At 39.1% G+C, this 576,716-nt stretch overlaps 1 protein-coding gene and 1 long non-coding RNA gene across 4 annotated transcripts; one reads left to right on the top strand and one right to left on the bottom strand.

The window, feature by feature from the left end:
* The first annotated feature begins 17,741 nt into the window (after nucleotides 1–17,741).
* On the top strand, nucleotides 17,742–29,021 carry LOC121527508. 2 transcript variants are annotated; one of them, XR_005993418.1, is made up of 3 exons: nucleotides 17,742–17,817; nucleotides 19,081–19,236; nucleotides 28,987–29,021. It is a non-coding gene; the product is annotated as an uncharacterized LOC121527508 (long non-coding RNA). The 2 variants fall into 2 exon arrangements; XR_005993419.1 differs by having other exon boundaries at nucleotides 28,925–29,008.
* Nucleotides 29,022–128,276: 99,255 nt separating this feature from the next.
* On the bottom strand, nucleotides 128,277–563,989 carry LOC121527507 (cadherin-18). Of its 2 annotated transcripts, none has more exons than XM_041814503.1 (16): nucleotides 563,922–563,989; nucleotides 561,488–561,884; nucleotides 431,136–431,216; nucleotides 389,203–389,304; nucleotides 368,287–368,345; nucleotides 292,208–292,760; nucleotides 254,113–254,407; nucleotides 236,121–236,240; nucleotides 212,001–212,168; nucleotides 210,998–211,185; nucleotides 210,017–210,270; nucleotides 195,295–195,431; nucleotides 188,043–188,164; nucleotides 179,695–179,812; nucleotides 145,722–145,973; nucleotides 128,277–128,964 (listed from the first exon to the last, which is right to left on the bottom strand). In XM_041814503.1, exons 6-16 carry the CDS (start codon nucleotides 292,436–292,438, stop codon nucleotides 128,459–128,461), a joined length of 2,391 nt encoding a protein of 796 aa, XP_041670437.1. In that variant the 5' UTR covers nucleotides 292,439–292,760; nucleotides 368,287–368,345; nucleotides 389,203–389,304; nucleotides 431,136–431,216; nucleotides 561,488–561,884; nucleotides 563,922–563,989; the 3' UTR covers nucleotides 128,277–128,458. The 2 variants fall into 2 exon arrangements, with proteins under 2 accessions (XP_041670437.1, XP_041670438.1); XM_041814504.1 differs by having other exon boundaries at nucleotides 561,493–561,884.
* Between the last annotated feature and the right edge of the window lie 12,727 nt (nucleotides 563,990–576,716).

Raw genomic sequence — 576,716 nt, 5'->3', positions numbered from 1 at the left:
CCCTCTTCAAATAAGTAAAAAAAATTCTCAACAGGATGCACAACATAAAATACCACAAATATCGGACCTGATATGGATATTGGGTCAGATCTGGCTCATCAAAAGCAGCCCTGAGACCCACTTTTGGCCTTGACCCACCAGCTGAGAAACACTGATCCATCATATAGTCAGCCTAAGCGGGAAAACTGCAGCAAAAGAGAGACATTTCTTTACCAGAGCTTTATTTCAGGCTCGTAGATACTACCAGCATTGACCCTCTGAGCAAGTTATGAATCTGATTTGTCTTGTTTTTCGTTTGTTAATTCTGCTCTCAAAGGTTTTGCCCTAAAAGTAATGAATACACACAAAAGGCTGGATAATAAAATCTGATTATAACATTGCAAATCCTCTGATAATTATGTGGGAGAAAGGAATCTAATAAAGTTCAACAACCTAATAAAAAGCCTCTATGGCTTTGCCATTTCCCGATGTTAAGTTAAATCATTGCAAACCACACAGGATGAAGATTTTCACTAGATTTCTCCAGAGTTTTGTATCTTTCTTTTATCCAGAGAAATCTCAGTGACTTGTGAGGATGAAGATTTCTCTCCGTGCAGAGGAAGACTTATCCTGTCTTCCATTTGAATAACCAACAGGCAGATCTTTGTGTGTGCTCACTGGAGTTTGGAGGACAGTCTGCCAGTGTAAAGCAGATTTCAGATCGTCTAACATTGACTCAGTCTTTGGTGAAACACTTCACACAGCCTACCCTCAGCGATGTCCAACCTGAAGCTAATAAGGATGGCAAACTTGTCTTGCTTGTTAGCAGGAGCCTTGGATGTAGTAGGATGATAGGGAGAGACAGTCACCGGCGGTACTGAGGCTGGAGATAACAGTGGAGGTACTTTTTTTCTGTGCTGTCAGTTTCTCCAGAATCAAACATACAAAACACAGTGGACATTTTTTTTACTGGGGACTGGTTTCAAATCTTCAAATGGAGGGTTTAGTGCTAAAACTTTTACTCTGAGCATTTTCTCCTGTTCAGCAGCTCACTGTGTGAGACGTTGGCATGCTATGATGAGAGGCAAAACCCAGAAAGTAACATTTTGAGACAATTTATGATTATTTTATCATCACTAGACGTGTACAACCAGCTTATTAAAATTGTTCTAAGGTTGCTTCAAGTACATTAACTTGACATTACATAAAGGGCAGGTTTAGACTCTTTGCCTTACTATTTTTGTAAGTCAGAGCAAGCATTGATCCACCATGAGCTCAGCACTTAGCAACCTCTAGTAAAGTTACATAGACAGGAAAAACACGTTACCCTATAACAGGAAGAAACATTGGCAGAAACTCATGTTAACCAGCCCTTCACCGAAGCAATGTTGGGGGTGAAGAGGAAGGTATAGAAAGAGAAAGATGAAATCTGAAAGATGGAAGAGGGCAGGGCAGAAAGAGAGAAGAGGCGGATGCAGAAGGAGTGGAAGAGAGATGTAGGAAGAGAAAAGGGAGATGCTTGTAGAGGTAAGAGGGAGATGCAGAGTGAGAAAGAGGGAGATGCAAGAAGAGCGAAGGAGATGTAGAGCAAGAGAAGAGGAAGATGCATGAAAAGGGAGATGCATGAAGAGGAAGAATCAAGAAGAGAGAAGAGAGAGATGCAAGAGAAGAGAAGAGGGTGATGTAGAGCAAGAAAAGAGGGAGATGCATGAAGAGAGAAGAGGGTGATGTAGAGCAAGAAAAGAGGGAGATGCATGAAGAGAGAAGGGGGAGATGCAAGAAGAGAGAAGAGGGAGATGCATGAAGAGAGAAGAGGCGGATGCAGAAAGAGTGGAAGAGAGATGTAGGAAGAGAAAAGGGAGATGATCGTACAGGTAAGAGGGAGATGCAGAGTGAGAGAAGAGGGAGATGCAAGAAGAGAGAAGAAGGAGATGTAGAGCAAGAGAAGAGGGAGATGCATGAAAAGAGAGATGCAAGAAGAGGGAGAATCAAGAAGAGAGAAGAGAGAGATGCAAGAGGAGAGAAGCGGGTGATGTAGAGCAAGAAAAGAGGGAGATGCATGAAGAAAGAAGAGGCGGATGCAGAGTGGAAGAGAGATGTAGGAAGAGAAAAGGGAGATGCTCATAGAGAGAAGAGGGAGATCAAGAAAGAGTTTCAAGGAGATGCAGAAAGAGAGAAAGGGAGCAGGAAGACAGAAGAGGAAAATGCAGGAAGATGGCGATGTAAAAAGGAAGAAAGTAGGTAGATACAGATAGAGTAGCATCAGCAGCTAAGAGGATAATCACATAGAGAGGACTATTATTGGTGATAATAGCAGTTAAATATGAGCTGCTCTTAGATTCCCTTAAAAATGTTATCATGAAAACAGACGTAAGACTGATGTTGGCAGTTGACGCAGTAGTAAACTGGCAGCTCCAAAGCAGCAGGCTGTCAATGTCCATAAAAGCATGTTTGGTGTATGTGAGGGAACAACCATGTAAACTCATCAGTCTTATACTGTATTCTGTTGAAACCAGCAGTTCACATTGAACAACCTCTAGGCAAGACTTCCTTTTCTGTTTCTTTGAACACAGACACTGCTAGTTCTTGGCCTGTAAGGAAGAATGATGATTGCCAAACCATCCATGGAGTCTCACTTCGACAGTGGAACACAATTTTACACGCTGGCTTTGTTTCGACTCAGTGAGCCCTCTCAAAAGGAAGCAATTTCACATGATTCACTCACAGTTAACAGGGATTAAGTCTGTCTAAATAACATGATGCAATTTAGTGCAATAATAAGAAGGACTTACTGTAATCCATACTGAGTTTAATACAATCAAAAAGACGTGGGACAGCAGGGTTTCCTTTAAAAAAGTTAGACTGAAAGGAGGACCTATTTTTGGTGCTCAGGTTCATTCTTCTAGTTCAGGGGTTCTCAACCTTGGGGTCGGGACCCCATTGGGGGTCGCGAGACACTGAGAGGGGGTCTCCAGATGCCTTAAAAACACTAAGAATATTTTTTTTAATGACACTGTTGCCACTTTACACTGATTTTGCCAAATTTTAACCTGTTTTCATCATGTTTTCCCACAAATTTTATCAATTTTAACACATCTTTGCAACTTAAAACCCATTTTTTTGTTGATTTTAAACCATTTCCACCACTTTTTTTCTGCCTGTTGTTGCCACGTCTAAACCAAATCTTGCAACTCTCTGCCTATTGTTGGCTCTGTTTATATATTATTGCCACTATTAACCCCTTTTACTGCTTTTTAAGCCATATTTCACAATATGATATGCCAATTTTGCCCATTTCTGACTTTTTCTGCCTCAGCCAACCCTTTTTTTTGCCAATTTATATCAATTTCCATCCCTTTCAACCAAATTTCCACCCATTTTTGCCACTTGAACCCATTTTTTCATTTTTTTTTTTTTTTTTGTTAATTTGCCACTTTTTTTCTCATTTTTGGTATTTCTAACCCATTTTTGCCACTTTTAATGTCCAATGTCACCACCTCTTTTACCATTTTTGCCATTATTAACCCATTTTAGCTATTTTTAATGTATTTAAAGTCTGTGTTCAACTAAAGGATTAACATTTGAAAAGAGGGCTACTTACTACACAAATGAATTAAAATCTGTTTCTTTAATAAGAGAGGTTATAATTCAGATTAAATATAAAATACCACAGCTGAACTTTACAATGGACCATGATTTTGCTGGCCCTCAGCCTTGTCTGCACATGACTATTCTTGATTGTGCATGGTTGTGTTCAACCATTCAGGTACATTGGGGCCCCCGGTCTCTGGCACCTTTATTTTGGGGGTCGCAGTCTGAAAAGGTTGAGAACCCTTGTTCTAGTTGACTCATCAGAATCTTTTCAGACTGTTTGCTATTCTTTCTTGTCTCTCTTTCACCTGGAAGATGTAATGCACAGTTAAAGCATGTATTCCTACAGATTCTGATTACTCAGCTAAAATAGGAACTGATTTAGCTCTATATTCAGTTAGCGTCTTAACCAAGGTCTTTTCCCAAACAAATCTGACAAAGTTAAAAAAAAAAAAAAAAGAAAAGTTGTGGGGTAAGGATGCCTCATTTAGCAAACAATTCACTTTACCCTGACTGTGCAGCTACTCAACTGATTCATATTCCTTTCTCCTGAGCCAGCAGTCAGCACATTCAACTTGGAGGGGCGTACAAAACAACACAATCCGACAGACAGCAGCATGTTGCCACAGCGGGGCTCCATCCAGGAAGGGAACTGTTGAAAGCACTGTTGCCCTCATTCTGTTATAAGCAGTGAGAGAATCATGCTGCCGGCATTTTAATGCAGATTTGAATCCAAAGAGCAGGGATTTTCTCCCTTGTCATTGCAGAGCCAACTTTTCATGGGGTTCATTTGCATTTATTTTTTTTTAATGGTGTCATGAGTTTAGATTACCTTTGCATGGAAACATATGTGGTGATGAACCTGCAGAGCAATGCAAATTATACAACGCCTTGTTAAATGTCACAGTTGACTCTCTGTTGACCTCAGCACACCAATCGTGGTGCAACCAGGGGCCCCGTAGCTGTCATACATGTGGCGTTGGACAAACGACACCATTTAAGCAGTGATGGTAGAGATAGAAGAGTTCAGAGGCATTTAAAGGGTACTCTATCAGCGAGTTAGCGATCTGAGGTGATCATAATGTTCTTCTCTTTTCCTACTATCCGGGCCGAGATGACAATATGATCATGTTAATTAATTCCTCGTATGTGCTGCTATAATGTGGTGTCATCTGTTCAGTGATATTGCCGCTCTGACAGCGAGACTATCTGGCCGAGGACAAATTTTCCTCCGACACACCGCAAGGAACTAATGATGTCCCCTTTTTTCTAACCAGCTGTCATATCCTATTCTCTTTCTCACCACATGACTGATTTTTATCCCTTTTCACAGGTTCAATTGAGTATTTAAAGGTCAAATTGTATTTTTCTGAAGAATAGAAAAAGGGGGAAATCACTGGTAAATGTCAAAGTCAAGCTATCAGATTTTCTAATCAGCCAATATGGATCTTGATAGAGTAACATATTTCTCAGGTCTAATGAAATATTTTGGGTCAGATCCTGCCTCGGCTCTTCCAAGCCTATTGATTCGTCTGACAGTTTCATCAACACGCTGTATCAAAGTTGTATTTATTGTAGATATCAGCCACATCCATATTTCATTAAAGAGATGAAATGAAAACAGCGAAGCACTTTGTTGAATCATATTCATTCACCTGTAGCAGGTTAAGGAGGAAGCTGCAGGAGGAATTGCATCATTCATAAGAGAGGGTCTGTTTTGGAGCGGCTTACACGCCAATCTCTGTTTGGAGCAGAATACATCAAGCTACGATACTGAAACAGGCAATTATTGAAGAAACAAACTACTTTACAACAAGTTGATTGCAAAATGCATGCTCAATTTAACAGTTACAAAGTTATATGAAGCATGTCCTGTAGCAGAAGGGATTCAAGGAGTCTTAGGTTGAAGTTTGTTTTGTTCTCCCTTAACCGCTAAATTTACAGTCTTATGAATGTGTATAGAAAGCTGAAGTTTTAAAATATTGTCATATATAAATGTGGAGGCAGCAGCATGTAAGACAGGCTTTGAGTCCTAGACAAATTTACCCAAGTGCATCGTATCGCCTTGCTCCATATCACTCCAAACTGTATCATGTCTTCTTATCTTCATATTATCAAATCACATACTGAATCACTGCATATTGTATTGCATCATATCTTATTGTGTATAATAGTATTACATCACTGCATATTTACATATTAAATAACTTCTGCATAATATTGTATCATATGACTTCAAATCATATCATACCATATTACATCCTTATTGTATCAGACAATCAGGCCCACCCCAGTTTTGATTTATTGATGATACCAATGTATGTGTGTTGGATCAGTAGCAATGGTGCTAAAATCATGGCTAACATTTAGCTCACTTTGGTAGCTGAATCTATTATTGAGTTCTGATGTTCAAATTATTCATTTTTGCCACCTTGTAGACCCTTTTCATCACTGTTTCTGCCTATTTTCCCACATATATTTACACTTTAAACCCATTTTTGCCCTTTTAAGCCAATTTTTGCTACTTTAGTCACCCATTTTTTGTCCCTGTTTGCCACTTTTAGGTGCTTTTCCCCATTTTTACAGCCCACTTTTGTCCCTGTTAACCAATTATTTTCCCACTTTGGACCAAGTTTTTGCCAGTTTTGCCAAATGATACCACTTTTAACATATTTTGCCTCCATTTCACTGTTTTTGAAAGTTTTTGCCACTAAGCTTAGACATTTTTTTCCTTTCTTAACCCATGTTTGCCTTAACCTTTTTTTTTCGCCACCTTTTGCCCCTTTTTCTGCCCATTTCTGCAACATATTTGTGTAACTTTTTGCCTTATTTCACTGTTTTTTGCCACTTTTTTGTCCAATTTTGCCAGTGTGCTGCATTTAACCAATTGTTGCTGCTTTTTGACAATTTTTGCCACTTTCTGCCCATTTCTTGCTACATTTTGTCAATTTTTGGCCACTTTTGGCCCATTTTTGTCATTTTTCACCTTTTTTTGCCCATTTCTGACACTTTTTGATTATTTTTTGACTTCTTTTTGCCACTTACCCATTTTTTTGCCATTCTTAAAGATCTAATCTTTATTAAGATCTTTTATATAAAAATAGGCCAGCCCTTTAGCCTTGATGTTATACATTAATTTGAAATGTGATATTGCATAGCACAGAGGGAAACCTACCATAAAATGTTTCTTTGTCCAGAGTTAAGGACTGCACCGCTGCTGTGATTATAGCAGAACATGAGGCAGCTCCAGGCCTGCTATGACATGCATATGTCTTATACTGCATTTCTTTGTCAAACACTCTCATTATACATTCCTTCCAGCACAAAGAACATCAAAAAATCCTCCCATAAAACTTTTTACTACTCCAACTAACTGCATTTTAAATCAAATCGTAGATTAAAATGCCACACACGGTTCCCGCTCTTGAAGTTGGAAAAGTCTGCTAGGTATAATTTCATTTTCATTTAAAGAAGTAAAAAAAGGAAAAAAAAAAAAAAAAAAAAGCAGGAGTCTCATAAATGCAGATGGCAGCTAGACGGTAGAAAAGCGCTGCTGTTAGCCTGTAGAAAACCCCGAGAACAAAAGCTTGAGCATCCATCAGACTGCCGTTGAATAGAGCTCCCTCTGGGGAGCCAGGGCAAACAGGCCCTCTCTTCTCTCTGTCTCTGCCGCAGCACTCGCTACATAATAAGGATAAGCCCTCCTAGCTATCCGACTGTGCACACAGAGTAAACAATTACATCTCTTTTTCATGCTAGGGAGAGAGCTGGAAAGCTTCAGTTGGTATTCGGCTCCCACCTGGTACTGCTGTGTGGAGGGAGAGAGAGAAAGGAAGAGATCATTGGAACGTCACCCTGACCTTGCTGGCAGAGATCTGTGGAGCTCTTTCATGTCTCGTGACAGCCAGAGTCACTACATCCACTGCACACAGTCGTAGGCTAATAGTGGATTTGAATCTTGTGCTTGACCAAATGACACTTGGAGCTAGGAATACCAATTAAGCCAGCAGTGAGAAGTGCATTGGGAGTTGGAGCAGGAACTGTTTGAGGAGCGTTTGCATAGCAGCTGTTTGGACTTCTGTTTGTTTATTCAATGAATAAGTCATGAAAGTGGAATTATCTGGCTGGTTACATTGCAAAAACAATGTGGAGGAAGAGGAGGGTGGGGGTTGAGGGGGTGTAGAAAACCCAGAGACCTCATGGCTCATAAACTAATGAGGTAGAGGCCAGGGAATCATGTGCATTTAGTTTGACATGCTGAGGAAAAAAATAGTCAATGATAGACACAAACTTTATCCAAATAGAGCCACCTAAGAATAAATATCTGACCTTTTTACAAAAAATGTTACAGACCAAGAATTGTGCATGGGTCCCTGTTTTCTGAATGGGTATCCAGAGCAGCGGCCGCTAGCGGCATGGTTGTCCACCCTTAGCTTCGACCCAAAATCTCCAGAGTAAACACTCATCCATTAATTCAATAATTGTGAGCAGGGTTAATTCCTTAAATGAGTTTTGAGGATGGATCTTTTACTTCCAATGGATTTGGTCTCCATCAACATAATTTAACACTTGAATTCACTTACACTAGCTCAAGTAAAGGAACCTAATTTTCTCTTCATTTTGCAAAGACACCAGACTGATGGCCTTGTTTTTATCCCTCATTTTAGCTGCTTCAGCTTTGCCTAAAACTGACATAGCTTTAGTAGCTACATCAATAACATGACTACACAAGCCAGTGTACAATATATTGCCAAAAGTATTCGCTCACCTGCCTTGACTTGTATATGAACTTAAGTGACATCCCATTCTTAATCTATAGGGTTTAATATGACATCTGTCCACTCCTTGCAGCTATAACAGCTTCAACTCTTCTGGGAAGGCTTTCCACAAGGTTTAGGAGTGTGTTTATGGGAATTTTTGACCATTCTTCCAGAAGCGCATTTGTGAGGTCACACACTGATGTTGGATGAGAAGGCCTGGCTCTCAGTCTCTGCTTTAATTCATCCCAAAGGTGTTCTATGGGGTTGAGGTCAGGACTCTGTGCAGGCCAGTCAAGTTCATCCGCACCAAACTCTCTCATCCATGTCTTTATGGACGTTGCTTTGTGCACTGGTGCACAGTCATGTCGGAACAGGAAGGGGCCATCCCCAAACTGTTCCCACAAAGTTGGGAGCATGGAATTGTCCAAAAGCTCTTGGTATGCTGAAGCATTCAGAGTTCCTTTCACTGGAACTAAGGGGCCAAGCCCAGCTCCTGAAAAACAAGCCCACACCAGAATCCCCCCTCCACCAACCTTCACTCTTCGCACAATGCAGTCAGACAAGTACCGTTCTCCTGGCAACCGCCAAACCCAGACTCGTCCATCGGATTGCCAGATGGAGAAGCGCAATTTGTCACTCCAGAGAGTGCGTCTTCACTGCTCCAGAGTCCATTGGCAGCATGCTTTACACCCCTGCATCCAATGAATTGCATTGCACTTGGTGATGTATGGCTTGGATGCAGCTGCCCAGCCATGGAAAACCATTCCATGAAGCTCTCCACACACTGTTCTTGAGCTAATCTGAAGGCCACATGAAGTTTGGAGGTCTGTAGTGATTGACTCTGCAGAAAGTTGGTGCACTATGTGCCTCAGCATCTGCTGACCCTGCTCCATCATTTTATGTGGCCTACCACTTCATGGCTGAGTTACTGTCCTTCCCAATCGCTTCCACTTTGTTATAAAACCACTGACAGTTGACTGTGGAATATTTAGGAGCGAGGAAATTTCACCACTGGACTTGTTGCTCAGGTGGCATCCTATCACAGTACCACGCTGGAATTCACTGAGCTCCTGAGAGCGACCCATTCTTTCACAAATGTTTGTAGAAACAGTCTGCATGCCTAGGTGCTTGATTTTATACACCTGTAGCCATGGAAGTGATTGGAACATCTGATTTCAATCATTCGGATGGGTGAGTGAATACTTTTGGCAATATAGTGTAGAAAAGACTGTGGGCATTTTTATGTAAGTTTTAGTAATGGCTATTTTAAGGTGGGACTTCCAGAGCCTTAGCAGAAAACCTTAAGTGGACACTTCTGTGTTGGTATCATTTTTCAACACCAGTCCTTGTCACATGACCCGAACCCCAAGTCCATGTAGGTCCTGTTCAGGATCTTACACCTTACTCATGTGACCTTTTCATTCTTCTCAGTGAGGATTTTTGTGGGTTTGTAGGAACACTCATAAAAACCTTTACTGAGAAGCATAAGCTGTCATATAACAAAATGATGTGAAAATATAAAACGTTGAAATAAGAGCTTTACCTATGATTCCCACCGCTTTATTCTCCACTCTGCAGGGTGCTACGAAGTTCAGAGAGACCATCTCTTGGGCAAAAGGTTGCAGGTTCAATCTCTGCGGGAGCTGTGAAGGCCCGTCATCAGTCAGCCATCAGCTGAGTGCTCAAGCAAGACGCTGAACCCCCACCTGCTGCCTGTAATTGTAATTTGCTCTGGATAAAAGCATCAACGGAGTGCTTTAAAGAAAATCCACTCTTGAATGTTCTCACACTGTTAGGAGGCTTAGGGAAAGTTCAGTCAGAAAGAAGGCTTGTATGCTTTATACGTTACGAGAAATCAGAACTTTGAGTTTGCATCATCCAAACTACTGAGCGAAGTCATATCTAGTCTTTCTTCCACACCCACAGGTGGCTGTGATCGTAACTTTACCACCATTTGTGTGAAAGTTCTACTCTTGGAGCCTTCTGTCTGTACTTTGGGTTCTGTTAAATGTAAATGTAAATGTTAAAGGGATATTTCAGGATTTTTGAAGCTGGGTCATATGAGGTGCTTGGCTGTAGTAGTGGCATTAGCCTCCAGTGATTTCCGTCTAATTTGATCCTGTTGTTATAATGAGGTCAGAGAGAGTCGGCACATAGCAGCTGTAGATGGGAACGTTTTGTCCTCAGAAATTAACGAGTTTTATGAAAAAATGGGCCAAGAAATTATGCTGGCTTGCCTGTGCGCTGTGTTGAAAACGTACACAGCACTTTATTTCTCCCAAAAAAACCCTGTGTGTGAGGCACTAATTTACGATGCAGCTTTCGCCATTTTGTATCCTTCCACTTCCGCACACTGTTTACGGTTCACACATCCACTGGATAAATACAAGTATGCGTCATCTACTGAATCTGCAGAGAACGGATTAAAAAACTCAAATGGATGTGTGAATCGTAAACAGTGTGCAGAGGCGGAACGATACAAAATGGCGAAAGCTGCATTGTAAATTAGTGCCCGACACAGAGGGGTTTTTGGGAGAAATTAAGTGCTGTATACGTTTTCGACACAGCGCACAGGTGAGCCAACATATTTTCTTGTCCCATTTTTTTTGTAAAACTTGTTAATTTCCAAGGACAAAACATTCCCATCTATAGCTGCTATAGCTCTCTCATAGCAGTAACCACAGGATCAAATTAGATGCAAATCACTAATGATCTAATGCCACTACTATAGCCAAGCACCTCATACGACCCAACTTCAAAAATCCTGAAATATCCCTTTAAGTAGTGAAGCTAAAAGTTCAAGTCAGACCAACAAAACACAAAGAAAGAGTGTGAAATATGGCAGAATGTTTTAAGGAGCTATTTTGTCAACTGGGGTAGAGGTCAGATAAGAATAATAATAATAATGATTATAATAATAATAATAATAATAATAATAATATCTTGAATTTATATAGTGCCTTTCAAGAAACCCAAGGACGCTTTACAGGAACATGTAGACATGGACAAACTATGTGAGGGGTAGGATGAGTGTAAGGGGTGGTTTAGTGAAGACTGTAGGCTGTGGTGAACAGGTGGTGCTTGAGACGTTTGAAATGAGTGAAATGAGTGTCAGTTAGATGGCAGAAAAGGTGAAATGGCAGTCCAAACTAGGCCATGGCCTAATGGATGCGTGGGAGTAATGGGCAGTGATGGCTGTAATGTTTGAAATGTTCTGGTCTACTTTCATGGTTTAAGGGCATCAGTGAATCTTTGGATTACGACTCTGCAGTCCAACTGAGTCATACATGGATTTTTTTTTTCACTTAGCATTTTGCCTCCACATGGGAATATTTTGATCAATTCAACTTTAATGAGTTCAGTGTATTCACACATTTTGCACTGTTTGCTGTAAATAATAGTTAGTTTGCCACATTTGTTGCATGAATTTGTGAACAGTGCATTGTAATTCTTCCTTTTTGTTCAGCTACGATGGTATGGAGCTAAATCCATGCCAAAAGTTTTGTTAATTTGAAAAAATAAATAAATAAAAATAAATAAATAAATTTGAAACTGAAAGTTTATGGTTTGTTCCTGAATTTCTGTGTAAGATAGCGACCATTATTCCCCAAATTGACATTTACATGCAGTTAAGATAGAAAGGTACAGTTATTGTTTTAGTTCAACTGCAACTGGACTTCTAAAATGCATTAAAACACATTTGACTGACTGAAATTCAACTAAAATAAATGTCTGGAATTTGGAAAAATTCTCTGGATCTGGATCGCTCATTTCTGAAGGTCCCTCTCACCGACTCTGAGATGTCGTGTTTCTCAGAGCACACTAAAACTTTAGAAATAAAATCAGATTAAACTTCAGCTTAGAGTTAACGTAAGGGCTGGGACACCAAAAGTTAAAAACCTGACCTACCAACCTGAATAAAACATTTAATAAAGGATGAGTAAAAAGTCTGCATGTAGAAAAAAAAAAAAAAAACTTCATCAAAACATTCTAATGCAGCAAGCTTACATTGCTCTGTTAACTGTTTAAGCATCGAAGATAATTTAGCTACGTAGCTAATGTAGATACCTGGCTAATATAGCTAAACCTGAGCTTACAAAACAGCTATGAAAGCTATGTATCTAAGATGTCTTTGTAGCTAAATTAGCTTTGCTAAACCTCATGTTGCTAAAACTAACTTAGCTATACATAATGGAGCTATGTAGCTATGTAACTAGGAAGGTATGAAGCTAAAGCTAAGCTCAGAGAGCAGCTATGAAGCGACGTGTTTATGTTTTATACATAGCTATGTTAGCTTTAGCTATGTTTGTTAAAGCTCACATTGCTAAAGCTACGTAGCTAAATTGGCTTATGTTATAATGTTAATTACATAGCTAGCATCCATCCATCAGTTTTCTATATCGCTTATTCCGTTGGGGGTCGTGGGGGATGCCGAAGCTTTTCCAGCTGTCATTGGCTGAGAGGCGCAGTACACCCTAGACTAGTCGCCAGTCAATCGAAGGGCTGACACATAAAGACAGACAACCAGGCATTCCCACACCGAGTCACCAATTACCTGATGAGCATGTTTTTGGTGGTGGGAGGAAGCCGGAGAACCCACACATACACGGGAAGAACATGCAAACTCCACACAGAAAGGCCCTGATGTGAACCAGGGACCTTCTTGCTGTGAGGCAACAGCACTAACTCCTGCACCACCATGCAGCCCTACATAGCTAGCATAGCTAGCATAGCTATGTTAAATCTAGGTAACGCTCACAAAGCTTAGGTGAGCCACCATTCGTGTAACTACTTTAACGGGTTGATTCCTTATTCAAATCCCTGATTAGACCTGTGGTCTTTCCTTTTGTTTCAAATGTTTCTCAGCCTCCAGTGTGGTTGTTTTATGAATGTTTCTGTCAGACTTTGTTTGAGAATAAAGTCTGAAATGAACAGTCTGTGAGAGTGGCCATCAGAGATGAATATCCCGCAACCAGCCTGGTTTGGTCATGTGTATGGGTCAGTTAATGACATGAAATACGGCTCTGTTATCACCTAATCTGACACGCTGACCATCATAACAGACAAAAGACCATGTAGTCTAACCTTGACTTTAAATGGGGCAGAAAATGGGTGATAATTCTGCTCAAATCATGATGCTATTACCGGGCACAATCCACTCTTTGTGGATCTGGCCCTATGAGTATGAAAGAGGTCTTTGTTATGGCAACAGCAGAGGTGCATGTATTCAAGTTTTGGCCTGCTATCAAGGGCAGTTAAGGAAATATATCATCTGAAAATCAAATGTAGATGGTACATAGCTATTGCTGTTTCCTTTTTAAACTGTTCAGGGTGAGTGTCATCTTAAAGTATGAGCAGATGTCTTTGTCATCTTTGTTTCCTCATAAGATAAAATACAAGTGTCTTTTGTGCTTTTGACCCCAAGATTTTATTGCAAGGTAAGTGGCAAATTGTCCTATGAGTGTCTCCTTTTTGCTCTTGCTGTCTGATGGCTTTGGCACTCAGCTGAAGAGATAAAAGAGAAAAGCACATGTGCATTCTCACTAAAGGTTGACTTATGAGGCACAGACTGTATTGTCTCCCGGCTTTGGCAGAACTCCCATGGGTTTCCCATTATCTCCCTGGGATGACGATTTCCAACCAGGAGGCTGAAAAGATGACAAGAAACCACATTGCAAAGGACAGACCGGCTGAAATGTGATACCTTCAAAAAATTTTCCTTGATTTCACATTGAATGCAGTGAACAGTGACCTTGTCAGACACCAGTTATTTGAAATATTTTTCCTTGGCTTTTCAACACTGTGGGGATGTGATGTTCTGTGGGATTATTTTCCTGGCATGTTTCTGAAAGACAGAGAGCTTTATCTAGTACTCTTGTTTGCCGTGTACATGGAAAGAAATGACTGATTTTTGCCTTTGAAAGTCATCTTGCACACTCACTCCAGCAAGGTTGATGTAGCTCTGTCAAAATAACAAGGCCTCAGGCCCCAGGCTGCATGTTTCCCCTGTTAAAAAAAGGCTGAATCAGTGTTGGAGCTGTTTTTACTCAGACCCTAATGTCAGAGTGTTGTTACTGCTCACAGAGCATGCGTTCAGACAGGGCATAGCTCTCTTTGGCACCAATAGCAATAACCTGCCATGAGGAAAATGATCTTACAGGTATTATCTGAGATCAAGCCACATGTCCAGGGTTCATCCCAGTGGAATGAGTCTGCTAACCCTAAGCTCTACTTCGTCTCTGTCATTACTCATTCGGATGCTGACTGCTATGAATGCAAACAGGTAGTGGAGTTGATACTGTGTCAGATGGGGTGGCATTAAGTCAGCTGAATTAATCAGGATAATTAGTGAATAATTGAAGCGATGCAGGAGTGTGAAGTGACCTTTATGTTGAAATATTTTATTTTCTGACTGGTACTCTGGACTCTCTTGAGACCAACAGAGATGTAAGACTAACTTCCTACAGGTCCACAGCAGTCAGTACTTTGAGTATTGTCCTCTACTTATGGAAAATGTGAACGTGCAAATTCAGACTGATGCCATATGGAATAGACATGTAAGCTTATCTCAATTTTGAAATGCTTTAACCCATTACCTACTGAGCCAGTGCCGGCGCTGTGTTATATTTGTCTGGGGTATTATTACCGTAACTCTGTCAAAGTTTGTCGGATCAGAAAAATTCCAGTGGCGTTGGAAAGCTGAGAATTGTGGGCATGCGCACATATATGGTTCATTATGGTATTCGCAACCATATGACGTGAGCATTCATAGCAGAACACCAGAAGTATCGCAAGACTGCTACACAGATTCTCAACACTGTAACTCCTTGAAAGTTTGCTCAATCTAAATAATTCCAATGCTGACAGAGAGCTGAGAATCTGTGCTTTCTGGCAATATATCATGTGTGATATATATATTACGGTAATGTCGAACAGCACTGCGAAAATGGTAGCTTTGGCAGAAGACAAGTGAGAAAGGAGAGTGAAGGAAGAGAGTAAAAGGAGAGCGAGCGAGAGTGGTGTTTTGTTTTCAAAAAGTAGCGTTAGATAGTGGCATTTGTGCGTGTCTGTCATGTGCAATAACAATATGTTACTTCAGAATGTTGAGAATGCATTTTTCCACCTTTATTTGCACTAATTTTCACCTATGTATATAGTTATCTTTTGCACTGTGTTTTGCACACCCAGAGTCCTAGACTCAAAAAATGACTGGTGATTGTTCTAAACATGTATAGGTTCACATTTCAAATGTCAAATCAAAACCTCATGAGCAATAACAAAATTACTTCTCATAAAAACCATGAAAACAAATCCGTTTTTGTGTTTTTCTTCTTTTAAACTGCTGACAACTCCATATAATGTGCAATAATCATTAACCAGATGTTCAAAAGTCAAGTTCAAGTGGCAAAAGGGACCAAAGCTGTAGGGCATTTCCTGACTATTTTACAGCCATAATAACAAAATATGTCCAAAAAATATGGCCATTTTTAGACTCAGTAGGTAAAGGGTTAATAGTCATATTTTGATGAAAGCAGGGCTGGATGAATAGTGAACCACACATTTCACTTTACATATCAAGAAGAACAAGTGTTCATTCCCCGAGAGGTACAGAGGGTTGAAAACCATTGTTTTCTTAAAACGACCCACGTACGCAATCTGCCATTGGTGAGACTGTAAGGTATAACACACTTCTGGAAAGAATTTCAAAGTGAAGGCTCGATCCGTTGCATCAGTGATAAGACTACTTGTTTATTCTGTTTATTCAGACAATGTTTTTTTTATTTCCTGAAGTGGATTCTGGGGCAGTTATTTAGTCTCCTGCAAAGTTGTTTCAACTTAACTCAGGCCCTCCTGGAGCCTTTTAGGGCTTTTTAATAGTTTTTTAATCACATTTTGGCAGTTATCATGCTAAGATGATGATATTTGACAAATATGTTCATTTTTAATGAATGCTGGAATATCATTATCCATACTGTGTTGACAGAATTTTCTACTGTGCAGACAAAAACTCACACTCTCCCTCCCGGAGCCCTTTTAGGCCTCATTGACTACCATTAAAACCACTTATTTTCATTCTACTGCCACTGCAATACAGAAATAAGAAATCCTTTTATTCCTCTGAAATTCCATCATTCAGGAGTAAAAATAATTGCACACAAAAAACTGTCGGCAAATTTTGCCATTTTCAATGTTTGCAGAGAGGCATTGTGGGAGATAATGACCGTGTTTGTACTTGTAGGATATATCAGTGACTGTAGGCCAGTGGAATAAATAATTTCAACTTAAACTACTTTGGATGTTTGCTATGGATGTCAGAGTCTGGTGTGTATGTGCATTGAGAAATTAGTGTGTGTGGGTGTGAAATCTGTGCTGGAAAAAATTTATTGATGAAAACCAGGAAAAATTGAATTTTATATCTCATAGCCATGGTATAAAGAGCGAGAATTTGATTATGTTAGGAAAGCATCCTGGACTTGTGCCTTTAAAGTTGTAGTTTTTAGGGGTTTTCCATCTTATTCACTCATTTCTTATATGATTGATGTGATTGAAAATGGCCTCTTTGTATTCCTACATTATTGAGCATTCAAGGTATGTGCACATGCACCTGCACGTGCATGTGTGTGTGCACGTGCAGGTGCATGTGTGTGTAACAAGAGGTATGTGGTCTGTATAATCAACAGTTCTTACAACATTTTCTTTGATTTATCTCTTTGAAGTGAAAAGATAAAAGGTGATTAAAAATCCCCTTTCATCGACATGACCTTTGCAACCATGTCTGCATCACAGATAAAAGTTTTGGAACCAAGAAGCAGCCAATCCCTGCAGCGCAGAGTGTAAACAATACAACCATGTGCATCCACCTGTCTATGCAGGTGCACCTGCTTAAAAATGGCATTACAAAAATAAACTGGCATTTATAGGGTTAGTATCATGAATTCACATTTTTTGCAATGATGAGGACTGGAGTTAAGGACAAAAAAATTTTTTTTTTTTTCATGTTTGAATTTTTTTGGTAAATATATCAAAGGTCTTCAAAGGGGTAAGTGCAGTTTTTTTTTTGTTTTGTTTTTTTGTAATTGCCCAACTGCTGCTAATCATTGACATATACCAGACTGATAATCCCTGCACAATAAAAAAACATAGAAAACAGTTCATTTTTTGTGTTAAAAAAAAAAAAGTTGGAAAGGGCTACACAGGAAAATTCATTTTTCTAGAGTTAAAAAATATTTTACTCAAAAATAGTAAATTTTACTCTTTTTTGGGGTGTTATTCTAACCAGGCACTGCCATAGTTGGAGTTAAAAAGTGAGGAAATTCTGCTGGAGTCAAATTTTAGCCACGCCCACTTGAAATTCAGCTGCCATCCCTTGTGGGTACTCATGGCTGAAGCTCGTTAGACGTCCCAGCTGCAGCCAATCACTGGCAATCAAGAGCTCCTCACCTGGTAATGAACTATCAGACACCTGTGTACTACAGCTTCTGATCAGGTAAACTGGCTCTTCTTCAACCTTTGATAATGGAGGGATTTTTCAGGGTGTTTTTTGCCTTTGCTAACTCCATTCAGTCCTCTTTGTCCTTGTCTTGTCTCTCTGCCAGTTCTTCAGCCAGTACATTCACCATTGTTTGCACTATTGTTGTTATATAAAAAAAAACAAATACTCTTTTAACCTTACTACCTCATCTTGTGCTCTGCTCCTGTGTCCTTGTCATTTGTTAATCACAATTGTTAAATTAAAATTAGAACATTAAGTCTAATACCTAAATATAGACTAAAACATCATCTGTTTCATGAATTATCGACTTAGGGTAAAATGTAGCTCTAAAGAGAAACATCCATCTATGTAGAGTAAGACACAGGTATGCATAAAGCATTACCCCTTCCTATATGGACAAGAAATAGTTCTATAATGAGTGGGAAACATTTATATAAGGACAGAAAAACAGATACAATATGGAAAAACTCTGAGGGATTAAACACAACGCTGCTGAGTAAGAAAACCTCTGTAAGATATAAACTGTGTTCTGTATTGCTCTGTATTGAGTACAATTGCTGTAGGGATGTTTTTATTTTGGTCATCATGGAGTAAATAATCATCATTTAGAGTTAAATAAAAAATACTTTCAGGGTAAAAACAACCCTGTAAGTATTGAAGTATTGTTCTGTAAGCAGAATGAATTTTACTCCAAATAGACTGGGACCAAATGTTCTATTTTCAGAGTAAAATTGTATTCAATTAGAGTAAAAGTTACTCTGATAAATGGGGGGGGGGGGGGGGGTGAAAAGCCGGAAGAGGAGAGGGACAAGAGAAACAACAGAACAACAAATGAATGACAGTTTCATGCTAGTTGTGGCCGAAAACGTATCTCCAATTTTGTAGGAAATTTATGTAACTTAAATAATGTTAGAAGTATATAATAATAATAATGACAATAATAAATGTTGCTTGTGCAAAAACATAGGCTGTAATGTTGATATGGTGAGAAATATGTATTGCTTGGCAGTAGCTTTGTGTATGGATCATGGCGCAGGTAGGGTATGTGAAAATTTGAGTCTTTGGTTAGGTCATCAATTCAGTTTAAAGAGATTTATAAACATTAGCATAAGGGAAAAAAAAAATCTCTTGCATTGTTCTTTCCTTCTTGGAGGGCACTATCCGGCTAATCCAGGGCCAGGTCCCTGATGTAACAGGGTAAGAACCACAGCCCAGACATCCCTCAGCAAAAACCTTCACTCTCTCTTCCTCTTGCAGAGGCGTTCCCAAACCAGATGAGATGTGTAATCCCTGCAGCCAGCTCTGGGTCTGGGTCACCTCCTGGTTGAACGTGTCCTGAAAACCCTCTGGAGGGTGGTGCCCTGTAGGCATCCTAATCACCACCTCAGCTGGCCTTGGAAAGACAAGGACAAGGTTAGTGAAAGAAAAGAAGTCATGTGCTCCTGTTGTAGCTGATTTTCAGACATCGATGTGACACTGTGATGTGGAATCATGCAGCTGTCCTTCATCACATCCTGCCCTGACAATCATGATAATTTGCTGGAGTTAAGAGAGTCTACCTGTCTTTTCTCTAAAAGTTAGAGCATACCTGCAGACTGATTATTGTCTCATCAGTACAACCCTGACGCCTCTGAGCCTTCAGAACAAAGTTCAAACCTTCAAACCTCCTTCATCAAGAGTGTTTAGGAGCTCTTCGTAGGTTAACATGCATAACAAAAAGTAGGCTACCTCCAAGGGGATTACCGTCCAAAATGTAGAAAATGGGTCCACAACAGCAGCCTCTCCAGACTGAGGCAGAGAGATTACCAAAGTTATACCACGGAATCAGGTAATTTTACTCCTCTTTAACTTTATCTTCTACTTGGTGATGAAAAAAATCTGAGGAAGTGAGCAGAAGCTATAAAAATAAATCATTTTCCTATGTATGAAATTGTCAAAATTACTAACACAAGATACTAATGCCCTACGAAAAGGCAAAGTACTCAGTGATGAAATCCCTAAACACAGTTAAGCTCTTAATATTGGCCCCCACAAATCAACCGTGCAGGCCAATGGGCATCAGGAAGCGAGGACTCGGCCAGGGATGCCAAGTGGGAACCACCCTTTGCCAGTGTTTTGTTCAGTTTGTCCCACAGCACTTTTGGAGGGCTAAACATTGCTCTCCAGGATCCCACAGCCCCCCCCCCCTACTCTGGATGGTTGTGCAATGGCATATGAGTACAACTGGTCTGCATATGTTATTGGTGGTAGTTTTTCTTTGATTGGTTGATCAAATAGTACGGTTGACTGGCGACCAATCCGGGGTGTACGCCGCCTCTCATCCAATGATAGCTGGGATAGGATCCAGCACCCCATGACCCAAGATAAGCAGTGTAGAAAATGGATGGATGGTTTATGGGAAAATATGCAAAATATCAACAGCACTAGTTTAAACATTGTCATAGATTTGAGACTCTGGACGGTCAAACGTTGCACACATGAAACCTTGGTTTAAGTGACATATATCCCAATATATAGAATATACATTATACCTGAGGCCGTGGACCTTACAGACCCCGTAAAGTGCAAATGACTACATATTTGGGTTTGTTGTATGACAGGTCACTGTGCTATAAATCCCCTGGTCAAATTTCAATCAAATATAACATCTCTAAGCTCAAAAAATTAAGCTTCAAAATCATGAGAAGTTAGGCTGTAAAATCTGCTGCAGGATGGTGTGGGCGTGTATGTTGAATGAGATGAGGCCACGCCCACTCAGGAGAAATAGGATACATAAAAATGTTAGTATCTGAATGGAGGAAAGCACTCACGCTATTAGCCGGCCTCTTGACCATTTGTTGACCTCAACAAAAGAGACAAATCTTTATATTGTAGTGTTAGAGGGGCGAGGTCATTCCCTACTGTGGGCTCATCACATCATGAGTCTACATATTTGCCCCGCCCACATGAAACCAAGCCAGGAAAGAGGTGAAAAACTTTCTAACAGTCCAAATCCAGAATTCAGTCACATGTAGATCTCAGTGTTTTCAGATGTTTACAGCAACCATATTCTAACAAATCTAGTGTGTTAAGACCAAAACTTTGGATTTCACTTTACAGGGTCTTTAATCACCTTCAGTAATCCTCTGGATTAAAACAAGGACTATCAAATGATATGTGTTTTTTCAATCACAATTAATCCCTCAATCAGGGGAATGAAACATGACTAATCCCACATGTGCAAGTTTAAAATTCATTTCCAGGGGTTTTGAACCATTCAGTGTCTTGATTTGGGGATCAACTGAGTTTGAATAAACACCTTCTTTACTCTTGACTTTTAGATTTATTATTCAAATGAGTGCTGCACTTCTGTGGTCTGAAACCATGGCTTAGAGCAGTGGTTTCAACCTTTTCAGACCGCAACCCCCAAAATAAAGGTGTCAGAGACCAGGGACCCCCACTGTACCTGAAGGTGGTTGAACACAGCCATGCACAATCAAGAACAGTCATGTGAAGACAAGGCTGCCCACTAGGGGGGGGAAATGGAAGAGCTTTCTGGGGCCCAGCCAAACGGGGGGCCAGCAAAATCATGGTCCATTGTAGAGTTAAGCTGTGATATTTTATATTTAATATGGATTATAACCTCTCTTATCAAAGAAACAAATTTTAATTCATTTGTGTAGTAAATAGCCCTCTTTTAAAATGTAAATCCTTTAGTTGAAAACAGAATTTAAATAAATTTAAAATAGCTAAAATGGGTCAATAATGGCAAAAAATGGTGGGAAAGGTGGTGAAATTGGATTTTAAAAGTAGTAGAAATGGGTAAGAAATGCAAAAAATAACACACAAGTGGCAAATTGACCAAAAAAAAAAAAAAAAAAAAAAAAAAAAAAAAAAAAATGGGTTCAAGTGGTAAAAATGGGTGGAAATTTGGTGGAAAGGGATGAAAATTGATATAAACTGGCAAAAAAAGGTTAGCTGAGGCAGAAAAAAGTCAGAAACTGGCAAAAAATGGCATATCAAATTGTGAAATGTGGCTTAAAAAGCAGTAAAAAGGCTAAGTAGTGGCAATAATATATAAACAGAGCCAACAATAGGCAGAGAGTTGCAAGATTCGGTTTAGACGTGGCAAAAACAGGAAGAAAGAAAGTGGTGGAAAGGGTTTAAAAATCAACAAAAAAATGGGTTTTAAGTTGGCAAGATGTGTAAAAATTGATAAAATTTGTGGGAAAACATGATGAAAACAGGTTAAAATTTGGCAAAACTGGTGTAACGTGGCAACAGTGTCATTTAAAAAAAATATTCTTAGTGTTTTTAAGGCATCTGGAGACCCAATCTCAGTGTCTCGCGACCCCAAATGGGGTCCCGACCCCAAGGTTGAGAACCCCTGACTTAGAGTAGTGGTTCTTTTCAACTGGTCAATCCTCAGAACCCCTCGCTACCTTTATGATGACAAATTGTGACCCAATCAAAAAATAGACAAATAAATAACTAAGCCAATCAAATTTACAAATTAAAAAAATGATGCAGTTTTGACCTGAGTCAGCAAAACACATCTCCTGAAGAGATATATTTCATGTCATACTTCTGTGACACTTTGCTTAACTGCCAGCATAAAACATGACTTTAAACTACATGCAATAAAATAAATTAACAACTTCTGGTAGATTGAGAATAAAAGTTTTAGCATAACCATTATTATCTAAATCAGTGTGGCCTGAAACCATGACTTAGAAGTAGGAGACACTTTCAAAGTGCTCATTCTGTCAAACACAGTGTGTAATGCTAATCACATTAAGTGATATGCAGGAGTGCATGTACAAAATGACTCACTGAAGTCCAATGATCCCCAGTTAATGTGACAGCATTACAGAGTGTAAAGAGTCCATGGGCAACGTTAATGCTACAGTGAAGTGAAGATTGATCTTGCACTACAACCATTCTTACTTCCCTAAATTAAACCCCAGCCTCATTAAAGCTCCACTTATGGTCCATGTGTGTATCCTCAATCTAATCTCATGGCACAGTGATCTTTCCTTATGCACAGTATGCCTTCAAGTGGGAAGTTTTTGCTGCTCTTGTTTTAACTCATGACTAGTAACAGTAACAGCTTAACACACTCACCTGCCACTTCATTAGGTACTCCTGTTCAATTGCTTTTAACACAAATAGCTTATCAGCCAATCACGCGGCGGCAGTTCAATGCATTTAGGCATGTAGACGTGGCCAAGACGACTTGCCGAAGTTCAAAGTGAGCATCAGGATGAGGAAGAAAGGAGATTTAAGGGACTTTGAACATGGCATGGTTGTTGGTGCCAGACAGGCTGGTCTGAGTATTTCAGAAAATGCTTTTCTACTGGGATTTTTACACATAACCATCTCTAGGGTTTATAGAGAACGGTCTGAAAAAGGGAAAATATCCAGTTAGCAGCAGTTGTGTGGGAAGAATACCTTGTTGATATCAGGGGTCAGAGGAGAAGACTGGTTTGAGATGATAGAAAGAATACCATCTCTGAACTCACAACATGTCAAATCTTGAAGCAGATGGGCTACAGCAGCAGAAGACCAAACCAGGTGCTACTCCTGTCAGCTAAGAACAGGAAACTGAGAATACAATTGACGCAGGCTCACTAAAATTGGACAGTTAAAGATTGTTAAAAGTTTCCTGGTCTGATGAGTCTCGATTTCAGCTGTGACATTCAGATGGTAGGGTCAAAATTTGGAGTAAACAACATAAAAGCATGAATCCAAAGTGCCTTGTATCACTAGTTCAGGATGATGGTGGTGTAATGGTGTGGGGGATATTTCCTTGGCACACTTTGGGCCCCTTTGAACTAATTGAGCATCGTTTAAATGCCACAGCTTACCTGAGTATTGCTGCTGACCATGTCTATCCCTTTATGACCACAGTGTACCCAACTTCTAATGGCTAATCCAGTAGGATAATGCAGCAGGTCACATAGCTCAAATCATCTCAAACTGGTTTCTTGAACATGCCAGTGAGTTCATTGTACTCCAATGGCCTCCACAGTCACCAGATCCCAATCAGATAAAGCACCTTTGGGATGTGGAGAAACTGGTGATTCTCATCCTGGATGTGCAGCTGATAAATCTGCAGCAACTGAGTGATGCTATCATGTCAATATGGACCAACACCTTGTTGAAACTATGCCACGAAGAATTAAGGCAGTTCTGAAGGTAAAAGGCAGTCCAACCCAGGGCCAGTAATGTGTACCTAATAAATTGGCCGTGGAGTGTAGCTCAGCAGGAGAGAAATGAAACTTTTAAACCCGGCTCTAAAGCCTTCTCTTTTTTGAACCATTGAGACAGACTGTAAGCCAGTGGTTTTCAAACTTTTGCTTGCCCAAGGCACACCTGAGGTCAAGCCAAATCTCAAGGCACACCAATTTCATACTGATGCTAAATAGACTCTTTAAAAGATGTTACAGTCAAGGCTGCCCATAAGGAGGGATAAAGGGAAGAGCTTTCTGAGTCCCAGCCAGCTGGGGGATCATGAAAGTCAGCATAATCATAGTCCATTGTTAAGTTAAGCTGTGATGACCAATAAATTTAACCCCAACAAAAAACACTCTTATCAAAGCAATAAAATGTACATTTCATTTATTTGTGCTTTGGTATGATAAAGCTGAATACCTAAACCCTTTAAACATTTGGCTAAAATGGGTGAAAAAGTGCCGAAAAGCAGGGGTGTCAAACTTTATATACGATTTTATGTCAGCAAGAAGTGCAATTATAGTCTTTATAAGTACTGTAGCATATTTAACTCCAAGTCCTGTCAATTGTTAAAAAATTCTCTCATAATGATAAAGCGCATTCTTTATAATTGAACATTTAATCCTAATCTGGACACAGCCTGTCCAATGACATGAGGGGGTCAGCATTTTTAGGCTTGGTGCATCAAATTTATACATGGAGAGGGCCCCATTCATGACGCATGCACAGAAGTCAGGGGGATTCAGAGAGAACGGACACGCAGAAGAACGACTGTTGGGGTTCAGACATGTGCTTGAAAGTCAAGTTTTCACTCAGCAGGTGAGGGTTTGTTGCAGTTTGAGCAGTAATAGCACAGCAGTCTGGAATAAATCTCTGAAGGATCCTCCACTCTCTCATTCATCTCCTCTCTGGACTCTGAACTGATCCCAGGCCAGGTGAAATAAGGATCAGATCAGATTTTGTGGGTCTGACAAACGTTACAAATCTGAAAGAAAATTGCCATAAGAAACAAGGACAGCATATTTATGCCTAACCTGTTTAGATTACTTGCAAGAAGCTGTCTAAAGTAGCTAATACACCCTTGTGTGTGTGTGTGTGTGTTTATATGCATTTCTCTGGGTACTCAGCTGAGACTTTTGGCATTGTTCTACCCCTGTTGAGGGTCAAGTCCTGTCCATACTTGATGTTTACTGCAAAGGAAAAGAGAGGCAGCTCTCAAAAGCAATATTCTTGCAATTTGGACTAACACTGTCTTGCTTTTAGATTACATCGATGTGAAATCTAGTGAATGATTTAGTTTGCGAGGCATCCTGTAGACCTGACTTGTCTGGCTAATCAGTCCATCTCAATGTGATATAATTTATCTCAAAACACCAGCAGGGATTCAAGTGTGGCAGGTATTAGAAGAGTCGTACGTATTAGTGCGCCTGCCTCCAGGTCAGAGTGTGGATTTAATTGTAGTCAAAGATAAGTTCCACTGGAGACATTTCTAAGGGGCTCTGTTTACATAATTGGTTTACATAATTTTGTTTGCATTATTATATAATGAAGGCATTAGAGAGGAAAGAGAGTGAGTTTAGGTGCTGTTCCACAGTAATGAGGCTGCATGTTGAGCAGGGGAACAAATGAAATACAGTTATTACAAAACAAGTGTGGAAATTTTAAGTTATTCTTTAAATGCAGGCATTAAATACCCAAAGGCATGGCTACGGTTTAACAGAGTCTCAGCCAGGATGAAAAATGAAACAGAAAAATGCCATCTGCGCCTAAAGAGGGGCAAGTTTTCAGCCCAGAGAAAGGAATAATCAACAGCTATGGGATATAAATTTTTGTTCCAGCAAATGGCTTGGCAACATGAGCATGTGATCTGCAGTACTTAAATAAAGCCACAGTATATTTATGGACTTTAAACACTGGCTCTTCTGCCTTTTATTTTGATTCAAGCACCATATGGACTGCTGTGTAGTTTTAATTTATTTATAAATCACCATTTCAGCTTCAACTGCCTCTTCATTTTTTAAGCTATACCTAAAGGGTAAAGACAGAGATATAATGCATGTGTAGGTGTCTGAGATGGAGAGGGTTTACAGTCATTAGAGTAAAAGCAACTGAACTTTATATTTCATATATACCAGGGGTGTCAAACTCAGTCACAGCAGGGGCCAGATTCTGGATTCAGGTCTAACATGAGGGCCTAACAGGGTCACCATTTTAACCAGAAACCGTCCACCTCATTTGACCAGTAATTAAATATGACAAAAACAAACAAACTTAGCACTGATGACAAATGATTTTGACATTTTAAAAGATAAAAAGATAAGTTTAAAGTCACAAAATCTGACAAAAGTACATTTATTAGTGGAAAAAGGTCAAAACTTGAATTTGGAATTAAAAGTAATGTTTTTTTAAGGCAAATATATTACAAAGAAAAACAACATCATGAGTTTAAAAGGTCAAAATATGAAATAAAATGTGTAATCATTAAATTATTCAAAATTTTAAATTGTGAGTCTAAAAGGTCAAACTATGGGATTATGAAAACAAAGTTTGGAGTTGAAAATGTGAGATAAATTACAGAATAATTGGTTAAAATGGTCAAAATATGACTTAAAATTTTGAATTATGAATCTTGAAGCTCAAATTATAGGAAAAGTCAAAATTATGGGTTGAAATGCTCAAAGCATGAAATAAAAAGTCAAAATCCTAAGTTTACGTCCTAATTGTGAGATGCAAAATTGAAAATAAGAAATTTTAAAAAATAATAATTTCCTTTCCCACATTCTTGACTTCTTATTACTCCTTACATTTTCAGATTTTTTGACTTAACAAGGTTATCTTAAATCATCAAGGATACATTTACATTTTTATATTTGAGGAAATCTGCAGACCTCATACTGATGGGCCAGTTCTAACAGAAATATGACATCATCCTGTGGGGCCGGATTTAACTGTTCCACTGGCCGGATTTGGTCCCCGGGCCTTGAGTTTGACACCCCTGCTCTAACAGCTGATGACTTGAAAATTATAATGCCTGTCATTTGCTTTGACTATAAAGGAAAATCAGAGAAAGATAACTTTTGCATAATAGTTTGGAATGTGGTGTAAAGTTACAAGGGCATAGCTAGGGGTTTTGGGCCCTCAGAAAGAATATTACACCACCCCCCCTTAACTGGCTAGCCCAGCAACAAATGTTGCATCATTGTTTACAGATATACATGCATTTTAATGCATTTTTGGAGCATAATTTCACCATTTGTGAGCAATATTTTTACATTGGTTAAATTGAATTTACTTGCATTATTTCGCAACACTGGACAATAACATTTGGACATTTTTTAGGGAGGAACAGAGGCCCCCCCAGTGTTTATTTTACTCTATTTGATCTATTTTGTCGCTTTTGATTTAATAATGACACTAATTACTGAGAAAAAAAATAGATAAAAACACACTTTTCGTTGCAGACTCCTTAAGGGCCCCTTCCTACTGTGGGCCCAGGTAATCAGTACGCCCCTGTAAAGTTATAATGATTACTTTAATCTTTCAGTTTGCTCACAGAATTGGATGCGGATGTAGCCCCTTCCTCAGCACCTCTTGGATTATTCCCAGTTGGTCTCCCTTGAGTTTCTTTTGGAATGAGATGGTAAAACACATCTTGAGGAACATTGAAAATGAATTTTAAGAGGAAATTGGAGGTTGTCAAGATGTAGTAACCATCTGCTGTTTATCAATGACAGACCTCTCCAGCCTTGATAGTTTACCAAAGAGAGACCATTTTGGAAAATGACAAGTTAAACTGGCCACTTTGGAGAGATATAGAGATAAATTGGTGAAATTTGCAGTACATCAGCTTTAAAATATTAAAAAATATCCTTAATACTTTGAGCATTTTGAAAGAAACAAACAACAGACACTTTGAGTGAATGCAAATCTACTGAGTGACGTTTTCACAAGAGTATGTACATTATGAGAAGATGCTGCTGTTTTTTAACACGTCTTCAGCCCTTAAAATGAGGGATGACAAAAGTGAACGGACATTAAATTCATGTTTTATTCCTTCCACTTTGATTCCCTTTTATTTTCAATCAGTGCAGCTATTTTTCCATTCAGGGAGGAAGATCTCACAACACAGTATTGGATGCCAGATAAATCAACCAATGCACAACTTGTGCTTTGGCTGAGGTGTATAAGCCAGTGGGAAATACACCCTCAAAACAAAGCAATTTCAGCAAGATCATATACCTGCTGCCAATTCCCCTGCTCTGAATCTATTCAAGATGAATTGTTTTTGTTTGCTCAGTTTGACATGTTTTATAAGCGGATATAGTTTCTCCGAAAGCAAGAGAGGATGAATTTCCTTGGTTGCCTCACCACCACCAACTCCTGTTCCAGCCTTTCATCAAATGCCCATGCTTGTCAAACCCTTTGAGATGTTTTCCTGTTGAATTGGCTGTTCGGCTCAAATGTTTTGACCAACATTTTAGCTGGCCGGTAATTTCCCGTGATCACATCGTTGACTGTGTACTGTTTAACTGGAGGTAAAAGAAACTAGCTGAAAACCCTCAGGCTCCCAGGATTACACCTCAGATTTCTGTCTCGCTGTTGATACTGAATTTAAATAACCCGACATGCCAGATGGATTTGTTTCACACGTCCATCTGGAAAACCTTCAATACTAAGTGTTTGGAAAAGGAAAGATGATTTGAAAAGAACACAGAGTGTGATTGGGTAAATCAGAGCAACAAAACACATGATGTAGCAGCAACCTAGGAATAACACGAACCATGGTGACTATAGACATATCAGTACACGACCTTTGTCGTTTTTGAAAAGAAACAACTCACTACTGTTCTTTCTTCTTCTTTTAATGAAGAAATGTAATCAATTTCAGATAAAACTTATGACTCCGCCAAGCCAGAAGAGTCCTGATTGGTCCTGTCACTTTCTTACCAGGCTCAAACGGTTCAGACGGGAGCTTTGCAAGATGGATTCGCCAGTGAGAAACAGGGAAACAGGCATATCCAGCTGCTTTGCAAGGTTAGAATTTAAACACATTGTACAAGACTTAAAATGTGCTTTCCAGCCTTTCTGGCTGCATCAGATAGGGTGCATGTTGCTGCGGGACAGCTGCAGTGCATGCCTGCTTTAGCTTGCACCTTGCAGGTGCATGTGTGCTGCATGTTGGCTGTGTCTCGCTGCTGTCACAGTCTTTTCTTTCTTCATAACTTTTACATACATGATTCTCTTTCAAGTGACTTATTTCACTGTATAACTTAGCCAGGAAAAGACTGATTGGTTTATGCTTTTCAAAATAAAAGCCTGGCTTAGTATTTATGGGGAGAAACTCACCTTGTTGTACAGAATGCAAATGTAAACATACATTGTTAACCCTTCCCGTGACATATTCTACCAGTGTGGTGACAGAAAACTCTGGTAATTGTTGAAAGTTGGAGAACCACTTTATTAGACTTATTTGGGCTCGGGGCCTTTACCAGGGTTATCAAGAAACACATGTCCAACAGTCTGCCGATGTGGACATGCATACAACTTAAGGCTGGAAAAGAAAGTGGTAGAAATAAAAAACAGCTGGAGGAGCATTTTGAAACTAATTAGGTTAATTAACAACAGGCCAGTAAAATGGCTGGGTATAAAAGGAGCTTTTTAGAGAAGCAGAGTCTCTCAGAATTGAAGATGGGCAGAGGCTGATGGCCTAATGCAGGGGTGTCAAACTCAATCACAGGAGGGGCTGGATTCTGGATTCAGGTCTAACATGAGGGCCTAAAAGGGTGACCTTTTAAACCAGAAACTGTCAACCTCATTTGACCAGTAATTAATTATGAAAAAAACAAAAACTTACCACTGATGACAAATGATTTTGGCATTTAAAAAGTTAATAAGATAATTTTAAAGTGTCATGATCTGAGAAAAGTAAATTCATTAGTTCAAAATTTCAAAACATGAAATTGCAATAGAAAAATAATGTTTTTCAGTGGCGCATATATATTAGAGAGAAAGTCAAAATCATGAGTTGAAAAGGTCAAAATATGAAATAAAATGTGTAATCCTGAAATTTTTCAGAATTTTAAATTCTAAATCTAAAAGGTCCAACTATGGGATTATGAAGACAAAGTTTGGAGATTAAAATATGAGATGAAATACAAAGTAATTGGTTAAAAGGTCAAAATATGAATCTTAAAGCTCAAAATTTTATAGGAGAAGTCAAAAATATGGGTTGAAATGCCCAAATTACGAAATAAAAAGAAAAATCCTAAGTTTGAATCCTAATTGTGTGATGCAAAATTGAAAATCTGAAATAAAAGAAAATAATAATAATACCTTTCCCCACATTCCTGACTTCTTATTACTCCTTACATTTTCAGATTTAATGACTTACAAGGATATCTTAAATCATCAAGGATACATTTACATGTTTATACTTGAGGAAATCTGACCTCATACTGATGGGCCAGTTCTAACAGAAATATGGGCTAATCCTGCAGGCCAGATTTAAGTGTTCCACTTGCCAGATTTGGCTCCTAGGCCTTGAGTTTGACACCCCTGCCCTTATCCTTTCTTGCCTTAATGCTGATGCACCATGTTTAACCTCCTCCACACCAGCCTCCTCCTTTATAGCCTAAAGCTTGTTGCATCAGATTCATGCTACTATGGATTAATTGCTTTTGAACTTATTTTATTGTATGTAATACGTATTGTTATAAATGTATCTATCCACATGGGGGTTTCTAGCCACGCACTCCCTGAAAAGTCAAAGCGTGCTGCTTGACTAACCCAGGGAGCATCTTTTGAGCAGAGCCTTCTCCAACAAGTAAAACTATTTCTCTATTTCACAAAAATGGTAAGGTATGACGAGAGTGTTCCTGACTGAAGTACATTTTTTTGATCTTGGTATTTAAGTCTGTAATAAATTATCTAATAGAGCAGGGCTTCTCAACCTTTTAAGCCCACGACCCCCAAAATAAAGATGCCACAGACTGGAGACCCCCACTGTACCTGAAGGTGGATCAACACGGCCATGGACTTTCAAGATAGTCATCTGCAGACAAGGTCACCCATAAGGGGGGTAAATGGGAGAGCTTTCTGATGCCCAGCCAAACTTGGGGGCCCATGGAGGTCAGCAAAATCATGATCCATTATAAAGTTAAGTGGTGATAACCATAATTGATATCTAACCTTATAAAATAACCACTCTTGTCAAATAAATAAATATATTTTTTTATCATTTGTGTAGAAAAAAGCCTTCTTAAAAATGTGAAGAATTGAAATGGTTTAAAAATGACTAAAATGGCTTAAAATGGCAAAAAAAAAAAGGTAGAAAAGTGGTGAAATTTGATTTTAAAAGAAGCAGAAGTGGGTTAGAAGTGGCAACAATTACATAAATATGGCAAAAAAATAAGTGGCAAAAATGGGTCAGAGTGGAAAAAAATTAGCATAAACAGTGGTAAAAAAAGGAGTTCAAAGGCTTTACATTGGCAAAAAATGTGTGGAAATTTGGTGAAAAAATTGAATTGAAAAATTGATGGAAACTGGCAAAAAAGGGTTAACTACGTAAGAGAAAATAGGCAGATATTTGCAGAAACTGGTTGAACTCACAAAATTTGGCATATCAGATAGTGAAATATGGCTAAAATGAGAAAAAGTGGGTGTAAAAAAGTGGTTAAAAGGGGTTAATAGTGTCAACAGAGGCAACATTAATCTTAAGTGGCAAGAATTTTTTTAAAAGTGACAAAAACAGGCAGAAAAACGTGGTAGAAAGGGTTTAAAATTGACAAAAATATATGTTGAATGGCAATAATGTGTGAAAATTGATGGGAAAATTGATGACAGTGGGTTAAAATTGGTGTAAAGTGGCAACAGTGTAATTTAAAATATATTCTGAATTTTTTTTTTTTTTTTTTTTTTAGGGGATCTGGCAACCCCCTCTCAGTGTCTCGCGACCCCCAATGGGGTCCCGACCCCAAGGTTGAGAACCCCTGTAATAGAGTACAAGTATGTTGATTATTTTTGTCTTCCTGAAACCTAGTTTATCAGAATTAGTTTGATCTTCCTGGATTTAGACCCGTTTAGAAAGGCAGACAACACTAGGCCACAGGACCATTTAGTTTTTTGAAAAGATTCCCCTGGAACAAAAAGATCCTTTTTCTTTTGGTCTTAAAACACCCAGTAAAGGAGAGGTACTACCATTATATCTGTGTTTTAGGAAATGTGCATCTAGAGACCTTTGGGTAGGTAGTGTTCGTTTTAAACTACTCATAATGGCTCAAAAATGTGCACTGAACAGGGATTTGAACATGTGATTATTCAAACATATTTGCAACACTTTCACATTTAATGCCATACTTTCTCAAAGTTTATGAATCCTTTTACCAAGCATAACTTAATGATCTGCAGGATTCTTCCATCATTGGCTAAACAACCAAAAACAAGATGGCAAGCCTTCCCTCCATCCATGTGTGGGCTCATTAGAATATATCATCTCTTACATTAATGCACTACCATCTCTGCTGTATTAAAATGCTGCCCTGTTCTCATCTTCATAATTACTCTGCTGTGGATAATATATGTGTCCTTTGCCCTTTTGCTTTAGAGGGAGATGATATCATGCTTGATGCTCTGACTTTATTGGATCATGAATTTTGAGCTCTAATTGTGCATGCAATTTTTTAATTAGCAACTTATTACAGGAAGTGGCACTGCAGATGTGGATGACACTCCAAGCCCAGCCATAGAGTTGATGTGTTTAGCATAGGCAATGACACATCGTCACCTTCTGCTATGATACCTGATTTGGTGGGCTGGCAATGATAGCGCACCTTTTGCACAGCCACTTTGGCAGGTCTGTTAATGTTCTGGATGTTAGGGGTCGGGTTTTTGTTGAGCAGATGAGAGGCCATTGCACTGCCGTGGCTGCTTTAACAGCTGAGGGAGAGTCAATGAATGTGGCGTCCCCTTTTTTACAGTACATCTGCAGTCATTTCTCACATACTACTGGCTTCATCACTGTTTATCTCGAAAACCTAATTTCACAAGCAGCTCAGTCTTGAAAAACATTTAATAATGAGCCTACACTCAGAAGGAGCAAATGTGTGGGAAGTATTTGGATATGATGAGCCTCTACAAGTAGATGATTTTGTGAAAAATCCAGGAAATACGCACAAGGTTACATTCAGGCAACAAAAAGACTTTAGATGAATTAAAATTTTTCTGCTAATTAAATGTGCAGACATGGATAGTGTTTCCTCGCAGTCTTTCACATCCCTTAAAACCACCATTCATTAAAGGCGCTCACTGCGACAGAGAGCTTCAATCCAACCGAGACCAATCAACGTGCGAATGAGCTTTTCAAAAACTTCCTCATGCACATTTCAACAAAAGCCAAAGTTAAATTTAAAAGTTTTAATGACTTGGATGCTACAGAGGAGTCAAGGTTTTGACTGAGCCCCATGTGGTGAGTCATGGAACGGCAGTTTCTGTCTTAAGCACATTAAAAAAAATCATTTTTAGTTGTGTGAATGCTTCCACTTTTCATTAATTACCATTTAATTTGGTGTGCCATGGTGAAAAATGCATATTAAATGTTCTCTCGAGCCTCCTCTGAGACTGGTATTTTGTGTAACAAGAGCACCCTTGCAGTGTTGAGTAGTACAGCTCACTGTTGTCAGGCTGTATCATACAGTCCTTGTGGTAAGTTCATTCGTATCAAGCTATGCTATTTATTTAAAAAGTTATTTTTTCCTGGTAAAGAACCATTTAGCAGTCATATTTATGTGGGAATCTACAAAATCAATGTCAAACATTTCTGCGATGATGACGATTATTCAATAGTTTAGGCCCCAACAAAAATCCACCCTCCTAATGATCTTGATCATGTAGCTTCTAAACCAACAGCGTCTGACTGCAGAGCTGGCTGTGGAAGACCTAATATCCTTTTTATTTTCACAAACATACATGATTTTATTCATTCAACCAGGCTCAAACACAAAGACCTGTAAAGGACACCACACGAATGTGAAGGCTGAATACAAGTTCAAGGTTTATTCACACGTATTCATTGACAAAAGGTGACTGTATTAAACTATCCATCCTGTCATCCTGGATGGTACTTTGTCATGCTTTACCCTCTGAAGGACACCATGGATGGCACTTTGTCATGTTTGTCTACTTGAAAGCACCCTGGAGGGCACTTTATCATGCATAACCCTCTGAAAGACACCCTGGATGGCACTTTATCATGCTTTATCATCCGGAAGACACCCCAGAAGGCACTTTATCACGTTTGTCTACTAGAAAGCAGCCTGGATGATACTTTATCATCCTTTGTCCTCTGGAAGACACCACTGGGTGGCAATTAATCTTGCTTTCTCCTTTAGAAGTCATCCTGGATGGTACTTTATCATGCTTTATCGTCTGAAAGACACCTCAGATGGGAATTTATCATGTCTGTCTACTGAAACGCACCCTGGATAGCACTTTTTCATGCTTTATCCTTTGGACGACACCCTGGATGGCACTTTATCATGCTCTCTTCTTTGGAAGACACTGTGGATGGCAATTTATCATGTTTTATCATATGAAAGACATCCCAGATGGCACTTTATCATGTTTGTCTACTGAGACACACCCTGGATAGCACTTTATCATGCTTTATACTTTGGACGAAAACCCTGGATGGTATTTTATCATGCTTTATCCTCTAGAGGGCACTTTATCATGCTTTATCCACTGGCATGGCATGCTGGAAGGCACTTGTCTACGTTTCATCCACTGGAGGGCAACCTATAGGGTACCTTATCATGGGCACTTTGATATGTTTAGTCCACTTAAGGAGCATCAAAGAGGGTGTTCCATAATGTTTTGTCCACTGGTAAGCAACCTGCAGGGCATTTTACAATGTCGTGTACACTGGAAGACAGCCTAAGGGGTATTCTATCTCTTATTGCCCTCTATTAGGGCACCGTGGAGCGCACTTTATTAGGTTTTATCCAGTGTAGAACACACTAGAGATACTCCTTAAACCTTTATTTATCATAGGGGCTTCTAAGGGGACACATTTGTTTTTTTTGTCTCAAACATTAGGACACTAGGGGGGTCACCCCCTTGCTCGCCTCTGAGTTCACCAGTGCCACAAGTGGAAGTTTATGCCCAGCTCATCAAACAACAAAAGAGAGATTACACAACTGCTATGGAGAAAAAGCTGCCCAAGTTTTCCAATTTTAAAGAAGGTTGTTATTGGCTGTTTGTGCTGAGTTGTTCACCATGCTAGTCTGTGTTTGTCCCTCTAAAATGTGCAAAAGCAGTAGGCAAATGCCAGCTTGAAGTGGCTGGGGTGTGAACTAGCTGCTATTTTGAGAAACCATTACAATCTTGTCTTAGAGTCTGGTTTTGATAGATTTCCAAGCCCCTGTTGTCACACAAACAGTGCATCCCTCAGAATCCAGCAGCCCATAGTCGTAGTCTTTGTAGCATGGTGGGCAAATGGAGCACAGATACTTGACTCTCAGCAGCTCAGCCTTTATAATCTGCTCGGCTGTGCCCCTGCTGCTCACTTTCAATTGTAGTCTTGTTTCTAGTTATGCCAAAATCATTTTGAGGTGAGAAAATGTTGTGCATGTTGAAGCTTATCTTGTATTCCTGTTAACCGGAGGTGTTCCACTAGTGGTGATGTTAACACCAGGGATGGTGTTGAGCAGACAGCGTCAGATCAAAGAAACACCCCACGACAGCTCGGAAATGTCAGTGGAAGAGCTGCAGTGGCGTTTGTCAGCTGAAAACCTGTGGAGAAGACGCCTGTCACACTGGATTTTCAGAGACTTACTGTCACTGGAATCAAGGGATGCTCTGTCCTGTTTGAAGAATGGAATAAAAATGTTTCATTTTCTTCAACCTGAAAGGAAATTATATGGCACTTTCCTGGCAGTAAGTTCAAAGACGACATAGGTAGAGATAAGACTTTTTTCCGTCTTCTTTTGTAAATTCACTCAAACATTTTAATTCTTAATTCAATTATCCCACAGTCCAGCCAACACAACTCAGACTAAACACAACAAGTGGGATGAGGAGAGAACTAATTAGATTTTCCCTGCTTGTGTACATGAAGGGACACTAAAAAGGTGATAGCTCCTCTCTGAGCCTTGATTTTCAATTATCACATTAAAGGGGTTTAAAATAGAACAATCCCACTCTTTCATGCATGGATTAAACCTTTCATACCATGAATCTTAAAGAAGAAAGGCAAATGCAGCCCATTGTCACTGCTGCAATGATTTTTCTAACAGTATTGGTATGATTGATGGGCAATCTGCAAGTACACAACAACAGCAATTCAAACAAACTTTTCTCTTTAATTTGTCTCAAGAAGATCATAAGACAAGTCTCATACTGAGGTCAGATTGCATGTTTTGGGCATGATTATGGCTTGATCCAGCAGTCATGGGGTTTGAGGACTTGTTGGCCTTTAAAAACTGTGGTTTTATCCATGGCTTTAACGTTGATATAGTCAGAAGAACAGGGATTGGAAAGGTCAGCTGCTTGATATGGGAAACGGCAGTGCACTTTCCCGGGCCTGATCCGGCTCCCTGCATACTGGGTACCCAGGACCCGGTGGGCTGGTCCAGACACCTGGGGAAACAACCTGCATCATGGAGAGGGCAGCTGGAAGGATACCTGAAGAGATGGGCCTGGCACCAGCCTGGACCATTGCCAATAGGAGGCTAAAGCAGTACAGGACCAGGTACTGCAGAACAGGCATATGCCCCCATACCTGACCAGACCCGTGAGTGGACAACATCTACAGCCATATCTGGAACACCTCACAACCTCCCTACAAAAAGCTGGGATTCTGATACAATTTGATGGGAAAGGTATTCTAAAATCATGTACACTTTTGCAGAAAGACTATAGAATCCATCACAGATGTGAGTATCATAAGTCATAAGATTGTCACGTCTTTATATTCACATCTAAATCTTCCAAATGATGTTTACCACATGCTTTTGCCATAATTGCACCATAGCTGAGCACTGCAGGGTAGCAGGGTCTTTCTGCTCATGCAGTAAATCAGGATATGGTTGTGCCTTTCATGTCTTTTTTCACTTCAAAAATCTCAAAGACATCCCAGTGGAGAGTCAAAAGTAATCTGCACCATGTGATCATAAATGTTTCACTTTTTAACTGTTCCTATTTTAGGTTTTTTTCATTGCATATAAATATATTTTTCTATCAGTGTCAAGACTTTCATTCTACCATAAGTCCATATTTTCTTTTAAAATGAAAAGCTGGGCTTTTATCCAAACAGCAAGTAAATTACTCTCAGTTGAAGTCAGTACGTATTACAAAGTTCAAGAATAGTAACCTTAACTGACTTACTTTCAAAGAGAAAGCAACTAAACACTAACTCCTGGAAAGTGTGGGCTAAATGCGGTCATGTTTATTTGGGATCACTGAACATCAGTGAGTCATTTTGTACATGCTCTCCAGTATATTTCTTGATGAGTAACAGTGCTGAATATGTTATTATACAGAATGAAGTGTCTCGAATTTCCAAGTTATGATTTCTGAACACAACAGTGTAACAGTGCAGCACTCATTTAAATAATCATTCTAAAAATGAAGATCATCCAGTGAAATTCTATGTATTTAATTAATTACCAGATAAAGAAACTGCTCTTTCACACTTTTAATATGGATTTAAAAAGTTTGTTTTTATATGCAAAGTAGTTAAATTTTAGAAAAGTGGTTGTATGACTGAGATTATTTAATCAATTTTAACATCGTCAAACATATTTCTTTGCACTTACAATTCAATATTTATTTATTAAGTGCCAATTGTCGTCCAAATTTATCAAAAGAAACCTGCGAAGAGGCCAGGTCCAGACCATAGTCTTTGGCAGCCATCTGTACATCCATCCATCCACCCACCCATCCATCCATCCATCCACTCAACTGTCCATCCATCCATCCATCCACTCAACTGTCCATCCATCCATCCATCCATCCATCCATCCATCCATCCATCCACCCACCCATCCATCCATCCATCCACTCAACTGTCCATCCATCCGTCAATCCATCTAGCTGTCCATACATACATACATCCATGTATCCATCCATCATCCATCCATCCATCCATCCATCCACTCAACTGTCCGTCCATCCATCCGTCCATCCATCCATCCAACTGTCCATCCATCTGTCAGTCCATCTAGCTGTCCATACATACATCCATCCATGCATCTAACTGTCCATCCATCCGTCCATCCATTATGGTCCATTGGTTGTCAAGGTAAGGAGAGAAGAAGACAAATAGAAGAAAAAGACCCTAAGCATTGCAACAACAATGAAAAAGATATATTCATGGATTTCCTAGCCATAGATCCATCTTTTTAATTCTTGGACATGGTTCTAATATCAGTAATGATGGTAAATATATGTAAAAATAAGTGGCAAAAAGTCATGTTTGATTTAAGAAAAAAACATTTTTATATTAGTATTAGCAAACCAGATGATAATGAGATGGAGAGGACTACTGACAATATAGCTGATGAGGTTGAGCAGCATTTAGGTTAAGACAGATTGAACTGGTTTGATTCCAAATCAAGACACTGGTAAGAATTGCTTTAAATTGTCAATATGGATTTGAAAATTTGTAAATGAATTTAATGTTTGCAAAAACTGCAGTCAGGACTTGCTGTAGGATTTCAGCTTTTAATTGTGTCTTAAAAATTAAAAGTTTGACAGCCCTAATCAGTCATATAAATATGCGAACTGCAGTCAACACAATAGAATACTGTGCTCTTCCATATCAGTATTAAAGTGCTTCAGAGTATTCTCAAGTGTTTTTAGATGTTATGGTTTCTCCCTGAGGATGCTGTTTAGTGAGGTCAAATAAAAAAATAGAATGTCTCCATCAGATCTGTTTAACCTGGTGATGTAAATCCATCCCAACAACTCTTGTTGTTTACATCTGCTTCATGTCCCCTTATTCTTTGGCCTTTTAAATCTGTCAAATGTGCAGCAGGGAATCTGACCCCCCTGATCTCCACTGACCAAATTCATCTTGACAACTTCCATATCAAAATGTCTGGATCTGGCCGGCCTGTGCCTTGATATCTTGAGCAGTATGCACACATGGCTCACATGGAAGCATAATGCTTGCTAATTCATGTGAAGGGCTGAACCAAAGCTAAGAAAACACGGCACATTAATTATTCACACGTGCTTAATTGGTTAATTAGGATGGCAGGGATCCGTATCTGCTTAGATAACCTTTCATATAGTACTCAAGTGTGCCGTAATGAAAGTATTTAGCAAACCGCTCCTTGTAAATCAACACCAGCGCTTTTCTCGTTTCCATCCAGGATTTTGAAATAGTCCAATCAACTCCATGTTTAAGTTGTTTGAATGAGACACCTGTTTCCCCTCAAATTAGCTTCTGTGGCTTCATCTGTCTGCCAGTTCAACATTGGCCTGCAGTTTCAACACAGCAGTGCTGATGGCATCCTAATGATACATTATACTGCAGCCCAGGCTGTAACCAGGCTGCACTCAAAGCAATTAGCAGTATGAAATTGCACATGATAAACGTTAGAGCATTTCTCTCATTTAGTCAAATTCCATATCCAATACAGCTATCACATGTAATATTAAACAGGTTATAGGCAAGTGCAGGGTAATATTCCCACCTACTGGCTGTCATAATGTGCAGCTGTGCAATTAAAGACCCTGTAAAGTGAAAATAGAATTGTATTTAGGTTTGTTGTATGTGTGATGAACCTGCAGGTGAAATTTCGGGCAAACAAAACATCTCTGAGCTTATAGAATTAAGTTTCAAAGTCATGAAAAATGAAGCAGTAAAATCTGCACCAGGATGATGTTGGCGTGTCTGTTGAATGAGATGAAGCCGCGCCCACTCAGGAGAAATATGATCCTTTCAGATTAAGAAGAAATACTACAATCTGAACTGAGGAAAGCACTCACGCCATTAGCCTGCCTCTTGCCCTTTTGTTGACCTCAGAAGAAGAGACAAAGCCATTTTTCTGCCCTAAATCTCTGTTTTGATGCTTGAAATGATCCATGTACTACTGTGGCTGATAGATTTGGCAAATTTACCTCACAATGAACAAACAACAGCATTAAACTGACTGTAAACCTTCAATAAAGGCAGTGACATCAGCTTACAACAGACGATGATGAGATGAACTGCTCTGTGATTTTATATTGTAGTGTCAGAGGGGCAAGGTTATTCCTCATGACATCATGAGCCCACACATTGGCCCCTCCCACATGAAACCAAGCCAGAAAAGAGGTGAAAAACTTTCTCAAGGTCTCAATCCAGAATTCAGTCTCATGTAGATCTCAGTGTTTTCACATGTTTACAACAAACATATTCCAACATGTCTAGTTTGTTAAGACCAAAACTTTGGATTTCATTTTACAGGGTCTTTAAAATTAACGATTAAGGCTTTTTCCTGTTAGGATCCTTCAGGTTGCTTTTACACAAAGCTCATGGTGTGTTTGCCATCTTGGTTTCATCCTTTATTGACATCTGAAAGCTGTAATTGTTGTCAGTGGTACATATAAGAAAAGAGTATCCAAGTAAATCTGAAGTGATGCATTTGTGGTGTGAATTCAAAGCAGACCAAACATAGATTTCATGTATTGCAGTGATGATAAATTTCAGGCCAACTGGTAGACTAGCAATGCCCTGGACTAAAGCCATTGCATTTGTGATGTTTTACATCTCTTCAGTGGAAAATTAAGTTTTGATACTTACATGCACAGCATGAAAACACTGCCACCAGAGGCAATTGAGTCAAGACAAAAACAAAAGATGATGAGGGAACGATGGAGAAGATTTCCTGCTTCTCCACCATCCAACCCCCTGGTGCAAATAAAGTCTGAATTACCCAAAGCCAAGACGAATGGGCTGCGCTTTGGTGACAGAATCTTGAGTTGATGACAGAGAAAAATGGAGGTCTACTAGGAAGCACAAAGCATGAATTAAATACAGCAACAGAACATTAGCCATGCTTCCTTATCTAGCAGTCCTTGTGAAATCTGTTGTTTTAATCGTAGTGAAAACGTAAGGTCTGCATAAGATGCATCCTATGACAGCCACAACAATTAGTTTTCATTTCTCATGCTTGAAATGAACCTTTTGAAAATACTTGAGATCATGTAAATACTCTACAAAATATATAACATTTTTTATTCATTTTTATTATTGATTTGGAAATTTGAGTGCAAAAAAATCCACCTAGTGGTAGCTTTTAATGCTTTTACAGATAATTAACCCTTAAGAGATCCTAGGGACATTTTGTGCCATTCAGTTTTTTTTAATTATTATTTTCAAGCCACTTTGGCTATGATGAATAAATTTAGCTCAAATTTGTCAGAGGATATTCATTTTTTTTATTTGAAATTGTCACCTCAGTTCCTCAAGTTAGCCTAAAATAGCTAAGCTACACGATTTACATTTGTGTGAGGAAGATCAGCCTGGTAAATCGCTGAATGTGAGTTAATCAGTGCAGTGCCAGGTGTGTGTGTGTGGCTGATTGCCACTGATTAGGGCCAGGTGTGACAAACTATATACTCTTGGGCTGCAGCACTCTGTGCTGACTCATTATCTCACCGTCAGAGGTATTGAGAGCATCTCCTTGTGTTACTTCTTGAAATTGAGTGTTTAAGGTCACATTGTCGCATTGTCAGTAATATTTCTTGATTATATTTTACTAGAATAACCAGTTGCCCCAGGAGTTTTGGTGCTGGAAACCATTAAAGACCCTACAAAGTGAAAATAAATCTGTATTTAGGTTGGTCGTATGATTGGTCACTATATGTATGAACCTCCAGGTCAAATTTCAGTCAATTAAAACATCTCTTAGTCTAAAATAAAGCTTCAAAATCATGAAAAATGAGGCAGAAAAATCTGCTCCAGGATGGTGTGGGAAAGTCTGTTGAATGAGATGAAGCGACGCCCACTCAGGAGAAATATGATCCTCTCCAATAAAAATAAATAAATAAATCTGAATTGAGGAAAGCACTCACACCATTAGCCAGCCTCTTGACCTTGTGTTGACCTCAGAAGAAGAGACAAAGTCATTTTTTTTCTGGCCTCTGTTGTGATGTTTTCAATGATCCATAGACCACTGTAGCTGATGGATTTTGCAAAATTACCTCACAATGAATGCAGAAACAGCATTAAACTAACTGTTAACTTCAATAAAGCCAGTGACATCAACTAACAACAGACTGCACTGAGATGAACTGCTCTGTGATTTTATTTTGTAGCGTTAGAGGGGCGGGGCCATTCCCCACTGTGGGCTCATGACATCATGAGCCCACATATTGGTGCCGCCCACATGAAACCAAGCCAGAATTCAGTCTCATGTAGATCTCAGTGTTTTCACATGTTTACAGCAACCATATTCTAACATGTCTAGTGTGTTAAGACAAAAACTTTCAGGGTCTTTAAAGGGAGAAGAAGTGGAAAAACAGAAAAATTTCTCTAGTGAAAGTAAATATTCAAATCAGAGTATATTGATTGTAAGCTGAGTGAGTTTAATGCCTGGAGATGTATTTACACAGTCTGTTACTCTTGCCAGCTGTCAAGGAACAATCTCCAGTGTTGTTATGCAACACAGTTTATTGCCATAGTAACAGGAGCATTCCAGCACTCCAGGAACAGGTATTTAGCTTTCAGATTAGAAAGTGGTTTGGAGGCACATTGTTGCAAATCATTAAATAGAATTACCCCACTTTAAGCATATGCAACAGCTTTTCCCCAGTACACAGTATGGACCAAGGACAAGATACAACAATGGACCGCTGCATTCAAGTTCCTGAATCCTTGTTGGACAGGACTTTCTTTTTGCATGGACTTTGCATGTTTCTCCTTTTGCATGCGTGGGTTCTCTCCAGATGCTCCAGCTTCCACCTACAGCCCAAAAACATGCTTGTTAGATTAATTGGTGACTCCTGCTGATGGCAGGTGTGAGTTTAGTGTGGCTTCTTGTCTGTTTCTCCAAGGCAGCTCTGTGATACACTGGCGATCAGTTCAGGGTGTACTCTGCCTCTTGTCCAGTGGTAACTAGGATTTGCCTCAGGCCTCCTGCAACCCAGACAGTTTGAGCATTCTAGATGCTTGGATGGATGTTAAAATATCGTCAGTTTGGGTGAAGTCTGAAGTCCTGGGCTGCAGTATTAACTTCCCTAGACTTAACCAGCGTTTGGTCTTGCCTAATTGAGATGGATTTTGTTTGAAAATCCACCCTAGAACAACTTTCTATAGTGCCTGTGCATTTTGCATTGCAAATTCCTGCGATCTTAGTTTCAGAGCGATTTTCTCCCGCATTTTGGGTTATGAAAGCAGACTTCTTCTTTCCTCAGTAGTATCCATAAGGTCATAGCTCCATTTGCATGATTTTTTTTTTTTAAGGGAGACAATATTACCAGGTGGCCATGAAAACAAAATAAAGAAATCTTTCCTGGCATTAAGAGCAGCTTTAGACCTGGGAAAAGGCCCTTGAAGATATGAGACGGATCAGTTTCTCCACTTTGTGTGTCTTACAGACACAGATCCGCCTGTATTAGTCTTGCCTAATGGAAATGGTTTCTGTCTAAAGCAGACACATCTTTCCCCTTTTTCATCTTTAGAACCATCTAAATGATACATCTGTGCCTTTACTGGGTGTGCAGACATACAATACCTATAAAAGTATTAACCCCTTTTGATGCTTCACCCTTTTATTGATTTTATAAATCAATTATGGTCAATACAATTTGGCTCTTTTGACAAGATTTCACTGTCTGCTTCGGGTCATCATTGGAAAATAAATCTTCAAAGTCGTAGTTATCTTTCAGATGTAAAAAAGATCGTCTCCTAGTCTTCTTCTAAACTTTGCCACACTTATTTGACCCTCTACCTCTACAAGCCCTAAAGGGCTGACTGCTGAGAAGCGTGCCCCCCAGCATGATGCTGCCACCACCATTCTTCACAGTAGGGATGGTGTGTTTGTGTTCCACCAAACACAACAGCCTGTCTGATTGCCCAGAAGCACCATTTCAGTCTCCCACTTGACCATGGAGTCTCCCACAAGCTTTTTGGCGAACTCTTGCCAAGATTTAATGAGTTTTCTTCAACAATTCAATTCAATTTTATTTATATAGCCCATTTCATACAAATGTAAACTCAGTGCTTTACAGAGGATAAAAACAGACACAAAACAGACAAACAGCAACAAAGATACACTGTTGATTCAAGAAAAACTGAATTTTTGCAACAATCTGTACATTTTGCATATACTTATGTTGGGATCTCCTAAAAGGAGCATATTCAAATCCATAGACAAGTTTACACACAAAGATAACCTAACAACCAAAGGCTTGCAAGAAAAGCAATGTTTCAAGGCCACTTTTGAAGGAACTAAGTGTTTCAGTAGATCTCAGGTCAGCAGGCAGTTTGTTTCAGAGGACAGCACCATAGTGACTGAATGCACCGTTGCCAGATTTAGTTTTAATTTTATGTACACTGAGGAGACACATGCCTGATGATCGGAGAGGTCTGGTGGGATGGTAGTCAGTGAGAAGGTCAGCAAGATATTGGGGTATAAATGCATGAACCAGCTTTTCGGAGTCCAATTGTGACATGAAGTGCCTCAATTTAGAAATGTTTTTGAGGTGGTAAAATGCGGTTTTTGTAATAGCTCTCATGTGGTTTTGGAAGTTTAGATCCAAATCAATGATGACACCTAGGTTTCTTATTATTAAGGTTTCTTATTTCTCATTAAAGTGGTGGGTAGATACTCCAGATACCCAAATATATGATCAGCAATACTAAAAATTTTAGGTTCCCATTATTTCTACCACTAAGAATCCACCCAGAAAATCTCCAGAGATATTTGGATTCACTCCTTCTGTTTCTGGCACAGCTCTAAGCTGCCCCGAAACCCCCTCTTAGGGGGCGCCATGGAGGTGAAATGGAGCACCCCCGTCCTATGCTGGTTTTCTCAAGTGAGATAGCAGCGCCATGCCCCAGTGCAGCCAAAAGATAAAAAGTACGACTTTAACTTTAAACTGTCTGTCGTCAACTTTGTGTTTGTTTAGTTCCTTACCAGTATTTAAAGTGTTTAGAAAGTGTTGAGTTGACAGAAGAAGACAAGAGTATAACTATGGTACTGTAATCTTGTCTTAAAAATGTAAAAGTGGGGCGCGCCTGTGGTCAAGTGGTTGAGGCGCGCACCACGTGCGCAGGCGACCCGGGTTCGAGCCCGGCCCGTGGCACCATCCCCTGCACGTCTCTCCCCGCTCTCCTCCCTGTTTCCGACTCTATCCGCTGTCCTCTCGCTAATAAAGGCACGAAAAAGCCCAAAAGTAAATCTTAAAAAAAAAAAATAAATGCCTGGTCTGCTCAGTGATTGAAACAAATAAACGCTCGGGCTATTATTTGGTATTTTACGGTAAGAAGGACTTCATATTTAAATACACCGCTGTGTTAAGAGAAAGAGCAGTGATTGGCTGTGGGAGCTGGGTGGCAATAATTAGGATCAGCACACCTGGGCAAATGACCCCCGTGTCCTGCATGAACTCTGGCTATGCTGTTCAAAATCTTAAACATATTATCAAACTCTGAACATGCAATATCACTCATTTTTCCTTACTTTTTCTTGCTCCCTGTCACTATATTTGGGGTGTACGAGGTCTGCTCAGGTAAAATCAGTAGTGTGATTTCACCTGAGTAGATCAATGCCAATATAATTGTAAATGATATTGTGAAAACTGTACCAGACTATACAGTAGGTATCCTATTCTCCTAGAGTTTTGTTCATTTCTGTAACATGAGGCATCTATAAGACATGATTTATGACAATGACAGCGTTAATATATTCCACCCAGCCCTGACTGTCTGATTGGTGTAGGCTGATATGAAGATGAAGTAGTTTTTATCACAAAAGTTTTAACTGAGAACCCAAATACAGGACTCAGCCTTAAATTAGGCCCCCACCTCTCATCCCCACTTCCAGCCTTGAATCAGAAAAAGACTAAGTTCCACGGGCCAGTGCTTTTGTGGATTCTAGAGACTTATAGTTAGCCTCTCTGCCTCTCGACTCGATCTCTGCCACAGCTTCATTACCCACTGACTACAAAGGATTTCTTCTCTCTGGTGACTCATAGTATGATCAGCAGCCCCTGGTAGTCGATACTTGTGTGGCCGTGTATGTGTATGTGTCACGGCGTTATTGTCCTCATTGCTCATTAAAGCTCTCCTCTGAGGGATGCAATGGCAATAAACACGGCGGCAGCAGGCGCAGCGCAGCCTTCCCCCTGCCGACCACCGCGACGGCAGGATCGATGGTCTCAACGGCCGGGGTGATGACCACGGGGTCACTCATCACATCAGACAGCTGATAACGTGGGAGGATGCAATTGTGGCTGCCTGAATGGGTTTTTAATTCAAGCTTTTTATTGGAAAGAGAACTGTGGTATTGCCCTGTGGAAAGTAGAGCTCAGCCTGCTTTAGATTGACCTTGGCGCGCAGGGTTTGGACTTCTTTGTCAAATCTTTTTCCACTTCCCACGGAGAAGCTCAGGATGGACAGTAATTACTAGCCTCCAGTGCTATGATTCACTTTCTCAGAATTTGCATTTACGCTGTCAGATCCTTAGGGATAGTGAGATGGTGTGAGAGTAAGTGAACTCATAAATACATGCAAAAAAAAAAAAAAAAAATCCTTGATAGAAACAGCTCTTCAGAATTACAAACAAACAAACCTACAGCCATGCTTGTGGCCCAACCAGACTTAGCTTGGATGCTCTGCTGCTTCCTTTCCCACTTCTCTTTTGCAGGTTTGAATGTTAGGTCACCAAAAGAGTACAGCTAAAGCTGATGGGAAAGTCTGATTTAATTTGGTTGAAGACCTAATTATCAACAAATTAAAATCATGTATTGATGGCAGTGGATTAAGAGTGAAAGGATTAACAAAGATTTTATAATCTATCCTGAGGGGAGCATGAATGACTGATTAGGAATGCTTTCATTAGATAAAATTTTATTCACTCAACAACACATCAGCGTGTTTGTGGAGCTCAAAGAAAACCAAGGCATCATCAAAGTCTTTGTTGCATCCTCTGGGGCCCAGGAAAAATCCACTGTACACAAAGACTGTGATTTTTTTCCCAAGGAAACAACAAACTTCAACCTCCTGGATAAGCTGAAGAAAAGGCAAAGGGATCATCAAGATTCCAAGATTGAAAGAAGGTCACCAAGACCGCTTACAATTCATTTCAACCAGTGATCTAGGTCAGGTCCTGCCCTTCTGCGTAGCCTTCAGACGCTTAAACAACCTCAGTTGTCAAAGGAGAATACTGAGAGGAAGATATACTCACCAGGGACGGAGTCCGGCTGCTGTCAAAGGAGCCAGATGTTAGTTGCTGTTTTAAACCACGTGTAGAGGAATAAGAGGATTTGGGCAGTTTCTGTTAGCCGGTATACAATAGCATGTCCAGCAGATACAAATATCATCAGCCAAAATATGCCACATGTGAAAAATGTGCCAAATACCAGTGAATAATTAGATTTTATATATTGCATGAAGTATAAGATGCAGTGCCTATAAATGTTTTACTCTTTTATTGATTTTATAAATTAGTTCTGGTCAATATATTTTTTTTACAAAAAATATTACAAAAACACCCTCTTAATGTCGAAGTGAAAACAGATTTCTACAATGTAATGTCAATTAAATAAAAATATGTAAGCCAAAAAAAGTAACTGCATGAATATTCACCCCCTTTAAAGTGACCAGTGCCAACTGGTGCTAGTAGTCTCACTTAGTGAGTGAAATGGGATCATCCGACTGCAGTGAATGTGTCTCAAGTGATTGTAGTAAACCTGTGTCTGGAAGGTCCAGTCACTGGTTAATCAGTATTCCTGGCTACCATTACACCATGAAGACAGATGAACACTCCAAGCAGCTAAGAGCAAACAGTTATTGAAACTCCCCATCCCCACTGTGAAGCATGGTGGTGGCAGCATCATGCTGTGGGGATGAAAAAAAATGATGGAAATCAGTGCTGAAAAGTGGATAAGGGTGTCAAAAATAGGTGAAAACAGGCAAAAAAGGGATAAAGCAGCAAGAGTTTTTAAGACGGGAAATCTGTGGCATAAATGGGCAGTAAAATGGTGAAAAGCAGTTAAAAAAGTTGCACAAATGAGTTATAAGTGGAAAAATTGGTTAAAGTGGCAAAATGGGTGGAAATTACTGCTGTAAAGAGGTTAAAGAGCGTCAGAGACAGGTGAAAGAGACAAAAAGGGATGAAGAAGCAAACATTTTTTTAAAGAGGGAAGACAGTGGCAAAAAATGGATGGTAAAATGGTGAAATAGGTTTGAAAGTGGCAATGGGCAGTTAAAAAGTTGCACAAATGGGTTAAATTGACAAAAATTGATGAAATTTACTGCTGTAAAGATGTTAAAGAGTGTTAGAAGAAGGTGAAAAGAGGCAAAAATGGGTTAATATGGGCACAAATTGATAAAAAGTGTTTAAAAAAGGGCTAAAAGTGACAGAAAAGTGACATAAAAAGGCCAGTAAAATTCTGAAAAGCAGTTGAAAAGTTGCTACAATGGGTTATAAATGGAAAAATGGGTTAAAGTGGCAAAGATGGATGAAAGTTACTGCTGTAAAGTGGTTAAAGAGTGTCAGACAAAGGTGAAAAGGGGCAAAAATGGGTCATAATAGGCCCAAATTGATATTAAGTGTTAAAAATTGGGCCAAAAGTGACAAAAACAGACACTAAAATTGTGAAAAGCAGTTAAAAACAGTGGCAAAATAGGTAAAAAGTGGCAAAAAAGGGTGGGAAATTAATGCTGAAATGTTAGTAAAGAGTGTCAAAATGGATAAAGCAGCAAGAACTTTTTAAAGATGGGAAATATGTGGCAACATGGGTGGTAAAATGGTGAAAAGCAGTTAAAAAATGACACAAATAAATTATAAGTAGAACTAGAAAAGCACTTGGAGAGTGCCGACCTCTGCCATTAGCCCTATCTCCCAAAGGTAAAGAATCAGTTAAAAAATTCCTGGATCCAGACGGTGATCTGGATCGGTCCAAAAATCTAATCAGTTCTTCCTTATGCCATTTCTGACATTTCCTGAAAATTTCATCAAAATCTGTCCAAAAAAAAAAAAGAAAAAAAAAAAAGTGGCTAAAAGTGACAAAAATGGGCAATTAAATGGTGAAAAGGTTAAAGTTGCAAGAAACGGTGAGAAGTTAGTGTTGAGACATTTTTAAAGAGTGTCAAAAAGGTGCAAAGGGGCAAAAATGGGTAATGAGTTGCACAAATGGGTTTAAACTGGCTAAAAAGTAACTAAAAATGAGCAGTAAAATGGTGGAAGTGGTTAAAAAGTGGCAAATATGAGTTATAAGAGGCAAAAACTGGTTAAAAGTGGTCAAAAAATTGGCAAGAATGAGGGCTGAAAAGTGGTTCAAGAGTGTCAAAATAGGTCCAAGGTGGCAAAAACAGGTTTAAAGAGGCAAACAAAGAATAAAGCAAGTGTGGGTTAAGAAAGAAAAACAGTATTCACATCGTATTCATGTGGAAACAAAACAAATGCTTGGAAGCAGTGATGAAAAGGGATTAAAAGTGGCACATATAAATAATTTGAACATCAGAACCCAAAATTAGCTTAATACACTTTTCTGCTCTGGCAAGGATGCTAGCACCAATGCTGCATTGATATCATCAATAAATCCTAAACTTGGAGGCCCATTCTTTGGGTTTTTCAGGAGCCCAGCCCTTTCTGTGGACAGGCCTCTGGTAATGAAAATGGCTTAACAAGCTTTTCATCTGCAGACTGTTGCCGTTGATTCCACCAACAGGAACAAAATGAAATACCTGCTGGATAAAGTGTAGCCGTTCCATCATTATGCTGCTTAATGTGAATAAACTCTTTTATTATAAATCCTCCAACAGGGCTACACAGCAGGACAGGTATGGCTGTTCCCTCTGCAGCCTCTAATTTTAAAAGGCATGAAAGCAGCAAACACATTTCATTATTCATAGTGGCCTATTTAGTTTGTCTTTTATCAAATTATAGTCACACAAAGAGCGCTTTAGAAATGCTCAGTCACCATTAGAAAGGGAACAAAACTGGAACATTACGAGACTGCCGAGTTTAGAAACACAGTCAGCTGTTCAGTGTGAGCTCAGGACGTCCTGTGGCCAGAGAGGTCATTGTAAACTTGAGGGCCGATGTGTTATATCACCTGGAAGGCCATCTTAAGATGAAAATGCACAAAAACGTCAGGGTAATCATTTAAGTCACTGATCATCAACTGGCGGCCTGGGGGCCAAATCAGGCCCCCCGAAGCTTTCTGTCTGACCCCCAGCAGATCATTCAGGTAAATTCAGAAAAGTAGGAAAAGAAAATGTGGTTTAAACAGCATCTTTTGGCTTTAAATGTCTGCAGCTGTTAAATCCACCCCAAAAGCAATTGACATTCACATAGTTCTAGAATGACTTCACATTTGATCTGTTTTTACAGAAATTCACTTGTCAGCCATTATTAGTAAGTATCAAAAAAGTGTGTTAAAACTGGCAAAAATGGTCAGATAAAGTGGTGAAAAGAGGTTAGAGAGTGGCAAAAATGGGCAAGAAGCATCTAAATGGGTTGTGGAGTGGCACAAAGGGACAAAAACTTGCATGAAAAAAGTGGGTTAAAGAGTGACTTAATAGTAAAAAAATGTCAAAATGGGTTTAAAGTTGCACATAAGTTGCAGAAATGGCAGAATGAAGCAGTGAAGTAATGAAAAGTGTGAAGCATGAGTTCATATAGTTGCTAAATCACAATTATAGGGCCCATTCTCTGGGATTTTCAGGAGCCCAGTCAGTTCTGTGCAGGCCTGTCTCCTTGTGGTCTACAGCATTATAGATGGGGGTTGATCTCACAGGTAGAGCCTAAAAATGTCCTGTGTTTTGAAAGAAAATACAAATACTAATAAAATAATCTGTTAAATCAATATTTTTTTCTAATTAGTTTTTGTTTATTTGGAAGTCCGACCCCCAGAGGCTCTGTAAAACTAAATCTGGCCCTTGTGCAGATGTACTTGATGACCCTTAAATCAAACAGAAGAGAGGACTGCATGATTCTATGATACAGTATGAGCTGAGCCATTATGGCGAGGAATGTAAAGACACCTGCTGCCGGCTGATAAGTAGAAATGTATGCACATTTAAAATGCCAAATGCAAATGAGTGAATGATGGTTACAAACTATCCTCTGATATCTTAAGTCCTTTACATGCTGTTCCAAGGCATATGTACAGCATGTTGTACATGTGCCTAGTGAGAAAAAGAATAACCTTTACTCAGCGTGGAAAAGCTTCAATAATTCTCTCTGATTTAAAGTTGCAAAAGATTAAGATACTTTTCCTACAGTGTAAATTATTAAACTTTTATGAAACCCTTTTAGGTAAAGCAACTATCACCAATTTTTAAGAGTTATCCTGTGATGTATGGAGCAAAAATGTCTGCCTGTACATTAAAAGGCTCTTGTCTTAATTATCAGAGGTGATTAAGCGCTGTGAAAGGCTTCCCAAACGCAGTCATTATGACACATTCAAATTCAATCAACCAGCAGGCAAAGGCTATTACAGCCAGCATGGATTTTGACTACTGATTATATGCTTTGATGATTTCAAACCCCTTTGCCTCTACATCACTTCACACAACTGGAGAGAAGAAATCCACCTTTTGAAGCTGCAAATTCATTGTTCCTGCTTCCTATTCACCTCCAAGGGTAAATATCTCCCATCGACCTTGAACTTTTTGATCATGGACTGCGTGGGATTGTGGGCTTTTTTTTCTGCTTATGGAGGAATACAGTGTGCCTTTGTAGAGGTTTTCTTGGATGAGATGCATCTCATAGCAGTCAGGGCATATCCAGAGAGACTGGACAATTTCAGCACAACCATTGGCTTTGATATAGAATATAAGCAACTAAAAGGATAATGGATTCTGTGACTGTTCAAATCATAAAGACTTTATAACAAGGCACACCAAAACTGGCAAAGTTACCAGGTAACCAAAAAGTGCCTATTGAATTTTTACCAGGGTAACAAATGAATAACTAACCACTGAGTTGAAATTAAATAGTGAAAAAGTCCCCATTGAATGTATCGGGTGCTTGATTATAGCTCAGTACAGTGGTTCCCAACCTTTTTCCTGAGTAAGAGTGCATTATAGAAAAGTTTCAACACCATTTTGTGCTTCCTGATACCGATTCCGATACCAACGTGTTGAGTATCAGCCAATACTGAGTACCGATCCGATACCAAACTGTCTGGACTGACTGTGCAGATTAGCAAATTATTTTAGACCTACACTATATTGCCAAAAGTATTCACTCACTCATCCAAATAATTGTAATCAGGTGTTCCAATCACCTCCATAGCTACAGGTGTATAAAATCAAGCACCTAGGCATGCAGACTGTTTCTACAAACATTTGTAAAAGAATGGGTCGCTCTCAGGAGCTTGGTACTGTGGGAGAAGGATGCCAACCGTGCACAACATGTCCAGTGGTGAAATTTCCACATGAAGTTTGGAGGTCTGTAGCGATTGACTCTGCTGAAAGTTGGCGACCTCTGTGCACTATGCGCCTCTGCATCCGCTGACCCTGCTCCATCATTTTATGTGGCCTACCACTTCTTGGTAACCTTGCAAAGCAGTGATTGGAACACCTGATTTCAATTATTTGGATGGGTGAGTGAATACTTTTGGCAATATAGTGTAACTCGGCAGGCACACACTATCTATCTGTCAACCAGAAGGCTACCTTTAATGATAGATTTGCTGACAGGAAGTTGAGCTCAGTGGGTGGGCTGTTGTCTGCCGTTTGGTTGATCCAAAGTTCAGTTGAGACATTGATTTCAATATGGAGGCCACCATGGATTGGCTTCAAAAGCTGTTTGAGTCCGCCTATTGTAATCAAACAGCTGATGTCACAGAGGCGTTGTCCAATTCTTCTTACAGTCTGTGTTTGTCACCCAGTAACTATTACTGCTCTGCCAATTTTTGCAAACTTTGTCTTCAAGTGTTAACACAAAACCTGACCTCTTCTTTCAGTCTTTGGTGTGAAGTTAATCCTCGCTCTGCACCAGTTGAAGTCGCGGTCAGCCGCCATGCAGAGCAATAATCACAGAATAAGCCTTTTTTTATGCTCCACTTTCTCATGATTTGCAGTTTAGATAAATCTTCAGAGGTACTTTTTATCAAAAGGCTTCATCTGCAGTAAGACTGATTTCACCTCATATTCTCTTAAATGTATTTGATAAACCCAGCATGTGGCGAATTTTTCCTTCATTGAGATTAGAGTTCCACCATCTGAAACTGTGTCAATTACATTCTGATCTAATCGAGAAAGAAGTTAGAGGCTACCTCTCATTTGAGTTGATAACCTTCTTGAAAAGGATACACAGAGACAAAGCTCTTATCAGTCACATCTACTACACGCTTCCTCCGGAGCTCAGAGGCCGCCTTTTGTCTTTGATGTGCCAACCGAAGTAGGTTTGCAATAAAGGAATTTCATGCTAATTTAAAATAACTCGTGTCCTCATCTGCTGAATATGAAGGTTATTCAAGGCTGAATATAACAAGAGGGAGACGAAAAACAAAAGGGTGGGTGCTTTGTGCAACACAGCCCAGCTCCAGCTGTGATAGGGCAGCATATGCATAAAATGATCCCTGCCATTATTGCAATTTTGCCTCCCACAATAACATCTGAAAGACACTTTTCAGCGCAGTCACAGGAACCTTAAATAATCTTTCAAAAAATTCAAAGTGGGTGGATATTATTTACAAAAATGTGTGTCCTAATCTTATGTAATCTATGCTGCATTGCTACACAGCAGTTCTCTTTATCCCCAGATTTAGCGGGCCCATATCTTGTTGTCAGAATCACATGGAAACAGGGAACACGGTGCACTCAGCTAATCCCATTTTTGCATTTAATTACCCAGCACTTCAGAATGCTTGCTGCACCCTGGCTGCAGAACTGTTTGCAAAAAAATATAAAACCAAGGAAGTCTGCAGCACGCTCTCCCCAAGGGAGCAGGGCTTGGCTGAGCAATTGTTCACACTCCTCACATACGTGTCACATTAACATATCTGGCTGCCTGTGCAGACATTAAATGCAGGTGAAGCACATCCAGGGTATTATCACTTTGTTTATAACACAAAAGGCAGTGCGTGCGTGCTCTTCCCCACATTCCATTTCCCTCAGACAACATCAGGAGGCATGCTTTGCATACTCGTGTTTTTAATTGCCTGCTAGGATTCTCGATTGTGACCCATAATCTCTGTTCTCAGCTGCTTGTAAGCCATTTCTCTTTTGTCCTTTTCTACAGAGATGCGTTGTTTTGCTCTTGCTCGTCAAAGCGTACACGGAGCAACGCCTGCACAATGAGCACAGATGTTTATGTGGCAGAGTATCATGTTAATTTCAGCGCTGAGTCAATGGAACCGAATGCGTGATGAATGGCCTCACTGCTGTTGTGTGTTCTTTGTAAAGACTATATCTAACAGCTTGCTATCATGAGCACAAAAAACATCAATAATGACAGCATTATTCCAAAGCAGCATTGTATCCTGGGTAAATGAACATCTTTGGGAAGTTGTATTGTCACTATTTCTGTAATAGTAAAGGTGTGGCCTGAAATTTCTCTTCAATTTGTCAAACTGCATTTATATTATCAGAAATAATGATAATAGAGCTACAACAGCTTCCATCACAGTGATTATACTGTAGTTGTGCACACTATTTTGGAGTCTAAATCAGAATTAGTAAAGGAAGGAGATCCTAAATTGGTCATTAACCCTTAAAGGGGACATATTTTACCCTTTTAAGACAAGTTTATATTGTTCTCAAAGGTCCCCAAAACATGCCTGTGAAGTTTGTTGCTGAAAAAATACTTCAGTATTGGATTTTTTACACGTCCGAAAACCCCTCTGTTTCAGCCCTGCTCAGAACAAGCTGTTTCTATGTCTGTGGCTTTAAATGTTACTGAGCTCTCTGACTCCACCCTTGACCACGCCCCTTTCAGGAAATGGATGTGGCTTAATGGATAAGGATCATGTTTAGGAAAGGAGGGTGGAACTTTCCCCCAAGGGAGCAGGGCCAACCAAACCTGAGGGCGATGCTAACTCCCCACATGACATCATGAGGGGAGAATCTGAGAATGGCTTGCACATTTTCTGAAAGGGGGGGTTCTGGTACTTGAAGGCATTGTAGACAAGGCAGGGGCACATATTTTTTTTGGGGGGGGGGGCGAGATATTTTAGCTTAATATACCTGTGGCTGAAAGTTTTCTTCGAAAGTGGCAGTTTTTGTCAAGAATGAACAGATAAATACACATCTAACAAATATTATATTTGGTAATAATGGCTTACAGGTAGATATCTGTCTTTGGAGTCATTCTAATAGCTGTAGGGAGTTTATAAAAGAAAAATGAAAGAAGAATTGCAAAAAACATTCCCAAAGTACAGCAACATTTTTCCTCTTGAATTTCCTCTGCACATACTTTTGACTTGATCATGTTCTGGGGGTCGGATAGAAAGATATGGGGGGCCTGATGTGGCCCCCGGGCCGCCAGTTGATGATCACTGGTGTAAGATGTTCAGCACATGAAAGCTAGGAATAGCTAGGGAATTGAATTTATTGTCAATTTTTTTCTGGCTTTGAATCCAATATAATCTTAATTTACCACATCTCAAATTTGGGTTGAGCTGATTTTTAACCACATTTCAATGCTTACATAAGAACCTCTATGCAGCCTTTTAAGACTGTTGTGGATTTGTTTCCTGTTCTCTTTGCATTTCCATTTCTTTTCCCTTTCCCATGTATGATTTCACAGCCTTCACACCATCATGCAAATCTGTAAATATGCTGGCTGACAAAAGCATAATGACAGATTTTATATTTGGAAATTATCTCTGCAGACAGCAAAAAAGACCCCGGACAAGGACTGAATAACATATCAAAACTGCAAAAAGGGACAGGCTGCATTATGGGTAACAATTTCTATCATGCAGCAATCCAATTACATGGACAACAGAGTAAGGAGCAGCACTCAAGCAAAGGCAATTATTAATTCAGGACAACATTTGAGGGGAGAAAAAGGCTCCAATTCCCACTTGCATGTGTAAACACAAACTAATACAAGCTTGTGCCAATATATAAAAGACAAAATCCTTTTTCCCCCACCTTAAAAACAGACACACATCCACAATGTTAGTAGCATGATTACTGTATTTATAAATCACAGCAGCGGTTGTGAGAATAGACCAAGAACTGAAGCTGGGAACATCTAATTAGCGGTGACACCACTAAACACACAGACTGTGTGATAGCATGCTGATTACCACACCATCGACATGCTGCAGACAGGCTTTCCTCCACCCGCTGTGTCTCCTCACTTTGACACTAACCTGATAATGCGATGAGTCAGTCATTCATTCATGGCACCTGCTAACACATGTAAACATGAGGACACTGCGGCGCTCAGCTTCCTCCACACTCAGTCAGGTTTCACTCAGGTTAATCCATCCAGGATTTTTTTGTTGTTGTGAAGCTACGGGCTTGTAATAGGATCTGTGAAAGCATCTGGATGTGCAGTAACACTCTGAGCTGTTAACTTGTATGAAACAGGGCGTACGTCTGCAAATCGTCTTAATGGATAATGCTGGATAAAGACAGGGATAACATTTGCTCGTAAGGCATGACTTGAAAGTGAAATTAAATTGCAGTATTTGATATGATGTGGAAAGAGAAATCCCATCCTTTGATATTTCCTAAACTGCTAAACATCATTCTGATGTTAAATAAAATCTAGGACTTTTGGTGTTCAGGGATAAAGAGAACAAAGTGTATTCTGTAAGCCTGGACCCATTTATAACTGGTCAAATATAGCAGCTCAGTAAGACGCCCTTTGATTCGAAATATAACCATTACAGTGCCTATAGGAAGGATTCACCCCCTTGGATGTTTTACCCTTTTATTGATTTTATAAATCAATCATGGCCAATATGATTTGACTTTTTTGACAAAAAAACAAACAAAAAAAACTCTTTAAAGACCCTGTAAAGTGAAAATAGATCTGTATTTAGGTTTATTGTAAGACAGTTCACTGTGTTATGAACCCTAGCTGAAATTTCAGTCAAATAAGACATCTCTAAGTTTCGAAAATTAAGCTACAAAATCATAAAAATGAGGCAATAAAATCTGCTCAAGGATGGTGTGGGCCAGACCCAGGGTTGAAAAGGGGCACACCTTTTCAACCTAAATTGTATTTGCTGCAGGCTGAACAGTGGCATTGGGGCCACTTCTGCAGTGCTAAGAAACCAGTTTTCTCTCACTAAAAAGTGGCAGTTCATCCGAAAAACAAAACACAAAAAAACGAACAAAAAACAGTCGTGTAGTATGTGTCGATTTATTCAACTCAAAAGTCAAGCATTTATGTCAAGAAGAACAGCAGTGGGGCTGCAGCGTGCAGAGAGCAGCACCATACAGCTTCACTTCTAATAGAAACATAAGCACTGACGTCAAACTGAACACTGGAGGAAACATTCATGCTAGGAGATATAGCTACAGCAGCTAGGGAGCGCAAGGAGCAGAATAAAGCAGTGTTACCCTTCTGCCTACAAGTAACGTAAGTTAATTTGACTAGGAGTATCGATGGAGTATCTGTGAGGTGTGTGTGGGTGTGTGGGGGTGTGTTACTGTGAACCTCGGTGGTGTTGACATTGTTGTTGACGTTGTCACTCACATTTATTCCATGCGGATGAGTTACGCTGCTTGACGCTGCTCCTTGTGCTCCCTAGCTGCCGTAGCTAACCCTCCTAGCATGAATATTTACTCCAGTGTGGCGGTATGGTGCTGCTTCCTGCTCGCTCCTCCTTGTCCTCGGTACTTTTGTATTTTTTGGGAATAATTCTGGATATCCATGTTCAGTTTACTGCACACTAACGACGGTAAATGCCATGAGTGTATAACTCAGTATGACTCTATTTGTAATTGGCTAGCACGTTGCCTTTGTTCGTTTGTTGGATTGGTTGAATTGTAGGATCGACAAATTGAGATAGGAATAATAGAAGATGGCTACTCTGATGAAAAAAACAAAACCCAAATATGGACAGCTTCAAGTCTCAGGGCGGGCACGGCCCACCCATGCCGCTGGGTCTGGTGTGGGCATGTCTGTTGAATGAGATGAAGCCACGCCCACTCAGGAGAAATCCGATCCTCTCAGATTAAAAAAATATGACAATCTGAATTGAGGATAGCACTCATACAATTAGCCTAGTCTTGACCTTTCGTTGACCTTAAAAGAACAGACAAAGTCCTTTTTGAGGCCCAAATCTCTGTTTTGATGCTTTAAATGATCCATAGACCACTGTGGCTGATAGATTTAGCAAATTTAACTCACAATGAACATAAAACAGCATTTAACTGACTATTAACTTTCAATGAAGACAGTGGCATCAGCTAACAACAGACTGTACCGAGATGAACTGCTCTGTGATTTTATATTGTAGTGTTAGAGGGGCGGGGTCATTCCCAACTGAGGGCCCATATATATTGGCCCCACCCAAATTAAACCAAGCCAAGAAGAGGTGAAAACATTTGTAACGGTCTAAATCCAAAATTCAGCCATATGTAGGTACCGGTGTTTTCACATGTTTACAGCAACCATATTCCAACATATCTAGACTGTTGAGACACAAACTTTGGATTTCACTTTCCAGGGTCTTTAAACAGTCACAATTTGAGAGTGTGTCTGACCATTCAGCTGTTTAATGACTCATTAATAGAAAAAGAAAGCAAAAATAAGACATGCAATTTTGGGCCGTCTACATTTCAGACCCTAAATGGATATAATGTATTTCATACAGTACTAAAGAAAAGATCCATGCTTTAGCTGCATTGCATTTAAGACCTCTAAGACTATTGTCTTCTCTTACAATCCTCCTACTCCTCCTCATTCTCATTCCCCTTTCTCCTCCTCCTTCAGTGAGACAAAGAACACAGAATAAGAGATTATTTTAACTGAATACAATGCTTTTCATCTCAAAAGCCAAATCAAAGATTTTTCAAAGTCGCTCCTGACTTTTCTTCACAACACGTTGGTGTTCAAAAAAGCAGAAGAAAAGGGAGAATTTTGCTAACATTATGCATAATCCTCAGTCTGTCTGAACACATGCACTGCCAGTCCTTTTCTTCAGAACAGGAAGGCTGCAGCTCAGGTTCCAACGCACACCTACAGTTTAACACTGCATGCATTTGATCCATCCTGAGTGTTTTAAGGATGCCGTGTTGCCATGGATCCTTGCATGGCAATAGGTGAGAGCCATCGATGTAAACATCTCTCACTGGCTGCCCTCTTTTAACACTCAGACACATGGGTGAGAGATTTTCTTTTTCATCATGCAGAAGCAAAACAGCATCTCAGGGCACCGAGGAACCGCCTCCTCCAAACAGTTGGTACGTTTACATGCAGTTAGAAAAGGTACAGTTATTGTGTTAGTTTGATTAAAAAGAACTTCTAAGAGGCATTAAAATATTCTTGTCTGAAATTGAACTAAAATGAATTTCTTGAATTTGGACAAACATACTATGATAATGTCACACAGTCTGGTAGCAGACCGTTCATTTCTGATAATGAATAAAATCTGATTAAACTTCAGTTTAAGGTTATGGTAAGGTTTGAGGTAACTGTCTGGATACCAAAAGTTAAAAGCATAAACCGATTACAGAACTTTTAATAAAGCTGAGTAAAAAGTCTGCTGACAGGACAAAAGCTCATTCTCCATGAAAACATTGTGATGCAGCAAGCATAGCTTAAATAGCTCTGTTATCAGCGTACACCACTTATATTATGGAGCTATGTAGCTAATGTAGAAGAGTAACTAATTTAGCTATGTTGACTAAAGCTCATGTTGCTAAGGCTAACTTAGCTATAAATAATGTAGCTCTGTAGCTATGTAACTACGTAGTGACATAGCTAAAGATGAGCTCACAAAGCAGCTTTGTAAGCTATGTATCTACATTATCTACATAGCTAAGTTTGCTAAAGCTTCCGTGCTAAAGCTAACTTAGCTACACTGGCTTATTTTTCTCTGTTTTAGTTATCAACTGTTTCTTTTTCTTTGATTATTTCATCAGTATAACTGCCAGACTTTGTTTATGAATAGGAAGAAGAAAAGAAGAAGGCCTACTTAAACTTAACATTTTAGCGTGTAGCATATATTTGTTGTTGAGCTTTTACATTTCCTTGAATATTTCTTGCTGTTTTTTTTTTTAACTAGATTTAAGGGGGACATGTTGTGCAAAAATAACTTTTTCAGGTTTTTTTTTTTTAACAAAAAAGTGTGTGCCCCTGGCCTGTTCACAATCCCCTCAAGTACCAGAAAGATCCCCCCTCCCCCTTTCTCCACCTGGAAAAGCCATACTCAGATTTCCCCCTCATGATGTCATGTGGGGAGTTAGCACCACCTTGGTCCTCCAAGCTTGGAAGACAGTTCCGCCCTCCTCTCATGACCCACCTCCTAGCTGCCAGCTGAGAGGAGGATCAGGAGAGCCACATCCATTTCCTGAGAGGGGCGGAGTCAGACAGCTCAATAACAATTAAAGCCACAGACACAGAAACAGCTCGTTCTGAGCGGGGCTGAAACAGAGGGGTTTTTAGACATACAAAAATCTGATACTGGAGTGCTTTTCCAGCAACAAACTTCACATGCTTGTTTGGGGACCTCTGAGACCAATATAAACTTGTCTTAAAAGGGTAAAATATGTCCCCTTTAAAAAAAAAAAAGGTGGCCCAGTGTTCAGGCCACATGTACGCAGGCAGCCCAGGTTCAAGTCTGCCCTGAGGCATCTTTCCTGCATGTTTCTTCCCCGCTTTATCATCCCCAATTCTGACTTTATGCATTGTCCTTCTCTCTAAATGAAGGCATACATTGCCTAAAATTATACTTTAAAAATAAATACATTAACAGAGGCACCATTAAGCTGAAGTGGTAAGAACTGGTTTAGAACTGGCCAAAACAGGCAGAAAAAAAGTGGGGAAAAGAGTTTAAAACTGACAAAAACTGGAGTTACATGGTGTGTTGGAGTTACAAGAATGTGTTAAAATAATGAAAAGGGGTAAAAAAAAAAAAAAAAAGACAAAATTTGTGTGAAGCTGCAACAGTTTAATCAAAAAAGTATTCTTAGTGTTTTTAGGGCATCTGAAGACCCCCTCTCAGTGTTTGTGACCCCAAGGGAGTCCCAACCCCAAGGTTGAGAACCACTGGGTTAGACAACACTTGAGTTGGGCCTGTGTCAATTCTAAATAAGTTTTTAAGGGGACGAAAAAAACAACAAAACAATTAAACTTATGAAACAAACAAAATTAACATGTCTTTGTTGACTCTGAGGTGAGTAAATGTTATGCTGAAACTAGTAGCCTGCTACCAAGACAGAAATACTGATTACCATGCCTCCCAGTCTAAGACTGATAACATAATTGATCCCTCGCACCTGTCCATCAACACCAAGCTGTGTACATCCATCTGTCAACGCTGCAGCCTCTCCATCTTCCATCCTGCATGCATTTTAAGATGTGCTCAGATTCTCAATTAGGCTTATGTAAAAGTCTAGACAGGGTCAGCGGAGCCCTGCAATGTCCTGACATTAACAATGTAATTATACCTTAGATGGATAATGGCTTATTTACAGAACCCAGGAATTGCTGGGGTCACGTTTCTTCCAGATAAAGCAATTTGCTTTGATAGACCCTCAGAAGCTACTTGCGCATGCAAATGGCAACATTCATTAATATGTGACTGCTCTCTGTGTGGCAGAGAGGCCATTACCAGCAGACACTGGGTACCATTACCAGACACAAGAAAGTGAGACGGATAGACTTTTCTCTTCACACTATCTGTGCTTGATTGTATTAATTTGGGTCCTTGCCTGGGGAAGTGCAGTGTTTTTCTAATGACCCCCTCCAAGTTGGTAATTGGCTGGGACATCCACTGCAGACGAGTTCTCTCCTGGACTCTGATGTCTGGACTGTGGAGCCAACTTGGACGGGCTAATAGAGAGCAGCACGTGATGGAGTGCTAACAGCGTGAGCACACACAGTCAGCGTTGTTGATATGAGCTGAGATTCCCCCTCACCCCCTCCCCGTTAGACTCAATGACTCATTAATCATGGAGTGTGCTGAAAGAGGCTTGACAGCCAGCTAGGAGGGTGTACATACAGAATCAACAGCATAATGACGTGGATTGTGCTGAAGAGCCTCGCCCCTGTGCCTCTGGTTGATGATGCAGCAGTAGAAGTCCAAACAAGTTCCAGTGTAGCTCATAATATCAGTGTCAGCCTGCTGTTGACATCAGTGTCACTGCTTATATGACTTTACTCATATAGTCTGAATCAGGCTACGTATATAACATACAGTCCAGAGTCACAGCACGCCTGACAGCTATATTGAGTGAAATGTTATCAGAGTGAGAGTGGAGGTTATCAGACTATTATATATCAGAACAATATCATAGACACTATATTAAATGTCATGACCAACATGACTGTCAACTATGACGAGATATGAAACAGTAAGACCCTGTCATGTCATAAATGCTTAAAAGGCTTATTTTATATTTAAATAAAAAGATTACAAAAACTTTATGGTAGTTTTATCCATTTATTTAAATCTTTTACAGGGCACACTTTGAAATACTTGGAAGTTCAAAATCTAACCCCAGTAATTTATTGAAATATAAACTATGAAAACAGATGTAAATCAATTCAAAAAAATATTTTCATACTCATAAATAAATTTTGATAATAGTGTACTTATTTCATAACATATTTTATTAACAAAAGAGAAAATATATATAATTTCAAAATACAAACTACATACATAAACACAAAAAGTAAAAGCACGTTTTTTTTTTTTAATTCCACCAAAATAACAACAATTTTAAAAAATGGTTTAATAAAAAAAAATCCCAAATATTTAACTTCTAAATAATTTTTTACAGTAAAAAGTTTAAGATTAAAAACAAAAACAAATACTCAAGTAAATGTAGAAATAAATGTTTGCATAAATAATTTAAAAAATATATATGAAATAAATAATTAAATAAATCACAAATACTGAACTGCTGAGTGAACTTTACATATCAATAATAATAAGTGTTTTAATAATTACAATGATAATAATAATAATAATATACAAACACACACAAATGTAAAGCATGAATAAAATGAATAAGAGAAACATTTTATCACATATAATTAACTTGAATTTTAACAGTAATAAGGCTCACAATCTTAAAAATACTGAATTATTTACTGAATTTTAAAAGCTATGACTTGCAGTAAAAACAAACATAAATAAATATTTTTTTAAAACCAACCAACAAACAAACAAACAAACAAACAAATAAATGATCAAATAAATGAATAAACACCACCAAAAAGCAGCAACGGTACAGGAGTGGGTACCATGGACAGCTCCATTGCCTTCCATGCAGCAGATTCAGGACCCTGGACAGCGCTCCAGTGCACGGGCCAAAGATGTTTGGACTGCAACAATGTTCACTTTCATTTTAAGGATTCCTACAGAGGTAAAATCTGATTGTTTCTCAAAATTGGCTCCAAAAACTGTGTGATATTTCCACCAAAGTATTTATCACCGTAGATATCCAGGGCCCTGTCCTGGACATACATAATGAAGAGTCGCCAGCTGGTGGCATTTTCATTTAGTAGTTTTGAGCGCCAATGCCCTTCACATTGAGATTGAGATTAACTTCATATTTGACACACAAACCTAACTCAGTGCTCTCTACAAAAAAGCCTGGGAATAATAGGGACATCTAAAAGTTTCAGTGATCACCTCTGATGGCATCCATTCCAAGACTTTTTTTTTTTTTTTTAAAGGGCATTGCTGGTTTTTCGTCTCTTCTATGGCATACTAAAAACTTGGTGGTGCAAGATTGCTGAGTCCCTGCTGGGAGACCCTCCTTATGTGCAATTTAAATTCTTACTTAATAAAAATAAATAAATTACATATATTCAGATGGCAAAACACAAATCTAAACATAGTTATTAATTTCCTGTTCCATTTTTATCATTTTTCCCCAATGTCCTCAACACCCTCTATGGGTTAAAAGATGTATAAGGCTTGTTGATGTCTCATTGTGGACTTTGCAATCAAAATACTAATTGCTTTATTTTGAAAGGGCTGGAGCTCAGCAGTTGAATGGTCCTCACTTATTAACAACCGTCCAGTCATGATAAATGTTGGTACAGAATTTTAAGCTATGACCAGAAAAAAGCCAGGTTGATCCTGACCAATATAGTGTCCCAAGAACACCAAAATAGTGTACCTCAAAATCTGGGGGACAGACGGTCACCAAAGCTGATGGGGGCAAAAATCAATCACAATCTGAAGTGACCTCTTAATTGGTGAAAGTGAGCATGGCAGGTGTATGCTAAAAATGCAACAACAACAAAAAAATCCTTATTTCTAACCATTCTTTTTCATGCATGTCTACCTTATAAAGGTATATTCAGTCCTAAGAGCTTCAGAGGCTGACACAGATTCAAGCAGAGTCGAATGAAGAATTCAGTTTTTATCTCCACTGAAATATAATACCAATGCATCAAATATTTTCACAGTAATTGCATGTAGTTCCACATTTAAAGTAGATTATAAAGCAAATTGCCAGTTTTCCTATTTGCCTCAAAGCCATTGAGGCAGAGGACATTGTAATTGCCAGCTCCAGCGCCTGGTGGTGACAATAATTTGCCATTAAGAGACAATTGTAATGACTGTCCAATATTGGTCTATTCTGTGCACATACATTTATTATATGTCTTTCTATTTAGGGAAATGGATCTGTTTGTTTCTGCCCCCTCCATTTCTCCCCTGAGAATTTTTAGTATTATTTTTTGTTTGTTTTGTTGTTGGGCAGTCGCTCTTTATCCTAACAAGAGTGTCACAATCCATACAGATTCAGTGTACCTAGAGGCAGATTTAGATATTTGGCTGTATAAATAAAAAAAAAATGATATAAGTGGGTTTGACATACCTGTCATAATACACCCTCATCATTAGAGGCTGATGGGTTTATAATAGAGCTGTGGTATTTTTGCTCTGCATTTTCCAGTTCTGTTGAAGTGTGATAATTATGGGACTATAAATAGTTTATTTTTTAATTTCTATACAGTAAAAATTGGGCTCAACGTGAATACACCAGAGTCTGTCAGTATGCAGCAGCAGAAACATTTGAGCTCTCTTTGTTATACTTTTTGTTTTTGATTCTTCTTCACGACACAAGACTGGCATTTAGTCCTAGTAAATCTGCCAAGGTTTGGGAGTTCTATGTTGTAGCTGCAGATGAACAGGATGTACAGTGTGATCTTTGTCCTTTAATTTATTTTCTGTGATGTCTAATCCAATCAAGAACACATTAATCAGAGACGAGATTGTCCTTGGCTGATTTTGTTAATGTTGCCTTTCCAGTCATGAGCAGGTCTTCAAAATGATAATTACATCAACCCTGTAAAAGTAAAAGGCTAGTTGGATTTAGGAGCGGACTGAGGACGTGTTATTTTGTTCAACATCATGCAATTTAGGTCTAACATGACAAGCCAGATAGACTGTTTCAGTGCATGGATGTATTTCACATTTATCAGTGAAACCTCCCATACAAAGTGTTTGACAAGAGCAGGACTCCTCAAGAAATTCTCAGGTGATTAGATAGATGTTCAGTCTATCACATTTTTTTTATACTCTTTATTTATTCATTTTAAAAGGAAAATCAAAGATTGACATTTTATCATAAGCACATGTTTGAAAACATTTTATACAAAAGAAATAAAGAAAAGTGAAGAAAGGAAGAGTGAAGAAAAGGAAAGAGGAAAAGGAAAATAAAAGGGAGTAAAACCAAAACATTATTCATACTTGATCTGATTTACCTATTAATACATATACACATACATAAATATTTGTCCAAATGTATCCAGATCTAAGAGGAAAAGAGAGAAAGAATAAATACATAAATAAATCAAGTATTATCTTATCATTCATGTGGCCTGGAGTGTAGTTTGTACAACCCTATTTGAACATACCTGGTAACCTTTATTACACTTACATATTCATACCAGCACATTTTTATATATTCACATGCGTGTACCTAAAACACAAACACATATGTATACATAAACATATAAACATACAGATACACACATGTATAACTACCTACCTACCTACACATATCTACATACATACATGCATTACATGTTTAAATTATATCATTTTTTATTACATTTTCCCATCTTGACTGAAAAACATCGCTTAGGTTCCTGATCTTGTGTGTTATCTTTTCCATATTATAAATTTCTCTAACGGATTCTTTCCATTTGGTTATTTGTGGCATTGTTGGTTTCAGCCAGTTTCTGGTTACCTGTTTCATTGCTGTTATTCTCAGTATTCTATACAAGTATTGATCTGATTTATGGGACACAACATTTGGGGGGATTCCCAGAAGTAGGTCTTGTGGGGCCAAAGAGAAATTACATTTGAGAATCTTATTTATCTCCTCTTCTACCAAGGATGAAAACTGCTCCAAGACTGGGCAGGTGTATAGTATATGGGTGTGGGTAGCATAGTTTTCTCCACATTTACGCCAGCAGCTTGATATTTTATTATGGTTGTATTTTGACTGAATAATAGGTGTTTTAAAGTATCTTATATGTAGTTTCCAGGAAAACTCCCTCCAGAATATGGAGCTTGCTTTTTTCCAGGTGTTGCTGCAGATATTTTCCCATTCTTCTTTTGAAATGGTCATCTGTAATTATTTTTCCCAGTTGGTGACAGCTTTAAGTTTCACCTCCTCCCTCTCACTTTCAATTATTTTATATAGCTTTCCTAAAACATTTTTAAGGCTGGGTTTATTATATGTATTGGCTACAAATGCAACCAAGGGGTGTATGTCATTTATAGCTTTGTTGTTACCGCTGTTTTAGTTAAATAACTTCTTACTTGAAGGTAATTAAAGAGCTGGGTATTCGTAGATTAAACTTCTTAGAGAGGTTCTCAAAAGTATCTACTCCCTTATCTGTGATAAACTGACTAAATCTGGTCAGCCCTTTTTCAGCCCATGATTTTAAAGTATTGTCTACACTAGTGATGGGAAGTTTGGCTATTTTCAGAGAGCTGACTGTTTTGGCTCGGCTCCTAAAGAAGAGCTGACTCTTTTGACTCCCTTTTGACTTTTGTAGCCCTATATTTTACCTTAATTTCGCAAAAAAATATTGGTTCGTGTGTTAAAAACTCTTTTGCATTCAGTTTTTTATGAAAAGCCTTAGAATTGCCTAATTTTGTGCATTTATTCTGTTACAAAACCATTCTTAGGTTTAGCATTTAAATTCCACTGGTTAGGGTTAGAATTAATGCCGAGCAGATGTAGACGCTTTTGCACATGTGCAGTACAAATTGGGTTTCTGGGACGGATCGAGTAGCGCCACCCCCCTCTCTGTTTTCACATAATGGTATAATCCTTATCCTCACATGTGATTGGCTGCATGGCTGCTATGCTGGCCAATCAAAACAACGTTCTGACCAAAGCTGGGGCTGAGCACTATGAGAGCTAAGCAGCAAAAGGACAAAAAAACTGGGAGTCGGCTTTCACTCTATGAGAGCCGGCTCTTCTAATTCACTACAAATCATCGGCTCTCAGAGCCGATGCTGTTGCTCATGACCCATCACTAGTCTACACTACTTGGTTTAAATTCTCTGTCATTTGCTGTTTCCCTTAGATACACCAAATCTTTTTGAATCTGTTTCATCTGTGTGACTTTTATCCAAGATTTTATTGTACTTCTAATGCAACTATTGTCAATTTTTCTGGTAGACCGATCTGTTATTTTGGTGAATACATTTTCGTTTAGTTTTTTTCCCATTTCTGATATTTCCATATTTAGTCTATCACATTTATTTCTGCCCAATCAGAGCTACAAGGCAAAATGAGGTAGTAGGCATGTGCAGCTCAGTAAGTAACATGAGCTTTACTGGCAGATGTTTTAGTGTTGTAGCCAAAAGGTGGAGCATGTTGGTGGATAAAACTCATGCTGAGTTCTATGGAGACAAATGCCAAGGCATCTTCTCTGACAAGAAAGGCTTGTGGTTCTTTGCTCTTCTTCAATAAAGAAATGCTGCCGAGAACTGATAAAACTGCTGCTATACTCCGGCTATATTGAAGCTTATTGCTATTATCAGCAGTAGTAATTGCCTGTTTGAAATACAACCAACTTTTAGTCCTAGCATTTGCTTTCTTGCCTAAACCAAGTCAAGGTAGTGTGTTCTATTCCCTCTGAAATATTACAGATTTTGAATGTCCAACAAAAACTACATTACATTTTAGTCTAGTTTTAGTCATCTTGATGAATACTGAACTGACTTTTTGTCAGTTTTAGTCATCACAGATCTATTTTTGTTCGACTTAGTCTGGTTTTTGTCATGGAAAAAAGGCTGTTGAACATTTTTAGTCATGATTTAGTCGACAAAATTAACACTGATGCAAGGTTAATTTAGGTCATAAAGAAATGCATTATATTTTTATATTCCATCTGTGCATGCCTATCCAAAGTTCCTTTATTCTTCTTTCAAAATAAATGTTTAAATCCAAACATAAAGTACACTACAAAATGAAGACAGTTTTTTTTTTTTTTTTTTTTTTTTTCAGAAAAGCTTTTGATCTAATCTTTCCAGGTTAGAAGCTCCAGTGACTCAACTTGTAGTAAAATCACCCAGATTATCACCCATTATATTGACTCCCGGAGTCATTGTTTGCTTTTCCTAACCCATTAAAACTGGCCAGCTGGATGTGATATAATTTAAAGAGGACCCACTGCTCTAAGACAACCTCATTGATTTGATTATGTTTACCGTGATAAAACATGGATCTTTAACCGGGCTTATCAATGAGGACGAAGAAAATTTGAGTCTTACAGACTTTGGGGAAGTCTATTCAACTCTAAATGAAGGCACACTGGCAGTGATATAATCAGGAACCTCTTTTAAAGTTGATTTTCTCAGTAGAACTGAAAGTAGACAGTTTTACATCTCTGAGACATTAATGCTGAAAGCAAAAAAAGCTTAATCAGGGACCACAGAAGCCAAAAAAGACATTGATACGGTTGAAATTCAAAGCCACAGCCGCAGAGCTATGAAGACAAGAGTATTAGCTCAGCCAATTGGCTGCTACCTCTTTGTAGGAGTTCTTTTTTACTTCCAAAGTAAAGCATTACTTAGTGATATAATCATGAACCTCTTTTTCAGTCAGTTCTATCTTTCTGTAGAAAATGTAACAGTTTTATTTAATGGTTTAACTCCTCCAGCGCTTGTCTGATAGTTAAGGCCAACATTGCAGAAAGTCAGAGTGTTGTGCAGCACAGCTGACTACCAACCAGAATGATCAGGTTATAAAGCCAGCCATGGAAAACTTTCTGTCTTTTGTTAAATCACACAGCAAATTAGAACACAAATACCTGAGAAGAGAAACACTGCAGAGTGGGGTGGTGTGGGGGTTTACCTTAGTCAGAGAACTGTTGCTTTGATTCTGAGAGATGGTGTTTTGGGATGTTGCTGCAAGGAGATGTGCAGAAATTAAAAGACGGAGAGTGGGAGCTGGAAGAAACAGGGGAGCTAGGAAGGTGGAGGAAGAAGAGGAGAGGATGGAAGGTAAAGGAAAGAAATAAGAGTACAAAAAACCCAAAAGAGTGACAAAAGACTGTCTAAGAAGGTCAAAGAGGACATCTGCAACCCACAGCAGCAGAGTTGGTTGTTAAGACTATGGTTGGTGTCTTTCTTACTAAGCTAATCAGCTATTGTCTCTTTTGGTGAGTCTTACTGACATGAACATGAACCTCTTTAATCTGAATTGATTGTCTTTGTCTTTCTGTAGAATAGTAAGAAGATGGGTTTACATCAGTTTGACATTAATTCTGAAAGAACAAAAGTTTAAATGTCTAAGTGAGCTGAACGCACATTAAAAGCTATGACTAAATATGATAGCAATACACACTGAGCAATAGCACTGTAGCAGTAGTAGTACGATATTATTAGAATGCTGAAATCCATGTGGACCTGGAAACTGTACAGAACATGGATATACTCTCAGAGAGATCATCTATTGGCTCCTGAAGAGGAAATATAAAGTCCAGTGATGGCTGGTGCCATACTGAGGATGTTTTCATGAGCCTTAAGCATCCTGAAAACAGCCGTAACATATCTACCTTGTTGTTCATTACAGCAACTTCTCTATTCATGTACACATATTAAACAAAAAAAGTTGCCTGAAAGTGGCAAAGATGGGCAGTAAAAATGGTGAAAAGTGGTTAAAAAGTGGCTGAAATATATTAAAATGCAAAATTGGTTGGTTGTAACTGAGAAAAATGACTTTAAAGAGACAAAGATGGCCAGTAAAAATGGTTAAAAGTGGCAACAATTACTTAAAAATGGCCAAAATTGGTCAAAAGTGAAAAAATAGGTTAAAAGATGCAAAAGATTATTAAAGCAGCAGGTTAAGAAAGGAATACAAGTGTCAGTGATTGATGTAAAAATGGTGACTAGCAGTTATCAAGTACCAAAAATAGGTTAACATTGGTAAAAGTTCAGAAAACAGACAAAATTGTTGTAATGTGGCATGAATTAGGCTGAACATGACTAAGATAAACAGTAAATATGTGTGGAAATAGTAAGAAAAAGTGGCAAAAATCGGTCAAAAGGGTTAGAAGAGACAAAAAACAAACAAACAAACAAACAAACAAACAAACAAAAAAACAGATAAGCCATTAATATGAGTTAAGAAAGAAAACAGTTGCAAAGATTGATGGTAAATGGTGAAAAGTGGTTTAAACAGTGGCTGAAATATTATTAAAAATGCAAAATTTGGTTAAAACTGGCAAAAATGACTTTGAAGGGACGAAGATGGACGGTAAAAATGGTTAAAAGTGGCAAAAATTGGTTAAGAATTGCCAAAATTGGTCAAAAGTGACAAATAGTTTGAAAGGAGCAAAAACTTAATAAAGCAGGAGGTAAAGAAAGGAATACAAGTGTCAATGATGCATGTAAAAATGGTGACTAGCAGTTAAAAAGTACCAAAATGAGTTTGAAATTGGTTCAGTGAAACATACAAAAATTGGTTTAATGTGACATGAAATAGTCTGAACATGACAAAGACGAATGGTAAAAATGGGTGGAAATAGTAAGAAAAAATGGCAAAAATTGTTCAAAAGTGACAAAATGGGTTAGAAGAGGCAAAAAAAATGCTGTAAATATGGGTAAAGACAGAAAACAGTGTTCAAAGTGGCAAAGTTTGGCTAAAATTGGTAAAAATGGATGCAGTGGCAAATAATACGCTTAAGGGAACAAAGATGGGCAGTAAAAATGGTGAAAAGTGGTAAAAATGGATTATAATTGGCAAAAATGGGTTGAAAGAGGCTATAAAGGGATAAAGCAGAAAAGATGGAATAAGATGGGGAAAAAGACGCTAAGATGGAGGGTAAAAATGGTGAAAAGCAGTAAAAAGGAGGCAAAATGTGTTTAAAGTGGATAATAATACACTAAAAAACGTAAAGGCTGTTTAAATGTGGCAAAAACAGGTATGAAGAACCAAATATGGACAAAAATAGATGTCTAAAGTATTGGAAAGGATTAAAAGTAGCAAAAATTGCCTAAAAGTGGCAAAATTCATGGAAATAAATGGGAGAAAACAGTGATGAAAAGGGGTTAAAAAGTGGCACAAATAAATAATTTAAACATTAGAACTCAACACTTTTTTCAGCTCCAAAATGAGGTAACCATTAGCCAGGATGCTAGCACCGATGCTACTGATCCAACACACAAGCATTGATATTATCAATAAACCACACCACTAGGTCGAGCTCCTTGCTGGGTTTTTCAGAGGCCAAACGATTCTGTGGGCAGCTTGGGTGGGTAGCGTAGCCATCAGTAGTAGCTAATAGTAGCTAGTAGTAGCTAATCAGGGTTAAGTGTGTTGCACAAAGGCACATCAACTTCAGACTGAGCTGGGGTTCGTACTCATGACCACTCCATGTGAGATAACTGACTACCTCCGTCAACCCTGATGGGTCCATTTCCAATTTGAGAAATGGTTTTCTAAGACAGTTTAATCAAAACAAATGTATTTTCTTATTTTAAGTCTCATATGTACATAAAACTCAAAATTAAAGAGGTAAAATAGGTTCCTCAGACTCTGAGGCTGGCTCAGGGAGAAAGTGTAACACTGCTACTGCCCTTTTCCACTCTTGTACTAAAGTATCCCCCATGCTGCATTGCATGGCAGGATATACTGTACTGTAAGTCAGCATTCTCAAAGGACTGTGCAGGTGGGAAGCCAGACAGCTTTAGCTTCGCAGGCAGGGTGATAGAGGAGAAGGGAGGGGGCATATGTGTGTGTGTGAGAGGGAGATGGAGGTAGTACTTAAGAGAACATGAGAGACACGCTGACATAGAAGGAGGTAGAACAGACAACGAGGCCGAGAATGGATCGGGATGGAAAAAGAAAGAGACCAAAAAATAAGAGCCTGCAAAGCCAGAGGGAATATAAAGAAGGTGAGGAAGGGGGGAAATAATAATGGGGAAAAATATTGTGTAATTTCAAGGGAGGTCAGTGAAGCAGTGGTTATATATAGCTGGTCTATGGGTGGTGAAAGGAGTACAAAAAAGGAGACAAGAGAGGGAAAAAGGGAGCAGAGAGAGAGAGAGTTCAGGGAGGCAGCTGAGACAGGAAAAAAAATAGGTGTTTTGGGGGAGATCACAGCGCCAGACCTTGTCACAGGCAGCCAGTGTGCAGATGTTACAATGTACAAAAGGTCCCAGTCGCCCATGATCTCGAACAGCTTGACTACGGCTGCCAGGGCTCTCAGTGGAGTGGTCAGGTGGGCGAGAGATAGATATAATAAGATGGGCTATTGTGTGTGGATGGGGCCGCGGCGAGCCAGGGCACTAAAGGTCTAATGAGGCATCGTGTTCCTACAATCACACATAAATACAATACAACGTGGCCACCTGATCGCTGCTGCTGCTCGTCGGGCAGAAATTGAACAGCCTGTCGGAAATAATGGAGTGTGAACACCTCTGCCCCCGGACATAAATAACGACAGTACAGAAATAATCTAAAAACACTGACAGATGTAAATACTACTTCCTTATGTGTGTCTCTGTGTGGGTTTGTCTCAGTGTGGGTTTTGTACTGTGGAGTGGAGTGGAGTCTCATCCCACAGTACTGCTGGCATTGCAGTGCTTGCAAACACAGCTACTGTAAAAGCAACAGGGTCTCAGAGCTGGCAGCAGCCATAACTTCAGTTTCATCACTGTGTATTGTTGCTCGGTTACCAAAGTTGATTTCCCTCGGTAGCATCCTTTAGGTTGTTTTTAAAAAGCTTCATGCGTCAATGTTAACTATTACTTTCAGACATTTGAATGCACAGAGGCCTGGAAGGAAGAAAACACTAGAACAGTGGCAGCTATCATTAAAGCGAGGCATGTCGCAAGCAGTTTTATTCCCATTCCATTCAAAACAACATGTTTACATCACCTGGCAACTGCTAAAGAATACCATGGCTTTTTGGATGTTTTGAATTGCAAAAAAATAAATTGTGTCTGATCTACAGAGCACATGCAAAGGGGAAATCCGCAATAACTGCAAACAAAATGCACATAAACTGCTCAAACTGCAAAATTGCTCTGCTCATAAATGAGCCTCATTACTTACAGCATCAAATCCACAAAGGCCAGTGTTGCACCACTTTACTGCAACAGTAAAAGTTTTACACCAAATGATGCCAGGTATTAAACTGGCACTGTTTCCCTCTCCCCGTCTTTAAATACATTATCATCAGGGGCGCTTTCACATTAGGCCCAGTTGTTTTGAACTGTGCTGCGGCGCAATTCCTCCCCCTTCCCCCCCCGGCTTTCTTTCACACTAGCAACATCGAACTGTACCCGGGCTCACTTGCATATTTACTCGGTCTGAAACAGCAAATGGCGGTATGCACGCAGCTGGTTTACAGCCCTGCCAAGGAGGAGAAAGTAGAAGAAGCTACCATGGCAATCACTGGGGTCACGACCTGAACGAAGTTTATTTTTGTTTTGACCCGGCAAAAAGTCCATCCTACAGCCATGGATGATTAAAATGACTTTTTAAGATGCCAGCAACTTCACTCTTCATATCTGCACATCTACTAAAGCTCAGAGGATTAAATGGCGCTCGCGCTGTGCAGATACAGTGGTTTTTGAGGTGACAGGAAACTTTTATTGCCTCTGCACATCCTCTCACTGACTCCAGCTTGTGTTCATCTGTAAGGTGAGTCACAACAGACCGTTTATTGGCTGGATTCTGATGATTTCCGCCCTTTATTGAGGAAAAATGTGAACAAACTGCCACACTGTGGAAAGAAGTTTAGTTTTTTACGATGATTTCATAAAGCTGATACGACGCTCTGTCCCATATCCAAGTGCGGTTGCATTCACATCTCATCCAAACCGTGCCAGAGTCCACTTGAATCGCACCCGAGACCACCTCCCCAAGTGGATCCGGGCCCGGTGCCCGGGCGCGGTTCGTTTGCATTCACAGTACCAAAACGAACCGGACTTTTGGCTCAAGTGCACTTGGATCCAGGACTGGGCTCCTAGTGTGAAAGCCACCTCACCTCACATCTACTATCAGAAAAAACATGAACGGAGCAGAAGATAAACATGAAGCTAATGAGCTCTACCTACAAGCTCCAAAATCAGATTTTTTTATCCTTGAGTCAGAGTGGACATTTGTGCAAACTTTGAAGAAACATCTTCTAAGCCAGCGTTTCTCAACCTTTTCAGCCATTGACCCCAAAAACAAACGTGCCAGAGACTGGGACACCCACTGTACCTGAAGGTGGTTAAACACAGCCCAGCACTTACTACAATAGTCATGTGCAGACAAGGCTATCCATAAAGGGAGAGCTTTCTGGGGCTCAGCCTAACAAGGGGTCAGCAAAATCATGGTCCATTGTAAAGTTAAGCTGTGATAACTATATTCTATATTAAAGCTAAATAATAACCACTCTTATCAAATCAACAAATGTAATTTTAACATGGGTTAAAAATGGTAAAAAGGTTAAAAATGGCAAACACTGGTGGAAAAGGTGGTAAAATAGGATTTTAAAGTAGCAGAAATGGGTTAAAGTGGCAAAAATGGGCATAACAAATAGTGAAATGTGGTTAAAATAGGCAAACGGGTGTAAAAAGCAGTGAAAGGAAATATATAGTGGCAATAGTGGGTCAGCAGAGATAACAGTAGGCAGACAGTGGTAAGAATTAGATTAAAGGTGGCAAAACAGGCAGAAAAATGGGTGGAAAGGGTTTAAGATGGACAAAAATGTGTTTTAAAAATGTGTTAAAATTGGCAAAAATTGGTGTGAAATTGCAAAAGTAGGTAAAAAGGGGCAACAATAGGTCCAAAATGTGCGAAATTGGGTGGGAAAAGTTGTTAAAACGTGGCAAAATTACTTCCAACTTAAGAACCCAATAATAGTTTAACATATAGCACCAATGCTACTGATCCAACATACATACACTGACGTCATCAATAAAATCACAGCTGACAAGGGCCCATTCTCTGGGTTCATCAGAGGCCCAGCTAAATGTGTTCAGACTTTTTGTTCACAGCCCTTTTTAATGACTTTGACTTCAGCATAGATTTTACCAAAATTTGACCATGTTTTTATTTTACATTTAACTAATTTTATGCATTCATTTAAAAAAAAAGGGGGGTAAAATATAGTTTGTTTTCTTTCAAGGCATCTGGCGACCCCCTCACTTATTAGAGATTATTAGAGAGCACTTTTAAAGCCTTTGTCTTAGAGTTGCTAGGTTTGAACTGTTTTATTTTTAATGATTAAAAATAATAATAATGGTTTAGTGCAGGGGTTTTCAAAGTGTGTAAGACTGAGCCTCCCCTAAGAGAAAATTATTCATTTGGTGGACCCCCATCCACATAAAGATTTTCAGATTGAAGAAAACCATATTTTCAAACATTTATGTCTAATTTTGAATATTTTTAACATTTTTATATCTCTGATATTTTGGTCTGCAAATGTTCTTAAACATACATCTTTACCAGGTAATCGGTTATTTGGTTTCAGTAAGGAATTTATTGCCAGTACTACCTGATTATTCTGCTCTGATAATCCTTAAAGCGGCGTTACTCAACCCTGCTCAACCAAAGAGCCAAACTGTTGAAAAATACCTTTGCAAGAGCCAAAAGATAAAATAAGATAAGTGGATAAAATGGCTTGAAGTAGCAATAAAAATCAGTTAAAGATGGCAAAAATGGTCAAAAAGCAGCAAAATAGGTGAAAATGGGCAAAAATGAGGATAAAAAGTGAAAAAAAGATGGGTGAGAAGTGACCAAAAAAAAAAAAAAAGAGTAACGGGGCAAAAACAAGGCAGAAAAATGAGTAAAAAATGGTTATATAGCAGTCAAGAATGGCAAAAATGGGCTAAAAGTAGGAAAAAAGTGGTATTTAATGAGAAAAGGATGCTTAAATGGGCGAAAAGTGGCAAAAAATGGGGAAAAAGGGCAAAAATTGGCAAAAAGAAGTGGCAAAAAAAAGTGGCAAAAATGGGCAAAAAGTAGGAAAAAAGTGGTATTTAATGACAAAAGGATGCTTAAATGGGTGAAAAGTGGAAAAAAATGGTGAAAAACAGCAAAAACTGAAAAAAAGAGGCAAAAAGAAGTGGCAAAAATGGCCATAAAGTAGGAAAGAAGTGGTATTTAATGACCAAAGGTAGCTTAAATGGATGAAAAATGTCAAAAAATGGTATAAAGGGGCAGCAAAGTTTCCCTTTTTTAAGGGGTTCCGGGGGAATAATGTTTAAAATTAAGACATCGAAGAGCCACTAATAATCACACGTTGAGTATCACTGCCTTAAAGAAACTAGAAGTCTATTCATTTTGCTCTATGCACAGCAGAAGTTAACAAAGCAAATCACTTTTGTTTATTTTCAGGTTTATAGTTCCGCGCCTCCCCTGAAGTTCTGTGGCGCCCCCCAGGGGAGGCCTGCCTCACACTTTGAAAACTGCTACTGACTATTTTTTATGAAGTTGAGCTAGAATTCATTATTCTTTTCAGCCATCAAAGACATTTTGATCAGAAAGTTTTAACCAAGGCCTTAAAACGTATCCATTCCTTTTTCCTGCTAATGATGCCATTGAGCAATGTTTTAATAAGTCGGTCAGCGTCATGTTTCTATTTCATGCTCCACAGGCAGACACTCATGTACATGCATAAGTGAGTGGGTGATTTGATACATGTTCTTGCCAAGTGCAGTGGGCAGAAATGTACATATATGGAGCGTTAAAGCTGCATGACGTGTAATTGTCTTATGGCTTACATGCGAGGTGGGTGGTAGTAACATGCCAGGAATCAGCAATGAGCCCGCAAACTGTCCTTACCTCCAGATTTTACAGGAAATTCTTCCACTCTTGCACTAAACTGCTGCAGGTGATCTATCATGCAGTGATGAGTCGCGCAAAAGGGGCATAAAATGATACATGTTCCTCCCATACTCCTCATCATAACAGCACCATTAAGATGCTGCATGTCACACAGTGTGACCATGGGCCTTCTTTCTGTTTAAGTGCTTGGCTAGCAGTCACTGCTGGTATTTTCAATCTTTCTGCAATGAGGGGCCCGTGGGTATTTGAACACATTAGTGCTTTAGAGGGTAGCTTTAAGCCTCTACCATGCCACTGTGTTTGAACTCAGCAGAAGGAGGTAAAGGTATTTCTTTCTGTAGTCATTATTGAATCCCTTTTCTTTATAGATATGGTAATATTTCTGAACCACGCTGAGCTGTGATGGCTTCAAAGAGATAAGATGGAGTGTACGGGTCAGCTATAATACACTCACAGGTAAAGGGTTTAATGCCAGAGCTTAGGATATAAAACACTCTTTTGCATTGGCTTCTTTTAAAGACTGGCTTTCATGTATTGTAGTGCTGTCATTCACAGGAGGCTGCTGGGGGATTTACTAGTCTACTAGTTAGTTTGTGCCAGTACCTGAGGAGGAGAATGCAGCATGGCTCATAACGTCTGCCCACAAGGTTTGTTTTATAGAACCTTGAAAGGAAATAATGGGGAAATAATGATGGGTGATTATGAGGTATGACAAGGTAATGCTTCCTCAACAAGTGCCATCAAATTTATCCATACCTTCGTAAAACAACCCACACACATACACAAATACACCAGGAAACAAACATCATGCATGGAGCTTATTCCAGTCTTTTCAATATGATGCATGCAGAATTGATACAAGACATGTCTGACTTTCTTGAATTATGACCAGCTGAAGGGAGGCCAAGACAGAACACGACCTCGGGCAACCACCTGGCAGTTATGCTCCCCAAGGTATGTCATTGCAGGGCAGTGAGTCAAGAAGAAGTGCTTGGGGTGCTTTTCTATGGTAGAAATCTTAATTTTGTAGTGGTGTAGGTGCAAGTATTGATATAAATTTTGCATTTCAGAGGGGTTTGAGTATCTTGAGGTAAAAGTGATGCATTAAATGATGAGCTTTGACCTAAAATATCCATCCATCCATCCCCATCCCCTTGCCCTATGACCCCCTAAATCAGGGGTGTCAAACTCAGTCACAGCAGGGGCCGGTTCTGAACTTGGGTGTAACCTGAGGGCCTAACAAGGTTGATATTTAACAAAGAAAAGGTCAACCTTATTTTCACCAGAAATGAATTATGGCGGTAAAAAACTTGGTGCTGATGATAAATGATTTTGCAATTAAAAGATGAACATGATAAGTTAAAAATTCAGAATCTGAGATAAAAAGTCAAACTTATACATTTAAAAGATAAAAACATGACATTTAAAGTCAAAATAATGTTTTTTAAAAGGCAAAATATGAGATAAACATCAAAATCATGGGTTTCAAATGTAGAAATATGAAATAAAATTAAAAAATCTTAAGTTTGTAAGGTAAAAAAAAAAGCTAAAATTTAAAGTTAGGAGTTGAAAAAGGTTAATAACCAAGATAAAAGTCAAAACCAGGGTTTTAAAAGGTCTAAAAACTGAAATAAATTAAAAATCACACATTTTTTAGGTAAAAAAAAAGAGATAAAAGTTAAAGTTAGGAGTTTTAAGGGTCAAAACATGATAAAAGATAAAATCTTGACTTTAAAAGGGCTAAATAGGATTTAAATTTAAAATTATTAATCTAAAAGGTAAAAATATGAGATAAAAGTCAAAAGTATGAGATGCAAAGGTTAAAATATGAAATAAAAGTCAAAACCATAACTTTAAGTCATAACTGTAAGATGCAAAATTGAAATATAGAGAAAACATTTATTTCTTCCCCATGTTCATGACTTTAATCAAATTGTTTTTACCGTTTACTTTTTCTAATCTTTATGACTCAACAAGGATATCATAAATCATTAAGGTTAAGTTTACATTTTTATACTAGAGGAAATCTGCAGACCTCATACTGGTGGGCCAGTTTTAATAAAAATATATGATCTGGTGGGCCGGATTTGGCCCCTGGGCCTTGAGTTTGACACCTGTGCCCTAAATCAAATGAATTAACCTTTCGGATTTGCATTTGTGCAAAGACAGTAGAAAATCACTCAAAGAAACCTTGACAGGTAACATTCACAGGCAATGGATAAATGAAGCCAAGCATCAGTTCATGCAGGACATGACAGTCATAGACCCAGCCATGATCAGCCGACGACCAGCCAATCACAGCTCTTTCCCTCAACACAGCAGTGCATTTAAATTTGAAATACTTCTCACTGATCCCTGCTTGCATTAATGCTGATGTACAACGCTGCTGCTGCTGCTGCTGCTGCTGCTGCTGGCAAAGCTTAACCTCCTCCACCCTAGCCTCCTCCTTTATAGCATAAAGCTTGCTGCACCTTCATATTCAGATTCATGCTATGAATTTATCGCTTTTGAACTAATTTTATTGTATTCAGTATGAATTCTAGCCATGCGCTCCTTTCAAAGTCTAAGCATGCTGCTTGACTAACCCAGGGTGCATCTTTTGAGAAAAGCCTTCTCTGCCAGGTAAAACTGTAGATCCATTGTGCAACAGAATGATTAAATGACGAGAGCGTTCATGACTGAACATTGAGACCTTACGATGTCGACCTTTGACCGACACGTTTTGGAATCAAATAACTTAATTCTTCAGCCAGAATGGACATTTCAGTCTGGGCCACTTTGTCAAGAAACACATGATTTGTGGTTATATTTTTCCCCTTTATTAGCACTTATTGATTTGCTCTCATTGCTGTGATTTATATTTGGTGGTGGTTTACATGGAAAGCATCAAGCAGGAACAGCACTCATTCCTGCTCTTCCTGTGCTTACAAGGAGAGCCTGACGCATGGTGAGAAGCAGCAACAAGCCCAGAGCAGAGATGGGTTAAGTGACAACAGATTGACATTGATTAAATCAGATATAGCACAAAGGAGGAGCTGGGGTGGAGGGGGGTTGCAAAAAGCAGCTTGCAGAGGGAGCAGCAAAGCATAGCCAGGCTAGAGCAGTTTACATATGGCTGCATGAGAGCAAGCTGATGTTGATTATGTGGCAGTGCTTGACTCCATCGCCTGCCCAAACTAATTCTATACACTAGATCTGTGCAAATTTTGAAGAAATTCCCTCAAAGTATTCTAGAGATATGAATAAGAATGGCCCTGATGGTTGTACATGTTTGAATGGACATGGTTGGACCCTCAACCCACCAACATTATGCTTCCAGCACCACTCTTATTGCTAGGCTTTGAAAAATGGTTCCATCAATGGACTAACTTTACCCCATTAACCCTTTAAGTGCCATATGTATCATAATAGTTCAATCATTGATTAAATTACACTAAATCAGTGTTACTCAACCAAAGAGCCAAATTGTTGAAAAATACCTTTGCAAGAGCCACAATCTAAGTGGTGAAAAGGTGCAAAAATGGGTTAAAGTGACAAAAAAAAGTTACAGGTGGCAAAAATGGTGAAAAGCAGCAAAAATATGTGAGAAAGGGGCCAAAATGGGGAAAAAAAGTGGAAGAAGGGTCAAAAATAGCAAAAATGGGTGAGAAGTGACAAAAAATGTGAAAAAGGGCAAAAATATTTAAGATTAAGACATCAAAGAGCCACAAATAGTCACTAAAGAGCCACATAGGGCTTCAGATCCACAGGATGAGTTTCGCTGCACTAAATTAAATAAGCATCTAAAATTCATACCATGAACGGGTTCAAAAGGGGTCTGAAGAATATTCCAGGCCTTGACTTTTTCAATTTTGAAATAGACTCTAAGTCAACATGTATCATGTTGAACAAAACTGTTACTTTCTTCTGGCCCCCCATGTAGACTGCAATACATTTTTCATCAGTTTGAGAAGGGAATAATAAGGTTTAGTACAGAAGAAATTCACAAGCAGCAGATGAGGCAGAGCTGCTCAGTTGGGAGCTAATAATCGTTTTAATTGAGTGCAACCTAAATGGACTTAGACAAAGAGCTAATGGGTCTCTATTCTTCTGTGGTAAAATAACACTGACGACAAGTATCTTTATTGTTAACAAGCTCTACAAAGTCAGGAAGCATGTTAGAAAACAGCAGAAATGCTAACAGAAGAAAATGATAAGGGAAAGCACATTAACACATCTTTGGTTGATTTGTCTGGACTCTAACCGTGTTTTTGACTATTACTAATTCACCATGTTTCAAATGTTGTAATCTTTCAAGAGGGGTAAACTTGGAGGCTACTTTCTTGATTTTCCCTTCTCTTTATCTTTCTCTATTTTCCTCCCAATAAAACAGCTCTACGAGTTAAACCTAAATACCATTGATTCAAACCACTTGAATATACCATGATGCACAAGTGACAGGAGTAACTACTGTAGAAGTCCATTCATATTTGTGTCTCTGTCTTGTGTAGCCACGTGGTTGAAAATATAAAGACAGCTCTCAACTTGAGGCCTCTAAGCATTCAGCGATGAAATAGTTTGTGGGTCCAATATGGAGATCAACATTTGTCAAAGCTTCTGTGTCTTGTAAAACAGTGCCTAATTAGTGATTGTTACTGTATTTTACACGTCTTTATCCCAACACTCAGCATGTCCCTTAGTTCCATGTCTTCTTAGTTCCAGTGAAAGGAATCCTGAATGCTTCAGCATACCAAGAGATTTTGGACAATTCCATGCTCCCAACTTTGTTGGAACCGTTTGGGGATGGCCCCTTCCTGAGAGCCAGGCCTTCTTGTCCAACATCAGTGTGTGACCTCACAATTGAGCTTCTCGAAGAATGTTCAAAAATTCCCATAAACACACTCCTAAACCTTGTGGAAAACCTTCCCAGAAAAGTTGAAGCTGTTATAGCTGCAAAGGGTGGACCAACGTCATATTAAACCCTATGGATTAAGAATGGGATGTCACTCAAGTTGATATGCGAGTCAAGGCAGGTGAGCAAATACTTTTGACAGTGTAGTGTATTCACAGTATAATGTCCTGGAAACAGTTTTTCTTGTTATGTTCATATGTTCTCCATATCTTAAATCTGAAATATTTTCTTGACTGATTAAGGCTTGATGTTCAAACATGGAAGGTGAAGACCACTGTGACTAGACATCCTTCAAATTTTCCTAAACCCAATATCTACCCAAAGCCTGCAAGGACACTTCTTGCATTGTTTTTGTTTTTATTTACAATCTGTGCAAGAGGAACACACCAATCTAGATTGATTTCTTTGCTATCACAAAAAGCATCTACTGCCTATTATCTTCTGTGCAACGGAGCAGAAGGAGAGCACAGCTTCTAATTTGGTTTAAATACAAATATAAGAGGACCCACTGTGGTATAACAGCTGAGAGCAATGCTGTTTACCCAGCCTTTCAGCCCTATACAAGCTCCTCTAAATGTATCCTATCTCTAAGAGATACAGTTTTTGTTCTTCCTGGGTTTTATTTGTGTCTCCGATGCATTCACCCAACCATACATACCAGCAGAGCTGTCACTGCCGAACACCAGCTGGGAAATGTGGATGTTTTTCATATAGCGCAGATGGCGAGGCATTAAATGCTACCGCTCTTACTTAATGAATGCTGGCAGTTAGAAATGAGTCAATTCTTCATATTTATCTCCAAGTGGAAGTCTGTCAATATTCCATAGACATTGATATGTCACTGACAAGAAAAGAATATAGAAAAAAAATACTTATGTAGTTCATCACAATATTGTGACCAGCCAAGATGACTCCTGTAAAACTGAGAACAACCCAGCTGGAGATTATACAGTCATGGCTGGTATGGATAGTGAGAATTAGCCCTCTTAATCATTAGTCCCACAAATACCAGAGTTTAGGTTTAAAGCTTATGAGCATGAGAAGGTTTGGAATTGATTGCCAACACGAATACTCTCCAAATGGTTCATAAAGATGTCAAAGCATGTATTTATTTTATATAACTGGGAATACTCCATTTATTTGATTCAATGTTTTTTTACCCTTCATTTAGACCGGATTAATGGTGATAGACAAGAGATGGAGGGATGTTTAGTGGGGGTGGCATGCACCAGGATCAGGAGCCAAAATCATGCTAATCAGACGGATACACCTGTTTCTGTGTTTCTCACTGGCGAATCCATCTTGCAAAGCTCCCGTCTGAACCGTTTGGGCCCGGTAAGAAAGTGAAAGGACCAATCAGTGTCGAGGGGCAGTACTTTCAGTCTCGGCGGAGTCGTGACATAAGCAAACAGCGACAAAAGGCCGGTGCAGTTATGGCGGAGGACATTAGCGTGGATGCTGCTATGAGCACCAGTTTTATCAGAGCTTGATGATATTTCTTTGTTAAAAGAAGAACAAAGAACAGCAGTAAGCTGTTTTCTTTAAAAAAAAGACAAAGTTGTGTACTGACATGTCTATAGTCGCCATGGTTTGCGTTGTGCAGTTTTCTATGGAGCTTACTCCTCGTTTAGGGGCAGCGGCTACATTATGTGTTTTGTTGCTCTGATTGGCCCATAAAGCTGTGACATCCAACCACACTCCAAGTTTTTTCAAAGGCTCTGCCCTTTCCCAAACGCTGTGTATTATTGGTTTACCAGATTGATGTGTGAAACAAATCCATCTGGCGTTTCAGGTTAGGTTTTGGCAGTTTTTTAGTGGAAAATATTGGCAAAACCAAACAATTCTTGAAGAGTTTGTTCTTAACCTGAGGGCCTTGTTCCAAATCAAATGTCTCCACTCACTCAAAAGAGAATGCCTTTTTAAATCTAAGCCTATCCTCAAGAACTTGAAGGAGGTTAGGTCCCTTTGTGCTTCATTTGTTGAAAAATTAACAAATTATGTCAGCAGAGCTACAAAAAGTCTTTCTCTATTGTTAAAGCCAATAATTCAGAAGATAATTATTCAGATATTGAATTAGCCTTGGGCATAGACTGTTTTTCTGGCATTTCCACCAAGCAGTCTGGTTCAGCTGTGTAAACATTTTATGCATGTTCTTTATCAAAAATTGGAAGTGGTCCAAAAATAACTGACCCTGAATTTGGACAAGGTTTTCAGAAGACAAAGGTCATCCTGAGAGACCCTTAGTATCCTCTGCAGAGTTTAGACGTTTGCCATAAGGGATGAGAGATTTGTTCCATCAGCTGCTGAAAATTTTAAAGTGTTTATTTCTTTTCATTTTAATGAGTATGGCTTACAACTAATAAAAACTCATAATAATAAAACTTGAATATTATGAACAAGTTCGATATTTAAACTAATGGCCACACTAATGCCAGGCTCTAACCTACTCATTAACGTGAAACACCTGCAAAGGTTTCCTGAGCCTTTAAATGGTCTCCAAGTCTAGATCAGTGGCCTACACAATCATGAGGATGAGTGCAGACCTGACAGATGTTCAGAAGATTATTATTGACACCCTGCACAAGCAAGGCAAGACAGAAAAGGTCATTGCGAAAGAAACTGGCTGGTCACAGAGCGCTGTACCCAAGCACATTAATGGAAAGTTGAGTGGAAGAAAAACATTTGGAAGAAAAAGATGCATAAGCAACAAGAGTGACTTGAGCTGTGAGAAGATATCAGTCAAAAATTACTGAAAAATTTGGGGGAGCTTTACAAGGAATGGACTGAGGCTGGAGTCATCGCAACAAAAGCTACTACGCATAGACGTATCTAGGAATTTGGCTATTACTGTCACATTGCTTGTGTCAAGCCACCAGAGGCGTCAGAAGTGTCTCACCTGGACCACTGGACTGTTGCTCAGTGGTCCAAAGTCCTGTTTCAGATGAAAGTAAATTCTGTATTTCCTTTGGAAATCAAGGTCCCAGAGTCTGGAGGGGGATCAGAGATGTACAGATTCCTAGCTGCTTGAAGTCAAGTGAAACGTTTCCACAGTCAGTGATGATTTAAGGCGTCATGTCATGTGTGGGTGTTGGTCCACTGTGTTTTCTGAAGTCAAAAGTCAATGCAGCCATTTACCAGAAAATTTTAGGGAAATTCATGCTTTCTTTTGCTTCATGGAGGTGCTGTTCATTTTCCAGCAGGACTTGGCACCTGCTCCTACTGCCCAAAGTACCAAAAGCTGGTTAAACAACCATGATATTCCTGTCCTTGACTGGCCTGCAAACTTGCCGAACCTGATAAGAGAATCTAGGCAGCATTGTCAAGAGGAAGATGAAAGACACCAGACAGGAAAACACGGACAAGCTGAAGGCACCTATCAGAGCAACCTGGGCTTCCATGACACTTCAGCAGTGCCACAGGCTGATAGCCATGCTGCCACACTGCACTGATGCAGTAATTTGTGCAAAAGGAGCCCCCAACTGAGTGCATATAAATCAACATACTTTTCAGAAGGCCAACATTTCTGCACTAAAACTCCTTTTTTATTGGTCTTATGCAATATTGAATTATTTTGAGATACTGAATTTGGGTTTTGTAAGCTGTAAATCATAATCATAACAATATAAAGAAAGAATTATCCATTATAAAAATCTATTCAAAATATGAGTTTCACTTTTTGAATTGAACCACTTAAATAAATGAACTTTTCCGTGATTTTCTAATGTATTGAGATACACCTGTATACTGTTTATTATGAACTTGTGTCAAATATCTCAGTGTCCACCTATTATAATAAAATCCATAGGAGTTATGAATTTCATTGAATGCTTTTGTGCATTCTGTTGATTTGTGTAAAACCTGGTTGTCTGCTGCAGAAAAAAAAAACCTTGAGGATAGTGAAAACTCAGCAATTCATTCCAAAATCAACACATTTCCTGAACCATTCTGACTGCAGGCACAGAGAATGTTTTGGCCTTATAATATATGGTGCCTAAAAAAATTCAAGATGTAGATTTGCATGCTTGGTCATACTTTTTTAATTTATTGTGAGTTATATCATCATAGTGATAGAGAAAAATGTTGCAAAATTTTATTTTGTCTTGAATGGCTATATTGCAGTTAAAGTACTCATAGTTATGACCCCAAATGTCTGTTTCTCCAGAGATTTGGGGTCTCTCCTGCTCACTACTTTCCACTGGAGTTTTTCCACTCTCTTTCGGCCCAGTGAATCTCCATCTGCAGTAATTGTTCCTCTGTGTCCCCTAGCACCCACAGTAAACAACATGTTATTGTCACTCAAGTCAGGATGGCTCACTTTTACTTTGCTTTGTTGTTGTTGTCTCTCTTGAAGCCTGCAGATCAAAACAGATGATCATAAGATGACAAAATACTGAAGCAGAAAAACATGTTGCTGAAAGTTGAATTGCAAAACAGTACCAAGCACTGAGGCTTGTAGTGTGCATTTGAGGCAATATTGTGTTTTTACCCATTTTTACCTCAAATTTACCAAATTACATGGAGAAACTGTACCCACCTGTCGCGCTGTATAGCCTAGCTTCCCTGTTGGTTCCCTAGGGCGCTATCCTGAAAGGGCCAATTGCCAGTAATTTTTTTTTTTTTTTTTTTTTTTTTGCAAATAAGTTATTTTTGAATGTACTTGCACCTCAGATGAGCTTTATTCAATTTGCTTTTATGGATACAACACAGTCTTTGCTATACAGATTTATTCCACTTTAAAAGGCGGATAAACTCATCCGCAAACTGGGTTTATTTGGGTTTATGAGCCACCATTTCCCTGGTGGTTGTGTGTTTTTTCTCTGCACTGAATGGTGCTGATTAGAGCTAAAACAGGTTCACTGTACTGTAAGTGCTGCAGAGATGTAGCCCAATCATATTTTCAGACATTGAGCTGCTATTTTTTTTCTTTTTATGCACATATTCATATCCATTCTTACTGGTCTTTCTTCAGTCTGTGAATAGAGCTGAATGCACTGCCTTGGTGCATGTTTTTGATGGCGCTTGATGTGAGATTAGTTTCTCAGACATGTCGAAGAATTGTAAAGGATTCTGAGTGGGATGCCTCCATTCTGCAGCAGAGGTACCATGCAGCAGAGGAAATAGCTTATCTTCCTAATGAAGTAATCAGATCAGGGAAGATGTGTATCACTCCAGCAATCACACAGTCTGAAATCCACTGAAAGACAGCCAGATGAATTACATGAAACAGCCAAGCATATCAACACCATTTGGATTTACTTCTCCTGGCAGATTTGTATCAGTCCAGGATGTAACAGCAGTTTTCCCTTTAGCTTCTTTTCAATTCATAATGTACTTGTAAAGAATGAAAAATCCAACCAACTGGGTTGTTTAGGGCAGCACGAGTGTCCACAGCTGCTGTTTTCTAAACTGACAGTGCCAAAAACCTCCTAGTAAGAGTCTTTCTGACTAGCGTTCATCCCTGCTATTTTACAAAAGTTGAAACTTTCCTCTGTAGTATCTGTAAATTCAATTTCAAACAGCTCTGCATATCCTCTTTTCTTTCGTTCAAGGAAAAATACCTTGAAAAAATACACATCGGCATTTGTTGTTATCTTGAAAAGATGAGTCAGACTGGCATTTCCGAAGCCATTGCTGCTCACAGAGCTGGTAACAGACATCCTGACTCTTCCAGATTTTTATCAAACAACAAGGGAGATGTGACATCTACGGGCATAACCCTGCTCCAGAAGTTGAACTGCTTTCAGCTGAGTGTAATGGTGTGACAAAAAACTGACACTAAAGGTGTTTTAAACCTTAGGGCATAAACACAAACAGTGTGCTTACAGGAAACAAGCAACAGAAAATCATTGTAACATAGTAAATGTAGCTTACGTAGCTCCATAAGCTGTGTAAGCAACATACATAGCATTGCAAATGTAGCTAATGAAGCAAAAGCTAAAGCTTATGAAGCTCCTGGCTATCTATACTAACAATGCCATGAGGTTAACATTAGCCACATAAGCTATTTAGCAATTCTTTCCACTTAGCTTACCTAGCTATATTAGCTTTAGTTACTGTCACTAAAAATCATGTTGCTAAAGTTCATGTTGCTATAGTTTACCTAGCTGTATCAGCTTTAGCTACTTTTGCTAAAGATCACACTGCTAAAGTTCAAGTTGCTAAAGCTTACCTAGCTCTATTAGCTTTAGCTCCTTTTGCTAAAGATCACTTTGCCAAAGTTCAAGTTGCCAAAGCTTACCTAGCTATATTAGCTTTAGCTCCTTTTGCTAAAGATCACACTGCTAAAGTTTATGCTGCTAAAGCTTATGTTGCTAAAGCTTACCTAGCTATATTAGCTTTAGCTACTGTTGCTAAAGAGCATGTTGCCAAAGCTTATGTTGCTAAAGCTATACTGGCTTATGTATAGTAGCTTTAACTATATAGCTAGTGTAACTATGCCCTTGTGTGCACTTTTTAAACGAGTCTGTACTTAATTTTATCCTGCGTTAGACCTCTGACTTTTTCTCCGTTTTATTTATGAAATGTTGCTGAGTCTGTGGTGTAGTTATCTCTGGCCAATATCACCACCTTGAAGCAAATGTCAGGTTTGTTACTTCATACATTCATTGGATATACGGTGGGTGGTCCTGATTGGTCGAAAAGATCATCACTGGTCTTTGTTGAACGATGGTCTCTTGGCAGGTGGCGTGAATGACCTTCTTGATCACATTCCTTTCTCTAGTGATTACCATTGACCCCTGACTTTGACCTTTTTGTAATCTGTGGCTAGCTTTGGTTCTGACAGTTGATTGTGTATTGTTTCCAGTGATCTACCAGATTCTTCTCTAGGCTTCTGGCTATTTTCCAGTGTTGTTTGTCTTACATCTGATTTCATATACCCCCTGTCTCTCGGGGTCCTTTGTCTCAGGGGTTGAAAACACCTAAATATCGTTTCTGTAAATGATCCAACAGCTGGCTGTTATGTTCCTGGTGGTCTAAATTGAGTCACCAAAGTCAGTCACCGTCCCCCAGGGGGACTTTGTGGCGTTTTCCTCTCTCTGTCCTCTTTCTCATGGACAGAATGTTCCTTACCACTAACTGATTGTTTTCATGTCGTAAGTGCTGGTTAAGAGTTAAAGCTGAGGTATTGATTTGTCTGAGTGGGTTCCCTGCACACTCTGGTCTTATTGTCTTTTACAGCCCTCACATACACACAGGTCAGCCAATACTGAAACCTGACGCTGTTGGCCAAACCTCTTAATTCAGGTTAAGTACTCCAGTATACAGTAAGTGTCTCATCTAGACACAACATTTTAGAAATATCTAAAATTACACATCCACCTGAAAATTAAGAGACATGGGTGTAAATGAGCAATCTCACATTGCCAACATCTGAGCAGGAGAGACATTTTCTATTCAACTAATTTGCACATGACAGTGTTCATTATTTTAAATATAATAGGCTGTAATTTGATATTTTTAAAGCACATGGTGCAAAGTGATTTGGGGCGTGTTCGTCTATATTTTGCCATCTAAAACCAGGATGAGCAACTTTGGTTACCAAGAGAGCCATATAAATATTATAGTTACTGCCAAAGGGCTTAACTGTACAGATTGTAAGATATTCTCATTTTAACCCTGTAATCTTCAATGATTAAATTAAATCAAATGAAGAACATGTTGCTTTTCATTAAATCAACATTTATGTTTTTAAAAGCATATAAAATGTTTGTTTAAAGAGGTACGCAGATTCAAATCCATTTCAAACTACTTTTACATTACATTTCATGATAGTAAACTTTTATTTGACTTTATTTTCTACAAGTAGTGATGCATACAAAGAAGTTTTGCAGAAACACTTGCAGCCAATTAAATCTCCTGAAAAACAAAAAGAATAAAATTGATAATGAAATTTTTTTAATAGAAATAATTTAAATTTGATAACAATAAAAGAAATTAAGTAATTAACTGATACATTTCAATCAAAACACTAAAAATAACTGTACCCAGATGAATGAATCATAATTTATAAACAAAATAAAAACATTAAAAAAATCCAAATCAAAAGAATTTGAAAATGGGTTTCAAACTGTTTAATCAAATAAAAAACTTAATAAAACAACTAACCATGTACTAGGGGGGAAAGATTTAAGAGAACTGTTCGTACCTGTACCCACAAGTTTTGCATTGTGTTCCATGAGGTCCTGCCTCCAAAACAGCACTCCTTTAGACTTCAGTGTGTATACTCTGTATACATGTGTTTGCCATGGGCCCGCCCACAAATTTGGCTGGGCCCTTGAAAAACCCAGTGAATGCCCCCACCCCCCCAGCTGTGATTTACTGATGATAACAATGCATGCCTTTTGGATTTGTAGCATGGTTGCTAGCATCCTGGCCAACGGTTACATCATTTTGAAGTGTGTGAAGCTTTGATAGGGTTCTGATGATCAAATTACTTATTTGTGCCAATTTTAACCCCTTTTCATCAGCATTTCCACCCATTTTTATACATTTGATCATTTTTTTACACTTGTTGCCCATGTTTGCTACTTGTTAACACCTTGTAACTACTTACAGTAAGCTACCCTTTTTAAAAAAAGCTACTTTTTGCCCATTTTTTCTTAGTGTAACCCATTGTTGACACTTTTTTTGACACATTTAATCTTCTCTTTAGCTATTTTCAACAGCTTTCCACCATTGAGCTTTTCATCCGATTCCCTAAAAGATTTTTGCAACATTTTACCCATTTTTGCTATCGTGTAACCACTTTCCACCATTTTTTTCATCAATTTTTTGCCATTTTTGCCCATTTGTGACACTTAAAACCATTTCTGTTGCTTTTTTTAACCGCTTTTCACCTTTTTTTTTCCATTTTGACCTCTTATCCCTTACCTTTGTCCATTTTTGTTATTGTGTAACCACTTTTCACCACTTTTTTTCTGCATATTTAAATCTGTTTGTGACACATTTAACCGTTTGTTGCCACGTTTCACTCCTTTTCACTATTACCCGCCCAACTGTGACCATTTTTTCCCCTTCTAAACCCATTTTTGCCGCTTTTTACCCATTTTAGCTATTGTAACAACTTATCTCCACTTTTCTCTGCCAATTTTACCTGTTATTGACACATTAAAACTTTTTTTTTGTCATTTTAACTGCTTTTTACCATATTCCTCCCATTTGGATCCTTAATTTCCTTTCTCCATCCATTTTGCCAATATTTATCCATTTTTGCTATTGTGTAACCAGTTTTCACTGATTTTTTTTCCCATCAGTTTTTGCTATTTCTAGCCCAATGTTGCCTCTGTGACCTATTGTTGCTTTTTTTTTTTTTTTTTACCAATTTTTGCCACTCTTTACCCATTTTTCGCAACTGTGTAACCACCTTTTTTCTAAAGTTTTGCCCCCATTGTTTAACTTTCCCCATTTTCCCTTTCTTTACTAATTTTTGCCACTTTTTAAAAATGTTTTTCTGCTACTGTGTAACCACTTTAGAGACCATTTTCTGTCTTTTTTTTTTACCACTTTTAACCATTTTTTGCCAGTATTACAGGTTTTTCTTGCCTCTCTTTGTATTTTTTAAATGATTTTAACTCAAAGTTATTTCACTTCCCTCTAGCTTGTCCTCTAGCATCCTGATGTTTGAGCACATCATGGCTTAGCTATGAAGTCTGACATTACTTTATAACTTACTTTACAACAGACCATGATTTTGCTTACCACCATTTATTTATTTAACCTTTATTTAACCAGATAAAACCTGTTGAGATTGAGATCTCCATGGGCGCCAGAAACATCTCCTCTTTGTCCCCCCTCATGGGCAGCCTTGGTTGGCCTTACACTACCCCACTTTGCAAGTACAGATAGAAAGAGAGCGTTATGTTGATGAGGATGCTTCAGTGGAATTAATCATGCACTGGTTAGGGTTTAAAGCTCATTAAAGATACATTTATGTGGTTCTGATCTTGGATTATTTTCTTCGTCTTGTACCGAAGGATCAGAACTTTTACTGTTTATATGCACATTTTGTTGTAAACTTTTACTGTGTTTAATTAGCCTGGATTCAATTAGCTTTAATGTCTCTCTGAGGAAAAGTCTCTCTTGGGTTTTTGAGTGAACAAAATGCAGGTAGAGCCAACTCGACATACTGCCACTGTTGGTGCATGTGAGATTTCTCTCAAAGGCTTAAAAGGTAAAGGGTCCCATCAACTAGATTCACAAAGTACAATTTAAGTTTTCTTGGAAAGAACATCAAAGACAATCTGGAAAATCTCAGCATTAAAAGGCTTCTTTTGTCCATTTTCAGTTCTTATTTTGGTTGCAAACAATGCCATCGCCGAGGGAATACGGCGGGAATGATAAAGTGATGTGCAGCGGGGTTCCGCTTATTTGTTCCTTCCTGCTCAAGCATCATATTAAATAACCTTCCCTTGGAGATTTGCCTCGTCAGCTGGGACATGACTGTGCAGCCGCCACATATTAGCTTTGGAGTAACTGGGACAGGATTCAACACCGCCGTATGATTTCAATATGTCATCCAAACATGTGGGTTGCAAACATTTCCCAGGAGCCTTAGAGTCAGAGTGTGGAAAACCAATTGTGTTCCTCATAGGGCACACATGATAATGAAAATGATCCTGCACTGCTCCCCTCTGGGAAATTTCCTGGCAATAAAAACTTGTAATTCTCTGTCCATGTCTTCTTTTTTTGCTTTTGGTTTTTTTTTTTTTTTTTAATATTTTCTTAAAGAATTCTGAAGACTTGAAGTTGTTTTAAGAGTATTGTTCATTTGAAGCTCCCATGACAGATGCTGAAAGAGAAAGAAGAAGAAAAAGCTTTGTGAAAGATTCCTCAAATCTGTTTTGTAAACAATTTCTCAAAGCTCTACTACAATCACCATTCCTGTTTCTACCTGTTTGATGTTCCCTCTTAATCTCTGTGTATGTTGAGCTTTTCGTCTCGTGAGGCTTTTGCTCATTTTGGAAGCGGTATGAATCTACTCAGAACAAAGAGAGAGAGAGAGTACATGCTGTTCAGTAAAACACATGCGATAACCACAGGAAACCTGGACAGCGGCAGCAAAACGTAGATCCCCGGAGGGTTTGTTGAGCCAGTCTTTTATCTCCAGATCAAGAATAATATGGGATAATCATGAGACCCCTGCATGATTATACATAATCATGAGTTTGAAAACCATGATGAACATGAGTCCTTTGCATTACCTGTGGCATGTTCCTCCCTGCAGGTTTTTACACAACACTCAGCATGTCCCTGTTACACTTCTCAACTCTCACTGTGGCGCAAACATTGTTTAAGGGAATCTCCAACAGTAACACATTGATAATTACTCATTTTAAATTAAACTGATGCATGCTAAGCATAAAGAACTTCCACACAGACAAAAAAAGAAGTTGTGCTTTTGTGCTATGCAAAGGAACTGCTGTCTGTTGAGTTTTTTCCACAAAGAACAGATATTTGTTTGTTAGAATTTGAAAATCAGGCTGGGAGATACACTATATTGCCAAAAGTATCCACTCACCCACCCAAATAATTGAAATCAGGTGTTCCAATCACTTCCATGGCCACAGGTGTATAAAATCAAGCACCTAGGCATGCAGACTGTTTCTACAAATATTTGTGAAAGTATGGGTCGCTCTCAGGAGCTCAGTGAATTCCAGCATGGTACTGTGATAGGATGCCACCTGTGCAACAAGTCCAGTGGTGAAATTTCCTCGCTCCTAAATATTCCACAGTCAACTGTCAGTGGTGTTATAACAAAGTGGAAATGATTAGGAACAACAGCAACTCAGCCACAAAGTGGAAGGCCACGTAAAATGATGGAGCAGGGTCAGCAGATGCTGAGGCACACAGTGCACAGAGGTCACCAGCTTTCTGCAGAGTCAATCACTACAGACCTCCAAACTTCATGTGGCCTTCAGATTAGCTCAAGAACAGTGTGGAGAGAGCTTCATGGAATGGGTTTCCATGGCCGAGCAGCTGCATCCAAGCCATATATCACCAAGTGCAATGCAAAGCGTCGGATGCAGTGGTGTAAAGCACGCCGCCACTGGACTCTAGGGTAGTGGAGACGTGTTCTCTGGAGTGACGAATCGCACTTCTCCATCTGGCAAGTTAATGGACAAGTCTGGGTTTGGCAGTTGCCAGAAGAACAGTACATGTCTGACTGCATTGTGCCAAGTGTAAAGTTTGGTGGAGGGGGGATTATGGTGTGGGCTTGTTTTTCAGGAGCTGGGCTTGGCCCCTTAGTTCCAGTGAAAGGAACTCTGAATGCTTCAGCATACCAGGAGATTTTGGACAACTCCATGCTTCCAACTTTGTGGGAACAGTTTGGGGATGGCCCTTTCTTGTTCCAACATGACTGTACACCAGTGGACAAAGCAAGGTCCATAAAGACATGGATGAGAGAGTTTGGTCTGGATGAACTTGACTGGCCTGCACAGAGTCCTGAACTCAACCCCATAGAACACCTTTGGGATGAATTAGAGCGGAGACTGAGAGCCAGGCCTTCTCATCCAACATCAGTGTGTGACCTGATAAATGCACATCAGGATGAATGGTGAAAAATTCCCATAAACACACTCCTAAACTTTGTGGAAAGCCTTCCCAGAAAAGTTGAAGGTGTTGTAACTGCAAAGGGTTTGCCTGACATCATATTAAACCCTATGGAATAAGAATGGGGTGTCACTTAAGTTCATATGCAAGTCAAGGCAGGTGATCAAATACTTTTGGCAATATAGTGTAGTAAGGGTAATAAGTTAGACCCTGAAGTAACTTCTGCAAAAATGAAAACATGAAAAACAGTATGGACTCACATGGCATGCTTTTATGCATTATATTAAGACCCTGTAAAGTGAAACCCAACATTTTTGTCTTAACACACTAGATATGTTGGAATATGGTTGCTTCAGTTAGACACACCCAGAAAGTTCAATACACATGTAATGTGGAATCAGTCGAGCATTGTGCACCGTAATGACTCATAATATGAATAATGATAGCCACAACAAGTACTCAAGGACTCAGATGCTTGTTCCCATCTCTACTTTATGGTCATCTTAAGATGCTCAGCCATGCAGAGTTTCTGTTATCTTATTTTGTGTGTCATAAAAAAAAAAAAAAAAAAAAAGAAATCACCAATGGCACAGCTAAATGGAGTTCAATGAAAGTTCAAGAAGGAAGACTGTTTCTATTCATTCATTCGTCACCACTCGTTCATACCTCTCTCTTCTTCATTCTTTCTCTCGTTCCACTTTGGTGATCAGCTGACCATGAGCGTTCACTCTCTGAAGTACTCAGCAAATTGGATTCTGCCACAACCTTGTTAGACCAATCATGATGCCATATTGCCATATTTTAAGTCTGTCATTCTTTCTATCAGTGTGGATGCTGTAACCCTCCTCCACCCCAGCCACCTCCATTCAGTTAATCAGCATCCTCATCAGTATCCTGCTCATCTCATCCTGCATACCAGCTTCTCAAAGTCTACTCCTCATCTGATCCTGCATCCCCCATCAACACCAGCACAAGTGTCAAGACTCCATGGGGTCGGGGTGTATCCTATTCCTGCCGTTTGGCTGACAACCCCTACAAGTACATGACGTCATCATGTAGGAGTCTGTGCCAAAGACTTTGCACATTTCTCTTTCATTAAATCTTAAAAAAAAAAAAAAAGTTGAACTCATATGAAGTCTCTCTTGATTGAAATATAGTTTCCAATTAAATAAATCGACTTCCAACCACTTAAATTGTCCAAAAGATCCCGCTGTTATTTCCACAATAACCCACACGCATTTCTTGCAGCCAGAAACGTTATCTAATTTAATGGAATTCTGTTGGATTTTTTTTCTGCAATTGTTACATGACGTAGGCACAGCTGAGCATCATTAATAGCATTAATAATTGTTGCATATTATTTTAGGCATTCCAGCTTAAGCACCCACATAACACGGCTTACTGAGACTTTAAATACGTAGAATAATTAACTGGATCTGTTCCACTTCTGTTCATCCCACTACAACAATTTAAAATTTCTGCTGTGACGTAACTTGACATTGTACGCTAACAGCCCACTCAAATTGATATGTATTTTCAGTGAATGAATTACAAGTAGGCCATGTGAGTAATACAGACTCTGGGTACATGTGTAGGGACGTTGAGGAAAAGAAGCTGGTATAATGGAGAGCTTTTAAGTCATTTTGAACAGGCATTTCCACAGATCCACTGAAAGTCAGATATACACTCTGTGTTAAAATGTCTGTTTTTTTCAGCAGAAATAAACATATTGTGTTAAGAAAACAACTTTGGTCATGCATAAATAGGGGTATGACTGATATGACTGCCAGCCAACACAGTTAATGTTTGAAGAGAGTACCTTGGATTTTTTTTTCTTGCTTATTCTTAAACTTTTCATAAATTGTTGGACTCTTTGTCCAAGTCTTTCATAAAGCAGAGATCCTTGTAAAATCATTGGTTATGCATGACTAAGCCTTTTAGGAGTGCTCCTTTTGTACCCATTCATGGTACTGTGAAAGGTTACAGGTGCTTTTATTTTTGAGTATTCAACATGTTTCCTATTAAAAACTTTGTAAAACTTTTCTGCAATGTCCCAACTTTTTGGGACATTGGTGTTTGAATTTTATACACTTTTTGTATGCAACAGCCCAGCATAGTCTACCTTTATCATGTCAATTATGTTGACCTTTCACTTGTCCCACTGATTATAACTTGACCCCTAAAATGTTACTTTTGACCCAGGGCAGGGATACAACTGAACAAATCATCTTGGTATTGTATTTAACAGCTCATTTTTTAACTTCAATAAAAATAAACTCACCAGTATTAATATTTATGTGGTAATTAAATACCAGGAGCAACCCGTGTTTTAAGAGGAACATTTGCTTGAAATATGAATTCACTTTGTTACAGTTTGATGTCAAATGCATCGTTTTCATTTTCAATTTAGAAAAGTATATGAGCATTTCTTCTACACCTGCATGAATGTACGTAAAGGTAGAAACACCGACTGCGCCAAAGGCACCACAAACTGCCAAGACCTCCCACACTGAGCGGCAAGTGGGCAGAAATAAATGCTGTCAGTCCAAATACAGCTGCTCACAGTGGATCTGTGTAGGAGTGGAATCTGAATTAAGCTTTATATCAGAAATACAATAATATGTTTCAGCTCATGATTATTTTCAAAACATCTTTAAGTGATCTCAATAACCTCACAGACATTTTCTGCCCTTTTCAGCCCATATTTCCTCTATTTATGCATTTATTTGCAATCTCTGGCCTGTTTGCAGCCATCCTTTCAAGAGCGGATACAATACTCTACAGAAAGAAATGAATAAAGCCGGCGGCTCAAACCAGCAAAGTGTTTGGTGCATTTCCAGTCTTAATGAAAGCCTGCAGGGCTCGGGTGCCTGCTGGTTAAACATTGGAGCTCTCTGAGTGATTGGCACCAGGTGAAGGCAGTAAACTGTTAAGTAGCAGCAGGGTAGAAAAGCAGCAACAGGAGCATTAGTTAGCATCATTTATCTTAGCGCTGTATCAAAGGATTTTACACCTACTTATACGAACAGTTTGTGATTATTTTGGAGCGATTGTAAAGTGCATGAGTCCCACAGATCTGCTGCAATTTGTGTGAAATCTTAAATTAAACTGAGAAATATGAGACAAGTTTTTTCTTTGTTGTTTCAGTGACAACTGGGACTTTATGTAAAATCACCATACAGTGTAAAAACTTATCTCTGTTTTCATGAGATGTATGATGACCAGAAATAACAAAGCAACAAATATCTTTTAATGGATAGTCTTCTTAAAAATTTGCATCATTTTTCTTAAAAACAGAATTAAAGTGGATTAAAAATAGCTAAAATGGCAAAAAATGGTGGAAAAGGTTGTCAAATGGGATTTTAAAAGTAGAAGAGTGTTAGGCTGCATAAAAATACATAAGAGAGGCAGCAATAAATGGCAAAACAGGCTTAAAAAGTGGTGAAAGGGGATTAAAGTGGCAGAAATGGGTGGACATTTTGGTGAAATAGGAAAAAAGTGGTTTAAACTGGCAAAATGGGTTAACTGAGGCAGAGAACTTTGCAGAAGTGGGTAAAACTTGGACTTTGCGGAGGCAACCGTCCTCCGCTGTGCGTCGGACAGTTCAGGCCTCCACTTTATCCATTAATCCCTGATAACTGGTCACCTCATCGGGCATTAACCCTTACTTATTCCTCCCTTAAAGCTCAAGTATGTAACATTCGATGAGAACCGTGTAGAATCAACTCTACTCCCCTTCCCTTCCTGTTCTTCTCCATGTTTGAGCTCTGGAGCTCCGCCCCTCTTCTCACACACCTCCTTGCTGATGTGCATGTCCGCTGAATCGGATACTGATGGTGGCAAAGCTCTCGTGGAGTAAGTTTGCTCCACTTTTCCACTGAAATCAATGGCCGAATTACAGGTTAGAAAGCACACATCTCAGCATGAACAAATTCTACATAGGACCAAAAACTGCTAGTAACTCCGCCATTGTAGCTGTGATTGGCTGCGAGTACTAGCCTCCTTATTGGCTGGAGCATTGTACCTTGCTGGTTTTCCTTAAGTGAGAGTGCAATGCAATGAGGCGTTGCAGAAGAGATGTTACCTTGCAAACTAGCGCTTTAGCAGCATCCACGCTAATCTCTTCCACCATAACTTCACCAGTCTCTTGCTTACGTCACAACTCCACTGCGCCAGAAAGTACTGTCCCTCGTCGCTGATTGGTCCTGTCACTTTCTGACCCGGCCCAAACGGTTCAGACATCAGCTGTCTTGTCACCTGGCCTTATCTAACCAATTGCACGATGCCTTCCTCTCATTGTCAGCCAATCATTGCTCTTCCTCTCTCTCTCTCCATGCTAACGTCTCACATACCCTTACACCACCTCATCACCACCAGTCTTGCAGAATCATGAGCCATCAAGTCCTAACCCATCAGCTCTTCGTCTGGTCTTCATGGGGGGATTTACAAATAGTGTTTTATTATTATCATTGCATATTGCTACACAAGGAGGAAATATCCATTTGTGTACATTACAGTGCATGCTACAGCATCTGTTATCCTCTATAATTGTCATCACATGGGAGACGCTGTAGTATCCTCCTTTCAAAATTTGTCAGTTTGAGAAGACTCAATGATTTTTCGTCTCCTCTGAAATCAAATCAAAGGGGTTTGTACATTCTGTCCCTCATTCAGCTGAATGTCAGAAATGCTCATCAGTGTTTCCCTAAAGACCTCATTATCCTCTTAATTTCCAATTATTTCAAAGACAAATGAGTACACCTGGCATCCAAGCAAACCTGTCAGTGATGAACACAGGAGACGGTGCCATCCTCGTTTCTCTCAGAGGAGATAAATGGGCCAACGATCAAACCTTTTCCCTTTTTATTTTTATTTATCTTCATAATCCAACTAAGCTGGAATTCAAGAAGGACTTCCTTCTTGTTGCACAACATTTCCTTTTATTTACACTCACTGTAATCACTGTGTTCAATGTCCTGCCATGCTATTGTGGTACTTCCAAACTGTTGGTGACACACAATGAGGTTCTCCCCCATGTTTCCCTGATTATCTGAAGCATCTCTGATTCTGCTGCTTTAATCTGATAAATGGTGTTCGGCTTTGACCCTTCCCTCATTTATCAGTTAACACACCACATTTCGAAGTTCTACCTTCATCCTTTTAAAAGACAAGTTAAACCAATTCAGTCCAGCGGCAGAGCACTCTTACATAAATGATCAGTGATGGATCAAACTTTGAGAAATTATGTGTTTGAACCTCTGAACACTTCTTTTAAACTCTAAATCAATTCACTGCAGGTTAAATCTGAGATTGATTGTTTCTGTGATCTCTGCCCAGAAGAGCTCTCCAAAAAAGCATCTGATACAAACTTCAACATCAGAGAACACCAAAGTCGGGCATTGACCAGTTTGTAGATCAATATGGAAGTGAGAGGAAAACTTTTGATGCCAGCAGTCTAATATTTTGGCTTGAAATGACTAGAATGGAAACTAATTAAACATAAATAAGTTATTTTATGATTACTGTGGTTAACTCTCAAAACTGCAGGTTTTGTTTGAATTTACCCAAAAATGTCATACTGTGGGGACTTCAGTCAGTAGCATAGTAGTATCTTGGTGTCTCAGTGTAAGACGTCTTTTGTTGTGATAGCTAGACTAGACACATTATAATCATTGGTTGTTCATCCATCTATCTGTCTGGTGGTTTGAGTTTTCCTTTAAAATATGCACATATGTCCACTCTGACTAAAAACCTGAATGATTCAGGGCAAAGGTCAAGGCCCATGGGCCTAACCTTAACAATATCTCAAGAACATTTTAAGGGGTTTCTTAAAACTTTGCACAAAAGTCCACTCTGACTCAAGGAAGAACTGATTAGAATTTGGAAGCTGAGGTCAGAGGCCAAGGTAAGTGGACCTCATGTTCCTCTCTTGTTCGTGACTGTGCTATCTCAGGAGTCCATTGAGGTATTTTCTAGAGTGCCTGTAGAGATGTTATCTTGCAAAGCATATGGACTGGCCAGATACATTATATTGCCAAAAGTATTGGCTCACCTGCCTTGACTCACATATGAACTTAAGTGACATCCCGTTCTTAATCCATAGGGTTTAATATGATGTCGGTCCACCCGTTGCAGTTACAACAGCTTCAGCTCTTCTGGGAAGGCTTTCCACAAGGTTTAGGAGTGTGTTTACTGGAATTTTTGACCATTCATCCGGACGCGCAATTTGTGAGGTCACACACTGATGTTGGACGAGAAGGCCTGGCTCTCAGTATCCGCTCTAATTCATCCCGAAGGTGTTCTATCAGGTTGACTCTGTGCAGGCCAGTCAAAGCGTCTCTCATCCATGTCTTTATGGACCTTGCTTTGTGCACTGCTGCACAGTCATGTTGGAATAGGAAGGGGCCATTCCCAAACTGTTCCCACAAAGTTGGGAGCATGGACTTGTCCAAAATCTCTTGGTATGCTGAAGCATTCAGAGTTCAATTCAGAGTGATTGGAACACCTGATTTCTATTATTTAGATGGGTGAGTGAATATTTTTGACAATATAGTGTAGCTGCTTTCAGGAGTTTACTATGCAGCTTTATTTTCATCTCCACCTACAACTGCTTCTCTGTCTTCCTCCCTCCTTTTTTCCTTCCCTCCCAGACAGATAATTCCTCTTCACTTTATTTTGGACTTTGATTGACAATCGTAGGTTTTCACAGGAATAATGCACGCCATGCTTAGCAGCACGACACCAGTGAGTACTTACATACAGGATCCCCTCAGGGAGCTTTGCTGTCTTTGCAAACTTTGCACGTTTTGAGTTGCTGCTGTAGTTTAGAGTTTCTCAGCCCTCAGGGCCCCCCTACTGGCCTGGGGCCCCAAGCAGTTTTCTGCAGCACCTCTGACTTCCTTTACTTGTAAATTTGTTCTGAATTGGACTGGTTTATCTAAAAAAAACTGAACTGATTTGAACATTTCCTGAGCACTGTTCGAGTTTAACCTCTTACCTTCGAAGGCAGAGTTTTCTCTCATAATTTAAATTCCAAAGAGACAGCCAGAGCCAAAACACTCTTAATGTTCTAACATGTTTCAGTAACCTTTATTTAACACGTAGTGTTGTGAAAACCAGTGTCAGGGAGACTCATTTTCCTTTTATGAAGCTCTGATGTGCTCAGTTGGGACGTGCAGAATTAAGTTTGGATGGGGCTGCATGCGGGGCAAAGGAGCGCAGAGCATAGTAGGCATTCAGGGTAACATTTTTGATCATTCCTGCAGGCATGAAAGAAATCCATCCTTTCACATTAATAATTCCTGCATGAACCACAGGCTTCAAAACCAGGTAGTGATGTCACAGATTGCCCACTGTGTGCATTAGTTTAGACTCTTCATCAAAATTTCACTTAATGTGGCTTTTAAGGGGTGGGTATCATGTGGAAACGTCCCATCACAGATGTTTAATTGAGTTAAATTCATGAACAGTCAAACTGTGGCACACTCCAACCCTGTTGACTGTGCTGTGGATGACATTAAGCCCACATGAGGCCAGAGTTACCCGGTTTAAAACATTTGAAATTGGTGCAGTAGAGCATGATTCCACCCCCTGAGCACTGGGAATAATGTTCTACTACATTAGTGGTTCCACATGTGCAGCACTTAGGGCTTATTCAACACTTAATCATTTAAATTGTTGTGACTTCCGGCTGTTGGAACAGTGGGGAGCACCTGGATGAATTGTTAATGCTCATAATGCATCGGTAGGAATCATTAGTTTTGCTCACAGGGATGTTGGGAATAAGGAAGGTAACACTAAACTCTTACTGGTGAATAGCTGTGAAAATTGCTTGCAGCTGCATTTCCCTCATGTTTTGCAACAGTATCACACTCTTACAAAAGATGAACAAGAACAATATTTGTGCTTTAACCACAGGTTCCAACTTTGGAACAGGTGGTTTGATTGTTTGTGAACATCTGGATGCCAAATTCACCTGAAACGGTGAGAAAACTTGTAAAGAATTTAACTTTTAAGACTTTAATGCTTGGAAACATTGAGAAGGAATTAAATTGGGATGCTTTTCTTCTGGGAATTCAAACAAAGTAGAACCAACAGCCTCAGTTTTCTGCAGTAATTGCATCCAAAAGCAAAGCCCAATGAACAAAGAACATTATACTCGAAAAGAAAATGCTTGAAGAGAAAAATGAGTAAACAGCATTCTCAACAGGAGAGGAGAAGTCTCTAAAATACCTCTTCAAGAGCTACTAAAGAGCACAAAACATCCTTAATAAGGCGCAATGAAAGGGCCTTTTTTAATAAGAACAAAGGCTTGAACTTTTCTTCTTCAAGTGGAGAGCTCTTAAAGAAGAAATCCACATCAGGGACTAATTAGTGCTTTAAAATCCAATGCTGGTCAATACATTTATGAATGCCTTTGCAATAATCCTCCTTCTTTTTAACCTCCTACGGCCCAGTGTCCTCATATGAAGACATTACAGTATAGTTTGGATTCCCATCAGAGCAGTGGTGTGCAAAACGTGTGTTAAAGTGCCCTCTTTGGAGGCAAAACGCTCTCTAAAGTGCCCTCTTGGGAGCCAAAACACGTGCTAAAGTGCCCTCGAGAGCCAAAACGTGTAATAAAGTGCCCTCTTTGGAGCCAAACCACACGCTAAAGTGCCCTCTTGGGAGCCAAAACACATGCTAAAGTGCCCTCTTGGGAGCCAAAACACATGCCAAAGTGCCCTCCTGGTTGGCAAAACACTCTAAACTGCCCTCTTGGCTGGTTAAAACATGATAAACTACCCCATTTGGGTGGCAAAAAGGGGTGTTTAAGTACCTCCTCATTGGCAAAACACACTAAACTGCCCTCTTGGGTGAAAAAAATGCATGCTTAAGTTCCCTCCTGGTTGGCAAAACACAACTACTCTCTTGGGTGAAGAAAACTCACTAAACTCCAGAAGACCGTTAGCACCGAGAAATACTATGAAACATTATTGTTGCAATGACTTTTATGTTGGGCCCTTTTTGATCTATATTGAGCCAGAACTATATCTCACAGAACCAGTTTGGGTTATCTGGTGCCAATATGGTGTTAAAATGCACTATAATACAGGAAATAGCATCTACTTAATTGAAAATGTTCTGGGGACAGACCCCCAGACCCCCTAGGGATTTATTTGTTTATTTATTTCTGTGTGTTCTTCACAGTCCGACGTTGAATCTACACAGTTCTTGTGGATGCTGATCCTAACTACAAACTAACTTGAGTAGTCTGTCTAGTTTGTCTGTATTAAAGCTATATAATGTGCCATTTGTATAACATATAAACATGTCTAAAGTGCCCTTGAAAACACGCCAAACTTAGTACCTTCTTCAGTGGCAAGAACGTGCTGTGTGTGCTTTTTGTTTTCTTTTCACCCCTGCCCTTGAAAAGTCTGTGCACGCCACTGCATTGGAGCTACCATTGAATGTTGCTCCAGTAGCTTTGGTACACCAAGGCTGGGAAAAAGACGAAGTCCTTGCATAGGGAGAGGGGGGAACTGTCACTGAAACTCCTTTTACTCTAAAAAATTGTTCCAGGAGCCCTGGTGCACCATTAAGCTTAATTTTACTTAATTTGTGCCTGATAGCCTCATTCATGGGCACTTTGCTATCTTGTGGTCACAAAAGCACATTAATACTAGGGCTGCAGGCAGCACTGAAGGGCCCTCGCAACCTGCTGCATGTTGGGGTGTGTCACAACCATGGGAGTGTGGGAATAATTTGTAGCAGACAGGTGATTCCTGCTGCACAGCAAAGTAGTGAGAGAGGGGAGGTGTGGTGCATCAGAGGAGAGTGCGTTAATTGTAGACACCTGTGAGCTGAGTGAGGGGAAGAAAGGAGACAATGGCCCAATCCCAATGTCCACACTCACCCACTGTCAAATCATAAAGTGCGTGAGGGATCTCTCACTGACTTTTTGAGCCCTTCATGCACATTTTCCGTGAGTGGGCATCTCTGCAGACTTGGCGTGAGGGAATTACCCATAGTTCATTGCATTGTGACGTATGACAGGGATTCTCAGCGGATACCCTCTGGTGAAAGTTACAAAAGCGAAGTAAAAAGAGTGAAATTTGTAAACAAAAAATATGGAAGGTGCATAAAGGGGTTGGTGTTGCAAAAATGAAGTATTTTTCCGGTAAGTATATAATATTAAAAACAGCCTTCATCCACTGAGAAAATAGGTCTGTAGGTGAGGCACGCTTGTTTTTATCTTTGTTTTAAGGTCTGCAAGATGCCGACTGTCAACAACAACAACAACAAAAAAAAAAGGCTGTCCCATTCCTGTTTCTACCACTTTGAGCTCTTGCAGCCTCACTCACTCAATCACTTTCCAGGTGCAGTCAGTTAAATCAATGAGGGCTCAGGGCTCAGGGTTTAGGGAGGAGATTGAGATTCAGCCAATGGCTTTCTGGAGGGACTGTGAAAGAGAACAGAAGGAGTGCAAATACCAAAAAAAAATAGTATAAAGAACTGATATGTCTGCCAAAAGCTGGAAAAAATAGCATGTAGGAAGTCCAGAGTGGGTGAACAATTAGCCTTTTTACTTTGGAGCCTTCTAAACATGTGAACCCTGAAATCCTGGAACGGTGTGAGATCCTCTGTCTGTGGTAGCACTGAAGTCTTCTGGTGGCCAGACTGCCCTCCAGTCTTGGATTGTTAACCTCCTGATCCTGACTCAGACTCTTCTAACCGTAAGTTTACCCAATTAACCTCTCTCCCACACCTATCTTTCACCTTTTATTTCCCATACACCCCTACATTCTTTGACAAACACACCACCATTTTGGATTTGGCTGAAGAGGCCTTGACCATTGAACTTTAGGTTTTGATTTTGATTTTGCATTTATGGACTTATGGCTTCCTTTGATTTTACTTGAACTTTTTTTTTGGTGGGGGGCTGCATTTGAATTATGGACTGTTTGTGTGTGAGGAACGTTTGATTTATGGACTGGTGAACTTTGGAGAACACTGAAATAGTTTTGTTTGTGCTGTGGGGCTTTTGCATTCTATTGAGCTGTTGGGATATTTGGGGCATTACCTGAGTGAACTGGTGTCTGTTATAAATTGATGAAACGCATGGAGGAATTTGCCTTAACTGAAAGGAGTTTGGTTATTGTGTTGTTAATCATGCCCTTAAAAGATTAATGCATTCTGTTACCCTGTATTTTGGTTAAAGGAAAGACAAAATGAACATAACTGATTTTTGGCCTTCATTACTTTTGTAGTGAATTGTTGTTGTTTTTTTAGACCTTAACCCTCAGGCATCCTAGGGACATTTTTGTCCATTTGGGGCCATTTTTTTCCTCTTTATCTGCTCACCATTTTGGCTGTGTTAGTGCATATGGTCTAATTTTTTGCAACAAAGTTTCTCTCAAGGAAAATGTTTGAATTCAAATTTCAATCGCTCTAATAGGTCAGAGGAACACTGTGAAACAAATTTACTACCCTTTCAAGCACAGGTGTCAAACTCAAGGCCTGGGGGCCAAATCCGGCCCGTGGTGCAGTTATACCCGGTCCACCAGATCACATGAAATTTTTATTAAAACTGGCCCACCAGTATGAGGTCTGCAGGTTTCCTCTACTATAAAAATGTAAACTTAACCTTGATGATTTATGATATCTTTGCTGAGTCATAAAAATTAGAAAAAGTAAATGGTAAAAACAATTTGATTAAAAAGTCAGGAACATGGGGAAGAAATTGGTGTATTCTCAATATTTTCAATTTTTCATCTCACAGTTATGACTAGTAAGTTTTGACTTTTTATTTCATATTTTAACCTTTACATCTCATAACTTTGACTTCTTATCTCATATTTTTACCTTTTAGATTAATAATTTTACATTTTAAATCGTATTTAGACCTTTCAAAGTCATGATTTTGACTTTTATCTCACGTTTTGGCCTTTTTCAACTCCTAACTTTAAACTTTCCCTAATTTTATTTACCTCAAAAATGCATGAATTTTAATTTTATCTCAGTTTTTTTTACCTTTTAAAATTCTGATTTTGACTTTTATCTCACAATGTGACCTTTGTTAACTCCTAACTCTTTTTTACCTTAAAACAAATGAGTTTTAATTTTATTTCATATTTTGACCTTTGAAACTCGTGATCTTGATGTTTATCTCATATTTTCACTTTTAAAAATTATGATTTTGAATTTTATCTCAGGTTTTTGACTTTTAAAATGGTTTCAATATTCAATCTCATATTTTGGCTTTTAAAAACATTTTGACTTTAAATGTCATGTTTTTACCTTTTTAAACTTACAAGTTTAACTTTTTATCTCAGATTTTGAGTTTTAAACTTATCATGTTCACCTTTTAATCGCAAAATCATTTATCATCAGTGCTAAGCTTTTTACCCCCATAAGTCAGTCCTGGATATGTGAAACATTAGCCAAAATACTGACTTTGATGCATTATTAGTTTTTGTGTAGCACCTGATTTAAAATTCACTACCCTTTCATGTCACTTGTGGAAAAAACCTTCCCATTGACTCCCATTCAAACCACATTTTTTGATCTTTAAGCAATCAAACCAGCATTTAAAGGGTTAAAATCCCCCAAATGATTGAATGTTTGGTAGTTTTGAGCACAGCTGAAGTTTAAGAGATTTATGAAAAAAAGAAAAGCAGAGAACAATATCAATCTGTTAAGTTTTCATAGCAGTTTTTTGGAAGTGGACATTTTTGTCCTTAGTGGCTTTAAAGGGTAGTAAATTAAAGTGATGCCTGAGGGCTTAATATATTTTCTCCACCCTGAGAATTTAAATGATAAATTTGCCAAAATATGAAATTTCCACTGGCAGACAATTTTCTGCAAAGTGTGGTGAGTTTTTGAGCATGTTTAAGCCCCCAAATTAGTGATTCTTCTGACATAAAAATGATGCATAAATATACAATAGGGTCCTCGCGGACCAAGGCCGATGCTTGGGCCCTAATTATCAGTTTACTTTAAAGATGGCAGTGATTGGCTGTGATTCCACCAAAATGTTTTACAGCCAGTCTCAATACAAAACTGGTCGAAGTACAAAAACTCTTCCAATCTTATGATGACACTTATTAATACCTGGTAGCATTTGTAGTTTGATATTGTGTGCAAATGTGACCTACTTTATCAGTGGTAACAAGATACAACACAGCAAGTACTCATATGAGGACACTGGGACTTGGTTATTGTTTGATCATTAAATGCAGCTTGGGAAGATTTGGAAATGAAACTACCAATTTTCAAGCAAAAGTGAATATAAATGCTTCTGCATGATCCTACCAAATAGATGTTTTTGCACCTAATTGGGTGAGTGGCCCATATTTTGTTAAGCAGTGGAATCTTTACTGTTACACAGTACAAATAAACCCACTGTCCTCCCATGAGGAAATCTTTTTTAAACTTCTTGTTAAAATAAAATGTCTACCTTTTTATACCTGTCAGGTCCAACTGATACTAAATCACAGGAGAAATCAGAAATGCCTACCAAATAAAAGCTTGGAAGGTTAGAGAAGTGGCTGAAGAGGCCTCTCATTCCCAGAGGCAGACAGCTGGGTAAAAGAAAAGATTCACTCTGCGCCAAAGACATGCCAGATGTTTTCAGGGTTATGACTTGCACGGCTTAGAGCAAGTCAAAACCCTGAAAACATCAACAAACAAAAGTTGTTTGAAAGTTTAGGAAACCTAACAAAATCACAGATCCGACATGTAACATTATCATTGACTAAGTGGAGAGTGAAAACACTCCAATACCACCATCTCAGTGACCTGGGTTCAATCCCAGCTGCAGCGCTTTGAGCTAAGCTATCCATTGAATCAGACAAGCAGTGTCAAATGGTGTGAGAATCCCTGTTGGAGCCTTAGGAAATCTCCCTGATTTAGCGGAAACATGAACCTTTAGAACATTTTGTACCACTGAAAAGTCAGGTTTAAAGACTTGATGTGTATTAGTGGCAGCAGATGGCAGTTTTCATCTATCCCTGAGTAAAGAGGCTTCAAAGTCGACAAAAATAAACCCTTAAAATAAATAAATGCATGAATATATGAGATGTAAAGTCTTTGTCATAAAGTGAATTTCTGTTCATGAGATGACGAGAGTTCTTTTAAATAAAACACTACATTCAGACTGAGTATTAATTAAATCATAGAGTCAGTGCATACGCAAATAGAATGTGAGAGCAGAGACATTAGTGGTTCAGATTTAACTGTGTTTGTTATCTATAATGCCTCTTAGAACAAAACAACAACAATAAAACATTCATGAGCGTGGATTTGTGACTCAGAGTTAAAAAGTTGCTGAAAATTACAGTGCATACATCTCTGAAAACACTGACGCTTTTATTGTCATTGGGTCTATATGGAGGGGATATGCAGGTACATCTAAAAAAAAAATAGAATATCCTAAAAAAGTTTAATATTTTTTGTCACTCATTTCAGAAAGTGAAACCCATATATTATATAGACTCATGTGTCAAGCCACCCCTGAACCAGAAACAACATCAGAAGCGTCTTATCTGGGCTGTGGAGGAAAAGAACTGGACTGTTGCTCAGTGGTCCAAAGTCCTCTTTTCAGATGAAAGTATATTTTCCATGTCATTTAGAAATCAAGGTCCCAGAGTCTGGAAGAAGAGTGGAGAGGCACAGGACCCACGTAGCTTGAAGTCCAGTGTGAAGTTTCCACAGTCAGTGATGAGTTGGGCTGCCATGGTATCTGCTGGTGTTGGTCCACTGTGTTTTCTGACATGCGCAGTCAGCACAGCCATCTACCAGGACATTTCAGAGCACTTCATGCTTCCTTCTGCTGACAAGCTTTATGGAGATGCTGATTTCATTTTCCAGCAGGACTTGGCACCTGCCCACACTGCCAAAGGTACCAAAAGCTGGTTCAATGACCATGGTGTTACTGTGCTTGATTGGCCAGCAAACTGTCCTGCCCTGAACCCCATAGAGAATCTATGGGGTACTGTCAAGAGGAAGATGAGAGACACCGGACCCAACAATGCAGATGACCTGAAGGTCACTATCAAAGCAACCTGGGCTTCCATTACACCTGAGCAGTGCCACAGGCTGATCGCCTCCATGCCACGCCACATTGATGCAGTAATTCATGCAAAAGGAGGTCCAGCCAAGTATTAAAGGCATAGAAATGAACATACTTTTCAGAAGCCTGACATTTCTGTTTAAAATATCCTTTTCTGATTGATCTTATGTAATATTATAATTTTCTGAGACACTGAATTTTGGGTTTTAATTATCTGTAAGCCATAATCATCAACATTTCAAGATATTCTGTGGGGTTTTTTTTTATATGTACCTGTATGCAAGTCATCTGTATAGAGAGTAAGAGATACAGTAATATCCAAAGGTTCAGCTTACTAAGGCATGTATATTAAAATTAGGATACAATAGTGATGAGTTTGTGGGCAACAAGTTTGTAAAAACTTGAGTTCATATTCCTTTACTTGGTCTTTTCTAATATTAAGTGGCTTCGTGCAGTTCTGGAAGCAAATGCAAATATGCAACGAACAAACAGAGTGAAATACACGTTAAGACTTTCAGCTGAATATTTGCAGTTCATTGCATGTGCATTAAGCTGCACATGAATCCCTCTCATATTCATGAAGAAGTTTCAATTTCATGATGTAGCTTTATATTAGTCACACGCTGGTGAAGAAAGTCTGCAGCAGCCTGTCATCACTCCTCCCCCCCTGCATAACTTTTCAAGGCTATGTAGGTCAGCCCTCTCACTGATCGTGCTGTTTTCAGCCACGATTTTTAAATTCCTCATTGTTTATTCTTTCATGTCATTGGGAATTATGTATCACCACGGAGGTGAAGTCTTAGGGAGACAAATGCTAATCAGCAAATTTGTGGCCTTATTTCCCCTTTTCCCTGAAAGCAGTGAAAGCATCTGGAAGCTCAAACAGTCAGAATTACATAAGTGTGCTTTCCAAATAGACTCTTTTTCAAGGTCTGAATTCATACAGTTTCCCCATTATGGCCTCTCAAGCATCATAGACATCAGTAGAAAAAGATGTGACACTGATAGCTCATTTTGCATCTTGAAGTGAAATCTCAAACTTTCACAAAGTCCTTTTAAACAGCAAACAAACCTCCGCAGCTCTGCAAACTTTTGGGGTAAAACAACTTTAATGATAGCGAGCTTGAATTTGAAAGGATTTTGTCTCTTTGATCTTTTATTTCCAATTCACCTTCACATACTCCAGAGTCATGAACATTTATAATATGCAAAGCCCTCCTCCTATTAAATCATACTCAATGTGAGAGCTTCAAACCTCTTTAGAAGCCTCTGACCTCAAACGGTGTGAAAAATAGCAGCGGTTTGCTCGGCTGGCCCTGAGGTCTAAGCTTACACAACCCTCTGAAAAATAAAAGATGAAAAATAGACCCCCGCTAACACACCTTATCTTTCAGCAAGTTGCAAACACAAATTCAAAACCATCCTTGACCTGATATGCAAAGTGCAATTAAAGGCGCTCTAGTATGCTCTGTAAGCAAAGTCCTCCATAGGATGCATGGCTGCTCTTCCCCAAGATGTGCAGGGGTTAACACTACAAAAACCATGGCAATTATTTTGTCTGGTGCCACATTTTTAATATACATACCTTTCTAAGGTTAAGGTTACAATAGTGTCCATATTTTAAGTGAACATATCAACTTAACAAACTGCACAAATGGCAAAGTAAATATTCTCTGTTGAGTTTTTGGTTTTATGATGCACCAAAGTTTTACATCCGTGAAAGGTCTGGACTGGAATGTGGCACCCAGACTCTTCTAATATATGGTCATGCTGTTGTGATGGATGTGGTTTAGCACTGTCTTCTGGAAATATGTAAAGCATTCTCTGAAAGAGATGTCTGAATGGGAGCATATGTTGCTCTTAAAGGGATACTTCAACATTTTAGCAAATTTGCCCATTGCCATAATCCCTATAGTCTTAGTAATAGGTTTGTTTCCTTTAGTTGTTGAAACAAGCTGTTTCTAGATCTGGGGGGACCGATATACCAGCTGCACAGCTAACGCTATGGAGACAGTATTTTTGGCTTTCCCTCATCAAACTCATCAAATACACAATCCAACAACTCCAAAATGCTCTCGTGGACAAGTTGTGACCTGTACATTCACCACGCTATGAAACAACAACATAATTTTTAGTATTGGTAGAGCCTTTCCAGACGTGCAAGTCGCCCACACCTTGGTAACTAAGGCAACCCCATACCATCAGATATCCTGTGTCAGGATAACAAGCTGGATGGTCCCTCACCTCTTTGGTCGGCACAACACGGTGTCCATGCTTTCCAAGAAGAACTTCTTTTTTTTTTTTCATCTGACCACAGTAAAGTTTTCCATTTTGCATCAGCGTTTCTGGATTGTGGTCACATACTGAATGGCTTTTTCTTTGCATACAGCTTTAACAGGCATTTGTGAATGGCATGGCCAATAGTGTTGACAGTCAGTGATTTCTGAAAGTGTTCCTGGGCCCATGCAGTGATTTCCACTACAGAATCGAACCTGTTTTTATGCGGTGCTACCCGAGGGCCCAAAGATCACTAGAATGTAACACTAACTTCATTCAGAATGAGCTAAAATTTTCATAAAATGATAAAATGACGCATGTTCAACTGATATGTTGTTTATGTTCTATTATTAATTAAATATGGGTCTATGAGACCTGCAAATCATTGCATTCTGTTATCATTTACATTCTACTCAGTGCCCCAACTTTTTGGGAACTTTTTTTGAACTCCTGTTCAGTCATTCTTCTGATCAGTATAACCAATGCCTTTATTTGGTCCCTCAGGATGCAGTTTGAGCTCTAATGTTATGCAGATACAGATTAGTGCTGCATGGTGGTTCAGTGCAGGAAGATCCTGGTTTTGCATCCCAGAAAGACAAAAACCTTTCTGTGTGGCTTTTGTATGATCTCCGTGTGCATATCCAGGTACTCAGGCTTACAGTCATGTAAGACATGCTCGTTAGGTTAATTGTTGACTCTAAACTGTGAGAATGACCTCTTGCTTGTCTTTATATGTCAGCCCTGTGATTGACTACAGACCAGTCCAGGGTGCACCCTGCCTCTCAGTGACAGCTTGGATCGGCTCCAGCCCCCCATGACCCCATAAGGAATGAGCAGTATAGATAATGGATGGATGGATGAACACATTTGAGAGTTAGAGTCCTAATCAGATAAGTTTGTGCCTTTAATGACCCATCTATCCACACATAGCCAGTTATAATTTAGCGACTGTATGTCATCATTCTAAACTCTAACAGCCTTTCTTACAGTCAGTGATGTCCGAGTCGATAAAGAAGCTCTGGGACAGAAAATCATTTGCTGCCTCTAAATGATTTACTCGCACAATTAGCCAATTTTGCTGCGTGTAATTACAGATCCTATTTGAATTAAATGCACTGAATTTGACCCTTTATGGATACTATAGACCATGCACTTCACTGAATGCAACATCTCCGTAGTCTCTCCCAGACTTATGACATGAAATAAAAATCATTTCATCATGCTATTGTGCACAGCAAACTCTTATCACATCTGTGGGCATGCAATTTGTGCAGAAGATAAATCATGTGGAGAAAAGGATTTTCTCCCCGTATCTGGGAAACAAATCGGGATGCAAAAACTTGTCAGGCTGGCGTTCATTTACAGCAGAGAAATAAAAGTAAAATGTAAATCAATTTAAAAGCCGTGTGAAGTTTCCAGAGGGATGCCAAATTGCGCTTTTGTACGGAAAATGAGAAGTGAGATCTGAATTAGACACTGAGAGAGTTTTACATGGATTAAACCGTCGCCACCTGAATAAAGATTTCCTCCTTACGCAGTCACAATCTATCAAAGCTCTCCACATATGTTTCCAAGATAAGGCGGCGGGTAATATCTCACAAGGCGTATGAGGATATGTGTAGGGGAAATGGCTCCTTAGGTTTTATCTTTAGTCAGAAGAAGCAGAGTGGATTATCTGAGGAAATACAGGCCCTATTGAGAGCCGGGATGGCTCACAGTGTTTTACTGCCTCAATCAGCCTGGAGACTATAAAGGCCAGAATCCAGACTTACTGAGGCATAGGCGGAGCAAGGAGGTGGCTTATGGGGCTTCAGCCCCGAATGGTTTCTTAAAAGCCCCAAATCTTTCAGGTTGGTTGTAAATATGTTGCTTATGGCCTTGCTGATCACAGCATGTAGATGTAACTTTTAAAGTAATTTAATTTTTTTTCTTTTACTTTTAAGAACGTATGTACGGCGGAGGATTAGGGATATTTAACAAAAAATATGTTGGTACCCATTTTCTAAAAATTTGAAAAAAAAAAAAAAAAAAATAGAAGTTTGACTTTTTTTTTTTTTTATAAAAAGCATACCAATTTTTAAACGGCCCTCATACTCTTTTGTATCTGTACACTCACTGCAGTGTAAAAATATTTTTAAATTGTTATAAAACTACAATTTTCAGCATTTTTGTGAATAAATTAATATTTCTAACCCCAATTGTTGCTTTTTATGTTCTTTGTTTGAAAATGCAGACAAAATGCAGAGCTTCAATCGTAAACCTTTTCACCAAAGTCCTATCTTACCTATGCAATGTTCCTTAAAATATGAACTTAAGACATTTTTAGGCAGCAAAAGTAAAAATTATTGGACTCCGGCATGGTGTATCATGATTTTAGAATGATAATGACACTTTTAGCTCAGTTAGGTTTTAAAAAAAAAAGATGTTATAAGTATTTTTCTAGGTTGAACAACATTATTTTGCCTCAATGATGTGTAGATTTATTGGCATTTAGAATTTAAATCTTTATTAAAAACTGCGCAAAAATAGTGCATAAAACTGTCCGATATGCAAAAAAAATTTAGGGAAGTGCCCACCAATCTGCCATCTTTAGTTCGGGCTTAGCCCCAGATTTTAAACATGTCTGGCTTGCCCCTGTACTAAGGGGTAATTTTGACCACCATTTCTGTTATCTCTGATGATGGCTACCCAGTACAAACAGAGATACGTTATGTCTTTTTCAAACTAATATAACACATAAATGTACAAGTAAACCCATTCATGTAGACATTTTTTAATATGATGGTCATCACATGCAGAAAACTGTACTCACGCCATATAAAAGTGCATGTATTTCAAATAGACCGTTATCTATCATTCAATTTTGATGCCCTTTAATGGTTAAATAATAATATCCAATTATCACAAACAACTATCTTTAGAAAATATATACAGCACATATCCCACAAAAGTTGGGACACTGTGCTTTGTCCTTAAAACCAGAGGGAAATGATTTGCAAATCTCTAAAAACCATATTTTATTTACAATAGGACATAAGAAACATATGAGACAGAGACTACTTTACCGTGGTTTGAAAAGCTGATAAAAAGCTGGTGGAGCATTTTGCATCTGGTAACATGGTCAGTAACATGACTGGGTATAAAAGGAGCATTTTAGTAAGGCAGAGTCTCTCAAAATCAAAGATGGGCAAAGGTTCACTAATATGCAAAAACAAAATTAACATTGACATTGATGTCAACAATAAATCATGACTGTGGGGTGCCCATTCAAGAGGTTTTTGTGTTGAAAAAAGCCCCTGAAAATGATTTTTGTTGTTAAATCTCATTAATTTTTACTTATGTTGCATTATTTTTCCAATAAAAGATGATAAAAAAATTAACCACAAAAGCCCAAAATGACACATAAGTAACATTTCCTATGCTTGGCATTAGAGATGGGTGTATTTTTCAGTCAGAAATGTGTTGTACATGGTCTACTGAGTCTGTGTAATGCCCTGCAGTAATTTAACTATGAGGAAAAACATTTTTGTGGGCTCTTATGTGTTAAAACATCTGTCAAGCTCATGTGAGAAAAACAGCATGTTCCTGTAGATCACAGTGGACTTGTTAATCACAGAAAAGTTTCTATTTTTTGTTTGTAAAGGTGTTATTCCTGAATAGGTGTAACAAATACGGTTTCTGAAAAGATGCTGCTTTATGACAGCCTGCCTAGCAAAGAATTTCAAAGCTCTCTGTAATCTTATAACAACGAGAAGAAAAAAGAGAATGTGATACATTATTAAGAATCATGCAGATGTGTTTTTATTTATGTTTAACCCTTCAAGCCCTTAGCATTTTTTCACCATTTGGTCTCTCCTGGATGTACTGACCTAACAGCTTATAAAAAAAAATCAAGCATGTGGTGCAAATTTAAGCCCTAATAATCCTTTTTTTTTCAGGACAACCTGGGCTTTACCAATATGTTCCCCCATCCAGCCAGTGAAAATCAGCCATTCAGTCAGGAACATTTGTGTCATACATTTAACCATTTCATTGCAAAATGGATATACAGTTTTACTTGATAGAGAAAGCTCTGCTCTAAAGATGCTGCATGGCTCTGTCAAGCAGCATGCTTTAACTTTCCAGGGGGCTCATATTGATAGATACATTTATGACAATCCATAGTAGCATGAATCCTGTTATGAGGGTGCAACAGCTTCATGCTAAAATGGAGGAGGTTCAGCTTTGCCAGCAGCAGCATCATGCATCAGCATTAGAGCAAACTAACCTGATGTGCCAGATGGATTTGTTTCACACATCCATCCAGGAAAACTTCAATAGGAAATAGTTGAGAAAAGGCAGAGGCTTTGAAAAAAACTCAGTGTGATTGGAGGAACGTTCTGTCTGTCACATCTCTATGGGCCAATCAGAGCAACAAAACCCATGACGTAGCCTCTATCGAGCTGCGCATGCGCATGGTAACATGGTAACTCTAGGCATATAAGTACACGACTTTTGTTGTTTTTGAAAAGAAAAAAACTCACTGCTGTTCTTTGTTCTACTTTTAACAAAGAAATGTCGTCACGTTCTGATAAAACTGGCACTTTAGCAGCATCCATGCTAAGCTCTTCCGCCATAATTGCACTGGCCTCTTGTTGCTGCTTGTTTATGTCACGACTCTGCCGTGCCTGAATGTACTGCCCCTCGTCACTGATTGGTCCTGTCACTTTCTATCTGGCCCAAAACAGTTCAGATGGGAGCTTTGCAAGATGGATTTGCCAGTGAAAAACAAGGAAACGGGCGTGTCCATCTGCTTTGCAAGGTTAAGAGCAATCAGGGATTAGTGAGAAGTGCATCATATTTGATCGGACTGCTGTATTTAGAGAAAGAGCTGTGATTGACTGAGAGATAATAATTAGGATCAGCTGGCCATCACCCAATCACAGCCGGGCATATGACTATCATCTCCTGCATGAACTAACACTAGGCTTCATTTGTGTGACAAAAAAATCTACAAAATATTGACGTATTTACAACGAAAGTCTTTGCATTTCTTGGTATTGGCTCTAGAGGAAGCTCCTGTCTGCAGTGACACAGAGGACCACATCACAGGTCTCTCTTTCACTCCATTATGAGCTATCTAGGCTGCTCCGGCATTATTTAAGTGTAAAGATGCACAGTTTTACACAGCATGGCACAACAAAGCAACATGGGATGCAACATGGCGGGTAGATTTAGCCTCTAGTGGGAGAAACAATTGAAAATTGATTAAAAATTGAGAAAAAGATGTACTATAGTTGATTTACTGGTATGGATTTGATCTTTAAACACCCATGAAGGTAGCCCATGTCCAGGCTCACAACAAAACCTTCCATAAGGAACTGGAGGGCATGGATCAGGGCATTTAAACAGCACAATGTCTAGGTGCAAGAGGAAAAAAGTATGAGGCTACAATTATTGTTCAAAAGTTATCTAACTTTTAATAACCTAATCACTTCTTGTATATGACAAAGTCAGTCTCAGAGGGTTAAATGCACAGTTTGAGTCATGGAAATTTAAGGTGTTGATAATGTGTGCTGCACATTTATTTTCAGTCCTAATATGACAAAAATCTGTGAACCAGTCTGAACTGTTGCACAACTAAATAATGCATGAGCTGATTAAAACAGTGAACTGCACCTTTACTGCTTCTTTTATTCAGGTAGTTGCTGAATAGGTTTACACCTGAAAGGCTCCCTCAGACATGTCCAAACCTTTTTCCATCAGTTTTTTGACTCAGGTCAAAAGAATGGAGTGATTGAAGGGCTGGTTTCCGCGCTCACAAACAATTGGACCATTTGGAGCACTCTCCTTGCCGAGGGAAGCATCTCTGCCTCCTCCAGAGCAAAGCCCCCCTATTTTTTTCCAAAACAAGCTCAAAATTTCAGCTTGTTTACAAACACTTCCCTCCAGGGTAGATACCAACATATTTGTTGCCTGTAGAAAGAAATCTTGACACTCCAGGTGCCTGGGAGTCATCAGAAAAGTTGCAGTTTTGTGGGCGATGTTTCCCTTGGCTCCCACACCAAAACAGCAAGTGATTCTGTGAAGAAAAATGAGGGATGAAAGCAGAGGAGGGAGACAGATTGTGAGTGTTTGACTAGTGCTGAATTCATCAACCAAAATGCATGCAGATACAAATACGAGATCAGCTACTGGATGTCATTTTTGGGAACTTCTATCCTCCACCTTGTATGACCTTTGCCGTGGGCCAGCCCCCGGGCTACTTGCAAAGATTGTGAGGATTTCTCTACTTGTCTCCTTGTTTCAAGCCAGATGTGAAAAAAACAGGGTCCTTCTGTGAGCAGAGGAAAATAATGAGCAAGAAAACCAGGACGAAGGATGTGATGGAGGATTGTTATGGGGAGAAAAGAGTCGTGATGTCAGGAGGTACAAAAAGAGTGTGTAAAATATTCATTATCATTCTTCCTTTGTCTTTCTTAAGACCATCTCCAGCTCTGTGATATAGAGAACGCTGAACTGGAGCATTACAGGACATGAAGGGAAAGCAGGCTGGAGATAAATAATAGTGTGCAAAGACAACAAAGTTCCCCACTGATAGTGATATTGAAGCTCAAATACTTTTGCTTGCTTTTATTTTGTTACTAAATGAGACAACTGCCCTTTAGCGGATGCTCCTGAGCATGCCAGACACAACTTCTCTCTAAAAAAAGCACAATTGAACAAAATAAAAGCAGATTGGTACTTTTTAGGGAGGAACTCCCAGTTGAGAAAATTACACCAATTTAAGATTCTTTTCTTTTAGAAATATCACATAATAAAAGAGACAATTCTTTGTTCTCTAATGGATGTTAAGTATGGTGGGCTTTCTTCAGTTTCGTGTCTTTATAAAAAGATGTCATTGTGATTCATCCAGACAATTTTTCTACTACGAACTTAACCATTACACTCACAAGAGTGATGCCAAGATTAAATGTGACTAGAGTTTATCTTTATGGGTACTTAAGACCAAGAGCCTGTAGAAATGTGGCCTGAACAGCGGTGAAGCTAGGAGTTGCCAACATTAGGGACTTACATCGAATTTCCAGCTTGTGCGCCGTGCACCGAAGCGCCGTGGGTTTGCTCCAACCGAAAGGCGAGCGACCTTGCCCACAAGAGGTGACTCTAGAGCGCTGCGCCTTGGCGCGCAAGCCCTAATAAGCAGGAAGAGATCACGGGAGAACTGCAAGTTCACACAGGAATAGTATGTCAACAGCAGATGATTTTACCTTTTAGGGTTAATTTATCATCCTTTCCAGTATAAGTCCATGATATTATTGCTTCCTCCATTGAGTGAGTACATTAGGAAGTTAAAAGGTTCATGTTTGCTTAAAGAATCTGCGGTTTTATGCAAAATTCTTTGGCTTTATATCCCCAAAAGTGAACTTTTCCTCATCAGTGGCGCCATTGTAGCTCTGTGACCTACTGACCTCTCGGTGATCCTCTGCTCTCGCTGCAGGATGAGACATAATGTTGATAAAATGATGATTTACGACCGGTAGTCTGTGCATTGTGTTTTATTTTGAAAGAACCGGATGTTCTACACTTGTGACTTCCATGGTTGGTGCTTTCTGAATGACAATGAATTTACGAGGTTGGGCAGCAGCTGGCGCTGAAATAGACCTTCAGTGTATTTGAAACGAAGCAGAGCGAAGTGCCGCTCCAGGCACTTGCCGCTGCCGGTCTAGAGCGCCGGCTATGGAAATGCTCTGATAGACTAGAGAGGGAGCGAAGTGCTTCGCAGTACAATTCGCTGTATATGGAAATTGGAGGTTAGCCCTAATTTCCTGGTGAGATTTTTCCTACTTTACGGATGCTATTTTCATTGATTTACACCATTTGTATTCATGGAATGAACATATTTTATTTGAGGAGATACTTTAAGGTCTCCCAAACAATTTCCATCATTTTAAAGTGTTGAGTAGCCCATATACCTTATCTAATGATAAACAGAGTTTACACCTGTAACCCTATTATGTATGTTTTCAAAATTCCCAAAGGCAAATAGCATAACAGAATTTAAAATGGGACTTCTCAGCTATACTCTGATCAATTCCTTTCTGACTCTGTTTTCTGCTCTCTCTTTCTCCTATAATCTTTTTTCATTCTCTCCCTTTCTATCTCTGCTCCACCCTTTTACTCCTTGATGGAAGTTTGCTCCACTGAAAGAGGAAAATATAAAAACAAGGAGTTTTAGATTTATGACCATTATGCTACTATTAAAAGCTCAAGTTTTATATGTATCTTAGTCACATCATTAACTGTTTCCCATGATTGGAGCCAATAAGGTCATAGAAAATAATCCTAACACAAAATCAAACTATCTTCTAGAGTCTAAAAGCCACATCATATTTTTCTGTATAAGATTCAAGTTAAATTAGAAATCAAATCCTGTCAGACTTTCAAAATAGCCAATATTTTAAAGAATACAAAGTGTTTCCAATCTGATTTTTACCTCTCCAGTCTACAGTCAGCTCACACTTCAGCAGAAACACAGTAAAGAGTCCACCCAGGCTTAATCACGAGGAGAAGTTTAGGGTGTACTCACACAAGGCCATCCGTACTGTGCCTGGGCCCGTTTCAGCCTAAAGTCCGGTACGTCTGGCCAGTGTGAGTGCAATTGTTCCATGCTTCCGCGCGGCACGCTTCGCAGCCCTGGCACGGATGGAGGTGGGCCTAGGCACGGCACGGATGCAAATGAAGGAGCACAAGCGCAGGAATGTGACATAGCATGAAGTAACATCAAGAGGACTCGCCTCAGAGAGCCCACCAGGCAGCAGCTGCATGCTAGAGACAGCAGGATCCCAGTCCAGTCCACATTTCTGACCAGTTTCGGGGAAAGTCAGGCTTTAATGACTGTAAGAGGATTTTTGGTTTGTAAAATAAAGTTTCTTCCCTTGTTTTAGTCACAAACAGCAGCTTACAGGATAACAAACACCTTTCATCCTCCGTGCATAAAGGAGAGTGCCAAATACGCGGACAAGTGTGTGCCAGGGTTAATCACACGGCTGATTTAGCCTCTCTTATAAAAAAATTATAATACCAAACTGTCATCCACCACAATAACTTACCTCTAATTCTATTTCATGTCACCAAGAAGTGAAAGTGGGATCTTGATTGCTGACGTTTGAACGGAGTATTGTCTATTAATCCTGAGGCGTTTCTAGGCTAGGATGCATTGAGCAGTGTGAGGGCAGGCCAAAGGAGGGACAGGGGAGGGGGTCAAAGGGGCTTCAGCACGGTTGGAATATGGCACGGTAGGGATGGCCTAGTGTGAGTACACCCTTAATCTCCCCTCTTTTAGATCATTCTTTATTCTATACGGTTCATGTCTGACTACAGTGTTTTAAACACAGCTTTAACCAAATGTTATAGTATATGCTCAGAGTTTATTTCAGAGTAACAATGGGGTTATCTTTGTTTTTTTTTTGTTTTTTTTTAAGAGAGAAATTTTTCTTCAAATAAATGAGTGAGACTGTATTTAATATCTCTGCTGTGCTCAGTTTGTGTGTAACAGACTGACCCAGGGTCAGCAGCATCACAGCTTTCAGGATCAGATCACTGTTTATCAAACATGTTCAGAACTCAGAAGAAAACTTGAAGAGTGGTGTTGCCTGAAACGTGGAGGATGCATGTTTATTTTTTTCAGTTATAGCTCTATAATTTAACTGGTTCATGTGATGGACGTGTGCATTTTCAGCTTTAATCAGAGTGGTGAGTCTGACTGAAACAGCATGGACACAAGCAGACGCGACGTGAACGAGCTGAAAGCTCAGGCTAAATTAACGTGATGTATGTTGGCTGTCTGCTAAATCAGCCTTAGAAGCTTTACCTGTATTTTGACCATCTGATGTCCTCTATGCTGAACGTTTCTTCATTCAACTTTGGTTTTGCTACTGCAGCCCCAGCATTTATCAAAGATTACATATTGACGACAAGAGCACTCACTTCAGCCCAAATTCACGCACAATCAATAACTTAAGGGAGGAGCGAGTCGCTCTGAGACCAAAAACGTTCGGGGCTTTAATGAAAAAAATCTGGGGCTTAAGCCCATGTAGCCAACCCCCTAACTCTGCAGATGGGCCTGAAAATATGAAAGCAAAAGTTAGTCAAAGTTGAGTCTCATTATGGGTGAAAATAATCATTCATTTTTGTTATTGTAGGGTTTTTTTGTAAACTCCAGGCTAATTGCTAGAGTGCTTGCCTATTTTTCAGTTGAACATGTTGCAGCAGAAACAAACACCTGACCTGCTGAAGATATCTTTTGATACATTTTTCACTTCTTTAGTCCTGGATGTTTTAGAGAAGCAGACTGCGGCTTTGTCTCTCTCAAAGCAGCAACAATTCAAACCCTCCTGATGCTAAAGCTTAGAGAAGTATCTGATGTTGATAGACATATTCTATTCCAGCCAAGTCTGTGACAATAAAGGTCTCCAATGCAAATCATCATTGGAGAGTTTGATTTTGAAAAGCAACTTCAGGTAATAGAGTCTTTAAGCAGCAACTTAACCCTTAGAGCTCACATGGCACAGATCTGTGCTGCAGGTTGTTTGGTAACTTTTGAACTGTAAGTTGTAGACACTAACTTGTTGTACTATGAAAGCTCTCCATTGTGCCTTTCTAATTATGGTCTCCATGCATTCATAGCTCTTACAAAACATTTTCTTGTGAGCCCCAAACTTGGCTGCCTTTCCGCGGTCTCTGAGAACAGCATTGTCGTATACAACGAGAAATGACAAGTTTATAAAATGTTAATAACTTTTGAACCGTAAGTCATAGACAATTGCTCTTTTTTTTCCTCTGAGAGCTGACCTTGTTGTCGTTCGATGTCTCCGTAGCCCTAAATGGCACTGTTATAGCAAGCCCTGAACTTTGGGGACTTTCGCTGTCACAAAAGATTAAATCCACCTCATTAGATCTGATAATAATAATAAAATAATTTTATCCATTTTAATCCATTTTTGATCATTTACTTTGGTTTACTGCAATTGGCCTCGCTATATTGTTTACCCCTAATGCACTGTGGGAGTGACATGGGGTCAAGAGAGGCAGGTGAGTCTCTGATTTCTAGTGCTAAACCAGTGGTACTCAACCTTATTCTGCCAAAGAGCCACATTGTCTTAAAAATACTTTAGGGAGAGCCATAATCCAAACTGGGGAGCTAAGGTAGATCATAAATCAGGTAATCTATAGTTGAAATTAAACAGTGAATTGGTGGATAATTGTGAGGTTAAATGGGATGCAATAGGCCACATAAAATGTCTGTATAGTGTCAGAAGAAACAACATGTCACTGATCAGGCATATATTTATCTTATTTATTGCTGACGTTGGGCGAAAACCTTGTATCTCATTTTGCAATACTTTAATTTGTTTTAATAAATCAGTGCAATTGGTAACCCTTTAATTTTAAAGCAAAAAAAAAGTCAAAAGATGTTCATTCATTCCCTGAAAAGTGGTGTTTTTGAAGTCTTTGGCCCAACACCAGAGTTGTGTGACTTGCAACAGGCCTAAAGATTTTTTAAGGTATTAGAATGTGCTGAGTTTGAGCTAGGAGATGCTTTTCAAAGAGCTGATGAATTATGATTGGCTATTTGGGTATTTATATCTCACATCGGGGCATTTACTGGAGTTTTGTGGCTTTATTAACAACAAAGAGATGCTTTCTTATTTTTTCCCACTCAATATTAATTCTTTAGCTAAAGGGGGAGGGGCCTCTAGTGCTTTTTGCCCTGCGCCTCCAAATGACGACGGCCCTGTCCAAACGGAGACAAAAACGGTATATTGTCATTTTGTTTTGAAAAAGTTTTCCATAAAGACAGGATCGTTTCAGGAAATATCTGCGTAAGCACGGAACCACTGAAATGCATGAAAACGTTGTAGTGCATATTCCAAGCCTGTAGGTGGCGCTGTATTGCTGCCACGGAAATGCACCAGAAGAGAGAGAAGAAGATCACTGAAAATTGACACAAATGTTCTTCTAGTTGCCCTTCTGGTTGTTCTCCATGTTTGATTTAAGAACATATGACGTGTGTTTCGTGGTGGTGGTAAAAGAGCATCAGATTTAGCTGTAAATGCCGTAACAAGCTAGTAGATTCTGCAGCACGAACACAACCCTGTAATCAGCCATTATTGTTTTGGTCGGACCCGTGCAGGCGTCTTAAGAGAGCTACGCTATGTGTGACATAATTGTTTTAAAAAGATGCGGATAGCCATCCACATGGAGATGACATGGTAGTCATTTACAGATTTGTTCACTCTGGGAACCGTTTTCAAACGCAGATACGACAAAAAACTTTTGAGTATACTCCTGAATTCGTCTCCATGTGGATGGGGCCTAAAACCAGCCCTGCCTCACACACTGTTCTGTCCTGCCTCATTTTGTAGCTTTTTTTAATATTTCTGCTGTTTTGACAGTATTTATTATCAGTAGTACATTAAAGAGCAGATAAAACTCCCACTTCTAGACGAGTTTCACTTTTACGCTATCTCCATATGTTATCTGTGTGTGTGTTTTTGTTTGGCTTATCGATGATAGCGTATATCAGCATAACCATCATAAAATATGAGTGAAGGAGAGCATCGGCAGGAAGTGACTGGCTAACATTGTTGAAACGAGGGCATAAGAAGCTTCAATTTGAACACACACACACGTCAATGATTGAGCTTACTGAAGAGACACTCCACCGGTGGACTTTGCTGCCCTCTTCTCTTACACACACTCCTCTGTCAAATCCACCCCATGGTAACGATATACGAATTAAGAAAAAAAAAGAAGCTTTCATTTAAATTTGTTCGTCAAAGCCTGGGCATTCAATAGGAACTGTACTTCAATGTATTCAACCATATACATGTTTCTAAAATCATAGCAGACATTGGTTTTCAGAAAGCTCCATCTGGTATGAACAAAGGACCATAAGGATGTAAATGGTTGGCTTGTAGTAACTGTTCCCCAGAATATCATCAAACTGTATTTTCCCACAGCTCTGCAGAGCTTTACAGCATCCTTCTGCCCATTGTTTTGGCATTAAGGCCTGCATCTTTCCTGTTCTGGTTCATTCAAATTGTTCCCATTTTAGGCTACTGTTTGTTTTAGGGAAAAGCTCTACAAACCTCTTTCCAGTACCAAACAGCAGACAGACAAACTAAGCAGCTAGCCTGTTGTACACACAGTGGAGCATTTAGCAGCTAAACAGCCAGATATTTCCCTCAGGATCTGGCGGAAACCCGAGCTAAAAGGAGAGTGAATATTGAACTTGCAAATGCCAGGTGGCTAGAGACACGACCCCACATGAATGCTAATGTTGCTCTGTATCTCCTGGATGTGTTAATGGGCCACTGATTGCTAACATGTTTGCCGTATAAGGTGATAATATATCATTGTTGTGGTCACAGCTTGTTTCAGCTGTCCTAACACTGCCAAAAACAGTTATTTCAACGTTACTGCATTAGAGCAAATAAGAGTCAATTAGCCGGTGCAGTGAGACCATATGTGTGCTGCATATAGTTGATACCAGATAAAGGTCTAAATATATTTTCTTTTAAAATAATGCACCCATTATTTTTACTCTCAATCAAACTGTCCAAAAAATGAGGATGCTGTGAACTCTTGTCACTCATCCAGTGTCAGCACTTTGGATTAAAACGCCTTTTCAGATGAGTAGGAAGTGAGCACTGTAGGACAGGCTCCCATGAAACATCTGGGAAGTGCATGACAGTACCTCCTTAGGTGGTAATATTGCAAAAAACATGAGACAAATACAGTTGATCCTGTGCAGAACTGATGGACTGGCCAACAAATGAAACTGTGGCTCTACAAATGCAGTAAGGTCTTGTTTTCTGGATGCAAAGCTTTAGAATTTGTCGTAAAATGTGCTGCCTAAGACAGGTTTAATGACTTTTTTTCATTGTAACAAGTTGGCTGCATCCTCCATAGTGGTGCAATCAATTTACCAGTTTAAAATGCTGATGCATGCACTGTCATTGCAGCAAATGCATCCACCCAACATGCTGTGCACATAACTGGACACTATTGATGTTTGCACCCTTTCATTGTGTACTGCAATTCGCCACATTGCACTGGGGCACATGAGGACACATGTCAGGGTGACAGACACTTTTAACAGTTTTTCTCCCTTTTTAGATCATCATCCTATACAAAAAAATAATTTAAAAAAACAGCCTAATACTGTCAGGTAAGCTAACCTTGTGGAATGCTGGTGTCACTGAAAAGACTTCTCAATTAAAGACAAGTGACCAGTGGAAGGGGGAAGTATGATTTCCTGGTAGTGGATCTGTACTTCACAAAAATTGGAAACTTAGTGCATCCCTAACCTGACATGCCAGATGGAAATGTTTCACACAGCCATCTGGAAAACCTTCAATACTAAGTGTTTGGGAAAGGGCAAAGGATTTGAAAAGACCTCGGAGTGTGATTGGATGATAGTTCTGTCTGTCACATCTTTACAGGCCAATCAGAGCAACAAAACACGTGATGTAGCCGCAACCGAGGTGAATGTGCAGCAACCGAGGTGAATGTGCAGCTACCGAGGAATAACGCAAACCATGGCGACTATAGACATATTAGTACAAGACTTTTGTCGTTTTTGAAAACAACTCAATGCTGTTCTTTGTTCTTCTTTTAACGAAGAAATGCTGTCAAGTTCTAAAAAGAAAAAAAAAAAAGGCACTTTAGCAGCATCCACGCTAAGCTATTCTGCCGTAATTGCACTGGCCTTTTGTTGCTGCTTGCTCACGTCACGACTCCGTTGCCCCTCATCGCTGATTGGTCCTGTCACTTTCTAACCAGGCCCAAACAGTTCAGACACGAGCTTTGCAAGATGGATTTGCCAGTGAGAAACAAGGAAACAGGCGTATCCATCTGCCTTGCAAGGATTGAAAGGTGCAGGATTTTGCAAAGTGTTGTGCTCGTTAACCTGAAAACTTGCAAATTTTTTGTTTACTTGTATTTCCTTACATATGGCGGCGATGCATGAAGAAAACAACCAAAAAGCCATTCAGTTCAAGTGACTTCCAGTATTAGAAGACGAGATAAGGCAGCACTAGTCCAACTTCCGGTGTGAAGGGGAGGTCTTCCGATGCATCCAGGTCCCTCAAATATTTTGACAAAAGTGTTATTTGTTTTATTAGCTTTCCCAGATGTATGCCAAATATATTCATGCAATGGATGTGAGTCTATCTTGTGAAAGAAGGTCAGCTGTTTCCTGCTGACTGGGTGTTATGTTTTAAACTTTTGGGATCCGTCAATTCTCAACCCACAGACATTAGGGACAACACAATTACACACCCCAACAAAAAAATTAGGCATAATTCAGTCAGGCATTTCTACAGGCATCCCAGATATTTGCAGTCAGCCATATACTAGGTTTTAACCTAGTCTTGTTACAGTAATTCTGGTTTTGATGATGAAAACCACATACAGTTGTATTACCTCATCCCTCTTTGGTTAACATCAAAGAAGGGTTATAATGCACATTTTTTTTCCCACACATGGCTTTCTTATTCAGAGATAATTGCAGCATGGAATACATGGCAGTAACATAATGTAAGCTCATTTCAACGGAGGTGTCATTTTTGTGCATATGTCTGGCTCAGCATCATCCTCTGTGTGGTGAATCATGAAACACCTTTGAAAAAGCCTCCTACTATGATAATCTTAGCTGCATACTGCACCATACATCCACTGGCGGAGGAAGAAGACACGAAGCATTCTTTCACATATCCACTCATATGGATTTCAGGACTTTATTGAGCAATAAAAAATATACACTGAGGAAAATATCATTTTCCTTTTTCCTCATATTGTTTTCTTCAGTCTTAAAATCTGATTTAATACTTTCAGATGAACGACCCATGATCCAAAGTGACAAAATGAAAAAAAAGACAAAAAATAAAAAATAAGAGTCTTTTAGTTCAACAGTAAACGTTGAAAACCTGGGACAGTTTCGAAGCGTCTCTGTTTGCTTATTTTGTTCACTGAAAATTTGAAAAACAGCTTTCAAACAGATTTGGTTTGAACAGGGGGGTGAAATCACAGACTAGGTCGTCACATCTGACTCTACCTCTCCGTAGAGTTCTGCAAGTTTCTGGAACTCCGGCCCCCAGTCGTCCAGGTAGTTATAATCCTGCTCTGATTGTGTACCGGGAGAGTCTAAGGGGCTGATGGTCCCCGTGGGTGAGCCCTGGCCCTCGTAGGCGTAGGTTTGGAGGGAGTCATAAGGCGGCACGCTGTTGTCCAAGTCGGCCTCCACCAGTCTCTGCTTGATGAACTCGTGCACGTCCACCTCGTCGAGCTCCACAGTCGGGCTCCTCCGGTTGCGAGACGGACCGCAGTGGTGCCTCGCTTCGGGGCGAACGTCCCGCCGGAACTTGAGTTCCTCTGCTGCAGCTGGGTTTCGAAGGGCGATGATGTCAAAGGCCTCGGTGTCTTCCTCACCTCCACCCTCGTCGTCGTAGGTGACGACGTTCTCCCGGATGTCCTCTTCGGAAATGATGAGGGGCTCTTTTTTGCTCCGCCTCAGAGTGATGAAGAGAACCACGATGGCTGCAAGACAGAAGGAGAAAATTGTTTGCATCAGCGTTAAAACTAAAATAACTGAACTCGATTCAACCCAGATTTATTGATAAAGCACCTTTAGTACATGATAATATGCAGCCCAAAGTGCCTCACAAATAATAGACACACATAAAAAAAAAGTCTTTGCTCATCCATAAATTTGCAAGCCCAATACCAAAAAAGTTGGGGGTCGTTGCAAAATCTAGATACAGACAGACTATCCAAAGCTCATAAATCCAGATTTTATTCACAATGAAACCAAAACAACATATTGGCAGCACATTTAAAAAGTAGGGGTGGGGCGACAAAAGGCTAGAAAAGTAAGGGGTAGTAATGAGAAACAGCTAGAGCTGTATTTTGCATTAATTAGGTAAATTGGCAACAGGTCAGAAACATGACTGGGTAAAAAAGGAGTATTTTAGAGGGACCTAGTCTCTCAGATGTAAAGATAAAAGAAATGCACAAATCTTAAAAAAAAAACCACGTCTGATAAACTAAGGAAAAAGCTAAGAAAAATGTTCCTCAATGTAAAATTGTTAAGACAGTACATGGAATCAGTGAAGACTTAGAAAATCTGGAGAAATCTCTGTGCACAAGAGATAACTGGATGCTCCAGTTCACGGGGGGCTTCAGGTGGCACTGCATTAAAAACAGGCATGATCCTGTACTAGAAATCACTGCATGGGATAGGAAACACTTCCAGAAATTATCTCCCATCAACACAGTTCACGGTGCCATCCACAAATGCAAGCTTAAGCTGAATCATGCAAAAGAAGACATACAGGTGCTGCCATCTTCTCTGGGCCATTAAAAGTTTATCTAAAAGTTATGGTTTTGACTTTTTATCTCATAATTTAACCTTTACATCTCATAACTTTGACTTTGTCTTGTTATACATTTAAAACTTGAGATTTTTTCTTTCATTTCAGATTTTGACTATTAAAACTAATGTATTTTAATTTTAATGTCATATTTTGACATTTTAAACTACGATTTCAGTGTTTATCTCATATTTTGATTTTTAAATATCATGATTTTGATTTTTTTCTCAGTTTTGCTGACCATTTCAACTCCCAACTGACTTTTTTCTCATTTTTTTACCTTAAAAATTCATGATTTTAATTTTTTCATATTTGACTTTTAAAACTAATGAATTTGACTTTTGTCTTATAATTTGACTGTTAAAAATCATGGTTTCAGTATTCCATCTCATATTTTGCCTTTTAAAAATATTATTTTGACTTTAAATGTCATGTTTTTTATATATATATATATATATATATATATACATACATACACAAGTATAGATGCACGTGTGCATCTATATACAGTATATGTGTATATATTGGTGTGCGTGTGTAAAGGTAGGCTATGTGTATATATGTACTAAATATGTTGCATTGTTACAGGAAAGAATATAGGTTACTGCTCAGGTTTTAAACCTTTTTTTTTGTAAAAAAGGCAATGTAAGGTAGAGGCAGGACTTGATAACCGTTGTGCTTCATTCTGCCCCCTCTTGAACAATGTAGGGTTGTGCACATGTATATATATATATGTATGTAGATATGTGTGTGTATATATATATATATATATACACATGTGTATATATACACATATACATATATGTATATGTGTGTATATATATATATATATGCTTTTTTTTTCTTTTTTAATTTATGTGTATGATGATGGACTGACAAGTAACATATTTTCTTTATTTTAATTTATTTTATTTTATTTTTGTTATTGTTTGTATGTTCGAGATAAATAAATCAAATCAAAAATCAAAGTAGTAGCATGCACAATGAGAATAAAAGAGGCCTAAGAATGCTTTCCTTGAGAATACCATAATTAAAATCATAAGATTGGGACACACTAGCACCAAGGCTGATGTAAATCTGTCTGTTTTCAAGATGAGAAGTGAACAAGTCTAGAAGAAGGTCAGAGACCAGCCCATTTCTCGAGTGGACTGATTAAAATCTCACAGTCAATTGTGTCTAATGCTGCGCTTAGGTCCAACAGAAGTGGGACTGCCACATTGTTTTCATCTAAAATAGCTGGAATATCATTTACCACTGCCAGCAGGGCAGTCTCTGTTCTGGGTTTTGTTCTGTAATGATGAGAATTGCCAAGGATAATAGCCCTCAAAAAAAGAAGGGAAATAACAAACCTAATGTGACAATAAAATAGCAAGTTAAATCCTTGAAAATGACTTCATATGATGAAATGACACATTAAATAGTTGAAAATAAAGTCAGACAGAGAGAAAATTGCCTTTCTTAACAATTAAATTGACAAACCCCTTAGCAGAACAACATCATATAATAGAACAGCTGAATGTGGTTACAATCCTCAGCCATGTTTTTTATGCTAATACCAATCCCTGTGTGTGCTTGTGTCATTTGTTAATTCATTGCTCATGACAGACAAACACGCTGTGGTTCGTAAACAGCCAACCAAATGAACACAAGCCAATTTTATGTGCATATTTATCCGATTTTCCATCAGGACACTGAAGCCGGCCAAGCGATGAGGAGTTGTAAATCAATAATACAACGGCATTAGCATTGTCTATGATGAGTCTTTGAATGCAAGCTGTTGAGATGATGACAATGTACATTATCATAATCTGCAGAGGAAATTCAACCCCACACTCAGCCAAAAAAGAATAAAAAGAATGGGAACATGTGTCAGCAAATGGGAGTACGTCTCATGGGATGATATTCTAGTTTTAGGTGAGGCCTGTGAAATAAAAAATGAGCCTTTTGTGCTGCATTAAAGAAAATATGGCAATATGTTAGAAAAATGTCTGCAGATAAGTACCTTATAATGTGAATTATCCTTTTTAATGAAGTCACGAAGCCAAGTTATATTTGATGGTATGCTACAGCTTGGAACATGTTCCCACAACTAATGAGAGTTCTACTTCTATGCGTTAATGATGACCCCTCTGCAGGATGTTAACACTCACATCTATTTCATAAAATGGCGTTAGTCAAGGAAGTACATTTTACAGCAGTGCTGTTTCTTAAGAGTTCATTATGCTACATTAGCAGAGACGAGCTGGATAGATCAGTGCTGCCGCAGAGGGCATCTTTGTTCAATTGCACTGGATGTTAGGAAGGGGAAAACAAAGATTACAGGGAGCAAGATGGGAAATTAGACTGATGAAACCCACACTTCTAGATCAAAAGTTTAGTCTTTTTGGTCTAACTTGAATGCTCTGTTCAGTGAACACACAACAATTTAAGATCAGTTTCACAGGATTACACTCTAGATCAAATGTGGAGCACTCAGTGGAGAGGCAAGAGGAAGTGGGTGACTGTGGATTATAACGAGAAAGAGGTTTCAGCTTTCATAACTTCCAAGATGCAGTGATGCAGTAGATTGGCAAATCTATTATGTTTACTCATGCAGTAAATTTTTGTGGTAACTGAGTATCACTGTAGATGGACTATGAAGCAATTTGAAATAGAAGATTTAAGCCTTAGAGTGGACATGGACTATAAATGTGGACACCAAGCTTGAGATGTTCAAACATGGAAGCCTTTTAATCCTTCAGTTCACACAGACAGGTGAGAATAATGCCATTCTTAATGTGTTAATACTGAGCAGCTAGACCAAAACTGAACATGCATAGCCAAACTGTCAACCCTAACAACCAGACTTTTAAAATCTGAAACGATTTTAAAACCTTGTGAGACCACACATATGAGATCAATTTCCAAAGATTTCTCATATTTTATCCTCTGAACGCACACACTTGACGACCTAGCCAGACTGTCAGATCACTGGAGACCACACACATGCCGACCTGCCTACGACCTTGCGTGATCACGCGACTTCAGCTAAAAGAACAAAACACAGATGTCTGTCGATACCGTCTTGCTGTCTCTCCACAACAGGCTGTCCTGGCATGTGTTACAGGTGAAGCAAAAATCATTAAATTTCTTTAACTTTTAGGCCAATTTCGAACTTTGGTAAAGTTACAAAGATATTCACAGATTTGGCCTTTCCACCATAATAACTCAGGAGGATCATCACATTTACAAAAACCCTCAATCACCGTACATATTATGGTATGATTTCAATCTACTTTTGCGAGATCTCGCAATACTTTGCGAGATCTTTTCTCCCATTTTTTTTTTCATGTCCCTTAAATTTTTTTTTCTTCCTTAAATTTTTTTTTCTCCATGTCCCTTAAGAAGCTCCATAACTTCCAACAGGGGGAACAGGATAAAATGTGGTTGGGAAAGACAGTTCAACTATATCTCTTATAAGGAGATGCATGGGAAAACATAGTATTGTCTGCAAAAAGTCAAACGTGTGCCAAAATATGCCACAGCATAATGCAACCCTGCAAATTTTATAAGTACCATGTGGTATTTAGGCTCTCACATGCCCTTAAAATTGCTACCTTCAAACTCAAGTCAAACATGGGAGCCTTTTAATCCTTCGCTTTACTTGGGCAGGTAAGAATAATCCAATTCTTACTGTGTTAATACTGAGCAACTAGCTCAAAACTGAACATGCATGGCTTAACTGACAACCACAAATTTATTCTAACCATGAAAAAGTGTCTTCCTTTCAAAACAAACCTTGTATGTGCTTGTAAACCAAATTGGTCAAACAGCATTAATTTCATTTTGGGTATGTCCAGGTAGGCAAATGAGTAAATTATAATTGAGGAAAAATAAATACCCTTAGGTGTTGCTCAGTTCGGCCATATTAGTACCCTCTTGCAACTTCTGACCACATAAAAACATGATGCAATATTGAAGTGCACCTGTGAAAGACTGGCTCATTTTTTAAAACTTTTCTGTTAGACTAATTGATAGGTAAGATTTACGATTTAGATTCCAGATTAAATATAGCAATCATGTATACTTCCCCCACACAAGCTCACACAAACAAATAAAAACACTACACAATGAGAAACAGAATGCAGATGAGTTGACTTTTCCAATCGACTACAAATGTGCTTAAATGAACCTCTAGACACAAGAAGACAGAGGTAATTTTGCACATATTTATGCATCTGCATAGTTTTCATTGTTCTGTTCAATTCCTTGCACTGTATTTTGAAGAAATGTCCCTGCAACCTGCATGTGATTAATCCATGAGAAAAACTCCCTCCACTCCACCTGGTGCTGTGGCATTCCCAAGTGGGGTGACGGAGGGTGAAAAATGCAATTTGTGTGGGACAGTGCTTATCGCCAGACTTGTTTAAAGCAACCAATTACACAATGCAAGGATGTGAGCGTGTGCAGGTGAGCCGGGTCAATCACTGTAAGCAGTGGTGAGAATTTCATTTTTCATTTTATTCCCCCATGCATATTTTCTAGCTGCTACATTTTTGGCCTTTCCTTGCTCCCACAATCTTTTCAAGACCTGAAAAAGTTTAGAGGTAAACAGCCAGGATATAATGAAAATCCAGGTGCTCACTTAATTCACCTTCATTATTCACCAGCATTTCATAAAGCAGACTTCACTTTCCAGGGTTCATGATCTACTTGTTTTTGTAGTATATTCCTATCCACCATACACACCATATTATAATGCATTCCCTACATAAATGCTCCCTCAATGGTGCATTCAGGTCATTTCATAAGCCAAGCCAAGGCCAGTTGAGCTCTAACTGTTGCTCAGAGTACTACTTGCTGCATCAGGGAGCATTAGCACACACTACAGCTATCTGTTTACTACACCAGAAGCCATTGCAGAAGTCTCATTTATGCTGCATTTACCCCGGTTATGGGAGGTTAGACAGGATTTCTGGATGACTGCATAATAATGTAATGTGTTTAATCTAAATAATGTACCGGCTCAGGTAACCAGGGATCACATAGCCATATGTAATAGCAAATATCTGAATAAAAGAAAGTTTTAGAACATTTGTAAAAACACTGCAAAGTCACAATTACTACAATTTAAAGATAAAAACACTGCAAAGTCACAATTACTACAATTTAAAGATAAAAACATGCATATGAGTAATGAGTTTCTGAGAGAGCTCAAAGTCAAACTATGGGTCTGTTGTTATCAGCTCCCTGTTCACACTGATGGGATTCAGATTACCTTATTTTGAAAATGGGTGGCGCTATCTCTTAGAATAGGGATGCATCCAGTTAGCTGGCTAAAGTGACAGAAACTATCTTTTTTTTTATAAAAATAGGTGTAAATTCCCAGTCAAATGTGTTTACAAAACTGCAACAAAGCCTCCAACCTCTAGTGGCTCCTTTAGTTTCAGTCAATGCCACTGCCCTCCTGCCAGACTTTCTACCGGCACTTTGCCAGACATAAACACGAGAAGCTAAGTGGTTAGCATGTCAGGAACAGTGGTTTATGACAGTAATTCAAACTTAAAATGGTAATACAGTTGTATTTGGGCTTTCAAGGGTTACTTCTTCTAAATTGAAGTTATGAATAACCATATTCAGTGGGATATTAATCTCCAAAGAGGAGACAGGGCTGGCGGAGCTAACTGCTAACTTTAGCCACATTCTATTCAATTCAGTCTTATCTATATAACCCATTTCACACAAATGTAAATGCTATGTGATATATAGAAGATAAATACGGACACAAAAGAAAAAAGGAACAAAGATACAAAGTGAGTCAAGAAAACATTTTTCCACTTAAGTCCAGTTAGTTGGTAACTGAATAGGGAAACAGATGCCTTGAAACATCCTTAACTGAGAAATATATTGCCAGCCTACTTGTGTAATTTAGACACAGTGTAGAAAACAAAAAAAAACACAATTAACAAGGCCGATATTCGGTATTTAGCCAAATATCTGTATTGTCATTCTTTTAAATGATCGACATTGAAATTAATTATTCAAAAACAGTTTCTTTGGCTTAGCAGCTGTTTATTTTGGCAGCTGTTTTTGATTTTAATCTTAGTCTTTACATAAAATGTCTTTTAGTTTTAGTCACGTTTTAGTCATTTCTACCCTTTTTAGTTTTAGTCTAGTTTTAGTTGACAAAAACTCAAAAACAATTTAGTCTAGTTTTAATCCATAAAAGTCCTCACATTTTAGTCCAAGCATTTATACTCTTGCCTAAATGTGGTACCAAACCATGGTAGTTTGTTCTATGCTCTCTTCCAAACCTGGGGTCCCTGCTTTCTACAGCTGAGAGGCAAAATAGATACAGATGCGTTGTAATTTGACAAATCTACCTACAGTAGAGAAATATCATGGATTTTAAATGTCCTACAAAAACTAAATTATATTTTAGTCTAGTTTAGTCATCTTGACGAAAACTAAACTTAGTTTTAGTCAGTTTTTGTTATCACGGATCTATTTTTGTTAGTCTTAGCCTAGTTTTGTCATGGAAAAAAAGGCTGTCAACGAACATTTTTAGTCATAGTTTTAGTTGACAAAATCAACACTGCTTAGCAGTGAGCTGTCTATTCCCCTCTGGCTCAGTTTTCACTCTCTACAGGCTCCACAAATTCCCGCCTACATCACTATCTAAATGCAAAGGTGTCATACCACCTGTAAGACTGGACGGTAAAGGTTGTTCAGAAAAAGACTTGTTAAAAAATCCAAAACAGCTTTACTTTTCTGAGTCGATAAAGCACATTTTTAGCTTTAAGTAAACACTACTTGATCACTTTACGTATTTTCTGTCATTGCAATCAATTATTTGGCAATCATCCCTCAATCTGTCAAGTTTTCCCAGAATGCCTTTGGGTATTACACACTTTTGCACCATGAGTGAAGTTACCAATTTAGTTAAGAGTGGGAAGCAATTCCAGTGATATGCCAAACACAATAGAAGAGAACTTCCAAGTTCAGTGTGCACCTTCCAGTTGTAGTCACACGAGTGACAACTTTGATTGCATCCATCCATTTTCTACACTGCTTATCCCATTGGGAGCCTATCCCAGCTGTCATTGGTACACCCTGGACTGGCTGCTAGTCAATCGCAGGGCTGACATATACAGAGTACACAATTTTTAATATTTTTGATGTTTTAAATATCTTGTTTTTACCCATGTAAGAAACTTGTAATGCAGTTTGTATGAATGGCGCTCTATAAATAAAGTTGCATTGGGGTATAGTTGACCTTAGAGACAGAATTTGTAAGCTTAAACACATCAAACCTAAACTGCCCATCTACTTTTTTGCTCATCGGGCCACTGAAGTATTCAGGACTTTGAAAAGATATTTCATGAACCTATTCAGATTTTCAGAATATGAAGCATTTGAAGGTACTCCACAAAACTGCATTAGGCCTACAACTAACAAAAATGTCTCGATATTGACAGAGTCTGCTGATGTAATCAACACTGAGCAGGATATGTTATCTTTAATAATATCCCTCCTTAAAACCAATTAGTAGTGTATTATTGTACCATTTCATTTCAAACTTAATTAGCACAATCAAAACAATGATCTCCTTATGAATATTTCATGTTATTTAAGTCATGTCCAAAGGGCATTATTAACTTAATCAGCTCAGAGGAACTCTGTATTCCTTATTGGGCCCTTACTATAGGCTTAATTAGAGTGGCTTATTAGAGGGTGCGGAGATAAAACACGGACATTAATCTGGCAGATGTTTAACAATCTGACACAAACAAATCATGTTCAAAGATGGGAGAGAGTTTAGAGGGTGAGCAAATGCTGTGTAAGTGGAAAACGATGTGCTGGCTTTGCCAATGCCATGGTTCACCTCCATCACATTGGAGAGGTGTTTGGACGTCATCCAGATGTGAATATTAATTCAAACAGCACGGTCGCATTCTTAATAACTTTTCAGTCCTTTCAGGGAGTCAAAGACTCAGCCATGGCTTAGGCAATCTGTGCAAGTTCAGCAAGTGGTAGCAAAAGCAAGCATGTCTTCCATCACAACAAGGGGTGAGAAAGCAAATGTGTGTCTATCCATTATTTCCATTCTACCTGGAATGTCTGCCAGACTGGCCTCACTGAGTTGGATTTCTGGATATGATTTCAGTGACAGCAGGATGAATTTAATGTCAACCATTATCAAAACCTGGTAAAAATCAACAGTGCTGTGATCTGAATTGATAAGGGTTTATGGTTATGGTTATAGATATGGAGCTGACATCACATGTGAACAGCAGGTTTAAACAGGCCTCAAGAGTATTGGGATTTTGTTGCTTAGCCCTACCAGAAAGAGAGGAAAGTAGAATATAGAGAGAGTGCCTCATTACATGCAATGAAAGTCATCACTGAGGATGCTGCAGCAATGACAGGACAGTAACTTTTAGCATATTTTTATTACTAAGCAAAAACACTATAAATAGTGCACTAAAAAGGCATGTTTTGTCCTGTCCACATTCTGATTGTTATATCCTATGTAATGCACTCTTTGCATTGCTTGATTTACTATACTCTTTTTGTATCCCATGCCACATGCACTATATGGACAAAAGTATTTGGACACACCTGGTTATTAGTGGACTCAGGTTTTTCTATGAGACCCTGTTGCCTCAGTTGTAAAAAAATTGCGATATAAAATGGGTCATTCTGATGAACTCAGTGACTTCAAGAGGGGTACTGTGATGGATGCCACCCTTGCAATAAGGCGGTGCATCTAAATTTCCTCCAGCTGGATTTTGCGGTTCGCTGTAAGTGATATGTTAGAAAGTGGAAGCATTTAGGAACAACAGCAACTCAGCCACAAGGCAGAAAACCACTTTAGATACAGATGGGGGTGAGTTTAGTGCAGAAGAACTTGACTGTCCTGCACAGAGCCCTGACCTTAACCTATCGAGCACCTTTGGGATAAACTGGAATGGAGATTGCGAGCCAGGCCTTCTTGTCACACAACAGTTTCTGACCTCATAAATTCTCTACAGAATGAATGGGCAGAAATTCCCACAAAAACACTTAAAATCCTGTGGAAAGCCTTCCAAGAAGAGTGAAGTAGGGGGTCCCTCTACCCTTAGGTATACCTTCTTTGCATTCTGTTTTGGAACTCTTCAACCAACTTGTGTTCTGTTGATGCGATTGGCATGAAACTGCACAAAGATGTGTGCTTTTGCTAATTTTTAATTTTTCAAGCCAAATTATTACATTGACCTGTTAGTATTGTGCATAGGAAAAAAAACTCACGTATATATTCCTTGGGGACAAAACTTGCCCATTTAAAACCATCATAATTGCTTATATTGATTGCAAATTTGCAATACCATGTATCACTGTTACCGCCATTATCTGTGATGCAATTTTGAGGGGGGACCTTAAACTTGGAATTTTCACTACTAACCACTAGATGGCACCATTACTCATTTTGAGCCAAGCATGCATCCGTAGGGCACTTAAAAGACACTTACAGTAGGATTTTTTTTATAGGTCTCTGAAATAAAGGCATAAGGAAATGAAATAAAAAATGTCTGTGAGTGTTGATATGGATATAAATTTGGGTTTTGCATGTTAGATATGAGAAACTGCATCTCTGAAGCACCACTCCAACGTGCTTTTTTGGGGATATGCTGCAGGTCTATGTTAAGTGCCAGCAATGCCAAACCACATCAATACCCATTGATCAGAAATGTCCATAAAGAAAGTCAAAAGTTTAGAGTATCAGGTATTTAAATGATGTCATGATTAGAACTGGAGGTGATTACAAAAAAATCAATCAATCAAAAAAAAAAATAAAATAAAATAAATAATGAATATAACCCTATAAAGTAGGGGTCAAAATTTTTCTAGGGGTCCATCTTTTGCATAATTTCCACCAATTTCTGAACAGTGCACAAAAAATTAAAATGCTTTAAACTTCATGTTGGTGGTAATTGATGACTTATGACTATCTTTGATGATTTCAAATCTACTTTGCATTTTTCATATGGAAAATATCTCATCCTGCTGAATTGAAAATTGAATAAACTGGCATTTAAGGGTTAAAAACACATAAAATCCTGAAAATGACCAAAAATTTGCTATGTCATGATCAGAACTGGAGGTGATGAGAAAAATCAAAACAAAACATAACAATCCCAACCAAAGTAAGGTTTATGCCACAGCTGCCCTAAATTAACAGCATGATGAATTATTATATCATAATTATCAAAATCCTTTTTTATGTTTCTGCAATGGTTAATACACCAATATGTAGAAGCTCTTTAACCCAAATGATATTTTTAATGCTGTAATATCATTATTATTGTTATCCATAAATTTTCAAATTTACTGATTCACAAAAGAACTGAAAAAATAGTAAAGCACATTATTATTTCTTGATTAATATGTCAAATTATAGTTATACCTGCATTCCTGAACAGAAAAATGAGTTTTAGTGGTTGAATGTTATGCTTGATTAATTTGTGACTTCTCAGAGAAGCCCAGTGAGCCGGCTCAAATTTGGGTATAAAAAGGTGAATTCAGTTTGAAATCCCTCATTCCTGTTCAAAATGGTAAAACGTGGAGAGCTCACTGAAAATGAAAGAGTCCGCATTAAAGCACTTCATGATGCTGGATGGTCTTTGAGACAAATATGACAGGTGGTCTAATAAATTTGTTAAGCACTGCATATACCACACATAATATATTGCCAGAAAGCACAGATTCTCAGCTCTCTGTCAGCGTTGGATTTTTTTAGATTGAGCAAACGTCCGAGGAGTTACAGCGTTGAGAATCCTAGTAGCGGTCTTCCAATACTTCTGGTGTTTTGTTATGGTGTTTTGCTATGAAAGCCCATGTCATAGGGTTGTGAGTACCATAATGAGCCATATATGCGCGCATGCCCACAATTCTCAGCTTTCCAACACTGTTGGAATTTTTCTGATTGGACAAGCTTTGACAGAGTTATGGTAATAATACTCCGGACATATAAAACACAGCGCCAGCGCCGGCTCAGCAGGTAAAGGGTTAAAATACAGTAGGTGCAGAGAATGTCCCCTAGGGATGTATGTGTGTGGTTGTTATTAAAATCAGACACTGCACAAAAAATAATAATGCACCAAACTCAGCGTTGGTTGTAATTGGCTTATGGCCATCTTTGATAATAAAATTAAAAAATCCACTTAGCATTTCTAAATGGAAAAAGACTCATTCTGCTGAATTGAAAATTGAACAAACTGGCATTTAAAGGGTTAATAACACATAAAATCATGGCAATGACCAAAAATTTGCTATGTCATGATCAGAGCTGAAAAAAGAAGAAAAAAAATGTTATTGTGAATAATAATATAAAGCGTGAAATTTAGCATTTGAAGTAGGTGCAGAGAATGTCCCCTAGGGATATATGTGTGTAGTTGTTTAAAGCGATGCCTAAGGGTTAAAGAACACATAACTGAATAGAATGTCATTACAGTTCCTGGTGGCATCCATTCCTGCATCTTGCATCACACACTCAAAAACAAACATAGACACACTTAAAGTTAAAATCAATGCTACCTAATCAATGCCAGACTCATAAGAACAAACAAAACCATTTCTGACTCAGGCCTTTATGCTGTGGGAGATATGCTCAATTTACCAGTACTTATTATTGATTCCCAGCACAAGTATATGACAGCTGTTATATTATTAGCTGCTCTGAGTCTGATAATGTTCATTGTTCTTATGAGTGCACTTCATTGTCCACTACAAAGGGCTCCCTAAGTAGGGAATACAGAGTAGCAGAGTAAGGTTCCAAACACAAGCAAGTGAAACATTTTTTTTTTTATTTTGGCTTCAACCCACTGACAAAATCTCAAATCCCTTGGTACAGCAGGTCAGCAAACCTCTGTCCTTCAGGCGGGCAATGTGTGAGACACTTAGCTTGTAACTGGAAAGTGTGAACCCAAAAAGCATCACAGGTTCATCATAAAAAGATAGGTGTGATCTGTCCCTGTCTTATTCCTGGTTCTCTTTTTCTCTTTCTCTTTTCTAAGTAGCCTTGTACTGTCTATTAGGGATTCAGCATGAGTCTCTCACTCAAGCGTCTGCGCCAAACTGTGGTGATGGCCTTTTGTTCGCCTCAGCCAGAGGGTTTGGCATGGAGAAAGAAGACAGCTAGTATGAATATGCATAACCTTCACGCGCTAATGTCCACAGACAAGGGAGGGGGGTGGAGGGGGTGAAGCCATGTTATTAGACAGTTTTGTCTAATCATGTCCTCCTGCAGGTTGGTCTGCAGAGGAAGAAATTGGTCCGTGACATCTTTCACATTCTGGATTTAGCTTACAGGAGGTCTAATCTAATCACTTCAATTAAACTTTCCACCTCTAACATTTTGCTCTGATTTATTTTTTTAATCTGACCTGCAAAGCTTAATGTCTACACTTTATATTATGGTTTGCTGTCACTGCAAATACCAGTTGCTACAGTAACAAAGCAAGCACACTCACTGAATGAGTGTTTATGTGGAGCAGGAGCAGCTAACGTGGAAGCATCCGGGTTTATTTTCACTGTGTTTCAGATGGAGTTTGGTATTCATGCTGCAGAACACATCCGTCACACATGAAATCAACGCGAGTGCTATCTGTGTTGGCTGTCACCACGTTCCTCCATGCTTGTCCTCTGCTCTTCTATTCGCAACATGCCATGTCAAACACATGCCAGGCAGGGGGTGTTTGGGGAAGGAAGGCTCGGTTGCATAGTAAAAGAGCACATCTGAATGGAAATTCAAATCATAAACAAATGTGATTTAGGTGTAATCTGATTTTCTGATTCAAGCCACCTTTCCAAACACAAACCTTCACTGCTCTCAGCGAGGGCGGCATATGAGAGGGACTCATTTAGATGGCAATGTAAATTGTGAATGTTGTTCTTTGCTGCTTTTTTGGTCTTTGATTGACTGGTTGAAATCAACACAGACTGTCCTGTCTTCCAGGCAATATTCATATACTTAAAGAGTTTCAATCAGTCTATCAAAATGCATTTATATAGCACCTTTCATACAAAATGTGATAGCACAAAATGCTTTACATACAAACAAATGCATCAAGTAAAAGAGAAAAAATGACCTCACTCTACCCCCATGAGGATTAAAAAATACTTACTCATGTAACAATAACTAAACCTGAGTTTTACCCTGGTTGAGCTTTGAAAAGTTCTCTGCCATCCAAAATTTCAAGTAGCCCTGTGTCATCAAGAGACACGGCGATGTCGAGTTGCGTGTCATCAGCATAGATATGGAAATCGATTTGGTTCCTACTGATGACATTTCCTCGCAGTAACATATAAAGGTTGAAAAGTGTAGGGACTTGGGCACAGTTGTGGTTCTCAACCTTTTCAGCCCAGGACCCTGAAAAAAAGGTGCCAGAGACCGGGGACCCCCACTGTACCTGAAGGTGGTCGAACACAGCCATGCACAATCAAGAATAGTCAGGTGAAGACACGACAAGCCTGCCCACAAGGGGAGCAAATCATGGTTAATTGTAAAGTTAAGCTGTGATATCCATATTCTATACACTCCTTATCAAAATTTTTAGACCAGTAGAAAAATTGCAAGAATTTACATTTTGCACTGTTGGATCTTAAGAAGGTTCTAAGTAGAGCTTCAAAATGCTGCAAAGCTGCAAGAAGAAGAAATGGGAGTGCGGCAAAAAAAACAAAAAAAAAGAGTAATCGAGCAATTTAACGAAAACAACAATTAAACTGAAATAGGCTGAAGATCCAACAGTGCAAAATTCAAATTTGTACAAATTGTTCAACTGGTCGTAAAATTATGATCAGGAGTTTATTTAACCTGAATAACAACCACTCTTATAAACAAAAACAGATACCTAATTTTGTGCTGTAGTAAACTGCCTTTTTAAAATTGTAAAGCCATTTTTCTTAAAAAAGGAATTAAGATGGGTAATGTGTTAAAATGTATTAGAAAATATATTGGAAAAAATGGTGGAAAAGGTGGTGAAATGGGAGTTTAAAAGTAGCAGAAAAGGGTTGGAAGAGGCAAAAAAAAAAGTGGCAAAACAGTCAATAAGAAATGGCAAAAATGGTTCAAAGGTGCAATAACAGGCATAAAAAGTGCCTGAAATGGGCTTGAAATGGCAAAAATGGGTGGAAAATTTGGTGAAATTGGATTAAAAAAATGTATAAACTGGCAAAATGGGTTAATGGGTGGAAAATGGGTGGAAATTTGGTGAAATGGAATGAAAAATTGATATTGATATGCAAAAAAAGGGTTAACTGAGAAAGAAAAAAAATTGGCAAATATTGGCAGAAATTGCTTAAACTACCAAACTGGGCATATGAAATGGTGAAATGTGGTTAAAATTTGGAAAAAAGTGGGTTTGAAAAGTGGTTTAAAGGGGTTAATAGTGGCAATAATGGGTCAAAAGAGGCAACATTAAGCTTAAGTGGCAAAAACAGGCAGAAAAAAGTGGTGGAAAGAGTTTCAAACTGACAAATATAGGTGTTAAATTGCAAAAATGTGTTAAAATTTATGGGGAAAAAAATGATGAAAAAGGGTAAAAAAACAAAGACTAAATTGGTGTAAAGTGGCAATGGTGTAAGTTAAAAATTATTTTCAGTTTTTTAGGACATCTGGAGACCCCCTCTCAGTGGGTCGTGACCCTCAAGCAGGTCCCGATCCCAAGGTTGAGAACCACTGTTTTAGAAAACTGGCCCCCTGTTATTAAATTCCTAGGAATCGTTTGTCTGCTTATTGATTCCTCTTGTGTTGCAAATGCATGATGACGTCACACACACACACACACACACACACACAGTGTATTTTTGATTTGGAGCTTTTTCAACATGGCGCTGTGGTAGAAGCACTAAAGTTTGGCTATATTTCACGTGAAAAGATGATACCAGGGAGCTTTAATTTCATCAAAAGGGGGGATCACTTCCAATATGCAGAGACATCTGTAATGCAATGGTCAGGTGGCTGAACACTTTTGTCAAAGAAGGCACAAGCAACGGCACTATGGACAACATTCCCCTTAGTCCAGGTGAATTTCAGCTGTGGGCTTCTACAGGTGAAGTTTACAGTCCACTTTTTATTTAAAAAAAAAAAGGCCCTGACTTCCTCTTGGCTGGTCTGGTACCCAGTGTAGCAACCTAATTCAACTAGCATGATGGAGAGGATGGATAAACTACTCTGCCTTTGATGCAGCTGTTTTATTGTGCCAGAGTGTATTTATGTGGCTGTTGTTGTACTCTATACATCTCTAAAAACGAGGGCATGCCCTCAAGGATTCTTGGAGATTTGAATAAAGGCTGAATGAATGAAAAATGAATTGTGCCAAGGTTTGATGCAGAGATATGAATTAAGCTCTACATTCAGGGTTACCAACTTTGTTTTACTGTAATAATATTTGATACTGTTTCCTTCCTGTGTTCTTAGTACCTGCTATACACAATCTAGCCCCCCATAGCCTCCCCAATTACAGCTACCTCGTCCTGCTGCTGGCTCTCAGGCTCATTCTTGCTCCCTAAACACTGCAGGTTTATTCTCTCAGATGAACACACCTCCTCTCTGAATCACACTGACCCTGCCAACTCTATTCTTTGCTCTCTTTGTCCTCCCCAACTCCTTTCTACTCATTTCTCTCATGACTTCCTCCCTGTGCTCACCTTCTTTCCCGTCCTTCACATTCTTTTCTCTTCCTTCCACCCCTGCCCTCTCTGACTCTCTCTCCCCTCATTCTGAATTCTACCTGTGTCTGCACATGTCTATTCATCCCTCTCTCCTTCTCTGCCCTTGTCAAACCCTTTCCACCCGTCCCTGACTTTTATGGTTCATCTCCTCTGTCCATGCCCTCAGGCTTTTCGGGCCCCCGGGCAGCTGCCCCCCTGCTGCAAGTCCCAACAGCGGCTGTCCCAACTTACCCAGCAGGATGACGATGCACAGCAGGATGGCGATCAGCGCCCCCGTGCTGAGACCAGCCGATGAGAGGAACGCCTCCCCCTGGCACATCCGAATCCTGCCGTGGCGCTGGCACGGGCACACCCGCAGGGTCAAGGTGCTGGTGCCGCTCAGCGATGGCTCCCCGCCATCCCACACCACAATAGGCAGCTCGTACAGCTCCTGGGTCAAGTGGTTGAAACGCCGCCGCCTGGCGATGATGCTGGCTGTGCTGTCTGTAAAATAAAAAACAAAGAAATAAAGGAAATGAGACCCTTTGGCTGGAAAGACTAATTGATAGTTTCCTCTCCCTTTTAGAGAAGCCTGCAATTATCTTCTAATAAAGAGACATTCAATTAAAGAAAGCAGAAACATACTTATGTTTTCCATGTGGATTTAATATTTTTGCTTTCAAATAATATGAAACAGGACCATTTCTATGGTGTTTCCCTGTGTGTGACGGCTAATTAGTTTCAAAGTTGTTTTTTTCTTTTTCTTTTTCTATGTGCTGCAAAAGCACAGTTCACCTTGGCCTGTGCAGAAACACTGTTAATGGAGAATGTCAGGCGGATAAACACAAATAAAAAAGGCTAAATTTGTAGAGAAGCAGAAGCAAACAAGAGAGAACTTGAGAGGAAGCTTTCACAGAAGAATTCAATAAAGAAGAGGTAGCTCATAAAAACACAGGTGCAGTGCTTGTATACACATGAAAAAAAGGTGAATTGAACAGAGGATATTTTGTTTCTCCCATCGACAACACCATTTCTTCTGCAGACTTCAGCTAGAATGCATGATTTGGATTGACCACAACAATCACAGTCATGGACATACAGTGCAGGTGTCTCTCCTTTTTTCCACTTGATGTACAACTTTTTTTTTTTTTTTACAGCCAGTTTTCTTGCTGAAATAGCCAATAGGGTCATGTCAGCTCCCAGCAGACCTGCTCACAGTCTTGTCTAGAGCACTGAAAAACCCAGAGAATGGGCCCTCCCCAGTAGTTATTTATTGATGATATCAAGGCATGTGTGCTAGATCAGTAGCATTGGTGCTAGCCTCCTGCATAACAGCTAGATCAGTGATACTCAACACGTGGCTCTAGAGCCACACGTGGCTCTTTTGTGATGATTTGTGGCTCTTTTATGTCTTTGAAATATTATTCCCACAGAAACCCTTTACCTACTGACCCGGCGCCGGCGCTGTGTTTTATATGTCCAGAGTATTATTACCATAACTCTATCAAAGTTTGTCTGATCAGAAAAATTCCAACAGCAAGGGAAAGCTGAGAATTGTGGGCATGCGTGCATAGTGTATGGTTCATTACAGTATTCACAACCATATGATCGCGAAACTGCTACACAGATTCTCAACACTGTAACTCCTTGAAAGTTTGCTCAATCTAAAAAATCCCAATGCTCACAGAGAGCTGAGAATCTGTGTTTTCTGGCAATATATGATGTGTGGTATATACATACATTGAGAATGCATTTTTCCCCCTTTATTTTCACTAAAGTCTTTTGCACACCCAGAGTCCTAGACTCAAAAAATGCCTGGTGATTGTTCTAAACATGTATAGATTCACATTTCAAATGTCAGATCAAAACTTCCTGAGCAATAACAAAATTTCTTCTCTTAAAAGCCATGAAAAACAAATCTATTTTTGTGTTTTTCTTCTTTAAAACTGCTGACAATTCCATATAATGTGCAATAATCATTAACCAGATGATGAAAAGTCAAGTTCAAGTACTCCTGGGAAAAGGGACCAAAGCTCTCAGACAGCCATAACAACAAAATATGTCCAAATCGCCATTTTTAGACTCAGTAGGTAAAGGGTTAAAAAAGGGAAACTTTGACCTCAGAAATGATCCATTGAAAGTCACATTAATCGGTTTCCCACACATACAGTTTGCTTTAATTGTCAACCTTTATATTTTGTCTGTATATATTCATTGCCCTTATTTGCAATTTTTTTTGCCTCTTTACATCCATTTTTTACTGCTTTAAGCCCACTTTTATCACTTCTTTTTGCCACAATTATCCAGGTTTTGCCCCTTTACCCCAGTTTTTGACTCTTTTATCCTGTTTTTTGCTATATTTGGCGCGCTTCACCCATTTAAGCTGCCATTTGCCACTTTATTCCATTTTTGGTCACTCTTTGCTGCTATTTGCCAATTCTCACACTTTTTGCTGCCTGTTGCCCATGTTAGTCACTTTTCACTCATTTTTTTTGTCATATTTTGCCAATTTTTTGTACCATTTTTGCCACCCTTATCTCGTTATTGTATCACTTCTCGCCCAATTTTTGCCACTTTTTCTCCACATTTTTGTCTCTTTTTACCCAGTTTTTGGCATTTTATGCCTACTTTTCCCCTTTTCACCCTTTTTGCCACTTTTTGCCAGTGTCAATTTTGGCAGCTTTTTCTAATTTTAGTTTTAGTCTTAGTCTTTAGTCGAAATGTGTTTAAGTTTTAGTCACATTTTAGTCATTTCTACCCTTTTCAGTTTTAGTCTAGTTTTAGTCCATAAAAAGTCCTCACGTTTTAGTCTTTACTTTTAGTCCAAGCATTTATTTTCTTGCCTAAATCTGGTAAAAGTCATGTTAGTGTGTTCTATTCACTTTCCCAAACCTGGGGTCCCTGCTTTCTACAGCTGAGAGGCAGAAGAGATAAAGCTACATTGTTTTTTGACAGATTTACCCACAGGGGAGAAATGTCTTGAATGTCCGACGAAAACTAAATTACACTTCAGTCTAGTTTTAGTCATCTTGATGAAAACTAAACTTACTTCTTGTCAGTTTTAGTCAACACAGATCTATTTTTGTTAGTCTTAGTCTAGTTTTTGTCATGGAAAAAAAGGCTGTTGAGGAATAGTTTTAGTCATAGTTTTAGTTGACGAAATCAACGCTGCTTTTTCACCATTTTTCCCCCTGTAACTTATTTTTATTGTCTCTTTAACCCATTTTTACCACTTTTCACCACTTAACATTGTGGCTCTTACAAAGGTTTTTTTTAACAATTCGGCTCTTTGGTTGAGCAGGGCTGAGTAACGCTAAGCTAGGTCATTTTTGAGCTGAAAGGTGTTCGAGTCTGATGTCCAAATTAATTATGTGTGCCCCTTTTAACCCATTTTCATCCATGTTTATGCTCAGCTTTGCCCCATTTGACCTGTTTCTGCATTTTTATACCCATTATGCTACTTTTAAATCCTTTTTTATTACTTTAACCTCCAGTTTTTCAACATTTAGCCATTTATTTAACACATTTTTGATTCTTTTAGCCCATCTCTCTGTTTGTGGCCAATTTAAATCAATTTTTGCCACTTTCTGCTCATTTTTGCCAGTATTTATCTGCTTTTCAGCATTTTTCACTAATTTTTACTGTTACTTGTCTTTCTTAACGACCCTGTAAAATGAAAATAGATCTGTATTCAGGTTCGGTGTATGATTGGTCACTGTGTTATGAGCCCCCAGGTCAAATTTCAGTCAAATACGACATCTCTAATTTTATAAAATTAAGCTTCAAAATCATGAAAAATGAGGCAGTAAAATCTGCTCCAGGATGGTGTGGGTGTGTCTGTTAAATGAGATGAAGCCACGCCCATTCAGGAGAATTATGACCCTCTCAAATTAAAAAAAATTCTACAATCTGAATCGAGGAAAGGTGCTCACACCATTAGCCTGCATTGTGACCTTTTGTTGACCTTAGAAGAAGAGACAAAGTCCGCTTTCTGGTGTGACTCTCTGTTATGATGCTTTAAATGATCCATGGACCACTGTGGCTGATAGATACGGCAAATTTACCTCACAATGAACAAAAAAACAGCATTTAACTGACTGTTAACTTCCAATGAAAGCAGTGACATCAGCTAACAACAGACTGTACTGAGATGAACTGCTCTGTGATTTTATATTGTAATGTTAGAGGGGCGGAGTCATTCCCCACTGTGGGCTCGTGACATCATGAGCCCACATACTGGCCTCGCCCACATGAAACCCAGCCAGGAAAGAGGTGAAACACTTTCTCAAGGTCTCAATCCAGAATTCAGTCTCATGTAGATCTGAGTGTTTGCACGTGTTTACACTAAACGTATTCCAACATATCTAGAGTGTTAAGACATAAACTTTGGATTTCACTTTGCAGGGTCTTTAGCCACCTTCCCTGGTATAAAATTTTGTTTATTCAAAAGAGCTGTGCTGATTCAGAAACAGTTTTATAACACAACAAATGTGAGAAAAAAGCCAGTAGATCATCAAAGAGGTGGCCTGGAGCTGAGTGTTTTGTAGCTGCAAAATCATCTTTTAGAGATAAAAATTTGAAGAAAATACATTTTTGAAAACCACAGCTCACCTTAATCCCTTTTGCCCTAAAAGAGAACCTATATTTTGTGTATTTTGTATCACAACTGTGTCATGTTTTGCTTAGAATAATCTTTACACATTTACTTCTGCCCTAAGTTGTCAGTGGCAAACAGCATTAGCCACCCTACACTTCCTCATTACTCCCTGCAAGTAACTGCAACGCTGACCTTTTGCCCCATCTCCCATTCTTAAGCACACATTCGTGACCCACTGAAAAAGCTCTGTGACCCACTTTGGGTTCCAGCACACTAGTATGGCTGCTTTATGCCAGGGCCTTTAATGCCTGTACCACACAAGTTCTGCAGATGCATCTGATCAAAAACAAAACTCTTCAAAGATGAAAGAATCTGTGAATTCTCCCTTACATCCTCATATTGATTTGTTCATCATGAAGACAGGATATCTCCAGTACATCATGCACAGCAGGCTACATGCCAATGCCCTCTATATTTCTGCTGCCAACTGCAGCAGCCTTCTTCAGTTCAGCCAAGTTTCCTTGGATATCTGTGCTTTGAGAAACTACAGAGAGTTTACATAAAACTTGATAAATCTATAGCATGAATATAAATGTTTACTATATATAAATGTATCTACATGCTTAAAGGAATCCCTGAGAGGCACTTCAAGAACACGGTCATGGACTAAAACAGGGTCAGCATCCCTGACAGAGCATCCATTAACCGTCTATTGGTCTTCATGGTCTGGTCGTCCACCGATTCGAAGCAAAACAGAGTCACAATGCTGCTCTGACTTTCACCCTTGACTGTTTAGTCCATACTGCTTTGGCAACAACAGCGAAAAAGGAGTGCCAGCAGAGTTCTGGGAACTTTCTTTAAGTTTAATCCTGAGCAAATATCAATGCCAATATGAAATGGAGAACAGCTGACTGCAGATTCAGTGCATCTGTACCTTAAATCCACAATTCTTAAATGGCTGCTTGTGTTGGATTAGGCCATGAGATTGATTTTTCAGAGCCAGAAATGATGACATTTTAATTGGAGAATACGAGATGTTTTCTTACTCTAAAACTGTCCTCGACATCGTAATCAAGACGAACTCAACTGTGATTAAGTCATGACCAAGTCAAAAGAGTGGGGAGCAAGGCCTGACCATGACATTGATGGAATGAGATAATAATAATAATAATAATAATAATAATAATAATAATAACCTTGTTCAAACTCAGCAGACCCATAAAAAGAAGTTGACTGAGCCTCAATCCTTTTCCTTAAAATACACCTGCAGAAGAGCTTGAATAAGTCAGTTCACATTATTTGCAAATATTAATTTGTATATTTCTGAATTGATTCATAATGTCGATATTTTGAACAGACTTCAGAAGCCAGTTTCAGCATAGCAGACTTGATATTTCCTCCAAGTACCATCTCTGACCTCCCCCAAACACACAGTTGCTGCAGGAGGAAGGTCGACCTTGCTTTTTTGCTGTGCTGTCAGCATTAGCAGTCATGGTGCTTGTATTGTTTACATGGCTGTGTCTGACATATTGACGTACTACCCTTTGTTTCAGACAGACGCTTAACTTGGACAGTAGAATTGGCCGTCCTGGCCTGCCTCATGCTGTATTTCAAATTTTTTCTGCTCTTTTGACAGTATTTATCATTGGTTCATTGTGTGATCACACCCAAGTAACATCACCTGCTCGATTTTGTGTTATCCTGACAGGTGAGCTGCGTTTGTGATTGTTGATGAGGTAGAGTGTTATGGCAGTCGTCCTTGAGTGATACAGGATGGTATCATTACCATGAGGCTCTAGAAAAATGCTGAAACAACAGCATGCAATGCTTAATTTCTAACACAAGACGTTGCACCTCCATTGGTTCATTCTCACAAGGGACAAGCCAGTGGTTGTGTTTTGCATGTGTAGATGTTGATTATATACAGTGCTTAACAAATTTATTAGACCACCACCCAAAGTAAAGTTTATGCCACAGCTGCCCTAAATTAACAGCATTGGTAATTACCAAAATCATTTTTTATGTTTCTGCAATGGTTAATACACCAATATGTAGAAGCTCTTTAACCCAAATGATATTTTTAATGCTAAAATATAATTATTATTGTTATCATGCATTTTCACATTTACTGATTTACAAAAAAACTGAAAAATAGTAAAGCCCATTATTATCTCTAGATTAATATGTCAAATTATAGTTATTTACTTGCATTCCTGAACAGAAAAATGAGTTTCAGTGGTTGAATGTTGCACTTGATTAATTTCTGACTTCTCAGAGAAGCCCAGTGCGCCGGCTCAAATTTGGGTATAAAAAGATGAATTAAGTTTGAAATTCCTCATTCCTGTTCAAAATGGTAAAACGTGGAGAGCTAACTGAAAATGAAAGAGTCCGCATTAAAGCACTTTATGATGCTGGATGGTCTCTGAGACAAATATGACAGGTGGTCTAATACATTTGTTAAGCACTGTACAAAGTCTAAAAAGAACAAAGGCTCAGCAAATATACTTCGGTGGCTGTAAATATAATGGGGTGGACCAACCAAGTATGGACTATGTCCACCAACATCTTTCAGTTTTTCTTTGCGTTTACATTGTTGTCATTTACTTGTTAAAATGCTAACACAGGCTCAAAGACATATTATCTTGAACACTAATGTACATTTTAAAGTCAAAAACAGCTCTTCCTTTACAGCTCCTTTGTGCACAGAAGACAGGAGAAGATCCTGATATAAGCTTATCAGTCTTTTCCATACATAGACAGTACTTGAGTTGGCCACCCAGGTATATTTGCTGACCATTTTTCTTCTCTTTTTTAGGTCCATCTATGATTACCATCCATGGTAGAGAGAAAGAGGTGCCCACCCATATGTCCCTCTCTTAAGTGAACCATACGAGGTGCGACGTCTCATGTTAAATTTTGCTTCTGCGCTATTGTTTCAACTTTTTTTCTGCTGCTTGCTACAAATATGATCCTGTACTCCTGCACACCATGATGACTGTTACAACATGCTACCTCATCTACAATAAGCTTTCATACACAATGCCCACTTGCAGTGATTACAGAGTGAAGTGAAGTGAGTTATGGCATTTGAGCTCCTGAATACAAAGTACTGCCAAGGAAAACTTTCAAAAGAGCAGAGGCACACAAAAAATGAACCTACGGAATGAGGCAGAGTGGGTTGACCCCTGTTGCCACCCCTACCGATCAAGTAGAGTATCATTATGAGGGGAAAACCATCCCCTCCTTTAAGCCTGCCCACATTGGCTGGGCCCCCGAGAAACCCAGAGAAAATTAGAGAAAGTGACGGAGAATTTAAATGTGTGTTGGATCAGTAGCATTAATGCTAGCATCCTGGCTAACAGCTACCTCATTATTGACCTGAAAAGTGTATTGAACTATTACTGGGTTCTGATTTTGGAATCATTTATTCATGCTACTTTTTAACATCTTTTCATCACTACTTCTGCCTATTTTTTGCTACAACTATGCACAAGTTCCAACTCATTTTTACAGTTTGTTTCTGTTTTTGCCACTCTTTTGCCTCTTTCTGCCTAGTTTTGCCACTTTCATTCATACCAATTTGGCAGTTTAATCCCAATTCTGCCATTTTCACCCATTTTTGTCACTTTCTTTTTGACGTTTTTACCCCAACTTTGCTGCCTTTTGCCCATTTTTGCCATTTTTAGCCATTTTTTTCCAAGTTCTGTCCATTTTTATCTCTTTTTACCTATTTTGCTGCCTTTTGCCCATTTTTGCCACTTTCAGTAATTTTTTTTACATGTTCCGTCCATTTTTACCTCTTTTATTTTTTACGATTTTTGCTGCTTTTTTCCTATTTTTGCCTCTTTTAACCCATTTTGCCATTATCTATCATAATACCATGTTTTTCCCATATTTCTAATGCTGCCTGTCCATTCTTTCTGGCCAATTTTTGCCATTTCTCTCCAATTTTGCCACAGTTTTGTCACTTTGGCCAATTTTAGCTAATTTTTTTCGCTACTTTTCCTACATTTTTATTATGTCTTAACCTTTTTTGCCACTTTTCACCCATGCCACTTCTTTTTGCCCTTTTCAAACTATTTTTGCCCCCAATTTTCTGGGCCCCTAAACAGTCTTCCCTTTATTCCCCCTTATGGTAGGCTTTGGTTTTATATAACAAATAGGGAAGGATGACTCCATTCATATGCCTTCCCATGCCAAAACTCTGTAATACATTCCTAAAGTTATTTTGCATTGTCCAGGTTCTGCCCTCAAAACCATACTGGTTCCATATGAGCAAAGCTGTTTTAGATTATGCATTAACCAACAACCAGGTGTTTTTTTGTCATCTTTTTCAGCTCTTTTTAGTGTCGTGACTCCTTCTGCTCCTCACTTAAAGTGAGAGCTGTTTTGGTGTTAGAGACAGAGCACACGCTGTGCTCTAAAGGAATGGAAGATCAATCCATTTACCACATGACAAACCCTAAGGACAAAAACAAATGCAACACAGCATGTGGCACAGTAATTGTTTAATCTTGATTATCCTGTTTTCATGACCGTGGGGAGCCAAATTAGTAACTGAAATTGACACTTGACTAATCGCCCATCACTAGAGCGCACATCAAAGGATCATTTCCACTTCTCTCATTGTGTGATTTACAACGAAAAAGTTAAGTACAACAGCAACTATGAAAAGCACCACCTACCACAATCTCAACCAGTCAGTGTATCACTACTATCATAGCTGCATTTATGAAATTAACAGTCATTATCTGCACAGCTTTAATAGTTCAAGTGAGACCTCCTGTTCTCTCAGACTCTTTGTAGGGGAGAACACATGCGGCCCCCTGGTGTTTCCTCAATTTTGCATTTTTAAGGAGTGGGTGTCTGTGATGAAGGTGAGGTGCAAACTTAAAGGTATTTTAATGATAGTTTAATGATTACCCTCTATTGGTGATAATAAAATCGTTGCTCCCCTTGGCCTGAGACTAAATAAGAGTTAATAAAAAGGAGGCTAATCCCCAGGACCAGTCTCTCCAAAAGAACAATCTAAGGACCACATGAGTCCTGGACTTTCCTTAATAAGCTTCACTCTTTCTCAACTGCCAAGACCAGATAATGATCCAAACAAGCTCACTGTTCCTAATTTTAAATCTGCCATCATATCTGCACACAAATCACCACCGGACAGTTGACAGGCAAAACTATTTCCACATTTGTCTGGGCTGTTAAGCACTTTGTTACAAAGGCGTGCATGCTAAGAAGCTTAGCCCCACTTGAAGGCCATCACACAGCCAATTTACATGCTTGGCTTGGCTGAGGGCTTACCATTAAGATTCTTACACGCAATGCTTCCTTGTACATGCAGGCTGTGTGAGAAAGAGGTTATCTCAGCAGGAGATCGCTGGTTTATCTCAGCTAGGAAGCTACTGCTTTCATGGACGGCAAAAAATCGAAGATTGATCTTTTTGTAGAAGAAGTGTTAAACATTAGTGTGTTGCAGCATCCTACATGTGTGAATCTGCAGATTTTATTTGTTATTTCTAACTTAAGGATTTTTTTTTTAATTTCTAATAAAATTTTCTTTAATATCATAGAAAAAAAATGGAAAAGAGAGGGGAATTTATTTGTCATGAACATTATAAAAGTTCTAAGCTTCTATACTCAAAAGGAGTGGGATTTCACGGCAGTTTTAGTACCCTAGCACTGACATGACCTCATGAATGATCACTCAAGTACTCACTAGTTCAATTTTACCATGAAAAAAAAAAAAACTGTCCTGGGGTTGGCACACTATGTTCTCCCTGATGTGATAATGTAACTGAGGCTTACAAACTGGGTACAGTCATGTGCATATGTTTTATAACAGGGGTGTCAAACTCTATCACAGCAGGAGCCGGATTCTGAATTTGGGTCTAACTTGAGGGCCTAACAGGGTCAATTTTAACCATTGAGTGTCACCCTGAATGATTTTGAGAATATAAGGTTAACAAGACAAGATAAAAAAACTCAAAATCTGAGATAAAAAGTAAAAATACTAAGTTTTAAAGGTAAAAACATGATATTTAAAGTCAAAATAATGTTTTAAAAGGCAAAATATGAGCTAGAATACTGAAACCATGATTTTTAACTGTCAAAAAATGAGATAAAAGTCCAAAACTTGAGTTTTAACGGTCAACATATGAGAAAAAGTCACAAGTTCATGAGTTTTAAAAGTCTAAATATAAAATAAAATTCAAAACCATGAGTTTTGAGGGTAAAAAATGAGATAAAAGTCAAAGGTAGGAGTTAGAATGGTCAGCAAAACCGAGATAAAATTCAAAATCATGATATTTAACAATCAAAATATGAGATAAAAGTGAAAGTTAGGAGTTGAAATGTTAGAAAATTGAGAAAAAAAAATCAAATCAAAATGTGAGATAAACATTGAAATCACAAGTTAAAAATATGAAAATATGAGATTAAATTTCAAATTCATGAGTTTTAAAAATCAAAATATGAAATTACACTAAATATTCTGAGTTGCAAAGGTAAAAAATGAGACATAAGTCAAAATTAGGAGTTTAAAAAGGTCAAAACACGAGATAAAATTCAAAATCAAGACTTTAAAAGGTCAAAATAGGATTAAAAATGTAAAATTATGAATCTAAACTTTAAAAATATGAGAGAAAAAGTCAAAGTTATGAGATTTAAAAGTTAGAAAATAAAAAATGGTCAAAACTAGAACATTTAGTCAGGTGAGATGCCAAACTGAAAATATAGAGAAAACACACATTTCTCCTACACTTCCGACTTTTTATCAAATTATTTTTACTGTTTACTTTTTCTAATTTCTATGATTCAACAAGGATATAATAAATCATCAAGGTTAAGTTTACATTTTAATACTGGAGGAAATCTGCAGACCTCATAGTGGTGGGCCAGATCTAATAAAAATATCACATGATCTGGTGGGCCAGTTCTAACTGCACCACGGGCCAGATTTGGCACCCGGGCCTTGAGTTTGACACCCCTGTTTTATAACCTGGCACGACAGATGGATTTGTTTCACACATTAATCTGGAAAACTACTCATAGACTGCGTTTGGGAAAAGGCAGAGCCTTGGAAAAAAAAATTAGAGGGTGATTGGATGAATGTTCCATCTGTCACATCTTTACGGGCCAATCAGAGCAACAAAACACGTGACATAGCCGCTACCGAAGGAGTAAACTCCATAGAGAACTGCATAACGTGAACCATGGCGACTGCAGACATGCCAGTACGCGACTTTTGTCGTTTTTGCAAAGAAACAACTCACTGCTGTTCTTTGTTCTTCTCTTAATGAAGAAATGTCATCAAGTTCTGATAAAACTGGCGCTTTAGCAGCATCCACGCTAATGTCTTCCACCATAATTGCACCAGCCTCTTGTTGCTGCCTACTTACGTCACGACTCCGCTGTGCCTGAAAATACTGCCTCTCGTTGCCGATTGGTCCTGTCACTTTCTAACCAGGCCCAAACAGTTTAGAGGGGAGCTTTGCAAGATGGATTCGCCAGTGAGAAACAAGGAAATGGGCGTATCCATCTGCTTTGCAAGGTTATCAAAAACCCACATTTATAAGAAATCTGTGATGTTGAAGATGTCTTAATTCGAGAAATGTGACCAGTGAACCTGAGCAGTATGTCGTGTAATATATGCAGTTGGCCTGCACAGAGGTAAGTTTATCTGAAGGATAACATTAAGAAAAACTAACAGAAATGACAAAAATGCAAAAATCTTGTGGAAAAATAGTTATTCCATACTGTCTCAGATTCCTTTGAGTCTGACCTGGCCCAGGGCTAAGTGTAGCAGTGGGTACAATGGCCCAACATGGTTCTAGGCCAGTGCTACTCAACCCTGCTCAACCAAGGAGCCAAATTGTTAAAAAAAAAAAAAAAAAAAAAAAAAACCTTTGCAAGAGCCACAATGTAAGTGGTACAAAAAAAAAATGTCAAAAAGGGTTAGAGTGGTAATAAAAAAAGCCAAAGGTAGCAAAAACAGCAAAAAAAAAAAAAAAAAAAAAAAAAAAAAATGGTGAAAAGTGGCAAAAAAAAAAGAGCAGAAAGTGGCATAAATTGGTGAGAAGTGAAAAATGAGTTATGGGTGGGTGGCAAAAATGGTCAAAAAACAGCAAAAAATGTATCAAAAAATTTTGAAAAGTGACTAAAATGGGCAAAAGGCGGCAAAAAGGTGGGCAAAATGGGAAAACTGGCATTTAATGGCAATTAAGGGGAAAAAGTTACAAATAGCAAATACAGGATAAAAGCAGCAAAAACAGGATAAATGTGAAAAATTAGCAAAAAGAGACTGAAATGGGCAAAGAGCAGCAACAAGTTACAAACATTGGAAAATGTTGGAAAAAATGGAACTTGATGGGAATAAAGGGGAAAAATTTGCAAATAGCAAAAAGAAGGATAGAAGTGGCAAAAACTGGCAAAAAGTGTAAGGAACAGACTGATTAATGTGACTTGCAAGGGATAATTTCTGAGGTCAAAGTTTCCTCTTTTTAAAGTTTTTTGGGGGAACCATACTTCAAATTAAGACTTAAAAGAGCTGCAAACCATCAGAAAAGAGCCACATGTGGCTCAAGAGCCACACGTTGAGTATCACTGCTCTAGGCCATTATAATCTAACCTCTATGACATGGCTCTTTGACAAGACTCTGGCCAGTTCTGAGATAGTTTCTTGATTGAACCAACTCCAAACTGACTCCAGTTCTTGCCAAGCCCTGGGATTTGCTTGGGGGAACCAACATCTGTTGGTTCCAGGAAAACCATAAACATTTCCTTGTGCAAGTTCTCATTCACCCAAGTCAAGGTTAGGCGACTGGACTTGAGCCTTCAGAACTGAAGGTTTGAGATGAGCAAACAAACAATGCTTGAAAAGTATCAGCTCCCATATATGTTTAGTCATCTCCGTTCATTCAAAGAACATTGCTTGGTATATCCGGTATCTGTCTGACTAACCAAGACCTCACATGACCAGCAACCAGAAATTCACAGATGACACATTGCTTGCTAATATATATTCACAGGATATTTTAAGTACAAACAGAAAATGCTGAATCGTGCACAAGACAACCTCTTCCTTTCCACCCAGTGGGAAAAAAAACACCTCCGCCACGCTGTACTATCGTGCTGCTGCTCTGAGACCTCGCCTCCCACTCCAATCTCAGCTCCATCTATGAATAATTATAATGATCGACAGTTGGAATGACAACACGTACTTCAAGCTTTATTAAGTCAGACTCGCAGTATCACCATATCAGCAAGCAGATGGGTGGAGGGGTGGGGGTTTGAGAGAGAGCGGAGGGTTGAGGGATGCAAATAACAAGCAAGAGAGAGGGGGAGTTGGAAGATGAGAGGAGAAGAAGGGGAGGCGGAAGGGGGAGGTGGAATGGAAGAGGTACTAGAGAGAGAGAGCAGAGAGGACGGAGACAAACAGCCTATATGTGTGCGTGCGTGCCGTGTCAGCCGTCACAGCCTGTACACTCTGAAGCACGGAGCACCACGGGTCCTTGTACGGACCACGACAAGGAAGTGCACATCAATTATGTCATGCTAATTTCGCATTAAACCGCCTCTTGTCGCAGGTGGGTGGAGGAGAGCTGTGTGCTTGTTGATTAACGCCGCAGTGAGACGGGCCATCTGCAGCCACAGAACAGGAGAGTGAGCATGAGTGAGCACAGGCAGAGTTCAAGTGTGTTGTGACAGCTTTGCTACATGACGCTACCGTAACTGAGAGGCTGGTGACCACCCAAGAAATTACAGAAAATATGCTTTTAAAAGCATGTCACACTTCATTAAAAACATTCAGATCATTTTGACGTGTTATTTTGCAGATCTCCAGCCATACGGTTTGTCTTTTTTTCTTGGTGTCTGATTTTTTATCACTTAAAGAAACACATTAATATGCATATGAGAGATGTCTTCACAACTCTGTGGAATCCCCTCTGCTCTGGGTTCGTTAGGCTGGAGTCAGAGCTGCTAACTGGCATAAGGCCTCGTTTTTTTCTCTCCTCCAAAATCATTAGCATGAGAGGTGAAGTATCACTTACATAACTGTTGGATCACTTATGCATTCAAGTCTCTCCAAATCAAGATATGAAGTTAAGGGATGTGTCACAGCTGCAGATGAAATAACTTTGTAGTCCTGCAGAAATGAGGATATTTTAGGGTCATAGCTGCAGGACTAGACTATGATCTCTTCGGTCAGTCTGAAAAGCAAAGTATGTAAGTTTAATCGCCATGGGGTCTGCAAACAAAAAAATAACTAAAGATGGCATAAGGGTTGCAGGCAATCATGGGAGTAATTCCAAACTACACCCCCCCACCCCCCTTATGGAAATGCACTGACATATGAGGACCTTGTTCCAATGAATGAAACAATCTTATGTCACAGTATGAGTCACTGCATGGAGCTGTCATCATGTACATAATATTTTATAAACTATACATACTAAGGCCAGCTAATGTTTACACATGATAGCTGACAGTACCAACACATTTGCAGTAGCCCTGGTGTACCAGTTTAATTGGTGTTGGATTAACTGGTGATAGTTTTTGACAGCGACTGTTTTCCATCAAATTGATACTAAACATGCAATTATGCTGCTTGCTTCTATGGCATAAGACCTTACTCATTCCTGCAGAGACATTTCCAAGGAAAGGCTTTGCAAAATCACAAAGTGCACTATATTGCCAAAAGTATTCACTCACCCATCCAAATAAGTGAAATTAGGTGTTTCCATGGCCACAGGTGTATAAAATCAAGCACCTAGGCATGCTGACTGTTTCTACAAACATTTGTGAAAGAATGGGCCGCTCTCAGGAGCTCAGTGAATGTGAAAACTACAAGGGAAAGCAAAAGTCGTCTTTCATAATCAACCAACAATAAACGTTGGTGAGAAGTGCATTTATGATTAGAATCACTACAAGAGGAAATACCCAATAGAACGTATCTGTTGGCAGCAGTTTCAGGACTGCAGATTCAGGACCATAGCTCTAGGACCCATGTTTTTTTGCAACAGCGCCATCCAATGAATTGGGGGAGCATTGCAATCAAATACATTGTAGCAGTTTATGCGCCACAGATTTAGGACCGTAGATCTCGGACCCATGTTTTAAGATTGAGTTGGCCCAAGTTTGATAGGCAGAGATCTGAAGTTCACTTTAACTATTTTTTTTTCTATGTTATTAGTGTTTTCCCTTAATTTTATGTAACTGTTGTATGCATTTTTAGTTGTGTAAGCCATATTTTGTCCACTAACATTATGACCGCTTGCTAAGAAAGAATATTTTTTGGGTACAGACACTTCTTTTATGATTCAATTTTACCTGTTTTAGTTGAACAAGTTTTTCCTTCTACTACTATTGGAACACCTCATTCTAAAGGACGTAAGCAGGGCTTGACATTTACACTGGCCAACTAGCCAAATGCAGGGGGATTTCAGCTGTGGCAGGTACTAGATTGACCTCAACTAGCCACATTGGCCAGTGGAATTTATCAGTGTCACAACCTCAGCGATCTCTGATGCATATTTGTCTGAGTGAGATTTAGATGAAACCAGCAGCATTTCTGATTATTTTGAATAACGTTAATTCAAAGTCAACGTTTTAATATTAGTATAAACGTAGTATCCATTAAAGAAGGAAATAGAGCATGTGTTTCATCTCATACCAGACATACCCAATTTGCAATGTCACACATAGTTTCCAATCAACACAATTGTGGCCAGTGGAAATGCTCAATGGCTAGTAACTTTTCATAAACAAGTAGCCAAATTGACTAGTGAGCAAAATATTTAATGTCAAGCCCTGGACGTAAGCATAAGTAATTTAATCATTAAGTACTACGCTCTGATTGAAGTCCATCGCTGTCATGAGTAGTAGCAATAGCAAAAGCTAGCAATCTGTATTTAGTAGAATGCCCATAAAATAAGCACGTGTGCAAGCAGGGTCCTAGATCTACAGTCCTGAATCTGCAGTCCTGAAAACTACTGCCTGTGAGCCTGCAGATACACCCTTCTTGAAATATGGGCAAAAATGTCATACAATGCAGCAACAAAACTTATGTTGCAGCTGAAGTTTTGTCTTGATGGACCATGAAAAGATAAATCCTGGTGAAACAACAGAAATCTGCCTTTAAAATGTTGGAAAACTTTTGGAAATACTTAAAGTAACAAAACTTAACTACTCAGCTCAAATCAAGTAAAAAGAAAATAAAAATAAAATCGCTAATTCTGGTGGCTATTAAATGATTAATGGTTAATATTCATAAGTTTTGTGCAATTCTATAAATCATTTTTTCAAAAGACACCTCTTAACTTTCTCCTATTCAAACAATTGGAAAAGCCCATCACTGAAAGCATAAATGAAAAAGAAAAATCACACAACATCCTCACATTTATGAACCTTGCAGCAGAAACTTCACTGTATAAATTTGCACAACAGCTGCTCATTATTTTCTCCCTTTTATTGTTTTCTTTTGCAGATCTTCTGTAACTTTTAATAAACTCTCCTATAGCTTTTATTTACCTGATCAAACACTTTTTAATGAATGTCGTAAAGGAAAATAAGGCACTGTAACTCTAATAGTGTGATAATGAAAAAGCCTACACAAAAAGGCAGCAGCAATGAAACATGTAAATAGCACAAGAAGAACTAAATCTGTGTAAGTTTGATACCATGTAATATGACAGATGGGTTTTATGCTATCTTTATATTTAGTTGTCCTGCAGCTAGAAAAGTCCAGTTTGATGCAAAGTATCAAACCATAAATGAGCTAACAATAGACACACGCGACACAACCACATCTCCACAGACTTCACACTTGCCTACACATGCACTTAGCCGGGTTCCTTGTGAACTTTGGTGGGTGTGTGGAGGTGCAGCTGATGGATTCAGCACGAACCATCTCTCCAGCTGCCACTTGGACTACCACATGCACTGTCGTGGCTCTATTCTGGGTATGTTTGGAAAAACAGACAGCGCCACGTATTTAATGACTGCTCATTATTGGGGGAGGCTTCACTTCATACAAGTTGCAAATGTCAAGGCAATGCATGAACTATGTAGGTGCTGCAGGTGTTTAAATTGCATGCATTTCAGTCTTTTCTATCACGAGCTGTTACACAGATGTGGGTTTTTCTATACCTCATAATCTACCTGGTACAACCACAATAAGCAAAGTCCATATCATGTCTTAAATAAAGGTTGTGTCTTAAAAATGTCAATTTCAGTACAGTGCACAGATCAGATATCAAACATTTTAAAATAATGTCTTGATTCAACTGTTTGCATTACCTTTTCTTATAAAATGTCAGGCCTGTTGCCACAGGCAAAAATCAACCACCTAGCCATGCCGCCTCAGTCTGCAAACATCTGTGATACCAAATGGGTTCTTCTGAAGAGCTCAGGCATGCCACCTTTGCAATAAGAGGGTTAGGGTTGAAAATGTATCCCTGCTGAATATTCTGAAGTCAACTACAAGTGATATTGCTAAAAAGTGGGAGCATTTAGGAAGAATATTAACTCAGCCAGAAGGTGGACGGCAATGCAAAATCACAGAGCCAGGGCAGCAACTGCTAAAGTGCGTAAAAGCCGTTAATGCTTTGCTGTACTATAGCTGAAGAGTTCTGAACTTAAACCGGCGTTAATGTAAGCACAGAAACTGTGTGATGGGAGCTTCATTGAATGGGTTTCCATGGCCGAGCAGCTACATGCAAGCCTCACGTCACCAAGTCCAATGCTAAGGGTCAGATGGAGTGGTGTAAAGCTCATCAACCCTTGACTGTAGAGCAGTAGAAACATGTTCTCCTGGATGCCAGGAGAATGTTATTTTCCTGACTGCTGAGTTCCATCTGTGAAGTTTGGTGGAGGGATAATTGTATGGGGCTGTTTTTCAGGGTTAGGGCTAGGCCCCTTATCTCCAGTGAAGGCCAAACTTAACGTGTTAGCATACCAAGAGTTTTGGACAATGCTATGCTTCCAACTTTGTGGAAAACAGTTTGGGGAAGGCCCTTTGCTGTGCCTTCATGACTGTACCCCAGTGCAGAAAGCAAGAACTATTAAGACATGCTTTGATGGGCTCATAGTGGAAGAACTTGACAAAGCCCTGACCTCAACCCCATTGAGCAAGATTGTGAGCCAGGCCTTCTCGTTCTGCATCAATGCCTGACCTAATAAATGCTCTACAGAATGAATGGGCACAAATTCCCACAAAAACACTCCAAAATCTTGTGGAAAGCCTTTCAAGAAGAGTTAAGGCTCTTATAGCAGCAAAAGGAAGGTGGCACCTCACTACTGGAAACGGTCAGGCAGTCTGATTCTAAATGTGATTCTAAATTCGCCAGCTGAGGTGCTACATCTAATTTTAAAAACAAAGTTTCATTGCTGTGGTTTCAGCCGTTTTCATCAGCTTCCTGCTGCTGATGCTGTTCTGAACTTTTGCCTTCCAGGACGATGCAATACGCAACCTCATCAACAATTAGCCTTCTCTTGCCCAGCTCACCTGCCATGATTACGGACTGAGAAGTAAAACATTTCAAAGGTGAGTTATGCCGTTTAAGCATCATTACTGCCATATACTTTACTACAATCTACTGCTGATAAATACTTTCAAAAGAGCAGTACCAGAAGAAAGTCAACGAACAGAATGAGGTGGAATGGCCAGCTTTACCTCCCCTGCATGTTAACATCCAGATATCTATGATAAATATAGTTATACATTTATCTGGTTGACATACCAGATTAACCTGACAAACCCTACAGCAGGGGTGTCAAACTCAAGGCCCGGGGGCCAAATCCGGTCCGTGGTGCAGTTATACCAAGATCATATCATATTTTTATTACAACTGGCCCACCAGTATGAGGTCTGCAGATTTCCCCAGTAGAAAAATGTGAACTAAACCTTGATGACTTACAATATCCCTGATGAGTCGTAAAAATATATATAGTAAAGAGTAGTAATAACTAGATTCATGGCAGGAAAGTGGAAAAAATTTGCTTTGTTTCATATTTTCAATGTTGTATCTCATAATTATTACTCAAAGTTATGGTTTTAACTTTTTGTCTTATATTTTAACCTTTTAGAATCACAATTTTAAATTTTGAGTCTAAGTTTGATCTTTTTAACTCATATTTTTTCATTTTATCTCACATTTTGACCATTAAAACTCATGATTTTGAATTTTGTCTCATATTTTGACCTTTTCATCTCAAAATTTTGACTTTTTCTCTTGTATTTTGACCTTTCAGATCAACAATTTTAAATTTTCAGCAGTATTTTGACTTTCAAAACTCAAGATTTTAAATTTTATCTCCATATTTTGACCTTTTAAACTTGTGATTTTTACTTTTTTCTTACATTTTGACATTTTCAACTCCTAACTTTGACTTTTAAATCTTATTTTGACCTAATGACCAAATGATTAAGAATTGTATCTTATTGTTTTGACCTTGAAAACACACAATTTTGAATTTTATCCCATATTTGACCTTTAAAACTCATGATTTTGACTTTTAGCTCATATTTTCACCATCAAAAATTATATAAACTTTCAATCTCATATATTTGCCCTTTAAATACATTATTTTGAGTTTGAATGTCATGTTTTTACCTTTTGAACCAATAAGTTTGACTTTTTCATTTTCATCTCAGACTTTGAGCCTTTGGACTTATCATGCTGACTTTTTTAATATCAAAATCATGTAAAATCATATATTTAGTTCTGGTGAAAATGAAGTTGATGTTTCATGGTTAAATATTGACTCTGTTAGGCCCTCAGGTTAGACCCAAAGTCAGAATCTGGACCCAGCTGTGATTGAGATTGACACCCCTGCCCTACCGTATTGCTGTGTTTTCTATCCTTACTTTCATCCCTGAGACCAGAGTACCTCTATTTGCTTTTGAGCTTTTATGAACCAAACATGAATCACCAACATATTGTCCCGGCATTCTGGGTGGAAAACTACACAGAAAATAAAATATGCCTCACATGTGCCAAGTTATAGACTGTAATTACTCTGCATTACAGCAATTATACTACAATTATTTGGTTCACAGGGACTTTCTGAAGCAAATCAAGTTGTAAACCAAAGTTCTTTGCCAAAGAAAACAGTGCATACAGTCTCCACATTATGCAGCAGAGAATTATTACAGGGCAGGCTCTAATAATGATTAATGTACCGGTATTTTTCTAAGGGCTAGCAGCATTATTTGTCAAAATAATAGACTTTTTATGCATATTAAGACACAAACATAACAATGTCCTATTTTAAAAGAAGCTCCTACATTCAGTAAGGATTAGTCTGACTCAGTATGGCTTAGTTTAACAAAACATGCCCAGAAGTGACAACAGATAGCAGCCAGGGATCAGGCAGTTTGAATGAAACACAATAAGTTCTGCCCACTGCAGTGGTTTTAGCTTATTCTCACTATCACAGCACAGAATCTCGGTTCTATTGTGTTTTACAAGTATAAGTCAATTATAGGTTAGCCTTGAAGCTTTTGCACAAACGGTCAAAGGGGAGTTTGGAGTGCTACTATTATGTTTTTCTATCACAAAAGAGGAAATTGCCTCTCTGTACACTCAGAAATCTTATGCAAAAAATGTTGGAATATTTACAATCCTATGCAAAAAGAATGTTGGTATATTTATAATGATAACCTTTATAAGTGGAGTACTTCTCAAAATCAAAGGTATTAAGTGCCTCACAGAATGAAATAAACAGACAAGGCCAGAGGTACAGCCAGCTGTAATCCTGTATTAACTGTGTGTATTTTCTTCATTTTCTATTAAAATAATTGTACAAGAGTAGCTACCATGTTTAATTCTTTTTAATTTCTATTTTTGATTTGCAGTCTGTGGCAGCATCCACTTGTAATGTCACAAATAAATTGGAAGACAAATGACTGGTTTCATGCAACAGTCAAAGGTTATAATAGCAGCACAGCTAATGGGGATCCAAATTAAATAAACAAATGAACAGAATTTGATTTCTATGGGCTGACACCACAACAGATTACAAGCTGTTTATGAGACCACTACAGATATTTGGACCTGATATTTACTTCCAGTAAAATTAATAATTAGTAAGATGTAGTCATTTAAACGTTAGCTTTAATACATGTGATAGAACATAAACCTTAATATCAGTAGTATTCATTGTACATCAGATAGCAGAAGCCAGCTAGTGCGTTTTTCAAGCCCAGAAGATTCATAAAACAGAAAACAGAAAATCCAGGATAATGGCTACCAGCTTCAAAAACTGGCACGGGCTTTATTCAGGTTTGTGAACTTAAAAAATGTCCAAGGAAATCTGTTGAAAAATTGTTGCAGGTGTAAAAAAAATTAAGGGTGGTAGCTTGTAACTTCCAGTGGAATACATATAGCTTTCATAAATAGAGCAGAGTTAAAAACGATCTAATGCATATTTCTTTAATTTTCACAAATGACTTACAATTACCTGACAATGTGACAAAAAGTACGATGGAACTATCTGAAAACATGCCATATAATACATAACTATGTGATGCATTGTACCAAGAATACATACCCATATGATAGGATAGTGTACAGGATTATATGGTACAGTATGGCACCATTTGGAACTGTGCGATGCAATACTACACAAGACAATACAACACAAAAAATATGATACAATACAATGTAAAACAATACCACATAATTTGATACAATATGACATGATTTAATATAAAACATCATGATATGATATGATACAATATGATACATTATGATGCAGTGTAATATGATAGAATAGGACACATTTTATTTTCCTCTTGAGGAAAAGTAACAACAGTTCACATGTAAACATGTAATCCACATGAATATGGAGTAGCATATACATAAAGAAGCACACACCAATGAAAACTCAAACAATATGCGTTGCATGTTTCCATAGTGCACAAGGCTTGCAGCGTATTGTATGGAATTGTATTGAAATATAATTTAATGTACTATATTGAAATGTATCCTGCAGTATAATTTGATATTGTATCATAGCAAAGCATAACATATCAGATTCGTGGCACAGTGTACTGTATCATATCTTCTTGATTGTATTGTATTGTATTGTATCTCCTTGTATTGTTTGGTCTTGTGTAGTAATGTATCATATCACACTGTATTTTGCCATATCGCATCATATCATATTGTATCATACATGTCATGTCGTATGACATCACACATATGATGTGATGTGATGTCATATTATATCATACATATCATGTGATGTAACGTCATATCATACACATATGATGTGATGTCATGTAATATATCATACATGTCATGTCATGTCATATCATATCAAACATATCATGTCATGTCATGTCACATGTAATGCCATGTCATGCCATATAATAAAATGTCATATCACACATATGTGATGTGATGTCATATCAAATCGTATCATACATATCATGTATGATGTCATGTCATTTCATCTGATATCATGCCATGTCATGTCATGCCACATCATATTATATCATATCATACATATCATGTGATGTGTCATGTGATGTGATGTGATGTGATGTCTTGCCACGTCATGTCATGTCCTGTCATTTCATCATGTCATGTCATGTTGGGTTGAATCAAGTCAAATCTAATTGTACTTGAGAGATGAGGTGATCCAGCTCTCATCTGAGGTAGTGAAAGAAGCTTAACAGAGGTGCAAATAGGAGAAACTGACCAGCAGGGGAATGCAGCTAGTGGTAAGTTTCTATCTCATTACCTACATTTACTTCACATTCCTCCAGAATGACCTTCCCTGTCTATAATAATAATACAGTACTTTGATCTAAAGATGTATCTAGTGGTTTGTCATGAGTCCAGTTGTCTGGCTACTTGTGGTTAGTTTTGGTGTTAAATAGGTAGCATCGGTGCACTGTTCTCCCTCTCTCTCAGCCTTGCCCCCTTAGTCACTGTGACCATGCATGATAGTATGAGAACCCAGCATGCACTGGAAGGGTTTCATAACAAATAAGAGAATTATTCCTGGCAGCACTACACAACAAGGCACCAAATTACCATGAATTGAATGAAAATATCAACACTGTTTTGGCAAAAATGAAACAAAGGTAATCAATTTTCACAAAAAAGTAACTATCATGTAACATCTCCTGAATAATATGAGAGTTGATCAAATAATCAAGTGTGAAAGAGTGACATATTTTTAGCTGTTTGTTTTGCTAGTTTGACAAACACAGCACGAGACAGGCTGCTCTGCCCTCTTTTGCACGCATCATGCTGTTTCAGCAGAGAATGGCTGTTTTGGAAACTGGAAGTGTAACACCCACTGCAAGTGAAGTGTGAATGACATAAAATCTAATTAAACGTCCCACATATCAATGGCTTGACAGCGCTGCTTTCAACGCAGCTGATTAACTGTAATATTATAAGGTCTTCTGTATGCACACTGGAAGAAGACGCCTGCAGAAATCAATTGATCTATTTAAGTATGTGGGTTATTTAGAGATCATAGCCCCCGTTTAATTGCCTTTTTAGAAGCAAATGTCATCACAATGTGACAGATCAGGAGATCAAAGAGGCATTCAATTTCCATTCATTCTAAAGTGAGCACAGTCAAGTTGAATGTTTTTAAAGAGCTTTTAACAGAGCAGGTTTGTCGCAAAGTGCTTTCCCTGTGCTGCAGAGTAGAAGCCTCCCCTTGTTCCTCTGCTTTAATGGCTTCCTAATACTCTGTGGGAGGTTTGACCTGCATTTATTGTAGCACATTCAGCTCTTCAGCACATCTGCATGAATGCATCTGCAGATGCAAACGAAGATCCCTATGCCAAACTAAGGATGAGGCCTTGATACGAGTCTGAGACTGCCTGTGTGTTTTCTGTTAAGCTACAAATCGACGCTGTGCTGCTTTGCTTTGTTAAACAGAGCTGGAGCTGCGAGAAAAGCACCACTTGTACTGAGATAATAGCTTTTAACAATCTGATATGGTTGCAAGTACAAAAAAAGGGCCTCCCGAAATGGCATAATTGGTTCTTTTAAAAGTCATGATTGTTAAATTACCTGAAATGAGAGAAGATGAGGAATCACTTACAGATATCATTGATATAAAAAAAGCAGTTGTTAAATATATCAGAGTGTCTTTAACTAAATCCTTCTTTTTGTAATGCAAAAACTTTGCACAGAAATCCAAGTTCATGAGTAGCTTTTGTGAGCCGAGGAGAAAAGGAGGTCATGAGAGAGTTAGCCGTCTGAGTGACTGAGAGGGATTTTCGTCAGCTGCACAACAACAGAGGGTGTATTAGGCTCTGGCATGGAGCGGCTACCAACTGTTGGTCTGCTACAACAGCAATGAAAGAAGTCGCTTGGAGTGTGAAGAGCTTACTTTAATTATCAGACACAGGAGTCAACAGTATGGTGCATTGTGTCTCGCTTTCTCTCCCCCACAGTAAATAGGTTCTAATACACGGCAGCGGTAGGACGCGATACAACTCTGACACTTCTTTTATGTGCGAGTGCAAATGAAGGCAGCAAGTGACTGGAGATGGCAGGAGCTGCATGAAGTCAAGAGTGCAGCGGCTTAAAGTTCAGATAAGTTTTCGTGTTTTCAAACTGCAGACAAGTGAAAAGAAGTGAGCGAAATAAAAGATTTAATATGTACCTACCTCAGTGGCTGTAGATTTCTATTATATATTATATAGGGATGAAAGTGAGCAATTTAGGCAGCAGAATAGAGCAGGAGTACTGATAAGGCAAACTCTATCTATAGTTGCTGCAGAGAAATGTAAAAGCTGTACACGGCCGTCACAACAGGGACTGTGATTTTCAGCATGTAGTGTCCCTGTTAGAACAATTGTAGCCTGAGTTTTACTGATTGATTACAGATCAGCAGGCACTCAGCTCTGGCAGACTCAGGATGTTTGAGCAAAAATAATCATAAGAGCACGTGTGTGTGTATAGTGGTGCACCTGCACAAAATATGTCATGCATTTAAAGGAAAATAGTTAAAAATCCTGGTAAGATCAAACTTTTAATGACTATTATGACATGCCAAAACTCCATAATAAAATAGATGAGTAATTATTAACCATTTAAAAATGTGTCACGTTTGTCTACTTAGAGGGCGACCTTAAAGGCACATGATCATTTTGTTTACTCAGAGGGCACCAAAGGGGGTACTTTCTTGATTTTCATCTGCTTAACCCTTTACCTACTGAGCCGACGCCAGTGCTGTGTTTTATATGTCCAGATTATTATTACTGTAACTCTGTCAAAGTTTGTCTGAGCAGAAAAATTCTAATGGCATTGGAAAGCTGAAAATTGTGGGTATGTAACTCAAAAGTTTGCTCAATCTAAAAAATGTAAATGCTGACAGAAAGCTGAAAATCTGTGCTTTCCGGCAATATATGATGTGTGGTATATATATTACGGTGATGTCGAACAGCACCACGAAAACAGCAGCTATGACAGAAGACGAGTGAGAAAGGAGAGTGAAGGAAGAGAATGAAGGAGAGCGAGCAAGAGTGGTGTTTTGTTTTCAAAAAATCATAGCGTCTAAAATCTATCCAAAAAAGCATTAGATAGTGGCATTTGTGTGTGTCTGTCATGTGCAGTAACAATATGTTATTTGAGAATTCATTTTTCCACCTTTATTTGCACTAATTGTCGCCTATGTATATAGTTATCTTTTGCACTGTGTTTTGCACACCCAGAGTCCTAGACTCAAAAATGACTGATGATTGTTCTAAACATGTATAGGTTCACATTTCAAATGCCAAATCAAATCCTCATGAGCAGTAACAAAATTTCTTGTCATAAAAGCCATGAAAAACAAAACAGTTTTTGTGTTTTTCTTCTTTTAAACTGCTGACAATTCCATATAATGTGCAATAATCATTAACCAGATGTTGAAAAGTCAAGTTCAAATACTCCTGGGAAAAGGGACCAAAGCTCATAGACTTAGGGCATTTCCTGACTATTTTACAGCCATAATAACAAAATATGACCAAATCGCCATTGTTAGACTCAGTAGGTAAAGGGTTAAAGGGCACTTTGTCAAGTTTTTGTCTAGGTAGAGGATATCAAAAGGTACACATTGCCATTTTTATCCACTCAGAGGGGAGTTTGTCAAATTTTGCCCCTAGGGGGCACCAAAAAGCACACATTGCCAAATTTGCTTCTCTAACCCGCATTTTCCACATAGGGCGACTGCACAGCGCACTGAAGCACCGCCTGTTTGCTCCAAACGAAGGAGAGCGACCTCGCCCACTGGAAGCGAGTCTGGAGCGATGTGCCACAGTCCGCAGCCCTGATCAGGGGGCAGAGATCACGGGAGAAGTGCAAGTTCACGCAGGAATAGTATGTCAGCAGCTTACTATTTTACCTTTTGGGGTTAATTTATCATCCTTTCCGGTAAAAGTCCATGATATTATTGCTTCCACCATTGCGTGTGTACATTAGAAAGTTAAAAGGTTAATTTGCTTGAAGGATCTGTGGCTTTATGTGAAATTCTGAAAATAGACCTGCAGCGTATCTCGAATGAAGCGAAGTGGTGCTCCTTTATGTCCACTTGGAAGGCACCAAGGAAGCACACACCATCAAATTTGTCTACTTGCAGAGCAACAAAAACAGCATTTTATCAAATCTTGTCTACATAGAGGGCACAAAACACAGAATGTTGTCAAATATTGTGCACTTGTGGTGAACCAAAAACTGTATTTTGTCAAATTTTGCATACTTATAGGTCCCCAAAAAGAGCAAATTGCCAAATTGTATCCACCTAGAGGGCACCAAAGACAGAAGTATGTCAAATTTTGTCTTCTCAGAGCACTAAAAAAGTACACACTAAGAAATGACTACTAAGAAGGCACAAAAGACACTACTTTGTCAACATAAAAGGCACAAAAAAGGCAATTTAAAGAGCACTTGATTATTGTTATCTACCACAGGGTCATTCAAGAGGGCCGTTTTGCTGCACTTTTGGATTTGTCGGGTTAAGTGGCCATACAGGGATGTTTAGAGATATTTCTGACCAGAAATTAGCCAAATACAAATGGCTGTATTTGTGTTTGTGCAGTGTTTGGAGTCAAGCAGATGACCGTCATCATGTAGCTGAGCTAAACAGTATGTTTGAGTTGTCGGAGTCAGAATCAGAGGAAGGAAGCAGAAGTCCTGCCATATGGATCAATAAAAGACTTAGTCATCTCCATTGGTAGCTGAATGGTGAGTAAACACTTTGAGATTCATATCATGGTTAGAAGTTAGAACGCATGTGCAGTGGTATTTAAAGCCAATGTTTCCATCCAGGGGTCCAGTTTGATTCAGTACGGCTTGGTACGCTATACCCCAAAACAGTTTGAATTTCCACAGACACTCCTGCCCTCATTTGGTGGGCGGGCTGTAAAGGCGATGAATGTGAAGTCCCATGAAGCACAAGTCTGCTGGTCCAGCCACAGAGTTATAGAAAGGATGAGTGACAGAAATCAGTAAGGAATAAGCATTAAACAGCTTTATTTCAGCTGAAAGTGCTTTTTTAAAAATAACATTTTAATCATGATAACCGCTGTCAGAACAGCTCCTCAGTTGATGAAATACGTATACAGAGTTGTTTTGCGTTGTAACTGTATGTTAATATGTGAATATATTTAGTCCAGAACAGTTTATAAGACAAAATATGAAAGTTTAGAGCTGTACTATGAGAATTCCATCCATCCATCCATCCTCTTCACTGCTTATCCTGTTTGGGGTTGCGGGGGGGCTGGAGCCTATCCCAGCTGTTATTGGGCAAGAGGCGGGGTACACCCTGGACTTGTCGCCAGTCAATTGCAGGGACAGACAACCAGGCATGCTCACATTCACACCTTTGGGCAATTAAGAGTCTCCATTTAACCTAATGAGCATGTTTTTGGTGGTGGGGAAGCCGGAGTACCCGAAGAGAACCCACGTGTGTACGAGGAGAACATGCGAACTCTGCACTGAAAGGCCCTGACCGGAAAGCAAACCAGCGACCTTCTTGCTGTGAGGCAGCAGCAAGAACCCCTGCGCCGCTGTGCAGCCCACTGTGGGAATTAACCACATGAAAAATAAGGTAAAAGTTTAGCTGGTATTAAAATCAAACTAGATTAAGTCAGAAATCCTTGGTGCGCTGATCTAATCTTAAAATCAGCTGCAGCCCGAAGTTTTACAAACATGTCCAACAACCACAGAGCGATGTTTTCACAGGTTACCTAAAGTAAGAAGTAGATGAATAACTAGTTACAACACATAGAATAAACTGTTCTAAGGCCTCGTATTCACAAAACTTCAGCATCAGTTTAGTGTCACATCCATCACAGATAGTCTAGGCTGACGTGAGCCTTCGGGCTCTGCTTTGTGTTCTTAAAATCAGGTCCAGATAAACATCAGGAAACTTGACTTGTGACAAGATACCAATATCCACAGACTAGGAACCAGTTTGGATCTCTGTTGAGTCCAAATATCCCTGATTTAAGCAGATATTAGAATATTTTTCTCCCATTTTTGCCGCTCCTCACAGAGCAGACTTCCGTGTTTTGCAGCCCGGAGCCGAGCAGCTGAGCAGCTGTGTTTCACGCTGATGCGACATCAGTACAACCCCCTATTGTTGTGTGTATATCTCCACCTTTTTGGGATGGATAGGTAAGATTGGTACCCCTAAGGAAGGGTGCTGAGAAGTTGGATGGTACGGGTCGGGTTTTTGGGACCCTTCCCAACTTTTGCTCTATGGAAATGCAAAAAAATGTGCAGTTCTGCACTGAACTGAGCCCGACTGCTTGGTGGAAATGACCTATAAGATTCTAAATGAAGTCTGTGCATTTCAGATCCCTGTCTTATCTGATATAGGGCCTAAATAACAAAGAAGACTATAATGTGTTTGGGTTTCCAGTGGTTTAAACATGAGCCAACATCCTTGTAAAAGCCGGCTTAAGGGTGCCCTTGATGAAGGCATTTAGTTGCTCTAGTAGCGTTACTTTGTGGTAGAGAAAAAAACATGTTGGAGGCTTTGCTTGGTGGCTGCTTCGCTTTCACATGGTCAACTAACCATTCGGTTTGTTGCTCTAAATCAGAACACGATTTTGAACAGCTTTCTTGTTAAAAGAGAGGAAGCTGAGCGAGGAAATACAAGGGTCCCTTACAGAGTTGGAGTTTGAATCCCATTCTCCACATTCTGTTTCTTTAAAATCTCTGCCGAATGATTAAAACATGAATAAATTTTTACTTCCATGTCATGACACATAATCGGCCCAGCTCGCGTGGGATTAGATCACAGATATAGTGCGAGAAAAACAGGATCCTGTGGGATGGCGTGCAGCACGAGTGAAAAAAAAAAGCAAACTGAAAGGCACCATTACTCAAACAGCATGAGCTAAAGAAACACTGCTATCAATCCTTTAAGAGGGAGAGCTTTCCTTCCTGAATGGTTGGGGAATATTTTGCTGCAGACGGCTCAGTTGTAATAAATCTAACTGCTTCTTTTAAGGAGAATCACTTTGCTACTGTAGGATGTATTTTAAAAAGGCAGGAATATGGATGGAAGATTTTGTATTTAAGAGTTTAATTTGCACTCTCAACAGTGTCCCTGCCTAACCCAACAGTCACATACTCACTTTGCTCCACGTAGGTGACCTGGTTTCCCAAGCAGACCTCTCCAAAGACACTAATCCATGGAGGGTTTTGAATTGCTCTTACTCTAGACCCTCATCTGACACCCAATGTGTCCTCAGAGACCCTATGAAGAGCTATCACCCCGACCAAGAAAAGCTGCCAGGATCTTTTTCAGTCAAATTCTAAACTGCCACTCTACAAAGCTGGCCCCACTGTGCATTTCCAACCCACAGTTTTTGCAGAAAGAAATGCTTTTAACTGCTCATAACTATTATATATGACTATTATATATGACTCACAACATCTGGTAGATGCCTCACTACACAGAAAGAAGAGGAATGAGCAACAGTAGAAAGGGAAACGGCATCATTTGGGCAGCTTGTTATTGGTTTACAAGTTATTTTTCACCATTAGCTTCTATTAGCTCCACACTGTGATTCTCTAACACAACATATGGTGAATCAGCAAGACATGATAGTGGAAGTACACCTTCCGTGCAATATACCACTACAATAGAGTGACAAGATAAGGATATATATAAAAAGTGTGCTTTTCACAACAAATATCATATCACAGTCAAAAGGAGAAGCCAGAATAACAGGCCTTAAATAGGAGAAATGTGACACTTTCCCTACAGATTGAACACCAGTTGGAGAAATGTGGAGGCGTTGGCACAAAAGTTTGAAACTGTAGTTGCTGTTGTGGATTCCACCTGTCATCATTTGCTATTATTTGCACTTGTTTACTAATTTGATTGTGCATTTGAAGTAGACATGACTCTTAAAGCTCAAGTATGTAGCATTTAATGCAATGAGAATCATGTAGAATCAACTCTACTCCCCTTTTCCTTCCTGTTCTTTGCTGTGCTTGGGCTCCGTAGCTCCACCCCTCTTCACATACCTCCTCACGAATGTGCACATCCGCTGAATCAAATACTGATGGTGGCAAAGCTCTCGTGGAGTGATTTTGCTCCGCTTTTCCACTGGAATCAATTGCCGAATCACAGACAAGAAAACACGTCATCTCAGAATGAACAAATTTTACATAGGACTGAACACAGCTGGTAACTCCACCATTGTATCGACTTCTCACTGAGCTGAGGCGCAAGCTCACCTACTACAGCGGCCAATAGGAACGCTCCCTCCGTCCTGAGCCATGATTGGCTGCGAGTACTAGCCTCCCCATAGGCTGGAGCATCTTCCTTTGCTGGTTTTCCTCAAGTGAGATTGCAGCACGAGGAGGCATTGCAGAAGTGTGTTATTCTTTTAGATGGCTTCAATAAGACCCTGACGGGTTGTTGTTTTTGTGGGCATACAACACTAAAAATAAATCACTTACTGCAGCTTTAATCAAAGAATAGGCACACAGTGAAAAGACCCCTGATCTCAACTATACCCCTATACTACTGATAAGTTAGATAGCATACCACACGACCTCTAGTTTCCACAACACTCTTACACTCAACAGACAAAGGTGCCATACTGTACATGCAAGCTCCAGGCTACAACTACACCTACCCTACCGGATGGCTCTCGTTGGGCCCTCCACTTCATCTATGTAGACTGATGGACAGCAAAGGCAAGGACTTCTCCAGAGTTGAAGGTGTTTTGTCTAGTAAGTCCCATGACACCTCCAGCACCTCTAGGTTTTGATAAAGTGATTTCATAAGCGTTCAAGATTTACCCATCTCCATGCTAGCTCTCACAGCCCACCATACCACGATAAGGACCTTCTTTACAGCCATGTTGTAACAACACTGCAAATTTCAACAGACCCCTGCTCCATGCATGCCACCTTAGGTACTGATTATGCTCATACTATCTAACATAGCCAATGGCCAATCATATTTTCACATGATTAAAAAAAAGGAATATAGAGATATCAAAGATAAAGCCCATTAACCCTTTGGGCGCCACAGTTTCTTCAAGAAAATATTCAATTTTGATATCAAGATTTCAAAACATTGTAGCTTGAAAGTGGATAGAGATAAAGGCATACTGTAAATGAGAAAAATCTTCAGTATGACCCAAACTTTGTGACGGGAGTAAATTCACTCATGTAATTTGCATATTCTCACATCACCAGGCAGCCTCCATGGTTTGTGTTATTCCTCGGTAGCTGTGCACGTGCACCTCGGTTCTTGACAGCAAGAACGTTTAGCCAATCACACTCCAAGTTTTTCAAAGCCTCTGCCCTTTCCCAAACGCTTAGTATTAAGGGTTTACCAGATGGATGTGTGAAACAAATCCATCTAGTGTGTCGGGTTTCCCCTGACTTACATTTTTCAATAACCTTTTTTCTCTGAATTGTCTGGGGTGTTCTTTCGTCTTCAGGGTGTAATGGTAGCCAGGAATACTCATCATCCAGTGACTGAACCTTCCAGAAACAACTGATTGTTACTACAATTACTTGAGACACATTCACTGCACAAAGGAAATTCTTAACAGTCACAAGTAAGCAGCAAACACATGAATGAGATACAACAATAAAGTGGTGGTATTTTCTATGTAGCAGGGGTTGATGTAATACCCAGAATTTGCATGGCAACAATAGAAAGGACTATATGTCATGGCAAACAAGACAGGAGGAGACTCATCCTACTACCAATATAAAACATACTGTTTTATGGCTTTAAAGTCTTGGAAATATCTGACGTAATGCAAGTGCTAAATTGTAAATATGGATTTGGTCATTTTTTACTTCATTTGGCCATTTTGGAGCTAAAAATGACATGCCATAGCTTTAAAACATCAGACAACAGGAGCCACAGTTATAAACTCAAAGTGTCTGCTCAGTACATCATAAGCAGCAGAGTTTTGGCTCAGAGTAGCAGGAGTCTAGACGACAGACGGACAGCCCTTTCTGGACAGCAGAGGAAAAAATGAACAGGATTACTGAATTTTTAATTTTGTGTTCAGCACGTTCTGCTGTCTCCAACAGTGAGAGGACTGGTTACATTTGGCAGAAAGGAGCTGCAGGAAGTTGAAATATTGATCCTTGTATGAATAAAATGAAATCTTGGCTGCTGTCTAGTCCGTCTGAAAACTCATGAATGCAGCATAAAGTAATCTGCACAAGTTTATTAACCCATGGGGATTTATTTTCTTACTGTGGCATCATTTCCTCAGGACTTCTGCATGCTGGATCAACATACTATATAAGGGTGAAGACAATTGCTGCAGAGTGAACTAGTTATATCGCATTTGCACTTTTCAAAAATGATAACTCTCCTTGAGGAGATATCTGCCTCTAAAAGGAGCTTCAGTCGATCTCTGCTTTTGTTTGATTCATCTGCCTCATAGGAGATGAGGTGGGCAGAAAAGGGGTGAGGGATGTCTCCAAGTGCCACTTACATGAAGGCAGCCAGACTTGCCTCTGCATCTCAATGTAGTTGAAGACAGCAAAAGGAAGACTTGTGGTGGGAAGCAACTGGACCAAGGGCTAAACAGACTTATCTTCTATTATCACATTGATTTTTTTGATCTCTCTGGTGCTCCTTTCCTCTCTGTTTTCCTGCCTCTCCTCTCTATCCGGCTCACAGATTCATCTGGAGTGCTGTGAACTCCTCCTCTCAGCGGGCAACTGTGAGATCTTCTGGCTGAGAGCTTTTAAAAGCCCTGTGATTGCAGACCAAACCTAGGGCTAGGTATTCACCTGAGACTGGAATGGTTGCCTTGGCAACACCCAATGTTGGCGCCGTGCTGGCACAAAATAATGCACACAGGAAGGATGGAAAAGAGAGAGCGACAGAGCAGGTAATCCATAAGACAACACAACAGGCAAATACCTCAAACCACTATGACTCTTATGTTTCATGAAGCCCGGACTCAGAAGAATTTAGACGCAGAGATGTCTATCCAGTTGACACGGCGCATATTTCTACCCACCCTCCGAGGTATTAGGAAATCACTGCGGCTTATTGGATCTTTGAAAGTGAGCAATGAGATTGCAGAGCAGTCCCTCAAGGCAGAGCGGAAAACTCATAAGAAATGCAAACAAACATATCGATCGCTGTAATTACCTTCATTGTCTTTAAGGGTGAAGTTGGGATTAACAGGGAGCTGGCTGGGCAGGGCGAAGGAGAAGCGTTGTCCGTTGGCAAAGTCATCCTTATCCACTGCTGTGACAGTCTGGATCACCTGTTGTTCAGAAGACATGGGGTAAATGAGTCTCCGAAGACAACACATGCTACATGTGATTAGCAAAAGCACCATTAGTAATCACTTGTCCCTTTAATTGACCCTTCGTTGGCTCTCTGATTGGTCCAGAGATCCACAAATACTTCTGGTAAGACTAACCGAGACCTTAATTTTGTTACTTCATTATAGTTAAAAATGTATGGTTAGGGCAGTGGTACTCAACATGTGGCTCTTCTGTTTTTATTTGTGGCTCTTTTATGTCTTAATTTTAAAAATAATTCCCCAGAAAACCATAAAAAAGGGAAACATTTTTGCCCTTTATTTCACCATTTTTTGCCACTTTTCACTTACCTTTTGCCATTAAATACCATTTTTTCCTACTATTTTTTTTTTGCCATTTTGACACTGTTTTTGCAACTTTTTACCCATTTTTTGCCACTTTTATCCAATTTTTGCCCCTTTTCACCAATTTTACTCCCAATTTTCAAACATTTAAGCTACCTTTTGTCATTAAATACCACTTTTTTCCTAGTTTTTGCCCATTTTAGCCACTTCTTTTTGCCACTTTTATCCCATTTTTGCCCATTTTCACATTTTTTTGGCCACTTTCACCTATTTAAGCTACCTTTTGCCATTAAAAACCACTTGTTTCCTCTTTTTTTGCACTTCTTTTTGCAACTTTTTACCCATTTTTTTTCCACTTTTAACCCATTCTTGCCCCTTCTCACCATGTTTCACCCCTTTTAGCTATCCTTTGCCACTTAATACTACTTGTTTCCTATTTTTGCCCATTTTTACCACTCTCAATTTTGGCTCTTTTCTTCTGCTTTTTTGTGTTGTTCCAATGAACATAAATGAAATAAACGTATATACCAAAAACATTTGTAATTGCAACAATTTCTGGGAAAATGGTGTATTTTCTGAAAACATTCCAGGGGTGCCAAAACTTTCATCCATGATTGTAGCGTACCTTAGATTGCTTTTCATACAATCCTACCTTAACCTACAATGGTAGAAAGACCAGGCAGCAAACATTGGCATCCACTAAAGGAATTAGTGAAATTGGCATTGCAGGGGCAAACATTGTGCCGGTACTAAAAAGTTACTGAGTTGCTGGCATGCAGTCATGATCCTACAATAGGAATCAGTGCAGTCACGCTGATTTTGTTGCTGATGCTCGCTCATGTCTTGTGCAGTTAGGATGCCATTTTCCCTCCAAATTTCCACAAACACTGCTTGTGCTGCGATCTGCCCATGAAATGGCTTGTGGAGCAAATTGCTCCCTTTGTATGCAAACTTTGCAGATCCACTGCCTGCGCTCTGGTCCTTCTCCAGCATGTCTCAGAAGCACCATACTGCTTTTGATGGAGATACGCTGCAGGTCTATTTTCAGTTCCGACTGCTACTGCACCAATCACCATGGAACAGATCCATCCAAACAGATGGAAAACCAAGCATATAAAAAGTGTAATAAAAATACAACAAAATGCATGGACACCTGATCATAAGTTCGTCCCGACTTGACTCGCACTCGCACAGTGTGAGCAATGTGGTTGTGCATGATTGTCGGATCGTACAGTGTGAGCACACAACTCGTGCGTGATGGTCGTGTGTCGAAAGCGATTCAGTCTCACAGTATGAGATAACACTCTGCCAAGACTGTCGTATGGTCGGCTTGAAATCGCACATTGTACACCCGGCTTAAATCAGTGCACACTGGAGTGCAGCACTGAGAAAATGGGGATGAGACATTACAAGATCCTGGGAGTTAATAAGGAGACAACGGGATAACGAGGAACTTAAGAGTAATATCTAAACAACAGATTATTTTGCCATTCTAAGGTTGATTTGCTGTTTGCACTAGTATTATTCCATGGTTTCTTTTCTTCCTTCGACCTTGCGTGAGAATATTAGGAAGTTAACCCACATTGTTTTTTCAGTCTACTCCATATCTGAATGGAGCCAGGCCTCGAAGGTGAATGTTAACCAGTGGGGTTAAAACTAACGTGATTCCATTTGCATGGGTTTATATTATAAAATGGCATCTATGGAGGGTCCATTTACTATCACTAGTGGCACTTCTGGTGCATACTGGAGACAGACCAAAGGAACTTTTTGTGGGATTGCAAAGAATGACCAAAAAGGGAGTGATTTGCTCGGGGGTTTGCTTTGGTTATGCATCGCTGCACAGATGAGGTATGATGAGGTAAATGATTAAGTGCATAAATCAGTGGATTTCAGTTGGAGAGATTTTGTCTAACCTCCTAACAGTAATGAAGGAGACAAAGGGTCGACTGTCGGCCTCACAGAGATGATTTGGTTCCTGGTGAATTTCTAATGTTGTGTTGATCATAATTGGAAAGGGCCCACAGTTATTTTGACCTACGTTAAACTGGTCTTGTAACATTTTTCTCTCCCTTACCTTCATGCTGCCTGAAAAAAGAGGCTGCTTGCAAACCGGGAGGATTTCAAAGCATTAGGCTTGTGCCGAAAGGGGAAAGCTGGCATCTAACAATGACAGAGGTGCTCTGAGGGCAACCTCGCTGCCACTTTTGTCGTCTTGTTACCCTTAATTGGTAAAAGACACTGTGAGAGCGGGGACAGAAAGTCGGATAGTAGAGAAAAACGACCTGAAAGCCCCTGTCACCACAGGTACTTCTTATCTTCAATGTGAGATTTGTGGATGTCTTTGTGTACCTGGTATGCTTGCACAAGCCTCTGTCTTTAACTGTGCTGAATTAGGGTCTACTCTCCGTGTGCTTGACTTCACTAATGTGGCTGTCGTGGTTGACGGGACAGCACTGGTGGGAGCGTTTGGGCTGAGGAGAGCACGTCTTCCTGTGTTAATGGTTCCAAAGTTCTAATTGTAATAATTTTGTTTTGCCATCAATGTGAAATACCAGCTAACTGCCACTTGATTACTCCTTAAAAATCAGGATAATGGCATGTTTTGAAAACCAGAGGAAGATATATAATTGGCTGTTAGTTTGAAAATGCCTGCCTGAGGAAACATCACCACTTGGATAATTTCTGAGTGGGTGTAACGTTTTTCTCCATAGTGTCATTTTTGGTTTTAACGACAGCTTGATGTGACTCTGCTCTTGTCTAAGAGGTTGTGAGCTTGATTTCTTCTGGCTACCAGTGGTACAAAAACACAGAACCGTACCTTTCAGGAAAAATGCGCTGGATCTATTTCATAACACACTCTTCAGATCCAAAAATTAGACCAAAGATATTACTGACATTGATGTCTAAAAGGCTTTAACATACAACCATTTACACCCCTGCAACAAATCAGTGCAGGCTGCTCCTCAAATTGACAGTTTACATCATCCCTGACTCAACTTCAGTTTTGTTTTTGTTGCATCAGTATACATGGGGCAATACAGTGGCAACATCCTGCCAAGCTGTAATTCTGACTAAAATAGGTCACAAATCACCGGGCTAAAATACCTAGTATTAATTAGAAATGGTTAAATGACTGAAAAAGTCTTTGAAAAAGTCTTTACAGTGCTTCAGTGCTATGCTAGTGTGGTCTAAAACCATGGCTTACAGTTTGGAGAAAGTTTTAAAGTGTTTATTCCATCAAAGACACTGTTGAACTCCATTAGACATTAAGAAATATGAAGAAGTGCATGTACAAAATGACTCACTGAAGTTCTGTGATTCTGAGTTACACTTTTTTAAAGATCCTGTTAAGTTGCTTTCTATAAGTCATCTAGTTACAGTTAACATATATTTTTTCAAGATAAGCATAGTTTTTAATGCTTTTATGTCACAATTTTTCAGGTTGTAAGTGAGGGTACTATTTCTACTATAGCAGGGGTTTTCAAAGTGTTGGAGAGTAAGCCTCCTCTAAGAAGAAATTTTTCATTCGGTGGACCCCACCCACATATAGATAAAGACTGAAAAAAAAAAAAAACAACCACAACTTCAAACATTTATGTCTAATCTTTAAACATTTTAAACATTAATATATTTTTGATATGTTGGTCTGCAAATGTCCTGAAACATCCACCTTTCCCTCTTATTTAGTTGGGACTATACATTTTCATTTGTACAGTTGATGCAGGATTGCATAAAAGCAGACCGTCCTCGCTTTTGATCAGTGCAGGTGCACTGATCAGTGACTGAAATTCATTTCACTTCCTGTTAAAATTCTCCTGGTTTTGGTCACTAGACTTTTTGCTCAGTCTTAAGATGACCCCCAAGGTTTACACAGCCTTATGCTGTCATTAGCTTGTACATCTCTGCAAATTAAACACTGTGACTTGAGCATTATTGGGACCAATGCAGGAAAATCCTAACTGGAAAAGCTGACTTTATAGCATAGTGCCTATAGTAATTATAAGTCCATCCATTTTGATCCACGCACAGCAGAAGTTAGCAAAGCAAATCACCTTTTTTCTGGTTTATGGTTCTGTGGCGCCCCTAGGGGAGGCCCACCTCACACTTTGAAAACCACTGTATAGTATATTGCCGATTTGCAGGACCTTACATTTGAATCTGATCATCTCTTCTGTTATTTTTATCACTTTTTTCCTTCTTAATACGGGACCCTCGTTATGCACAGGAGCTCAAATATTTTAATATATAATAGTCAGATTGTTTCCTGTTATTCATTTGTTTCTTAGCAGAGAATTTCCTGTTTTGCAAAATACTTGCTAATAAACTTTTTAAGTATTTTTACAGACATACAGTATTTCATTTATTTTACTAATTTTTAATTTTTAAAATGCATTTGCTTGTTTTTTTGTTCATTTATTTATTTAATTAATTATTACAAGTGACAATGCATATGAATGAACAGTGACATGTGAATGTGCTAGATTGTAGCCATAGGCTAATTTCCATCTGTAGTCCCTGGCAGGTTGATGGTGTAAACAACAGAGAGTAAATTAAAAATCTACATAAAATCAGACAACATAGACAGCACAATAAAATACAAAAACCCAAATATAACGATTACAGTAGGATGCTGCATGACCTTTGCTTAAGACAGACCAGGATTTAAGTGACCATTGCAGTTAAAGTGCATAAGGCAGATGGTAAAGTGCTGTAGTGCTAAAGTGCAAGTGTGCTGATATATTGCACATGATCATTAGTGTGCTTACCTGGACATCTGGAGTATCTACAAGCCCACAAAATGCTAAATAAGACAACCCAGGTCCTTGTTCATTGTGCTCCTTTGTCTCACAATAAATAATCTGGTGGTCAGTGTAGATTCTGTGCCCACTGTGATATCACATTGAGTCATTATAGTACTGTTTGCCCCTTACCTGGTCTCACCACCCATAGATCCCACCCACAGCCACATCTCAGGTTGAGAAGTACCTCATTGCCATCAAGACAAATTTTTGTGGAGGCTGTTTAGACCTGATTTTTTTTCAGGGTCAAGAGGTCATCTGGCTCTTGATCCCCACTGGATTTTGACCAAAGCTTGCCATATCATTCAGACCACAGGAAACCGTGTTACAAGGTGGAAAATAGTCTTTTTTGGACAAAACAAAGACTTGCTAGAAATTTAGAAAAAGAAGAAGCTACAGGGAACTATTAAAAATGAGCAATGAGTCTACCACTGAGAGCAGACAGACGTGACTTTAAGCAGTATCAATCAGACACCAGCTATGTTAGTGTAATTTAACTAAGCTGCACCTAAACAGACCAAACAGCATGTGAATAATCTTATAATATTATATATCTTATATATTAATTGAAAATGTGGCAGTTTGACTTCAAATGGACCAAAAGATATAACGGAAAAAGTTGATGGAGACATATCCTTCAATGTGTAGCCACATATTTTTTAACAGGCACACATCCGTGACCCACTTTTGGGCCCCACCAGCTGAGAACCACTGGTCTACAGTGTAAAATCAGCAAAAGATTCAGAGAATCTGGAGAAATCTCTGGAACAAGACGGTCAATATTGGATTCTCATGGTCTCTGGGCCCTCAGACAATAGTGCATTAAAAGGGGGCGTGATTCTCTACAGCACAGGTGTCAAACTTAAGGCCCGGGGGCCAAATCCGGCCCAGGGAACAATTATATCCGGCCCGCAAGATCATATCATATTTTAATTATAACTGTCCCACCAGTATGAGGTCTGCAGATTTCCTCCAGTATGAAAATGTAAACTCAGGCTGATTATTTAAAATATCCTTTTAAAGCCATAAAAATCTAAAAAAAAAAAAAAGTAAAGAGTAAGAAAAATTAGATCAAAAGTCAAGAATGTGGGGGAAAAATAATTTGTGTTTTATTTCATATTTTCAATTTTGCATCTCAAGATTATGACTCAAACTTCTGATTTTGACTATTCATTTCATTCTTTGACCTTTTCAAGTCATAAATTGGACTTTATATGTCACATTTTTATTTTTTAAATTCCCAATTTTACATTTTCTGGCATATTTTGATCTTTTTAACTCCTTACTTTGGCTTTTTAAACCCATAGTTTGACTTTTAAACACACAATTTCAATTTGTACTCATATATTGACATTTTAAATTCATAATTTTTACTTTTTAGATCATATTTTGACCTTTTACACTCCAATTTTTGAATTTAAATCATATTCTTAACTTTTTAAGTCATCATTCTGAATTCTGGCTCATATTTTGGCATTTTCAACTCCTAATTTTGGATTTTAAATCCCACATTTTGACTCACAATTTAAAATTTTAAGACATAATTGACTTTTAAAATCACGATTTCAAATTTCATCTCATATTTTGACCTTTCAAACTTCTGATTACAACTTTCCCCTCGTATATTTGCTCTTTAAAAACCTTATTTTCAATTTATAATATTGTGTTCTGATCATTTAAACTTATAAATTGGAATCTTTATCTCAGATTTGAGCCTTTAAACTTATCATTTTTACTTATTTGAATTTCCAAATGATTTATCATCAGTGCTGTTTTTGTCATATTTTATTACTGGTGAAATAAGTTTGACAGTTTAAGGTTGTGTTGACCCTGTTCGGCCCTCATGTTAGACCTAAATGCGGAATCCGGCCCCTGCTGTGATTGAGTTTGACACCCCTGCTCTACAGGGAATCACTGCGTGGACTCAGGAACCCTTCACCAATAGAAAACCTTTGGTGCAAAACGTATAATCCAGTAAAGACCCTACATCAGGCAAGAATGGGGCAACATCCCAAGACTCCATCAACTGGTCTCCTCACTTCCCCCGTCCCCATTTTTTTAGATGTGTTGCTGCAGGAAAATTCTAAGTGAGCTAACAGGTAATACATGTGACCAATATTTAGTGGTAGCTTCATTTTGAACACCCAAATGTAATCCTGTTGAGCGAATACCCTTCAGATAGAGCCCTTGAACCAAGGTTACACCAGAACCAAGGACATGGTAGCTCTTTTGAGTGATGAATTTTCTGTATTTGGGCCCAAGGCTGCCAACCAATCAGTTGTAAAGAGGGCTCAATTAAAATCATTCATAGAGCTTCTCCATTATCTTAATTTACAGATATATTTTTACTTTATGTAGACAGGAAATGCCTTTGGAAGGCTAACTTTCACTTTTGATAAACACTCAGAAACCAATCAGATTAAGCTTACTTATGCTGAAACAATTAAAATGCATACAGGTTGTAAAATAATAATGCACAGCTCATTCTATCATGTGCTCTCCTCTGAATGGTGATGTATAGCGCTCTTATTCAACACATCATTACTCCCCACACTTAATCCCCCTGAGCCAAGAACCCTGAGGCTGTAAAGCAACTGTAATCCTGATTTAATGCAAACTTTAATTCCAACTTTTCTCTCTTGAAACTATTTAAAAAATGTATTTAGTTGTGTCTTCTAATTCGTTACTCCACCATCCTTTCAGCCATTTCCGTGCTGCTGATTGCTCTATATCTCAAAAACGTTCTTAATTTGAATGAATCGAAGTCTACTGAGAGCAAATTGGAATGAGCTTCGATTCGGAGCTGTCATGCTTTCCTGCTAAGTTACTCGTTTTTGAATGAGGGGTGATTAAGCAGCTCTCGCCAATGCCTCACTACGCTCTCGCTGCTCAGCTCTCTGTAAGCAACACGAAAGTGCTGAGGGAAACAATAGTTCAAGACACATAACTAAAGCTAATGCACAGCTTTCCCCTCTCTTCATGTGTTTGCGGTGATGAAAGATTAGAATGAGAGAGGACAGAGAAAAAGATGGAGAGCAGAGATAGCTGCGCCACATTTTTCTAGGAGACTACTCGTCTCTCACCTGACCCGGCCTTGAGCTCTCGCACACGATGACTTCCTCATCTGTGGCTATTTCTGGAGGATTGTCGTTCATGTCCAGCACCTGGACGGTAACGGGGACGTGACTGAAAAGGCCTGGGTTGTCTGTAGGAGAGAGAAATCAAGGCATGAGATACAGAAATAAAAGTCAGAGTCAGCCTTAATAACAAAGTGGAGCATCAACACTGTAAACTGGGACACTGTGTGCTCTTCTTGTTAGTCTGCTCATGGGTTTGTCTTAGGCTGTGCCACAATAAAAACAGAGAGATGTGATGCTCACTAAGGCACTTTCTGTGTATTAAAGCACATCTGATCATCTCAGTGCTGCAGTTTCTCGTCCCAGTTGGTGTGCTTGGTGTGATGTCTTATTTGCCCCTCGACTGCATGAGTACCTCATGAAGCATGTAGAGCATATGCCTTATATCAGCTCACTGCAGTATCAGAGCACAAAATGGCTGCCAAAATACATGAAATTGGATTGAAATACACGATTAAACATTTAAATTATAATTTAGCCAGTCCAATTAAGATTTCATATTCATTGCAGCATATGCATTTTGAATCAATACAGCATTGTAGTGCCAAATGGAGCTAAAGAGGCCCTGTAAGTGAAACTAAACTCATGCAGTTCATGTCTGTAGCACTCATAAGGCCTTTAAGAAGCAACAACACACTGAATGAAGACAATCTAAACTATCAAAGGAGCTGTGCAAATGTGTTAAATGACAGATTTGTGTTTAGTGAAGGGAATTAGAGCTGGTTTACTCCCTTTAGATCAGAAAGTACTGATTTTCAAATGTTCACCATGGATTTCATCATTTTAAAGTTATCTTTATCAAGTTTTTCAGTCCAGGAATTCAACCCTGACCCTGAAGTACAACCCAGAGCACAACAAAAGAAAGACCAGTGTTTGCTTACTAGCCGCCAATAGCATAAAAGCAGGACAAATAACATGAAGTTTTAAGATTAGAAATGTAACAAGTACAGGGGTGTAAAACTCAAGGGGGCCAAATCCGGCCCATGGTACGGTTATACCCAGCCCACCAGATCATATAATATTTCTCTTATAACTGGCCCACTGGTTTGAGGTCTTTGAGGTCAAATATCGCTGTTAAGTCATAAAAATTAAAAAAATTAAAACGTTAAAATATTTCTATAAAAAGTCAGGAATGTGGGAAATTACACTTCTATTTTTATTTCATATTCTTAATTTTGCATCCCACAGCTATGACACAAAGTTATGGTTTTGATTCTGACCTTTTCAATTCACAATTTTGACTTTTTATATAATTTTTTACCTTTATGATCCTCAATTTAAATTATTAAATTATATAATGACCTTGAAGAGTCATGATTTTGTTATTTTTCATGTTTTAGCTGCTTTCTTTGACGTTTATATCATAATTTGACCTTATAGATCCTCAATTTTTAATTTTAAGTAATATTTTGACCTTGAAAACTCAAAACAATTTTTTTCTTATGCTTTGATGTTTCAAACTGATGATTTGAAATTGAATCTTATATTTTGACCTTTAAAACTCATGATTTTAAATTTTATCTCACATTTTGACTGTCAAAAATCATGATTTCAACTTTCTATTTTATATATTTGCCTTTTAAAAAACATTATTTTGATTTTAAATGCTATGTTTTGACCTTTTGAGCTAATAAGGTTGATTTTTTATATCAAATTTTGAGCCTTTACTTTGACGTTTTTTCAGTCTCAAAATCATTTAATATCAGTGCTAAGGTGTTGTTACCCCATAATTCATTGCTGGTTAATATGAGGTTGACAGTTTTTGGTTAAATATGGACCCTGTTGGAGTTCCAGGAGACTCCCTAAGACAAATCTGCACACCGAATTTCATATCTCTTCGTCAAAGTCTCTTTTGGGGTGTTCCATGGAAGCAAGAAAGGTGGATGGATGGATGGGTGGATGGATGGATGGATGGATGGATGGATGGATGGATGGATGGATGGATGGATGGGTGGATGGATGGATGGATGGATGGATGGATGGAGGGATGGATGGATGGATGGATGGATGGATGGATGGATGGATGGATGGATGGATGCTTGGATGGATGGATGGATGGATGGATGGATGGATGGATGGATGGATGGATGGATGGATGGAGGGATGGATGGATGGATGCTTGGATGGATGCTTTGATGGATGCTTTGATGGATGGGGGGATGTCTTCTTAGTTGGATGACTTTCTCTCCCAGCTTTCCTACTGTTTGCAGTCAAAAGTGATCACTATTTCCTGTTATTTTCCTCCAGTTTAAGTTCTGGTTGTACTGGGCAGCTCCCAGGTGCACATTTGTTTTTCATTGTGAGCAGAACAGCAGTGAAAAATAGCGTGCTAACTCAGCAAAAGCGTCCTTGAATATAAACTAGTCGTGCAGATGCAGCATTTTTCTATTAAATTAATGCTTTAGGTTGTATTTACTTTAGGTTACTCAGGCATGGTGTTTATTCACTGGTTAGGAAGGTCTGACATCACTGTTTTTGAAGACAGGTCTTTGTGATTTCATGTTTAAATGTGATCAAATCAATTCAACCCTACATTTATTCCCTACATTTCTCTGTAGTCTACTCCCACAGAGTATTAGGAGGAGGGGTAAAGTGTCTGCAGGATGCTTTGTGTGCCCGCCACTGTGTCCTTGCACATTCAGAGTGGTAAAAATTTATCATTCTCCCATTTTGACATTGTCTTGGCATGAAGGTGTATCCCTGCATACTAAGAGGAGGTGGAGAGATAAAAAAAACATTAGCATGCAGCACCTCTGATGGCTGGCCAGAGATTTGCCTAATTGTGATTACAAATTACTGGAGTTACCTGATAGCAATTCTGGAAGTTAGCAGGGCCTGCACTGATTTAATTAATTTTCAGTGTAGGAAAGGGCATTAAAACAATTGAGACTAATTTGATTTTGTAGCTCATAATGAGAAAAATACACTGTAACCCATTTGAATACATTCTTATCAATATGCAAATGATCTCCTTCATCCTTGTTTTCTCCAGATATCAACTCTTAATTTCAGAATGAACTCACCAGGTATTAATCTGTGTTTAAATACTGTTAAAGATTGTGATATTGGTTTTAATAAAGTTATTCAATAACATTTCTGTGCAAAAGACTACACAATCACATAAGGCTCGATATCGTTGTTGTTGGTCATGATCAGTTATTCCTATGGGTCAGTGTTAATTTTGGCAGCTATTTTCAATTTTAGTCTTAGTTTTAGTCTTTAAACAAAATTCATTTCAGTTTTAGTCACATTTTAGTCATTACTATCCTTTTTAGTTTTAGTCTAGTTTTAGTCAATGAAAACTCAAAACATTTCAGTCTAGTTTTAGTCCATAAAAAGTCCTCACATTTTAGTCTTTACTTTTAGTCCAAGCATTTATTTTCTTGCCTACATTTAGTACCAAATAGTGTGTTCTATGCACCCTGCCAATCCTGGGGTCCCTACTTTCTACAGCTGAGAGGCAGAATAGATACAGATGCGTTGCATTTTGACAGATTTATCCACAGTGGAAAAATATCACAGATTTTGAATGTCCAATGTACACTAAATTACATTTCAGTCCAGTTTTAGTCATCTTGACAAAAACTAAACTTAGTTTTTGTCCGTTTTAGTCAGAGATCTATTTTTGTTAGTCTTAGTCTAGTTTTTGTCATGGAAAAAGAGGCTGTTGACGAACCTTTTTAGTCATAGTCTTAGTCGACAAGATCAACACTGCTATGGGTTGATCAAAAAAAAAGATTTAAATGTACAAAAAAGAACAAATCAAAAAGGTTTTGCCTGTTGCTTACTTTGTAGGAAATATTAATATTATCTCTAGCTCAACAAATATTAGCTGATGTATTATATGATATTTTCCGATGTATTCATGTAACTCCAATCATGCCTACATGTATGGATGCTCACTGTTTATTGGGAATTTTAAAAAAATGTGTCGTTGCTTGTCTTGGCTCAGACACACTTGGAAAAAGTTTTTGTTAATCACAATTTTTTTTGCTATGTTAAATAGAGGTTAAAAAACCTAACATCAGTGGTACAGCAAATGTTAAACATGTCTAGGTTAAAACCTAGCACATGGCTTACTGCAACTATCTGCGTTGCCTGTTGTAATGCATGGCAGTGGAGAGGAGTAACTGCTCCCCTGAAAAAGGTATCCACAGTGCTATAGACATGCATTAACCTGACACACCAGATAGACTGTTTCATATAATCATTGCATGGATATATTTCACATCCATCTGGGAAAGCCCCCTTGGAAAGTGTTTAGGAAGGGCAGGACTTTTGCAAAAATTCTCCTAAGGTGATTGGAGGAATGTTCTGCCTGTCACATTCATGAGGGGCCAACCACAGTGACAAGAGAAAATGATGTTCTGTGCATGCGTTAGTCTTCAGATGACAGACTACTGCTGCCATACATCGTCAATGTTGGAGCTTCTCCGCGAATAAAACTAATGCCAAGGCCAGTTGGGAGACATGAAAAAAATGTCATCTCTACCAAGGCAAGCTTTCAATGTGTCTCTTTGCTCTTATTTTAAAAAGAAAAGTGGACTAACTTAGATTAAACTGCCACTTTCCTAGAGCTACATCTCGGCTAACAGCTTCCATGGCAGCAGCCACTGGACACACAGGCAAACCCCACCTGTAACAATCACAATCCCATGCTGAAGCTGACCAAGAGGAGAGCGAAAATATCTTTTCTGTCATGGGAAGCTTTTAGTGTTGCTCTCTGTCCTTGTTTTAATAAAGAACCGTTGTCCAGTTCAATTTCAAAATTAAAGCATAAAAAATGGCGATGGATATCAATGTTTATACTTTCAATCGATTTGACTGAATCATTGCTCAAATAATCGATATATCAATCAAGATTGATGAATCGTTACACCCCTAGCTGTCAGTGTTGTTTTTTATTTCATGCAGAAACGGGATCCAGTTCTTGTAAAACTGTCGCTATGCAAAAACTACATCCCAGGTGATCACTGCAATGGAAGCAGCCATTACAAACAGCTTCAAGTACAAATAAACCCCACCATTAGCTACAGCATCGTTCTCCTCAAATGATGCTGATTGGTCCAGTGTTTGGTTTGGCACAAACATTATGGATTGGAGCTTAAGATGGATTTGCAAGGAAATGGTGTTAGCTAAAACTAAAAAGAGATCTGACATTATTTTCAAGTTGTTTCACAGCCATCATGTCATAAAGGCTCTAGAAACATGTCGACACTTCTGCACACATGTGCAGGAAGCTGAGGATTTTGTTCATTTGCTGCTGAAGTAACACCTATTACTGCCTGCTGCATGTCTGCTCCATGTTCACTTTTTAATATTAATTGTTTTATTTGCCAGTGCTCTGTACCCCTTAAACACATACATTAGCGTGTCTCTTACTGAAAGATGGAGAGAAGAAAGACAGTGATGTCACTTGTTTCCTTAACGTTTTTCTTTCTGTCCCAACACAGCTATGAGCTCATGTCACAACACAATGGCTGATGTCAGTAAAATGTCCAGAATAAGAAAAATGGAACATACAGACAGACAGAAGAACTGCTACAAACATTTCAACTCAGTCCCAGTACACCTTGTACCCCTAACTCCCAGCCATGCCTTAATGTGTTGCAGGTTTATGTCTAGCGCTGGGATGTGGGATTCTTGTTGGAATGGAGTGGTGTGCTAGGGATACATGGCCCTTCAGATTTCCCTACACTCCAAACCAAGGGAGAAATCTTCCAGAACATTTCCAGTAATCAGTAGGATTTGACAATAACAACAATCCAGTATCCCAAGTTAATGTTGATGCAATGCATTATGGTCCTTTGGATTTCTAACAAGCATTAAAAGAAAGGGCTGGCTGGTATTGTTGTTGCAACTGTTTATATTATGTCAAAATTATGTCAATACTGATGGTGTATTAGGGTTGTCCTATCTGTTTCAAAGGGCAAGAGCAGTCAAACTAACATAGACAGATGTTTTAGACATTACTAGTAATGCATGTTACACCAGATATCTGGTACTGTGTTACTATGTTACAACTATGTTACAATCAGCATCACAGAAAACATTCTGCAAAATGAAATCTGCTGTTTTTGTGCATGAAAATAGGCAAAAATGTGTTAAAAGAAAGCATAATATCAGCATTTATGTGGTCAAGAGCAGTTGAAAGGATCATTCAACTGTGGACTCATATTTAAGACCAACACGTTACCATCCTGCAGCAGCGGCTGTGTGGTCAATGACAATCTGGAGCCTCTGCTGCTGAAATGTCTGTGATCAAGTTGTTGCAGTCAGCGTCTGTATAAAACCTGCTCTGTGCCTACAGGCTGCTGCAGATTTTATTCTGTGGGTAAAGTCAGAGTGTGCACTCCACATTCAAACTGTGCAGTCATTCCCTTTTTATGGAACCATCTTTTTTGTTGATATTGATTTCGACTCCAATTTTACACGCTATGAATTTGAACCTGGCCCGCTCTCTTACTATATGATCCCCTCCAGGCGTCTTGTTATCTAAAAACCCTCTGGGTTAGAACTATAGCACCGAGCAGTATTATCATTTTTTTTACATTTCCGCTCTTTAAATCATGCTTTTGTGGCACAAAGCTCACCGATGATTTGAATGTGCTTGTGATAACGATTTATAATGTCTCCGATTAGCTTGAGGCTAAACAAGATGAGTGTGGGGAGAAAGAGCAATCTCTTTTAAGTGCCTCTTTCAGGCAAATGCACAATAGTAATTCATGTGTTTACTACACTCCCTGAGGGTGTTGGAATGGGAGAAATCTACCTTGCTTATTAAAATATTTATATGTCAGAAGGTGAAAGGAATAATACCTGCAGTGTATGTGTACTTTTGCCAACAAATCAGTTTACTTACCAACTTTTCTGTGACAATAGGATTGGAAAATATGTATATAACGTTGAGAAAGAGCTGTGAAATCCTGTTAAAGACTGTTATTAAAGTTATAACTCCATATTTTTAGGGCAGAAGTAGAATGACGTAAATTCCCAGACGTCCTCAACTTTCCAGGATGACAATAACCAGAATGTGTTTGCAGGATTCGAAGAATGAACATTGTCAATATGGCAAGAAAAGAGAGGAGAAAACCTGCACCTGCTCATTTATAAGCACTTATAAAAGAGCAAACACAAAGGAGCAGGTGCATTACATTTACTTTAAAATTTAAGTTTAAAAAGCATCCTGGGTACCTACCAACCTCCGAGGCCATCACAGTGATGTTATGCCAAGACATGTCCTCTCTGTCCAGAGGCTGTGTCGTACGTATTAGTCCACTGCTTTCATCGATTCTGAAGTATCGAACTCCTTCCTCTTTGCTGTCCAAGAAATACCTGTTGGGAGAGGAAATAGTGAATTTATCAACTCCTAAAAAACACACAGATGAAGATTCAGAATAAATGACAGGACAGGAGACTTCAACAACATGGTCGGTAATCTGCAGTGGTCACATGACCAGTGTAGAGGCCTGGAGGGCAGTAGCAGCTACCACAGACCACTGACTTCCACTGACGTCATGTTGGCCCCCTATACAGCGTGCAAGACACTATTCAATTCACTAAAAACACTTTTCAGTATTTTTTACATGCCGGTATACCTGCCATTAGGGGAAACTTTCCCCTTACACTACTGCTTGCACAAATGACAAGTCTCCATAAATATGGACAGTTTAATGTATTTATAATGCTGCCATTTGGAGAAGTAAGGACAGGAAATGTTCATCAAATATGCACAGGTGAGTGCTAACTAGCTACTATTAGCTCGTTCATGTTACTAAATGATACTATGATGACCACTACCAGCTTGCAGTCAGTGTTTGGGCACTGTAATGTAAAAGATGTTCATATTCTGCTCAAGCTAACATATTTGATGGTTGGGATTGTTTTGGCACTACTGTATTGTTCCCTAAAGCAGTGGTTCTCAACTTGTGAGTCAGGACCCCCTTGGGGGTTGTGAGACACTGAGAGGGGGTCTCCAGATGCCCTAAAAAAAACAAGAATGTTTTTTTAAATTGCAAATTTGCCACTTAACACCAATTCTGCCACATTTTAACTTATTTTATTATCAATTTCTTCACTTCTCTTTTTTTTTAGATTTATTATTGGGCTTTTTAGTGCTTTTATAGCAAAAGGGCAACAGGCCTGATTTAAACCTGGGCTGCTTGCGTACATGGGTCATGCCTTAGACAGCTAGGCCATCCCCGAGTTAACCCATTTTTGCAAAAAAACAACAACAACAACAAATACATATATATATATATATATATATATATATCAGTGCTGTCAAACAGTTACAATTTTTAATCAGATTAATCACAGGTTGCTGTGGATTAATTTTGATTAATCATGATTAAATAACATGCATTTTGAATCTATATTAATCGCATTTCAGTTTGCAAGCTTTGCGACATGTTAGCTAAAGTGCTAGCAGAATCCCTGACGTAACACGTATGCTTCGTGTTAATGTGGTATTTTAAGCTGGAAGTGCTTTGGTGAAAAGAAAACTCCTTCCTGCAGAATGTGCATAATACTTTATGTCAGTCGACTGTTCCGTCTTGTTTTTTTTTTTTTTTTTTAATTTGTACTCAAATTTCCCATCGAGAGGGCCAATGTGCTGTTTAGCGTCTTACATATCGAGTTGGTTGGTCACTACCAGATCAACAGCCCATTTGCACATGCGCGGCAGCATGCTCGACTGTAACCCTACTTGGACAAACTGCCCAAAATGTGTTGCCAGAGATGTTTCAGGGATTTTGAGTCATTCTGCGCCGTAGATGGGTTAATTGCGTTCAAATTTTTAATCAGATTAATCATGATGATGGCTTAATCCACATTAACGCATTAATTTTGACAGCCCTATATATATATATATATATATATATATATATATATATATATATATATATATATATACAGTGCTTAACAAATTTATTAGACTACCACCCAAATTAAGGTTTATGCCACAGCTAGCCTAAATTAACAGCATTGGTAATTACCAAAATCCTTTTTGATGTTTCTGCAATGGTTAATACACCAATATGTAGAAGCTCTATAACCCAAATGATATTTTTAATGCTAAAATATAATTATTATTGTTATCCATGAATTTTCAAATTTACTGATTTACCCAAAAAAAAAAAACCTGAAAAAAATAGTAAAGCACATTAATATTTCTTGATTAATATGTAAAATTGTAGTTATTTACTTGCATTCCTGAAGAGAAAAATGAGTTTTAGTGGTTGAATGTTACGCTTGATTCATTTCTGACTTCTCAGAGAAGCCCAGCGAGCTGGCTCAAATTTGGGTATAAAAAGGTGAATTCAGTTTGAAATTCGTCATTTCTGTTTAAAATGGTAAAACAAGGAGAGCTGAAAATGAAAGAGTCCGCCTTTAAGCACTTCATGATGCTGGATGGTCTTTGAGACAAATATGACAGGTGGTCTAATAAATTTGTTAAGCACTGTATATATAGTAACAAATGCGCTATGTGCTAACTCATTTTGTGGGTTTCAGACTTCTACAGCTAATGTCATTATCAAAAAGGAAAGAGACAACTCTTTGGTGTAATATGATTTTTTTTTTTTGCATGCAAACCTGGACATGACTTTCTGCTCAACAATGGTGGCAACAGATGTACACTCTGCGCCCAATTTGTTATTTTGTGTTTGGTGTCTTACCTGGTCATCCTCTTTTTAATGCTTCACCCATCAGTCCCTCTAGTAGTTTTTACTGAGATGTGCTAACTGGCTTCTTTTTAGCTGAAGGCTGGTGTGTAAACTAGAATAGTAAAGCCATAAGCACTTCTAGCAGTCCTCTGCCAAAGTTAAACAGTGCTGAAAGCAGGTGACTGAAGCTCTCTGTGGAAATGGGGAAGACAACTTTCTCCTTTTGTTAAGCTATTTTACTACTAGATCAGCTTTGTAACTATTTTAAGTTGAAACTTGATACATTACTGCTTTAAGCTAATGCTAATGTTGAATGTAAAGCATGGTACTGGTTATTTGGCCTTAATGCTTTTCACTAATGATAGCCTAGATGCTATATAAATGGCTGTATTGAACATTGTAAGCTAAAAAGAGTAAAAGGAGACACATAAATAAAACAAAAAGGTAAAATCTAAGCTTCAGATAGAGATTTACTGTAGGTTAGTAGGTGAAGCTCCTGAAGTTTAAAGATAGTTACAGTTCCCAAAGCATTACCTGAAAAAACCAATGGTATCACCAGGGTAATTTTTCTAAAGATAGCTCAATTTAGAGTACCACTGCTCATTATGTGTAAAGTGACCTTTGTGTAAAACCTGTGGAGTGCCTCTTTTAATCAAATAAACACTCGGTTAAATGCCTGACAATACTGAGTAGGAAGTGGATGTACTTCACTGGCTGTTTTAGTTAAAGAAATGTCTTGTGGCTCTAAATGACACACTCATAATCTTAAATTGGTAATAAAAGAAAAAACAATCATGCTTTCCAGTGACAAAAGCTAAGAGGCAATAAGCCAAAAGGGATGCCTTTCTGGTCATCAGAATCTAGAGCACACAAATAGAATAATCCTCACCGCCTTTCATTGGACTTTAGGTCCTGACAGAATATTCCAAAAATACCTATTTCTGCGTCAAACTCCATTTGATCCAATATTTTAATAATGACAAAAGGCAATGTTATGCAGGCTATGTTTACACCACTGTAATGGCTTTCCAGCTATGTTGTTATCAACCTGGATGCACGGCAGCCTGTGGAATACAAAGCAGAAACAGCCCTCCCTCTCATGAGTTCAAGCACGAAATGAGCATTGACTGTATTCCCTAATTCATGTCTTAATGACCTATTTACACCTTTAATCCAGCATTCATTCTCCTGAGTCATACAGCCTAAGTCGTCAGTTTTCAATAGACGTGAGCGATAGAAATGGTAGAGGGATATTAATGCCAGAATTCCATTTATTTCTTATAATAAACGGTTGGAATGCTTACAAGTTTACCCAGCACCCTTGGTAGAAGTGTTGTCATGATTTATTAAATGCTCAGTCGTATGAGAGCATTAAAGCTTTTAAAGGAAGTGCTTAGGTGCTAAGCGTTCACTTTGTCAAGGAAAAATCCACTGAAAGACACTTCAGTTCGTTTAATTACTGCCACCAGTGATACAAGTTGAGCTTTTTGTAGTTTAAGGGTTTATTTTCTTATTTCAGGAGATGACTGACAAAAAGCACAAGACACTGGATCATTAAACGATGATTTTAAGGACCCCTGACATACATTTTCATTATCAAGAAAATTCAATCTAAACATGCTCTTAATGTACAACTGCATTTCCAAAAAAGTTGGGGTGCTTAGGTGTATGTGAATAAGAACAGTGATCTCATTATCCATGATATATCCAGAACAGAGCATGAACGACATATCAGATGTTGAGACTGAGACATTATACCATTTCATTGAACATACACTATATTGCCAAAAGTATTCACTCACCCATCCAAATAATTGAATTCAGGTGTTCCAGTCACTTCCATGGCCACAGGTGTATCAAATCAAGCACCTAGGCATGCAGACTGTTTCTATAAACATTTGTGAAAGAATGGGTCGCTCTCAGGAGCTCAGTGAATTCCAGCGTCGTACTGTGATAGGATGCCACCTGTGCAACAAGTCCAGTAGTGAAATTTCCTCACTCCTAAATATTCCACAGTCAACTGTCTGTGGTATTATAACAAAGTGGAAGCGTTTGGGAACGACAGCAACTCAGCCACTAAGTGGCAGGCCACGTAAAATGACAGAGCGGAGTCAGCAGATGCTGAGGCGCATATTGTGCCGAAGTCGCCAACTTTCTGCAGAGTCAATCGCTACAGACCTCCGAACTTCATGCGGCCTTCAGATTAGCTCAAGAACAGTGTGTAGAGAGCTTCATGGAATGGGTTTCCATGGCCGAGCCACTGCATCCAAGCCATACATCATCCAAAGCGTTGGATGCAGTGGTGTAAAGCATGCCACCACTGGACTCTAGAGCAGTGGAGACGCATTCTCTGGAGTAAAGAATTGCGCCTCTCCATCTGGCCATCTGATGAACGAGTCTGAGTTTGGTGGTTGCCAGGAGAATGGTACTTGTCTGACTGCATTGTGACAAGTGTAAAGTTGGTGGAGGGGGGATTATGATTATGGTGTTTCAGGAGTTGGGCTTGGCCCCTTAGTTCCAGTGAAAGGAACTCTAAATGTTTCAGCACACCAAGAGATTTTGGACAATTCCATGCCCCCAACTTTGAGGGAAGAGTTTGGGGATGGCCCCTTCCTGTTCCAACATGACTGTGCACCAGTGCACAAAGCAAGGTCCATAAAGGCATGAATGAGAGAGTTTGGTGTGGATGAACTTGACTGACCTGGGATAAATTAGAGCAGAGACTGAGGGTCAGGCCTTCTCGTCCTTCTGGAAGGATGGTCAAAAATTCCCATAAACATACTCCTAAACATTGTGGAAAGCCTTCCCAGGAGAGTTGAAGTTGTTCTAGCTGCAAAGGGTGGACTGACATCATATCAAACCCTATGGCTTAAGAATGGGATGTCACTTAAGTTCATATGGGAGTCAAGACAGGTGAGCGGATACTATTGGCAATATAGCATATAAGCTTATTTTCAATTAAACGTTAGACTTTTACCAACAGTAGGAATGGGTATTGTTTGAGTTTTTTCCAATATTGCTACTAAATCAATACTTTTCACATGGTGCTGGTGCCTAAATGGTGGCTGAAGAGATACTTCAGCAGAAGAAATGTGTATTGAAAGTCAGCGGAAAATAAAAGCTGCCTTGGTATCATACGTGATTTGCAGTACTATCTTTAGGCGATGCCAGTCAAACATGGGATATAAAAGGAAACCGATGCAACTTAAAACATAAATCATACAAATTCTATAACGTATTTCTTGCCTTTAATTGGGTGTCATGGTATCAAAATGCAGCATCGATATCTGTGTTTCAATTTGGTGTGGTAGGTATCAGATTTAAAGGAATTGGGATTTAATTAAATATTCTCACAAAGTATTAACAGTAACTGCATCCAAATGTGGGCATTGGTCAACATATCCAGTAGATAATGTTAAATTAAAGAGCCCTGGAGGAAATCAAAAATCATCAACACTAAGGTCACGTTCACATTTAAAGTTAAATGGAGCAATGGTTTATATCATTGCCACCTGCTGCTTCTGCCATCTGCCCGAGTGTTACATTATGACCCTGAAATACATAACAGTTAATTGAGGAATGGCCTCTTGCAGCATGGTACTTTTTTAAAATCTAAAAGATGGAGCAATGTGTATCCACATTAGGCACGGGTATGAAGATGACAACCTGCTAGGACTCAAAGCTGCTGCTGTTGCTTCAAATTCTAACATTAGCTACACTCTGCAAACCTAGCTCCTGTGCTAAGCAATGGTATTCTCAAACACAAAACACCCAATTCAATACATTTTTTGGTTAATTTACCCTAACCGGCTCCTATTTTGTTTCAGTCAGGAACACTCTTGTCATACATTTTACTTTTCTTTGTTGCAAAAGTGGATATACAGTTTTACCTGGGTTAGTCAAGCAGCATGCTTTAACTTTCCAGGGACTGCATGGCTAGAAACCCCCATTTGGATAGCTACATTTATGATAATATGTTTTGAAAACAAATAAATTCATTAAAAAGTAATTAATCCATTGTAGCCTGATTCTAAATGAGGGTACAGCAAGCTTTATGCTATGAAGGAGGAGGCTGGGGTGGAGGATATATATATATATATATATATATATATATATATATATATATATATATATATATATATATATATATACTGTTTATATTAGGCCTGTTAATAGTAGACACACCCAGGTCTGCTTCATGGCAAATTTAGATTTAAAAAGCTGCCTAATGGAAGTCTGGATGAAACAAAATGTGTGTGTACGTACTGCTGTGATGAACTGTCTTTAAACCGAAGTACAACGAGTCTGAAGTACCACCTCCGGAAATGCATCTTTGCTAATGTTTGCAAAGATGCTAACAACAACACGGAATCAAGCCATAACGCCAAGCTACACCGGCGCAGTCCAGCAGACCTGGATTTGTCCCCAAAACGACAACATCTAAACTGATTAATGCTATCGCTAATGGGTCGCCAGAGACTGCAGACCATCGACATCGTTGACAACAAGGGGCTTCAAGACATCATCCGGGTCACCTTGGATGAACCATACTAGAGAACACCTATGAGACCCACTGTCACAAGAATCCGTGAACTGTATGACAGCTAAAAAGGCATTATTATTGCTCAGTGAATTAAGACACTCTGATTTACAAAAAAATAATATGTTTAAAAACACTAGTTTGTTTAATATTTCTTCATTTAAACACCATACATGTACTAATTTATCTCAAACAAAAATGCAAGTAAATGGTAGTATTTTAAATGTTAATTTATAGATATAATAATAATAATAATAATGATAATAATAATAATAATAATAATAATGATAACAATAATAATAAAGAAAATACATTTTTTGTACATAGGATTATATCTATTCGAAAAGGTGCTTCATGTACTAAAATTTCCACACTAGTTCTACAGTAATTGCCCTTTCTTGGCATTACATAAAATAGAGGAAACTCAATCCTGTAACTGTGATACATCCAAAGATATTTTCCTTTTAAAGCCTTTGAGTGCATGGAGCATCACCAAAACTAAACGGGTACAGAACTACAGCCCAGATAGGAGGTAATCCTCATTACAGAGAACACAAAAAGGCTGGAGGGATGAATCAGGCAACTTTGCTGTTTTAAGGGGTCAGCACTTAAAAGTTGGTCTGCAGATGGATACAGAATTATTGCCACGCAATGTACCAACTTCTCAAGGGTTTATTCCCTGCAAAGTGGTCATTTAAGGACATCTCAGACTCAGCTTGTTAGACTTAGCTCTGCACTTTCAGACTTGGCTAGGCTCTCATTAGCCGAGGCTGCAATTAAAGCTCTATAAAGACACACACAAGTCTTATTTGGTGGTGGAACACATCTCAGAGAAGCCACCCACAGCCTTGTGCATCAAACAAGCTGGATGGCACATTTGAAAATGCAAGCATTGAGAGGTTTGTCTGAGTCTTAATCTGTACCTTTTGTCAGCCTAGGGTGTAATTTCCCAATCTTTAAGATGACAGCAATGAGTTGTCAAATGAATGCTGTGTTTTATCACGCCCAGTTCACTTGCTTTCTCTGTGTAAATGACCCCTTCATTGTTAGGGTTAACAATGTAGTGAAGAGATTTTTCCAGTAAACTATTCTTTGTTGCTTTTCCTCTGTTATTTGCATCATCTAAAGCTAAGGGTACTTAACTTCCTTTTCATATGAAAACATTTCTTTGTCTTTTTTCTCTTCCTTTTCTTGAAGGAAAACAAGGATTGTCTGGGCGACCAAGATTAAGAACATTGGTTAAACCTTTTTGTTCCCAAACTAAATCTGCCAGGCCAACCTTTGGCAGATGACATTACCTGATTGTTGTCACATTAACCAGTCATTTTGTACATGCACTCTTGCAATTTTTTCATGTAGAAAAGTGTCCTCCTTCCACAAAACAAAACAATAAACACTGGATTTTTGCAATCTAAGCTAAGATTTTAACTCTCTTGCACTGTTAATTTTGAACCCTTACATGAAAAAGTGCATAAAAACACAACAGAGCTTTATTTGAACATAATCTGAGGGAATAGACTTTTTTTTTCCCACTTGAATAAAAATAAAATAAATAGAATGAAATGCCATAAATAATAATTGTGGTCACATCTTACCCAGGCATATCTTAAAGTGCATAATAACTAAATTTGCACAGTTGTAGCTACAGTTGAAAAGGACATGTTTTATACTCGGTATCTCGGGGCTGCTTCTGTCAGCATTGCTAGCCACACTTCAAAACAGCGCAGTGCATTGTAGGTAGACTGTTGCTAGGCTATGCTGAGTGTTGCATTCATGGTCCTAAATACTGTGGGAATTTATGAAAACATGCGAAACAGGCTGCCCTCTGCATCTCTGGCAAGACCCAAGGCTGGGCCACTCAGGGGTTAGTTCTGGACCGCACATGGCCCCTGGGTCGCTAATTGAATAGGCCTGGACTATGCCGTACCACAGGCAGGAGGTGACCAACCCAGTGGATAACCTTACTCAGGGTGCATAAGTGTTTAACAGGAAGGGAACACCAGCACGGATCACAGCACAACAGACAACACCTTCACACATATGAATACATCTTTAAACATTCAATAACACATCTAACCGCTTTGCCCAAGGGAAAACTCTGACCCTAAGATTTGAAATGCCAGTGAACAGAGCTTAGATCAATTGACTCTCTACAGAGTCTGGTTAAGACTGTCAACTAACCCCCACACTGAAGACCATTTCACTCAGAATGGAATAAAATTCACACATTCTCTCCCAAATTTCCCACACTCTCCGCTGTCCTGTCATCTTCAATGATTATTTGTGAACAAATAATGAATATTTTTGGGATGGTTTGATATTTTCACACTGAAATGTTTAAAAATGTGATTGAATGTTTCTTTTGGTAATAACTGCTGGCATAATTTTTTTGTGTGTCATCAAATGAGTCGATATCACGGCTTTTTACATTTGTAGAAAAACAAAATTCATCTTCCAGTTAAAGAAAAGTCAGACTTGAATCCCTGCGGTGCCTCATTGTACAGAAGTTTTCCTAACGGCTCCTGATGATTATGGTAATGCATAAGAGCAACCAGAGGTAATGAGCCATCAAGACTTTGTTTGCCTATTTAGATGTCAATTTCAAACCAACATTTGATATGTCACTTCAATGACATGTTGATTTCACTGCACGCATGGGCAGACTCATGATGATCAAAGCGAGCCAAATACTGATCCCTGATGCATTCTGCATTCTGATGCAAACCAAGGGAGCAGTGCTGTGGTTGTTTAGCTTTTTTCTGGGTTCAAGTGGATGTCATTGAAATACCTCCCGCTGTTTTGTCTTGGTGTGCAGAACATTGGGATTGATGTGCGCTAGAGATGGACAAGAAGGAGGTATCCCTGAAGGAGGGCGAGGAAAGGCTTTCATATGTAGATTTTCTTCTTGTTTACTACAAACCTTTCATAAAGTTTTAAGACTCTAGCATGAATCAAAGACTCATTTTTACCCTGTGTCTTCCTCCTATTTGAAATTGTCCATAATACATTAAGTACTGCTGGGTTGACCTCTCAAAAATGTGGAGGATGGCAGCATGGTCATAAGTCACCGCTTAATGTTGTTAAGAATGCCCACAGGAGTCTGGGGCTGATGGCAAAGCTTTAAACTATGGCCCTCTATCGTTGCAGCAACAGAGCATTGCTTCTTATTGATATATCAGCAATGCGTCATCTCAAGGGGAGTTACATGTTTACAGGTCCTTCATCATTTACGCCAAGGCTACGGAGGGAATTCAAATTAAAACAAGCAGCGGCGAGTTGCTTGAGTGCGATGTTTTGAAACCAGGCACCTGTGCAGAGTGAAAACCTGGGATTAGTCCACAGCCTGAGGGTAATATCAATCTTCTTTCGACAGTACACAAGCATGTGTTTAGAGCGCATACAAATGTGCTAAGCAGTTGTATTGCCGCGGGTTCCTTCACAGGTTTCGCAGACAAAATAACCATCAATCTAATGATGCCAAAAATATGTGATTCATTATGCATATTGCTCTGGAATGTGAAACGCTAAGGGCATATGTGGTATCAGGGACAAACAAGCAGCTTTCAAGCATATTGCAGCATAGCTTTCATTCTATTTCACATCATGCTCTTTATTTGTATAATCAGAGACAGTTTAAATCTGCCTGAAAAACCCCACGCAATTAACAATATGCAAACTCATAGCTTTAAACATCCATCCAGAAAAGGTGAAATTATGTGCAGCAGAGAAATGGCTTGCAAATTGGAGTTTTTAGTAAGACAAACACATCTTGGAGGCAGAAATAATCTTATTAGTTGACTTAATTATCACTGAGCCAATCCAAACCACCACTGAGATTTTTCAGGTCAACTTGAATACCAAAACACAAACTCTCAAAAGACAGAAGCTGATGCCACACAAACAAATTTCCCATTAACCGAATCTTGCATTGTGGACGTATGCTTTACCAACTAAGCTCATCTCTGGGCAAATATGGTAAGCAGGCTTTTTTAAAGAGAAGCTAAAAAATCTCCTCGGCAAAGACTGGGTTGTTTCTAATTAAAACAAATTCCATGGCTTCAATTTTTGGCAGCCAATTATTTGACAAAGTGACAAGAGTTCGCTGGCTGCCAGTCAGATATGAAGAAGCAATAAGCCCCGAAATAAGCCTCATAATATTAGCAAACTCCTCACTCTTACCCTTTGCTGCTGCAGTGGGCTTGTCTGATGTGAAATGACAAATATTGCAGCTCTCCAATATAATCTAATGATGCACAACTCATGAGACAATGGACCCTCATTTTGATGGCACAAAGAGCACAGTCCAAAGAGCATGGCACTTGATGCTGTCAAGTGGTTCAGGCCATGAAGGTTTAAACTTCACTAGTTATATCAAGACAGTCTGGCAGCAGCCCCATTTCTGACGGCCACTCTCACAACCGTTCATGTAAGATACCATGTGTCTCAGAATGGAAATACACGCTAAAACTTAAGAAATAAAATTGGATCAAACCTCCGTTTAGGGTAAGGGTTAGGGTTGGGATACCAAAAGTTGATAGTCAAAATACTGACCTACAAAACCTGACAACAAAACATTAAATATAGCTGAGTAAAGTCTGCATACATGAAATAAAAGCTTGTCCTCCATGAAAACATTCCAGCCCATCCAGCTCATCTTACATAGCTCCATTAGTGGATGACTAAAAATATTCATCAACAGCCTTTTTTTCCATGACAAAAACAAAAACAAAAGGTCTGTGACGACTGAAACTGACAAAAACTAAGTTAAGTTTTCATCAACATGACTAAAACTAGAACAAAATGTAATTCATTTTTCATCAGACATTCAAAATCTGTGATATTTCTCCACAGTGGGTAAATCTGTCAAAAAAAACAATGCATCTGTAGTTATTCTGCCTCTCAGCTGTAGAAAGCAGGGACCCCAGGTTTGGCAGGATGTATAGAACACACCACCATGGTTTGGTACCAGATTTAGGAAAGAAAATAAATGCTTGGACTAAAAGAAGAGACTAAAATGTTTGGAGTTTTTATTGACTAATACTAGAGTAAGACTAAAAAGGGTAAAAGTGACTTAAATGTGACTAAAACTACAATGGATTTCATTAAAAGACTAAAACTAAGACAAAAATCAAAAATAGCTGTGTATATGTAGATAATGGAGATACGTAGATAAGGGAGCTAATGCTGCCTTGAAAGTCAGATGTCGAGGCGGGGAATGACACTGCACATGAGCTGATGTGTTCCATTTGCTAGAAGGTTGTAATCGGGGTACCTCAAACTTTCTGGGTCAGAATTCTAAGTTAGAGGGGACGTATTATGCAAAAATCACCTTTTTAGGCTTTTCTAACACAAATATGTGTCCCTGGCCTGTCCACAACCCCCTCAAGTAGCAGAAAAATCCATTCCCTTCCCCCCTCTCTTTCTCCACTTTTCAGAAAATGGGTGATGAAACATGCCATTCTCAGATTTGACATCTAGTGACCTCACCAGGGGCCTAAGCACACCCCAGGTTTGGTTGGCCCTCCCCCAGTTGGAGGAAAGTTCCGCCCTCCTCTACTAATCCTCTGAGCTATCAGCTGAGATGCTGATAGCTCAGAGGGTCACCCTGCAGACTATGGTCTGGGAGATTGATGGTTCAAATCCCAGTCTTAATTTTGGAGAAAATAAAAGTGTCCGTAATATCACGAGTGCTGCATCCATTTCCTGAGAGGGGTGTGTTCAGGGTGGAGTCAAATGGCCATTTACCATTTAAAGCCACAGACACAGAAATGGCTCGTTCTGAGAAGGGCTGAAACAGAGGGGTTTTTAGACATGCAAAAATCCAATACTGGAGTGTTTTTCAGCAATAAACTTCACAGGCATGTTTTGGGGACCTCTGAGAGCAATATAAACCTGTCTTAAAAGGGTGAAATATGTCACCTTTGAGCATGGATTTCTGATGACATATCTGACTGGCAAATCTGAATTCAGGAGTTCCCAGGTGCTAATGTAACACACCATAAAGCTCACAATGCAGCTACATAGCTATGTAGCTGAGGTAGCTTTAGCTACATTTGCTTAAACTCCCAGGGCTAAAGCTCTTGTTGCTAAAGCTAACTTAGCTACATTGATGTTGTAACACTAATTACATAGCTAGCATAGCTATGTTAGCTTTAGCTAAAGCTTACAAACTAAAGTGGGCCACTGCCCATGTAGCTACTTCTAAACTGGTTCTATATATAATTCAATCCCAGATTAGACCTTTGACCTTTTTCTGTTTCATCTATGAAATGTTTCTTAGTCTGTAATGTTTGCTGTGTGGTTATTTCATTAATGTAACTGCTAGACTTTTATGAATAGCATTTTATTTTAAAAATATCCAAATCTAGAAACATGTTGTACCTGCAAATTAAAGCACTTCCTTTCTGAGATCTACGGCGTCTCAGATGAACCGTCTGTAAGAGCGACCTTCAGAAATGTATAGTCTGCGGCCAGACCCCTCTCTGTTATACAGTTATATATTGTGCAAAGCCATGTGCAGAGCGCAGAGAGGTTGGATAAAGTGGCTTAGACCTTTTACATCTGCTAGCACACAGTCTGTTCTGTCCCTGCTCCCCCATTGGTGGCAAAAGGCTCATGTTCCTCAGTGGATTCTAGTACTAAAATAATTTTCTTGTCCACATATTCCCCACAGTAATCTATGTAGAAAGTTTGAAGAACGTCAAATGTCTTTATTAAATGCCTAAACATAATTTCATTAATTGTTAAGTGAAGTATCTATGGCAATGGCCTGTTTGCAACTGAGAAACTGAATGGCCTAACAAAGGCTAGTGTTACAGTTCAAACTGTATCCATCTTTACTAGTGACCTTCACATGAGATGTTGAAAACAGAAAAAAATTCTCACAAATGTCTTTTGTGTAGTTTGATGAGTATATTTTGACATAATAATAAAACACTAAATGAAGAGGGATTTTCATGGACATTTAAGAAAGCACTGAGGCTTTTGTATTCTTAAAGATCATTGCCTCTGAACAGAATAGAGCCTTTTCCAGTCTGCTCTTCACAAGTTTCACTGTGAGCATCCTCAAGGTGAACTACTTTATTTGACAGAGTCACTGACATTTGTATTAAGTAGGCTAATTCTTTTTTGTTACTTTATTTTACTTCTGTTGCTCCCAAATACAGCTTAAGCAAACTAAAATGCACAATTGCCTAATGTCAGAAGTGGTACTTCAGCTGTCCACTGTAATGAAATTATAATAGTCACAGGTCTGCAAAAGGCCTTTACATGGTGAACTCTGTTAGTACTGTAAATCAAAATACTCAGAGTACCAGCCCTGATTTCATTTCAGGAGCTAGGTGCACCAGCAGGTTGGTGTGCTGGTATTTACACCGTGGGCTTCAGCTTTGACTTTTAAATAGTTCCAAATGGAGTCTGCTCTTTAAAATTTACTCTCTTTCATTGTTCCTAACCAAACACAGAGAACACACACAGGTCAATGTATGAAAAGTGCAATCAGAAGATTTTTTTTTTCTCACTGAGGCATCGGCAACACATCAGAAGTGGTCAAACAGACGCTGTAAATATTTTCATATATAATGACATGTAACCGTATAATGACAACTGCATCATTTGGAAAGCAGGAAAAAAAATCCTACAGTGACCTCATAAGCCCCAAATGTTGAGCCTTAGATGATCTGCAATGACTTCTGCACATCATTCATGTCTCTTACCTGACAGGACTGTTCCTGCTGTCAGGATCTCGAGCCAACACGGCGCCAACTTCTGTTCCACTCGGCGCATTCTCGTATACATCCAGAATATAATGGTCAACAGAAAAGACCGGAGCTTCGTCCACATCCCCGACTGTGATTTTAAGGGTGGCAGTGTCTTTGAAAGAACCAAGGTAGGAAAAACGAGGGTCCACATGAGTGTTGACCCCCTCAATGTGGAGGGTGTAGGTCTTCTTCCTCTCATAGTTCAGAGGCTGTCGGCAAGAAGCAAGGAAAAGGGATGAAATCAGCAAGCCGGTAATATAAAGTTATATTACTTTATCTCCAAAAATAAGGAAGAGAAAAGAAAGCTATGTTAAGAGTTTGAAAGGAAAGAAAATAAATAGAAGTAATGACTTTTTAATAAGATGAGAATAAAAATGAAAGAAAGCGTCCCAATATTTACAGAACTAAACCAAATGTAATTAAATGTAGTTTACTGCAATGTCTGCTAGCAAGACATTTAATATAACTGCATTTTTCCACCTTTTGTAGAGAAAAGTGTTTAGGAGTTCCATTGATAAGAATGTCTATTACAATTTAATGCAACTACAGAAAAGTGGCATATAAGCATATTTGACTGAGATTGTGAATGTATATTTTACCTCATGAAATTGCTTTAGAGTAATTGTAACATTGTAAATGATCTAGTCTGCATCTTCTGCTCCTCTTTTATGGCTGGATTGCCGCCTATTAAAGTATATTACTACTTCCAGCAACTTTTACCAGCCTCTGCAGACGGAAATTTTACATTGTGCATGCACAAGTGTCCACACAGGGCTTTGAGATATTGTATATAACTTGCTCATCAAAATGCTGCTTTACAGCATTGCTTGTTAGAGACTCCATACAGTGCACCATTAAATCAGTGCCCTACCACAGAGCTGATATGCATGGCTTTTCCTGATGGATCACTTTCAGTATATGTGTGCATGTTTTTACCTTTTTAAGGCTGATGATTCCCTCTCTTGTGTCCCTGTCTGTGGATATGGAGAACATGTTGGCCCCCTCTGAGTTAATGATGCTGTACTTGATGTCTGCATTGACGCCCTGGTCCTCATCGTTGGCTTTGATCTTTCCCACCGGCTTCCCCACTTGAGCCGATTCAGGGACGTACAGCTGGTAGTTTTCTGTGGAGTAGAATTGAGTGTTTCTGTTCAGAAATGGCAAAAAAATAAAAAATCTGTTCCAAACAGTAGCTGATCTGCCTCTCATCATTGTCTGAGTGCTCTACTAAAAAAGAGCTTAGCTAAGCAGTGTGTGATTCTGTCACCATTTGTTCCTGAGGGAATGTCATTAAAAATACTCTGCAGTGCTTCAAATGACATTAAATGTTAAACTGAGGTTGATAGCACTGCACTGAGGCAGATTTTTATTGAGAAAAAAGCTTGATGGTTTAGAAATAGTTTGTCCCTGCAGTGCAAAATGTAGAAACTAGCTTGCAGGGATTGTCATTCTGTAAGTATATCATTAAAAATAGAGAACATTCAGACTTCCAAACAGAGCGTTTGGAATCTTACATCTTTAAGTATTGGGAAACTTAACTGCAATGTTTGACTTCTGAATCATACAATAATCAAATATTAAACATGATATAGCAGGGAATACTAAGTGGATCTGTAGAAATCCACAGTTTGCTGTCTTTACCATGTGATTTTGACATACTGAAAGAAGAACAATTATCTCTACAAGCATAGAAGTTAGGATGTTTCATCTTGATTAACTTCACAGTTGTTCATAATAATTAAGTTTCAACCAATGTAGCTGGGCATGATTAGTCAGACTCTGCTAAAGGGCAAAAACAGTAAAGTAAAACTGAAATTTGAGCTCTCCAATTGAGGCTAAGTTCTAGGCCACCAAGCACACACATATATCTATTTCTAGTCAATCAAAGCCTCTATATTCATATCAGAACAATATCTATAAGGTCCTGTTTCATACATACTTTGTGGAAACTTGGGTGGGTTGTCGTTGATGTCTGTCAGAGTGATGTTGATGGTGGTGGAGCCAGAGAGGCCTCCGACCTGGCCTGCCATGTCTTTGGCTTGGATAACGACGGTGTAATGTTCCCTGGCTTCCCGGTCCATGTTAGCTAAGGCGGTCCTGATGATTCCTGCATTGGTGAAAGAAAAATATGCTTTTTAGTTCAATTAAAACATGTTTTTGTCACTTGTATAACCTTTACATTTTCCACTGAGATATGATGCACACTGGCTGCTTCAAAAGGCATGGCTGTCCTCTTAGTCAGTGGTTCTCATTTTTGTCCACTTTTAACTCTTTCCACCACATTTTCTGCCTGTTTCGCCACGACTACTCTAATTCTTGCCACTTAAGCCCAATGTTGCCTCTGTTGATCATAATTGCAACTATTAGCCCCTTTTAACCAATTTCTACACACAATTTGTCCCATTTTAACCACATTTCATTGGCTGATGAGTCCATTTTTGCCAGTTTAACCAATTTCTGCCAATATCCTATCTTTTCTTTCTCAGTTAACCCTGTTTTGCCAGTTTGTATCAATTTTTCATCCTATGTCGCCTAATTTCTACCCATTATTGCCAATTTAAAGCCACTTCAGACACTTTTTAACTCATTTTTACCACTCTGCCCATTTTTGCAATTTTTATCTATTCTTTGCCACTTCAAACCCATTTCTGCTTCTTTTAAAACTCTATTTCACCACTTTTCCCAACATTTTTTGCCATTATTAACCTATTTGATCAACTTTTAATCAAATTTATTTATTTTTTTCTAACAAAAGGAATTTAAACTTTTAAGAAGGTTATTTACTACATAAATGGTTAAAAAGATATTTGTTTCTTTGATAAGAATGGTTCATTTTTCAGGTTAAATATACAATATGGATATCGCACTTTAACTTTACAATGGACCTTGATTTTGTTGACCTCCATGGGCCCCCAGTTTGGCTGGGTGCCAGAAAGCTTTCCCATTCGGTCTTTGAGAATATGTGTGCTGCAGTAACGTCACTTGGATTTTAAAGATGTTCTGAGACTATGAAGAAAACGATCACAACTATGATTTATATATATATATATATATATATATATATATATATATATATATATATATATATATATACACAAACTTGTTCTCCCATCTTTTGGGGACCAAAAACTGGAAAAAAAAAGGCTTAAAAATGTTCACATATTTACATAAAAGAGGCCTTGTTTTTCCTTTGTGTTGGCTCAATTTGTGCCATTATTCCAAGCAGTTCCTGTCTGCAGAGACACAGAAGGACACATCACAGGCTCTCTGTGTCTCCTTCTCTCCATTATGAGCTATTCAGGCAGTCTCCTCCATGATCTTCCCAACTGGACATGCACAGTTTGATAAAGCTTGAATGGCAGTTCGAATTAGAATTGGATTTAACCTTTAAATACTCCAGAATGTCACCCCAGTGCCAGGCTTCCTAGAAATACTTCCATTAGTGCTAAAAAGGCATGACATGGCACATTGGCTCACTTTAAGAGAGGATAAAAGTAAGTGGCTCACTTTTGTGGTTGAAAAGTTATTAACCTTTTATAACCTGCGTCACTTCTTGTTGTAGAAGACAATGCCAGTCTCAGAGGGTTAAATCATCTTTCTTTTCCATTCTAAGGTTTAAACATCAGATCAATTTGACCATATTTAGACATCTAAATGTACTGGCTGCTGCCATCTGATTGACTCAATATTTGTGTTTATGATCAGCTGAACAGGTGTACCTAATAAAGTGGCAGTTGAGAGAATTTGTCAGGGACACCTAGGCAAAGCCAAAGCAAACAAGAAATAGAAACAGCACAGTTACATGGACAGAAATCATTCCAAAATAATCGCTTAGCAGTGTTCAGCAATACAACACACGCATTTGCTGGTAAAATAGTTTATGGTGACTCTTTAGCTAATACTACTGTATGTTGAAGATGCAAACACAAATGTGGAGTCATTTTAGCAGAGATAGAGTGCATTCAATGAAGGATATACAGTAGCTTTTAACACTGAGGGTTCAGCTGCTAAGAGGTTTACAAACAAGTTGAAAATATACATAATGGTGTCATCTGCATAACAACTATCTTTTGCATTTGTAACACTGCAACATTTCTTGATGTATATGATGCCAAAAACAGAATCAGGTCTGGATCCCTGTGGAATTACTTTTATTTAAGAAACCGGAAGGTAATACATCAACCCAGACACTCTACCACTCAAGTAGTTATTCAATGAATAATGAGCATTTGCTGATAGAATAACAGCCCATTTCTTATAAGTAGAAACTACTTATTGAGAAAAATATCCACCTATGTCTATAAGAGAAGCACACAGGACCTCAAAACAACAACAAAAAACACAACAAAATCAGGACTGGGTTATAGAAGAAATCACAGTGTTGCATGTGAAGATAAAACTGCTACTGTCATCAAGATGATTTTTTATTGTCCCAATATTTTTACCTCCCAAGCCTCCTTTGGTTATAGGCCACTCATAAAGCACTGCATCACACATCCCTTCAAAGACTTACACCATAAAAATGAGCTTCTTTAGTTTTTTGTTTCTCTTGCTCCCTCATAGTCAAGGTTAGCCCTTCCTCACTTCTCATTATATTGAAAATGACTATGCAACCTTGAATCGGGGCAGAATGCAACTTTCTGAGGCACCCACTCAATCTCATTTATTACTACAATAACAGAGCAAACACAGCCGTGAACTTTCACAATGCTAACTCAGTGAAATATGAGTGCACCTCTGCCCACTGCAGAGAAACTGTGCACAGGTAAATTGCAACAGTAACAAAACCAAAAGGAGTATTTGCTTCCTGTGTTGCAGGGTGGAAGGTGATTTACCGAGTGTAATAGCTGCATGTCCTGCACACATTTTTCTCTGCTTGTGTGTCTTTGTGTCAGTGTGGACTCTTGAGATGTCTGTTGGCTCATATTACTTTTTTGTGTTTCTTTGCCTGAGGGTTAATTTCCCATCTTACCTCCTGAAACCACATCACCACCTGGAGCCTGATCTAATATGTTCTCCCAGTTACACCAGTGTTTATTGTAAATCTTGCTGTTCCCCTGAGCCAAGACCCCCTGGCCACAATTGAACTTATGTTCTGGTGAACTTGTGAACCCTGGGATAATTTACAACAATTCCTGGAAGGTAATGGGATGATGTTGATCACAATGGTGAATGAACTGTACTGCTGTTGCCTCATGTCGTGAGTGGAAATCTCGGCATGGAGTGACATTTGAACAGATGGTTCTGTGCAATGAATCAGAGCATCACTTACACCATTGAACCTTAGGAAAATGGGCCATTACATTAAGTTATCTGCTTTTGCCATTTTTGTTTTCCTATTGAAGGCAAAGTCACTTTATGTTAAAATGTAAAATTAGAAGAAAAAGATGTATAGACTTGGCTGATAAAATACAAGTTATCTTGACTCTATCTTCCGATTGAATCTTTCAATTATGCCACTGTTAGGGATGATAGTAAGTGGCTAGTCAAATCAGTCAACAACCAGTCAGTAGGTCAGTGAGGGCCCCATATGGTCATATGCCAGCTGCAAATATGGCTTCCAGGTGGGGTTGTCTGCGGGTTCCATGGTGGCCTCAACTGTAATTGCCTATATAGACTGTTACCTGGGATGAGGCCTACATACACTATATTGCCAAAAGTGTTCACTCACCCATCCAAATAATTGAAATCAGGTGTTCCAATCACTTCCATGGCCACAGGTGTATCAAATCAAGCACCTAGGCATGCAGACTGTTTCTACAAACATTTGTGAAAGAATGGGTCTCTCTCAGGAGCTCAGTGAATTCCAGCGTGGTACTGTGATAGGATGCCACCTGTGCAACAAGTCCAGTAGTGAAATTTCCTCACTCCTAAATATTCCACAGTCAAATGTCAGTGGTATTATAACAAAGTGGAGGTGATTAAGTACGACAGCAATTCAGCCACCAAGTGGTAGGCCACGTAAAATGACGGAGCGGGGTCAGCAGATGCTGAGGTGCATAGTGTGAAGAGGTCGCCAGCTTTCTGCAGAGTCAATCGCTACAGACCTCCAAACTTCATGTGGCCTTCAGATTAGCTCAAGAACAGTGCATAGAGAGCTTGATGGAAAGGGTTTCCATGGCCAAGCAGCTGCATCCAAGCCATACATCACCAAGTGCAATGCAATTCATTGGATGCAGTGGTGTAAAGCATGCCGCCACTTGACTCCAGAGCAGTGGAAACGTGTTCTCTGGAGTGACAAATAGTGCTTCTCCATCTGGCAATCTGATGGATGAGTCTGGGTTTGGTGGCTGCCAGGAGAACAGTACTTGTCTGTCTGCATTGTGCCAAGCGTAAAGTTTGGTGGAGGGGGGATTATGGTGTGGGCTTGTTTTTCAGGAGCTGGGCTTGGCCCCTTAGTTCCAGTGAAAGGAACTCTGAATGCTTCAGCATACCAAGAGATTTTGGACAATTCCATGCTCCCAACTTTGTGGGAACAGTTTGGGGATGGCCCCTTCCTGTTCCAATATGACTGTGCACCAGTGTACAAAGCAAGGTCCATAAAGACATGGATGAGAGAGTTTGGTGTGGATGAACTTGACTGGCCTGCACAGAGTCCTGACCTCAACCTGATAGAACACCTTTGGGATGAATTAGAGCGGAGACTGAGAGCCAGGCCTTCACGTCCTTCTGGAAGAATGGTCAAAAGTTCCCATAAACACACTCCTAAACCTTATGGAAATCCTTTCCAGAAGAGTTGTAGCTGTTATAACTGCAAAGGGTGGACCGACGTCATATTAAACCACATGGATTAAGAACAGAATGTCACTTAAGTTCATATACAAGTCAAGGCAGGTGAGTGAATACTTTTGTCAATATAGTGTATATGGGTCCCATATGGGTTGAAGTCTGCATGGGTAAGCATAGGTCAGGAAATTATGGAACCCCCTGAACATACCCACTTGGGAACCATGTGTCAAACCCCTATGGGGCCCACATGGACATGTTGGCTCACCAATGGCTACATAAGGTCTGAAGAATTTTAACATAATTTAAACACAAAAAACTCTATAAATTTGCAAAAAATATCTTAAGTTATCACATTTGAAAACATGTCAAGATAATTAAAAAGTAGATATATTTCCATATAAATGCCATTATTTCTAATAAAAATGCAAAATCCAGTTGTTTGATGCTGTTCATGTATGGCTCTACCTACTAAAAAAATGTGTCAAAGGTACAAACATGTGCCACTGCCTTACCTACTGTAATTGTATTTGTCAACACAGGGGAACCATCTATAAATAGGAGGATTACACAACACCTAATCCACTCACACATGGGTTTTCCTGTCAGCCCTGGTCATGGTGTCTAAAGTTCATTTAGAGCTCAGCTCCCATTTCAAATCTTGACAGCTCGAATTTCACTTTAAAAAGATCATTTTAAAGTGAATGAATACAGTTTTATGATCCCGTAATTTCACAGAAGAGACAGCTATAGCAGTGTTATACAATAGGTCATTTCCTCTTCCTTTTCTCCAAGACTCTATAGACAGAAACTAATCCACTCGCCTCAGGCAGAATAATCATTAAAAGTGGGTCAAGGAGCAAGGCAGCCAGCAGTATTAAGATCCAGGGGATCTAAGGTCACACATCATCTGTCACAATGGGCCGTAGCTGACAGCCTGAAGACTGAGAGTTAACCTGGACTCAAACGCAGTCAACAAAAAGAAAAATGTTTTTATAAATAGCATGAAAGAACAGGATGTAATTGTGATGTGAAGCTAACATTGCAATAAGAAATGAAAGCGTAGTGGCGGCTCACCTTTGAACTTAGCATTGAAATGATTCAGTCAGTGCATAAGTGGGCATTTTTTGCCTATTTTGATGTGGATTATAAAATTTCCTGAGATCCCTCATATCCTTGGATTCTGTACAACGTAATGTGCAGTTTCCACAGTCTGTGTCCACAGCAACCACATCAGATGTTTTACTCCAACCAATGGTGCCCACTTAGTCTGTCAGTCCAGTCCAGTTTAGCTCAGAGAAGCCTGTCCCCAAGATCACATGAAAATAGTATTGCATCGCTCGGCCGTGGTTTGTTGTTCATTTGCTCCCTGTTTTGATGCAATGCAATGCAGTTCTGGGGTTTTATTTTGAACTTAACAGAATACTCTGTGATTTCCTGTGTCTGACTTCCCACTTGGGTCACTCTGCTTTGTTCAGATTGATGTATGCTGGCAGCGGGCTCTGCAGAAAATTGAAAGGGGAGCAGAGCAAACTGGGAGTTAAAGCATAGAGAGGAGACAGACCACAAACCAGAGGTTAACTAAAAAGGGCATGGTTTGCACCAAAATGCCTGGTGCAGCTGGATTGCTGCGCATGATGGACCAAATGGAAAATGAGAGTTGGATGTGAGGCGATAGTGTCAACAAATCAAGAAGTAATGATCAGGGATGCCCCGATCTGGTCTCTTGCTATCAATCATCAATTACTGATCAACTATGAATGAGATCAGCTAATCACTTGTACAAAACTGATCATGAGGGGTTTACATTTTGAAAAAGGCTGTATTGTGCTATAGCGCATTGGTTCTCAACCTTTTCAGCCTGCGACCCCCAAAATAAAGGTGCCAGAGACCAGGGACCTCGACTGTACCTGAAGGTGGTTGAACACAGCCATGCACATTTAAGAATAGTCATGTGCAGACAAGGCCAACCATAAAGGAAGTTAAATGGGAGAGCTTTCTGGCACCCAGCCAAACTGGGGGCCCATGGAGGTCAACAAAACCATGGTCCATTGTAAAGTTAAGCTGTGATATCCATATTTCATATTTAACCTGAAAAGCCACTCTTCTAAAAGAAAAAAAAAAGATATATTTTTTAAATCATTTTTGTAGTAAAAAGCCTTTCTTGAAAATGTAAATCCATTTAATTAAAAAAAAGCATTAAAATGGTTTAAAAATGGATAAAATGGGTTCATAATGGCAAAAAAAAATAGTGGAAAAGGTGGTGACATTGGATATTAAAAGTAGCAGAAATGGGAAAAAAGTGGCAAAAGTTGGATAATAATGGCATAAAAGGTAAAAAAACGGGTTAAAGTGGCAAAAATGGGCAGGAATAGTGGTAAAAAGGAGTTAAAATGTGGCTGAAATGGTTTTAAATTGGCAAAAAATTGCTGGAAATTTGGTAAAATGGGATGAAAAATTAATATAAACTGACAAAAAAGGGTGAACTGAGAAAGAAAAAATAGGCATATATTGGCAAAAATTGGATAAACAAGCAAAAATAGGATATCAAATGTTGAAATGGGGTTACAATGGGAAAAACTGGGTGTAAAAAGTGTTTTAAAGGGATTCATAGTAGCAATATGGGTCAAAAAAGGCAACAATAAGCTTATTTGGCAAAAATTGGTTTAGAAGTGACAAAACAGGCAGAAACACAAGAAGCAAGAACCAGAAATAGGTCTTAAATGGTAAAATTAGTTAAAACTGGCAGGAAGAAAATTATGAAAAGGGGTAAGAAAAATGTGACAAAATCAGTGTAAAGTGGCAACAGTGTAATTTAAAAAACATTCTTAGTTTTTTTTAGGGCAACTGGAGACCCCCTCTCAGTGTCTCGGGACCCCCATGGGGGTCCCGACTCCAAGGTTGAGAACCACTGTGCTAGAGCATAAATTTAAAAAAAAACACCCAAATTATTATATATATTTTTGTCGCTTTAATAGGAGTGGTTTATTCAGGTTAAAAAATACATTATTATCCAAGATCAACTTTACAGTGGACCATGATTTTGCTGACATTAAAACCCCTTGTCATAAAACACCTTTTTTTATTAGCGATGTTAGCAGTGTGGGTGGGTACATTGAAGTACATGACTAGGAAGAGACAAAATGGATGACAGGTGGCAAGAATTGATTAAAATAGTTTTAAAAAAGCATAAATGGGTTAAAAGTGGCATACAGGGCTTAAAAGTTGCAGAAATGGGCAAAAGGTGGTAAAAAAGTGGTACCTAAAGAAGGCAACTAAAGAAGTGGCAAAAACGTGCAAAAAGTGGGATAGAATTAGCAAAAAGTAGAAACATTGAACAAATAATGGGCATGAGGTGGAAATAATGGGTGAAAAGTAGCAAAACTAGGTTAAAAACAGCAAAAGTGGGCAAAAATGTTTAAGGGTGGCAATAGCTGCAAAAAAAAAAAAACGTTGCAGATAATGGCAAAAAAACCAAAAAACATGGGCAAATAGGGCCAAAAGTGGTTAAAGAAATGAATAAATGTGGCTGAAACTGATGACAAAAGGAATAAAAAGTGGCAAAAATAGCAAAAGATGTCTAAAATCATTGTAAATGGGTAAAAAAAAAGGGGGGGGGGGCAAAAAGATGCGGCAATGATGGATGGAAAATTGGTTATAATGTAAAAAAATAAATAAAGAGTTTTAATATCTGAACTTAGTTATAGTTGAGACACTTTTCAGCCCTAACATGAATTAATTTTCAGTGAGGAAGCTAGCACCAATGCTACTGATCCAACACACATGCATTGACATCGACAACACATTACCACTGGGGAGGGTCCATTCTCTCCGTTTTTCAGGGGCCCTTCCATCTCAGTGGGCAGGATTGGCTACACATGGCTCCATTTGAGTGATAATGCACCATATTAAGCTGACATGGCCTGTATACAACTTTAACTTCATTTCTGCATTAAAATTCTGCCAAACTGTACTGTTCCTTTGAGGTACTATTGGTGCTTTCTGTTCACATTCTAAGTAGGAGAGCTTTATGGTAGCATGACAGTTGTCATTCACTGGAGCTACAAAGGATACTAGTGGTGGGCAGCTGCAGTTAAGCTCAGAAATTTTATGCATCATGTTGTGGTAATCATGCTCTCTTGCTATATTTTCCAGTCATTTTTAAACCAGATGACAAAAGTCTTAGCTTTCTGCTGCAAGAGACAAACAGAATGACACATTTAGCGGCCTATTATACAACTACAAGATCCTACAGCTAGCACCCTCCATTTGCAGAAGGTCTGTATCAAACAAGCTTACAAGGAGAACATGTTCAGCTGAAATTGAATCAAGGGGGGTTGATTCTGTAATCTCCAATAACACCGATGAAAAAATAAACCTCACACAGAGATATAATTCAGTGATGAGCTGTGAATGGAGTTCACGTCTGCAGCCACAGCATTATAAATGAACTCTAACGTATTGATTGTATTTTCTGGTGACCGATGCTTCAAGACTCTTCAATAAAAAGGACTGAATCAGTCGACCGGTTAAGAATGATTTTCTCAATGTAAGATGTCAGTATGTCCTTAAATTCTTCTTTAAGGGAACACAAATAGTTCTTGTTCAATGCTGACGGATGAAGCGAAACCAGATTTAGTCACTTTTTTGTAAGAGTTCTGTCAGATAAATTGCATCGGTTCACTCCGTTTTATGTACCTTCTCTGAAAGTCTAAGCGTATCATTTTGTGTGTGTTAGTTCTGCTTGCAAAAGAACAAGCGCTAAGTGGAGCAGAAAGCCAAAAAGACAGCAATGTGGTGCAGAGTTTTTTTTTGCAATGGATATCAAAGCAAATACTAAGATATTTTTAAACTGTGGCATTCTCATTTTGCTGCTTTTATACTTCAATTGACCCATTTAATTGTGCATATAGTTGGAAGTTCTAGATTTTAAAGTAATAATAATGTTTCCATGCTGTAACGGTGAAACTACATGATAAGCATACTAAAATAGGAGTTGATTAAAGACTATATAAACCCCACACACCTACTTTTAGTAGCTGAAAACATGTCTTCTGGTATTTAGTAATGTTTTCAGCCTTTTTAAAATCAAATCTGGACTTTTGTGTGTACGATTATGTGTTAAATGTACATTCTAAGAAGTTTAAGCAGTGCTTTACAACCCCAATTCCAAAAAAGTTGGTACATTGTTGAAAATGTAAATGAAAACCAGAATGCAATGATCTGCAAAGCTCAAAAACCCATACTATATTCACAATGGAACATAAACATATCAAATGTTGAAACGGAGACATTTTACCACACCATGAAAAACGTCAGCTCTTTTTAAACTTAAAGGTAGTTACACATCTCAAAAAGGTAGGGAAAGGGAAACAAATGGCAGGACAAATAAACGATACTAAAGGAAAACAGCTGGAGGAGCAATTTGCAACCAACTGGATTAATTTGCAACAGGTCAATAACATGTCTGAGTATAAATGGAGCATTTTGGTGAGGTAGAGTCTCTAAGAAGTAAAGTTGGGCAAATGCAAATTTCAGAAGAATGTTCCTCGAAGTAAAATTGCAATGACTTTGAATATCCCACCATCTACAGTACATAAAATCATCAAAAGATTCATAGAATTTGGATATTTCTCTGTATGAAAGGGACACGGCCTAAGGTCAGTATTGGGTTTGTGATCTTCAGACCCTCATGTGGCACTGCCTTTAAAACAGGCAGGATTCTGTGCTGAAAATCACTACATGGGTTCTGATATGATTAATAAATACCACTGTCTTCCCTGTGCAAAATTTCATTCAAAATTGACTGAAGCAAAATGAAAAACTGTTCTGCGAGATTAATCCGACTTTGAAATTTGAATATGGGGCGGCATTAGTGAGTTTGGCGTGGGCAGCTTACTCATCTGGAAAGGCGCCATCAATGCTGAATAGTAGATAGAGGTTTTAAAATGACATATGCTCACATCCAGACAATGTCTTTTTCAGGGAAGGCCCTGCATATTCCAGCAACACGATGCTAAACCACATACCACATCCATCACAACAGCATGGCTTCACAGGAGAAGAGTCCGGGTGCTGAACTGGCCTGCAGTCTAGACCTCTCACTGATAGAAAACACTTGGAGCATCATAAAATGAAAAAGTCCAGCAAAGGAGACCCATGAGTGTTGACCAGCTAGAATCCTACATCAGACAAGAATGGGACAACATTCCTCTCCAAAAAATCAGGCAACTGCTTCTTTCACTACTTTTTAAAGATGTGCTGCTGCCATCAAATTCAGAACCAGCTAATATATTACATTAAATGATAAAATGTCCCAGTTTAAGCATCTGGTATGTTTTTTATGTTCTATTGTGTTTGAAAAAAAACATCAATTTATGAGATTTGTAAATGATGCTTTCCACTATTTCTTACATTCACCACAACGCCCCAACTTTTTTGGGAATTTGAGTTGGGTTTTTTTTCTGTATTCTCAAGATATCAAAGATAAGTTATTGTTATGTTCCAACGTTTAATGCTGTAGTGAAAGACAAGTTTCCACCCAGTCAAGATTCAGTATTCATACTTTTTATGTTTCCAAAACAGTAACAAGAAGACCAATAAATTAATTTCCTCATCAAATAAAAGAGGCTTAAAACACAGCTTCAATCATCCCCATTTTTTTGTAACCTTAACATTGAAAATCTTACAGGTTCCAACAGAGAAACTCCAAGAAACCTACATGTGACAAACCATTTTCCAAGAAACCCAAAACAAGGGTTTTATATTTATCACAGTGTTCTTTTTAAATGCCAAGTCTCAGCATGGATCTGCTGCTTTTCTTGCTTCCAAAACTAATCAAAGGGCTTGCAGCCACTTTGCTGTAATGATGCGAGGTCTGCAAACTCAATTGGAAGTCCTTTGTTATTAACCAGAGTCTTAGCGTTACTTAACCTGGGGTCCTTGAGACACACAGATCTTGGCAAGTGGCCACACTTCCCATTAAAACAACACCAAGACAGACGATCTGACCTTTCAAGTCTCTTATTACCCCTTTACTCGTGGAGGCGCATCGCTCTGAGGGACATTTCACTGCTGCAGGTTTAGGAATGATAAGTACACAGTAAAACTTGGAGGTTTTATTTTCTGGCTTTGGTAATTCCTCTGTGTAGAAGTGAGGATGATCTGATGTCAGTCACTGGGAAACCTACACTAAACAGACGGGGGATTTTTTATTCACATAGGAATGGGGCAGCAGTGGCTCAGTCCTGTAAGGGGTGGGTGCTGGTTCAAGCCCCATCAGTACTTCAGAGATGCCTTTGAAAAAGACACCAAACCCCAAGGTGGTTGGAGGCAGACCTCATCCTGACATCTCTTCATTAGTGCTTCTCCATGAGATCATGTTTGTGCATGTGTATGTATTTTCAGCATATGCAATTAGTAGGTTCAGCAGAGTGTAAATGTTGAATTTCCCCTAAGATTAATTAAGGAGAGTTTCATCTATTTTTTCTTTTTTGAATGAAATGGAACAGCGAATGACAGTAGATGATGGTAGTCATATTTCTCCTGAACAGTTAGGTTTCAGATCTTGCAACTGTGATTTCTACCACCAATGTGTGGCACATCTCCTGTGTTATCTTGTGTTATACAGTAGAAGCAACATAATGGCACATAATGTGGATGGGGATGGGGTCAAACTGAAGCGAGAGGTGCAACAATCTAGGATTTGAAAGAAAATCTGTGCATATATCTGATTTTTTTCATGGTTCCAGATTCAAACCAGTGCACCCGAGGAGTCTTCTGAGAGGTTTCAAGGACAACTGGAGCAACACTGTGGCGTGTAAATTGAGACAGACACACCACAAATTATAGTACTAAGATAAGGGAAAAAGGCAAACACTCTTAACCTTCAAATGCTCTCCAAACCCAAACACAGGTGGTATTAATGCCTGTAGCTGCTTGCTTACCACTACAAAGCAACAAACAAAGACAAATCTGACCCAACAGAACAAATGAAGAAGCAAAGTTACATGCAGAAGCAACAGAGTAGAGGCATGAAACCCAGCAGCTTCCTCTCCCTCTCCTCAAAATCTCCACTCTGTTTTCAAAACATTTCTGGATGTGAAAGCAGAACGGGTCGAATATATTACCAATGCTAATACATTTTAAAGGCTATGTGAGGATACAGGGCAGTAGAGGAGTGTAGCTACAACTGTGTAATAAGAATAGTCCAGCCTCATCACAATGTCTCTTTCTGTTAAGTTTTAGCTGTGTCCGAAATCACTCCCTATTCACTATATAGTGAATACGCCATTTTCTAGTGGTGTACCAATCTGAGTGAGCATTGTTATTACCTCCGCCAAGGAGGTTATGTGATTGGGTGGGTTAGTTAGTTTGTTAATTTGTTAGCAACATAACTCAAAAAGTCGTGGACGGATTTCCATGAAATTTTCAGAAATGTCAGAAATGGCATGAGGAAGAACTGGTTAGATTTTGGGAGTGATCTGGATCACTGTCTGGATCCAGGAATTTTTTTAAAGGATTCTGTACTATTGGGAGACAGGGCTAATGGCAGAGGTCTGCACTGTTACCACTTTACACCAGGAGATGGCGGACATGAGTAACTTCAATCCCAGCAGTATGTTTCTGGTGTGTTTCTATTCAAAGTTTTCTATTCAGAGTTTGAAACACGCACACCTGGTCGAGGAGACGAGTCAGAGTGTAACAGAAAGACAGCGAATTATAGTGAGCATACTCACAATGCTGGGAGGAATAGAGGAATATTCACCCTTTGCCATGACTTTCAGTCGTCCAGTGAGACCATGGGTGCTTCCGCCATGACAGTCCACCCGTAGCGAAGTCAATGCTTTGCCTCATCGTTACTCCACCCCACCAGGGAGGGAGTAATTGGCGAATTAGATTTTGGGAGTGATCCGGATCACCGTCTGGATCCAGGAATGTTTTTAAAGGATTCTTCACTATTGGGAGATAGAGCTGATGGCGGAGGTCTGCACTCTCTGAGTGCTTTTCTAGTTTACTATATAGTGCACTCATTCTGTCCCACCATGCATTTTGAAAAGTAGTGAACAACCGACTCTCACAAGTCCAGCGATACCATCGTGCATCGTGGCTGCTGCTCTCAAACATGACGGACGACTGAGAAGAGCACAGGAACAAATTTAAAAACTTTATTTAATACTTTTTGGGTTGTTGGTTTTAACCAAATATGTAGGAAAATGTTAAGGATTGAAAATGGAGTAACTCTGAGGATTACAAAACATGAGACCATCATCTTTATGCAAAAATAAGTTACATTACACACAAAAACGTAGACTATTTTTCCACTAAAGACACAAGCTTTTTTATCTATTAATATTTTACTAATGGGGGGAAATAAATCACATTTAGTATCAGTTTTCAGTGAATTCTAATTTTGATCCTCAGCCGTTGTCATTGAAATCTACGAGCCTTTGCTGCAAAATGTTTTAATTGTGAGATGGCGATGATCTCATTTCCACGGCCGGAGTAGTGTCCGAAATCATTTTTGTGTTTTGCATTTGAGTCCACTATACAGTCCACTATATGCTGCTCACTATATCGTGGATAGGGAGAAGGGAATGAGTGAGGGGTTTCGGACACAGCCTTTGTCTTTTTTTCACAGCACATTCCAACCTCAAGTGTGGAACGTGTGCACCTAATTGGTGCATGCAGCAAGTAATCATTGTGAGGTTCCTTGCCCTCTGTGCACATTGTGACAACAACTGCACAACTGTGACCCACAGCTGCACGGTGCAGCCAAGTATACACATGATGGGTATGCAAAAAACAATATTCTGGTATGGTAGCATTTACAGAAGCTCATGGAATCTCTCACACATTCCAACTTCATACATGTTACATCAATGGTTCTCAAACTAGGGTCCGGCTACAGCTTGGAGGCCTGCAAAATAATTTAAAATCAAATATTTAATTAATTCCATGTCATTAAAAAGTAAATAAATAGATATAGGGACCACAGCGTCATGAAACAATAATACTGAACAAATGACTCCTATATAAGTACGCTTTGGGCCAATAAAAACTCAGATGTGACTGTGACATATCACGTAAATCTATCACTCATCATGCATCAGTCACTTTGCTCAGGACACATTTGGTGTGCAGGTCCGGCTAGCAGCAATGAATAAATATTATGGATTATGCATCCTGGACTTGCTTTTCCCCCCTATGCCAAACGGTGACCCTAAAAAAAGGTTTGAAGTGAACTCTGACCTTTTGTGAACACCCCTAGAGGTAACATCTTCTCTTCTCATGCAACAAACCTTCACCTGCATGAGAGTGCATTCCCTCTGAAACGAAATCTGTAACAATACAGGAGGAGCCATGGAGGGACTCTTTGGAAAGTACAAGGGCCTGAAAGGTATGTTGGCTCTTTGACACGAGGATCGCACCCCTGAACTCCTTTCCCTGACCACTTCTGATCTGTAATACCTCAGATAGTCTCCGCTAAATCTCTACGGAGCTCGTGAGTTAATTTAGAAAATAATTGAGAAAGAGCTGACTTCCTTGAACCTGGGCCCATTTGACACAGTGAGGTGGTTAGCCTTTCCCTCAACCTCCCCAGTCTATTAAAGTTGATACCATCGCACTATCCACCTCTTTGTCTGGCTGCAAACTTCTAAAGGAGGACAATCTCCTGGGTGAACAAAAAGGATTATAGGAGATTACTAAAGCGCTCTTCAATCTCCAGCTTCAGGAATCTTGGTTTTTGGCCCATCCAATACGATGTTATCCCAGTGTGTCTGCCTCTGAACATTTCCAAAGCAAAGGTAGATAACGCCTCTGTAAAAATCATACAAATCAAACGATTTCCTCTTTGTATTTCCAAGGATTTCTCCGTCATGAGTTGGTATGTATATCTGACTCGTGGGACCGCTCAAGACTGGAGTGATTGACAAATAGAAAGCTCTTTCCTTGATCTAAGCAGAGGTAAGACTTAATCCATGAACCGCTAAAACGTCTTGATCTGTGTCAGCTCCTTCAATAAACTCGAACAGTTCCAAATCCCAGATCAGCAGAGATATTAGCCTATTTAGGATGCAAAAGGGACTTTGGGGTTCTGCAGAGTGGTGTGGTTTGCAGGAATGCATGTGAGCGAGTACAGATGCCAGTCAGGGATGGAGGGAGGGGGGTGCATTCGTGTATGAGGCTCTGGAGGAACAACCTTGATGTCTCCGCGGGTAAGTGACAGATGTACAGTAGTGATGGGGAAGACGGGAGTTACGACCCGGTTATAAAAAGGATAAATGCAGCCACCATCTAAGATGTACTTTTGCTGAGATATAGGAAGCTGTTATAGAAACTGCTAGCTTGCAGTTTTGGAATTTGCAAACCATGTAATCAAGTAAAGCCATTGCAGCGAATGTTCTTAACACAGTTAGCATGTCACTTATTAAATATAACTACTCTGGCGGAGCTAATATTGTAAAATCACCATAACAAAATGTGACAGAGCTTTCCAAGAGTAAATCCATCAAAAAGTTCATCCAGGCTCAACTTTTAACTTTGATCCTGTGAGATTTCCTTGTATTCAGAGAGCAGAGAGAGGCTCAGTCAGTCTGTCTAATACTTGGCTGTCCTTGTGCATCTGCTCCTGTTGACCAAAATCCCCCGACGTGTCAAAACATTAGCAGCAGGCTGGGTGTTCAGGGTCCATCTTTAAGGACACCTTGTCAGGGTTTGTAGGTGTTAATGGATGCTTTAGAGTGTAGCAAAGCTCTGACACCATTCAGCCTCTTTTAAAAACTAATCATTGTTAGAAACTGATGGAAATGACTTGCAACATTCAAATAGGTACTCATTCAAATGGATGCAAATTTTGCAAGGATGGTCACTCTGCTAATCTGACACACCAGATAGACTGTTTCACAAATCCGTTTCATTGAAAACATACTATAGTGCTGTGAAAAAATATTTGCCCCCTTTCTGATTCCTTTTTTTTTTTTTTTTTTTTTTTTTTAAATATTTATCAAAGCTGAGTTCAGTTTCACTGGCCACACCCAGGCCTGATTATTGATTACAAATGAGAAACAAAGTGATTGAAATATATCAGTCTGGAAAAGGTTACAAAGCCATTTCCAAGGCTTTGGGACTCCAATGAACCACAGTCAGAGCCATTATCCACAAATGGAGAAAACTGGGAACAGAGGTGAACCTTCCCAGGAGTGATCGACCAATGAATATGACTCCAAGAGTGCAACAACGATTCATCAAGGAGGTCACAAAAGAACCCAGAACCACATTCAAAGACCTGCAGGCTTCACTGGTGTCAGTTAAAGTCAGAGTTCATGACTCAACCATAAGAAAGACACTGGGCAAAAATCGCACCCATGGGAGAGTTCACAAGAACACAAAGGCTTGTCTCACATTTGCCAAGAAGCATCTTGATGATCCCCAAGACTTTTGGAGACATATTCTGTGGACTGACGAGACAAAAGTTGAACTTTCTGGAAGGTTTGAGTCCCGTTACATCTGGAGTAGAAATAACAGCATTTGATAATAAGAACATCATGCCAACAGTCAAACATGGTGGCGGCAGTGTGATGGTCTAGGGCTGCTTTGCTGCTTCAGGACCTGGACCACTTGCTGTGATTGACTGAACAATGAATTCTGCTGTCTACCACAAAATCCTGAAGGCCAGGTCACAGTCACGTCTGAGTTTTTATTGGTGCAAAGTGGACTTATGTGGGAGTCATTGGTTTAGTATCATTGTTTCATGGGGCTGTGGTCCCTGTATGTATTTATTTACTTTTTAATGACATGGAATTACTTAAATATTTGATTTTAAATTATGTCATGGGCCTCCGGCCATCAGTTCATGCCCTCAAGCTCAAGCACTCTTGGGTTATGCAGCAGGACAACGACCCAAAACATACCAGCAAGTCCACAACTGCCTGGCTAAAAAAACAACAAAATTAAGGTCTTAGAGTGGCCAAGTCAAAGTCCAGACTTAAATCCACTTGAGATGCTGTGGTGTGACCTTAAACAGGCAGTTCATGCTGGAAAACCTTCCAATATGGCTGAGTTAAAACAATTCTGCAAAGAAGAGTTGTTCACAATTCCTCCACAGCGATGCGAAAGACTCATCACCAGTTATCACAAACACTTGATTTCAGTTATTGCTGCCAAGGGTGGCACAACCAGTTTTAAGGTTCAGGGGGCAATTACTTCTTCACACAGGGCCAGATAGGTTTGCATTTTTCCCCCTTAATAAATAAAATTATCATTTAAAAACTGCATTTTGTATTTACTTGGGTTGTCTTTGTGAGATATTAAAATTGGTTTGATGATTGGAAACATTTAAATGTGATAAATACGCAAAAACATCAGACATCAGAAAGGGGGCAAGTACTTTTTCTCTACACTGTATATGGACAAAAGTATTTGGTCACACCTTTTTCAATCAGACCTGTTGCCACAGGTGTATAAAATCAATCACCTAGCCATGCAGTCTCCGGTGATAAAAAATACGTCATTCTGAGGAGTTCAGTGATTAAAGTGTGGTACTGTGATGGATGCCACCTTGCAATAAGACAGTTGGTGACATTTCATTCCTGCTGGATATTCAACAGTCAACTGTAAGTGATATGATTAGAAAGTAGAAGCGTTTAGGAACAACAGCAGTCAGGTGGAAGACCAGGTAAGATCACAGAGAGGTGGTGCATAAAAGTTACCACCACTCTGCTGATTCCACAGGTTAAGACTTCCACATGCAAATATGCATCCCTATTAAGAGGTTTGAGCACTTCAGCTACTATTCAGTGGAATATTTTTGAGCATTTTAATCTTAGCTCTGTCTGTGTGCTTGTGAAACACATTGTGAGAAAGAATGAAGCCATGAAAAATATTATGGAGCTTGCTCAAAATGCAAGCGTCCACATTTATTCTCCTCTGCCCACAGTTGTCCCACTAGTTTGCCTTCATTATCCCATGCATCAGTTCAATTTTCCTGTTAACAATGTCTGTTATGTTCATTTATTTCTTTAGTGAAGTAATGCTCATCACAAACTCAGACTTCTCCTTTCACATATGCTGCATGCCACCAGCACAGATGCATCAATTACAATTTTACATCCATGATTGCCTCCCATTTTCCGAGACAGATGCCTTGATGCTCTTCTCTGAGTTAATTAATAGGTTAAGCAGTATGATCCCGGAGTCATTTTGCACTGAGCTGTAAACATGTCTGTGATCTGACGCTGAAATGCAGAATCTGCACTGGAATTTGATTCTGATCTGATTAAATATTTAAAAACAATTGAAGAGTGTTAGTAAAAGAGAGTATGCTCTAAGGCAAGACAGTCAGAAATGAATTGGCTGATTCTTTGCAAAGGATGATTAATTACAACAAAGCCACAGTGTGCAGGTAATGTTTTATTAATCCTTTTTTTGCAGCTTGGTTTCTACATGAGCTCAAGCAGACAATCCTAGCTTTAATGGTAAACATCTACAGGATCAGTGTGATGATGTTTAATCCAAATAGGTTTAATATTCTTACTGCAAAGACTCTAAATGAAGGTATGATAGTCATAATTTGCTAATTTATAATAAAATGACTTTCCAAGTTATTATGTTTAATGATAGGGCACTTTATTTTGGGGAAGTGATCATGGTAATGAACCTCTTTTTAATTTTAGTAAACACAGAATCAAGTAATTAAGATATACTGCAGAAATAAGCCAAGCTCATACTTTGTTACAAACAGTGCTATTTGAATAAGTGGTGAAGAAATAAGACTCTAGCTGTATAATCATTTTTATTTTTCTACTATTTATGTGTTTCTACAGCGTTTGATTTCAGCTTTGGTGCCATAAATGTCCCTTTGAATTTAATATATTTCAGTCAGACAAGTTATGTCTGTATTGGTTTAAACATTTTATTTCAGAAGCAGACTATAATTTGCGTTTGGCATCGAGGCTCCGACCGCATCACTTTTCATTTTACATGCAGGATTTGAGTAGTGATGAGATCGTATCTTAAACCTACAGAGCGATGCTGGGGTGGTGGTTGATTGAAAACAACTGAGAGCACAGAGCACAGGGAGGGACCAAATATCTTGCAGCTTAAGTAAACTGCCATATCACAATGCCCCAACCTCACCCATCATGTTTCTTGCAGCTCTACAATATATGCAGACATCCGGCTCATAGGCCTCCATAGAAAAGTGTTATTTACTGTGCTTTCCCTGCAATCTTATTGAAATCTTTACAGAGAATTGGTCAAATGATGTGCAATGATGTGTGTTTTATCCTGTTTCTTAAACCTCACACACAGTGCTGTGAAACATTAATTTGCCCTCCTCCTGGTTTGTCTTTTTTTTTTTTTTTAATATTTGTAACACTTGAATTAAAATTACAGGTTTTGAATAGTGATTTCATTTAACAGGCGAAAAACTCAGCCAAACCAACCTGGTCCTATGTGATAAAGTAATTCCCCCCTCCACAATTTATAGAAAGCTGAGTCTGAAAAACGTGACCAAGCCATTTCTAAGACTTTGGGACTCTGGTGAACCATGGTGAGTGCCATTATCCACAAATGGAGAAAACTTGGAGTTCAACCTTCCCACAAGTGGCCAGCTTTTAAAAAGCTTTTGGATGTCAGATAATGTAAGGACAAGGGCTGTCAAAAAACAAATTCATAATTAAATTTAATCTCAGATTATATGGTTGATTGTGAGAGTGTCAGTAAATACAACCTCCATTTCACAGGGACCTTAGGCTGCTCAGTGTAAAATGTCCTACACTCTCTCAAACTGCTTTACTATAATTTGGATATTGTAAGAAAGCTCACTGCAGTAAACTGCCCCACCTCATGTGCATATTTCCACTAATTACTCTATCTATTGTAACTCAAATACTTTAAGAAAGCTCACTGTGGTAAAATGTCCCACATTGTATTCATATTTGCACTAATTCATCCGTTTGTTGTTACTCAGGTACCATTATAACGCTCACTGTGGTAAAATGCCTCCCTTCATATGCACATTTGCACTAATTAGTCTATTTACTGTTACTAAAATACTGTAAGAAAGCTCACTGCAGTAAAATGCCTAACCACATATGCACATTTGCACTGTTTTATCTACTGTACTCACATGCTGCATGAATGTTCACTGCTGTAAAGGCCACGCAATGTGCATATTTGCACTAATAAATGAATTTACTGTAAACAAATGCTTTAAGAAAGCTCACTGTGGTAAAATGTCTCACCTTGTATTCACATTTGCACTAATTCTGTGACTTAAATACTGTCAGAAGGCTTACTTCAGTAAAATGCCTCACCATATATGCACATTTGCACTTATTTTTTAATCTCCTGTAACTCAGAAACTTTTGGAGAGTTCACTGCAGTAAAAAACACCTGACCTCATATGCACATTTGTACTAATTTATTTACATAAATTAGTAACTTGAATACTGTAAGAAAGACCGCTGCAGTAAAATGCCTCATCTCATACACATCTGCACTAATTAATGTAAACTATCTTAAACTGTCTTTTCTTCCTCATGTAAATCTGCCCACATCATTGTTTACTCTATACTCTGATCATGTCTAGTCAGCATGCTTGCACCCTTTGCACATCTTCCAACCACACTATCAATGCACATGGACTTGTACAGTGCTTAACAAATTTATTAGACCACCTGTCATATTTGTCTCAGAGACCATCCAGCATCATGAAGTGCTTTAATGCGGACTCTTTCATTTTCAGTGAGCTCTCCACATTTTACCATTTTCAACAGGAATGAGGGATTTCAAACAGAATTCACCCAAATTTGAGCCAGGTCACTGGGCTTCTCTGAGAAGTCAGAAATGAATCAAGCATAACATTCAACCACTAAAACTCATTTTTCTGTTCAGGAATGCAAGTAAATAACTATAATTTCACATATCAATCAAGAAATAATAATGTGCTTTACTATTTTTTCAGTTTTTTTGTAAATCAGTTCATTTGAAAATTCATGGATAACAATAATAATTATATTTGAGCATTAAAAATATCATTTGGGTTAACGAGCCTCTACATATTGGTGTATTAACCATTGCAGAAACATAAAAAAAATGATTTTGGTAATTACCAATGCTGTTAATTTAGGGCAGCTGTGGCATAAACCTTACTTCAGTTAGGGTCAGGGTGGTCTAATAAATGCGTTAAGCACTGTATATACTAAAGAGAACAATTTAAATCTTATTTTTTATCACTTTTTTCAGTTGTAGTTATTTTTTCTATTACATTTATAATGTATAAATGTAATAGTGATTCTGATTCTTAATCCCCTTTTAAATTCCACAATTTTGCATTGAAAACTCACTTGTTTCATACCTTATTGAGCTTTTCAATGGCTATGATACATTCTACTCAAAATTCATTACATAATGTAGCTTTATCTGCAAATATTGGAGAGTGGGGGGCTAAGACTCAAATTCAGGCCATCCTAATTTCTAGAAGCTGAACTCGGTTACAAAAACTCAGTGGAATATTCTGTGAGTCTCGGCTGAAACACAACTTTATGATTGCTTCTCCAAGGCAGCCAGTTATATAAGCGTCGTCCTGTGCCTGTGGTCAATTTTCCATTTAATACAATTTTCAAAGTGTCTGACAGGCCTGCACTTCCTGTAATACTGAGTCGATCAAACCACTTTAGCCAGGGAGAGGGAACAGGTAAAACTGTTACCTATGTTTCTTACTGAGGATTTAGGTCAAACTGAGACAGTCCTTTGGGGGTTTCCTTCCCTACCATATGTGCAGGCCAAACGCTGTCATTACCCTCTGTCCTTAAATGATCCTGCCTTCTACCTCATGGGTCTTGTAAAATGTGTCACTGCTGCATCTGGCCAGCAGATCCAAGGTCAGATGGGAGGAAGTGGATTAGTCAGCATGTTTATGTTCCTTAAATCCTGCATGTATATCCCTTTGTGTCGTCTCCACAGTCTCAACATGAAGGGAATTAGCTACCTGTGGATGTAACAAGCTAATTCAGTGTGCAACAAACAGCTTCATCTCCCCAGTGTGACGCTCAAATATGGCAGCATGCCAGCATGACTACTTTAAGACTTAGCATATTAAAGATCACATGCGAGTGTGATTCTCTCCATGTGCACGTTTCTACTGACCACTGGAGGTTTTTCTGTGCTAATTTTTAAGCGAGGTTTGCCAGTGGCAAAAAAACACAACAGCCAACTTGTGCAAATTAATACAAGTGGGAGGGATAGTGCCATGCAGAATGTGCTGCTGCTTAGGCCTTCGATCACGTCCCAACTCCTCTGCATGCCCAATGCTGAATTATAATGCAGACAAGATGCCGAGTCAGCTCAAGCAAAACGAGCCATCTGATGTGTCCAGGAACACACTGCAAACGGACAGTTCACTGTTGTATAATTATGTTTTACTAAGTGTATGATTTCCACTACAATAACATGATGTGTCTATAACAAAGAGTGTAGTATTGTGAGGAAACAGTCTGCTTTCCATTCAAAAAACTGGCTTTTGCCTCACCACACTGCTGTGAAATTGCTCCATCAATCCCCTACCGCCTTTTCCCCTGAGGTAAAGTCAAAATATTCAGCAATTCATTTGTGCTGCTCATTCAGCAAAGAATTCATGTCTTACATGGGCGGTGTAGTCTCAAAGGGGCCAATAGTTGTTCCAGACAGCAATGAATCAATTCATACAAGTGTATTGTTGTTCATGTTAACCAACAGTAGCAGCAGAATCAGCCGAGCAAGCATGTAAAACTTCAAACACGTGCACGCACTCTCTTTCGTGGGACAAAGAAAGATCAGAAATAAACATGCACACGCTCACAGGAAGACAATTTCACTTGGTATAAAAGTTATATATGTGCACTTTAAAAGGTTTATTAACATTTAATAGATTCCTGCAAAGTCCGTGCAGACAATAGATGGGCTGAAAAGACTGAGCACTGCCTGTCCGGGGCTTTTTACCTCCTTTCAAAAGGTAGGAAACAATGGCTTTCTGAAGACATCTCTGCAAACGTCTCCTCTGACCCTTCTGGAGTTAGTTATGGCCCACAAAAAGTGGATTGCGTGCTCAACAATACAGCAGTGGTATGAGTGGTCTATAACTCTACTGTGGCTGCTTTGGGCTTTTACGATGTTAGACGTGTGGCAGTAACCGAGCAGAATGCTCTCTGCAGGCAGCGTATGCTGCACAGACTTCACAGCATGACACACATCAACAAAAGAGATTGTAATAAAGCTATTACACCCATTTATGATTCTACTTTTAGCATGTTTTTCAAGCATTTTTCCCAAGATTGCAGTAATACCGCACCTGTTTTGGGGTCGACGGAGAAATATGGCTGTCCTTGTAGGATGCTGTAGACGATCTTGGCGCTGTTTCCATAGGTGGGGTCGTCAGCATCAGTCGCTGTGATTTGCAGCACAGATGTGCCTAAAAAAAAAAAGAAGGCAGTGAAATTATTTCCCAGATACTGTCATTCGTAAAGGTCTTTTAAAGGTTAATGCCAGTAAATTGTTGTGTGAAAGCTATTTGTTGAAAATCTCCTAGCAACCATGTGTGGGGTTTTCAGTCCCTGGGAGAATAATGGTGCACTAAATGTTAATATACGGCAGCATGGTTGGAGAGAAAGATGCTTAAAAGGCTGGTAACATCCTCAGAATTTAACAGATGAAATGCAGCACTCTTGTTTAGCATGCTTTAGCAAATCTTAACACTTTTTTTTTTTTTTTTTTACATAATGGGCTACATACTGTACATAACTGATCTCCTCAAGAACAAAAAAACAATTGCATGATTTGCAGATCCTTTTCAACCCATATATACTTGAAATCAGCACAGAGTCAAACTATATCTAATTACTCTGAAAATATCCTCAAATTATGAATTTAATGCCTGCAACACATTCAAAAAAAGTTGGGATAGGAGAATGTTTACCATGATATTTTCTTCTAACAACTCTGTAACCATCCGTGCACATTAAAGAAAGAAATAAAGACACTATTTGTTGAAGTATTGATGTGGAAGGCTTTCTGTTCTTACCAATACAACAGGAGGAACCAGGCATTTCAAGTATAAAAAAAGCAAAAAAAAAAATGAAGAAGGAAGTACTTCAAAAGCCTCTACTAAAATCAAGAGTAACCGGATGCATCCGAGGACCTCCATTTCACACCGGAAGTCGGGAAATTGCCACCATATCTTGTCTTCTAATACCAAAAATCACTTGAATTTAATGTCTTCTTTGTTGTGTTCTCCATGTGTCGCCACCATATTAATAGAGGCAAGTCAGCCACATAAGGAAATTCAAGTAGATAATAAAAAAACGTGAGTTTCAGGTTAACAAACACAGCGATAATGTTACATTAATTTTAATTAATTGATTTATGATCCAAATTCATGTATCACTGAGCATAGACATAATATGTGACTGGAGATTTGCTGGCTGGCTGGCCGGACGTCGGTGTCGCCACCGTGTTGCCAGAGGCAAGTCTGCTACATCATTCAATACAGTAGACAAGGATTGTGCACGTTTTCGGAATAAAAAGCTCAAACAACGAAATTAAATGTATTTTAATGAATCATTTATAATAAATGATCCATATTAAAATAATAACAGACAGTAAAACATAAAAGCAGAATTTGCTTTCTTGTATTTTCTCAGTTAAATTAAAAGATATACTCCATGATTTAAAATAAAATAATTTTATATATAATACAGTTTCATATATGTACAGATATTTTCTATCTTCAGTATATGTGTGTGTGTGTGTGTGTGTGTGTTAATTTGATCTTTTGAGCTTTTATTCAGAAAACTGGCACAATCCTTTTCTCCTGTATTGAATGACGTAGCAGACTTACCTCTGGCAACATGGCGGCGACATCGGCGTCCAGCCAGCCATTCTCCCATTGCATATTATGTCTGTGCTCAGTGATACATGAATTTCGATAATAAATCGATTTATTAAAATTAAGGTTATGTAATCACTGTGCCTGTTAGTCTTAAAAGTCACATATTTTTCGTCTACCTGTATTTCCTTATATGGAAGACTTGCCTCTTTTAATATGGCAGCAACACAGGGAAAAAACAACAAAGAAGACATTCAGTTCAAGTGACTTTCAGTATTAGAAGATGAGATATGACGGCGCTCGTCCGACTTCTGGTATGAAGTGGAGGTCCTTGGCTGCATCCAGGTCCCTCTCACTAAAATGGCCAAATCATTTAAAAAGACAGCGTGTTTGACTACACAGCTCTTAATCAAGGCTACGAGATGTCTGACAGACTTCTATTTCAATTTAACCCCTTAAAGCCTGTTGTCACATATTTGATACATACCTTTATGATACCTTTATCTTATCAATATGATAAATATTGATAATCTGATCATAAAATTACAAAAAAAAAAAAAAAAAAAAAACTTCTGAATACAATCTGAAAAATGATAAAAAAAAATGCCCTCAAGTGGATTATCAGTTACCTAAAACACCTAAAGTATCAAATGATAAACAAAAAATATAAATGTTAAATTTTATGGAAATTTGGATTTTTTTGGATTTCAGTAGAAAGTGAAATAAACATTTCATTTCCAAAAAAATAGAATTTTTTGGCTATAATTTGTGTTTTCAGGCTTTAAGGGGTTTTTAATTCTAGATAGCCCCTTGAGATGACAATTATTACTGGTCACTCTCAAAAGGGGTTTTAAAGAATTTTGTTCCTCATTTTTTTTTTATTCTTCATGCTTGCACTGGTAATACCTGCTTCCATCTAACCAACTTGACTTTGGAATGTTCCATTGTTGTTTAACTTCGTCTTTCTTGCCAGTGTCCCAACTTTTTTGGACCACACTGCAGGCATTAAATTCAGAAGTTGTGTATATTTACAAAACAACAACACAATTTATCACTTTACTATAAATCTTGTCATTATACTGGATTTAATTTAGTAAAGGATAAAAAGTTTTGGCAAATAACGTTCTGTTTTTATTCACATTAAACAACATGCCCCAACTTTTTGGGAATTTGGGGCTTGGTTATCCAGGCAGATATTTTAATTATATTCTACATTGTTAACCATAAATCTCTATATAAACACAAAATAAGTCCAAAGGAACTATAACCCAGAAAAATACTGGTATAAAATGACTAATCATGTCTTCAGTAGCACAGTTGCACTGAGGCTGGCTGCAGTGCTTAAATTATACCACATGAAAGTTGAATGGCTTTTTCAAGGCATTTTTCAGAATTAGGACCGACCATAAATGAGAAATAACAGTACATGCTCTCTGAGTGCTTTTTATTGCCAGAGATGACAACATAAAGACGAGTGCTTTAAACAGTTAGGATGTCTCTGTATTTACACTCTTATTTAAAAATGATGCGTTAAAGCCATTGTAGTCCAATTTAACACATGACGTGTTGCTCAACCAGCATTACAGGCTTCATTAACCCATTATAATTGCATGATGGGTGCATTTTAATTGCATTGTAAGCTAACATTATGCATCTGTGTATGTAGCAATCCTAGCTTGATTGTTTAATGGGACATATAAGCTATAGGAAACATCCTGAAGCCTGTAAATCTTCCTGCTCTGTTGTGTCCCTCGGGGAATTAAACTCAATTAAACAAATGAAATGAAACTCAGTACACTGTGTCCCACCAGGAATGACTGGTGCTCTTTTACTAGAAAACCTGAAGGAGCAGAGTGAAATGCCAACCATAATGAAGCATGTAGTCGACAGCTTGGTCACTCTGAGTCTGTGTAAATCCTGCAGAGGAAATAGCAGAGGGAATGATTTGGACTTCATGAAGTCATTTCTTAGAAGCCGAATAGGTCCTGTTTCATCCATTTTTGAAGACTTATAATTGAGTAAGGATGGACTTTTACAGTCATTTCAGTGCTTAAGTACTCCTATTACCTTTTGTAGGGGTGTATGGCAGGATTGTTAAGAAACAGAATGTATTGAAGATCTACCAAAGCATAGAGATTGTATTATCAGGCTCTACTGTACATTCTGTTGCAGTCCTATGCTTATACTCTCCCCCTCTGCCTATATGAAGCCTAGCGTAAGTTCGGTCAGGAAGACTATGAATTCTTAGTTATGTCTATTTAATTCCTCTCTCACGCCACTAAATTTCTGCTATCATTTTGCTGAAGCTGCCCTTGCAAGAGGACATCACCGCCTGTGGGCTTTAATTGTCTGTGGGATGTCACTGGAATCAGTTGCTTCATCACATGGCCTTATCTAACCAATCACATGATGCCTCTCCCTTATTGTTAGCCAATCATCGCTCTGCTCTCCTTATTAAATATGCCTCTCTCTCCCCTAGTTCTCTCATGCTGACGTCTCATGTGACCCTGCAGACTTGCAGGATCATGAGCCATCAAGTCCTAAACATCTGCAATTCCTTCAAGCTACCACCACCAGTATCCAGACTCCATGGGGGCATTTATTCAGAGTACATGCACCAAAGAAATTCTGTCAAGATCACTTGTTACATTAAACAAATCTTTTTTTTTTTTTTTTCTAATTTGTAACTCCTGATTGAACTGTTGTTCTATCCTCTCTATGTCTAATCAAGACATAAAGCCTCTTCATGAGTCTTTCCCACTTGATATCTTAACTTTTTAAAGCCAGTCTGGTTTACAAATGGAGGTGATGATGTCAGCGAGGTCCAAACATTTACTGTTATTGATTTTTCTATTTTCAACGGTATTTTCATTGACCCATGCATTTATTTCCATGCAAGTTGCAACAAGTAAGCTATGTATCTATGTTTTCTACCTTGCTTAGTCAGCTTTTGCTACATTTGCAAAAGTTCACATTGGTTGAGCTAACTTAACTATACAGAACAAAGCTAGGTAGCTAACGTAGTTTGCCCATCTAATGCTAAGCTCACATAGCAGCTATGTAGTTAAATTATCTATGAAGCTACTTTAGCTTCAAGCACACATTGTTAAAGCTAAATTAACTACATTGCCCTATGTCGTATTGTGAATAACAAAGCTAGCATCAGTTCGTTAGCTTTACTTAAAGCTAACGAAGCTAAAGCTAGGCACGGTTTGTGTATGCACTTCAAAAATGGGTTAATACATATTTAATGTCTCTGACCTTTTTCCTTGTCTTATTTCTGAAATGTTTCTTAGTCTGTTATGTTCACAATGTGTGGCTTGTACTGTGGCTCACTGAAGGCAATCAGCTTACAGAAGCCTTCTACTGTAGTTCCACAAACAGCATCTTCAATCAGTAGATTTGTTCTAAGCTGGCTGTTATTCTCACCATATTACCATGATGGTTGGTGCTAACTGGTGCTAACAGGGCTGGACAAGATGTGCATAAAACCGAGTTTCTTCTTGCTTGAAGCTAATGTGGTCGAACATCAAAATAGCATTCCAATGATACGCATACTATATGCAAATTATTGTTAACTCTTTCAATTTGACTTGCGGGGCAAATTTATACATCCGAGTACTGTTTCTTAGGGCACTTTCACATTAGGCCCAGTTGTTTCGAACCACGCTGCAGCACGATTCCTCTCCTTCCCCCTTCCCCCACAGGCTTGCTTTCACACTAGCAATATCGAACCGTGCCCAGGCGCACTTGCGTATTTACTCAGTCTGAAACAGCAGGTGGCAGTATGCACATAGCTGGTTTACAACCCTGCAAAGGAGGAGAAAGAAGAAGAAGATTGTTTTTGTTTTGACCCGGGAAAAAAGTCCATCCTGCATCCATGGATGATAAAAATCACTTTTAAGATGCCAGCAACTTCACTCTTTGTATCTGCACATCTACTACAGCTCAGAGGATTAAATAGGCTCAGGCTGCAAAGATACAGCGGTTTTTGAGGTGACAGGAGACTTTTTACTGCATTTGTATCTCCTCACACTGACTCCAACTTGTGTTCATCTGTAAGGTGAGTCACAGCAGACCATTTATTGACTGGAATCTGATGATTTCTGTCCTTTGTTTTGAGGAAAAATGTGAACAAACTGCCGCTCTGTTTAAAGAAATTTAGTTTTTTACGATGATGTCACAAAGCTGTTACGACGCTCTGTCCTGTATCCGAGCACGGTTGCATTCACATCTCATCCAAACTGTGCCAGAGTCCACTTGAATCGCGCCCGAGACCACCTCTCCAAGTGGGCCCGGGCCTGGTGCCCGGGCGCAATTCGTTTGCATTCACACTATCCAAACGAACTGGACTTTAGGCTCAAGTGCACTCAGATCCAGGACAGGGCCAGTAGTGCAAAAGCCACCTTAGTTTCTTATTTGGGCTCTTGGTGAACCAAGAAGGTTTGGTCACATGCATAACCCTAAATGAGCTGAACTACTGCAGCCTGTAGCAACACATGTTCAGTGTGCAGGTAACTTTACATGAGTATCGACGTCCATAATGAGTTCTGGAGCACTCATACCCATTCCTATTATTCCTACTCTACTACTATGTGCAGAGGGCTGCACGGCGGTGCAGGGGTTAGCACTGTTGCCTAACAGCAAGAAAGTCCCTGGTTTGCTTTCAGCCAGGGCCATTCTGTGCGGAGTTTGCATGTTCTCCTGTGCACGCATGGGTTCTCTCGGGGTACTCCTGCTTCCTCCCACCACCAAAAACATGCTTATTAGATTACTTGGTGACTCTGAATTGGCTGTAGGTGTGAGTGTGGGGGTGCCTGGTTGTCTGTCTCTATATGTCAGCCCTGCTATTGACTGGCAACCAGTCCAGGGTGTACCCCACCTCTCGCCCAGTGACAGCTGGGACCGTGACCCCTAACAGTATAAGTGGTATAGAAAATGGATGGATGGACTAAGTACAGAAATCAACTGTTGGAGCTTGAATTGATGTGTCTGAATGGCTCAAATAAAGAGAAAAATGATCACAAAGAATAACGACTGGGTTTGTTCTATATAACTTTAACACTATACACTCCTATACTGGCAGGTATGCACTCATGCACTCCTTCAAGACTGTATAATGTGCTTGTCATTGCTCATAATGCTCTTCATCTTAAGAGCTCAAGTACATTATAGTTTGAACTATTAAGATGAGGAGTGCTACAATAAAAGGTCTGATTAAAGAGTGAACACTTGAGTTTTTATATGCGTGTTTTCAAGTGAGGCCCTGCTGGGAATTTGGTCTTTTTGAGCCCTGATTTCTTTCCTTCACATAAGAGTCTTTATGGAAAATATAGACACTTTACAATACAGACATTAACAGACAAAAGCTTGCACAAAGGGGCCACCAACAAGATTTTTGTTATAGTTTTCCTTACAAGATGAGGATTAAAACACCTGCTGGTGATCAGTCTTTGAATCCACCACCAATAAATGATCAACAATCTACTGATCAATCAGGCTCAGGTCAGAGGGAGCGTTCCTATTGGCCGCTGTAGGTTTTGAAAAACCTCTCAAATATCGCTAAAAAGGTTTTACGCCCTCATGAGGTGGTTGCTTAGGTGCTTCGAAATAGAAATGCATCATAAAAGTGCAACAGAAACACATCTGCCACATGTCCAAGACTTTTCTTATCATCATACGTATACAAGGCCTTTGCCAGCCATACGGACTTTGCCTCTGAACTGTCATCCGTTGCCAACACGCTGAGCGTCCATGTTCCTTGCAGCTGAATCTTGCAAGATGAGATTTTATGAGAATTAAGAGGCTCATGCCCAAAATACCTTTAATGGAAACACATCCAAAGCGCAACTGCACTTAGTCAAAATTTTAGAAATATCGCTTTTATGGAAACACAGCTAATGTTATTCAAGATGCAGCACCAATGCCATGCCATTTAAGCCTCTCTTCACTGGCTTCCTGTGCATTTTAGGATTGATTTTAATTTTGTTATTAACGTTTAAGTCTCTAAACAGCCTGGCTCTTTCCTAACTGTCTGACCTTTTAAAACCCCATATTTTATCTTGGACTCCCAGATCCTCTAACCAGTGTCTTCTGACTGTCCCGAGGTCAAGGTTGAATCTCAAGGGTGACCGAGCTTTTTCAGTAGCTGCGCCAAAGCAAGGGAATGCTCTTCCTCTTCATGTTTGACTGCCCCCCTTGCTGCCTGTCTTTAAATCAAACTTAAAAATGCACTTGTACTCCCTGGCTCTCGGCTCTGCTTGAGAATTTGGCTTTTTTATCCTTTCTGTATTAACTGATCCATTTATGTCCTCCAGTTTTTACTTTGGTCCTGCGTTTGTGTTGTATTGTTTGTGTTTTATTGTTAGTTTTATTGTTTTTTGAAATTTTTACTGTACAGCACTTTTGTCAGCATTTTGTTGGTTTTAAATGTGCTTTATAAATAAATTTGGATTGGATATTGATCCACACACATGCACTGACATCATCAATAAATCACAACTGGGGAGTTCAGGGATTCACTGTGTCTTTTCAGTTTGGTTTCTCATAAATGTGCAACTTTATACTGTTGCATATTTATGACTTAATACACTTCAAATTTCTAAAACCAAAATTTCTGACCTGCAAATGCACACAGTAATTTTGTGTGTTAATAAAATGCCTTTATTTCCTCACAGCTGACAAAGGCCATGTGGAAAACCATAAATACTTTTCAAACACTATTTTAAAATGTTTTTTTTTTTCCATTTAAAATAAAAGCTTAATTACACACAAAATAAAGGACAGTTGTAGTTTTTTTAACACTGTTTGACAACAGTTTCCAAGTTTTGAATTGGGAATTTATGGCAATGACTTTATAAAAACTTAGTTTAGTTTATCGTACATTTAGGACTTTATAAACTTAGAATTAATGTACTTCTTACATAAAAATTATGACTTTTTAAACTAAAATATATCCAGTTTCTTTCCCAAAATATTTGACTTTTTCAACAAAATTATCTCCTAATTTTCATTTTTTTTTTTTTTTTTATAACTGGACCTAATATGACATACTTTGCATGCTGAAAATCAACCACATTATAAATAATTATGCAGAAGTGTAAATATGCCTCAGCTGGTGCTAGAATACCAACTGAGAGCACTGATTTAACATCCAAGGGTCTGTGAGTCATTGTGTTCAATTTTCTAAAAATTATTGGCATTAGCCATCGACCAACTAGTCCTTTTCACAGATGGTACCTCTAAACTGATGCAAAGTGACCATTTTCAAAGCTTAAAGGAGACATTATGCCCTTTTATGACAAGCTTAAATTGGTCTCAGAGGTCCCCAAAACATGCCTGTGAAGCTTGTTGCCGAAAAAAAAACACTCCAGAATTGGATTTTTTTTATGTCTAAAACCCCCTCTATTTCAGCCCTTCTCAGAACGAGCTGTTTCTGTGTATGTGGCTTTAAATGGTAATTAGCTGTCTGACTCCGCCCCTGACCACACCCCTCTCAGGAAATGGATGCAGTACTCCTGGTACTACAGACACTTTTATCCAAAGTTTAGAGCTTGACAGGGATTTGAACTATCAATCTCCCAGACCATAGTCAGCAGGATAACCCGTTGAGCTATCCAGCATCTCAGCTGGTAGTTGAGAGGATCAGTGGAGGAGGCAGAGCTTTCCTCCAAGTGGGGGAGGGCCAACCAAACCTGGGGGCGGGTGCTTACGCTCCTGGTGAGGTCACCAGGAGCTAAAGCTGAGAACAGCTTGTTTCAGCACACATTTTCTAAAAGGTAGAGAAAGAGAGGGGGAGAGGGAATGGATTTTTCTGGTATTTGAGGGGATTGTGGACAGGCCAGGGGCACATATTTGTGTTAGAAAAGCCTAAAAAAGTGATTTTTGCATAATATGTCTCCTTTAAACCACTGCAAGTCCTCTAAAGTCACAATGCTGCATTGAACAAATTCTAAGGTTGCTGTAAGGTTGGAGAAGGATATTTGAGATTTCAGTTGCACTCTACAGTGTGCATTATACCTCCATTATTTTCAAAATGGCAGAGTTCATGGTGACCACAATTACAGAGAACACTACAGTCAAATCTATCAGTACAGCCTGCATCCACCTTAATAACTGTGCTAGGACTGAGGTCAAGTCAGGGGCAGTTTTACACATATCTGCCTCATATTGAGAGAAGGTTTTTATTTCTTCATCCACTCCACTACAGTTCATGACCAGTGTCCTGATATATTACAGTTCAATACAACAGTGACTTAATATGACCTCGGTGCTAAAACATATAATTCAATGAACACCTTTATGACACTGTCTGGACAATATAGGCATAATAAAAGTGGGCTTTATAGTAGAGCTGCTGTACTGGATTGGATTGCACAGAACAAGACAGATGTACCTTATAAGGTGACCACTCAATGTACATGACTTGGTCATATTCATGGGAATATTCAGGATACAACAGTCTAAGAGTGTATTATTAGCACACGACTGAAGATAACAGGTTATACATTCAGAATCTGTATGTGAAGATATGACGATTTCAGCAGATTTACAGCTGATGTATTGGTCATACACATAAGTAGAATAAACAAATACACCATTATGTTTCACCATATAAGGCTAGGTATTAACTTAGTGGAGTTTTAAGCAGAACCGACAGATTTACCCCGGCTGAGGTTTGTTTATTGTTGCATATTCTTCATTAAACTTTAAAGAGTGCTCTGAGGACTGCAGTACTACAGCTAGTTTAATTTTTTAATGTGTTTTTGTCTTATTTCAAGCACTTTCGTCTCAGTGAACCACCCTGCTGTTCGACCTGTTGTTTAATTAGGAGAAATAATTTCAACAGTGGAGTATAAGCTGAATACTAAATGCTTTGTAGAGCTCACTGTCTGTTATTGGGTTGTTACGGTTCAGCTGTAGCTCTTCAAAAATCACATGAAGCTTGCTTTGACACCTACTAGTAAAAACACATTTTACATAATAATGTGCACGCAATCCAAATAAATGATTTATTTGTTTTGCTTTACTAAATATCTATATTACTGTGCTTTAAAATGTATTAAAATGTATACCTTTAACAGATATGTCACTATTATGACATCACTGCAGTGGTGGAAGTACCAGTGTTAACACTAGGGCCCTCACACCCTGCGCAACCGGGGTGTTGCAACTGAATAATCAGTGTGGGAATAACTGAGTGTAAGCAAACCATGCAGTGTGCTGCAGCAAAGCACAGAAACCATGTCACCTGTTATTACCAGGTTAAAAAAAAAAAAAGACTTCATATGTTAGAGATGTTTCTGCTTTCTTGCAGTAGGTGGCACATTAGCAAAAACATTTAAACACACATTTAATTATGTAGAGGGACAGACTCTAATCATGTAAGATTTAATGCAAATCAGAAGTTTTATATAAGAATTACAATACTGTGGTCACCAACCCAAGGTCGGTGTCCAGGCCCTATATAGGGTGGTTTTGCTTTTTAGTCAACTATTACATTGTAGGTGTGTTTAGGATCAAATTAAGCAAAAACAAAGTTAAGTTGATACAGCTCTCAAAGTGTAATTTTTCTGAGTTTAATGGTCTTAAATGTCAGAGTTATTTGACATTGTTGCTCCATTCAACTCTGTAGAAAGTCAACTCATCTAAGCTCTGCCCACTGCCATTTCAAATCTGCATAATTTTCCCATGATACCCTCAGGCAGAGTGTTTCTATGTGTTTTAGATGTTTTGAATTATGTTTAGTTTAGATGATTCCTGTTGTACAGTAATTATTAGTGGGACTCCTTTGTTCATGTTTCAGCTGTTTTGTTAAACTTTTTTAAAAAACTTTTGCACCACAAGTGAAGTTGCTTACTGGCTTAGTGACTTCCTGCCTGTGAAAATCAAGCATGGACTATGAGAAGGGAAGCATTGGTACACGTGTGAGGATAGTGTAGAGAAGTCTTGTGCAATTGACTAGCGAAAGTGCTAAAGTGATAAGCTCAAGCAATTAATTTAATTTTCAAATGTTAATGTGACTGAAAGTGACACTAAGAATGTTAGAATGTAACTTTCAGAGAATGATATAAACTCAGAAACAGTGTTGAATTGAACAGTAAGGAAGTTGAATCAACAATGATAATTTTTCTGTGTATAGCTGACTTGTTATAACAGGAATTAATTACCTTAATCTAAAACATTAACCTGTTAAAGCCTGTTAACTCAAATAATAGCCAGAAAATTCTCTTTTTTGTAACTTAAATATTTATTTAGCCTTCTACTCAAATCCAAAATAAGAAAAATTGCCATAAAATTACATACAGTGCTTAACAAATTTATTAGACCACCTGTCATATTTGTCTCAGAGACCATCCAGCATCATGAAGTGCTTTAATACGGACTCTTTCATTTTCAGTGAGCTCTCCACGTTTTATCATTTTGAACAGGGATGAGGAATTTCAAACAGAATTCACCCAAATTTGAGCTGGCTCACTGGGCTTCTCTGAGAAGTCAGAAATGAATCAAGCATAACATTCAACCACTAAAACGAACTTTTCAATAACTATAACCTGACATATTAATCAAGAAATATTAATGTGCTTTACTATTATTTCAGTTTTTTTGTAAATCAGTAAATGGGAAAATGCATGGATAACAATAATAATGATATTTTAGCATTAAAAATATCATTTGGGTTAAAGAGCTTCCACATATTGGTGTATTAACCATTGCAGAAACATAAAAAAATGATTTTGATAATTACCAATGCTGTTAATTTAGGGCAGCTGTGGCATAAACCTTACTCTGGGTGGTGGTCTAATAAATTTGTTAAGCACTGTATTTTTTTTTTTGCATCACGTTTGATACATTAAGATGTTTTTGGTAACTGATACTCCACTGTAGGGATTTTTTATAATTTATGTGCCTGTATTAAAAATATTTTTAAGTAAGTTATTGATCATTTTGATTAGATAGAGTTCCCATAAAAGTGTGTATCAAATATGATACAATAGGCATTTAGGGGTTAATCTTCTGAGTTTAATCTTAATTATTATGATTTACCAGAAGTGTCTGGTTGGTTACCCAAAGAATCTAGCTTGTGGATTTTATGATTTGTGATGTACATTTTAAAGAAATACAAGTCCTTTTTGCAGAATACTGTCAAAAAAATCAGTTTGAAACAACACCAAAGGGGCGCAGGTGGCCTAGTGGTTAAAGGCGTGCCCCATGTACATAGGCCCTTTACCGCATGTCTCTCCCCCGCTCTCGTCCCTGTTTCCAACTCAATCTACTGTCCTCATCTATCAAATAAAGGCCCAAAATTAAATCTTTAAAAGAAAAAAAAAAAACACCAAGTTTCAGAGCATGAAGAATAACCACCTATATATGTGACCCTCAAAACAGGCAGAGCAAATGTGAGGGGTCAGTTCTATGCCTGTTTTTCAATTGGTTAGAGCAGTGAAAAAATAGAGAACAGAAAAACTGGTTGGTTTGTTGCAGAGCTGTGCATGCATGCTACTGCTTCACGTCACTTTGATTAGCCAGTGATGAATGTGATAGAATGTTTATCCATTCACCTTTTGATTTTTTTTTTTAGAGTCCTGCCTGTCCTAAATGCTCTGATAGCATGCTTTCTCAGATGCATGTGGAAAATCCATGCAATGGATATATGAAACAGTCCATCTGACGTGTCAGGTTATCACAATATATCATGCAGTTCAGATTTTATTGCAACATTACTTTGTGGTTTTCTTGGTTTGGCATGACCAGATCATTCTGTCCAGTATGAACCCTGGTGCAAACTTGATCCCAGCCTACTTCAGCTGATCCCACCAGGCTCATTCCCACAACCCATAAACATAATACACTTTTAAAAAGATCATGGTTAGGCTCTTAAAAATGCATTAAAACCACTGAATTCTCTTCATCCTCCTTCAGTCTTAGTCAAGGGTCTTGTGCTGTTTCCTCTCATTACCACTTGCTTTCACTTGTGACATAAAAAAAACCTGTTTCCTGAGCGACGAAGACGCAATTAGTTCGTGGGATGTTTGGTGATACTTGTAGGGTTGAAATAAGATGTCATCTTAATGGAATAAAGATGTCAATACGCTGCCTTTCAGAGAGGCCTGCCATCAGATATGCTTTGAAGTGATAGAAAACGTGCAAGCACATTTCAAAAGACATCAGATGTTACGGCAAGCAAAACAACATTGATCTGTGTTTTATGATTGATGGAAGCATTTACTGAAAACAGCATTTGAGGGAGGCAAAAGGAGGAGAGTAAGTCCTTATAATGGTGCTCTGAAATCACTATTTAGCTGTTTATAAAGAAGGCAGCACTTGTCCATGTGTACAGTTTGAATCAATTTCCGTACATTAGTTCCAATAACAGTCATTTAATCACAACTTTTCCACCAAATAAACCATCACTACTTCCTCTATGTTTTAAAACCAGCATTAAACAGTTATTTTACCAGAAGTGAAAGGCCTGACAGGAAAGTATTCCCATTTAGAGGCATCAACAAGATATGCCATCGTTGGAAAAATGACCTGGACCACTTGAAACTTTGATTGCATTAACAAAAACATGAAAGTAACATTGAGCTACCTGGCGCGTGCCCAGCTAATCAATTTAGACAGAAAAAAAGACACATCACAACCAATTAGCTGCCACACATTCTCAGACAATCTTTTCCTGCACTCCAGAGCGCCGGTATTGACAAATGCTGGGGGATTAGTGCTCTGGAGTGTGAGGACAGTTGATTGTTACAGCCGATTTGATGCCACAAATGCAGAAGCGGGGAGGAATTACTTTAATGGGTGCCAGAAAAAGAGGGGGCGGGAAAAAGGCTAATTATTTTCCCCACCACAGTCAATGATTTCCTTCCTTGGGTCATCAATGGTGATTGATTCTTTTTGTGCATCCCATGATTAAGTTTGAGCACTGAAACTTTGAAATGAATGGTCTAGTTGGACCCAAACCAAGGATGTCAACGAACAGATTAGAATGAGGAATTTATTTTTCATGAGTCTATTATGCACTCGTCTAAAGAGAAAGGTTGTGTTTCAATAACCCATCTTTTATTGAGAGTTAAATTCAAGGGCTGTCCCAGTTATAGTCAACCTAATCTCTATTTATAGAGTGTTAAAAGAAATGTAAAATCTATACACTGGAGCTGGGTTTTCAGCATGGGAAATGCTCTGGTTTCTGTAGTCTTCTGTAGCCTTACTGACCAATCACATACTAGCAGGCTTTGGTGTATTTGGCTCCACAGAAAACAGAAAGATCCAGTGATACTAGTAGTTCAGGGAACAAGTTAATTAGACCGACGTGTTTCAGCTTGTGGGGTCCATCTTTATCCTCATCTTCTCTTTATACAATTATTTTTTACAGGCAAGTGCATCCAACACTATAATCTAAATCTAACAAAAGGCGTAGTACAGGGTTGGGGGCAGTCAGCAGGTGCCCATAAGAGGCCTTTTTTTTTCCTTAGTAATTCGCCATAATTGAATCAAGAGGAACTAAATGAACTGGACAGAATTTTAAATCAAATAGAAGAAAATAAAATACTGGGGAGCCCCTGCTCTTCCCCTTAAACTCAGAGTAGGGACAGAGAGCAAGGTGAGGATGATGGAGGCGAAGAAAGCAGGGACAGAGAGCAAGATGAGGGGGGTGGAGGAGAAGAAACCAGGGACAAAGAGCAAGATTAAGGAGGAGAAGAAAAAGCAGGGACTGAGAGCAAGATGAGAACAATAAACACAGAAATAAATAGTATAAATATTCTTAAAACATGCAACATTTTTTGCTTGGCTCTCCAGCTAAGGGGTACCCTGTGTAGTTTTCTTTCTGGGGGTGAATAGCTTTCTAGTGGTCTAAACCGAAAATTCTGTCACACATAGATCTCAGTGTTGCATGTTTACATCAACCTTATTCCAGCATATCTTCTGTGTGTAAAGACACATTTTAGGTCGTGTTCACACCTGATAGTCCGGAGACTTGGTCCGTTTTGGAACAGAAATGGCAACATTGTTGCACTTTCCTTTGGTTTGGTTTGCATTCACACTGCTCTCTTTGGTCAAGCGACCAAACTGTCTGAACACCTACAACCTCTGCCCACTAGGGGCGCTGTCACCTCAAACAAACGGCAACAAAGAAGAAAAGAAGGCATAGAAGAAGACGAAACTCCTTCTGCCGGTCTTTTCTTCCACATAATGAATAAACACAGAATTTATGCAGTCTTGTGGTTTCTGCTCTTGCATTTCGGCATTATGAGCAGCCGTCAAGGTGGTGAGCTGTCAAGCATGTCGTCCTTTACATGAGACGAATAAATCAGCACGGACTACGACGCATTGCCATGGATACCCGGATGCCAAGGAAGGTACCGACATGTATTTGAGCGTATTAAATCACATACAAATCCGTATATCATTACGGTTTATGCCTCATCCTGCCTTTGGTTCACATGTTGGTCTGCTTTGCTTTCACACCTCCAACGAACCGCACCAGGGTTCCTTAGGGACCAAGACCCCTGTTTCAGGCGGTCCAGAGTCCGCTTGTTTGGTCCGCAAGTTCAGTTTGTGTGAGCATTCACACCACTCGAAACGAACCAGACTTTCTGGGAAAACGGACCAGAGTGCGGTTAAAGCGGACCAAACAGCTCTGGTGTGAACGCACCCTTAGATTTCACTTTACAGGAACTATAAAGTTCTTGGATACAAGTAGGCAGGCTCAAATGAAACACAGTTGGGTACCTGGTTTAGACGATAGGGGGCTTATAAACAGAAAGCTTGTTTGACAAGTTAAAGGGATATTTCAGTATTTTTTTAAGTTGGGTCATCTGAAGTACAATACCCAGCAGCAGAAGTGGAATTAGACTCAGTAAGCATCGCTACTTTATGAGGGACTTGCTGGTTGTACCGGCCAGAAAGCTTGGCTATACAGTGTAACAGATGGGTACGAGGAATTTAGCCTTTTTTGTTTTTTTTTTGTAAAAAAAAATGGGCCACTAAAATATGTTGGCTCAAATGTATGCCCATTTTTACCAAAAACTCGCTGTACCCATCTGTTACACTGTATAGCCTAGCTTCCTGGCTGAAAAGGATAATGCCACTACCACTGCTACGTGCCTCATATGATACAACGTCAAAAACACTTAAGTATCCCTTTAACTACTATCTATTATGGATACTAATGACCACCAGAAGACTTAGTAACTCCTTTTCCAGGGCAGCCCTAATGAACACATCTATTTCTGTCCTACACTACAACTGCACCATTGTCTATCTTCAACTCGACCTCGGATAAATTATTCAGACCCTACAAATGGACACTATTCCTTGTACAACTCATTAGATCTCACAGGGCAGTACTCTTGGAAAAGATTAAGACTTCACACATCCAACTGAGAAACAAATATACTGACTGGTAAAGTTGTATGTGGTTCAGGCATGGCTGTTCATGAATATTCATGAATCTAACCAGGGAGATATTGACTGTTTATAAAGAGGGCGCCTACAGGTCTATTGGGGTTTGCATATTTTATCGGGCTTGCGCATTTCCATCTTCTTGCAGGAAGAAGCCATTCCTCTTCTCCTTACATTCCCGAATAAGTACCCCTTCCTTCTTTAGAGAAAGAGAAAGGATTATTTTAGACAGACAGCTTTAAATGGAATGTTTTCAACCAACTGTCAGCTTCACAAATTCACCTTTTTTTAGGGTGGATTTCAAGCAAAATTGCTCTGACAGCAGTTTGGCTACCTTTCGGACAACCTACATATGTTTTGAAGGGTACTGTGAAATATTTTAGCACAGTACTTTGGAGTTGCTGTGCTTTGAGGCAGAATACACCAGACTGGGAAAAGGGTGGCTTTTGTTCACCCGAGCTAAAAACAGAACTGTACAATAAAGAAATAAAAAATAGATGTTTTGCCACATGATGCGGGGCGTATGAAGAGCGGGCTGTCTCCGAGGAGGTGGATTGAGGCTTTTCTTGCCTCTATGATGTGAAGGACTCCACAGTCTCGATGGCGGGGATTGCTGTGGAGGCATTATTGAGTGCTTTATAAAGACCTGCCCACTCGGGAAACCATCACAGCAACCAGAAAACAAAGATGAGAAAGAGGACTCGGCTGGCTTACAGGAGATCAAACACACCGGAGAACACTATCCAGAGAGGACAAAGCTGAATGCAGCATGGAGTAATAACATGTCTGATCATGTTTGTTCATACTAATACCTTCCTGTAAGCCATGTTCTAGTAGAACTTGGTCATGAGATGTAAAATCAAAGGTGTCTCTTTACATTTTTTGTCAGCACCGTGAGGATAAAACGGATTATATATGTGGAAAACAGCTCAAAAATAACTCAAGTTCAGACAGTTTTTCTCCGCTTCAGCCCACTCAAATGAAGGCTTACTGCTGAGGTGAGCAGAGAGCAATCATTTGAAGGTTCATTTTAAATTGTAGCATTACTCACCCACTTCAGACATCTCCGGCACCGTCGCTACAAAGGGTCCATCTGGAAATTTGGGTGCATTGTCATTGATGTCTTGTACTTTGATGATGAATTCCGACTTTGGTTCCAGGGCCTCCTCTGTGTTGCGGTCCAAAGCTTGTGCATGCAGGACATAATGCGTTTTCCTCTCCCGATCCAGGCTCTTAGTGGCATGAATATCTCCTGTCACTTCGTCGATGATAAATATAGTCCCCGCTCCTTCCCCGCTCAGGATGTACCTGACGGATCCGTCGCCTTTATCTGAGTTTGAGTGAAGCTGCAAGGGAAAGCAGACAGACGCTGTGTGAATGCAGGAAATGGTACGCTGCCAAAATTACTTCTTAGGGTTTTGAGGGATTCAGGATTTCAAACTGTAATTCAACTTTGTAGAATTCACACCAGCCTGTGTGCTATCCTGAGGAATAGCTGCAATAGGACGTCTTTTACAAACACTGGGCCTCATTCACCAAACGTTCCTGGGGAGAAGGACTTGTAACCACTTACACAGTTTTCTTTGGTAGCTAGGAAAAAATCAGAGAACACTCCAGAGCACGCTTTGACATATTTGAATGCTAATCTGCTGGGGCCTCATTGTATGCATTTCATGCCTCTGCACTTGCAATAGCCACAGGGCCTCATGTTTATGGGATCCAGCTATCTGGGCTACTTTTGTAAATATATCTCAAGAAAGCTTTAATGGATTTTCTTCAAAATTTGTGTGTATGTCTATATTAACTCATATATCAATAGTAAATTTGAAAATTCATGGATAACAAAATAATAATATTTTAGCATTAAAAGTATCATTTGGGTTAAAGAGCTTCTACATATTGGTGTATTAACCATTGCAGAAACATAAAAAATGATTTTGGTAATTACCAACGCTGGTCATTTAGGGCAGCTGTGGCATAAACCTTACTTTGGTTAAGGATAGGGCGGTCTAATACATTTGTTAAGCACTGTATATATAGTCTCAGAGACCATCCAGCAACATAAAGTGCTTTAAGCCCAGTGAGCTGGCTCAAATTTGGGTATAAAAAGGTGAATTCAGTTTGAAATCCCTCATTCCTGTTCAAAATGGTAAAACATGGAGCGCTCACTGAAAATGAAAGAGTTAAAGCATTAAAGCACCTATATATATATAAATAATTTATTTTTTTAATGGGTTAAGACTGGCACAAACATTTACAGGAAAAGTGGTGAATAGAAGTTAAATGTGGAAAAAATGGTAAAAAAAGGAAAAAGGGGACAAAAAGTATAAATAATGGGTGAATAGTGGGGGAAAAAACTGTGAAAAAAATAATAAAAAGGCATCAAAAAGTGGCAAAAATAGATGAAAGCCAAAAATTGAAATTAAAAGGGGTTAAAGTATAGAAAAAAAATGTTGTAGAGGCAAAAAGGGGCAAAAGGTATCAAAAATGTGTTAAAAGTGGCAAAATGGTGAAAAAAAGTAATTAAAAGGGGTTAAAAAGTGGCAAAAAGGATACAAGAGTGGCACAAAGGGGATAAAACATGCAGGAAAAGTGGTTCAAAAGGGGTCAAACAACCACAAAAACTGGGTTTAAAGTAGCAAAAATATTGCAAAAATATCCTTGCAAAGTAGTAAAAATGGGTTAAATGTGGCACACAGGAACTCTAACTGGAAGGAAAGCTGCAAAAAGGGGTTAAAGAGTGGCAAAATGGACAAAAATGGGTTAAGTGTTGCAAATAATGTTGCAGAAATGGCTGTTAAAGGGGTTAAAGTGTCAAAAATGAGTTAATATTGGTGTAAATCACAGTTGGAGAGGGCCCCGCCCAGTCAATTCTGTGGGCAGGCCTGTTTCCTTGTGGCCCGGTGCATTATAGGTAATAGGGATAGATCTCACTGGTAATGCCTAAAAATGTCCTGTACTTAGAAAGGAAATACTAATACAATAATATGTTAATCACACCAAAATATTGATTTAATTTTTGCTTTATTTAAAAGTCCGGCCCCCTCTTTCTAGACTAAATCTGGCCCTTGTGCAAATGCACTTGATGACCCCTGATCTAACCCTATTAATCTAAAACTACATGAGATATGAGCAGCCTCTGTCTTCTGTTTCCACTTCTTTCCTTGCAGAAAACAAAAATAAACACGTAATATTGGTCAAATCCTGGCTGAGTATACGGTATAGTTGTGTTGATGTTTGCAGCCATGTTTGTTTGTAGCATCCAGCTGGTGACACTTCCTGGTCTGCTTATTGGCTGTGGGTATTCTCGATGGTATTCCAGAGGCAGCCAGACCTCCAACCCCAAACATAAAACATGTCTGGTATTTACAATTTAAGATTGGGATGGCTCTGACTTGATAGGAAACAGTAAAACAATGGTTCTGTCTTCACACAGTGGAGGATAATTTAGACAAATCATCAGTCATGACAAGCCCTGAATTGGGACATGCCCATGCTGATTGTAGGGGGTTGAATTGGATCTGAAATCATACAGTGTGTACTAGCCTGAAGACTTTTCTTTCTTTTCTTTTCTTAAAACTCAAAGGCAGTGAATGAGACTCTTTTTAGCACTTACATGACTGCTGAGAAATCATTCATTAAAGTGACAGTGTCTTCAAATAGATGTCTTATTATCTAATAGAAATGATCAGACTCCAACATTGAAGATACTCCATATTTATTTTTCTTAAACTACAAATATATTATTTAGCAGTTCAGGACTGACAAAATAACTGAGACTTTGCTTTGCATTTTTTAGATTTTTCTACTATTTGAAGTTTCTGTATTAAGAGATTGAATATGCACGAATAACACAATTACTGGTACAATATGGATGAACATGATCAATAGCTGCAGCCCTGGTGGCTTCATGGGTCTATAATAGAGGGTTAAAGAAGCACATTTTGCTTTAATTCCAGCCAGTCCATTTAAAAAACATTACATAACTGTAACCTTTGCATCATTACTGCTCTGCACCGAGGTCCTCAGCCTTTTAAAGCTTCAAAAAGCTCCCAACATCCAACTCAGACACTACATTATTCAATAATTCTCTCTCAGGCTCAGCTGTACCCAAGCTTCACTAAAGAAATGCATCTTTGGAGATTAAAGTTTTTGGAGGAATCCGTATAACACTGTTAAGATGAAGGAGCTCACGAGGAGAGAGAGGAATAAGGGGGAAAAAAGGAGCCACTTGTTCAGCCATAATTGACACCAAGAGGATTAAGACTTTTCATGCCGATTGCTCAGCCGAGTTGCACTTTTAAACTTTATAAAGATATCCTCCTTCCAATACTTTTGAACTGTCATACCAGCGTGCAATGGTAACATCATCATTTAAACAATTTCATTTTCTAACATGAATAAAACATGCTAAGAAACACGTTTTTTTTCTCTTCTTCTAGCTTCTTTTTCCACCTCAGGGAAATGTCACAGCTCAACATAACAGAATAATCCATTTTCATTTTGCACTGGCAGCGCTTTATATAGTGGCGCCGCTGTACTGTGGTGTTCTTACATGTAGATGCAGATCAGTGAGCAATGAAGACAAGCTTTGCATTGAAAAGCACTGCACATGCTCATCTCAAAGAAGATGCAGAACACATAGAGAGAACATAAGATACACATAGTATGAGATAATACATTATTCATGCTGTGTTTGTGAAGTGATAGTATTGCATTCTTCCTTACATCATAATACAAAGGCTGTTTAAGCACACATAGCATAAACTACAACAAATGTGGCAGTTACATGCCTCAGCGAGGAACACAACTGTGAGATGGTAAGTGTGGAGGAGAAAGTGGTACATACTGTGTAATAAAATTTTCACTAAAATTCTATGGGGGTTGATTCAGTGCATTAAAGGACCTTTGAGCTTCAAAATAAAATGAGTTCACTTTCAATTCCAAGTGTGTGCTCATGCAAAATTTGACAAAAATCTGTCAATGCATTCTTGAAATATTCTGCTCACAAGATTTGAAGTCAAACTGAACTTAACCGACCCTGCTTTTCCAAAATCTAACCAGTTCTTTTTTGAGTCAAAGTGGACATTTGTGCCAAGTTGGAAGGAAATCACTCAAAATGTTTTTGAGATATTGCATTCACAAACAAGGAATAAACATGTGGCCAGTGACTTGGACCTTTAACCTATGACCCTGAGCATTCAAATCATTCTTTCTTGAAGGAGAATGGAAATTTGTAACCTTGCAAAGCAGATGGATATGTTCGTTGCCATGTTTCTCACTGGCGAATCCATCTTGTAAAAATCCCGCCTGAACTGTTTGGGCCTGGTTACAAAGTGGCAGGAACAATCGGCGACGAGGGGCAGTGCTTTCAGGCCTGGCAGAGTCGTGACGTAAGCAAGCAGCAACAATAGGCCGGTGCAATTGTGGCTGAAGACATTAGCGTGGATGCTGTTAAAGCGCAAGTTTAATCAGAACTTGACAACATTTCTTCGTTAAAAGAAGAACGGAGAGCAGCAGTGAGTTGTTTTCTTTACAAAAACAACAAAAGTCATGTACTGTCATGTCGACAGTCTCCTCGATAAAGGTGCGCCTCGCTAGCGGCCACGTCACGTGTTTTGTTGCTCTGATTGGTCTGTAAAGATATGACACACAGACTGTTCATCCAACCACACTCCGAGTTTTCTTTCAAAGGCTCTGTCCTTTCCCACACACTGTGTGTTGGAGGTTTACCAGATGGATGTGTGAAACAAATCCGTCTGGCATATCAGGTTAGGAAATTTGTGCCAAGTTGGAAGAAAATTCCTGAAAGCACTCTTGAGATATTGTGTTCACAATCTATGGTCAAATAGGATCTAATCAATTAATTCTTGAGTCAGAGCAGACATTTGGGCAAAGTTTGAAGAAAATATTACAAAGCTTTCATAGGACACCGCTCATAAAACAAGCCTGGTATGCAAGGGATTACCAACAGGTTCAGTGACCCTTGGTTTTTAGTATTGAACACCTAGATCTACTTTGCACATTTGTGCAAATTTAAAAAATCAGTCACAGTGTTTTTCAATATTGGGTTCAAAAGCAGGGAATAAACATGGGGCCAATGATGTTTATCCTTAACCTATGACCTCAAAACTTCTAATCAACTGATTGACTAAAAGGGGACATTGGTGCAAAGTGAGTGACAAATCATTGACAGACATTTAAAGGTATCATATTCACAAGAATGGCCCAGAGGATAAAATATAAAGACCTTGATCAATCACCTCCATTTTCTAATCAGCTCATCGTTGAGTCTAAGTGGACATTTCCGTAAAGTTTGAAAGAAATATAACAAAGCTTTCCTAAGATTTTGTGTTCACAAAACAAGCCTTGTGTGCAAGGGATGAACAAGAGGTTCAGTGACCTTGGCCTTTGACTTATGACCTCACAGAATCCATTCAATTTATTCTTAAAGTCAGAGTGGACATTTGTGCAAAATTTGAGGGAAATCACTGATTTGAGATACATTTACAAGAATGTTCCAGAATATAAGATATGTACGTAAGCCAAATGACCTGGCCAGTGACCTCCACACTCCAAGTAGTTCTTCCTTGGGTCAGAGTAGACATTTGGGTAAGTTCAAAGAAAAATTCATGACGTTTTCCTAGGATACTGCGGTTGCAAAATTGGCCTTGTGTGCAAGGGATGAACATTAGGCCCAATCAGCTTGGCCTTTGGCCTTGGACTCCAAATTCAAGTCCCTTTCTTTCTTGCGTCAGAGTGGACATTTATGCTGAGTTCAAACAAAACAGTGATATCACAGTCACAAGGGAGGGAAAACATATAAGTACAAAATGAAGAAGTTAGGATTTTTTTTATAGACGATTCTAAAAAAATGGCACCTGAGTGACTGCATGATATGTCATGCATAACACCTCTGATGCAAAAAAGTTTAAAACTGGTATTTTGACACAAATTTCAGGTCAATAAAAAATTGCACCTTGCAATTTGAAAATTGCAGCAGCCCATATTGCAATTTAATCTCTTTTTCGATTAATTGCCCAGCCCTAATAGGGGGTATGGAAAATGAATGGATGGAACCGTGGTATGCAAGGCATGAATATGGGGTCCAGTGACCTTGGCTTTTGACTTATCACCTCATAAAACACATTAAATCCATTTTTGAGTCAGAGTGGATATTTGTGCAATGTTGGTTGAAATCCCTCAATTCCTTAACCTGGCACGCCAGGCTTCAACAGGAAACATTTGAGAAAAGGCAGAGGCTTTGAAAAAAAGTCAGAGTATGATTGGATGAACGCTCTGTCTGTCACATCTCTGCGGGCCAATCAGAGCAACAAAACACTTGATGAAGCCGCTATCAAGTTGCGTGTGCGCAGCTACTGACGAATAGTGGAAACATGGCCACTATAGACATGTGAGTACTCAACTTTTGGCGTTTTTGAAAGGAAAACAACTCACTGCTGGTCTTTGTTCATCTTTTAACAAAGAAATGTCGTCAAGTACTGATAAAACTGGCGCTTTAGCAGCATCCACACTAATCTCTTCCGCCATAAATGCACCAGCTCTTGCTGCTGCTTGTTTACGTCTCGACTCTGCTGCGCCTGAAAGTACTGCCCCTGGTCGCTGATTGGTCCTGTCACTTTCTAACCGGGCGCAAACGGTTCAGATGGGAGCTTTGCAAGACGGATTCGCCAGTGAAAAACAAGGAAATGGGCGTATCCATCTTGCAAAGCAAGATTATCAAATCCTTCCATATCCCATATACAAAAATGGCCCAGATTACAGGGACTGAACCTGAGCCCATGACTTTGCCATATGACTTCCATAATCTAGTGCATTCAGCCCTAGGTCAGAGTGGACATTTGTGGAAAGTTTAAAGAAAATATCACCAAGCATTCTTGGGGCATTGGTCTAGAATGAAAGTGATGACCATGAGGCCCAGTGACTCTGTCCTTTGAACTATGGCTTCCAAACTGAGTGGATATTTGTGGAAAGTTTGAAGAAAACCCCGTTAAGTATTGTTCAGAAATCCTTCTATGTGAATGGCCAGAATGCAAGACATGCACATGAGGCCCCATGACTTTGACCCTCAAAATATAATCAGTTCATCCTTCAGTCTGACTGGTTATCCATGCAATATTTGGGGAAAAATCCTATACAGCATTCTTGGCACATTGCATTCACAAATATGGTCTGTACGGATGGACAGACAAATGCACAAACACATTATGCCTCTATTCTTGGCTATCACCAACAGAGAGGGAAAAAAAAGTCTTTCAAAGTGCTTAATTGTACAGGGAAATGTAAAATAATGTTAAAATGACAGCTAAAGGGACTTTAATTTTGAAGTGATAAACACTGACTACAGTGCCGCCACTCAGGAGAGTCATTTATTTGTTGAACGTCAGTTAACAACATCTGTCAGATAAAAAGGAGGTCAGACACTTTGATATGTACGCGCACAAACAAATTCCACATCTAAAAGGGTTCAAGAGAGACTAAATAATTCACAATAGAAACTCAGCTGCAAAATCCCAACCAAAGTCTTTCTAGGCATGATTTCAAATAAATATGACCAACACAGAAAAATGAAAAGAGTAGTCACCAGTTGAGAATAATCAACAGGGCATGAGTCATTTGACTCCACTGGTGTAGTGTTTACAGGGCTGTAACACTCAAAGTTGCAGCATCTGCTACACCGTGACTTTTAACTTTCAAACAGAAACTCAAATATGTGCCGGTTATACAACCCAGCAAAACAATCCAAGGCAACATAAGTAGAAAGGAACTCTTTGAAAAGCTTTGTTTTATAGAAATGTGGATGGAGCCCTCAGAAAAAGGTTTGTTTTCTATATATCTGATTTTATAACTGCATATGCAAGCCTTTTATTCATAGGTTTCCTCTCCATGGAGTCTGCCATCTTTGATGTCTGCATCTTGCATGTTTCTGCAGTTCCACAGAAGGGTCCAAACAACATTTTTGTACATTTCATTGGTTACCATCATAAGTGAGCACTGTTATCAATAATCTGATTGTTAGACTGTGCTGATATTCAGGTATCTGCAAAGTCACTTAAATGTATTTTCTTGTATTTATCTCTGTTAAGTGCTTAGGGTGACTGGTAAGTGGATTTGGTCATCTCACAATCAGAAGGTCATGGTTTTGATCCCCAGCTCCTGCAGGCACATGTCGATGTGTACTTGGGCAAGACACTTAACTCCAGTTTGCTCCCACTGCTCTGTCGCTGGTGTGTAAATCAGGGGCGAATATCCAGGATTTAGCCTAACTAAGGACGATCTACAGACATGCTACTTAGAAAATGCTTATCAAGCAGTCAAGCACTGTTTTTAAGCAATTTTGAATACAAATCAAGATTCAGAAAGACAACAAATCCACATAATTTGGGTAAAAATAACACAGTTCTATCTAAAAAAAAAAAAAGCCCTCCTTTAGAGCCAATATCATTTTAATATATAAATCTTCTCAAAGTGTCCTAATCCTCCTGAAACCAAAACACTGGCGATGATGATTTCCAATTCTGCCGCCAATTCCTCTACCTTCTACCAAAAGTAGAGGAATTAACAATAAAAGTTTAACCTCCTGAGACCTGAGATTTCATTCAGAATAATTTTTTAGTTCCTTTCACTTAATAGGGATAAGTAGAATCTAATAAATTTAAAAGCCCAGCCTTCGAACAGGAGTTGAATCTGACCGAATACGATGTCCAAATCAACACAAGTGAAGCTTTATCAAGCAGTCCAAATTTAATTTTTTTTAAAACTCACCAAAAGATACAAATAAACTCTCTGAAAGTTTGCAAAATAATCTAACCCCCCCCCCCCCCCCCTTGGCCTTGGCCTACTGACATCAAACAAAAACCTAAAGAAAGCTTAAAGATCATGCTTTCCACATGAAGTGATGTAAAATGTGGCTTTGTTTGTATGCTGTCATGTGACAAAAGTAGCGCATGATAAAATCACGCCGGCGGGATCATGGACCCCTAAGAGTTACAATCAGTACAATGCTATGTGGCACTCTTCTCTGCAGTGTGTAAGTTGTTATGGGTAATACCATGGCGAAGAAGCATGTGCACACACTGGGATGGAACCACAAACTAAGTTTATCTCTTACATCACCATCTGTAAATCCTGGAGACTGCTAACACATAAGTTCAAACAGCTTCAGCAATTAGACCCATCCCCACTGAGGCTTTATTTCCTCATTTAAATTGATTATCTGCTTGCTGTTCATATAAATCTTGGTCTTTTAATGGTTAAGAATCTACTACTAATGTGGTTAAATGTAAGGTAATTTTCAAGCAAATACAAATGAATGCTTACTTACAGGGAAATGCATTGAAGTGGTTTCAGTTGATGTTAAAAATGTGCATATCATTGGGGTATATTAGTATAATTCCTCCTGTGTTTGCATGATGCACCAGCCAAACAGCTGCTCTGACTTTGTAGTAAAAATGTGATTGCTGCAGTCCCTAAATGAGGCCACAGCGTTTTGGAGCAGTGCAGGATGGAGCTTAAAAACAAGTCAACTTTCACAGTAACCCAAATTTAGAAGCAATCAATCATCAGAGTCTTCAATTTTATTTAGAGCATTACACACCACACCTATTATTGACCAAACCATGCAGCACTCATCCTTCCTTTGTGTGTTTGTTACATAATTGATTGCCGTCTCACCGCTGCTAATCCTCTGCTGGACCTCCATCAGACATCTCTATAGGGAGATATGACATGACTGGACAATCTGCATGCCTCTTTAGGATGCACAGACTGTCGAAAAAGTCAATGAGTTAGCTCATGTTGCTTTAATTACTGCAGAGCTCAGGGTTTTTTCAACACTATGAGTCAACAATGTAGGTGGAAATTTACATTGAATAAGCAGAAGCTGTGAGGTCTGCAGGTATACTTTGCACAACTACTTAGAAAAGAATCTGATTACATACTAAAGTTTGTTACAAAAATGTATTAGCACAAAGGTACAGATTCTCTTCTTATTTTACATGAATAATTCCCTAAAAAATACAGTTTTATCTCCCCTGTGCAAGAATGAGTTGTGTGAATTTCTTGTCTCTATGAAGCATCCGTATGCAGATGTGGATGATACTGGGACAGAGCATGATCATGAGTTTGTAAAAGAGAAAAAGACAAACAAAAAAAGAAGTCAATGTTTGCAAATGGGCTGCTGCAACAATAAAAATGAAGGTTTTGGTAAAACCCAGAAAAATATGGACTTGTGACTTAATAATGGTGCTACAACCAACATAAGAGAAATGATTGTGGTGAGAAACTGTCACAAAGGTTTGCTCTACAAATAAGAGTGAGTCATAAAGTATTGCTATCACTTGTTATAATGGCCTTTAGTTATGCACGCCTTTCAATTAAACTCTAACAAATGGGTATCTTCTTGCTATTAACAGCAGCTTACTTTGCAAAGCAAATGAATAGGCCAGATTCCACAACATGCACCTAATGGATCCATCTTGCAAAGCCAGTCAGATAATGAATGGACCATCATTTGAGGAGTAAGAGGAAGTAGCTACAAGTGTGGTTCAGTTGTACTGCAAGCACGTAAACAATGGCAGAAGGTGAAGAGATCAGCACAGATGCAGATGTTTACGCTCTTATCCCAGCTGGCTTTTGCAAGAGTTTCTAATCACCTACAGACTCCACTAGTAGTGGACAGTGGTAATGGCTGCCTGTTGAGCATGCTACTAGTACATCATATGTTGTGTCATTCTCACTGGCCTGTATTGAATGTGAAAGACCAAACATACAACCAATTCCCCTTCAAGATGTTTTTTGAAAGGTCTACCTCTATCCAAACAACCTGAATTGACTGTTTCCCAAATGGATGAACTATATCCCACGCAAAGGATATGTAAAACAGTCCGTCTGGCTGGCAGGTTAAACTTCTGGATGCTTAAACCTGAATAAGCATATTACAGAGGAATGAGTGCATCAAAAACTGTAGGCCAGCTTGGCAGCATTACAGCACCAAAACACTGCCAACATATCTATGCTATTTACACAGTGATATGCACAGTCCTATTTGGGCAGTACATATCCTAAATCAACTATAAATATTGGCCTACTAAATATCAGCATGTATGGGCAATACATAATTATCTATATTGGCTGTAAATACTGCCCTATAATAGCTGTAAATATTGGTCAAAACAAGATTCAAATTTCAGTCTATATCACCTGTAAATATCAACCTATATCAACAATATCAGTCTATAGGGACTGTTAATATTGCTGTATATCGGCTGTAAAGATTGGCCTATATTGGTTGTATATATCAGCTGTAAATTTCCTAACTAACTGTAAATATCAGCCTATACTGGCTTTAAAGATCGCCATATATTAGCTGTAAACACTGGTCTATACCAGGTGTAAGGACATGCCTATAGCACCTGTAAATATCGGCCTAAATGAACTGTAAATAAAGTCTGTAGTGGCTGCAAATATATTGGTCTATGCTGGCTGTAAATATTAGCCTATAATGGCAGTGATAAAGATAAAGATAACGTATAGTAATGAAGTAATGGTCTTTAACAGCACAGCATTATAGAAAAATGCCAGTTTAAAGCCAACGCCTAAATTGACCCTGTTAAATGTTGCTTAAAAACAAAAACAAAATGTGCAAACAGGTGGTGACTGCAATTTTTAGTAGTAAAAAACTAAACAATTACCATTTATTGGACTTCTATTTTCAGTGTGATGTAAGAAAACAGGTATTGAAAAGTGATGTGCACTATTAGCCAGCTTAACAGTTAAAGTTAAATCCCTTGCTGGTCAGCACCAGAATTATTATCCTATCATTGCAAAATGGATATACATTGACAGAAAAGGTTCTGCTCAAAAAGATGTTCCCTGGGTTAGTCCAGCAGTGTGCTTTGAATTTCCAGGGAGCGCATAGCTAGCAACTCCCACATTGATAGATACATTAATGACAATGCATGTTGAATAAAATGAAATTAGTTCACAAGTAAACAATCCATAGTAGCATGAATCTGAATATGAGGGTGTAACAAGCTTTATGCTATAAAGGAGGAAGCTGGGGTGGAGGAAGTAAAGCTCTGTGGTGCATCAGCATTGATGCAACCAGGGATTAGTGAGAATGATTTGAAGTGAATTGGACTGCCATGTCGACAGCTCTGGTTGGCTGTAAGAGCTGGGAGGCAATAATTAGGATCAGCTGGCTGTCAGCTGATCACAGCTGGGCATATGTCCACTGTATCCTGCATGAACTAATGCTAAGCTATCAGTTCAGGCATACAATCCCAGTTAAATGCTCTGTTAAACTGCAATGCAGTTGCCTTCCACTAGTTGCCTCTATAGCTGTCATGCTTCCACAGTGCTCTTAAAACCCGATGTAAATAACATTGTGCTGATAGCACTGTTAGCATCTTGTAGGAACAGAATGGTTTTTAATTATTTTGATTAAGAAAATGTGGGGTAAGTTGTACATAAGCTCTGTCAGCTTACACTCATATATAACTGAAGCATTGAGTGGCATGATTGTGCTCAGTAATGTGCATGTGAACAGTAAAAAGGATCAAAGGTCAGCAGTGTTAGCACAGCTAATTTTAGACACATTTTGCAAACCAGTTAACACTGTTCACCATCGTCACTGTGGTCCCATTTCAAACAAATCATTGTGCAGATTTTGACAGTTTTTCAGGGTATTTCCTTGACTTTAGACTAATTGACTACACAGAATTATAATTTGTGTTTAATCAAATATGAAATTATTTACCTAGGAGCATCACTAATACAGCCTAAATATAGATTTACCTCAATGTTTTAAAAATAACGGCCCTGCTTGTATAAGATATTATGCTCCTTTCACTGTTTGTTTTCATATGGGCAGTAGAGCCAAAGAATTATGCCTCTTGGTCAAAGTTTATAGAAATTTTATAGCAGCTAATGACTAGACAATATCAATTAAATTGTGATTAAAGGGTATCAAAAAATAAAATGCCAATATAGTGATGTATTTACACAGGAACTAACAGAATTCGATGACCCTGTACAAAATCAGATTGATGTGTTGTCCTTATCACACAGCTTAAACCTGCAGTTGCAGCCATGAGTACAGTTATGTAAATGTCAACCATGCAATTTTGGTTGCACTGTACAACTTACTGGCCAAAGTTTTCCCGACAAAACCTTTTTACATATACATGACTGATTCCCCTTATGCTGACCCAAGTGGATGTGGCTTTAAAGCACAAATTAAGTTCAAATTGGTTGTGTTTTCAATTTTGTGTGATTTAAAAAAAAAAAAAAAAAAAAAAATTCCCATAATTGGCCTTGAATTGTTGTTTTTTTCTTTTGTGGTAACCCAACAGAGATCAGCATGGTTCCTTTTGCACGCATTATTACTGAAGTTGAAAAATGCTGTTAACCTTGAAACTAACCATATCACACAACATATACGTAGCTGCAGCCATGAATACAACTATGCAAATGTAACCCATGTTATTTCAATGCAACTTTGGCTGCACTGTACAGCTTATTGGCTGAAGTTTTCCTTCTGAAACCTTTCACTTATGCACAACTGATTCCATTCTGTGGACCTGAGAGGATGTGACTTTAAAGCACAAATTATGTACAAAGTGGTTGAGTTTGAAAATGTTGGTGATTTAAAACATAAAATAGCCAAAATTGGCCTTGAACATGTTTTTTGTGGTACCCCAAACGGTATTGAAATGGTTTATTTATGCAAGAATTATTACCGATGTTGAAAAATGCTGTTAACCTTGACACTAATCATATCACACAACATGCAGCTGCAGCTGCAGCAATGAATACAGCTATGCAAATGTCACCCATGTTATTGCAATGCAACTTTGGCTGCACTGTACAACTTAGTGGCCTAGATTTTCTTGCCTAAACTTTTTAGACATGGCTGCTCACCTTCTGTTGACCCAAGTAGATGTTTTGAACACAAACCAAGCATGTGCAAAAAAGCAGTTTTTGTAATTTTGGGTAATTTAAAACAAAAATTGCTCAAATCAGCAAAGGAAATGTATTTTTTGTTGTTTTTGGTAACCAAACAGGTACTAAATGATTCAATTTCTACAAGAGTTGCATCAAAGTATAAATTGTTACAACCTTGAAGATTGCAAATAGATGTTTTGTCCACACGTGACACGGTTGTAGCCGTTAATATGACTTAAAGTTACAGTAAAGCCAAGCCTTGCAAAAACCTTATTTATGTGCATTTTAGTATTTATAGATACAATCATTTATATTATATTTCTGAAGTAAATGTGCACTAAGCTGGGTCACACTAGTACTTTCATTGAAAATATGAATTTAATAGATTTTTGTTGTCTAATCAGCACTTTGTAAGTGAAACTGGTAGAAATGTATCCACCAGCATGAGCAGTAATCCATAAACGGAGGATGCAATAAAGCCAGATGCATCACGAGTGGTTGTGCAGTAAAGATGCACGGTGACAGTTATGAGTCTGGTGATCTGTTGCATCCCTGGAGGGAAGCAGTTTAACAAGTTGAACAGTGCAGGTCCTCGGGCCACATCTAATCAAAACCTGGACCAGCAAATAAATGAGTAATTAGAAAGCTGCTGCTGATTGCGGGCTTGACTCTGATGAGAGCCGACTGTCCTTTCTGTGGTAAATATCAGGCCTGTAATTAGATGGAGAGTCAAAGATCTTGTTGAATCAGGTAGTTAATCAGTTGCTAGATTGTACTAATATGAAAGGCAACCTTCAAAGCAAGAAAACAGAACATATTTACACATCAAATGGAAGAGTCGACGGAAGCAATTACTTTGTTGACACAGTTTGGCCCATTTTTTTCACTTTCTGAATATTTAATATGGCGAAGACACTTATGAATAGATGACAATAATTCAGCATGAAAAATGTCATCATTTAAATGCAGAGTTTTTCTCTTAAGAACAGACCACTCCTATAAACACAACAAGGATAAATCCACTTCTGTCCAGCAGCCCTCTACAACTCCAGCTCATAAATGAAATTACGCCTCCAGTCGAAGTGCTAATTTAGCCATTGACTTTCTTTGCAGAAGCCAATAAATCACCGGCTGCAAAGTGCGAAGCAATGATGCATATGGCGACTACTGCCTTCCAAAATCTATGGGTGATAAAAGTGTCAACAGGTTGTGGGCCATTAAACAAACATCAGTGGAAATACAGCAGCGGCTGAAAGTGAAACAACACGAGGATACTCAATATTCAAATCAGAGGAGACAGTTATGGAGCAACAAGGATGCATGCTTGAATATGAGTATTGATCTTTCCATTTTTATGATCAAGGATGAACGCTACAGATAACACAATTTCAATCAAACACTTAAGATGCATTGTAACATTTACTGCACGTTATCCCACTAGAAACAGAAAACCTTATTCAGGTACCAGGATTTGAATAAAAGAATTTGGAAAACAGGTCAATATTATCTTCAGAGAACATGTAGAGACGCTGCTATCTCACCTACAGAGAAAGAGAATAATTTCCTCTAAACACTGTGCAGGAAATGCCTCCTTTTGTTTACACTTTCACACGATTTCATGAGCATTTCAAAAGATTTCCAGTCAGACTGTCCCTGAAATAATCCTCATTTGATGTAAGCACCTCACCAGCCGTTTTGGATGTGAAAGGGGGCAGACATGACGTAAAAGAATGATGCAGTAGTGGCAGACGGAGCAACAGAACCTGCTATATTTTAAGTACAAAGTGAATATTTGCCTTTTATCATTGCTATCTGTAGTTCTGCAGAATCATATTATCAGTAAGAGCAGATAAGAAGCTACTGGCAAACAGAAATTATTATGAGACAGTTTAATTAGTCTATGGATGTGCACTGATTGCAGGATATACTGTATAAATCACCATCCACTCACAACCGGGCATGGTGAAATCTCCTGATGGTATCATGGCGTGTTCTCACATCAGCTCGCTCTGACTTTATGAGAAAAAAATCTGGTATGTCTGGGTGAAGTGGGAGTGTTTGTTCACACAAGTAGCTCACCCTGAAGACTGATGCAATATCATTTCAAGTGTTGTTTCACATAAAGGATCCAGGAATGGGTCCGAGTATGCTTGACCCCAAATTCTGGTCCCATTTGGTCAGTACATACTATACTTAGGCACTGTGTCTGAGTTCACCTGTACAAATGGTCTTAGACATCAACAGGTAGAGTTGTAAAGTCAGCTCCTAACGTCAAGGCCTGTCCTTTCAAGCTTGGGTTCTGATATTTAAATTATTTATTCATGCCACTTTTGAACTGCTTTTCATCACTGTGTCCCATTTTTGCCAAATTTGATCTATTTTTGCCTATTTTTACCAGTTTTTGTTATTTGACACCCGTTTTTGCCATTTTTAACCATTTTTGTTATTTTAACTACTTTTCACTACATTAGCTACCCATTTTTGCCACCTTAAACCAATTTTTTGCCTGTGTAACCCATTGTTGTCACTTTATACTCAATTTTTCACTTTTTGCCCATTGTTGCCATTTTTAACCCATCTTTTACTCTTAAAACTGCTTTCACCATTTCTTTGCCCATTTTCTGACCCTTGCTTAACCAATTTTTGCCTCTTTCATCTTTTTCTCTTCTTTTGCCACTTTTTTTACCACTCCGTGACTACTTTCTATGATTTTTTTCCCTAAATGTGTCACTGCTAGCCCATTTTTGCCAACTTTGAACTTTCACTATTTTTTTGCCCTTTATTTGTCAATTTCTTTACCAATTGTTGCCTCTTTAATCCAATTTTCTTTTCTATTGCCACTTTTTGCCCATATTTTACCACTCTATGACCAATTTTTATCAATTTTTTTTCACCAAATGTGTCACTGTTGACCAGTTTTTGCCATTTTTGGCAACTTTGAACTTTGCTTTTCACTATTTCTCTGCCCTTTTGTTAAATTTATTTCCCAATTTTTGCCACTGTCTTCCACCTATTTTTGTCACTTCAAACCTGTTTTGCCACTTGTTTCCAATTTTTGCCAGATTTAACTATTTATTTATTTATTTTTTGTCACTTTCACCACTTAAACTGCCTATTTTTGCCAGTTGTTTTTCACCATTTCTCTGCACGGTTTTCTTTTACCCTTCTATAACCAATTTTCGCCATTTTTATCCAACTTCAGCTTCTCTTAACCCATTTTGCCACTCTATAGGTGGTTTTGCCATTCTCTTATCATCATTTCAGCACTTTTAACCCATTTTTGCTGATTGACCCAGCTTTTTAGGAGCTGAAGTGTCAAGCTTGGGACTCTGTTTAATCTGACATAATTTACAGGTGCTGTGCATGCTCACCATGTCATTTTGTCCTGTTCTGATTTGCAGGGAACAGGAAAAGCAGTGGCTTTGCCAGACAGTAAAAAGGAGATGGATTTGCCAGACTATCATCAGGCAAATCCATTTTGAAAAGTTCCAGTCCATAATGTTTGTGCCAACATATGCAGAGAATGTGGGGGTAGTTACAGGTGGGGTTAAGTTGTACTCTGAGCCATAAGCCATGGCTGCCTCCAGTGTAGCAGTTAGCTCAGATGTAGCTGTAGTATAGCGGCAGTTACTACAGAACTGGACCACCTTTCCTATTGAAATAAACGGCAAAGAACAGCTCTAAAAGTTTTTCGCTGTTTTGCTCTTCCCCCAACCAATTTCAACAGGAATTTGCATTTGCTATTTTAAGCCACTGTATGCAGTGGTTTCCACCATGGTGGTGATAAGCTTGGATATAGCTGTAGAAAAGGGACCGTTATTCAGACCTGTACCACATGTCTGTATTAAAACAAGAGCAATGAGCCACACCAAAACATCCTCTCACCATCAGAGAAGATGCTTTTGCATGTTTCCGGATGGGCTTTGTTATGAATTTGAGCCTCCAACTTGCTCTGCCATTGAAACACAACAGTAGCGTTAGCCTGTATAACTAAGGTTAGCATTAGAGCTGTGAGCTAGCATTGGAGCACTGGAGATATGATGGACAGAACGCTCGCCAATCACCTTCCAAGATTGCTGGGACACTTTGTAAGGGAGCTTTCCCAAATGAATGTAAAATATATCCATGCAATGGATTTATTAAACAGTCTCTCTGGCGTGACATTTTTCATAACATCAAGAAACCGTGCAAAAAAATGTACATTAATCATTTCCCAGCATTTGCAAAGTTGTAGACCTGGAAACTGACCTGAGTCAGATCAGTTTGTCCCCCGCCATTGCTGTTGACAATGCTGGAATCATAACCGCCACCTCCTCTTGATTTGGTGTTAAAAGCACTGAGTGCTGAAAATGCTGAACCACATGGGTTTTGTATTGAAACTTTGTACTGCCACTGCAGAAACAGCAGCTGTGGAAGCAGGCCCAGCAATTCTTTGACCCATCAGGTATAAGCATGACTTGTACTTTTCATTGGACATAAGTAAGAGGCTTTATTGCAACACAACACTACAACAAAATTAAATGGTATTTCCAGAGTATTCAAGGCTTAGAAGCAATGCTAAGTTTGAAAAAAGGGCATTTAAAATTAAACCTTGGAAAAAGGCAAACAAATTGCAATTATTTCCATTGGCTGAAGCCTTAGGGAAAAGACAAAGGAAACACAAAACAAAGAACACTGCTAGATCTTATACTGATACTGTATTCCTTCTGGATTTAAGTCAACTGCACACAACTTTCATATTTACCAGCCATCTGTGACTGCCTGGTGATACCAAAGACAAGGAAAGAGGCCAGAAATCGACAGTTGGAGTTGACAACTTTCTGTGGAATCCCTCACTGCTGTTTGGACAGTTTCACATATTTCCTTATTCCATATTTTCTTAGTAAAAGCCAGGCGTACGAAACTAGGCTGGAGGCAAATTTCCAGCTCATGACTTCAAATGAGGGCCTCCATTTCTCTACAGAGGGTGCTGCTCCTGCGTTCTAGCTTCAGGGTTGGAATATTTTATTTATACTTCATTTATTTTGATCACACAGAAAATTTCATGGCTACCCGCGTTAATGTAATTTGTGTCAATTTGTTAAACCACAGAGCAGGCCTGGTATGAGCCTCTCATACATCAGAAGTCTATGTGGCAACCAGAAGAGGAGAGGGGAGCGGTGAATTCTACGGGGACACGATGTGACAGTTGAAACTCTGACCTCAGTAACCTTGTTGTTTTGTCGTCTCCCCACCGACGACTTCAGATGAATCCTTCCCCTCCACAGGGCATCAAAACAAGGGATTGTGTTTATCTCTCCGTCTCTATGGACGACTTTATTAAAGACTAGTGGAATAGATGACTGGCATGTGGCTGGCGGCTGGCAGCTGGCAATGCATTTCAGAGGAGTTTAAAGAGATCAGCAGAGTCTGGGGCTCTAAAGTCGCCAGTGAAAAACACTCCAATCTCGAGGAGAACCGCGCTCATAATTTCATTATGTACCCAGAGGAGCAACCTGAGAGAAAGTGTCTTCTACTTCTCTTTTGTGATTTCACTGTTTGGGCTGTGTGTACTCATTTTGAGAGCAGCCTTAAACTGTTTGTGTTACAAGCTAATTGGTGCTCACAGACAGAATAGTTTGGCTTTGTTATATCACTTGTCAAGTGTCTAAGTCAAGGAGAAGAGAAGAGATTTGCAGAACAGAAGCTATTCAACAATTAAGCAGCAAATTCAAACGTTTCATTTGCACCTCTATTGCCATCAGTATTATGAACAACTGATCAATAATAGCCACATAAAGGCTCATTTATGCTCAAACGCATTCAGATACAGATTACTTTATCCATATTTTACCCCTACTTTCTATGCTTAAAGATACAGACCAAACATTGCCATACCACCAGTAATCAACATTTGATTTCCACTCTAATGTACTAGACATGTGTAAGTATATGGTTGCACTGTTAAACCCTTAGAGCTCACACGGCACGAATCTGTGCCACAGGCACACCCATTTGTAAATTGCTTGTTAACTTTTGAACAGTGGGTAGTGCCATATTTGTTGAGGGCAATGTTTAAATGCAATGTACTGTGGGAGGGGCTGTCCTCCAATAGCAAGAAAAAAAAAATAAAGATGTTGCATCTCTACTGCATAAAGGAATGGCACAAATAAATTTAACTGCAAAAAAAGCACATAGACTTTTTCTATATATTTATATGTAGATATTTTGAAACCTTTAGTCACAGAATATTTATTTTTTGTCCTGTTTTGTTCTGTTTTGTCCCAAAGAGATGGGAGAACAAGTCTGTGCAAAGAAAATGCTTTGAGTTTAAAATTGTGATTTGTTTTTTTCTTTTGTCTTTAGAGTCCAATAACTTTTTCAAAATTCAAGTGAAATTACTGTAGTAGATATATTCTTAAAGCCCAGCTCATCCTGAAAAAAAAAAAAAAAAAAAAAAAGAGATGTCTAGAGTTTGATTGTGCACCACCACTAGACCTGGCTGGACTGGTCGGCAGTCAATCACAGGGCAGACATACGACGACCAGGCCCTCTCACCTTCAAACCTATGGCAAATTTTGAGTCACCAATTAACCTAAAGAGCATTTCTTTGGTGGTGGGTTCAAAGGGAGCACTCAGACACCGGCCAGGATTCAAACCAGGAACCTTTTTACTGTGAGGTGGGAAGTGGGTCAAGGAGTGTAAACAAAGACTACAAGTGAGAGGCTTTTGTAATGCTGGCACACTTGCGCTTTTAAGAAAAATATTGGTCAGAGTAAGGGTACATGTCACAGACATCAGGTCACCATGTTAATCTAGACAGAATATGCAAAATGAAAAATTCAGACATGTCAGTCCTGTTGAATCAGGGTCTTGAGGCATCCTGGACCCAGTGTTTCACATTTATATTTGGGCATGACATTTGATAATGGTCAGCTACAATGCAAAACAGACAGAATGTGGTTGAATTTGTGTAGTCTGATTGTACAGTCTGATCTGGCCCTAAGTTTTTCCTTCACGAACTGTGCCTTTGGGTGCCATTTTTTGGTACTGAAAAATAGAGTCATTGTGAAAGTATTAAAAAAAAAAAAAACTGCATTTCCTCAAGTGTCTGCTCGGGTCTGACAGCAGAAGCCAAGAAATCCCCAATAGGTCCCATTTTACTAAACTCATTTTAACAGCAAAGTATTTGGCCTGGACCAAATGCCAAATTTGGTATTAATAGCTCATTTCTTCATTTATTTGTCCCTTATTTTAGCAGAGAGAACCCACAGATGATTTTCCTCCAGCACTATAGTCATGTTCTTCGTTGAAGAAACTGTACAGCCATTGAGTTTCTCATTTCTTTTCTTTTTTCCTTTGTCTGTTTTGAATGTATTGAGCCTACGAGATGCATTTGCATTATTGGGGGACAAGAATGTGGATTTTAAGACACTATTACTATTCAAAGTCTCAGGAAATATTTAAAAACCCCTCAAAGAGATGAGTCTGGATATTCATGTGACTTTGTTTTCTTGATGCTGACATGGGATGATGTCCCCATTGATTTAGCATTTCATTGCTGTAATCTTCATCGTAGGAAAGGCTCGATACAAATCGTTTATTTGATTAAACAGATAAATAGATCAGTGATCATTTACTTAACAGTGTTGACTAAATAAAATCCTTTCTAAAGGTTAGCATCTGTACAGTTTGTAACTTTAAACCTGACACTAAAGCTTTCTACTTCTGTTATTTCAAGGCAGTGAGTATCAACTTTCAGCAGCTTTACAGGCACATCTTCTCTGCTAGGAGAAGCTTTCACTGTGGCTCTTTGCTCTTGACTGAATACAGAAATTCAGTGGAGTTCTGATTAAATGCATTTATACTACTGTGACATCTAAGCTAATTGCTACCATGGCGGTAGTCTTTGTAGGCCTATACACGGGCATACTGTACATCTTAACCACACCTGTGATGTTTATAAACTTAAGCCTTAACAGGTCAGCAGAAGAGTGAAAACATATTTTTGGTTAGAAAAAGGTTTCAATGTGGTTCTGTCTTTGACAAAACAGCTGCTATAATGAAGATACATGTGAGCTAACGGTTACACTGGAGGCAGCCATTGCTAACAGTCCACTGTACAACTTAAACCCGCCTGTAGCTACGGCCTCATTCCAATCAAATGAAGCTGATTGGCCAGAACCATTTTCAGACATGGACTGGAGCTTTTCAAGATGGTTTTTCCTAATGACAGTCTGGCAATCAGTCATCTGTCCCCTGGGTCCATTCCTATGAATGGGATATCTTAAGAACGCTTTGAGGGATTTTCTTCAAACTTTGCACAAATGGCCATCATACGCCCGTCATATGTCAAGGTCATTGGGCTTTATGTTATTCACTTTAAAGTACACATGATGTCAAAAGTGTTCCTTGAAGGGTTCTATTTATACTGAACTCTTAGATTTTTGGTGGTCAAAGGCCACTGTGACCTACAGTCTTGTAAGCATGACTTTTACAGAATGCACTGAGGACTTTCAGTCCAGTTTGGCCCCTGACATGCCAGATGGATTTGTTTCACACATCCATCTGGAAAACCTTCCATAGCCAACGTTTGGGAAGGGGCTGTCACATCTTTCAGGGCCAATCAGAGCAACAAAACATGTGACCTCGTCGCTGATACCGAGGTGCACTGCTACCAAGTTACAGACTCCACAGAGAACTGCATAATGCGAGCCGTGGCGACTGTAGACATGTCAGTACACGGCTTTTGTTGCTGTTGAAAAGAGAATAACTCAATGCTGTAGTTTTTTTCTTCTTTTGACAAAGAAATGTCAAGTTCTGATAAAACTTACACTAGAGCAGCACCCATGCTAATTTCTTCTGCCATAATTGCACCAACCTCTTCTCACTGCTTACTGCATCCAAGTACTGCCCCTCAACACTGATTGGTCCTGTCACTTTCTAACCAGGCCCAAACTGTTCAGATGGGAGCTTTGCAAGATGGATTCGCAAATGAGAAACATGGAAACTGGTGAATCCATCTGCTTTGCAAGGAAACCAAACCAATACTTGGACCTGAGCACAAAACCTGCACCTACACCACTATACAGACTACACACTACTGCTAGAACGCCAACCCAGCCCTTTTTCTTGTCCCCTCATGGTATTTCACTATCCAGCTATTGTATGACTCATCCAGGCATGTAACTACTACGTGGTAGTGCTAGTTTGGTTAGGAAAATGAAAAGCCGAAAACACACACAACAACCCCCAAAAAACCAAGCCAAAATCTTCACCATCACCATTCATTAACTGATAGCTCTTCAGTTGCTAATTGTATATGGCAAAAAAAAAGTCTCCCAATTTTAGTCTAATGATGATGACTTACATAACCCTGCAGCTATTTAACAAACCAAGGCTGTGTCTTAATGAGCTGTACACAAAAAGAACAACAAACCATACTCAGCAGAAGTTTATATCTTAGCTTAAAGCTCTGTGATAATATGTGACCATCAAAACAATACACCAATGTCGCATGAAAGTAGACGTAAGCTTTCTTTTGTGGGTAAACAGAACAACATTTTAAGATTTAGTCTTAGTCGAGACATAATCACCCTGCCAAAAGTTATCACTGCCAATTTTTCTGCAGAACAAACATAGCCGACTGACTGGCCACATGGTGCTGCAAAACCCAGCCAACAAAAACTTAGACTATGGCTTCAATTCAAACAAAATAAAGTCGTGTTTCATTTCAGGTAGAGGTTAGAAAACGACTCAAACCTCCTTTTTCAGTTAGTAAACTTTAATGGAGCATGGAAAATCTTGGACAAACTTTCTGAGAAAAGAGCTTGTGGCAAATAACAGAGTGTAATAGATGAAACGCTCCGTTGAGCTCCGTCCTCATCTAGTTTCTTCACAGCCTGACCTTCATCTATTTGCTCCCCTACTTCTTCTTCTCTCAGCGCTGCCTTTGTCCTTTTCATTGTACAGATCCAGATAATGTATGTGCCTGGTTGGATTGCATTATTGGTGAATGCCCTTTGTAATGGCTTGGTCGTATTCATCGAACAGATCCACATAATGTATGTGGCCGACTAGCCTTGTTTTCTGTCTGCTTGAATAAAAGAATGCTGCTTTGCTGCTCCTCCGTCCACTCATTATGATTTGTGTGGGTTGAGTGGAAGAATATCTCTGTGGTGCAGGGAGAAGATGAAAAAGAGGAAAGTAAATCTTTGCATGTGACAATTATATGAAATTCAGTCAGGGATTTGATACCATGCTTAAAATATATCAAAATGCAAGCTAATTGATCTGTTTGTTATTTACAATCCATTTTCCAATAAATGAAACTTTCAGTGAGATGTCATATTTATGACACAGCAAAAAGAGCCCACAGGCTACAGCAGAGGAGAGCACAACTGTATAGCTCCACAAAGGCTACAAATAGCCGTACATGCTTTAGTGCAGGCTCACCTTTTCAGCTGAACTGTCTGCTGCAAGTGGAAGTACAGACTGTGAAATCCTCACAGTATTAACATAGTAAAGAGTCCTGTGAAGGACATTTCCACTAGTTCTTTATATGAAAAGCTAACAGAACCTCTGATAATTATGGAAGACTTGACCTCCAATTTCCACATAAAGCAACCGCGCCACGATCCACCGTCAAATTGCTCCCTCTCTAGTCTATCAGAGCATTTCCAGAGTGGCGCGTGCCTCGAGCGCCACTCCACTTTGTTTAAGATACACTGCAGGTTTATTTTCAGCACTGGCCGCTGCCAAACTGCGTCAATTCCCGCTGATAAGAAAGCACCAAAAAGGAAGTCACAAGCATAGATTATCCAGATCTTTCAAAATACAACACAATGGTCGCAAATCATCACTATATCAACATTAAGTCTCATCCCGCAGCAAGAGCAAAGGGTCACCGAGAGGTCAGTGGGTCACAGAGCTACAACGGCGCCATTGATGAGGAAAAGTTAACTTTTGAGGACATTTAGCCAAATAATTTGACATAAAACCACAGATCCTTTAAGCAAACATTAACCTTTTAACTTCCTAATGTACTCACCCAATAGTGGAAGCAATAATATCATGGACTTATACCAGAAAGGATGATGAATTAATCCCAAAAGGTAAAATAGTCTGCTGTTGACATACTATTCCTGCGTGAACTTGCGGTTCCCCTGTGATCTCTGCCCCCTGATCAGGGCTGTGTGCCACGGCGCAGCACTCTAGACACGCTTCTGGTGGGCGAGGTCCCTCTCCTTGGTCAGGGCAAACCCGCGGCTCTTCGGTGGGCCAGGCAGTGGTCCTATGTGGAAACTGTGGGTTAACCCTTGTATGGTGTTTGGGTCTGTGGGACCAATTTTCTATGTTTGCTAAAAGAAAAACGATATGGTAAATGATTTCTCTCACCCCAGACTCATAGGGCTTGGCACATTTTCTCTGAAGAACATTAAAAGGAGTATATTTTCAATGGCTACCCACTGGACAAAGAAAGAGTCCGCATTAAAGCACTTCATGATGCTGGATGGTCTTTGAGACAAATATGACAGGTAGTCTAATAAATTGGTTAAGTACTGTATATATGTATTTTTTGACCGTATGGCTCAATATAACAATAGATAAAGATGGTGAAAAGATTATCTGTTCAGGGAATCAGATCTGTTGCCACAGTTTAAAATCAGGCTAGACATGCAGTCTTCACCTGCAAACATTTGTAATAAAAAATGGGTCATTCTGAGTCAATTATAAGTGACTTAAAGTGTGGAACTGTGATGGATGTCAATGTTAGAAAAATTTTATCCCTGCTGGAAGTGGGAACTTCATGAAATGGGGATCCATGGCTGCATGCAAGCATCACATCACCAAGTCCTTTTCCAGGTGTTGGATGGAGTGGTTTAAGGCACACCAACATTGGACTGTGGAGTAATTGGGACATGTCCTGTGGAGTTGTGAATCATGCCTTTTTGTTTAACAGTCAAATGGGCAAGTCTTGGTGTGGCGGATGCTGGGTGAATGTGACCTGCCTGACTGCATTGTGCCAACTGTGAAGTTTGGTGGAGGAGGGATAATGGTATGGGGCTGATTTTCAGGGTTTGGGCTGGACCCTTTATCTCCAGTAAAGACCAGTCTTAATGCTTCAGCATACCAAGACATTTTGGACAACGCTATCCTTCCAACTGTGTGGCGACAGTATGTGGAAGGCTTTTTTCTGTTCCAACATGACTGTGCCCCAGTGCACAAAGCAAGGACTATAAAGATGGTTTTAAGAGCACGGACGTCAATCCCGTCAAGCACCTTTGACATGAACTGCACCAGAGATTTTCAGATGGGCCTTCTCGTCCAGCATCATGAATACTCTACAGAATAATAGACACAAATTCCAAAAGAAACAATACAAAATCTTGCAGCAAGCCTTCTAAGAAAAAAGGGGGTCAACTCCATATCAACATACCAACATCATGCTGATGAACCTGCATCCCCATGCATTACCATTTTAAATTTAGTCTTTTAATTGCTGAAATATGATCTAAAAGAGGTCTTTTGAGGTACTTGCTCCTGTTATGATTATTTTAGGGGTGCTGAGATGAAATTTGGAGGTGCTCCAGCTCTCCTAAGAGGGGTCTAAAATCCTCCAAAAGGTAAAAATCTATGAAAAAACATGCCTGTGCTTTGTTTATGTTTCACTTCAGTGTTTTTTCTCTGGTGTTGGCTCCAAATGGCTCATTAGAGCTTCACCGCTTTGATGTGAGAAGGAGAGCAGACCTTGCTTTTGCAGACACTAGTGTTGAAGGTGGGAATAAGGGTGCAGATGATAGATTCTGACAACAGTGTTCACACAGAGGGGAGAAAATGGAGGAGGGGGTTAAAAGAAGGAGAAATGAGCAGGACACGTGCCCTGGCTGGTGATGACTGCCTTGGCTTCATATTTGCAATTAGAAAAAGCGGGGGTGTGTTAGTTTTTGATTAAATCTGGGCTCTTTAACTTCACGCAAGAGGACTTAATCACTTTTTATGTCGGCGTGCTTGATTGTCTGATTATCACCCCGTTTTGGCCTTGCTCCCCTCCCAATCAACTCCTCGGAGCACCCCCCTTCTCCTCGATTGATTTGTAACAGTCACAGTGAAGCCTGATGATGGAGCGCCTGCCTAATGACCATACATCAAGAGACAGTGATGAGGGGCGGGTTGACGACGTGCCGCCGATGCACATCCCAGAGATCCGCCTTCGCAGTTGTCCTCTATTTTGACATCTGCGGGGAGAAAGAGAATGAATCGTTGTCTTCCCAGCAGGGTGGTTGACTTCTTGATGTACAGTAATGAGATTATTAGAGGCCCCGGAAGCAACTCTGACACTTATTTAATAGCTCGGCCTCTAACTGCAGCTAAAATTTCACATTTGAGTGAGACAGAAATGAAAGCGTCAGCATATCAGCTCGAGAAAACATGTTTCTGCTTTGTTCTGTGGAAGAGAGGGGAGGCAAATGGTTAGGTCTCAAGTGTCTAAATGGTGTTAATATGTTAGATGTTGCAGCCAGAGGACAGGAGAATGCACTCTGAGAATTACGCATGCCTGCACAGGCAGTAGGCACAAGCATCAGGTTATTTTCAGTTATTTTCTGCAGTTGTTGAATCAATGGAAGTTCAGCTGTTATTCACTCAGTTAAGATTAATCCTTTTTTTATTCATCTTTTCTCTGTTGAGATAGTGTCAGTACCAAGGACGTGCTCATACAGCTACACTTCGATTCCTGACCGGATAACAATGAGCCTTTACAAACAAAAGGGATCGATTCAAATCGTCCTAAATGAAGGTGACAAAAATCAATGTATACATCTTGCAAACACTCAACACTTCTAGGTACATGTTGGTGCTTTATTGATCGCTCTTCTATTCAATTTTATCACCTTTCTTTGTTCAAAGATGCACTTCTTGATACTTTACCTCAAAATATTTAATATATGTTTATTCTGTGTGGAGAATCGTCTACACTACTCCACTTCTCCTCATCTACTACTGGGTGGTGCACCACATGGCCTTTTTGGGGTTTTTGGTCTGTAGTTTTTAGTTTAAAGCCTCTGACCACAGGTGGTTTTATCATTAGGCAATGGCATCAAATTGCCTGAAACCTCATGCACCAAGAAGGCATGGTGCATTAGCAAAAGAGTGCATGGAATGTGAGTATATCAAAATACATTTCAATAACTACAATTTTAATGCAAATAAGAGGCCCAGAGAGCATAGCATCTAAATCATATTTTAACTCTCCGAGTTTTTAAACTTTTTTTCAATCATTTTGTCTCACCTGGACTTATTGTTTCCAAAAGCTTGTAAAATATCAACCCACAATAAAGCTCTAATCTTTTTTAAGGACAAACTGGGAAATATCTGCTGCAGTAATGTCAAAAAGTTAGGGGACTATAAAGGCGAAAGACAAAAACTGAACAGAAATTAAAACTCTGGGGATCAAAAGCAGAAAAACAACAGCTGTTTAACATGTGTCCAGACGGGACTTCCGGTGTTCCTGCAGCCAGCCTCAAGTGGACACTTGCGGTATAGCAATTATTTGCACTTCCACACTGGCTTCATTTTTCAGGACTGGAGGTTGCCGTTTGGTCAATAGAAGGGATTTTATGTGAATAAAAAAGCTAAAACAGCTGATTAAAAAGGGTAAAGGTGAACTGGGTGCATTAGAGACAGTAAAAACATAGTAAACAGTGACAATGTTACAGAAAATCAAACATCCTTTAAAACCCTGAAGGTCACATTCTAAACTAAAACTGCTGGGAGGAAACTAGAGTATAGTGTCTACATTGCACAGATGCTTTGCCAGTTTACCAATACAGGTGCCTAGAGGTTCTGTTTTTGCAGACATGGTGCCAAAAATGTAACAACTGGAGTTTTTTTTATTTTCACTGGTTTCACTATATTTACAAAATTGAGTGATTTTGACCACAGAAATACCATGGTGATTAATGTTGAATAATGTGTAAAAAACAAGTGCCTAGCATATTCGGAAAAGGTTTAGGAGCATTTCTGAATTTTTCAGCTTTGCTTAATATTTCTCTACAAGCCATAACAGCAGACTGAGGAGCATCATATTATCATCCCACACTGAAACAAGCTGTTGTCAAGTTAAAAATCTGTCCAGACTGTTACTGTGAGTGTGATTCTTCAGTAATAGTGAGTGATTTTCTCCAAACTTCGTACAAGTCCACTCTGACTCAAGAATGAAAAGATTAGATTCTGGGGCTGGAAGAAGGGTCAGGAGGTCAAGGGTCAAGGTCATTGGGCATCATGTCCATCTCTTGATTGTGAATGCAACCTCTCCAGTACATATTGATGGATTTTCTTCAAAACAGGGCTAGGCAATCAAATCACAATATGGCCTGCTGCCATTTTCAAATTGCAGAAGTTGCAATATTGCTTTAACTTGAAATGTGTAGAAATACCAGTTTAATAAATCAATGTTTTGCAGTGGCAGAGATTTTATGCACAATATGCAAACATTCAAGTGTCATTTTTTTATGATGTTTCACAAAAATCCTCCTTTTTGTGTTTAATGTATGTTTTTCTTAATCAAAATGAGTGACATAAAAATGATCACGCCCTTAAACAAAGCAAATAATATCACATTTGCAATATGAGCAAAAAAAGTTAGCTCATTCTATCTAAAACTGATGAAGCCTAGCGTTACTTCATGAGAGTCATACCCATCAGCTGGTAGCCAGCCTCACCTCCCCCATCTCAGCCACCTCCTTTATAGCTTAAAGCTTGTTGCACCCCCATAATCAGAGTCATGCTAACATGGATTAATTGCTTCTGAAATAGTTTCATTGTTTTTAATACACATGGTCTTATTTATGGAATTATTTATTGCTTGAATTTGTCGAAAAATACATTTTTAAAGATTAACCCAAGAATAATCACATATTTAAAAAATCACAGTTAGATTATTTTTGAATATCATTCAGCCCTACTTCAAACTTTGCACAAGTATGCACTCAGACTAAAAATATGCTGAACACATAAAGAGATAGCAAGTTTGGTATTAACACCAGGCAGTGTCTCTATTTGCATTTTAATTAGATTTTATTGTTTATTGTACTTTTACTTTATGTTATGCTATTTTTGATGCCTTTTATATTCAACATTCATTGATGCCTGGCTGAAAAAGATTTTTACATTCATATCCACAAAAATGTGGCTTGAGCTTCTTATACCTTGAATATGATGACAAGGTGATCAGAATACTGAGATTTTTCCTGCAAACTCTGATTCTTTATCTTGTATCATTGTAAGCCTCATGCCTCTGAATTTCTTTACATTTTTTTTAAATCCAAGCTCTTCCTTGGATGGACCCATGTGACAAAAAAATGTTCTGTTCTTTTCCCACAGGACATCCAAAATTAAACAGATTTACACCCACTTTTTCAGAAATTTATGAAGAATTATTTCTGTCTTTTCAGGCACTTCCTTTCTCCAACAATGAAGTGCAATAATAACGCAGAACTGGCTGTGAATGTAACACGTCACTTGTTGTACACTGAAAACATTCCCGGCTGCATGCTCTCGTTCCCCATTTTGCAAAGTGTGGGTGAAATGCAGTTCTATGTTAAAATAGACCTTGTTTCACTTTGTCCCCCTTCTCACATTTGAGCTATTACTGTACATGCGACACGGAAGCTTCCTGGTTCTGTCACAGCACAATCCATTTTCAGTTGCATGAATAAAACATTTAGGCACCTTTCTCGGAGGTTGCTGTGTCGCTCTGTAAATGAACAGAGGGGTATTCCTCCCCGAGTTGGTTGAAGCACCAATTCCTCCAAACCTCATTTTCTACTGTATATTTAGGCACAGACAGACCACCCAGTGATGATTCAATTCAAGGATTCCTGCCCAAGGATTTGTTCCTTTTCATCCAACAGCTGCACTCCGTCCTCTGACTGAGTTGCTGCAGACAGTTCAATGCAGTTCATAGTCATTCAGGGATTTGCATCGTCTTCTAAAAATTACCATCCAGCCTGCAACCTGCCTGCCTACTTCAAAGCAGCACGCTGAGCTGATTGACACGAAGACATTCACACCTCCCGTCGGGAGTGAGGGTTGTCTCCCGTCTCGTATCTGGACGAGCCCCGTCCCCAACTACACATTTGCGTCTCACTCATGCACAAAGCTGTCATTTCCCAAATGCCTCAGCCCCCCAGAAAGGTGTCACTGGGGATTATGGGATACCTCAGGGGGATTAAATATGTTCTTGACAGACTGGCCGCTTCACTTATTCCCAGAAGTCACTGTGTGCTGTCGTTTCATGTGAGAGTATTGGCAAAATGTGCACAGAAAATGTCGAACTGCCAAAACCTTTTTCATAACATACAGTTCACCCACTCTATATATTCCTGCTGTTTAACCATGTTAAATAAATGTCAGTGTAGTCTCACTGTTCTCCTGAGATTAAAAACAGATTTTTCAAATAGGACTAGGCCAAGATAGCTGGTCAACACAATCAAGATTAAAAAATGAACATCCACAGAGTTGTCTTAAACCCTTAGTGAAAATCTCACAGTTTCAGGATATTTTGTATACATCCGAGAGATGTGAAGTATTCAGATGATTTTATTGCAATGTCTTGATAATGCTTATATAACTTTATAATTCCTGTACTGCTCAGGCCTCCTGATGACCATCCTCCAGGCCTGCACCAAATCCATGCCCCATCTGTCCAGGTATCCTCTTGGCTGATCCCTCCAGTGCACAAATGTGGACCAGGCCACCAGGTCCTGGTCACACAGTGTGCTGTGAGCTGGATAAGGCCTGGTAAAGTATGCCAGGTACCTATAAAAGTGCAGTTGGTGTGCCTGTATCAGGCTGAGCCTTCCTATCCTACCTCTCCTGACCACATCAGCATTAGACACATGGTCTTGCCAGTGACACCCAAAGATGCACTGGAGAGAAGCTGTCACAGAGGAGTCTAAAAAATCCAGGCCCCACAAGAGTGTAGTAAGATCGGACTGACCAAGGACCAACTCATTGTCGACTGGTGTTCTGGTGATGCGTCCCTTGAGCAAAAACCAAAGTAATGCCCTACAGCCACAGATTTCTCAATGATAAATTTTGTTGATCAGATGTAGATTTCCATGGCATGGTGGACTTCAATGAACTTATGTCAAGATTCATTTCTTGGTGGAAAAAGTTATTTTTGCTCTTTTTCTGACCAGCTTCAACAAGAATTTGATGGCTCCACTGATCGTGAACAAAGCTGTGATAATGGCTGCTTAACGAGCTTGTATTGTGTGATTTAGGGGCCTAGCAGCTCTCTCCTCATGAATCGGGCCCTAAACATGAATCCACTCCCTCCTCGCTGACATCACAGCCTTGTTGGGACATGGTTGGCCATCCACCAACCATCCACTACTCCTCCATCTGGACCATCCATGGTTGCACGGCACTCACCAGTCAACAAGACTGTTTGAAAATGAGTCTTCATGTGTTTCTGGGCCCACTGCAACCACTTCTGCTTGTGAGCACTGGATCGGGCGGCCGAATAGTAGATTTAAGCACGACTGCAAGCCTCTGGAGGATCCTACACCTTGAGGTTGGTGGGACTCCAGAGGCATCAGCAGCTTCAAATACCTGTTTGCTGCTTTGTAATGGCATTTTAGTAACTGCTCTCTTAATCTGATGTATTTGTCTGTCAGAAACCTTCCTCATTATACCGTTGTCTGCAGGAACCCATCTGTGCTCTGAATCAGCCACAAATTCCTTCACAGTATGATGATCACGCTTAATTTTTCATGAAATATCTAATGTTTTCATTCCTTCATTCCTTTTTCTTTCCCATATTGCTTGAAACCTGTGGCCTTCTTAACAATGTGGAACATGTGGAAAAGTGCATTTTGAGGTTTTTATTTAAAAAAAGATAAAGGTTATCATTATGAAGTTTGTTCAAAAACATCTGAATTATGCTCTAATGGCTGATGGCTTGGAAAATACTCTGTCATTTGCATTAATATTTAGGAAAATAGGAGAAAAATGTCATCTGCTCAATAATGCGGAAAACAGTGTAATTGTCCAGCCCTTGTGTGTGTTTGGGAAGGTTCTGCCCTTTCCAAACACAGACTATGTGTTTTACCTGTTCTCCAAATGGATGTGTATGAGTGTATGGGTATGAGAGTATCTGTTATGTCAGGTCAGTCTGCCTGGCAACAAATGGAAGTTGGTCAAATTCAGCAGCCTGCTGGTGAGCAAAGCCAAGCATAAAGAGGCTAACAAGCTGGGTAACTATTTCAGCAGTTGAAGGAAACTGCTGAATTTAATCCATTTAGATAAAATATCAAAGGACTTGAGACCACATAGATGCACTCTGCCAATTATTACAGCCAGATGTTTATGGGTCCTTGAAGATATGTGAATCTGTAAGTCTGAAGCACATTTCAAGAGCACAAGCTGCACTGATTCTGAGTTTTACAAAATGCGTGTACACAGAGAAGGAGGAACCAGCCCAAGGACAGATTTATATTGAAGAGTCATCCAATGTGAAAGTCTGGGGACATGCAAGGATGACAGCTGAGCAGCAGCATGAAGAGTGCAGGGGTAAAAGAGAAGGGAAAAACATTATTGAGCTTTAGGCACAGGTCAAATGTAGTCCTGACGAGCAGCCTGCCATGGCTCTATAAGGGTAAAATAAATGTTATTTATGATGTGCTCGCATTCTCTGTCACTAGTTTCTCTGTTTCTTGTGTAGGCCATGCAATAATTAAAAGTCCATATCTGTGTGAATCTCATCAAGGAACGTCTGTTTCCAAACTTTCCATTTTTTGATGATAGCAATTACCGACTACGAAAGTGTTGGCAATTCCCAGTAGTGAATCCGCTCGCTGGCTGCTTGCTAATGTCCACAGTTTTTAATCAAGCACAGGAAGGAGGAAAAACAATACAGAGCAGTACGTGCTGAGTGCATTAATCCTCCTCCTTCTCCTCCTCCTCGTCCCCTCCTGTCTTCCTCTAATTAAGGGTCATTCTGTCTGCTAGCCACATTAGGACACAGCACACCAGTCCCACCCCACATAATTAAATGTTTTTTTGTGCTAACCATCTGGAGACCTCATCTCTTTAAACATGCATGTCAAATTGATTCCTTAATAATGTTTATGTGTCTTCCCAGTGCTTTATTATCATCCAGGATTAGCTGTTTATGTTTATTTGGCTTTCATCAGCGGCGCTGGCGTTACACACACAGAATACACACTGAGCAGCAACACCCTTAAGGTAGAAAAGGAGCTAACAAATCAGCCAGCCAACCAGCCGAACAATCAGCAACTTCAAAGCAGTCGACGAATCTCATGTAAGATTTCCTGTGCAGCTTTGAAACTCTGCTGGAAACACCTTTGGTATTGTGTAATGCTCAGGACAGAGTGTTTGTTTCTCCTGCACAGTGGGATGTTATGCTTCACTCATGCATCAAATAATATTAGCAAAAACATGCTTCACCAATAAATAACCTTTCTTCCCTCTGCTGACAGCTCAGCAAGGACATTCCTGATTAGAGCATCATTTTCATTCAATAAAAGGACCTTTAAGTTGAAAAGTGATATCTGATTTGTTGTTGTTTCCCTCTTACTCCCTTTTCAAGCATGTCATCCCCTCTTTTCTTTCTCTTTCCCCTTCAAATGCTACTGTTGTTGAAATACAGACATATGTGCAGTCAGAGGAGCGTTGTGCCTTTCTCATTCTCTTTCTCTGCGAGTGCGGTTGAGGGGATTAGTCTGTGCCTGAGTGCCTGGAATAATGATCACTGCAGCGGAGAAACACATTTCAGGAGATAAGGGCAGGCAATCTGCAAGCCGAGGACTTAACCAGCTCCCTGTGGCTTATTGTGGAGCTAACAGAAAAAAGTCACCACCAACAACCGGGCTACACCGTACTCCATGCACAAACAGGAACAATACTCACAAATAAATTCTCCCACTTTGGGGGACGTTATTCTGTATGATAATATGCTGAACGGCCAGTCATCAAACTGTACAACTGGTGGTGGTTGATTTCCTACAAGCAACAAACTCTGGGGCTGACATATAAGGCCGGCATTAGTGGGCCAAACACCACAGTTCCTCATGTGGCCACTGGAAGAAGGTTTGAAAGAGTCAAACCTTAAAAAGTCCAAATCAATTCAAATAGATTTTTAGAGAATGATGGTGCATGTGCCATAAAACAGTGGGTCTCAACATGGTGGTCGGGACCATGGGTGTTATAATTAACTAAAACCAACTAACCTAATGACAGGATGGAATGGTTGTTTACTTTTAATATTGATAAGTTAGCCTCTTTTGTTGCAAAAGCCTGGAAGAAGTGTCAGGATGGTTTGTTTAAGTAGTCTACTATACTATTATTGTGCAACTACTTTTGGTTTCTGGTCTTTCTGTAAATATAATGGTGTCTTGAAAGCCTATTTGGGCTGGGCATATTGTTTATGCATGACACAAAAATAAAATTCAATCAATCAATCAATCACTAACTAAAAGACTAAAACTAAAATTCAAAAATCATTTTAGTTAACTGAAACTAAATAAAAATTGAGCTTTACCAAAAAACGAAAACTAACTAAAACTGTACAGTGCTTCTATAAAACTAACTAAATAAAATACAAATAGAGACAAAATCTCCTTAGTTTAGAAAAATTGCCTGATCTGATTAGTTAAGATTTAACACATTGGTAGTTTTATATCTGGAGTTGTATTCAAACATCAGCTTTAGATAAATAAAATGAAAAGTGAAGAGTAGTCTGTTTGAATATGTTTTTAAAAATGTATGATGTTCTCGCAGCCCTGACATCCATCAGAAAAAAACTAAAACTAATAAAAAACTAAACTAAAACAAAGCATTTTTGCAAAATAAAAACTAAACTATCAAACCAGCAGTAAAAACTAATCAAAACTAAATGGAAATTGAGCATAGAAAGCAAAAACACAATAAAAATAGAAACTAATAAAAAATCCCAAACTATTATAACCTTGGTCAGGACCCCCTTGAGAGTAGTAGGACACTGAGAGGGGTTCGCCAGGGGCCTTAAAAAGATGAAGACTATTTTTTTTAAAAATGATTTCAAATTGTATATTTTACCTATTCTTATGGAAACAAATGCATAAAATTTGTTAAATGTAAAATGAAAACATGGCCATGTGGTGAAATTTATGCTGAAATCAAAGCAATCAAAAAAGCTGTAAAAAGTAAGTCTGCCCTCAGACTTGGCTAGGTCACTGAAAACCCCAGAGAGCGGGCCCTCCCCATGCGTGATTCACTGATGTTATCAATGTGTGTGTGTTGGATCAGTAGCATTGGTGCTAGCATCCTGGCTAGGAGTATTGGAGCTGAGTGTGTCAAACTATTACTGGGTTCTAATGTTAAAAGTATTTATTTGTGCCACTTTTTAACCATTTTTGCAAACCAATTTTGACTCTATTATTTGCCACTTTTCATCAATTTTTGCACAATTTTGCCCCTTTTAACCACTTCTGCCATATTACACAAGTTTTGCCAAACTTTAATCTATTTTTGTCACTTTTTCCACCCAATCTTTTTTCATTTTTTGTTACACATTTTTGCCACATAAAACCCATTTTCAGCCCATTTTAACCATATTCCACTATTTTTATGCCCATTTCATACCAGTTTAACCCATTTCTACCAATTATTCTGCCTCAGTTAACCCTGTTTTGGCAGTTTAAACCACTTCTTCATCCCATATTACAACATTTTCCATCCATTTTTGCCCATTTTTTGTTCAGACACTTTTTAATTCCACTTTTATGCCCATTTTTGCCACTTTAACCCATTTTGAATTTTTTTTTGCCACATTTGTGCCTGTTTTTCCCACTTCTAACCCATTTCTGCTACCTTTAAAACTCAATTTCACCAATTTTTGCACCATTATTGCCATTTTCAACCTATTTTGATTCTTTTTTTAGAAAAGAGATTTACATTTTTAAGAAGGTACTACTGCACAAATGCATAAAACAATCATTTCTTTGATATGAATGGTAATTATTCAGTTAAAATAAAATTAAAATATGGCTTAACTTCACAATGGACCATTAATTTGCTGATTCTATGAACCCCCAGCCCCAGAAAGCTCTCCCCTTTACCCCCCTTATGGGCGGCCTTGTCTGCTTATGACTATTTTTGAATGTTCACGGCCGTGTTCATCCACCTTAAGGTACAGTGGGGGTCTCTGGTCTTTGGCACCTTTATTTTTGGGGGTCGTGAGCTGAAAAGGTTGAGAACCTCATGGGGGTCCTGGGTCAGGACCCATGAGTGGGACGTAGGAGATTATTTTGGGGTTGCTCAATAAGTTTTCAGAATTTCTTTTTCATAGTACTTAATATGACACATAAGAAGTACACATTAAAGCTACATGGAGAAGATCCACCCTGTAACACTAATACTCTCTACTATAATAAAACAACAGGCTGTACTGAATGTCATGAGAGCTAAAGTCACGGTTATGAATGCTTGCCTTATATAAAAGAAACCTGTTTCAGACTAGACAGCCGCTGAAGGCCCAAGGGGCTGAGTATTGAAAGAAAGCCTATGTGAGGGAGGTAAAGTCACCCCTTCCAAGCTCCAACCTCGACCAAATCAGGACATTTCTGGCTGCAAAAGAACAGCAAAGAAAATCCTGAAATGATAAATTCATGGCTCCAAATTGGCAGTCAGAAAAAGAAAATCAATGCATGTCTTCATAGTGGCTCTGCCCATTTTTAAACCGGCCACGGTCTCTCACCAAGAGGTTTAATGTGTCTGATTCCCGCAGAGAGACCAAATCTAATATTTCTGTTAAAGATAGCTCCGTGGTGAGGGTTGTTCTCACTTCAAACTGAATTTTGCATTGCCGACTTCCCAGATCGGCTGACACGCTATGAGGCACTCCTTAATTATAGAGAATAAAACATTTTTTGGACATTATCATAAGAGAAATTCAGTCTGACACCATAATGACAGAAAGAGACCCCACACCTCCACAAATGAGGAGTGTATTTGCACATCAGAAGATAAAAAAGCATGTATAATGCCAATGTGGCAATACCTGAGTAGAACAACTTGCTCCTGCTGTAACCTATTTCTCCAGAAAACAAAAGAAGAGACAAAAATGCCAGCTCAGCTGTTCAAATCAAGTTCCCTGGGATCAAAGATTTCTTTTTTAGCATTAGAAGTCTTACCTTTCCCACATACTGTGCATCTGGTCCCATGTGTTCTTCTAAAACAAAGAACTGGTTCCAGATCCAGCCTCGTTTGGGCCTGTGATGCACCTCCGTCTCCCCGTTGGCCAGTTTGGTCTGGTTCTTGGAGGGCACTTTTGCGGGGAGGTGGTGGCTCGCCCCGTAGCACCTCTGAATGAAGCAGAGGCAGACCAGAACGGGACAGAGACAGGAGGTGGTGGATATCCTCATGGTGGCGCAAGCTTTTGTAAAGTTATCCCCGTGTTCCAAGGTGGGAAGGTCCTCCCACCGCCACAGCCGCCCCCACTAGCCACCGCTGCAAGCCCCCGGAAAGTAGTCCAAACAAAAGCAGAATCTAAATCCAAGCTGAGTAAATAGTGGTCCCGGTAGATCCTCCAAGAGTCATGGCCCCACACGCGAAAAAAAGAAAAAGGAGGGAGATGAATTTACATCATGAAATTTCCCAAGATGTGAGGCACTGTGCAAACGGACATGAACTTCAGGGTTCTTCTACCAAGAGCAGAGGTTAATCCCGGAAGCCATTCTGGATTTCCTGTAAAAGACAGAGACAGAGAAACACAGTTAGAGATTAATTTGATGGATATTATAAGCTAAATGTCCACTAATTCCCTCCAATTAAATTGCAACTCGTAAATCCTCGCAGATGAGGACGTGCACTTCAAACTGGGCTGACTGTGATAAGGTACAGAGGCATCAACGACTCGGGGTTTCATGCCATTTCTGCACATTGTAAAGATGATACAAACATGTTTCGACTTGAGGAGTTGCAGTGCTATTAAAAGGTTGTCCATGCCTATAAGGTCAGAGCGTTTCTCAGTGACTGATACTGCCCTGTGAGGTCAGAGCCTTGGATCAGAGCAGAGCTGGCCCTCTGACTCAAAGCCTGAGTTGACTTTATTAAAAAAATATCAGGAAAAGGTTTGATTTGGCTGTTTTAACATGACCGGGGCATCCTGCGAGGCTTGGAGTGTGCCTCAGTGCAGTGAATAATAAGAATGGAAGAGGAAACACGTTTTACTATGATAAGGACGGACATCAAGCCACTCAGACATAAGGCGGAGGATGATTTAGAGGGCAGTGGAATGGAAAAGACAGAAAAAGACTGTTTTTCTGAATCAGGCGTACGAATTGAAGATGCATTGAATGAGTTTGAAAATAACTGTGAGCATTGTTTGATTTCTATGTAACTGAGCATTCAAGTGAAGCTGCTACTGCCGTGTCTGGAATATGCATTACCTCTCTATGTGTGTTTCAGTGGTCTGAGAAGGCATTATAGAGAATTTACTAGTCTCACGGTTGGATTTTAAAGTAAGATATATTATGTAAGTACTGCTTGAGCATAAATTCAGTCTTCTCTGCTCAAATATTTTGATGTTTCTTCTTTAATAGAGACTTTTGTGTCATTTGACCTTGCCTTTCTGAGAAGTCCTTGGAAGTTGTGTCACTACTACACAAAATAATGATTTTATGTCTGTTTAAATATGGTTTCACATTAGGGACCTGGGCCTGGATCCGAGTACTCTTGACCCCAAAATCTGACTCACAAGCATAGTGCACCAAAGCACACTTGAAGAGGTGGCCCTGGGCACAAGTTATGTGGACTAAGGCACTGTCCATGGGGGATGTAAATGCAACCATGTTCTAGCACAAGCTAATCATCAGCAAGCAGAGTTCTAAAGGCTATTAACCTTTCTTGTCTCTTCAAAAATCCTTGCATTTGTGTAGCTAGGACCCATTTTATCCTCTGAGCTGCACAGTAGATGAGGAAATAGGAAGAAGTTTTGATGGCATCTCAATAAAATGCTAAAAAAAACATCCATACTAGCCTGCAGGACGGACCCCATTGTCCACACACAATATAAAGCAATATGAACTGAATGGTCGCAGTGGTCGTCTCTTTACCGTTCCTCCTTTGGGTGGATTTGAAAATCAACTATATGCATACTGCCACCTACTGTACTGGACAACGTAAGCACAGGAAGTGTGCTCCAGTACTAAGCAATGTTACCAATCTGAGAATAGACCAGTGGTACAGAGGGAGGGGAGCAACCATGCTCAATACTCATAAACAGCAACTGTGTAGAGGTGTCAACTTGTTTCTTGGTTCTTTGGAGCTGGTTCTTAACTGGTCCAACCTAGAAACCCAGACTAGAGGTTGACTATTGATTGGACTGGTCGATTATTGATGCAGGTATTTACATTTTATCTTACCATCTATCCATCCATCCATTTTCTATACTGCTTATCCCGTTCAGGGTTGTGGGGGAACTGGAGCCTATCCTAGCTGTCATTGGGCGAGAGGCAGGGTACACCCTGGACTGGTCGCCAGTCAATCACAGGGCTGACTTGTAGAGACGGACAACCAGGCAGGCTCACATTCACACCTACGGCCAATTTAGAGTCCCCGGATAACCTAATGAGCATGTTTTTGGTGGTGGGAGGAAGTCAGAGTATCTGGAGAGAACCCATATGTGCACAGGGAGAACATGCAAACTCCGCACAGAAAGGCCTTGACCTGGAAGTGAACCAGGAACCTTCTCGCTGTGGGGCAACAGCACTAACCCCTGCACCACCATGCAGGCCTTTATCTTACCAATAGTTGGTAAAATTAATTAACAAATAAAGTCCTACTTCGGTTCCACTGAAAAGAAAAAGTTAGCCTGCATGAAACAACATGGGAAATGCATGCAGGTCATTTTTGACCCATGTTGTGCATTAGCAGGGGTGTGCATATGTTGTGTAAAGGACCCCACCATCAACAGGATGCGATTTCACAATTATTTATTGTTGATTTTTCTTTTAAGCAGTGATTTCAAGATGTTGGCTGGCGATGGTTGGGGAAGCTTAGGGAATCTGCCTTAACTTCCGGGCACGACAAACCCCCCTGTAAGAGCCCTATGGAGAAGAGAGAGATATAGGAAAGACGTGGGAGGGAGGAGATGAACAAGAGGGGAGGAGATGGTCTTGTTATAGGACCGCAGGAAGAGGTAGGGGTGAGGTGTGTTCCTGCTCCTTCGTTATGTAGCATCCCCTCGTGTTTTTAATCATCAAAAATTGCAACTAAAATCTTGCAGACTGCTTCAATTGCATTAATTCAATGGCAGCATTGCTCTATGCTGCCATCCTGGCCCATAAATGCAATTTAGTGCTCTCTCTAGTGTGCTTAGGGTATATCAGCTTTAGTTAAAAATATAACTGAAGATTTGTAGTAACTTTGAATTTGTAATACTTCTTATGAAAATAAAGTCAATTTGAATAATGTTTTTGGGGCACAGATAGCTAAGCAGTTAAAGATGCAGCCTATATCAGAAGGCTTGATCCCCCGAGGTGGCTGCCAGGGTTGAAATCTGACCATTGCCTCCTGTCTTAAATGTCATCTCCCACCCTCTTTCAACCCCCTCTCAATCCACCATCCTATCACATAAAGGTGAAAACCGTACTTTTTAAAAACAGCAAAAACAAGTGGTTTTGAAAAGTATAAAAATAATGATATTTTTGGCAACCTTAGTGGCAAGAAGAGAGAGAATAGAACAAAGGCAGTCTTCCTTTATTTGGATAAGAAAATTAGTGGAGGGCAAGGTCGTAATGATGCCAAATGAGCAAATTATTATTTTATCTACAATGAATAATCTGGAGATTAATTTTAAGATTAATTGAATAATATTTCAGAGCACTAACTGTTTAAACCAGGGGTGTCAAACTCAATCACAGCAGGGGCTGGATTCTGACTTTGGGTCTAACCTGAGGGCCTAACAGGGTCAATATTTAACCTTAAAACATCAACCTCATTTTCTCCAGAAATCAATAACAGGGGGGAAAAGCTTAGCTCTGATTTTGATATTTAAAAAGTCAACATGGTATGTCTAATAGCTCAAAATCTGAGATGACAAAGTAAAACTTATTGGTTCAAAGGTAAAAACATGTCATTTAAAGTCAAAATGATTTATTTAAAAGGCAAACTTATGAGATAGGAAGTTGATATCATAATTTTTGATGGTGAAAATATGAGATAAAAGTCAAATCATGAATTTAAAAGGTCAAATATGGGATAAAATTCAAAATTGTGTGTTTTAAAGGTTAAAAAATGAGACAAAATTGCAAATCACAAGTCTTCAAGGTCAAAACAATGAGATACAATTCTTAACCATTAGTTTTAAAGGTCAAAATAAGATATAAAAGTCAAAGTTAGAAGTTGAAAATGTCAAAATGTCAGAAAAAAGCAAAAATCATGAGTTTAAAGGTCAAAATATGGAGATAAAATTCAAAATCGTGAGTTTTGAGGGTCAAAATATTGCTCAAAATTTAAAATTGTTGGTTTGAAAGGTCAAAATACAAGAGAAAAAGTCAAAATTATGAGATGAAAAGGTCATAATATGAGATAAAATCAAAATCATGAGTTTTAATGGTCAAAATGTGAGATAAGATATAAAGTTATGAGTTTAAAAGATCAAACTTTGACTCAGAATTTAAAATAGTGATTCTAAAAGGTAAAAATATAGGACAAAAAGTTAAAACCATAACTTTAAGTAATAATTGTGAGATAAGACATTGAAAATATGAAATGAAAACAAATTTCTTTTCCACGTTCCTGACTTTAAATCTAATTATTTCTACTCTTTACTATTTATAATTTTCATTACTTATCGGGGATATGGTAAATCATCGAGGTTAAGTTCACATTTTTGTTCTGGGGAATTCTGCAGACCTCATACTGGGTGTGCCGGTTATGATAAAAATTTGACATGATCTAGTGGGCTGGGTATAACTGAACCACGGGCTGGATTTGGCCCCTGGGCCTTGAGTTTGACACTCCTGCTTTAAACTGTTAAGAAAAATCATAGTTACTCAAAGATCAGGTTTAGACTTTCACTAATCTTCACTTATCAGCCAAAACTTTCAAACAAATACAGAAGTACAAATAATTTGGAGCATGTTTCATTCAATAATAGTCATAGTAATAGTAATAAACCTCCCCAGTCTTAAAAAGGCCGACTTGAAGCAGCAAAGTTAGTCTGACGTTCAAGTGCTGCAGTAGAATAGACTCTTGGTGGGGATTATCATGAGGACAAACATGTATTTGATATTTAATAGGATCTAGGAGCTGACAGACTTCAAAGCCTGCTACACTCTATCTCCCACAATGCATTTGACAACATGAGAAACGCTACAACAGGACATTAATGCAACTTAGGACTGTCAAATACTTTGAGGGATAATCACTGAATTATTTTTTATAAATATAAATATTTTCACATACATAGGGATTAAGATGTGCTTAGAACCCCTTGACTAATCCCCATGTTTCATATATCTCGACATGCAAATTATGCTGCTCGACTATAGCGGCTGCTGATGTTCTCTAAGTGCAGTAGTTGTTCTGGGTAATACCTACTGCCAGCCCAGGCAGTGAAAAGGAACACAAAGTCTGTTCCACATCAGCTTGGATTAAAGCAGCAGAGGATAAATACTCAGCCACACATTAAACGTGTAATCTGGGGGAAGATTCTCATCTGCATAGGTAGAGCTACGCCCAAATCCTGCTCCTCCTGACTGAAGAAATGACACCGAGCCCTGTGAAGAATGCTGATGAAGTAGTCCAGTCAGTAAACTGAATCACAGATTTGAAGCTTTTCTTCTCAAGAGGCTTCTTTTTGATTCAACATCACAATTTAACCACACCAAAGCTGATTTACCTTCAAAGTATGGGAGACAAATGTTGTACCTGAGTGAATCAGAATGAGAAAGCTTTTTTCAGTGGTTTCACTTTCACCTCCTGGGGCGCTCTTCAATCAGTCTCCTAATTGTCTGATTATCACACTGACTCCGAGCAAAATAACCATCAAATATACAGCAGCTGGCTCTATCAATGGAAACTATTTCCCTCCTTTTAAAGGGAGTTATTTCTCAAAGCAGCCCAAGGCATTCTTCTATTTCTTCTGCTTTTAACAGGATGGCTTATGCACAGTGGAACCAACAGACTCTATTCAGAGTGTATGCCAGTCTTCACATACGCAGAAAACCCTGTTCTGATCTGGTTTTATGCTATGGTTTTCTAGATCAGTGGTTCTCAACCTTTTCAGCTTGTGACCCCCAAAATAAAGGTGCAAGAGACTGGGTCCACAAGGTGGATCAACACAGCAATGCACATTCAAGAACAGTCGTGTGCAGACAAGGCCACCCATAAGGGGGATAAAGGGAGGAGCTTGGGGCCCAGCCAAACTCGGGGCCCATAGAATCAGCAAAATCGTGGTCTGTTCTAAAGTTAAGCTGTGATATCCATGATAATGGATATCAATAATAACCACTCTAATAAAAGCAAAAAAATATATATTTGTATTCATTTGTGCTGTATTACTTCTCTATAAGACATAATTAAATTGGGAAAAGGTGGTGAAATGGGATTTAAAGGTAGCAAAAATGGGTCAGAAGTGGTAAAAAATGGGCATATCATTGCCAAGAGGGGATTAAATAGTGGCCGAGCTGGGTTTAAATTGGCAAAAATGGATGGAAACTTGGTGATCTGGGATAAATAAGTGTTTTAAACTGGTAAAAAGAAAAATGTGCATTACAAATTCTGAAAATTGGTGAAAATGCTCAAAAATGGGCTCAAAAATAGTGGAAAGGATTTAACAACAACAACAAATGGTTTTAAGTGGCAAATACGCGTTAAATGTGCAAAGATAGAGTGGAAAAAGTGATGAAGATGGCTTAAAATTTGTCAAAATTTTTGTAGAGTGGCAAACATGGAGAAAAATGGGCAAAAATGTGTCCAAATTGTGCAAAAAATTGATGAAAAGTGGCAAATAATAGTGGGGGCTTAGATAGCTAAGTAGACGGGATCTTAGGAATAAAGGCTGGCAATCACTGTGTTAGTGTGTGGTGTGCCGTATTGGTCATCTTGTTGCACACCACACACTATAAGAACAAAACTGTTAAATCTGTCATTATCTGACATCATGTGCATCCTCTCCTTTTCAAAATCAGTTACTACTGTCACAATCAAGCAAAACTTTAAGCTGTTTGATTCCTGCATGAGGGGGGATGTTGCATGCATGTTTCTTGCCATCACCACTACAGCAAAAGGTGCAGCCCTCACCCACTGTTGCACACAGAAATGCAAAAAGCTTTGCTGACTCTGCTTTGTTATTTCTTAAAACAATCTGTTTTCAATGGACAAATTTGGAGTCTTCACCTTTCAATATCTCAAACATTGGCTCATTGCACCATGCATCCTGCTGTATCGGCACATCTGATGAAGGGGACAGATGTTTTTGTGCAGAAAGTCTGTATGGCAAAATTGACTTAAAACTGAAGTCTGATATTCCCAACATGACGGAATATTCTGATTCAAACAAATATATGTTGATCTTGAGTTTCAAAAGCAAGATTTCCACTGTGTTCACAAACTGTTTACTCTATGGCTCTGTGCACACAAGTGAGACGAATATCAAAGGCGCACAAACAGCATCATAAGAGTGTTGCAAAGTAGAGCTAATATTGCAAATCATTAACATTGTTTTCTTTCTCGTCTTTTGTTTCTTTTAAACCAACCCATGCATTTAAATATTTGCACTTTTTACCAGTTACAGACCCAGTGATGGAGTCTGCCCTGCATACCTGCAGGATAATGAGCAGCAGACCCACTGCACATCTGACAAAGATGTCATAAATCTTTTCATAACAGTGGGACTCTCTCAAATATCCTGCCCTTTCTTCTGGCCTTCTTTCTGTGACCCTCACGAGTACACTGAACCCTTTCAAACTTTATTCTTTTTTTCACTGGTGGACTATTTAACCTGTAGTGAGGACACATTGGCAAACAAAAATACTGTGTCTTTGTCTCCTGTTTTATTCATGGAAACAGGAAAACTCAATCGCAGGGAATCAACGGGGCATGTAAACAACTCAAATTGAATAAGACCTTAGCCAGAGTGCAGCCAACAGTTCCTGCACTGATGACACTGCAGTGGGTGGAACACTTAAAAAGGCAGGAAGATAAAAGAAAATAAGAGACAGGCAGAGTAACAAAGATGCACATCAATTCAGCCACGCAAAGAGAGAGAAGAGGCTCCTGTCACCTACAGCTAATAGCTAAGGTTTGGGGCTCCTGCTGAGAGCTCACCCACTGCATTCGATTTCACAGCATCAGCTTTCTGCAGATGTCAAACAGCAGATAGCAGAAGGTTGGGGTGGGTCAGAACAGACACCGCTGAACCGCGGTCCCATCTCCTGAACAAAGGAAAGCCAGACGGTCACGGCCAAAGAGGCTCTCCTGGAAGCAACGAATGCAAACATTTCTGCTCCATTTACAGGGCCTGTTTGTTTCCTGTATCTCAGACAACGCTCTCCTGAGGTGAGGTAAATAAACAAGGAGTTAAGGCAGAAGACGCAGAGGAAAATTAGTGACTAAGCAATGTGAGTATGTGGAAGCAGACTGTAACACTGCTGTGAAATGTTCCTGAGGCCAGAGCATGAATTCATTCTTCTTCTCTGTTGTTGTTTTTGCTGATGAAGCTGAAGGAGCGCTGTGAACCTGGAATACGCTCTGCATAAGATGCATTATGTGTTCTATTATGTGTGGTATCATTATTTTATAGCTTACAGCACACAGGCAGACAAATATATGTGTTTTACACAGAGTGGAGTAGGAAGGGGAGAGGCAGGATTTGGTAGTATGGAAGTTAAAGGTAGTAAGAGGATTGGGTCATGCTATAGAATTAGATATGATGCATAATGACCCCACATTAGTGCTGCATGATTTGGTAATAGTGTGTGACTGCAATATACTGGACAATATTGCAGCTAGCGATTGAGATCACTATATAACACATCATGAGTCTAGTTGCTTGGTGATCAAGAAAAATGATCATGATAGTTGTGGAGTTTGCATTTTTCAACTTTAAACATACAAATTTTAAGAAAGAATTAAAAAAACAAAACCTGAAAATTTTACAGTTCTCTCTGAACACTGAGCAAGATACGCCACCTTTAGGGAGAGTCAGTGACATTTCGATTACTGGCTATGCTAAACAGTTCTGATAACTAAAAAAGATGTAACATTAAGTATTTGAGAGGAGGACATGCTAAAATATTCAAAAATATATATTTTTGTTGGAAATGTCTCTTCAATCTCTGCACTTCAATCAGAAAACAATACTAGTGCTTATTTTCTTAAAAAAAGATAAAACCTTAAAGGGATACTTCAACATTTTGGCAAATTTGCCCATTGCCATAATTCCAATAGTCTTAGTAATAGGTTCGTTACCTTTAGTTGTCGGTGCAAGCTATTTTTAGATTGGCGGGGCTGAGACGTCAGCTGCTCTGCCAACTTGATGGAGTCTTATGGTAAATCCGGCTTTCCCTCATCAAACACTCAATCCAAAATGCTCTGGTGGACAAGTTACGACCTGTACATTCACCACTCTACGAAATGCATGTTGCATGTTCTCCCCATGCACGCATGGGTTCTCTCCGGGTACTCCAGCTTCCTCCCACCACCAAAAACATGCTCATTAGGTTAACTGGTGACTCTAAATTGCCCATAGGTGTGAATGTGAGCGTGTGAGCGTGCCTGGTTGTCTGTCTCTATATGTCAGCCCTGCGATTGACTGGCAACCAGTCCAGGGTGCACCCCGCCCTTTGTGTGATTAAAACATAAAAAATGTAGTCTTTTGTTTCTTTCTTTTTTGTTTTTTTAATTTTGAACTCTGACTTCAAGCACACACTGAATGCATCTTTACCATCCTAAATATTTACCTCTGCTCTAAATAAACCAGCATTATTAGACTGATGTCCACATTTCTTGAACCTGCAGAATGTATTTGATTAAACTGTATGTGTGCTTTAAAATGGGTGCTTTTCTCCCGAAGTCTATGGGCTGATTTGACCTGCCGTATTGTTTGTGAAGGAGGAAGATTAGTCTGATCAGCTTCACAATTCTCTGACTGTGTGGCACACCCTGGAGGTTCCATAAAATTGGAGGAGATAAATAGGTTTAGAGAGGGGCGCCAGCCATTCAGAGCTTTAGCCAAGCAGGCTGTAGTATTTCCACAACAATGTCTAGAAAACACAGAGGGAATCACAGCTGAATGAATTGTTTTAGTGGTTAGTTTTTCTACAGTAAAGGTCTGAGCCTTTCTCTGCTCTGGGTGCATGATTTGGCAATTTAGCAAATTAGCATCACTCTGTCTTGATGTGATGAAGGTCCTGTCCTCACAGCAACATTAACAGTTTTCTTTAACAGATGTAAGCTGTCTCAGAATATCACAGTGTTTCTGCTGGAGCAGGTGTTAAACTCTCACTTTGGAGAGCCAAAAATATGTCTGCAGATTCAGACCAAACGCCCACATGCCATGCTCCCTCCTTCCTCTAACCTTCGGGTTTCCACAGCCTAAATTTAATTGAACTCATCTTCATAAATCCCATTTCCAACTGCTCTACACCTACTTTAATTTAAATCCACAAACATTACACATGAATTTGAGTCTTTCCCTGAAGTGAATGATTGATATTTCTTGCCACAAATCAACTCCAGCACATATTCCAACACCTGCAAGGAGAAACCTTTGATCACCTTACATAACTCCAGTACGGTCTGCAGAAAAAACAAGCGTAAGATCATCTAATAATCATGACCCGGTTCTAAGGATAACACTCCCAGAGAGTCGTCTTCTCGTCAAACTAAGATCTGAGGATCCTGGAGTTGACTCCCTTTCTTCTTTCCTGAAGTGATGGGGTTGAGGGTAATTTAGTTTTCAGGCTACAGACAGTACAACTGTCTCAGTAACATTTTAAATGAAGGTGTAAGCTGAGGAAAAAACCTGGCTGTCAAGCACACTTGTGCTGTTGAGTAATGATGACAGTTGAAGTAGTCGAGGAAATACAGAACTGAAGTGAAGTTTCATTCAGGCACCTGAAGCTTCAAAAGTATGGCACGCAGCAACAATCACCTATTTTTCTTTTTTTCCGCCAAGCCAAAAAACATTCTTGCTCTGAGCTCTTCAAATTCTGCAGACCCTTTCTTATCCTTGAGCTTCAAAAGTAATGATCCAGGTACAGATCTAGTGGTAGCTGGACCTTTAAAAATAACAGATATAAATTCTCTACCTCTACAGCCAACAGAAAACAATTATGATTAAGCAACTACTATTGAATTATAAAACTACATTAAAAATGTATGACTTTGAGGCTTTTTACAATAATTGACAAAATGTGTTAAAGGTTTGCTCAGGGTCTAGGGATCAGTGTTGGGTACCGTTACTTTTGAAACTAACTCATTAGATTACTGTGTTACCTTCTAAGAAAAGTAATTTGTTACTTTACTACAATACCTAAAAACTAACGTGTTAGAGAACTTTTGCATTACTGAAAATCAGTGGGGACATGTCAATAGGGGGCGCCGCCCCCCCATTACTCTCCACAAAGAGAGGACAGATCTTGAGTTCATTGAATAATTCTTTAAACATTTGCTTTAAAATTCAATAAAGTTATATGAATATAGATTAACTCAGGTGACACAAGTATCATTATTATAAGTGTATTGTAAATACGACTAGTTTGGGGTCATTTTTTATGCAATCCTTGATCTTTACCTTCGCCAAGGAGGTCATGTGATCGGGTGGGTTTGTTAGTTTGTTTCATAGTTTGTTAGTTTGTTTGTTAGCAGCATAACTCAAAACATTGTGGGTGGATTTTCAGGAAATTTTCAGGAAATGTCAGAAATGGCATAAGGAAGAACTGATTAGATTTTTGGAGTGATCTGGATCACTGTCTGGATCCAGGAATTTTTTTTAAAGGATTCTGTACTATTGGGAGATAGGGCTAATGGCAGAGGTCTGCACTGTTACCACTTTACACCAGGAGATGGTGGACATGTCTAACTTCAATCCCAACAGCATTTTGGGTGTTTCTATTCAAAGTTTTGGAGTTTATAGAGTTTGAAAGACACACATCTGGTCGAGGAGAGGAGTCAGAGCGTAACAGAGAGAAAGACCGCGAATTGTAGCGAGAATACTCACAATGCTGGGAGAAATAGAGGAATATTCACCCTCTGCCATGACTTCCAGTCGTCCGGTGAGACCATGGGTGAGACTGTCAGTGCATCTGTTGGCACCGGCAGGCAATGCTTCCACACCACGACAGTCCACCCGTCGCGAAGCCAGTGCTTTGCCTTACTATGTTTCCATCTCACCTGGGAGGGAGTAATCGGCGAATGCTGGGGGGGGGGGGCACATGGGGATGGATCCAGGAATTTTAAAGGATTCTTCACTATTGGGAGATAGGGCTAATGAGAGGTCTGCCCTCTCTGAGTGCTTTTCTAGTTTTAAATGTGCCTGGTTGGAACATACTATTTCCAACTTTTGTTCCCAAAGAATCTATTTGATATAAGTAAAATAAGTTTTTTAACTAAAACATCCCCAGACGAATTGTGAATCAAACTGAATCGAATCTTGTACTGAACTAGGACTGAACAATTTTGGAAAATAATCAAATTGCAATTTTTTTCCTCCAATATTGCAATTGCAATTTGATATGCGATTATTCCTCAGCTCTCTTTTATTCCCAAACAAGGACTGAACAATTCTTTAAAAATATCTAATTCTGATTATTTTTTCTGGTATTGGATATAGGATATAATTTTGCTGCATTGAAGGGTTTTTTTTTAAGCTCATATTTAATTAGAAAAAAGTACAAAAATGAAGGGAGGATTTTTTTATAGACTTTTCTAAAAATTCTGCACTTAAATGATTGCGCGATATGTCATGCATAGCATTTCTACAGCAAAAAAAGAAAACGTTTTGACTCCAATTTTAGGTCAAAGGATTATTGCACCTTCTGCGATTTGAAAAATTGCAACAGGCCATATTGCCATTTAATCTAATTTTTGATTAATTGTCCAGCCCTAAAGTGAACCTTGTGAATCCGAATTGAATCGATTCAGGCAATCAGTGGTGATACCCAGCCCTAATTAAAAGATGAATACTACCCAATCCTAATCGTGATACATCTTTTTCTCTGATTAATTTGAGGCTATCCATTAACTACATCACTTATTCTATTTGAGGTCATGGAGAGCTGGAACCAATCTCAGCTGTCATGGGGTGAGAGGTCAGGCATCTTTGTAGATGCTTTTCAGTAGGAAGGCAAAACAGTGGGGAGAATTTGAAGAATGCAACATGAAAACAACATGTGGCCTCCCCACCCTGAGTGCGATAACGGGGACATGGCCACCATCCACTGTCTTTCAAGGTCACTTTCAAACAAAAAGCTAGAGCTCAGCATCCAGAAATGACACTTGAGAGTCACCTCCATATTCAGACACATTTGGTGTCTTACCAGGCTTCTGTTTTCGACAGCTTAGTGGCGAGAGCTTGCCGTCCACGCATGTACAAATACAGAGACACATCTGACAAACACTCCAACCTTGCAGTTCAGTCTTTTCTTACACTTGTGGCTAATTAAAAGCAATAAGCAGCAGGTTTTTAAACACAGATTAGGCCTGAAGGTAATTAGGCTCATTGCAGTAATGACTCCCACTGAGTCATGTGGGCTGGATGGTGCGTCAGTCACCTCCTCCCACAATGTCTCCCAATGTCAACATCGACTTGTGCTTCCACAACACTACCCTCCTAACGCCATCTGTCCGAACCCTCAGCTTTGATTACCTCAAACTCGAAACGCACCACTCCTCGCACATCTCGGCAAGGCAAAAGGTCTGCGAGATGAGAGCGGGAAGCCTGCGATGGTTTTATCTCCTTGTGTTTTCATGCCAAGTTAAACAACCTTAATTATGTCAGTGAAGGAGGATCTCTTCCTGTTCCTTTTTTCTCGGTGTCAAATTAGAAAACATGCCTGCACTCGTCAACCCCACTATATGTTGTTTGGCTGCTTAATGAGAGCTGGGTGGAAGATGGAAAATGTCCCATCTGTTGTGTGTTTAATGGCTGGATTCTTGAGCTCTAATCATACAGCGGGAGTGCCAGGATGGAGCAGACAGCACCCATCTGCTGGCCACTGCCGGGGAAAAAAAATAAAAACACCATTTTTCAACTTGCATCATCATCAACTCTCTCCAGGCTCATCACACACCATCCAGCACTATGGACGTAAGAGGATAAGATAGCACAAGAAGAGCATGGCAGATGCTTTGATGTAGGATAATGACTGCTCTATTGAACCACTCATTTGCTTAGTCTATGAAAACAAGAGTGGTGTAAAAGTTTAAATCAGAGCTAAAAACGAGGAATCATAAGGCTTGTTTTGTCCAATGAACCTCAACAGTCATAGGGTACCAAATCTACAACATTATGAGGTCATATTCAAGCAGAATTTACCATTTATTGGCTGAACAAAGTGGAGAGATCAATATTAAATACTAGCATAATAAATGATAATCATTGATCTATGTGGATGTATATTTTCATAATTTCTATCAAAACTTTACAGAAAATTAGGTTAATGTAATTGCATAAGTCTACTTCTGCTTGCAGCCAAAATTGCACGTGGATGTTTTGACCACTAGAATCATTATACGACAGTAATTTCAGGCCAGAATGTCTGGCACGAGTTCAAATGAATCTTTCAAAATCTGACAGACAACAAAAATGTTTTACAAGGATATAAATTGAGTTAGGGGATTCATAAGTCAAGATTAAGGTGGCTTTCACACTAGGGGCCCGGGCCCAAAACCTGAGTACACTTGAGCACTCAGGTTGCTCGGGGTATGGACGAAACTATTTGTGTCAGATGTGGGTGGAAAGTAAAAATTGGATAATTTAGCTTCAACTCAAACACCCAGGAGCTCCACTTCAAAGATGAGAGTGGCATTTGGTGGAATGACAGGTGGGTGTCCAACGCTGCCATAGGCGTAGTCTGGCGAACAGGTCAGCTTGGCCACCTCACCTTCACTCATCCCAGGCTCTGATGACTTCACCTTTTCCAATTTTAAATTGGAAAGGTTCTGCCTAATGTGGAAGTGCCCTAACAGTCTGTAAGAGTGGCCATCAGTGATGAACGTTCTACATCCAGACCCTCTCAAAAATCCAATATCATGCATCCCTAACACATTATCAGTAATCTTTACCCCTTACCCAGTAAGAGGTTGCGCGGACTAGAATCTATCCCAGCTACTTTGTATGACAAAGCTGTAAAAAACCTCAGAGAGAGCAATGCTTAAGTGTTCTACGGTCTCAAATCATTAACCCTGATGCATTATGCAACTGATGCAGTTATTATGTTTTGCTATGACAACAGACACATGTTTTACCTCACTGGGTGCCAGCTTAGCACAGTGGGTAGAGAAGGCACCCATATGTAACCTTGCAAAGCAAATGGATACGCCCGTTTCTGTGTTTCTCACTGGCAAATCCGTCTTGCAAAGCTCCCATCTGAACCATTTGGGCCTGGTTAGAAAGTTACAGGACCAATCAGTGTCGAGGGGCAGTACTTTCTGGCGCGGCAGAGTCGGGACGTAAGCAGGCAGCAACAAGAGACCATTGCAATTGTGGCAGAGCATAGCGTGAATGTTGCTAAAGCGCCAGTTTAATCAGAACTTGATGACATTTCTTTGTCAGAAGAAGAACAAAGAACAGCATTGAGTTGTTTTCTTTTCAAAAATGACAAAAGTCGTGTACTGACATGTCTACAGTCGTCATGGTTCGCATTTTTCCCTGTTAGCTGTGCATGCGCACCTCAGTTGCGGCTATGTCATGTGTTTTGTTGCTTTGATTGGCCTGTAAAGGTGTGACAGACAGAACATTCATCCAATCACACTCTGGGCTTTCAAAGCCTCTGCCCTTTCCCAAACACTTAGTATTGAAGGTTTTCGTGTCAGGTTAACCCATATGCAGATACCAAAAAAAAAAAAAAAAAAAATCACTCCTTAAAATATCAGCCATATGTATGAGCTGAAGTCTTTCTTATTTCAAGGTCATCCCTCCAATTTTAAAGTGTATTCTAAGAACTGAAATTTGTTTCTGTGCTGATCCTTAACCTTTAAAGTTTGTTTCAGGGACAGATTTTGGTCTGAACTACATTTATAGGTATCATCATATCTAACATTAGCATTAAATCCTATATCCTAAATCCATAGCTAGTAGGAAATCACAAATCATTGATGTTTTGACTCAATAAATGGCTTGAATTATGACTCAGTACTACAACAATTCTGTCAGTGGGCTACTCTACCAGCTACAGCTCTTAGGATTTTAACTCCTCATTGCCAAAGTAAACAAAAGCAAAAAGAAACAGGACAGACTCAGGATGAACACATTTCCATATCTCCTGCAGCACTTGTTTCTCCTCTTCATGTCTCTGCAGTCATAATTCAGGATGACTCTCCCACAGTCTGGCAGGCTTGAGCCTTTCACACATGCTAAAACACACAGAGCAGGTGGGTTTTACAACAAGGAGAAGGGCCTCTGTGCTCTCATCCACAGAGCAGGGCCGAGGCTACCACATTAGCATTTCATACACAGATAAGCCCGCTTTCTTGCTGCCAGGTAGATTCCCTCATGAGGGGATGAAGTGCAAGAAATTTAGGAGGGGTTTCGCAGATGCTCGCCACATTGCTTTTCAAGTGCCTACAGAGACTGGAAAGGAGGGCGGCGGCGGCGGCGGCTGCGGGAGCGGTGACAGACAAATATGCCGCCTCATCGTCCAAATACAGAGGAAGGTGGTGATGGAGACGGCGGGGAAGAGGAGACAGAGGAAAAGTGTGAGGAGCGTCTGCAGTATGTTGTGTGGGCTTGGAGGATATTAATCTTGTCACGCTTCCTTCTTCCTTTAAAAAAGAAAGATCTGGTAAAAGCGAAATCTGAAACAGGATCATGAGAAGCAAAGTAAAGAATCTATTTAGAGCAAACTGAGAATCACGACTTTCTCACATGGATTTAGATTATGAAGCTCTCGGTTCATTTTCTTTCTCAACATCCCCAGTGGTGTTTTTCTGTTGGCATTCTGTTGATATTCTGACTCATTTTTATCTTGTTTTTGTTATTTCTCAGAGCAATTTTCTTCCACATAGTTAACTTTGAGAATCTAATCCAGGAGATCAGAAAAAAAACACGTTTAATTTTTCATTTTCCTGCAGTATTGTGCGGTGCAGGAATGTGCACTTTTAGTCAACTATAAAACCTGGCACCAGAATAACACATCAGTTTAACCAATCACTAATAGTCTTACATGTTGGACCTCAATGCTGGCTAAATCTTGAGTCCAAGCTTTAAAACAGCTGGGTGAAACAGGCTGGAGCTCCGGCTAATCTGATGTCCCCTGGCTCTACTATCTGGATGTAAACAAGCACAGAAATTTACCAGCATTTTTAGGAACCTCTAGCACTATGTCAGCGTCAAAAATAAGGGCAAAAATAAATGTAGTCTGCATCAGGGTGAAGAGGCTTATTGGCTAGATGAATACGAACCATATTGAGAAGAGAAATTCAGATGTTAAATTGCAGGGAGGACTAGCAGATTGTGGTGCTACCTAGGGGTGTTAGATATATCGATACACTGAAATATTGTGACATTTGCTCAATACTGTATCAATATTTTAAAATGTAGTATTGACTTTTTTTTAATCAATAATTTACTTTGTTGATGCGGGAGTTTGTGGTGTAATTTCATACCCTGACCACTGGATGGCAGCAGCCACTGCCAGCTGGCGCCTGCAGATGACGTCGCACATTGTGATTGGCTGTGATGACGTAGCACATGTTTATTGGCTGGAAACTCACACTGTTTGATAGCGAACCCGTTAGCATTCAACGATGCTAACGTTGAAAGCTAACTTCAGTGTCGTAACGTTATTTGTACCTAGACATTCTCTTTACCTCCGAATTACCTGCTTTAAACCCTCTGTATGTTTGGCGATGATGTTGAGGGTGTGGGAAACATATTAGCGCTCCACTTTAGTTTCCTTTTTAGCTGTCATACAGTTCGTGGATTCTTGTGACAGTAGTTCTCGTAGGCGTTCTGTGGTACTGGTCATCAGAGGCGACCCGGATGATGCCATAAAGCCCCTTGTTGTCAACGATGTTGATGGTCTGCAGTCTCTGGCGATCCATTAGCGATCGCATCAGTTAGCTTAGACGTCATCGTTTTGTGGACAAATCCAAGTATGCTGGACTGCGCCAGTGTAGCTTGATGTTATGGCTTGATCCCGTGTTCTTGTTAGCTTCTCTGCTAACATTAGCTATCATGGCTTCATCCTGTGTTGTTGTTACAGTCTTTGTTAACATTAGCAGAGTTTCCGGAGGTTGTACTTCAGACTCGTGCTTCAGTGTAAAGACAGTTCATCACTGCAATATGTACACACAACTTTTGTTTCATCCAGACTTCCATTAGACAGCTTTTTAAATCAAAATTTGCCGTGAAGTAGACCTCGGTCTGTCTCCTCACTCATCACTGCCGGCTGTGTTTGACCCGACTTTAACCTTTTCACCCCAGGGACATAAACATCTGTGTGGGAGGACTACGGGAGGAAGTGGCAGTCATATGCTTAAATTGCGTTATCTTTTTTTTTTTTTTTTAACACATTAAGCTTTCCGGATTAATCACGAGCAGTAACTCATTAATATTAACAGGCCTAACATATATATATATATTTATATATATATATATATATATATATATATATATATATATATATATATGTATAACAAAAAGATGATAATATATCACCTTGCTCATAGTATTGAAAATATCAATTTCAGCCCCCCTGTACTGGGATACGTATCGTATCACCAGATTCTGCCCCAATACCCCTAGTTCTACCACTGCTACTCAGCAAGCCAAGCTTTATTCTTCTTACCCACTTTCAGTCCTAAATAAATAGTGGCCAATTTTGACTTTATTGAGTGTTTTCTTGCCACTAGACTAGTCAGTTAATCTGGATTTAAATAAACATTTCATTGACTTTGAAACTTGCCACCTACAAACATGCCTGTTATAGTGTCTGGCAGTTTGTCATATCAAGAGCCAATATACAGCCTAACAGGTAATCTGCTTTTAGGTGACTTATCATTAACTTGAATCACTTTAATCTTATCAGTACAATTGGTTTCCATGAAACTACAACAACATGGTGTTTAAACGGCTTTCTGCTGTTCTCTTAGAAAATGACGATGTTGTGTTGTTATCTTTCCCCAGAAGCAGAACGATCCCAAAACATATCAAGTTGTATGATAAAAGCCAGAACCATGCTATTCTTAGGTAAAACATGTAAATCAATGTTCGTTGTGTGTGATTCCCTTTTTTATGTGTTGTTAAATGACAATAGTCAACCAACTGTGGACATTACTGCCACCTGGATTGGATGTGGATACTGTCATGACTGCCTCATTTTCTCCAACTGCATGGACGACTCAAGATAATTGCAGCATTACATCCAAAATTAAGATACTTGATTTAGGCACAAATAGCTGACAATAATATATATTTCTTAGTAGGGCTGGGTGATACCTCTCAAAGAAATCACTTGGGAAGGGCAGGACTTTTCAAAAAATTCTCAGAGGCAATTGGACGAATGTTCTGTCTGTCACATTTATGACGGGCCAATCAGAGAAACAAGACAAAATGAGGTCGTAGACATTAGCAGCTCTGGTGCTAACCTGAGCTATACAGGCTAGAGCAGGGGTGTCCAAACGTTTTCCACTGAGGGCCGCATACAAAAATGTATAAGGATAGTGGGGCCACTTTCATATGCCTCACCTTGAGTAAAGTTAGTAAAACCAATGTCATGATGGTTAAGATATGCACAGTGATTAGGTATGCTTAAAAGGATAGTTAATGGCTGACAAGGCAATTAGCCAATGATTTTAAGAATTTCAGGGAGACCAATCAGTTTTCAGGGGGCCCTGGTTGACCCTGGCTACTATTGGCTCTACCTCTAAAACACCAGTGGTGCTGCTATTAGCTTTTGTAATCCATCAGGACTTTATAAATCAAACTACTGTTATTATTTTGGTTGCCAATATGTTTTTCATTGCCAGTGTTGTCTTCATCTGGTCACAAAAAACTCAATTCAATAAATTCTTCTAGTCATTGACTAGTCTTCTTTATTGAAAAATACCATAGACTTGATGCTGAGGGAACCCATGCTACACGAACTTCCGGGTTTGCCTACGAAATTACATCACAAATGCACCACTCTGTAAAAATCCAAGCTTATTGCTACGCTGGTGGCAGCTATTGCTAATGGCTCACAATACAACTAAACCCAACCTGTAGCTACTGCCTAGTTCTCCTGGAACAGAGAATGTTCTTCATGTACCAAAAGCAGACTCCTGGAACATTATAGGTTTGGCACAAATGTAAATTGGAGTTTTGTAAGATGGATTTGATAATCCACACGGAGTCTTGCAAATCCATGTGCTTTGCAAGGCTAATCTATCACACCCTGGAAAATGTTATTCTGCAGTGGTGCCTGGGAAAATCAAATTAAAGACCCCTTTTTGATCTGGACAGTTCTCTGTGTTTAAGATGATTCAATTTATTTGCAGGGCAACTTTTCAACACAAATTTTTACTATCTTTCAATATAAGCTTGACAACACATTTTTTTAAATTATAATGTCAAAAATAAGAAACAAATCAGCAAAAGTAACACATTTTCTTCTTTCTTTCAGAGGTGAAATCTCTAATCTCTGTGTAATGGGCAAAGTTTTTATTTGAGAAAAGATCTGAGCCTGAGATTCTGCACACATGAATTGATTTCACTGCACATCATTCAGCTTTATTTGCTGCCGTTCTTAGGCTAATATGAACCAAAAACAAACACTTGTTCTGGTGTTTGCTGGATGTCAAGCTTGCAATTAGACTCCTGGCAGAAGGTGGTCGACTTGTTCAGGCGCATTGAGATTCATTTCAATACGCGCAGAGCTGTTTGACACTTTGGCACAAGCTTTGACAGTTTGGCAACGGTGCGCTATAGCTCACGAGCACAGTCCTCAGGGCGAGGAAGCAGGCTGATGTTGCTACAAAGTGAATGGTTCAATCACAGTTCTGGAGACTGTTTTAAGAAAATCTGCTTACACACCACTCCACTCAGCCAGAGCATTAAAAGAAACAGGCACAGTGGAGTGGATCCAAGGTTGACTGACATATGAAGTCAGCTAAATATTCTATTACTCTACATACAAGGAGGCCAGGTACTTAACCACAAAGCATCATGACTCATTCATGTGCTGAAGTCATTAGCCTGTCAGTGGACCACAGTGTCAATAAGCCTTCAAGGAGCACACCTGGATGCTTTGGCTTAGAGCAGTGATCATCAACTAGCAGCCCGAGGGCCACATCCAGCCCCTCACAGCTTCCCATCAGGCCCCAGGAAGATTGTCAGATTCAGAAAATGTGATAAGAAAAAGTATGTTGCAGTATTTAGGGTATCTTTCAAAGCCTTTCAGCGATTAAAGCAACTCTGAAAACAAGTAAGATCAAAACCATTTTTTCAGGAATGTCTTCACGTTTGATCTGCTTTACAAAAATCCACCTGTCAGACATTATTAGAGAATATTCAACCAGCTTGAAAAAAGCTCAACTGCTATGCTGGTTGTGCCTGGAATAATAGCAGCCTTGTATCAGTAGAGCTGAAACAAATCCTCCACTTTAAGACTGATTTGTTGCTTATGCACTTTTGAGAACGTGGATAAACAGGTAGTTCTCATCACACGTTTTTGTTCCATTGTTTTACATGCTGTTTTTGCATGTTTTTAAGCATGCTGTCAGTGCCTGGTTTCCTCCAGACACAAGGTTTAGAACGGTTCAGTCTTGTTTTCATCCAACCAGAGAATCTTGTTTCTCAAAGTCTGAGAGGATTCCTGGTAGCCACTCTGCCATAAAGCCCAGATCAGAGCATGATTGTCCTTCTGGAACTTTTTCCCCATCTCCACACAGGAGCTCAGTCAGAGTGGCCGTCAAGTTCTTGGTCAGCTCTCTTGCTAAGACCCTTCTCCCCTAAATTAATCAGTTTGGCCAGGCGGCCAGCTCTTAGAAGAGTCTTGGATGTGCCAAACTTCTTGCATTAGAGCATTATGGCGGCCACTGTGCTCTTGGGAATCTTCAGTGCAGCTGATTTTTTTTGTGGCTTCCCCCAGATCTGTGCCTTGCAGCAATTCTGTCTCTGACCTCTGCAGGCAGTTCCTTTGACCTCATGGCTTGGTTTTTGCTCTGCATTGTCAGCTGTGAGGCCAACCAATCTACGTTACCACAGGTGGACTCCAGTCAAGGTGTATAAACATCTCAGCAAATGAAGTGACATCAACTATGTGTGTCCTGAATTAATACGTAGTTTTATGAATGCTTGAAATCCAATGATGTATAATAAACTGGCTTCCTTTTCCCTTTTATTGTTAAAAATTGATACAGAAGCCCACTTTCATGTTCAAAGCCCCGCAATGCATTGCCATTCCAGAGACAATCAATTTATCACAGCTCTCTAGCCAGCCAACCAGTGACTGATGAGATAGGTTACCGAACAGGTAAATGTTTAACATGGGCTTAAATATTCCATTAACTCTGCAGCTGCATAATTACTGAACGCATCTATGTTGTTGAATCCTATGCAGGCCAACAGTTGCAACAAACAAAATAACTAAATAATACTAGATAAATGTGATTTTCCACAAATTTTGCCCTTTGCGTCATTCACATTCCAACTCAAAACTAATCCTCAGCCTAGTTTCATCACACACTGCCCTCCAACAGCAGCTCTGAAACATGTGCACAGAGTGATTTGTTTCTTCATGATCTATACAAATAAACGTCGTTGCTTGTAACCATGCTACTTAAATGCCATCACCCATTTCTGGCAGTGTCGAAGTTACATACAGTCCACATGATTATCCCTGTGAGTGTACCTTCTAATTAAAGGAAAGCCCACTGTGTTGAACAGCATGTGAATATCACACACTACAGCTGCAAAGTAAATGTGAGCAACACGTCAGTGCTATTAGTGGACCATACGTATATGTGGTCACAGCATTAATGAGCACATGGCCAAGGTACTGCTGATGGTGGTGGTATATGTTCACTTAAGAACCATCTTGTGTAAATGAGCAACTGCCTCAAGTGTCATACCAGCATATCTGTGACGGAGGCAGCATTACCCGCAATTCCCACATAGAACAACTGTGCCATGCACATCAGCGTTGTGGGTTTCGTCCGACCGAAGAAGAGCGACCTCTCCCGCTAGAAGCAAGTCTAGAGCGTGCAGCCCTGATCAGCAGGAAGAGATCATGGGAGAACTGCGAGTTCACGCAGAAATAGTATGTCAGCAGCGGACTATTTTTAACCTTGCAAAGCAGATGGATACGCCCGTTTCCTTGTTTTTCACTGGCGAATCCATCTTGTTAAGATCCCATCTGAACCGTTTGGGCCCAGATAGAAAGTGACAGGACCAATCAGCACTGAGGGGCAGTACTTTCAGGCACGGCGGAGTCGTGACGTAAACAAGCAGCAGCAAGAGGCTGGTGCAATTATGGCGGAAGAGCTTAGCGTGGATGCTGCCAAAGCGTAAGTTTTATCAGAACAACAATTCTTCGTTATTCTTCATCTTCTGAGTTTTTTCAACACCTCTGCCTTTTCTCAGACGTTTCCCACTAAAGCTTTCCCAGGCATATCAGGTTGGACTATTTTACCTTTAGGGATTAACTTCTCATCCTTTCTGGTAAAAGTCCATGATATTTTTGTTTCCGCCATTGAGTGAGTACATTAGGAAGTTAAAAGGTGAATGTTTGCTAAAGGATCTGTGGTTTTATGCAAAATTCTTTGGCTAAATATCCCAAAAAGTTAACTTTTCTGTGTCACTGGTGCCATTGTAGCTCTGTGACCCACTGATCTCTCGATGACCCTTTGCTGTCACTGCAGAATGACACGTGATGTTGATTAAGTGATGATTTACGATCAGGAGTCCGTGCATTGTGTTGTTTTTTGAGAGAACCGGATATTCTACACTTGTGACTCCCTGTTTGGAGCTTTCTGATTGATGGGTATTGATGCAGTTTGGCAGCAGCCAGCGCTGAAAATAGACCTGTAGCCTATCTCGAACGAAGCAGAGTGAAGTGTCGGTCCAGGCATGCGCCGCTGCCGGTCTGGAGCGCCGGCTGTGGAAATGCTCTGACAGACTAGAGAGGGAGCGATTGGCTCCACTGTGCGATTCGCCGGCGGTTCGCGGCGCGTTCGCTGTATGTGGAAATTGGAGGTTAGGTGTGACCTGGGACACACAGACTCTGTCTGCACAGTGCTAAGTTCTATGTTCATTGAGGCAAGGCTGCCCATAAGGGGGATAAAAGGGAGAGTTTTCTAGGGCCCAGTCAGGAAAATCACATTCCATTGTAAAGTTAAGCTGTGATAGCCATATATATTATTTTAACGTGAACAATAACCGCTCTTATCAAAGCAACAAAAAAACTCTTTATCTGTAGTACAAAAACCCTAATGAAAATATATATTTTCTTAAACCAAAATTTCTTTTTTTCCTAATGTTAACAATGTTTATGGACCAAAATATGTTGGAAGTAATGTCAGACTTCATAGCTAAGCTATGATGTGCACAGATGGATCCCAGAGAAAAAAAAAGTAGAGGTAACTGAAATTACTTTAAGGTAAAAAATGTTTGTTAAAAAAGTGTCAACATCAGGTTAAAAGAGGCAAAATGGGTCAAAAAAGACAAAAAGGGCGAAAAATGTGAGGGAAAATGGTTAAGTGTGGTTAAAAAGTGGCAAAAATGAGCAATGTTATGCAACAAATGGGCAAAAAGTGGGAAGGAAAATGGTGAAACTTGGTTAAAAACGGTGGTAAAATTGGATGTTAAGGGGCAAAAAATGGGCCATGATAGGCAAAAATGGATGGGAAAATGGTTAAGTGCGGTTTAAAAGTGGCAAAAAAAGGGCTAAGCAAAACAAAAAAGGGGCAAAAAATGTATGTGGACATGGGGTAAAGTGGCCAAAGTAGGGTAAGAGAGGCAAAAATGGGCCAAGAAAAGATGAATGGGAAAAGATGGTCAGAAATAGCGGTGAAAATACACCAAAGAACCCAGTAACAGTTTGACTGAAAATCAGTATTTTGTTCAGCCCTTCTGTAGTATATTGCAGTACATATTGTTGCAGTCAGGAACTAATAAATGTGAAATATACATCAATACACATTTTTTGACAATCTAAACAGTTATTCTTAAATCATTATTGATCAATCTGGCATGTTTTTGCATATTTTAGTTGCTAGTTTGACAGAAGAGCCATTCACAGGCTTCATGATACCTACAGTGTATAGTGGTATTTTGAAGCCTCAGGCCAAAGACGGAGCTGCAGTATTTGACAAGTCAAAGGTAAAAAAGTGTTGCATTCTCATTCACATAAACCACATGTTCATGAACAAACATCCTATAAATGTATCTAACTGGACTATTTTTGGCTCATGTATAAAATTCAGTGCTGAATCCAACCTTTTTCTGAGGTATTCATGCCGCATTAAAATTCCAGCTGTTGTCCTAACTCTAGTGGACAGCCCCCCGCGGCTCGCCTCTCATCCACCTTAGATCCGTGAATCACCAGGGACACGCTGTCCATCTACTACCCCACAGCTCCCACTCCACCTCTCTCTTCTCTCTCTCAACCTCATAAAGCATTGGCATGGTCCAATTAACATCTCTCTAACATTTCCACGTCCCCTGTGCTGCACGAGAGGGGTGAGCAGGTCTGACAGGCGCGCAGCACACTAATGTTTTATCAGCCGCACACATCAGGGTGCCTCTTTGCACTGTGACACCGACAACTATCTGACGTGACTCGCCTTTTCGCTCAGTCAGAGTGCTACAAGACTTTTGAGTTAGCGTCCATCATCCACTGGAAGCAGGATTTTTCAGCCAACTGTGATGTCCTTCACCATCACAGGAGGAGAATATTAATGCAGGGTAAAGATGGGAAGTTATTTTATAAGAAAACTCATCTAAATAACACAAAATAAAGGAAAAATGTTACATTTTTATGTAGACATACTGAAAGAAAAACATATTTCTTCTGTTTATCCAACTATTTTTCTTACACTGACTCACAACTGATGACTTCTTTTATACTGAATGCCTCGTTGAACATGCTTGTCCATGCATCGATCAGATACAATTGGAAACCCAAGAACAAACATGTTTGTCTTCTGAGACATCAGCCGTTACAGCTGTAAAATAAACGAATACTGACAGAAACTACAGTTTAAGGTAACATATCTCTGCTGGGAGGACTAGAAATATTCATGTAAGCTAAATTTAATCAATGTGTTTCCCATCAAAAATTAGAAGGATTTTTTTATTTAAAGTTCAAATCACTTTAACTTGTGGAGGAAAAATAGTTGAATACTAAAACAGGGTTTTTGACTTTCCTCGGAGGATAGTGGAATAAAGTTGGCATCCTTTTTGATATGTCAGTCCTTTTTTTCTATGCCATGTATTTAGGATTCTCCAGAATGATTTCTATCATTTCAATCTATTTCATCATGCAGATGCAAAGGAAAAAACTGCAACGATCAAAATTAGCAGGGAAACTCCAGCACTCTGTTAACTTTCCAAAGCAGATTGATTGGACAAATGCAATGTCTATCATTAGGATAATCCATTTTGCAAAGCTTCAATCTGAAATGCATGTTCCCAGTTTTCATAACGACTATCATCAATCAGTGTCTTTTAAGGAGAACAAGACCGTAGCGACAGGTGTGGTAGCATCCAATTACCTGGGAGTTTTTAAACAATGGCAGCCAGTGAAAAATGTACAGTAGCATGGATGTAGCTATAGTGGCAGTTAAATCAAAAACTGGACAATGTTTCTTTGTTAAATGAAAAGCATAGGACCATATTGAAAGATTTTATATGCAGATTATATATATATATATATATATATATATATATATATATATATATATATATATATATATACTATTTAGGCAGAAATTAATCATCATAACATTAAACCACTAAAACTCATTTTTTCTGTTCAGGAATGCAAGTAAACAACTATAATTTAACATACTAATCAAGAAATATTAATGTGCTTTACTATTTTTTCAGTTCTTTTGTAAATCAGTACATTTGAAAATTCATGGATAACAATAATAATTATATTTTAGCATTAAAAATATCATTTAGGTTAAAGAGCTTCTACATATTGGTGTATTAACCATTGCAGAAACATAAAAAATGATTTTTGGTAATTACCAATGCCGTTAATTTAGGACAGCTGTGGCATAAACCTTAATTTGGTTAGGGTTAGGGTGGTCTAATAAATTTGTTAAGCACTGTATTTAGGGATGGGTGATTATGGTCAAAATGATAATCAGGATTAATTGAACTTTGTCCCTCGATTGCGGTTAATGACATTTATTCCACCTCTAACTCAGATTTTGCTGTAAATATTTGTACAGTTTTAAAACAAATAAATGAAATTTTGTACATTTTAAATTTTGATGCATCAGTCTTGTGTACTTCCAGAACAGAGTTATGTGGCTTCATCTATAAAATTCTGTTCTCTTTGTACAGTTCCATGCCCGTGTAGTAATTAAACCAGAGTGGTGCTGATTCCAGTTTGACTGGACATTTTCAAATGAATTTTCCTGGTCTGAACTCCTGATAAAGATGTAAGATTAAACAGATTTTCTTTCATTAAAAAGTGTCATTAACAATAGTTACTGACATTGACATGAGTTACAATTAAGCATCAACAAGGATAATACACCAAATCTACCACAGACTGTTGTTTTTTAGAAAAAACTAATTTTTATCTGAATAAAATCACACAAATGAACATTTTAATGGTCATATTCCTTGTTGCAATAATTTTTTGCTAAACTTAGAAATGTGCTGTACCAGCAAATTACAGCACTTTCTGTCTGACAGAGATGGCATCTCACAGTAACTGTCTGCAAAAGGGGGCGTCTGAGAGCTACAGCCTGCAGCCAGACGCTCTTAATATACTTTAAAGAATTTTCTTTAAATCCAGTATAAACATTCACTCTGCCCCATAGATACATTTATTAAATTCAGGTTCAGGGAGTCAAATCGAGGTCCCCAGGGCCCATGTTCACCTCTTGCTTGTGAATGAGATATTTCAAGAAGGTTTGAGGGAATTCTACAAACTGCAGAAAAATGAGTTTAATATTTTGAGAAGGATTGGCAAATTTGGCACAAAACAAAACTTGACATTAAGTGTGACATTGTGAAGTTTTGGAGGCCAAAGGTCATTATTTTGTTCTTTAATTTGACCCTTGACACTTTGCAACTCTTTATTCCAAAGTTTGTTACCAAACATGACCCTAATCCATTTCATTCACAACACCACAAAAATCAATACTGCCCTCCTTTTTGACCCATCACTTTACTTTTACTGGAGTTTTACTCCTTGTGCAGACATACAACCGTCAGGTGGTCTTTCTTTTTAAATAAACATCCTGCTCAACTCTCCTAGGAACAGATGCAGAGTGTCTCCAGGTGCTTTCTGTGTACATCGCTGGGTATGAACGCGTTAGTGAAATGCCTTGAGCTTCGGATGTAAATCTAGAGGGGGCCTTAGTATGATAAAGACTCTGCCCATGTGGATAAAACACAGAGTGAAACCTCTGGAATGTGACCAAGAGGCAAACACCACCCTGATGCTTTTACAGACGAACAAAACACAATACTCGGAGGCAGCCCCAAGGATCTCAGGCAGAAACCCGCTGCGATTACACAATGATGGTTCATCCTTAAGAGCTATTAAAAAAAAAAAAAAAAAAAAAAAAAGGGAAAGTCTCAGAGCAAACACTCATAAATGTTAGTTGGAAACCTGAAACCTCTCTAATAGTCCATTAACTATTCATGCTGCATATTGGCAATCAAATGGCTCTGTTTTTATGGGTTTGAAAGACGTTCTATCATAATAGAGAACAAATACGCATGCGGAAAATGTTTTCATCTGTATCTCACTGCTGCGACATTTTTCATCTTTCCCTTCAAAAAGTGTTTTTCTACTGCATTACACTTTGAAGCCTCCATATTATTTTTATTGTCAACATTCAAATCCATCTTCTATGAACACCCACTTTTTCGTTTTTGCATCAGCCACCATGCTATCTTTAATCTGGCTCAACTCAAATCTTTCTGACACTGCTGGAAAAGGATGTTTCTTTCAAGCATGGTGCAAATTCTGTTGATGCATGCATAATGGCATTAGCAGGACTACTCTGAATGCTTTGAAAGTTTGAGTGCACGCTCTTCCTACTAAAAAAACACGCATTGTTTAAGAAAACTATGCTCATGTCTTGAAAACACAGGAATTCAATGAGCACTCCAATTGAAGGCTCTGACCCACTGTTACTGAAAAAAAATCCTTCAAATCGGCTTTAATTTTGCGTTGCTTTCAGCCAATTCAAAACAGCTCTATTTTTATTGTGTTTTCCTTGAGTTAAAATCACAACACTGCATAATAGCATAGCCATGGCCTAATAAAAATGCTCCATCACGATCAATCTCCAACTTCCTCTCACATTGCTGAGTGTTCTTTAAGGAGATGCTTTGCTGCCCATTCGTCACTGACAGTGTGAGCAGGAGATGAATCATTCTAATGTTGCTTTCACCCATACTGAAGAAACTCGAGAGTGCAATAATGTCAGCGTGATGCAGACTGCTCCGTGTCCCTCTGTGAGAAATGAAAGCCTAAATCAAACCCAAAGGAAATGCCTGATGACAACAAAGGCCAGATATGATGAGTTAACAATAAAAGGACCAGATATTTTCTCTTCCTGTTGGTGAAGATGAGTCATGTGTGATGGCTCTGAGGCAAGAAGACTCCCATTTTCATCTAAGGATCGCTGAACAACAGACAATTCAGATATTAAGTGATTTTAAAAACCTGATTCCAGACATGAAGACTGTTTATAATGATTTTTAACATTATAATCTTCCAACAGCACCAACCAGATTACACATCTGCTGATTGTGGAAACAGTTTAACAGTGGCGATTCCATAGACACAAATCTCACAGAAATGCATGACCAAATGTGACTGAAGAAGAAAAAAGATGATTACTGCTCTGGTCTGCATCCTAATTTGCAGCTAAGAAAAAAAAAAACATAAAAATAATGTAGTAGCATGTCTTGCATAAGACACCATAAAGGCACTTGTGTTGTTGTCATAATTCACAGGCTGGTCCTTTTTTCAGCCCAACATGTTGGTCTGTTTCATAAATGTCAATCATTTTGATATTTAAAGACCCTGTAAAGTACAAATGAATCTGTATTTAGGTTTGTTGTATGACAGGTCACTGTGTTATGAAACCTTAAATCAAATTTCAGTCAACTAAAACATCTCTAAGTTATGAAATTGAGCTTCAAAATCATTAAAAAAAGAGGCAGTAAAATCTGCTCCAGGATGGTGTGGGCCCATCTGTTGAATGAGCAGAAGCCACACCCACTCAGGAGAAACATGATCTTCTCAGATTTAAAAATAAATAAATAAATAAATAAATTACAATCTGTATATTAACCTTATGATCAGAGCTCAGCTGCCTGGCTCTGTGCCAGAGAAGAGATCAAGTCTGTTTTCTGGCTCAAATCTCTGTTCTGATACTTAAAATGATCCATAGACCACTGTGGCTGATAGATACGGCAAATTTACCTCACAATGAACAAAAAAACAGCATTTAACTGACTGTTAACTTTCAATAAAGGCAGTGACATCAGCTAACAACAGACTGCACTGAGATGAACTGCTCTGTGATTTTATGTTGTAGTGTTAGGGGGCGTGGCCATTCCCTAATGTGGGCTGATGACATAATGAGCCCCCATATTTGCCCCGCCCACATGAAACTAAGCCAGGAAAGAGGTGAAAAATGTTTTAACAGTCTAAATCCAAAATTCAGTCACATGTAGATCTCAGTGTTTTCACGTTTACAGCAACCATATTCCAACATGTCTAGAGTGTTACGACACAACTTTAGATTTCACTTGACAGGGTCTTTAAATTCCAAGAATCAGGAAGTTCTGACTCAACCAGGAGCAGAGACAATCATATTGAAATCACACATTTTAGGATTATTTGGGCAAATAATTGTTTGCAACAAGCCGGTGCAGTGACCGCTGAAGGGAGACAAATTGGGCCCAAAATCAAGCCTAAAATTCTCTTGTGGTTGCCCAGCCTATAGACCTCATAAGTATAGGTAGTTTTATCCTTAGACAGGTAGGCAATTACCTAGTAAGTCATCAAATATGAAGTAAACACCTTAATTTACTCAGAGTAATTGAGAACTGTATTTAAACATGGCATCAGAATAGAATTTATTACCCCAAAATTCCCTCAGGAGGACCCCTGGCCCAGATCGCAAGGTACAAGCCACTTAAAAATTCCTAAAATGTTTCGCGCTAATTTTTGGATGGATCTTTTATTGATATGTTCTCTACGTACATGTGGATTTTTGTTGCTATTGATCCAATTTATGACTTATGTTATTATCTTGCAGCACATGTGTGACACTTGTGGCAAATTATAGTTACTGTAGGTAAAATCCCTATAGAACATTGGTCATCAACTACACTCATACACGGGCCAGCTTTTTCTTGGTGGACACCAAAGGGACAAGACTTCCCAAAAAAATAAATTTAAATAAATATTTTGTTCCAACTGACATATACTTACATATTCAACATACACGTTTATTTTATTTTTCTTTTCAAAAATGTAAATAATTGTTTGCCATTGGCAATGAGATCAGTCCCAATCACCAAAACTGCAACTACAGGGCACTTACTATATTTTGTCTACATATTTCTGGGCTGGCGCATTTCTGGGTTTGATGCTAAAATGCTGTGTTGTGATTGGTGGGAGAAATGGGTGGGAAAGTGGTCTATTCTCTGGCAGGAAAAAAAAAAAAACTTTCATTGTCTGAAGTGGGAAGTGGACGTGTAAAACAGCTGCTTTAATCAAGAATGGACTAATGAAGGTTTTTTTTTTAATTTTTTTTCCACATAAAAAAGGGTTGAAAGGTTTGACTGGCCTACTTAGTATATGAGGGCCTCTTCTACCACTACATCTAAGCCTTGGCACTAAGTACTTGTTATTATCCTGCATTATCTCAAAAATAAATAGTGTAATTTTGCGTTAAAAAGGATCCTTCATGTTTCTTTGGTTTGTTGCCATACATTTGATAAAATGTCCATTAGAGAACTACATTTTTGGAGGGCAGAGGATAATGCTGAGTATCAAATAATCTGATATTTAGATGGAATTTGACTCATGTTCCCAATGAAAGACTATCCAGTCTGCAGTGTTTGACAAGCAGAATATCTATCGATATTTTTTACTTGTGTAGAAATTATCCAGACAAATGCATTTTATTGATACCTGGATGATGGACAACAGATGTAGAGGATTGATTTGTGACTATGTGATCAACACAGGAGTCTCATTTGAACCAGAGTGAATAAAATCTTTACTGGGTTGCTTTAACCCAACAACAGGTCTTGTGGAACATCTGAAAATGTGAAAGATGGGAAAAAAAATCAAAACTGATGGCAGAAAATCAGACATGAGTTGTCAATTCCATTGACACACTTGTTCTGGTAAATCACAGCAGTTCTTATCCACTTATGCAATTCCCTAAGAGATGCTGAGCGGGAAGTATGCTTATCTTTTAGAATGCAATTGGTGAATTATGTCTAACTCAGTGTCTTCTTCAAACTGGAGGCCTTTTGTAGTCTGTGAAGATGTTTGACTGTATATTGCACCATCAGCGCCGGCTAATGACAGCTGCAAATGGTGAGAGTCTCATCTAATAGAGATGCATGCTTCTTTGAAAGGTAGGGTGTAGCAATTATTCTTTATTGCTCAGTAAGAGTAGAGCTGTCATTTTGTTTACCGTCAAAAATGTGGACAGTGTGGCACTTCATCAAACCTGCAGGCTTAGTGCTTATGTCAGAACCATTTAATGGAAGCAAACTTGAAGTCCTACGTAGACTGATGATATTTATGCCCCTGTTAAGTACCATCTTCAATTTGAATGTCTAGGAGGAATAATCGGGGGACAAAAAGACCCCCCTTTGTGTTGACTTGAAGGTAGGAACAGTAGCGAGACAGGACTGGTGAGGTGGGATCGTCAGAGCCAGAGGGAAATAGCAGCACTGTGTATGTTTGCCAGGGCTTTCCATAAGCACCAGCTGTCAGCTAAACAGCCAGTTATTCACTCTTGCAACAAAAGAAGCTTTATGCATGTTGTAGGTGTATTTATCATTAATATCTTTGTTTTCCATATGGGTTCCCACCACAAGTCATTTCTTAAATATTCCACATAACCGATTTTGCCCCAAGTTGTATACGAAGGTTTAGCGAAGCTGTTGGAGTCTCCTTTATTACACAAAAGTGATATGATTGGGGCGCAGATGGCCTTGTGCTTAGGTTGCACCCCATGTTCATGGGTGGTCCTGTGGCTCTTTCACTCTCTCATCCCTGTCTCCAGCTCTATCCATAGTTCAGAAACAGCACTCGTAAAGGTAATCAATGACCTCAGGATCTGCAGTGACACTCAAAAGCTTCAGTCCCTGTCCTGCTTGATCTTACAGCGATACAGTAGATTAGGGGTGTCAAACTCAATCACAGCATGAGCCAGATTCTGGAATCAGGTCTAACCTGAAGGCCTTACAGGGTCACCATTTTAACCAGAAACTGTCATCCTTGCCTCACTGGTAATAAAATATGAAAAAAAAGCATAGCACTGATGATAAACAATTTTAGCATTTAAAAAGTTAAAAAGATAGGTTTAAAGGCTCAGAATCTGAGAAAAGTAAATTTACTAGTTCAAAAAGGTCAAAAAATGAAATTGAAATTGAAAAATAATGTTTTTTTTAATGGCATATATATTAGAAAGAAGTCAAAATTATGTTTAAATGGTCAAAATCAATCAATCGTAATCATAAAATTAAAAGTCAAAATATGATTCAACATTTCAAATTGCGAGTCTAAAAGGTCAAACTATGGTATTTTGAAGTCAAAGTTTGGAGTTGAAGGATTTCTTAAATCATCAGGGATAAGTTTACATTTTTATACTTGAGGAAATCTGCAGACCTCATACTGATGGGCCAGTTAGAACAGAAATATGAGATCAACTTGTGGGCCGGATTTAACTGTTCCACGGGCCGGATTTGGCCCCCGGGCCCTGAGTTTGACACCTGTGCTGTAGATCATGAAATCCTCATTCACAGACTCCACAATTCTGTTGGCTTATTTGGTCCTGTCCTCCAGTGGTTTGCAGTTTGCATCCCACCTACAAAACAGAACGTTCTTTGTTTCAATTGGTAATTTTAATTCTGCTGAAAGAGATGTTTTCTTTGGTGTTCCACAGGGCTCAACCTTTAGACCATTACTTTTTAACTTATAAATGCTCCCACTACAAGAAGTCATTAATGAACATAATATATCTCACCGCTCATATGCCGATGACACACAACTGTACATTTCTATTTCTTCTGGGGATTTTAGTTAAGTAAATAAACTTCTGCATTGCATACAGGATATTGACAGTTGGATGGCAAACAATTTCCTAAAACTTAACCTAGACAAAACTGCAATACTAATTGTTGGCCCCTAAAAACAATTCAGTTGCATCTAGATTCAATATCCATGAAATACAGTGAGCACGTCAGAAATCTTGTCATCATTTTGGACTCAGAACTCAGCTTTGAAAACCATATATCCAGTATTACCATAACACCATTTTATCATTTGAAAAACATATCCAAAGTCAGATCATTCATCCCCCAAAATGATGCAGCAAACATAATCCTTGCATTTGTCTCCACCGAGTTGGACTACTGTAATGCTCTATATGCCGGACTACCAAAACAATCACTTAGTAAACTACAGTTAATTCAAAACGCAGCTGCCAGAGTCCTAACACACACTAACAAATATGATCATATCACTCCATTGGCTCCCCGTACAATTCATAATCATTTTTAAAATCCTCCTACTAGTCCATAAAGCTCTCAGCCCGACCCCTCAGGTCCTCAGATGAAGGTCCATACCTAGAATCAGAACGAAGGCTGCTGGGGGAGCCTTCAGTTACTGTGGTCCTTTCCTCTGAAACAATCTCCCTGCAGACCTGAGGTCTATCACTACTGTATTTTTATTTAGCACTAAACTAACAACATATCTATTCTCCAAAGCATACGAATCATTTCGGTGTGTTTATGTGATCCGTGTGTGGCTGCATGCCCTCTTATGTTTCACATTAATTTCTGTCTTGTCTCTGATGTGATTATTTACAAGCCTTCTCAAGGGTTTTTATGATTGTGGAAATAATTGTTGATGTGTTTAAACCCTCAGTGTAAAGCACATTGAACTTTCCTGTAATGAAATGTGCTTTATACAAAAAGTTGCTTGCTTGCTATCCACTGTCCTACCTCTCAGATAAAGGCAAAAGACCAAAAAATAATAAAAATAAAATAATAAATTAAAAACAGTAACAGAGGCCTGATTGATATATTGGTACAATTATTTTAAGAACTGTGAAATACCAAATGCAGGTTCAACTGGCAGATGTTAATCCATCTGTTCTTATTCACAAACGTGGTATGGTTGAGGATTTTTTAAGGGAACAGTGAAATACAAATGCAGATTTAACTGATCTGAGACTGAGTGCATAGAAATACATTATATTTGTTAATGCTTGCAATGGTTTTTTTCCTTATGTTTCCTGAAATTTTTTTTTAAAAAATTACAGTACATCACCCTGCTTAAAGTTTTGTGTGATTCTTACCTTGGAAATTTGTATTTATCTGGTTGTAATTGCTAGGGTTGAATCTTCTGAAGTAATATATTTTGGTTATTTTGCAAAATATGGCCCTATTCAGGGAAAAAGACGATAATGAAGCAAGTTATGCTTTAATGATGTGGCTACCTGTGGTTATCAAGTCACTATTACGGTACCAGGTGAACCAGGTAAGGGTAACCTATTGTCCAAATATGGTCAGCTCTGGTGCCAAACAAACAAAATGCCTTAACTCAGGTTCCAGAAGACAGTTTGCAACCTTAATTTGGATCAGTTTAGTGAGCTTTATTTGTTTGTGTCTACACTCCCATCAGAATAGTGCGTCTGATACAAAATAAATGACATTATTCATCCATTTATCTCTGTGAGCCACACAAAAACATGCCACAGCAGCATCGAAGCAAAGGATTATTTTATCTTGTTGCATCCTGGATTTAAAAAGAAGATGGCATCACTGACAGAGCTGATACACACTTATCAAAGCCATAATTCTTACTAACAGAAAACCCCTGTCTGCACTGGCAGTCTTAGTTGGCAGACAGAGACGGTGAATGACCACTTTTTTGTTTGCTATCTCTGAAGAGACTAATGTTAATGTTGGAGGGAGGCATGATTCATCTTTTGAATGGCCCTTTCAGTGTGCCATTGGAACAATAATCCACTATGCTTATTCCTGTCTGGACTGCTAGTGATATGATTGAAAACACAAATGGCGGCCATCACACAGTATCCACCTGGGGTGAACCATTTCTGCATGGGCCATTACTTCTTGATGCATTTTTCTTGCTTTAAGGATGGATTTGGCATGATCTATGGAAGCATTACTAGCAGGTTCCTAATGGCAGGTGCTCTTGAGATTTAGTCTTCCACTTGGATGGAATTAGAAGACTTTTGAGAGAGGGGAAAGAGAGAGGGGAAAGTCAAGCATCAATACTGCAGCTTTTAATGCTCCATTCATGAGTTCATCAGGTCATCCCAATTTATGAGCTTGGGAAATGGGAAAACATAGACGCTAACAGAGACAGTGTGTTGTACTTACTACTCAGAACTAACCCAGGATATTCAGAAATAAAGTATCTTTGACATGTTTTACACTGAATGGGAGAAAAAAGTACACACGAGCATGGTGACAAAATTCTTAGTCCATAAACCCAATATCTACTTAAAGCAGCATGATGTAGGAATTATTTTTCATGCACTTTGGTGCACTTCCAACAATAGTAAATGTATCTGCACTGCCCTAAAGCATAAATAGTGCTGTTTCTTCATTAATAAGATGCATTAGTTCATCAGCAGAGGGTAGAAAAGATGCAAAAATCGTTGTGAGATGCCAAAAGAACCAAGTCAATCGACAAGGGGCAGTAATATTGTTGTACACATATGACTCTGCAAGCATCTACAGCCTGTTTGAAAAGTATTTGCGTGTGCATTCAGCTTTTGCCATGATGGCTAAATGGCAAAATGTAAAAGGTAACTTATTACAAACTAGTTGACACTGCTAACAATAAAGCGCAATCTGTTCTTACTATGCAGGGTCTGACTCTGCAATGCTATTGTTGCTTTTGTCTGGCTTGTTGCTCAGTCATCTCTTTTTTTCTCTTCTTGGCTTCAATCATCACCATCCTCCACACTGTCTGTAAGCCTAAACCAGTGCAACAAGCAAGACTGAGATGAGCTAACTGGCTTCTTTGTGTGAACTAGAGTCTTAAAGCCATATGCACCTCCAATAAGAGCTGCACCCAGTGCCAAAGTTGCATAGTGCTGAAAGCAGGCAAGCTGGGCACTCTGAGGAAATTGGGTGGACACCTTTCTCCCTGTTGAGAGTCATTGTGATCAACTTTGAAACTATGATTTGATGGTGTTAAAGTTGCATGTTGATTCTTTAACTCTGCCACATCAAGTTTGTCCACTTGGATAGTGGTTTATACATTAGCTTAACAAAGCAGTGCTTCCTTCTGACAAGTCAAGTGATCTTTATTTTTGAACTATGCCTTTAAATCACGTTATAATGAATTCCCGGCATCCACTGTAAGCTTCATCAGCCAAGAGAGTAAACAGCTCAGATCAAAAAAAGTACAAAAGAATCTGAATTTACATGCAAAATGGCTAAATCCCAAACTTTTTTAAAACAACCATTTTCCAAACTGGGCTGTATTTGCATGTTAATACTTACTTTATGTTTCCCCCCTGCTGAACACTACACACCATTTAAAACGTCTGCTCTGCTGCAAGCCCACTGTGACTGATAATTGCACAAATGTTCACACTTGAGTTGACACAACACTCGAGGGCAGGTTTTCTTGTAACTGGTGTCAAATATGCATTCCAGTGATCAGCTTGTACAGTGTGGCCTTAATGAAGTTAACATGACGTCTACATCGCACACACACACTGTTATAGTCAAACACTGGAGTCTATTTGTAAGTAACTCGGACATTTTCCTGCAGCCACTGTCTCCAGTGAGATTAATAATGGTGTAATTAGCTCAGTGCCCTTTTAAACAGGAAACGTCCACAGGCTGGACAAACAGGCATACCAGTGTATCAACAGAGAGTGTCTAATAAGGGTACTGAAACCACCTTTGTCCTTTTACAACTGCTGCAGTTTCTGTTAGCTTGTTTTCAGGCATTTTAGGACCTATGCATTGTGGAATAATTTTCTCAGTTTTGGACTGGAACAAAGCTGGTAAACCTGTGACAAGACAAACTTGTAATCAAAAACAGAGATGTAGCAATTGTAAAACTCAGGTTATTGCAGATACCAGTGTCTCAAGATTAAAATTTAGCCAAAGCACACTCCAAAACTTCTTTTTGATTTAAGACCCCCCACAGTATCAACAGATTATCTCATTTAGGGATGAAAACAAGCCTCAGTTTGTCTAACAGCTTGTCTGTCAAAATGGCAGAAACAGGCTGTTACCAATATTAAACCTTTGCATCCCAAGTCATAACTTCCAATTTCAGATATTGCCATCACAGGTTAATTTTAAGGCCCATAGGAGCACCTAGAATGACTGGTAACCAGCCATAATCGTCTAATTAAAATACTGAAAATACTGCTTGAAGTCACCTATGATGGCCTGGTTAAGTTGTTCCTGTTCCAAGAGTTGCTGCTCAGTCATTCTCAGAGCCGTATTGAACTGTGTCAAAATCCCTCAAACTTTCTTCTGAGTACCAAGCTTTAAGACAAGTTTATATTGTTCTCAGAAGTCTCCAAAACATGCATGTGAAGTTTGTTTTTGAAACAACACTCCAGTATAGGATTTTTGCATGTCTAAAAACCCCTCTGTTTCAGCTCTTCTCTCAATAAGCCGTTTCTGTGTCTGTATGAATGGATTTTTCTGGTATTTGAGGGGATGGTTGACAGGGCAGGGGCACATATGTTTGTTAGAAAGGCCTGACAAAGTGATTTTTGCATAATATGTCCCCTTTAAAATGTGAAGTGTGTTTTAAGAAAAAAGTTTCTTTTTTTCATCCTCAAGCGTTAAACTGTGTTGAAAAGACTGATTTTTTCTTATGTAAAACATATCTAAATATTAGTATCGATCTTGGTATTGGCTAAAATGATTATGTAAATATCGGATATAACCCAATATTGTGCATCCTAGATACAATGCAATTAGATAAAACATTATGATATGATACAATACAAGCAGAGACAATACCATACAATATGATAAGAGACAATACAAGGTGATACGGTATAGAATGATAAGATACTATATGGCACAATACGATAAGAGACAAGACAATTCTAGATGATACTGTACGGTAAGAAAGACCAGATAATATGGTACGGTACAAAACGATATGATGCCATGCCTAATGGTGCGATGAGATATGATAAGGATAGGATATGATAGGATGAACAGAGATATGATGGGAAAGATAACACCACACCATATAACAGGCTACAACATGATACGTTACACGATATAATATGATACAATACGATATCTAATTTGGTATGAAGTGATACAGTATGGAACCATATATACGATACAATATGGTATGACAAAATAGGATCTAGCATAGTATGATATGATATGATTCAATACAATATAATACCATACAATATCATACCATAGTCTTTACTTTACCTTTAGGTAAATCTGTCTTTGACTCAAAGTTCTGCACACCTACAGCCACCACAGCGACAAATCTTAGCAATCAAAGCAACAATACAGATCCACATGTAAACACACGATTCACATGTACACTGAATAGCAGAAAGAAAAGAAGAAAGAAAAATCATAAACAAAATTCCTTTTTTAAAAGTCATGGTAAGCCAATATCCACTCAATTACATCTTCCAAATGGTTAAGTTGGGTTCTGATACTCTTATTTGTGATCTTTTTGTGCTGTTGCACAGACTTGGCTTACTGCAGGGCTGAAAAATCTGCACAATAACTATTCACCCAGGAAAACAATCAGTTACTTTATGAGTTTAATTTAAACAGTACATGAAGTAAAAAAGGCTTACTGTAATGTTTTTTTCTAAAGGTGATTTGATTCATTTTTTGAACAGACTGGAAACACTCAGATCAAGGCCTCTGTTTTGGCTCTGCTAAATTGTTATTTTCTGATGTTGTATTTATCAAAATCAGATAAATTAGTAATGAAAAGACTCATTACTTGCAGCCCCAGTTTTGAGTGTTTGGGGTTTTGGCTGCCAGGGCAGCTGGTGGACTATGATTTTCATATGTCGTCGTGCAATTCCAGACTGTTCCACTTGCCAGATTAAATTAGGCAATTTTGTGTCCAGTACATCTCAAATTCAAGCAGCAGCTATTAGGGCTCATTTGGAACTCAGTCAGCTGCCTTATTCTGAAACGTCCATGGAAGCGATGAGGGACAGACAGACTTCTTTTAAAGCGCTCGTGTCCTCATGAGAGGCCTTCACCCTGAGAGAGAGACAAGATTGACATGATAGATGGCCGTTCAGCCCAGGATCTTCTGAGGCTGATACTATGCATACCAGCTGAAACGTTTAATGTTTTATATGCTCATTTTTACATAATTATTTTACAGCCAATCAATTCTGATTACAGATTGACCACTTGAGGCATTTATAAACTAAGAGTTGCAAATATGTGCCTCATTAAGCTGCTCAAACATACTGCTTTGCAGATTTTTAAGGCCATAAACTGTTTCTAGGGTGTTCTTCTGAATAGTCCTTATATTTTTTGACAAGGAAAATCTATAAATAAGCTTAAAAATAACAGACAGATGGCATGATAATGATTTAAAACATATAATAAAATACACTATAGCCCTGGTCCAGTCCACATGGCTAAATAAAGACCACAGCTGTATACCACTGGAACAGAAACAGCCACATATGTCCCCAGGCACCAATTAAAGGGGGGAAAATCATCAAAACTTCTCCCTCTGCACAGCTTTGCAGATCATACATGAGGATAACATTTGCATATTGTCTGCATCAATGTCAGAACCCACAGCAGCCAAATGCTTCTTCTATAGTGGAGCTATAAGGGGAGAAAGTATCTTCCACAGCTATTTTAATGCATAGTTTTGCCCAGCAACATGCTAATGAACCACATGACTGTAGTCGATCTGTTTTTCTTAACTTCTGGAAAGACACCGGAGAGGTGAGTGGGCCAAAAGTTGACCCAACAACATATTGATTTATTTGATTATTGTAAAATCTGTATTTCTGTGCAGGGTCAGTAATTATGACATCATTTCATCTTACAAAAGGAGATGAGCCGAGTGAACCGGTGATGATGCATAGCGTGTGTCTTAAAGCCTTGAATCTTTCAACATATAAATAAAGCCAAAACTCTGCGTTATCTTCCGTCAGATTGAACCGGTAAATGAATGAATGAGCTGTCGAACCCTATGAGAACTAGTGAGTTTTGCTGTCATGTCTGTAGACCATGTATTCAGCCTTATACAACTGTGTCACCATCAGCTAGTGGAAAGCTAGCTAATTAGCTTATAAGCTTAATGATACAAAAGATCTTTGTTTGTTTGTTTCAAGGAAAGACTTCAGACATCAACTGCCATCCACAGCAAGAGGTTAACCGGGTACAGTGTTCATTTTGGCAGCTATTTTTAATTTTAGTTTTAGTTTTAGTCTTTTAATGAAATGCATTTAAGTTTTAGTCGCATTTAGTCATTTCTATCCTTTTTAGTTTTAGTCCAGTTTTAGTTTCTGAAAACTCAAAAACATTTTAGTCTAGTTTTAGTCCATAAAAAGTCACATTTTAGTCTTTACTTTTAGTCCAAGCATTTATTTTCTTGCCTAAATCTGGTACCAAATCATGTTAGAGAGTTCTATGCACCCTGCTGAACCTGGAGTCTCTGTTTTCTACATCTGCATTGTTTTTGACAGATTTACCCACAGTGGAGAAATATCACAGATTTTAAATGTCCGATGAAAACTACATTACATATTAGTCTAGTTTTAGTCATCTTGGTGAAAATTAAACTTAGTTTTTGTCAGTTTTAGTCATCACAGATTTATTTTTGTTAGTCTTAGTCTACTTTTTGTCATGGAAAAAAGGCTGTCGATGAACATTTTTAGGCATAGCTTTAGTTGACAAAATTATCCCTGACTTGGTATTTGTCTCTGGTTAGAAGAGGTGCTGGAAAATATGGTTTCACATCAGAATCACAAACATTAACTTCCATGATACTGAATACTGTCCTCTGTGCACCGTTTCCAACTACCCTGGTATACAGATGCAGCAGGAGGTGCTGCTCGTACAACGTGCTGTTAGCATTAGCAGCACTAGCTCCCTCTGTGTGTAATGTTTACAGTGCTGTGTATGACATAATGACTGACTGCCTGCACTCTCTACGGAGCCATCATTTCCTCCGCCTCTGGTCTCTGTTAAGACCAGAGGTGTAAATGCACACCACTGTTGTACTCAAGTAAAAGCACTGTTACTCTGGTTAAAATCTACTCAAGTAAAAGTATAAAGCATTTAATTCAACACTAGAACTGCCAATGGGTAAAATTTACCTAAGGCTGGTCTTTAATTGGCTCTTATTTGATGTGTATACTATTTAAAAGACTGTCAGTCTTTGACTTTTCTTAATAGTTTGTTTAATAGCACCTGGTGTCATAAAAAAAGTCTTTGCCTAAATCCCAAATTTTGTTATTGGACATTTATATCTAGAACCACCATGAGGGTCACATTTACCCCATAAGAAAGCCTTGATTATCCCACTGTTCTATTTCACACCAGCAATTAATAGATGACAAAATGGAAATACCTTCTCTCTATTGCAGCAATCAGAACTCCATAGATCAACCTTCAACATGGATACAACGGGGGAAAAAAAGACATTTACCATTGCGAAAGGATGCGTTCTTGAGAGAAATGAAGAGATGACATGTCGACATCTGTTATACATTTAGGTAGGGCCCCTCCAATGGACAGAAAGATTGCTGTTTCCAGACTTCTTGGGGCCACATTGACATATGAGCCTTAGCACACATACAGGCAAATTCTCATCTGGAGCTTATTGTCTCAAGAACATCATGTGCGGGCAACATTTAAAGTTTAGGATAGTTCATTTAAGAAAACACATACTATCACATTGTTAAAGGTAATCTCAGTGCTTTTAACGAATAAGAATCCTGTGATGAGGAAGTTTTGGGATTGGCAATCAGTCCAAAGACGATTTTCTACGGGACAGATCATCTTCCGACAGTGATCTGGTTCACTATCTGTGGTTAATAAGCTGTTCAATGTCAGTGGTTAATTAACAGTCCTTGATCAATGCTATTTATGAAAATCAAGGCGCTTTAATGAGAGGTACATTTGACCCACTGGCTGTTTTAGGTATTTAAAAATCCATGGTGATTCTAGTGTTAAAGATTACTTTCAGTACTGAGAACTAAGTAGCTACTCAGGAGTTGTACAGTAAAATATATTTTCCTTTAGGCAAGAAACAACAAGAGAATAGATCTCCTACCAGGTTTCTCAGGTAAAGTCACACCTCTATAATATGTATAATACACATTAAAATTGGCAGTATCAACTAGCTAATCTCACATAAAGTTAAATCTAACACCTTAAAAGTGTCTACGTGGCCACACTTAATATAAATAAACTACACTCTTAACGTGTTAAATATTTTACAATATGCCAGCACTGCAGCAACTCTTGGAAATCTGTGGCATAGTGGTTTTTTTTTTCTTTTTTTCTTTTTTTTTTCTGGCAATAACAGAGCAAGGAGTCAACTGTGTTGTAAAACAATGCATACTACTACACAATGCATTCTTTAGGAGCACCTAAAGTCACAGGCAGTAACTCTGACTCAGTGGATATCTTCACTTATGTTGCAATAGTGTCTCAAATCAAAAACAACAACAATCCAGCAGAAACCTGACCAAAAACCCCAGTAGGGATCACTGGCAACACGTATAAAACACATGTAAACACTTTGCCTAAGGGCATGATGGGAAACTCTGCTCACATATCCCCCAGATTTGAAAATGCAGTGGTCACAGCTTAGATCAGTTGACTCTTTACAGAGATGATTAACCTTAGTGGATCGAAAGTGTCAAAAAAACGAAGCAAACAGCTGCTGACAGACATGGACAGTAAACATAATAGGATCTGCTGCCTTTATCATGTTAAACACCGGTGTTATGGTTTGTCAAGTGACCATGTTTAGTTGTAACTTTGCATGTGCCCTTGTCATAATAACAGATATCAAAAGCTTTAAGAGCAATTTTGTTTAGTTTGATATCATCTACCAAGTATATTTTATCCATAAGGAACTTTAACGTAAAAGTCACCAGTTAACACAGTCACAGATTACACCACAACACCTGCTGTTCTACAACACTGTCAACAGATCATATTTCACTGACAAGTTTCTGATATATGAAGCTTTGCGTTAGTTCATGCAGGTTGTGGAAGTCATACGCCCAACTGTGATCAGCTGACGGCCAGCTGATCCCAATTATTGCCACCCAGCTCCTACAGCCAATCACAGCTCTTTCTCTTAATACTTCTCACTAATCCCTGCTTGCATTAATGCTGTTGCACCACACTACTGCTGGGAAAGCTTCACCTCCTCCAACCCAGCCTCCTCCTTTATAGCCTCAAGCATGTCATTCAGATTCATTACCTCCGCCAAGGAGGTTATGTGATCCGCACAGTTTGTTAGTTAGTTTGTTTGTTAGTTTATTAGCAATATAAATCAAAAAGTTATGGAAAGATTTTGATGAAATTTTCAGGAAATGTCAGAAATGGCATAAGGAAGAACTGGTTAGATTTTGGGAGTGATCCGAATCACCATCTGGATCCAGGAATGTTTTAAAGAATTCTGTACTATTGGGAGATAGGGCTAATGGGGGAGGTCTGCACTGTTACCACTTTACACCAGGAGATGGAGGACATGAGTAACTTCAATCCCAGCAGCATTTTTGGGTGTGTTTCTATTCAAAGTTTTGGAGTTTATAGAGTTTGAAAGACGCACGCCTGATCGAGGAGACGAGTTGGAGTGTAACAGAGAGAAAGACAGCGAATTGTAGCAAGAATACTCACAATGCTGGGAGGAACAGAGGAATATTCACCCTCTGCCATGACTTCCAGTCGTCTGGTGAGACCATGGGTGAGACCAGGGGCACCGGCAGGCAATGCTTCACATCCATCACAGTTCACCCGTAGCAAAGCCAATGCTTTGCCTCACCGTGTTTCCACCCCACCGGGGAGGGAGTAATCGGCGAATGCAGTGGTGGGGGGGGCACATGGGGACAGATCCAGGAATTTTTGAAGGATTCTTCACTATTGGGGGACAGGGCTAATGGTGGCGGTCTGTGCTATCCGAGTGCTTTTCTAGTTTTACAATGGAATAACTGCCTCTGAAAAAATATCATCATATTCTTTAAGCATTGTAATAAATGTATCCATCCATATGGGTATTTATAGCCATGCACTCGCTAGAAAGTCAAAGCATGCTGCTTGACTAACCCAGGAAGCATCTTTTGAGCAGAGCCTTCTCCACCAAGTAAAACTGCAGGGCTCCAGACTAACTTTTTTTGCTAGGAGCACAGTGGCCCCCAACTTAAAATTTTAGGGGCGCAAACAGACTACAGGATTTTTTTGGTCATTCATGACGGCACCATGTCAGACTATGCAACCAAAATCTTGTCACATCTTGGCCGACAGCCTGGCCACACTACAAGAGTGATCCAGACTGCGTGCGGGGTCACAGGTTGTCGGGGGGTGGGCCAAAGAGTGTCAATCACTCTACAACAGGAGCACTCCATGTGACTGTAGCGGTCTTTTGCTCAAAAAAGGAAAATAAGAAGCAATGATGGATTGGATTATGGATAAGAAGTATGGATGTATCAAGAGGAGGACAATATGGACCGGCTCTCCTTCAGATAGAACTTAAGGTATGCATGTGATAACGTGAAAAAAACAAAATTCACATATTTTTAGGAAATAAAAGGGGATAAAAGGGGTAAATCTTGTAAATGATGATGCAAAGATAGAAAGCAAATGCTCTCCTGTTGTTAGACATCAGGATTCACGTCGTTGACATCAGGTCAGAGTGTCAAACTAGACGACGATGTACGAAAAATTCTGACATGCTAGTCTTGTTGAATTGTGGTCGTGAGGAATCGTAAGGAGTCTTGGGCGCATCATCAATTATGTCACACTACAAGACGGTTTGTTGTTGCTGACTCTCAAAATCGGGTCGAGTTTTGACGACGAACTGCAACGTCGCAGTCTGGCTTAAATCTGGCTGAATTCGTGTAGTCTGAGCCGGCCTTAAATTGAATTGCAAAGAAATATTCACATTTCCTCTAATTTTCCCTGTATTACTGTGGAGTTGCACTTTCATTACAAAAGGTCACGGCACATTTTATGTTTCAGACTGGCATTGCGTTTGCTCAAAGTGTCGTGTTTTAATTGTGTAGTGCCAGTATTATCAGCAAATTTCGTGTTCCCCGTATGGTGTGGGTATCGACAGCAGAATTTGCAGTTCATTGAAGTTGTCTCCCTGAAATACCTCAGGAGAAGGAACTCATGCATCCACTCATCCAAAAAACAGAATTTCCTGCCTTTTTTCGCCATGACCGTTTCCTCACAAAACGAGTCGGAGTCATTATGACGATTTGTCTCCTCTGGCACGCTAGTTTTAGTGGGGAGAAAGTAAGCACCGATAGTTCTCTTCGGCATTGTTCATTGTTTACAAGAGTTATGTGAAACCTTTAGATTCGCGCGATAACCCCAAGACTCGCCTCTTTCACACATTAGCCAATCACAGCGGTCATTCTTCCCCCGCTCTCATGCACATTGGCCAGCCTTCTTCTTCGTTGGTGTTCGTCTCCTTCTTCTTCTTTTGGAGTAAATGTCGGTTGGCAAACCAGCTCATTTGTGCATTATCGCCAACAACTGGGATGAAGTATGGAGCAGAAGTTTGTCAGCAACAAAAAAACTTTAATAATAATTTTAAAAAATCAGCAAATTTACTGGTCACACATGTGCGAGTGGATGAAAAATTTACTCGAACTGTCTCAAATTTTAGGGGCAAAATGCAACCATTTAGGGGCAGTCTGGAGCCCTGAACTGGATTTTTTTCTGCAATAAATTGGTAAAATGTATTACGAGGGTGTTCCAGACTGAAATACTTCACCTTATAAATCCCAAAGATTTCATATATATTTGATTATTTTGCAGGGGTAGACCTTTCGGTTAGGTCAGGCCCCATGTAAGCAGGCAGCCTGGGTTCAAGTCTAGCTTGTGGCCATTTCGTCATCCTTTTTAATAATTATACACAACTCCGTGGTGCACATCTCTGCTGGTTGGTTTATGCTTTTGTCGCAATAAGTTGCTGAGTTGATCATCGATTAATTTGGCCTGCTACCATTAGCCACAGCTAGCCTGCTAGCATTGGCTGCATACTCATCAGCTCATTCATCTTTTGGCAGCGCTGTTCCCAATGAGCGAAATTAGCATCGTATGGCTACTTGAAAGGCAACCACTGCAGCCAGCATCTTTTCAGAGGAAATATTAGCTCTAATTTTGAGGTGCTATCACCAACTCTCTCCTGTTGAGCAAGCTGCTGATGTCACTGCTCCAGGCAACCAAACGTAAACGAGACAGGGCGGGATATGTCGCCCAGGTAACACAGAAAACAGATGCTTGTGAGATGATCATCACAAGGGAGGGGGATCTGTGGAGACAGGATCGTGTAGATGCTGCAGTGTTCAATAGAAAGTAAGAAATGAGGAAGGAAAGACTGACTTACAAGGTACAATTTGACCACAGTTTGGTATAAAATTAAAATGGTCAAATATTTTGCCTCATAAATTGATGCTGCACTCAAGAAGTGTGATAAATTCTTATTGGGACAGAGGCATATCATCCCAGCCCTAGTGATCACCTTGCAAAAAAAGAAAAAAAAAACATTGCTTGGGATTGGCAGGCTTACAATTCTCCCTGTGCTCACCAGCAGCCAATCAATGCAACATTAAGAGGGACAGCTTAGCATCTGGCACCTCATCTTTCAACACACAACGACTGTCAAAGCATCAGAGCATTCAGATGACTGAGGCATCCAGTCAAAACGTCTTTATTCCGTCTCCTCCGCAAACACAGACATGGCTGTTGCGAGGAGAGAAAGCTGGACTTGTACATACAGAGGCTGCAGTCAATGAGTGGACTCCTGTTTCCTGCAGTGCGCGTAAATTCCAGTCTGGCTACACTGGTGCGGCACGCGCATCAGATAGCCTCCAACTCCCACTCTCTCATAGCAGCCTGTCTATCATTCATAACTACACCGAGGCGCTGTGTGCAACAACACCCCAGGGGACAAGACAGAGGCGCGTGCGAGCCAAGCACACTCATTACAGCCGCAAAATGACTTCAGGGAAAAGTGCGCACTCTTCCACTTCTCTCCCTTCCTCGCGCCTGCTTCATTCCTGCTCGGTGCCAAATTTCACGGGGCGCAATTGCTAAAATGCGCACACTGTCAAAGTCGCTTCATACCAGCGCGCGCACATATGTATTTACCAGCTCTTTAAACATAACACAGTAAAGGCGGGGGCACGCACGCCCGCGCCACAGACAGTCACGCGCACAGGTGCAAACGCAAAACTTACATTCTAACACATAAAACAAAGCCTTAAAAACTTATTCATACGTCTTACCTGCCCGCGTGCACTCCTCAGAGCACACATGTCAGCTGATTAAAGGCGAAAAAGACGCACGAGACAGAGTTTGTTCCTCATTCCTGCCGTCTCTCCTTCAGTTTCCTCCCCCGACCGCGGTCATCCTCTCCCCGGGCAGAGCTTTGACTGCACGACTCTCGGAGAGCCGATACTCTCCCTTCCCCTCTCCGTGTGTGGACGTGGATGTGTTTGTGTGAATATGTGAGTGTGTGTTTGCGCGAGACGGGACGAGCGAGCCGCGCCGGTGCTCGTGTGCGCATCTCTCCTCCGAAGCATCCTCCAATCCTGCCCGGCTACTGCGGCGGCTCAGGCCGAGCAAGGCGCCCGATTGGTCGGTTAGCAGATCAATCTGTAGTTATCAGGAGCTCGGACCGGCCTCCCCGTGCTTCCCCCTGTCTCTCTCTCTCTCTCTCTCTCTCTCTCTCTCTCTCTCTCCATTATCTCCCTCTCCTCTTCAGCTCCTCTTTTTCTGTTAACACGTGATTATATAAGATAGTGATCAGGAGGCGATACGTTATCGCTATCTCATTTTCTTACACAGCCCTCAACGCAGGCTGACTTACCTGACTGTCCCAGTAGGATTTAAAGCTCGAACAACAACCTCTTTTTCTTATTCAGCAACAAAACAGGGCTGTTTACCAGTTAAAACCCCAGTAAAGTTACTGGGAATTAAGAAGTAGATCTAGGGGAGACCGGGACTGGTTGTCACACTTTTTCCCCTCATATGTATCACTCATGATCAACACAGCAGACAGGCATCTCTTCTAAATTACACTAAAGTTTGAGTTCTTCTAATGAAATGACAGTCACTTTATTTCTTGTAAATTTTGTGTCTCATTGGAGGGTCAGGGGGGCAATTGGTGTCCCAGTGCCCCAGCGAAAAAAAAACAAAACAAACAAACTATATATATATATATATATATATATATATATACACACACACACACACACACACACACACACAGTATATTGCCAAAAGTTTTCACTCACCCATCCAAATGATTGAAATCAGGTGTTCCAGTCACTTCCATGGCCACAGGTGTATAAAATCAAGCACCTAGGCATGCAGACTGTTTCTACAAACATTTGTGAAAGAATAGCTCGCTCTCAGGAGCTCAGTGAATTCCAGCATGGTACTGTGATAGGATGCCACCTGAGCAACAAGTCCAGTGGTGAAATTTCCTCGCTCCTAAATATTCCACAGTCAACTGTCAGTGGTATTATAACAAAGTGGAAGCGATTGGGAACGACAGCAACTCAGCCACCAAGTGGTAGGCCACGTAAAATGACAGATGAGGTCAGGTGCACAGTGCGCAGAGGTCGCCAACTTTCTCCAGAGTCAATCGCTACAGACAACCAAACTTCATTTGGCCTTCAGATTAGCTCAAGAACAGAGCTTAGAGAGCTTCATGGAATCAGTTTCCATGGCCGAGCAGCTGCATCCAAGCCATACATCACCAAGTGCAATGCAAAGCGTTGGATGGAGTAGTGTAAAGCACGCCGCCACTGGACTCTTGAGCAGTGGAGATGCGTTCTCTGGAGTGACAAATCGCGCTTCTCCATCTGGCAATCTGATGGACAAGTCTGGGTTTGGCGGTTGCCAGAGGAACAGTACTTGTCTGACTGCATTGTGTCAAATGTAAAGTTTGGTGGAGGGGGGATTATGGTGTGGGCTTTTTTTTTTCAGGGGCTGGGCTTGGCCCCTTAGTTCCAGTGAAAGGAACTCTGAATGCTTCAGCATAACAAGAGATTTTGGACAATTCCATGCTCCTAACTTGGTGGCAACAGTTTGGGGATGGCCTCTTCCTGTTCCAACATGACTGTGCACCAGTGCACAAAGCAAGGTCCATAAAGACATGGATGAGAGAGTTTGGTGTAGATGAACTTGACTGGCCTGCTCAGAGTCGTGACCTCAACCTGATAGAACACCTTTGGGATGAATTAGAGCGGAGACTGAGAGCCAGGCCTTCTTGTCCAACATCAGTGTGTGACCTCACAAACGCGCTTCTGGAAGAATGGTCAAAAATTCCCATAAACACACTCCTAAACCTTGTGGAAAGCCTTCCTAGAAGAGTTGAAGCTGTTATAGCTGCAAAGGGTGGACCGATGTCTTATTAAACCCTATAAATCAGTGGTACTCAATGTGTGGCTCTGGGGCCACACATGGCTCTTTTATGTCTTAATTTTAAATATAATTCCCCCAGAAAACCTCAGAAAGGGAAACCTTTTTGCACCGTTTTTTGCCACTTTATCCATTCAAGCTTCCTTTTGCCATTAAATATGACTTTTTTCCTACTTTCTTTCCCATTTTCACACTTGCAACTTTTGACCAATTTTTCGCCACTTTTATCCCATTTTTTCCCCTTTTCACCATTTTTTTTCTCCCAGTTTTCACCCAGTGGACAATACATGACAGAGTGCCTTTAAGTAGCAGATGCCCTCATGGGTCCCCTCTTAATGGAAAAATGAGGGTTTCTGAAGGGGGGCCTCTCAATGGACAGCTCATACCCTCTTGGGTGTCCCTTTTTAGACAAAGTGTAATAAAGTGCCTCATATCCTCTCAAAAAAAAAACAAAACAAACAAACAAACAAAAAAAAACCTTAAGCAGTTGTTTACCACACTTTACAGCCTTTCACAGCGGACACAGAGTATGTTGAATTTGTGATTAATCAAATAACAGTATCGCAGAGATCAGGACTTCAGGAGGGTCACTTCCTGGTGTGGTTGCATCTTGAGAAAGAGTAAGTCGTATTATTTTCTAAAAATAAGACAAATGCATCAGTGAGATGGTAATTTTTGCCTCACTGTCTAAATTGCAGTTTCATTTTCAAAGCTAAAGAAAAAAAAAAGTCTCTGACTCAAATTCTGGTAAATTACACTGACCGAGCACCACAGAGTAAATGTTGCACTGATTTCATGCCATTTTTACTGGCACAACTGGAGATAAGTGTTTGAAACCCTTTTATTCCCAAGCCAAAAACTGTGTTATTGTCCTATTTCCATTAGCAGCTCTAAAAATCTCCCTCTAAAGGGTTTCCAACTGTTTTGAAATGAAGAAATAGATGCTTTGAATAACCACATTTAATATTCACAATGTAGAATTGTGCCCATCCTTCCTGTCCTTGTGTGGGTCAAAACTTCTGAGCAAAAAAGAAGAAAAACATCAGGGGCTATTTAGTAGAATGTACAAAAACCTGGTATGTGGATTTCCATAAGAAAGAGGGCCAAACAGCCACTAAAATCTTACTTTACAAAACATGTAATTATAATTCAAAAAGATTTATCTGATTTGTTTTAAATGTTGATGATGGTTATGCATAGTCACATCGCAGGACATGGGATGTTAGTCACATGACCTGCATGACGTGTGTCATTGAAAACAAAAGAAAAGGTAAAAGGGGTCACCTGAGTGCAGTGAATGGGTCTCAAGTAATTGTAGTATAAAGACACTTATGTCTGAAAGATCCAGTCACTGGTTAATCAGTATTCCTGGCTACCATTTCATCGTGAAGACAAAAGAACACTCCAAGCAACTCAGAGAAAGGGTTACTGAAAAGTATAAGTTAGGGGATAGATACAAAAACATTTCAAAGACAATGTACTTCTTTTGGAGTTCAGTTGAATCCATCATCAAGAAATGGAAGGAATATGGCACATGTGGAAATCTGCCTGGATCAACACGTCCTCTGAAGGATTTGCAAGCTTCAGCAGCAACAACTGTTGCCCGGGCTCATCGCCAGTCAAAGCTTTAGGGGGCAAAGAGAAAGCCACTGTTGCAGAAAACTCAGATTCAATCTGGACTAGAGTTCACCAAAAGGCATGTGGGAGACCCCATGGTCAAGTGAAAAAAGTTCTTTGGTCTGATGAGATGAAAACTGGGCTTTTTTTTGCCATCAGACAAGACATCGAACACTGCACATCACCACGAACACACCATCCCCACTGTGAAGCACAGCATCATGCTGTGGGGATGCTTCTCAGTCGCCGGCTAAGGACAGCTTGTAAGGTAGAAGGTAAAGTGAATGCAAGGAAATCATGGAGGACATCTTATTCAGTCTGCAAGAGGAATACATTTTGGGAGAAGATTTATTTTCCAGCAGGAAAATGACCTGCTGCACAGAAATGGTTTAAAGACAACAAGGTGAATGTTCTGGAGATGCCAAGTCAAAGACCAGACCTCAATCCAATAGAGAATTTGTGGCAGGACTTGAAGAGGGCTGTTCACGCCTGATCCCTGTGCAACCTGACAGAGAGAGCAGTTTGGCAAAGAAGAACGGAGTAACATTGAAGTGTTTAAATGAGCAAGCCTGATTGAGACCTCTCCACACAGACTCAGTGCTGTGAATACAGCTAAAGGTGCATCTGTTAAATACTGACTTGTTTACTTGAAGAGGGTAAATATTTATGCAGTAACTTATTTTACTTTGCATATTTTATTTAAATGGCATTACTCTTTCAAAAAAGCCAAATGATATTGGTCATGACTGATTTACAAAATCAACAAAAGAGTAAAACATCCAACACTTTTTGTAGGCGCTGTATAAAAATAAATCCTAATTTTGTCACAAAAATGATTTTAATTGAAATGGTGATATGTTATCAACTGAGTGAACCTTGTGGGGTGAGCTACCAGGTAATGATGTATCGTTATGAACAATCCTGCTCTACTAAACCAGGGGTGTCAAACTCAATCACAGCAGGGGCCGGATACTGGATTCAGGACAAACCTGAGGGCCTGACAGCATCACCTTTTTTAACCAGAAACTGTCAACCTCATTTCACCAGCAATAAAATAAGAAAAAAAAAAAAAAAAAAAAACTTAGCACTGATGATAAAAGATTTTGATTTAAAAAGTTAAAAGGATAAGTTTAAAGGCTCACAATCTGAGAAAAGTAAATTTATCAGTTCAAAAAGGTTGAAACATGAAATTGAAATTGAAAAATAATGTTTAATAATGGCAAATATATGAGAAAGAAAGAAAATATCAAGAGTTTAAATGGTCAAAATATGAAATAAAATCTGGAATCATGAAATTAAAAGTCAAAATATGATTCAACATTTTAAATTGTGAGTCTAAAAGGTTAAACTATGGGATTATGATGTCAAACTTTGGAGTTGAAAATATGAGGTAAAATCTAAAATAATTAGTTAAAAAGGTCAAAATATCACTTAAAAATTAAAATTATGGATCTTAAAGCTCAAAATATTATAGGCAAATTCAAAATTATGAGTTGAAACACTCAAACTATGAAATTAAAAGTCAAAATCCTAAATTTGAGCCCTAACTGTGAGATGCAAAATTGAAAATGTGAAATTAAAACACAATTTTATTTCTCCTCCCACATTCCTGACTTCTTATTTTTATATTTTTACTCCTTACTTTTTCTGATTTTATGACTAAACAAGGATATCTTAAATCATCAAGGATAAGTTCACATTTTTATACTTGAGGAAATCTGCAGACCTCACACTGATGGGCCAGTTAAAACAGAGATATGAGATCATCTTGCAGGCCAGATTCAAGTGTTTCACAGGCCGGATTTGGCCCCCGGGCCTTGAGTTTGACACCTGTGTACTAAACGCCTCTTTAATGTGAGCAACTGTAGCCGGCTCCTGTTTGAGTGCTAGTTTTCTTTCCTCTATCCTTTGTCATTATTCAATCCAAGGTCACCCATAAAGGGGGATAAAGGGAGAGCTTTCTGAGAGAAAACATGGTCCATTGTAAACTTAATCTTTGATTACCACATTTTATATTCTACCTGAATAGTAACCACTCTTACTAAAGAAACAAAAAAATGGTATTGATTTATTCTGTTGTACAATATAAACTTTTTCAAAAAGTAAACCCTTTTTCTCTAAACAGTATAACCTTTTACCATTTAAGTTTAGTTCATAATGTGTAAGGGCATATTGACTAAACCACTTGGAAAGTAATGTCAGACTTCATAGTTGAGCCATGGCTCACACAAATGTCAGGATCCCAGGGAATGAACTTGAAGAAACTTTTAAAAGTTTACTAGAAAAATGATTGAATAATTGCGAAGAGGCAAAAAAAAAAAAAAAAAAAAAAAGCGAAACACGGCAAAATTAAAAAATTAAAAAATGGGCAAAAGTGGCAAAAATGGGATAATAAATGGAAAAAGAGGCGGAAAATTGCCAGAAAGTATTAAAGAGAACAATTGGTTAAATGTGTGAGAAAAGGGCAAAAAGTTGCTTTCAAAAATGTTTGGCTAAATTAGTGTAAGGGTGTTAAAAAGTGGCAAAACTGCATTAAAGTTGGCAAAAAAAAAAAGGGTCAAATGGAAAAAGTGAAGAAATTGGGTTAACAAGTGGAACAAATAAGTAATCACAACATCAGAACACAGGGCCCATTCGCCATTTTGAAATGGCCCTGATGATTCGGTGGGCAGGTGATTAAATCCACATTTAAAAAGCAAAACTGGTCCCAAATGAAGAGGCATTTGGGAGACAAAGAACCAGCTCTCCTGAGCTGAGCCAAATGATCTGGATCTCTTAAAGGAGACGGATTTCACGTTACAATGAATGCGACTGAATGGACAACAGCTGAGGAAACACAGGCAAAGTCAGAATTTAATGAGCTAAACAATGGCAAAACTGCACTGAGCCAAACTGGACCTCTCTGTGGAACCAGACCCTTCTGGCATTGTGTGACACTGTTCATCCAGGCTTTAGCGGAGGCTTCTTAAGTTCCTGCCTACTGACATTTCTTCATGAGTTTATAAAAACTTAAAAAAAGCCTGAATATTTCACTACTTACAGGACACAAAAGTGGCTTAAGAATGAAGAATGTTTTTATTTTGGCACTTTGAAGGCTTGGCATAGTCATAAACAGCACGAAACATCACCTTTTGGTAGCATGCAGAAATCACTTCCTGCCCCCCATCCGGAGTTTTCCACTGCTGCGTGATGCCACTCACCCTTTCGATTCTCTGTATGTAATACAGCAGTGGTTTTCAAACTTTTTCACCAAAGAGTGAGTCAAAAGCTTCAGTTACACCATATTAATTGTCCCTGCAAAATAGCCTCTATAATTCTTGCTGAGTCAGCAACACTCTTGTCATACATTTAATCATTTTACTGCAAAATAAGATATCCAGTTTTACTCTGCAGATAAGGCTCTGCTCAAGCAATGCTCCCTGAGTTAGTCAAGCAGCATGCTTTCAATTTCCAGTGAGCGCATGTCTAGAAATGGCTAGATATATTTATGACAATGCATATTGAATACAATAAAATTAGTTTAAAAGCAATTAATCCATAGTGGCATGAATATGAGGGTGCAACAAGCAGTATGCTATGAGGGAGGAGGCTGGGGAGGAGGTCAGGCTTTGAAAGCAGCAGCAGCAGTGTGGTGCATCAGCATTAATGCAAGCCAGGAAGAGTGAGAAGTATTTAAATGCACTTTTATGTCAAAAGAAAGAGCTGTGGTTGGCTGTAAGAGCTAGGAGGTGAAAAATAGGATCAGCTGGCTGTCAGCTGATCACGGCTGGGCAAATGAATACCTCGTCCTGCATGAACTAATGCTATAGGCTTAATTTACAGTATCTTCAGCCATTACACAGTTGAATTCATGATGCATTGTCACACAAATTTCAAAGATTCACCTAGACTTCCCTCGCCACAGCATTTGAGAACCACTGTAATACGGTGACTTAACAAGGACAAGGAGTAGCTTTGTAACACAAGTTAATCTGAAAGTAATGCTGCCCAACACAAGTGTTGACACAGCAGTATATTTTGTTGTCTGAATGCCTCCGATATTTATCAGGAGCAGAATGTTTGTGCTTCAGAAAGTCCACATAAATTAGTAATGAATGCACTTGAGGAACCAAAAAATTGGCCCAGAAAAATCCATGTCCAAGTTTCTGTGAGGCTGTCTTTAATATATTCACATCCAAAAAGGCTGTGGCAGTATCTAGGTTTTATTCTTAGATGGAAACAGCAGAAAATAGCAGATTATTTGAAGCCATTCAGGCATAAATATTCTAATAATGAAAATTCCTAAAAACATAAGGTTTCCTTGGGTTTTCTTGTAGATATTCTAAGTCTTGAAGAGTTGGGTGTTGCTTTTATCTCCCAGAATCTTGATAGCGCCATCAGCAAAGCACGGCTGCCAATTACTCTAGTAAGTTCAGAGGAGGGAGGTCAACATCTAAGCCTTGGAATTCAGGAAAGAAAGTGTGAACATTTATCAAGTTTAATTTGCTCGTCCTGGCCTTGCTAAAGAAAAGGTAAAGAGAAAAATCTTCAAAAGTTTTAAAGAAAATTGTACCTACTTTCCTGAGCTTTTCAGAGGCTCAGACAAAGGAAACAGGGTCTTTATGCACACCCTTGGAAAAATGTTTTTAGCCAAAAAACCCTCAATGAAGGTTAAAGCAACATTTTGATGTTTGTGATAATTACTCATTTTAAATCAAAGTTGAAAGTTTTTCTTTTCTTTCTATCACAGCTTTGCAAAACATTTTAATTCAAACCAAACAATCAAAAAGTCCTCTGTTTACATTGCACTACAGCACCCTTGCTACTACTCATCCCTCTGTTGCTCCTTCTTCCAGACAACATGGTGCATCAGCAGTCAGCTGCAGCTTTGAGGTGCATAAGTGATGCACTGTGGCTTTAATAAAGAATGACAGTTTGTTTTGAACCGTGTTTGCACTCCTCTCTGAAATACTAAACTGCATCTGCAGCCATGAATGCATTCATAAAAACCCTTTACTTCTCAAGCGTCTGACACATCTGGTGTCACCGTCAGTCTGACAAAGGGTCTGCTCCCCAGGGGGGGATTTCAGTGATGTTCAGTGTCTGGGTCATAAGCTGACCACTGATTGAGAGAGCAGAGACAGAATTGTACCAGAAACAAACAACACACACTCAGTTCAAACCTTCATCATAAGAAAACAGATGTTATAAGAAAGCTATGATCTATTATAAAAGACAAAAGAATAATCTCTCCTGCCCACATTTAATTAACACAAAATACCCCAGGCAGAAATTAAATTTGTGCTTTGCTGAAATGTGTTTATGAATAAAGAGTGAGTCCTAACCCCACAGGATCAATGCACACCATGATCCCTCTGTGACATGGATTTGCTCCATCAGACAGTGCATGCCCTCACATACTGGGTTCAGTTAAGAAGCTGAGTGCAGCCAGAGCATCTGGATCACAAGTTCATACAGGGATACAGACAGCAACATATAAACAACATGCTACTTTCTCCGTCCAAGTCTGATTTGCCCTTTTGATGTTATTTTGATAGTGATCAGATACATCATTAGAAGTCTATAGTTTGTTTTATATGTATCGGATTCTCCATGCATTCCCTTTTATCACTTCCTATTGTGTCGGTCGGCTCTGTTCATTCTGACTGTTGCTGGAAGCAGCTTTGTCAAAAACAGACTCTCCAAGTATCTCAAGAGAAACAGAACAGAGGGGTATCAGATTACCAAATTCACTGTAGAAGCACAAGCATTTACTGGATTAGCTCTGGACAAGTGAGAAAAGCGGTTAAAAGTGGCTTTCCTGTGGCAGTTGCATATTAGACAGTTCTTTGGTTCCTGGTTTTTAAGCAAAAACAGTCAACAATGGATTTTGAAGATTTTTTTTTCAATAAACACACATTAGGCTATTTAAATTTCACCTTAACTTTTAAAATGAAACCAGATTAAACTTTTAGTTAGAAGTAAAAAACCTGACCTGCAAAACCAAATAACAAATGTTTAATAAAGCAGAGTACAGCTGTAGCTAGCTGTAGCTAGCTAACGTAGCTACATAGCAAACATGGGCAAGGCTAAAGCTAAGAAAGCTACTTTTGCTTAAGTAATTACATAGCTAATGTAGCCAAGTAGCTAACATTGCTAAGTATCACACTGATAAAGCTACATTCCTATGCTGTAATTGTTCTAGTTAGGTTAGCTACATATGTACATTAGCTATGTACCTATATTAGCTTTAGCTATGTTTACTAAAGCTGAAATTTCTATAGTAATTGTGGCATTGGCTCATGCTGTAGAGTTAACTACAAATCTATGGTAGCTATGTTAGCTTTATCTAAAGCTAACAAAGCTACATTAGCTATAATAACTACATAGCTAATGCAGCTACAAAGCAAACATTGCTAAATAGCAAGCTGACAAAGCTACATTCCTATGCTATAATTGTTTTAGCTATTTTAGCTACATATGTACATCAGCTATGTATCTATATTAGCTTTAGCTATGTTTACTAAAGCTGAAATTTCTATAGTTACTGTAGCATTGGCTCACGCTGTAGAGTTAACTACAAACTAGGGTAGTTATATTAGCTATATCTAAAGCTAACAAAGTAGGTAGCTACATTGCTATTGTAGCCACCTAGCTAACATTGCTAAATAGCAAGCTGACAAAGCTAAATTCCTATGCTATAACTGCTATAGCTACATTAGCTACATATGTAAATCACCTATGTATCTACATTAGATAAAGCTATTTTTACTAAAGCTGAAATTTCTAAAGCTATTGTGGTGTTGGATCATGCAGAAGAGTTAACTACAAAGCTAGAGTATCTATGTCAGCTTTATCTATAGCTACATTAGCTCTGGTAACTGCATAGCTAATGTAGATACATAGCTAACATTGCTAAATATCAAGCTGACAAAGCTACATTCCAATGCTACATTTTCTTTAGATACATTAGCTACATATATACATCAACGTCGTATCTACATTAGCTTAAGCTGGGTTTACTAAAGTTCAAATTTCTAAAAGTATTGTGGTGCTGGATCATGCAGTAGAGTTAACTACAAGTAGCTATGTTAGCTTTATCTAAAGCTAACAAAGCTAAAGTGAGCCACCATTCAAATGGCTACTTCATAAATGGGTCTATACATAATTTTATCTCAGATTAAACTTCTGACCTTTTTACTGTCTTAATTATGAAATGTTCAGTCTGTACTGCTTGCTTTGTGGTTATTTCATGAATGAAACAGCCAGACTTTGTTTAGGAATAAAATTTCATTTTTAAAGGGAATAAAAAATCAAACTGGAACTTTGATTTACTGGCAAATTAGGACACTTCAATTCTGATGGAGGCAGTGTCTCACGGTGGTCTGCAAAAGGGGGCAGCTGAGATCTATGGTCTGCAGCCAGACCACTCAGACCAGACCAGCAATTCCTCAGCATGTTTGATTTTATATTGGTTTAAATGAACAGATGTTTCGGATATAAGATTTTCAGTTAAACATTAAAGCAGTTTTAAAGTTTTCTTGGACAGTACAAATGCATTGTTTAACTATGCACAGATTGCAGCTGTAATATCTACTGACATGCATCATCTCCTAATAAAATATTTAAGTTTCTTTACTCTTTAAAGGCATTTAAGGTCATAAAAGCTTATGTGTTTCTTTTCCCATTCTCAGATAACATGCTTGCTTCTACATTTCTGCAGTATTTCAATAAGAAGCAATATATGCAATATTAAACCACACTTTGAAAAATGTCTGCTCCCTGGCGCCAAGTTAATCTGTATAACAGGACAACTCTGCATGCATCTGTATTAGATGCATTGCATAGAACAGAGCGTCTTCTTTATGCTTGCTTGCATATAACCCTGCTATGAAACAGACACTTAACTGACAACAAACAAACAAATCAAAAATAGATGACATGATGGCTTGATGCAGCATGAGCAATAAGGCACACTTAATGTGTCCTGACAGCATATCAGGACAGAGGTTTACTCAGTATCTCTTACATAATGTCTGGGATAGATGACTTATCCTATGGCACTCTTATTCAGTCCTTCACATAACATTAGTTGTCAAACACAAATGGAAAAATTCTCAGCCTCTTCCATCCTTCTTTAACACATTCACAACCCCGGTTTTGTCACATGGTACTGCTGCTGCTCTGTCAGTGACCCGTAAGACATTGAATGACTAATATGATGATGTAGGGGCCAGCCAAGTGTGAGTTTGGCACATGCAGGCCTCTCTGGTCATGTCAAAAAATCTTCAACATTCAGCTTGATTTTAGGAATTAGAAGCATTCATACTGGGTTTTCAAAATGAAGCAAACTTACAAACATGTGACATTACAAGGCAACATACAGTGTTGAAATACGGAAGGGTTATCATCACTGCTGCACATGAAATCACAATTCTTTCAACTAATCAACAGACAGCAGTGAGTCAAGCTCCATCTTTTAAGGTCAAATAGATCTGCTTGGTGTCTATACAGAAGGACGCTACCAAAGCAGACTTGTGGGGATTGTTATTTTGGCACTTTTCCCAACTTTTAAAAGCGCAAACAAAATAACTGCATGGTGTAGCAAACTGAACTGATTGGTAGAAACTCAGCTCACTTCATGTAGCTCACAAATCTTCCCTTCTTATCAGGATTCAACATTAACATCTTATTAACATGGGTGTCCAGGCCTGTACTCCTGGATGAGAGTTCTGTTTTTGTTCCACCCATCAGTCTCCCCCATGCACAACTTTCTCCAACTTTTACATTCTGCATGCTATACCACCTGACACCAAGCGCGCTGAAAACAAAACCAAGCAGACGGCATCAAGATTTATGTCCAAAGACGGTACCAAAAGCGTCACACTATGACATGCTGGCTACTGGCCAAGCTGCCATGTTTGAAGACTTGGGTGTTAGATGGTACTGTCTGTACATGTCACTTCTCAGCTCACTGACACTTTTACTTGTCCTCGGTAGAAGAATAAAATCACTTCCTGTGACTAGCACGTCCCTCTTATGATACTGTTTTGAACTCTTATTTTGACAGGGTGATCCTTTTCTCTGACTTTCTGCTCTTTCTTTTGCTCTCTGTTTTAGTTTCTGTCAATCAATTAGTCAGTCTGTCAGTCCACCTCTCTCTCTCATCCTCCCTCACTCCAATACGCACTCTCTCTCTTCACTCAGGTACCCTTGGGCCAGCTGTTAAGTCTGCCTATGAATTCAGCCATGTTTTGGCTCTCTCTGGATCCAAAGGGAAACTTAATGAATAATGAACAGGGCAGTGAACGAGGTGGGTGGGAGGGTAAGGGGGAATGAGATGAAGAGATGGGCAGCCGGAGAGAAAGAAGGAGAGAGGCCCTTCAGGACCAGGACTCATTGGAGAGATGGAGGGAGGGCAACTTGTTAGTGTTCACCCATCAATTAGGCCACAGAGGAGACATGAAGGGATTGGAGGGTGATGCGTCATGAGCACAGAGAAAGGTGGAGGAGGAGGAGGGGGTGGAAGAGAGAGGGGTCCATAAACTAAAGAGCCTGCTTGCTGAGGAAACAGATTAGGCATCAGAGACGAGGAGGCGAGCGGCGGGATAAGAGGCGGAAGGAAGTGGACATGCAGAGACAAGGGTCTCGAAGACGTCACAGGCTCCCTCAACGCGCTGCCTCCAGCTTCATCTATCATCCGGGCCTAGTTCTCTCTGCCAACACGACCGTGTCTCTGGTCCACACCCAGAGTTGGCATCCAGCTTCAAAAACACACCGAGGTGGATGTGCTCTGTATGTTAAAAACAGGAATAACTCTTCTGGAAACTGCAGACAGAATTTGTAAGAAAGAGAATCAAACTTTGGTGTACTGAAACTTTACATTGCAGGTGGATTTTAAGAATGCATGTTCCATACATTTCAGGGCTGTCAAGTTATGAGGATAGTATTTACTGAGTTTCATAAATTAATAGTGATTAATGACATTTTGAGCCAAATTTTAACAATTGCATTTTAAAATGCACGTTTATGGGTCCACATTGATAATATGAAGGATTTTTTTTCACCAGTATCTTGAGTTGGGAATCATATGAATGCAAAAAGAGTTGGGGTTTTTATGTTGAATTCAGGTTTAATGCTTAAATCAGTGGTTCTCAACCTTTTCAGCCCGAGACCCCAAAAATAAAGGTGCCCGAGAGCGGGGACCCCCACTGTACATGATGGTGGTTGAACACAGCCATACACAATCAGGAATAGTCATGTGGAGACAAGGCTGTCCATAAGGGGGAATACAGGGGAGAGCTTTCTAGGGCCCAGCTGAACTGGGGGTCCATGGAGGTCAACAAAATCATGGTCTATTGTACACATTTTTTTCCCATTTTAACCACACTTCACTATCTGATAAGCCCATTGTTGCCAGTTTAACCAGTTTCTGCCAATATCTGCCTATTCTTTCTCAGTTAGCACTATTTTCCAGGTAATATTGATTTTCTTCCCATTTCATCAGATTTCACTTTTTTGCCAATTTAAAGCCTTTTAAGCCAATTTTAATTCCCTTTTACTATTTATGCCCATTTTTGCCATTTTATGGTTATTTTTTGCCACTTCCAACTGATTTCTGCTACTTTTAAGATCAAACTTCACCTTTTCCACCACTTTTTGCCATTATTAACCCATTTTTTTCAATTTTAACCCATTTTAATGATTTTTTTTTTAATAAAATAGATTTACATTTTTGAGAAGGCTATATACTACACAGATGATTTAAAAAGAGATCTGTTTCATTGATAAGACTGGTTATTTTTCAGGTTAAATTTAAAATAAGGATATCACAGCTTAACAGAAAAGCTGTTTCACTAAAAACACTACAACATAAGCTTTTAAACTTGCATTTATCTGTGTTGTTGTCCTTATACCTTTTTTCAAACTATTCAGCACAATGGGGAAAGCTATGTATGCACTACTACTTACACAGTAGTGTTCCCTCTCCCATGATGCTTTGTGCCAACAGGCAGGAGAGAAACAGAAACAGTGCAGATACTCCAGCACTGTGGTGAGAGGTAGTTAAAGGGAAATAGGGCTGGGGGTTTTCCAGTAACTGATTACAAATAGAAAATGCAACAAATAACAAATACTTGAATTACAAAATAAACGCATTATGTTACTCAGTACAACTAAGAGTAATCTGAGCTCTCTGACATATTACTTGGTAATTCATTACCTTCAACACTGGTGCAAATCACCTTAGACCCGTCTACTGAGCTCTCTTTGAGTTGTATAAAGTGAATGAGCAGTGGTTTTTCTTTTTCCATCACTGTGAGAGGAGGAAGATGCCAGAGGTAATAGTATCAAGCTGCTGCTGTGCCTGCTTAAGTGCAAATGACAAAATAGCATGTAATTTATGTGATTTAAAAACTTAATTAGTTAATCCAAGCTTAACTGCATCAGGACTAACAGCCTACATTTAACACTGCAGGGTTAGCGTCATTTGCAGGGTATTCTGAAACAGCAAAAAATCTTTAATAGCTGATTTTAATCATATACAGCAGGGGTGTCAAACTCAAGACCCGGGGGCCAAATTCGGCCCATGGATCGATTATATTCGGCCTGCAAGGTCATATCATATTTGTATTATAACTGGCCCACCAGTATGAGGTCTGCAGATTTGCTGTAGTGTAAGCTGTTGAGCTATAAAAACCTGAAAAAGAAAAGAATAAGAAAATTTTAATAAAAAGACAACAACCTGTGGAAAGAAATTAATTTGTTTTCATTTCATATTTTCCAATTTTGCATCTCAAGAATACAACTCAAACTTATGATTTTGACTTTTCATTTCATACTTTGACCTTGTCAACTCATAATTTGGACTTTATATGTCACATTTTTATCTTTTACTTTCCCAATTTTAAATTTTAAGTTATATTTTAACCTTTTCAATTCCTTACTTTGGCTTTTTAATCCCATATTTTGACTTTTAACTTAATAATTTTGTTTTCATTTTTTTCTCATATTTTGACATTTTAAATTAATAATTTTTACTTTTTATATCATATCTTGACCTTTTAGACTCCCAGTATTAAATTTAAGTCATATTTTTTACTTAAGTCATCATTTTGAATTCTAGCTCATATTTTGACATTTTCAACTCCTAATTTTGCCTTATTAATCGCATATTTTGACGTATAAAACTCACAATTTAAAATTTGAAGTCATATTTTGACTTTAAAACTCATTTTTGAAATTTGATCTCATGTTTTGACCTTTCAAACTTATAATTTCAACTCTCTCCTCCTATATTTGCTCTTTAATAACATTATTTTTCTTTTCGTTTAATAATTTTTCAAATTTTATTACTGTTGAAAATGAGGTTGACAGTTCTAGTCAAATGTTGACCCTGTTAGGCCCTCAGGTTAGACCTAAATCCAGAATTCGGCCCCTGCTGTGATTGAGTTTGACATCCCTGGCATACAGTCTTCAGAACATGTACGTTTTGAACGTATCCTTTAAAATTTCACAGTGTTTCATCTTACATTTGTTTTCTTGTAGTATCTGCGTGCACAGTGTTTTTCTTTTTCAGAATTATCTTAGGCTGAAAAAAATACAGAAAAGTGCAACCTCATCTCAGAGCAAATAATAAACTACAGCAACACAGTAAAATGAAACCAGACTAACAGTGCGTTCACCATCCCATGCCATAAACCACAGTGTGCCCCTAATCCTAACCCAAGGAGCTTCTGCTGATTAAATCTTAACCACAAAAGGCCTGACCTGTACTTAGCAGCCCCTGTAGGACACTTCATTCATTTGTTGACCATGGAACATAATACAGTCAGAGACGGCATTTCTCACCACAAAGTATGAAACAAAAGTAGCACAGTAAGACAAATTCTGAAGAGACTGGTAAAGTGATCTTCTGTTAATGTGGTCTGGACATTATAGTATAGTGGTTGGTGGTCATGCATAGTGATAAATTAAGGACCACAACTTTCCTAAAGTCCTAAACCCAGTATCCTTTGTTAACAATATTAAATCTAGTCAGCTTTCCTGAACACATTGATTCAGTGTTATACAATGCTACAGAATGGTAAGATATTAAAGTAAGGCTTGTTCCTGTGTTGGAGAAAACAAATAAGCGATTTTTATGAGTTTCTTAATCTGTCACTAAAGTTTTCACTTGAGGATTGTACCCTCGTTTTGCTTTTTCATTCTTTCAGATACACCTCATTGACTCAGGAAATAGTGTAAAATCTTTTATTTGCAGAGCAAGGTTGTGATGTTATTCTGGCTAACACTGACTGATGGAGCAAGCTTTTTCTGTCGTGGAAGTCTCAACAGTATCCTACCAGCCAGTGCCATTGAGTTTTATATGCTTTAAAAAATATCTTCTGTTGCTACAAGCATATTATTGCTACTATGGTTGTTACTTCAGCATAACAACTGAGGATCCTAGTGGCTTAAAAACCAAACAAATGCACTATCTCAAATTCCTGGGAAAATATACCTGGCATGTGAAGTTGACATAGATTTCAATCCAGCCTGAATAAACTATTTTAACCCTTAGAGCTCAAAGCTATTTTTTTGACCATCATGTCTCGCCTGGACTTTTTTTCTTAAAAAGCTTGTAAAACATCAACCCTGTGGTGCACAGTCAAGCTCTATACATCTTTTTTTTCAGGGCAACCTGGGCTTTAAGAATATATCTACTACAGTACTGTCACTTTAATTATGAAAACGTTATAAGACTTTAAAGACAAAACAAAAAACAAATTTGAATTTCAACCTCAAAGATTTTCATTGATAAAACACAGTAAACAATAGTGACAAAGTATTTTCTTTGCATAGACTTGTTCTCCCATCTCTTGGGGACAAAACAGTGAAAAAATAAACATTATGTGACCAACGGCTTTCAAAATAACTACATATATACAGAAAAAGTCCATGTGCTTTTTTTGCAGTTAGATTCATTTGTGCCATTCCTTTAAGCAGTAAGGAAGCAACTGGTCGACTACATCTCCCACAATGCTTTGCATCTAAACGTTGCCCCCAACAAATATGGCACTGCCCACCAAAGAAAGCCAAAGTACATGATTGAAAATGGATTTAAAATGGACAAAAAGATGCTTATTATCGGACCTAACGCCGTGGATTTAATATTTAAAAACCAAAACTTATTAACATTTTTCTAAACTGTGTAGCTTCTTGTTGTATACGACAACCCTGTCTTCAGAGACCCCGGGAAATCAGCCAAGTTCTGGGCTCACTAGAAAATGTTCTGTAAAAGCTACGAATGCATGAAGAGCATATTTAGAAAGGCACAACATAGAGCTTTCACAGGAAAAACAAGTTAGGCTATGACTTACGGTTCAAAAGTTACCAAGCAATTTACAAAGGGGTGTGCCTGCAGCATGGATTCAAGCCGCTGGAGCTCTAAAGGTTAACACTGAATGCATGGGGGCCTCGAAACGAGACCTGTCTTTCTAGGTCAAAAAGTGTGGCAACATCAGGCTAGTAAAAGGAACTACGCCTCATGAAATGTCATATCAGGTTTAATGGTTTTTAGGTTTTATATCCAGCTGTTTGAGTTCCATACAAATGAGAAGTGTTGACTACTGAGTTGTGCCAACTTATTAGTTAATTTGATTATATAATAAAACATATAAAATGAAGCTAGCCTCCTAATCTTGTAGCTCACGGCTAAATCAAATCAAATCAATCCTTTATTTGGTCTCAAAAGGACATTGAGGTTTCCCTCATTTCAATACAGGCAAATTAAAACCACAGCACAATAAAACAAAGTACAGTAGAAACAATCACTGTGAACAACATCATCATCAGTGTCAAAGAGCGAAGAGTCATTTTTTAGAGTTTGTTGAAGGATGGTCCATGAGCTTGGAGCATCGAAGGAAAAAGCTGTTTTACCAAGTTCAGTACAAGCTTGAGGAACTTTAAGAAGTAACAAATCAGCAGAGGGAGTCGTGTAACTACCAGCATTCCACTCCAACAAGGTGGAGATGTAAGGTGGTAATTTTCCAACGAGGGCCTTAAAGATATATAAAAACCAGTGTTTGTTGGGCCAACCAACCTTCTCATACAGAACATGACGTCTGTACCCATCACCAGTAATAAATCTAATGATACACACTGTCCAAAGACTTTAGAGCTGAAGCTGCAACATGTCTGTAAATCACATCACCATAATCAATAACGGATAACAACACAGCTTCAACAACTCTCTTTCTACAAAATAAAGGACAGCTGGGTTTGTTTCTGTACAGAAAACCAATCTTTTGTCGCATTTTAGTGACAAAGGTGTTTACATGGTATTTGAATGTTAAATCCTCGTCAATCTACACGCCAAGGTATTTATACTCAGTGACTCGTTCAAGAGCCATTCATAGTAACAAACTTCAAAGTTTCATGGTCAGTGTTTCTGGCTTTAGAGAAAAGCATGCACTTTGTTTTCATTACATTTCTAAAGAAGTTCATGTTTTAAGAGATTCTTAAAGCTCATTAAAAGCAAGTTGCAAATTGTTGATAGCAAGCTGTACAGAGTCAGCAATACTATAAACAGTGGGGTCATCCGCGTACAAATGGGCATAGCAAGATAGATAGATAGATAGATAGATAGATAGATAGACTTAAAGAGTACACAATGTCATTAATATAAATAGAAAAGAGTACAGGGCCCAAAATGGAACCTTGTGGCACACCCCTATTAATAAACAAGAAATCTGATTTTGTGTCACCTGATTTAATATACTGACGCCAGGCACATGCACTCCAATCACAAGTTATATTTCCCTGACTGGATATTGCATAATAATACTGTTTTATTTACGCCACCAGTAGAAAGGTAGCCAAGAATAGCTGCGTTTCCATTTTTTTGGAAAAATAAAAGCGATATTTCTTAAATTTCGACTAACCACAATTGCGCTTTGAATGTGTTTCCATTGAAAGGAGTTTTGGGCATGAGCTTCGCAGTTTTCGTAAAATGTAATCTCGCGAGACCCCGCTGCAAGGAAGGTGGACTTTCAAAGCCTGTTGCGTGTCGGTACGGTTGTGATTATATCTGCATCGTTTACCTTGATCATTTTTATCAAAAGACGAAGGCAACAGATGATAGTTCAGAGGCAAAGTCTGTATGTATGGCAAAAGCCACGTAAAAGGGTATAAGTTAACCTGACACGCCAGATGGATTTGTTTCACACATCCATCTGGTAGACCTCTCATAGACAGCATTTAGGAACGGGCAGAGGCTTTGAAAAAAACTCAGAGGGTGATTGGATGAACGTTTTGTCTGTCATATCTTTGGGGCCTATCAGAGCAACAAAACACAAGATGTAGCCACTACAGAGGAGGTAACTCCATAGACAACTGCATAACATGAACCATGATGATTGTAGACATCAATATCATCATAGACGTCAGTACACGACTTCTGTCATTTTTGAAAAGAAAACAACTCAATGCTGTTCTTTGTTCTTCTTTAAACGAAGAAATGTCATCAAGTTCTGATAAAACTGGCGCTTTAGCAGCATCTACGCTAATGTCTTCCACCATAACTGCACCGGCCTATTGTTGCTGCTTGCTTAAGTCATGACTCTGCTGATTGGTCCTGCCACTTTTTAACCAGGCCCAAATGGTTCAGACAGGAGCTTTGCAAGATGGATTTGCCAGTCAGCAACACGGAAATGGGTGTATCAATCTGCTTTGTGAGGTTAGGTTTAAGTATGATGTCAAGAAATGTCTCTGCCCACACGTACCGCGCCATGTTGTCACGTGTCACCAAAAGTTACATCCTGTGACTTGTAAATGCGGAAAAAGTGTTTCCATTGCACTTTCGTGATATATTTCTATATCAAAATGTGTAAAAAAACATCCTCATGAGAGCGTAAAATGTTTTAGCGATATTTGAGAGGTTAGTAAACAGTACCAAATCTGTCATTATTTCTCATCATGCGTGGGGTCTTTCAAAGTTAGTCAAAAAATGTTTAAGTGTGGTGGTCGTCCAGCTTTTTCTCCTATATTTCATGACACTTGCTTTCACTTTTTTTCTGCAGTCACAATTGACTTAACGTCCACTGGGAATCACACTGGAAGTGACACATTCAGAAACATGCTGCATTAGTTTAATGGAGCTCCAATGCTACACTTGGAGACCATTTGCCGTGTTCGTCACATAAAAGCTTTGAGTCAACCTCAGCCTACTTACTGCCCTGACTGCTCATCAAATGAGGCTTAGACTCATGGATGTGACACGGTGGAAAACTGCTATAGGAGGTAAAACATGCACTCATGGCTTACATGTATTGACAATGCATTAGCTTCCTGTCAATTATCAGACACTCTGGCCCCACAGCTTCAACATTTTATGAATCTTAATTGGCTGGGACTGTACTTACTCCAGCCTTGGTTTGATCCTGCTAGAGCACAAATGAAATGTAAATATACTGTCAAATTCTAAAGGGAAATAATAGCAGGAAAAGAGTGGTAAAAAGGGTAAAAACACTGGGACAAAGTGCTTGGATTCCACTGATGGTTTATTAATGAGGGCCAGGAGAGCTTCCTTACAGATGAGTGTGAAACTCAGTAAACACAAATGCTTCTCCCATAACAACGAGCCGCTCAGTGCTTTAAGGGTTACTCAGGTATCGATCCAGTGGGCCATTTCTCTGCATGATGTCTATTTCCCTGACGGCTCTTTAATGACGGGTCAGTAAATCATTTTGCCAGGGGGGCTAATTATGAAGAGCCTTTAATGATACGCTGAGATTACAATGTGTTCTTTGGACAAGTTTGCAAGCGATTAACTGGCAAGGGCTCCTCCTGCCGAGTACAGAACATCCAGTGAGGGTTTTTTTTTTTTTTTTTTGGTTTTTATAAAATGGTGCAAGCTGGTTCTGTGGATTCTGTGGACCCTCCATATATAAGAGACATTTGGTCAATTAATCACAGCTAAGCAGAACTGAGGGATTATGCACTTGAGTGAATCTCATTTCAAGCTGCTGGTTCGGGTGGGTGTGTGCATGGGAACTGCTGTGGACACAGACAAATGGTGGAGGCAGCGGGCTCTGTCGGAGCTGGGAGACACATATCAGCAGGATGGGACTGGGAATCTGTTTGCCTCCCGTAACACGTCTAATTTATATGAGGTTGACGGGCATCAAGGTTATGCTGTGTCCTGGCATTAGAAATCTATACACTTTTCCCTTTCTCGGTGGAGAATACTGAGAGCACTGTTCCCCATGAGCACTTACCCGGCCAAAAACAAATTGATGCTTGGGAATCAAACAAATAGTTGTTTTTGTTGCCGACTTGGAAAACATATTGTTTCCTTTTTAGAATGCATCAAACGTCCTACTGAAGATCCGCAGCCTCTCAAAAACTTGAATTCTCTCTCTAGTGCACAAATATTTGTGCACAATTCACAACATGAGTATCTCTACAGTTTACAGAGGAAAGGAGGACCAATTGTTTGCTCTCTGATTAATTCCACTGACCCACCAATCAGAAAGCCCCTTCTAATAGCAACCTGGGCCAAGCCTTTTCAGTGTATTACTGCAGCATGTTAAGGACACTGCAAAGAATAAAATTGCACAGAAGATCCATTCATGTTTTAGGTAAAACTTGCAATTTTTGGAGTTCAAACACTTGTAAATATACAAGAACCAAAACTCCATCTTTGAGATTATAAATTCAAAAATAACCGATTTAATGGAAGTGATAATGCCATTTTCAATGCACTACTTCTGCTGTTTTGGAAGATACATTTTAACAAATGGGACTATTTAACTACTGTTTGAACTTTGGTTTCTCATATATTTCTGAAATTATAATGTCTAACCTATCTGACTTTAAAAATTCAAAATTTTGGGCACCAGTTTAGCTCAGTTGGTAGAGTAAGTACCCACATACAGAGGCTATGTAGGTTGTGGGATCACAGAATTACCCCTCAGGTGATCAATAAAGTATTACCTTATTATTAGTGCTGTGATTAATCATGATTAATCAGGCCAGAAATCTGTGTGTTGTCATGGATTCAGACCCAAAAATTAGTCTGTGGTAACAGACAGGCAACGGGGTTTCTTCATTATTTCAATTTAAAGTTAGGTAGTTATTTTCTTAATGATTTGAAGTTAGGCAGTTGCACAGTGAATATGGCATATTTGAGAAGACTTTTATGCAGAAATCTTTCATCAGATTGCCTGCGCCAGATGCATTGTGGGGTTGCCAAGTGTCACTCTAAGGTGGAATGAGTCTGTGGTAACAGGAGGTTTCTTCATTATTTCAATTTAAAGTTGGGCAGTTATTTCAGACCAGAATTTAAAAAAATGCATAAAAACAATTACAAAGTCAGCTTATTATCACCTCAAAAATATTTCTAGGATTAAAGGACTAATGTTGCAGCAGGATATTGAAAAACTTGTCCATGCATTTATCTTTAGTCTGCATAAAAAGGCAATCAGACAGCTGCAGCTGATTCAAAACACTGCAGCTCGAGTCCTCATTAAGACCAAGAGAGGGGACCATATCAGTCCTGTTCTGAGGTCTCTACACTGGCTCCCTGTCTCTCAGAGAGAAGACTTTAAGATACTCCTGTTAGATTATAAAGCACTGAATGGTTTAGGCCTAAAATACATCAGAGACCTTCTAGTCCAGTATGAACCATCCAGACTGCTCAGGTCGTCTGGTGCAGGTCTGCTCTGTGTCCCTAGAGTCAGAACTAAACATGGAGAATCAGCGTCCAGTTTCTATGCTCCATAGATCTGGAAAAAAACTCCCAGAAAACATCAGGTCTGCTGAAAGTCTGAGCTCTTTTAAATCAAGGTTGAAGACTGACCTGTTCTCTGCTGCCTTCAACTAAAAAACTTTATCACTTTTCAAATTTTCTATTTTCACTTCAACTCTGCACTGTAACTTTTACTTCAATATCTGTTTTTAACTTTTGTGGGTTTGATTTGCTGTTTTTAATCATCTTTTATGTTTCTTTTAAAATGATTCTATTGTGTTTCTTTTTCTCCTTTGTCACTGATTTTAATGTCCTGTGTGAAGCACTTTGAATTGCCTTGTTGCTGAAATGTGCTATAAAATTAAACTTGCCTTGCCTTGTCATGATTAATCACAGAATTTTGTAATAGTTTAAGTATATTTTTTATGTTTTTAACTTTTTAAAGGTTGTTATTGCCAAGTGTTTTATTTTTTTTCTTTTAATTCCACGTACAGCGCATTGAAAGTGCTGATCTGAGTCCTTATCGATACCACTATTGATTCTTTCTATAGTTTGGTGGAAAGACAAAATAAGGGCAAATATTTAAACTCAAAAGGTCTTAGCTGAGTAGTGCTTGAGTTAAAAAGCTATGATTCAGTCTGTCACATCTACTGTATGTCCCTCAAATACAAACACATATTCACAGCTGTATTTATTGAAGTTTCTCATGAAAAACTGAATTCTCCCATTTTTATGTGACGTTTGAACACATCATAACATCTAGAATTCAGTCGTCTAATTTACTGAGGTTACCTGAACGAATCATATTTTCCGTCTTCAGCTTGTAAAGTTTGCTAATTAACTTCAATTTTGCCGATTCCACCGCAGATTTCTACACTGGATTAATACTGGTAAAAAACAGAACTTGCTCAAAGTTGTGCAGCACTTTTCAGCATTTATCTGAGCAGCTGAAGAAGAAAACTGTCCTGGTGCAGCTGACCATGGTCGTATGACCATGGCTTGAGCCAGTGTTGTTAGCGTCTTTGCTAACATTAGCAAAGATGTGCTTTGCCTGAAGGTGGTGCTTCAGACTCGTTGTGCTTCGGTGTAAAGACAGTTTATCACTGCAGCATGTACCAGCAATTTTGGTTTTATCTTCACTAACATTCTCCAGCTTTTTAAGAAGAAAATAGCCGTTAAGCAGACCTGGGTCTGTCTCCTCACTCATCACTGCTGGCTGTGTCCGACCTGCCTCTCACCTCTTCACCCCCAGACACGTAAACATCCATGCTGGAGGACTACGGGAGGAAGTTGTGGTCAAACTTAGTCATATGATTAAATTGTGTTTTTATTTCTAACGCATTAAGGTTTTAGATTAATCACAAGTGTAAACGCCTTAAAGTGGGGGTATTATGCCTTTTTTCAAAGCTTTACACATCTCTCTGATACCCACGCAGTAGCTTCACATGGTTTACAGCTCAAAAAAACTCCTCATGTTTCTCATCCTCTCATTCTCGTCCTGAAAACCCCCTATTTTAACCTCTGTCTGAAACGCTTCGTTTTCGCTGCTGTCTCTTTAACACCCCCCCTCCACGGACCTGCTTTCCTCCGATTGGCCGATTTTACAGAGGCTGGTTGGCAGCAGGACTCAATGTTTTCTGCCCGCCCCCTCCAATGTGGCTATATTACTACGTCCGTACGTGTTCGACCCAGAGTCTGACGCTGATAGTTTGGAGAGAGAAGGGGAAGAAAACCAGCAGCAGTGAAGGATTGAGAAGGACGTATCTTTTTGGTAAGTGTTTAATTACTGTGTTACTAAATGACTTAACAGCTAAAAGGCCCTGTGGGGGCGGTCTGTTCAGCCTTGGCCGGCAGCATGTACGAACCAGTCAGGAGATCCTATTGCGATGACCTCATCAGTTTGCTCCATCGAAATCTCGTCTCGGGAAGATGAGGAAGTATGGACACCCAACATTGAGACTTTATATTTATGTTTTAAAAATCGGAAAAGTATAATACCCCCTCTTTAATGTTAACAGTCCTACTTATTTTTGATTTCAGGTCCGTACTGTTTGGTACATTTCTTCCCCCACTATCCTCATGTTTCCTGTCTCTCTTCAGCTGTCCTATCTAAAAAAAAAGGCCAAAAAAAGGAGAAATAATCTTTTAAAAATGTCACCTTAAAAAAGTAAAAGAGAAAAAAATTCCACTTGAAAATTTTGAGTTTTCTCATAAAATTATAACTCTTAAAACTATAAATAACTGACTTAGGTTTCTCATATATTTATAACTCTTTATTCTTAAAAAAAAAACAGGTTAACATTTTACCTTTAATGTATTACCTTTAATTTGTGTCTAAACCCTAAAACCTTTACCTGATACGCCGGATAGACTGTTGCACATACCTTTTACATGGATATTTTTTTCTCTGGGAAACCTCACATACACAGCACTTGAGAACAGCTTTTGTAGTCAAGCATGCGCAGCTGTGGTTGAAACCTGAACTCTACAGGTTGGCGTGCAATCAATCAATCGTCTCTCCGTCTCAGTTTGTTCAAAACACAACTGTTTGCTTTGACTAGGAAGATACGCTGAGACCACATCACACCAGCGCTGGCTTCTCTCCTCTGGCTCTCTGTCAGTTTTAGGATAGTTAAGCATTGTATGGATTGGCACCTTCCTAACTATCTGAGCCACTGCACCAACATGCTCCAGTCAGAGCACTGTGGTAAACACACCGGATGCTTCATCTGCTCAAAGATGCAAACTGAAAACCAGAGGTGACAGGGAATTTGTTATGACTGCACCTGGACTGGGAAACAGTCAGAACTGCTCAGTCTATTGAAAATTTGAAAATCTGTGCTGAAGTCTCACCGATGTGCACTGGCTTTTAATGCAAGTTGAGCTTGACATTTTGATGTATATTCTTTTTAATGGTCCTAATCTTTAACGAGTCATTTATTGTACCCTATTGTTTATATTCATTTTATCTTTCAACATATTGTTTTAGCGTGTAAAGCACTTTTGTCAATTAAGGTTTTTGTTTTAAATATATAAAGGTCACATTCAAATTGTTGCTTCTATGATATATGAATAGCAGAGTTTTGCAGTGGCACTCCAAGAAAAGGAGTTTCTCCTTCAAGTGAGATGAGCAAGAACATCTTCTCAGCCATGACAAGCTTTTAATGTGGCTCTTCACTCCTGTGTTAATGAATAAATGTGGTTCAGCTGTTAATAAACTGGTGCTATACTACAGCTACATCTGTGCTACTAGCTACCACAGCGGCAGCCATTGGATACATCAGCAAACTCCATCTGTGATGATTGCACACTAACTTCACTCTCTCACACACCCTCTTGGGGCATCCCACTGTACATGCAGGCTTATTCACAGATGGCCGCATACACAAATGCAAGGTTAAATAGCCTCAAACGCTGGCCTAGGGAATCAGATATGAATGTATAACTTTATCTCTTGTTGCAAAACAAGCACTTTGTTGATGTTCTGCAGGACAGCTAATGTTAGCCATCATCAATAGCATCAGACATGGATCTTTTTAAACTCATTTTAGCAAGTTTTTGGGGTTTCAAGTATCGTCATACACCTTTGTGTTTCTTTGTTATAATTTTACCGAAACCAAGTTTATAAAAAATCAAATAAATTAAGAAAATAGAGAAGTTAGTGAACTCACAGATAATTTTCAGTTGTTTCAGATGTGAAGGATCCCAGCAGCAAAAGATGTTGTCATTCCTAGAAACAATAACCAAGAAGGACAGAGCATAGCAAAGGGTGAATTTGGAGCAAATAGGAAGAAAATCCAAATATTGTTATTATGCTGAGAGTAAAGGTTTTCTACAGCAAATTCAAGCTGCTGTTGTTAGTTTTTCTCACATTAGTTATAGAAAGAACGGCAGTTGAATATATTTTTGAATTAAAAAATCTCCAGGGTTTCACATCCACCACCAACAATTTACACTCTCATTAATTATGAATACACGAGACATGATTTACAATACAAACACAGACACTGCCGGGTGGGGGGGGGGGGGAATGTCAAGTGTCAGTCTGTTTTACACAGGGGGAGAATTTACAATCCGTCTACTTACATCCTTATTTACATCTCATACAAACAAGTCGAAGCTGTGGAGAAACTGAGAGTAGCTGTAAATCACATCTGACATGGAATATAAGCAGTGAATTTGGAGATGTAACAACTGGGAGAAGTGATAAGAAAGGGAACAAAAACAGCTCACCAAAAAAACAACAAAAAGAAAATCAATGCTATGACAGACTGGAGTCATTGAGTTTCAAAACCACGTTTCCTTGCACTCGTGTATCGAGTGGCACCATGCGGATCGGCTCTGTAGCTCTGAGTGATGACTAAACACGGGAAATGGTGTGAGCTCAGAGACACTGTGGAGAGTTTTAAGTCCTAATGGGCCGGCTGCTCTCAGACTCAGCCACCGAACTGCTGCTAATGAAAACAAGAGGTACAATTAAAGAAGTGGGTCAAGCCTCTTATCAAAGTGTGGAAAAACTTTTCAATAAACCAGTGATTGCTATAAACTTCAACTGCAACTTAAGATGCCTTGGACTTACTTATTAACTTATTTGATCTCCTGCTTAACAGTGGCACAGGGTGGGTAAAACATTTGGGGAAGAAGAGAACACAGCAGTTCCTTATTGGCAAAAACAACAAGAGAATGCATCTCCAATCAGGTTCTTCAGTTAAAGTCACACCCCTATAATAAAGTTAAATACGCTGAAAAAAATGACAGTGTTAATTAAACTCATATAGAGTTAAATTTAACACTTTAAAAATGAGTTAAACCACTTTAACAAGGAAACTCCACAGGTTTTTCTGTGGTCTGGTCTGGTCTGTCCCGAATTCAGTCGCACAGTGTGAGCACTAAGGTCGTGCATGACTGCGTGATGGTCGTGCGTCGTAAACGATTCAGTCGCGGGGTATGAGATGACATTCTGCTATGACTGCCGTATGGTCGGATTGAAATCGCACAGTGTATACCCAGCTTTACAGACCTAACAAAAGAACAGGGGAGCTTCAGAAAAAGGCATGATAGGCTGAGTGTGACCCTTATAATTTTAACTTTGACAAGCTAAGCTAGTGCTCATTAGCAGTGTACACCACTAGCCTACTACACCTAAAATGAGCTATGTACAAAGTTAATGCATTTATTTTCCCACTCACAGAATTTTGCATGAAAATAATTCACATCATACACTAAATAGATTAAAAAAAATGTGTCTACACATTCTTGTGTGTCACACATGTACTGGTCATACAAAAGGATTGCATTACAGGCAGATTTACTTCTTTACTTCCGTTCTATGCATAACAAGTGTTTCTTCATAAACACATTACTGTACCTCTCTTCTCTTTACAAGGCTGCTTTCCTTTCTCCATTCTCCTCAATGTCTTGTTTGTCCAAATCATTATGTTTCTTCCATGTGCATCAGTATTCACAGCAGACGGAAACGTATGAGGAAGCTTCATTTCAAAATGAAACGCTGAGTTCCTCTGAAGGGCGTCTGAACTTTTACAGGCTTACGAAACAGGGATAGGAGTACAAACTGCACAGGGAGAAGGGGAAATAATACGAACATAGATGTATACAGAGCTTGGACATGACTCAGCATGTCTTTGTGTGAGTTAGTGTTTATGTCTGTATATGTGCATTTTTCTCTCTAGAGGCATACAGGCAGGAGAGGACGAGAGCTCTGGCAGGCTGTCTTATTGATCAGTCTTGTATCGTGTTGACCTGGATGCATAAAATGGTGTAAACCCTATGTCCATGAAAGTATTCAACAAGTTTACAAGGCTAATATCGACTGTTGTATGAACAGTGATGTATGCTGTTAATTTCCCTTGAAGTCCCTGTACATTAAAACAGGAACGTCATCTGTAAACATTTTAAATACATGCTGTAAACATTTAAAGACAGAACTGTGTGTGACTTAATGTTAGATTTAGACTGCTGGAAAGTTTGGTCAGTACTTTCAAGGCTGGGCTTTTTGGAGAGGGCTGTAAGCTTTCACTGGACATTTGACCTTGCAAAGCAGATGGATAGGCCCGTTTCCTTGTTTGTCACTGGCGAAAGAAAGTGACAGGACCAACCAGCTACGCGGGGCAGTACTTTGAGGCGCAGCAGAGTCGTGACGTTACCAAACAGCAGCAAGAGCTGGTGCAATTATGGAGGAAGAGCTTAGCTGCTAAAGCGCCAGTTTTATCAGAACTTGACAACATTTCTTTGTTAAAAGAAGAACAAAGAACAGCAGGGAGTTGTTTTCTTTTCAGTACTTGCATGTCTACAGTCGCCATGTTTTGCATTATTCCTCACTAGCTGCGCACGCGCAGCTTGATAGCAGCTACATCACATGTTTTATTGCTCTTATTGGCCCGTCGAGATGTGACGGACAGAACGTTCATCCAATCACAATCCGAGTTCTTTTCAAATCCTCTGCCTTTTCTCCTATTTCCTATTGAAGCCAGATGGATGTGTGAAACACATCCATCTGGCATGTCAGGTTACTGGACATTAGCAGCGAGCTAAATATCATGTTTTTGTTTTCTGTGAGGTAATTTTTCCCAACCTGCCAGCCATGGTGGAAGACAGATTATTGAAAGTAATGTAACCAAGTGATACGTGGGTTAAATTAAATTTAACCCAATAATTTTGCTGTTCCCGCTCTGATGCTGAGACTACTAGCTGCACCTTGAGACCACAGCTGGAGGCTATTTGCTGGAGTGGCTGTTAGTTAAAGACATTTTTCATGAATGAATTTTGGCCTGGTGGTTAAAAACTCAAGCGCCTATCATACAATAACCCTAAAACATATTTCTTAATGCTTTATAGAGCCTTTTATTTTTATGATTTGCTATTTTTTGTGAAATGGCTGGTCAAAATAAATATGTCTATACTTCTGATATAGATTGGTCCATTGTCTTCAAATTGGCAACATACAATTGTGATAGAATGTATAAAACATCTTTAGATGATTGGCAAAGTTTACGCCTAGCTGTCAGTCATATCAGTCACACCCTAAATTCATGAAAAGTTTTGGCTTACTTTAAAAAAAAAAAAAAAACTAAACAAAGCTAAACACCTCCATACAGTGTGAATGGATGATAAAGTCAGTTAAAATTGCTGAATTAATTTTTTAACCATGCTGTTAACATGTTTATTTCTGGTTAAAAAATTGGAACAGGAACCATGGTGTAACTATGACAAATAAAATGGTTCATAAAATGGTTGTTGGGTAAAAGAATTTATGTTTAGGGATACTTTGTTTGGATTTACACACACAAAAAAAAATTAAAAAGTGTGTTAATTTTGGCCAGAAAGTATCAGTTTTTTTTTTTCATGTTGGTCCTGGGGGGCTCCAATTTTCTTAGATACAAGTATGGGGACAGTAAGGGAACTGCACTTCTTATTTCAAATACTATTTCATTTATATATTTATTTAACACCAAAGTGTGACTTGATAAGTAGGCATGATCATCACCATGATAAAATTTACAGTCTTCCAAAGCCTACCGCAATTTAAGACCCAGTTTCAAATAAATTATCTTAGCCAAAAACTTGTGACTTTTGAAATTGTTTTGAATGTTTTTTTTCTGACACAAACTGGTTGATTTCAGATTGCAGAGTTGATTTTTTTGCACATCAGCTCTGTCTCTATCGTCATGTCAACTTGTGATGCTTTTCCTCTGAAAACTGAGACTTTTCATGCATGCACATTATCATTCCTGCAGCATCATGGATAAAAATAAGCTTGTTATGAAAAACTGGTCATAAAAGTGTACATTCACAGGGCATAAATTTTCAGTTTCCATTAGCTGTATTTGCTATTATATCTTATTTATGAGTTGATGCAGGGTCTGCTCAGAAATCTGTACCCTCTAAGTGGTGCCTGGATCCCGTCCAAAGTTTAATGGGTTATTCTTTGGACCATGCTACGTCCTTCCAGTTTTGTGAACATTTGGCAAGAAGATTTCCTGATATCCGTCTCTTACAGGAACCAGAAAACAAAACTTCCTTGATGGAAACACCAAGGCATCTTTGTCTCATAAAAAGTCCTTTAACTCTGTGAGTATGTCTGGGTTGACTTAGCCCTCTGCCACCGTGACCCAACCCTGGATAAGCAGAAGAAAATGGATATATGGATGGTTTTGTTCCCATTCTGATGGTCAATAAGAACTTCTGTGCTCTGCTTTGACCATGTCTATGTGCCAAATGCATTGGTTTTGGCCATGCCATTGGCTTGTTAGAGATTTACATCAATGCATCAGTGAGCAACAAGCAACTACTAAGACTCACAAAATAAGAGATGATAAAAGCAAACAAACCCAGTGGTGGAAGGAGAATATGAGATTTGCTTATGTCTCTGATGTAAAAATTCACATGCATAATGAATAAAATCCAGTACATCCAGAAGGCCAAAGTATATGTGAACAAAACACAAGCTCTTAACCCTGAGATCTCCTGACAATTTTCCACTGGCAAACTATGACCCAGATCAAGCTCACATAGAGAGCATTTATAAAAATGAGTCATTCATTCCCAATCCCAACATTTATCGTATTACTACAGGGTTTACTCAAGTGCTACTGACAACAGTCATCGAACATGAGATGTACATGAATCTGAATGGAGAAGGAGACTACCAATGGCTGACGATGACCTTGAAAACCTCTCCAGTACAGAATAATAAGTCAGGCTCCATCTCACTCGCTCCCATTCTACCTGAAGGCTTTACAGAGGTGTCAAAGGTCTCTCTGTAGGATACTCTTATTCTACGCTCAGAAATACTATGACAACCTTGATGACAGTGTCTTTGAGCTGTGAAAGAACTGCAGAAATTCTGCAGGATGATAAGCCGGGTTCAGCTCCTCCTGTGGGAGCTTTTTGACACCTTGTTAAGCTCCAGTCATGTGCAGGGGTTTTTCTTACATGTGAAGACATTTTTTGTTTAATTAGGGGCTGATTCTGCTACATGTCTGCAGTCTGATGAGGTGAGAAACATAGCCAGATTTTAGACATTTAAATGGAAAAAAAAACCCACTGATTATATGAATGCAGTTTGTGTATGTGGTGCAGTAATGGGTTAAAGTGTGATGATTATTTCAACAAAAAACAAGATCAAAAATCAAAATTTAATGTAAAAAAAAACTGATATCATTTGCTTATCCTAACCACTTCAGACACTGGATATTCCCTGCATTTTTCTTATATGCATTAGCTTGGGATGACCCTAAATATGAGAATATTTGATGAATCTTTTGAAACATCTTCATATGACTGCCGATCTCATGGTGAAACACTCACTAATAAAACAAGGGTGATTCAGCTCCAGCGATACAGGGCTTCTTAATGGTTTCTCCAAATAAATCATGACTCATAGCCTATCATAGTGTACATATCAGCTTATTAATACATTGAAATAAATTCTGAACATATCTCATGAACTTTTAATCAATCTCTTCAGCAACATACCAGAAAAAAAAAACCCTCACAATTCTCCTGAATAATTTAACTCATAATTTCCTCCTGCAGTTGTGTTTCTAATATTTCTGAGCAGATTGGTGTATTTCTTTCCAGCAGTCCAAGATACTGCTGTGCTTTTTTATTCTACTTTGCTTTATTGTAGTTGCTCTGAATAGTTGCGGAAATATTTTTTTGTTCTTTTTTTCTTTTCACATTAAAATGGAGAAATCCTGCAGCTTCTCACACTTAATCCACATTTCCGTTTTCTGCCATGGCTATTGTCTGAATATTTGTGTGAGCTAGACATTATAGGATATAACTTGGTGCAAAAATTAGGAAATATAGTCATAATTAGTGCAACCCAATTGCAAAACTTTGGGTGCTTTGTAAAATGAAGGCCAAATCAAGCAGCTGGCTAACTCAGTGGTTTAGATTGTTGATTGTGGTATGTGAGACTAGGGGTTAAAATCCCAGTCAGAGCTAGAGAGTCCAGTGTAGCTGCTTGGGCAAGGTCCTTAACGCCAAGAAAACCTGTGCCAGATGTAACCTGCAATTTCTGCAAGGAACGACTGCGCCACGCAACGAAGCTTGCTCTGACTGAAGGCGAGCGACCTCGCCCACTGGCAGCCAGTTTAGAGCGCTGTGCTGTGGCATGCAGCCCTGACCAGCAGGAAGAGATAACGGGAGAACTGCGAGTTCATACAGAAATAGTATGTCAACAGAGGACTATTTTACCTTTGGGGCTCAATTTATCATCCTTTCTGGTATAAATCCATGATATTATTGTTTCTGCCATTGGGTGAGTACATTCGGAAGTTAAAAGGTTAATGTTTGTTTGAAGGATCTGTGGTTTTATGTAAAATTCTTTGCCTAAATGTCCTGTACGTTTGCTGTATGTGGAAATTGGAGATAAGTTGCTTTGGACAAAAGCGTTATAATGTCAAATGACATTATAATAATTGTAAAATCAGAGTGCAATGATTTAAGAACCATAAACCCATATTTTATTCACAACAGAACAAAAACAACATAACAGATGTTGAAGCTAAGACATTTTCCAATTTTGTGAAGAATATAAGCTCATTTCTAATTTGATGGTGGCAACACATCTCCAAAAAAGTAGGGAAAGGCCCGATTTACCATTGTGCAGCACCCCCTGTTCTCCTCACAACCGTCTGTAAGAGTCTGGGAAGTGAGGAGGCCAGTTGCTGGAGTTTTCTGAGAGGAATGTTGTCCCATTCTTGTCTGATGTATTACCCTAGCTGCTCAACAGTCCTGGGTCTTCTTTGTTGGGTTTCTCCTTTTACCACCATCACCACCATTTGCTATACCGCTTATCCCGGTGGGGGTCGCGGGACTGGAGCCTATCTGAGCTGTCACTGGGCGAGAGGCTGGGTATACCCTGGACTGGTCGCCAGTCAGTCACAGAACAGAATCATGTCTGTTTTGAATACAGTGCTGCCTGAGGGCCTAAAGTTCATAAGCATGCAGTTTTGACATTTAGCCTTGTCCTTTGACCTTCTTGGCTTTTTGCTGCCAATTAATCTAATTAGTTGCAAAAGCTCCTCCAGCAGTTTTCCATTGGCACTACTTCCTTTTTGCCCCATCCCTACTTTTTTGAGATCTATTGTTGTCATCAAATTCAAGTGAGCTAATATTTTTAATGAAATAGTAAAATGTCTCATTTTCACTCTGATATGTTGTTTAGGTTCTATTGTGAATAAAATATGGGTTTATAAGATTTGTGCATCATTCCACTCTGTTTTTTTTTTATTTTATTTTACAGAGTCCCCTGACTTTTATGGAATTGGGAAAGTTACTTTAATTCTAATCTTGAGGGAATTAAAGTTACTATGTAGTAGTGTTGTCATGTCATGTCTATTTGTTTTGTGGGAGGGTGTCTCAATACTCTGATGCAAAGATGCTATGGGCAGAAGTCGTATGCATTGGGTTGAGTGGGTGGGTTACATAAGGTGAATAGAATTGAGGGATTTGCAATAACATAAAGAGGTTTAATTCTAAGGCATGTATAAGCCTCTGCTGTAAAATGGTTCATTTTGCAATGTTAATATCACCCTTCCTTCCTACAGTCATGTACGGGAGTATTGGCACCCCTGAAACCAGAAAATACACCATTTCTCCCAGAAATTGTTGCAATTACAAATGTTTTGGTATAAACATGTTTATTTCATTTATGTGCATTGGAACAACACAAAATTTTAAAAAACAAAACAGAAAAGAAAAAAAAATTGACATATTTTTACACAAAACTAAAAACATGGGCCAGACAAAATTGTTGGCACCCCTCAACTTCATATTTGGTTGCACACCCTTGGGAAAAATAACTGAAACCAGTCGCTTCCTATAACCATCGAACAGCTTCTTACACCTCTCAAATGGAATTTTGGACCATGCGTCTTTTGCAAACTGCTCCAGGTCTCTCGAATTTGAAGGGTGCCTTCTTGCAACAGCTATATTGACATCTCTCTATGGGTGTTCAATGGGATTTAGATCCGGACTCATTGCTGACCACTTCAGAACTCTCCAGCGCTTTGTCTCCAACAATTTCTTGGTGCTTTTTGAGGTATGTTTGGGGTCACTGTCCTGCTGGGAACACCCATGACCTCTGATGCAGACCCAGCTTTCTGACACAAGGCTCTACATTGTGGCCCAAAATATTTTGATAGTCTCCAAATGTCATTATTCCTTGCACACAGTCAAGGCACCCAGTGCCAGAGGCAGCAAAACAACCCCAAAACATCCTTGAACCTCCACCATGTTTGACTGTAGGTACTGTGTTCTTTTCTTTGTAGGCCTCATTCCGTTTTCTGTAAACAGTAGAATGACGTGCTTTTCCAAAAAGGTCTACCTTAGTCTCATCTGTCCACAAACTGTTCTCCCAGAAGGATTGAGGCTTACTCAGGTACATTTTTGCAAACTCCAGTCTGGCTTTTTTGTGTCTCTTTGTCAGCAGTGGGGTTATCCTCAGTCTCCTGCCATAGCGCTTCATCTCATTCAGATGACCACGTATGGTCCCAGCTGACACTTTTGCACCCTGAGTCTGCAGGACAGCCTGAATTTGTGTGGAAATTGACTGAGGATGTTTATCCACCATTCCAGCAATCCTGCGTTGCATTCTTTTGTAATTTTTCTCTTCTATCCACGTCCAGGGAGATTAGCCACAGTTCCATGGATTATAGACTTCTTGATTATATTACGCACAGTGGACAAAGGGATTTCAAGATCTCTGGAGATGGTCTTGTAACCTTGAGATCATTCATACTTTTCCACAATTCTCAGCTCTTCTTTCTCTTCTTCATGCTTGGTGTGACACACAGGCACACAACACAAAGGTTGAGTCAACTTTTATACATTCTAACCAGCTTCGAGCATCACATGGTTGAAATAAAATGATTTACCCACAGTTCTGAAAGGGTGCAAACAATTTTGTCCAGCTCATTTTTAAGTTTTGTATAAAATTATGTCAATTTTGGCTTTTTTCTTCTTTTTTTTTTTTTGTGCTGTTCCAATGCACATAAATGAAATAAACGTGGATACCAAAAACATTTATAATTGCAACAATTTCTGGGAGAAATGGTGTATTTCCTGAAAACATTCCATAGGTGCTAATACTTTCGTCCATGACTGTATGAGTAAAAGTTTTGCACCTTGATTTTCTCTGCCGCACTCTGAACCTACTGTATTATAATGTAAAGTATCACTATGACCAGATTTCTACAGGTGAAAAGACACCGCTTCTTCCTGGGACCGTGTAAACAACCTTCTTGTAATGTCATGTAAAACATGCAACTGTCACTGTGGTGTCATTTTCACTCTAACTGAAAGGTCACAGTGTTTTTTTCCTGTAAAAGGGTATCCCAAACCCTCACCTATTGATTTCTAGGAAAAAATACACCAGTTTCAGCTATACTCTGTGTCTGACAAGCCTGAAATATAGCTGTGGATGAATTATTTAACATTTCACATGCTGAGGTATACACCATTAGACATGCAGTGTTGTGAGAAACGTGTCTATGCAACCTGCACATGGACCTCCTGCTTTCTTGAACTCGTGCTTATAGAAGAGAGAATAATGGTTCATTTGCAGCCACACAAATTACAACAGGATCTCACTAAGTATACATGTTTGGCAGGTTAATGTTGGATACTCTCCACCGCTGTGTGCTCCGCCTCTAGCAGTGCCCCGAGGATCTGCATCCTCTCATGCATACAGGACTCATTTATAGGCACACAGCAACCAATCAGGAGTGACCAAATCAGTTTTCTTTACCACCGTGAGTAAAAAAAGTAACAGAGAATGGATGTGCTAAGCTGGGAAAATAACTAAATGTGATATTTTATGACAACATAGCATTCAACGGATTTTTGGGAAGTGTTTTGCAGCACCTTCATTTTGAATGTGCTGGCTGTACTTTACTGGATTAGCCAAGAACAGAGACAGCATCTGTTGTTGAGGCTGTGGAGCTGCATGGTTTTTAAATTTAATGTTGAAGACCATTCTTAAAAATAGCTCAACATGAATGTGATGTTTACTCAGAGCTCTTTGTTTCTAGTCTGTTTTTTAAAAATAATGATTCTGTTTATAATATTTGCAAGACATTTGAGATTGCGAGCAGGGGCATAGCTAGGGATTTTGGGTCCCAGAGAAAATATTACCCAGGCCCCCCTTAACTGGCTGGCCAAGCAACAAATGTTGCTTCATTTTTACAAATATTCATATGCAATTTAATGTATTTTTGACCATAATTTCCCCATTTATGAGCATTTTTTATTACTATGGTTAAATTGAATTTACTTGCATTATTTCGCAGCGTTGGATTATAACATTTGGACATTTTTAAGGGAGGAGTTATTTATTTTTTATTATTTATTTTACTCTATTTAATACAAATTTAATTTATTTAGTTACTTTTGAGTCAATAATGACACTAATTACTAAGCAAAAATAGATAAAATCATTCTTTAATTGCAGGCTCCCGAAGGGGCCCCACCCCATGGTGGTACCCCCCCCCATGCTACGCCCCTGATTGCGAGTAAAGCCAGCCTAATGGGTACCAGCAGAGATGAAATTATTGATGATATTGCTGTATTAAGACCTGATAAAATAAAATATTCATAACAGGAGGAATAAAACATCTTTGCCTTAAACAGTAATCCAGTAAACCCAGTCCACGATTCGATACATCTTTGCTATGTCTTATTGTCACTGCACAGAGACAAACATGTCTGTCAAACCAGATAGGACAGAGACAGTATAATTTATGCATATTTTTTTCATGAAAATGGGAAATCATTTGAAAACATTATTTGTTTTTCGGGAGGCATCTAGCCACCCTCTCTCAGTATCTCATGACCCCAAAGGAGGCCCTAACCCCCAGGTTAAGAAACACTGCTCTAGCATAACACTACTGTTAGATGATATTGCTGTATGGTCTACAGCAACATTTAAAAGTCAAAAACCTGACTTAAAAGTTTGATGAAGCAGAGCAAACTGTCTACTTACAGGAAAAAAGACCCCTGATTAAGCAAAATGGTATCCAGCATGGTACTGTGATAGGATGCCACCTGTTCAACAAGTGCAGTTGTGAAATTTCCTGCTCCTTGATATTCCACAGTCAACTGTCAGTGGTATTATAACAAAGTGGAAACGATGGGGAACGACAGCAACTCAGTGATGAAGTGGTAGGCCACGTAAAATGAGGAGCGGGGTCAGCAGATGCTGAGGTGCATAGTGTGCAGAGGTCACCAACTTTCTGCAGAGTCAATCGCTACAGACCTCCAAACTTCATGTGGCCTTCAGATTAGCTCAAGAACAGTGCGTAGAGAGCTTCATGGAATGGGTTTCCAAGGCCGAGCAGCTGCATCCAAGCCATACATCACCAAGTGCAATGCAAAGTGTCCGATGCAGTGGTGGAAAGCACACCGCCACTGGACTCTGGAGCAGTGGAGACGCGTTCTCTGGAGAGACGAATCGCGCTTCTCTATCTGGCAATGGACAAGTCTGGGTTTGGCGGTTGCCAGGAGAACGGTACTTGTCTGACTACATTGTGCCAAGTGTAAAGTTTGGTGGAGGGGGGATTATGGTGTGGGCTTGTTTTTCAGGAGCTGGGCTTGGCCCCTTAGTTCCAGTGAAAGGAACTCTGAATGCTCCAGTATTAAAAGAGATTTTGGACAATTCCATGCTCCCAACTTTGTGGGAACAATTTGGGGATGACCCCTTGCTGTTCCAACATGACTGTGCACCAGTGGACAAAGCAAGGTCCATAGAGACATGGATGAGAGAGTTTGGTGTGGATGAACTTGACTGGCCTGCACAGAGTCCTGACCTCAACCTGATAGAACACCTTTGGGATGAATTAGAGCGAGACTGAGAGCCAGGCTTTCTTGTCCAACATCAGTGTGTGACCTCACAAATGTGCTTCTGGAAGAATGGTCAACAATTCCCATAAACACACTCCTAAACCATGTGGAAAGCCTTCCCAGAAGAGTTGAAGCTGTTATAGCTGCAAAGGGTGGACCGACATCATATGAAAGCCTATGGATTACGAATGGGATGTCACTTAAGTTCACATGCGAGTGAAGGCAGGTGAGCGAATACTTTTGGCAATATACTGTATGTTAGAATAGCCATACTGCAAAATATAAATAATAGCAATAAATGCTTAAAAATAGCTGATAATAAAATAAAAATAATAGTAACTGCAAATTATGCATGTATCTTGAGAAAGTGGCCTCGACTGAACGATAGATGAATTCAACTGAAATTCAACAATTAACTCAGTGACTCTTCGGACTGTAATGTCGACTTTTACTTCCCATTCCTTTGGAAAAAGCCTTAATGGCACATAAACCTACTGCAAGTAAATCCCAGTATTTACCTGGTGGTTGTTTTTCTTCAAATTAATGACAAATTATTGCCTTTACTCCTAATGAATGTGTATTTACACTTTTGGACATTCAGGGCTGAGTAGAGGCCTTTTTACAGACAGAGGATCTCATTTAGCATTATAAAGAGCTTTACATCGCCATTTCATCAAATATTGTGGACTTAGTCTTTTTAAACCATACCCCTCTCCAAAAAACAAACTGATTTGGCCTCAGCTACTTGAAAAGTTGTTGACATGGTTCTGCATATATTAAACTGATGATGGAATGACTGAAAAACTCAGAAAGTCATCTTCTAAGGAAATCCCAGCCTGAGAAAACCCTATTAAACACTCAAATCATCCATTTAATTAAACTTTTACACAGGTAAGACCCTGTATAGGTAATCTGTCAGTGCTAAATAAAACACCTCCCCTATTTAAACCCTTGTATTAATAGTATTTTTGTTTATTATTGTCATTTCATGGCTGCCTCGGACTCACTTTGCCCTTTGAATCATTGATGCGATCAATACTGAGTCCGAGCGCTGCAGCTGAGGATGAAATCTAAGTCGAAACTTTAATATCAGGGCAGGCACACTGACCACAAGGCATTGAATCATCTGTAAGAATAGCTGGATGAGAGACTGCATGGCGGATGATGGCGAGCATGTGATGCATCGAAAAGAAGGTTGCAAGAGAAGTTAAGGCGGGAAACATGGAATCATTTTATCTTATGGGTCAGGACCCCTGAAGGACAGCCAATAAAAGTGCACGTCTATGACTAAGTGAATAGACATCGTTGAAAAGCACATGTGCAGGAGAAGACAACGAACTCAATACTCTCTGTACTGCAATGCTCTGCAGCTTCCTTGTTTCTCATCCTGATGCTGCACTTCTTTACAGAAGCACAGAGCGCTACCACTGAGTGAGGTACAAAAGCACATTTTAACATAACAAGCCATCTACACATCCTTGCTCTGAGCTGGGGAAGATGTGGGTTAGATTTTAAACTCTAAATCAGAGTAATGCCATGAACTCAGAACTGTTGAGTGATGACTCAGTGTAGTGTGGTACTTCACATGGTTTTAACAACATGTACTTAAATGTCTGTGCAGTCATGAGAGCTGTGTAAACCCAGAGAAAGACTTGGGTGATTCACACTCAAAACTGTGAGGAAAAACACTGGAAAAAGTGTGACTACACTGCCAAGGGTTTAGTCTGTGGAGTGAATTGCCCTTTGCGTACTCTGGATAATGCATTTTGCTTGAACGACTTCAATGATGTATCCTAATGGATGTAAAGCAACCAAAACCAGCTCAGCTGCACCTCACTGCACTCTCACTGTACTATCTAGACATCCAGCAAGCAGTGCAGTGTGAAGCAGCTTGTTGGTTGTGTTTAGATTGGTGAGGAACAAGGAAAGAGGGAGACGACAATGCATCAGGAGTGTCTGACAGGAAAATATCTTTGATTTTCTTTCAATTTTCTTACTCACAGAACTTGTGCATGAATAATATTGACTCCATATTTGCAATGTATGTTTGAAACCTGTACCAGCCCAGTAGCAAAGCTATTAGGCTTAAAGCTGTCAAAGGCTTCTCAACATAAATTACAACAATTGCGTATGTCTGCTCTCAAAATAAAAGTACTAGATGCCACACTAGTTATAAGGAGGGTCTGATGTTCACAGAGCAGAGAATTAAAGATTCAGTGGATGGAGTTTTGACAGGGACAATGCCGTGTCTGATGCTTGCATGCTGTTTGGACACAGTATAACCCCCATTTTGCACATACAACAGCTGCACCGTGATCCATCCACATAGCACACTGCAGAGCAAACCAGTCCCTCTCTAGTCAATTGGAGCATTTCCACTGCCTTTGCAGATGCGCTGCTCCCTTTAGTTGTAGATGCGCATCTGGTCTCTTTTCAGTGCTAGCCGCTGCCAAACCATGCCAATCCACCTAAAGCAGATCGATCCAGCTGGAAAAATGTTCATCCTGTTAACCTTGAAATACAACAGAATGCACAGACTCCTTACCATAAATCATCCCTGTATCAACATTAAGTCTCAACAGCACAAGCAAAAGGTGAACAGGAAGTCAGCGGGTCACAGGGCTTCTAAGGTCCTGTTTATACGACGACGTTTTCGAGTGAAAGCACAAAAGTTTTATAGCGTTTTGGCTGTCCGTTTACACTACAATGGCATGTTGGTGCCTGAAAACAAAACTTTCTGGAAACGGGCTGTCTCCGTCTCCGTGTAAACAGGGAAAACGACACTTTCTGAAAACACAAATGCGCACTACGGCTGCAGTCAGCTGTCAGCTGTCAAGTACGAGTGTCACAGCACTCTGAACCAAGCCATGGCAGCTCGAGCCGAGCCGTCTGATGTAGTTTAATACTTGTCATGTCACAGACAGCTGGGTTTAGAAAAAGGGGTGCATTATTCTTGTTTAGAGGGCTATCAGTGCAAGTTTCTTTAGATAAAGTCGTGCTTTTAATTTTGGAAATGATTACTTTTACCTTTTTTATTGATCATCATGATAATCACCGTCATCATCGTCGTAGTGAGGCAGAGAAATTTCACGGCTCATATTAACACACACAAAAAAAGCTTTGCTAGATTTAATGTTATAATGTAGATATCCGCTGAGATTAATTAAATACCAATGGACAAATTCAGCTCTTACAGCCTTTAACTCCTCGTGGACTTTCTCATAAAGCGCGGCACTGCACATGAGCGCAGCTGGAGCCCTTTTTCAGTATGATATTTATATTTTTCTATATATCTGCTTCTCGGAAATGATTTAGACTTTATCTTTTTTTCTTTAGATTTTGATAACTAGCTTCAGCCCGTAGACTCCCATCTCCTCCTCCACTGGCTACATATCAATGTACAGCTGATGGAGGAGACAGGATTAAAGCTTCCGTGTTAAGGTTAAAAAAGAAAGTTAATCACTTCCAAGAAGCAGATAAAATTGAAAAAGGGGAAGTAGAAATATTATTCTGAAAAGGCTATTATTCTTTTGCTGCGCTAAAAGCAGGAAGCGCTGCGCTTTCGGGGTAAAATCCACGAGAACTCAGAGGCTTCAGGAGAAAAATTTGTCCCTGGAAAATCAAACAGTCTTAACAGGATTTTGTTATAATAAGACTGGTCCTGCAATGCATTTTTGTGTTTATATGTGCCGTAAAATTTCGCTGCTGCGCTACGATGGTGATGAGGAGGAGGATTTAGTGATGAATTACTCTCATACGCACGTGTATGATAAAAATGTTACAAATGTTATCAAAAACACATGAAAAACACTGTCCTCGTTGTAGAGACAGTTTTATTGTGCAGTAAATCACCTTACTGAGGTGATTTCTGTTTCCTGCATTCTTGTGTAGATGGAGATTGTTGTCAAAATGTTGCCGTGTAAAAAACACAGATTTTTACATGAAACCACACATCCTTTGGAGGAACATAAACCTCCAAACTCCCCAATGTTCTAATTCATGGAGGCAGCAATAAAATCATGGAATCATGTTGGAATGAATGACAGATGAACCCCCCAAAAAAGGCAAAATAATCTGCTGTTGATATACTATTCCAGCATGACTTTGTGGTTCATTAAGGAACACTTTTGTCATACATTTTACCATTTTATTGCTGAATGGATAAACGGTTTTACTACAGCCCATGCTGAAAATAGACCTGCAGCGTATCTCCAGCAAAGCACAGCGGAGTGGCGCTTCAGGGACGCGCTGGTGTCGGACTGGAGCGTGGGCAGTGGAACTGCCCATGCAGCTATTTAAAATCAAAATGAAGGCTACTGCATGGGGTAAAGCAGAAGTCAGTCTATGTACAGTCTCTTTGCATTGATCCTGATATTTGGATGGTGGTTGTTTGCATCTAAATCCTATCCCATATTCTGTAACTTTTGTCCTGAAGACCCTGAAACTGTCATCCGACATCTTTAAGACTTTCAGTGGGGAGAAAGAATGATTTCAGGGTTCTTGGTGAGAAAAGCTTCAGTTATATTTATGGATGGACTTTGTGGAAAGTCATGGGTCAAAAGGTTTCACTCTCTAGCAGACAGCGTTTGCCACAGGCTGTCTGCAGTTCAGCTTCACTGGGCTATCTTATGTTTTAACCCTTAACCCTATTTGATAGATATATAAGCTCAGAGGATAAGATGTTTTAAAGCATAAAAGAACTTTTATACAGTTCATGAAACACTGTTTAACGCAACAAATATGAGGGACAAAGGGGTGGCTTTTAGAAAATGATGAGATTTATTCAGTACTGCTGTGCTGTATTAAGCCAATCATGACAATAAAACATGACTGTCTACCTCTTAGGATGGAGAAATGCAGAAAATAGTGCTTTCTATTACGTGTAACAAAAGGGGTGCTTGTGGAAAGGACATCCCTTGATAAATAAGCACTCTGAAGCTTTTAGTGGGTGTTGTGTACCATTAAAAAATGAAGGTAATACTTAAGGACAGTTGGGTTGCAATAATTTTTCAGAATTGCCGGGTATAGGGAGATTGCAACATTCAAGGGACCAATTAGAATAATGTCTCTTTTACCACTGAAGTCCCAGTCAGTCTCTATTTCATTTTGTGTCCCAGACACAGCAACAAACCTATACAATGTCTACAGGCCCGAGGATCATTTTCAGCATCTCTTTAAACCCTTTCAGATGGTTAAACACTGATAGTTCAAAGGCAGCACTGGCGTAGATACAAGTAACATTTTGCTGTTGGATTGAAGAGCTTCTCTCATTATGCTGAGTCAAGACAGTTTGATAAAACGTAAAGTGACAGGTGCGTTTTTCGACAGCGACATCACCTAAAAGGGATTCTCTGCAGATGAGACGAGCAGGAAAGAAGCCCCGAGCCAAAACTAAAGTGTTCTGTGGAAATCGACACTGTCAGAAGTCATTCACATAAAGAGGAGTTATTGTGGAGACACCTGCATCACTCAAATTGTCTTTCAAACCAAAGACGGCAGACAGGTAATGCTGATAGAAAATGATCTTTCAGAGCCTTAAACACAGAATTCCTCTTAGCAGAGTGGAATTTAGCAGCTCTGTATGAAAGGAAGTTTAAATTTGAATGATGACTTGGTCTCCCATGATCATGACAGCAAGATGACCAAGATTTAACCAATACCATGACATATGCTGCGTTGTACTCACTTTGTCCATTGGCTCTTCGCAGATGATGTCAGACAGCAGTAGAGAACTCCCCTCGGGGGGCAAGTAGTGATTTCTGCATGAAGAAATGCTACCAAAAAGGCCATGTTCGAGCTGGTTATGACTATGTCAAGCAGTCAAAGTTGAAAAATGTAAACATTCTTCATACATAAGCTACTTTTGTCTCCCAAAAGTAGTGAAAAATTCAAGAAAATGAATAAAAAAGGAGAAAAAATACAAAGAGAAAAAGCAGCAGGCAGGAATTTAAAAAGCCTTTGTCTAAAGCCTGGTGAGCATTTTCCTCATGTATGGGACGTTTTCTGGATGTCAGGAGTTGGACATGAAATAATACAAAATAAAGTGCAAATAAATCTGTTTCATGGTTGTGGTTGCCTCTTATAGTAGCAAAACAGTATCTAATTATTTGAAATTTGTGCAAAAGTGGTCTATTGAGTAATGAGGATCTCAGGATCAGTCAAAGGAATTGTGATAATGCCTTTTGCCCTAATAAAACAGCACTTGTTTTAGTTTTTAAGAACACCTATTTTTAAGCAAAGAAACAGCAAAAAAATAAAGCTACTTAAAGAACACAACAGGAAAAAGATGTCCCATATTACCGTGCCTTTAGAAATTATAAATTTACCCATATATGGACAAAGATAACATACTGTTGACAATTTGTGATGTCCTGGTAGTGTTCATAGTAGCAAAAAGTAATGTTATGTTGTCATTCTGTAAAGTCAGCTACTGTTAGATCCCGGGAAAATACTCCTTGTAAAAGAGGTTTTTCTGTCCATCTCTATGTCTAAAGCAGTGGCCCAACCTTTTTTCCTGTGGGCACACCTACTCATATCTAAAAAAAGCGAAGCCCCTCATAAGCCACTTGGAAAAATTAAACATCAATTTTCTGGATCTGTTAATTTTCAAAAACTCCAAATTCTCAGGTTACAAAAATCATCCGAATGCCACTGGTTTAACTGATAATTATCTTATTATTGTTGCTTACATTTATTGTGTATTGTTGTGAGTTTGAGCACACGTGTTGTTGAAACTGTATTTCTACCATTCTTGGTCAGGCCTTCCTTGATTTCAATGGGACTAGCTTAATGAAGGTTAAATAAAATAAAAATCCTTAGCCATCAAGAAATAATTTCTTTTTACTTTTAAAGTTGTTAATGTAGACCAAAACGTAGACCTTTTGAGACTATAAAGGTAAAACCAATATTTTTAGTGTGGTTTCTTATAAATGTTTTACTCTCACTGTTGCAAAAATGACAATTTTCAAAACTTTTTTTTTTTTTTTGTTTCTAGTGTCAAAAGTTAAGACTTTCTAAACTTTGAAATTTCAAGTTTACCATGTAAATTTCAAACCTTTTAAACTCTGACATTCTGAGTTTGATTTCTCATAAATATGACTTCATATCTAAAATATTTTATTTTTTTCCATCTTTTAGGTTGGCTAAATATATTATGTTTCTTATCATGGTTGCAAGAAAATATGTACATCTAATTTCAACAACGTCAGAGCAGAAACCACCTCCCAACCTTAAGCCTGTTTTATGCTTGATGCATGCACGAGGTCGCGAGTGTCCGTGCATTGAACGTGATGTCAAATATTAAGACCTCCCCCCTTCGCAGGGGGTCCCGTGTGGCCAATTTTCATCTGGTTGCGCACATCATCTACAATTCTACAGACGCAGACACGGCAGATGTCAAAATGGCTGATTTTGTAGGAGCTTTTGGTGACAGAAGTCAGAAAATATTACACCTGTATGATTCTTCTTTCTAGAATGCAAAGAGTCACAGCAAAAGTCTCTCTGACAATATTACAGGGCAAGAATGAGTAGATGAATGGTTTATAAAAGGTCGAATGTGGTGCAGCAGGTCATGGAACCTGTGGGAAGACATACGAAAGTACCGGAAATGTACTTCCACATCTGTCTCTCGCATTGGCCCTACAAGAATGTTGTACTCCCCCTCGTCCTTCCTCTCTAAATTAAGTGGCTGCACGGACAATCTCCTCTCTCTTTTATGCTGTAACAACAGTCATCACAGCAGCTCCTCTTCATGGTTCTCCGTGATGTAAACAACTCTTGAAGATTAATAATTTTTAAAGACAGTGCCCCCTAGCTTTAACAGCGAAGAGGAAGCCAATGATAGGTATAAATGCACCAGACGTTTCCACATCATAATTCTGCATCAGTGTTTGTCTGTGCAGCCGTCCACGCAGAAAGCATAACCGAGCCTTTAGAGCGACTGTTCTAAAGAGCACAAACTATCTTAGCTCCTGCTTTGGTTACTCAGACAAAATAGGAAATCGTTTTAAAGCTGGTAAGGAGGATGATTCACCTGACTCTCTTGACTAGAGATTCACCAAACAGACTGAATAAGGTACCCCAGTCAGTCAAGTTCACACACAACAGCTCTACTGAAAAGATCTGGGCTTTTTGAATAAGGCCAGAGAAAGATAAAGTGGCTTGGATATAAGAACTGTTTCTATTTTAGGCCAAAGCAATCGATAGAAACATATAATGTGTGTTATCAGAATAATGTTGCTACAGCTCATAACCTTCCTTATGAAATGCCCTTAAATGCCAACTATGGCCTAAGCTTAAACTTTTGCCCATCTGTCCATTTTCTACACCGCTTATCCCGTTGAGGGTCATCGGGGGGGCTGGAGCCTATCCCGGCTGTCATTGGGCAAGAAGCAGAGACCCTTGACTGGTCTGGTCTGACCTTTGACTGGCAGCCCTGTGATTGACTGGTCGCCAGTCGTTCACAGGGCTGACATATAGACAGACAACTAGGAACGCTCACATTCACACCTAGGGCCAATTCAGAATCATCAATTAACCCCACATATGCACGGGGAGGACATGGAAACTCTGCACAGAAAGGCCCTGACCGGAAAGCGAACCAGGGACCTTCTTGCTGTGAGGCAGCAGCGCTAACCCCTGCGCGGTCGTGCAGCCCACTCAACCTTTTGTGTACAATATTATGGCGTTATTATTTCACATCATATGTGGAAATAAAATACCTTTGTCGTTCATCAGAAGCAGTAGCGTTGTCCCCGTGCCTCCTGTCACTCACTGAGGTTTAAATTTCTTCTGTCTTTATCCAAACCATCATGTAAGAGACTCTGTGGATGAAAACACATGTATGAGTTCAGCTGATCTTTAAACTTCTCACTCTGGTACCTATACTTGTACTATTCAGTCATTCTTGGACACATGTTGAAGCCTCTTAATGAGACCTGCCTTTATTAAAATGCATTACTTTATTTAATTTGAATGTGCTTTTATTTAAAGTAGTAACCATACAGGGTAAACAGCAGCTCTTAAAATGCCCTTTTTGGCCTTTCAGCCACTCAACTCACAAACATCATATGCAATCTACTCCATTTGCACACACTTGAGTACACTAATGGCTCCTAAGCTTCAAAATGAAAACAGAATCCAAACTTTCACTCTCTTGACCTGCAAACCAAGTCCTTGCAGAACCCCAAACCCTTGCTAAACCTGGAATGATTTTAGTTATTTGGAGGCACCAGGGGAAGATGTGGCCCAAAAACATAAAGCTTCATACTTTAAATCAGGGGTGTCAAACTCAAGGCCTGGGGGCCAAATCCGGCTCGTGGTACAGTTATACCCGGCCCCCCAGATCATTTGATATTTTTATTATAACTGGCCCACCAGTATGAGGTCTGCAGATTTCCTTCAGTATAAAAATGTAAACTTAACCTTGATGATTTATAACATCCTTGCTGAGTCATTAAAATTAGAAAAAGTAAACGGTAAAAATAAAATATATATATATTTCATATTTTAACCTTTACATGTCATAACTTTTACTTTTTATCTCATATTTTAACCTTTAAGATTCATGATTTTACATTGAATCCTAGTTTGACCTTTTAAAGTCAGGATTTTGACTTTTATTTTATGTTTTGACCTTTTTCAACAACTAATTTTGACTTTTATCTTGTTTTTTCCCCTTAAAACTCGTGATTTTTAGTAGTGTTCACATTTTGACTTTCAAGTCATTAATTTGAAATTTTATCTAATATTTTGACATTTTAAACTCGTGATTTGAATATTTATCTCACATTTTGATTGTTAATTATCATGATTTTGAATTTTATCTCAGTTTTGCTGACCATTTCTACTCCTAACTTTGACTTTAATATCATTTTTTTTTCCTTTAAACTCATGATTTTGACTTTTTTTTTTTTTTTATCATATTTTGACTTAAAAATCATGGTTTTAGGTTTCTATCTCATACTTTGCCTTTTAAAAACAATATTTTGACTTTAAATGTCATGTTTTTACCTTTAAAACTTGTAAGTTTGACTTTTTATCTCAGATTTTAAGTTTTTAACTTATCATGTCAACCTTTTAATCTCAAGATCATTTAGGTTGACAGTCAGTGGTTGAATACTGACCCAGTTAGGCCCTCAGGTTAGACCCAAATTCAGAATCTGGCCCCTGCTGTGATTGAGTTTGACACTTCTGCTTTAAATGATTGCACAAGCAACTTATTCCTCCTTTTATGGAATTTTTAGTAATCTCAAAGGTTAAAGTGGCAATATCAGATCATTTGCACACAATTTGGCCCTTTGGCATTGACATTAAAATGGTGCAGCAGTAAACTCGTTGACAACCCTTAAACACATACAGTGGCCTTGATAGGATGAATGTGTAGATAGCCTTGTTTTTAAGAGTCCAACATTCCATTCTCGAGAAAAATTCTTGATGCAAGAAGGCATAAAGTTTACTTTGTGATATTTTCTGTGCACTAGATAGCTTGGTCTTAATCATCAGTGTCACTACTAGATAAAGAATTCTTCTGTCCTTCAGTCATGGCTGCTTCAGCACAAAACTTTGTCTCTCCCTTTGAGAGTATGAGGCTCCATAATCTCGGAGCAACACGATGCTCTTCCACTGAGAAGTGAGGCTGTTCACAAATGTTTCAGGCGTCTTGATCTGTATGCGGCTCTTGTTTCAGCTTCTCGTCTCCCACACAGTGTGTTCCTCAGGAGGGAACTCTCATTATGTTCTATAACACCAAAGATCGCTCTAAATTCATGGAACACGCCTCACATACTGACAAGCAGAACCTGTTGTTTGGCCAGCACCTCCGCTGTGACCTAGTGGAGCTCCCTGGATGAGGCGAGGACCAGCGTGCTAGCAGGTGAACTGGGTTTAAATAGATGGCTTTGTTGAGAGAGAGAGAGAGGGCTGTGATTGTTGTCTGATTGATGAGAATCATTAATTCAATCAAAAGGGTTTCAGCTGATTGTACTGCCGGGGTGTATGAATTCCGAAGATGTTCATGATTATCAGGACATTCAGTGAAATTCAGTATCCATAAAAATGTGGTCCTCAGATCAAGGACATTTATGACTTTGTCAACTTTTGCATGTAATTTACAGACACCCTGATTTATTGACTGTAATGAAAAACAAAAGGTTAAATGTAGACTCGATAAGACCCTAGAGAGGACAGACTGTGTCAGCTCTGTTCACAGAGCCAGGTAGAAACAGAAACACATCACAAATATGAACACATCAGAAGAGAATTCATTCATCAAACAAAGGGTTCCTCACTTTCATTCACTACAGGCTGAACATAAAACGACATACATGTGAGGAGAACACAGAATCATCTGTATAGGTGCTGCTAAATACATTCGATCCTGCCATAGTCTGAGGGACAACCAATCAGTTTCTTCCCAACAAACACACTGATTTTATTTTTCAATTTTCTTTTTTTGATTCTGTTTTTTTTTTAGTCTTACTGTTTTATCAAACTAGTCAGATTTTTTTTATTATTTTATTTTATTTATTTTATTATGCATTGACTATTTGTGGAATTATTTAATATGCAAATTTATATCATGTGTAAATATCTAATGCATTTTTCCTTTTTACATTGCTTTGGTAACTGATCTGTTCATGCCAATAAAGCAAATTAAAATTGAAATTGAAATAGACTCCATCAAAGACGTGTTACTTGTCCTATCAGGTGCCACAAATGTTCCGTATTTAGGCCCCATTTGCTCTGGATGTGTTTTGCCAAGGACCTCTGAAAATTGCAAAAATTGCAGAGATTGCTGGTCTATTTTATCCATGTGCAAAACAGCCACGTCTGTAATGTGCATAGATAAATTTGCAGGGCAAATTACCAATTACATTTCAGCAAAATAAAGGTCCTTTAACTGTAATAACGTAGCCAATACGATGCAAATTTACAGTACCTATAAAAAGAGTCACCCCCTTGGATGTTTTACCCTTTTGTTGGTTTATGGTCAAATTATTATTATAATATTTATATTATATAATTAGGCTTTTTTGACTAAATAAATTAAAAAAAAACCCTCTCTATTGTCAAAGTGAACACAGATTTATGCAATGTAATGTCAATTGATTAAAAATATGTAAGGTAAAATAAATGGCTGCGTAAATATTCACCCCCTTCAAGCCAGTAGTTAGTAGATGCACCATTGGCTGCAATCACAGCACTGAGTCTGTGCGGATAGATCTCAGTCAGACTGAGACTGCTCAACCTCTGTCAGGTTGCACAATGATCCGGTGTGAACAGCCCTTTTTAAGTTCAGAAACAAATTATCTTTTGGGTAAATAAATCATGGGTTGAAAAAAATCTTACATTTTCAAATTTCAAAGCCAAAGTGGTGGCGACCCTTCAATTCCCAGCCCACAGACATTAGGGACAGCACAATTACAAACCCAAACAAACAGTAATTCTGCCAGAACACACAATTCAGTCAGGCACTTTAACAGGCATCTGAGATAGATGTAGTCAACCATATATATTAGGTTTTAACCTAGTCTTGTTTTTTGTAAATTCTTTGGTCAAAAATGCCAAAATTATATTGGCCATGACTGATTTATAAAATCAACAAAAGAGTAAAAGGGGTTGAATAATTTTTTTTATGGGCACTGTACACCCAAATTGGACCTAAACTTGACCACATGTTCAGTGCATGCTCTACAGCACAGTTGTCAAACTCAAGGCCCGGGGGCCAAATCCGGCCCACGGAACAATTATATCCGTCCCTTGAGATCTTATCATATTTGCATTCTAACTGGCCCACCAGTATGAGGTCTACAGATTTCCTCCAGTATAAAAATGTAAACTTCAACTTGATAATTAAAAAAAAACCTTGTTAAGCTAAAAATCTGAAAAAGTAAAGAGTAAGAAAGATTTCTTAAAAAGTCACAAATGTGGGGGGAAAATTAATTTGTGTTTTATTTCATATTTTCAATTTTGCATCTCAAACTTTTCATTTTTACTTTTTTGAATTTCCAAATGATTTATCATCAGTGCTTTTTTCATTTTTTGTTAATGGTGAAAATGAGGTTGACAGTTATGGTTAAATGTTGACCCAGTTAGGCCCTCAGGTTAGACCTGAATCCAGAATCCAGCCCCTGCTGTGACTGAGTTTGACACCCCTGCTCTACAGCATCCTTGATCTGGAAGTAGATGAGCCTAAATGCATAGCAGAAGTCATTTTCAGTGTTCAACATACAACTAGTTTAATGCTTGCTAAATTGTATACAGGGTCAACAGGAAGAAGGCCCATAAGACTCTATAAAGCACATGTTACCAACAAAGGTGGACATGCTTCTGTCAGTAAATCAGTTCTTCTCCTGTGCTTTTATACCTAATGCTAAACAAGCCATAGCTGCAGCTCAGCTTTAGTATGCATGTACATATAGTGACTGGCCAAATTTGGGGTGTGCTTCCAAAATCACCGGAGGTCCCAGGTTAAATGAATCCCATGTGAGTGGGGCTTCCGGCAGCATCTTTTGATTATCTCTTTAAGTACTGTGAGTCAATGAAAGACAGTAATTTGCTGAACTCTAATGTGTCTCTCTGCCAAGTCTCTGCAGGAATTAATGGCTTTATGATACAGTGAACCCCTCAAGACACAAAGTCACAGGGAGAAACAAATGAGAATAATGTTCCCTGCCCTGCATTGCTCTGATCTATGGTGATAAATGTGAAACGAACTTCATGTCAAATTAATGTCTGTAAGTCTCAAGTAGAATTTTAAAAAATGCTTGCAATTATGAGTAAATCCTGATATTCCTTTAAGAACTCATTTTAAGTGTTGCTATATTGTCGAAGAGGAGACCTGGTTGTTTCAGTCATGTGGCAAAGACACACAAATACCATGTTCATGGTGTTTCATTCTGATAAAACCAAGCAAACAACACTTCTCCCCTCCATGCTTGTGCAAAAATCATTATCTAATGAGAGCAATGTTTGGGGAGGCTGGAAATAGCTCACTGAATATTTTAAACCCGGCCGCTCACACAGCTATTTACTAACAGCTAGTTTCAGTGCAGTTCAAGGGAAAAAAAAATAAACAGTTGGGTGGGAGGTACTGAGGAGAGGGTGGGAGTCAAGGCGTGTCACTTTTCGGCCTTGCATGTGGTTGATTTCCTGAGTGCTAATCTTTGCGAGACAGATCTGGGATTAGGGAATCAGGAGCGTATAACCAGGTAATCCTGCTTGTGTGTCTCACCGGCAGAGGTCAAGCATGTCAGCGTCTGCTGCTAAATATGGCCTCCAGCCGACGTGCTGCAGAATGGCAGCGAGAATCCGACGGGATAAGCCTCTCACACCACCGAAGCAAGCAGTGTTTGTAAGTCAATCCACTCACACTAGCCAAGCTGGTTGGTCCACCGGTAGATTTATTTATATCCTCAAGCTGTTTGAACTTTAGAGTTAGGTCATGTGTGGAGCAGAGGCTCCTTTCACACCTAATGATATGATAAGGATACCAGCTGGTTATAAGCTTACTTAGTGATAGAATTATGGAAGAAGAACCATGGCAATCACACAAACCACAAGAACCTTTACTAACCTTGGCAGGCATGAGTCACTTGGCATCCAAGCAGATCTTAGCTGCATGTATGTCAAGTATCATAACAGTAAATCTAACCTTTATAAAAGAAATAGGTTTTTGACAAGTGAGTTTTTACACTAATAACAGCATGTTTTAACCTGCTAAATCATCAAAAACAGCAGGTTGATCAAGAATGTGTGCAACAATTTGTGCAAATATGACACTGCTAGTACATTTTACTTCTGCAACAGCTGACACTCATATCCTGGCTTTACACCTGGCAACTTTTTAAGCAACTTCAAAGTTACAGACAGATTTCCAAAGTCAGAATAAAATCATCAGACTCTGCTAGGGTTGGGAGCACTTCTGGGTCATGGTTGTTTGGTGTAGACGGTCATAAAACTCGATTCCAGCTGCTTTAAATCTGTCTTTCTTCCATCCTCATCTTATTTTAAAGTCCAAAATGTTGCTTTAGGGGGCTGCATGGCGGTACAGGGATTAATGCTGTTGCCTAACAGCAAGAAGGTTGCTGGTTTGCTTCCAGGTCAGGACCTCTCTGTGCAGAGTTTGCATGTTCTCCCCTTAGACTAAGCAACAAGAGTCTTGTCCCATCTTGGCTGACAGTCTGACCCCCACCATTAATAAGCTTGGGTCTTTTGAAGGTGTAATTATGAGTTGTTCGTTGGTAGGTAGAAGGGGGAGGTAGAGTGTCAGCCCAGTCCAGCAGGGGTAAGTGCTAGGCACCTCACCCAAGCTCTGCTTCTCCTACCCTCTTGCTTAGCCTGGATCTGTTGCAAATGCTGTTTGACCATCATGTAGCGTAGGTAAGAAAGAGATGTGTTGGCATGGTGGGCAGTAAGAGCCGGCCCGGGGGGGGTGGCTCTGGGATGCTAAAGATCACTGTCCAGCCCTCTGAAGGTGTCTTGGGTCTACAACAATAGACAAGCCTAGTGAAGTGCTGGCTTCCTGCTGCCCATCCAACAGCATGGTTGACTTGTGGAGACAAATAGTAAAGATTTGACTGGGCTTATGGACTTTTTCGCTGGACACTCATGGACACTCATGTTTCAGGAAAGCCCCAGTATCTTGTGTGCACGGATGTACAGTCTTGATGTGAAGCCAAAATCAGGAGACAAAAAAATGAGTGCAAGGCTGGATTTGGAGCTTCATAGGGGCTAGCATTAACCTGACATGCCAGATGGATTTTGTTGTAGTTATTCACATTATTATTACATTTATTCATTATTTGTTCGGGGAGAATTTAAGGATTAATTTTGATACAGCTAATGTTATCATATAGAGTAATTCATTATTGATTGGGGCTTTTGTTTTGATATATTTGGTTGTTTGGCACAAGGTGATGTCTGTATTATGGGCAGGTAGGATAGGATGGGCGTGCACCGGGGAAGGTGAATGGTTTTTTACCAGGAAGGCATGAGTCAAAGACACCTGGAGAATGCCAATTGTTTGTGAGGAACCTTTGTGAATAAACGCCTCAAAAGTTGTAGTTTTTGCATGGACATTGAAATTTTTGATCCTGCGTAAGATCTACTATCCCCGGGCCACAGTGGTCGGTTTGATTTTTGAGTTTTGAAATTGTTTGTTAATAGACAAGAACAAATCGCCACTACAGATTTGTTTCACACATCCATCTGGAAAACTTTCAATACTAAGCATTTGAGAAAGGGCAGAGGCTCTGAAAAAAACTCAGAGTGTGATTGGATGAACCTTCTGTCTGTCACATCTTTGTGGGCCAATCAGAGCAACAAACACGGGACATAGCTGCTACCAAGCTGCGCCTGCGCCCCTACCGACTAGGCTAAACTGTTCAGATGGGAGCTGTGCAGGATAGATTCACCAGTGAGAAACATGGAAGCGGGCGTCTCCATCTGCTTTTAGGCTAGCATTGTTCCAAAAAGGTTCCTGGATCAAATCCCCCTTTGGGATAGGGCCTTTCTATGATGACTTTGCATGTTCACCCCATTCAAACCAAAGACATGCTCATTAGGTTAAACGGTGACTAAATTGGCAGTGTGAGCATGGCTGGTTATTTGTCTCAGTATGTCAGCTCTGTGATTGAATGGCGTCTAGTCCAGGCTGTACCCTACCTCTCACCCAATTGGATTGCTTCAGCCCCCGTGACCCCAAATGGGATAAGTGGTGTAGATAATGGGAGGATAGGATGTTAGTTTGGATTAACGGGGGGTGAATTGGTTAAGGCGTGTTTGTGTTTTAATGTGACAAAGCCAAGACTGTTTATAGGATAACCATTACTATTAAGGGAGTGATCAGTGCTGCTAGTTGGGATGACAGAAAATGTCCGCTTGGTGTGGATCAAATATAGAAAGCCTTAATGTTTCATTTAGACACACAAGGATTGCACATTTGAAAATAGCTTTTTGACACTGAAGCCTGAAAAGGCAAAGATGATTCTACACTGGGAGTTAGATCATCATATTTTGAAGTTAAAGGAACAGACGAAGCTGCTACTTTGAGTTTTGAAAGTGCCAATAACTGTAAAGCAAAGGATTTTTAATTAGTAATGCTTTAATTACATTTTCTGCAATATTACACAGCTAAGTTTAATCAACAACCATGGAATCTGCAGGCAAATTGTTATATGCCTTGGTGCTGCAGGGACTGGGACCAGTCAGGATGTGATGGTCAACAGGAGCAGGTGCATCTTTAGCTTTGTTGCTGCTAGCAACCATGACAGCATCATAAACAGCTGCATCTGCTATTCTCACCAGGGATTCTTGACTCAGACCCTGCACTGGCAATTTGTTGTTCTTCACTGCTGTTGCTGTTTTTGTTTTGGTTTTGTTTTTTTTTCTACCCAAGCTGTGTATAGTTGTCAAAGCATGTCAGAAAGTCTTCTCTTAGGGAAGCAAAGGTCAGTTAAAATAGCATTTAACCTTTTTGGCTAAACCACTTGGGGTTCTTCAACCCTCCTGAACCGAGAGCAAAGAGAAAGAGCACTTATTGCATTCTCCACTCCAAACCTTTACATTTACAGTTCAGCCTTTGGGAATTCCATAAATCCCAACATAAGTGCTTGACTCACAAGGGCTGTAAACATTTAATAACATGTAATCAATGCCGGAGTTTATGAGGTCAAACAGCTCTGTCTCCCCACTGGACTGCTCCTTTAAACACTGGTTCCAATAAAACTCAGGGTCGCACTTCACAGCCCCAAAGATCAAGGGTCCACATCTTATCCATGAGGTTGAAGTCTCACCCTTTCTCCCCCCTTTTTCTTCACAAAATTAAGACCTGGACACAAAGATGTGGCGCCCACTACACAGAGCGTCCAGATCAAGATTGTTGAAATACAGTATCTCGGTTGTGAACTCCCATGCTGGTTGCCTTTACACCCCACCCAATCAATACTGCCCACCCATAACATCCCTGCAGCGTGGTGATGCACCACAGATACTGGGCAGCATTATGACCTGAGGAGGCAGAGGCCCTCACCTCCAAGGTTAATATAGAAGCTGAAGTAAATCCTTCTATCTAGCCTCCAGTCACAGCTCTGGGAAAAGCTGAACTCTCTCAGCGCTCACTCACAAATCTTCAAAGCTCTACATGTGAACCTTTTCAATCTGAAATGACAAGTGATGATATTATTCTGGTGGTATTGAAAATTATATTTCAGTGTGGTTGGAGTCCCTTAACCCTCTGGTCTTTATTTGGTATGAAATGAGAGTTTCATATATAGGTGTTATGCTAACATACTTATATATTGATGCACCACAATCTAGGGCAGTGGTTCTCAACTGGTGGGTCCGGACCCAAAAGTGGGTCGCGAAGCTCTTTTTGGTGGGTCACAAATGTGTGCCAGGAAAAAAGTGACAAAAACTCTATCTATGAAAGCCTTAAATGGACCTACAGTAATTTCATACATGATTTTTTAAAATTTTTTTCTGTGATTATGAGTAAAAAAAAAAAATTTTTCAGGATTTCTACCTATTTATCCTCCTTTTGTTGGGAAAAAAGCTGTTTTACCCAAGAAAACAAGGAAATTCTTTGAGAAGTTACCAAGATTTCAAGATATCTTGGGAAAATTGAGTAAAATCGGATGTATGCATGCAAATCCTTCTGCAAAGATGTGCTCTTTGTCTTCATGATGTAATGGTAGCCAGGAATACTGATTAACCAGTGCTACTGATAAATTACCATTCGTTAAATAAATTAAGATTTTTTTTTTTTATTATTATTGGGTCGTGATTTCTCTTGAGGAGGCAGTGGTGGGTCCCGATGCCTGACCAGTTGAAAACCACTGATCTAGGGCAACCAAGTCTCTAAATTTGGTTGCCACAATAGATTTTTTTATGGTCAAAAATGTAATTCATAAACAGGCAAACAGTTCCACAAATGACAACACAGAATATGTGATTTATGAGAGGAAATGGTAAATGTATGAGAACATGTTAGACATGTTTTACTGCAAAAATATTAAAGCTATCAAAAAGCTGTGAATTTACTGTTTATCCACTTGGGGCTTTTGTACATAGACTTTTTTCAATTTTTTTCCTTGTATGCATTCGAAACCCAATTGAAAGACCTTTGTAACCCATTTTTGAGTCCCGACCCACCAGTTGAGAACCACTGGCCTAGAGTACTGTTCAGATGGATAGTAGAGTTACCACGAGCCCCTGGTTGTGCCTGATATAAGGATTTTACAACATGCATTAGTATTTGAGTGGAGAAATTTACTTGTGAAACCAGAGCCTTAAAGAAGTAGGTGGTCACTGTTCAGCTCTGATATGTCTAGGCTAAGATTTCCACTGGATGAGTCTAAAATGATGTGGAAAAGGAGCCACAGGATGGATTTTAATCTTGACTGCCTGTTTCAAGGGCAACAGCCTCAGTACATCTAGTATTTGAACAAACTACTTGACCCCTGATGCCCCTAAAGCCTGACAATTTTGGATTGATAAGCACTTAAACTGTTCAAAAGTACATTTAGAAAAAAAATATGTTTAATAGTGCAAATGCAATGTATGACCAGATCAATAAGGTAAAGGTCTGGGTCGGCTGGTGTTCAAACTAATCAATGGTTTACATAGATTGGCTGTGATGGATTTTTTTCACCTATAAATGCCCCAAAGCAATCAAAGCAGCAACTGAAAAGGTTTTCAGTGCTCATACTAAATAAATGTGTCTGATAAACTGACTCAAATCACCTCCACCAAAAACCCTAGACCTGCAACGCATGAGCTGGAATGTGGAGTAGGGGTGTTTTTCCTTCTGAATTCAACCTTCATTTATACAGGTTATCTCATTGAGACATGGTGTATCATTCCTAGGACAAGCCTGTTTCAGACACAGAAACAACAATTGTTTTAGAAAGATTTATCCATAAAGTAGATACAATATTCAAGAAAGAGCACCAAGTAGAAGCAGGTTAAACACTGAAAAAAAGGAAAAATCCAGAGATGCCTTCCTCAGTGTCCTTAAAATATGTTTAAATTCCCCCCAGTGGGACCGAGATGGACAGCTTTAGATGCTGCTGTAGCGTGTTCCAGGTTGAGGGGGCAGAATAAGAGTGTCTTTTTGTCAAGCTCTGTATGCTCCGTGGGAAGATAAATACATTGGCAGCAATTCAAGGATGGATAAATAAAGTTGTACCAAAGCAAAAGTCTGCATATCCATGACCAGTTAGCCAGAGAGTTTACAATGCAATGGAGAGTGAGGTTTACAGTCTGTTACGAGTCTCAGTGGTTCTTGATAGATCTTCCAACATCAGTACAGACCTGGCAGAGGCTTTCATTTAAACAAAGTGACCATAATCCAGGTGAGGTAAGAAGGTGGAGGAAACAAGCCTTTTCCTGGTATTGAACATGAAACAGCTGTTACAAAAAACAACCCAAGGTTTAATTTAATTTTCCCCAAAAGATGTCCAATGTTGGATTTAAAAGAACGCTTTTCATCTATTGAGACATCAATGTACTGATAAAAGGCCACAAACTCACTAGGTGTGCCATGTGAAGATGTTATAGGAAGGAGAAATGCTGACATGGTTATTAAAATGTGTTTTATCTGTGGTAATAGTGATGACAGGACAGTAAACAAGGGTATCATCTGCATAAAGATATAAAGATGCTTCAGTGATATTGAGACCCACATAGTTCGCATATACGTAGGCTGTTTGCAATCATGTGATCCCGAATGTCCATTTGGGGTCAGGAAGCGGGTGTAGGCTACAGGAATGAATGGAAAAAGAGGAAATTAGTATTTGAAACCTCTAAATGGACATGTACGCTGCAATTACCATCAGAAAATCTCTACATATATTGAATATAATCCCTACACTTTACCAAAAAGCTTAACAGATTTATGAGACATGGAGGCAATTAATAACACAAATTCTCAGTCCTGCGAACCCCCTAGTGTCTGGCGTCATCTAGTCAGATGAATGAAGAATCAAGAGGATCTAGTACTCAGCTGAGAGGCTAGCTGAGCCCCTTTAACCCTCTGAGCACTGAGCTTTTTTTTTTTCGTCATTGTGTCTCATGTGGACTTTTTTGTCTTGAAATGCCTGTAAAACTTCAACCCTGTGGTGCACAGTCAAGCTCTAAACATCCTTTTCTTTAGGACAACCTGGGCTCTAAGAATATTTGTGCTGCAGAAATTTCACTTGAATTTTTAAAAAGTTATGGAACTCTAAAGAAAATTAAAAGAAAAAAAAAAATTAACCACAAATTAAAACACAGTAAACATAAATGACCAAGTTCTTTTTTTGCACAGACTTAGGGCCTATCTCTTTGGGGCTAAAGAATAAAATATTAATCATTTTCTGACAAAAAGTCTTGAAAATATTCACATTTTTACAAAAAAATTCCTGCACTTTTGGGAATTTGAGGAATCATTCAGGTTTTCTGCAGTTCATAAGTTTGTGCACATGTGCTGTTCAGCAAAGCACGACGTGATGATGGAACAGCCTGTTTTTGATTGTCACAGCTTAGTAACAATGTGCTCTGGGATACAAACAGACAATATCGCAGAATGCTTGGCTAATTGCAGGAATGATTAAAAAATGGATTATAAATGGATAAAAAGACAGCTGATATTGGTGTTACCAATTTGGATTTAATCTTTAAAGACTCTGGAAAGTCATTCAAGTCCCAGGCTTGCTAGAAAATGTTCTGTAAGAGCTATGAAGGCAGGGATAGCATCATTAGAATGGAACAATGGGGGGCTTCTAGATGAAAAATGAGGTGCCTACGGTCTATGGTTAAAAAAAAAATTATTCATATGCATGTCTCTTCTTGTCATATACAACAACGCCATCCTCAGATGGGAAACATATAAAAAGTCCTTGTTTTGCCATAAACATGCTTCTATTGAAACAGTAGAATATAGCTGTGAGGGGGATCACACAGGGCATTCACTGAGGGTGAATCAATCAGTGCTGTGCCAGGTGTGGAGCGCTTATATATGCTCTTAGGTTGCAGCTCTCAGTGCAGACTCAGTGCGGACTCTTTCATTTTCAGTGAGCTCTCCACGTTTTACCATTTTGAACAGGAATGAGGGATTTCAAACTGAATTCACCCAAATTTGAGCCGGCTCACTGGGCTTCTCTGAGAAGTTTGAAATGAATCAAGCATAACATTCAACCACTAAAACTCATTTTTCTGTTCAGGAATGTAAGTAAATAACTATAATTTGCCATATTAATCAAGAAATTTGCATTTAATCTATTTTTTTAAACTTGTGAATGCTTGTAGTCAAACTAGCATTGAAAGAGTGAAACCCCAAGATTTTCAAAAATTTGGTTCCTGAATGGCTTATTAGGGTAGTGAATTTGAATGATAACCAGGAGAGAAGTAAAGAGGGTGGGTTTTGACGAATGGTTCAAATAAATCTCTTCTAAAGATTATGGTCCAATTACTATTTACAACCCCTACAGGGTTACTGTAGTAACAGTGTGTGTAGATCATTACAGTCATCACTCAGTGAGCATGTTTCTAGATGAAACCAGAGAGACTAGCCTTGTAGAAACGTGTAGGTAGACATTTAGAATCCGTAATGGGAATGGTGAACCTCGCCACTAATGATAAGCTATATAGCACAGTAATTGCAGCATGAATGTACGTTCATTAGATGAACCATAGGGCTGCGAATACTATCAAGAATGAGGTTTAATTCAGGTACATTTTCTCAAGGGCTTCAACAGTAATGTTACATCTAGACTCTTTCTTAGCAGAGCCACACCATCATAGTATAATTACATCACGCAGTAACCCCTGACTTAAATCAAATGAAAACTGTCTGGCCGACCCATAAGGCCATATGAAATCCCTGTGTGCTAACTGCAAATTCCATGGCTGGAAATTACATCCAAATTAGAGATTTGTGGTATAATCATCAAACACTCCATCACTCTCGGCCCAAACAAAGCCAGCAGAGGTAGCCGCCGAGCCGAGTCATTCTGAATCCAATGTGCTAATAAAGCCTCAGCAATGTGAGGGCAACATCTTAATCTCTTACCTCATTAAGCTGTGTAATATGCAATAAAAGTCTCATGCTTGGCACAGAAGCGGATAGTGTTGACTTCGGAGCCCAGTGCTGCTGCTAGAAGCAATGATAGTAAAAATCCCACATGAGCAGCAGTGGGCTTGTTTGTGTAAAAAGCAACATGCAGAGTGGAAAAGACCATGCATTTTTAACCAGAGCTTTATGTTAATACCTAAATAATCCCTCCTTATCAATGCAGGGATATAAACATGAGGAGATTGTTTTGTCATGTATTATTTCTAACACCCCTCTTTGGCATGGACCATCTTGCTTTGATGTTTGATGTTTTCTGACACCCAGAGGGTTTTTTTCTTGTGTTTCCTGATGTGCATGCAGGTATAAATGCATGTCAGGGCCGTTGAACATGCTCTGGTGGTTACTGGCCAGCACCCTGACCACCTTGCCAATCAATACGTTAATAAATAAATCAACATACATCAGAGCAGTGTTAGGACAGGTAATTGCCAAGCCTATTGTTTTATAATGGGTTGTTTAAATTATTTATTAATGGTACCAGCACTGTAAAGCAGTAAAAATGGTGTGGTAATTTAAATTCAAACCAATCTTAAAAATAAATGTACCTGACCTTTTTCCATGTAATTGAAATCATGTTGATTGAATATGATGACCAAAGTGTAAAAAATGTTCTCTGCAGCCATTTTCAATTTCAATCCTTTGGACCTACTTGTCTTGATTTATCTGTTTAATTTTATCTGGGCTTTAAAACATTTGTATCAGGTACAGGAGACCTTTTGAAAAGATATAACCAATATTTCATTTTTTTCATCAGTGTACACTAGCACAGCACTATTAAGGGCATGAAAAATATGTTTGGTTCTTTTTAAAGCCTAATTTATGAGGGCTGAGATTTATGTTATAATTTTAGGGTTTTCTTGCTGTTTTACAGGAGACTGAGGTATTGTTTAAATCTAAATTATGCCTCACAATATCATATTTTATAATTAACTATTAAACTTTAGAAGGTTTTGACATTGTTAGTCTGTTAACGTGTTAATTTTGGCTGCAATTTTTTTCTCGTTTTTAAATGAAATGCATTTAAGTTTTAGTCACATTTTAGTCATTTCTGTCCTTTTTAGTTTTAGTCTGGTTTTAGTCAATGAAACCTCAAAATATTTTAGCCTAGTTTTAGTCCATAAAAAGTCCTCACATTTTAGTCTGTACTTTTAGTCCAAGCATTTATTTTTTTGCCTAAATCTGGTACCAAATCATGGTAGTGTGTTCTCCGCACTCTGCTAAACCTGGGGTCCCTGCTTTCTACAGCTGAGAGGTAGAATAGATACAGATGCATTGTTTTTTAACAGATTTACCCACAGTGGAGAAATATCACGGATTAACCTATGTGCAGGTCACAACTTGTCCACGAGAGCATTTTGGAGTTGTTGGATTGTGTGTTTGATGAGTTTGATGAGGGAAAGCCGGAATACCGTCTGCTTACATTGAGTTGGCACAGCAGGTCCAAACTCAGCAGCGCCAATCTAAAACTAGCTTGCACCGACAACTGAAGGTAACGAACCTATTACTAAGACTATAGGAATTATGGCAATGGGTGAATTTGCCAAAATGTTGAAGTAACCCTTTAAGCCATTTTAAAAAAAAAGTTTTTTGGTGATATTTACCATTTTCATCAAATTTGTGGCCATTCTTACTCATTTCTGCTACTTTTGAAATCCAATTTCACCACCTTTCCCAGCATTTTTTTTTTTGCCATTATTAACCCATTTTAGCTGTTTTTAATATATTTTAATTCAATTTTTAACAATAGAGTTTACATTTTTGAGGGCTACTTAATACACAAATGGATTAAAAAGATATTTGTTTCATTGACAAGCAATGGACCATGATTTTGCTGGCCCCCAGTTTGGCTGGGCTCCAGAAAGTCCCATTATTTCTCCTTATGGATGGCCTTGTCTGCACATGACTATTCTTGAATGTGCATGTCTGTGTTCAGCCACCTTCAGGTACAGTGGTGGTTCCCGGTCTCTGGCACCTTCATTTAGGGGGTCACAGGCTGAAAAGGTTGAGAACCACTGGTTTAGAGGAAGGATATGTTACTTATGATAAGCATTTATTTTTTATTTATGCAAGTTCCACCTGGTCTAATGACGTGTTAAAATATTAGTATGAGCTCTGAGATGCTTTTCAAAGAGCTGATGAATTATGGTTGGCTATTTGGGTATTAATCTCTCACATTGGGACATTTACTGGAGTTCTGTAGCTTTATTAATATAAAAAAGATGCTTTAATTTGTTTTTTTCCTCTCAATATTGATGCTTTAAGCTGAAAGGTGGAGGGGCCTCCTATTGGTCTTTGCCCTGGGCCTTGAAATGACTAAAACCGGCCCTGCCTCACACCTGCAGCTGCAGAAGAAACAAATATTGCATCATTTTCACAAATATACAGTGCTTCACAAATTTATTAGACCACCTGTACCCTAACCAAAGAAAGGTTTATGCCACAGCTACCCTGAATTAACAGCATTGGTAATTACCAAAATCATTTTTTATGTTTTTGCAATGGTTAATACACCAACATGTAGAAGCTCTTAAACCCAAATGATTTTCTTGATGCTAAAATATAATTATTATTATTATCCATGAATTTTAAAATGTACTGATTTACAAAAAAACTGCAAAAACAGTAAAGCACATTAATATTTCTTGATGAATATGTCGAATTATAGTTATTTACTTGCATTCCTGAACAGAAAAAATAGTTTTAGTGGTTGAATGTTATGCTTGATTCATTTCAAACTTCTCAGAGAAGCCCAGTGAGCCGGCTCAAATTTGGGTGAATTCAGCTTGAAATCCCTCATTCCTGTTTAAAATGGTAAAATGTGGAGAGCTCACTGAAAATGAAAGAGTCCGCATTCAAGCGCTTCATGATTCTGAATGGTCTTTGAGACAAATATGACAGGTGGTCTAATATATTTGTTAAGCACTGTATATGCATTTTGATGTATTTTTTAACCATGATTTCTCCATTTTTGAGCATTTTCTTTTTACTACGGCTAAATTAAATTTACATGTATTATTTTGTAGTGCTGAACCACACTATAGGGACATTTTTAAGAGAGGGGCCCCCCAGAATTGTATTTTACTCCATTTGATACAAATTTCAGTCTGTTGACCGATTCATTCAGTCACTTTTGATACAATAATGACACTAATTATTAAGAAAAATTAAATAAAAACACACCTAGTAGTAGGCATATGGAAACCCATTTCCAAGGGAATAAAAAACAGGAGTCCAAAGTCATAAATATAAGATTAAAATTTAAAATGAGGAGAAAGAAACCATTATTAAAAGATACAAAGATACAAATTCTAACTGCTTATGTCAAAATAAGACTTTTTAATTCATAATCTTTGCTTTGTATCTCATTATTATTACTTTTTCCTCTAATTCTGACTTTCTAACTCATAATCATGACTTTTTATGTTATCATTATGACTTTTTATATCATAATTCTGACTTTTTATTCATAATTCTGACTTTTTATATCATAATTCTGACTTTTTATTCATAATTCTGACTTTTAAACTCATAATCATGACTTTTTATATCAAAATTCTGACTTTTTATATCATAATTCTGACTTTCTAACTCATAATTCTGACTTTTTATCCCATAATCATGACTTTTTATATTATCATTATGACTTTTTATATCATAATTCTGACTTTCTAACTCATAATTATGACTTTTTATCTTACAATCATGCTCTTTTATCTTACAATTATGATCTTTAATTTCATGATTATAACTTAGAAATTTTTTTCAAGGATTGCTGTAGTTTCACATTTTTTTCTTTTTATTTGACCTAAATGGGCTTCCATACAGGCATCTCAAGGGCCCCTCTCTAGTGTTGGCCTGGGGAATCAGTACCCTCCACCCCCCCGTGCTACGCCCATGTCTGTCTGAAACATTTAAAAGAAATGTAGTGAGTGTGTGACACACAATCATTTATCTTTTAGATGGTTGGCTTGTGCTGAATATAATATTAAAGACTCATCATCAACATTAAATATTCAAATCTGTAGTAGAAGGTGCCACTTTGTCAGAACTTATTTAAGACATTTTTTTCTTCTTCCATAACAGAAAGCTTTTACCCTCACATCAGACTTCCGTCCTGCCTCAGTCACACAATAACAATCCATCCTGAGATATGGAATCACTTGTCAAATGTAATGCATTAGGACACAAACGGGCCGTCTCATCGATCCAGTCCCAAGGGTGCTTTAAATTGCTCCTCTACCTCTATACATTACAGCTGTAACAGCAGCAAGAGAGGATGAGTCTAGCCGAGAGCCTCCATTCACCATCCTTATCTGTGGAGCATCCTTGATACATCCCAGCGATGGTAATTAAAAAGCATGGTTTTGAATCTTACTGAGCGTTAAGGATACTCCAGACAGCCACAGAATTTCCCCGCTTGCATTGCCAACACTTACCCCAGGGGGCTTTGCCTGCTCCAGAAATTTCTGTAGGAATGCCTATGCTTCTGCTCTGTCAGTCCCAGTGATCTTCAGGAGGAATGGCCCTGAAGAGATAAGGCAGCCGGACAATGAGCACGTCCACCTGGCAAGAGGAGATGCTCCATCACAGGGCCCTGGGTTACGGAGGTGTCAGTAGCTCTCCCGGTGAGCTGCATTGAAGAAGTGCCATATCCTCAACGGTCCCTGGCAGATACAGAAGACCTCCTGGCACCGGCCTTTCTCTGCTGGCTGGAATGTCTGATTTTATACTAAACTCAGAGTCTAAAATTAAAGCTGCACTCAGCAAGAATGTTATATAACAAGGACAGTGTCACGATGTGAAGCACCTGAAAGTAGACCCAAGAGAGCTGCAGTGCTTTGCACTTTGAAAATACCAAGTCTGGACCAAAGAGTAGTATAAAAGGAGTGGATGTAGTCATCAGAACGTCATCCGCTTCTGTGTAAATCCCTCTCTTGGAGCTTGAGGTTTTATAGTGGGTCTGCCTCTCTCTCAAATTTGGTACCAGAAATGACCAGGCTAATATTACAGCATTTATTACATCTCCAATCAATCACAGGGAGCAGTTATTTTAAAACTATTTTCATGCTGTACTGAGGAATATATGGTTGACTCAGTCTCCCTTTTGTAACTGATGTATGTTCAAGCCAGCAGTTGTTGACCTCTCAGGGGTCTGATTGGCAAGTAAAAAAAAAGAACAAGATTGATAATTTGAATTTTATGACTGGGATAATAGTTATGATATATTGTGCCATTAGGGATGAGGATCATTCATTTTATCATGAACCCTTATTGATGCTTCTTTGTGATCTGAATCCTTATCAATGCCAAGGTTGATACTTTTCATGGGTGGTGATGGTAATACAACAGAACTGGTGTAAGCTGAGTAGAACTTTTGCTAACTGCATTATATATTTCAGCTTCTTGCCAAAATTGAAATCTTCTCAGCCATTCAAGGAGTTTTTACTCTATTGCCACAGATGCATAAAATTAAGCACGTAGCCATGCATGAAGATATCTTTTGCGCTCTTCTAGGGATGCCAAGACTGGTTGGATCCATTGGTGTACAGCACACAGACACAGGACTGTGGAGCAGTGGAAATGTGTTCTATGGAGTTGAAAAAAATCCTGCCTCTTTGTTGTTCAGCAGTGAGATAGGTGAGTCTGGGTTTGGCAGATGCCTAGGAGAATGAGATCTGCCTGACTGCACTGTGCCAACTGGGAAGTTTGGTGGAGGAGGAATAATAATAATAATAGTATGGGGCTGTTTTTCAGATTTTAGGCTAGGCCCCTTATCTCCAGTGAAGGTCAGTCTTAAAACTTTAGCATACCAAGACATTTTGGACAATGCTATGCTTCTAACTTTGTGGCAACAGTTTGGGGAAAGCATTCTCTATTCCTACATGACTGTGCTCCAGTACCAAAAAAAAAAACAAAAAAAAACAAGGAATATATGAGATGGTCTGATGAGACATGGCACAGAGCTCTCCCCTCATCTCCATCTAGCACCTGTGGGAAGAACTGGACCGGAGATTGCGAGCCAGGCCTTCTCTTTTAAAGTCAGTGCCTGACCCCATAAATGCTCTAAAGAATGAACTGACCTACAGAAACACTCAAAAATCTTTCAGAAAGCTTTCCGAGAAGAGTGGAGTCTGTAATAACCACAAAGGTGGACCAACTCCATATTAAAGTACATGAATAATTGAATACAATGCCATTACAGTTCCTGGCTGTGTAATGGCTAGGCTGCCAAATACTTTTGTCCATATAGTGTATGACTTCATGATGAGATCTTTCTATGAGTCTGGGGTTTCAGTCACATTGTTAATAAGCTGAACTTTCCTCTGATATCTGTTCTACTCATGTAGCTTTTGTTAGCAATGACTTTGGCTTCTACACCAGTTAAGACCTCTTAAGGCCTATAGGACCAAATTTGATCCTGCTCACCTTGATGCAAACAAACTTGCTCTGTGCATTCTAGTTTTGCACAAAAATAGCCATTTTACACATGAAATTAAACAGAAGAAGCTACAAGCCCAAACAAACAATTTTTACCTACACCATCCAACTCAAAAAGGACTCAAATCAATGTCCACAAATCAAAGTGGCTTTAGTGCCTCCGCCCCCCTATAGTATGGTGCCTGATACTACAGACACAGACATGGTCTCATTTGAAAGCCCAGCCTCTGGTGAAAATTCTAGTCATGTTTGAACAGTTTCCATTTGTTTCAACAGTTTCTTTTAGTTTTTGGCACTTTATTTTGTGTTGTTTTTTGTGCCATTGAAAATAAAATCTGCTCCTTTTGGTGTCAAACTTTAGTTGCTTTGTAAGACTTTCTCTTAGGAGGTCTGATTGATTTAAGGGGAACAAAAAAGAATTCCAAGATGCAGTGACCACCAAAAATTGCATGAGTATAAAAAAAGTTTGATGCCTGAGATTTTTCAAATGACAGAGACAGTGCCAAATTGTGCCAAATTGTGCCTAAATGGAACAAGAGGGGATTTTGCCTGGATTTTTTTTTTTGCTAAAATCTCTCTTATTTTGTAAAAATAATAATAATAATAATAATAATAATAATAATAACCCTCTAGTGGCATGAAAGTTGAAAGAGATAATGTCAGAATGTGGTGCTTTGGCCTTTTGGAGATTTTTGGACTTCAACTGCACTATTTCTATGGGGTATATATGCTAATATTGCAAAAAAAAAAATTAGGCAAAAATGATTTTTTTATTTGCCAACTTGATTCTCTCTGACCCAGTAACATATATACACATATTTTCACTTCTGAACAAATTTCACAAGTGCCCTCTTCATTATTGTACCGTGATTATTCAAATAGAACTTGTAGTTAGAGAGTTATACTCATTTAAAGATAGACTGTAAGTTTCGAGCAGTAGCCTAATTAACAAAAGGCTAGGGGTCAAAGCCATCGGCTCACAGAAGCCTTCTTCCTCCACAGAATTTAATGGGAGTATACCTTCAGTCACCAGTTTCATTATTAGCAGGCTGATCTTAACAGCTCGGCTGTCATCACAAATGACGTTTGCCAGTGGCTAATGTTTGAGTCATATGTCTCTTGAGACATACCATAGTCGTTGGGAAGCAGTTGTTGTCACTGTAATGGCTTGGTGAGTTAATAAATCAGAACGATGGCAAATAATGCCCCTGTTTGTAATTTATATCTTTTATGACCACTTATTTTTTCTTAACTAGTATGTTCAGTTAGAAAATTACAGAAAGTTTTAACAAGGCCTACAAATGTAATGCCAAGTCAGTTGAAATGTTGTAGTCCACTGTGTGTGTTTTTGATGGTTTATGGCATTTCTACATTGAGCCCATTTTAAAATCAGAGGCCTGGTCCACTTTAAGGTTTAAACTTTTTGTGGTCTAATTTGATACTTTCTCAGTTATTCATGTTTTTAGTTGCATCCTCAAATATCTAGATCACTGTGCTGTTGTCTGAAACCACTATATTGTCACTGTCACCCCTTGTCTTCAGTAATTGTGCTCATTTAGGACATTCTTGAAGGGTATTATTTGAAAAGGCAAGGTTACATAAAGTTTCTGTCGTGCCTGTATTAAAACGTACCCCCGGCTGCTGTACACTCGGTCTGATACCGAGCCAGTGAAATCAAAAAGAAAACAATGGCTCCGTATCAAACGGCTCTGCGATGCTGGCTCGACACAAAATGATGTCTGATCTTGTGTCTCCTCTTAATGTGGACGGACAGTGTGCCTCATGCTAGAGGTTGGTTGGTCATGAGAGGATAAGTGACAAACCTGTCACATTATGAAAGAGAATCAGAAAGTCTCAAATGTCAGATCAGATGTCCAAACACCAACCTTCGCCAAAAGAACATCTAATTTGGTGTGTTCATCTCTCAGTGGACAAAGGCTCAGTGGCAGTCGTGAGATTTGTGAGTTTTATACTTAAGTTTTGATTGCCAGCGAGTTAAAACAGACTCAAAATCGCATGAAAGTCCATAAAACTAATCAGCACTGTATTGGAACGGTGGTAAAAGTTTCTCAGCTGCTCCACAACTTTGTGATTTAGCCTGTTAAAACTTTATACAATTCAAATTGCCATCGCATCAATAGCCTTCAAAGACTGCTACCTACAGGCAAACAAAATAAAACAAAGTGGAGACTTGCTGGGTTTCATTTCAGGGGCTGCATCCTCCAAAGGATAAAGCCAACATAGGACCTAGCCTTCTGAGCATGCTCAGTTAATATCAAACAAGTTTCTGAGAGATTTAGCTATAGCTTACAAAGCTATAGCTAAGCATATTGACTCCTAAAATGACTTTTGACTATTTTTGTTGGGTTCTTTATCTCTTTAATCTTTATTCTACCATTAGGCTATGTTCTATTGTTTAAGCATCCAATACTTTTAATGTCATTTTGTAGTATGTGTATGCCAACTCATAACTGTAATGTCAGTCTTTGATTACCAAAAAAATTGAAAAAGAAAATGCTTGGCATGTGTTTCGCCATAAAGAATGCACTAGAGGAATCAGTCAGAAGGAAAGGAAGCTTTTCTAGATTAAATTTTAAGAAGCATTTGGAATCAGCCTAAACCAGGGGTGTCAAACTCAATCACAGCTGGGGCCTGATTCTGACTGAGATGAAAGAGTAAAACTGGTTCAAAAGGTAAAAACATGACATTTAAAGTCAAAATAATGTATTTAAAAGGCAAAAATATGAGATAGAAAATTGATATCATAATTTTTGATGGTGAAAATATGAGATAAAAGTCAAAATCACAAGTTTAAATGGTCATATATGGGATAACATTCAAAATTGTGTGTTTTAAACGTCAAAAAATGAGAGAAAATTGCAAACCATGAGTTTTCAAGGTCAGAACAATAAGATACAATTCTTAATCATTAGTTTTAAAGGTCAAAAAAGGTATATAAGTCAAAGTTAGGAGTTGAAAATGTCAAAATGTAAGAAAAAATAAAAAATCATGAGTTTAAAAGGTCAAAATATTGAGATAAAATTCAAAATCATGAGTTTTGAATGTCAAAATATTGCTCAAAATTTTAAATTGTTGATCTGAAAGGTCAAAATACAAGAGAAAAAGTCAAAATTATGAGATGAAAAGGTCAAAATATGAGACAAAATTCAAAATCATGAGTTTTAGTGGTCAAAATGTAAGATAAAATAAACAATTATGAGTTTAAAAGATCAAACTTTTACTATTAATTTAAAATTGTGATTCTTAAAGGTAAAAATATAAGACAAGAAGTTAAAACCATAACTTTGTGTACTAATTGTGAGATACAACATTGAAAATATCAAATGAAAACAAATTTCTTTTCCACGTTCCTGACTTTTAATCAAATTATTTCTACTCTTTACAATTTATAAATGTTTTGACTCATTGGGGATATTGTGAATCATCAAGGTTAGGTTAGCATTTTTGTACTGGGGAAATCTGCGGACCTCATACTGGGTGGGCCAGTTATAATAAAAATATGATGTGATCTGGTGGGCCAGGAATAACTGCACCACAGGCAGGATTAGGCCCCTAGGCCTTGACTTTGACACCCCTGGCCTAAACAATGCGTACTTCAAAGGCTGCAGCCCTTGAATTGGGACACAGCTGTGGTAAACTAAGCTGCATTCTCCAGTAACAAAAACATGGGAGCATATGCAAAAAAAAAAAAAAAAACGCAGTTCCTCAAGTGTCCACTTGAGGCTGGCTGCAAAAGTCAAGGAAACGCCATTAGATCCTATATTAAAATGTCCATGTTTACAGCATAAGTGAATAAGTGGCAGAGGTGATATGTAGGATGCTAAGGATTAATCACATGTCCCGGAGTGCCACAATCCAGGGCTGGAGGGGGTCAAGCTTGAAATTTATCGACACGTGTCACTTGGCAGCCAAGGTCAGGCTTGATGGTATCTTTTTTGTTCCAGATCTTCTCATCCCTGGTAATACGCCTAGACATGGCTGGCAGTTTGCAGGCTCTTGTAGCATCCACAGGACAACCAGGGGCTTATTTGCAACTGTATGTCCCTGGTGATATTAAGGACATCCAATGCACGTATGGTGTTTTATATATATACATATATTACCATGACCATGTCCACATTTTATACAGTGCTTAGGACAGGTTTGCTATTGTTACAGAGCTGCAGAACTGATCACATTAGTAGTAGTAAAAAGTACATTTGTAATGGAAATATGCAATTTGAAATAAAGAATAATTAGAACACAGCTGGAAGAATAAGTTGAAATGGCCTTAATTCCCAGTGTACACTCTAGGTTTTGATAACAAGAGAAATCAAGGGAGCTTATTAAGTGACTAATGTTTTGCTCTTTTCTAATTGACTGAAGTGGTCGCCAAGTCATCCCTGAGCCGTTGCCATCCTTTTCTTCTGAAGGGGGGAGCTGGTGCTGAAGAAGAGTGTCGCCCACTGCTTAAATCACACCAGATGGCTCAAGAAGCGACACAAGAAGTAGGTAATCTGGATTTATGACCTTGCACATATGCTGAGTGCAGGGGCATCTGTTGTGATGAAAATGGCAGCATTTTTAATGAAAGCGGGAACTTTGCGCCAGGATGTCATGGAGAGGGAGGCTGTAAAATTACTGCACATTACACCAAGGTTACCCCTGAAACGGCCCCTGTGTTTGGCCTTGCAATTACAGTGCAGCGCTGAATCACTCTCAAAGGGATCCACACTCACCATTCTGCTTCCTTTGTAGCCTTCTTAACATTTCTGTGGCCAAAAATGTGAGTAATGATAACAACAATGATCAGTGTCATCATCAGCTCTATTCATCCTGCAGCCCTGGAATGCTCTTTGAGGCTGGTGTTGTATGCTTTACAGCAGCAAGCAGAGGTACTACTAAGGCTTCATTCACTGCTGCTGCTGCTTTATTCAGGCACAAATAACCAACTGTCAGGTGATGTTAAAGAAGGGGGAAGGGATGGTAAATAGACAAATAAGATGGTACAATGTGCTCTCTTGAGGCTGCAGAAACTATCTTTCAGTGTAAAAACAACTGGCCGGATTCACCAACCATATTTGTATTCTCAAAACCCAGTTGCACAGGTTTTTTTTTTTTTTTTTTTTTTTAGATATTCTGACATTAACCCATGTTCCTTATCTAATATTTTGTCTAAGCTAAGAACAAAATCTTTAAAAAACACTTGCATGCTCTCTTACCCTTAATTTTCACAGTCTCGGTTGCACAGCTTTTGGTCTGTGCTGCACAACCAGAGCAAATTGCATGGTGCCAACGCACCATGATCCATCTCTGGTGCATGCCAAAAGACGCTGCTCTACTCTTCCTCAAGATAAGTTTGTTTTCATAGGAGCCTGCTGCCAGTGGGCGCCAAACTGCAAAGAGCAGAATGACCCAAACAGGAAGTCTCACATGGGAATGCAAAGACAACTCACAAAAACACCAGCTATAGACTGCTGATAGTTTATCCTACCACTATATCAACCAGCAGTAAACCAATCACTCCTGTAGTTTTGCAAAAGTACAAGTATAGCTCCTAAACAAAAATTACAAAGCTGCAAAGCCTTAGCAATGCATTGAGGAAAAAACAGCATGAAAACAGGGAGTTACAAAACAAGAGCTTCCTTTCATAGAAATAGTGTTTGCACTTCATAAGATCATGCTAACATCAGACTCTAGTGTAAACAATTGACAGCTCCACTCCTCCCCACTGCATAACACCAAGATCTCCTACAAGACTGCACAGTATAACAACATGCACACAGCCAGGAAAGAGACAGACTCTTCAGGACCACGAGCAGTGAACTGATCATGGCTTTTTGACATTCACCACCACTGATACCTCGCTGATGATGCTGTGATCTTTGCAGAAAGTGTCTATGTCCTTGTGAACTTGCTGAGTGAGGAGGCAAAAGCCTTGGGAATGCACGTCTCCTGGGTCAAAACAAAGATCCAGGTATTTGGGGATGCCGTACCTTGGCAGTGTAATCCATCGATCCTCTAAATGTAAGGCTGAGATCAACCGCAGACTTGGACTCGCTCATTGGATGATGGTTTGCTGGGCAAAGGGGTGTGGTGCTCCTGGTATCTGAGCATGTGGACAAAAGTCAGAGGCTTTGGGTGCCCAGTCCTCCTTTGTGATGACTTCTCTTCAGCACATTTTTGGTTACTGATGGCAAGACTGTGTCTACTGCAGACAAGCTCAGGAGAGCAAGGACAGAAGCTGCACTTCCATGTGCACCTAGTGTGCTTTCCTTGGCCTGATTCAACCCACCACACCCTGAATGCCCGGGACCAGGTGGGCTGGACGAGATGTTGGTGGTGGCCATGTGCTTTGAAGAGGGGTCAGCTGTGAGGTTACTTGGACAGAAGGGACATGGGGCTAGTGCAAGCCTGGACAATGGCCATCAGGAGGTCCAAGCAGTAAAAGGCCAAGGTTGACATGACGAATTGTCTTTCTGTCTCTAAAGACTTGGTTTTCCGTCTCAATTTGAACTCCCATATACATTTTTATTAACAAAGAAGCTCAAACTTTTATTAAAGTTAATCCAGAAAACAGTGTTGGTATAAATGCACTGCTTTGTCCTGGGAAAAGCTAGCTAATTTGGTTAACTTTGAGCAGCTAGCTATTAGACCACCTGTCATATTTGTCTCAAAGACCATCCAGCATCATGAAGCGCTTTAATACGGACTCTTTCATTTTCAGTGAGCTCTCCATGTTTTACCATTTTGAACAGGAATGAGGGATTTCAAACTGAATTCACCCAAATTTGAGCCGGCTCACTGAGCTTCTCTGAGAAGTCAGAAATTAATCAAGCATAACATTCAACCACTAAAACTCATTTGTCTCTTCAGGAATGCAAGTAAATAACTACAATTTGACATATTAATCAAGAAATATTAATGTGCTTTACTATTTTTTCAGTTTTTTTGTAAATCAGTACATTTGAAAATTCATGGATAACAATAATAATGATATTTTAAGCATTAAAAATATTTTGGGTTAAAGAGCTTCTACATATTGGTGTATTAACCATTGCACAAACATAAAAAATGATTTTGGTAATTGCCAATGCTGTTAATTTAGGGCAGCTGTGGCATAAACCTTACTTTGGTTAGGGTTAGGGTGGTCTAATAAATTTGTTAAGTATTCTCTCTCTCTCTCTATATATATGTATATAAAACTCATCAGTTTTACTCCTTTTAATACTAAGAGTTATTAATTATTAATTATTATTATCATTATTATTATTATTTTAAAGATTTAAGTTCAGCTGCTCCGGAGTTTCCAGTATACCAGCATGTTCAAATATGATAAATACTAGTTAAAATCACCAAGCAACACCAAAACTGTACAATTTTCTTTTTTTTTTAAATTTCCAGCCTGCACATTAGAAAAAGACACTGATCACACACAGTTAGACACACTGTTAATAGTACAAAAAGGCAACGATTAACAAGCCCAGGGGAAGTTTATGCAGTTATGCTGCTCTCTTTCTGTAATTTATATAATTACGACATTTATAACAGGTGTCAGTGTTTGAGCAGATGGGGGAAGCTGTCATCAGCCCAAAGGTTGGGATGTAAGGAATATATTTAAGGGACCAGGAGACTGCTCTCTACCACCATGTAAAGTAAAAAAAAAAAAAAAAAAAATGGCCATAGGTGCCAGCTGGACTCCTTTATGACGACTTGTCTTTGGCACATCTTTGGGTATCGTTAGCAAGACTGTGTGTCTAATGCTAATGTGCTCAGGAGATCGGGGATGGGAGGGGTCAGATGCTTGCACCCGGGTTACAACTGCGCTTTTAAGGGCACCTGGCATGCTTTCCCCAGCCTGATCCATCTCACCACATACTGGGTGTCAGACACCAAGGGTCAACATGTGTGTCGTGGAGGAGGCAGCTGGGAGGACACCAGGGGAGATGGGTCATTGGACTAGCACAGACGTGGATGATGGCCATCAGGAGGCCAGAGCAGTACAGGACCAAGGTTGATGCAAGGGAGTGCCGAACCGGCATATGCTCCCACACCAGACCTGCCTGACACCATTATTTATATGTTCATCTTAAGTAACTTATCTTGTATCTTGTGGTCCTTCACTGACCTCTACTTGTTGATCCATGAGTGCTTACATGTTACAGTGGAATGTTGGTTATTGTGGACATGGGTGCCAGTAAAGTGTCTAAATCTGAATCTGAAATATTATTTCATTAAAACAGCATGTTTTGGGTTCAATTTTGCACACCATCCAGTGCATAATCATTTGAAAATACAATTTTGCATGTCTTCCCACATGTCTCTTCTTCTTTTCTGATCCTGTGCGACGTCTGTCTGTGCTGTCTGCACACGGCCCTGCAGATATATAAGTAGTGTTTTGCAATGCCAATCAAGAAAAACATGCAGCAGCTTCCAGCTCACGAGGACATGGCATCCATCACATTAAGAACACAGGAACACAGAAATTCCACCGTTTTAGAGAAAGTCATGAATCCAGTGTTTCTGGAAACTTTCTTAGGAGCACATTTCAAAGAAAAACTTGGAGAAATGAGGTCCACTCTACCTAAAAACACACCATTAAAAAGCTTTTCCTACAATGCCCTGTTTGTTATTTGCAGCAAAAACCATATCCAGATAACTCAACTTAATCCTTTTGCCTGAATCGGTGTTTTGTCTTTGTTTAAGGGATTGTCTGCAGGTCAGACAGCTCAGAAAATAGATCCAGCTGTTTTATCAACATGCTCTTCAATCGCACAAAAGCGTCTTCTCCCACAGGAGTGACTTGAACAGAGTAATTTTTTCTCCATTGCCTAAGCATTGCTCATGTGTCTTTTCTCTCTACAAAGCTGCAATTTGTTTTGACAGGCATAGCATGTAATCCTCGCACGGAGATGATGACCGAGTATAAGTCATGTCATATTCACTCAGAAATAGAAAGTGAATCAGAGACTCTCTGATAGAAGTCTTGCATGAAGGGTAACCTGTTGTTCAGGGGATGACGGATATACTGGTGAGAATGTGTACACATTTGATTACTAGCTTGTTCCTCTGATGAGTCTCGTTATGGGTTATTTTTGGGCATCAGAGGTTCGACAGGTCTTTAAACATCTCCTGTCATGAAGGAGTTTGAGCTCTCGTTTTGCCCGTTTGAATTGTGCTTAAGCCTAATGACTAATTGGTTGTTAATAGACTCCAGCACAAACAGATTCTGTTGTTTTCCTGCCCCCTCATCAGGGGAAGTGACAAACGCAAACAATGCTGTGCATTTGATCTGCGATTGTTTGGATTTGAAAGGGGACGCCGAAATCAGAACAGAGCCAAATGCTCATTAGTGATCTGAGCTGTCAACCTCAACAGAGTCGTTTCCCACATTAACAGTCTTTTCTGGCCTGCTAGGTAAATGGAGGTAAGGATTTTTTTTTCAATCCATATTCACACAATCCAATAGGAAGCGTTTGATTCTCTGGAAAATAAATTACCTTCTTTGTGAACTTCTGTACGTTATGAAATATTGGCGCCAGGTAAAATAATCCCTCTTTAAACTGGTTCGGTCCTAGTGTGAGCACAGCTGACACAGGAGGTGATGAATGAATGGGAAGGGAGGTCGATAAGAAATGATTTTCTCAGTAAAGATAAGGGTCACACTCTGAGATATAAATTTAACACCTTTACTGTTTGAGCAATCACCCTATTTCTTTTCACTGTTTTAAAATTCACATTTTGGACACCAAACCAGTAAAAATAAATGCCTGAGATATCATGATAACATTTTTAACAGGACACTGTCCTCTGCTGGCTCTCTGATTGGTCCCTCAACCCACCAATCAGAGAACAACATTCCATGGCAACATCACAGAGCTATTTCCCGTTGGGCAATTCTCTGTCTGGGCCAAATCTTTTTCTAGTGAAACTGTGACCTTAATTTTGTTGCTTTAACATGGTTAAAAGCTATGCTAGTAATGCAGCTGATCCCAATTATCCCTTCCCAGCTCCCACAGCAAATCACAGATCTTTCTCGCCACACAGCAGTCCATTCAAACATGATGTAATTCTCACTAATCCCTGCTTGCATTAATGCTGATACACCACTCTGCTGCAGCTGGCAAGGCTTCACCTCCTCCACCCAAGCTTCCTCCTTTATAGAATAAAGCTTGTTGCACCCTCATATTCAGATTCTTGCTACTATGTGTTAATTGCTTTTGAACTAATTTTATTGTACTCTGCATGAACTGTCAGTAATGTATATATCCAGATGGGCGTTTCTTGCCATTCGCTCCCTAGAAAGTTATAGCATGCTGCTATGCCTGCTGCCTTCTCTGCTAAGTAAACCTGTCCGTTTTGCAATAAAATGGTAAAATGTATGATGGTGTTCCTAACTGAACTGAAGTTAAAGTTCCATCAATCCATCCATCTTCTTCCGCTTATCCGAGGTCGGGTCGCGGGGGCAGCAGCCTAAGCAGGGAAGACCACACTTTCCGCTCCCCAGCTACTTCATCCAGCTCTTCCCGGGGGATTCTAAGGTGTTGCCAGGCCAGCCAGGAGACATAGTCTCTCCAGTGGGTCCTGGGTCTTCCCCTGCCTGGAACACCTCACCAGGGAGGCGTCCAGGAGGCATACAGACCAGATGCCCGAGCCACCTCATCTGGCTCCTCTCAACATGGAGGAGCAGCAGCTCTACTCCGGGTCCCTGCCGGATGGCCGAGCTTCTCACCCTATCTCTAAGGGAGAGCCCAGACACCCTGCCGAAGAAACTCATTTCAGCTGCCTGTATCCGCGATCTCATTCTTTTGGTCACTACCCACAGCTCATGACCATAGGTGAGAGTAGGAACGCAGATCGACCTGTAAATCAAGAGCTTCACCTTTCGTCTCCGAGGCAGAGACTGCATCACTGCCAATGCCGCACCAATCTGCTTGTCGATCTCCCACTCCATTCTTCCCTCACTCGTGAACGAGACCCCGAGATACTTGAACTCCTCCACTTGGGGTAGGATCTTATTCCCAATCAGGAGAGGGCATTCCACCCTTTTTCCGACTGAGGACCGTGACCTCAGATTTAGAGAAGTTAAGGTTTTTGATTTGGTGAAGTTAAGGTAGATTATAAAAAAATGCCGTATTTGGATCTTGCTTGATAGAGAACTACACTGGCTATTCAAACCACTGATAAAGAATACATACACACATACAAGCTCAAAGGACTTTCAGAAGGAACATATCAACAGTGGAAGTCTTGTTGCTTCTGAGGTTCCTCTCCAACAAGGAGTGTAATTGCTGACTTACTGACCTCTTATTGCAAGTACTACTGGCATAATGTGATGACATTCCTATAGGTTATGTGCTATCACATGATTGCATTGGTCCATGGGGGGCAGGAAGTGGGAGACAGCTCTAAATGGAATTGCACACTGCAATAACCATCAGTAGATTTCTATTTACATTAAGTATGATCCCTACATTTTACAAAAAAAAGTTGTTTTTTCCCAGTTCTATTGACTTACCTGGCATGAAGGCAATCAATATCACAAAAACTCAGTCCTGCAGACCCTCTATGGTCTAGCATCATCTAGCCAGATGAAGGGAGACATGAGTCTAAAGGCTTCAATTGTTTACAGGCTTGCAGTGCAACTAAATCACACCCGCAGTTATAACTCTTTCTTCCTCAAATGACACTGGTAGGTCCATTTATTCTCTAAACAGAAACATTTCAGATTGAAGGTTTGCAAGATGGTTCCAACTGATGATGGACATAATCTGGCCAATTCATCAGTTTTACATGGTTAGAGATGAACCTTAAAGAATGTAATATCAATATCTCCATATTTACTGCAAAATAAAAATGTTTACTGCCATGTAAAAATGTTTTGGTCTCTGTGGGTCATTGCTCTAATTAGTTGTTATAACTCACATGTTTTGATTCCATGAAGATTTTCCTCAAGGGAGGGAAAAAGCTGCCTTATGTCCACCTCTTTCCAGGTATTAGACTGAATCCAATACTGGAAGAGAAAGCAATTTCAGTATGCCAACCACCATTGTTGTCCTTAAAACACCTTTCCAGAAACCAATGGCTGATGTCATTAAAGCTAATTCTGTGTTTTAGAGAGTTTATTTTTTCGTACAAGTGAAGTTTTAAATAGTTGTATTGCTACATCCCAGGAGATCTGTGACTAAGCACTCTGGGGACTTCTGGTATTTGCAGCCGATCAGGATTATTAGTTGCATTTCCCTTCTACTGCACGTTATGCTGTAGCCTATAAATTAAGGAAACCCTGTCCAGTCAAACTGACAACACCTTCACCCTGAGAAGTCATCCACTGATGGCACGTTGTGAATCTGGACAGATAAATACCATTGGCTCTATCAATTTCCACCTCAGCCTCCTCCAGTCAGACAAGGTTTATTATGTGACTCTATGTGAAAAACAAAGTTAGATACTGTTTTCTTGACGGAAAAAGAACCCCACTGTCTTCCCCTTAAAAGGTAAAAACTGAGTCATAAAGCTTTAGGGTACAAGCAATTATCTCCTATTTTGCAGAGGTTGAGAGTGTCATTTACGACTTTAAAGCCCCAAACAATGGCTAAATGTTTAAATACTTTTTAGTCTATGTTGGACTAAAAAGGCATAAAGTTGCTGTGATTACAAAAATGTAACATAATTTATGACCTTAATGTAATTGTAATTGTAATTGATGCGTTAATGCTGAAACACTTCAAACCTGTCAGACATGGCTGGTTTTCTCTCTCATGCTAAGCTAGAATCAAAGCAAGTTTGTCGCCTCCTCTTGCACCCATGTTGTCAGGAAACATGCCCACTTCCCATGTCCTGAGCTGTCACGGTGAATCCTTGACTCCTCTTCCTCCCTTTGAAGTGCAATTACCGTTGATGAAGATCCAATGCAAGCTTTGTAACCGACAATCAAACCAGAGCAAAGTCAATTTGCTGTAATTGGTTAGGAATTAACCGTGGAACCAGCATCTCAAAGCTGTGCTGGCTTTAATTGCAATGTTTCGTCCTCTCAGTTACACTTAAATTGATTGTGGGATTGCCGCCTGTCACAAGCATTCTGGGTAATCCGTGCTCACTCACAGCATGGGTTTGAATGCAGAGGGTAATGACAGCCCTTTACTAACACTTCCATGACAAGAACACGATATTGTGGCATATGCTTGAATTTGCAGTAAAAAGGGCGAGTAAGCTGGCAAATACAAGTGACCGGATGCCCTCACTGCTTTGTTGAGCAGACAGCGAAATTAGACCTAAATGCAACTTGATCCAGCCTCCCCAAAGAGCTGGACTTTGTATTGACAATGTACTAATCAAATTAGAGGATGGATTACAAGCTGAGCATCTGGTCTTTGTAATAACACTCACTATTAAGCTTCACTGTGCAGCTATGGGCAGACTTTTCCAGCACCTGCATTTCCGGCGTACTTCATATGTGCTCATCGCCTATGATGTCCAACATGAGGAATCTCTTTACTATGCCTTTTCTTTACTCCCTGATCTAATTTACTTTTACATATGCATCTGCAGAAAAATGAATAGAATATTTCATTTCTCCGCTCACATTGCTGCAGATGGGACACTTCAATCTTGCAGCTGCAGAGACGGCTGCCCCTTCACAGCGCTTATCACCACTGATGTATGAACTTCAGTGTAAGTTAATGAAAGTGATTTTTTCCCCCGCTATACTTTGCAGTATCTAGCTCTGGAGCATTATGTTAAATGAAATCCTAGAGGCATAATTCCCTGCATGCAAATTCATCTCTTGCAGGATTAATGGTCGGTAAAATACAAAATGCACCCTTCCTTTTAAGTATCATTTAACCTTTAAGCATACATGAGTGCATTCTTGTGCTGCATGATCTAATCCATGTAAACATTAAGAAACCAATTTTACTTTGACTCGAGTCTAATGGACGACACAGTCTTTATCCTGTTTAAACAAGACTAAAGGTAAAAGCTGCAATAGCAAGGGCCTTTGGCTTTTTAACAGATATGAGTTACCTTTTACTTCTTGCATGCTGTAGTCAGTCTTAATAAAGTATTTACGCCATGTTTTATGCAGACAAAAATGAGAAATCTTTGAATTATTATAATGAAGAAGATTTAAGCTGAAAAACCTGTGTCATTATTTTCCACAGCCCAAGTTTGTTGCATAGCTTACTCAGTGAAAACATAGAATTAATAACCTGGCATGCCAGATGGATTTGTTTCACACATCCATCTGGCAAACTTCTCATAGACAGCATTTGGGAAAGGGCAGAGCCTTTGGAAAAAAAACTCAAAGGGGATGAATGTTCTGTCCGTCACATCTTTACGGGCCAATCAGAGCAATAAAATGTGAGGGAGCGCTACTGTGCTGCACCCCTACAGAAGGGGAAAACTCAATATAGGACTGCATAACTCAATGGGTTCATCTGTACTCAGTCTAACATCCACTACTTTAGTGTGAGTGTGTGTGCATGTTTGTGTATGAGTGAAACAGTGCGTGCGTGTGTGAGTGGGTGAACATGTAACCGTTGTCTGTGGGGTGGTTGATAGTGGGATAGAGTGGTTGCGGGTGTGTGGGTGTGAGGGAGTGTTTTTATTTGTCTATGTAAAGCACTTTGAGTTACATGTTATGTATGAAAAGCGCTTTATAAATAAAGTTTGATTGATTGATTGATTGATTGATAACGCAAACCATGGCGACTGTAGACATGTCAGTACACGACTTTTGTTTTTGAAAAACAACAACTCACTGCTGTTCTTAGATCCTCTTTTAACGAAGAAATGTCATCAAGTTCTGATAAAAATAGCGCTTTAGAAGCATCCACACTAATGTCTTCCGCCATTATAGCACTGGCCTCTTCTCGCTGTTTGCTTACAATGCAGGGATTGGGATGCGTATAACTAGCCAGTTTAATAGTGATATGCCTGGTCCCTGTGCAGTCTGCATCTAAATTACTAGTCAGTTAACCTACCTCTTGATATTTCTATCAGTTCAGATCCGCAATCCCACTCAGATGCTCTGTCTTGACAGTAATGTGGCTACAAGGCACTATGCACCACTGTAGATTAGGGGTGTAACAGTATTTGTATTTGTCTCGTACCATCACGGTACGGCTGTCACAGTTCGGTGTGTAATACGACGAATACATCTGAGTATTAAAAAAAGGTTGAGTTCTCACTTCAATCCAGGTGACGGCAATGAGCCTAAAAGCTGCCAGCAACCGTCATTACAGAAGAAGGAGCAGTTACAAAAACAAATGAAGAAGAGTGATGGCGCATGTGGAGTTAGAAGAGCCGCCGGCTTCATTTAAATCACCCCTATAGCAATGGTGCTCTGGCTTTGTGAATCATATTAACTTTACCTTCAGCCTCGGAGGAGTGAGAGAGGGACTCTGCGGCTGCGTCATAGGTAAAGTTATCCTCAGGTTTCACACGGCTTTAACCTCTTTACCCTCCAAGATGGGCTGTGAAAAGTTCTTCCAAACTTCGTAGTAGCTCCCAGTGGTTAAAAAAGTAGTCCAGTGCTGAAGTCCGTATTGAAATCGGCAAAAAAGATGCTAATTTCCATACTTAACCAGCTAACTTGCGGTTGTGTGATGATGCATTCAAGCTAGCTGGGAAATTTTAGTGTTTAAAGAATGGGTATAAATATGTCAATATATCAATGAAAATAACCTAGTTATTCAAAAATGTATTTATTTATTAATATTTTTAATTGTTGAAGAACTTTTGGAGGGAGGTCGCAGCATTATTTATAATATAAATATAATTTATTCAGCCTATTTATTTTAATACAATTTAATTAAAGAATTAAAATTAAATTTTATTTATCCGCTGCAATCACCGTACCGAAAACGTACTGAACCATGACTTCAAAACCGAGGTACGTACCAAACCGAAATTTTTCCGTACCGTTACACCCCTACTGTAGATACATGACCACTGCAATGCTGCTCTAATGCTCTTTAACACAAATGTAAACAAAGAGGAACTCATAGCACCAATCTCACAGGAAAAACGTGGATTGGCAATAATTTGATCTAGAAAATAGGGATTAAGTTGTATGTAGGTGTTAACCTGCAAAGAGGCTTGAAAGCCAGGGGTGTGGCAATAGTTAGGCCCTGTCCACACCGAGATTAATTCAGGAGAATATGCAAAAGTTTCTGTCATATCAGCATTTCATCCACATGGAAACAGCGTTTTGAGAGGATGTAAACGCTACCTTTTGAAACCAGGTCCCGGAGTTAACAAATCTGTAAACACTTATCGTTTCGTCTCCGTGTGGACGGCCAACGACATCTTTCTTGATTACGTCACACATAGCGTAGGCCACTTACCCCGCATGCACATATCGAATCAAAACAACAATGGTGAATTACTGGGTCGTGTTTGTACTGCAGAAGTTACTGAGCTTATTATGGCTTTCACAGCAAAATCTGATGCCCCTTTACCACCACCACGAACAGCACACACCAAATGTTCTTAAATCCAATGCGGAGAACAACAGGGAGGGCAACTAGAAGAAAATTTGGGTCTGTTTTCTGTGATCTTTCTTTTGGTGCATTTTTGTGGAAGCAATACAGCACCACGTACGGGCTTGGCATATATACTACAGCATTTCCAGTCATTTTTAGAGGTTCCGTGGTTACATGGATATTTCCTGAAACGGTCCCGATTTTACAGAAAACTTTTTCAAAACGAAACGGAAATATATCATTTTCGTCTCTGTGTGGACAAGTCCTTAGCCATATTCTGCAAACCAACTTCACACAACTTGCCATTGCTGGTTTAACTGCATCTGAAACTATTGGCCTAGAAACATCAGAAGTCTGCATAGGCAGAATCTTTTGAAGGCTGTAGCCTTCATACTGTGACAGACTAGATATAGTATAAAAGCTTTGATGGTACTCCTGTGAACAAAGCAATAACGGCAGGCTCTTTTCTTTTGCAAGGTTCAAATGATTATGCAAAGCAAAATAAATGTCAACATGTTTGAGGCCAAAAACAAAATCTTTTTATGCAAAGATTTACAACGTATATTGCTCCTTTATTGAAGCAACAGTGGCATTTAAATTGCAAATACTAGATTGCTATTCAGCTTTAATTGGTAATAGTTAGCAGGCACTGTTAAGCTCTTTAATGTACAGTAAATATGACTTCATTCTGAATTGGTGGCATAAACACAAATCTTCCTAAGGTTGCACAGTAACATCGCTAATTACCTCCAAACGAAATAAAGATTTAGAGTAATTACATTTTTACCGCTCTGTTCTCTTATTTAGCATCAGCAGAGCATGCTGACAGTCATAAGGGGACTTACAGCTGGGATTACCAAAGTAAATCAGAAAGCTTCTTAGCCCCAGGACCTACGACAGAGCTCGCACTCTGAAATTACTGTTTGCTCGTATGTGTGTGTGAGGAAGAGTGCAGGAGGGGGGTTGAGGAGGGGGGTTGTTTGTGCTGCAGAGACGCATGCTATGAACCCAGTAGGATGGCTTTAAATGAGAGCAGTTGTGCTGTGGGATTGTTCCACTAATTCATCTCCCACTGATAGACGTCATCTCATGCCACAACACAGACACCACAAGCTGCTCTGTTTACAGTTTGTTACATCAAGAGGTCTCTTCTTGGTTTGCTACGCACAAAAAAAGTGGCTCCAATCTCTGGCTAATGGCTTTATTGTTACTTTCACTCACTTCTCTGTTTTCTTTGGCTTTTAAAACACTTAAAGTCTCTTGAATTAAAAGTTGAAGAAAGTTTTGAAGCAGACATTTTTATGAAATACTGAGGACATTTCAGACGTAGTACACTTCAAACTGAATCTTTTAACTACGTTTTCTGGGTTTCTACTGAGTTTGAAAGCTTCTGTCAGAGTCACTTTATCCTTTGGCTGGGCAAGTCTTCTATTGTTATCACAGGGATAAGTCAAGATAAAAAACCTTAACTCTATAAAAAGGACTGTTTTGCTGCCTTACAAAAACAAGATTCTTACATTTTGATGGTTTTTCTTCTATAGGAATTTTAAAACTAACATTTTGCCGACATAAGGCCAAAACCTCCTACCTCCAAAATCACCACTTTCAGAGAATTTTTTTTTAAAAAAGCACTGTATTTTTCAAATAATTTAACATTGAATGGTCATAGTCAGCATCTTTTTTGACACTTTTTATTGCTCTGAAATCCACTGACATGTAAAGGATGACCAATTTATGAAAGAAAAATAATTTTCAAAAATAAAATCATGAACAATGGCGATACAAGGTTCGCCTGAAACCAGCAATTTGTATGATAAAAGGTGCACCTATTAGTGATGGGCCGTTCAGGAATGAGCCGGTTTTAAGTGAACGATAAGAGCCGGATCCCGTTTGAGAGCTTTTTTATGTTATTGTGACTGTTATTATTATTTTTTTTTATATGGATTGTGTGTGTCTGTGTGTTATTTGATTGATTAGTGGGGATGATATTTTATCCTCTACTACAGGTACATCATGCATTAAGGACTTAGGATTTCAGGTGTGTACAACCCAACCAGTTAGCAGATTTCTTCTGACCTGCAAGGTGTTTTGGGAATAGAGCACATTTTGAAAGATAATGACATGATATTGTCATCAATTTTAAAAATTGAGCACAGTTGGAGTAAAATACCTGCCCAAATATCAATCATGTGTAATAATATTGCTTAAATTGGAAGGTAAAATGAAGCCAGACTGGTACCTGAGTGAGGAGCCATTTGGGAGCCAAAAGAGCCGACTCTTTTTGCTGAGAAGAGCCAAATGAGCCGGATCACTTCAAAGTGCCTAAATTCCCATCACTAGCACATATGAAAAATGACTCACAGTAATAAAATAAGAAATATGATGAAGTGCATGTACAAAATGACTCACAGTCATATGTTAAGGAATAGCCTTATTAGAAGGCTTTCCACAAGCAGGGTAAAATTATGTCATTTGATTATATCTTACAACAAGCAGTTACATCTTACTTATATCTTATAACAGATACTCTCTGCACTCTCTGTAAAGCTCTACATTTTCAAGGAAAATATAAACAGCTTGCATTATATTTTCATTTTTAAGAACTTAGAACTTTACAACGAGTGCAGACCTTTTTATTTGTTTACTTTTTTTAAACGTTGATTAAAATCATGATATAAATCTCTTGCAGAAAATGAAAGCTTGTGAGAAATGAACCTCTTTCTAAAGGGGACATACTGTGCAAAAATCACTTTTTTAGGCTTTCTAACAAAAAATATGTGCCCCTGGCCTGTCCACAATCCCCTCAAATACTAGAAAAATCCATTCCCTTCCCCCCCTCTTTATCCACCTTTCAGAAAATGTGTGCTGAAACAAGTCGTTCCCAGATTTTACCCTCATGACCTCGTGTAGGAAGTTAGCACTGCCCCACGGTTTGGTTGGCCCTCCCTGCTTGAATGAAACTTCCGCCCTCATCTCCTGATCTTCCTCTCAGCTGCCAGCTGAGATACTGGATAGCTCAGTGGGTTACCCGGCTGACTTTGGTCAGGGAGATTGATGGTTCAAATCCCAGGATGAAAGTGTCTGTAACATTGTAACATCATAACCTTGCAAAGCAGATGGATTTGCCCATTTCCTTGTTTTTCACTGGCAAATCCATCTTGCAAAGCTCCCATCTGAACCATTTGGGCCCTGATAGAAAGTGACAGGACCAATCAGTAACAACGGGCAGTACTTCAGGGGCAGAGTCATGACGTAAACAAGCAGCAGCAAGAGCTGGTGCAATTATGGCGGAAGAGCTTAGCTTGGATGCTGCTAAAGCGCCATTTTATCAGAACTTGACAACAATGACAGCCTCTGCCTTTTCTCAAACATTTCCTATTGAAGCTTTCCCAGATGGATGTGTGTAACACATCCATCTGGTGTGTCAGGTTAGTAACATGAGGAGTGCCGCATCCATTTCCTGAGAAGGGTGTGGTCAGGGGTGGAGTCAGACAGCTCATTAACATTTAAAGTCACAGACACAGAAACAGCTCATTCTGAGCTGAGGGGTTTTTAGACATGCAAACATGCGATACTAGAGTGTTTTTTCAGCAACAAACTTCACAGGCATGTTTTGGGGACCTCTGAGACCAATATAAACTTGTCTTTAAAGCGTAAAATACATCCCCTTTAAGAAAAACATACTTTATTAGCAATCTCAGCAAAAAATACTACAATTCCCACAACCCCACAGTGTCACTTTAATGTCTCTAATTAGTGGGGCCTCCAGAAACCATGGAAATGTCTACAACCCCCAAGACTGATAGCAGGATATCTGTTAAAATGTAAACACTACAATACATATAATTGTAGAAAAAATGTACATGTGTGGTTTGAAAGCTTGAGAAATTATCATTGACAACAAATAAAATGAATGAATGGATTGGGGGATACGAAGTTCCTTCGTCAAGATATGTACACAGTCTTATACATTTGCCTTATTTGCAGTTTACCAATGCTGTCTTTGTGCTGAATCATATATCATAAGGTCCTGAATATTCAGGTAGCTGGTTAGTTGGGTTCATGCATTCAAAGTTTTGAATGGCAAATTTTACTTCAGGGACCAGAGCAAATGAATAAGTGGATTCAAAATGAGCAATCTTAATCAAAGTTAAATATTGAATGGAGTATTGTCCTGGATCTCCACGAGCTGTACAGTTGTGTTGGCTGTGCCAGGTAACCCCATCACTGCTAGGTTTGTGTTTGGTGTCTTCTTGCACAACATGTCGCCCACCTATGTGTTTTAGCAGTTTTATTATGACGAGTATTGTTGATTTTTTCATATGAGAGAAGGTTAGATGGACTAACTGATGAGGAGACAATCCTGAGTTAGATTTTAAAAGAACCCCTCTAAGAAAGATAAAACCCAGGGAGAAGGATAGGTGATTGTTGACCTCTAGACTCTCAACTATCCCTGTAGGTTACAATAGACAGTAGCACCGAAGAGGCCCCTCCCATCTTGACATCAAATATTTTGTTCACCTGGCCAAAAGGTGACAACAATGCCAGAACACTGACTGACAGTGATCGATGTTTAGTATCACAAATTAGAGAACATTAGCTAAATATCACTCACCTTTACTTTGATAATGAAGAATTAGTTGCCCTTTAGTTGCCCTTCTCTCCTCAGACTGCGGTATTATTCATCCAAAAACACCTAAAAAAAAAAAAAGGGGGGGGGGGGGGGGTTAGTACTTTTGTTGACTTTCATCCTGGCAGTGGTATAAGGCCGCAAGAAGGAATGTAAGTGAATGGCTATGATTATGATTACCAAGTCGTGTTCAATGTTAGCTGCCACTGTTTTGCACAATTTTTACCTTCCAAGGCTCCTTACAGTCATGTCACCGAAAGCTGTGAATAACTGAGCTTGGGAAAATTCAGAATAAAGGTATTCTGTACAGAACCAAGAAGGTTTTTACTTTAAAACACAAACTCATGGTATTTCTCTTTTCTTTGACATAATCTACTAAAGTGTACATGAATATATGCTAAAAGAAGGTAAATAAAGCTCTTGATTTATCATTTTCCTGGCTATTTTGGCTAAGAGACATACATGGCTTATGGTAAGCTTGTGGGTAATTTTTTGCATGCACTCCAACCTATTCCTTGGCCTATAACAGTGAGTTATTTTGTACATGCACCTCTCCCTAAAACACAAAAGTCATTTATTTTGTACATGCACTCCATCATATTCCTTATTGTATAACTGTGAGTCATTTTGTACATGCACTCCTGCATATTCCTAATTGTATAACCGTGAGTCATTTTGTACTTTCCCTCCTTCATCTTCCTTAATGTATAACTGAGTCATTTTGTACATGCACTCCTGCATATTCCTTATTGTATAACTGTGAGTCATTTTGTACATGCACTCCTGCATATTCCTTGAGGTATAACTGTGAGTCATTTTGTACATGCACTCCTTCATATTCCTTAATGTATGATTGAGTCATTTTGTACATGCACTCCTGCATATTCCTTGAAGTATAACTGTGAGTCATTTTGTACATGCACTCCTGCATATTCCTTGAAGTATAACTGAGTCATTTTGTACATGCACTCCTTCATATTCCTTAATGTATAACTGAGTCATTTTGTACATGCACTCCTGCATACTCCTTCATGTTTAAGTGAGTCATTTTTTGTATGCACTTCAGCAAATTCCTTAATGTATAACTGAGTCATTTTGTACATGCATTCCTGCATATTCCTTTATGTATAACCGAGTCATTTTATACATGCACTCCTGCATATTCCTTAATGTATAACTGTGAGTCATTTTGTACATGCACTCCGACATTTTCCTTAATGTATAACTGAGTCATTTTGTACATGCACTTTTCCAAAATTCTTCACATATAACAATGAGTCATTCTGTTTGCACTCCTGTCTATTCCTCAGTGTATATCTGTCATCTATTCCCAAGATTCTTGGAATGACAGCCTCAAAAAAACAGACTTGTTAACATGTCTGCCAAAATGGGAATCAAGCTGTGATGCAGCTGTAATGTGGCTTCCACCCACCAAGTCTTAAATGGCCTTAACAGCCAGAATCTGACCAGTCATGACCAATTATGAAGCCAAGAGAAGAAAGAGTAAAACAGAGTTAACATTGTGCAGGCTACATGTGCAGGTGAAAGAATAGGCAGTAAGTCTGACAAAGAGATGGTAAACAGTCTGTAAACAGACATAGCAGAGACATTTTTGTGCAAAATCTGCCGCATGTTTCTGTTTCTGGTAAGTGGGCATGGGTCCTTTGCTTCTCCCAGCATTTTTGCTGGCTTCAGCCACTCTGTCAGCAAATGCATTTTCATACAGTTTCACCAAACGTAATTCTTGCATGTTACTGCTTTAAAAACAATGAAAAAGTCATGTAATGAGCAGAAATGTTGAAGCTAAATTAAGTAAATTATTGCTTAAACCAGCTTCCCTTCATAAAATGATCATGCACAATAACATAATCCAGGCCAAGCAGCCTCTGTTTGCAGATCAGCCCAGGCCACAGTTGTCTCCATCATACTGGGAGGAGGTAGGATTACGCAGCTTCCATAGCAATTTAGAGCTCATGAGATCCAGAGTGAAAAATGAGAAAATGAGTGACCGAAGTGGCCTGCGAGTGTGACCCTAGCTGAGCTTGTGTGGCACAGCAGATGATCCCGATCATCATTCTCCTGTTAGGGTAATAGGAGTCACTGAGTAGCTCTGCATTGATTCGCTCCTTTCTGAGCTGTGCATGCAACATAAATAGGTCTGTGAGGAAAACAGACCCTCTGTTGCTCTGATTATGGGCTAAAAACAACATCCTCTCACCCCTTAAATCATCACAGCGACCACCATTTCAGCACGTAATAATTTAATTCTGCAGGACCCACCATGATGCTCTGAGAATTGAGACTCATCAGAAACCACACGCCTGCAGAGGGAATCCAAACCAGGGCACATTTGCATGAGCTGCTGAGGTTTCTCTGGCCCCCGTGTGGTCTGATGAGACTCGCGCTCTGACTGCCCGGGGCCTCGAAACCGAGCTGAGGTCTTATTGACATGGAGCACACAGCTTTGCTGTGACCGCCACCACGGCGGCCTGAGCCGATTCACCAGCCCTGCCGCAGAGACACAGATGCCCATGTTTAAGAACACAGCAGGGAGCAGGGGAGAGGAGGGGGGGAAATACTACAGCCAGAGAGTTAAGGAAAGGACATAGGAAGAGAAAACTTTTAATTCTCTCTCTCCAGAATTTGAATTCAGAAAGAGGGAGAAGCCACTTCAAACAGATGGAGAGATAGAAAACTTCAGAAAGATGAGTTCAGGCTGGCATCCAACTTTAACCGCAGATGGAACTAGCTTAAACATAAGAGGTCAGGCTACTTTAAAGGAACAATATGCTTATTTTCTAAATAATACTAATAATGATGGTAAATCCTTCGTTATATATGTATACACATGTGGCATTACATTATCTTTAATATTTCCAACAGTTTTCAAGGTCAGGGAATCCTTGGTTTCAGAGTTTCGACAGGATGTGTCTCAGCTGCAGGACATGACATGTCCTTCACTAAAGCCATGCTAATGCTGTCTGGACTCATACAGACATATAGGCTGAACATGTACAAAAAAATTACTTTCAATTAATCATGAATGAGCACAGATTGCCTCAGAAGTTGACACAACCAGGGGCAGTTCTAGCACTTTGGAGACCACAGACCAAGATGAGACCATGGCCTGTGTAGTCAAAAGCAACCAAAGCAAAGTAAACAACATAAACTATATTGCCAAAAGTAATAACTCAGTTATACATATAATGGAAATCAGGTGTTCGTATCACTTCCATGGCCACAGGTGTATAACATCAAGCACCTAAGCATGCAGACTCTTTCTACAAACATTTGTGAAAGAAGAGGTCACTCTCAGGAGCTCAGTGAACTCCAGCGTGGTACTGTGATAGGATGCCACCTGTGCAACAAGTCCAGTTGTGAAATTTCCTCGCTCCTAAATATTTCACAGTCAACTGTCAGTGGTATTATGATGGAGCGGGGTCAGCAGATGCTGAGGCACATAGTGCACAGAGGTTGCCAACTTTGTGCTGAGTCAATCGCTACAGACCTCCAAACTTCATGTGGCCTTCAGATTAGCTCAAGACCAGTGCGTAGAGAACTTCATGGAATGGGTTTCCATGGCCAGGCAGCTGCATCCAAGCCATACATCACCAAGTGCAATGCAAAGCGTCGGATGCAGTGGTGTAAAGCACGCCATCACTGGACTCTGGAGCAGTGGAGATGCGTTCTCTGAAGACACGAATCGCGCCTCTCCATCTGGCAATCTGATGGATGAGTCTGGGTTTTTGCGGTTTCCAGGAGAACGGTACTTGTCTGACTGCACTGTGCCAAGTGTAAAGTTTGGTGGAGGGGGGATTATGGTGTGGGCTTGTTTTTCAGGAGCTAGGCTTGGCCTCTTAGTTCCAGTGAAAGGAACTCTGAATGTTTCAGCATACCAAGAGATTTTGGACAATTCCATGCTCCCAACTTTGTTGGAACAGTTTGGGGATGGCCCCTTCCTGTTCCGACATGACTGTGCACCAGTGCACAAAGCAAGGTCCATAAAGACATGGATGAGAGAGTTTGGTGTGGATGAACTTGACTGGCCTGCACAGAGTCCTGACCTCAACCAGATAGAACACCTTTAGAATGAATCAGAGCGGAGACTGAGAGCCAGGCCTTCTTGTCCAACATCAGTGTGACCTCACAAATGTGCTTCTGGAAGAATGGTCAAAAATTCCCATAAACACACTCCTAAACCTTGAGGAAAGCCTTCCCACAAGAGTTGAAGCTGTTATACTGCAAAGGGTGGACCGACGTCATATTAAACCCTATGAATTAAGAATGGGATGTCACTTAAGTTCATATGTGAGTCAAGGCAGTTAAGTGAATATTTTTGGCAATATATTTTAATATAATATAATATATATGATGTAATAATATAATGTAACATAACATTTTTTCATTCACTGTAACAAGGTACCGATCATTTTCATTGACACGCCCATGTTGGCAGAATTAACATACTGTGTGTGGACTGAAAAGAATCTGCAGTGACCCACCCACATACAAACTCTTGCTTATCTAATTGTCACTGGGTTTCAACAGATGCTGCAGGTGAGTCAGAAAAGTACAAATGTGCCTGCAGTAAGGATTTTTTTCAGTTTTCACAAACACAGTGGAACACAACAGCCTTGCATAAAAATTGGTATTTGTGTGTCTGCTTTGTGACTGAAAATGCAGCCATGAAACAAACTGAAAAAGGAACACTGCAAGACAAACACCTTTCTAATTCTGACTTGAAATACTTAAGCACTCATGATTTTAAGGTAAAGCAACTCAATGAATAACCACCAAATTCTGAGTCAAAAAAAGACCTTGAAACTATTAGAAAACTAAGTTCAAATAAGTTGTACTGTTAGGAGAATTTTTCAACATCATGTGGACACATCACGCCATGCTCTGATTGACAGCTGCCACCTTTTGATTGACATCAGCCTGACTCTGCACACAACACTGGTGTATTTGGTGTTTTATCATCACATTGCTGCCCTAAACAGTAAGAGTCATCGGAGTCAGAATCACAGGAGAAGCAGAGGCCCTTCCACTTCAATAATATCACGTCAAATGGCCACTGAATAGCGAGTGACAAAATGTTTTGCTGTTAATGGTGTAGGTAGTTGGCAAATAGAACATTAGCTGATGTTGCAGAGCTACAAATGCAGTGCTAAATAATGCATCTGCAGCAGTAGTGCACTGATGAACCTGGCATAAACTTTCTCTTTTGGCACCAGGACGCTGTTTATCCCAAAAATGAGGTCTCTCATAGGCAATCTTGTTGTAATAAGATCCAACAATGCTTAAGCATTGAGGAAAATAGTTTAGCTAAATTGTCTGACAAGCTGCACCACTGAAAGACTAATGACACTAGCATTTTAGCCAGCAAAGCAGAACAACATTGAGCCTCAATTACTCAACAACAAATCAATATCTTCTGAGGCTGGTCAAACACTAGCCCGACTGAAGGCCAGATCAGGGGGGCATGTCCCAAATCGATGCTAATAGCAAACAATTATTTGTCTAGTATTAATCCCCTTGGATGTTTAATACTTTTAGTGATTTTATGAATGTATTATGGTCAATATAATTTGGCTTTTTTGACAAAAAAATACAAAAATAGCTCTGTAATGTCAAAGTGAAAAACAATTTCTACAAAGTAAAGAAATAAAAGTATGCAATGTGAAATAAGTGACTGCATAAATATTCGAAAATTCATCATTAGTATATGCACCTTTGGCTGCAACCACAGCATTGAATCTGTGCGGAAAGGTCTCAATCAGGCTTGCACATCTGGACACTGCTATTTTACTCGGTTTTTCTTAGGTGACACCTTGAGCAAAACTGCTCAAAGTCTGTCAGGTTGAATGGGGATCGGGCATAAACAGCTTTTTGAAGTCTAGCCTCAAGTTTCCTATTAGATTAAGGTCTGGGCTTTGACTCGGCCACTCCTGTGTAGCTTTCAAAGTATGCTTCGGTTCACTGACTTTGGTATCTTCTCCCAAGCTGTAGTTCTCTTGCAGACTGAAAAAGAGTTTCCTCCAGGATTTTCTGATATTTGCCACATTCATTTGACCCACTAACTTTACAAGCTTTCCAGGGCCCGCTGCCGAGAAGCATCCCTACAGTATGATGATGCCACCAAGGTTATCATAGTTTTGGATATTTTATTAGTTTGTATTTTTATGTCGTTTTCACTTTCTATGTTCAATTTCAGTATAGTTTCAATTCGTTTTTACTGCTGGTTTGTGCCAAACAGTGCTTCGTTTCAGTTTACTTTTTACTAGTTTAAGTGTTAGTTTTAATTTTTTTTGGATACATGTCAGGGCTGAGTCGACGTCATACATTTTCACAACCATTTTTGAACAGGCTACTTTTTACTTATCACTTTATTTATTTAAAGATTATGTTTGATTACAACTCCAGATGTAAAACTACCACTGTGTGAAGTCTTAACCAAGCAAATCAGGCCATTTAACACTACCCAGGCTTGGGTTCAGTACCATTCAGAATGGTTGTGTCAAAGACTAAAACCAAGGATATTTTGTCTCCATTTTTATTTTATTTTATTTTATGTTAGTTAGTTTTTAAATGCATAATACGGTTTTAGTTTGTTTTCTTTTTTTGTAAAGCTTAGTTTTAGTTTAGTTTCAGTTAACTAAAATGATTCTTACATTTTACTTTTAGTTATTTAGCTTTAGTTAACTATAATAACCATGGCTGCCACCACCCTGCTTCACAGAAATATGGGTGAGCAGTTTGACACTAATCTTGCATTTGAACCTCACATAAAAAACTGTTATAAAATCGTGTTTCCTTTAATTACATACCATCTCCAAAATAAAACAATACTGACTCAACAGGACCTGGAAAAAACTGATTCACACCTTCATATTTTCCTGATAAGCTGATTGTAAGTCACTCCTCTCTTGTTTAAACCAAAAAGCTCTCTCTCCTCTAACTGGTACAGGATGCAGAATGATAGGCTTCTCATTGGTTTTAATGGATGACATCATATAACCCTCATTTTAGCATCCTTACATTGGCTTCCCACTATCACTTAAGTGTCTGGCTCCAATCTGTATTACAGACTTTTTAACCCCAGTCCACAGCCTTAGGTCCTTGTGCAGAGATTTCCTGGTCATTCCAAAGTCGAGACTTAAAACTAGACGTGATAGGGCTTCCTCCATCAGGACCTCTCGACTTTGGAACAACCTACCCAAGGAGATAAGGAGTGCAGAATCAGTGACATCTATCACTTCTTAAACCTCACTTTTATAGACTTGCTTTTATGTGATGTCTGCTTCTTTTTTGCTTATGTGGTTTTTATCTTCTCACAGATTTTAACATTATTTTTATTTTAGCAAGTCGTGTTCTAGCATTACTAGCAGCCAGGTAACTGGCATCACCCACTCATGCTGTTGTACTCAATGTGCAATACAGTGAACAGGTTAAAAGTGTGTTTCTTCCTCTCCAAGTTTGCAGCTGTGCTTGAATTGCAGAGCGTATCTGTCAGTCTATCTGGGGATGTTTCCAAGCCCAGCACTGCAGTAATTCAGCTTAAACAAGTCTTTAAAGACCCTGTAAAGTGAAAATTAATCAGTATTCAGGTTTGTTGTATGACAGGCCACTATGTTATGAATCTCTTAAACAAATTTCAGCTAAATATAACATCACTGAGTTTATAAAATTAAGCAATGAAAAATAAGGCAGTAAAATCTGCTCCAGAATGGTGTGGGCGTGTCTGTTGAATGGGCCTAAGCCACGCCCACTCAGGAGAAATATAATCCTCTCAAATTAAAAAAAAAATGTTACAATCTGAATGTTGAGCTTATGATCAGAGTGCAGCTGCCTGACTCAAATCTCTGTTATGATGCTTTAAATGATCCATAGACCACTGTGGCTGATAGATTTGGTAAATTTACCTCACAATGAACAAAAAACAGCATTTAACTGACTGTTAACTTTCAATAAAGGCAGTGACATCAGCTAACAACGGACTTGACTGAGCTGAACTGCTCTGTAATTTTAGATTGTAGTGTTAGAGGGGCGGGGTCATTCCCCACTGTGGGCTGGTGACATCATGAGCCCACACATTTGCCCCGCCCAAATTAAACCCAGCCAGAAAAGAGGAGAAAAACTTTAAATCCAGAATTAAGTCACATGTAGATCCCATTTTTTCCATGTTTACAGCAACTGTATTCCAACAGGGTCTTTAAAGGTGTGTTTTAATTCTTGACTTGCTTAATGTGAGTCCATGCCAAGCCCATGAAGCGGGCTGTGGTGTTAAAGTCAAAGATGCAGCTGTAAACACTGCAGCCGCTTAAAGTCGCAGGTACCAATGTCGAAGCTAAGTTTAATTAATCATAAACAAGCTACTTCCACCAATTCCTGCAAAATATTAAGGGTGGTTTTATTTTGCAGTTAGAAATATGGTATTGCCAATTGCTACTGACACACCTCAGTACACACTATCACTTACATTAAAAAATTGGAGCAACAATACACATGTCTTGAGCCCTGCAAAGGAATCCTGCAGCCTGAGCCATCCTGTCCTGCCTGCACGTGCAAAGGGGGGGTGTCAAACCCCGCCTGCATCCCGCATGGATCTTGACAGTCCATGTTAAATATTCAGAATAATGGACAATGCATTTAATTCACGGAATGGCGCTAAAGATCTTAGAGGGGGCGCAAGGCTTTGTCTGCTCCGAGGCTGCCAAAAATAGATTTGCAAATATTGACTAGAAGCATGAAGCATAAAGCAGTTATTAAATAGTTTATACAAAGTTCTTTTGATAAGAAAAGCATGCATAGGCCTTTGTTAGGGTTTTACCAGTGAAAATATTAAAATCTATGTTGATTTTTATATCAGTGTGTCACTTTTTCTTCTCTCTTGGTTCCTGGGAGAGCTACACATGTATAAAATAACAGCTGGGAGTCTCAGACTGATTTACCTTCGGGTTATGGCTCATTAACAGCAATGCCAAAGTAATATTTTTTGACCTTATTCACACATCATGTATTTTCAAGTCACACAGAGGTGGAATTGTTTCCTGATCTATGGAAAAATCGTGCATCATTAAAACTGCAGCAAACTTCCATCTGCTCTTGAGATAGTAGGCTATTCTTTACTGGATTAGCGCCGTGCTGTTTCTAAACTCGTCATAACATGCCCAAGACCAAATTGCATGGAAAGGGGTGCTTTTCTCAAAATAACTGCATAATGGCTCAGCATCTCAGTGCGCTGTTGCACGTTTGCATTGACTGGCCAACAACAGTAAAATGCAAGCTCATCAAGCAGTTGTTGTCATGGTTCTTTATTGTCAGTGGAGCCAGCTGTGTAATCCAAAAAAACCTTCTCCACCAAGAAGAGTTTTCAGTCCAGTTCTTTGCTCTTCTGCTAATAAGGTAATGTTGCACAGTTCTCATAACACTGTGGCTATAGCTGCATCCATACTAATCTCGTCATTGGCCGCCATAAATGAGGCTGATTGATCTGGTCATTATCTGACTGAGAACAAGACTTTCAGCTTGATGTTTTGCAAGATGCATCTGTTTGATGGCAGACATGGAATCTGGCCAATCCATGGGCTCTGTAAAATAAGGTTCAGAGAGAAAACTGCATGAATTGTATTGCTACAACTAAAACTTTGCCAAACTTTATTTGAATTAAAAGCATTTCTTTTCCTTTTAGATTTTCACCAGTGTGAATATAAAACCCTTTAGAATTCTCAGATTGTCGTGGGCTATTTTGTTAACCTTGAGTTGATGAAACTTCTGAAAAGAGACATGAATGTGACAAAGAGATTATCATGCCAAAGTCAGTGTCAGGACTGGGAGTCAAACCATTGCAGTGAAGTCTTTCACTGCAGCCATGTGTCTCTACATGTGCCAACCAGCTGGGCCCCTGCAGTTAAAGAAATTTGAAATGAAAATTGACCTCATTATATTAACATATTGCCTGTAGTCTGTCACCATAACAACTATTAATGCTCTAATGGATTTGCAGACTATATGCAAAGATCATATTTGAAAAGTCTGTTGTGTAAGAACAATAAAAATGTTCAAAGAGTCTGGTTCTTTCTGTTCAGAGATGAAAGCAGATTTAAAAAAACCAATAGAGAACTTTGAGCCCCCGAGCAGCATGCATCTGATTAGATAACTTATTTATACCTTCATTTTGAAATCTTTAAATAATGATAAGGTGATTATGGCTCGATGAGATAAAAATGGTTTTAACACTCAAAACAAAATTAAATGGCTCATTCAGATTGATTTTTGCAGATTGTGTTCCACAGACTCGTCTGCTATCATACCTTTAAATTAAATATTATTATTCTATCCACAAAATAACTCAGTTACTTGAATAATTGCTTGATTAATCTGATTACAGATAAACAATTATGGTCACGGTTGCTGTTTGCCTTCCTGTCAATGAAACCTGCCTTAGTATTGACAATGATTTATAACAGCTAGAGAGATAAATCAACATAAAAGGCGACAATTCACTTCATGTTTCATTCATTCATATTCAGTCCTCATAACCAGGCTTTGCTACAAGTTAGCCATGACCTGTACATTCTCTGTCACAATAAGTACAAGCATACAAGAAGAGCTCTCAAATGCTGAAAGAATATGATGTTATCTCCACACCAATCAGTTTTTCTTTCTTGTCATTGTGTCAGAAGACTTAATACAGCTCTCAAGAGCTACGAAACACCTCTTCTAACAAGGGCCTAAAGCATGTTGGAAAAATGAGCTCATTCCCACTGGAGAATCTCCAAGCCTCATCCAGCCATGTTGTAATTGGGGTGATAAGGCAGGAATGCCAATAGGTCAAATACATGACTATCTACCAGTCGACTGCTGACAGTGCCACTGCAGAGACTGACTTTGTTTGTTAAACCTAAACAAGCTGTTCAGTTAGGACCACTATGTCTCGAAAACACACATGATATGCAGCTATTCCAAAAGCTAACGTGAAAAGCCTCAAGCAAGAACAGCACACGTTCCTGCTCTTCCTATGCTGATAAAGAAAACCTAAGGTAGAAAGGGAAGCAGTAAAATCCTAGAGCAGAGCAGGCATCAGTAACAACAGAAGGACACTGATTAAGTCAGAAGCAGAATGAAGGAGTAGCTGGGGTGGAGGAGGGTTGCAAAGGCAGCTTGCAAAGAAGGGTGGCTGAGTATAGCCAGTCAAGAGTAGCTTAAATAAAGCAGCATGAGAGCAAAACAGCTAGCTGTCAGCTGATCTCAGTTATGGCCGAGCTTGACTCCGTGGCCTGCCTGAACCATTGCTATATGCTTGATTTTTGGCACAAAGTAAACCATATGTTTAAGTGATGTGGCATGGCCCTAGTTTGCTAAGCTCAAAGTCATAGTTCTGTATTTTTGAGGTGTAGTTTTATGAGGTCCTTGAGAGATTAGCAGCCACAGGAGATGCCAGTCAGTGAGGCCCCTTCAAGATGTCAGCTGAAGTCCAGGCACTGAATCTAGACTTTAGGCACGGAAACAAGTAAGGCCGGCCACACACTAGATGATTTTTTAATCTGAAATGATTTTAAAACCGTGGGAGACCACAGACTTCAGGACAATTTCCGAAGATTTTTCATCTTAAATCCTTTAAAAGCACACACTAGATGACTCAGTCCTTGTACAATCACCTGGCTGACCTGGCTACGACCTTGCATGATCACTTGACTTCAGGAAAAAAAAAAAAAAGTCTGTCGATAATGACTTGCTGTCTCTCCACAACAGGCTGTCCTGGCATGCGCAGCAAAAATAATTAAACAAAGGGAAGACTCAGGACGAAATCCTGGCTGGAATTAACCCTTGCTCCCTTGTCATTTTTAGCTCCATCTTTCCTTGTTTGTCCAGAAAATGGACATGCAGAAAGGTGTTAATAAGATAATCATTTTTCAACATTTTTTTTTACTTTCACTGCTTCAGATCTTTTCAACAACTTCAACCCTGACCACTAGAAAACAAAACAAAAACAAAAAAAAAAAAAAACAATCAATGTTACACCCTTTTTATGCCAGTTATTGTACACCATGTCACTGGTATTTTTTATGGTAAAAAAACAAACAAAAAAAACAAAACCAAAAAAAAAACCAAAAAAAAAAAAAAAAACCCACCATATTTCCCATATAAAATAATCTAGAAAAAAAAAAACTTTTTTTCAACAAATACCGTCTGGGCCATGTCAATGATGAGTAGTACAATTGATTTTGATGCATCGAAATTTTTTTTTTTTTTAGTGCCAAATTTCATGTTTTGTCTCCATCTGTCCTTGTTTGTCCAGAAAACAGACATGCAGAAAGGTGTTAATAAAATACTCATTTTTCAGTTTTTTTTTTTTTTTTAACTTTCACTGCTTCAGATCTCTTCAGAAACTTCAACCCTGACCATTTAAAAAATAAATGAATAAATAAATTCAGTGTTACACCCTTTTTATGCCAGTTATTGTACACTATGTCTATATGATTTGGATTCATGCTAAACAGATGAGTCTATCGGAGCGAAAAACATGCCAGTTTTACCATGCTTTTCTCGAGCCTCATCAACTACCAAATCATACGCGAGCGAATGCATTTGTTCATGTTAGGTTTCTTTTATGTACAGGCATAAAAAATCAGTGGATATATAGGATATGAATCATAAACACACGCATTTCCACCTCTAACCAAAATGTGACCACAAATTTGCCATTTACACGCATATATAAATTTACTGCATATTTGAGATATGATATATTCTTACTTATTGATCGAAAGGACCCATGCATCCTCATGCATGTCCATCTACTTGCTATGAAGTGAAGGCAAAGTTGAAATGATCCAAATGTCACCCTTTCTTACTCCCAGACTGCAGAACTCAGAAGTAGCATTTTCGACTGTACACACTCCACTTATGGCATGTCCGGTTGTAAATGTAGACCCAGATTCACACCCAAGCACACACGAGCATACACATAGAAGCACACAAACTTTTCCTTACACGTGTAGCCCACTAATCAGACATCCATATCTAGTGGCATGAATCGGTTTATTTAATTCTGATGATGTTTAGTGGGTGAAACAAACAGTCTGAGTCCATGGAAGGAAAACCATGTGCGTGGCTGAAGGGGTTAAACTCATTCACTTGGGGCAAAGACACACACTCCCACCTGGGGGGAGTAACCCACCATTTTCCAGCAGAGAACCATGGCCTCAGACTTGGAGGAGGTGTCCCTCATCCCGACTGCATCGCACACAGCCACATGAGAGGTTTTAAATTGTATTTTTAGACCTATTTGACTCGCTTTGTCTTGTTTGTCTACATTTTACCAAAGCCTGTTTCAAACGCTGAAAAATTCAACTTGGACTACTAACAAAAAACAGAAGGCTTCTGACACCAAAACACGAATCCCTTGGCTTCAATTCTACATTCATATGCAGATATCTGTTTTCAGACGTAAAGCTATACTCTATTTGGGGAATAAACTCAACAAAGGGGACTGCAATCAATCATGTCACAGTTGCGTTACGGGAAATGTAGGAAATTGCAAACAAGCTCATGTTGTATAAGAGTAACTTATGCCAAGGTATGCATCTGATGCTTGGCAAGTACGATGATTTGATATTTAAATGACCCATAGTTAGATAACGATAGTTTCATAAGTAGAACAAAGCCTGTGTTTGTCCCAGTTTGGCCTTCATATTCACTCCTCCCTCTTATTATTTGCGTCCTAGTACAAAAACATCTAAAGAAGATCAGAAAGAATCTGAAGGATACTGATAACTCAAACGCCCTGGTTATAAAAAGGCTGCCATGAATATCATTTCGTAATCAATTTTCCCAGCTTTTATATTCAAATCAGCAGGAACATTTGTCTGCATGTTTAGTCAATTTGGGAAAGAGTGATTGAATGAATTTGTGGTCATACAGAAAGACTGCGGTGGTGTACTAAAATGATGACAGCGCCTTTCTGCCTGTCGGGAGGAGCAACATTTCCCATTAGGGTTGTGCTGGCTCTGTTTCACTTGATTTGATTCAATATGCAAAGGCCCTTTGAGAAATCAGACAGCCTGTAGGGTGTGTGCCATGGTAATGTGGTGCTGAATGAAAAGTATGATGATGAAGAGGATAATACAGAGCACACAGTAAAGCATGAAAACTATCCGTCTCCTCCCCTTCTCTGCTCTCCTTCACCCTTTCACTCTCACACAGTTTGGAGGATCCATATTAATTGCACTGCTTAATATGGCCGTGACCTATACTAGCCACTCCTGGAACAGGGTTCCACTTTTTAGCCGGCAGTGCTAATGGGTTGTATGTGGGAAGTGATGGTTATGGCCCTTGTTTGTTGCTAAGCGACCCAAGAGAACTGTTTGAAATATGCTGTTCTTTAACTAAAAGTTGATTTTTTTTTCTCCAGTATTTCGTGGTATTTGACACTTAATTCATCAGAGGCGCTTGGAGAGATAACTGACATGCCTTCAGACATGGCTGAGTTGTTCTGCTTCAGCTGTTTCATGTAAAATTACTCCATGGCTTGATGTAAAGACTGAGGGAAAATGAATCCATGACTAAAAAAAAGGCAGTATGCTAAAGACAAACCTGAACCCTCAGCTCAGTAATTCATCATTTAAATTCACAGGGGGGCTCTCAATCAAAACAGCAACACAATATGATGAGAACAGACCAGGGGTGCTCGACTTCACCTGTCTCTGCTGTTTACTTCTTGTATTAAATTGAAGACTCTGTTCATAAAAGAGGGGGTATTATACTTTTCCGATTTTTAAAACATAAATATAAAGTCACAATGTTGGGTGTCCATACTTCACATCTGCAAATTTTCAAACTGCAAGATAAACGTATGTGGCAGTTATCTTGGAATTAGAGTTTAAACTGATGGAAACGGTTCATTGGGAATCTCTCCGAGATCTTCCTGAGACGAGATTTCGATGGAGCGAACTGATGAGGTCATCGCAAAAGGATCTCCTGACTGGTTCATCCCTGCTGCCGGCAAAGCGGAACAGACTGCCCCCACAAGGCTTTTTAACCATTTAGTAACACAGTAATTACACACTTACCAAACAGATATGTCCTGCTCTATCCTTCGTTGCTGCTGTTTTTCTCCTCCCTCTCTCTTCAAACTAGCAGAGTCAGACTCTGGGTCTAACATGTACAGACGTATTTCAGAATTCACCATATTTTACTCAGTCGGACAAGTTCATTCAAAGTTTACAAGTACTAGCATAGCCACATTGGAGGGGGCGGGCACAAAACATTGAGTCCTGCCGCCGGCCAGCCTCCGGAAAATCGGCCAATCAGAGGAGTACGCCAGTGTGAGAAACATGAGGAGTTTTTTGAGCTGTAAACAGAGAGATGGTGCAAAGCTTTAGAAAAAGGCATAATACCCCCACTTTAAAAAAGCACTCCATAAGTTGTATTTACCAAGCAGTAAACTGTTTTGATTTAATTGGTGAATTTCACACAGTGGGGGAGAAAAGTGGTTAAAAGAGGCCATCCTTAATCTGACATGCCAGATGGATTTGTTTCACACATCCATCTGGAAAACCTTCAATGTACAATGTTTAAGAAAGGGCAGAGCCTCTGAAAAAACACTCACAAATGATTTTATACTGTGGCCATGGAAGTGATTGGAACACCTGATTTCAATTATTTGGATGGGTGAGTGAATACTTTTGGCAATAATTGAAATCAGTGCAAAAAAAAAAAAAAAAAAGATGCTGTAGCTTTACCTGACCTAATTGATCAACTTCTGTTGCTGGTGTTGACACCACTGATACACTCAGGTTCTTTGGACTGCAGATGTGTGCCGTTAACAGTGTGTAGGCAGAGAAGACTCAGCTGGAGATGAAAAGAGGAGGCAAGTCGGTGGTCTTAAACCTGCATGGGGGCTTTAGGAGAGTCAGCACAGGTCAGCACAGGTGTGCCAGGCGTCAAACCATCAAGATACCAGATTTCCTGTTTTAAAAATGAACATCTGTTTTGGATTTACAGCCTTCTTTACTGTTAGCTTATAATAAATGGTATGCAGATTAATCTTTAAACTGTACCTAATACTTCTTCTCATTTTTATTGTTATTAGATGGGATTCCACTGAAAATCTTACTTCACCAAAGGCAGCAAAGACTCCCCTATTCTAAAGTGCAGTTTGCCTTGGTCCCTGAACTCCCCACTGGTTTCTCTCTCAGAGCTCCAATAAAGCAAATATAAAGTAAAAACATGTTACTTTGTCCTTTTGCAGGATTTATCTGTAACCTTGTCACCCTTGTGACCCCTCCACACACAAACATACAAACCACACAGGTGAGATGACGGACTTAAAGACTGTCTTTATCTAATGTTTACTTGACTTAGAATTTGGACCAATTGGGAGAAATAATAAAAAAGGTACAAGAGTACAAGAGAGCGCAGTAAAAGAATGGATCTGACCTCAAGTGGGAGATGAGTCAAGGCGCTGTGCTGATTTTTCAAGTGGAAATACGTGCACAACATGCCGATCTAATTCAATGCTGATAAAAACACCAAATGTTAACTAGCTTTCCTTTCAGTGAGGCTAACAGAGATTGGATTCACTGTCAAAACTAAATATCACAAGACAGTTCTACCAGTTCTCTGAGGTCAAAGCATGGTGTGGATTCTGTTCAACAGGATTGCTGGATGCATATTTCCGGTTTTCTCTTATTTTCAACTGGCAGGCAAGTGGCTTACTGTTTGTTCCATCCTCAGCGTAGTGTCATTCAAAACTAACTGTGATAATTCTGACAAGCAACACAAAAAGGATGACATTGGAAATTACAAGACAAATATAATCATAAAAGGCAAAACAAATTCACACAGTTTGGGGCAATGTAGGATGTTTGGCTGCTCATCACAGTAGTGTCCTTTGAAAAAAACTTTGCTCTAACTCCTCCATTTCTCAAAATCAAGATTGCAGTAAGTTAAAGAAAAAAATGTAAATTGATCACTATATAACATCACTTGCACCAGATTCAACTTCATTCAAATCTCATAATGTACAACAAAACTACAAATGAACTGTATGCCACATTAATAGGCCATTGTGTAAAGTATGAAGGGCTAATATAGGGCAGAAATTTCTGTCCAAGTCCACATGTGTGTAAATAAGTTCAAGAAAAATAAAATGGGAAAGCAGGCCAAAAATGTTAATGAAAGGTGGGCAGAGTAAACGTAGCAGTTATATAGTTATATTAAGGTATTCTTACTTAATAAAATCAATGACCTTCATTATTATGAGTATATGGGTTAAAATTATCAATATTCCTGAGTAAAACTAAGACATGAATCTTTGAATGAAATCTACATTAATTAAATCAATTAATGACTTGACCGACAGATTGAATTGTTTCTCTTCTGCTCAAAATAAGTAAAAGGGGAGGAAGTGAGTGAGCGACATCATTCTTCTACGGTTTGATTCAAACGGAGCAGTTTTGGCGGCCACAGCCGCTCTCAGTCTGACCGCATGTAGGACTACAAGACTACAAAGTAATTTTAAACAGTATTATATTTTTACATGCACAGCAGTTACAGAAGCAACACCTAAGCACACTAAAAGACTGCACAGTTGAAGGTTGTTCAAAAAAAAAAAGAAGGTTGTCTTAACTTAAAAATCCAAAATAACTATTTCAGCTCTATTTTTCTGAGTTGTTGAAGACAAGTTTAGTTTTAGGTAAACAGTACTCAATCATTGTAATTATTATTTGTCACAGAATGCCTTTGGGCATTAGACACTTTGCACCATGAGTGAGGATGCTGACTGAGTGAGAGAAGTTATGCCTGTAGGGGGCAGTAGAATACACAGCCAATGGTAAACTGAAGATGACGGAAGAGGACTTCGTGTTCAGAGTGCACATTTCACTTATTGTCATTTGTAGTCACTTAAACTGGACTACCTTGGGAGGCAGTAATATTTATGATTAAAGTACATGATAGAGGGCGTGCAGATGGCATAGCGGTCCAACACGCTACCCATGTACGTGGGCGGCCCAGGTTCGAATCTGGACTGTGGTCATTTGCCACACGTCTCTACCCGCTCCCATCCCATTTCCAACTCTATCCACTGTCCTCTGTCCAATAAAGGCACTAAAAAGCCCAAAAATATATCTTTAACCCTGTACCTACTGCCATGGCGCTGACGCTATGTTTAATATGACCATAGTATTATTACTGTAACTCTGATCAGAAAAATTCCAAAGGTGTTGGAAAGCTGAGAATTGTGGGCATGTGCCACATACATGGCTCATTGTGGTACTCGCAACCATATGACATGACAACACCAGTTTTGTATTGTTCTTCTTTTAAACTGCTGACAATTCCATATAATGTGCAATAATAATTAACCAGATGTTGAAAAGTCAAGTTCAAGTACTCCTGGGAAAAAAGGGACCAAAGCTCTCAGACTAACAGCCACAATAACAAAATATGTCCAAATCCCTATTTAAACTCAGTAAGTAAAGGGTTAAAAAAAACGTATGTGATAGAAAACAGGGAAAATTGAAGTTGATGTAGAACACAGCATTATGAAAAGTACCCAACAAATTCCAACATTAAAAAATGATGAATGATTACTCAAAAATCTGATTCCTCCACCTCAAAACTTTGACAAACTCAGTTTCAACAAAAAATTTTGAGCATTTTGTGCTTATTTTCTTATTTATTTTTTATTTTTTGTGATTCCTCTTAATTGTTTCTGTGTGGTTTACAACTTATTTACATTCACTCAATTTAATTTGGTAATTCTACTTACTCAATTCATGCAGACATCAATGAAAATATAAGTTAGATTTACTCAATATTAATGATTTGTTTTACTTAATTCCAATCTTTAAAATCTACTTGATATTTCCAAGTGTAAAAAAGTTTCTCTAATTTAATTGAGTAAAGTGCAGACACATTTTTAGTGTAGTGGTTTAGAAATAGTTGGGAGCATTGTCACCTCTTTGAATAGGGTGTGGAGGCTGTTTGCCATTTCTCTCCATTCAGACGTATCTGAGGTCCCCTGTTTTGGGCTTTTATTTAATAATTAACAACGAGGAGTGGTGCCACTTGTCTTGGGCTTGTTTCCACAGCCCTACTTCCTTGTTTCTCTTGTGAAATCTGGCAGCACTGAGTGTGTGACAGGAGCCAAACTTGGGTGTAAAATCAAGGAATACTGACTGCCTTTGGCTTGGAGAGCCAAAGTAATTTGAATTTGCAGCCTGATTTAAGTCGTTTAAATCTTTAAAAAGCTGAATATTGCTTGCTCTTTTAACCAAACATAGTACTTAATTGGCTGAGATGAGTATGCATAGTTTGTAATTTGAAATGACAGATATCGAACCAAAAAAGTGAAGGAGACAACACCTAAGGAGGATAATGTGATGTCTCTTTCTCAAAACTAGAAAATAAAGACTTGAAAACACATTAATCTGCAGCTATGGTGCTTACTTTTACTTATTTTGTTCCCCGGCTGAATACTTAATGTTTCTGCACATTTGCATTGTTATTGTGACAACGACAGCAAAATATACTGTTGGAATGCAAAAATCCAATCTGGTCACTTGTAAAACACAATGTGGATAGTCATCCATAAATATCACATTCGACAAAAACAAATTGCATTTGCTCGCTGTCTGAGAATTTCTCTCTTTCTCTCTCTCTCTCTCTGTCGAAACAGAAAACAAGTCCTCCTGTTCCATTCAGAGTAAGGAGGACATGAAGCCAGCACTGTAGAGGCAGGCTCCAGCTGGCTCCCTACACTGTAAATGTTTTCACACTAGGCCGACTGAAGCGCTGGTGTGCAGCCGAAGTGTGACATGCATTCTCACACAGTCTCACCGCGTCACACGGCAATCAATGATACGTGGTGGTCAGGTAAGCAGGTCCTTAACCTTCACACCAGAGGATGATGAATGGTGTCGAGTGGGAAGGTTTTGACTCAGCAGGTCGTCGCTGGAGCAGGTGTGAAAAGGTACAAAAATACCCCATCCTGCATGACGGACAAGATTAATATGGTTGTTTTTTTCCACATAATGAGGAGAAGTACGTTTCACTGTGGCTTGAAGCACCAACTAATTGCAGATGTCCACATGCATCCCTTTGGAATTCAAAGTGGTTTTATTTAACATCTAAAGTGACTTTCATTGTCTTTGCTGGTAAATAGATGAATAAAGAGGAATAAATGAGTAATGCTGCCATCTGTTAATGCCAATTCAAACAGCCATATAGGTGTGGCTCTAAAGAGGAGAATTCTGCCTACTTTTGGCGTTACGTGTGCTGAAATTAGAGGTAATATTTCCCCTCATGTGCATATGGTTTATTACCGCTTAGCTGCTGATTGCTAACTTGTCCTTCGTCCCCGCCGTCCCTTTAACAGGACACTTCCAAAGCTCACTTTTCAACACCAGAGTTCTCTCACCTTACATGAACACCTTCTCTGGCAGCTGCAGGAAGAAATCACTAGGTTGAAGAAAGTTTTACCTACAACCTGACATACGGTATAAATGCATTCATTTCCTCCTATATTTAACTAGCAGATTTCTGTGGCTACAAACTTACCAGGGGAATTAGGAACATTTCATTTCATAATTCAGAGTATTATAATTTTCTGGTACCAACAGTACAGAACAATATAAAACATTTAAACCCACATAATGTGGATGTCCATGTAAGCAATCTGCACCAGTCTTAGACACTCAAAGAAACTGCTGTGGATGTTGAACTTCGGAAATGTTTGGTGACAGATTAGAGAGGCAAGTAGTGTCATTACACAAGTAATCTTGAGAAGCAGTTAAGTTGCATTTAGGATTTTATTGTAGAAATGAGTCCTGTTATTCTATTGCTGCCACTATGATGGCTATGGCTTGAGTAATGTTTAATATATATGCATGCTTCTTCTTTATGCCTTAAATCATTCAGATACTATATACCAACGATGGGCAACTTTGGCTACCGAGAGGGCCGCAATACTTTTATTGTCATTGAAAAAATTATCACAGATTGTTGGATATTCTCAATTTAACCCGTGTGATCACTAAAAATTCAAGGAAAGGAATAATACATAGCTTTCCTGATTTATTATACCAAAATTTATGTTTTAAACTCAAGTGCAATAAAAATTGTTTATTTAATGAGATAAACACAAAATTAAATCATATGCATGCTTTTTCAATGAGGTGACATGATACTTGGTATTTTGCCAGCATATTTTTTTAAAGTGCATTTAGTAATGTATATAAAAACAACAGAAACAATTTCCAATTAAATCTAATTAAAAGAAAAAAATAACAAATAGAATAATAAAGAAAAATTAAAAAAATAAATAAAATAAAAAATCTAATAAAATACATTGAAGATAAATAAATCTCAAAAATTTCAACTTGCAGAAAATAAAAAGAAATTCAAAATAAACACAAATTTTAGTAAAATAAAATTATAAATGTAAAAAGGAATCAAAAACATGATGAAAGACATTTCAAAAATGATGAATACATTTCTAATTCTAATGAAATCTAAAAAATAAATAATTTTGACAGAATAAAGAAAGTAAAATGGAATATAAAAAGGAAGAAAAGAAGAATACTTAAAAAATAAATTACAAGAAAATGGCATAAAACACAAATAAAATAAATTCAGAAGTTGTTAAAAAAGTCAACTTTTCAATGAAATCAAAAACAAAAATAAAGACTATTCAATAAAATTTTAAAAATAAATGAAAACATATACAGATACAATAATATAAAAAACAGAATATATAATTTATACAAAAAGAAACTGAACCTGTAGTTTTAAAATGTTTTAATCAAATTAACAAACTTAATGAAACATCTAACCATATACAGGTAGTAAAATATCATATGAGAAATGTTTGTTTTCATGCTTACATGGCAGACTTTGACCATTTTTGTAAGGTTTATATTTTTTTGGTATTTTAAAGTGACTTTAGGGTCACATTTAATAAGGTTGAGGGCCGCATTTGTCCCCTGGGTTGCCAGTCGCCCAACCCTGCTATGAATCACAGGGCACTGAGGTTCATTAACTTAATATGTCACTGGATTCTGTCTGATTGAGTTTGTCGGTCCTCATAACCCACTGCTAAGCTTAATCTTTGGCATATTCTTATTTCGAAGGCTATACTAAACCTGGGTCCACCATACACATGAGATTTTACTAATGTAGAAAATGTTGGAAGTTCCAGTCTTCACTCTTTGACCCAGTCACAAAACTTTCTTTTACTCTCTGCCCCAAAGTACAGCCTGAAATGGGTAAAAGAGGTTTCAGGTACACTATTCCTGCAGCCAGGAATCTGCAGAAGCAACATTCATGTCTTAAGGGGGTGGTGTCTTTGAGTCTTTAAAAAGAAGACTTTTATGCACAACTATCCCTTGGGTTTAAAGAGAGTAGTGTGATAAAGAGAGATAACAGCAGTAAGCAGCACTTCTCTGGGCCAAAACGTCCTATTGAAGGCAGAGGTCAGAGGAGAATGATGAGGCTGGTTCGAGAAGTCGGAAAGGCAACAATAGCTCAAATAACTACATGTTATGAATGAGGTATGCAGAAGAGCCTCTCTGAATGTGAAACCTTGACCACATTAAAAGTCACTTGATCACCTTTTTTTTCACCTTTGGGATGGTTGGTTTGAGCTTCAGCAGATTGTCTCGACCATGTCTACATACCTCGCTGTATTGTTTTCTTCCATGTGGTTCATTTATTAAATATTTGTATTAACCATTTATCTGGTAACCTGACATGCCAGGTGGATGTGTTTCACATCCAGCTTCTATAGGAAACGTTTGAGAAAAGGCAGAGGCTTTGAAAAAAACTAGCAGTGTGATCAGACGAACGTTCTGTCTGTCACATCTCTACAGGCCAATCAGAGCAACAAAACAAGGGATGTAGCTGCTATCGAGCTGCAAGTGCGCAACTACAGAGGAATAATGTAAAGCATGGCAACTATAGACATGTAAGTACTCGACTTTTGTTGTTTTTGAAAGGAAAACAACTCACTGCTGTTCTCTGTTCTTCTTTTACAAAGAAATGGAGTCAAGTTCTGATAAAACTGATGCTTTAGCAGCATTCACGCTAAGCTCTTCCGCCATAATTGCACCGGCCTCTTGTTGCTGCTTTTTTATGACATGACTCTGCCGCGCCTGAAAGTACTGCCCCTTGTCGCTGATTGGTCCTGTCACTTTCCAACCAGGCCCAGATGGTTCAGACGGGAGCTTTGCAAGATGGATTCGCCAGTGAGAAACACGGAAATGAACGTATCCATCTGCTTTGCAAGGTTATTTATCTGATTCTCTTTGAGCTCTAAAAAATTATTGGTTGAGATTCCCATAAATTTTTAATTCGATGACTTGTATTTGTTTTCATTATTATCTATGAAAATCTAGGTCAACAAAAGGACTATATATGAATCCTTCTCTTTCTGTGACGTTGGCTGATCTCCACTGATCAGCTGAGAAAAATCATTCTGGTTCCGTATCATGGAGTAGTGGTGCGGCCACAAAGGAAGGCAACTGGTGACCATATATGGTTCCTCACCCCTTAAAGGGTTAAAATGAGGTGATGCTTAATGATGTGGTTGGTGAGAATATGCGGATATAGCTGCCAGCATTATTCATTCACGACACCTAGAATATCTTTAAAGCTAAGTGTCTTCTTTCTCATCTGTGCACTATTGTCATTAGATGTGATTTTCCACTATCTATTACCCCGATATGAATTTCACACTCAGGTCTGTTCTCTATTATTATTAATAATTGCGGCAGCTTCACCCTCACAAACAACTGCTATGGCTCTTTTATTATAATTTCATACATTTGATGTGAAGCAAACACTGGTCGAAGCATCCTCCGTTTCCATTAACAAACTCAACTATGGAACCAAAGGCAATTCCAACGACACGCAAAATTAAATTAAAGTAAACTGGGACTGCTGCGAGCTTATTTTCTTTCTCTCCACCAACCTAAAATGGCATTCACCATCTGGTCCCCGAGGCTACTTTGAGACGGCACTTCAGAAATACTCACATGTGTGAAATTTGGATTACTAAACTCTCTTTAATCACTCGTTTAATTCCTAAGACCATCATAGTATGCTTGCTAATGTCTTGTAAATCTACTAGAGCTGGAGTTTTCATGGCTTAAGCATGTGCTGACATGTTGTATTTAAGAGCTTCTTTCTGCTTGGTGTGCTGCTTTTTAAGTTTGCAGCATGTTTTCTGTGGGAGGAACTTCTATTGGAGACACTCTATGCTTTATCAATGCATTAAGTACTTAAACACAGCGGGGATTATTAACGAATTACAACCTCCTACAGCCAAATTCTGAAATATATATATATATATATATATATATATATATATATATATATATATATATATATATATATATATATATATATATATATATATATATATGAAAAGCCAGACTGAATGTGTGGGCAGGGTTACTTTGAATCGTGTCTGATACAAGCGCATGGCTCCAAGAGCTCAATTTTGCTCCTGGATCTAAATTTGTTCTGATAGCTTTCTGATAGAGAGCAATCTCACAGTATCTCAAGAAACAGGAAATGCTGTATTGATTTTCCAAAAATAAGCAAAGAATAAAATGCATTTACTTTTCTATAGTGCAACAATGGATGCTCTTGTTCAGACTTTAATTACCTTTAACACCTTTAAACTTGACAACAAAGCTTACTGGAAAACCGCAGCACACAGGTGTAGGGTTATGACTGTGTTTAAGCTTTGTTTCTCCTCACAACACTACACGCCATGTGCTAATTTCAATGCCTTCCCTTTGTTAATTCATGAAATCAATGCTCACTCTTTAATAATTAAGCACTTTGCTCCTTGCTGAGGTAATATGTGTGGATTTGTTTGCATAAATAGCCACATCACATGCAACATAACACTCTCAAACATGCCGACTGTGTGCAAATGAGGCTATGCATACAGTACAAATGCTTGTGTATGTTTGCAGACAGATGCATACACAGTCACGCATGCAGCACGCTCATTATCACTTATGACACATTAACATATCCATGTGGGTTTTATTGTTAAACAAATGCAAGCAAACAGGATACGCCTTGTGCAAGGCCGCGTATAAGCGGGGATAAAGGGGAGAGCTTCTGGAGCCCTGCCAAATAGGGGGCACATGGAGATCAGCAAAATTAAAGTCCAAGTTAAGTTGTGATAACAAAATTTATATTCTACCTGAAAAACACTCTTATCAAAGCAACAAAAACGTAATTATTTATTTATGCTTTTGTACACTATAGCCTCTTTCAACATATAAAGCCTCTTTTCTTAAACAGCAATTATCTTTTTACTGGTGATGTAAACAATGTGAATGGGCCCATTAAACTTAATGATTAGGAAAGTTAAGTAAGACTTTATGGCTAGGCCATAATGTGCACAAATATCAAGATGCATAAAAATTGGTACAAAAAAGTTATAAAATGATGCATAAAGTGTCAAAAAGTAAAAATGGGTAAAAATGGGTGAATAGTGGCAAATAGAAGTTAAAAGAAATGGGTAAAAGGGGCTAGAACAGTTGAATAGTGGCGAAAAATGGGGTAGGGTGGCACCAAGAAGTGGCAAAAATGGGTTAAAATAGTCCAAAAAGAGTAAAATTAGGTTAATAGTGGCAATTAGAAGTTGAAGAAATGGGCAAGATGTAGCTAAAGCAGGTGAATAGTGGCCAAAAATGGGGTTGGGTGGCAACAAGAAGTGGCCAAAATGGGCAAAAGTGTCAAAAATGGGTTAAAATAGTCCAAGAAGGGTAAAATTTAGTTAATAGTGGCAAATAGAAATTGAAGAAATGGGCAAAAAGCGGCTATAACAGGTAACCTGACAAGTCAGATGGATGTGTTTCACACATCCATCTGGGAAAGCTTCAATAGGAAACGTTGGAGAAAAGGCAGAGGATTTGAAAAAAACTCTTAAGTGTGATTGGGTAAACGTTCTGTCTGTCACATCTCTATGGGCCAATCAGAGCAACAAAACACGTGATGTAGCTGCTATCAAGCTGCGCGTGTGCAGCTACTGAGGAATAACGTGAAACATGGCACCTATAGACATGTAAGTACTCGACTTTTGTCGTTTTTGAGAAGAAAACAACTCACTGCTGTTCTTTGTTCTTCTTTTAACGAAGAATTGTCGTCAAGTTCTGATAAAACTGGCGCTTTAGCAGCATCCAAGCTAATCTCTTCCTCCATAACTGCACCAGCTCTTGCTGCTGCTTTTTTATGTCACTACTCTACTATGCCTGAAAGTACTGCCCCTCGTAGCTGATCGGTCCTGTCACTTTCTAACCAGGCCATGACGGTTCAGATGGGAGCTTTGCAAGATGGATTGGCCAGTGAAAAACAAGGAAATGGGCGTATCCATCTGCTTTGCAAGGTTATATAACAGATGAATAGTGGCCAAAAATGGGGTAGTGTGCCAACAAGAAGTGGCAAAAATGGGTTAGAATAGTCTAAAAAGGGTACAAATGGGCAAATAGTGGCAAATAGAAGTTGAAGAAATGGGCAAGATCTTGCTAAAACAGGTGAATAGTGGCCAAAAATGGGTAAAAAGTGGCAGAACCCAGTGCAAAAATTGGCAGAGAAGAGGCAAAAAAATGAGCAAAAAGTGGCTAAAATAGGCATAAAGATGCAAGATGACGTTGCAGAAATGGGCATTAAATTTGCAAATATGGGCAAAAAGGGCAAACACCATTTTAGTTGCAAAACGCAAGACCAAAATGGGCAAAAAAATAGCAAAAGAGGCATTAAACAATTCAAAAATGTTGAAAAAGTGGCAAAAAATGGCCAAAAGGCAGCAAAGTGGCACATTTGGGAAAAAAAGAGGGGCAAAATGAGTAAACACTGCAAAAGACAGCTAACATGGGCAAAAAGTTGCAAAAAGATGTTGCAGAAATGGGAAAAATGGGCCAAATTGCAAATATGGGCAAAAAGGGCAAAAATGGGTTTGAAATGGAAAACAGATGTGGTAACATTAGGTAACTGTTAGTCAGAATGCTAGCACCATTGCTACTCATTCAACACACATACATTGATATTATCAAGAAATCACAGCTCGGGAGGACCCATTCTCCAGCGGTTTTCAGGGGCCCAGTCAGTTCCGTGGGCAAGCCTTGCCTTGTGGATGCACATTCAGGGTAAATGTTTGTGGATTTTTAGTCCAAGAGCAGCCCGGATGTTTCCTAAAAATATGCTGACAAACATTGTGCACATTTTAGACTTCTGTCTGGCATCAGAGCCTTTCACTTTGATGAGAAAATAAACCTCAGTGTGCCTTGGTTTGCAGGGAATCTTCACACGGAGCCATAAAACTGTCAGTGCCTTGGCTTTCCACTGGTCTGTAATATGTATCCGCAGCAGTGAAATAAAGATCGTCTCTCCCCTCTGCAAGTCTGATCTCATCATGCATCTTGGAAGTAACCAAAACAAGCAGCTGGACACAAATTCTGCACACATTTAAAGCTCCAGAAACATATGGAGGCGAGAGCACCTTACTTACATAACTCTTTGATGTCTCCTGCTGCAGTTGATTATTTTTGACTACATCAATTTGCATTTCATCATGTTTTTAATATAGACACCTGGCAGGATAAGTTAACATATGTAGGATTATTAAAAGACTTTCTAAGTCAATCACCATCAGTGAAGTGTACTTAAAGTGCACACTAACCATGGTGCCTTGTTCCGAATACACTTGATTAAAAAGGAAATAAAGGACTGATAGACAGCCAGCAAATAAGAGCAGAAAAACAAATTAGAGCCAATCATGTAAAGGAATGATTTGATAATAATAATAAAAAAAATCAGTTCAGAGCTTATTTATAACATTGGCTGCAATGAAGTGAATAAAGTTTGGTTTCAAATACTGATTAAAAAATCAAACCAAATGGATTCTTCAACCTGAGGTGCACATTAATTAAACACAGAGCCTAATATGATCAGAATCATTTCTGACCAGAATCTGACCCTTTAATAAGTTGTGGGAGAACATTTTAAATTACACTGTGGATGTGTTCATACCAAATAAACAAAGTTACATTTCTCATTCCAGAAAGTTTTGATAGAAGAAAATGAGCTTGCTGTTTAATCCATTTGAACCATCCATAGGCTTAGGAAGGCACTCTTTGTTGGCATTATATGACAGAGAGGATTTACAGAAGGTCAAACAGACCAAAAGCTTCACAAGTTTAACTTGGGTTTTCAATAGCATGGTTCACCAGCTGGAATATTTTATGTACCCCCATACAAAGTGTTAGGGAAGGGCAGAACCTTTCAACAAAATCCCTGAAGGTGATTGGACAAACATTCTGTCAGTCACATTCATTATGGTCCAATCAGAGTGATAAGATATAGGGAATTCATGGCTCCATGGTGGAGTCATGACGTAAGCTGACGTAAGAAGTTGGTTTGGAAAAACTGAAAAAATATCTTTTCTGCCAAGAAAATTCCCCGGAGATATTTCGTGAAATCATTACAACACTCGTAATAAATGAACCAAGCTAACGCTGCCTGAGTAATCATGACTTTGAAACGTTTACATCAAGAGAAAAAGGCAAAGGTACAAGACAGTGTATATACACTATATTGCCCAAAGTGTTCGCTCACCTGCCTTGACTGGCATGTGAACTTAAGTGACATCCCATTCTTAATCCATAGGGTTAAATATGACGTCGGTCCACCCTTTGCAGCTATAACAGCTTCAACTCTTCTGTGAAGGCTTTCCACAAGATTTCAGAGTGTGTTTATGGCATTTTTTGACCATTCTTCCAGAAGCGCATTTGTGAGGTCACACACTGATGTTGGACGAGAAGGCCTGGCTCTCAGGTGGTTTTCACACTAAGGGCCCGGTCCCGGATCCGAGTGCACTTGAGCCCAAAGTCCGGTTTGTTTTGGTAGTGTGAATGCAAACAAACTGCGCCCAAGCACCAGGCCCTGGCCCACTTGGGGAGGTGGTCTCGGGCGCAATTCAAGTGGACTCTGGCACGGTTCAGATGAGATGTGAATGCAATTGTGCTCGGATATGGGACAGAGCGTCGTATCAGCTTTATGACATCATTGTAAAAACTAAACTTCTTTCCACAGTGCCGCAGTTTGTTCACATTTTTCCACAATAAAGGGCGGAAATCATCAGAATTCTGTCAATAAACAGTCTGTTGTGACTCACCTTACAGATGAACACAACTTGGAGTCAGTGAAAGGAGGTGCAAAGGCAATAAAAGTCTCCTGTCACCTCGAAAACTGCTGTATATGTGCAGCGCGAGCCTATTTAATCCTCTGAGCTGTAATAAATGTGCAAAGTTGCTGGCTTACAAGTGATTTTAATCATCCTTGACTGCAGGATGGACTTTTTGCCAGGTCAAAACGAAGGGCTGCAGGACTGTAAACCAGTTATGTGCATAATGTCACCTGCTGTTTCAGAATGAGTAAGTATGCAAGTGTGCCCTGGCATGGTTCAATATTGCTAGTGTGAAAGCAAGCCAGGGGGGGAAGGGGGAGGGGGAGGAATCGTGCCACGGCACGGTTCGAAACAACTGGGCCTAATGTGAAAGCGCTCTCAGTCTCCGCTCCAATTCATCCTAAAGGGGCAAATGGGGTTCATGTCAGGACTCATTTTGCATTAAACCACAGATCCTTTAAGCAAACATTAATCTTTTAACTTCCTAATGTACTCCTTCATGGACTTATACTGGAAAGGATGATAAATTAAGCCCCAAAGGTAAAATAGTCTGCTGTTGACATACTATTCCTGCGTGAACTTGCAGTTTCCCCGTGATATCTTCCTGCAGATCAGGTCTGTGTGGCGCAGCACTCTAGACTCACTTCCTGTGGGCGAGGCCGCTTGCCTTTGGTTGGACCAAACCAGAGGAGCTTTGGTGCGTGGCGCAGTCGTCCTATGTGGAAATTGTGGGTTAGAATGATTGGTTCCCCAGTCAGTTGGAGCATCAGAATCTCTACTTTTAACACATTTTGAACCCTAGCTCTCTACGTCATACACTGCAAGTGTAATGTTCAGTGACTTGGCATTTTTTCCTTTCAAATCTGGCCCTTCCATGACAGAAATTACATGTTTAAAACTAAATACATGGAGAATAAAGAGAGCTGATAAAACAGGCCTGTTCATGGTGATACTGGCTTGTTTGGTATAGATGTTGCAGGTCAGATCATGACACTTCTGTTATCTCAATTAAGGAAGAAATCAAGCGGTGCTGCAGGATTTCATGTATCCACTAAATTTCTAACAAATTCATCTGTGACTACTTAGTTGGCAAATTGAAAACTGCTCCTTTTTAGCACTTATAGCAGAGAGTTATGTCTGCAATTTAGTCTTCTTTCAGTCTCACAGGATAATTAATGTGCTCTAATAAGATTAGTCACGAAGCACACTGGTCAGATCACATTCATTTGAATCATCAGTGCAAATACATTGCCAAATATAGGAATGGGGAATCTAATAATACCCACTGGTCTCCAAGGATTATACTTTCCTGGAAAGCAAGCCTTTGCCTGGAGCCTATTGATTTCATATGAAAACATGTTTGATTCTAATGTACCAAATAACATATACCAGCTCAGTATGGAGACTCTAAATCACTCTCTACTTGAGTGTTAATAAGGCTCGTCTTTACAGAATATGCTGTTGACATGAATTTCCTTCCTCTCTACTCTGTTTTATTTGACTTTTCTCTGGCAGCAGAAGCATCAAAATGAAAATTCTTTGAAACCTGGCAGCAACCTACCTCATCAAATATGTTGACATTGGCCTCAGCAACTAAAACATTGCTTGTAGCACAGGGATATTATCGGCCTTCACTGATCTCCTTCTCCCTCCTCTCTCTTTCTCTTCAATTTGGGTAAAAATCAAGGCTGGAGATTCTGGACCTGGATATTAGTCAACGTGCTGACAGATGGCAAACTCGAGATTTATTTTCCTCATGCTGCTGCCGCGGTGACTGAGGTTTCAAAGGAGTGGCATTAATCTGCCCCTCTGTCTCACAGTTGGCCAAGGAACCAGTTCAAGGTGGATCCAGCGTAAGACTAAAGTTTGTAGGGATTGATGAGGCAGCAGAGTGCACATTAGCATTCTTCTGTGGGGCGACCCAGATTAGCTTAGTGGTAGGACAATCATAGCGAGGGTGAACGTGACAGGAAGAAAAGATGAAAATACTCCATTTTCATTTTGGAAATGCCTCCATAATAATTGCTTGTTTACAGCAAATAATTAATCTCAAAGGTCAGAGACTATGAACAAAAAGCTGCATGCCATAAGGAAAAAAGACAAGATGAGCACCATGTTACAACAAATCAGATCAGTTTATAGCTGTAATTGGAGATTTGTGGATTGTGAAAATTAGGTCTGATACCAATACCAACGTTTAAGGCAGTGGTTCCCAAACTCTTTATATGGGGCCACCCTTTGGCAGATGAAGATATTTTCAAGTCTCCAACCCCTAACCATATAACAACACATAAACATATACCCAAGTACACTGAGCTAGTAGTTTAAGGCCCCTCCTTCCTGCTGTCCCTTATCAGCCACAACATTATTCAATTCATGGTACTTCCTCAGATTTGATTGTTTGCCAAAATGTCTAAACCAGTGTTACTCAACTCTGCTTAACCAAAGAGACAAATTGTTGAAGAACGCCTTTGCAAGAGCCACAATCTAAGTGGTGAAAAATGGCAAAAATGGCTTGAAGTAGCAATAAAAACAAGGGGGCAAAAATGGTCCAAAAGTGGAAAAAACATGAGAGAAAAGTGAGTAAAATGGGCAAAGAACAGTCAAGATTGGCAAAATAGGTCAAAAAAATAAGAAACAAGTGGTATTTAATGGCAAAAGGTAGCTTAAATGGGCAAAAATGGTGAAAAGGGGCAGAAATGGGATAAAGGTGGTGAAAAGAAGTTGCAAAAATGGGTAAAGAAAGAGGAAGTAAGTGGTAGTTAATGGCAAAAGGTAGCTTAAATGGGTGAAAAATAGTGAAAAAATGTTGAAAAGGGGCAAAAAAGGGGAAAAATTGGTACTTACTGGCAAAAGGTAGCTTAAATGGGCAAAAAGTTGCAAAAAAAATTATGAATAAGTAGCAAGATGAAGTGGCAAAAATGGGCAAAAGTAGGGAAAAAAGTGGTTTTTAATGGCAAAGGTAGCTTAATCAGCTGAAAAGTGGCACATAATGGTGAAAAGGGGCAACAATTGGATAAATGTGGCAAAAATGGAACAATTTGACAATTAAATCCTTCTGTATAAGCCTGGGAAACAAACTGATTAATGTGATTAACTTTTGGGGTTTCCCTGGGTAAGTTTCCCTTTTCTAAGGTTTCTGGAGAATAATATTTCAAATTAAGACATAAAAGAGCCACAAATAATTACAAAAGAGCCACATGTGGCTCCAGGGCTTGGACTTGGTGATGTGAGGCTTGCATGCAGCTGCTCGGCCATGAAAACCCATTGCATGAAGCTCCTGCTGCTTTGTGCTTACATTAATGCTAGTGGAAGTTCAAAACTCTTGTGCTAAGGAATCAGAAGAGTGTTGGAGACTTTTGTGCACCATGCACCCTGGCAGTCACAGGCCTCTGTGCGTCTTCCACATCGTATCTGATTTGCTGTTTTTCCTAAATGCTTCCACTTTCAATTAATATCGCTTACAGTTGACTGTGGAAGATACAGCAGGGATCAAATGTCCTAAACCATCTTATTGCAGTGGTGGCATCTAAATAAACAGTATGCTTCTGAATGTTTGGCAAATGCTGTCAGATATAGACTAGTGTGCACCTTGAGCAGAGCAGAATGATCCTTCTGGCTTGTTCTGGAGACTATGTGAACACAAGCATTCACAAGAGTCAGTGCCATTAACTCAGAAGTGCAGGGAATTAATGAGTCCTGTGGAAAATGCTTGTGACTCAGTGAATGTGATCAACAAAAGCACAATACAAAATAAACAGTTATTTCTGTCACATTAAAGTTCGTTTTAGTTGCAACTCTGTGATATCTGGTGTTTAAAAAGAGCATTGAGCTCAGATATATTCTAAAACACATAACAATTTTTCTAAACTCTTGAAGAGAGGGAGAGTCTGTACACTTAGGGAGCTAATATTCTCCTTATGTTCAGGTGATTTATAACATCTTGGAGAGTTGATAAATTTTATCCCTAGAGGAGCTGCCATGCCTGTAATTTGTAAATCTACCATGTTTGGAGGGGAGGACAGATGTCCCTGGTGATATTAATCCTATGCAAATCAAGTGCTTCATCTTTTCATCTATCTTCTGTTTGTTTTTTGTTTTCTAGATGTATCTCAATGTAATGAAAAAGAGATGCTGGAGAAACTTTTGACACCAGATTTTACTTGTCAGGTTTGACTTTGAGCTTTTATTTTGACACTAAACAATCCTGGAGTTATTTCATTATATATACTTCATGGCTAAAAGTTTGAGTGGAATAAAGCATATTACTGCCTGTTTACCTAGACTTAAACTGGCAGATTTACAAATGAGTAAGTAACACATAGCTAACCTACTATCTTGTTCCTTCTACCCTGGGTGAGTACATTAGAAAACTACAAGATTGAACTTCTCCTGAAAGGGTATGTATTACAATAAAATCCTATGCTTTTGGGGGAGTGGGTGGCCTAGTGGTTAAGGGTGCTTCCCATGTGCGTGGGCTGCCCGGGTTCGAGTCCGGCCTGGGGCCCTTTACCGCATGTCTCTTCCCCACTCTTGACCCTGTTTCCGACTCTATCCACTGTCCTCCTCTATCTAATAAGGGCACAAAAATGCCAAAAAAAAAAAAAATCTTAAAAAAAAATTCCTATGGTTAAAAAAGCATAAAAAAGCACTTTTCTTCATTTGTGATTATGGGTGTAACGGTAGGGAAAAATTTCAGTTATGTCACGGTTCGGTACACTTTCGGTGCGGTAATTAAAGTGAATAAATAACAGATTTAAAAAAAAAATTGTTTCAAATAAATAGGCTGAATAAATTACATTTACATTATTAATAATGCTGCAACCTCCTTCCAAAAGGTCTTCAATGAAAAAAAAATTAATAAATAAGTTCATTTTTAAATACTATGTTATTTTAATTGATAAAAAAGTAATTAACATAGTAATTATGTTATTTTATTGTTATTTTAATTGATATGTCAATTTATTTTAATTGATATATTGACATATCTATATTCATTCTTTAAATGCTAAAATTTCCCAGCTGACTTATACACATCATCATACAACCCTGAGATCGCATGTTAAGTATGCTAGCGTCTGTCTTGCCGATTTCAACACGGACTTCAGCACTGGATTACTTTTTTAACCAATGGGACCTACTACAATGTTTGGGAGAACTTCTTACAGCCCATCTTAGCGGATAAAGAGGTTAGAGCCGTGTGAAATCTGAGGATAACTACCTATGTTGCAGCTGCAGACATGATGGAGCCCCCTCTCCCCCTCCTCCGAGGCTGACAATTGAAGGTACGCATTTAGAATGAATTTGATTCACAAAACCAGACCACCATTGTTATAATAAAAGATCTTGAATCATGGAAAATTCATAACCAGCTATGTTGTTCCTACTTGTTACAGTGATGTTCTTGTTTGAGTGGTGCTTTTTAAAATGCTTTGATTGATCCGCTGGACGACGTGCTGTTAGCGACACAGCTGCTGTATAATGTCAGCGCTATTGTTGTTGTCTTTGTCCACTGTTGTATTTTACTGGGAATCAAAGTGTTCCTAAACAGGACACAGGCTGTTGCTGTGGCTGTGTGGTTGCCAGGACAGAGTGACGGTGAGTTGTTCTCGGGTTTTCCTTCTGTGTATGAGCTTTGATCCATATGTATCCGTTCGGTACATGTCTGTACTGAACCAAAAGGCCCGTACCGATCAGTACGGTACGAATACACGTACCTTTACACCCCTATCTTTGATGCATCTGTGTCCCACCCATGACCTGTGGCTTGTGCCATTGGCTGTGTCATGTTGACATAGTGATCAGTTTTACTATTGGGAGTCCATGCATTGTGTTGTCTTTTGACTGGATGCTTTGCAAGCTCTCGTGCCTGTTTTGGCCGATCTACTCCACATGGATTGATGTGTTTTGACAGTGGCCTCCTCTGAAAACAGACTTAGTATGCATTGTGAGAAAAGTGGCTCTTCTCACCCAAGCCAGTTATGGACCAAAGCACATGATGTGGAATTAAAAAGACTGACCAGAGAGGCAGCAATTTTTTTTCTGGGTTGCACCTCTTGTAATAGGTTGTTTGCAATTACAGGATCTCAAATGCTTGATGGGTCCAGGAATTTGAGAACAGCTGTTAGGAATTAATGAGAATGGAGGAAAGTTAGTTCTATACAACAAAAACAGACCTCTGTGCTGCACTTACAACAAAATTTCTACATACATTAAGTATGACCCCTACACTTTACATTGAACAATTTAACAGTTTAACAGATTTACCTGTCGTGGAGGAAATTAAAATCACAAATTGCTCAGTCATACAGACCTTCTAGCGTCTGGTATCGTCTAGCCAGATGGAGACAAAAGTCTTGAGGAGTCTTGTACTGATCTAACAGGCTGAGCCCCATTAACAAACAAAAAGTCTTTATTTGGCCAGAAACATGCTTTTTATTGAAACAGTGATGTACTATCGACTATTGTGATGATTTGCAAATGAGCTGAGTGTTACGAAACACCTCTTTTATGTGAGCCACAGTAGCTAGCTCCCGTTTGAGTACTAGTGTCCTTTCTTCTAAAAAAAAAAAAAAAAAAAAAAAAAGCCAAACTGATACCAAATGAAGAGCAGTTTGGGGGTCAAACAACCAGCTCTGCTGAGCTGAACCAAATCTGGATCCCTTAAAAAGACAGATTTCCCATCACACAGAGCAAGGCTGGATGGACATCAGCTGAGGAATACGGGTGAGACCATAACCATGGCAAAACTGCACTAAATTAGACTGGACTGTTTTGTGGAGACGGACTGCTCGTCCAGACTTTAATTCCTGCCTGCTGCTGTTTCACCATGAGATTTTAAACTTTTTTTGTTGTTTTTTCCTGAATATTTAACTTCTTCAGTACACAAATGTAGCTTAAGATTTAAGAATGTTCTTATTTTAGCACTTTGAATGCTTAGAAAAGCCAGGAAAAGCTCAAAATATGAACTTTAGGTAGCATTTATCAATGCAGAAATCATTACTTGCCCCCCATCTGGGGTCCTCCACTGTATTATGCCATCTGCAAAGAACCTATACCTGTGAAGACAGAGTATGTGTAATTTTAGGGTCAGTCTTGTAGTCATGTTTTGTTTTTTGTCCTTTCCTTTTTAAGCTTACTGTTCTTTGAATTTCTGTTTTATTGGGTTATGTGAATTTAAAGGCTCAGCTAGGGGCGGTCATTGCAAATGAGCTCAGGCTGTAAATGCTGTAATACCATACTTTAATAGAATGAATCATTTCCTTTCCACTATGATTCTTTTTTGTGTACTTAGTTTAAAGGGTTGCAGACTAAACTACCATAAATATACTCTGTTTGTGAGAAATCAACTGAACATGGATGTGCTTAATGAGTGGATGTGTGAAAGCAACATTATGATGGCTCCAGCGTGCCCTGATCGACCATTCTGTTAAATAGCCGACCTCCACATGATGAAAGGTAGATAAAAGTCTTTGATGTTCTCTTATCTCCTTTTTTTATGTTGCTTTTCTACTTGAAGCTGGAGGTCGGAGTGAGAAGTCACAGACATCACTCGGCAGCCAGAATTCTCCTCTGAAATTTCCCAACCAGGCCCTTTATCTGATCCTAATGAGCCGTGCTAATGAAATATGATAAAATCACCTCCCTCTGAATACCAGGCCGCTTAGCCATTACCTAGCTTAAATGTCAACAGTAAACAAAGCACAAACAGACCTTTATTTTCTGTTAGCCTGCTCACTGAGTGCATGATAAGGCAATATGCAATCTCACATTGACACCTGCAGAGTTCAAATCTCTCGTGAGGTCTGCAGTTAGTCCAAACTTTTCTATCTTTAGGTATTTTTTAACTCGTGTGTCTGTATCGTTGCTGTTCCCAGTCAAGAAGATGTTCCCTCGTTCAAAATAAGCAGGGCATGGTGTTCCCTGCCACTTTCACTCAGCCTTGTCTCTTCCTCACCACGATGATTTCAGACACCTGAGTGAGACATTCACAATTCCAGCATCCTTTGGCGAAACCTTGAGGCCCGCTCTGATGTAGCCTTTGTTGACAATGATGGATGCTGCAGTCAAGGAGACTGACATGCTAGGCTAAATTACATTACATTCAAACTATTTTTTTACTCCTTTTCAAGGCTAATGTTGGAATGAGATGAGGCACATGTCGTGGGAATAGTCACATCTCAGAGACGGGAGGTGACAGCAGCTGCAGCAGAGGCATGCAGTTTGTCATTCAGCTCTGGGAACTGATTTATTTGATAATTGACTGTTAATATTGTCGCTCTAGTTTCTGATGGAGTTGATGCCTGGAGCTGCTGATAGCTGACATTTTCTGCTCAATTCAAATGCATCTGTGCCAAGAAATCTGGAAATATTCAACGTTTGCTTCTGATTCCCAGCTTCATCTTCAAAGGTCAGACTTGTTTCCTTCACATTTTTGCCTCTATTTTGAAACTTAACTGATAATAATTTAATTCATTTATTCAGCTTGGTCACCAGCATTTTAACCCTTAGAGGTCCACGGCTAGTTTGCCATTTTGTTAATACTTTTCTTTTGACAATATAAATCACTCAGAAATGTATACCATGCTCATCTTTGGTATCTTTTTTTCTGCATTAACCTAACTTAACTCATTGAGTGCCATTGACGTATACTAGTATATACGTCATTTAAAAGCGAAGCTTGAGTGCCACTGACGTATATATATGTGCCTGAGAAATTGCTTACTCTCTGAAACTGACAATGCACTTAACGATCAGGGATTAGCGCTGTCATTCATCTGCCTATGCCGGCCAAGAGGCTAAAGAATGCCGCGGGGTCTCCCCCGTGCATCGGAGAAATAAGGCAGCCTCTCGTCAGCTGGATGCATACAACAACAACACTTCAGAGACGAACTTTTCTGACCCAGACTCAGGAATGGCTGCCGAGTGAGTGGTGTGGATCTTGTTCTCCGTCCCAGAGCGATGGAGATAAGTTAACGTTTGGAACCCACTGATTATTCAGCCAAATTTATCGAATGAAACATCACTCATGCTCCTGTGATTTCAGAAGACTTGAGACAAAAGCAAGCCCCATGCAGTTGTACAACACCGTCTGTTGGCAGAAAAAGAGGTAAGAACAAAAAAAATCTGTATTATAAATTATATATTATTTATATAACATATATTACTTCTATAATTTACAGGCAGTGCCAGGGGACACGCAAGCAGGAGAGGATGTGGGCGTATAGGGGGGTCCTGTGGAGGCCGTCCAGCTCCAGAGTGTGAATGGCATGACAGTGACTGGAAGCATTGTTCTTTATTTTACAATAAAATAACATTTGTATTACAATTTTCAGATGAAAATTTTAACTCACTGTATTACATAATGGAAAAAATTGAGAAATTACTGAAATGCTGAAATTATGAGGAAAAAAAAAACAAAACAAAAAAAAAACTTTACCAGTGTCAGTCCTGTACAGTATGGCTCACTGTCCCCAATGGCTAAAACGGAATTTTACATCAAATTCAATGATCATATTTCCTGTTTTACCTTGCCTAGTGACATTAATTTTGTACTACAAATCCTTGTCTTCCAGACTGATGTTTTGTGAAATATTAATATTCTGAGATAGTAATGCTCAAAATCAAAACAAAAAATATTTTTAAATATTTTACTTGGTATAAGATGACTCTAGAATTCATTAAAGTTTAATCAAATCACAGGGAAAAAAATGATATTTTTCCTGATATTCTATTTTTTTAGAAGCACCTGTACAAGCAAACTAACCTTGCAAAGCAAACGAATACACCTGTTTCCTTGTTTCTCACTGGCGAATCCATCTTGCAAAGCTCCCATCTTCTCTCTCACAGTAATTTACAGAAATAGATTATTTTATCTTTGCAGAGGAGGGGATGGAAGATGGAGCGGTGATCTGAATGGGTCATGGGTCAGATCCCTTTCTTCATTAGCTGTCAAACCAACAATTTTAAAGAGTCCAGGGCATCTTTGTGGTCTTTTTTCACTTCCAGTTTGGTATTTTTTCTGTCATGACAGCTGCTGCTCCTGGTGTCTGCGCAATATTGATCTTGGGAGATGTTTTTTACCTCGACAACAAATCTTGTGACGTTTTGATCTTGCGATATGTCGTTGGACAAGATCTCATCATACCTCTATAAGCTAACTTTCATTAAAAGTACATATAATGTAACCTAGCAGAGCAGATGGATACGCCCATTTCTGTGTTTCTCACTTGTGAATCCCGTCTGAACCATTTGGGCTCGGTTAGAAAGTGACAGGACCAATAAGCGACGAGGGGCAGTACTTTCGGGCGCAGCGGAGTCGTGACGTAAGCAAGCAGCAACAAGAGGCCGGCGCAATGATGGCAGAAGAGATTAGCGTGGATGCTGCTGAAGTGCGTCAATCTCCATCAATCAGAAACTTCCAAACAGGAAGTCACAAGCGTAGAGTATCCACAAAATGCACGTACTCCCTATCGTAAACCATCACTATATCAACATTACGTCTCATCCTGCAGTGTGAGAAAAAGGTCACCAGGAGGTCAGTGAGTCATGGAGCCACAATGACGCCATTGATGAGAAAAAGTTACATAAAACCACCCAACCTCCATTCAATATTAATCTTTTAACTTCCTTATGTACTCGCCAAATGGTGGAAGCAATAATGTCATGGACGCATGCCAGAATGGATGATAAATTAACCCCAAAAAGGTAATATCAGCAGCTGTTACTGTTTCTATTACTGCGTGAACTTAGAGTTCACCCGTGACCTCTGCCTGCTAATCAGGGCTTCACGCCACAGTGGAGCGCTCTAGACACGCTCCTAGTGGCGTTAGGTCGCTTTCCTTTGGTCGGAGCAAAATTGTAGCACACGAGTTGTATGGAAAAAGCGGGTTAGCTACACTAACCACTAACCTGCATGTAAACTTATTTCATTCATGTTGTTAGGTTAGCAACGTTGGCTTTTGATCTGCATGTTTTTGTTGTTTGATTCATGAAGAGTTAACAATGCTGCATTTGTTTTTATTCTTATAGCAAAATTTCTTGCAGGGGAAAGCTTACAAAATGCTATGGAAGCAGGCAGCTGGACTTCTCTGATAAAGAAATATTTCATAAATACTCCAAAAACTGGGGTCAGAGAAAGACACAAGAGACAAGATGACTTAGGTTGAGGTGTTTACTTAGTCTCAGCCGAGGAGAAACAATAACATCAACACAGTGAGAGGTTGAAGCCAGATTTCTAACGAAGCCCAAAGTAGTTTACACTCTTATACCTTTGGTAAACCTTAATCTTGATCATAACTCAAAATATGATCCTGCAGACTCTGGCGTACCGGAGCCAGACTGTCTCTGTCTAAGGTTCACAGACACACAAGCTGTGAGGAAACACTCCTTGACTATAGGAACGAACAGCATTTTATCTAACTCAAGAACGTGAGTTTAGACTATCCACCCAGGAGAAGAGGAGAGACGCCTAGTCTCCACTCCTGATCGTACAGTGTGACCTGGGACCTTGAATAAGCTCAACAGAACATCTATGAGTCATTAGAAATATAAGGAATATTGGAAATTTCCTTAACACCCTCTGGTGCTTGAATCAAATTATATTTTGGCCAGCACAGCAAAGATGTTTTCATTTAGAACAATTGGGCCAGTGTAAACAGCAGAAAAGGGTACGATTTTTCACCTTTATATCTTGCTTTGTAAATATATCCTACTACACTCCCATAATACTGGCAGGAAACATTAAAGGATCAATTACTAATAAGGCCAGAAAAGGCCGGAGCCCAGGGACTCCCGACCATGAGACCTTGACCTCAGCTGACCAAGAGGTGAGCCCCTAGTGGGAAGAAGTCCCAGATTAAATAACATATAACCTTTGTCAATACAGCCTGTGAAAGATAAAGAAAAATCCCCAGCCCAGTTAAAAAGAGGAATGATGTCTGGATTTTTGGCAAAATGATGCAGAAAAGGCATGAAGTCACTCTGTATATTTGTTACTTTGTTACTCTACTGAATTATGCCATTATCACTTAGAGCTAAGTGGTTTCAGGTCTGCAGTGAGTTGGTGAGTATTCTCCAGTTCAGCACTATTTCTTGCATTTTCTCTTGCCTTCTGATTTTAAAGAAAGTATGAAATCTGATAGCACTCTGTTATTAATATCTATTTACAGTTTCTACATAAAGACGTAGAATTTGCACACAGCTGTCTGGATGTTCTGCATGCTTAAGCGTTTCCATGTTTGCTTTTAATGCATTTGTAGTCTGTGCTTTACTGACCAGCTGGGCATCTGCAGGGTTTGGTGCATGGAAGAGAAACAGCCAGTACTAGATGGGGTTGAGGTCAGGACTCTCTGACCTCAAACTCATCAACCATGTCTTTATAGTCCTTGCTATGTGCTCTGGGGCACAATACAGTTGGAATAGAAAAGGGCCACAAAGTTGGAAGCATAGCATTGTCTGAAATATCTCGGTATGCTGGGGCATTGAGATTGCTGGATCGCCGGAGATAAGGGGCCTTGTCCAAACCCTGAAAAACAGCCCCATAGCATTATCCCTCCTCAACCAAACTTCACACTTGGCACAATGCAGTGAGACAGATAATGTTCTCTTGGCATTTGGTAAACCCATCACCCACCTGACTGCCAAACAGAGAAAAAATATATATATTTTGGGGGGGATTTCAACACTTTAAAGGCCAGTACGTTAACACAATTCCACTTTACAGGGGTGTAAAACTCAAGGCCCGGGGGCTAAATCAAGCCCGTGGAACAGTTAAATCTGGCTTGCAAGATTAGCTCATATTTCTGTTACAACTGGCCCATCAGTATGAGGTCTGCAGATTTCCTCAAGGGATTTAAGACAGGGGTGTCAAACTCAATCCCAACAGGGGCAGGATTCTGGATTCAGGTCTAACCTGAGGGCCTAACAGGGTCACCATTTTAACCAGGATTGTCAACCTCATTTGTACGATGGAAAAAAAAAAAAAAAAAAAAAAAAAGAAAAGAACTATTATCATTATAATTATTTTGGATATTACAAGAATAAAGTCATAATATGAGAATAAAGTCTTAATATTACAAGGAAAAAAACTTGTAATATTACGAGAAAAAGTTTTAATCTTACGAGAAAAAAAGTCGTAATATTACTTCAAAAATATTACAAGAAAGACAGTCTGCAGCGGCGCTGCGGATCTATGACAGAGTATTGTCCTGATTCTGATAATAATTTGATGCTGATGTGCCAAAAGATTATTTCTTAATTTGTGAAACCGATACTAAAGTATAGCGTCACAAGATGCTCAACATTGCTCATTAATGGAGGCGGCGCCCCAGCAGACTTCTTTCTTGTAGTATTTTATTCTTGTAACATTATGACTTTTTTCTTGTAATATTATGAATTTATTCTCGTAATGTCTAAAAAAATAAATAACTATCTCTTCGTGTGGCCTTAATACGCCGTCATACATTTGACCAGCATTTAAATATGAAAAAAGAAAACTTAACACTGATGATAAATGATTTTGACATTTAAAAAGTTAAAAAGATAAGTTTAAAGTCTCACAATCTGAGGAAAGTAAATTTATGAGTTCAAAAGGTCAAAACATGGAATTGATTGTTTTGTTTTGTTCTTTTTAAAGAACAAAATCACAAAAACTCAAATTAAATACACACACACTTTTTTAAACACACACCATTATGCAACATTAATAGCGACACACACACTCTTATTAAGTCAGCACCAAGGCACCAATGTGTCAGTTTTTGTGTAGCTTAGCCATTTTAGGCTAATTTAAGGAACTGAAGTGACAATTCTAAAAAAAAAAAAAAAAAAAAAAAAAAAAAATATCATCTGGCAAATTTGAGCTACAGTCTTTCAAGACAGCCAAAATGGCTTTAAAAGAAAAAAAAAAATAATGGCATAAAATGTCCCTAGGATCTCTTAAGGGTTAATGTACTGACTTTCTTCAATTGTCATTGATTCCTGACTGGTTTTCTTTTCTTCCTGCCCCCTACGTGACTGCAACCACCTGCAGTCAAACAGATGCTGATAAAAATGTTTGCAGATGGGCTCCCAGACTGCTCTGCTAGCACTTTTAGCCTCAAAAGGCACCTGGATTCCTGGGCAAGGCTTGCCTAAAAAAAAAAAAAAAAAAAGAATTTTGCAAACAATGTGCTGACTTTACCTCAAAATTTATCAAAGATTGTAAATGACAAATTGTGGTTTAAGAAGATTTTCTCCTGAGATTTTCTTTCCAAGAACACTAAAACATCTTTTAAAATCACTTCATCATTCCTGCAAAGTGGTCAAAATGTATCATGAGATAAATAAATGCATAAGGTGTGAAAACATTCAAATATTATGGCCTGTATAAAGAGGGAGACCATAATGATGTGTACCGTGTGTAGGATTTGCGTCAGCTCTTTGTTGCCATTGTGAATGAGAAACTACCACAGTGTGTAATCAGTGCCAGTCTATAGAGGCACATTCTGACCCAATTAGTAGCAGATTCACTGGCAGTGTGGATGGTGTTATTTCATCCTGGATCGCCTCCTGCAGTCTAAAACGTGATCAGGTCATCCCACGTGACTGTTGTCAGTAGCATATCCTCCTCATCCTCACCAAACACTCATCCTTTAGGAGCCAAAGCTGACTTTTTCAATTAAGTTACAAGTGTGGAAAGGTGTAAGGAGAGCCAGTGCAACCAGAGAGTGAGTGAGAGTTAGAGGGCACAGGGATGGGAGAATTCACTGTGTTATTATGTTATTATCAGGCTCTTATCTGTGTTATTATGCAAGCGCAAGCAGCAATGTTTTGGTGGCCTTTAACACCGTCAGCATATCTGATTAAGCCGGCTACGGGAGCAGAAGAATGGAAATTGCCCCTTCTCACCCACAAGCATCACTCACATTTAGGTAATATTTCACTATCTATTATCAGTGCCACATTTCAAATCTTGCCAATCAGCCAGTCCTGTAATTCATGGACATTATTCATGCACGAGCTGATTTGTGATACAGTTGAGTATCACAGCGGTGGACAGGAATCACAGTCGGTATTGCTCCCATGCAGGCGAGCCCACAGGCTGTTTAACAGGCTGCAAAGTTACGCATGGTCACTACATTTCATTAAACAAGACAAGGTCAGCAGCCCGGGCAGAGGGATCTGCTTTACTGGCATTCGAGGAACGCTGCGCCGCTAAACGGCAGTTGACCTTGTTGTTGTATCCTGACAGGCAGTGGCTCCCATTCCCACCACAGAGCTCCACTGAGGGAGGAGCTGACATGCTGCTCAGCCATGATAGGGGATGAGCTCCCACCGTGCATGCATAATGTCACGCTTTTGATGCTTGATTACAATATTAATAAATCTTTCACTGGTCAGAGCTTGAAGAGAAGCTAGTGCACCCCCCCTTCAAGGATGTCCACATGGTCATGTCAAGGGTCAGAGCTGGGATGGCTAATGCAGCCAATTATAGGAGGTCATGTGTTAGGTCACTCGGTAATCATGTTGTTAAGGTGCAAACATCGATGTCAAGACTGTGGTTTGAGAATTGATGAGGTGCAGATCAGCATCGACCATGGTTATTAAATCCCAAGAGAAAGAAACCAGCAGGTACATTTTACCATTTTATTGCTGAGTGGATAAACAGTTTCCCCTATCAGAGAAGGCTTTGAAATTCTGAACTCTTCATCGATATAATCAGCAGAGTGGTGGCAATTTTTACGCAACATGGTCCTTAGCAGTTGTTGACTCTGCTCTGCGACTTGACTGTTGTTCCTAAATGCTTCCACTTTCTATCAATATCCAGTGTTAATTTCATCAACTAAAACTATGACTAAACATTTTGGCAACAGTCTTTCTTCCATTAAGTGTTTGATGACTAAAACTGACTAAAAGTAAGTTTAGTTTTCATCAAGATGACTAAAAATAGACTAAAATGTAATTTAGTTTCCACCAGACATTAAAAATCTATGATATGTCTCCACTGTGGGTAAATCTGTCAAAATACAGTGCATCTGTAGCTATTCTGCCTCTCAGCTGTAGAAAGCAGGGACCCCAGGTTTGGCAGGGTGCATAGAACTCACCAACATTAATTGGTACCAGATTTAGGCAAGACAATAAATGCTTGGTCTAAAACTTAAATGTGAGGACTTTTTATGACTAAAACTAGACTAAAATGTTTTTGAGTTTTTGTCAACCAAAACTAGACTAAAATTAAAAAGGGTAGAAATGACTAAAATGTGACTAAAACTAAAAAGACATTTAATCTAAAGTCTAAGACAGAGACTAAAATCAAAAACAGCTGTCAAAATTTATACTGTTAACATTGCTTACAGAAGGGGTGTCCAAACTATGATCCGGGACCAAATGTGGCCCTTGGTCCAATTTTGATTGGCCCGCAGCAAATTAAAGGAAAAAAAAAAAAGAAATATGGCCCAAATTGAAACATGGAGCTTGTGCTTGACTGCATTGTACTCCATAGTTTCAGCACAAGGCAGTGCTACCATATTATTCTTTAAACATCTCAAAAATAATTCATTAATGTGTTTTTTTGTGACTAAACTGGGACAACTCTGTGGTAAAAAATATAGGCATTCAAAATAATAATGTTTTCTAACACCCTGATGAGTTTTGGCAGCAAATAGCAGGACCAAAAAAATTCCAGGGGCCGAGTCAGTGATGCTTAGGGACCAATCAAGGTTCCCTGAAATCTAACTGGCATCCCCAAAACCTTAACCTGGCACGTACGCCAGATGGATGTGTTTCACACATCCATCTGGGAAACCACTTACAGACGGCGTTTGGGAAAGGGCAGAACCTTTTGAAAAAATACTTCTGTCACATCTTTACAGGCCAATCAGAGCAATAAAACATGTGACGTAGTCGCTACTGAGCTGCACCTGCACCCTTACCAAAGGCGTTAACTCCATAAAAAACTGCATAACACGAACCATGGCGACTGTAGACATCTCAGTACACCTTTGTCATTTTTGAAAAGAAAACAACTCAATGATGTTCTTTGTTCTTCTTTTAACAAAGAAATGGCGTCAATTTCTTGCTTACATAATGACTCTGCCGCGCCCTAAAGTACTGCCCCTCGGCGCTGATTGGTCCTGTCCCTTTCTAACTGGGTCCAGCTTTGCAAGATGGATTTGTCAATGAGAAACACAGAAACAGCATATCCATCTGCTTTGCAATGTTACAAAAACCTGAAGATGATTGTCTATTTTCCCCGTCAGCAATTAAATTGAGTGTTTAGCGTTAGTCCATGCAGGCCTCGGAGTCAAGCTGTTCCCCAACCAGCTGATGTAATGCAAGCCCTCATCTGCTGATGGCCGACTGATTTGCTCTAAGCATGCTTTTGGCCAGTCGCTCTCATTTAAACTGCTCTTGCCTGGCCACGCTTTGTCACTCTCTCTGAAAGCTGCTCTTGCAACCCTCCTCCACCCCAACTCCTCCTTTATTCTGCTTCTGACTTAAGAAATGTCATACACCTCGCCTTGTGGATATTAGAGTAGCCCCAACATCCTTATGTATTTCCATATGTGGCCCTCAGTGGGAAAATGTTTGGACACACCTGCCTTACAGTTTTCTGTCGGAATATCCGGCAGGGATGAAATTTTACTACTTGTTTGATTGCAAAAGTGGCATTGATCAGAGTGCCATGCTTAAAGTCGCTTAGCTCTTCATAGCAACTCATTTTGTATTACAAATGTTTGCAAATATAAACTGCATGGCTGAATTCAACATCTAAAAGGTGTAGTGGTATGGTACCACTACAGTAAGGTATAGTGCACAGTCTACCCTGTGCATGTTACATGCAAGTCCTAGACAGAAGACTTGTTATTATGCAACAAAAAAAGATAATTATTTATTATCCCAGGCTTTTGACAATTCTGTTCTGCTGTAAAAATGAAGGTTTTTAAAACATGGGAGTTTGGGACTTCTTGGGGTTTTTTGCAGCCAGTCTCAAGTGGACATTCAAGGATCAGTGGTTTTTGCACTTCCACATTGGCTTAACTTTTCAACACCAGAGACTGATACTTGATACAAGCAGAAAGTGAAAGACTGGCATCCAGAAAAATGCCACTGGTTACCAAAAAAGTCATATTATGAAGCAAAGGGCTTCTACACAAGCCACCAATTTAAACTTTAAAAGTAAGAATTGGATAATTTATCTGTGTTGTTCTGGTTCAATTCTTCCCATGCTGCAGGGTTCTGTCTCCCCCTTATCTCAGCTTTTACTCCGTTCCTTTGACTTCCCCTCTCTGCTTGCAGCAGACGACTTGCAGTTCAAGCACAACTCCTCTTCTCATTTGAAAGCAGAGCAACTGAACACTCATTACTTCGGGTCACGTGAGAGGATTAATAACCTTATTACTCATATTGGACATGCATAAAATAGAGGCCTGACCTTCTTTTAACCTGTCGTCAGCAATAGGTGGAGGGTGTCCATTAATTGAATATAAAAGGGCTTCAATGCACAGTGGGCCCTTGCGTTTACTTTTCTCTTGCTGTAAATGTTACGAGATCCCCCGTTAGTCATAAAATAGTCCTGTTTTTTTTTTGTGTGTGGGCACCAATTCATTTATGCTCCCTAAGTACAAGGTGCAATATGGGGCTTATGATGATGAAAGGCACAGGATCCTCTCAGCCTGGAGTGTTAAACCTGAACATTCACAGCTTCAATCCAATAGCATGAATCCCTCTTAAATAAATATGTGACTCGCGCTCTGACAAAATAATTGCTGGCATGGATATAGGAGCTCACTTATTAAAAAGACAGGCTGCCTTATATCCATCCATGTTAAATGTGCTTCTAATTATTAGTTAACTCAAAATGTTTACACAAAACAGTGAAAGGGAATATTATTATTATGGAAATACACTGGAAGGAAATATGATGAGGTACAATGTTTTCCAAGGCTCTTCATATACATACTGGCACATCTCCAGAATAATATTAAATGTTAATTAAGACGTTTTCTTTATTTTTTCTTCCTCTCCAGCCTGCCTGCTAAATGCTATGCTTGAACCCTTCTCATACTGCTTTCCCTTGTTTCAGCAGAGGTTATATTTTATCCACAAGAGAGCTATTATTTAGCATCTCCATCTCTGCTGTCCTCCTCCCCACAGCCCTGCAGACTCAGTGCCATTCTCCTTTGTCATTCTAATCTTTTCCTGTGGCGTTACTACTTTGTTTTGACCTCCAGCCTGTGTGAGTGTTTGGCTGAATCCCAATTCTCCCCTTAAGCCTCAATCTTACCCTCAAGCTCCACCCTTAGTCTTAACTCGCCCCTCAAAACCAAGTGTAAGGGCTATCTCGTGACTTAAAATGGGACACCCCTTAACACCAGCTACTATTTCAAAACTGTGTAGTCTGTTGATTTAGAGGAAGAAGGAGGAGACGTCACAGTTACCAGCTTACAATCGTAAAAATAAAGTATGTTACGCTACAAAAAGGCAAATCATCCATAAAATAACAATAAACTAAGATACTGGAGTGGTTTTCATAATTTTTAGATCTCTATTAAAAAAAAAAAAAAAACTTACATTTGTAGCTCGATTTCTTTTCCACATTCGCCGCCATCTTTCCTTGAGTGATAACCCTCCATACCAAGGGAGCTCCAGGAACATCTCAAAATTGTGGGAGATAAAGCCCTCAAACTCACCCCTCAACTCAACTCCCAGGACAATTGGGACAGCCCTTGCATATCGTGGGAACGTGCATTTTGAGACTGAGGCCCCGTCCACATGGATACGAAAACAATATATTGCTGTTTTGTTTTGAAAAAGTTTTCCGTTAAGCTGTAGTGCATATGCCAAGCCTGTACGTGGCGCTGTAACGCTGCCATGGAAATGCACCAAAAGAGATGAAGATCACAGAAAACCGACACAAACTTTCTTCTAGTTTCCCTTCTGGTTGATCTCGGTGTTGGATTTAAGAACATATGGTGTGTGCGTTTCGTGTTGGTGGTAAAGGAGCATCAGATTTTGCTGTAAAAGCCATAACAAGCTCAGTAGCTTCTGCAGCACAAACACAACCCTGTAATCCGCCATTGTTGTTTTGGCCGGACCTGCGCAGGCATCTTGGGAGAGCTATGGTATGTGTGACATAATTGTTTCAAAGAAGATGCGGTTGGCCGTCCACACGGAGACGAAATGGTAAGTGTTTACAGATTTGTGCATTCTGGGACCAGGTTTCAGAAAGCATCGTTTACAGTCAACCAAAACGCTGTTTCCATGTGGATGAAACACGGATATGACAAAAAACGTTTGCGTATACTCCTGAATTCGTCTCCGTATGGACGGGGCCTGTGGGTTAAGACTGAGGGTTAAGGGGAGAATTGGGATTCAGCCGCTGTGTCTGTGTGTGTGTAAATGCATGTTTGGTTTGTGCAGTTTATTCTCATGGCTGTTGGTTAAAGGCACAGGATGAGGCAGAATAGTCATGAGAAGCAGAATCTCTGTGCCTATTCTTAGCATTTGACCTTCCTCATGTAGGAGGTTTAGCTCTGTAAGTCTGGTTGTTCAGTGTGGGCTTATATGCAGGCAAATTCTCAACATCAAATACTATTTAACTGTACAATTTTATGAGCAAAAAAAAATAAAAAACCTTCATGTGGTCATTTTGATTGGATACTTCTCATGACTAATCCATCAATGTCAATATTTTAGCAGATACATATGTAGTCTTTTTGTTGGAGTGAATGTTGCTTGTTTAACTGCAGTTCATATGGGGGGGCTATATTAGATGTGGATGCAGAATATATGTCAGGATATTTACTGATATGATACAATACACTATTATGGCAAAACATTGTGATACAATACCATATACTACAGTTTGTTATGAGAAATTATTAAATGTCTTGATAAAGTAAAATACAAACATTTCATTATGTAACGTTATTAAACATTATATGATACATCCACATGAAATGATATCATAACGTAACATGCTCTGACATACTTAAATATGTTTAGATATACTGATAGATTATTTATATCCAATATGATAAGATACAATACTATACGCTTGGATGAAATGATACAATACACTTTAATATGATAGGAAGAATATCCTTAACTATTTTATGTTACAAAACACCCATTTAAGTTACAGTGATACAATATGATGAGTTACATTTGTCTTAATATGATACACCACTGTACAAACTGATACAATATGATAAAATGAGATACAAAAAATGTAATACAACAGTACAACATGAAACAATATAATACAGTATGGCACAATATGATAGAATACAATAAGACACAATATGATATGGTATGATAACAATACAGTATGGTCCTGCTTTTTTGTTTGAGCCCCAATTCAGTTATGCTCCCTAAGTACAAGGTGCACGATATGATACGATACAGTATCGTATGATAGGACATGATATGGCACATTGTGATATGATACGAGACAATATGGTACAGAAATGTACGATATGATACGACTTGGCATGTGTACGATACGATATTAGACTATATGATACGATATGATTGAAATGGTACGTTATGATATGCTATGATTTGATACGGTACAATATGATACGATACAAAGCGATATGAAACTAAACCATACGATACAATACAAAACCAAACCATACGGTACGATACGAAACCAAACCAAACCAAACGATACAAGACAATATAAAACTAAACCATACATTACGAAACCAAACCATACGATACAAGACGATATGAAACCAAACTATACATTACGAAACCAAACCATACGATACAAAACGACATGAAACCAAATCATACGATATGATACGAAACCAAACCAAATGATATGATACAATGTGAAACCAAACCATACGATGCAAACCAAACCATACGAGTCAATACTAAATGGTATGATACAACATGGTATGGTACGATTTATGATATGGTACCATATGATCCGATAAGAAACAATATTATACATTACGGCATGGTACCATACAAAACAGTACCATACGACATGATATGGTACAGTATGTTATTCCACAACTTGATGTGATATGATCTGATCAGAGGTAGGAACAGTTTAAGAAAACCTGACATTGTCTAGTTTTTATCTGCTGAAAAAGATGACAGTTAGATACCTGATAATATTTTTTATTAAGATCTCTTTTTCAAGGGCGACCTGACCAAGAACGGAAGCAATACACAGTTTTAACAACACGTACGCTCAAACTCACAACAATACACGATAAATATAAACAACAATGATACAATAATAATCATTCAGAGAGTTTGAATTTAAGAGTTGTCACTAAAGATTCAAAGACATTCAGAGTCACCAAGTTTTGCAGTTTAAATTCTGTCTGCAGATTGTTCCACGCTAAAGGAGCAGCACACCTAAAAGCCTTCTTTCCCAGCTCAGTTCAGACTTTGGGAACAACAAACTGCACAAAATCAGATGAATGCAAGTGGTGCAATCCATCCTTCAAGATCAACAGAGAGGAAAGGTAGTCTGGAATTTTGCAGAGAATGGCTTTATAAATGAAGACATACCAATATCCAAGATGACGTGTACTCAAAGAAGTCCAGTTGATTTTAGAATATAAAGTATGATGATGAGTCAGAAATCCACAGTTTGTGATAAATCTCAGAGCTCCATAATACACACTGTCCGACATAAGAAGACTCTGAGCAGAAGAATTCATGTACAAAACATCACCATAATCAAGAACAGGTAAAAAGGTAGACTCAACCAGTCTCTTTATGACATAAAAGAGAAACAGGACTTGTTTCTGTAAAAGAAGCCAAGTAAAACCTTCAGCTTCTTAGCAACATACTGAATGTGCTCCTTAGAATAATAATAGATAGACAGATACTTTATTAATTCATAATCAACATTATTGTTTAATTTTACATGAAGTTGAAGTTACATTTCCCAAGAAAACTGCATAAGCATCAGCTTTATGCAATGTCAATTGTTAGTTTTCAGTCTCATGATCTGCATGCAGGTCTGAGGGGCAAAAAGAGCTGACAGAAGTGACAGTGACCATTGACCACTCTGTGGAGCTGCAGCACTTGCATTTTCTAACACCATATTTCTTTAAAAAAAATACTTTTTCACCCAATGACGGAAACAGAAAGAAAAACTGAGACACACTGAAACATCAATTCAAACTTAAAGTTTTGCCATTTTATACCAGTGGTTATTAACTGGTTTCAGGAGAAAACACCACCTCCACAATGACAAATCTCAAACCAATTTTTTTTTAGCATTCTCACTTATAAACAAGTGTTTTTAGTACAAAATGGAACCATTTGGAATTGAGATGGAACAAAAGAAATGATGGGCAAAAGCAATAAGACATTTCTTTCAAAATAAAAGCTCATAGACTTCTTGCCAAAACAATATGATACAGTTTTATAGGATACAAAATAACACAATATGATATGAAAAAGCCTGACAAACTAAGAGAAAATTAAAACTTTATAAGATAATCCTTATAGTGCCTGCTGGGATTTATTTATAGGACTCAAACATTTCTCTCTTCTCCGCATAATACAGATTAAAAAAATCATCAATTACACTATAGACTGTAAAATAAACCACAAATTAAGTTCTCAAAACTCAGAGGATGAGCAATATTAGCCTGAGGAGACACATTTAGATTTATATCTCACTTTCACCAACAGTCCAAAAACCTGAAGGTATTTAATTTTACACAACACAGCAGCATTGTTTACTTATATAAAACTGGAGGGAATGTTTGGTTTTTGCTCAATAAATGAATTTGAAATTCATTCAAAACTGCCCAGACAGAACATGGCTGAGTATATGTCTGATCCAAACACACTGTTTCTAAACACCACGTATCAGTTGGGTATAAAAAAAAGGAAGACTTAGTATGTTTAGCCTAAGATGGTATATTTACCCAGGCTGAATACAGAATGAAAACAATGCTGCCACCCACAGAATCTCAGACTTCAGCCGGAGAAAGAAGGAAGCAAAGTACAAAACAGTACCACCCACGCTGTATTTAATTGACAAGTGATTCTCTGGGGAGTGCAGTTCAAACGCTCCACAGCAAAGACATCATGGCAGGAAACTATTAGTCACCATGGGCATATTAACACTTTAACATGGACTGCAGTGCGTGATGTAACAAGTTGTCACCCCAATCACCCAGACGCCTGAGATCTCAGTGTGGCCACCAGCAACAGCAGATAATTGCCATCAATATTTCACATGGACGCTGACAGTAGGGCATGACCTGATGCAGCTCAGGAAAAATCAAAATTTCTTGCCTTTGACAGATCATAACTCAGCTGCTACATCCATCACAGGAAAAGGTGAGAGCGACGGGGAAAGTTCCTGACAGGGGTTTGACTTATCTCTGTTTGTGAGGCACCTTGTTGAGTTTGAGCTATTAGAAAGAGGACGCTTTTTATTCAGTGGCTTTAATATCACAGTCACATCTTTGGTGTGAAATTAATGAAGGGCTTTTTTATTGCCTCAATTAATTTCAATCTGTTTTGCATGTTTGTGTGACCAGGCAATTACCACTCATGCAGAAGAACCCAGATGTGTGGCCAGTCCAGATAAAAGGAACATGACTAAATGGACAGACGTAAACAGCTCCTGACCAAAAGTAATAACAAGGTGAATAAAAACAAATAAATGTTCATTGTTTTAACCAAACCAGCTCACAAATGTTTTTTTTTTTTTTTTAAAAATCAGCTTCTTGAAAGAAAATAAAAATCCACCATATCTTATTCAGGACTTAAACCTCTGTGACCTGGATTGGAGTACCTTGCCTATTTGACCCACCACCAGGCCTGCTGACTGGGGGACATCCAGATGATTTGTCTCAGACCCCAGGTCAGCAGAGGCCCTCCTATGAGTAGGAAGGGCCACTTGGGTGACCCTTCCAGCTGGCCTGCCTACAAAGCATGGAGCTCTTCTTTTACATAAAATGTGCCAAATCCCAAAAATGCTGTAAAGCTACAGGATAGCATCCCTAAATGACATCTGGGGTAACTTAAACCTCATATTCTGATGCTTTGGACCAACATTGCACCACTTTCCCTCCTCCCCCATGCCTCTTGTTAAGACTTATTGCAGCCATTTTGACCAGTCTCCATTCAGATGCATATTTAGCTCCAAGTTAATCAGTTCTTATTTCTTTTAAAGCTCTAGTAAGCAATTTATTTGTATTATTGTATGCCCACATAAACAACATAACCCCGTCAGGGTCTTGTTATTAAAGCCATCCAACAGAATAATACACTTCTGCAACCCACTTACTAAGCTCTGCTGCTCATCCCACAAATGCATGTTGCTTACAAATGTGACACCATTTAAAAGGGTAATACACAGGCTTACCAACAACAAACAGTGCTTAACAAATTTATTAGACCACCACCTGAAGTAAGGTTTATGCCACAGCTGCCCTAAATTAACAGCACTGGTAATTACCAAAATCATTTTTTATGTTTCTGCAATGGTTAATACACCAATATGTAGAAGCTCTTTAACCCAAATGATATTTTTAATACTAAAATAGAATTATTATTGTTATCCATGAATGTTTAAATTTACGATTTACAAAAAACTAAAAAAAAAGGTAAAGCACATTTCTTGATGAATATTTCAAATTATAGTTGTTTACTTGCATTCCTAAAGAGAAAAATGAGTTTTAGTGGTTGAATGTTATGCTTGATTGATTTCTGACTTCTTAAGCACTATATATATATATCCCATCCAACTTCTGTTTTATTACCTGTAGTACACTTTAAAAGAAAAAAATACATTACTTTTTTTTTTTTTCCTTTTAAATAAGTTAATACTTCCTAACCTGACACACCAGATGGATGTTTCACACATACATCTGGGAAAGTTTCAATAGGAAACATTTGAGAAAAGGCAGAAGATTTGAAAAAAACCCGGAGTGTGATCGAATGAACGTTCTATCACATTTCTACAGGCCAATCAGAGCAACAAAACACATGACGTAGCTGCTATCGAGCTGCGCGTGTGCAGCTAGTGAGGAATAATACGAAACATGGCGACTATAGACGTGTAAGTACTCGACTTTTGTCATTTTTGAAAAAAAAAAAAAACAACTCACTGCTGTTCTTTGTTATTCTTTTAATCAAGAAATGTCGTCAAGTTCTGATAGAACAGGCGCTTTAGCAGCTTCCAAGCTAAACTCTTCCTCCATAATTGCACCAGCTCTTGCTGCTGCTTGTTTACGTCACGACACTGCTGCGCCTGAAAGTACTGCCTACTCGTAGCTGATTGGTCCTGTCACTTTCTAACCAGGCCCAAACGGTTCAGATGGGAGCTTTTCAAGATGGATTTGCCAGTGAAAAACAAGGAAATGGGTGTATCCATCTGCTTTGCAAGTGTAAATTGTTCCTGCAACCCTTCAAATGTTGCTCATCATACCTTTAATATGTTTTGTTGCTGCTGTTTAAGTTGCTTTGACTCTTTGCAACTGTAGTTTAAACACATTTTTTTTTTTATGAATGAAATATGCCTTGAAATAGAAGAATCATTACATAGTACTACTACTGCAGCTCTGTGACATTTCTACTTCAGTTTTGAGTCAAATGCACTATAAATGTACTGTATAGTGACTCACTGCACATTCCCTGACTGAAGCTTACTCACAAGGAATGAGGAGGGAATGTATGTACAGTCAACCATAACTTAAACACATAAATACCGCTCACTGCTTTGCATGTTGGTCAAAACATACTGTATTTCTTTTTTTTAATATATTTATTTATAGCCTTTGGGAAATACAGAACTTGCAGATGGAGCGATTGTCTCTCATCAAATATGAACTGCAGCAGTTAAGAGAGTCTCATGTGGATTCAACAAAAAGAATCATTCCTCAAGCATCCATATATTTCTATATCTTCAATCATTCACTATATGCATAATGTGTATTATTGATTCTTGTCCCTTTGCAAGTTTAATTTTTGAAAATGCATGCTCCAGATCATGATGTGGAAATGGCTGTAAATTGACTCAAAACATGAATGTGACCATAAATAGAGTAGCTTCTATTCTATTTTTGATGCATCTTAAAGAGAACCATTTACATTTTTCAAACTGGGCCATTTTGAATTCAAACTGAGAATTTGTTTGGGGGATTTAGCTGTCAGAAATGGTATCCCAGTACTTAAGCCATGGACAATATTGTTAAACCCATGCTTCCAATTTGGAGAGTTAAATCTTTACAACTACAGGGACATTTCTCACACCATCTCTGAGTGTAAAACACTTCACAAGAGGCAGTCATAAGAACATAAATCATTCTGTTAATATGATGCTCTCGTCCTTATGGCAGCTGAGATTGCCTATTAGATGCAGAGGTTTGCACACAGGTGAAAATCGATGACATTGGAATTCACAGTGGGAGTTCCCTAATGCGTGTGCCACCATGGGGTGACACGCAATCAGACTATAGTTCCCACAACAACAGGTAAGAAAGCAAGGCTGCACAATGCTCTAAGACCAACGGGGCATTCATTCATAACAACGTGGCCATGAAGAACAGCCCTGGAGGTTTGCACACAAAAGACGCTGCTGTCTTACAAACAGCTGCACTATAATGGAATTAAAACTCACCATGAAGCAGAGAAACAGGTTTGATGAAGTAGAATTGTAATTGATTTTGATCCTTAGGGTGCAAAATATCTTTTAATGGACACTTTTTCATATTTGACTGTGCATCTCCTAAGGCCGTGCTTACATGAATATGGTCCATTGAAAACGGAATCATATTTTGTTTTTATGTTCAAAAAGCTCCATGTTAATATGGCAGCATTTTGAAGACAACTGCTGTGGCACTTGGATCTAAAACAGAGGAGATCCCACTCCTGCCACCATATTTACACTGCTCTGGCACGCCGTATCTTCGCTGCTCCCACTGTTGCAGCCCTTCTCCACCCAAGCTCCTCCTTTATTCTGCATCTGACCTTATCAATGTCATTCTGTTGTCATTGATGCCTGCTCTGCTCAGAGTTTTTTGCCGCTTCTCTCCCTGCGTCAGACTTTCCTTGTATATACAGGAAAGTTAGGAAAGTGTACCATTCCTGATTCATGTTTTCCCAAAGGCTCATGGAAGGGCAGGGGGTCTCACAACAGCCATGCCGGCAAATATAAATAACAGAAAGCTGCTAATAAAACCCAAATATTAATAACTGAAAACTATGTGCAACAGCATCTCTTTTTTCAGTGCCTTTCAGACCTGATAATATGCCAACAGACCAGCACAACCAGAGGCTCGTGGCATCCCTACATTCTGCTCAAATGGCCACACTCACTCCCCACATCCACCCTTTACTGCAGTGTTAATTTTGGCAGCAATTTTTTAAATTCTAGTCTTAATTTTAGTCTTTTAATGAGATGCATTTTAGTTTTAGTCAGATTTTATTAACTTCTATCCTTTTTAGTTTTAGTCTAGTTTTAGTCGGCGAAAACTCAAAACATTATAGTCTAGATTTAGTCCATAAAAAGTCCTTGCATTTTAGTCTTTACTTTTAGTTCAAGGATTTATTTTCTTGCCTGAATCTGGTACCAAATAATGGTAGCATGTTCTCTGCACTCTGCCGAACCTGGGGTCCCCGTTTCTACAGCTGAGAGGCATAAGAAATTCAGTTGGATTGTTTTCTGACAGATTTATCCACAATGGAGAAATACCAGAGATTTTTAATGTCTGGTGGAAACTAAATTACATTTTAGTCTATTTTTAGTCATCTTGATGAAAACTAAACTTAGTTTTTGTCAGTTTTAGTCATCACAGATCTGTTTTTGTTAGTCTCAGTCCAGTTTTGTCATTGAAAAAAGGCTGTCGACAAACATTTTTAGTAATAGTTTTAGTCAACAAAATTAACACTGCTTCACTTTGCCCTGAAGGTGTGGACTTTGTAATTTCTTCAACAGATTATTTTCCAGTGTATCTGGTAATATGCAATGACATCCAGAGCATGGCCAGGGTTGTGTCAATACTTCTTCAAGCGCTGCATGTGCATGGTATGCGGATGCGTGGTGTGCTGTGGTTCAGTGAAAGCACAGTGATAGATTTTAACCTACTTCTAAAGCATTTTTTGTTTAGTGTCACACAGGAAAAGCTGAGCCTGAAATTTACTCAAATTTACAGACATTTCTGAGGTAAAACATAAGAGTGCTAACCTTGCAAAGCAGATGGACATGCCTGTTTCTGTGTTTCTCACTGGCGAATCCATCTTGCAAAGCTCCTGTCGGAACTTTTTAGGCCTGGTTAGAAAGTGACAGGACCAATCAGTGTCAAGGGGCAGCACTTTTAGGTGTGGCTGGGTCGTGATGAAGCAAACCGCGTAGAGAGTCCGGTGCAATTATGGTGGAAGACATTAGCATGGATGCTGCTAAAGCGCCAGTTTTATCAGAACTTGACATTATTTCTTTGTTAAAGAAGGACAGCAATGAGTTGTTTTCTTTTCAAAAACATCAAAGGTAGTGTACTGACATATCTGCAGTCACCATGGTTTGCCATATGCAGATCTAAATTGTATGGAGTTTACTCCTTCAGTAGGGGCGCAGCTCGGTAGCAGCTACATCATGTGTTTTGTTGCTCTGATTGGCTCGTAATGATGTGACAGACTGAATGTTTATCCAATTACCCTCCGATTACCCTTTTTTCAAAGCTTCTGCCCTTTCCCAAACATTGTCTATGAGAGGTTTGCCAGGTTATAAGAGTGCTGCATGGCTGCAGCAACAAAAACACCCAATTTTTATTTCCAAAATGAATACAAAAAAAATTCTTGCACATCATGTTCTGCAGGTGACGTTTTCTTCATGGGTCCTATACATCCTGTGAACTTAATGCTAAATATGAACTTCTCCTGTTACTTTAAACAGTTTTTATGCAGTTGATGGGATCCCGGACGAGCCCTCATTTGTCACAGCCAGCCCTCAGCCAATGACAAATAACGGGAGGTGGCACGGGGTTGTTTGAAACAACAAAACGTTAAATGAGACAATAATGTTAATGAAAGTCCAGCATTGCCAAAGCAACCTAACAAAAAATATAACTCAGATGGGGAGCAGGGGTCAAACAAGGAGCACTTGAAGAAATGTGGACTTCTGTGTGTGCTGAAATATGTTGGGTAATTTGCCCTGCAATTTTTACTCTGCAAATTAAAGATATGGTTGATTCACACTGGATGAAACACCCAGATGTCCTGTGAGGTTATTGAAAATGACCAGAGTTCCCTACATATTGCTTGACCTGTGCGAGTGTGCATGCACTGTGATTTGGAGGCTCTGCAGTTGCTCATGTTTTGGAGTTGAGATGTACTCATTTGTAGCTGCTGTAAGCTCACATGTCCTGATCCTGCTGTTCAGCTGAATCAGGCTATTGGAGTTATCATGCACACCATTTATCTTTCTATATGCAGGTGCAAAAAGTCTTTATGGTGGTTCATTCAGACTGTAATATTGTGAAGTTCAGGCACACTTTCTTTGCAAAAAATGGTTTGAATTTTGCTTTGGACATTTCGTTGCTGCAGTGTTTCTTGTATGCTACATTGCACCAAAGAGGCATCATTATAACCCCTCATCAAGAGTGGCACGATTGCTTGCATTGAACCTGACTGCAGGCTGTACCAACTATCACACATAGTTCAAAATACCACACAATGGAACAATTGAAATTTAGTGTTGCTTTGGGTAACTTACAGATGACACCAAAAGATGCAAACCAGAATTTGTGTTTCTTTTTCCTGTTTAAGCTGTGATGCATCATTGGGTTAATTGTGGACAATTGTGGTTATAAGAATGGCTGCAGAAGTGGGACTACTAAATACTATCCCACCATGTCCCAGGTAAAAGGAAAAGCTCTGTTTCATGTAAAACGTCTGTTGTCTTGAAATAATCATAACAGAGAAGAACATGGAAGAATATGAAAGGGGAAACGTTGTCTTCTGAGTTGCTTTGCAGCTGAAAGGAATATGGCAGATTGAATGTTTACCACCAGCTCAGACTTGGCAGCAGCAAAGTGTGCATTCCCCTTAAACATAAAAGACTTTTAACTCTTGTGAAGCAGCACTTTTATTCTTCATGAAATGAAACGCTGTCCTTTCTTTTCTCTTTTATGTTTTCATTTCCGTTAAGCCAGGAGTGTGATGGGGATCTGCAGACTGTTTCTCTTCCAGGGACCTAGAAGGAAACTAAATGTGAACCTAAATAAAATACATCAGAACACAGTGAAATAATAAAGGATTGTTTCTGCCTCAGAGTGCAGGAAATTATATACCATGTTGTTGTTTTTCGCGTCTCTAATGTTTAAGTGATGCATGAGTCATAGGGAATGAAAAACAAAACACTGCAGTCTATTCATGATTGCATTTCAAGAATGAGTGCAGACTCATCAGATAGAATGGGATGAGACATCAGAAGCTGCAATTATACATGAGGGTGTCACTTTTTATGGAGGAATTACTTACATTTAAAGCTGATTTATTTCTTCAAAAACAGAATGTGTTAGGATTATTAAGTCTGTTATATATCTAATATATTTCTGTATCTCATTACTGAAATTAAGAATCCTCTCAATGCTGCATTATGCTGTAAAAAGGAAAATAAGTGTCATTGGTATATAGGTCACAGTTCATGTTGGGGCTGTCCCAGACACAGAAGGAGGTTTACACTGCTGTCCTGTGTGATGATTTCCTTTGAGTTCAGCAACAACCACAACATACAGTCTATGAGCCTGTAAATAGGTGTGTATATTGTGTTCCATCTGTTTTTGCAATGTGTAGTATGTTTACTTCTGCTAGCTAATGAATATGCCATATTCACTGTGCAACTGCCTAACTTTAAATTGAAATAATGAAGAAACCTCCTGTTGCCACAGACTCATTCCACCTTAGGGTGATAGTTGGTAACCCCACAATGCATCTGGCACAGTAACAAGTTAATCTCATGTAAAATTTCAACACAAAAGCCTTCTCATATATACCATATTCATTAAGAAACTGCCTAACTTTAAATTGAAATATTTTAAGAAAATATCTACCTAACTTTAAATTAAAATAAAGAAGAAAACCCCCTGTTACCAAAGACTCATTCCACCTTAGAGTGATACTGGGCAACACTGCAATGCATCCGGTGCAGTAACAAGGTAATCAGATGTAAATTTCAACATAAAAGTCTTCTCAAATATGCCATATTCACTGTGCAACTGCCTAAATGTAAATTGAAATAGCTCTCAGTCAGTAGTGACAGTATTTAACGATCTTTAACACAGAGATCACAAGTAAGGGGCTGGTAAATCAGGACTGTTGTGAGCTCTGCCCTTTCATTCTCTATAAGTTTTCACATTTATGTCTCTTATTCTTTCTCTTGACTCAAACACGTAGTATTTGTCACTGAGACTTTGAATTAAAATGAGAAACCTTGAATAATTCAAATTATGAACATTTTAAATGTTTTCAATTAAAGAGGTCAAAAGCAGGTTAAATATGCTAAAAGTTAAGTGAACGGCCCCTGGAAAATGTACCTTTTTCAATGAAATTCTGAGTCACTACAGAACAGAAAGGCATTCTTTCTCAGAACTGATCAAATAATTGGTAGATTAAACACAGCAGTACATCAGTGGTAACGGAGGCTCTGTCCTTTCATTCTCTATGAGTTTTCACATTTCTGTCCCTTATTCTTTCTCTTGACTCACAGTATCTGTCACTGAGACTTTGAATAAAAATGCAAAACCTTGAATAATTCAAATAATGAACATGTAAAGTATTTTCAATAAAAAAGGTCAAAAGCGGGTTGAATATGCTAAAATTTAAGTAAACGGCCCCTGGAAAATGTACCTTTTTCAACGCAACTCCCAGTCACTATACAATAGAAAGGCATTCTTTCTCAGAATTGATCAAATAATTGGTTGACTTTCTTTAAAATATGATAATCTAGATACTCTAGTATCACGTTTGGGAATTCAAGGCTTAGGTCAGCTACATTTGGTGTCTATTCTTTAGATAGCAGGTAATGCTGATTTTGTATTAGTTGTGTTTAGAATGAGAAATCTCGCTCTGCTCTCTTTTGAAAGTCAAAGTCTGAACATAAATCTGGTTGAGATGTTTTGGTGTTTCCTTAAAGGGATACTTCAACATTTTGGCAAATTTGCCCATTGCCATAATCCCTATAGTCTTAGTAATAGGTTTGTTACATTTAGTTGTCGGTGCAAGCTGTTTTTAGATCAGCGGGTCTGAGATGGGAGCTGCTCTGCCAACTCTATGGAGTCTTATGGTAATTCCGGCTTTCCCTCATCAAACTCATCAAATACACAATCCAACAACTCCAAAACGCTCTCGTGGACAAGTTGTGACCTGCACATTCACCATACTATGAAATAATCACGGAACATTATGAGACAAAGTTGTTTAAGAGGAAAATGCAAAGTCCGAACTACACTCCAGACACGGCTGCTGGGCAGAGTGATTTCAAAAGTGTTAAAAGTGGTTCACTCAGGAAAGTAGTTCTGAGTATTTGCTTTGTTTGTCGGAATGTTACATAATTATACATTATTATTTTGTATGTTAACTTTGTAGGATGAGCAGCAGAGCTGAGTATTTGGGTTGTCCCCATGAAAAAAATGACAAATCTTCTCTGCCAATGCCACACAGTTTATTCTGCTTCTTCTGTTGACTCTGGTTTGAGCTTCTGGTATCCCTAGGTGCTGACAATCAGGTGCCTGATTGACAACACCTGTGAGCTTGGGCCCTGCTACAATGGTCAGTAGGTGTCTGCTCCAAGAAGCAGCATGCCACATTGACTGATCTGGATAGGGTTCATGTGATATTGCAACTTCAAGCAGGCTTTACAAGAAGTTGTGGCATAACAGGGGAAGTCAGAGACAGACCGTTTCCTCACCCTGTCAGCACTTAAGAACCGTAGGTTGTCTTCTACAGATTTGCAGGGAAGGTTTACTGGCCAATATGGCCGATGGAACTGCCAGGAGGCCTGCCATGACTGTCCTTCAGCATTAGGCGCATTTGCGTTCGTGTCTGCAACATGTGCACTGGAGCCTGAACATGTGGAGGAGCTATGTGTTCAGTTATGAGTCCAGATTCTGCCTACAGCAGTTGGATTGTAGGGCCAAAGTGTGCAGAAGATGTTGAGAACACTATGCTGATTGTTGCATTTTAAAGTAACATCTGTGCATCATACTATTCTTTGTTGACCTAACATATTGTAAAATTGCCAATATGTCTTGTTTCTTCAGATTTAAATCATCCAATCCACCAAACAACACTAGACAAGAGTCAGTATCAACAGAAGAATAAGCTGTTTGGCATTGGCAGAGTAGATTTGCCAGTTTTTTCATGGGTGTAACCCACATACTGATCTCTGCTACTCATCCCACAAATGCATGATCCTTATAAATGTGGCTCCATTTTAAAAGCAATAATCAAGCTTTTATTTGTGTAAGATCTAGTACCAAGAAGCACTGTTACAATGAAGAAATAATCTACCAAACACAAATGTTCTTTCTTTCTGTACTTGGCTTATTGATATTTATTTGATGTTCTAGCACATTTACTGTAAGCGTGTAACCTCGCAAAGCAGATGGATACGCTAGTTTCCGTGTTTCTTACTGGCGAATCCATCTTGCAAAGCTCCCGTCTGGACCATTTGGGCATGATTAGAAAGTGACAGGACCAATCAGTGTCGAGGGGCAGTACATTCGTGGCGGAGTCGTGACGTAAGCAAGCAGCAATAAGAGAACAGTGCAGATATGGCGGAAGAAATCAGCGTGGATGCTGCTAAAATGCCAGTTTTATCAGAACTTGATGACATTTCTTCATTAAAAGAAGAACAGAGAACAGCATTGAGTTGTTTTAAAAAAAAAAAAAAACTTGTACTGACATGCCTACAGTTGCCATGGTTTGCGTTATGCAGTTCTCTGGAGTTTACTCCTTCGGTAGCGGCTACGCCAATTTTTTTGTTGCTCTGATTGGCCCGTAAAGATGTGACAGACAGAACGTTCATCCAATCACCTAACAAGATTTTTTTGAAGCCTCTGCCCTTTCCAAAATGCTGTATGGGTGGTTTTCCAGATGGATGTGTTTCACACATCCATCTGTTGTGTCAGGTAAGTGTGACCAAATGCAAAAAAGATAGACACTAGGAAGGGGGGGGGGGGGACTTTTTCACAGCACTATTTAGGTGCAAAGAAAATCCAGAGTTTTGGGTACATTTATAATATGTAGATGTCTTTCTTCTAAGAATTCAAGAGATTGAAATAAAATGATGGATAGGTAAAGCACATATTCAAATAAAACACTAGAAGAACACAGACGTCATCAGAGACTTTGCCTTCGGCAGTCCCCGATGGTTCATTCTTTTTCTTTATTTAAACATTCACTGTGATATATCCCTCTGCAAAACCTTGCATGAACTGTTGCCCTTAAAACAAGTCAAATGAGGCACTTGTCTAAAAAATAATGAAATAAAAATCATGTTAGCTAAGGCTTCCTGGGCATTGCTACTTTATTTCAGTCCAAGGACGAGACTTAATGAACTGAGTGGTATTTAACAATTCAAAGTGAGCTGTAGTGTAATTGTTTGAATACCAGCATGGCACAGATAATATTCATTAATGATATTATGTGAGCTGTAATGAGAGAGAATAGCTTTGTGGAAGTGAGCTATTAAGACAATTTGAATGTATTATCAAGACACAGCTGGAAACAATCAATAACACTGCCATTTTGAGCTGTTCTCTGTAGTAAAATTATTCAGTAGTTCAACAAACAAGGGGAGTATTGTTTTCTCATAGCCATGACAGAGTAAACACATGCCTGAGGATGTGTGTCAAGCTCTTAAATGTAGATTTACTAAATGAGAAAAGGTGTTCTCATAAAATTCACTGTACCCTCTTGATTAGAGAATTGAAACATAGCCACCAGGGCTTCATTTAGCTTTGACCGCAGCCAGCGTCATGGTCAAAGACTTAACTTTAAGCTTTTATCGAGGAGCAGTGAGCCTAATCCTCTCGAACAAAATCACAAGAAAAGATTGTAAAGCAGAGAGGATCTTAAATTTTGCCACCGGCTTTTGAGGCAAAGTGTTACTGATGTGGATTGTACACATGGTTGCACACATGCAGAAAGGCATTCGCAAATGCAAGGCTGTTTCAGGCCACTGTACTGTCAGGAAGGACAGTTCAACACGCAGCCCGAGTAAATTAAAGCTTTCAGAAAGCTTTTATTTACTGTTCTAACCACCCACTGTCTGTTGGGTCTTTCAGGGGAAGAAATCCTCTGGCACACTGGAAATGAACAGCTTTATGCTTCCAGCAGCAGCAACAGCAGCAAGGGTTTATTTATTTATTATTTCATTTTGGAGAGTAAGAGAAGGACTGGATGGCCACAGAATGGCAAAATCTAAGTAAGGGTAGATTTCTATTCATAATGTGTTGAATATTATCTTTTTTAAAATTAAAGTTAGTGATTACAGGTGATTTTTGGAGTATGCAATTGGATGTTGTATTGTCAACTTTATAGGTGCTGCAGAAAAGATGGCTTCAGCTAGACAGTAGTGGCAAGTCTTTTGTGCATAAATGCAAAGTAACACATGATGTAAGCTGCCAAACCAATGGGCTGGTTGACTGAACTTTAAATGTCATATCAACATCTTTAGGCCCAATATTTTGCAAACTTTGCCTTCCCAAAATGCAGCACATGCAAAAGTTGCGGACAGTACGTCATAGAAACATTACAATTATGCATACAAGCTTTGAAAGTGTGGTTGGAATTGGATATAACCCAGAAAACAGTTTGTTTGACTAACACCTCACAATGGAAATTTCAATCTCTAAAAGATACTTCTTTGTGATTCCCATTCAGCCTTTCCCTGCAGTCCATTTGTGCAGCATTTCATTCACTACATGCATTCCAAAGCAAATGCTGCCCTTTCTAGTAAGTCGTTCCACAGCTTGTACCGCAGTTAGTCTCCGGCACCTGCCAGAAGTGCCACTTAGTGCTCATCTCAGAATGCACCGAGTCTGCCAGCATGCTTCAATCTTAACAGTGCAGGCTGACCCAAACAGGAAATCAGACACAAGAATGCACCAAGCATCTGGTCAATTTCAAAATAAAACACCAACTACCAACAACCAAACAATTATCCCATCGTTAAATTGACATTACATAACTCTTCCACAGATCAGCAAAGTAACATGTCGTTTGTATGTTGTTTTCTTTATTTCCATGTGAACTTGTGATCTTGTGACCCAGTTGTTCTGAGCTGTGCTGGCTGAGCACTTCAGAGAGGACCCATTAGGGATACCAGTACAGGTCCTAGTAGGTATGGTCACACAATGTTTGTAAGAGTAATAGTGTGGTGCAGACAGAATACTGCAGATGCCAGCATCTGTTTAAACTGCAGGCTAGAATTATCTTCAGAGTAAACATAATGCTAACTTAATTGTGTTTTCTATCTGTTACAACCAGCTTGTTAAGGGTAAAGGGACATAAAAAACATTTTGTTTGGTATCTGGTAAGTAGCACCAATATTGAAGCTGAAAAAATTTGATTTGATGTAAAACAGAGACAGAAGAAAAAACTGGACAAATCTACAGTCAGCCATTCGGTAACTAAAGGGGTTTTGGAGACCAATCCATGGTGGCCATCAAAATGTAAGTCCAGGTTCAGATCAACTGGAAAAAAAGAAGTGGAGCTGAGGCTGGTCTGAAGGCTCTTGACAATCAGCTACAAACTGAAGGACTGATAGTAAAGACTAAGTATGCATTGTCATATTTTCATGAATTTAGCTATGTGGATTTATGGAATTAAAGTGCTGATCCTTTGTGTCTGGATTTCAAATGTTCTGGATGGGATATAAACGCCCGGAGTAACCAGTAGATTGGCAAAAGGGTATGTGTTCAATCAAATTTTGGTTTGATTGGTTTGATTTGGACTATACTGTCAACATTTGATTTGATACCATGATACATCAAGATCAGTTCAATCATCACTGTCATATTGCAACTGGCTAAATTCCATCATTGAAGACAAACAGTCCAATAAACGAGAAGTCCCTTCATTATGTAAAGAAAAAAAGCCATAGAAGTGTAAACACAAAAGTCTATACTCTGTAAACCAAAATGAATAATTCAAGTTCATGAAAATCCACAAGATACAACAGATCATCCATCCGTCCATCCATCCCTTTTCCTCCCTTTATCCAGGGCAAGTTAACCCAGACATCCCCCTCTCCAGCAAAATTTTCTAGATCCTCCTGCTGGATTCCAAGCTGTCCCAAGGCCAGGTGGGTTATAGTCCAAGCTGCAGGTGCCTGGAAGACCTCTAAAGGGAGGATACCAGGAAGTCTCCTGATCAGACCATGTTAACTGACCTCTTTCAATGCAAAGGATTAGCAGCTCGACTCTGAGTTCCCCCGGATGAGCTCCTCAACCTCCCTCTAAGGCTGAGCCTGGTTACCCTCTTTAGGAAACTCACAAAGATTGACTTGTTAATCAAAAGCTTTGTCTTCTGACTCAGCTCCATCTTCACCACACTGGTCCTCCACAATGTTTGCAATACTGCTGATGCTGCACCAACCAGCAGATTAGATTATGTTCCATCATTGCAACAAAGCTGGATTGTCCACATATAAACTGGAATGCATCACAGAAACAATTGATTTCAACACCCGCAAGATAAGTGGATATCAAATGTATTCTTGATTTTTATTTTATTTATTTTATTTTTTTAGTAACAACTTTCTTAAAAGAAGTGAGGAGCTACATTTCTCTAACAAGTTTTGTGTTTGACTTCTAAATGGTCAACCCTGCAATGTTAATGGCTCCTTTAAGACACATCAAAAATAGATTAGATGATGCTCTATTTATGGTTATGTAAACACATTTTTCATACCAGGAGCATTAAAAAAATAATAATAAACCTGCTGAGGAACAATCAATTTCCTCCATTAAGCACATAGTGAAGGATTGAAGCTATAAAAGTCCAATGGACTCTTAAGAGGAGGAAAAGCACAAGTGGGGATATAAGCATATTCATCTGAGTGAAGAATGATTCTCTTTGTTGATTCAGTCCACTGGGATTCCCTTAACTGTTGGTGTTCAGTTTGTGATGAGTGACAATCACTCCGTCTGCATGTTCTCTATTTCCCAGAGGCTATAAAAAAGATGTGTAGTGTGGTTTGACCAACATGTGAAGAAGTGAGCCTGTTCTATAAATGTGAGGAAAAAAAAAAAAAACTGTATAAAACATATGTTACTGAGCATAGATTTACATACCATCTCCTGGCTAGAGCACAATAAAAAGAGTAAGAAGTGAGCCGGTAAGGAAGCATTCAGTGATTCATATGTGGCACAACTGATTCATAACTGAGGGGAAAAATGTCACACAGCTCCAATGGTGGTAATATTTCATGATTCCACTGAATCCTGATTTTTTTTTTCACTCATTAAAAATTCCTTTCAAGAAGTCAAATCCCAACCAATCAGAGGTTTGCAAAATTAGTGTATATAAAAATAAACACTTAAAAAACATATGATATGCGACATTTCTGTCATCAAATGGCCAATATGAAATAAGTTCTCACTACATTGATTGTTAATGACTTTTCAGTCAATTAGGAGAACTCCCTATGGGTTTGTTGTTTTCAGCTCTCTGTTCACACTGACAAGATGATGCCTCCTTTAGCATGTTTGTTTTGCCTCGAGCAGGGGTAATCTACTAAAATTCAGAGAGGCCCAGTCAGAGAAAATGAGTTAAACCAAAGGTCCAGAACATCATAATGTCTAACTTGAGTTAGTGTGATACGTGGATCTGGGTGCAATTTCAGGGACTTGTTGTGCGGATAAAATATGAAAATTAGTATTCCTTTCATGCTGTTAATTTTACTTGAAACACAAGTTTCTATTTAAACAGAGCAACTCATAACAGAAGTAAAAATGGAAAGTATAATTTAATTGTCATTTTTAAGATAATTTACAAAATGTATTACTCCACAAATTCTTAAAATAATATATCAAACTAGACAAGCACTTAGAGAGTGCAGACCTCTGTCATTAGCCCTATATGTCAATAGTGAAGAATCCGTTAAAAAATTCCTGGATCCAGACGGTTATCCGGATCACTCCCAAAATCTAATCAGTTCTTCCTTATGCCATTTCTGACATTCCTGAAAATGTCATGAAAATCCATCCACAACTTTTTGAGTTATGTTGCTTACAAACAAACAAACGAACGAACAAACCCACCCGATCACATAACCTCCTTGGCGGAGGTAATAAAGTCCTTTAACTGTCTCAACCAATTTTACAATATATTCACTCACCCATTTCTTAGTCTGTGAATTTCTTCTTGTCTCAGCTCACTTGTCTTTTCATCTACTGTCTTTGTCTTCTTTGTTTCTTTTGTTTTCCTTTCCTTTCTTTCCTTTTCTTTTTCTGTCTTCCTCTCGTCTGTCCCTTATATGAATGCAGCAGTTCAGTGTTCACCGCCTGGAATGCGTACAACTCACTGGCGGAGTGGCATCACATGAGATGGCTTCACTCACATGCAATTGGTCTGTGCATTTCCTGGTCTGCAAAACCAGTACCGTAGATTCTAGAATAACTGCCCGGTTAAAATAGAAGCGCCCCGTCAAATGTAAAGTTCCCTTTTAATCTAAAGATTGTAACTCTGGGTCCAGGTCCGCATCGGATGGTGTCTGGGTCCGAATCTGGATCGCGGTCCGCAAGTTAGTGACCCCTTCCATAGAATCTATGGGGTATTGTCAAGAGGAAGATGAGAGACACCAGACCCAACAATGCAGATGACCTGAAGAGCGCTGTCAAAAGCAACCTGGGCTTCCATTACACCTGAGCAGTGCCACAGGCTGATCGCCTCCATGCCGCGCCACATTGATGCAGTAATTCATGCAAAAGGAGGCCCAACCCAGTATTGAGTGCATAGAAATGAACATAATTTTCAGAAGCCTGACATTTCTGTTTAAAACGTCCTTTTCTATTGATCTATGTAATATTCTAATTTTCTGAGACACTGAATTTTAGGTTTTCATTAGCTGGGTTTCCATTACAGTTTTTCGCAAAATAAAAGTGATATTCCTTAAATTTCGATTAAGTACAATTGCACTTTGAATGCGTTTCCATTGAAGGGAGTTTTGGGCATAGACCTTGCAATTCTCGTAAAATCTCATCTCGCGTGAATCTGCTGCAGGGAAGCTTGACGCTCAAAACCTGTTGCGTGTTGGTACGGTTTTGGTTGCATCTATGGTGGTTGCCTTGAAAATTTTGAACAAAAGGCATAAGGGTAGAAGTATGATGTTAAGAAAAGTCTCGTCTCTTCTTCTGTCTACACGTACCGTGCCGTGTTGTCTTGGAGTGACTGATCATGTGACACCGTATGTCACATCCCGTGACTTGTAAATGCAGAAAAAGTGTTTCCATTGCACTTTTGTGATATATTTCTATATCGAAACGCCTGAAAAAACCTCCTCATGAAAGCGTAAAAACTTTTTAGCAATATTTTAGGGTTTCTTCGAAAGAAGGTGTTTCCATTACCAGTTTTTTATTATGCTATTTTGATTTTGCGCATTTCCAAGTGTAATGGAAACCCAGCTACAATCTGTAAGCCATAATCATCAACATTTCAAGAAATAAAGGCTTGAAATATATCACTCTACATGCAATGAGTCTATATAATATATGGGTTTCACTTTCTTAAATGAATAACAAAAAATACTGAACTTTTTTATGATATTCTAATTTTTTGAGATGTACCTGTACATGATGCTGTCAGACACTGTGAAATTAAAATGATGACATGAAATTAGAGGTGAAAATTGCATCCTAAAAACTTAAAAATGTAACTCAGTTTAAATTGCAGAGGATTTATCCCTTCAAACTGACTGTACACTCATCTAAAGAGTCAGCCTCTCAGATCACCCCTCAGCTTTTGTCAATTGTACATGTAACAGGGTGTTTCGTGGCTCAACAAACTTCCCTCACATTGGAGGCCAGGCTGAGTACCTGATGACAGAATTTCAATTTCGAGGTGAGAAGTTCCTTAAAACAGCTCTGCAACATCTGCCAGAGCCGGGTGAATAAGAATGCATCGATTCAGCAGGGGAAAATCAATCAGCCAGTCATGCTAGCTTAAGGTGACACAAGGTGATATCTTTGGACAGCTGGAAAATACAGCTTCAGTCTCCTTTTAGCTCTCCACAACAGGCAGGCAGATATTAGTGTCGGATCGAGCAAAACTACAGACAGAAAATCTGTTAAACTGTTGAGATACAGGACAGTCTTTAAGCAGAGCTTCTCTGCTGGTGATAAACAGTGACTCATGATTGGTCAACAACTGTAAAAACAATAGGAAGTTATTCTAGAGGCACACTTGCTCAGAAGAGGCTTATCACCCAATGTTACATAAAGGTTTAATCAGAGATCTTGATGAGGTATTGGCCTTGGAATGGCCTCAAAATTCACAACAGCTGGTCAGAGGACATTCATGTTTTCCAGATAATTTCAGGAGTACAGCTTCATTTGAAAAGTACCATTAAATGAATATCTACTTAATCGACTTACCATACCAGTTACTAATAACTAATAACTGATTTAACCTATTTACCATACATTTGTGTTTCTGTGGTAAAGTACCTCATCTCGTGCACATTTTCACAAATAAACTGTCTTTAATTATGTAATCTACTTCATCTAAATCTGCCCACGTCCTTGCATGTTTATACTTTTGACCCTTTACACATCTTACAATCATACTATTAATGCACACAGGCTTGTACTCTATATATTATCCCAGCAAGGTTTTTTATATAACTAAATCTCCTTTTTTTAGACTTTTATCAGTTTTTTGGGAGGGGAATTTAATTTTAAGCCTGAGTCAAATTCCTTGTTGCATCAGAATACTTGGCTGGTTTGGAAAGCTGATTCTGATTCTGAAATTATTCAGTGAACCCAACACTGGTATGTTGTTTGTTCTTAAAGGACAAAAGGGTTAAAAAAAATAATAATAATAATAATAATAAAAAATAAAAAGCTGTGCAGCTTTGGGCTGAAACTAGAGTGGAGAAAAAGTAATCAGTTGTGGGACTGGTGTTACGTTCCCTCTGACTTTGAGCCAGCAATCACTCTGTGACAGGTGTATCTGTCCTTTGCCTATTACAAAAGGTGGTAAATGTAGTAAAGACATTTTAATGGATAAGATCCTATTCTGGTTATATTGTTAAAATGCACACATAATCAGTTAATGACATCTCTGGACATCAGACAGGCTTGTTTGTCCTGTTTGATGGAGAGTCTGACAGATTTTCACAAACACCTTTGACTTTCTTCATCTTATAATGGTATGATGCCAATCCCTGTACAGACAAGTCATTATTTTTACCCTGGTGGCCATTAGAATGAGGCACCTGGCAACCTTTTAAACTATACAGTTGAATAACCGAAGCTTTAACATAGCTACAGACCATGTCTTTCCCATGTACCACCATTTGCCATTTTATTATGCTCAAATGTTTTACCTAGAACCAAAATGGATCTAACTTTGAAATTCTTCTTGGAAACCACAGACGCTGTGTCCTGAAAACTTAAGAGGATAGGGACCATCCAGCTTGTTTTCAGGGCACAGTTCAAAAGCCTGCATCTCTGATGGTTTGGGGTTACATTGGTGTCTATGGCATTGGCAGCTTACACGTCTGGAAAGGCACTATTCATGCTGAAAATAAAATCGAGGCTTTGGAGCAAAATATGCTCCTGTCTAGACATCTTTCAGTAAAAGCCTTGCATATCTCAGCAGGACGATGCTAAACCACATACTGGTTGCTAAACTAGCCTGCCTGCAGTCTGGACCTCTTACCAATCAAAAACATTTGTCGCATCATAAAAGGAAAAATCCAGCAAAGAAGATCCAGGACTTTTAAGATGATAGAATCCAACTTCAGACAAGAATGGGACAACATTCTTCTCCCAAAACTCTAGCAACTGGTCTTACCATCTCAGACTTTTACAGACTAATGTCAAAAGATAAGGGGATGCTACACTATAAACACTGCCCTGCCCCTACTTTTTTGAGATGATATGGTACAATGTCTCAGTTTCAACATCTCATATGTTGTTTATGTTCTATTGTGAATAAAATATAGGTTATGAGATTTGCAAATCATTGCTTTCTGCTTCTTTTACACAGCGTCCCAACTTTTTTGGAATTGGTGTAGTACATCTATCTCATTTCTCTGCACAGGCTCACACTGAAATTTAGAAAACATTTTTAAATCTTTGTTTTTTGTCTATAATTTTGTTCATAACTGTTGGGACATGGGATGTGGAGCCAGAAAACAGGATGGTCCCGGTCAAACCGGGACGTTTGGTCATCATTTCCTAGCAGGTCGTGATGTCCGAGGACAGCGGCCACTGGGGATATGCGACTATGGTTGATGGAGCCAAGTCAAAGCCTGCTGTGATAGGGTTATCAAAGATCTTGCTCATGTATTTAGATAATTAGAAACAGTAATGGCTATCTAATGGGAAAAAACTGTAACATATGGTCATAAGATGCTAAATTAAGTGAGAATGTTCTTTCCTGAGAGTGATTCGTGACTCTTTTAAAGAGAAGGTGATAGATAACCCCCTGAATGAGTGGTCATCTTCATGTCTGTCATCCATCTTCATTCAACTGCTGTCTCTAAGAATTACATGTTTAGTCTTCACATATGGTCATACTCTCGACTATGATGCCGACTTTTGAGCTCCTGATCACAGTTATTTGTGTTCTGAGTACATCCCCTGGCACAAATTCCTGTTTGTGCTTCTTTCTCCCACCAAGCTACGGCACGACTTACCTTAAGCCAGCCAGGGCTGTACAGATATGTGACCGCAGATACAAGCAAGTGCGGGATGGCTTGAGAGCAAATGAGGCTTGCTGACAGTTTATAAAATGCCAAATATCTGCCTGGCAGGGAAGACAAGTTTCTATCCTGAGGGACATCTTGCATGGCAGCCTCTCAGCCATCTGTGAATAGGCGATGCGCTTATATAGTTATTTATTTAATTAGGGACACTTTCGCTCTTCTCTGCCAGCACTTTTTCAACTGTCCAAACTCTACCAACTGCCCTGCCGTCTACTGAAGCTGCCGTGCTGAGGACAGGAGCACCACAGAGATGGAAATACACACAAAGGTGTGATAGACCAAAACAGTGCAGTAACATGAAGTCAAATAAAAGTGTAGTTTCTCAGAACTTTATGGAATTAAATTCTCTTGACTATTACTGCTCCTTTTTGCAGCAGTTCAGGTGTGTTATGGTTGTGTTTTCTTTATGTTTTATGTCTAAAAACCTATCAATATTAGAAATTGCAGAGTAAAAGTAAGCTAGTAAGAGGATATGGAGCAATACTGAGAACTTAGAATCTTCCACACATGAGCACATGATACAAACCTGTCTTCTTGCATATTTTATTCAGTGTTTTGTTTTGTTTTGTTTTTTTGTTTTTTATAGATATGCCACCTGTTTGACCAATCATCATTCACCTGTTATATTTTAAACCAGTTGTCCTCTCCTCCACAGTCAGCCTGTCGTTTCAGTGTGACTGTTGCAACCCTTCTCCACCCGGCCACCTCCATTCAGTTCATCAGAATCTCGTCCAGATATGGGCTGCACCTAACCTTGCAAAGCAGATTTAACGGCCCGTTTCCGTGTTTCTCACTGGCAAATCTATCTTGCAAAGCTCCCATCTGATCAGTATGAGCCCGGTTAGAAAGTGATTGGACCAATCAGCAATGAGGGGCAGTGTTCTGATTTGCAGCAGAGTTGTGACGTAAGCAAGCAGCAACAAGAGGCCAGTACATCTATGGCGGAAGAGATTAGTGTGGATGCTGCTGAAGTGCCAGTTTTTATCAGAACTTGACAAATTTTTTTCGTTAAAAGAAAAACAAAAAAAGCAGTGAGTTCTTTTCTTTTCAAAAACAACAAAATTTGTGTACTGACATGTCTACAGTTGCCATGGTTCTCGTTATGCAGTTCTCTATGGAGTTTACTTCTCTGTAGGTACTATGAAGTCACGTGTTTTTTTTTGCTCTGATTGGCCTGTAAAGATGTGACAGACAGAACATTCATCCATTCACCCTCCAAGAGGGTGCACCGGCTGTGCATAAGTTCCAGTGTAGCCTCGCTTGAATGTAAGTTCTTACTTCTGACAGTTTTCGCTCTACTAATATTTAAGGTGTTGCACCAGCGGACATAGTTTTAATGTGGGCTTAAGTTATAACTTAAATCTTACACCTACTTCTACTAGGTGTAAAGTCCTCCGTAGGAAATGGTTGTCATAGTGATAGGCCTGAGAGACAGTATAACCTGGAGGTTTCTCCATGATCAATTTTACTGTGGTTTTCCGTGAGTGATCATTTCCACCAACCACCATCTAATTATCTTGTGTTATTAGTGACTAACCCCTTGATGTGTATGTTTTTATTTATACTGGCTCTAAGTTTAGAGTTCATGCTTTGGTCATCACAATAGGAAAACTTGTCATATTTTTCATTTTTCCGCACTCAATGCTGTTTAACAGAAGTTAGCATAAGTAATTCTAAGCTGTCAGCATCTGTAACAAACTCTGGGTTACAAAATGCTTTTCAGTGGTTGATTAAGTTAAGTAAAAATGTCATACCTGCAACAATATTTTGGTTAGTTTTGGCGTAAAGCTCTACTAGTTAAGGTCAACTTACATCTCCTTGGTGCAACCAAACAATGACAAAAGTCTCCTCCTCCTTCAAGCCACCTCGCTACCCCTTCAGAGACATGAAGTCCTCACAATGGAGTCTTGAAGCCTTTGCACACTGAGTCCATTTTTTACCGTCCAAATTTTTCACACGTTCAGAAAATTGAGCTCATGTTGTTCTCATCACATTTGCACACTGACGCCAAAATTAAAGTCCATCATATTTTTTTTCGGAACAGGCTCAATTTCATACGAAATTTCGTATCAGTCCAGGTCATTTAAAGGGGTGACTGATGATTCAAAACAGTGCCCGCTGCTTCCTCCTTGCTTGCTACCCCCCACCAGACCCCTCCTCTCTCTCTCACACCTAAACCCCACTTTAAGCACCAAAGTTTGCTCATTTATTATGTTGGTATCAACCATGGAAATAAAACAGATTGATGGGCGATTGATGATTCAGATCAGAGCCTGTTGCTTTATTCTCTCTTGCTCGCTCACTGGCTCACCCCAGCCAGACCCACCCTCTCTCTGTCTTGCACATAGACTAGAAATAATTGGACAAATCCCGTGTGACGTCAGTCGACGGCTTACAATAGGCAGACTCAAACGGCTCTTGAAGCCAATCCGTGGATGCTTCCATATTGAAATCGCGGTCTCAACCGAACTTTGGATCAACCTAATGGCCCGCCCACTAAGCGCGACTTCCTGTCAGCCTGCTAGCTAGCATTCTGGTTGACAGGAACGGAGCCTCTGCCTGCCGAGCCATCTGTCAATCAAATGAGATGCGCCAATCACTGTGAAGTGAGGTTTATCCTAAATATAAACCAAACGATCGTGGTACAAAAAAATTCACCCTCCGTACAGTGGGAGCACAATAAGACACTAGCTAATGAGACACGTTTGGTGTTTTGAACCAGGCTGTAAACCAGTTTATTTTGTGTGTCAAAACCAGCTGTTTAACATGTGTGCAGAACTTCCGGTTTTCCTGCAGCCAGCCTCAAGTGGACAGTCGCAGTATAGCAATTATTTGCACTTCCGCATTGGCTTCATTTTTTAGGACCGGAGGTTGCCGCTTGGTCTCGCAGCAAAACCTCACTTCAAACACTGTAGTTTGCCTGTGTATTAAGTGGATATCAGCCATGGAAATATACCAGATAAAGGCAGAAGTTTGTAGCCTAGTTACAGGTCATAACACAGACTGAATTAAGAAGTTGCTCTCCAGCTTGGCTCAGCATTATGGCACATGAGCATGTGCTGTATGGAACTCTCTGTCAGGATGGATCCAGAGGGATTTCAAAGGAGTGACAGAGCCACAGGCTCACAGTACGAAACAATTTGCCACATTCTACAAATTTTCGCAGTGAAGGCAAAAAAAAAAAAAAAAAAAAACAAATGCATCAGACTCAGAGTGCAGGTCCGAGTGCGTGATGTTTTTTTGGATTATGGATCTGAAAAAAAAAAACGCACCTGAAAATAACAGTCCAAGTGTATGAAGACCTTAACTAACAAACTTGTTTCACATTTCTCTTCCATCAAAATTTGTAAAATAAATAATTAGTCACTTATATTTAAGTGTCTCCTGATTGAAATAAGATTAGCTTGAAGTAGAGCATTTCGCTTGCACTTCACCATAGGTGTCTTTAGTAATATACACTATTAGCTACTTGTAGTGTTTTTGGCCTCTTTTAATAATTTGAATTACATTAAACCTCACATACTTATGTATTTCTCTAAAGTGTTACTTTTTAAGTGCAAAGAAAAAACTGACAAGATGTATCCTTCCAACAGTATTTTCAAAGTTAACCTTATGGTGCAATAACCATTAAAAGCCATTTATTTCTCTGTGAGAACAGTCCTTTTTTTTTTTTTTTTTGTTAACACCTTTTTTATTGAACCACTGCGAGGGACACATCTGTAACATTCAGACAACTTTTATGAGAATAGTCCATGTTGTAGTACTATTTGTGTTCAACGCTGGCTTGATGAGTCAGCCTTGACAAACGTCCTGATTTAAGTTTGTGCCCTTGCATTTTTCATCCAAATCCTCTCCTGTTCATCTCTTCATAGCAGTTTTTAAAAAACATCTTTCAAACAACTATCAGCATGCAAGTCTCCTAGACTAAATGAAGACTTAAACTACAAATATAACCTTCATACTTAAGGGAAGCATTCAATTCCATCAAATTCCTTGTATAAAATATTCCACCTGTTCTGTAAAGCCAGCAAAGGCTTGCTGAGCAGGCATGTCCCATTTCAGCGCTGACCTGTATTTCATTCATGCAGTCGCAGACATTTACACTTAACAAAGAGCTTATCTGAAGCATTGTTATGGAAGGAGAGAGTTTCTATTTAATCACTTTCTGCCCTAAATATCCATGGCTGATGTGGCTTTTGTGCCCAAAGAAGAACTTTCTATTTTCTCTTTTTAAAAGCTTTTTGTAGGAATTCTATGCCTCAAAATGATAACAGTGAGTAGAGCGATTAGAGGAAATAAGGGTTGAGAGAAATACAGAAAGGCATGCAACAAAGCTTAAACAGTGAGATGCAAACAGGGAGTTTGTTGGTAGGTTCATAGTGAGGGCCAGCAGCTGCTGGAGTCCTGGATGCTCTAAGGAGAACATTTTAACTGCAGCTGAGGAAACAGTGTTTTACAATGTAAGATCATGTTTTCAGTATTATTGTAAATATCTTGTCTTTGTCTTTCCATAGGCTTTTTTGACTTAAGTGACGATGGCATGTCATTTACTGTGGAAATGAGAGGATTTTTTAATGAACTACACTGTAGAAAGAGAGAGGAGAGAAACCATAGAGAAGATTGGTTAGCAGGAGAGATCCCATTTTATTTAGTGGTTACTGGTATCTAAACTGAGAGTCTATGCCAATAAACATGGAGATTTACTTCCATCAGGAGTGGGTCTTCGCAACACTTCTTCAGGACATTTCTGATCAGAGGATAGTGGCTCACAGATGCCTGCAGCCTGCATCACTCACCATCCAGAGTTCCCTGCCTTACTGAAGGCTGGTGTTTCACGTACCTTCTTAAACTTTTTGAAAATAAATCGGAAAAGCCCAAACCAACCATCCATCCATCCATCCATCTTCTTCCGCAGCAGGCAAAACAAGTGAACCCAGAGTCCCTCTCCCCTGCAACATTTTCCAGTTCTTCCTGAGGGATTCCTAGGCGCTCCCAGGCCAGATGGGATACATAATCCCTACAAGTTCTGGCTTGGGGTCTCCTCCCAGTTGGAAATGCCTAGGAGACCTCCACAGGTAGACGCCCAGGAGGCATTTTGATCAGATGCCTGAACCACCTCAACTGACTCCTTTCAGCTGGCAGCTGAGAGGAGGATGGAACCTTTTCCCAAGCAGGGAGGGCCAACCAAACCTAAGGGCGGGGCTAACTCCCCACATGACATCATGAGGGGAAAATCTGAGAACAGCTTGTTTTAGCACACATTTTCTGAAAAGAGGAGAAAGAGAGGGGGAAGGTAAGGTATTTTTAGGTATTTTTTCTGGTACTTCAGGGGATTGTTGACAGAACAGAGGCACATATTTTTGATAGAAAAGCCTAAAAAAGTGATTTTTGCATATTATGTCCCCTTTAACTGGGCATCACTGGACTTCGGTAAGTCATTTTGCACTTAAACACCTTCAAATTTGATTCATATTAACTTAAAAGTGAAGTTAAAATGTGTCACACAATGTGATGAACTTTCAAGATGTCCTGATTACTAGCAATTCTTAAAAAATCTAACTGTTTGACAGCTCAGTTTTTCATATGGAGCAAATCCAAATTCACAGAATTTGATGCGAGGATTCACAGTAAAAGGAAGACATTTTCCGACTATTACCTCAGCGCTGACTGACTCAATGTATGATGTCTGATATGTGAAAGCAGGACCCTTTAGAGAATCATTCATTGCCCACCACAAATGACTTTCAGGTACACCATTTGTCTCCACAACTAGGAATGTAGATCTCCACTTTAAAAAGGAGGGTCAAAAAGTCATTACTATGGTAATGCAATGCAAAGGCCAGAGGCAAGGAGGCAACAATTGATCTTGAAATTGACATGCTGTCACCACAACTGGGCCCCACTCCATTGAGATAAACAAATGCACCGCCTAAAAAAAGAATAATCAATTCTGCACTCTCAGCCTCCAAACTTGGTAAAATGATTATTTTCCATGAAGTTATCAGATTGAAAAGTAAGTGCCCTGGGGGAAAAATGCGTTGACTATTCAAACTGCAGTGAGGTTTCACTTGTGCACGTGTGGGCAGAAGACAAAACAGCTTTCTGACAAGTTAAAACTGCAACTATCATTTATTCATTTTCTCTGAGGTCACTTTGGGTGTCATACATCACAGTGTACACAGGGCAGAAGACAAGCAGAAGTAACTATGTGATCTTATTAAAATGCATCTGTTTTGTCCTTTTGCTAGACATAGATATATTTCTCTGATGTGTCTGCCTTCAAGCTGTTCCAAGGTCAGAATGATGGAGCTGCAATCCCTAGTGACAGTAAATACATTCAAAATAGAAAATTAAATATGGATAGAGTCATTTTGCATACGGATTAAAAATGTCTCCTCTTGTTTTATTCTTCTAAAACTCAAACATCCATCAACAATGATTCCATGCTGTAATTAAGATATGCAACAACATATCTGCTCCCATTCTTTCCTTTTGTTTGTGATGGTTCTGAAAAGCTGAGGAGTGATTCAAAAAAATTGTGAAAAATTGTGATATTTTACAAAAGCAGAGCTTTCTGGGGCATCAGCTTTGTGACAGTAATGTATGTTGGGAAGCGTGGAATTTACCAACAGGATTTTCTATTGCAATCCTTTGTGCACTGATGCAGAGTGAGTTTTCAACTGAAGGACAAATGAAGCAAAAAGAATGATGTATAAACACAGTAATATCAAGGAATGTCTGACACCTGCCAAATTTGGAGACTTTGTTGGTGAAACTTTGGCAGCAAAATTGTCTAATTAGGACGTAACCTTATCGTACAGCGTAGAGGTCAGCGGAGAAGATGTTGGTTCACGCCGCGCTGACTTAATCCCTGCGTCAGACATGCTGAATTTTAACTCTCATTGCAACCAAGTTGCATCATGTTTTAGAATAATGTCAGATCACCCTGTCTGTTCATTGAGATTTATGTGCTGGACTCCTACAGTTGCATTTTACATTAAAAGAATTAAGTCAATGGTCCTAACTAAAGGAGCTGAGTCTAATCAGCCTGAAGTTCCTTATCTCTAATTAGAAGTAGGGAAAGTCAGAAGAAAAAGCTGAAGTAAAAGATGCAAGTAAAATCTTTCCAAATAAGTGTGATAGAAATACGCTTTATAATGAATGATGGCTACTTGGGAGCTTGGGAATTTCCTGCAGCAGTCACCAGTTTGGTGCCAGACATAAATATTGTATGATACAAATATGTGGAGCAAAGCAAATGCTCATTTGTTAGAGGACACGTGGAATGAGCACAGCCTGGAAATGCAAATCAAGGAGAGGAGTAAGTAAGAGGAATAAATTTCCTTACAATGAAAGGATTATGTGGTGGGTACACAAGTAGGAAGCTACTGAGGGGGAGGGAGAAGTTGGCCTTCAAGTCTGACTAACTGAGTTAATGAAGAAGAATTTGTTTTTCTATGGTAAATGGAGCTTTTATTTTAAAAGAAAAAGGCTGTAAAAGCATGGATGACACCTTCCCTGAAACTTAACTGACATTAGCTGAAGGGTTGGAATCTTAATAATGACCTTAACTTCTTAAGCCCTAGCAGGACCAAATGTGGTCCTGCTCGCCTTGATCCAAGCAAACTTGCTCTGTGCACTCTAGTTTTGCACAAAAATAGTCATGTTACACATCAAATAAAACAGAAGAAGCTCAGCTACAAGCCCAAATGAACCATTTTTATCTGCACCCCAAACATATCAAAAAGGACTCAAATCAATGACCATATATCACAGTAGCCATAGTGCTACGTAGCCAGACACTTCAGCCCCCTACAGGATGGTGTCTGGTACTACAGACATAAACTTGGTCTTATTTGAACTGGAGTTGTAGTCAAACTTCATCATTAAATGAATACAATAAGTAAAAGGTAGCCAGTTTAAATATGTTTTTAAAATGTATGATGCTCATTTAGCCCTGACATCAATCCATAAAAGACTAAAACTAACACTAAAACTAATAAAACTAAACTAAAACAAAGCATTTTTGCAAAATAAAAACTTAACTCTTTAAAACCTACCATTATGCAATGGACATATTCTTACATTTTAACATACTGTAGTGCCATTTTTGGGAGTATGTTTATTTGCTTTACATCAATATGACCCTTATATCCCAAGTTTCAATAAAATGTACTGACTTATGTCTTAACCACTACAATAAATTGCTTAAAAGTGCAATAAACCTAAAAAGATGAAACTAATAAAAACTAAATTGAAATCAAACACAGAAAGTGAAAACGAAATATAAATAAAAATTAATGAAAAATCCAAAACTATTATAGCCTTGATTTGGTCTGGGCCTTATCGTCCCTGGTGATACACCCAGAAATATTGGTGATTTTCGAGCCTTTGGGATACCCAAAGCACAACCAGGAGCTGATGGCAACCTTACTACCTGCCTGGGTGGTACCCTAGGCAGCAGGGTTGGATGTAACGCAGTACAAAGTTACGCTTAACTGTATATTACATTACTGTTTCTAGCTTAGAAATCCCATTACAGTTGCTGTTAAATAGTAAATTTGTTACTTGCATTACTGTAACTCCTCCAACTATGTAAGGGAGCAAGGGGAAAACAAATCAAGCTCACCTAATAGTTTGCGCTTACACTTGCTGATTCAGGTGACTGACACATCAGCTATCAAATAAGGACATCTTTAAGCACGTGGAAAATATGAACTCTACTTTGGATTTGTTGAACAAAAGGACAAGAACGCAACGGTGAAGTGTAAACTATGACCATAACAGTAACAACTGCCTGTCTTCTGTGAACTCTAAATTCTGTCCAGGCACCTAAAAGGCAGCTCTCTAAACAACACTAGTAAAGACCCCCGAGGCCAGAGGGATGCTCAAGATAACTGCATGATTCCTGCTTGATACATCCTCTCTCTTAGTGGTACCACAATTTCTTCTGTTTCACCATCAAGATCCCTTATTGCATTATTTAATAATGGAATCAAATTATACATTTCCTGCCCTTATTAAAACTGTCCACTAATGTAACATAACCAATGGAGCCCACTTGCAAGTCTTGCAATAATTTACTGAGTCCCGTCCAGAGGAATGTGATTTTTTTTCCCCAGTATTTTTTCATTAGGCTCTCTGTCTTAAAGGAATCAGAAATCACCGACCCAGGTCAAAACCTGCCACCTTTACTCAGTTGAGTTATCTAGGGCTTTTGACTCATTTATTGCTCGTGGCATGTCAAATTAAAGCACCTCACAGCAAGGGTTTTAGTAGAAATGGAGATTCATTAGACTTCATTCTGTGACCTCGAGGGAAATCAACAGTGATCGAGTCAAAGGGCTTAACCCTAATCCAATCCATCCAGAGATGAGTAATACAATCAGAAGTGCTTTATGAGTAATAAAGTGGGAAATATTTAGGCTGCTCCAAGACTTGAGGGAGCAATAATTGAACTGAGAATGATTCAAATTGACAAAGACCCTTTGTCTTGGAGACATCACGTACGTATTGGGTCCCTTAAGTAAAGTTCCAATGAGCATGGGTAGAAAAAAGGGTTGATAATGAATGATTATATGACAGGAAAATCATTTTGATTGCTTTTATTAGGTTACCTATCCACAGAAGAACCTGGAACTTTTTGACCCTCCTGTAAAGGGATGAAAAGTTCCCTTGTCTGCAATTTCACCTAGATTTTAAAGCAACAATGACTAGTTCACCCTTTAAAACTGTGGTTTAAAGATGATCGAATAGTACAATAACTTTTGTCATCACTGTATTTATCTGATTTCCAGAGATTCCAGGTTTCTTTGTGTTTCAAACATACTGCTCAAACAATGCCAGTCCTTTCATTAATTACCAACATATCAGTTTGCATTTTTTTGTTTACGAAGTGTACAGTCACAAAAATGATATGTAACAATAATAAATTCATAATCAAAACACAGTCACTTGATAGGTCTTTTTAAAATAGGCATGATATTAGATAGCCACCATTTAAAGTTATATTTTCAATAGTCTTGGCACATTAATCCTTAATGCTCTTTATGCTTAAAACTTGTTCACATGGCAGTAGTTCACTGCAATGACGAACTAAAAGTTACATCTTTATATCCATTTATCCAGCCGTTATTTATACTGTTTATCCTGTCTGATGGTGCAGGGGGCCCAAGCCAATAACTGGCAATAACTTTACTTGTCGCCAGGCCTGCCCCCAGATTGAAATGGGCCCTGAAAAACCCAGAGAATGGGCCGTCCCCAGTTAGGGTGTATCAGTGTTATCAATTTATGCGTGTGACCAAGTAATTTTATAGGAAAAAGTGAAATTATCTAGTAATTTCTTAAGGTTAAGGTGGTAATAACTTGGTAATAAGTTGGCATTTTACCAAGAAAAAACTGAGTAATATTATTAAGGAAATACTGACGTAGTATTAAAAGTAAATCTTTCCAACATTGTGGCAATTATCTGGTAATTAGGTGGTATTAAACCCTGACCTTAACCCTGTAACCCAAACCCTAACCTTGGTAATATTGTGGCAAATCTCTGATAATTAGGTGGTACTTTACCCTAACCGTAGCCCTCTAATCCTTACCTTAACACTGACCCTGGTAACCTCCGATTTCCATATACAGCTTGTGCATTGTGTTTTATTTTGAAAGAACTGGATGTTCTATGCGTGTGACTTCCATGGTTGGTGCTTTCTGAAAGACAGTGAATTTATGAGGTTTGGCAGCGGTCGGTGCTGTAAATAGACCTGCAGTGTATCTGAAACAAAGCAGAGCGAAGTGTCAGTCCAGGCACGCGCCGCTGCTGGTCCAGCGCACCGGCTATGGAAATGCTCTGATAGACTTGAGAGGGAGCAATGTGCTCAGCAGTACCATTCGCCAGCATTCCGTGGCGTGCACACTGTATATGGAAACTGGGGGTAACACTGTGGCAAATCTCTGGGAATTAGGTGCTTTTTTACCCTAACCTTAACCATTTAAAACGAACCCTACCCTTGGTAAAATTGTGGCAAATCTCTGGGAATTGGGTGGTATTTTACCCTAGCCTTAACCCTTTAGTATGAACCCTAACCTTGGTAATATCATGGCAGATAACTGGTATTTAGGTGGTACCTTAACCTAACCTTAGCCCTTTAATTCTTACCGTAACACTGATGCTGGTATTACTTGGGCAAATCTGTGGGAATTAGGTGGTACTTTACCCTAACTTTAACCCTTCAATACGGGCCCTAACCTTGGTAATATTGTGGCAAATCTCTAGGAATTAGGTGGTATTAAACCTTGACCTTAACCCTTTAATACTAACCCCAACCCTGGATATATTGTGGCAAATCTCTGGGAATTAGGCAGCACTTTACCAAAGAATGTCTAAGAAAAGAGAAAACAATTTTCCATAGAAGCTGCTTGATAGTACTCAGATGATTTCTATATTTTTGCCCACTAAATTAAAGCGAGTCCTTCCTAAAAAAACATTCAAGTGATTTTAAGGGTTAGGGTTGAGGTAAAAATACCACCTAATTACCAGAGATCTGCCATAATATTACAAAGAACTACTTGATAATTAATACATTGTTACTAGTTAAAAACTTCACCAATATACTTTATTTTTAAAAAACTTTTAGTGACATACCATCTTATTTCAAGGTTATTACCACCTCATTCTTGAGAAAGTACTAGATAAATATCACTTATTACTATAAAGTTACCAGGTGATAAGGGGCCACTAAAATGAAGTGTTACCAACGTTTTTCCTTGGAGCTTGCAGTGGAAATACACTTTCATCAAAACTTCCCGTGGATGGTTCTTGTGGTGGAAATACAGCTTTTTTTTAAAACATGATCAGACTCGCTATGTTTTAGTTGTTAATGAAATTCTATGGATCTGTAAAGTCATCTCTGATTAATGTAATATTCACAGTGGAGTCATATACTGATATATGCAGAGCACTAACAGACTACAACTCAAAGGCGACAGATCAGTGTGCCTCAGACTGGCTGTTAATCATAACTAATGTAACCTTGACTTTCACATCCATAGACCTGTTATAGACATTCATCTAAGACACAAGCCAGTGGTAATGACTCTACTTTATGTCCAAATAATTTAAGCATGGGTCATCATATTTCTTTACAACCCCAGGTCCCTAAACCTCAGAAGTATGGTTTCACGGCAGGGAAATGCTTTATCAGCACTCTCAGAGAAATGCCCCTGATACATAATGTTTTGTCAAGATTTCAGTTGGAAATAAGCTATAAAAGTTAATTTGTGCTTCCAGATAGCCCTCACTGTGCTCAGCTCTTATTAAAGGTTTTTGCATGAGGGACCTCTTTTTTGTATTATTTATTTTTTTAAATACTGGTAATAATATTTAAAGTTTTAGTGGATCAAAACTGCCACTGAGACGTTTTAAATATGGGTTTCAAAGATAGTTATTAAGTCAAGAAGAAGGAGTGCTTTGTGTTGTGTATTACAGTGCCTGTCAAGTGGTTTATTACTTCATTAAGGCAATTCTACCACGACCACTTACAGAGCTTTCAAGTGAATGCTGCTTTCATCATTTCTGTCTTTTTTTTCAGGAGTTCATTTTTCTACATTAAAGAGTGGATTTAGCATAAAAACAGACTTTTGAACTGCTTGTAAAACAGGCCACGCAGGGTTAGTTTAAGGTCAATTTGATATACAAGTTTTATGTATAGTCGACACTCACCAACCACTTTATTAGGTGCACCTGTTAAATGCAAATGCAATGCAAATATCTTATGAGCTGATCGCATTTACCAGCATTTAGGAAATGTCGATATGGTCAAGACATGCTGCTGAATTTAAATCACAATGGGAAAGAGCTGGTTTAAGTGAATTGAAAGTGGTTGTTGGTGCAAAATGGGCTGGTCTGAATTACACAAACTTCTAATCTACAGGGAATTTCATGCAAAACCATCTCAAGGGTTTAGAGAAAATGGTCTGAAAAAGAAAAAGAGAAAATATCCACTGAGTGACAGTCTCTTGATCAAAATGCCTCCTTGTCAGTGGCTAGACTGATAAAACTTCCTTATACTAGATTGTTAAATAGTCTAGTTGGCTGATTCAAAAGTTATCCCTGTGTATTAGAGTCATGTTTCTCAACTGGTGGGTTGGGACCCTAAAGTGGTTCTCTGAGATTTTTCTCAGTAGGTTTTGGATGTATGCTCAGGAACAAGTTAGGGGAAAATATCTGTGTTGCAACTAAGGTAGGCTATGAAGACATACAGGGACTTTTTGTTCAATCTCAAGTCTAAACTGCATCTTTCTTCATTATATAAATTTGAGAAGTTGTGTTTTTATCAAACTTTGGGTTGATATTTGTCACCATAAAAGTTAGGGTGGGTCCTGAGACTTGACTAGTTAACCCTTTACCTCCTGAGCCGGCGCTGTGTTTTATATGTCCGGAGTATTATTATGGCAACTCTGTCAAAGTTTGTCCGATCAGAAAAATTCCAAAGGCATTGGAAAGCTGAGAATTGTGGGCATGCGGACATATATGGTTCATTATGGTACTCACAACCATATGACGTGGGCCTTCATAGCAAAACACCAGAAGTATCGCAAGACCGCTACACGGATTCTCAACACTGTAACTCCTCAAAAGTTTGCTCAATCTAAAAATTCCAACGCTGACAGAGAGCTGAGAATCAGTGCTTTTCGGCAATATGTGATGTGTGGTATATGTATTACAGTAATGTTGAACAGCACCGCAAAAAAAGGCAGCTTTGGCAGAAGACGAGTGACAAAGGAGAGCGAGCGAGAGTGGTGTTTTGTTTTCAAATAATAGCGTTAGATAGTGGCATTTGTGCGTGTCTGTCATGTGCAATAACAATATGTTACTTGAGAATGTTGAGAATGCATTTTTCCACCTTTATTTGCACTAATTGTCACCTATGTATATAGTTATCTTTTGCACTGTGTTTTGCACACCCAGAGTCCTAGACTCAAAAAATGACTGGTGTTTGTTCTAAACATGTATAGGTTAACATTTCAAATGTCAAATCAAAACTTCATGAGCAATAACAAAATTTCTTCCCATTAAAGCCATGAAAAAATCCATTTTTGTGTTTGGCTTCTTTTAAACTGCTGGCAATTCCATATAATGTGCAATAATCATTAACCAGATGTTGAAAAGTCAAGTTAATGTACTCCTGGGAAAAGGCACTAAAGCTCTTAGACTTATGGCATTTCCTTACTATTTTACAGCCATAATAACAAAATGTGTCCAAATCGCCATTTTTAGACTCGGTAGGTAAAGGGTTAATAACCACTGTTCTAGACAGTTACAGCTAATTGCCAACATCCTTTGCTTAAGTAAAGGTGATGTCAACACAAGAAGTGATGTTACAAGACAGGACTTAGCATAGATGATCTATGGGTCTTAGTGTTTATCTGCTCAGCGAGAAGTTAGTGCGTATGTCTGTCATGTTACCGTGATGCCTCCCCGCCCCCCCCCCCCCAGCTTGCTTTCACACTAGCAACATCAATCTGTGCCCAGGCCCACTTCTGTACGTCTCTACTTAGTCTAATACAGCAGGTCGTGGTATGCACATAGCTGGTTTACAAACCTGCCACGGAGGAGAAAGAAAAAAAGATGCTGCCATGGCAACCACTCCTCAGGTCATGACCTGAGCAAAGATTGTTTATGTTTTGACCCGGCCAAAAAGACCATTCACCACTGTGGATGTTTTAAAAATCACTTCTGAAGATGCAAGCAATGTTACTCTTCATATCACCATATCTACTGTACGTGCAGCTCAGAGGACTAAATAGGCTCATGCTGCCTGGATACAGCAGTTTGTTTAGGTGACAGGAGATGCTTATTGCCTTTCCATCTCATCTTAGTCAAATTTGTGTTCATCAGTAAGGTGAGTCATAAAAGACCGTTTACTAACGGTAAGGGATGCTTGATTTGTTTTATTCTGTGCTCCAGTTTTATAGGAAGTTGGAGGATTTACAGTAATTCAGATAACATTATTATTTTGCAGCAATAGTAATGTGATTACAATATCAGCAGCAGAAATGCATTACACCACTGCGTTACACACAGTTGTAAGAACTCAATCCTGTGTCTAATCCTATATATTTGCATAAATAAGCAGTCAAACTAGTGTTCCTAATAAAGTTGTTAGTGAGTTTAAACCTAAAGGTCTTGACAAACCACATCCCTTGCAGTCTTATGTGCACCATTATGCACAAAAATAATCCCCAGAATGGCACAGGGAATATGTTTCACAGACTCTCTCTCCTTCATCTGTCATCAAAATAGAGACTCCCCTTTCAAAGTTGAAATCCATCTTTGTTAAATGTTGACAAACACAGGTTCCCCACCGTACCCAGACAACAAGGTTTGCTGTCATACATGAGTAGTTTGAGTGACTCTTTGTGGGAAAGCCTGCTAACACTGGCTATTTATTGTTCAAAGAAGTGCACAGGCTGCCAAGCACATATTTTTTTGTTCTTTCCATTGGTTTCCTGGAGGCATGTGAGCTTAAACATTTTCTTTAAATCCCATAGGCTCCACATACCCTGAGTGAACATGAGCTGTACTTCAAAGCGGGAAGAATTCTGTGTTTTTTGTACCTCACATTGAGAAGCCTTTGAAAAGCTATTTTTGAGCCAATAAACGTCTGCTTTAAGTTTATAATTTCCTAAAAAGTACTGCTAGACACAGGGGCATAGATAATTTAAATATACTAATGCATAATAGGTAGTTTAGGAATTTAAATTTAAAGCCAGTGCACAGACTCAGAGAGACTGGGATCCAGGACCATGGACAGATACACAGGGTGAGTTTGGATATTTCCTTCTGGTTAGGAAGGTTCCTAACTGAGTGAAACCACCGGAAGTATTAAAGTGTCAGCAATGATAACAGGTATTCATACTCTCTTAAAGATAAGGAAAAAAGCTTCATTGCTTCCTTTATAATCTCCTGTGGAAGTGGACACCCTAGACCACATTTTACAAAAGGAGACAAGAAAATATGACCCACAGTTCCTATGTCAGCTGGCATTAAAGTAACGCACCTCTCCACAGTTCACGAAAGGAGATTTTCTCCATATTAAAACTATGTCATATTACTTGTGGTAGATTCCGTTCCTTCCCATTTACTAAAAACCTCCACTTAGGTCAGGGATACACTTGCTAAACTACACTTAAGTGAATACATCATGGCTGCAATGGAAATGCACCAGGTGACTGATGCATATTTTGTGGCCCATCTTCAGTAGTTTTTGCAAAACGGACCTAAATGACAGCCATAACATCTGCCTAGTGTAAGTATAGTCAAACTCCCCCTTATCACCATTCTGTCTTCTCCTGTCCTCTAACTCAAACTGAAAAGGAAAGCAGATAAGAGAGGATTCAGGAGGTAATTTATAACATTCAGCTTTCCCTAAGTTTGAAGGTTTCAGCACCATGGATAGAGACAAGCAGATTGGCACTGAGGCTGAATATTTCAGCACCATGGACAGAGACACATAAAGGGCCAGGTTTGAATGTTTCAGTACTCATATGGAGACAAGCACAGAGCCTGGACCTGAATGCTGAGTGCCATAGCAGTATTTGGAGAGGCTGCATTTCATTAGTGAATAAACATGCCCTCACTGACTTCCCCTCGGCACGCAGCCTCGGGGGGAACCCTGCCGCCTTGACATGTGTAGTTCCATTTCCCTGGATAACTCAAGTGAACTTTGTGAGATCAACACTTGGGGGGCTGAGGGAATGAGTCAACAACAATGGTATTTTGTCATTGCTGTAGTGACGTCAATAAGCTGCTTTAATCAGAGTTGGTTCAGAGACTATTTGAGGTGATGTTTGGAATTGTAAACAAGGTTGTGATGGGGTTTTTGAGTTGAGTTGCATTTCATTATAACTGAAGGTGGGGGAGGGCCCTAATGAAATGTGGATAACTTGGTTATTTTTCTATCAGCTGTGGTTGAATTGCCTAGTAGCCATTCTACTACAACTTCTACTACTACTGCATCAGCTTGTACTTCTCCTGGAGGGTGGTGGCTTAATCCCTGTGTCCACAGACTCTTTTCTTTAGATTGCAGCACCCACAGCCTCCATTTCAGAATATATCTTAGGTGTGTTCTTGTCCTGCCATTAGCAGAAGCTGGAGACAGTTTATACCAGGGACATTTTAGCCCTCGGAATGCTGAGCACTGAAAATGCTGGACTAAATTGGTTTTGTTTAAAAAAAAAAAAAAAAAAAACAAGTACTGTAAGTGGGGAAAAAATGGCAGTTGTAGACACAAGCCCTTAGCCCAGTTATGGCTGGGCTGATTTTGTTCCCACTGCAAATGAACCATTCCAGAATTCATCTGAAGTGAGCCAATGCCAGCTCTTGTGGGCAGTCTTGGCTCACTTGTTTAGGGTGATTGTTGTCTTCAAATTAGCTGAACCAAAGAGAAAATATCCCCTCTTTTCAGGATAAAGCCCCTTTAAAGTCTCTGTAAAGTTATAAGAAAAATCTGGAAAAAATATGAAACCTTTTCAAAGTGTATGAAAGTGTCAAAAGCATGAAAAACAGGACAAAATATCTAGTCTAAACTGCTATAAGCAAATTAACAATCATTTTAAAAAACTCAACCTCATTTGAGGACGTTTTACTGTTTAATAAATAAATCTTATGGAGTTCAGTTTTTAATCAAAGTCTTCTCAATTCAAACATGAACCACTTCAGGTGGTCCTACTGTTTCATTTTCTGAGAGTGGTATGAATTTGTGTTTCTCTGACATTAATATGACATCTGAGAAGCTAAGGTGCTGAATACACTTCATTTCTTGCTATTGGTCTTCGAAGTAAAAGTCGTCCATGGTAATAAGAACCACAGATATTTTCTTACTAAGCAATAAACTTTTGGTATTTCTCTGTGTGTTTATGAAGCAAATATGTGCCTTGACGACAGTAAGAGGATATGGCCCCTGGTCAGTTTTAGAACTAACCACACATGGACTGACAGACACCAGCTGCACATGGCCATCAGACATCTACTGACCATTTACCTTCTGCTGTTGCAAACCATTCTTGCTTGACAAAGAAAATATACATCTGAGCATTGTCAAGTGTATCTAAGAAGACATTCATCACATTGCAGTTTGTCTTGTCTTTGTACACTGACCCAGCCGCTTCAGTAAAGTAAAAATACTCGACCAGTCTACCTCCTTGAATTACTTGTGTTTTCTCTGCTTAAATAACTTTTATTTTGACAAACTTGGTAGAACATCCTGAACTAAACACAAGTAAGACATTGGATAAAAAACATTGTCAGCAGGTGAACATTTTCATTTCTGTTGTTCTGGGCTCAAGTGACACTGCGACAACCACTACAGAAATTAGCCTGTACCCTTACATTACAGTGCTTTGTGGTCTCAGAGCATGACTGTTGACTGTCTTAATTTAATATGGGATTAAATTCCTTTGTTGTTGTTGTTGTTGTTGTTGTTGTTGTTGTCAGAAAACACTGTTATGTCACCTTTGATCTGTCTACCCACATGTCTAATAGGTTGGGCAAATACAACCCACATTGAACAAAACAAGCATTTGGCTGGCAGCTAATTTCCAATTTAGTTTTAAATCCATTTGACATACATTTCTTTTATAACATTTTAGGTTTGCGGGGCAGGACACAGTAGTTAAATGGAGCCCTACATTCTGTCCTGTACCAAAAAGAACCCGGTCTGGACTTGGTGATGAACTTTCAGACAGTCTAAATCTAAAATTTGGCCACACACAGGTCAGCCTTTGACATGTTGAAGCAACTTTATTCCAACATTTCTAGTGTGTTATGAGACAAAATTCAAAGTAAATGTCTTTGAAGTTAGAAGGTTCATATTAATATAGTTTCATTCAGATTGTGATCCCTTTAGCACTATGTAAAGAATTGAAAACCTTTCATTAATTATGTTTCAATTCAGTAAAAAAACATTTCTTATTGTGACAGAAATTACCTTTTAATGGGTATTCAACCTGTCCAGGACATATCACACCAATTTGAATGGGGTAGAAAATAAATGGATAGATGAATGACTACTCATTAGTCAGGCCCTCTAATGAACTGAAAACAAGAGGGGTTGTCTCGGCTCGTGACACGCGGACATTTTTGTGATTTCTTGTCAAATGTCTTCACTACAGCATGTAATTTGTTCTGTCAGTGTGTCATAACATAAAATGAAAAAAAAGCCTCCGGCACATTCTTTATAGAGCAGTAAAGCACATACAGTACATGCTCATAGATACTACATAATCAGCCCGCTGCCTCAGATGAACCTCACCGCCTCAGACGTGATCCCACTCTGTAATGGGATTAGAGACATAACAGTGAAGCCATAACAACAGACTCTAACTTCACGCTCCATGTGGTGTGGTTAAAACTAGCACGCTGTAAGACAGATGGGCCAGAGGTTCCTGCAACATGTACACCTTTCTTTTCCACATCAGCATGCTCAGCATCACAACCTGTTTAAATATACCTACACATAGAAGTCAATGGTGTGTGGCTTATACACTTACTGTGCAGTATTAGAGCATGGGTCATAAAAAGATGATGATGGTAATATAATCCCATGCATAATTACACATCAGCACCAAATGTAAAGGAGTGATAATTTACACAAGTCTTCTCAGCAGTTATGTCAGTCGTTAATCATGTCTTTATCTCTTATTACGGTTTTTACTTACAGAGACTGTTAATCTGGAAAAAGGTTATTTTTAGGTTTTTATACAAAAATAAAAAAGCTTTGTGGTTTAAAGGGATAGTTGGTATTTCTGACATGGAGTTTTGGGATTCAACAAGTAACGAAACACCTACATGTTTTTTTTTCAGCTAAAAAACCTGTGTTTATAAGTATTAAAGGGTACATATTTCATACTTACGCTGACGATAGTATTATGTATGCTTCAAGATGTTCCTTAGAAAGTGCAACCGATAAACTACAAGCAGCATGTGATACTGTCTGAAGAAACCTCTATGCATTAATCCTCTGAGACCAGAGCTTGTGTTAGGAATGCATTTTTAGTTTCTCCCAATTAGTTGAGACTAGGGCCTGATTAGTGAAAACATCGGCCTCGTCTTTAAACAGGAATTTCTCCAAACTTTTCATTAAAAAATTACCTAAAATTTCAAAAAATACCTAAAATCTTCTGTTGAAATTCCAAAACATATTTTTGGCATGTCCCACAAAAAGAACCCAAAAGTACACGATATTGCCAAAACTATTCGCTCACCTGCCTTGACTGGCATGTGAACTTAAGTGACATCCCATTCTTAATCCATAGGGTTTAATTTGATGTCGGTCCACCCTTTGCAGCTATAACAGTTTCGACTCTTCTGGCAAGGCTTTACACAAGGTTTAGGAGTTTGTTTATGGGAATTTTTGACCATTCTTCTAGAAGCATATTTATGAGGTCACACACTGATGTTGGACGAGAAGGCCTTGCTCTCAGTCTCCGCTCTAATTCATCCCAAAGGTGTTCTATTGGGTTGAGTTCAGGACTCTGTGCAGGCCAATCAAGTTCATCCACACCAAACTCTCTCATCCATGTCGGCATGGACCTTGCCTTGTGTACTGGTGCACAGTCATGTTGGAACAGGAAGGGGCCATCCCCAAACTGTTCCAACAAAATTGGGAGCAAGGAATTGTCCAAAATCTCTTGGTTCCTTTCACTGGAACTAAGGGGCCAAGCTCAGCTCCTGAAAAACAAGCCCACACCATAATCCCCCCTCCACCAAACTTTACACTTGGCACAATGCAGTCAGACAAGTACCATTTTCCTGGCAATCGCCAAACTCAGACTCGTCCATCAGATTGCCAGATGGAGAAGTGCGATTCGTCACTCCAGAGAACGTGTCTCCACGGCGTGCTTTACACCACTGCATCTGATGCTTTGCATTGCACTTGGCGATGTATGGCTTGGATGCAGCTGCTCGGCCATGGAAACCCATTCCATGAAGCTCTCTACGCACTGTTCTTGAGCTAATCTGAAGGCTACATGAAGTTTGGAGGTCTGTAGCAATTGTCTCCACAGAAAGTTGGTGACCTTTGCGCACTATGCGCCTCAGCATCTGCTGACCCTGCTCTGTCATTTTACGTGGCCTGGCCGCTTCCACTTTGTTATAATACCACTGACAGTTGACTGTGGAATATTTAGGAGCGAGGAAATTTCACCACTGGACTTGCTGCACAGGTGGCATCCTATCACAGTACCACACTGGAATTCACTGAGCTCCTGAGAGCGACCTATTCTTTCACAAATGTTTGTAGAAACAGTCTGCATGCTTAGGTGCTTGATTTTATACACCTGTGGCCATGGAAGTGATTGGAACACCTGATTTCAATTATTTGGATGGGTGAGTGAATAATTCTGGCAATATAGTGTGTATCTAAAATGTACCCAAAAGTATGTGAACAGTGAGGCGAATTCCTTTCTTTTTTGGTTGTAGACTGAAAACGTTTGTGTTTGACACAAAAAGATGGATATGAGACTAGAGATCAACATTTCCATTTTTATTTCAGGTATTAATCGCTGGATCTGATACACAACTTAGGAGTTACTTATTTGTAACTCTCCAAAATTTAAAAACATATGCCCTAAATTTTCTTAAGAATACTTGTCAACAACGAGTTTAATCAGTGAACTGAAAAAAAATCAATGTTATCATACATTTATTTCACTATGTTTTGGTTTTTAATTTCCAAGTGGTACCTGGCCGGGACGCAGCTTTTTTTAGATACAAGTGAGAGGGCTCAAGGATAAAAGGTGCAATGCAGTGCAGATTTGACCACTGTTTACCTTTAGAGAAAGGCAGTCCTATTTCAATTCTCCGACTTATAGACTGAAACATTGCCCATTGTAAAATAAAGTTACTAATTAAGAACTGAGTGGTCTGTGGACCTTTTCCCCTTTTTTCTGCAGCTAATTATTTTCTCGTCCCTTACCTTTATAAATTGAATGTGTGAATTATCTCTTCTGTACAGGAGAATATGCCATCATTTCACACCCAGGTGGCTGGCTGTAAGTCTGAACTTGAAAGGTTATGACATTATGCCTAATAATCCAATCTACATAGGCAGCAAGGAGCGTATGACATTGTGGGTGATGTGCATGTTTTACCCCTCCTCCCTCCTGGCTCTATCTGTGATATAAGGGCAAACTGATAATAAATGAAATTGGAATGACATGATCCTTTGCTGACAGACACTCATCACCTGTGTGGGTTTCAGGCTTTGAAAAAGAGACAAGAAAAGCTTGTTTGGTTGGTAAAGATTTGTATGGTAGTGCTAGGCATTGAGTTGTTTTGACCTTTACCTTGCAAAACATGCTTTTTAAGCTCTGCTTTTTTTTTTTTTTTACATTTGCAATATTATTTGAAGCAAACATACCTGCCTGCAATTTGTGCAATGACTACCATCTCCTGAGGGTTATTCTCAGTTGGCAAGTACCTTATACAACCCCACTTCAAAATAACCATCACTATTAAGCAGACGTAGTGTCCATTGTATAATTACTATACATAAAATTAATTAACTTTCTACACAGCCGTTTCCCATGTGGACATCCTTTCTCTCTTTATTTATTATTAAATATTAATAGTACAGAATGCAGCGTTTCTTATTTCTCTAATTTAGAAACAGAGCTCTGCATGAGTCCAACATGATCAAAAAGGGCTAAATTAACTCTAATTTGTAAGGACATAAATTCTGGCATAGCTTGTATTTAACCTGTGCTGTTTTGCAGTGTGGCTTTAATCTGCTGCATGAAAACAAATACTTTCCCAGACCATCAATTCAAACAGTAATGTGGCTCAGAGGAGTGCAGACCGCATCGAGCAGCATGGGCTCAAGAATTAAACACCCCAACAAAATAGCATTTATTAATCTTGGGAAGGTTTGCTGAGTGAGCATTCTTGTTTCCAGCATCGCCTTGGCTCAGAATCACAAAGCACACTGTACTTATAAGCTCTTTAGTAAAACTAAAGACTTACACACTACAGTTTAAAGTACATGAGGCCCTTTGGGGACTCATGCCTTGCACAAGAGGCTGAGAGTCACTTCTCCCAGTTAAAGGGTTTCAGCCAGAAACCCCTCGTCTCTAATCTTTAGTCTAAACAGCCAACAGTCTTATCCATTCTGCTGAGTGGCACTATCGGACTATTTCTGCTTTGCTAGCAGGAGTGAGAAATAGAAAACAAACAGCAGGGCCACAATGACTTTCTGGCAGGGGAAAGGGTGACTACAACATGGCCGGTGGGGCTTTACACACCACATGCATGGTGGCAACAAACTCCATCGCTCTTGTGGCTCTGCAGCACGTAAAGCCAGCGCTGAGCTGCCGCAGTCAGCCTCCTGGCAGCAACACAGGAGCTGCCAGTCATAAGAGGGATGGCTGAGCCTGCACTGAAATGACTGGTTCATTCATTTCAAAAGGAGCAAGACTGATTCCTCCTTGAGGAGTCAGTGCTGATCTCAACAGTGATGGTCACAGTAAACTACCTGCCAGTGGTAAATGTAGGTGGCACTGGTGTCAAAATGCAGCCATGCCAGGTGAGATGAACCCAGTCTGAAAACATTATTTGGCAAAAAGAAAAATTCCAATGGAAAAGGATATTTCTGTGACATCAAGGTTCACATGACTTTGAATTCTTTCAGTAGCATTCATTTGATTGAGTGGCTGAGCTGTCAGGTTGATGATTTGAAGGCACAGCAATTTTATTGCCAGTATGAATATGAAAAATATAAAAGTCACCAGATAAATCTCTGTTTCCTATTTGAATCCAGACAGGGCTCAATCCTTTTTGGTTGTTAGTTGGTTATATGCACAGATATAGTCATATTCAAATGTCATTTTGCTGGCATTGCCATTATGCAGTGAGTTGCAGAATCTGCTGCTATCTGCTGATTGTGAAACACTGCAAGTGGGATTAAGAATTTAAAGGCTTGTGTATTGTGCAATTTTTTTTTCACCAAAGTTGGTCACAATCAATATGGCATAACGCCACTGAATCTGTCCAACTGTGCAGAGATGGACCACTCAGCTCTGCCTATGTCTACCTATGACTCCCTCCCCCGGTGGGGTGGAAACGCAGTGAGGCACAGCATTGGCTTCTCTACGTGTGAACTATCATGGCGAAAGCATTGCCTGCCGGTGCCAACAGATGCACTGACAGTCTCACCCATGGTCTCATCGTACGACTGGAAGTCAATGGCAGAGGGTGAATATTCCTCTATTCCTCCCAGCATTCTGAGTGTTCTCGCTGCAATTCGCTGTCTTTCTCTCTGTTACGCTCCGACTCATCTCCTCAACCAGGCGTTCGTCTTTCAAACTCCATAAACTCCAAAACTTTTAATAGAAACACACCCAAAAACTGCTGCTGGGATTAAAGTTACTCATGTCCACCATCTCCTGGTGTAAAGTGGTAACAGCACAGACCTCCGCCATTAGCCCTATCTCCCAATAGTACAGAATCCTTTAAAAAATTCCTGGATCCAGATGATGATCCAGATCACTCCTAAAATCTAATCAGTTGTTCTTTTTGCCATTTCTGATATTTCCTGAAAATTTCATCACAATCCGTCCACAACTTGTTGAGTTATGTTGCTAACAAACAAACAAACAAACCCACCCGATCACATAACCTCCTTGGCGGAGGTAAAAGTGACTTAAATGTGACTAAAACTAAAGAATATTTTCATTTATGGGCTAAAACCAAAACCACAACAGAACAGGACCGTTGTGTGACAGCATACAGCACGCCTCAATTAGCATCTGTAGCGCACACTGACAGCAGCACGTCAACAGTTAAACGCCCAATCAAGCGCTGCATGGCCAGATGCTTGTTACCAGAGCCAAAGCGCAGAGCTCACCTCCCTGCCTACAGGTTGGAGAAAAAACAATAGGAGCATTGGTATTTCACCAGCAGCCAAGGCCTTCTAATTCTTCTATACCTTAAACAAAAGATGACGCTAAATTTCTTTTTTCTGTGCTCTTAAACAGAGCTGCTACTACAGCAGCCGAGACGGACAAACAGCTGTTCTCTTAAGAAAACACTCCACCTACCACGGCCAGCTGTGCCAGGGATAGAGCAGTGGTGTAAAGTGCTGGTAAACAGTGTGTCCACGCATGTATAGCTGCCACAAGTGTGGGTTTGTTCATGGAAAATAATTGGCAGGATTGGTTGGATGGCACCAGTGGTTTTGAGCTCAAAACTTAATTTAAAATGTATGCCACAATAGCTGTTTACATAGACCACTTGTAATCAGAATAAATGCCTGATCTGGATAAAAATATTCTCACTCCATTATGAATAAAATCTTCCAATCTAGCTCATTACCTCCGCTAAGGAGGTTATGTGATCGGGTGGGTTGGTTCGTTTGTTCTTTTGTTTAGTTTGTTAGTGACATAATTTAAAAAGTCATGGACGGATATTCATGAAATTTTCAGGAAATGTCAGAAATGGCAAAAGGAAGAAAGGATTAGATTTTGGGACTGATCTGGATCACCGTTTGGATCCTGGAATGTTTTTAAAGGATTCTTTACTATTGGGTGATAGGGCTGATGCCGGAGGTCTGCGCTGTTACCACTTTACACCAGGAGATGGTGGACATGAGCAACTTCAATCCCAGCAGCATTTTGGTTGTGTTTGAAAGTTTTGGAGTTTACAGAGTTTGAAATACACACACCCGGACGAGGAGACGAGTCAGAGCGTAACAGAGAGAAAGCAAATTGTAGTGAAAATACTCAGAATGCTGGGAGGAATAGAGGAATATTCACCCTCTGTCATGACCTTCAGAGACCATGGGTGCCTCCGCCATGACAGTCTACATGTAGCGAAGCCAGTGCTTTGTCTCACCATGTCTCCACCCCACCAGGGAGGGAGTAATCAGCGAATTAGATTTTGGAAGTGATCCAGATCACTGTCTGGATCCAGGAATGTTTTTAAAGGATTCTTCACTATTGGGAGAAAGGACTAATGGTTGAGGTCTGCACTCTCTGATTTATGCCGATCCTCATTCAGATCAGCATCCATGAAAACGCTTGATCTGATCACCTCTCCCTGTCTGTGGGGATTTTTGTCTTACTGCGCATGTCTGCCCTACATGACATGACATCTTTCTGCTTCCTTATTCTCCTCTTCTGAATAGACAGCAGCTGTATGAACTGCTGAGCTTGCTGCTTAAACATTGCCCCCCTCATGCCAACCCAAACAGCCTTTTCTCAGGCATTCGAAGCACAGAGGAAATCACTCAGCTCGATGTGTCTCTGTATAAGTCGACAAATTTGAAAAAGATTTAATATTCAGTGCTTTTGCATTTGAAACATCCAGCGAAAACTTTGTTAACCCAAATATGACCACAGAGTCAAGCTCAGAATGAAAAAGTGCCAGAAGGACTGTCTCTGCTAACACATAAGTCAGACAGTCTTTAAAGTACACTCCCTTCAAAAAAGGTCATGTTGTCCCAGAGAAAGAACAAATTGAGACCATGGACTTATCTGTTCTCTCAAAGCCAGACCAAAGAAAGGTTAGGTCCACACAGTACCATGGGATTGTTTCATAGTTCTGATTGGAACTGGGGTTGTAATAACTTTTGACGCACAACATCCACTTGGTTGAAAGTAGAGCTACAGTTGCTTCTCTTTCTCTGGCCACAACTTACTTCTATAATTACTTTTAACATTCATAATGGTTATTCTGACCCAGTCTGGGGACAAATAGAAACCATGGACCAAAGTGATCTGCCAGTGCCAGATGAAAGAAAGGTAATGTCCACGCTTTACTGTTGAACAGTACCAGCTCCTTATTGGGACTTGGGCTGTAATTACCCCATATCTCAACAATGCCCCTATGAGGTATAAATACATGAAAATCTCACCAATAGCATAATGTGTAGGTCCATCAACACCTTCTATTTAAGTGGGCCAAACACAGAGGCTTTCTGGGTAAAAACTGAAATGCCTCAAAAATGTTCAATTGAGCCAACATTGCCTTTGTCTGATTTTTACCTTAAACTCACTGTATGAAGGGGCAATGTCCATATAGTATGTGTGAGAGCCATAAGAAAATCAAATTTTCACCAGGCCTGATATGTGCAAAGTTTCAGTAATCTCCAGGAATGTTCAACCCATCAAATGAATGATCCATTAGTGGAAATTCAACAGCTCCTTGCATCAACTTCAGTGCCAAAGCTTTAATAGGGAACTAAACTGTTATGTTAAAGCCAGACCAAAGAAAGGCATGGTCTGTGCTGTAAAATTGAAATGTCTAACAGCTTTACACCCGGGTTGTAAAATCCTTCTGATGAATTACAGCCACTTGCATGACAGTGTGCACATTAGGCAGAGGTGCACACAATTTCCCCCCTCTGACTATGGTATAAATAAGCTCACATGCATGATAAAGACAGAGTTATTGGCTGAATACCTCCCTTACAGTCCTAGTTATAGAGAAAGATGGCAGCCCCAGACTGTGTGAACTGTGAGAAATGAAATGGCAAGAATTCGTTCCCCTTCCTAGGAATTAAAAAGTCTTTGGATGCACAATCAAGACATGAGTTATCGTATTTTGCCAATGGCTTTCATCAGATCACAGTTAGAAAACATTTCCAATGAGTGCCATTTGGCCTATGCTGTGTTGACATACAAGCACATCGTGTTCTCTGCTACAGCTAATGCTGTGACATGTTTTGACTCTCCTAAACATAGTTGTGCAACACTCAGTCCTCTGTAAGTTCTTCTGTTAGGCTCCAGTAAACATTTAAAAACTAGAGAAGATAATTTGTGTGGAAATGTTTTGCTTTCCTGGAGGACATTTAGACAAAATCCATGTACTTGGGGGGGGGGACTTGCCAGTTAGTTGTTGAAGTCAAAGGAGTCATTGCAACTCCAAACTCTTGGCTGAAAAAGGCCTTAACACAACCGGCCACAATTTCAATCAGCTCAGTAATGGATGCCAGCACCTGTGCAGCCTGGCTGTAGGGCTCTGCTTCTTAGAGATAGGCTTGCTGTTTGTCTAGGTGGATTTGTAGCTGCATTTTATGTGCATAGGCTTCAAGTGACTGATGTAATGGTGGTCCTTGACATATTTAAAGGTGTTAAAACCGCAATAAGTAAGATTTTAAGGTCCTGTAGTACAAAAATGACCATGATATATCTGCAGGGTTGGATAGGGTTGTTGATCATTACTGGTGAGTCAGCTGCAACCGAGCCAGGCTCCGAGATTTCTCACTTTCAAAACTCTCAGCCTCTGATGTTGGAACAACCTCAGCTGTTCTCATATTTTTCAGCAGCCCGGTGATTGATGATTGTGTAAGTGCCACAAGAAATTCTGCTCCCCAGCCAAAAAAGCAAATAGGAGATTATTAGAGTACTTAGGAAGTGATATACTTCCTCCTTACTTGATGTTTCTGTTATCGACTTTAATTAATGTGACTTTGATGTTTATGTCAGTTGTACTTCACTGGAAAGAGCCTGTTTGCACTCCCAGCTCACCAACCTTGGACAGTTGCCTCAGGCTTTAAAATCTAATCATTCAGGTGCCAATCTAATATCAGCTCCGTACGGTCATCTGAATTGTCTTGTTTGCATCTGATCTTACAACACAGAAATTAGGGGCTCTTTTTGATGTCGTACTTTAAAAACAAAGAAACCAGATTAGGTCAAATTTAACCCAAAAGAAGAACAGGGGCAGAAAAACCATGGTCCATTGTAAAGATAAGCTCTGGTAATTTATATTTTACCTGAATAATAACCACTCTTATCAGAAAAACAATTTCAAATTCATTTGTGTAGTATGTAGCCCTTTTAAAAATGTAAATCCTTTTGACTTTAGAATTAGAATATGTTAAAAATAGCTCAAATGGGTTAATAATGGCAAAAAAAAAAAATGGTTGGAAAGGTGGTGAAATTTGATTTTAAAAGTAGCAGAAATGGATATGAAATGCCAAAAATTAGATAAAAGTACAAAAAACCCCAAACAAAATGGCAGAAATTGGCTGAAGTATTAAAAAGTGGCTTAAATGGCGTTAAAGTAGCAAATATAGGTAGAAATTTGGTGAAATGGGATGATAATTGATATAAACTGGCTAAAAAGGGTTAACTGAGGCAGAAATAATGAGAAGCTGGCAAAAATGGGCATATCAAATTGTCAAATGTGTATAAAAAGTGGTAAAAGGGGTTAATAGTGGCAATAATGTGTCAACAGAGCCAACAATTGGCAGAGAGTGGCAAGATTTTGTTTAGAAAAGGAAAAAACAGGCAAAAAAAGTGGTGAAAAGGGTTTAGAATGACAATGAAATGGGTTGTAAGTTGCAACAATTTGTTGAAACTGGACAAGTTGGTGAGAAAAAGGGATAAAAATGGGTACAAATGATAAAACTGGCGCTTTAGCAGCATCCACGCTAAGCTGCTTGCTTACGTCACGACTCTGCTGTGCCTGAAAGTACTGCCCACTCGTCACTGATTGGTCCTGTCACTTTCTAACCAGGCCTAAATTGTTCAGTTGGGAGCTTTGCAAAATGGATTCACCAGTGAGAAACAAGGAAATGGGCGAATCCATCTGCTCTGCAAGGTTAGGAAAATCTTTGTTTACAAAGTGTGTGTCGTTACGATAGCCAGTGCTAGAACCATGAAAAGCCATAGGAGTGCATGGCTTTGATTTCTATGCACATACAGTGCAGCAAGTGAGGGTTCACTGTGGCAGCAGGGGGTCAGATCATGACAGCCATCCAGTTTGATAATAATCTTGAATTTATATAGCGCCTTTCAAGAAACCCAAGGACACTTTACAGGAACACATAGACGTAGACATGGACATGTACTGCACATGTATGTAGCACTTAAATTGAATCATATCATCTACTGCACATGCCAAAAGCTCGTGTATTGGATCAGCATTTGAGCTTAAAAAGATGAATTGATTCATCACTGGCAACTAGTTGGTGCATAGGAAATATTGCTAACTTAACCCTTTACCCCTGCATTATGCTAGAGCGGCACCAAGATCTTCAGATTTGTAGCTTGGAGTCACAGATCAAGCAGCCGCGAGAATGTGTTGCCCAAAGACGTTTTCTCTGAACAGTCAAGTCTCTGAACTACACAAAGGGCACATCTTTCCTGAAATGTTTTTATCTACAGCAGACATTTTTGTTTTAATTTACTTTCTAAATTCAAAATATGACAGCCTTCTTTTTTTGCTTAGGTGAGATTTTCTTGTCATCTTGAAGGTTAGGGGAGTCAACAACTTCAGAAGAATAAACAACACTCTGATTTAACACAACCCACGATTTTATAGTTGTAAGTCTCATGTTTGTTTGATGCACATTTGTATGAAAGCATGCTGATTTTACATGAGTAACTACTGATCTCTTTCCCCTTGTGACTTAATGCGTTGGTAATCCCAAGTGGTAACAACATGCAGGTTGATATTTATCAAAAACAAAGGGCCAAATAAGTCATCAAGGAAAATGTCACAGGGAGCTGTAACCTTTCAGCAGGATAACCTTTGAGGCTCAGTGGCAGGATATAAAGTCATTCCTTGGAGGTAGCGTAGCGCCGAGTTGTAATGAGAGCTGCCATGGTGTTTGTGACAGAAATTAACTTCAGGTTAATGATTAGGGAATGTCGTCTGGGACCTCCTTGGCACTGGAGTGCTGCAAAAGTAAGCATAAAGGGACAGACAAGCCCCTGCAGATGCATAGGCGTTCATGCCTCCATGAACTCACAAAATACATACAGACACAGCAGGGCACTCGCCGCCATAAATGCATAAAATCAATCTTGGGGTTTCGTCAATTAAACCCTTGAGGCCCTGCCAGTTCATTTGGTCAGCAGCTTTCCTGTGATATGGAGCAGCCACTCTAGATGCTCATCAGGATTTGGAGGAGATAAAAAGACTTTTTAGCTTAAAGTGCATCCTTTCTCTGGATGATTTAATCTGTAATCGACAACAATGTAAGGGAGGGGCAATAAGAGTCAACAATAACAAAAAAAACCCAAAGATTATTTCTGGTAGGAGCCTTAACAAACAAGAGTCCATTTCAATGTACTGTTGGTCTCGGCCCAAAAAGTGAAAAACAGCCCAAAATTACAACGCAACTTGATGCATTTTTGCGTACACTATAAAAAATGTGGGTATTAGATTATTGAATATTGAATTTCCCTTCAGGGATAAATAAAGTTCTTGTATTGTATATCCAATCAAATTGTTTAAATTATACCAAAATAAATCAAGTAAGAAAGATAACTTTATTTTATACCATACATTTTCTCTATTTGACCTTTTTAACAGTAATAGTTGCAAGAAAAATACATTCAATGAACTAGCTCTAATGAGTTTAACTGCCAGGTGGACATGCATTATTACTTACTCATTGCCAAATGTTGTGTTCACACCAGACGCGAACGATCGCCTATTAGCACATGTGCGTGAATGACTCCCTCCACTCCTGAGTACACAAGTACCCAAAAGACATGAGTAGGGAGGGGCTGCCGTCTCCCACATCCTGCATTTCAGTCAGTTGTCAACAAATATGTCAACAACTAAACTGACACTCCAAACACATCCATCTAGTAAACCACTCATAGACAGCGTTTGGGAACGGGCAGAGCCTTTAAAAAAAAAAAAACTTGGTGGGTGATTGGATGAACATTCTCTCTATCAATCTTTACGGGCCAATCAGAGCAACAAAACACATGACGTAGCCACTACCGAGGAGTAAACTCCATAGAGAACTGCATAACGCAACTGTAGACATGTCAGTACACAACGTTGCTGTTTTTGGAAAGTAAGCAACTCAATGTTGTTCTTTGTTCTTCTTTTAACGGAGAAATGTCATCAAGTTCTGATAAAACTGGCGCTTCAGCGGCATCCTGCCACGTCACGACTCCGCCCGTGCCCGAAAGGACAACCTCTCATCGCTGATTGGTCCTGTCACTTTCTAACCAGGCCCAGACGGTTCAGACAAGATCTTCGAAGATGGATTCGCCAGTGAGAAACACGCAAACTGGCGTATCCATCTGCTTTGCAAGGTTAGTCAACAACCATAAACAGCCCAAGTTGTGAATAAAAAATTAGCTTGCCTGGTTGGGGTATGCTAACTCTGGCAGTGCTAACCATGGTGCTTACTTGGTAGTAGATGCCAGAAATCGAGTCAGAGATTTTTTTCTCACAACTTGAACGGGCATTCTGACCTCCTCACTCAAGGAAGGGGATTTTTTTATGCTGATTGCCCATTCTCAGATAAGCAAATGCAGCAAACAGCGCATTGAACATGACATGAATTTGCTTCAAACTACTTGCACAATTCACACCACACATTTGCAAGGCAATCTTGCATCTTCTTATCTTTTTACATTGACTTTACATGTAATTTATCAACAAACTTACTCACATCTGATGTGAACACATCAGGTGTTAAACTGTGTTAAATGTGTTCTGATACTGCCTGTTATGCTGTAATTAGCATCAAGATTTTTTCCACCATGCTCCCACTACTGGTTGCTAGACACTTTTGCACAATGAGTGAAGCTACCCACTCAGTTAGTGACTTTTTGCTTTTGGACATGGCACTGACATTTACATGATAGGTGTACTACATTCAATTGTGGAGCTCTTCCTAGGTCAGAGTTCGCTTTTCTGTCACTTTGAGCCACTCAGGCTCCTAACAATACCATGGCTGTACCTCATTTTTTTATTTATAACGAATAAAAAAATGGTAAAAAGTCACACAATTAAGCTAAGTGCAAATTGTTACCTCAATTTCACTGAGTAGATTTTACCAGTTGTTTTGTTTTGGTGGACTGAATGAAGGTGAAGACTGTCGGTGGGTGGATGCTAACTAAGATATCTAATTGTTTAACTGATTACAATAGCTACATTCGTAGGTACGCTTGCATTGAGAGCTAAAATAAACCATTTACATCATTTGCTTTTTGCCTGTGGCTCACTTTAGCTGGAGCTGGCAGGCAGCTGCTAGCTAGCAGGAGTTGCATTGTGATATTATACTAAAGTTAAATAAATATGATGTATTTTCCTTCAACCTGAGTTAAGGTTACAGTCTTATTTTTCACAGTGATGTATATTGCAAATTAGCCCAAGCTTGTTGCATGGACTATGATGTCCATTCCTCAATGTATAGAAATATTTCTGTTTGTGTCATTCATTTAGAAACACACCTTTTAAATCTTTCAGATAACTAAACAAGATGTACAAAAGCATTCCCATTATTTTCAAAATTGCACCCATAAGCACAAGCAAGTCATAAATTAAGCATCAGTCCCACAAAGGCTACAAATCACTATGTCCAGTATTGATTGACTGGTATAGGTTCTCCACATAATAATCCACCAGAGGCTTTACAATCATATCCCAACAGCTGATGGTAAACACTTCAACAGTGATATGTTTGGTCATCACAACATGCCGTCTGTGAGGTCCGTACGCAGCTCTGCCTGCATGATGAAGCATCTCGCCCCGGGTTTAAGTCATAAAAGTGAAGCTGCTGGGCCAGAAAACCACATTTTCTGAGTAGGTAATCATGACCATTAATCATACTGGCACACTTCTCTTTCCCATTGGCCAAGAAGAATAGGTCATGGCTAAAGACTGTACCTCCACACCAGCTGTGAATATGCATCCTCCCCTCCACCTACTCAAGGCCATTTGGGCTGATTTGTGGCAACAGTCCTGTGAAATTACCTGAGTTGTGGACGTCAGAAATGAGAAGATAAATTGGCATCGGAAGATTCAAGGCTGTTTTGACACCATCGGCAGCAGCTCTTTCACTGGGCTCATTTAAAATATTCTTCAGGTAACTGAGAAGTGAGAAATCCTCTTGATTTTTATGGATGTTGTATGTTTGCCCTGAATCACTAAATTCCCTCCATGTATTACAACTAAAGTGTTCAAAGTAAAGAGACCGTAGCAACATAAGTCAATGTTATCAAACATAATAGTTTTACCCGGCAGATTTTACATATGGTTAACAGCTGTAGCTCGGAGATGAAGGGTTGTACAATAAGTATTATTATGTAATCCTGATTAATCACATTTAATTGCATGTTTCCATTCAGTGATTGTGCATTTCAAAACACTTTTTGAACCTGCATCGACAATGTGAATCAATCTCTTTCAGTTTTTGGTTTTAGAATCAAATGAGTGCTACAATGCTACTTAAAGGGATACTTCAACATTTTGGCAAATTCGTCTATTGCTATAATTCCTATAGTCTTAGTAAAAGGTTTGGTACCTTTAGTTGTTGGTGCAAGCTGTTTTTAGATCGGTGGGGCTGAGATGCGTTTCTTTAAATGCTTTTGGTTACTATGGTGACGCACAGCATCATGAGGACGTAACCTGTACACCTCACGGTCAGACAGGAGTTACTCCCAGTACCCATACACTGCTTTTGTTTATAAGTTGGGACTCTCAAACCATTTATTTGCTTTTTCCTCCACAAAAGTGTGCTTAAGTGACCTGTGAAGAATGTCTGAGCTTCCCTGCAAACATTAAACGTGCAGTGTGATGGTAAAGAGCTGTTTCGAGTTGTGTTTTCAACTCTTCTGACCCGTAGAGACCTCCCTGACCACAACCCTTTGTATGCTGAAGTATTAAGATTGGCCTTTACTGGAGATAAGGGGTCTAGCCCTAACCCTGAAAAACAGCCCCATACCAGTATCCCTCCTCCACCAAACTTCACGGATGGCACCATGCAATCAAGTGGGTTCACCAGGCATTCACTAAACCCAGACTCACCCATCTGACTGCCAAACAGAGAAGCATGATTTGTCACTCCACAGTCTTCTGTTTTTGATGTTGTGTTGCTGTTGGTCCTAAATGCTTCCACTATCTAATAATATCACTTATAGTTGACTCTGTAACATCCAGCATGGATGACATTTCACAAACCATTTTACTGCAAAGGTGGCCTTCATCAAATTATATCTTTTGAAGTGACTGATCCCTTCAGAACGACCGTCTTTGTATCACAAATGTTTGCAAATAGAGACTGCATGGTTAGCTGGTTGATTTTATACACCTTTGGCAACGTGTCTGATTGAGACACTTGAATATAATAACAACATGTGTGGCCAAATACTTTTGTCCATATAATGCGTATGCAGCTTTTTGTTTAAAATGCGTGAGACAACCCTCTGTTGTCCAAAACTTTGAATAGCATGCTTGAAGAATCTCAAATGGAGCATCAGAAAAGTGAAACAAGGGAAATCAAAGCAAAAAACAAGCCACTCCACTTTGTTTCAAGCTTTCAATTGATCCACTAGAACTCTTTACACAAGTTAAATTGCCTTGGAAACAAGTGACACCAGCCACTTGTGTTAAGGAGAGACATGTTTCAAAACAAGAGGGGATGACTTGTTGAGATGAGCAGTTTTTGCATTGCAACTTCAATTAGGCAGCTTTCCAATTTTCATGTCCTCAAACACACGGCACCTTTTGGGAGCTGGCTCAGTGAAGGGCGGATTAAGATAAAATGAGGTCAACACGCACATGCTGTAACTGCTGCTGTTTGTTATTTTTTGCACTGTGCCATGTTTTGGGGGCTAGAACAAGGTCTAAAAATGCCCCTGTGGGTCCTTTTAATCTTTAAAAGTGTAGAATGATGGCTGACAAGTCCAGGCACTGTCAAAAGTCCCCGACCTCATACCAAAGTGCTTCAATGCTACTGCTGGCAATATTGCTGACATACTGTGCTGATACCGGATAATGACTTTTCTCATGTGGAGAAAAGAAATCATGGAAGTAGTTATTAGATTCGGAGCTAATTTAGAATTGGAGGCAATTTAAACAGAGACTTTATCTCACCAGTGCAGCATTTGAAATGTCAGCGGTGTATGTAAAATCACCTTATGCTGTCTGGGCCTATCATGACAGCTTTTATGTCTTTTGGACAGGGTTTAGTAACCAGATGCCGACTCTCTTTTCTTCTGATTTGGTGTGAAAAAAATCACTGAAATGTACATGTGTGCCATTTAAAGCGTAGCTTCTTTTATGAGCATTGTGTGCATATGTGGGCCCATTTAGAAACCCTAAATCTGCACATCATGTTGTCTTACTGAGACACAAACCACCTAAAAATTACATTTCATAGTAGAAAAAAAGAACCATTCCAGTGCATGCAGGACATGTTTTCTTCTAAACTCCCACATGCACATACATGATTACATGTTCACAATGACTGAAGCCTGAAACACATTGAAGGACTTTTATCTTCTGTGTTTACTATCGCCACTATGGCTGTTTCTGATCATAAATAACACAATAACAATTTCAAACCGGAGCTGCTCTAACTGTCTTCCAGGCAGATTTGGGTAGAGGAAATTAAAACATCCCTCATGATGCAGGGAAATCTGGTAAGCTCATCTTAATAATCATCAGATAATTGGGCCTTTCCTGACTTTAATTGTAAGGGTGGAATTTGGTCCACATTTGACCTGGTTAACTTTAAATGTGTACTTGGCTTGAGTGAGCAATAGAGAGAGAGAGAAATCATGAAACTGAAATTGAGAGAGATTGAGAAAGAGAGCGAGGACAATTTTATTTTATCCTTATTTAGCCAGATAAAAACCAATTGAGATCAGGATCTCTTTCACAAGGGTGACCTGGCCAAGAGGTCAGTAGCATGTCAAAAGAACAGTTACAAAGAAGTGACAGTATCGATTAAAACATACAATTTTAGAGGTGCAAGAGTGTTTTCAATAAGAAGTGTGGGAGCTATAACACAACGAACAATTTAAGATTTAAAACACAGGCACTGTTCAATGGTCTCAAGCTGTCTGTCCCTCAGGATAGAACGGAAGGCTCCAAGTGGAATAACTTTAGAGAGTTCCAGTTCAGTCTATAGAGTATTCCACACAGAGGGGGCAGCAAAGCTGAAAGCTCTTTTTCCAAATGCAGTCCTTACCCGAGGAACAGATTAAACAAGTGTGGCACAAGAACGCAAGGAATAGCAACTGCTTGTTTTCTGCAATAAAGTGCACAAATACGTGGGAATCAAGCCTAAAAGAGCCTTATAAATTAGGGTCAGCCAATGTGCATATCTGCGGGCACTCAGTTTGATTTCATATACAAATCACAATGGTGGTTGAGACGACTGCAGCCAGTGACAAATCTCAGTGCCGAATGAAAAACAGTGTCCAAGGACTGGAGACATTTGGATGACACACTCAAATAAAGCACATCCTCATAGTCAAGAATGGGCAAGAAGTTCACTGTCACTAATTTCTATATTTCTATATCCTACTGATCCCAGGTTTGGTGAAATGACCCCGCTGTCAGATCAGATTTTGTATAAATCTGTTGCTCTTTTACAGCCTAAAAACAACACTTAGGTATACTGAGTCATCAACACTGAGAAGTTCATCAACAGTGGATGCTTCGCGTGATGACGACGGCATGTGACGTATCCGTGCCAAGGCCTGGATACGTTGAGCAATGTGAGTGCGGACCAAAATTGTGGGGTTCAAATGGGTTTTAGCACGCTTAGAATACAGCACGGTATGAATGGCCTGGTGTGAGTGCGCCCTAAGGCTTCGGAACTCCAGCCAACTTTGATAAGAGCCATTATCCACAAATAGGCAAAACTTGGAACAGTAGTCACCTTCCAAGGAGTGGTCAGCCTACCAAAATTACTCCATGAGTGCATCAACGACTCATCCAGAAGGTCACAAAAGAATCCAGAATGACATCCGAAGACCTCCAGGCCTCACTTGACTCAGCTAAGGTCAGAGTTCGCGATTCAACAATAAGAAAGAGACTAGGCAAAATGGCATGCATGCGAGAGTTCCAGGGCAAAAAACACTGCTGACCAAATAGAACACAAAGGCCCGTCTTACATTTGACTTAAAATATTTTGATAATCCCAACACTTTTTGGAAAATATTCTGTGGACTGATAAGACAAAAGCGGAACTTTTTGAAGGTGTACGTCCCGTTACATAAGGAGTATGTCTAACACAGCATTTCATCAAAAGAACATCAAACCAGCAGTAAACAATGGGGATGTAGTGTGATGGTTTAGGACTGCTTTGCTGCTCCAGGACCTGGATGACTTGACAAAACTGATGACTAAAGTGACTAAAATTGGCAAAAAGCAGTCAAGAGTGGCAGAAATGGGCAAAAAAAGAGGAAACAAGTGGTATGTAATGGCAAAAGGCAGTTTAAATGGGCAAAAAGTGGCAAAAAAATGTGAAAAAGGGCAAAATGGGAAAAAAATGGCGAAAGGAACAGGCAAAAATTGGGAAAAAAGGAAACAAGTGGTATTTACTGGCAAAAGGTAGCTTAAATGGACAAAAAGTTGCAAAAAATGGCATAAAAGTGGCAAAAATTGGGAAAAAAGTGGCAAAAAGATGTCACAAAAATGAGCAAAAACATTGGGGAAAAAAAGGGATATTTAATGATGAAAGGTAGCTTAAATGGGCAAAAGTTGAAAAAGGGCAAAAATGGGATAAAAGTGGAAAAAATGGGGAAAAAGAGACAAAAAAAAGTTGTTAAATGGACAAAAAAATTTTGAAAAAGGGGTATTTAATGGTATTATAACTGAATAAGAGGGAAAAGCAGATGTTTAGAACATTTGCAAACCAAAATATCCAAAATAAATTAATGTTCAAATTTTTTAAAGATTAGACATGAATGTTTGAAATGTTTTTCTTTTTTTCTTTTTCTCAATTTCAATCCTTTTTGTGGGTTGGGGTCCATCGAATGAATAATTTTTTCTTAGGGGAGGCTCACTCTCCCACAATTTGAAAACCCCTGGCATAGACAACATGAAATCATGGATCCATCAGTCAGCAACTGCGTGATGCTATCGTGTCAATATGGACCCAAATCTCTGAGGAATCCAACACCTTGTTGAAACCATGCCACGAGGAATTATGGCACGTATGAAGGCAAAAGGGGGTCCAACTCTAGCATTAGAGTCAGACTAGCATGACAAGTCAGAAGCTTTTACCTCACAACATTTTCATCACATAAGAAGTCATAAAGAAGAGAACTTAGAAATGTATGTTTGATAAAAATACAGATCTGCTTGTGTCGTAAGCACAGGAAGAAGAACAAATATTCATTTTTCTGCTGCAGTGCAATACATGATTTCATAATGTTCACATGCACAACCACTTCATCATATTAGCACAGAACCATCACACACCTAATAATTTCTGTTACAGTGTGCTGTTTCTCTTTTATCAAATCCCCAGTGATCTGGATTATTTTTAGTAGTGCATGCGGCTCTGATACCAGACTTAATTATTTATATTTCATTAACATTGTTTGAGTTGGAGAGGAATCCCCTCAGTGGCAGCAGTCACTTTACCACAGTAAAACAGCGACACATCTTTGACAGATTGGGCTCATCCATAAACACACGTGCCTCCATGTTTGAAAGGCTTTTTGTGAAATGTTAATGACATAAACAGGCTGAGATGAAAATATTTGCGTCCTATTATGTTGACACAATTGAGACGCTCTCTCATCCCTGTGTGTGCGTACATATAAATATAGATATACTGCTCTGGTTTTGGCTTTCCCCGCAGCCTCTCAGTGTAAATATGGAGAATCAAGACAGAGAGCTATGACAGGAAAACAGTGCCACCACAGGACAACTCAGTAACAGCTTTTTTGTATTTAAAAGTATCTTAAACCGGAATTAAACTGGGATATTCCCACCTGGAGTGCTCATGCAGAACATCTCCCTGACTGAATCAATCTCTCCCCATGATGGACTACCTCTCTGTGAAATCAGAAAGTATTATCTCCTTAATGGAGCCAATCTTCATAAGAATAAATGTGCTGGACAGAGACAGAAATGTGAAGTGGCTAGACAGAGAGAAAAAAGAGAGTCAAGAGAATTATCCTCCAGACCTGAACGATTAGTGTCTTAGTAATATCTCTCAGACTTCATGAGGAGATTAGTATGGAGCAGCTGGAGCTGCAGAAAGACAGCAGAATTTTGTATCTACCCATTAAAGCCATTGATCAAAGTAAACACGCTCACAGAGACGTCCCATGAGGAATGAATCAATGGTGATCAATGAAATCAGAGTAAACAGGCTGCAGTCTGTAAATATCAAAGGTCGATTTGACTGGGACACAGCGGAATGACAAACAAGGTGAGTTTCATTGAACATTTCTGAATATATTCAGAAGTCACCTAGAGAAATTCTTACTTCTTTAAAAGCTGAATAAAACAAGCAGATGTTGTTCACTAAGAAGAGGATTATAACCCCGAAAATAGGCGAGCAGGCAATGAATCATGAGGCTCATCTGGCGGAGGTGTTTAGAAAGTAAAAGCAGGTTTTCTTGGAACAGTTTTCACTTTGTTACACCCCCTCATATACTTTTTTATTTTTTGTCTAACTTTCACTTCCAGCTGACTAATGATGAAGAAATGCCATCAAAGTAATCTTTTAAAGGGCACTTCCCCAGACAGACTGGGAGCATCCGGTGCCACGTTTCTCCTCAAGAAGACTTTTCTAAATCAAAATAAAATGTAAAGGGGGAAACAATGTGTGGGTGCAAACTACACATTTTTGATGTTTTTCATTTTGAGTGTCATTGTTCAATCTCTGTGCCACTCCTACATGGGATCCTTTTACATGATTTTAACCCTCTGAGGTTTAACCCTTTATGACCTACCATAGAACAAGTCTGCCAGAGCATATCTTTATATTTGAATTGGCTATACATCAATACAACCTTTAGAACCAACATTTTAATGATATTTATGTGATAAGGTTATAGTCACAAATTAAATTGCTCAAAAGTGCAAAAAAACAAGCAAACAAACAAACAAAAAAACAAAACAAAACAAACAAACAAACAAACAAACAAACAAAAAACTAAAGAAAAATCAAATGCATTTTTACCTCCGCCAAGGAGGTTATGTGATCGAGTGGGTTTGTTTGTTTGTTTGTTTGTTTGTTTGTTTGTTAGTTTGTTAGTTACATAACTCAAAAAGTTATGGACGGATATTCATGAAATTTTCAGGAAATGGCAGAAATGGCTTAAGGAAGAACTGATTAGATTTTTGGACTGATCCGGATCACTGTCTGGATCCAGGAATTTTTGTAAAGGATTCTGCACTATTGGGAGATGGGGCTATGCTGTTACCACTTTACACCAGGAGATGGCGGACATGAGTGACTTCAATCCCAGCAGCATTTTGGGTGTGTTTCTATTCAATTTTTTTGGAATTTATAGAGTTTGAAAGACACACACCCAGTCGAGGAGACGAGTCGGAGTTTAACATAGAGAAAGACAGTGAATTGTAGTGAGAATACTCACAATGCTGGGAGGAATAGAGGAATATTCACCCTCTGCCATGACTTTCCCAGGTAGCGAAACCAATGCTTTGCCTCACTGTGTCAGTAATCTGTGAATTAGATCTTGGGAGTGATCCGGATCACCGTCCAGATCCAGGAATGTTTTTAAAGTATTCTTCACTATTAGGAGATTTGGCTAATGGTGGAGGTCTGCGCTCTCTGAGTGCTTTTCTAGTTTTTTACAGATATTCCCAAATACAGAGATGTCATAGTTGTATCTGTCAAAATTGTGATTGTAAAAAAGTTGCACAAGATCATTTCAAACCACACACACACACAAAAATTAAGTATGGTCATAACTTCATTATTTAAAGAGATAGTGAACACTTTAACATTTTTTTTCAACTGTACACTGAGGTATCTTACTGAACTATAATAAAACACATCAGTGTTGGTGTTAAAGCTCAAATTTGCACCAAACTGATAAAAATCTGGATTTTACAGCTTTTAATTAGCTCAAAAAGACATCTGCCTTGAAAAATATTTTCTGAAAAGGTGGGGCTTATGTGGCGTAGAGACCGACCATCACCTGCACCTGCACTGTCTCAGCTCTGAGAGCTCCGGCTATAGTAACACCGCTGCCGGAGCCAATGGACCGAACAGGTTGTGCTAAGAACCGCCACGGTCCACCACGACACTATAGCCTGCGTCAGGGGGACTCTAGAGGGGAAAACTCCACTTTAAAACATCGCTATGAGGCAGCAGTTCTGTGGGACTCTGTCTGTGTCTCTCTCTGACAAGGGGACATCACAGTCACTCCCGCCTCATCTGGAAAACTCCATCCTTTTCTCCTCTCTCCTCTCAGAACCAAACTGCTCACTTTCTGTACATTTTTTTAATTAGGGAGGTGGGCGGAGTTAGGTCTGAGCCAGGGGTTCACTTACACTTTAAATACACTAATCTTTATAAACTGTGGCATAAAAAAAATAAAATGAAATTGTGCTTATTTACAAAAAGACAGCATTTTAAAAAATAAATAAATAATAACAGCAGTGAAATCAAATCTCTAAGAGTGCCAGATAATTTTGAGCATACATGTCTTTGCAGAAGACCATGTTGAAATAATAACAAGTGCGACTTGTGACCTGCAAGAAAACAACAAAATTAAAGCTCAGATCAAATTATATTGTTTGTGATGTGTGTGCTTTAAACTACATTTCTTCAAAGGAAGGAAAAATATTTCTAGAAGGAAACAGTACTCTGGAACACATTAGCATTACTCCTCTGGTTTTATATGCAAAAATAATTGCTGCTCTATCTCATTTGGTTACAATTCTACCCACAGTTAAAAATACATATGCAAATGGAAGCACCGGTAAGCTGTAGGTTTTAAAGGGTTAAGGTTACATCATTTTTTTAATTCAGCTTTTTAAGGTCCTTGGAAATAACACAATACAAAGTGTTTTTGATCAAAATTCTTAGGACAATCTCTGCTTTATATATACAGAGGCCTATTTGTGTCCTAGTGCAACGGTTCACAACAACCGGGCCGGGAACCGGTACCGGTCCATGAATCATTTGGTACTGGGCCACACAAAAATAATGAATAACTTATTCAATTTCCAATTTATTGGCTTACATAGCCTGATAGATGTTTCATTTCAAAAAACGGCGGGATTCTCTCCCGTTATGTCTTTCGCCTGTGTTTGTGAACTTTTGACCACTCAACACACGTCAAGACGCTTCCTTTGATCACGTGACACCCAAAATTTAATCGCACAAGCTAGTGAAAATGAGTAGGAAACAAACATTGCTGGAAAGCTTTATTTCAAATGGGAAAAGTCCCAATGAGGAGACCAAAGAAGAGCCTATGACTGCCAAGAAAAAGAAAGCTGCATTTAGCAGACAATAGCAGGTGTCCTACTTAAAGTACTGGTTTATTGCAACAGGTGCCAAGCCCCCTCTGTATAATATGTTGTGACAAGCTATCAAATGAGGCAACAAAGTCCTCAAAACTCCTTCGGCACCTGGAGACCAAGCACCCTGCATTAAAAGACAAGCCTTTGGAGTTTTCTTTGATGTGACTGCAACCAAGACAAAATTATGGAGCAGACTGGACATAAGGAACACACTTTGGGTGTCATTGTTTCCTGTTACCCCTACATGGGACCGTCTCGTCACACAGAAACAAGCTCAGTGCTCCCACTAATTCAGCATTATGGTGAGTTGTTATTTTCCGCACTTTGCTTTTATGCCATTTTTTTAAACAATTTTAATTTGTGGTGTTTCTTCCCACACACATTGATGGGCGGTCTGTGAAAATGTTTTCTTTCATGAAACTGGTCTGTGGCACAAAAAAGGTTGGGGACCGCTGTCCTAGTGGACTGTTTAACAAGTTATTTTAGCCAAAATGCCAATTATTTTAAATTTTTTTTTTTTAAGGTTTATTTTGGTTATTTTTGTGCCTTTATTTGATAGAGGAGGATAGTGGATAGAGTTGGAAACAGGGACGAGAGCGGGGGAGAGACATGCTTTAAAGGGCCTCAGGCCGAATTCGAACCCTGGCCGTCCACGTACACGGGGCGCACCTTAACCACTCGGCCACCTGCGACCCAAATGCTGCATTTTTAATTCCAATCTTTGAATCTCATGTGAAAACACACCTTTACTAATGTGGATGAATTGTTTTGGTGCTTGACATATCAAAGTCTTAGCATCCCAAAACTAGTGGAATACATGAATAAAATAATAGGTAAGTGCAGAAAACATGTCTAAAATAAAATAAAAATTTTGTTATATCCTTTCTGAGCATAAATGTTGTATTTTCACCTTAATGAAGCTGTGTCATCTCCATCACTGAGATCAACAGGTCTGATTCTCTCCCCTAGCCCCCGTCTCTCCCCTCTCTCCTGCAAAATCTGTAAGGAGCACCTTACACTTTCAGAGTGTCAACTGGCTGGCAAAAGAAGGATTCAACCAATTATGTATACGCAAGATTACAGATGAAGGATTCATCTAATGATGCACAGTGAGATTCTCCTGTTTGTGTAAGTGTATGAACTGCATTTCTTATAAAAACATAGCGACCTTAGAGGGTTAAATAATTCCTCAGTGGGTGCTTTCATACCTGTACCTCATTGGCTTTGCTCCAGTTCTGATAATAAAATGATAAATTTATTAAGTTTTTCTTGGGTCATTCTGTGTTCACACTATAACATAGAAAAGTGGGCCTAAACACCAGCACAGACCTGTCCTATCACATACCTCAGCCCTCTCTTCCCATTGGTAAATATAGCCATGTGCACTTTCCTCCATCACACTAGTTAAACTGCCATCAAAAAGACTCCTAAGTTCACGTGGAGCGGCGAGGGGGTCAAAGTGAAGGCTCGCAAAATACTTTCTGTTCATGCAAGTCGAAGCACAACATTTCAAACGTGCATATGGATGTTATTAATGCATCACTATCCCCACTTAGCATAACAAGCTCACAAGAACTGTTGGGACAAAAGTAAAAGTATATCAAGGAAATCTTGCTGTAGCGCCTTATCAGTCTTTCTTGTTCCTGTACACTTGTCCACTAGGGCAACAAATGGAAAATAAAAACCGGGCGTCAGCTTGAAAATCGCCCCGCTTGGTGCAGCACAAAGCCACATTGCTCAGAGGCTGTAAGGACACAGTAAAATCAAGATGATTTTGTCACTGTGCTTCTATTACCCTTAGAAATGCATAAAATCTAAATAGTTCAATAAAAACTGGTAATGGAAACTTGTGAATTTTGAAAAACCTCTCCAATATCGCCAAAAGTTTTTACGCTCTCATGAGGAAGTTTTTTAGACATTTCAATATAAAAATATATCGCAAAAATGCAATGGAAACCCACATTTACACATCACAGGACATAACAGACGGTGTCAAACGACCAGTTCACTCCGAGACAACATGGTGCAGTACATGTGGACAGAAGAGGAGACTGAGACTTTTCTTAACATCATACTTATACCCTTATAGTTGGCTTTTGCCAGACATACGGACTTTGCCTCTGAACTATCATCCGTTTCCTTCGTCTTTTGTTCAAAATTGTCATAGCAACCGGTGTAGATGTAATCATTACTGTACCAACACACAACAGGTTTTGAACGTCCAGCTTCCTTGCAGCGCAGTCTCCCAAGATGAGATTTGACAAGAATTACGAGGCCCAAAACTCCCTTCAATGGAGGTTCAGGTTATTGCAGTATCATTATGAAAGTGAAACTTTATGATGGGCTTGTTATCAAATGCAGGGGTAAAACATTAAAAAAGGCCTATTATATGCATTACTCTTAAGCAATTTAATCAGAAGGATCCAGGGCTGTTTCTTGCTATATGTGGACTATGCAAATGCACAGGGCCCCACAAGCCAACAGGGGGCTCCAAAGCTGAATGTTCAGTCTCATCTGAGCAGAATTAAGATTACCTGTCTTTATCCCTTACTGTATATGCTTAAAAATAAAAGTAGGATGTCTGAATGAAATAAGCCGCAATGATGAATGAAATGAAAAAAAAAATTCTCTTTTTTTCATTTTGGTCACAAAAATGGTTTGTTATTTGTCCTTAGATAGCCTCGGATGAATGCTGGTTAGTGAGTGACATCAGTTGTGTTCTTGCTTTTAAAATAAACAATTTTTTAATAACACTCGATATGTCTTTCATTTATTAACATGTAGAGGATTTTTGTTTTCCTTGTTATTTTGCTTGAGTGGCTCAACTTAATATGTTTAATTTCAATGTGAGAGGTTATCATGCATATCATGCATGCATCATTAGCATGTCCGTGGATCATCTACTGGACTGGAAATAAAGGCACCTTTGTTGAAGAGATCTACTGAGGCCATTTCTGATTCTCTTCATCTCTTTAAACATTAAAGCAAGATTGAATTATCAGGGGCCAGGTCTAAAAATACATATTTTGTTTTCAATTTGGATGAGAATCTTGATAGATGAAATATACAGTGCTTAACAAATTTATTAGACCACCCTAACCCTAACCAAAGTAAGTTTTATGCCACAGCTGCCCTAAATTAACAGCATCGGTAATTACCAAAATCATTTTTGATCTTTCTGCAATGGTTAATACATCAATATGTAGAAGCTCTTTAACCCAAATGATATTTTTAATGCTAAAATATAATTATCATTGTTATCATGAATTTTCTGATTTACAAAACAACTGAAAAATAGTAAAGCACATTAATATTTCTTGATGAATATGTCAAATTCTAGTTATTTACTTGCATTCCTGAAGAGAAAAATGAGTTTTAGTGGTTGAATGTTATGCTTGATTCATTTCTGACTTCTCAGAGAAGCCCAGTGAGCCGGCTCAAATTTGGGTGAATTCAGTTTGAAATCCCTCATTCCTGCTCAAAATGGTAAAACGTGGAGAGCTCACTGAAAATGAAAGAGTCCGCATTACAGCACTTCATGATGCTGGATGAGACAAATATGACAGGTGGTCTAATAAATTTGTTAAGCACTGTTTATTGGAGTATATTTGAGATAAAGCTCCATTGTATTACGTGTTTGTAACATGAACTCATGAAGTGGCTTCCCTCTAAAAGTTGGAGTCAGTGATAAACTTTGTGTTTACCCTCAGCTCTTGAATACATCTGCAGCAGGTAGCTGAGGTAAAGAGGCATTTGGAGGTTTTATTGATGTTTCAGTTTGTTATTCTTATGCTGTCTGAAAGACACCTATAGAAATCATTTTGTTTAAAAAAGGTGAGAAATGCAGAAGTCAGCGGGGGGTTTGGAAAAAAGGTTTGAGTTTCTTCTGAATGCAGCCTGACACGTCAGAAGAAAGACTTCTTGGCAGCTTTTTTTTCCATCTGAAGGAAATCTGTTACACAAAGACTGAGGAGAGAGAAGGCGGCTCGACTTTAAGGACTGGAAGGAGAAGAAAAACATTCATTCGGCCTTTGCCAGACAAAACACTCTGACTAATGATTGTTTCATTTTATCAACACATCTTAAAGAAGTTCACATTTTTCAAGCAAATGGAAATAAGAAGCATCAGAAGAGGAAAAACAAGACAAATCAAATCAATATGACCACTCAGCTCTGCCTCCATTATGCATATTGTATTCCTGTCTCAGGTAGCAGCTGGGTAATCACATGCATCTGCTGCAGGCTTTTTTAATCAACACCTATATGGAAGGTGCAACATTGAAATCCTGTTAACTGGGAAACCCAGATGCAGAGCAGATGCTGCTAATAGCACCATTCAAACAAGAGCAGAATTGCGTGTATTATTAATGAATTACACCTCAGCCTTTGTGATTCCTGATTTCATTCTCATAATGGATTTTTTTTTTTTTTTTGTGAAACCACTTGTGGCCCAGATATAATTGTACAAGGTCAACATTTAACTATGTCAGTGTCTGAGTAAGGAGAGGAGAACACATTTTGTTGGTGTATTCTGTGTCATTTAAGACCTCTCACACATGCAAAGGAACATTTTGTACTCTGAAACAGTGATTTTTAACGTTGGGGTCGAGATCCCCTTGGGGGTCGCGAAACACTGTGAGGGAGATTTCCAGATGCCTTAAAAAACTAAGAATAGTTTCTAAATTACACATTTGCCACTTAACACAAATCTGGCCAAATTGTAACCTGTTCTCATCATTTTTTCCCCACCAATTTTGCACATTTTAACAGTTTTGCACATTTTTGTTGATTTCAAACCCTTTCCAACTCTTTTTTCTTGCCACTTTCCACCTATTGAGGCCTCTTTTGACCCATTATTGCCACAATTAACCACATTTTACACCCATTTTTGCTCATTTTAACTACATTTCATTATTTGTTATGCCTGTTTTTGTCAGATTTTTCTGCCTCACTTAACCCATTTTTTGCCAGTTTCAGCCAATTTTGCTTCCCATTTCATCAAATTTTCCTCCCATTTTTCCTCTTTAAACCCATTTCAGCCACTTTTTAGTCCCCCTTTCCCCCATTATTCCCATTTTTTACTTATTTTTAGCCACTTTTTTAAAAAACTTTTGCCAGTTTAACCCATTCAAAAATCCCTTTTCACATCTTTTCCACAACTTTTTGCCTTTTAAACTCAATTTTTAATCTGTTTTTAAGAACAGTGATTTACATTTTTAAGAAAGGCTATTTACTATGACACAAAATAATACAAGAAAAATTATGTTTATTTGATTAAAGTTATTATTCAATATAAAACATGGATATCACAGCATAGCTTTACAACTGACCATTATTTTGCTGACCTCCATGGGCCCCCAGTTCTGCTGGGCTCCAGAAAGCTCCCATTAACCCCCCCTTATGGATGGCCTTGTCTGCACACGACTATTCATGAATGTGCATCGCAGTGTTCAACCACCCTTAGGTAGAGTGGGGGTCCCCGGTCTCCATCACCCTTATTTTGGGGTCCCGGTCTGAAAAGGTTGAAAACCCCTGCTCTAAAAGGTCTGTGTACTCTCCGACACATATGCTCTGCATAAAACTACAGAGGTCGACTTAATCTGTCAACTGATGAGAGTCCTAGTGTGTAGTATTAGACCAGATATATTTGCTGTTTTACATTGCCTCCAGCTACATTCGACTACTTGATGTGTGGGATGTAAACTACAAACACGGACACCCTCAAGGAGATTACAAAAATGTTAATTCTGAGATATAAAGTCACTTGATGTAAATGACAACCCTCTACACTTTATTTTCCAATCTGTTCGCTTGTGCATGGATGTAACACTCTTTGTGTTACAGTTTGGTTTTCGACTGGTGGGAGGGGCATATCCAGGAGCGCTAAATACATGGGCCATAGGGTGGGAAAATAGCATTCAACACTGGCCAAATAGGGATATTTTACTGAAAATTTGCTCAACCTACCAGCTGCTGCAATCATAACTGAATGACTTAGCGAGGGTAGATATCAGCTCTACACTGCTTGTTTCACAACAGCACAGTCCCTCAAAAAGACCTTCAGTTGGCAGCAGTGCCAATCAAACTGAAATCCTGCACAATGCTGTTTTCATTAAAGGTCACATATTTTTCTAAGACAGGTTTACATTGTTCTTAGAGGTCTCCAAAACATGCCTGTGAAGTTTGTTGCTGAATAAACACTCCAGTATTAGATTTTTGCATGTCTAAAAACCGCTCTGTCTCAGTCCTGCTGTTTCTGTGTCTGTAGATTTAAATGCTAATGAGCTTTCTGACTCCGCCCCTCTCATGAAATGGATGTGGCTTTCCTGATCCTTTCTTCAAGACGTGGGTGCCAACAGAACCTGGGGGTGGTGCGAACTCCCCAAATGACATCATCCGGGGGAAATCAGAGTTTCAGCACACATTTTTTGAAAGGTGGAGAAAGAGGGAAGGGAAGGGAATGGATTTCTCTGATTCTTGGGGGGATTGTGGACAAGCCAGGGGCACATACTTTTGTTAGAAAAGCCTGCAAAAGTGTATTTTGCATTCTAAGTGACCTTTAAACAAAGATGTCAAGTATATGCACATGAAAATATGCTTATATTTTTCTTTGGCGTTCCATGTGAGTTGATTTATTGGGTTGGTTTCATTCAAATCACATCAGTGTGATAAAAGTACCTGCCAGGAAGAGAAGATGGGCAGCTAAGCTGTTATGATGAGCAATATCTTGTTTTGACAGATCTCTGAGTCATGAACTTCTGGAGCACTAAAGCAGAATGGTTGCTTGCAGATAGACCCGAGATCTGATAGGCTGGTGAACATTTAGCTTTTTTGTGTCATTACTCAACTTTCAGCCTTTTATCTCCTGGAAAGACTCTATTGGATATTTCTATTAAAAAATGAAATAAAGAAATCATTTTCAGTGCTGATTGAGCTTTTTGGGGAAAGTAGACAAGTGAGTCTAAGTGTACTAAAGTACTTTTATATCTCATGGTACATTTGTCCGTCCATTACTTTAAAATCTAAATCATTCCTCCAAAGAAAAACCTGCTCTGAGGTTTCTGGGACAGCCACTCCAGAGACACCATAAATAAGGGAACAATAAAAGCATTTTAAGGCTGACTAAAATCATTGTCTCTGACATATGAACCCTTTCCCAGTAGCATAGCCAAACTTTTTTGACTGGTGTGGGCAAACTGTGCTAGTGACTGAGACAAGTGTGGCCTGGAGAATGTGTGCTCACATGCAAGAATGAGTATCATGTATCTGCACTATCTGACTTCACTTGAAATGTGAAATGTAAAAAACAGATTGCAATGGTTTGCAAATCTCAAAAAACAATATTTTAACCACATTAGAACACAAATGACATATCAGATGTTAGAACAGAGATATTTTACAATTTAATAAAAAATAATAGCTCATTTTGGGCAACAAATACCATTAACCCATTTATGTTCTTTAAAAATCCAGTTTCAGCACATTTTCACCATTTTTTGCCATTATTAACCAATCTTAGCTATTTCGAACCCATTTAAATTGTGTTGTAAACAAAAGTTTTTTCCATCTAAAAAAGGCTAAATGAATAGATAAAGATATTTGTGTCTTTGATAAAAGTGGTTATTGTTCAGGTCAAATATCAAATATGGTTTTCACAGCTTAACTTCACCATGGACCATGGTTTTGCTGAACTCTATGGACCCCCAGTTTGACTGGGTCCCAGAAACCTCCCCCTTTGTCCCCCTTTATGGATGGCCTTGTCTGCACACGACTATTCTTGAATGTTCCTGGCTGTTCAACCACCTTCATGTACAGCAGGGGTCCCCGGTCTCTTGCACCGTTATTTTGGGGGTCAGAAAGGCCGAAAAGGTTGAGAACCACTGCTTTAAAAGAAGAGGGCATGCTATACAATGGTGAGCATAGCCCTGTCCCAACTTTTTCGAGATGTGTCGCTGTTATTAATTTCAAAATGAGCTAATATTTTTTGTGCTTTTCATGCCAGATTACTTTGTTGAAGAGTTCTGAAAATCTGATAGGGTTGGAATTGTGTCAGATGTTTGCATCTTTGGATCTTGTGTGTAACTTTTGGGTTGCTGTTGTGATGCAATGTTCTCACAATGAAGTCCCATCAGTTGATCAACCAAGTACAAAAGTTTCCTTTAAAACCACACTGCTCTTCCATCACAGGCTAATTTACCCATCCATTTACAGCTCACTTGGTTACTTCTACAGCTAAAACCACTGCCATACATGTCATCAAATCCATGTTTCATGAATGCTCTTGGGTTAAAATTACAGACAGACATATTTCCGTTGTAAATTGAGCATCTACAATGTGTAACATTAGACTTGGCATTGCATTACAGAAGAAGAAAAGTGGGAGCCAAAATGGCATCTACTAGGACAGATTGATTGACAGGTGATCTCTTGGAAGCCCGGTACAGAAACACCTCTGCAAAGACAGCTTAGCGGCTTAGCAGGGACAAGTTAACACAGAAAATGTTGCCAAAGGAAGATTGCTGGCTACATCAGTGGAAACTTGTCCAAAAGGGTTGAAAGAAAAAAAAAAAAACACAAAATACTCACCAAAAATATACTTTTTAACAGATGAATGCTGTAGATTTACTGACACTGTTGCCATCTTTATTCTAAGGCTTCTGTTTGGAAAAATATCCAAAACAACATATTTTTGACTTTGCTATTTTGGCATGTTGATATCATCCATCAACAAACATGAGAACCCCAGCCTTCAACATAGCGGTACACCCAAAGTGACAGTGTGAGTCAAAGTGAATGTAGACGGGCAAAAGCCTCCAATGAAAATGGAAATGAAAGTGTCAGAATCAGTTAGCGTTCAGATGCTTAAATCTGCTTTCTCTTGAGCCATTTTATGCAATTTGAGCTGGGGAAAAAAAAACCCAAAACAAAACCGTATCCTGCTCTGAACCAGCCTCTTTGAAATCCAGCTGTGTTGACATCTTGCGTCAGACTTCAGTTTCAGTGCATCTCAACATCAACAGTCAGTCTCTCTAAGATGTTGCACGTCCTTTGTCTCACTTCCTTTGCTCTTCTCTCTCTTTCTGTCTCTCTCCAGAAGCAGCAGCAACCCTGTCTACACCTGCTGCATTATGAAACTAACACACAATAAACCGTAAAGGTGTGCCACAGTGCATCAGATCCATTTAGCTCCCTCAGGCAGATCCAGTGTATCAATCTCAGGCTCAAATCTCTCTGTGTGTGCATGCAAAAGGAGATGGAGGCTGGAGCAAGCACGGATATCCCCTCAAAGTAAAGGCATGAGCTTGAAAGCATGCATTGTTCCTGACTTGAAGGTTACAAATGACTAATATTATATCATTTTGTAGCCATACTTCTCTGTGGCTTTGAACTAAAATTTTACCATTTTTGCTATGTATTATGGTTGTGAATCACCCTCACTACAAGATTTTATGTTGGGAAAAAAACAGTGCAAAGATAACAAGAATAAAAAGTGTATGATGTGAATTCACAGGCAGGGCTAACAAATCAATCCTTGGCTGTGTCTTCCTCTGAGTCAGACACAAACACTGTGATCCCTTTAAAGGCTGAAGAAAACATGAATTGTCTCTGATAAAAAATGTTTTTAATGTTGTCACATAGCCATTCATTCATGCCATGATTTGACCAACAGACATGACCGACATACAGCTGTACCTGACCACCATCATGACTGACATGACGACTTTTAAAGGAAGACAGGCTGAACTAGACAAAGATGAAGCCTCCAATCAAACATACATTATGTACTGTAAAATATCAACATGGTATGACACACTAGCTTGATGCCAACGGCAGGCAGGCACTACAACAGAAGGGACCCCCCTATATGACGTTTCATAATATAAACCCATGCATGCTTGATCAAAAGCCCTAGCAATCATGTTTGGCTTACATATACCTCCTCAGCTAGGCTTTGATTAGCTTTTAGAGTTTGATAACAGATTGGGGTCAAATGCTTCATCTTTCTTTTCTGCTCTCCCTACTTTCATGCAGCTCCTTGAATTGCTGTACACAGCCCATTAGCTAAGCTGTGGCAGCCTCTGCACAATGTTAACCCATTGAGTGCCATTGACGTATATATACGGTTGGCACAAGGGGGGCACTCTCACACTCCCTGTGAGTAATTTTGGGGCTTCTGGGATACGTAGTCGGAACACAGAAGAGACGGTAGATCAAAGCCACTGAGATCATAGCATGAAGTGGAGACATAGGGATGGAGGTAATCTAAGCGAAAAGTTCTAAAATATTCAGTATCGGCACAAAATGCCCCCCAAAAAACTGAGGGATCAAGTGACCAGTTTTGCCAGTGGACGCTGGAAGAAACTTTAAACTTTTGCATGAGAAATCGGTAACTCACTGAAACCGACAGCAAATTCAGGCATCAGTGCTTTCATTCATCTGCCTATACCGGCAAAGAGGCTAAAGAATGCCGCCAGGTCTCCCCCCTGCGTCAGAGAAAAAGGCATCCACTGGCCAGCTTGATACATAAAGTGACGACACTTCAGAGATGGACTTTTCCAACCCAGACTCTGAGGAATGGCTGCCGATTGAGTGGAGCGGATCTTGTTCTCTGTCCCAGAGCGATAGAGGTAAGTTAACGTTAGAAACCCACTGATTATTCAGCCAAATTTATCGAATGAAACCATCACTCATGCACCTGTGATCAGGAGCAGACTTGAGAGAAGAGCAAGCCCCATGCAGTTCTACAACACCGTCTGTTGGCAGAAAAATAGGGAAGAAAAAAAAATCTATATTATAGATTATATATAATATATGTAACATATTATATATTTTATTACTTCTATAATTTACAGGCAGTTCCAGGGGACACGCAAGCAGGAGAGGACATGGGCGTATCGGGGGTCCCGTGGCGGCCGTCCAGCTGTATTGTGCTGTATTTTGTATTTATTTTTATTTATTTTATTTATTTTACGACTAAATAACATTTGTAATACAATTTTCAGATGTCGTTTATGTAACTGAAGGCAAAATTATAAAATTCAAATAACAGATTTGCTTGACAGAATCTCTTTCACAAAAATGCATTTCTCTAAGCTTTCTAGGAAAAAAGTGGTCTTTTTGGTGAAACTAGCCTCTATTCAACTTCAAATAAAATCAAGAATGGAACAAGGTGCAAACAAATGTTTGTTTCCATGATGAAATAGAGAGTTTCTTCTTTCATTTGAGCTATTCTGTGTTTTCAGAGTCATAGTACAAAATATTCTGTGGGTCTTGAAAGATGACTCAAAATGGCCAAAAACGCTGGCACAAGCCACTTTCCATTTTATAAAAGGGCTGGCACTCAATGAGTTAAAGATGTAGTGGCTATAAAAAGTATTCAACTCCTTGGAGATTTTACCACGGTCAATTTGTAATTTTTTTTTTTTTACAAAACAAAAACTCTTTAATGTCAAAGTAAAAACAGATTTCTACAATGTGTTGTCAAATAAACAAAAATATATAAGTAATAAGTAATTGCATAAATATTCACCCCCTTCAAGTCAATATTTTGTAAATACAATCACAGCACTCAGTCTGTGTAGATAGGTCTCAATCAGGTTTGCACATCAGGACACTGCAATTTTACTCCATTCCTCTTTGCAAAACTGCTCAAGCTCTGTCAGGTTGCACATGGATCAAAGCCCTTTGCAAATCCAGCCCCAAATTCTCAACTGGATTGAGGTCTGGGCTTTGACTCAGCCACTCCAGAACATTTAGCTTAATGTCTTTAAACCCTTTCTGTGTAGCCTTTGCTGTATGCTTTAGGCCCTTGTCTTGCTGGAAAATAAATCTTCTCCCACTTTAACATTCAAGAGGTTTTTGTATATATATTTATATGTGTGTGTGTGTGTGTGTGTGTAATTTTTTAACCAAAACAAGCCAAATTATATTGACCATTATGATAAATAAAATCAGTAAAGGGTAAAACATACAAGGAGGTGAATAGTTTTTTTTAGGCACTGTATTAAAAAGGTTCATTTGAATTGAAATGAATTTAAGAAAACATGGCTTAAATTTTGGAATCTGCAAAATTTTACTGAATCAATGATAGATATACTATATGGTGTATATATTATGGTGTACCATATTGTGTCTTTAGGTCCAATTTCCCCCTGTGATAAAAGAAGCGTAAAAAAAAAAAATCTAATTCTCTTCATAAAATTATTTTGAAGTCAACCTAACCTAAATGCATTCTGCAATCAAAGTCAGAAGAGAGCAGAAAAAAATGACAGAGTAGCATACAGTGCATTTGAATTATTAAAAACACACGATATATATCAAAAGTTTGACCATGGATGCATTTTTCCAATAAAAATAACAATGCATCTGTCTGATCAAAAGCGTATGTACAATGCTGGCACAGCATACATCTCAAAGATCAAACCCCAGTGTGCAGTCCGTCTGCAACAGGGTGAGCCTGTGCATCAGAAAGCATAGCATAGTAGTTTTCACTGTTTATATGCCTCTGTTTGGCAAAGCAACTCGGTCCAATTTCCTTTGAGCTCCACCAAGAGTCCAGTGGCTGAACTCACATGATTCCTCTGTATGAGCGGATAAAGGTAGAGCAGCCTGCAGAGTGGGGATGCGAGTGTCTGTCTGTCTGTGTGTGGTGGGGATGCTGGGGATTAGTGACTCGCATGGGGACATTAAACTTTATTGCATGCCAACGACCAACGCTCCAACAGTTTCTAATGTACCCCCTGATGTGTGACAATCACCACAGAGTTCATTTTTATAATTTTTCAGCTGCTTCACTAAGCTACCATAGCAACTGTTGCACCGTCTCTTAAAAAATCACCCAGACGCAAAAAAAAGGTAAATTATGCAGTAAGTTGGGAAGCGAATCTGCCACAAGACTTTTAAAGATGCATGCAGCTGGCATACATTTCACACACTACAAACTCTTCATTTCATGAAGGCAAAGTAACACTTTGTTTTGCACTCACCTTACCTGTGCTGCCTGACGTAGAGTTCCAGATGGATGCTTTATAGACGACTCATACCTCAGGTTGTTGACGCCGTGCTGGAGTGCACACGGCGGCGAGGAGCAGCAGCAAAAAGCAGTGGGTGGAAGGAGACAGGAGGAGGAGGAGGAGGTAGGGAGGGGGATAGAGAGGAGGAGGAAGAGGAGGAGGACGAAGGCGCAAATGCTGAATTATGGATGTGAAGAGGGAGAGAGAGAGGGATTCCTCTGGCGCTCTTACTCCCCAGATCGCAGAGCGTGAATCATCTTCTGCATGGATCAAATGGCACAGTCCACTGAAGGGCTGGGTCGGAGCGGTGAGCAGAACAGAGGGTATCTGCCGGGGCTGGATGGGATGTTAAGGGGGGGAGGCAGATCTGCTATAAGGGAAGAGGCAGCAAAGAGAGTTAGAGATAGTATGCAGAGCTCAAACACCCTATTAGTTTCTCTTTTTCCCTCCCTACCTCACATATGCACACATACAGAGTCAATGCTAGCTACAGTATAAACTGATTAAACACACATGCACAGAGCGCTCTGTTTAACCAGGAAATCAATACTGGGGATTCTTCATAGCCCCTGTCTTACTAGAACCTGCTCCTCCTTCTTTAACAGCTCACTTTCCCACCATCCACACTCCATGAATCACATGCTTTTAAATATAAAGCATTTCATCCCTCCATGATCCACTGTCCAAGCAATTTTCAACATATAAAAACAGTTTGTCTGTCTGTATAATAAATCCAATTAAATGTTTTTATGTATGTCATTCATAGGCTTAAACTGTTAAAAATCTCACTTTATGACATGGTTGAGGACAATGTAAATTTTGTTTTTGTTCACAGTAGTATCTTGGCTTCCCATGTGCCCCAACATTATCTCCATGCCAAATTTGATCACTGAAATTTATCTTAAGTCATCTGAAAGTTTGACATAGTTATGTCATAGAATTACATGCAGAAAAGGCATAAGAATACCAAACTAAAGTGACACCAAAAGGCAGCAACAGCCTTATTTTCCCTTCATCCTGCAATTTTAGGTTCTTTTAACCCTGTAGAACCCAGCGTTGTGCCGGTGCTACAATTTGCATATTCATTTTTGATTGGTGGTAGATTTGAAACTGGATAAGATAGATCGATCATCCTTTTTGCATATAAAATCTGGGGAGTTACACTAACATTTCACACATTCAACATGTTTCAGAGCACTCTATCGTTGCAGTGATGGATTTGTAAAAATACACAATAAAGCGCACGTAGTAAAAATCTTAATGAGACCAAGGGTATTTGCAGCATTTGCCGCCGAAAGCACATGTCCTGGCCGACTTGCACAATGGTAGGTTTTAAAGGGTTAATAAATGATTTACAGACTGGACAATCGCATCCTTCTTCTTTTGGTTCGACTGACGGTAAGCCAACCAGCTTAACTCTGTAAGCTGGTTTGCTTACCATAAAGTGGAATCCAGTGTTTTTGTAGATATGTTGGAATATGGTTGCCGTAAACATGTGGAAACACTGAGATGTAAATGTGACTGAATTTTTCGATTTAGACTTTGAAAGTTTTTCCCATTTTTCCTGGCTTGGTCTAATTTGGGCGTGGCCAATATGTGTGCCTGTGATGTCACAAGCCCACAGTGGGGGATGGCCCTGCCCCTCTAACACTACAATATAAAATCACAGAACAGTTCATCTCAGTACAGTCTGTTGTTAGCTGATGCCACTGCCTTTATTGAAAGTTGACAGTCAGTTAAATGCTGTTTTTATGTTCATTGTGAGGTAAATTTGCCAAATCTATCAGCCACAGTGGTCTATGGATCATTTAAAGCATCATAACAGAGATTCAGGCCAGAAAAATGACTTTGTCTCTTCTTCTAAGGTCAACAAAAGGTCAGAAGGCAGGCTAATGACGTGAGTGCTTTTCTCAGTTCAGATTGCAGGTCATCTCATTGAACAGACACGCCCACACTATACTGGAGCAGATTTTACTGCTTCTTTTTACATGATTTGGAAGCTTAATTTATAAACTTAGAGATATTTTATTTGACTGTAGTTGGACACGGGGGTTCATAACACAGTGACCTATCATACAACAAATCTAAATACCAATTCATTGCCACTTTACAGGGTTCTTAAGATGCATTTCTACCACCTACAGAGCTGGGGTGTGAAGAAGCTAAAGAAGAAGAAGCAAACACAAGAGAGAGATATAACCAAAATCTTGTCAAACCATGCATTAGTTGATTATATTTTTACTGAAATCAGTGCTTAAACTAATGAACAGTCACTTAGTTGCTCTGATGGATGTCAAGGTGGGCAAAAAATGCAATAACAGAAAGAGAAGTACCCAAGTGCAGATATTAAAAAAATAATAATAATAATCCACAAAAGTCCAAGAAAAAATCTACTAACAAAACTTACTTCAAAACAAAGTCCATCAAAAGGCAAAAATTCACAGAAACGTGGGAGAATCCACAAGGAACTACCACATGTGATCTGACAAAGACATAGGAAATCACACAACCTAAATACACAGAGAGTGATTACAAGCAGTGATGCAGGTGTGACAAACGGGACACAGGTGAAACTGGTGAGGACAATCAAAGAGGAGACAAACTGAGGCAGGAGGAAAAACTGGAATCAAAAACAAGAGAAGGCAACTACAAAATAAAACAGGAAACATGGAACACTTCACAAGACACTTACAAAGAAACACACAAGGACTGAAAGACAAACAGTACACTAGAAACTAAAACTAAAGAAACACTGCAAACACAGGAGGATACAAAGACAACAAACTAGAACCTTACAAGGAACACAAAGAGGGAAATGCAAACACAGGGAGGGACAACACACTAGAACTATACAGTAAATAATGAAACACAAAAGGTAGTCACCAGAAACACAATATACAGAAACACAAGGGCTACAGGAAACACCCAAGAAACTAAACCTAATCAGGATCACGACAATGGCCACTCGAGTTATAGAGTTACTCTGATAACCATCCAGCATTCATAATTACTCTTTATTCAATTTAATTCAATTCAATTTAATTTATAAAGCACATTTCTTACAAATGTAAACTTATTGTGCTTTACAGAAGATAAAAACTGATGCAAACCAAATAAACAGCAACAAAAATACAGCACTGAGTCAAGAAAAACAGAAATTTCAGGCAAAGTAATTAATGATCCTTGCACCAATCTGTACAGCATTTTGCATACACTAATGTTGGAGCCCTCTGAAAGGAGCATATAACCTAACAGCAAAAGGCTTGAGAGGAAAGCAGTGTTTTAAGGCCACTTTTGAAAGGAGTGTTTCAGCAGATCTCAGGTCAGCAGGCAGTTTGTTCCAGAAGACAGCACCATAGTGACTAAATGCACCTAAATGCATCAGTGAGAATGAGACAAGAGAGACAACAGAGACAAGAAGAAATATTTTGAAATCAGTTCTGTTCTCAACAGGAAGCCAGTGAAGATTTTTCAGTATAGGAGTAATATGTTCTGTGTTTCTTGTCCTTGTAAGCACTCTGGCAGCAGCGTTTTGGATGAGCTGGAGCCTTCTGATTGACTTTTTTAGGAAGTCCATCAAAAAGGGCGTAAGACAGCCATCCCTTGATGGCGGCCCGTGGGCCACTTCCAGCCTGCCATCAGGTGTCATCTGGCCTGCGAGACATATAGGAAAAAATATGTAAAATAAAAAAAAAAATACAGTGATTTTCAATATTTACCTTCTTAGGTGTTTAATAGACAAATTTTCACTCATTTATCATGATCTTTCTATGATTATAGCAAGGTAGTAATATGCAATAATTGAGTTAAATATGGTACTTTGAACTCTCTTTAAAGCAGGGAGGAACACTGTGACGTACAGCAGAGTGCACAGCAGCGCAACTGCTTCATCACCTCAGATCCACAAAAATGAGTCTGATACAGACTGCATGATTTTTAAGACTGAAAGAGAGTGATTTATTTTGTCTAATTTAGATTTTTCTTTTTTTAAGATGAAGAATTTAACCACCGTGTGCAGCTGCACAGACTCTTATAGAGTCCAGTCCTGTCCTTTCCTAACCTCTGACTAGTTTTCTGCATCTCAGGCCTCAACGAATGTCAGAGGTTTTTGCCTTGTAAAACCAAACTTCTGTCCCTGTGGGGGATTAAAACAGCTGCTCTCAGGATTGCAAATACTTTCCCTGCGTAATGGTCCGTCAGTCACAAATGCAGACATCATATCTTGCTTTGATGAGTGATTTAGTTCAATGTTAGCCTGATTTAATTCCTCATCATAAAGAATCTGTAATGTCAAACCAATATCAACTAAATTTATTTACATATAATTTAATTTTATGTTAACAAGACATGCAATTATGGTCTTGATCACCAAAGTTTAGATGGGACATCGTTTATAAACCATGTGGCATATTTGACTCCAGGTCGCATTAAATGGTAAAAATTACTCTCAGAATTATAGAACAAATTCTTTATAACTGAACATTTAACCCTTACCTGGACACAGACTGTGCTATCACATTAGAGATTAGAAGAGAACTCCTTCTAAACTGATGTCAATGCCCTCCTTTCCTCCTCATAGCCCCTTCTCCAGAAGCACATGTTGCTCTGACTCAGGACTTTTACTCTTCCTGCCAGTTTGATGTTTCCTACTCCTATGTGATGACTTATTCATGCCAGTATGTCCAGTTCCTGGACACACTGGCATGAAGTTTTTTCTACAAAAACTCTTGACTGATAATCTTGCTGATAGACCTGTAAATGATTTAGTATTTTCCAAAAAAATGTCTTTATCTGCAGTTTGATACCAAAACATGGCTGGAAGAAACTAACAACTAGCTAAATATGGCTAAATGCCTCATAGAGTGCAGCAAAAATAATAAAAAGCTGCATAATTCTCTGTTTATCACTATAAGCACCTTTTTATCAAATAGTCTAATGATTTGACCTACTGCTAGAACAAAATAAAGGTTGGTCTGTGCAGTTTCAGTCTAATTGAACATCCAGGCTAATTCACCAACCACCCTTTGGTTTTTTATCACTTTATGGAAATTTAACAGTCTATTTTGAGTGTTCCATAGAATTAGTAGTCATATCTTTCCCTGCTGCTTGCTAACACACCGGGTTGATATCACTGCCTGAACAAACTTGTGCGAATTTAATCAAAACACCCTCAAACAACAACATCCAGGCTACAGAAACTCAGACTCCATCAACACCAAATCCCAGATAAAATGCATCTCTTCTGCTTCCCGACCCAGACAAAAAGGTTATGTGGTTTGCAACATGAGCCCACTCTCTCCTTCCATTTCAGCGTACATTGCATTATCATACAGCTCTACTGCTTCCATTGTGCATTTATTTGAAAGCTATATTGTGCAGCGGAATAAAATAAACTGCTCTGAGTAATCATTTCCTGCATTGATTGAGTGTTTCAGCAAACTGGGCACTGCATTATAGCGCTGCATTGTGAGGGTTAAAGCTCTCTGTCTTCCATCTTGGACAATAATTCAGCGCTGAGAGCACAATATGTTATTGGTGATGGACATGTGATGGCTTAGGAGTGCAGTACAAGGACAACACAGCTCCGCCAGTGTAGGAGAAACCACAGAGAGAAAGGAAAAATCAGGACTGCGTGACTGCTTGAATTTAATTTCAGAGCTTTGAATTTACCGAGGAGTTTGGTCCATGTGTGTGTGGTTGGTTTCCACCAAGTTCCTGTCTCCCTTACCTGATCCAAATAAAGACCCCCTCCCCCCTTTTCATAGGTGAAATAAAGGGCAAAATATAAGAGCTGAAAAAGCAAATACTTATTTCCTTTTAGTCTCCTAATGGACCAAGGAGAAGAGCCACAAGATCAAAGTAAAGGTCATGGTCAGACTTTGTCTCTTCTCTGGCACAGAGCCAGGCAGCTTCCCTCTGCTCATAAGGTCAACATTTAGATTGTAACATTATTTAAATCTGAGAGAATCACATTTCTCCTGAGTGGGGGGTCGCTTCATCTCATTCAACAGACACGCCCACACCATCCTGGAGAAGAATTTACTGCCTCATTTTTCATGGTTTCGAAGCTTAATTTCATAAACTTCGAGATGTTTTATTTGACTGGCATTTGATTTAGGGGTTCATAACACAGTGACCTTTGATACAACAAACCTAAATATGGATTCATTTTCACTTTACAGGGTCTTTAATTTGTCCTGAGAAAATAAAGTCTTTACCCATTAAAGCCTAAAAACACAAATTACAGCTAGGAAATTGTCATTTTTTGGAACTGAAATGTTTATTACCCTCTTACTGAAATAAAAAAAAAAAATCAAAATTTCCATAAAATTTAACATATCTATTTTTGTATCTCATTTGATACATTAGTTGTTTTTGGTAACTGATAATCCACTTGAGGGCATTTTATCTAACCTGACATGTCAGATGGATGTATCTGATGAGGAAACATTCGACAAAAGGCAGAGGCTGTGATGAAACTCAGACTGTGATTGGATGAACGTTCTGTCACATCTCTACGGGCCAATAAGAGCAACAAAACACGTGACTTAGCAGCTATTGAGCTGCGCGTGCGCAGCTATGGGGAATAACACGAAACATGGCGTCTATAGACATGTAAGTACTCAACTTTTGTCGTTTTTGAAAAGCAAACAACTCACTGCTGTTCTTTGTTCTTCTTTTAACAAAGATTGGTGTCAAGTTCTGATAAAACTTAGGCTTTAGCAGCATCCACACTAAGCTCTTCCACCATAATTGCACCGGCCTGCTGCTTGTTGACGTCACAACTCTGCCGTGCCTAAAAGTACTTCCCCTCGTCCCTGATTGGTCCTGTCACTTTCTAACCGGGCCCAAACTGCTCAGACGGGAGCTTAAAAAGGTGGATTCGCCAGTGAAAAACAAGGAAATGGGCGTATCCATCTGCTTTGCAAGGTTACATTTTATCATTTATCAGATTATATTCAGAATTTGTTTTTGTAATTTATTGATCTATTGATGAGATAGAGGTATCATAAAAGTATGTATCAAATATGATACAACAGGCTTTAAGGGGTTAATATGAGTTGATTTGACTCTAAAGGTCTTTAAATACCAGGTTTGTTATTTTTGGACCCGGTTGGACTCGGACCATGCACACTGAGTCCGATGTGTTTTTACTCACCTTCACTGCAAAAATTTGTAGAATGTGACAAATTGTTTGCCCCTTTAAGCAAATTTTTTTTGTCATTTTCTTCCATTCTTAACCCATGTTTGCTGCTCCATGCCTTTTTTTTCCTCTTTTTTAAGATATATTTTTGGGCTTTTTAGTGCCTTTATTGGACAGATGAGGAAAGTGGATAGAGTCGAAAATGGGATGAGGGTGAGGAGTGACATGCGGCAAAGGACCACAGGCTGGATTTGAACCCGGGCTGACATGGGTAGCACATTAGACCGATAGGCCATCTGCGCGCCCCATCCCTTTTTTCTGTTAACCTAATTTTGCCCCTTTAACTACTTTTATCTCTCTTTTAATGCTTATTCCTGCCATTTTTTTTACCACTTAGAAGCTATTTTTGCTGCCTTTTAACTGCTTTTCCACATTTTTACCACTTTAAGCCGATTTCTTTCCCTTGCAATCTTTTTTTTTTTGCCAATTTTCCCTTTAATCTGAAAGTATTTTTTTTCCTTTACAGTTATTTCTATTCTTTCTACTTTATTTTCTAATATCCTGAAGTTTGTAGACATTATGGCTTAGCTTTGTAGTCTAACATTACTTTCCAAATGGTTTAGATCAGTGCGCCCATCCACACTGTTATGATTACAAATTAAAATGTAATTCTTTTATAGGAAATTGGGTTCACATATTTCATACAACAGCATAAATAAATAGAAGTCATTTTTTGTTGCTTTGATAGGAGTGGTGATTATTCAGCTTCAAAATAGAGTATGCTTATCTCAGATTAACTTTATAATGGGCCATGACTTTTCTGGTCTCCATGGGCTCCCCTTTGTTTCTGCATATCCCTCTCCTCTCTATCTGCATCTCCTTCTCTTTTTTGTGTCTCTCTCTGTGCTCTCTCTGCATCTTCATCTCTATCCCTGCATCCTCTCCTAAGTTTTAATTTGCAACTCCCTCCTTTTCTCTCATCCTTTATTCTCTTCATGCATCTTTTTGACAATGATAACAAAAGTGCCAATTTGTTGCAACCTACCAAATCATTGAAAAGCAATTTACTTTTGTATTTTACTGGAGAAAATTTCCTGATAGTTTTCAGTGGTTTGAACTCTAACTTCATGTTTGAAGTAAACGCTGTTATTAGCATTAAAATCCAAGAACACAATGCTCATTGCCCTTTTTGTTTAACTCTCTACACTTCTCTTATGCTAGTATCTTTTTTCTTAGGAACCAAAAGAGGTGCTATTTGGGGTCTTTCTGTTAATTTCTGAGTCATACTTTATAAAAAAGCTAAGAATCAGCTTGCTGTGATTAACCATGAAAGGAAGGAAATTGAGCTGATTGAGGTCTGCAATTTTGAAAAGTAGGACACATGTATTTCATTGAATACCAATAAGTGGAAGTCTTTGTCTTGTTTCCAACCTCCATTCCAGCAGAGCTCTAGAACTGACGCAAACTGTGCTATCTTTATCTAAATCCATACATTCAACTGGGATGCCTCTTCAAGTGTACATCATTATATTGACGACACTGAGGAGCATTTGTCTCCCTTGGAGCATGCCCTGGGCTCTGTGATTGAGCTTTACACCTGTGTTTCCATCCCTGTTAGGTTTCTGCCTTGTTGAACCCATCCTCAGCTTTTCCTGTGCTCCTCTTTTCCCTCCTTCTTCCTATCAATGTCAGGCTGTCAGAGGAGGAGGGTGCCGGCGCCGGCTCCTCTGCTGCTCAAGCCCAACCATGCGTCTGTAATCATTCTGGCTGTTGCCGTGCTGATTGGTGCTCCTGTGTCGGGCCTCGCTGTAGGTGAGTGATCAGCCGTTCTCCGGGATACACAAGTCTGCCATTGATCAATTGCTCTATTAATCCAGCAGCAGAATGGATAATGCACGGCTAGCAGGGATGCACGCTCCTGCACAGTGACACAGGCACGTGTTCTCGCTTTGCAGGCCTTGTAAAACAACCCCCGAGGTTTCAGAAAAAAAGTATCATGCTGATGATGTCCTCGCCGTCATTTGCATAATGTGGAACCTATGTTAGAGTCGGAAATTACCTTGGGATTGCAAGGACCAAAGCTTTCACACTGCAGTATGCAGGTTGGTAAAACTGACATTTTTGACATCAATGAAGGACTGTAAATTTGAAAATGTTGAAAAATGAGTTATTTGATTATTTCCATGTTGGCTGTTTTGGTGACAAAATGGGTTCATAAGAGGATAACGTGCTATGAATGCTTGAACTCACTTTCAGAAACTTTAAAAAAACTGTTTATAATTAAAGAACCAAACATTACCATTTATATTGTGACACTAATCAGACCATTGTGTCCCTGATTAGAACACTTACCAGTGTGGCATGATGTGGTGTTACTGTAAAGCACATTGCTTGCACTTAGCGTCAGTTTCATGTCTTTAGTTTGTGTCTGCTAACGTGCATGCTCAAAGTGTATCACCTCTCATGCAAACCTGATATTCACTTCAATAGCATATTAGCATATTAATCAACGACAAATGTAGCATCATTACACAGTCTGCACCACACTATGAGACTCAACAGCGAGAGACTTAAAAAAAAAACATATTTGTGTTGACTTAAAAATCCCAAATAGCTGTGTCAACTATTTTTCTGTGTTGATTAAAAAACATAATTTTGGTTTTAAATATATAATATAATCTCCACCACTGTCATTACTTTATGTCATTGTTCTCAAATTATCTGACAAACATCCCTTTAGTCTGCAGAGTTTTCCCAGAATGCCCTTGGTCAGACATTTTTTGCACCATGAGTGAAGTGTCCACTGAGTTAGACAAGTCCCACCAGCAGGGAGCAAATTCAGTGTGGCATGAATGGGGTGCTGAGCACAAAGAAGGAGCACTCCTTAGTACGGTGTGAACCACTGTTACATGTAGTCACTCAAGGTAGCATACCTTGGATGGCATAAATGTTCAAAATTAAATTAGGTGAAATACAGTCATAGAGGAAAGTATCGACACCCCCGAAACTTTTCCAGAAAACACACTATTTCTCCAAAAAATTGTTTCAATTACAAATTTTTTGATATACACTTTTTTCATTTATGTGCATTGGGACAACACAAAAAAAAGAAGAAAAAAGCTAAAATTGACATAATTTTACACAAAACTCAAAAATGGGCCCGACAAAATTGTTGGCATCTTCAACTTAATATGTATTTGGTTGCACACCCTTGGGAAAAATAACTGAAACCAGTCGCTTCCTATAACCATCAACAAGCTTCTTACACCTCCTAAACAGAATTTTGGACCACTCTTCTTTTGCAAACTGCTCCAGGTCTCTCAGATTGGAAGGGTGCCTTCTTGCAACAGCAGTTTTGAGATCTCCTCATGGATCCGGACTCATTGCTGGCCACTTCGGAACTCTCCAGCGCTTTGTCTCCAACCATTTTTTGGTGCGTTTGAGGTATGTTTGGGGTCACTGTCCTGCTGGAACACCCATGACCTCTGATGCAGACCCAGCTTTCTGACACTAGGCCCTACATTGCGGCCCAAAATCTTTTGATAGTCTCCAGATTTCATGATTCCTTGCACACAGTTGAGGCACCCAGTGCCAGAGGCAGCAAAACAACCCCAAAACATCTTTGAACCTCCACCATGTTTGACTGTAGGTACTGTGTTCTTTTCTTTGTAGGCCTCATTCCATTTTCTGTAAACAGTAGAATGACGTGCTCTTCCAAAAATCTCTACCTTTGTCTCATCTGTCCACAAAATGTTCTCCCAGAATGATTGAGGCTTACTCAGGTACATTTTTGCAAACTCTAGTCTGGCTTTTTTATCTCTCTTTGTCAGCAGTGGGGTTCTCATCTGTCCCCTGCCATAGCACTTCATCTCATTCAGATGATGGCGTATGGCCTGAGCTGACACTTGGTGTATTGTCTAGAAAAATTCCAGAGGTGCCAATACTTTAGTTCATGACTGTAAGTAAAAAGTGCATTCAAGGAGAAACATGCAGCTTAAAAAATATGCTTTTATATGTTAAAATATTTGGGGTTTAGAAAAAAAATCACATTAATCTAACATGAATGTGCAAGTAAAATTTGGTTGTTTCAGTTGGAAGTAGGTTGTTGGCAGTTTTGCTTAGGCTGAACGTGTTAGTTTCACTCTCTCTGCAACAATAGGTGAGGCAGTTGACGCGTGTGGCTCCCTCTGTTGATTGCTAAAAGTGTAAACTGCCGGGGCGGAGTTTCACTGTAGTCCAAGCTTTAAGAGAGTTTGAATCTAAATTTGCCAGCTGGGGCGGTTAGCGGCTGTGCACAATCAACTCAATTGTGCACATCTGTGGCATATCTCTCTATATAAGTACACAGACTGCGCTGAAGCGTCAGCGTAAGCGTCAGCCCTTGTGGAAGCCCAATTGTGTGAAGACCACATTGGGTAACGACCAGCGAGTCTACCTGTGCGAGTCCACCGAGCAAGGCCACCGACAGGCAGCACTGCCTCATAACAGTCTAACGCACCCCAGCAGTCTAACGCAACATGTGCAACCAAAAAATACAAGTCATATATGGGAACAGAAAGAAGCACAATAGTTACAGAAAACGAAACCTGCATAATCTATCCACTTTGCAGAATGCCTCTTTTCCACAACCTTTTATCACAGTTGGCCTCTGGAACTGCCAGTCTGCAGTTAACAAAGCAGAATTCATCAATTCCCTCACTAAACTGTCTAACATTCAGGTCCTAGCCCTGACAGAAACTTGGGTCCGTCCTGAGAACACTGTAACACCAACTGCTCTATCAGTTGATGCAGTGTTCTCTCATACACCTCGCTCTTCTGGCCGAAGAGGTGGCACAGGCATTATTCTTTCTCATAGCTGGAACTTCAGCCAGTTCAAACCCTTGGACAATAACACCTCATTTGAATATCATGCAGTACAGGTCACTGCCCCAATAAAGGCTTACATGGTTGTGGTATACCGCCCACCTGGGGGTCACCTGGACAACTTTATTGTGGAACTGGACATGTTACTCTCAGACATCCCTGATGATGGCACACCACTGGTTGTCATGGGTGACATGAACATCCACTTGGATAGAGCCCAGGCTACTGATTTTATTTCACTACTGTCCTCCTTTGACTTGAAACTGGTTCAAACGCCTCCTACACACAAGGCTGGTAATACACTGGATTTGATTCTAACTCGCAATTGCTCCACGGCTAATTTGAGTGTAACACCACTTCACCTCTCTGACCACTACTTCATTCAGTTCTCACTTGGCTTACCTGAACTTCAACAATCTACTACTCAGTTAAGATCATACCGCAGAAACCTTCAGTCACTTGACCCAACACAGCTGTCTGACGAGGTCTCAGCTGCACTAGCCTCATGTAACGAGTCCTTCACACTCACTGTTAACGAGGCCACAGACACATTCTGCTCCTCACTGACCTCCTCTCTGGACAAACTCTGCCCTCTGGTGTCTAAGCCTATTCGTAATACTCCACCTTGTCCCTGGCTCACTGAGGTCATCAGAACCCAAAGGGCAGGGCTCAGAGCGGCAGAGAGAAAATGGCGTAAATCCAAACAAACCACTGACTTGAGTGCTTATCAGCAAAAACTGTCCTGTTTTACCTCTGCTCTAAAATCTGCTAAGAAGGCGTTCTATCAATCAAAGATCTGTGCTGCCACTGATGCACGCAAACTCTTCTCTGCTTTTAACTCGCTCCTCTCTCCTTCAAACCCACAACCCTCCAGTATGTTGACTCCAGACATGTTCGCCTCCTACTTCACTGACAAGGTTTCTGCCATCAGCAACCAATTCTCTGAGCCTGTCCAACTCAGTTTTCTGCCACCAGCTAGTGATGCATCACTTAGCTCATTCTCTCCACTAAGTGAGAGCGAGGTCACCAGGCTTCTGCTTGACTCTAAGCCCACAACCTGTCCCCTCGATCCGATACCATCACATCTCTTGCAGGCGATTGAGCCCACAATCAGCCCTGCTGTGAGTTGTATCATTAACTCCTCTCTGTCCACAGGTGTTTTCCCAGCTGCTTTCAAGCAAGCGCGGTTACACCACTGCTCAAAAAACCCACTCTCAACCCAGCCCTGGTTGAAAATTACAGGCCGGTCTCACTTCTCCCATTCCTATCAAAAATACTGGAGCGCACAGTCTTCAACCAGCTCTCAGAACACTTGCAGAACAATGATCTACTTGATCAGAATCAGTCTGGCTTTAGGCGGGCCACTCTACTGAAACTGCACTTTTGTCGGTAACGGAATCACCGCTTGGCCAGAGCAGCTGGTCAGTCCTCAGTTCTCTTACTGCTGGATCTGTCTGCTGCCTTTGACACAGTAAACCACCAAATCCTCCTCTCCACACTCTCTTCACTTGGTATCTCAGGATCTGCCCTACAGTGGTTTAAGTCCTACTTCACAGGGAGATCTTTTAGAGTATCATGGAAGGGAGGAGTGTCTAAACTGCATGGCTTATCAACAGGGGTGCCTCAAGGGTCTGTGCTTGGTCCCCTACTTTTCTCAATATACACCACCTCACTTGGTGCAATCATCCGCTCCCATGGCTTTTCTTATCACTGCTATGCAGACGACACACAGCTATTCCTGTCCTTTCCACCAGATGACACAACTGTCTCAGCTCGGATCTCATCCTGCCTTGCTGATATTTCTAAATGGATGAGGGAACGTCACCTTCAGCTCAACCTGCCCAAAACTGAGCTCATTATCATCCCAGCCAGTCCCACTATTGAACCGCAGATCAGTATCCAGCTTGGATCAAATAATCTCTTGCCCACTAAGTCAGCCCGAATCTGGGTGTCATGATTGATGACCAGCTAACCTTCAAGCTCCATGTGGCCTCGATTGCTCGGTCCTGCCGTTTCGCCCTCTACAACATCAAGAGGATCAGACCCTACTTGACAGAGCATGCTACACAACTCCTAGTACAGGCTCTTATAATATCACGTATTGACTACTGTAACTCATTACTGACAGGCCTACCTGCATGCACAGTTATACCTCTGCAGTTGATCCAGAACGCAGCAGCACGTCTGGTCTTCAACCAACCCAAGAGAGCTCATGTCACGCCTCTTTTAATCTCTCTACACTGGCTTCCAGTTGCAGCTCGCATTAAATTCAAAACTCTAATCATTGCTTACAAAGCAGTAACTAAAACTGCTCCTGTTTACCTGGAGTCCCTCATCCAGGTCTACACCCCTTCTCGCTCACTACGCTCAGCCAGCAAAAGCGCCTGGTACTTCCAGCACATCATGCTCCTAAGTCACTAGCTCGACTCTTCTCCTCTGTTGTCCCTAAATGGTGGAATGAATTACCCAACTACATTCGATCTACAGACTCCCTGTCTACTTTCAAGAGAAGGCTAAAGACCCAGCTCTTCAGAGAACACTTTGCACTTAGCTAGGCAATTCTCTACTGTTGTCCCCAGTAGTAGATTGAGTCTCAGCCAGACTATTCTCCACTGCTGTCCCCAGTGGTTGAATGAGTTTCCCAACTATAGTTAGCTCGCACTGTCCTGCTCTACTTCTGGGATTTCTTTGCCCAGCTCTTTGGGAATGATCCAGCACTTGGTACTTGGTAAATAGTTGTTGTGAAGCCTAATGAATGGCAATTAGTGATCCCACATTTTCCTTGATTCATTGTTGCTGTCTAAAAACAAACAAAAAAAAAAAAAAACAAAAACAAAAACAAAAACAAAAACAAAAAAAAACAAACAAACAAAAAAAAACAAACAAAAAAAAAAACTACATAAACAACGTATATTTTAGGTACTCTGCCTTAAACTCTACACGGCAGCACTTGCGTCCAATTGAATCTGAAGCACTTGATGGCACTTACTGATGTTGTTTCTTCTTGTCTAGATCATTGCTTGTGTTGTTCTTGCTCTCAAATGTACGTCGCTTTGGAGAAAAGCGTCTGCTAAATGACATTGTAACATTGTAACATTGTAAATAACTTAAAATGGCTAAGTATAGGGTTTCCAACACTTAGAAATGAAAATAAATGTAACAGGCCACATTTTTACTTTAATCTTGACTTCATCT

Source organism: Cheilinus undulatus, linkage group 19, assembly GCF_018320785.1.
Source record: "Cheilinus undulatus linkage group 19, ASM1832078v1, whole genome shotgun sequence".
Taxonomy (NCBI): domain Eukaryota; kingdom Metazoa; phylum Chordata; class Actinopteri; order Labriformes; family Labridae; genus Cheilinus; species Cheilinus undulatus.
Note: the sequence above shows the minus strand (reverse complement) of the source record. Positions and strands in the feature narration are given on the sequence as shown.

Bases quoted from the DNA above. Each gene is read 5' to 3' on its own strand.
- LOC121527507 (XM_041814503.1), bottom strand. From the start codon at position 292,438: ATGAGGATATCCACCACCTCCTGTCTCTGTCCCGTTCTGGTCTGCCTC. The intron at 195,432-210,016 runs GTAAGAGACATG...CTCTCCCAACAG, and splicing joins AGCAGGAACAGTCCTGTCAG to GTATTTCTTGGACAGCAAAG. The intron at 145,974-179,694 runs GTAATTACAGCG...TTTATTTTACAG, and splicing joins CACCCTTAAAGACAATGAAG to ACAGCACAGCCAGCATCATC.